Genomic DNA, 576716 nt, shown 5'->3' with positions numbered 1-576716 from the left:
GCCCCAGCATTTGCCTGGTGTGAAAATGGGAAAACACGGAAAACCATTTTCAGGGCTGCCGACAGTGGGGTTCGAACCTACTATCTCCCGAATACTGGATACTGGCCGCACTTAAGCGACTGCAGCTATCGAGCTCGGTGACAGATAGTCTACTGAGAAGATAATGGTAGTGTGAGCGGATAGTCGAGACAGTTGTATATACTTGGCTAGGCTTAGATGTTTGCAGTTTTGTAAACATTATAAAAAGTGTTATAAGGAATGTTAGGAAAACATTACTATAAAGTTATTCACCCCAGCAGCGCTGGGGTAGATGGGGTTCAGTGCACGCCACTGATGTGAAGGAATATGACCAGTTAAAAAAAATTAAAATTCGGTACATTGATGGAATCTTATGAGACTGATGTGGTGATAGGAGGAGAATCATGGTTGAGAGAAGGGGTGGATAATAGAGAAGTATTTCCAGAAGGGTACACAGTCTATCGTAGAGACCGAGGAGATAAAAAGGGAGGGGGGATGTTTATTCTGGTGAAGGAAACTTATTGTTCACATGAATGGTTTACCGATGAAAGGGATGAAATATTAAGGATAAAATTAGTTTGTCATAATATGAAGGAGGTGGGAATTATAGGAACATACAGGCCTGGAAGAGAGGAAAGAGACATGGAAATATTTGAGAAAATAATAGATTATACTCATAAAAACAATAATAATGATATGGTAATAATTGGGGGAGATCTAAACTTGCCTGAAGTTGAATGGAATGGAGCTGCAAGTGAAGCCCATGAACAGAAACTGGCAAATAAGTTAATTTGGGAGGGAGGATTTACACAAGTAGTACAAGAACCGACTCGTCTCAATAACTTACTAGATGTATTCTTGGTTAAACCATGGGAAATTGTTGATAAAACTGAGGTAACTGAAGGAATAGGTGACCATAAGGCTGTAATAACGGATGTAGGACTGGTACCAAAAAGGCTTAATAAGAGGGTCACACAAGACAAGAAATTATACAGAAAAACATAAGTTGATGAATTTGGGACTTACCTTAAATCACAATTCAGTTGTTGGATAAGTGAAGGGAGTAATGTGGATATACTTTGGGCTAAATTTAAAGGAATCATTTGGGAAGGAGAGAAGACATTTGTACCTGTTAAGAAGGGTAAAATGACCTCAGACCCTGTTAATTATACAAGGGAAATAAGAAAATTAAAAAGAAAATGTAGAATAGTAAACAGGAAAATCAAAGAAGGTAGGGAGAATAGAGAAACTAGAAAACAGCTAATGAGGGAACTGAATAGAGTAAAAAAGGAAGCAAAAGAAAATTATATGAATGGCATTCTTTAAGAGGGTAATGACCACAAAGGGAAATGGAAAAAGCTGTATTCATATATTAGGAATCAAAAAGGAAAAGGAATCCAAATTCCTACAATGGTGGGAGAAGGGGGTGAACACTATTTAACAGATACTGAGAAAGCAAACCTCTTCAGTAGGGAATTCAGAGATTCAGTAGAAGATTGTCAGGACTTGGAAACCATAACAGAAGATAGAGAGGGAGAGATACATAGGGAAACAGGAAGCTTCTCATTCACAAATGAAGATATTTTCAGAGAAATCCAACTGCTTCAGCAAGGAAAAGCAGAAGGAAGTGATCAAATTACTGGGGAGGTATTAAAGACGATGGGGTGGTATATAGTGCCTTATTTAAAATTTCTCTTTGACTATGTCATAAATAATAGTGTAATACCAAAGGAATGGAAGGAATCTATAATAATACCAATTTATAAAGGTAAGGGTGATAACAGGAAACCAGAGATCTACAGACCAATCAGCCTGACCAGTATAGTTCGTAAAATACTGGAGAGTTTAATAGCAAAGTACGTGAGAGGGATATGTGATGATAAAAATTGGTTCATGAGGAGCCAGTATGGATTTAGAAAGAAATTTTCTTGTGAGGCACAACTGGTGGGATTTCAGCAGGACATATCAGATCAGTTGGATTCAGGAGGCCAGTTAGATTGCATAGCCATAGATCTTTCCAAAGCCTTTGATAGAGTGGAACATGGAATATTATTAAAGAAATTGGAGGGAATAGGACTGGACTTAAGGGTTATACGTTGGATAAGAACATTTCTAAATTCAAGGGTTCAGAAAGTCAAAGTAGGAAATTATATATCACAGGAAGAGAAAGTTTGGAAGGGAATTGCACAGGGTAGTATAATCGGTCCGTTACTTTTCTTAATATACGCAAATGATTTAGGGAACAATATAACATGGAAAATAAGATTGTATGCAGATGACATAATTGTTTATAGGGAAATAAATAACATTGAGGATTGCTCAGAATTACAAAGGGACATTGAGAGTATCCAAGAATGGGTTGAAGAAAATAATATGAAGGTTAATGGAGGCAAATCAACTGTTACAACATTTACAAACAGGAGCTTTAAAACTGAATTTGAATATACTTTGGATGAGGTAGTTATCCCTAAAGATGGCAAGTGCAAATACTTAGGTGTGAGATTTGAAAGTAATTTGCACTGGAAGGGTCATGTTGATGACATTGTTGGGAAAGCATACAGATCGTTACATGTCATAATGAGGCTACTTAAAGGATGCAACAAAGAATTAAAAGAAAAAAGTTACTTAAGTATGGTTCGTCCATTATTGGAATATGCAAACAGTGTTTGGGATCCTCACCAAGAATACCTAATAAAAGAACTAGATGGTGTGCAGAGGAAAGCAGCAAGATTTATAACAGGGGATTTCAGGAGAAAGAGTAGTGTATCAGAAATGTTAAAGGAACTTGGGTGGGAACCTTTAAGTAAGAGAAGGGAGAAACTAGACTTATAGGATTATATAGAGCCTATACAGGAGAAGAAGCATGGAGAGATATCTGTGAGAGGCTTCAGTTGGAAAATAATTATATTGGTAGAACTGATCACAAGTACAAAATTAGAAGGAATTTTAGCAGAAGCGATTGGGGTAAATTTTCATTCATTGGGAAGGGCGTGAAGGAGTGGAACAGTTTACCAGGGGTAGTGTTTGATCCTTTTCCAAAATCTGTACAGATATTCAAGAAGAGAATAAGCAACAACAGAGAAAATAAATTAAATGTTAGAGGGCATCGACCAGTGCAGGATATTGTAAATAAAAAATGTGTGTGATTAAATTAATTCCATCCCCTGGTCTATGGAGTTTGGACAGCCCAAGTAGGGGACTGCCTGTAGGGGTGAAGTACAGTGGGGACTTCGAGGGCCCTGGGACCGCTACGGTAGCTGTGAAGGCCCTTCAGGAACTCTGAAAAGTGGTAGCAAAAGGGGCTCTGGTTAAGACGCAGCAGGTCGTTATGCTACTTATGTTCCAAAATGGGTAAAATATAAATATGTAAATAAATTCAATGTTAATTTCAATCTTATACCAGTTGTATATTATTATTAGAAGTAATTTCACATACTGTATATGAGTTGACAATGTTTGTAAGATATTATAAGTAGAATTTTGTAAACAATATAAATTTATTAAGGATGATGTATGTGTTTAATAGAACAAATTATTAGCGTAAATTGTATAATATTGTATTCTAGGAAAATTTTCTTTGTCTCTTGTTAATTTAAAATTTAGTGCTTGACAATAATGTATTTTAGTGTACCATTTGCCACCGAGGTAGACACCTCATTTGCAAATAAAGAAATTTTGATTTGATTTTTGATTTTGAAAAAAAAAACTGGTGAGTGGAACTCGATCCAGCGATCCACCGATTACGGAGCTTGAACGCTAATCACTCGCCGCCGCCATCTCGTGTTCACGGTACCTACATATTTGACGTGAAAATTAATCTTGTGATTTTCTCGAGAACGCCTCAGTAGTACGCCTTACTATTTGCACATTATGTTGTCTTAATGGACTATTAAAAGTGTACAAAGTTTAAAGACAATACGTGATCCGAACGTCGTGGCCTCCCCTTGTAAGACTACCGTACCTGTATTCAGCCTGTGCTTATCAAATTTACTTCTACTGTATATTTCCTCCACTTGTTGTGTCTTGTAGATAATGCAAAGTATTAGTTTGATATTTAATTCCATTTCTAGATAGGTATTCATGTTTTAAAATATTTAAACAATTTAAGTAAATCCTTCTTCTTCTTCTTCTTCTTGTTCCTCTTATTATTATTATTATTATTATTATTATTATTATTATTATTATTATTATTATTACCGGTATTATTATTATTATTATTATTATTATTATTATTATTATTATTATTATTATTATTATTATTATTACCGGTATTATTATTATTATTATTATTATTATTATTATTATTATTATTATTATTATTATTATTATTATTATTATTATTAATATGTTTACCCTCCAGGGTTGGTTTTTCCCTCGGACTCAGCGAGGGATCCCACCTCTACCGCCTCAAGGGCAGTGTCCTGGAGCGTGAGACTTTGGGTCGGGAGATACAACTGGGGAGAATGACCAGTACCTCACTCAGGTGGCCTCACCTGCTATGCTGAACAGGAGCCTTGCGGGGGGATGGGAAGATTGGAAGGGATAGACAAGGAAGAGGAAGGGGGCCGTAGCCTTAAGTTGGGTACCATCCCGGCATTTGCCTGGAGGAGAAGTGGGAAACCATGGAAAACCACTTCGAGGATAGCTGAGGAGGGAATCGAACCCCCCTCTACTCAGTTGACCTCCTGAGGCTGAGTGGACCCCGTTCCAGCCCTCGTACCATTTTTCAATGTCGTGGCAGAGCCTGGAATTGAACCCGGGCCTCCGGAGATGGCAGCTAATCACATTAACCACTACAGCATAGAGACAGACAAGTACGTACATTTTTTACAGAAAAATGTATCACAAATGCCACGAAAACCGTCTGATGCATGGCAGTTCTTTGCAATTAATGATGATAAAAATCAGCAAAATGCAAATTTTGCGGCCGCATTTTTTCGACGGGGGCCTATGACCTTCGATGTTAGGCCCCTTTAAACAACAAGCATCATCATTACTCGACGGATGGTGGCGTATCAAATTTGTGGGACCATATCAAGAGGCATCACAAGGATGAAATGAGCAGGTCGGCTTCTCCAGCAGAAAACAACATTGCTGTGTAAAGCAAAACAGTAGTGATGGGCAATGCTCTCGCCCGAGACTTTCGAGACTGACGTCGCAGATCTTGAGACTCTCGCCAGAAATTCGAGACCGATTCTCCTGTAGTGCAAGCTGTGCGACGTACCAGTAACTACGACTGTAAACTTGATAGTACCGTATATCATTGGCAGTTATTGCGCGAAATAAAATTCTCATACGAAAACGTGTGAGCCAATACATTTTGTCAAAAGCCTGGAAAAGTACAGTATGTTCAACTATGAACCCCCTTAATACCATTAACGAAAGTGAAAACAGAATGTCAGTATCTTAAACTGTTCACGACTTATTTGAGGTGGGCATCTTAGCTGAATAATCCTGCATAAATTGTGAATAACTGTAGATAGGATGTTTGTGCTGTCCCCAACATCCCTGCAACTCACACATCACACATAACACTATCCTCCACCACAATAACACGCAGTTACCTATATATATCATTGCAGATGCCGCCCACCCTCGTCGGAGGGTCTGCCTTACAAGGGCTGCACTCGGCTAGAAACAGCTACACGAAATTAATTTTTAAACCGTGGAATAAATCTTACCACACATCTTAGGCCGCTATTAGCCGTGGGCGACTAGTGGCGCAACTAGTTGTTCTGGCGAGTCACGGACCATTGGATCAAATGGAGCCTATTAGCCGCGGGTGACTAGTGGCGCAACTGAGCAACTAGTTGCCGACCGTCATCTGAGCCGGCAACTGCTCTGGCGACTTTTAGTTGCTCAACTGCGTGACGGGGCATTGCAGTAAATGTCGCCTATTAGCCGTGGGCGACTAGTGGCTCAACTAGTCGCCGGATGTACCTCCCCGCGCATACGGTAACGTCACTCAAGTTCGTGTTCTCACACCAGCTTGACGTAATGCGGACGATGGAACGCAATTGAATCAGCGATCCACCTAACCATTATCTTTCTTCATTACCTTGTTTGGTCTCGTGCTGTGGCAGAGTGAATATTTTACTTATTGTGAGAGTTTATTTATTGAAGATGGAGACATCAAATAAACAACAGCAAATGGAGATGGCAAAATAATTTGAAAGTCAAATAAATAATGAAGACCATTTTTGACTTAGAATGAAAACCGGTCACTTGGGATTCCAGAACTGAAGCTGAAACCTACACTGACAAAATAAAAACACTGAATTCTTGGAACAGAATTTTAAAGAACTTGAGGTGAGTATTATAATTTTTTTGCTAGTGGCTTTACGTCGCACCGACACAGATAGGTCTTATGAGGACGATGGGATAGGAAAGGGTCAAGAGTTGGAAGGAAGCGGCGTGGCCTTTATTAAGGTACAGTCCTAGAATTTGCCTGGTGTGAAAATGGGAAACCACGGAAAACCATCTTCGGGGCTGCCGACTGTGGGATTCGAACCCACTATCTCCCGGATGCAAGCTCACAGCTGCGCGATCCTAACCGAACAGCCAACTCGCCCGGTGTGTGAGTATTATAAAACGTTTACTACTCTTATATGGGAATACAGTATGTAATGCGCATATAAATTCTATAATCGTTTACATTTAGAAGTACCATTGATCCATTATATGGCTCTATTAGTGAATTACAGCTCAACTGGGAAACACTTGTTTAGTCCTATGTCGTTTCCCGTTAATTCTTCTTTTATGTGGCCAAGCAGTTCGCAAAATGACGACTTTGACATGCGCAGGTAATTGAAAAATTTACTATCATCCTCATTTAGATCGTCAAACAATGCATAATATAATCATCTAGTCAGCCGAAAAATAAATATAGGATGTTTCCGCACTTTCCTAACCCTTCGGTTTTTTCATTTTAATAGAAGAGCAAGAAGAAGAAGTTCTTCGTAGGACGCCATTCTCTCAACTGACTATTCCCCGGTATGAACCGAGCAAGTATTCACAAGTTGCGCCACTGATCGCCCGGTACTTAAATCCACTGGCAACTAGTGGCGCAACTAGTTGCGCCAGCGGCCTTACATTTCGCGGATTTGTTTTCTTCACATACATCATACGTCAACAAATGCCAGTGCGGCCAGTATCCAGTATTCGGGAGATAGTAGGTTCGAACCCCACTGTCGGCAGCCCTGAAAATGGTTTTCCGTGGTTTCTCATTTTCACAGCAGGCGAATGCTGGGGCTGAACCTTAATTAAGGTCACGGCCGCTTCCTTCCCACTCCTAGCCCTTCCGTATCCCATCGTCGCCATAAGACCTATCTGTGTCGGTGCGACGTAAAGCAACTAGCAAAAAAACAAATGCCAGGCACCAGGCAGATTTCTTGCCATTTTAATCAGTGTTGTGTATAGTAACCTTCAGGCCGAGCGAGTGGCTGCGCGGTTTGAATCACGTAGCTGTCAGCTTGCGTTCGGGAGATAGTGGGTTCGAACTCCACTGCCGGCAGCCCTAAATATCGTTTTTCATTGTTTTCCATTTTCACGCCAGGAAAATGCTGGTACTGTCCCTTTCTTCCCACTCCTATGCCGTTCTATCCCATCGTCGCCATAAGACAGCGCGATGTAAAGCAAATTGTAAAAAAAAAGTGGACAAATTAAACACTATAAGTGAGAATGTATATGTTTTCAATTTCATATATGCGCCTTTTTCATATATATAAAGCAGTACTTTTTTTTTTTTTTTTTTTTTTTACTTGTCGCGAGCACGTGCGCTCCGCACCACTCTGATGTTCCTTGGCTGCTATAACTGCTCTTGCAGTATAGAAGGATCGAGATGAACACAATTCGCAGCCGAGCGCTCATACTGAGCAGTCCTGCCAGCACCAAGCTCCAGCCAACGAGACTAGTATTGGGGGTACCCTGAACGCCAGTCCCACCGCCGCTACCTGGGAATACTACGGTACTCCGTGCCAGCCAAGCCAGCGCTCAACTACCAGTGAGCCCCTGCACCCAGAGAATAGGCCACCTGCAACAGCTTATTCAAACCAACAATAGATAACTACCAACCAAGAATAGGCAGAAACCAACACTGCCTGCTACTCAAGTTCTTAGCAGGCAAAAGCAATTTGTCAGAGCCCTCAGTGTGGTCACTGGTTCGGAACTCGTCCCGTTGTGACACGGTAAAACTATACTTGTTCCGACCGTGCCCACTGAGTGAGCACCTTTACAGTGCGCCGGTCCTTGAAAGAGTTCGACCGTTTCCAGTGCTTCACAGCACCCCAGAACCCACCAAGCTACATTTCCTAACCCTGAGCCGGGTCAATTCTGGTGGATTGAGTAGCCAGAACCCCGGTCCTTCCCATCCCAGCCATGTCCACAGACTCCAGTTTCGACTACAGCAATTGGTCCTGGAAATCACCTAACAGTCCAATAACTGAACCTCCCCTCACAGAAGAAGATTATGAAACCCCGTTCCACTACGTTCGTTTTGACTCCCCATTTCCAACCTCTGAAAAATGCGACGTCCTTATAATCCCGCTCCACACAGCCGGACCAGTACCACTTGCCAGAAAAGCCATACTACAATCTATCAAACCCATCCTGGAAGACCTTATAGCAGTGGCAGAAGAAACTCACAACAACCTTCTCCTGATCACTCCTATCAAAAATAAATTCACCTCTATTACCATGAAAACCATCCAGAACTCAGGACTCCCGCTACCCATCATGATCAAACCCGTCCACAGTACATCAAACCCTAATTTCACCCCCGCATCCTACCCAGAAACACAAGACGTCAGTACCATAACCGATCCTGAACCATCAGTCCAAACCGAACCAGATCCATCACCACCACCACCACCACCACCACCACCCACCCAATCCACAGAATCTCAAACCAACCCACAGCCGTCACTCAAAGGCACTCATACACAAACAAAAAACAGATGCAGAAAACCAGCTCATACAGCACCACCTCAGCATCGAATCCAGACACCTACACACTCATCCCTCATCACACAGTGCTTTAATTGCCTGGAATTAAACCACGTAGCAAATTCCTGCTCTAAACCCACCAGATGCAATAGGCGTGGTGGTTCTCACCGCCACACAGATTGTGAGGTACCACGAGCTCAGGCGAGGTGTGCCAACTGCCAAGGCAGTCATGCCGCCTCGTTTCCTGGCTGCCCATACATCAAAAGCGCAATTAAAGCACATTACAGACGATCCAGACACTTGCATCCCACCACTCAACCACCCCCACTACTCAACCTACCGACCCTACCACCTAAGCAACCGAACCCAGGACCCATGACTACCCACCCAGCACCGCCCACTCCAGACATAACCGCACTCCTACAGCTCTTCCTACTAAACCTAATCTCATCCCAAACTGGATCACTACCCACGCCCACCCCTCAAAACCATGCCACCCCCCAGTAACCGCCCCCACCAAGTCATTTTTCCCCACCAAGACAAGAGCAAGAATCATTAAATTTCTCACTTCCTAAAAACAACTTTCTAGCCTATCAAGTCCACCTACATCCTAATACAGTCAAAACACCCAATCAAAACCAGTACAACCTCCTAAAAATTCAGACTACCACAATTAAAGAAGCACTGGAAACAACCGGAAGTTGAGGCGGATATTCAAAAAAGCTGCAATTTCATATGCTGTTTTTCTAAATTTAAAGTATCACAAACAGCCGATACTCGTGAATAAAATTTTATTCTAGCAAAAAAATCCAGCGGTAAGGCCCGGTTAAATCAAAGTAACACCGGGCGTGGCTAAGGTTTGGATGGGTGACCACCCTGGCCTTGTCCTTACCGCTGGCTCAATAGCAATTTAGAAATTTTTATTAACACCTAGCCGTGGTCAATACGGTCGATAACGTCATGTTTAACCATATCACACAAAACCGCACCCACAATACAGTAAAAATTCCACCATTATTATTATTATTATTATTATCAACTTCTATATATTTATTCTTTTTATACTTATTTTCACAAACAGGCCAGGTGAGGAGCGCGGCATAGAGCACCGGTACTGGCACCGCACTAGGCACCCCCTCGGGGTGTCCAAACTGACATATGATTAAGGATCGAGATGGCGGTGCACGTAACTCACGTTGTCAAGTAGGCCACGGCCGACTTGATGAGTCGCTCCTAACCTCCTAACCTTGTCCTAACCTATCATCCCAATGTGATTACAGCTAGCGTATTGGATCAGCGATACTATCGCAATAATTTAAGAGGTGAATTTGTTGTGAATCTGGCTAGTCAGCATCTTATATTAACCTGTTGCTTGAAAACGCAGTAAATCACACTTCCCATTGATAATGCGAATTACGCGAAAAACTTAACCTTAATCAGTACCCAAACGAAATATTGATCATAATCGTACAACTAAACCAGGGCCAAACAATAGCGTTGTGGCTTTCTTTCACGAGCACCTTGCTTTTCATTCTAGTGTAACTTAGTTGCAAATATTCTTCCTATTTTTTTTAAAAAAAAGTAGTATGTTTGTGTACTTAATTATCCTTGATATTTTTTGCTTGTCATTTGCAGATTGCAATGTGGAAGCTGTCCGTGACCTCCATAATGAGGGGTTCAAGAGTACGTCTAGGTTTCACTTGCTTGAAGAGGATGTCATCTACCGGTTCTGATAGTGAAGATGTTTTGTTTAAGTCTGTAAATAATAAAGGTGTGATCATCCTCAACAGACCCAAAGCACTGAATGCTTTGAATACATCAATGTGTAACAAAATTTTTCCTAAAATGAAGGAATGGGAATGTGAAAAGAAGATGGTTATAATAAAAGGCGCCGGTGAAAAAGCGTTTTGTGCTGGTGGTGATGTTAAATCTTTAGCTCAGGAAGGATTGAAAGGCAATCATGTTGGAAAAGAATTCTTTCGAAGAGAGTACACGTTAAATAATCTTATAGGTACTTACAGCATTCCATACATTGCCTTAATTGATGGTATAACAATGGGAGGAGGAGTAGGATTATCAGTGCATGGACACTATCGTGTTGCAACTGAGCGAACATTGTTTGCCATGCCTGAAACTGCAATTGGTTTATTTCCTGATGTGGGTGGTAGTTACTTTCTTCCACGACTTGGTGGAAAGTTAGGTTTATATTTGGCACTTACTGGACATAGATTAAAAGGAAAAGACAATCTTAAGGCAGGAATTGCCACACATTATTGTGAAAGTACACGGTTAACTGATTTAGAAAACGCACTCCTTGAATGTGCAAATCCTGAGAAAGAAGCAGAAGGTATTCTGAATTCGTTCACGAAAGAAAGTGAAGGACACAGTGTAGAATTCAGTCTTGCTCCTTATCTAAAACAGATTGATCAGATTTTCTCAGCACCTACCGTAGAAGAAATATTGGTAAGGCTGGAAAAAGACGGTTCAGAGTGGGCAATTAAAACGCTGACAACATTAAGACAAATGTCTCCTACTTCTATGAAGGTAACCAAAAGGGAACTAGATGAAGGTGTAAACAAGACTTTGCAAGAATGCTTGATAGTAGAATATCGTCTTGGAGTTCACGCTTGTGAGGGTCATGATTTTTATGAAGGTACACAATGTAAATTATTTTATTTAGCACTATCCTTATAGTATTCAGTAAGCAATGAATAGCTGCATGAAACTCTCTGAATGTTATAATATAATAATAATCGTATAGCCTTGGCTACCATGTGCAGACATTTCAATTTGACGCCATCTGGCTGTCTGCTCGTCAATTTTGATGTTCCGTTTTACTCTAGGCCCACTAGATGGCAGACCGAGTAAACCGAAACTCTCTTGAGCGTCTGTGGCTGAAATTTAATTAATTTTGTCAGGTAAACAACAAATGTGTCACCAGATATCTTTTATATGCCGATATCAAACGACATGGAGTGTCGAATGGACTTTTTTCTGACCTTCAAAAATTTGAATACCTCTGCCAGGTTTGAATCCGCTATCTTGGGATCCAGAGGCCGACACTCTATCACTGATCCACAGGGGCAGCTTCTCTGCATGTTAATAGCATTAGATTGAATTTCCTTCAATGAACTAGTGTCTATGAAAGCTGATTCTCTGCTTAACTGTAAGAAAGACATTGTATTCCCATTTCATTCCTCTTTAGACAAAATCACACAGGATGCTATGTTATGTGTGCAACATTCTCTTTGTCCTCTAGCTACCCAGGAAGCTTGTTTCTATTTCATAATCCTGTTCAAAGTAATGATGGGTCATGAGGAAACAAAAATTTCAGATTATCAAGTAATGTAGTCTGTTATATGACTTACAGGTAATTTGTCACTTGTTGGTTTATTTAGCTTTTACAATTTCTACCTGCTTGTAAGGTTTCTAAGTGTTCTCATTTTAGGTGAAAAATTTGCTCATATTTTCATCATACAGAACTGCAAAAAAATGTAAATAGAGCCGGTGACGGTGTAAAGGTCTGTCAGAGTTGAATCGCACATTCGGTACTTAACAATTAATGCACTTGTTTTTAACAATCTTTTACTATTTGCTGTCATATGAAGTCAGTGGAAACTGGTCATTCTATTAAGATAGTAAGCAGAAACGATAAAATATTGTCCATTTATTTTTGTGATTTGTATTGTGGGTTCCTGTAGTCACTTCCTACTTCATGCACGTAGGATAATAGCTGAGTCATCTAACAAGTGGTCCTGAGAGTAGGAATCTATACCAGTTGCTGTGGAATAGGAATAAGCATCTTGAACATACTCTGAATTGTGGTCCTACTTGTGTAGCTCTTCAGTAATGTCCAAGAAAACAAATTATCTGTTAATACTTGGTTCCAGAATTCATAAAATCAATAAATCAATACTGATCTGCATTTAGGGCAGTCACTCAGGTGGCAGCTCAAGGGGCTAAGGATACCCAAAGATTCCTAAACCTTAAGAGTGAAAGTTCTCTTTGGACTATTTTTAAGGTTCACTTTCACATTGTTTTTAATAATACATACATCCTACATAGGCTACATACATTATCATTGTAGACCGTTATGCCTTTCATTGTTCAGTCTGCAAGCCTCTGTGAATTGACTAAACGTCGCCACAATCCTCTATTTGCAACTAGTGCTGTGGCCTCATTTAGTTCTATACCTCTTATCTTTAAATCGTTAGAAACTGAGTCTAATCATCGTCATCTTGGTCTCCCTCTACTTCTCTTAGCCTCCATAACAGAGCCCATTATTCTCTCAGGTGACCTATCCTCCTCCATTTGTCTCACATGACCCCACCACCAAAGCCGGTTTATGCGTACAGCTTCATCCATCAAGTTCATTCCTAACTTAGCCTTTATCCCCTCATTCTGAGTACCCTCCTGCCATTATTTCCACCTGCTTGTACCAGCAATCATTCTCACTACTTCATGTCTGTTACTTCTAACTTATGAATAAGATATCCTGAGTCCATTCAGTCTTGCTCCCGTAAAGCAAAGTTGGTCTGAAAACAGACCGATGTAAAGATAGCCTCTTCTGGGAGCTGACTTCCTTCTTACAGAACAATGTTGATCGCAACTGCGAGCTCAATGTATTAGTTTTACTACACCTTGATTCAATCTCACTTACTATATTACCATCCTGGGAGAACACACAAACTAAATACTTAAAATTTTCTACCTGTTCTAGCTTTCTATCACCAATCTGAGATTCAATTCTGTTGAATTTCTTACCTACTGACATCAGTTTAGTCTTCGAGAGACTACTTTCCATACCATATTCATTGCATTAGACTACAGGCTTTCGGCTCAATCTGCCATTGAGACCAAGTCGTCAGCATAGGCCAGATTGCTTACTACATTTCCACCTAATTGAATCCCTCCCTGTCGCTTTATACCTTTCAGCAGATGATTCATGTAAACTATGAGCAGCAAAGGTGAAAGATTACAGCTTTGTCTAACCACTGTAAGTACCCTGAACCAAGAACTCATTCCAACATCAATTGTTTGATTGATTTTAATAATCTACCCTTAATTCCATAGTCTGCCATCATGGCGAACATCTTTTCCCTTGGTACCCTGCCATATGCTTTCCCTAGATCTACGAAAGATAAACACAACTGTCTATTCCTCTCGTAACATTTTTCAGTTACCTGGCGCATACTGAAAATCTGATCCTGAGAGCCCCACTGTAGTCTGAAATCACACTGGTTTTCATCCAACTTCCTCTCAACCACTGATCTCGCCCTCCCTTCCAAGGTACCGGTGAATACTTTGCCTGGTATAATAATCAATAACTCGATAATTGTTGAAATCCTTCCTCTTCCCCTGTTTATAGATAGGTGCAATTACTGCTTTTGTCCAATCTGAAGGTACCTTACCAACACTCCATGCTAATCTTACTACTCTATGAAGCCATTTCATCCTTGCCTTCCCACTAAACTTCACCATTTCAGGTCTAATTTCATCTATTCCTGCTGCTTTATGACTATGGAGTTTATTTACCATCCTTTCCACTTCCTCAAGTGTAATTTCACCAACATAATTCTTCCTTCTCATGAGCTTGGTTGTTCGCGACACCATCAGGAAGATTTTCTTTTACGTTGAGACGATGTTCAAAATATTCCCTCCACCTGTCCAGTGATTCTCTGGGATCTATTATGAGTTCACCTGAATTACCTAAAACACTATTAATTTCCTTTTTCCCTCCTTTCCTAAGATTCTTTATTACTGTCCAGAAAGGTTTCCCTGCTGCTTGACCTAGCCTTTCCAGGCTATTACCAAAATCTTCCCACAGTTTCTTTTTGGATTCAACCACTATTAGTTTCGCTCTGTTTCTTTCATCTACGTACAATTCCCTATCTGCATCGGCCCTTGTTTGGAGCCATTTCTGATAAGCCTTCTTTTTACATCTATGAGCTGCTCTCACTTCATCATTCCACCAAGATGCTCACTTTTTCCCATCGTTACACACAGTTGTTCCTAGGCATTCCCTTGCTGTTTCTACTACAACATCCCTGTATGCCACCCATTCTCTTTCTATATCCTGAACCTGCTTACTGTGCACTGTTCGAAACTTTTCACTAATCATATCCATGTACTTCTGTCTAATTTTGTCGTCCTGGAGATTTTCTACCCTTATTCGTTTGTAGACAGATTGCACTGCTCTAGGCCTGGAGATATTTAGTTCACTACAGATCAGATAGGGGTTTGTATCATCGGAAAATCCCTGAAAAACCCTTGCATTCCTAACAGACTTCCTGAATTTGAAGTCTGTTAAGATATAGTCTATTATGGATCTGGTACCCGTAGCCTCCCATGTGTAGCAGTGAATAGCCTTATGCATGAAGAATGTATTCGTAACTGCTAAATCCATACTAGCACAGAATTCCAGCAAGCGCTTCCCATTCCTACTAGCTTCCATATCTTACCCACATTTATCAATCACCCTTTTCATATCCTTCAGTCCTATTAATACTCTCGCATTGAAATCGCCCATTAGCACTATCCTATCCTTGCCGTTGACCCTGACTATGATATCACCCAGTGCTTCATAAAACTTGTCAACTTCATTCTCATTTGCACCTTCACATGGTGAATACACTGAGACAATTCTCGTCCTAATTCCTCCAACTGCCATATCTATCCACATCATTCGCTCATTTACGTGCGTAACTGAAACTATGTTTCGTGCAATAATATTCCTGATAAACAGTCCTACCCCATACTCTGCCCTTCTCTTTTTAATACCTGTCAAGTGCACTTTATAATTTCCTATCTCTTCCTCGTTATCTCCTCTTTCCCGAATATCACTTACTCCTAGTACAAAGGGCACTAGGAAAGTTTTGCAATATGCAAAACGGTTGGCTGGACGCCCTGTTATGGTAAGGTGATGAAAGGAGGGGTGAGAACCAGTCTAGGAGACAGCAAGGCGCGACCTTCACACCAATTGTTACCGAGCAGTGGGATTGAAAGCAAATTAAGATGTCAGTGTGGTCTAAAGGTGAATATCGCGGAATTATCCGCTACAATTTTGCTCATGGATTAACTGTTGACCATTGTCTGGAGGAAATGACTCCTGTGTTAGGGAAAGACTGGTCACATCGGACAACAATTTTCCGCTGGTACAACGAGTTCCAGACGGGACATTTTGGGGTTGAAGACGATTCTCGTTCTGGGCGACCGGCTGAATCAGTGACTGAGGAAAACATTGAAGCTGTGAGGAAAATGTTGCAGCAAGAGAGGCGGTTGACATATCGGCAGGTAGAAGAGACCCTCCACATCCCTGCACCAGCTATTCATGCAGTTCTACACGATCATCTCCATATTACAAAGGATTGTTCCCTTTGGTTGCCCCATTCACTTTCAGAGGAACAAAGGGCATATCGAGTGAATTGGCGCCAAAAAAATGCTAAAACAGTTTGAAAATGGGACTTCGCGTAACGTCAATAGCATCCTTACAGGTCAAACTCTAAACTAACCTAAAACCCGAAACAAAAAAGAAAGATAAATACGCCAAGTTCACGTTCAATAACCCTAACTTACACACAGTAACCAATTTGTTTAGAAAATATAATTATAAGATCGCATATTCAACAAGCAATAACACAAAGCATAAATTATTTAATTACAATAGTGTTAATTCCCTAGGAAAAAACAAACATTCTGAATCAGGAGTTTATAAATTGAAGTGTCACCAATGCAAAAAAAAGTTATGTCGGACAAACAGGGCGCAGTTTTACTGTAAGATACCAGGAGCATGTCAACGCTGAAAGACATAAAAAGTTTTCCGCGATGGGCCAACACATGAGTTCAACCGGACATCAATTCACAACCACAGAGCAGGATTTAACTATATTGCATAAAATAAACAAAGGAGCTTTCCTTAATACATTAGAAAATCTGTACATTTATTTAGAACAAAAAAAAACAATCAGGACAATAACCTAAATGAAACTATTGACATTAGAAACCCTATATTTGAAGGGGCACTATCAAGTCTTGAAACTTTAGGCAAAAGACGCAATACAAATAGTAAAAGGATAAATAAGACCGAACCTCCGCCATTTTGTTCATCCCCTCTCCATAGCCCTTCTAAAGTTGATGCCGTGACAGTAACCGACACGCCCCCTCCCCTCTCCGCAACCTTGCCTCCCCGTAAGGAGGAGCATACAACGGAACGCACACGCCATTACTATACAAGACGCAAAGCAGCAACAAACGTCCCTCCAGGGTCACAGTAGGATTGGAGTCTAACAATAGCAAGGTAAAGAACTTTTTTATACATTTAGTTATTACGTAAAGACACATGTTTTTTAAACAAATTCCCATTTCTTTATTTTATTTCATTTCAGAAATTGAAACGAAGCTCCCTTCTCAAAAATTGATCAGCAGTCAGCTTCAAAGTTCCACATTAGACTCAATCAAAGGCACCATAAGCAAACTCACAATATATAACAACTTACCTGGAAGGAACAGAAGATAAAACATTCAATAATTTGAACAGTGTTACGAAGTCAAACATTTTTAAAACTTTTAACCACAAACAGACATTTTAATGTAACAAAATGAGATTTTTAACAACTATTCAATTGAATAGACATAGTTTTTAAGCTGACCAACTATGTAATCATTCGTTCTCATATCATAAAACACTAACCCCTACATTGCTTTTAATATCATTTAATTTAATTGTTATTTTTAGTAGTTTTTAAGTGAATCACTGTACCTGCAAATTAACGTGTTTAAAATCTTAGCAATTCACCTAAGCTACAATAACAGCTGAGGATGTTCCTAAATAAGGAACGAAACATGTACTGTTGACAAATAAATTTGCCAAAAGGCAAAAAAGTATCAAAACGGTGGAAGAATTTTAAATATTGTAAAACTTAGTGATTAAATTTTGATACGGAAAATGAAGTTGATTACTTGCAATTCCTTACAGGTGACGAAACTTGGCTTTATTATTACGATGTCCCAACAAAATTCCAGAACAAGGTGTAGCTGTTTGAAGATGAGGATACTCCTGTGACTGTGCGAAAGTCAAGGTCGTTGAAGAAAAGGATGATTGCAGTATTCTTCACTAAACGGGGCATCCTGACTCAGGTTGTGCTAGAAACACAAAGGACAGTTACTGCGAAGTGGTACAGTGAGACTTGTCTGCATCAGGTCATCCAGGCTCTCAAGCAGGTCCGTCCAAGGTCACGGCTCAACACTTGGCTCTTGCATCATGACAATGCTCCAGCACATCATGCTAATGTAACAATGGATTTTCTTGCCAGATCAGGGTTGACTGTGCTTGATCATCCTCCATACAGACCTGATCTTGCCCCATGTGACTTCGGACTCTTCCCAGAAGTGAAGATGAAGCTGAAAGGGTGGCATTTTGCATCCAACGAGGAGCTTCTGGCAGCATGGGATCAAGAGTGTGAAAATGTAACCGAAGAAAATTGGAAGAGTTGGTTCAGTGACTGGTTTTGACGTATGGAGAAGTGTATTGAGGGTGGTGGAAATTATTTTGAAAAAGTCTAAAGTGTTCACACACATTGCAAAACTTTCCTAGTGCCCTTTGTACATCCAGATGCATCTTCTTTGCTGACTCAGCTAGTTCTTTCTTCCATAAGCCCCATTAATATTGATAACTCCCCCATCGAATTCCATTTCATTCGCCAAGTTGTTTCCAAGGATTCCCTCACCTGTCAAATGAGAGTGGGACTCCGTTAGTCCCAAAGCTCTGAGGTTTGCTTAAAATGTTCTGAGCTTGGTAAATTCATGAAGCAGGATGCTACCCTACTTGCACATAGCCCAAGTGAAGATCTCTCTTCTAACGGACCACCAGTGGATTGTATAGTCATAGCTGCCTGAGCACAAGGAGGCCCACTCCCATTCCATAGCAACTGGTATCCCGACTCTCAAGACCACATACTAGGCCACGCGAGCCATTGCCCATGGTTCACGAACTAGGACGTGACTGTAGTACGCGAACCTTTTCTTGATCCCCAGTTCCCATTCAGCACTATGGAGCCCAGGGATCAAGAAAAGGTTCGCGTACTATACAGTAACCCACACCAAAAACCACCTTTTTATTAATAATAATTACGTTATTGTCTTTACATCCCATTAACTACTTATATGGTTTTCGGAGACGCTGAGGTGCTGAAATTTAGTCCTGCAGGAATTCTTTTATGTGCCAGTAAATCTACCAACATGAGGCTGACGTAGTTGAGCACCTTCAAATACCACCGGACTGAGCCAGGATTGAACCTGCCAACTTGGGGTCAGAAGGCCAGCACCTCAACCGTCTGAACCACTCAGCCTGGCACACACACATTGTTTTTAGCAAGCCTTGAACCTGTGGGCCTTAATGAGTCACACTCATCAGTACTCGATACGCAGTAACTAAAATACACTATTTGTTTGGATACTCTCTACCAAGTATTCTGTAAATAGGTAGTAAAATTCCTTCTACTGTCAATAATCTATAGTATCTTCAGATCGATCTTATACCATTTTCATATACATTTACTTAACCTGCTTCATCTTTTAAGATCACAAGTCTGTACAACTTAGCCAGACTATTATACCAGCTATCAGCCAACTGCAAGTTGTTACCGGGCCTTAATCTTGGAATTAGCTTGCTTGCTTTTTCCTAGTATAAGGAAAGAATTCCAATGCAAAATGTAAAATACAAACAAAAGTTATACTAGTATTGGTGATCATTGCAGGTTGTAGAACAATGTTTTTACTTGATTCTCAGCTATATAGGTATCCTTCACTTTACAAGATTATTTCATTCCAAGTAATCATCGCGTAATACGGAAACGTGTAAGATTCTCAGCTATATAGGTATCCTTCACTTTACAAGATTAGTTCATTCCAAGTAATCATTGCGTAATACAGAAACGTATAAAGTGAATGTTTTATAATATGTGTTAGATAGGACATACAGACTATTTCAAGGAAAAAATAAAATGCCTATGAGTTTTAAACAAGTGCAAGTTTTTTTTTTTTATTCATGCCTTTAATACAGTGTAAAACTCTTTGTGCTACATAACTTTGAAAATCTTCAGTCTGATGATGGAATGACTGGGTCTCATGGGTTGAATCAGGGATGTTGTGCTCAGTGGCAGAAACAAAACACTGATGTTCTCATCAGCATCCTTGATACTTGGAGGATGATCTGGCACGTTATCCAAAAGTAGCAGGATTTTGAAGGGCACATTTATTTTCTTACAACAAGCTTGCAGGTCATGGTGGATTTCATTGGAGAAGTAGGACTCAATCACAGCTCCTTTATCCAAGCTTTGTTCTTTGAGCACCAAACAACTGGCAGTTCTTGCTTAAAGTAGCCCTTGAGGGCTCGTGGGTTCTTGGAGTGCTAAACTAACAGGGGTTTGATTTCATGTTCTCCAGAACAAGCCAGTTTCATCCAGATTTAACACAGCTCCTTGTTGTGGCAAATATCCATGCTTCTCAGTCACTGCTTGTAATAGTTAGGAAATATTTTCAGCAGCAACAACATTCGCTCCTGCAGCCTCCCTTGTTAGCTTAAAGTTATTGAATCCATGTCGTCCCTTGAAACGTTCAAACCAACCAGCACTTGCAGACTAGGATGTTTTCAGTTCTTTAAACAGAGCTTTTGCTGTAGCCTGAATAACTATGGTGGGTATCGGGATAGAATTTTCAGTTTGATGTTCAATCCATTAGGTCAACATTCGTTATATTTTCTTCATAATTGGTGCCCGTATTTGTGTTATCTTAGATGACATCATTCTGGTTGCACTTTTGCATGTATGAATGTATGTATGTATGTTCAGACCGTCAGCAATTCCGCTGATGGGATCCTCAACAGCTCTGCCATCAGCTGTCATAGATGGCCTAGGCATCACTGAAGAGGCGTACTAGGGAAATGAGGAGAGGTAGTTTCCCGTTGCTTTCCTCACCGAGCCAGAGTTGCTATTACATATCAGTCTGCCAAGCCCACTGAAATGCATACATCAACTGACCCTATGAGCAACATTTTCACACCATTCATAGCAGGGACTGGCTGCATAAAGATTGGCATTACTAGCATCGCTCATACCTCAGTCACTTTCATAATGTCAAAGCCAAGGATAAGACAGAGACAGATCTATGAAAGTAACAAAATTGCTCTAGCCTATACCAGAAGACATAGTGCACTGTAAACACTAGGTCCTGCCAGCAAAGGCATTGCACTTTTGCAGCTTTCTTTAATTTTCTCTGCTTGACTTCTTACGGTTCTCAGGGTTGATTCTGAGATTCCTGTAGCTATGACAATGTCTACAACGTGCTTCCAGCTTTTCTTCAAGTGTTATTAATTTTCTTTGCTTTCAGCTTTTGGAAGCATTTTGATCACCTTTTCTTTTCTCCATACTGCTTTTAGAAACAATAAAACACAGGTTGCTAACTTAATGCCCTCTTTATAATACTGACCACACGCCGCCAGTCAACCCTGAAACAACGCAACACAGCTACTCATCGCTCTCTTTGAGACTTGACGACATGCCACCTTGCAACGCTCCACAGTCGGTCATGTAACTGTCCATAGGGTGATTGTGAATCTGCAGTCTAACTTGTATATTTTTTAATATTGTATAATTATGTATTGTTTAAAATTGTGCTATAGCAAAAACTTGTAAAGTGAGAACGTGCATACCAAGGGATGACTATACTCTTTGTATACCCCTAATTAATGATGATAATAGTTCATTTTTTGAAAATGCAGGTAAAGGGGTGCCAGACATTGCCAAAGGATCTCTCAAATTTAGAAAGATGATGATGATGATGATGATGATGATGATGATGATGATGGTGATAAAGCATTAAAAATTTATCTCTGATCTCGTACGTATGCTGGAAATTTGCTCTTCTGTTGACCTCCTGAAAACAATAGAAAATTTATAGGAACATGCGACGAGGTTGATATAGAAGAATTTAACTGATAGGGGTATAATATTTGTATTAAAATAAAATGTCAAAGACAAATCATCATACAGTCTTTCTAAAACAATTAAGTTAAATTAATTTCTTTGTTGTATTTGCAACAACTTGCTTCCATTTCTTCTAGTAGTTGTTAATCAGACCTAATAATTGGGCCTCCAGAATTAATTGTGGCTTAATAAACTTAACATAAGTTACTTGTAGCATGCCATGTAATGAAATGGAAATGAATGGTTACGTACTTTACGAATTGTAACATGGTACATATTACACACTTTTCTTGATTTAGACCTGTAAGTTCCTAATGAACTTATCTACTTGTATTACATTGCATTAAAAATCTAATGTCTTTTTTGTTTTTGTTTTTAGGAGTGAAAGCCCTTCTAATTGATAAAGGTCGCAAGCCAGAGTGGAAACCTGCCACTTTAGAGGAAGTGACACCAGAATTTCTTGACAAACATTTTGCTCCTCTGGCACCTGAAGATGAATTGAAGCTATGATCAGGTTTGTTACACTTTGCATTATACATATAAGCATACATACATATACGTACGTATCTACGTTTTGCATCTATGCAGTGACTAGTTTTGTTTTTTTAGAAATAGGTGGTTCAAGAGATTTCATGACTAATGATCAAATTGGCAGGAAGAAGTAGTATGTTGGTGGATATACAATTGCAGTCATAACAACATTACTATATGGATGTGAAATCTGGACACTTTACTGTCGTGACATAAAGAAACTGGAACTCTTCCATCAGTAGAAACTTAGATCCATCATGAACATTACATGGGATGACTACATAAGCAATGTGGCAGTTTTTGACAAGGCGCATATGAACCCTTCGTCATCACTTATCGGTTTAGTTGGTCACCCAGCGTATGAATGATAGCAGACTGCCTAAACAACTTCTGTAGGGTGAGATTGGTCATGACAAAAGGCCTCAAGGTGTTCCTTTGAAACGTTAGAAAGACCAGCTTAAGAAAACTATGAATAGCACCAACATAAATGCTAACAGCTGCGCAACAATTGCACAAAACAGTGTTCTTTGTTGCAAAGCTACTGCAAAATGTGTCTGACTGTTTGGGCAGGCATGTTGCAGACAAAAATTTGAAACCCATGAAAAGTGGAAACTACATCAGATCCAACCGCGTCCTCCACCCACCTTTAGATGTGACCTGTGTGCCTGCATGTTTCATGTGAACATTGGTTTGGTCAGTCATTAGCGACATCTCCACAGAGCCAACAAACTTAAGAATAAGTGCAGGTATCTAAGATAAAATTCTAAAAGAAAAAAATCTAAAAGAATTTAATTGTATAAAGTCCACCTGTTCAATACAAGTTTGGCATTTATTATAAGTCAATACAGAACCAGAATGAAGTTCATTACTTGTAATAAGAATTGCAGGAGAAAAACTTATTCTCGGAAATGAGTAGCAGCCGACAATTGCAGTCATTTTAGAGGTGTGTCTCATTTAATTTTTAGAACTTGTTATGTTTCATTGTTATGTGTCTGAATAAATACTAAAAGATTAGGAGCATTTCAATATGCATTTACTGGCATTTATTTGGCAAATACCTTTCAAATTTTGAAGTTTCCTGTACTTTATTTAGAGGGTTTTTGATGTGGTGATGTTTCTGGCTGCTTTGTTGCACAGTTGGTGTACCTGTAGATAGTGATGTAAAATACCCAGGTATTTATAAATCGGTAGCGCCCTACCCTAGGCACTCCAGTATATAACACATAACTTCGTGAAGAAATATATATGAATTATACCTTAAAATCCTTTCGGAAGAGAGATGTGTTCATTGCAAATGCCAGGGTCCCACCCAGCCCACCCAAAAAGGTATGTTTACTTTTATAACACAAGGAAAGTACTCACACGCCATCGACCATTAGCCGGCCAGCCACGAGCGCAGCAATTGGCCGACATGACGTCATTCCCATAATTCCTAACTCTCTGATACTGTTACCAACCCGTGCAGAATAAAAACACAGCAAGAAACACAGGAAGGAAAATATGTAATTTAATAGCTGTAACCTATCATTTTAAATCCAGGCCAAGCTCTGTCATGAGAATAGTGGCTCCCTTCGGTAGCCACACTCCCTTTGAGAGGCTCTTAAGTATGGCCGCGGCACATACTGCCCGCATGGCAAGAAAAAATTAATTTAGTGGTTGTACCCTAACATATATGTACAACATAAGTTGAAATTTAAAACCTACCTTAATGCAGGGGAGGGTAGAGTTCTCAGGCAGCTCGGAAGAAATGGTGTACTCTCTCTCCTAAGGGGAAAGCACTTTTAAATAGAAATTCGGCAAGGTAGCCTACAAAGTGTCCCTTATTTCTTCCGAATGCCGGAATGGAGTAGCTGCCGTGTTTAAGGTGACGCCACCTGTTCTCAATGTTTTGGGTGTGGACGGAAACCCCACCACCCGGCATTTGACGCCTGTTAGCCCTATTAACTCTTCCGCTCCTCCAAGAGTCAATAAACTGCAGGGAATGGTTTACTCTGAGGTGAACAAATCCCTCGTCCTCTAAGCAGTAGTTTGTGAGCTCGCATCTGGGAGATAGTGGTCTCGAACCCCACTGTCGGCAGCCCTGAAAATGGTTTTCCGTGGTTTCCCATTTTCACACTAGGCAAATGCTGGGGCTGTACCTTAATTGAGGCGACGGCCGATTCCTTCCCATTCCTATGCCGTTCCTGTCCCATCGTCGCCATAAGACCTATCTGTGTCGATGCGACGTAAAGCAAAAGAAAAAGCAATCGTATGCTTTCCAACAGTCTGAAATGATAATAGATCCAGGTAAAATCCACTCCTGAATGACTGCTAACAAGGTCTGTTTATCCCTTCTTTCCACAGGACCAACAAAAAATTTCCTGAAATTGCCCCTTTCTGCTCCCCCAAACAGCCACTGTCCTGTAATATTCCTTCCCCTGTGATATTTAGATTTACCAAATTTACTTTCGTCAATTTCGACGATCACTCCAACCCCTCCTATTCTCTTTTTGTTCCTGTCCACTCAGGCCACACACACCTTGCTGCAGAAGCTCGTCCAGTCAACAATAGTCTGCTTCGCAACACCAGGCTCCAATTGAAGAAGAGGGGTTTGCAGCTTGCTTAACAGACACCACAACACATAAAGTAACCCTATTTGGTGTAAGGAAAGGCATGATTTTTCGAAGAAAGTGTTCTTCCTCGCACTCACGTTCCACGTACACTTCACCACTCCTACGCGCCGATTGCAGCGGAAAATAACTTTATTCCTCACTACACTTAATTTCGTGAGCTCCCCACACTTTTCACAGTTCCTCTCTCTCATTATCAACTCGTGCCATTGATAAACGTCCAAAAGCTCGTCTAAATTCTGCTCCAAACGATTAAATGAAGTAATTTTCAGCTCGCAACCTCCGCACAAAGCCATAGCAATACTACAACAAATTTCGCGGGCATATACTGCGTTACATTTCGCGGGCTTGGTGGATTTTTCCTTAACAGTTGGCAGATTGCTCGCAGATCGTAAAGGACACTCCTATCGGCAATCCCGTGAACTAAAAATAAAAGAGCATCACCGGCCTGCCGAGCTTTCGTGTACAGCATTGTACAGCAAGCGGAGTGAGTGGAGTGCCTAGACTAGGGCTATGCCTCTAAATCGTGGTAAATACTCGGGTAAATACCTAATTTGGGCAAATACCCAGGTATTTTAGATTTTTCATTAAAAATCCTGTGTCGTGGTAAGTTGAACCTTAAAAAAGGGTACCGGTATGCAAACTATTGTACATTAACTTTTTAGATTTGTAACAACATTGGATAGTTAATAAAATATAATTTAATTAGAATTGGGACTTAAAAACAGAATTAGAATTGGGAATTAGATCAGGAGATAAAATTCAATAGTTATAACCTGAAAAACTTAGAATTGAACTAGGCCTTTTGCAAACATTGAGATAAAAGTTGGAAATTTATTCAGAGTATTGGCCAAGTTCTACAAAAGGTGTAATATACAATTTTCAACACACTGTATATGATTTTCAGAACAGTTTGTAATAGCATTCATATATATAAAATAAATAATCAAATAACCAAAAAGACTAGTAAATAGAAAATTACCAGTTACACTAAAGTTCTAAAAAAATAGAGGCCTTACTTAATTTAGGTTAATGAAGCTTAACGAATGTATTACGCTATTCATAATCATACATAATGAATCCTTTTAGGCTTAGGCCTATATTCCAATTTACAATGAAAAATATCAGTTGAGTAGTACAAGTAAACTAATCTGAGTTTTCATCACGCTCAGAGATCTGAGAGCGAAATGTGGCCATCATCGCTGTCCTCGCTATCGTCGCTACAGGGAACTTGCATTTGATCATTATTGGTGTTTTCAACTTCTATTTCACTTCACCTGCCTTGTTTCCTTGGACTCTTTTCTTTTCTTGGTTTTGGAGTTTTGTTAGCAGATTACAGTTGTGTGACAAGTAAACTAACTGTCCAGCCCTTTCAGTTGTAAGTCGGTTTCTTTTCTTACAGTGGATCCAGCTGAATGTGCTAAACGTTCTTTCAATAGCAGCAGATGTTACTGGAGCACCTAAAATTCTCACAACAACATCAGCTAGCATACATGTTCCTTTCAAGCTCCTCCACCATAACATAGGGCTAATTGTTTTCTCTTTTTTCAGTATCTTTTAATCCTTCCCAAAGAAAGGGCCGCTGCCACAGCCCCTCTTTGTCTCCGTAGACCGCAATGTTTTGCCGAAGTTCAACTACTTTTGTTCCCATGCTATTGCCAACTTCAGAAACAAACTCAATAGCATCAAGCAGTTCAACAGGTCTCAAATTGCAACCTTGAGGTGAAGGGTTCAGTAAGTCGGCAGCCAGATGAATTTGGCCTACACCAAATTTCACACGTTTCTCCAGTTTGGCTAGCACAGTTTTCTCTTCATATTTTTGAAGAGGGGATTCTGGAATTTCTTGGTTGAGAGTGTTGTGTAGTTTGTGAAACTTCATGAAAACATTGTGGATTATGGGGGTGTTGGACTCAAAGGCAGTAAAAAGTTCAATGATTGGATCAGAAATGTTCACCAGCTTTTGAACTCGAACCCAAAACACTCCATCACCAAGTAGCTGCCTTTTCATTTCTGGTGTGATTTCAGCTTCCTCATCTGTGTTCCTCACTAACAGCAAGCTTTTGAAGCACAGATTTATTTGCTAGTAAGCTTTGTAAACAAAACAAGTTGCTTCCCCACCTAGTGTGCCCAGTAAGTTTCAAAGATATTCTGTCTTCAAACTTTTTGCCTAATTGAAGTCGGTCAAATAATGCTTTCAGGATGTGGCTATTCTTGGCACTTTTCACTATGCTAATAACAGTTGCCATGAAAGATTCCACAGTGTTACATAAAAGTTGCAAGAGGTGAGCAAGGCAACCAAGTGGTATGATTGACGGATATTTCTCCTTAACCAAGGCCAAAGCAGCTTTCATGTTGGAAGCGTTATCTCCAATTACTACCAGAAACTTCTTAGAACCATATCTTTCAATTACATTGATCATCAACTCAGCTAAGTAAGGTGCATTGTGTCTGTTTTCCTTTGTTGCTACAAACTCCACAAAAAGTGGTTCTGGTTTTGAGATGACAAAGTTTACTGTTGACTCATTTCTGTTACCACTCCAACCGTCACACTGTAAATGTAAGTGTTTTGAGTCATTTAGCTGGCTTGCGATTTCATTTTGCATTTCTGCATACTGAGCTTTGAGATATGAAGAAGTTAGACGATACCTGGATGGGAGTTTGTAAGATGGACGAAGTTTTTTCAAGAATTCTAACCAAAGTGGATGTTCAACCATAGATAGTGGAGCTCCGCTTATGAAGACTGCTTTCGCCAAACTTTGGTTGAGGCTTTCCTAAAAAATATATATATTAGGCATGTCATATTGTTATTATAGCCTACAACAAAACAAGTGTTCTTGAGTAAACAATCCCTTTACAAGACTAGTTACTATTTACTTTCTGATATAAAAAGAGAAGCAAAATTAGGTGTCCCAAACGTGTATCGACATGTCTGAAAGTCCGATAAGGAAGTTATTGTCTGCGAGCCTTTATCGCTGAACTGTCCAGCGCTAAACCGCTACAACGTCGTGTAGCGCTCACAGAAGCAACTGCCTCCACAGGCAGTTAGCATCGTTTGTGACACCTAATTACAGAAGGTAAATATAAAAGTATGAAAAAATCGAAGGTGATACAGTAATTGTAAACAATTACCCAAATTTGTTACTTAGGCAAATTGATTATGTTCAAGAAGATACTGCAGTTAAATGGGTACCGGTCACCGGACGTAATGTTTATACTGTAACTGAACTGCAATATAGTATAAACAAAAAAATTTACTTTACTTACATTTAATTCACTGTCCATGTGGTCCAAAATGGTCAATAAGTCTCCTCCGTTGGCGCTTGATAATGGTCACTCCTTCCAGATAGGCTACTCACATTGCCTGGGGATGTTAAATTAAAAATTTGGCTGCTACTTGAACTTGGCCCTGGATTTGATTCTTCTGGTTGAAAAGACACATCTGCTTCCAATTCCTCTTGCTGTTGAAGATATTCAGGTGTTTTCTTTGTGCTGGATGTTTGGCTGAACAAGAATTTTCTTCATTTCTTCAGGATATTTTAAAAGCATTTTCTGATATGATTGGTCATTTTATTAACATTAGCATGTTTGTATACAACATTACAATACTTGCAGACATCACCTTTGTTATTGTCTTTAAATAACTGCCAAGCTGGACCCTTTTTTTTTTGCCCATTTTTCTCACACTACGGTAATAGGTCACAAAAATGTTATCAAGTGTTTTGACATAAAACATCAACTTAAGCTAAAGATCTCTTCATACAAGTTCAGATAAAAGATTGAAATGAAAATCTGTTGCCGCTATAAACTAACAACTCCACTACACTGAAAAAGTTAGGTTAAGTACAGTAGGCATCAGGCAAAGAATAGAAAATGGGAGGGAAGTACAGTGATAATTTGAATTCTGGGTAGGATGAGCTGAGCAGTGTTGCCAACCCACATGCTTGCTGGCATACATCTCCACCCATTATAGAGCCCGCGTACTACAAAAACTTCCTGACATGCATTAATATTATTTAAGAGTATAATTTAAAAAATGATTTATTTTTATGTTTAAAATTGAATGAAAATAACTTAAAGCACTTTTACTAAGCATTTTTTAAAAAATGTCCTTTCTATTCAATATATTTTGTTACCTTCTAAGTTTTGGCTTACACATATTTCAATTAATATGCATATAGCCTACTCTTACTACAAAAGTAGCTTTTTCCTCCCACATCTTTGTTGCTCATTTGCTCATTAAAACTCGACCTTCTCAGTATCTTGATATTTATTAAAAATTTAAACCACAAAACAATCAAAAGGTTTTATCCAATATTTTATTTTAGTTTAAGAAAAAACACCCTTTAAGAACTAAGAAAGATAAGGTTAGAGTACCAAAACATATCGTCCCTGCTCTGGCAAACTAGCGAAACTGACAAACTAAGGAATCTGTAGTTCTGAAGTTCTGGTCTAGATTTTGTTATTTATATATTGTCTACCCTCTGACAAAGTCTCACATCTGCAGCTCATTCTGTATGCCTAACACATAAAACCAATAATTAAATATAAAAATTGATTTGACATGAGTAATCACAACTTCTTTCAGCTCTCCTAACCTTTTAACAATTTTCAGATTCGTTAGTTTGCCAGAGCAGGGACGATATAAATACCCAAAAATACCCAGACGTCCATTTTACTTTTTTTTAGTTTTAAAGGATCAATATTGTTCCTGATCTCAATTTAAGGCATCAAATATCTGTGTTTCAGTCGTCGTTTGTCCAACACTTCATCAACACATCAAAAAGTGTTGTACAAAGCTCAAAAACTAAAAATACCCTCATTTTGGGTATTTAAATGACCACTGGGTATATACCCGGGTGAATACCCAATTTTTATTTACCTTCCCACTGGGTATTTACCCGGCCCACATCGTTACCTGTAGAGCAAAGGGAAGGGGAAGTGGGGGGTGACCTGCCCCCACTGTGCCTAAATGCCATGACCCTCACTGCTTACTTTGCTCAAAGTTGTGTCTAAGGGGAGAATCACTTGCAATTATCACATGAAGCAGCAAAGCTCCTGAGGCTGGCCTTATTGTGATTGTGAATGAAAACTGTGTGAAAACTGTATTAAGATTTGTATTTAACTGTTTCCAAGTATAAAGCCTAGCTCCAATGGATCATTTATGTCTCACAGTGAGCGTGTAGAAACTGCCTTTGCTAGTCCATATATGTTGTTCACAGTTTACAAGATAATGCTGGTTTTTTTCACTTGAGACTAGATAAAGAAACATCCTTGGAAAACAATGAACAGCTTATCAGTACTGCTAGCTTCTTGACCCTGAGAGAATACATAATCACTCATTAGAATGAATCTTGTGTGACATCAGCTACAGCCAGATCAATAATATTATGAAATACTGTTTATTGTTGGGGTCAGCTGTCCAAGGAAGTTTTGATAAAACTTTCCATGAACCCTTTCGTATGCTAACCGTTTAATCTTTACATAACTTTTATATACTACAGCTTCTATAGTTTGTTTTTCATGTCCTGGCCTCCACCTTAAAAAATAACTGGAGGTGTCTCAGATGTATCTGTCATCTCCTGGTCAAATTTTTCCAAATAATTCTCTTTTCGCTACTTTGATCCAGTATCTCTTTGTGATCCAACGTACCCATTGCACCTTCAACGTTCTTCTGTAAAGCCACATTTCTGAGACTTCTCTTCTCTGTCTTTCTGCATCAATTATTGTCCTAGTTTCACCACCATACTATGTTACTCTCTGGACAAAAGTCTTCAAAAATATCTTTGTTTTGTGCACAAGGGCCACTCCCAAAATAATGCACCACAGTATTCCACAAAGCTATCCTTATTTTACACTTTTGTTTCATTTACAGTGTATTGTGAAAGTGAAACCTCTTTTTAACAAACTCTATCAAAACCGAAAGAAATGTCTGTTGAGGAGAGGTGTCCCTTAGGGAGGGAGGTTTTGACAAAATACCATTACAGTAATAATAAATTAGGAATGCATAGTGTTATGAATGTAACACACACATTTTTAAGTTACTCCAAATATAGTACTACATTTTTGCAATGTGCTATACTCACATGAGAAATTCGTAGATGCACTGCTCCTGCAGTACAGCATGTGGAAGAGAAAAACAAAACCCACTACTCTGGAAACCTGTACGGTATTGAGCAGACTGTACACCAAACACAATTCTTTTTAAATAACTGTTAGATTAACTGAGTCGAAACTGAAAAGAAATGGCTTCCACTGTAACAAACCATATGCGATTACACAGTATTACAAATAAGATTAACTTTGGAGTTTTTGAAACTTCATTTCAGTACTTTACATGGAACAATCTACAGAAAATATATTAACACAAAAAAAAAAAAAAAAAAAATCCGTAATGTTCATTTGTTTTGTACACTTAAGCTTACCAATTATATTTTCACTATGTACAATTATGTCTTGTGTCAAATTTACACCATTTTCATAGTTTAGGGTATTATAGGTTTCCTTTAATCACTTAACAATGCCAAGAGCCTCACATTGCCATATTTAGCTTTTTTAGCTATGAGCTTTACGTCGCACCGACACAGATAGGTCTTATGGCGACGATGGGATAGGAAAGGCCTAGGAGTTGGAAGGGAGCGGCCGTGGCCTTAATTAAGGTACAGCCCCAGCATTTGCCTGGTGTGAAAATGGGAAACCACGGAAAACCATTTTCAGGGCTGCCGATAGTGGGATTCGAACCTACTATCTTCCGGATGCAAGCTCACAGCCGCGCGCCTCTACGCGCACGGCCAACTCGCCCGGTCATTGCCATATTGGCAGCATATAATTTCCCTATTCCCTTCGAAGTCGGTACAGTCGGTATTAGCATAGCCTTACTGCTGCAATCATCAGAAACTTCATTATTGTCCTCCTGTTGGCCTATTGAAGAACAATTTTATGTCTGCATTCTTGCTCTGTGTTGGAAGGTCTTAATCAGTTTTGATGTAAGTGTTTGCATCTACCCTGTAACCTGCTGCATAAATTAACTGTCGTGTTGCTTCCGTGCTGTCAAATTCTGTTCTTTGTTCTGTCGAAACTAATTCAGGATAAATACAGTTAAAACGAATGAATGACTTAAATTTTATCTTTTGCTGGTATAATCTGTTATTAAATGTTTTCCTTTGTAGTTATTGTCTATTTAATTACTTTTTTGCTAGTGGTTTACATCGTACTAACACATTGACAGTTTTCTACAACACAAGCATGGAAAAAACTAGGATTGGGAGGGAAGCAGCCATGGCCTTAATTAAGGTACAGCCCTCGTATTTGCCTGGTGTGAAAATGGGAAACCACAGAAAAACCATCTTCAGGGCTGCCGATGGTGAGATTCGTACCCACCATCTCCTGAGTGCAAGCTCGCAGCTTTGCAACCTAACCGTATGGCCAACTTGTAAGATTCTAATATTATTTATCATGAACTAGTTTTGATAGACTGAAGAACCTCACAGTTATAGATTAACTATGTAAAAACTGAAAATTATAATAAACTGTAATGTTTTTCTATACATTTATTACCCTCAAAAGAGAAAATTCAGTTCCTTCCTCAGTGTTTGAAGGGTTTCGTCATTCTCGTTAAGTTCTGATTCAATGTGCTTCATCACTAATTGTCTGTACTTTATATCTTGAAGTTCTGATCACTCCTTGGTCAAGCAGCTAAAAAACTGAGTTACATTTGGTGGAAAAATTACAATCTTCACATTTTGCAGTGTAATATTTGGATGTGATGTCATATTATCAAGGAATAATCTTTCCTCTTCTGACAGGTCGTTTTCCTGCCCAGTTAATTTAATCCATGCATTCCTGTTTGGTTTCCATTCAGTGATAAATTATGTAATGTCCATTCACCTTGGTTTTTCAGCTTTCCCTCCTACTAGAGGCAATAACCTTTATTTCACCGTGTTGGATGTGTATTTATTCATTCCAGGTTGATAGATTTTGTATTATAACTATGGACTGGTTTAATACCATGAAACACATTAGTTGCAGATGGCCATCCCTTTTTTTCATTGTTACAAGATGGCTAGAATGTCTGTGATATGTGTTTGAGCTCTCCCAAGTGACGGTTGCATTGACTTCAGCATGTGCCCGACCAACAGAATTGTATGTATATTGTAAGTCTAAGTGGTATTTACAATAAGATTGTATAGTTGTATGAAAGCTGCAAATAATATCTGTACTAGTATTATTTTGTAAACACACCCATGCTTGCATATAACAAGGCAGTAAAATGCTCCTTTGCAACTTTTCCAGCAGCACAATGGTTTCTTCTGAAACAAGGTTTTTTCAGGTAAGAATAGTAGGGGTGGTTCAATGTCTGAATATCAAATAGGTTAGAGTAGATGTAAGAATGCAATAGTTATGTACAGTAGAAATGAAAACAAACAAATAGCAAATACAGCATTGTTGATAGGGTGGCATGGAAATCTACATCAAACCAGTTTTGAACTGATGACCCAAACAACAATATATGTAATGGTCAACCAGCCCTACATAATGAAAATGATGATGAAAAACAGTTAATGCTGCTAGTCTTAACCCGGGAGGAGGCGCCCACGGTCTTTTGAAGCGCAGCAGTATTTGTTTGTTTGCCAGTTGTTAAGTGATTGTGTATGGCTTCCTCACCCCAATCATATCCTACTAGGAAGTATTGGGTAGCAAATACAGCATTGTTGATCCCTCAGGTGTGATTGTGTTAATGCAATGATTGAAAGTGTATATTAGCAGTGCTTTCGATTGCACGTGTCCTGTGGCGTACTGAGTTTCTGATATTTATTTTACTGCTTTTGCCTGTATTTTTGTTATTTTGTTCAGTTAGCGGATTGTATCTTTGACTTAATAATGGATCAGAAAGAACAGGAAAGAATAAATAAACTTCTGAAGAGCATTGAAAGGAGGACACACGGAACGAAGAACTAGCAGGAGAACAGGGCGTATTTCACCTGAGACTTTTTGAAAATGGATGTTTCAGAAGAGGAAGCAGATGACGAGGACTCTATGTACCGATTTTCATTATATTCTGTTAACCCATTTTCTCCTGGTTCGGCGTTGATATGGACTTGGCAACAAAAATACAAATTCATGAATGTCTCTGTTATCATAGCTGGTACAGTAAACATATACGGGACATAAATGATCGGAAATTTAATTCTATAACACTTGAGTTATGTAATATTTATTGATAAGACCAATAATAATATAAATTTTTGAGAATTAAATTTCAGGCCTTCACCTAAACTAGTATTTCACTCGCTTAGTAATAAGCACCTTAATAAGTTCAAACAGCTCATCGAATGAAGCAACTGACTTCTGTAATATTGGAAAAACATTTCCGGATAGCTCCTGTGTTAGTGAAACGTTAAATGAAATTGTCCAGTGGTGAGCCGATTTGATGACACAGGGTGAGTCCACCAATGACTTTTCTTACCAGGTTTCTTTTTTAATATTGCTAATAACTGTAGTTGAACAGCTCCGACAACACAACCTATTCGTAAGACATCCATCATTACAGTATGGCAGGTTTATCGCTGGTGGAGAATGGCTGCGTGTGTCGCCAGCATTTTTGGCGCGGTTTACAGGTATCAATTCAACCGCTCGTGTAGAATAGGCAAAAAGTTTGAGCGGTCAGGCGGGCGAACAGAGACGTTTTACCTGCTCGTGGAGAATCAGCCTAAACAAAATGGGTAAAATTTAGCAGATATTTTACTGTCACCGAAGTTTTACAGTTTCATTCATTCGCTTACTAGCATAAGTACAGCAACGAGAAACGTGGGAAAGTATTCCTCACAATGTATACCACTATTATATTCACGAAGAATGTCACAGAACTCGCGAAAAATTAACCTATGATCTAAGAGGAATGCTACAAAAATTCACACCACCATTACAGGCAAACCCACTCATACAAAGCGACCAAATACAAAATGCTTGTACTTTGCACTTAGCTCTGTGTTCGTGCTAGCAACCTAAATATTTTTCTGTGTGCATCGAGAAACATACCTTACATGTGCCATCAATGAATCACTCCCAAAATCTTCACACACGCCAAAATCCAGAAATAAAATAAATACTTTTATTACAATTCATTTTATAACATGGCTATTTTTATTAGCAAGAATATGTGCAAGTATGTGTTAACTATTAGAACTAACATGTACCCAAGCTAGCTGCTTCGCCACTGTAAGATGCTGTTAATCTCGGGCGAGGTCAACAGCTGTCACCCTGCCTCCCCAAGAGAAGAGAATTTAAGGCTCGTGCACCAACCAGGCAACTTGATTTTTGCTGGGTTAGCTCTCTTTCACACCGGCAAAGGAACCTGGCTTGCTGGAGAGACCTGGACTGTGGTAGAGCGAACAGGTTATCGTGACAGCTGTACTTGCCTTCGCTTAGCTGTTTTCAGTTTGTTTTAGCTTGATAAGGAAACATTCTTAGGAGTAATAAGAAAATATAAATACAAAATTATTTGCCCCAGCAGTGCTGGGGTAGCTGGGGTTCAGAACACGCCACTGTCGTAAATGCAGAAACAGTTAACCCGTAGCTGATGTAAACAGAATGTTTCTTGCACAGGGATATTTGGCAGAGCAGATTTTGATATAGTTAAAAGCTTGTCCAGCATTGTCATCCCTGCCCATTTATTCTTGCTCAGTTATTTTGATATACTTACAAAACTTCCTGCTGCACTACTTGTGGTTTAAATCCCAGTCACGTCATGTGAGATTTGTGCTGGACAAAGCAGAGGCGGGATAGAATTTTCTCAAGTCTTCTTTCATTCCAGCAACACTCTCCAGTATCATTTCATTTGTCGGTCATTAATTATTGCCCCAGAGGAGTGTGACAGGCTTCGGCAGTTGATACAATTCATGTCCTCGCCATTAGATGGGGGCTTCATTCATTCATTCCATTCCTACCGAGCTTGATAGCTGCAGTCGCCTAAGTGCGGCCAGTGTCCAGTATTCGGGAGATAGTAGGTTTGAACCCCACTGTCGGCAGCCCTGAAAATGGTTTTCTGTGGTTTCCCATTTTCACACCAGGCAAATGCTGGGGCTGTACCTTAATTAAGGCCACGGCTGCTTCCTTCCCACTCCTAGCCCTTTCCTGTCCCATCGTCGCTGTAAGACCTAATCTGTGTCGGTGCGACGTAAAACAACTAGCTAGCATTCCATTCCTTACCCGGTCAAACGACTGGAAACAGTCTGTGGATTTTCATTTAGTTTTTATGTTTACGTTGCCTTTATATTTAATATTCATTACGAATAGAGCAGTACCTCTACAGCAAGAAGAAAATACGAGAAGTGCAGGATTATTCATAATTGACTGGGTTTTACTTCAACTTGTCAAACAGTACCACAGGTGACAAACTTTCACTTTATGGTTATATCTGCAATTGACTGCTGAAGTTTAATGTGAATCTAGAAGACAAGAACCAATAGAATGTAAAATAAAGGGTTATTTACCTTTGGGTCTTAGTGCTCTATAGACTTCAGTCTAATTAATTTTTTATCTTCATGACATAGCGCATGGTAAAACTGACAATAGAACATTTTTGGTTTTAGTAGGTTTTTATTGGTGGCCTAGACTGAATTTGTTTTTTATTGAAGTTCCACGTTAAATTTGAGTATCACTGATTCACTTTCAAATTACATCCTTCAAAATTTAAATTTTTTACATTTTTATAATGGGGAGAATGAGAAGTTTGTCTGGAACAAGTGATTAACTTACTTTTTCACTTTCCTTGCTGTTGCAAAGTTAAATTTGAAACAAGATTCAGAGAATTCATAGAATAACTGTATTTAAGCATTTTGCTGTAAATTCATTCAAACTGTGCAAGTCACCCTTAGTATTCCAACACCTGTTATAAAAATAACATATTACTAATTTGTTCTTCAAATATTAATTTGATGGATTGCAATATTATTGCAATATTAAATGAGTTACTATATTATGGGTATAGAATGTTTAGTTTTATAACTCAGATATTGTCCATGAACGACTCCTCTTTCTAATCAGTCAAGTGTTCTCTCAACGTCTACTTGTGTTCCATTAGCGTAGTCTCATTTTAAGTTGCAGACATATTATTAAGATTAATTCTTGTGGAAATAAACTGTTATAAATATTTCCCAGCTAGCTTTTAATTTGGTATTCTTGTAATTTTCAGAGAAATCTCATCAGTAATGAAATCAGGGACCTGTAGAGAACCTGTCTACTGAGAACTAATCTAATCTCTTTCTTTCTGCTACGATCAGCAATTGGATGATTGCAAAGGAGTGGTACACTAAGCAATATTACAATTTGAATAATAAATAATTACAAATGATAATGTATGGGTGAAAACCAAGTATACCTAGCTTACATATAATGCAGACTTGTTGGTGTTATTGGTCTTGTGAATTAGGAAGAGACATCTAAGTACATATTTAGACCCCTTCTTCATGGGCTTGTGTTAGTTTCCATTCAATCTATCCTCTGCATTATAAGAAGTAATGGAAAGTGCTACATGCCATATTTTGGATAAAACTTTGTAAATATTTCTCCAGAAGCTCATTGCTAGCCTAAATGTTATTGCACAGGGTGATTCATAGGTAGAGGCACCTGTTTTTTTATGAAAAGTTTGTCTAATTTAGTCATTTTTTGGAAGTTATTTTGGTATATTTTTTGCTACTTTTAATTTATTTTATCAATAATTTAGCTAAGATTTTATGGCCACATTTCAGTAATAAGTATTAAAACAAAGGGTAGTTGATAGCATATTTGTAGTAAACATATTGTTATTTTTACACATGTGCAAGAAATGCGAGAGTTAATCTTCTGCTGAAAAGACATGTTATGTATATCAAAACATGGATGTTTGGAAATAAATTATCATGCCACTTTAACAAGTAGGGCATATAGACTACATATATAATATATGTCTGAAAAAGACACTGATACCATGAGTTCCATATTACGGGAAGTCAGAGCTGTTCTCTTGTGAGACATGTTACAATACATTGAAAATGACTTCTCACTATTAACATTACTGACTGGGATCCACAAAGCTTTCACTACAGCTTCCACAAAATGCCCATATTCTGATTTTGGGAAAAGATGAAGAATGGCAAACCCATCCATACTTTTAACTTCTCTACATGAACTACCAACTAGATCCCTAAACACTGTGTTTGGTTCAAGATATTCTGATGTTGAAAATTATCATAGAATGGGAATATGATTTAGATGAGAGACTTCATCATTTTCTAAATCACCTTTCATTATTCTCCTTGGATCACAGAGTGATTCCACATAATTTTGTCAATTATTTTGAGATTTTGCTTAAAAGTAGTTTTATGTTTTGAGCCGAATTTGTAAACATTCACAAAAATGTTGTGATTTCGTGCTTTGCAAAAATAAAAAATTAAAATACAGTACTTTCAAATAGGATATAGTCTAGGATAAAACACTTTTCAGGCCAAGTCTGAAAATGCTAGGAATGACATAGTGGACAATTTATTTTAGTTCTGAATTGTTTAGGAATGTAGAGCAATCTCGAAAATGACAATCAGTGAAGTGATAACCAGTGAAGTTATATCTTGTGGTTACCTCTGCCAGAGTCTACTTTGCCAATGTGATGCCTGCATTGAATGTGGTGGGTGACATTTTGAACAGCTTCTGTTAAAAACATTAATTGTCCAGTGTCTAACTTCACTGTGAATGAACATCATCACTTCATTGATTGAGGAATGTAAAGTATTTTGGAAAAATAAGTTGTCCATTATATTGTTCCTGACATTCCCCAACTTGCCCAGATGCAGGGTTTTGTCCTAGACTGTATGTTTCCTTACAAAAGTTGTACTTCAGCCTCTGTATGGGCTACTTCAGTTTCTGTGCAGACCTTTTGATTCACCCGACATAAACAAGTTTTCATTCACAATTGGTGGAATCAAATGTATTTCTGTGTGCAAAGACAGTGTGTTCATTGTGATGATTACATAAGAGAAAAATAGATTCCTAAGCATTAATCCATAGGCAAACTGCAATACAACTTTAATGTTCACCATTATAGGTACACAAGTGTAGAATTTTCAAAAGATACAGAATATTAGAGATTTTGTCTCCTCTTTCTGTTGCTCTCTCATCCTGCATTATATTTCTGCATATGACTAGATTTTTCATTTGTTTATTTCTTTACATCACTAACATTGAAGCTTCATATAATTTCTTTCTTGTTAGAAGAGATAGCTCAATCATTTTGCGACTGGTTTCCCTACTCCTTGTAGAACCCAGAACCTAAACATCAAGGGACAGCAACAAAATCTTATTTAGGGAGCACATTATAGGAAAGTATTTTGGAGAGTCAAAGTAAAAATTTGTTCTGTAATATAGAATGTATCATGAAAATCAGAACATCATAAACTGTTGCTTGCTGTATTCACTAAAACTGTCCATACGTACATCTGAAAAGGATGGGAAGGGACAAGATTAGCACTACAATATTGCAGGACTTTTTGTATATTCGTTTTGGTACTGAAAAGAGAGAAACATGTTCTAAATTTGAACTGATTTGAGTTATGATACATTTGTTTGTTTCTTCAGTTGTACATGTGAATTTAACTCTCAACCGTTTTGTCATAAAGTTTATTGGAATGCTATCAAATGATCATGTGATCATATTGTAATTTTCACTGTGTTATACCAAAATTTGTTTTTGTAGTTAATTTCCAATTCTTGGAGTATAACTAACTCTGGCAATGCACATATAATAGCTGCCATTTCTTTTCTCTCTTACCTGTCTCTTGTTCGTGTGCAACAGAAATAGATTTTGAGAATTTTTGTCCCTACCGATACAGCTCATAAAATAAATCATTGTTAGTGACAAGGGGCCATTGGTTTCAGATGAAGGAGCACCTTTAGCTGGTTCTAGTAATTCAGCAGTGGTAAAATCCAACAGGCAGTGACTGTTCTCTAGGTTAGGTGCGCTTACAGAGGTGTGTCTTCTCTGGATTAGGAGCGGCTTCATTGAAACTTAGCAGTTAGATATAAAATGCCTTTGGGTGTGGCAAGCCCACTGTAATAATGGCCTATATAAAGCATCAAAGAGGATCAGGACATAGAGCTAAGGAGTCTCCAGATTATTATTATTATTATTATTATTATTATTATTATTATTATTATTATTATTATTATTATTATTATTATTACGAGGGCTATTTTTTTTTCAAGGTCCGATTGGTCACGAAATGAAACAGCAGTACAAATTTGACACTTTTCTATTAGTAACACTTACTGATACATCACAGCTATTTTTCAACTTAGTCACCTCGCAGATTGAGACATTTGTCGTTGCGTGGTACCAACTTGTCAATGCCCTCTTGATAGAACGTCGCCGCCTGCGCCTGTAACCATCTTTGTACGCCGGTCTGCAGCGCCTCGTCGGTGTCAAAACGCTGTCCTCCTAGCCAGCGTTTCATGTGAGCAAAGAGGTGAAAATCTGATGGAGCCAGGTCCGGACTGTATGCTGGGTGATCGAAAACGTCCCACTGGAAACGCTGCAGGAGGTTCGTGGTGGCAGCTGCAGTGTGCGGCCGAGCATTGTCATGGAGGAGGACAATGCCTGATGGCAACATCCCTCTCCGCTTATTCTGAATTGCCCGTCGTAGACATTGAATAGTCGCACAGTATGCGGCTGCAGTGATGGTGGAACCACGTTCCATGAATTCCACCAACAGAACTCTTTTCCGGTCCCAGAACACAGTAGCCATACACTTTCTGTTGGAGAATGTTCGCTTGAATTTCTTTGGCTTACTCGGGGAGTGCGAATGCATCCACTGTTTGGATTGCTCTTTTGTTTCTTCCGTTTCAAAATGAACCCATGTCTCGTCCCCTGTGACAATTTTGTTCAAAAAATCCGGTCCTTCATCATGGTAGCGCTGGAGAAACACTAAAGCGGCGCCCATTCCTGTGTTTTGTGACGGTCAGACAGCATCTTTGGAACCCATCTCGCACAAGTTTGCGGTACTGAAGTGTCTCACTCACAATTGTGTAGAGAGCTGACCTGGAAATTTCAGGAAACGAAGCACTCAACACAGAAATTGTGAACCGACGATTTTCTCGAATTGTCTGATCCACACGCTGAACAAGATCATCGGTTGACACACGCTTCCTTCCCTGGCCGCCTGCATCATGGATGTCTGTACGCCCTGCTGTAAAGTTCCTGCACCATTGTCGCACTTTGCTGTCGCTCATGCACGTTTCACCATATATACGACTTATTCGGCGATGAATTTCGGCTGCATTGCACCCCTCAGCCTGAAGAAATCGAATTACACCGCGCACTTCACACTTGGCGGGCGAAGCGATCGTTTTAGCCATGTTTACGAGCGCGCTGCACGTTCACTACTGACGGGACTTAGGTGAGGCGTATAACGGTCATTTCAGAGACGTTGCGCAACACATCTGCGCAGCGGTTCATCATATATTCGCGGGCGTTTGGCTGTCGCGACCGATCGGACCTTGAAAAAAAATAGCCCTCGTATTATTATTATTATTATTATTATTATTATTATTATTATTATTATTATTATTATTATTTATTGACAAATTTTGCTAGGCTCCTCTTATCTGTTCTCCCCTGATCAAATAGGTTCTCCTCTGACCCTGATGATACAAGGTTTGAGAGTCTTATTTTCACACCTTTCCCTTTCTTTTGGTGACCTCTTCCGTTTTCATTTATGGTTGATGGTAGGAGATAATTATTTTATTTACTGCAAGGTGCCTCTATCTCATTATTCCTATCAACCTCCCTTGGTCAGCTAACCTTCACTGTTGGTCGTTCTTTTGTTCCCAAGATCTCTACTGCAATTTAACCCATCCGCTTACCTTATATTATAAACATCAGTTCCTGACCTTTAAATTATCATTTAAATGCTGGTGTTTATAAGGTCTATGCAAGACTGTGCATAAATAATAATATCACTGCAATTACTGGCTCAAGTGATGTCAAATTTTCATAGAAATACTCAAATATAATCATTTCAATGGAATGTGCTACATTACAGTGAAAAATGTGAACTATGCAACTTTCTGTTTTTTCTTGCGGTGTGTCGGAACATTTACGTTCGTAATATTTACATCTTCTTCTTCACTCGTATTACTATCACTAACTTCACTAAACACAGATAACGTATCCACATCAGATTCACAATGAAGTATTTATTTATTTTCCACCTAGTCGATACAATGATTGCCTAAGGCAATTTTTATTGGTCAAAAGTGGTACATGTTTCGTATATTATCAACATCTTCAGCCACATAACACAGTTTAGATGAAAAATATAAAATTGACAAAGTAATGCTTTAGAGGAAGTGTCCTTGAAATTAACGTTAATTATTAATTTCAAGGACACTTCCTCTAAAGCATTACTTTGTCAATTTTATATTTTTCATCTAAACTGTGTTATGTGGCTGAAGATGTTGATAATATACGAAACATGTACCACTTTTGACCAATAAAAATTGCCTTAGGCAATCATTGTATCGACTAGGTGGAAAATAAATAAATACTTCATTGTGAATCTATTGAAGTGCGATACGGACCATGAAGCTGATTTTATGTATCCACATCACTCGATTCACAGGAAAAACTTTCAGATATATTATAATCTTCTTCACAACCACTATTCAGTAAAATATCCATGACTTCTCACTCGGTAATAGCCTCGCGCATGCTCATCTTTACTCACTGAATATGCATAACATCAGCTCAATGCTATCTTCAATTTATGTGGTTAATCTCCTAAACACGATTCAAATACTGCTGAAGAGACTTCCTTCAGACATAAAGAATGATGTAATGCCATCTGTTGAGTTTTTAATGTACTACCTTCCCTTTACCTTCAGTAAAGCAGGACGCTGCATTACCCCGTCGATTCGACCGTGGGTTAAGAGTGTCAAAATGTGACAACTCCATAGGCCTACTGGCTTTCGGCACATGGCAAAATTCTGAAACTCTGACATCCTTTTAAGACTATCAGGTCTCTATTGATTCCTGTCTTATAGGTTTGCAAAACCGATGGAGTCTTCCTCACTTTTCAGTCATTTTCTTCCTTTTAACAATTGCCTTTCTTTTTCTGTGGGTTTGATGGCGACGATGGGATAGGGCAGGGCTAGGATTTGGCAGGAAGCAAGTATGGCCGTAATTAAGGTACAGCCCCAGCATTTGCTTGGTGTGAAGATGGGGAAACCACAGAAAACAGTCTTCAGGACTGCCAGTTGTGAAGTTCGAATCCACCATTTCCTGAATGCAACCTCTCAGCTAGTGACTCAAATCCTGTAGCTAACTCAGTGTCTCATTCTGCTTCAATTAATGTTAAGAAGGCTCTGATAATACTTTTGTTATGCCCCCTAAAACTACAACCACCACCACTACTTTTCATGATAATTTACAATTTATAGATTCTTGACAATTGTTTGTATCTTCTCCGGTATTTTTTAAATAAGCAGAATTGTCTGGTATGGTCCCAGCATTATATAAAACATGTACAAATTCAAATTTATTGTTATTGCAGGCATTGTATTAGACAAGTAAATTTTATTATAAAGTTAAGATTGTGGACCTTCAAAGTTTCAGATTTTATATATACTGTATAAAAATATATACAGTATATATCGCACCCTCAGAACAAGACTGTCGTAACTCCCAAAAGTTGAATTTTGAGTTACGAACACATTAAAAACTGATATTTTGTCCTCTATCGAACAATAAAACTGTTGTATCTGTAAGTCATACCATACCATTCAAAACACGCCAACAACAGTTTTTAGGTTTTGTGAATTTGTAGAGGTTTATACTGATAAACTGTTGTAACTCTATTATGACAGTCTTCCTGTAGATCATTTTGTAGAGGTACATACTGACAAACTGTTGTAAGTTGTCATGTGTGGAGCACATTATTATTGTCTGTATAGTGTTGACAGTGTAATGCTTTCTATAGAAATATAGTATTGTACCAAGGCACTGGCAAGTTGCGATTGTGTAGCGAGTAAAATTCCACAAAGTGATCTAGATGCAATGATTGCAAACGTGTATTCCCAAGTGGAGGATCATTACTCTGTCACATTTCTTCTGGCGAATATTGTATTGGTGTAATTGAACAAGCAGAAGTAGTGTAGCATGATGCATGTTGACACCGATAATTTGCCATCTCAAAGAACATACACAGACCTACTGCCGTGTTCACTAGAGACCAAGAGAAATGCTGATTTAGAAGAAAATACTTTGAGGTAACAGTATTAAAGTATGTGATTTTGATCTGCAGTCTGTCCTTCAGGCACCACGTGGTGACCTATCAAAGTTTTATTATAAACGACGGCTAAATGTGTACAGTTTTACAATTTTTGATAATGCAACAAAAAGGTTATTGCTACCTTTGGAATGAAGCATCTGGTAAGAAAGGAGCAATAGAAATTGTGTCTATGAATATCTTAAATCCATTGAGAGTAAAGACGTTATGTTTTACAGTGATAATTGCCCTGCACAGAACCAGAATAAGTTCCTAGCAACAATGTATCTGTATGCAGTGGATACCATTCCAAACCTACAATCCATAACCCACAAATATTTAATTGTAGGAGATACACAGAATACTGGTGATTCTAGGCATTCCTGCATAGAGAAGCAAAAGAAAAGAGCTTTAAGGAGTGGTCCAGTGTATGTGCCTGCACAGTGGACTGGAATCATAAAATGTGCCACGAAAAGAGGAACAGAATATCAGGTCAGAGAGATGAATTCCATGACTTGAAGAAATTAACTGACAAAATGGGTAGCGACTACACAGTGAATGATATAGGAGAATCAGTCAAATGGAATGAAATTAGTGTTGAAAGTAGATAAGGGCCATAAGTATACTCTATGCTACAAGACAGACTTCGAGTGTGAAGAGTGCAATTACATTAATATTAGGGGCCGTCAAAGAGGAAGAATGTCAATTCGAACACAATCCAATTACTCCTGCCTACAAATGACAACCGTGTATCTCAGCTGAAAAGTAGAAAGACCTAATGTCATTGTGTGATGGAAATATAATACCAAGTGCTTTTTACCAATCATTGCCAGTTTCACAAAGTAAATTTTATAATACTATTTATTATTTTTATTTTAAGAATTTATAGCCCATTTAATATTAGGACATATGAATTGCAATATTATTCACTTTAATAACACTTTATTTAAATCCTCATGATGTCCCAACTCACTTCTGTGCATTTCCTACTCTATTGTACGACTGATGTAATTTTCTCATTTCAACAATATACCAACACATAAACTGTCGTAACTATAGTTTGTTGTTTATTTTATGCCTATTTTTATACATTGAAGGTAAACAGTTACATTTTCGGGTGCCAGATTGATATACAAGTGTGAGTAAAAAAATTCTAGTGTCTATCTTAAAACCCTGAATTTTGAAGTGCATTCGAAATCTTTTATCGCAATTTACTCAAAATAGTGATTTGGTAGTTACGACAGTCTTGTTCTGAGGGTGCGATATACAGTATATATAAATTCAGGTTTAAATGTAAAATTCATTTTTGTTTGGTAGGTAGGTTTGGTACTTATATTTTTAGTTTATAATTATCTTTATTAAAAATGTCAAGAGTTTTCCCTCTTTTGAACATTATCACATTATCTTTATTCCATAACTATTCATTTTAAAAATAAAGTATCACCAAGGAAAATGTGCCTTTAATATTTTCCACTATTCTGGTGTGTAAATATATATATTGATTTTGCCTGGAACACGAAATGTGAGATGTGATAGTTTTGGATCCTTTTGCTATGTGAATCAAGACCAGCTGCCTAAATTTCATTATTTTACAATCATCCTTTACTAATATTTCCATACAGTTGTTAATTCTACTTAGGATGGATAAAGATAAATCCCACCGACATTCTGAGTCAATAGGTCTAAAAGTTGTATTTAATGTATTAGAGATGAGAAAAGTACAGTAGTAGATATTTTGTATTAATAGCTTTATACTCACTCTGATGTTATGTTATAAATAATTAATAACAATTCATCTCAAAGTGTCATACAAAAAAATATTTAGACACTATTTTGAAGCTGCTGATAAGTTTTTATTAAACCAAAGATTTTATCTTTTGTATCTGCGGATATTATATATTAGCAAATAACTATCATTTGGAGATATTTCAATTTGACATTATGCCTAAACTGTACAAGTTAATGGCACATACTGTATTGTGATAATATGATGTGCAAGGGAAATTTTGTTACAATTCCTTAAAAGTTGTATATTTTTGATACTTCATATGTTTATAAACAGTTTTTAAATAAAGTGCTGAAGGAAATGGAATATCTCATACATTTCTCTTATAAATAAATGGTACAAGATGATTTATGTTTTGCCCAATTCCTAAGTAACCTCTGACGAGGGAGGTTGTCATCATCATCATCATCATCATCATCTTCATGTGCATCAGTTTTATACCAAACTAGCCATAGCCACCCATTGATGGTGGGTTCATAGGAATAAGATATAACAGTGTTATTGGGACTGTGCTGCATAATGTGGATATGTTCTTACAGATACGGGGCATCTCTTTCTTACTAGGTTTGAGTGACTTGGACGGTAGAGGGCCAGCCAGCTTTATGAGAAAATGTTAGTGGGTTCGATACCAGAGGTATTTGAAGATGCACATATACAACAGCTTCATGTCAATAGATTTACCAGCATGTAAAATAACTCCTTTGGGACATAATACTGGCACCTTGTTGTCTCCAGAAACCATAAAAGTAGTTAGTGAGACCTAAACCCAGTAATATTATCATCTATTTCTTATTTTGAGTGAAATTATATAGAGCAGATACAAAGACATATTTGTTTTTATGGAGTGAGAAGAGGCAAGTACATCTTAAAGCATGTTTCTAAATCTGTCGAAGAGCTTCTATTTAGATAGCCAGGCTGTGTAACTCAGATGGTGGTATGTTGACTTTCTGACCACAAGTTGGCAAGTTTGATCATGGCTCAGTTCGGTAGTGTTTGAAGGTACTCAAATGAAGGGTACAGGGAAAAAAACAGGTAAGTCACTTTATTCATGAAACCCAGGAATCAGTTTTTTAATTTGAAAACGCAATAAGTGCTTCTAAAACGAAGTAATTATTTGAACCAAAGTGAAATATTGAAGTCTCAGGTGTAGCGAACCAAGTAAAAGGGTGCTTAGTGCCCTGAATGTCAAGATTATCAAACAAAGCCAAAAATTTCACTCATACACCACTTTCTTCAGGGAAAAACCAGGTAACTCACCTGAAACAGAAAGAAAACCGGGCATGTCAGCCCCTATAATTTTATGTGTAAGACTGTAAGACCATATAATTACTATTATTTTAATGGAATTTAATAATAATAATAAGAAGAAGAATAAAGCCATGGTAACTCACAGTTTATCATTCATGTGCCAATCCCTGGAAAAACTTCACTGCTGGCTGACCACAAAATTTCGTGAGGCTCGTATAACTTGGTACTTAGCTTTGTAAATACGAAGAGAACCTGAGGGCAATTGAGAGATTTGTTTCAAATTTTCCACACAACTAATTTTAACAGGAAATGAAAAGGAGAGAATTAGATAAATATATTAGCAATTTTACCTGAATAGGCCAAAGAAGGTAGCTCAAATTCTCCATTCTTCCGTGTTGAAACGCCTTTGACAGCCTTTTTTTTATGATGCTGGATTCGAAAGAGCCATTATAAGAAGCTCGCCAGTGCAGTAGTCGATGGTGGTTGGATGAGGCCACAAGTTCCCTAACGGGTTGGGTCTTAAACGGACATTTAAGTACATATTTCTGATCTAAAAAATATTTCCAAGCAAATAGCATTTCATTGCAGACTGTCACCACAATGAAAGGCGATGGTTTTAATCTTGAGTTTGCAATCATGCTTATGAAGTCGTTTGAAGATTCCATCCTTTGTTTCATACTCCACAGCCCAACGTCCTTATCAGATTCCATGTATGAATGTCCTCGTTCTGGAAATGTGATCAAGTTTGTTAAGCCATGGATTAGATTATCAACAACATAGTGCATGAAGCGAAAAATGATGAAATTCTTGTTTTGCCATCCACAGAGTCACAATATACTTGAAGCTCTTCAACTTCATCATCAAGGTAGTTCATAAAGAGAAAGGAGGCAACCTCGTTGGGCCCTTTCTTCCCAATACCCTCATGGTACACATAGAAAACCGACGTCCCAGTAGAGAGAATGTGGATGTTGAAAGATAGAGTTACAATGAGATACTCGCGGACCACACTGCTCTCTATTGGGAGGCAGAACCTGTTTCTTTGCCTGTTTCATATGTCTAACAGATAGTCCTTCCCATGAAGAATCTGATGGCACCTCAAACTAAATTTCGATTAAAAAGTGACTTACCTGGTTTTTACCTTGTACTCTTCAAATGTGGCAGCCTCGTGTTTGTAGTTTTGCTGGAACATAAAAGAACTCCTGCAGGACAAAATTTTTGAGCATCCCAGCATTTCCAAGTATCATTAATAATAGTTGATGGGATGTAAAACCAACTACCAAAATTGTTATTATATTTAGACCCCATTCTAAATCCTGAGAGCCTCCGTGGCTCAGACGGCAGCGTGTCGGCCTCTCACCGCTGGATACCGTGGTTCAAATCCCGGTCACTACATGTGAGATTTGTGCTGGACAAAGCAGAGGCAGGACAGGTTTTTCTCTGGGTACTCCGGTTTTCCCTGTCATCTTTCATTCCAGCAACACTCTCCATTCTCAATGAATATTGAATTTTCACGACCGCATTGTAATCGAAACCGACTTTCAACCTATTAGGTCGTGTTACGTACATTTAGTACATGTTGAAGAGATGTTAAGTACAGAACGAAAATGGCCAACCAGACACCAGTAGGATCCGAACCCACAACCTCCCGATTTTGCGTCGGTTGCTCTACCAATTGAGCCATGGTGGCCTAGGCCATCTTTGTTCTGTTGGAAAGGATCTAAGCTACAGATCTGGTACTACTACCTCAACGGGCAACTTAAGCGCACTCTACAGTGTGATGGTAGTAGTACCAGACCTGTAGCTTAGATCCTCTCCAACAGAACAAAGATGGCCTAGGCCACCATAGCTCAACTGGTAGAGCAACCGACGCGAAATCGGGAGGTTGTGGGTTCGGATCCCACTGGTGACTGGTTGGCCATTTTTGTTCTGTACTTAACATCTGTTCAACACGTACTAAATGTACATAACACAACCTAATAGGTTGAAAGTCTGTTTCGATTACTCTCCATTCTCATTTTATAGCATCTATCAGTCATTAATAAATCACTTTGGGAGTGACGACCTCATCGTACCAATAGCCTATACCAGCTTCATTCATTACATCCCTGACCCGGTCAATGACTGGAAAACAGTTTGTAGGTTTTCATTTTTTCTAAATCCTGTCACATGGATTATATATATTCAGTGACCTGGACAATCTGACCCAAAAGCATTCCACATACAGCTGTCTATGTGAGGAGAAACTTCCAGTGCTTCTAGAATTGCCAAGCAATGCTTCATGATAAAGAATACATATGCAGGTGGAGATCAACAATGACTGCATTCAAATATGCTCAGCTTGTATCAAGTTTACTACTCGTTACAGATGAATTTTGTATGTGGTTCCAAAAGCTACCATCAGCCATCCATCAATGTGCAACAAATGCAAAGTTTGTACAGCTCCTCAAGCAGCTGTTGTGGTCTCCATCCCAATTTTAAAAGCAAACCTTAGGAAACCAAAATTGTAGTAACCCATTAGTGCCATGTGTTACCATATGGATTAATTTTCACGTCTTTTTTTTAATTATTTTTTTATTTTTTTAGTACTCTTGGCAGCAAGAAAGAATCTGTAAAGCTGTGGTGTCATCTGACAGAGAAGTGTTAGTAGAATTGAATAATCGCGTTTATTTAATTGAGGAATTTTTGTTCAAAAGGTGCTATTTCCAATTCCAGGAAATAAATCTATTTTCGTCCATATTCATTACAGTAGTTTAATATTAACTGCCATGAACAGTCCAGATCAGAAAGATGTAATTCCTTCAAAGGTGTACCAAATCTGTGCCTTTTATTTTACGTTTCCTATGCTTTCCTCACAACTTTATTAAGGTGGAAATAGCACTTTTTGAATAGACACTCCTCAATTTTAAAATCTATTATTGTAACACAAGGATTGGTGGACTGTTGTTAATTTTCAAATTCATATGAAATGGCTGCCGACTTCACGCAAATAGGATATCAAACTTATAAATGAAGTAGTTTCATTAGATTATGTTTACAGTAATATTGTGTACACTTCATTATATACCGTTGTTGGGAGAAATACTGACCCGCAGCACATGAATCACTTAGAACGGAAATTTGTTGATATAGTTCATGCAATACTTAACCTTATAGTTCAGTTCTTATGAGTTTTGACTTGACATTTGAGCGCTACCTTTTGGTGGAGGCTAAGTAAATTAATAAACAGCCAATCATAGGCAGCCGATCGCTTCGATAGAGCATGTTAGACTCTAGTTCTGGTTACCATTGTTGTCGATCTGTTGTTTTCTGTAACCACTTGCTATCAACTGTGTATTGTATTGTGCTCATTTCTTTCCATGGTCTTTGTCAGTTCACTCGGTCATTCTTGATAAAGCACCAACACTGGCAGCTAGAAATAATGAGTTGATTGAGCAGTTGAAGGAGCACAATATTTCGGTTCATGATAACATAAGGAAGGGCAGGGGGGGAACTCGTGCACCTTGTGAAACAAAAAGGCTTAGTTACCCAGTTTACGTGGTGGCTGAAATAGCCAGGAGAGTGAAACCTCAACAGATGCTGGCAATGCCGATAGTGACTCAGAAATGAGTGGTGTATTCCTTTTGTAGGATTTTTTCCTTCCTTAGGAGAAATTGAATCTATCAGCAACGCAAGCTCTTCAAGATGGTGAGTAGAAATTTCATTTCATTTTCTCACATTTTATCTGTTCGAGCATTGATTTTTCAAAATCTTATAGCCTTATCCTAAATATGTTGTGTGTTATTGTTTATCTTATGTGAGTTATGCATTTGCTACAAAGAATAATTGATTCTGGACTTATAATCGAGTATATACTTTTCCCAAAAAATCAAAAAATAACGTTCTTGGAAGGAAACCAAAATTTAATTTCATCGATTGCAAATGTTAAAAACATCATCCAACTGATGAGCCCACTGCTACACTGGGGCGAAACGCTGGTAATTTCACGACTGAAAATTCCTAAAGAGCTTAAATGTTTTATATACATTTCTGTTCATGTTGTGTGTTGGGAATCAGCTGTTTGTACTCGTAACAATTTGGCACCAATGTCTGACTTCCAGTTAACTGTTAAAATTACAGGCTAGTCAGTTTGACATGCATTGCATGTAAGCTGTGGGAAAGCATTCTTTCTGACTATATCAGACATGTTTGCAAAATTAATAATTAGTTTGATAGAAGGCAGTCCGGGTTTAGGAAAGGTTATTCCACTGAAGCTCAACTTGTAGGATTCCAGCAAGATATAGCAGATAACCTAGTTTCAGGAGGTCAAATGAACTGTGTTGCGATTGACCTATCCAAGGCATTTGACAGCGTAGATCATGGAAGACTACTGGCAAAAGTGAGTGCAATTGGACTAGACAAAAGAGTGACTGAATGGATGGCTATATTTCTAGATTATAAAACTCAGAGAACTCCACATAAATATAACCATCAAGATCTTCAGTCAGTAGCATATCCAGTGCTTCCGAAAGGGAAAATCTCTTCCTTTAAAGATGATGTATGAATAAAGTAACATGACCTGACAGCTGCAGCAATTTTACCGAGTAAAAAGATTCAATAAGTACTACTACGGCATTGTACACCCATGCTATTTCAAATGCTTAAAACATGTGATTATATTTCACCTTCGAACTTAGACCAGAAAGATCTGTCATCTATAGTTCCGTTTCTATGAGTTTCGACTTGACAGTTTGTCAGGTTTGGTAACAGCCGCCCAACCCTCGGCTAGACAGTTGCAGATAGTACCGTCTACTGTCGCATACGGTAGCAGTATGTACCTGACCTGCAGGCATCTGAGGTGAATTTCCTTAGGTCCACAATTCAAAAAACCCAAACTGGACAAGTTAAGGAATGATATGGTTAGGAAGAAAGCTGGGATTGAGACATAATTTTTAGATTGGGTCAGCATGTCCAGGCTGAGGTGGTTTTGGCATGTAATGAGGAAGGAGCCAACAAGGGCAGCATGTGATGACTTGGAGAGACAAGTGACAGGAAAACAGATTGTGGGAAGACCAAGAACCCACTGGATGGACATCGTAAAGATGGACATTGCAGATCGGGGAAGGATACTGGAGGATGTCGTTAACAACAGAACGTATCTCAATAAGACAGAATGGAAGAGGCTCGCCAACAGTACTCAGGAAACTGGAACTGTAAAATGATAATGATGGTGACTTCAGTTTCTCTATAGAGCTCATCTGGTTTTACCAGCACCATGTCTATAATATTCTTCCCTCTAGTTGGTTCAATCACTTTCTGAATCAGCTGTCCTTCCCAGATTAACCTACAATTTGCCATTTGTTGGTCATGCTTCCTGTCATTCGCATTACCTTCCCAATTGACATTTGGTAAATTGATATCGCCTGCTACAATCACGTTCCTTTCCATATTGTTTCCCACATAGCTGATTATCTAATCAAATAATTATGAATCAATGTCTGCATCACCCTTTTTCAGGTCTATACACTCCTAAAACATCAAGTTGCCTATTATCTTTAGAGATGAGCCTTACACCTAGAATTTCATGTTTGTCATCTTTAAATTTTTTTATAGCTTACAAATTATTCTTTCACCAGAATGAATACTCCCCCTCCTACCATTTCTATCATGTCTCTGTGATAAACACTCCAGTTACGCCCAAATTTCTCTCGTCTTGCACAAATTTCAAAGCATGAAGACTTATTTACATCTCCTGAATACCATTAACGAAAGTGAAAATAGAATGTCAATACCGGTATCTTAAACGGTTAACGAGTTGTCATTAATGCTTTCATGGCCTGTACTTAAAGACATGATACTATACAGTATCAGGTGAACATCTTAGCTGAATAACCCTGTATAATTTGCTAATAACTACACCTTCATGGATACCTCGCAATTGTTGTCGACAGGGTAACTTCTTGTGATGCAGACCGGGTCAGAGGTGTTCTCCGTGATGCAGTGGCAATTTGTGACATTTTACTCTGGCAGGGGTATGCTGTCATCTCTTTCTCCTTCCCAATCGGTCCAGTTTTCACTGATCAGCACCACAATATTTTTAGATGAATAATAATAATAATAATAATAATAATAATAATAATAATAATAATAATAATAATAATAATAATAATAATCCGATGACCCTGGCTGAATAGATATCTGGTTGTTGCACTACAACAGTAAATAATTAACACTACAATGGCATTTACACACACATTAGTAGGCTAACGGCTATTGTAATCACGACTACTGTGGCACTGATCAATAGTTGTTCCCTTGTTACCAAACTTTCAGCATATACTTGTGCATCTGGAATGATTATCCTTTGTTTACTTCTCACGGAGGATGTAGTCAGGCAGTGCACATGGCTGCAAACCTGTTTACTTAGGAACTAAGCCCCATGTTAGAGCCATAAAGCCTGAACAAGACCAGTGGTCTGGACTGCTTAGGGTAGGGTCTGGACAAGACCATTGGTCTGGACTGCTTAGGGTAGGGGCTGCACAAGACCATTGGCCTGAGTAGGTTAGGGTAGGGTTTCGACAAGACTAGTTATATGGGGACAAGCAAAGGTGGTTTGGGGGCATAAGCCTCCAGGTTAGATCCGCAAAGTGGCCTTAGGCCTGTAGTTTCCTGTGGAAACACCATTGGTGTGGACTGGTTAGGGTAGGGCCTGACAAGACCATTGTGGACTGGTTAAGGTAGGGCCTTGACAAGAACATTGGTCTGGACTGGTTATGGTAGGGTCTGGACAAGAACATTGGTCTGGCTAGATTAGGGTAGGGGCTGGAGACGATAGTGGCGCATTTGATGAGGGCTAGTGGTGAAAAGGTGAATCACAAATTTTTTCTTGCCGTGTGGACGGACAGCGCATTCTTTGTAGGCTAGTGGTGGAAAAGTGAATTATAAGTCTTTTCCGTACTTTTTTCCTGATAGAGAATGCTGTTCATTCTATGTGGACTAGGGGTGGAAAGGTGAATTACAAGTTCCTTCCGTACTCTTTCTTCCTTGAATGATAGGAATTTCATTTGGTCCGTATTGAAATGAGATTACAATTAAATTAAAAATATATTGTGGTTCCACCTATTCAATACAAGAAAACTTATTAATGCAAGGTTGCATTATAAGTCAATCACAATTGGGACCAGTTTCGACCTCTAGTCAGGGTCATCATCAGCCTTGGGACAAATATTTCAGAATCCCTACGGGAATCAACATCTGTATCATCTAATGGCCAAGCAGGCATCAATTCTTGGTAATGAGACAAAGTCTCTCATAGTGCATTGGCACTGCCGGTGGCTCCAAGTAGCCTGCGCAGTGGCTTCCATGGTTTGCACTAGCCATGCATCTTGGTAGGTGTGCTAGGTACCAAGTGATGAGCCCAGCCTAGCACACAGGGACGAAATGCTGGCAACCAGGAATGAGTTAACTGGAAAATTTATAATGTCCAATAAAGGACCATTTATATTAGTATTATAAATTTACTCATTTGGGACAAATATTTCAGACTCCCTATGGGAATCAGCATCTGTATCATCTAATGGCCAAGCAGGGATCAATTTTTGGTAATGAGACAAAGTCTCTCATAGTGCATTGGCACTGCCGGTGGCTCCAAGTAGCCTACACAGTGGCCTCCACGGTTTGCACTAGCCATGCGTCTTGGTAGGTGTGCTAGGTACAAACTGATGAGCCCAACCTAGCACATGGGGGCAAAATGCTGGCAACCAGGAATGAGTTAGCTGGAAAATTTATAATGTCCAATAAAGGACCATGTATATTGGTATTATAAATTTACTCATTCGGGATAAATATTTCAGATTCCCTATGGAAATCAACATCTATATCATCTTTAGCCTGTCATTCAAAAGGTGCAAGGATAAAATTCACTGGCAAATAACAAGAGTACATAGAAAACATAAACATTTTTCACATGACAAAAGTTCAATATCATATAAGAAAGATGCACTGGGTATTCAAACGTCTTCAATTTTTCAAAAGATACAAGGTAAAAAATTCACTAGCAAATAAAAGATGTAGAAAACAAACTTTTTCACAAGACAAAAGTTCAATATCACATAAGAAAGATGCACTGGGTATTGAAAGGTCTTATAAATCTTGATGTGGAGATAAATAATTATATCGATGTTGGATCTTGTAGTCAAATGTTTTATAGATTAAGAAACAAATATCTGGTTGTTATTGTTTTTACGCAGAAAAGTTGAAGTCAAGCACCAGTGAGAAGAGAAATAAGTGCAGTATTGGAAGAATTGAGTATCACAGAAGAATGAAGGTATCATTAAATGAATGCTCAAAGAGTTCTTAAGGCAGCAAAGTGGTCAATCTGAAGGTCAAATCATTCTGAACCATCTTTGAGAATAATTCCCAGTTCAGTGCAGAGATAGAGACATTTATAGAAAGTAAAAAATCAATTTATGAGGTGGATGGGAGTAAAAAGGCATGAGAAAATATAATATAAAATTTCATATTGTAAAGAATGAAGATTTTATGACATGCAGTGAGGGATAATATTTGGAAATGAGTAAGAAAAAGGAAGGGAAAACAGAAGATAGCAGATTTGAAAGAGAGATAAAAGAAAGGAGATAAGGGGAGTGGAACTAAGTTGGGTCAGGTGGTTGAGGTAATTGGGGCAAGAGACATGGATAGGAACTATGTAAAGGTGGAAAATTGAAAAAAAAAAATTTAAATGAAAATGAGAAAGTCAAAAAGAATATATATTTGGTTTTCTTGAAATGTCATCTAAATTGAAATTGGGATTGAAGTATTGGTCGAGATGGATGAAGCAATTTTCTGTTGTGGAAAGAAGAGGGCCTTTATTTATTATTTCAATTATTTGTATGTCTTATTTTATGTTAGTGATATGTTGTTGATATATAGTGTTGTCAATCAGTAAATGGTGTGAAAGTGACAAAATTAGAGATTTACTTCATTCATCTGTGAAGTTCATAAGGAATGAGTTAAACCATTCACTGTAATAATGAAGGAATATTATGTGTTGTTTGTGAAGGTGGATGATGAGTCATTTAATAACGTTCCATCAGTGAGTTTTAAAGTTTCAAGTTCATTTGCAGAAAGTGTTTTACAAAAAATGTGTGTTTGCCTACAGAACATTTTAGGTTTAAATTGTAAGCTGATGCTTGTGAAGACCTGAAATGTGACAGATGGACAAAGTTTGACACTTTGGTAAGGCATCTCACAAGTTATTCTGATGAAATAAAATAACGTATGGCTTTTAGTGCCGGGAGTGTACAAGGACAAGTTCGGCTCACCAGATGCAGGTCTTTTTAGAGTTGACTCCCGTAGGCGACTTGCGCGTCTTGATGAGGATGAAATGATGATGAAGACAAAACAAACCCAGCCCCCATGCCAGAGAAATTAACCAATTACGGTTAAAATTCCTACTCTGCCGAGAATCGAACCCGGGACCCCTGTGACCAAAGTCCATGGAGCCGGACACTTATTCTGATGATAATATTGATCTCACTGTTAAACTTGTTCTTTTGATGAACCTTATGAAAAAATGGACTTGAGTTAGATTGTGAATTAATTGCAGGGAGAAGTAGTAAAATAAAATTTGTCCTGGAACAGTTAGAGCTCTTTATAACTAATCAAATAAGATACTCTCCAGAGCTACTGATATGGGCTGCGACATTCTCTCATTATACCAAACAATAAGACATTTGCTGTTTTAAGTGAATTGTCAGTGTTGATGTTGGTACAGAGTCAAATAGTATTCACAGACTTTTGAAAACAACAGACACCAAATAGCACTAACAACACAGACATTACATTACCACCAGACACAGACACTACACTCCCTTCTCCCCTTTCTCCTCAAACATCAACCGAATCCGTGACCGAGACCTTACTAGTCTCGAGACCGGAAACGCAGGCCAAGTACACACAGACCAAGAGCAGGCGTAAAGAACCTGCTCCTAAGTCACAGGAACCACCAACAAACAACACTCCCACACCAGCAACTCAAACCCGCACACCTACCAGACGCACACTCATCACACAATGCCTTAAATTAAATCATTCTGCAGCAGTTTGCTCAGAACCCACTCGCTGCAACAGATGTGGCAGTGACTGATTTTAAGGTACCAAGGGACCAGGCGAGGTGCTCGAACTGCCAAGACAGTCACACCGCCTCATTCCCTGGTTGCCCTTTTCTTAAAAAGGCAATTAGAGCTCACTGCAGGTGTGCACAACAACTAAACAGGCACACAAAACCTCCCCCTCTATTAAGTCTCCAGATTCCACCGCCCTTGAATCCCAGTCCTCTCACCAACTCGCACACCCACCAGCCCAGCCAAGATACATCCAACCTCCTGCACATATTACTCCTCAAGTTACTCTTGTTGCAAAACACGCCCCTATTACCCACCATGCCAAGCAAACAACTCATCCTACATTAAACCCTACCCCAACCCACACCAAGTAAAACCATCCTGCCATGAAAAATACCAAAAGTTCTCACTTCCCACCGAAACGTGAAGCAGTGGAACCTCGGGTACAGCCGAGGCGGAGCACTACAAGCTGCCAAATTACATGAATGCTGCTTTTCTAAATTTTAAACATCTGCACACTCACATAAATTTCAATTCATAAATTATAAATATGTGAATACCACTGGCACAGTCCCGTTGCCATACCAAAGCAACATTGGGCGTGGTCGGTACCCGGATCGGTGACCACCCAGGACTACCACATAGTGATGTACACTAAATTGCTTTGTCAGCCAACATAACTGCGAGGCCACTGCCCTTGTCACACATACCAAATTGCAAATTTAATTTTTTACCCATAAATCAACCCCCACACAAGTAATAATTATTTACCTTTTCAAAATTTTAAAACCATAACTTAATACAATCATTACAAACCGAGTGAGGAGCGCAATTAAGTGCACCGTATCGGTACTTTTCACACCACCTATCTCTCTGGAGATAGGCGGCACATACGGATAACCAGAGGTCTGTAAATGTACAACTACCGAGGCCAAAGAGTTGTTTCATTCAGAGAAGGGATTGTTGCTAAAACCGGCTCCGAATTTATCTAGGAAGGCTCTGTATCCAACAACAATGGAGACAGAATACTGTATCTTAGCAGCAATGTCTTTCATCCTAAGAATATTGCTGGTTTAGAATTGGTTAAAAGTCAAGGTGTGGATGTTTCTGATGGCACAATCCTGTTTCCAAAATTAATTCAAAAGTGGTGGTCAGTCTGTAATGTACAGAAAGGTACATATACCAGAAATGAAGATGTTAGTCAAATTACTGGTCCTGATGACATGAAACTTTCATTCCTTACATGTTTAAAAACATACATAAACTTATGGCACATGTCATAAACAGAATCAAGTGAAACATACACAGCTTTGACACACACACACACATACTTACCTTAGTGATAGCACTGTGTAAATATATTTTCAATAAGTACCACTGGTACAGACAGACAGGTTAGAGGGAATATTTGGTGTCTACAGGAGATTGAGTGGTTGTACTTATAATGTTTCTGTGGAACAAATTCCGGAGTCCGAAAGAAAGCTCAAAATATTAGGTGTATTGAAGATGAGGTCTGCAAAACTTGGTGAATTTTCTTTGAAAGACTTTGCTCATAATGTCTGTAACAATAGCTGTGATGGAATTATTGAAGTACGGTAGTTCACATCACAGTTCCCTTTGAAACAGTGCAGATTTTGGTCTGCATTGCCAGCCACACCATTTTGCAAGTGATTGAAATATTATGTAAAAAGTGTGATGTCTGCGTTAAAATGTTGCAAGCTGAAAATGAATTGCTTGTGGATAGTGACAGAGAAATGATGATGTATTTTAACCTAGTGAAGAGAGGTGGTTTGAAGTGTCCATCATTGATGGTCATGTCCTTGTGTTATAACGTTTTCAGACTTTTCCAGATGTTAATTACAGTTACAAACCAGAATTTCTTAAGTTACAGAATCAAAGAGAGATACTGTAGTGTTAGGATTTCAGTTAATTGAGAGCAGTGTATGTAATCTTGATGACGAGTCTCAGTGTAGTGTGAAGTTGAAAATGACGATTAAAAAGTGCATTAAGGTGTTACCAAATGTTTTTATCAATAATTATGATTTTCTTATAAGTACACCTTTAATTGTATATTTCAAGTAGGGCTAGGCTAGTGAATGTGTATTTATCGAGGATGTTGTTTCATTGTTCTGTGTAATTTATGTTTTTCTTGTAATATATTATGTATTGAGGTGATTTGCCTACGAATGTTGGTTTAATTTTGTCTTTTCCAAGTCTACTGGCTGTAGGGTTATGTTAGTGAGTCATATGCATACGTAAAGTAGTCTAGGTTGCTGAATTTTATATTTACTAAGTACGGTCAGCCATGTCGGTGCTATGGGTATTTTTCTTGTAATGTGTTGCATGTGTGTTGTTGTGTTTTACCACCGAATTTTTGTTAAACTTTGTCATTTTCAAGTGTATGTGTTGTAGGGTTATGTAAGCGAGTCAGGTACATATTGAAAGTAGTCTTGCTTGCTGAATATCTTATTTACTGAGTACGATATGTCATTTCACTCTTATGGATGATTTGTGTTTTTCTTGTAATGTGTTATTGTTTTTTTACCAACAAATATTAATTACTTACACTTTCTCACTGTCAAATGTACTGGTGTAGGGTTATGTAAGTTGGTTGAAGACTTGTTTCGATTTGGTATATTATTTTAAACCATTTCTTGTTTTCTAACTATGGAAACATGATTTATATTTCATATACTAAGTCTTCTTTATGAAGATAATGAACGTTATTGGTGTTATAAATATTATTAGGAATTAATGCCCAGCTGCATCTCACAGCAGACAGTGGCCCAATGTTTCTGCCATATTGGATTCTCCATTAAGGATTGATAGGTTGTAGTTGGTATTGCACAAGCAGTGCATGCTTTCTACGTCATGGTTACACGGCACACTAAGAACAACAGGCTACATCATGAACAGAAGTTTGGCCTTCTATTTGCGGGGAATAATACACAAACAAGCTAAAATAAGATTTGCAGCATCACACTCAACCCACGAAGAAAAATCAGTCATTTTATTTAAGCTTAAGCTTAATCATTTGACTGGCGTAAAGGCAATACAGTACTTTTAGTGCATATTGATGGCTACCAGTAAGAAATCATTGGCCTGGGAATATTTCACGCATGTTCCAAAAAATAAACTGCAGTGCCATTTTTGTTCCCTTTTGTCGTTTTTTGCGATTACGCTGTTATCATCTTCATTTCCCGTTTCCAACTTCGTGGATCATGTTGTGAATCAACGACCTCCATCGCTCCCTGACTCTCCACCACTCTTCTCCTTTTTTAAGTACATCTTCTGGTTTTCCTCCCCTCTTCTCTATGCACTCCCACACCGAATCTGTCCACCTCTTTCGGGGTCTTCCTCGTAGTCTCTTTCCTTTTAACTTCTCTGAAAAAGCTTTTCTTGGCACCCTCTCTTCTCCCATTCTCATCATATGCCCATACAACTTTAGCTTTGTTTCTATCCTGTCTTGAAGTTTCAAGATTCCTGTCCTTTTCCTTATCTCTTCATTTCTAATTCTATCCTTTCTGGCCTTGCCCTCGATACCTCGTAGGAATTTCATCTCCGCTGCCTGTATTCTACTGTCCTCTCGTTTTGTTGTACACCACGATCCAGCTGCATAAGTATGGGTTCATAATAGGTTGAATAATATACTTTCTTACATTTCTTTGGGACATCTTGGTTCCACAGAATACCCCTTACACTCTGGTAGAAGCTGTTTGCTTCTTGTATTCTTTTTCCAATTTCCTCGGTAATCTTTCCATCTTCTGTAATCACACTTCCCCAGTACTTGAAACTTCTAACCACTTCCAGAATTTTACCATTCAGTTTTATCTTTCCTCTTCATTCCTTCCTCTTCCTTCCTTCCTTCCCCTTGTCATCACTATTGTTTTACTTTTCTCTGTGCTTATACTCCGAACGGCTCTACTTCTAAATTGACGTTTAGGCCGATTTTGGCTTTGTCTGGTGGTTGTGCACCGAAGCATAGACATCCAACCAATCCCAACCTGCCATTTATATCGATTTATATCGGCAGAGCACGATCTCGAAACCTAGTTGCCAAGTCTGATATTTATATTCACCACGTGGTTAACCTATCTCGTTCAACGTGTATGGTATTCGGTACGGTTCGCGATCTTTTGCATTTTCCTCCAGTAATTAGTGTTTTATCATATAAGTTTTATCTCTCGAGGATAGTACAGTATAGCGTAGTTTATTTAGCATAGCATAAGTACAGTATAGGTTTAATTATTAAATAGCTGTAGTTTTATTTACGTCCGTGTATCAGTGTACTTAGTTCGTCGTGTTTACCATGTCTCAGTGTAGTTCGGGAAAGACAAGTGGCAAGAAATCGAGACGTGTGGGACAAGGCACGCCCTTGAGAAGCCAGGCTCATGAAATTGTGTCCAATGTGCGCGAGTACTTTGAGAAAGAAAAGGAGAACGGCGCTACATTGCTTCCTTTAGCACAAGCTGTACAGAGAACTGCCGACGCTACCAAAGTGAGTAAATACACAGTAGTGGCAATTGGAAAGGAGAAATACCACGATGAGGAACAATCTCCTGGATCCTCTAAGTTTGAAACACCGGGTAAGAAAAGGAATCGGGCCAAACCAGTGACGAACTTGGACAGTTTCGAGAAAGATGCCATTCGTCGTCATATTTATGACTACTACCGCAGAAAAGAACACCCTACTCTTGCGAAGCTACGTGAGTCTCTGAAGGAAAGCGAACTATTTAAAGGCAGCAAGACTTCACTGAATGTTGTGGTAAAGGAACTGGGATTCCGTTACAAGAAATTAAACGGTCGCCGAGTGTTAATGGAGAGAAGTGATATTGTGATGTGGCGCTGCCGGTTTTTAAGGGACGTTATGAAGGAAAATTTTGATTCGATTGTGTGGTTAGATGAAACATGGATTAATGCAAACCATACCGTAGGAAAAGGCTGGACAGATGATTCTGTGGAAGGTACAATGGCAGTGCCCATTGGAAAGGGGGGGGAAGAATTATTGTGCTACATGCCGGTACCGCAAACGGATTTGTACCTAACTGTTTATATGTTCTGAGGTCTAAGAAGACTGGCGATTACCACGAGGAGATGAATAGTGTCAATTTTCAGAACTGGTTTGAATACACATTGATGAATAACCTGTCTGAAAATTGTACAATAATAATGGACAATGCCCCCTACCATTCCGTAATTCAAGACAAAGCTCCGACAATGGCAGCAAAGAAGTCGATCCTTGCTGAGTGGTTAAGGAGGCACAACATTCCTGTGCGGGACAACATGAAGAAAGGTGAACTGTTTTGTGAAAGAAAACAAGCCACAATTTCCTGTGTATGTCGTGGACGAAATTGCAAGACGTCATGGACATAAAGTTATTCGACTTCCACCTTATCATTGCCACTTCAATGCAATAGAGAAGATTTGGGCTCAGGTTAAGGGTTATGTTGCAACAAAAAATAAGCGTTTTACTGTACCCGAGGTGGAAAACCTGTTAACCGAAGCTGTGGTGAACGTCAGTGCCGATGACTGGAGGAAAGTTGTGCGCAGTACACAAAGATTAATACGTGAGGCGTGGGAAAATGAAGATGTACTGGAGAACTCCGTCGAAAGTTTAATAATATCTTTGGGACCTGGTGATAGTGACAATGATTCATCGTCAGAGGGTTCCAGTGACTCTGAGATCAGTGGAGTGTTCCCTTTGTAGGCCATAACCTCCTTCCTGTGTCAGCCATTGGCGGTGAGTGATGTGTTATTTCCTAATTCTCTTTTATTCTGAATAATATATTCTCTTATTAGTGTCAGATGTTGTTAGTAAGTGTAGATTTTATGAATTTGTTTTCATTCCATATGTATTCGTTTTTCTGAGTACGGTATTACATTTTACTATATATGGCTGTTTACCGCGGTCGTATTGCATCAGCTGTTCTCGCGGGTGTAGCGCGCTGGCAACAGAGGATTGGCGATGCTCATTTGTTTTGCGAAACTTCAATTTAGAAGTAAGGCCGTGCGGAGTATACTTTCATCCCAAATTTTTCTATCTCTTGATTCCATATATCTACTTGTTTTTGCACTTCCATTTCATCCTCACCCCATATCACTACATCATTGAGAAACAACATGGATTTTGTTGCCTGTCTTCCCAATCTCTGTTTATACTCCGTACGGCTCTACTTCTAAATTGACGTTTTAGCAGATTTTGGCTCTGTCTGGTGGTTATGTGCTGAAGCATAGACATCCAACCAATCCCAAGCTGCCATTCATATCGATTTATATCGGCAGAGCACGATCTCGAAACCTAGTTGCCAACTCTCATATATATATACATTCGCCACGTGGTTAATCTATCTCGCTCGGCGTGTACGGTATTCGGTACGGTTCGCGATCTTTTGCATTTTCCTTCAATATTTAGTGTGTTTGTCATATTTTTGGAGGGTTCCAGTGACTCTGAGATCAGTACAGTGTTCCCTTTGTAGGCCATAACCTCCTTTCTGTCCCAGCCATTAGCCGCTAGTGATGTGTTATTTCCTCATTCTCTTTTATTGTTAATAATACATTCTCTTTTAGTGCCAGACATTGTTAGAAAGTGTAGTTCTTGTGAATTTGTTTTCAATCCATATTCATTCGTTTTTCTGAGTACTGTATTACAATTTACAAGGGCTGTTTACCGCGGTCATATTGCATTAGCTGTTCTCGCAGGCGTAGCGCGCTGGCAACAGAGGGAAGGCGATGCTCATTTGTTTTACGAAACTTCAATTTAGAAGTAAGGCCATGCGGAGTATAATGTTCTTATGAATTTCATCCATGACTATGATCTTTTGTATGAGGGATAATACACTTTCCTGTCGGAGACCAGTTTCAACTTTAAACAATTGGTCCATACTAGTCTTCACACCACTAACACAATTTTTGTGCATATCTTATATCATTTGCACTTCCACTCTCTTAACTTGTTTTTTCCTTAATGTGTCCCATAGCAACTGTCTGGGCACACTGTCATAAGCCTTCTCAATGTCAATAAATGTCATCACTACATCTTTTCCAAACTCCATCTTTTCTCTATCATATGTCTTAATGTCTGACTCGTTGGCTGAATGGTCAGCGTACTGGCCTTTGGTTCAGAAGGTCCCAGGATCGATTCCCGGCCGGTTCGGGGATTTTAACCTTCATTGGTTAATTCCAATGGCCCGGGGGCTGGGTGTTTGTGCTGTCCCCAACATCCCTGCAACACACACACCACACATAACACTATCCTCCATCACAATAACACGCAGTTACCTACACAAGGCAGATGCCGCCCACCCTAATCGGAGCGTCTGCCTTACAAGGGCTGCACTCGGCTAGAAATAGCCACACAAAATTACGGGTAAATTAAATTATATGTCTTAATGTGAAGATCAGGTCAAACGTTGAACTGTCTTTCCTAAAACCATACTGCTTTTCTTCCATTTCTCTTTCTAGCTTCCTCCTCAGTCTTCCTTCCAATACTCTCTCAAATATCTTAGCTACATAAGCAATAAGGGCAATCCCTCTGTAGTTATTGCATTCCTTTTTATCACATTTTTTTAAATATCAGGATAATTAAACCCTTTCCCCACTCTTCTGTGATCTCTTTCTTCCTCCAGATTATTCTAAATAATCTATACAGCCACTGTAGCCCTATTGGTCCTGCTGCTTTTATCATTTCCGTAGTTACCTCATCCACTCCTACTGCTTTACCGCTCTTCATTTACGCTGTGTTATTAAAGTTAAATGTAATGTTAAAAAAATTCTATTTTTCTTCTTCTAGCCAAATAGTTATAATCGTATATACAAAGTTTGTAGAGAGACAAAATAAATCGTAGGCTACAAAAAGGGAAGAGCGACATATGACTTTATTCAGCGGAAAACAATACACTTGTTTTATTGTTTTTGTTCCGATAATTATTAAATACGTGCAATAAACACTCTGGCGTAGAATGATTTAGTATTGTTTTAATGCCCAGTGTCAAAGTCATGCTAGTTTAAAGAAGTGCCAACACTGGAATTGTTTCAAGTTTAAAACAAAAAAGTAAATCAAGCAATTTCGACAAAAGTTCAGATAATGCGGCAATTTTTCAGTGCAGACATCTAGGCGCGATTGCACTGTCATTTGTTTCTTTCTCGCTGACTTCTCGTGATGGTCCTGATCAAAGAGGGCAGAATAGAATCATGCGGTGCACAGGGCCGCCAGCGCTTGACCTTATGAACTAGTAGGTACATTGTTAGGTGCAGCGGTGCCACTTCTGAACTTACGAACTAGTGGATTGGTTTGGACTGTGACTGAGCAAAGGGGCTCTGGGGATGTAAGCCCCAGGTTGGGGCCGCAAAGCGGCTGTTAGGCCACTAGTATTCCGTACTGTACCGTACCCAGGGGTACTAACCCTTTGGACGATGCCTCCATTCCTGTTTAAACATCCGACTAACTCAAGTTTGGGCAGAGAGGTGGGTTGGTTGTCGATGGGCCAGTCTAAAAGTTTAAGTTTCTCACTTAATCATAAGTAGATGACAGGAAATGGAGGTATAACTCGAATGAGAAACAATAATATGAGATAAGATGAGTTTATTCATAAAATAACCCCGAATCATCCTAACATAAATGAAATCAAATAATAAAAATGATAGCATTATCTCAAAAATATAATTGAAAAGAAATTGACATTAAAACGTTAATTACTCAGATAATTAAATGCAAAAGGAAACTTCAAATACAACTTTAAATATTTGTGAACTTCAAGTGACGTCTCATGATTGTCCAAAATTCATGTTCATAGTAGTATACATATGCGTATATTTATACGCATCTGATTCGCATGGAGTAGCACGATGTTAAGTATCACATTGATATGGATTTAAATTCCGGAGAATCGTTGCAAAAGTTAACATAAAAAGAAAATTAAGACGCAGTGGGACATGATATGAATTATGAAAAATACTAGTGGCATTTCCCTACGCTATATTTACAATGAACACAATATAAGCAAAGTATCTCAAATATTTACATCGGATTAGGAAAGGAAAATCTTGCATGCTACACTGACGAGACGTGAAACGCGGTTCACCAAAAGGATCTAGTGAGAACTAGACTGACCACCAACATTCACTCAGCACTCGGGCTGTTCCCCATTAAACAACAAGACAACATATCAAAACAACATCCTGTAAGAGAAAACCTATATTATCCTTTATTAAATATGTGGAAAGCAACGGCCAACATTGCGTTCTTCTCCTGCATTTGCTCACCAGAAAATGCGTTCCACTGTCACATATTTCCTGCTGTGCTGTGGGCTGAAAAGAAATGCTAGAACTCAATACTGCACTGAGGCTTGGTTGCTCGACAAGATTGTATTGCGGAGATAACATCTCATTCACGCTGTCTAGGTAAACACGGCTGATAAGTGAACCTGTAAGACGATCTCATATTTCCTCAAATGCACGGAAGCTCACATACAATCGTGCTTCTTACTAGCATGCTATAATAATTTAATACACACATCAGGCTCACTGGCCTGACATCAATATCCCGTCAATTCTGATTCTCAATATTCTCTCAGAATACAATTGCAGCATTATACTCACTGCACATCATTCTTATCACTTCATCAGGCATGCAGTCGGCTGGCATAATCAACTTCATAAATCAGCATGCATTAAATGCTCTTATATTTCTTACAATCTCATCAGCCTTTCTCATTATAAGTCCACATTCGATTCCCATACAAATCATTGTTCGAAACAGTTTCCAACCTACATTGGAAGACTCCTTTCTTATTCAACGTTGTGATACAGCACCACACGTGTTACCTCCTGAAATAACATGCGTCATGCAATCTAACTGTTACTAACTTTCTAAATGACAAAAATTGAACTTACTCTCAACGTAGCAAGCGTTTAATAACTCTGGAAAGTGGATGATCTTGTCATTCTAATCCTCCTATCTCTAACATAGAGGAATACCGGAATAATACTAAGCTAATTAACATGCATAGTGATATAAAAATAAAATAAATCCTAACAACTCCTTCAATATCCCATCTAACTAATCGTAAAGTAAAATAAAAAAAAAAGGAATCATGCATTCCCTTTCTATCCGTATTTACAACATTACAAATGTAAAATAAACACATGCCATCAGGCAAAAATTACGTTAAAGAAAAATCCCTACACTAAACTTCACTAGTATTTAAACATAATTCATATAACATTCCACTTAATTTAAAAAACATGCGTCTTATCTTTGACGACCCTCTGGACATTGGCAACGGCTCACATCCTTGCCAAGGTATTCTGTTACTCCATGTTCATCACTGCTTTAACACATGGAAGCAATCTTCTTTCTTCTATGGGCGGTGCCATCTTCTTGATGAAAGTTCCTGTACACTGCAACACAGAATACTTCAGATAAATGCCTCTTCACCGCTCTATTTGCACGTGCCGAATAAACCTTTGTTAGCTGTGAACTAAGCCAACATTACTCTGACAAAACAAATACACGTAAAATTAATATCACACATATAGGGTTTTATACAGTTAGTTAGAGCGGCTCGCGGTTCGGTTCAAAAGTTCTTCGTGAAACGCGACCGACACGAAAATGCAATACAGCTGAGCGTTTCTTCTTCATTTTCCAGTCTGCGGCTGATATAACCGTCTATTACTCTGGAGTAAAACATTGCGTCATAATGAAATCGGTAATTTAGCACTGCACCAATTAATTCAGTAAACTTCACGACTAAAACCACTGTTTCTCGGTCGAAAAGACCATACACTGTTATGTATCTATCCACGTGGCAACATTCACGCACAAGTATCAGAGCAATACCGAACAACATTCACACCACGTCGGCTCGCACAATCAGAGTAACGGTCCCAAAGCTTGGGACGCTTGAGAAGCTTGGCTAACACCGTTGTAGCTATGGGATTCCCGCATGTTTAAAGAAGCAACCAATCAGCGTGCTTGCTATTCACAATGACTTTTATATTAATTAAAATTAACATAAAACACACTCCAGCTGATATAAAAATGACTCATATTATTTCTATAGCGTATTCCTTATTATTTTACACTTTCCAACCTGTGGAACTCCTTCAACTAACAGAACTGATTCCTTTATAGTGATGTCTTCTTCATGCAAATGTCCATGTTGGTCAACCTGAGATTTTAATTCCGCACGATCCAGACTCCATATTTGCCACACCCATGCATTCTAATTGGCTGAATATTCCTCTTGGCCAACGTCTTCTACACGTGCCGAGATGTGCTAACTTCTGGTAACGCTAAGCCTTTCTCACGGTCCTGAGGAAGCATCGCGCAATATTCAGCGACTTTATGTCTCCATGGACTTCCGGTCTCAGCTATCCTGCGATCTACTATTTTACCATGTCTGGCTGAAATTTATCTCAATAAAATTATTTAATATGGCAAATATAAATCTGATTGTCTCTTATGGGGCGTCAGGATACGGCTCAGTATGGTGATACCAGCGCATTCAAAAACCTGAAGTAATTTATCATGCTGATTAGTGACAAAGCTATTGGTGTGGATTGGTTAGGTCTGGCTAGTGACCAAAGCATTGGTCAGGATTGGTTAGGTTCGTGACAGAATCATTGAGTGGAATCAACAAAGGGAGTCTGGGGGTTATGGCCGCGAAGCGACTATTAGCCCTCTAGCATTTCGGATGACGACAACAACGATGGATAGTGGCAAAAATCTGACACTGTCATAGCCAAAATTTACGTGGAGCTAATTGACAATGGAATATAATTTATTCTGGATATTAGGGTCTCGATGAGACCTTGCTCACAGTCATTAAAGAGTGGGTGGCCAGGCACAATTAATAGTTCCGATTACTGGAAAGCGAACGACTGCCTGGAACATGAAGGATTCGTGCACCTTCGTGGAGGCATCGAAAGCACGGGCCCTACTCCATTCCCGGCTTTGGGAGAAAGAAAGCTCACTTGGCTGGCTACTTGACAGAATTCCTATTTAAGACAAACTTTTCCGTTAATGTGAGGGTACACAAGTTTTTTAAGGTTGCGGGCATGCTCTATCATCCCCTACATTAAGGTAAGTTCCAACAGAAAATTATTGTTATGTATTGTACATTGTTTCGTTATAGATTGCATTTAGTTGTGTTTTTATTGTGCGCGGGTTGCAACAGAATGTATTTCACTTGATTGCTGGGAATAATGCCATATCCGATTGTACCTCAGCCAATGGAAATGCCACAGCGTGGTCGAGCAATGAATAACGGCGTTTGAAAAATTATATTAAGTTGTAAATGTACTTCTGGGGGTTAGTGGGTGGGTCCCTGGCTGTTGCAGTGAATACGTCCCTCCTCTACAAGAAATTCTACATAAGATTTGTAACATTTCAAATTCCTTTTGATGCTACACATATTGAATTTCTTTCATCTTTTCAAGACAAGGTGTTTAAAAAGTAAGTTTGTTATTTTTTTTACATTATGTATTTGGAACTACTTAATACCTCAGAGTTCAATGACAACAAGGTCACGTTGCATGAGTCTTCAATCTAACATAATGTACGATTCATTGTTAATGTTACCCACTGTAGCCTATAGGTATGTGTACAAATCTACAAAATATATTATTTTCAATAAACGGTGGATAAAATGAGTCTGCACGAGCGATTGCAGGGCGGATATTTGATTCGGTGACTTCTGCGCCAGAAACACATACTGTACTAACCAATTCCCATTACGTATATAGACGTTCTTCATAATAAATATAACGTCCTTAAAAATAATGTTTCGATATTCCATGGCCGAAGAACTACTTTAGTTAGCTGGTGGCCCGCCTAATCCTCTACAAGGTTTAGGAATGAAATAACAGTTTGATTCAATTATTGTGCTTTATTTCTTTTCTTCCTGAAGACCATCTAAACAAAGTTTTGTTCTATGCCATTCCTTTCTATAAATAAGCAGTTGTGTTCATACGAACTTAAATATAAGGTCAAAGCAAATATTCCATGTGTTCCATGTCAGAACAACCAAAAATGAGGCGGTTTAAAATAACCCGAATGCCGTGCTTTGAGCAAGAACACCAATATTTCATTGTAATTCGCAAATGCACTCAAGCGAGTATCGTACTATTCACTTTCTCTCAATATGCTTTATGAGATTCTCGAGATTTTGGCTATTTGTCCCGAGACTCTCGAATGAGAGAAATTCCCATTCCTAGATAACAATATACAGTACGTGCATCATTCAGTGATACATGCACACCCTAGTGCTGAATCGATCGATCTCGGTTATCTTCGAGATTAGTATCGGCAACTTTTGAAACACAAACTATGAATCGCTTATACATTGCTGTGCGACATCTGGCATACACTTTACGTGATAGTACTGTTATTGTTTACACAGCAAAGCCAAACTATAGAATTCATGCTAGGAACAAGATTCGCATCGAGAAATGTTATATAATGTTAAATAATGTATGTGTGGCACAGTTGATGCTCTATTGGTGAGAAATATATAATTCCCTCCATGGGAATTTAGAATTTTCCATTCGGAATTGCTAGGCGGGCAATAATTCCATTGTGGAGATTTATGTCCCATATGCAGTTATCAGACTGTGCCTCTTATAAGGGCTTCTGATAAGTTTACCTGCATACACCCCAGCATCAGTGGGTAGGGTCTGACACATCCCACTCTGATGAGTCTAGTGTCAGACCTAAGACGAAGCGCTGGTTAATAGAGCTAACGCCTGAAAAGCCTTACATCTGATATGTTTTTGACATTTTTGACATGCTCTATTGGGGAAAAATATCTAATTCCCTCCATGGGAATTTAGAATTTTACATACTGTACAACTTAGTTGAGCAGCTCGTCTCCTTTCTCTCAAGTCTTCCCAGCCCAAACATAGCAACATTTTTATAACGCTACTCTTTTGTCGAAAATCGCCCAGAACAAATCATGCTGCTTTTCTTTGGATTTTTTCCAGTTCCTGAATCAAGTAATCCTGGTGAGGGTCCCATACACTGGAACCATACTCTAGTTGGGGTCTCACCAGAGACAAATATGCTCTTTCCTTTACATACTTACTACAACCCGTAAATACCCTCATAACCATGTGCAGAGATCTCCACCCTTTATTTACAATCATATTTATATGATTACCCCAATGAAAATCTTTCCCTATATTAATATCTAGGTACTTACAATGATCCCCAAAGGGAACTTCACCCCATCAACACAGTAATAGGGATGTAGGCAGAGAAAGTTCGCGCCAGATAGCGCTCGTGTACTACTGGGTAAGCGCAAGGCGATCGTCTTATGTTTCTCCCAGTCAGCTGCGAGAAATATACAGATTGTGACCGAGTTTCCTAAGCTAAAGCCTACTATATATTCTCTAATTTTACTCCAAGACTATATTAATTATTTGTACAGGTATATCCCCTAGTATATTATGGACGATTTTCAGCGTTTAAGCGTTAAACAGCTGCAAAATGAGCTACGGACCAGAGGCGCTAAAACTAGCGGGAGGAAGGAAGAATTAGTACAGCGGTAATTACAAAATTCTAACACTCTTTATTATCTAAATAATAAATAGGAGTCAGCATGCCTTTTCCTAAAGAATACAATTACTTGATTATTGTACATTGAGAAATATATAAATATACATCCACAAGACTTAAATCATAAATAGAGATTTAAATACGCATTTACTCTACTTGCTTATAGTCTTCAATTCACGTATTTTTTTTAGGTTGATGGCTTACATGAAACTGCAGATACAGCCTTGTCCACCACCAAAGGCATGTGAATTTCTTCAGTTTCCTAGTACCGGTTCCTGTGAAGAATTGACTATCAGCCATAAGGTGAAGATCACCATCACAAATGTGCATTTGATGGATTATTTTGTATTTAGAAAATCGGAAATAGATGGAGCACCTGTTTCCAACTACAAATCATTGTGTGATGCTGGATACAGACTTTTCAGTGAAAAGTTTGTTTTGTTTATAAAATGTTTTTTTCAATCGGATGAAATTCTAATATGCAGTGCTGTGAAATCCGAGTACACAAAACATAAGAGCTATAATGTGAAGCTTATTTTAGGAGTACCTGGTGACATTATAGGAGCGGAATGTGAATGTGTTGCTGGAGCAGGCCCCAAGGCATGTTGTAAGCATATTGCTGCTGTAAGCTATGCATTAGAGCACTTCTCCAAGACTGGTATTGTTCAGTGTTCAGGAACATGCACCCAAAATTTACAAACTTTTCACCATCCCCCTTCCAAACGGTTGAGGCCAGTTAGCCCTATGAAAGTGGAATGTTTGCCCTTGGAACAAGTTTTCCAGGAACCCTGCCATGATGTTAGGCCATTGTCAGGAGTTAATCAGCCTGGATATCAGCAATATGTTGAAGGTATTGTGAAAAGTTCCCAACATAAGCTTACTTTTTCTTTTGCTCTAAAAAAAGAACAGGCCAGCTGCTTTGATGTCATTCATGACCACCATTATGGTGTGGATCCATGTGCGACACAAGCTGAAAATCTTGTAAGAGTCAATGATGAGGAAAGGAAGAAAATTGAGGAAAATACTAGACAACAATCCCAGCAAAGTCTATGGTTCAAAGAGAGGAAATATCGTTTAACAGCAAGTAATTTTGGGAAAATCTGTCACTCAAAAACACCTAAAGCCCTAGCAAAATCCTTATTCAAGGGAAGTTTGTTTTGCTCCAGTGATATGAAATGGGGACTTCAAATGGAAGACTCAGCAAGGGACAGATATTCTCAGCTAACAGGCCATGTAGTCCAAAAGTGTGGCCTCATTATTCATCCTATCAGACATTATCTGGCAGCATCTTGTGATGGATTAATTGGACAGGATAGAGTCTTGGAACTTAAAGGGTTGCCAAGTAATAAAAATGAAGCTATTTCAATCAAATGTGTTCCATACTTGGGTGAGAGCAGTGGTGCAGTGATACTCAAGAAAAATCACAACCATTACTTCCAAGTGCAAGGCCAGCTGTTTGTTACAGGCAGACATTATTGTAGCTTTGTTGTGTACACTGCTGTTGACATGCTAGTGTTGGAAATAGAGAGAGATGACATTTTCATTCATGAAATGGTGGCAAAATTAGACAAGTTTTACCATGAATATTTTGTTCCAGTCATCCTAACCTGACATAATGGTTTTCCTGAAATTGCATAACATAAAACATACAAATATTATCCTCCCTGAAAGACGAATTTTACTGACATGCAATTTTGACTGCAGTATTTTGCATGTTTTAGCAAGTCCTATAGCCCGTTCTATGTGTATTCTTTTAGAGGCTATCCTCCTTGTTTCAATGTTTTCTGATGGAGTAAACTGCCTTTTGCCTTTCAGAAATGGTGGGATATTTAATGTTACACCTTTAGTGCATAACAGATCCTGAATGTTGAACCCCCTATCTGCCATAACTGAATCTCCTTCTTCCAAGAGATCCAACATTCCTGATCTGATAAATAACTGCCTATCTGATATTGCCCCACCATATGCATCAGATATGAAACTTATGAAACCAGATGGATTTATACCTATTAATACCTTTGTTGTGTTTGCATTTTTGTATGTAGAAAATGTAGCTTGCTGTGCTGTAGGGTTCTTAGGTTTTGCTATTGTAATCTCAGTTGCATCAATTATTACTCTAGTCGAGGGGTATTTCTGTCTAAAAGCAAGGGGGCTGTTTTCAAGGACAGTTTCTCTATCAGGCCATATGTTCAACTCTTTAAATTGGCAGTACATGAAATTAATCCAAACATTAAATATTCTTCCAACAGTAGTTTTATGGATTCCAAAGTTAAGGCCTAGTTCCTGGTCAGATTTGTTGGTCCTTAGCTTCATAACTGTCAATAAGAAACACAGTCTGGGTTCAAGAGGGAATATCTGTAAATTGTATCTGTTTTCTCCCAAAACAGCAAACACCAAATTAAAATGTTGGACGTCTGCAAACCCTGTATAAAGCAATACGGCATTAGGATTATTCATTATTTGCTCAACAACCAAATTACCTGTAGTATTTGTCTGAGTACTGACGTCAATGAAAATGGGAGTCACAGATGTTACATTCACTTCTTCGGGTATATTCACGATTTCTTCCCGTACTTCAATGGGGATGATTTCTGAAGATTCCAATATTGTAAGCTTATCGTGGTAATCCGGCGATTTTCTTGTGTATGGCCTCTTCCTTCTTTTTGTTGTGTTCGTGGTCCATGGAAAAAGCGATGGAACAGCGCCCGGTTTTAATCTTGCTCTCTCACCTTTAAATAGAAACATAAATTCTGTGGTTGTTATCGAAATGCCTAATCACTTTATAGGTAGAAAATACAAATTATTTCCGTTCGTAAGTCGCACTTACCCAACAAAGTTTTCGTGAAGTCTCCGGGTTGAAAATGATGGGAACACACTTTAATATTTTCGGTCAGATTCTTCTCAGTGAAATGTTTCCTTCTAATAGTATGTAACCATTTCTTCCTCATTTCTTTATTTTGTGGAAACTGATGAAACGAAAACGAGCTTCCCTGATTTTTACAAAGAGGAACACTGCAATAGCTCGGCATAGTCACGAAAATAACAATTTAAACAACTTAAATTCGTGGATATTAGCGGCATGAGTACACAGGAGACAAATGAAGAGCGCCTTGCGCTTACCCAGTACAACAGCACTGCGCTCTATCGGTGCTAGTTCTATACATCCCTATTAAAATTGAGAGGACTTTTCATTTTTGTGAAACTCACAACCTGACTATTATTCCCATTTATCATCATCTCACAACATTATCGAGGTCACGTTGCAGTTGCTCACAAGCTTGTAACTTATTTATTACTCTGTACAGAATAACATCATCTGCGAAAAGCCTTATCTCTGATTCCACCTCTTTACACATATCATTGAAGAAAACATAAACGTCCAATAATACTGCCTTGAGGAATTCCCCTCTTAATTATTACAGGGACAGGTAAAGCTTCACCTACTCTAATTCTCTGAGTTCTATTTTCTAGAAACAGAGCCAGTCATTCAGTCACTCTTTTTTCAAGTCCAGTTGCACTCATTTTTGCCAGTAGTCTCCCTTGATCTACCCTATCGAATGCCTTAGACAGGTCAATCGCGATACAGTCCAATTGACCTCCTGAATCCAAGATATCTGCTATATCTTGCTGGAATCCTACAAGTTGGACTTCAGTGGAATAACCGTTCCTAAACCCAAACTGCCTTCTATCAAACCGGTAATTAATTTTGCAAACATGTCTTATATAATCAGAAAGAATGCTTTCCCAAAGCTTACATACAATGCATGTCAAACTGACTGGCCTGTAATTTACAGCTTTATGTCTATCACCCTTTCCTTTTTGTACAGGGGCTACTATAGCAACTCTCCAGTCATCTGGTAAAGTTCCTTCATGCAAACAATAATGAAACAAGTACTTCGGATATGGTAGTATATCCCAACCCATTGTCTTTACTCGACGTTAGCCCCTGACGGGACGTACTTCGGCTCCACTCTGAAGCTTTACCGAAGCCTTACACGGAGTAAGCCGAAGCTTTCCGAATGGCGTACGCCGCCATCATGAATCGAGTAGTTCAGATAACTAACTGATCTGAACTGAACTATTCTGAAGAACATTGCTGTATGTTTATTTTCACCACCGCCGTCTCGATCCTCTTATACTGCCTGCTCTATGCCACTAGTTTAACACAGGAAGGCGCGACTACCAATATTTCTCCAAGTCGCCGTAAGAGTGCAGCAGTAGACGCACAATCTTCGGTATCAGTGTGGGTGTAACACTGTGTTATTGATGCATGAATGTGTGTGAAAACCTGAGTTATTTCGTATAATGAGTAAACGTGGCTGGTCACTTCCGTTCGTACAAGAGATATTTTGTATAGAACTGTGAAATAAATTAACCATGTTATGCTTATAGACATTTCAAGAGTGATTTTAAGGTGTTGGTACTTGTTTATTTCCGTTTGTGCAAGGTATATTTTTCGCAGAACTGAAACTTCAGATTCTTTCCCCGAAATATTCAATTGTTGTGTACCATTTTGCCAATCTCGGCAAGGTGGTTCGCAGCCAGAAAAGATAAGACTCAATGAAATACCGTCTAGAAGGGAATTGAGAGAAAAGCGGCTGTCGGCTTTATCTAGGCAAGGACCTAATAAAGGAAGTAATTGGATATCTTCAGATTACCCTCGTATCTGTGCCTTTACACCTTATTTCAGAAGGTGATGGAGCCTCCGCGGCTCAGGCGGCAGCGCGCCGGCCTCTCACCGCTGGGTTCTGTGGTTCAAACCCGATCACTCCATGTGAGATTTGTGCTGGACAAAGCGGAGGCGGGACAGGTTTTTCTCCGGATACTCCGGTTTTCCATGTCATATTTCATTCCAGGAACACTCTCGAATATCATTTCATTTCATCTGTCATTCATTAATCATTGCCCCGGAGGAGTGCGACAGGATTCGGTAGCCGGCACAATTCCTATCCTCGCTGCTAGATGGGGGCTTCATTCATTCCATTCCTGACCCGGTCGAATGACTGGAAACAGGCTGCGGATTTTTTTCAGAAAGTGATTAAAGCCGTGGAGGATAGTGGATTCCTCGTGATAAGAATTGTGACGGACAATCACAAAACAAACGTCTTCATGTTTAGACATTTTGGGCAACCTCATATATCCAAACAATAATATTCCAATCAAGCTAGAAACAGGAAATCAAATCCTAATTTGCGGGTTATAGGTTCGTGTTGTTGAAGAGAGAATGGAGTGTGACACTTGTGTCAGCAACATCTCACTGCCTAGAGCTTCGACACCGCTAAATGGAACTGATTATGCATCAGGACAGAGGAGGAGTTCGATGCCCGAAACCTGATTTTGTTGCTCTGGTGAAGCATCTGCAGGAGTTCGTTTAAGCTGCTGTGCCCTATTGTCGAAGTCCTTCAAACGTACGAGCGTAATATGAGGAGTTGCAACGTCTTCCCTTTCAGAATACCGGGCGAGTTGGCCGAGCGGTTAGGAGCGCGCAGTTGTGGGCTTGCATCCAGGAGATAGTGCGTTCGAACCCCACTGTCAGCAGCCCTGAAGATGGTTTTCCGTGGTTTCCCATTTTCACACCAGGCAAATGCTGGGGCTGTACCTTAATTAAGGCCACGGCCACTTCCTTCCAATTTGTAGACCTTTTCTCTCCCAACATCGCCATAAGACCTGTATGTGTTGATGCGACGTAAAACAAATAGAAAAAAAACCCTTTCAGAATGTGTTTTGTTAGAGTGTGAAGTCAAAGAACATCAGCAAACTGTTAGTGATACTATCCTAACCAAGTTCGTAAGACCCCTGTTATTTGATATTGCGTTGGCAAGAACACAAAAAGTACGGTACCACGCCAAGCGTTCGTACAGGCAAATCGTTAAATTGTGCATGATGAGGCCAACTGCGACTTCATACAGGTAATATTGCCGATATTTAATATTACTGATGTAATTTACGAGCTTCAGTGAAAATATGACCATACTGCATAGTGTTTTGTAGGCTGCCGTCATTAGAATAACATTGTGCGTCTATGTCTGCCATCTAGCGGAGAAATGTTGTCGCAGCGTAGTCGCAAAAAGGCTCGCATAGAGCAGGCAGTATAGGAGAATCGAGACGGCGGCGATTTTCACCTACTGCAGCTTCACATGGTCAGCACTGTTTCTATTATTTTATGCTCAGAGTATTAGCATATGTGTATATACACGTGACTCGTGTGTTGAGAATGTCTTGTGAGAAGATATTGGATAGTGCTTTCCGTCTCTGGAGCTCAATGATTTTTACTGTTTGTTGTTATATCTCCGAGTGGTACATGTGATCTACTGCCCGTTGCTTGTGAGAAGATATTGGATAATGCTTTCGGTCTCTGGAGCTCAATAATTGTCACTGTTCTTATATATCCGAGTGGTACATGTGATCTACAACCCGTTTAAAGCAAGCCCAGTCTTTTAAAATGTACAGACTTTATATAAATAAATGTGTAAAAAATATTTGTGTATTTTTTAATATTATATTTGACGTTTATATTGTATATTTCAGCTCAATATTGCATCGAGTATTATAACCTCATATATTGGAATGAATGCCCTATTTTACCTACTTTACCTCAGATACCGATATACAGTTTGATTAATCAATAAGAATTGCACTAATAATCAGTGATCTGCATTAGGTGCTGTTGCCCAGGTGGCAGATTGTACTTTCAATTTAAGTCTCAGCTAATACAGTATAGACCTTCGGGATTGATAAAATTAGCCAAAAGATAATTAATTATAGTACAAGGTACAGTAGTGAAACTAAGGCTCTGCTTTTATTCCAGTATTGCTGATCTTGATGGGTATATCCATCAGTGGTTGGTGAATTTGCTTGAATCTGTATCAGAAAGTCAGAAGAAAGTGACAATGAGAAGGTTGAATATAATCCCATCAAACTCAGAACCTCTAGGTTATAGAAGAGGTTATGTAATTCCATAGGCAGAACTGACAGTGAGCTGATATTGAAGGGTATTCTTTTTCTTTCTGCCAAGCATGAGATAATAAGATTCAAGCAAATTCGCCAACCACTACCGTAATGGATATAGGCTATCCTTCAAGCTCAACAATACCAAAATACAAGTACAGCCTCAGTTCCACAACCTTGTATTATAATTAATTAATCTTTTGGCTAATGTTATCCATACCATATACTGTATTAATTGAGACTTATAACAGTATTTCTAGTGAAAATATAATCTGCCACCTGGGCAACAGCACTAAAGATAATCTCTCATCCTAAAGGGTCAGTGGTACACTCCTGTTTCTATTGTAAAAAAAGGTCAAATCACATGAAATTTTCAAGCATGATGTACTATGGTATGATTTTTTTATCACACTCCATGAACTGTGTGACTGATATATGATAATTACCTTCCTGAAAGCTGCAGGCAACAGCTAAATCTGCTCTCAAGATTGTTGATTTGCAGCTTCCCTGTTGGTACATAGTAGTACTGCTGAAAGTGTCAGTCATTAGTGGCTCAAATTAAGAGTTCTGCAACTGTTAAACCATGATCAGAAATTTGAAAGAAAAGCGAGGTGTCATTTGCATAACTGAAATTTGCTTCCAGAGGATTCCTGTGCAAAGTAAATTTTACAAATTTCTTACAACCATACATCATCTTCAAGCTCCAGTTTCCCAGGTGTGGAGTACAAGCGCTTGCTACTTCATCCTGTTAAAGTTTAGTTTCTGTTCCTCTATATCTTCCCACTTGGCATTCCTCTTGCTGACCTCCAATTTCACTGTCTCTATCTATAAATTCGTTGGCCTCCCCCTTTCACTTCTCTGTCAAAATGATTCCTTGCTGTTCTCGTTCTGTCCATTGTCATAACATGTCCAAACCATTGTAGCCTGCCTCTTCCTAAAAGCTCGGTAACAAGCATTTTGATGCCAGCCTCCTTTCTATTTGCTTCATTTCTGATCTTGTCCTTCCTGGTCTTTTGGTTCATTGTTCTGGTGAATTTCATTTCTGTTGACTGGATTTGCTATTTGCCTTGTTATGCAGGGTACATGTTTCAAGTCCATATGTGAGAAATGGAATGAAGTAGGTATGAAACATGGTCAGTTTTGCTTTCTGGGGTATTTTATCATCCCAGAGTAGGTTTTTCACTTGAAAATGAAATTGAGAAAATTTCTGAGTCCTGTTAAGTATTTCTTTTAATGTGTTATCTTTTGAAGTGATTCTTTCAAGGTAGCCTATTTGAAGTTAGAACCAGACTGCAATAGACTTCCCTCCAGGAAATTGTTTGAATATGTACCTTTACTGTTGATAGTCATTTAAAGAGCTTTTGTTTTATTGATTTTTAGTCCATATTCTTTAAATTGCTGTTCCAATATTTGGACACAGGTTAAGCACTTTTGATAGAGCATCTTTACTTTATCAATCTGGATGTCTGGCAGACCTATACCTTCTAGGTATTCCCAGATTATCTCTCTAGGCACACTGTCGTAGGCCTTCTCGATGTCCATACCAACCATCACTAAGTTCTTAACATAGCCTATTCCCAGTTCTTCTCCGTTATCATTCTGATGGCAAATATCAGGTTTGTAGTGCTTCAGTTGTTCCTGAACCCGCATTGCATCCTCCTCCAATAACGGTTCAACTATATTCCTAATTCATTTTCAAATGATCTCCAAAAGTTTGATTGAGAAAGTTGAGTGATGCCCCTATAATTTCTGCATTTCTTCCCATCTTCCTTTTTATACAGGGCAGTAGCGGCGACAGTGGGGGAGATGGGGGGCAGTTGCCCCCTCACTTTGTGGATAAAAGATTACATTTTTATTCCATTTTTAGCCGGCTGAAACTAGGAATTATAGAAATTATTTTTAAGCAAAGTAATTTGTACAAGCCCTGTTGTCTTATCGGCTAATTTTTTCCTCATCTTATTTAATTATTAACAAAATTATTAGAGGAAATACACACAGAATGTCGTTCATCCCGCATAACCGATTTGTATACCGCCACAGCAAGTAGTGTACACTGCATGTGCTATGAGGAAGGGTAGCAAGGGTACATTTTTGCCAAGATCATGGGCACTGAGGTATGGTTCACCTGCTTGCCGCGTGCATTCTTCAGTCTGGCAGTCTCTTTAGTATCTGTTAGTTTCTTAGTGTGTAGTCAAATACTAAATGATTTTAATTGTATAATCACACCGTACTTTATTTAACTGTACTAAATGCGTAATATTGTTCCTTTGGTGAAAGTTTTATTGTATGGTATAGTATTGAATCGACCACCTCTGTGGTGTAGTGGTTAGTGTGATTAGCTGCCACGGTTCACGCAGACAGTTCTCATCCTAATTCCTCCAACGGCTAAATCTACCCAAGTCATCTCCTCATTTACGAGCCTAACCAAAATGATGTTGTGTGCAATAGAACTCCTGATTAACAGTCCTTCCCATTTTAACACCTGTTAAGAACACTTTCTAATCTATCTCTTCCTCATTATCTCCACTTACCTGAATATCTTTAACTCCTAGCACACCCGGATGCAGACTCTTTGCTGACTCTGCCAGTTATACTTTCTTTCTTGCATGAGCCTCATTGATAGTGATGGATCCACATTGAATTCCATTTTATTTGCCGTTTCCAAGGTAAATGCCCAGAAAACAAAAGCAATGAATATCAATCTGAAGAGCAAACAGAAATTCATTGTCAGTGATGAAGACATTCAAGAAGTCGAAGAGTTTACATATCTTGGCAGTATGGTTACGCAGGATGGAGGAGCAGCTGCTGATGTCAAAATGAGAATCCACAAAGCAAATGTGGCATTCATACAACTCTATCCGATATGGAGGGCCAGCGAAATCTCAATGAAAACCAAACTTCGCATTTTTCGAACAAATGTAAAAACAGTACTGTTACATGGTTGAGAAACCGGGAAAGTTACCTCAGAGATCACTCATTAACTACAGGTATTTATAAATAGATGCTAAAGGAGAATTAAATGCATTTTTGGCCAAAAGTAATTTCAAAGGAAGATCTCTGGAAACAAACAGAAGAAGAGCCCATTGGCATACAAATAAAGCGGAGGAAATTGAAATGGTTCGGCCACATACTGCAGAAGCAGCAGGATGCAGTGGAGAGGAAGGCTCTGTTTTGGAACCCCCAAGGATAACGGAAGAGAGGTAGACCCAGAAAGTCATGGAGAGACAGTGTGATGGAGGAGGCAAAACAAGAAGGGAAGACCTTTGGAGAACTGAAGACCCTAGCTCAAAATAGGATACTTTGGCGCTCCGTCGTCAAAGCCCTATGCTCTCCAAAAGAGTAAAAGGACATAACTAAGTACGTAAGTTTAAAAGGCGTGTTTAAAATATTCTGAGCTTGGTACATTCTGTGAAGCAGGATGCTGCCTTACTTACACATACTCACAGTGAGAATCTCTCCTATAGGAGGCAGGGACCACCGGTTGATTGTATAGTTCTAGCTGCCAGAACAACAGGAGGGTCCTGGCTTGGAACATGTCAAAAATGTCCACCCTAATTCCATAGCAATGGGTATCCCAACTCTGAGGACGATTAACTTTGCCACTCAGCCGTTGCCCATGGTTCACACACTAGGATATGTCTACAGAAACACTCACCATAAACCACACATTTGGACTTAACAGTTGAGGGTTATTCACACATTTGTGTAATGTAATACTGTTATGTAACAAAATGTGTGACATTATGTTAGCTGGCGACATTACCTTGAGAGCTGCACGATCCATGGATCTTAATGTCATGGTCCATTCTCCATCAATATTTCAGATTACAGCCTGCATGGTTGCTAGGCAACATAGCATCACACATTTTATTGAAAGGCATTTATGCCCATTTGATTTTCCCAGAGGGAAATGCAATAACTTTTTTAAATATTCATTATTTTCCATTACCGAGACACAGTTTGCAGAAAATGTGCAATTCTTTACTCCGTTCTACACTCTTGTTTGATCACAGGAAATGTAGTTTTATAGAAGTTATTAACTGCACAAGAGTTGTTCAAGAGTACCTATGTGGAAAAACTATTCTGAAGTTTAGTTTGGGAGCCATGTTAATTGTCATGGTAATAAAATGATGGAAATATTAAAGCTTTTTGCAGAGTCTGTTTGGTTAAGCTCAGCTGATTATGATAATTTTTAAAATATACACACTGTGACAAATGAAAGTTTTGAAATTGTTTGAGAGATGACACTCATAACTTGCAGATATTGACAAGTCCTTAAACATTACATGGTTCACTCTGTTATTGTCTGCTATTATAACACAAATTTTAAGCCCTCATGTTACAACAGGCTTCACTTGCATAGGATGTTAGGTCCTTACCTGTGATATTTGCAGGAGAAAGGGATAAAGTTTGTTTCTGTCTGTTAGGTCATCAGCCCAGAGGCTGGTTGGATCCTCAATTAGGACCACCAAAGGCTATGCAGTTATATGGAAACTGCAAAAAATAATGGCAGAGCCCAAATGAGGCATACTAGGCAAGACGAGGAGTGAGGTAGTTTGCCATTGCTTTCCTCACTGGACCAGAAGGTGCTACTGTAGCACGATTGATCCTATGAGCGACACCTTTCATAACACTCAAACACTAGTTGTGTTCCAAATGTCATTACTCAGCACGACCTATACCCCAGCAGCTTCCATACTGTCACAGCCATGGATGAGATTGGGACTTCGGTAGAAGCTACACTTTGCTCTGGCCTGTGCCAAGAGACAGAAACAAAAAAAGTGAAATAAATAAAGAGGCACTAAAGATGCCACAACAGTTTTTGCTTCTGCTGATAATTTAAGCAAACCCGTTGAGCACACCTCCAGTGTAGACTGTACTCTCCTGTACATACACAAACTTCCCATTAATTAAGCCACATATTTTTCATTTGAATGTAGTACCATTAATGGTGGACTTTAAATAAGGTAAGTTTTCGCTGGAATTGTCAACAACCACATTCAATGGGAAGTGTAAGTGCTGAAATTTTCTGAAAATTGTTTTGCTTTTGAACTTTGGTAACTACTAACTCAAAAATTATAAAAAATGCATACAGCATCATGAGAACTGAATAATTTCTACCATGTTCTAACAGAAAGAACTAAGTCTCGCTCTTCAGAAATATTTTGAGAGTTTTACCACTAACATACCAGTACAGTTTGTAGATCCGTAACTACAAATTAATCGATACTTTCTTTTTTTTAAATGTAACATACAAGGGTGAATTGAGTTTTATGCCTAGTGCAGCTTTGTTTAGTTTTTTTTTTACAAGTTGCTTTACGCTGCACCGACACAGATAGGTCTTACAGCGATGATGTGACGGGAAAGGATTAGGAATGGGAAGGAAGCGGCTGTGGCCTTAGCCACAGTATTTGCCTGGTATAAAAATGGGAAACCACAGAAAACCATCTTCAGGGCTACCGACAGTGGGGTTCGAACCCAATATTTCCTGAATACTGGCCGCACTTAAGCGACTGCAGGTATCAAGCTTGGTGTTTAGATTACTCTCTGAGACTTTCCAAAAAAAAGAGATAATGTTTATTCAAGTTTCTGTATGATGAGCTGAAGAATCTTGGCTACTACCCGGTATATCATTTGTAGGTTTGCAAGACTGATGTATTATGGAGGCTGAATACAGCATGGATTAAGGAGGAGATATTTCAGTTATGCAACCTTCTTTAATGCTAAGTAGTATTTTTTACTACTTTGTGAAAGACTTGCCAGAAAAAGAAGCCATTTTTTCTTCTGAAAAGTGTACAGGAACACTAAATCACCAGTTGCAAACATCTTGTGGGAGAGGGGGGAGAATCTACTTCTGCATATTTTCTAATACATACCTGCTTTTACAACCTGAGGAGAAAAATTCACATCACTGCTGTGTAGATATGGTGAAAGTTGCAAAGGTTCTTCCCATTGATATTTCAACTTATATTCTTCACAATAGTAATATTTCCATTTATTTAGGAACAATGTCCTGTATTTACAGGCTGCCACTAAGGACAAGATAAAACAAACCAAATTTCTGTACAGATCTATTAATTGAAGAAAACTCTAAATTATAAAGGAACAGTATAATTAGAGTGGCATTTCAGAGCCGTAGCTGTAGAGGTGGTGTCTCAGGATTTTGATGGAGCCTCTGAGGACGAGGGTCGCAATTTCAGGGATGAGCTTCATTGGAAGCGCTTCCATATGGCGACGAAATGACGAGGTACGGTACCGCGAACTCGACCATTATTTCTATTTCCTGAAGGTGGTATTTAGATTTGTAGTAAGGGATAGTGGATTTGTATTTCTTAATCTTTTCAAGATTAACTTCCTCTGGCTGACAGCTATGGTGCTCGAATCTGACAGTGGGATCTAATATGAATCCTTGAGAGCTGCTGTCTTTAAAGGCTATGATGTCAATTCTCTGCAGACTACTGTTTATGGCCAGTCCGTGTATCTCTTCATGTACATTGAATCCCTTCTTTCTTAGTTCTTCGGCAATGAGAGATCTGATCTGGTTGTGCCGCGTGTTTCTTAGGAGCTCCCTGCGTGTGCAGAATCCCAGGACATAACCAAGAGTTTCTTTCTCTCCGTGGCAATGCCGACAGAGGTTGTTGTCCAGGGATCTGCCTGGCACCGAGCGCACCGCAGAAACATTAGCAGTCATCTTTATAGACTCTCTCCACTCGTTACAAGACAGTCCGGTATGATCTCGCACCCAAGAGTTTGCTGGTGTACTCTTTGTACAGTTGTACTCAGAGTCCTTTTTGCGGCAGTGAACACCAGGAGGTGAATTCACGTCCTCGTAGCTCTTGCCGGATTTTCTTAGTATCGTACAAGCCGTTCTTGGTGGTTATTTTCTGGATATCAGCGTTTGTTAGTTTTAGGCGTTCTACGCATTCCCGACTCTCCGCATGAGAATCCCTTGAAGTGACGCTGAGTGGGTGTTTAGTCTTAAGCAAGATGTTACAGGCGTTAATACATTGAAGGTAAACTTCCCACGAGGTTTTAAAAAGAGCGAATCCTTTGTATTTCTTTTCGGTGTACAGTATGCCATCTGGAGTATCCGTCGGTAACTGCAATATCTCCTTTGTTGCACTTTTAATCATTTTATCGCTATCGGATAAGAATTTCTGTGCGATTTTCTTGAAGCTGCATGTCAGGAAAGGGTACATCAGGGTGGGACAGATTGAGGAATTCAGTACTAGGAGTTTTTGGTCTTCCTTAAGCAGTGGCGACGATGTTAGAAGTTGGAGCTTATTGTGAAGGTTTTTCATTACAGCAGTCTCGTCGAACACTAGAGTATCCCTGAAGTAGTTCCAAGATAACGAATTTGTTCGCCGTCTCCAATTAAGTCAATCCTACAGTCTTCCTCCATTGATAGTATTATCCTTCAAGATGAATGGAAGATATTTAAGTTTGAGAAAGTTAAGGCAAATTAAAAATCTGTAAGTTAAAAGAACCAGAAACCACATATCAATCTAAAACTTCTATGTGGGAAAAGGATATATCCTGAAGTAGCAGATACAATTAAGATATGTTTCACTCTATCTTGTAGGAGTGCAGATGTAGAGAGCTTTCTCTCAGATGAGCCAAGATTTGACCAATGACAAAGCATCGCCCATGTCACCAGGAATATTAAATACAAGAATAAATATTAAGGATGCTTTTAAAAATTACTGCAGTAAAACAAACCACAACTGTTCTGGTCACAACGAAGCAACTGACAATGACAAGATCTGCTCACTCTTGCTACACTGCTCATCCAGAAAGGAAAGAATGAGCACCAAATGAACTTTATGGAGAGGAAGAAAAGTACATCAAAATTGGAAAAGTAAATAAGAAATGCAACTTAAATACTGAAGAATTTGAAGATTTCAAGAAACTTAAGGAATAAAAGTGAAGAAATGGCAACTAGTGACAAGCTTTTTGAACAAGCATAATTGAAGTTAAAGAAAGCTGTGTAATAAATGGTCTTGGCAATATAAAGGTTACTCAGGGAATGAATTTCATGGAATGATAACTTTAAAACAAGAGAAAGCTTGTATATAAAGAAGTAGAATGCATGCAGAAGAACTTAGATGGATGTCTTATCTTATAACAAACATTTTCCAGAAAAAATAGTAATTTAATGGTTCATAGCAAACCTTTTTAGTTATTGATCTAATATTCATATTATAGCACTTCTTTTTTATTGTATTATGGTAGTATTCTGATAAAAATTAGAAATTAAGGGCAAATGACAGATTGCTGTAAGAGGTGATGTAAAGATTGTTTTGTGAAGAAGATATGCAATGTGTTTCTTTTTGTTTTATTTTAGAAAAAAATTAGTATATCAATACTGAGTGGCAGCCTTGAGTTTTGTACACATTATTCACCCACTTCCAGACACAGGTCCGACAGTGAGCTGCTGATAAGTTTTTCCTTCCTCTGCCAAGTATGACTGCTGTTGTTTATTAAGTGGCTTAAAGTGTTCTGTCTCCTGAATTTCCTCCATCATGACTTTGATACTGTTCCTTGTATGATTCTTTCAACTTATATTTTTCTTAACTAGCATACCTATTCTAAATTACTTATGTATTCATAATAGGATATATTGCAGTTGCTTTCGATGAGAAAGACTTTGGTAGAGGAAGGTGGTACAGTACTGTACTACAGCACCCTGAAGATAATCTCTTGCTCTAAACAGACAGTGATACAGCCCACGAGTCTATTGTAAAAGGTCCAATCACATTAAATTTTCAAATGTAATATCTTATGTAGATCTCACAAAAAAGCTTTACCTCTTTTTCAACTCACAACCTTCTGCCCTATGAAAGGTCAACTATAAAGCAAGTAAGTTAAAAATAATTATACCCACCAAGTTATGCACAACCTCCATCATAATGTCTAGTGATCCTTCAGAACAGTACTTCTGAGGATTTCAATTCAGGAAGAAATAAATAGTAGTTTGTATATACCTAAATGTGTTTATTCATGATTAAATAAAGGACCTCATATCTGTATCACATGTTCCTTTTTTTCTTTCTTTTCTTTTTGTGTGTGTGTAGTCCATATAGGATTAATTATCAATGTTACAAACAAGAGTTTTACAGTGATGCTCATAACTTGCTACTTTTTGCATTAAAATCCTGAAAACAGTGATTGATTAATTCTGTGTATTATTTACCTACATACTGACTATATATTTCAAAACATTCTAAACCCGTTTCTTTACAACAGGCCACAAACACATATCTCATCTAACCCTGATATTACAACATTTTGGGCTGATGACCTAGATGTTAGGGCCCTTTAAACAATCATCATCATCATCATCATCATCATCATATCACAACATTCCAAACTACTCATTACTAACTGAAATAACAACTGCTTTTGATCTGAAACACTCAAAGTACAATGTTCATAGTCGCTTTAAATCAAATGTTGCATGATACTATACACTCACTGACATAGCTACTAGGTGTGCAAGACCACCCCTATTTAATTCACAAAAATCTAAATATTGTTGCATTATTGTTCTCAGAATTTTATAAACATTTCCTTGTTTTTCCTTTCCATTTACTTTGGTCTGAATATTCTTCCTCCATGCTCTGTCAACATGCCATGAGCAAAATAATCTCATGGTTGCAGGTCCCATGACTGCATTCCAAGCATTGTAGAAGGCTTCTGCCAAATTGGACATGAAGACCTTTGGGGATACACAACCAACCTCATTGTTAATGTAGGTGAAAAATAGAGACAATATTTCCTGGTCACTTCTATTGGAAATCAGAAATGCACAAGGAAAGCCCTGCCTCAAGTCATCCAGAACTAAAAGCATTATTAACTCAAACCCATAGCTATTAAGCCCATGCGTTCCATCAGTGCATATACAGTCACTACCATATTTCTTTAATATTTCACTTTGAGCACTGTTCATAATAATTAAAATAAAGTCATCACTAATGAGGTATGGATGCTTTTCACTGGTGGTCCCCTGAGGTTTATAGAATAATACACAGGGACTGTCACCTGAATTAACTTCAAAACACGCGGCACGAAACTAAATACACACTATAGCTGGGCACACCAAACGAAATACACTAATCCCACAGGTACAGTAACGAACACTATGCACAAGTAGATATTCGAAAATATACACACGTAATTTTATTCTCAAACCACTCGTACAATAAATACACTTTCCTGCTGTCAACACGAAATCGTCACTGCCCGGTTCTCTTCGTATCTATTCGTAGTGTAGCCTACCTTATAAACACTACTATAGTTCGTTCGTTCGTTCAGCAGATCTCCTAAAGTTCGTTCTTTTGCACTGTCAACTCAAAGCCAGTGCGCCGTTCGGAAATTTTCGGCGTGTTCCGTAAGGGTTCGGCCGTGGTATCCAGGTGGAGCCCGAGTACGTCCCGTCAGGGGCTAACGTCGAGTATTGTCTTTAGTATATCCCCCGAAACCTTATCAATTCCAGCTGCTTTTCTAGTTTTCAACTTTTGTATCTTACTGTAAATGTCATTGCTTTCATAGGTAAATTTGAATACTTCTTTAGTATTAGTCACTTCCTCTATCTGGACATTATCCTTGTAACCAACAATCTTTACATACTGCTGACTTAATTCTTCTGCCTTTTGAAGATCCTCTCATACACCCTCCCCTTGTTCATTAATGATTCCTGGAATGTCCTTCTTGGAACCTGTTTCTGCCTTAAAATACCTATTCATAATCTTCCATTTTTCACTAAAACTTGAATTGCCACCAATTATGCTTGCCGTCAAGTTATCCTTAGCTGACTTCTTTGCTAGATTCAATTTCCTAGTAAGTTCCTTCAATTTCTCCTTACTTCCACAGCCATTTCTAACTCTATTTCTTTCCAGCCTGCATCTCCTTCTTAGTCTCTTTACTTCCCTGTTATAATATACCGGTAGTGGATCTTTACCATTCCTTACCACCTTTAAAGGTACAAACCTATCCTCACATTCCTCAACAATTTCTTTAAACCCATCCCAGAGTCTGTTTACATTTTTTTGATCGAGCATATTATCGATTCAGTTCAGATTTCGTCTCCATTCAGCTGGCAGTATAGCGGAACCGGGAGAGCTCCCTTTTTACTCCTCAGCCCCGTACAAAGTAATATCGCTAAAAGGTGCGCGGACAACATACATATAGTAGCCGTCAGTTTCTGTACTTAACCTACTCATTCGTGTACTTACTGCTGCAAATAATGCCAGAATGCGTATCCTTTATAATTATGTTATACTGTGTCAAAATAGACTTCGGTACGGTATAAATGAAAGAAATGAACGGCCTAGTCGCTTGTTGACACCTATTGACGGAATGAAGAAGGCTACTTTTTGGCTATTTGCATACTCGGCACTACCAATATTCAGTTACGTTTACCTGTAGGCATACGACACGCTGCTTGCCGCAAAATGCAGAGACAACGCTCTCGAGAGCTCTGGAAATTTCTCGCGAGAAACATGCTTGGGCTAGACCCAGACTAGTGATGGGCAATGCTCTCACTCGAGACTGTCGCGAGAATCTCGAAGCTGATTTTCCTGTGCTGCGATTTGTGTGACGTTCGAGTAACTACAAACATAATGCCTTTGATGCACCCATCAGATTTCTCTTTTCAGTTCAATACATCACAAGAAAAATGGTCAAATCTTGTCAGAGATTCTTTAACATTGCGGAAGATTTGACAAGATTTGAAAAGATTAGCAACGTTTGATAGAATTTTGTTTTAACGTGGAGGAAAATCAAACGGTACCGTAGTAGTGGGATGTATTCTTAAAAAGAAGAGAAACGTATAATAAACCGTACTATACATGGAGGCAAAATTAAAGCGATTATCTTCAACATTATTTTTGCAATTAATTTACTGCCATAAAATCATTTGCAGAGATTGTTATATTACATTTACTCGCACTAATTGAATAAAAATTATAACAATGCAACGGAAATTCATATCTTGTATGTATGTATGTATGTATGTATGTATGTATGTATGTATGTATGTATGTATGTATGTATGAATGTATGTATGTATGTGTGTATGTATGTATGTATGTATGTATGTATGTATGTATGTATGTATGTATGTATGTATGTATGTATGTATGTATGTATGTAGGGTATTAAGCCCGAAGGCTGGTTGGATCCTCAACAGGTCCACCATTAGCTGTCATAGATGGCCTAGGTGTCACTGAAGAGGCGTACTAGGGAAATGAGGAGTGAGGTAGTTTCCCGTTGCTTTCTTCACTGAGCCAGAAGTTGCAATTGCATATCAGTCTGCCAAGCCCACTGAAATGCGTGCACCAACTGACCCTATGGGCGACATTTTCACATCATTCATAGCAGGGACTGGCTGCATAAGGAATGGTATTACTAGCATCACTCATACCTCAGCCACTTTCATATTGTCAAAGCCAAGGATAAGACTGAGACAGGTCAATGAAAGTAACAAATTTATTCTAGCCCATACCAGAAGACATGGTGCACTGTAAACACTACATCTTGCCAGCAAAGGCACATTCATATCTTATTACATGAAAATAATAATATGTGAAGATCGCCATCAATCGAGCATTGCTGATAGTGTTTACTTATGGGTCATAATAATAATCGTATGGCCTCAGCTACCGGGTGCAAACATTTCAATTTGACGCCATCTGGTTGTCTGCTCGTCAATTTCGACGTTCCGTTTTACTCTAGGCCCACTAGATGGCAGACCGAGTAAACCGAAACTCTCTTGGGCGTCTATGGCTGAGATTTAACGAATTTTGTCGGGTAAACACAAAATCTGTCACCAGAGATCTTTTACATGGCGACATCGTACGACATAGAGTGTCGAATGGACTTTTTTCCGCCCTTCAAAAATCCGACTACCTCTGCCGGGTCTGAACCCCCTATCTTGGGATCCCGAGGCCGACACTCTACCACTGATCCACAGAGGCAGCTACTTGTGGGTTACCGAACAGTAGTGATGGGCAGTCTGCGACGGGGTTTCGAGATTTCTCGAGACTAACGCAGGAACTGTTTCTCGCGAGAAATTTCGAGAGATCTCGAGAGCGTTTTCTCGGCATTGTGTGGCAAGCAGTAGTAGACCTACAGTCGGAGCTGAATGTTGTTTGTGCCGAGTCGTAGCCTACGAGATACACAAGGCCGGGAAATAGAAAGCAATTTGCCGCTGAAAAAGAGGCGCGACCGTGTTCACGGCTTGGCCGCTAGATGTCAGGTTTCCGTTCTGTTCTTGGCGGACTTTTAACACTGTGATGTGCGGACTAATAGTGATGTTGTGTTGATTTTGTGCAATTGTCATTATTTTTTCTGTCGGTGTGTGTATGTGAGGTTGAGAAGATGGTGAACTGTTGTGTACCTCTTTGTACTTCCGATACTGCTAAAAAGCAAGAAAATGTGACGTTTCATAGTTTCCCTTCGGAGCGCGGTTTAAGAGAGAAGTGGAGGCAAGCTATTTCCAGGCGAGGTGATAAGAGTGTGTAGCTTGCATTTTAATACGTCAGATTTTAGTGTAAGCACCTCAATCAAGCGAATTCTTCCCAACAAAGTTCCTTCTGTTTTTAGTGTGTACCCTATTCATAAACAGAAAAGTAACAAGCGCAGGAAGGATCCAGCTCCCAGAAATGACGCACCATCAAAATTTAGTAGAATTTCTGATTCAGATAATGATATATCTTGAGAGTGAGAGTGGCTGAGGAGCAGACATACTGTGAAAGCTGCCTACAACGACTATCATCAGCCACCAGTGATAGTCCTCTAGCACACTTAATAAGAATGCAAGATCGGGGTGCCCATCAAGAAAGTTCGTGTATTTCCTAAGAAACATTTTAAAGTTCACATGTTCTGCTTTATGTTACTTGGGAAAAACAAATCTCGTAAAGAAACTAATTGTCTATGTTGTGCCAAAATCCCTGCAACGCTTTAACTGTACTAGTTGTTGTGATCAGGAAAGACTAGGTACATTAATACTGACAAAGTTTCTAAAAACCAATTCTGGACAATCAGGCGAATGAAATTTCCGATCAGGATGATGCGTTCAAGAATTTCAGAAGGAAACCCCTGAACCGAAAAGTGCTTAAATTGTTATAACTTCCTGTATCTCAGGTAAGCTAATCTTATGTATCGGCACGTCATACATTATAGATAATGTTCTATGAGATTAAATGAATCGTTCCTTGTGATCATTTGAACATTAATGCTGCTGATATGTATTTGTCTTAATTGATCACGAAGTTTTCGTGAATTACTTATTTCGTCTTAACATAGTGTGAGACAAAGGCCTACGTTCTAGAAAATAAGTCATACAATTGCTCTTAGTCTTTTTATCTTATATCTATTTGGTGTCCTCTGAAATTACTAGTTTTAATTAATGTTATAGTTTTTCGCAAACTAACGTGTTGCAACAACACCTCCTAGATAATAAGGCCTAACAACAGCGTAGTGACGTCACGCAACGGAGGCGATGGCAATGCAGAGAAACGCGGAACATAGTTAAACACAGACATGATTTTAATATTTTTTGCCAATGGAATAATTTATTTACTAACAAATAGCGTTTCAAATTTGAAGGATATTGAATTATACTGTCGTTATTACCGTATTTTAGTGACTCTGCCATTAAAGATAAACAGCAGACAGTTGTAAAACACGACAGCATTTTGCAATGTTAACTCACTTAGGCCGAATTGCTAACATCACAACAGAATGTTACAAACATATTTCAATTTAAATAGGCATTACGTGATCTTAAAAGAAAACTAGCACGTATAATATTAGCATAGGCCTAACATCTAAGCTGATGTAGCATCACTGGAAGTATATGCACATGAGCCTACAATGTTTCCTCCCTTGGAGTTCATGTATGGTTTAATGAGAATTTCACCTACCATCGAAGTTACTAATTTGTAATTCTGTTCGAAACCTTTATGTATTCCAGAAAGTATGTAAGTTTCTAACCTAATATTGGACTACCATTCGGACTAGAGCCTACTCTTTTAAAAGTATTGACATATTGTGGCAACATTAAATTGCTACTGCCTCATAAATTTGTAAAAATCGCACGGCGCAACAGCCCTGAAGGGCTTGGCCTTGATCCTGCTCAGCCCGAAGGCCTGCAGATTACGAGGTGTCTTGGGTTCCGCAGGACGAATCCTTTTAGCCGTTATTCTTTGCTTTCTAGACCTGGGCCGCTATCTCACCGTCAGATAGCTCGCAAATGTAAACACGCAGGCTGAGTGGACCTCAAACCAGCCCTCATATCTAGGTAAAAATCCCTGACTTGGCCTGGAATCGAACCGGGGCCTCCGGGTAAGAGGCAGGCATTATATCCCCTCACCACGGGGTCGGCCATAAATTTGTAAACATGAGGAGATATCAGACAGAAGGTTGAACAAATAACAAGAAAATCATACACATACTCCTTTATGAACTAAGAAATATTTTAACTATGGCTATTAAATTAACTGTTGGGACATCATCCCCGGTGTTCAATTCACCAACTAGGACTAGAATTAACTTATTTATTGAATCTTTCTACACATTGTTACACTCATTCCTTGTGATGCAGCTATGATGTTTTGTAACTAAAGAATATACCGCATTTGTATTAGTAATTTTGTCCACATATTCATTAGAAATATTTTTTACTTTAATAAAACCCGTTTAGAATAAAGGCCATGTCTTATAAGATGATTACATATGCCATGCAGTATGGTTGCCTTGATGTATCGACGTACAGAAAAATTACTTACTTTCCCTTCATCACAGTACAACAACCATCAGGTAACAACGTGTTTATTGTACTTTTCAGCTGTGTTGAAATTCTGTGTATGAGATATGTACTATCTTCAATGGCTCTGTTTATTGCTCCTTTCTATTCTACATTTTTGCCTGGTTCTTTTAACTACTCCTCTTCCAAGACCATGATTGTCAGAGACAGCAGTGGCTTATATCTTTTCCAACTGCCCATCATATTTATAGTTACATTCTGGCAGGATCAGTACCAGTTACTTCCCATAAAATATCACCGACTTTGAAATGTCTGTGGCATACCTGTAAAATAATGTATCACCGTGAGCGAAATTCGTGCATTTACAGAGTGAATCGGCCTACACCAGCAGCTCCTGTAGGTGGTATGTTTTAATGCGTATAATAATAATAATAATAATAATAATAATAATAATAATAATAATAATAATAATAATAATAATAATAATAATAATAATAATAATAATACCGTTGAAATAATGTATCCCATGATTGTGATCTAACATAACCTTATATCATTGAAGAGTAAATATGCCTACATATCACCAGCTGTTGCGTGTAGTTAAATACGTCATAGGCCTATACTCATTATGATTGTGTGAGAATGTAATAATAATAGTTACTCACCATTGAGTTATTAGTAAATCTGTAGTCTTGTCTTGGAATTGCACGTAAACATATCTGCCGCATAACCTCGTCTTTCGTAAACTTAATGCATGCACTTCGTTATCACTGCCGGAATTCTCCTTAAAGTTGAGTACGCAACACATCAGTACCATTACGTACAACGGTATTAACAATTGGCACCATTAAACGAATTAAAACTCTTCTAATTTCAGCGTTACATGGCCAAACTCATTGCTGTGTTATTACTGAAAAGGTTCAAGCTTGCCTCCCGATTTTGACGTCACAGTATATTCCCAGAACAGTTGTGAGGCCTTATATATCTAGGAGGTGTTGGTTGCAATGAGCGGGCGAGACAGAATAGTAAAGAGAACTCTAGCGGCGTTTGTCGGAAGTATCTCGAGGACAAGTTTAGAGTGCTGTATTTCCAGGCCTTGTGTATCTCGTAGGCAACGGCCGAGTATGCGAATAGATAGCGGGCGTTCTCAGTTCCGTAAATACGTGTCAACAAACGATTAAGGCTTTCATTTCTACCGAGGTCTACTTTTGACGCAGTATAACATAATTATAAAGGATACGTATTCTGGCATTGTATGCAGCGGTATGTACACGAATGAGTAGGCTAAGTGCAGAAACTGAGGACTACTGTAGGTACACCTATTACTTGCGAAACTTTTAGTGATACCTGGACTCTCTAGTGCTGAATCGGTAGACCTCGGCAATCTTCGAGATTCGTATTGGCATTCTTTGAACACAAACTATAAATCGCCGTGAGACATCTGGCGTACGCTTTACGTACTAGTACTGTTGTTAACAGGGGCGAATGCTGGTCATGAAAGTCAGGTTTGCTCTTCCATTCGTGAAAGTTGGTGGGGTGGGGCATGCATAGTTCTGAATGAATACAATTTATAAACCCAATAATCGCTAAATCACACGATTATTTTAATCATCGGTTACATCCAAACTGGTTATGTCACACCTTCAAGAATGGCCAAAAGAATAACAATCAGACACATTTTATAATTATTAACACATCATGACAAGCCAGTGATTATATAATTTAAACAAGCAAACGTCAAACTATGTAAACAGAAAAATTGCGACTATTTATTAGATCTTCCTACTTGAAAACAAATTCTACTCTGCGGCTTCTCTTTACACAACCATCAATAACTTCATCATAGAAAGAGGGCTGTAATCTAATTTTTGCAAGCAATCCTTTTTCAATCGACAACATAGCTAATGATGATAGCCTCTCCTGAACTTGAGTCGATCTGCAATATGTATTAATGCGCCTCAGTGCTGAAAAAGAACGTTCTGCAGAGGACGTAGTACCAGGAATTGTTGCTACAAGTTTGATGAGCTTGAAAATTTCTGGCATACTCATGTACAATTTATTAGTAAGCATAAACTGCATTAAGTCTTAAACACTTTTCTCTTTAAAATCGCAAGATGAATACATCACACTTAATTCGGTTTTTAAGCGAACAATGTGGAAAAATGACCCACAGGTCTTTTCTAGGGCAGTAACATCACTGTCTGGAAACCTATGTCTGTGCTTCTCAAACAAATCACAATCCAACAGCGAGAAGAACACAAATTTCTTTATGCATTTAAAGCGCTCTCCTATTTGGACAACTACATTGTCAATAATTTCATTGAATAGACGTTTGTATTTTGATTTTTCTGGTTCATCACTAATTCTTCGATTTTTAGAGCACGGCTGTCCTCCATAAACATCAATTTCAGTATCAGCATGTCCATACAAACTATCAAAATCTTCATCTCTCATAGGCCCGGTTTCATCAACACATGTTAGTACTTAAAAAGGTGTTAAATCATTTTAACATACGATTTAAGAAAATTAGCGTTTCATCAACAAATGTTAACATTAACAAATGTTAAACAGCGTATTAAAGTTAACATCAGCCATTTCCAATGTTAAATGGTTAACATTAGCATTTAGCAACCTGTTCCAAAATGGCTGCTGTGAATCTCGCTTTCGAGGCGGAATTGCTCTATTTAGATCTTTTACAAAACAATCCTGATCGAAGAAGAGTTCAGCGACGTAATGACTTTGAAAATTTGACGGATCCGAAATTTCTTCATAGATACAGGTTATCGAAAACAGTCGTTGCTAAGGTTGTTGACGAAATTCAAGTGAGGTTAGAATATCCTACGAAGGGAAACTTACCTCTTTCTCCTATGTTGCAGGTACTGATAATATTACGAGTTTTTGCTACTGGTTATTTTCACATAATGGCCGGAGACAATGCTGGAATTTCTAAAGCCACTGTTAATAGAGTTGTTTGTCGAGTGTCTGCAGCAATAGCATCCATGAGAAGGAGCTACATTCCCTTCAGTAGAAAAGCGTCAGCAAATTATCCGCGACTCCTATGAAATAAGCCGTTTGCCTGGTGTGTGTTCTACGTGCAATAGATGGCACACATGTAAGAATCCAATCACCTGGAGGCAATTGGGCCGAAATATATCGTAATCGAAAGGGATATGTTCAGGTGATTAGTGAGCCTAACCTCCAAATCAGGGATATACTTGCTAGGTGGTCTGGTTCTGCACACGACAATACAATATTTAATAACTCCCATATCGGAGCACAGTTTGAAGTGGGACAATTAACGAAGTGATTTTGTTAGGTGACAGCGGATACCCGCTAAAAAAAGTATCTGTTTACCTCATTGAAACCCTCGCGGACTTTTCCCGCGCCTCGTCCTTTTCTTTTATCGTCAAGCCATCTGTGCGCTTGCATTCAATAACCTATATATATATTTAATAACTAATTCAATTAACAACTCTTTTTCGAAGGAGGAATAATTAGAACTACGATTCCGTTTCACTTCACGCGCCATATTTTACAGCTGTGCTCAAACAAAAGCGCATCGGAGCGCGCTGTAAAACAGCATGTTCGTACCACTGCCTCCTTGATTCGCACCAGTTCGCAATATTGGGAGAGTTAACAGTCGATTAGTTAACATTTCACAAGAAAAGTTTGATGAAACGCAAGAAACCTAACAAGATGTTAAATTTCTAACTCCGTATTAACTAACTACTTGTTAGTATATATTTAACATGTATTGACGAAACCGGGCCATAGACTGGATATTTAATAGGAGCTCCTCAACCTTCTTGCCACAGTACTGAATATCCAGACTTTTTGTTTGTAAAATATTGAACACAGTATCGGAGAATGAAAATATCTTGGAGAACACTGCCAGCAGAAATGTAGTGTAGAACTTGAGTAAGAAGAACAAAAATCCTTGTGCTTTCAATGTAGTGTCGTCATCCCAGTCGTCTGAAGTATCCTGTACATGTTGAAAGAATTTTACCAGCGTATCATAATATTCGTTCACAGTATTAATAAGACGTCAAGCAAAATTCCATCTCGTTGGTGCTACTGTTGGCAAATTATTCTGAATAAAATCTCAAAGAGCAGCTGTTCTCTTTGCAGACTTTGAAAAGAAAAAAGAAAAAGCAGCAAGTTCTGACATTGTTTGGAAGAAAATTGTACATTCTTTGATTTTTGAAGCAGACTGCTGTAGTGTTAAAATCAATAGGTGGCCATAACAATGTACGAATGTCGCATATGGATACTGGTCTTGAAGTAGTTTATTAAGCCCTTTCACATGACCGGCTAAGACAGCAACACCGTCATATGTTTGAGCCACAATCTTTTCTTCACAACTGAACTCCTTTAAAATAGCACGAACATGATTTAAGAGGGCTCCAGCAGTGCGATCTTTACTAAAGTCAGCAAAACCAAGAAACCTCTCTTGAATTTCACCACTTTCACCTACAAAACGGAGTAAAGTAGAGAGTTGTGACTTATTAATAATATCGGACGTTTCGTCCAACATTATTACCACAAAAGTTGCTTATTTAAGCTCCTCCTTTATTCTTCTCACAATTACTGAACTTATTTCTGCTATTAAATCATTTTGGATTGCAGACGACGTCCCTCTAAAAATGGTGGAGTCTTTCAGATGAGCTGCCAGAAGAGGATCATATTCACTTATAATTTGTAGAAGTTCGATGTAATTCCCTCTGTTTACGGAAGTTGCAGACTCGTCATGTCCGCGTAATGGTAGTTCCTGTTTTGCTAAAAAACACACTGCATCGATCAGTCGTTTAAGTATGTCACGATTTTTCTTCTCTTTTCATTATGAAGTTGGTCACTGATGCGTTTCTGTTCATCCAGCTGGTGGTCGATCCTTGTACGCCCAAAGCTATTTAACTGCAAGAAACACTTCATATGGTTTGCAGATTTCTCATGTCTTGTAATGAACAGTGTCAAGGTGTTCAAATTGTCAAAGCCACTTTTACACCATACAGCGTTATCAGCAGAAAATAGTAAACACGACCAGCAAAACAGTCTATTCAGTTTCTTGGACCCTGTCAACCAGTGCGTATTATTATATTGAGATACAGAGAACGAACGTACCTACATATTCTCTATTTTTTCCCCTGTGCTGTCTCTTTAAATCTGGCAGCGCTGGACAGGGCCTGCCATTCTTAATAATGTCTGTTTTCTCTTGGGTAGTCCTCGGAGAAATTGGATTTGGTAACAAGCTGTCAATAATGCACGGTTCGGAACCCATTGCAGCACGTCAAATCATTCAGAATAGATGATCAGGAACTTACAGTACACTACTCACTGACACAACACACTAGGGCCCGGTTTCATCAACACATGTTAGTACTTAACAAGGTGTTAAATCATTTTAACATACGATTTAAGAAAATTTGCGTTTCATCAACAAATGTTAAACTGCGTATTAAAGTTAACATCAGCCATTTCCAATGTTAAAACATCAGCCATTTCCAATGTTAAAAAATGGCTAACATTAGCATTTAGTAACCTGTTCCAAAATGGCTGCTGTGAATCTCGCTTTCGAGGCGGAATTCACTATTTAGATCTTTTACAAAACAATCCTGACCGAAGAAGAGTTCAGCGACGTAATGACTTTGAAAATTTGACGGATCCGAAATTTCTTCATAGATACAAGTTATCGAAAACAGTCGTTGCTAAGGTTGTTGACGAAATTCAAGTGAGGTTAGAATATCCTACGAAGAGAAACTTACCTCTTTCTCCAATGTTGCAGGTACTGATAATATTACGAGTTTTTGCTACTGGTTATTTTCACATAATGGCCGGAGACAATGCTGGAATTTCTAAAGCCACTGTTAATAGAGTTGTTTTGTCGAGTGTCTGCAGCAATAGCATCCATGAGAAGGAGGTATATAACATTCCCTTCAGTAGAAGAGCGTCAGCAAATTATCCGCGACTTCTATGAAATAAGCCGTTTTCCTGGTGTTTGTTCTACGTACAATAGATTACACACATGTAAGAATCCAATCACCTGGAGGCAATTGGGCCGAAATATATCATAATCGAAAGGGATATTTCTCTGTTAATATTAATGTTCAGGTGATTAGTGAGCCTAACCTCCAAATCAGGAATATACTTGCTAGGTGGTCTGGTTCTGCACACGACAATACAATATTTAATAACTCCCATATCATAGCACAGTTTGAAGTGGGACAATTAACGGAGTGATTTTGTTAGGTGACAGCGGATACCCGCTAAAAAAAAGTATCTGTTTACCCCCATTGAAACCCTCGCGGACTTTTCCCGCGCCTCGTCCTTTTCTTTTTTCGTCAAGCCATCTGTGCGCTTGCACTCAATAACTTATATATATTTACCAACTAATTCAATTAACAACTCTTTTTCGAAGGAGGAATAATTAGAACTACGATTCCGTTTCACTTCACGCGCCATATTTTACAGCTGTGCTCAAACAAAAGCGCATCGGAGCGCGCTGTAAAACAGCATGTTCGTACCACTGCCTCCTTGACTCGCACCAGTTCGCAATATTGGGAGAGTTAACAGTCGATTAGTTAAATTTCATAAGGAAAGTTTGATGAAACGCAAGAAACCTAACAAGATGTTAAATTTCTAACTCCGTATTATCTAACTACTTGTTAGTATATATTTAACATGTGTTGATGAAACCGGGCCTAGATCTGTAGCTCTCAGACCAGAGCTTCCAACTACACATTACAAACGTGACAGCTTGCAACCGGCCTTGGAGAGAAGAAACCTGCGCGCGCATACATTTCTCGCTGTTTCGACAGCTCCGTTGCAGCTCCAAAGACATGAGCAAGCCTCGCTGGACGCGCCAAGATATATGCAACATGCGATTTGTATAATGCAGATCTATTACAGATACGGTACATATTGTAATTTTTTTTAACTTGCCTGCTTTAGAAAAATATTGCGCTTGCGCAGCAAGCGTAGCATGCTCGGAGAAATCGCCCCTGGTAGTTAATTACACAGCAAAACCAAACTGTAGAATTATTGCTAGGAACAAGTTTCGCATCGAGAAATGTTATACACTGACTGACAGAGCAAATGCAACACCAAGAAGGAGTGGTCAGAACTTTATGCCAATTGCAGGGTAGACTGACGTCACTGAGGTATGCTCATGGTGTGAAATGCGCCGCTGTGCTGCGCACGTAGCGAACGATAAATGGGACACGGCGTTGGTGAATGGCCCACTTCGTACCGTGATTTCTCAGCCGACAGTCATTGTAGAACGTGTTGTCGTGTGCCACAGGACACGTGTATAGCTAAGAATGCCAGGCCGCCGTCAACGGAGGCATTTCCAGCAGACAGACGACTTTACGAGGGGTATGGTGATTGTTCTGAGAAGGGCAGGTTGGTCGCTTCGTCAAATCGCAGCCGATACCCATAGGGATGTGTCCACGGTGCAGCGCCTGTGGCGAAGATGGTTGGCGCAGGGACATGTGGCACGTGCGAGGGGTCCAGGCGCAGCCCGAGTGACGTCAGCACGCGAGGATCGGCGCATCCGCCGCCAAGCGGTGGCAGCCCCGCACGCCACGTCAACCGCCATTCTTCAGCATGTGCAAGACACCCTGGCTGTTCCAATATCGACCAGAACAATTTCCCGTCGATTGGTTGAAGGAGGCCTGCACTCCCGGCGTCCGCTCAGAAGACTACCATTGACTCCACAGCATAGACGTGCACGCCTGGCATGGTGCCGGGCTAGAACGACTTGGATGAGGGAATGGCGGAACGTCGTGTTCTCTGATGAGTCACGCTTCTGTTCTGTCAGTGATAGTCACCGCAGACGAGTGTGGCGTCGGCGTGGAGAAAGGTCAAATCCGGCAGTAACTGTGGAGCGCCCTACCGCTAGACAACGCGGCATCATGGTTTGGGGCGCTATTGCGTATGATTCCACGTCACCTCTAGTGCGTATTCAAGGCACGTTAAATGCCCACCGCTACGTGCAGCATGTGCTGCGGCCGGTGGCACTCCCGTACCTTCAGGGGCTGCCCAATGCTCTGTTTCAGCAGGATAATGCCCGCCCACACACTGCTCGCATCTCCCAACGGGCTCTACGAGGTGTACAGATGCTTCCGTGGCCAGCGTACTCTCCAGATCTCTCACCAATCGAACACGTGTGGGATCTCATTGGACGCCGTTTGCAAACTCTGCCCCAGCCTCGTACGGACGACCAACTGTGGCAAATAGTTGACAGAGAATGGAGAACCATCCCTCAGGACACCATCCGCACTCTTACTGACTCTGTACCTCGACGTGTTTCTGCGTGCATCGCCGCTCGCGGTGGTCCTACATCCTACTGAGTCGATGCCGTGCGCATTGTGTAACCTGCATATCGGTTTGAAATAAACATCAATTATTCGTCCGTGCCGTCTCTGTTTTTTCCCCAACTTTCATCCCTTTCGAACCACTCCTTCTTGGTGTTGCATTTGCTCTGTCAGTCAGTGTATAATGTGTGTGTGTGTGACAGTTGTTGGTTTAAGATAATAAAGGTTTAGAAAATTCCTATCGATCGATCATACTATCGATTAAATTTAGATTTAATTTCCATTCAGTTGGCAGTATTACCGAAACCGGGCTAACACTCCTCACCACCGTACAAAGAAGTATCACTAAAAGTTTCGCGAGTAATATCTGCATACTAGAGGCGTGCATTATTCAAACTCGAGACAGGGCAAGACGTGCCTTGTTCCATATTCAACCACCTTTACTCTTGAGAGGAACGTGTGGTCTAAAATGCCTGTGTTTGCTCCAGTTCTTTTAACAGGTACCGGTACCTAGGTATACATCGGTATTATCAGACCCCACATTCAATATCATACGACCACTGCTTGTATTTACCGATATTATGGTTAAAATTATAAGGCTGGATTTTCCCACCTAATCAAAACTTTGGGCGTAGAGATGTGGCGACCCCATCGCCGAGTAGGAAACCACTATAATCCGCTGCAATCAGCCACCCGATTATTGACGATGTCATAGAGTATTCGCGTCACAATTAGGTACTTCGGTATATGACGGTGCAACAGTGGCGGCGCGTGACTTTCATCACTGGGGGTTCAAAAGAAGAAAAAATTGCCTCCCCCCCCCCCTCCTCTCCCCATCTCCGCCAGCTTCTCTTCCATCGTGGGAACTAAGATGACATAAGTTCTAGAAATGTGATCAAATACGAGAGGAGCAGAAAATACGGTAGGCCTACATGCCGAGTTTTACCACATGCAAAATAAGAAATAACTGCTTCATTGAAGTCCGCAGAGTCTCGAACAAAGTTCCTTTCAATTGACAACATAGCAAGAGCAATAAGTCTATCATCGGTCATTGTGCTGCGCTAGAAAGTCTTTATTCTCTTCAGGGTAGAGAAACACCTTTCTGCTTCCGATGTCATGGGAATAGTAACAACTATATTTAAAAGTTGTCATTGGTATTACCTTGCCGCTATCCTTTGCCTCAATGATTTTTGAGTTAAGTTTCTCTCCAAAAGGTAATTATTCCAAAGAAGGCAAATTAATAGGTGTTTAGTAAGTAATGATATATTTGGGACAAGATATTAATTGGAATTTGACAGTTTAATGTGACTTTTGGTAGTAACGATGCTTTTCAACACTAGCGCTAGTTACGTGCACTATTCTCTGTTGCCTAGTCAAATTCCCGTAAGGCCAACAGATGGCAGGCACATACCCCAACCCCAACAACACGACTAGCTAGTCTTGAGACAGTGGCCTATTGCGCATGCGTAAAGAACAGAGATCCGTTTCTGCGATATCCTGGTCTTGCCTTAGTGCTGGCTTTCGTCCCCCCGCACCTCGCCACTCCCTTCGCCTATGTACGGACGAAGAGATCGCCTTTGCAAGGGGGTTCATTCCAGACAAGTATCCAGCCACAGACCTTGCGCAGCTCGCATGAATTGAAAGCCAGTACGAGTATATTACGGATAGAGGGACTTAGCAAGAGCTTCGAGATTGACAAGGGAGTTATGAAAATTACGTAGTTGAGTACAATTTGATATAAACTGGAGGTTCATTGCTCCATTGCGCTATACCAGAAACCGCCACTGCGGTGCAATGCGTATTATTGTGTCTAATGTACACGACAACTTTAAGATGATGTCCGAAATGCAACGTAAATCATGGATGTGCGTTATTTTGAAGAGATGCCACATAGCACAACCGGCTGTGTTGTTTATTCAAAAGGAGTAAAATACGTCAGCAGAAATACTTCTGGGATGACTCGGCACTTACAGCAGTAGCGGTGATAGGGGCGGGGAGGCAGTTGCCGCCTCTTTGTGGAGAAAACATTGCATTTGTATTCCATTTTAGCCGGCTGAACCTGGTAATTATTATTTAAGGCAATTTATTCAAGCCCTGTTGCCTTTTCAACACTTACTCTATTTTCTTAAATTATTACAAACGTTTTGGCGAATATACGAACAAAATGTCGTTTGTCGCGGCTAACTGATTTGTATAGCGCGACAGCAAGTAGTGAAGACTGCATTTGCATGTGCTGAGAGGAAGGGTAGCAGTCTTTTACTTGCAAAAGTTATGGACACTGAGGTATGATTCACCCGCTTGCCGTGCACATTCGTCAGTCTGACAGTCTCTTTAGTGTCTGTTAGTTTCTTAGAGTGTAGTCAAATACTAAATGATATTAATTGTATTATCACGCCTTACTTCTATTAATTGCAGTACATGTGTAATTGTTCCTTTGATGAAAGTTTTATTGTATAGTATTGAATCAAAATCTAAAAATAACCCCTTATTGTCGTACTTAAGTTCGTAAACTGTTAACTCCTGTCGAAATTCGCTCAGAGAGCATCAAAAACTTAATCATGTTGTAGTTTTTTTCTCACTTTTACGTAAACCCCCCGGCGCATTATCACCAGGGATGGGCTGCGAACGGAGTCGCGAAGAGTCGAGACTCGAGACTGCTACCTCTGAAACCGACACTCTCGACTCCAGTGTCGACTCCACTGATGCAGTAACGCCATCTATCCACTATTATCGGAACTGCTTGGAATTATAGTTCCACGCTCCTCCCTTGGTAACTTGTGATACGATGAATACAAGATGATTATTAGTCAGCAAACATTAAATACAGTGTTGTTTCGGGATTTTATCATCGTTAGTGTTAATGTTGTAGGTCTATTTTAGCGACGATGATGATAATGATGACGATAACTGTAGTGGCAATAATAATCTGACAGTACTCGTTTACATAATCGCTAATACTGACTTCCAGCAGTTCAGCTCCGCTGCGTGCGCCTGTCATCCGGCGGTCCCGAGTTCGGTTCTCGGCCGGGTTATGTTCTTTTAATTGTAAATTGTTAATGATTAATACCTCTGGCCTGGGGCATAAAACAGAAAAAAAAAGAAGCGAGTGCTTAGAGTCTGATTTCACAGCAAATATTTTACCAAACATTGTGCGTCATAATAACCGCCTCCGCAGTCTAGGGAGGCCCCGGGATCGATTCCGGCCAGGTCAGGGATTTTTACCTGTATCTCAGGTTTTGTGATCACGTTGAGGTAGAGACCGGGTCTAGCAAGCCAAGAATAACGGTCGAGAGGATTCGTCGTGCTGAACACACGTCACCTCGTAATCCACTGGCCTTCGAGTTGGGCAGAGGTCACTTGGTAGGCCAAGGCCTGTCGCGAAAAGGGGCTTTAATGTATACTACTACTACTACTACTACTACTACTACTACTACTACTACTACTACTACTAATAATAATAATAATAATAATAATGCAACAAGACTTATCGTGGTCCTTGAATTATAATGATAACCTACAACCTGTTTTCCAGGCAGTGACCGGGTCAGGAATGGAATGAATGAAGCTCCCATCCTGCGGCGAGGATAGGAATTGTACCGGTTGCCGAGGCCTGTCGCACTCATCTGGGGCAATGATGAATGACTGACAGATAAAATGAAATGATGTTGGAGAGTGTTGCTAGAATGGAAGATGACAGGGAAAGCCGGAGTACCCGGAGAAAAACAAATCTCACGTGGAGTGACCGGGATTTGAACCACTGAATCCAGCGGTGAGAGGCCAACGCGCTGCCGCCAGAGCCACGGAGGCTTTTAATGGTGTAATATATGTTCGAATTATGTTAGAGGCTTTACCCATATTAGGTTTGTTTTCACCGTTCATGTGCAATTCATAATGATTTATCATCGATATCTGTTTATCAATTTCCTGATCACGACAAATAAAGACGTGAAATTAAATGTCCGTGGTCTGCTATGCCGATACTTTCTGGCATGACACATATAATTTTATTTCAACTACACCATTACGCTAGTCTTCTTCGTTAACGATATGATACTTCACTCTACAATACTCTTAAAAAAACCAATGGGCAAATGAACAGCAGCATGTACGATATTTTATGTTATTTTCCTCGACACGCAAGCGGCCCCGCAATGAGAGTCAAGTTCGCTTGGAGTCACAAGGCTTCATGCACTGCCTTTGTGATGTACAGGCCGTACTGTACCTCCGATGACGTCACAGAAAGAGACGAACTGTTTCCTCCGTCCGATCCGTGTAATGCAAGGACATGATGGGCCTGTACCTTTTGTAATAATGAAATATTTACAAATGTTGTATTAATATTACAGGCGAGATCACTAAAACGTGTAATCGCATCATAACTCGTAAGTCAGGTCTATGTATTTTTAGGAGAAGTAAGTTTGAAGTGCGATCTACGCGGTCAAAACTTCAGTGTTTTACTCGTCAATGTTCCAACCAAATAATTATTATGCATTAATACAAACACGGAGAAAACAATCGTGCAGTAATAAAATTTATTTCCATTCCTCTAGAAGGCCATAAATACAGTAGCTTTCTTGGCTTTTTGTTGTTGTTGTTGACACTTCTGGCACTATTCTTCGAAGACTTTCTTAAAACCCTTTCTTCTATACAAACATTTGTATTAATTTTTTTAAGGAATAGCCCATGTTTTCCCAAATAATAATGCATTGATCAGCAGTAGTATAATTGGACAGTTCGGCGGCCTCCTCCCGCGGGAAATTTGAATTTTGGCGGGAAATTTGAATTTTGGCGCGAGATTTGAATTTGTAAACAAAGCCACGTGCTTTCTGACAGCTGTCATCGACAACAACGCATCGCTAACCTCACTGCTGATATCTTGACGGGCCTAAACCTCAGTAGTGCCAACTTAACCTAAATAGCGCGAGGTAAACAAAGCCACGTGTTTTTTGACAGCCACGTGCTTATTGACAGACAACAACGCATCGCTAACTTCAGTACTGCCATCTTGACGGGCCTAAACCCCAGTAGTGCCAACTTAACCTAACTAGCGCGAGGTAAACAAAGCCACGTGTTTTTGACAGCCACGTGCTTTTTGACAGACAACAACGCATCGCTAACCTCAGTACTGCAATCTTGACGGACCTAAACCTCAGTAGTACCAACTTAACCTAACTAGCTCGTGGTAAACAAAGCCACGTGCTTTTTGACAGCTGTCATCCGCCATATTTAAGCAACAGAGCACTGTGCTGCCCTCTTTATCGTAGTAGATGTAAAATTCGTCACCTGTCATCGGCAGTGCTGCCATCTTGGCGGGCCTAAACCTTAGTGCTACAAACTTAACCTCACTAGCGTGAGATAAACAAATCCACGTGCAGCTGTCATCCGCCATCTTTAATCCATAGAGCACCGTGCTGCCCTCTTTAGCTACTTACCTTTGAAATGTGGTACGTCACAGCTGTCATCCGCCATCTTGCATCGCAAACCTCAGTGCTGCACTCTTTAGTTTGAAATGTGGTGGCGGCAAATTCCACGTGCTCTTGTTTGGAAACAAAGCCACGTGCAGCTGTCATCCTCCATCTTTAATCCAGAGAGCACCGTGCTGCCCTCTTTAGCTACTTACCTTTGAAATGTGGTACGTCACAGCTGTCATCCGCCATCTTGCATCGCAAACCTCAGTGCTGCGCTCTTTAGCTTGAAATGTAGTGGCGGCAAATTCCACGTGCTCTTGTTTGGAAACAAAGCCACGTGCAGCTGTCAACCACCATCTTTAATCCAGAGAGCACCGTGCTGCCCTCTTTAGCTACTTACCTTTGAAATGTGGTACGTCACAGCTGTCATCCGCCATCTTGCATCGCAAACCTCAGTGCTGCACTCTTTAGCTAGATACCTTTGAAATGTAGTGGCGGCAATTTGAAAAATTCTTTATGCTCCTGTTTGGAAACAAACCTATGCGCTTTTTTTGTCAGCTATCATCCGCCATCTTTAATTCAGGGAGCGCCTTGCCGCCCTCTATGTGGTGGTGGTAAATTTTACACGCTTTACAAACCCATGTGCTTTTCTGACAGTTGTCAACCGTCAGAGAGCACCGTGCTGCCCTCTTTGTGCCGGTGAATAATTCCACGTGCTTTTTGACAGCTGTCATCCGCCATCTTGCATCACAAACCTCAGTGCTGTACTCTTTAGCTAGATACCTTTGAAATGTGGTGGCGGCAAATTCTACGTGCTCTTGTTTAGTAAACAAAGCCACGTGCTTTTTTGACAGCTGTCGTCCGCCATCTTTAATCAATAGAGCACTGTGCTGCGGGTAATTTCGTCAGCTGTCATCCGCCATCTTTAATCCACAGAGCACCGTGCTGCTCTCTGTAGTAGCGGGTAATTTGAAAAGTTCTGTTAGCTGTCATCCGCCATCTTTAATCAAGAGAGCACCGTTTTGCCATCTTTAGTTGAACTGTGGTGGCGGCAAATTCCACGTGCTCTTGTTTAGTAAACAAACTCACGCGCTTTTTGTCAGCTGTCATCCGCCATCTTACATCGCAAACCTCAGTGCTACACTCTTTAGTTGAAAAATGGTGGCGGATAATTTAAAAAGAAAAATTCTACAGCAGCCATCTCTCGACCGCTAATTGCACAAGATGGTGGCTATACATGACTCCTTAAAGGTGCTTATGCGAGATGATCGCTATACATAGTTTCTTACGAGACGCCCTTGGGAAGCTTGCGCAAGATGGCGGTTATACAAGGCTCCTTATGAGACACCCTAGGGATGCTTGCGCAAGATGGTGGTTGCTCTTATGAGGCGGCTTAAGGATCCTTGCACAAGATGGCTAAAGACGCCCCCCACCCCTAAGGATGCTTGCGCAAGATGGCGGTTATACATAGCTCCTTATGAGACAGCCAGTACTCGATACAACATGTGATCAGAACATTGATTGATGTGTTCAGAACACAAAATAAGTGATCAAGACTAGAATCGAACACTGTACTCGATGTCGTTAACTTCAACATGTGATTAAAACATTGTTTGGTGTGTTCAGAACACTACATAAGTAGAATCGAACGCTGTACAACATGTTAGGAGATACCTTTGTTCTAAGAAGATCAGATTGAAACATAACAAGACTAGAATTGAACACTGCACTCGATGTCGTTAACCTTAACATGTGAACAGAACATTGATTGATGTGTTCAGATCACTAAACAAGTAGAACCGAACACTGTACATGTTAGAGCATACCTTTGTTCTAAGAAAATTTGATTGAAACATAACAAGACTAGAATCGAACACTGCACTCGATGTCGTTAACCTTAACATGTGATCAGATCATTGATTGATGTGTTCAGATCACTAAACAAGTAGAACCGAACACTGTACAACATGTTAGGGGATAACTTTGTTCTAAGAGGAACAGATTGAAACATAACAAGACTAGAATTGAACACAGCACTCGATGCAACATGTGATCAGAACATTGATTGATGTGTTCAGATCACTAAACAAGTAGAACCGAACACTGTACAACATGTTAGGGGATACCTTTGTTCTAAGAAGATCAGATTGAAACATAACAAGACTAGAATTGAGCACTGCACTCGATACAACATGTGATCAGAACATTGATTGATGTGTTCAGATCACTAAACAAGTAGAACCGAACACTGTACAACATGTTAGGGGATACCTTTGTTCTAAGAAAATTAGATTGAAACATAACAAGACTAGAATCGAACACTGCATTCGATGTCGTTAACCTTAACATGTGATCCGATACAACATGTTAGAGGATACCTTTGTTCTAAGAAAATTAGATTGAAGCATAGCAAGACTAGAATCGAACACTGTAAGAACATTGTTTGATGTGTTCAGAGCAAAAGTACAACTTCAATGATTTAACTAGTGTAAAACACACACTGTGCACATATCGCATAGCTATCTCGCCTGTCACTTGCCTAGTATGAAAATCAAAAACACACTGTGCACATATCGCATAGCTAACTCGGCAACACTTCAAATGATTTGCTTAGTACGAAAATAAAAAAATCTATACCGCGTAGCTAACTCGTTCATCGCACTGCTAAGACGCTTAGTATTTGCAGATACACTGATATATGTCATACGAAAATCAAGAAAGCACACTGCGTAGCCAACTCGCTCGGGTCACTCGCTTAGTAATTGCAACACGACTAGAACACTGACACACACACGGATAAGAATGTTGCGAGATACTACATACTTACATGTTTAAAAAAATATTGGGGGTGAAAGATCATAAATTATATGTACACATGTTGTCTCCTCCAAGTTGTAAGACGAAATAGACGCAGTACTGCGAGTATCCGCTATAGCTGGCGAACGGAAGTAGCATGATAACTCAGCAAAAAAAAAAAACTACGCGTGAGCTTGCAAGTCAGACACAATGATGGATACCGCGATTCAAATCCTGGCAACTTATGCCGTCAGGAAAAGCATCCGGCGAGCATCTAGCTGTAAATCCCCGATTCTCATGTTAGAAAGAGCAACTTGTTGTAAAACATTCTTAATCCCAGTTCTTTGACGTCAGGAAGGGCAACCGGTCGAAAACAATAGTGTATGATGTAAGAGGCTAGATACTGCCAGTTTTGTGTCAGGAAGGGCAACTAGTCTTAAAACAAATTCTTGCGATTTAAAATCTTAGTTTTGCGTCAGGAAGGGCATCCGGCTGTAAAACAATATTTCGTGATACAGTGATTTAAAATCTAAGAAGAGCAACTAGCTGTAAAACTCCGATTCTCGTGTTAGAAGTTGTAAAACAGATTCTTAATCCGAGTTCTTTGACGTCAGGAAGGGCAACCGGTCGAAAACAATAGTGTATGATGTAAGAGGTTAGATACTGCTAGTTTTGCGTCGGGAAGGGCAACTAGTCTTAAAACAAATTCTTGCGATTTAAAATCTTAGTTTTGCGTCAGGAAGGGCATCCGGCTGTAAAACAATAGTTCACGATACAGCGATTTAAAATCTAAGAAGTGCATCTAGCTGTAAAACCCCGATTCTCATGTTAGAAGTTGTAAAAGAGATTCTTAATCCGAGTTCTTTGACGTCAGGAAGGGCAACCGGTCGAAAACAATAGTGTATGATGTAAGAGGCTAGATACTGCCAGTTTTGCGTCAGGAAAGGTAACTAGTCTTTAAAACAAATTCTTGCGATTTAAAATCTTAGTTTTGCGTCAGGTAGGGCATCCGGCTGTAAAACAATAGTTCACGATACAGCGATTTAAAATCTAAGAAGTACATCTAGCTGTAAAACCCCGATTCTCATGTTAAAAGTTGTAAAACAGATTCTTAATCCTAGTTCCTTGACGTCAGGAAGGGCAACCGGTCGAAAACAATAGTGTATGATGTAAGAGGCTAGATACTGCCAGTTTTGTGTCAGGAAGGGGAACTAGTCTTAAAACAAATTCTTGCGATTTAAAATCTTAGTTTTGCGTCAGGAAGGGCATCCGGCTGTAAAACAATAGTTCACGATACAGCGATTTAAAATCTAAGAAGTGCATCTAGCTGTAAAACCCCGATTCGGCTGTAAAATAATAGTTCACGATACAGCGATTTAAAATCTAAGAAGTGCATCTAGCTGTAAATCCCCGTTTCTCGTGTTAAAAAAATGCATCTAGTTGTAAAAGAGATTCTCAATCCAAGTTCTTTGACGTCAGGAAGGGCAACCGGTCGAAAACAATAGTGTACGATGTAAGAGGCTAGATACAGCCAGTTTTGCGTCAGGAAGGGCAACTAGTCTTAAAACAAATTCTTGCGATTTAAAATCTTAGTTTTGCGTCAGGAAGGGCATACGGCTGTAAAACAATAGTTCGTGATACAGCGATTTAAAATCTAAGAAGTGCATCTAGCTGTAAAACCCGTGTTGAGGGTGATTCATTTGTCGGATGGGGGTGATCCTACTGTTGCATATTACATTCTCAGGTAGTTTCGAGGGCGTGCAAAGAGCCAGCATTAAGTAAGGGCTGTTGATGGGGACGTTAAACCTTGTGCAGACTCCTTCGAAAACGATTGTGAGTACAAGATCTTGATAGTGATTCATCTGTCGGATGGAGGTGATAAGCTGTGTGCAGGCTGAGGGCGTGCAAAAAAATATTGCAGGCTTCCCCGAAACTGATTGTAAGTACAAGAGTGTTGAGGGTGGTTCATTTGTCGGATGGAGGCGTTAAGCTGTGTGCAGGCTTCTTCTAGGCTATGTGCTGGCACCGAGTTTTACCCTCTCCCTACGGTAGTATATTACATTCTTAGGCAGTTTCGAGGGTGTGCAAATAAAAGGTAGTATTAAGTAAGGGCTGTTGATAGAGGGGTATTAAACCTTGTACAGGCTCCTTCAACAGGGGTAGCCTACATGCCGGCGCCGTGCAGTCTCTTTCAATAGGAGGGGGGGGGGTTATATGCTAGCACTGTGTGTTTTAACCTCTCCGTACAATCATGATAATTTATGTTAGGAGCTTACACGGTGAGTTACAAGTCGCTCATCAGCATGCAGTGTCTTCGTTCAAGGTTACTACAGCCGGAAGATACGTGTACAATTTCAGCCAACACATGCATTCCATACCTCGCTCTGAATGACTGCGCTGATACAACTTCAAAGATAGTGTTCTATGCAGTAGAACAAAAAATGTAACACATAACCCGTTCCTAAAGCTTATAACTGTAAATGTTTGAAGCTCCTGTTTTTACAGCTAGATGTGGTTCCTAACGTAGCAGGGCCGGGATTAAAAATATGTTTTAAAGCCGAGTGCCTCCTCCTGACGCAGGAGTTTAAATCGCAAGAATTTGTTTTACGACCGGTTGACCTTCCTGACGCGAGATTTTAAATCACAAGAATCCGTATTACAACAGGATGCCCTTCTAGGATTTTAAAAAGCAGTATCTAGCCTCTTACATCATACACTATTGTTTTCGACCGGTTGCCCTTCCTGACGTCAAAGAACTCGGATTAAGAATCTATTTTACAACTTCTAACACGAGAATCGGGGTTTTACAGCTAGATGCACTTCTTAGAATTTTAAATCGCTGTATCGTGAACTATTGTTTTACAGCCGGATGCCCTTCCTGACGCAAAACTAAGATTTTAAATCGCAAGAATTTGTTGGACTAGTTGCCCTTCCTGACGCAAAACTAGCAGTATCTAACCTCTTACATCATACACTATTGTTTTCGACCGGTTGCCCTTCCTGACGTCAAAGAACTCGGATTAAGAATCTCTTTTACAACTTCTAACACGAGAATCGGGGTTTTACAGCTAGATGCACTTCTTAGATTATAAATCACAGTATCACGAACGATTGTTTTACAGCCGGATGCCCTTCCTGACGCAAAACTAAGATTTTAAATCGCAAGAATTTGTTTTAAGACTAGTTACCCTTCCTGATGCAAAACTGGCAGTATCTAGCCTCTTACATCATACGCTATTGTTTTCGACCGGTTGCCCTTCCTGACGTCAAAGAACTTGGATTAAGAAACTCTTTTACAACTTCTAACACGAGAATCGGGGTTTTACAGCTAGATGCACTTCTTAGATTTTAAATCGCCGTATCGTGAACTATTGTTTTACAGCCGGATGCCCTTCCTGACGCAAAACTAAGATTTTAAATCGCAAGAATTTGTTTTAAGACTAGTTGCCCTTCCTGACGCAAAACTGACAGTCTCTAACCTCTTACATCATACACTATTGTTTTCGACCGGTTGCCCTTCCTGATGTCAAAGAACTAGGATTAAGAATCTGTTTTACAACTTTTAACATGAGAATCGGGGTTTTACAGCTAGATGCACTTCTTAGATTTTAAATCGCTGTATCGTGAACTATTGTTTTACAGCCGGATGCACTTCCTGACGCAAAACTAAGATTTTAAATCGCAAGAATTTGTTTTAAAGACAAGCTACCCTTCCTGACGCAAAACTGGCAGTATCTAGCCTCTTACATCATACACTATTGTTTTCGACCGGTTGCCCTTCCTGTCGTCAAAGAACTCGGATTAAGAAACTCTTTTACAACTTCTAACACGAGAATCGGGGTTTTACAGCTAGATGCACTTCTTAGATTTTAAATCGCTGTATCATGAACTATTGTTTTACAGCCGGATGCCCTTCCTGACGCAAAACTAAGATTTTAAATCGCAAGAATTTGTTTTAAGACTAGTTCCCCTTCCTGACGCAAAACTAGCAGTATCTAACCTCTTACATCATACACTATTGTTTTCGACCGGTTGCCCTTCCTGACGTCAAAGAACTCGGATTAAGAATCTGTTTTACAACTTCTAACACGAGAATCGGGGTTTTGCAGCTAGATGCTCTTCTTAGATTTTAAATCACTGTATCACGAACTATTGTTTTACAGCCGGATACCCTTCCTGACGCAAAACTAAGATTTTAAATCGCAAGAATTTGTTTTAAGACTAGTTGTCCTTCCTGACGCAAAACTAGCAGTATCTAACCTCTTACATCATACACTATTGTTTTCGACCGGTTGCCCTTCCTGACGTCAAATAACTCGGATTAAGAATCTCTTTTACAACTTCTAACACGAGAATCGGGGTTTTACAGCTAGATGCTCTTCTTAGATTTTAAATCACTGTATCACGAACTATTGTTTTACAGCCGGATGCCCTTCCTGACGCAAAACTAAGATTTTAAATCGCAAGAATTTGTTTTAAGACTAGTTGCCCTTCCAGACGCAAAACTGGCAGTATCTAGCCTCTTACATCATACACTATTGTTTTCGACCGGTTGCCCTTCCTGACGTCAAAGAACTCGGATTAAGAATCTCTTTTTCAACTTCTAACACGAGAATCGGGGATTTACAGCTAGATGCTCTTCTTAGATTTTAAATCGCTGTATCATGAACTATTGTTTTACAGCCGGATGCCCTTCCTGACGCAAAATTAAGATTTTAAATCAGGAGAATTTGTTTTGAGACTAGTTGCCCTTCCTGACGCAAAACTGGCAGTATCTAGCCTCTTACATCATACACTATTGTTTTCGACCGGTTGCCCTTCCTGACGTCAAAGAACTGGGATTAAGAATGTTTTACAACAAGTTGCTCTTTCTAACATGAGAATCGGGGATTTACAGCTAGATGCTCGCCGGATGTCCTTCCTGACGGCATAAGTGTCCAGGATTTGAATCGCGGTATCCATCATTGTGTCTGACTTGCAAGCTCACGCGTATTTTTTTTTTTTTTTGCTGAGTTATCATGCTACTTCCGTTCGCCAGCTATAGCGGAAACTCGCAGTACTGCGTCTATTTCGTCTTACAACTTGGAGGAGACAACATGTGTACATATAATTTATGATCTTTCACCCCCAATATATTTTTTTAAACATGTAAGTATGTAGTATCTCGCAACATTCTTATCCTTGTGTGTATCAGTGTTCTAGTCGTGTTACAATTACTAAGCGAGTGACCCGAGCGAGTTGGCTACGCAGTGTGCTTTCTTGATTTTCGTATGACATATATCAGTGTATTTGCAATTACTAAGCGTCTTAGCAGTGCGATGAACGAGTTAGCTACGCGGTATAGTTTTTTTTATTTTCGTACTAAGCAAATCATTTGAAGTGTTGCCGAGTTAGCTATGCGATATGTGCACAGTGTGTTTTTGATTTTCATACTAGGCAAGTGATAGGCGAGATAGCTATGCGATATGTGCACAGTGTGTGTTTTACACTATAAATCATTGAAGTTGTACTTTTGCTCTGAACACATCAAACAATGTTCTTACAGTGTTCGATTCTAGTCTTGCTATGCTTCAATCTAATTTTCTTAGAACAAAGGTATCCCCTAACATGTTGTACAGTGTTCGGTTCTACTTGTTTAGTGATCTGAACACATCAATCAATGTTCTGATCACATGTTGTATCGAGTGCAGTGCTCAATTCTAGTCTTGTTATGTTTCAATCTGATCTTCTTAGAACAAAGGTATCCCCTAACATGTTGTACAGTGTTCGGTTCTACTTGTTTAGTGATCTGAACACATCAATCAATGTTCTGATCACATGTTGCATCGAGTGCTGTGTTCAATTCTAGTCTTGTTATGTTTCAATCTGTTCCTCTTAGAACAAAGTTATCCCCTAACATGTTGTACAGTGTTCGGTTCTACTTGTTTAGTGATCTGAACACATCAATCAATGTTCTGATCACATGTTAAGGTTAACGACATCGAGTGCAGTGTTCGATTCTAGTCTTGTTATGTTTCAATCTAATTTTCTTAGAACAAAGGTATCCCCTAACATGTACAGTGTTCGGTTCTACTTGTTTAGTGATCTGAACACATCAATCAATGTTCTGTTCACATGTTAAGGTTAACGACATCGATTGCAGTGTTCAATTCTAGTCTTGTTATGTTTCAATCTGATCTTCTTAGAACAAAGGTATCCCCTAACATGTTGTACAGCGTTCGATTCTATTTATGTAGTGTTCTGAACACACAAAACAATGTTTTAATCACATGTTGAAGTTAACGACATCGAGTACAGTGTTCGATTCTAGCACTGAGGTTTGTGATGCAAGATGGCGGATGACAGCTGTCAAAAAGCACGTGGAATTTGTCACCGGCACAAAGAGGGCAGCACGGTGCTCTCTGACGGTTGACAACTGTCAGAAAAGCACATGGGTTTGTAAAGCGTGTAGAATTTACCACCACCACATAGAGGGTAGCAAGGCGCTCTCTGAATTAAAGATGGCGGATGATAGCTGACAAAAAAAAAAGCGCATAGGTTTGTTTCCAAACAGGAGCATAAAGAATTTTTCAAATTGCCGCCACTACATTTCAAAGGTATCTAGCTAAAGAGTGCAGCACTGAGGTTTGCGATGCAAGATGGCGGATGACAGCTGTGACGTACCACATTTCAAAGGTAAGTAGCTAAAGAGGGCAGCACGGTGCTCTCTGGATTAAAGATGGTGGTTGACAGCTGCACGTGGCTTTGTTTCCAAACAAGAGCACGTGGAATTTGCCGCCACTACATTTCAAGCTAAAGAGCGCAGCACTGAGGTTTGCGATGCAAGATGGCGGATGACAGCTGTGACGTACCACATTTCAAAGGTAAGTAGCTAAAGAGGGCAGCACGGTGCTCTCTGGATTAAAGATGGAGGATGACAGCTGCACGTGGCTTTGTTTCCAAACAAGAGCACGTGGAATTTGCCGCCACCACATTTCAAACTAAAGAGTGCAGCACTGAGGTTTGCGATGCAAGATGGCGGATGACAGCTGTGACGTACCACATTTCAAAGGTAAGTAGCTAAAGAGGGCAGCACGGTGCTCTATGGATTAAAGATGGCGGATGACAGCTGCACGTGGATTTGTTTATCTCACGCTAGTGAGGTTAAGTTTGTAGCACTAAGGTTTAGGCCCGCCAAGATGGCAGCACTGCCGATGACAGGTGACGAATTTTACATCTACTACGATAAAGAGGGCAGCACAGTGCTCTGTAGTTTAAATATGGCGGATGACAGCTGTCAAAAAAGCACGTGGCTTTGTTTACCACGCGCTAGTTAGGTTAAGTTGGTACTACTGAGGTTTAGGCCCGTCAAGATGGCAGTACTGAGGTTGGCGATGCGTTGTTGTCTGTCAAAAAGCACGTGGCTGTCAAAACACACGTGGCTTTGTTTACCTCGCGCTAGTTAGGTCAAGTTGGCACTACTGAGGTTTAGGCCCGTCAAGATGGCAGTACTGAGGTTAGCGATGCGTTGTTGTCTGTCAAAACGCACGTGGCTTTGTTTACCGTCAAGATGGCAGCAGTGAGGTTAGCGATGCGTTGTTGTCGATGACAGCTGTCAAAAAGCACGTGGCTTTGTTTACAAATTCAAATCTCACGCCAAAATTCAAATTTCCCGCGGGAGGAGGCCGCCGTACTGTCCAATTATACTACTATCAGCCAGATCTATTAGTTACTTACCACACTCACGGAAACTGCCGAGGAATGGTTTTTACTCGCATTAATTTTGGGGAGGAAAGGCAGCGCGTACCTACTCAACATTACGAACCCCAGAAATAACCATATGTAGGTCCCATTGGTTACTGTTCACTTTTATACTTGTTCTGTACCAACAATAAAACGTTCTGCTGTAAATCTGTGTAACAAGAAAGCAAAAGCAGAACACATCATCAAGTCTGGAAAATGAGTGAAACATACACCTACATTCTTCGTAACAAGCATTTCTTTGGTTGGAATTTTCGTTTTTCATAATGGTAACCTGTCCTCATACGAAGTAAATGAAAATATCAATGTCTATTCACTTGTATAGTTGTCTTTTCGACGTGGTACGCACAAGTTCCTAGCATTGTGGCAAATGCGAACCTCCACACACTGTATTTAAATTTGTAACACATTATATTTCCACAAAAACGTGTTATACAATAACAATGAAATGAATAAATTACACGAGAAGTATTACGTCCCTATGAGGTCTCATGATGTTAATAACAGCTGGTTGGATGATATTGCTTCCACTTACTGTACTTCTACCAGGCTCCTCTCTTTCATCTTCCCTATCCGACCTCCCTCGGCCAGCTCTTGTTTTTTTCTAACCCTGACGGTATTACAGCACTCGAGCCCAAGGGCGTTTTTCATTTTCACACCCTTCGTGGCCCTTGTCTTCCTTTGGCCGGCACCTCCATTTTTCGAAGTGTCGGATTCCTTCCATTTTTTCTCTCTGATTAGTGTTGTATGGGGGATGGTTGCCTAGTTGTACTTCCTCTTTAAAAATAATCACCACCACCACCAATTGTCACAAAACACCTCCGGCTTGGTCTGCACCACAAGAAGCTACCCTTCCGACAACTGCGAGGTATCCAGGCAGATGTACGTCCTATTTACAGTTATTAACAAATTATAACGCAAGGGTTATTCAGCTAAGGTGTCCACCTGAAAGAACTCTTGAACCGCTTAATATACTGACATTCTGTTTTTACTTTCGTTAATGGTATTAAGGGGCTCATAGTTCAACATGCAGTACTTTTCCAGGCTTTTGACAAAATTTATCGGCACACACGTTTCCAAATGGGAACTGCTGACGATGTAAGACATAATAAGTTACGCTCGTAGTTACTGGGACGTCGTACAGCTCGCAGCACAGAAGAATCGGTCTCGAGAGCGTTGCTCATTGCCCCTGTCGAAAGAATTGGAGCAAATCGGGCGGGCATTTTGGATTACACGTTCCACTCATGTGTAATGGTGGTTGCATTTGCAGCTATGCACATCTTGCCTCGTCTCAAGTTCGAATACTGCGCGCCTCTAGTATCCGGGTAGGTGTACATGCTACCTGCAGTTATTCACAAATTATAGAGGATTATTCAGCTAAGATGTCCACCACAAATAAGTCGTGAACAGTTTAAGATATTGACATTCTCTTTTCACTTTCGTTAATGGCATTAACGGGGCCATAGCTGGACATGTAGTACTTTTCCAGGCTTTTGAAAAAAAATATCGGTTCACACGTTTCCATATGAAAACATTATTTCACGAAATAAATGCTCGTCTTCAAATAGTAACACATCCGCCCCTCCCCGCTCTCACCGGCGGTCTGCTGCCTATCAGTCAGCTTGTTCCGCCAATTCGCGTCTTACTGTTCTTCTTGTAAGTTCCGTCTTGGTTCGAGATTATTCCAGATCAACACTTGTATTTGTAAATCTACTTTATAAGATCCTTTTGCAAGAACCTCGTGTTATTTTCATATCAACCTATTAATATCAAGTTTTGTTACAATATTTACGGACATATAATGAAACCAAGCCAATTTAAAGAACTCAACTATTTTATACAAGGAATTCTTTTTTTTTTTTTTTTTTTGTGTAAACAACAACTAGTGATACAGAGACTAATTAAGTCTACTATATAGGGCATAATGTGTATTTAAATCATCTTTCAAATCTTGTTAAGTCCAAGTTGAATGTTCTACACAATTAAGTAACATATTTCTTTGAGGAACTTCCTTTAATTTAAAAACTGGTTGCCTCGATTAGCCTATCAATACGGCTACAATGCCTATAAAAATTTTAAAATGATTCAGCTGTTTAACGAATCCAAATATTGTACATATTTTTTAACGATTGAAAAACTGACGACGACCTATATTTTATTACATAGTGGAAAGTTAAAAAAAAAAAAAAATCTAGTTAACTATATAATTGTTATGGTGTACACCTCATTATGTAAATGCTCAATAATTATGTAATATTTGTAAATACTTCACAGCTTTTACATTCATATTTTTAAATTATTAGTTTATATTAACTCCAAGAGTCTATGTCAATGTAATTCTTTTGAATGTCTTTGTAAAGATTCCCTAGGCTCATGGCAATCATGTTTGCCGAAACCGGTCCCATAAGTTTGAATAAATGAATATGTGATGACTTATCACGTGATTTAGTATTGAATAGGTGGATTCTAACATCTTTTTATACTATTTGAATGTAAATCTCAATGCAATTCGGACCCTAAAATGAAGTTTTTGACGTTAAATAACTGTTTATGGTATACTATAAAGTTTACACTCGTAGTTGCTGGGACGTGGCACAGATTGCAACACAGGAGAATTTGCCTCGAGATTATCGAGCAAGAGCGTTGCCCATCAGTACTGGTAACAGGACCTATTGAACCATGGTTTTGCTCTTCTATCGGTTTTACTATATTTTATAGCGGAAGTTACGATAATGTTTTGCAGTTTCAATACTGCACTATCAATATCACCATCTTAGACATATAGGGATACCATATCCATTAGTGCATTAGACTCTGAAATTACCTGCATGTTGATTTTCCTTGATAGGCCTACTTCTATAGTTTTAGTGACGACTCTGGTTCTCTCTCGCAGCATCAGCGTTGTTGCCACTGGTAAGTGCTTCCTGGTTGCTGTGCATAGAACTGTCTGGGAAATGATTTCGGCATCTTTCATATTGGAAAATGAATCTATAGTACTACTTCCATTACGGCATATATGTCTTTTCATTTGGTTTGTTATACAAATACATAACAGCAAATTAAACATACAACTGGACTTGAAATCCTTTTATTTCAGAAAAGTTAAAACAATATATACACAAAAGAAACGAGTAAGGAAAATCAAATAAAATTATGCTAACTTATACATTATGTAATGGAACTGTCCAATCCTAATTCATTTGTGAAATACAGAACATTTGCCACCTGCCTGAATAAAAATAAAACTAGTAACGGAGATGAATGTGGACAAGTTTCTTCACTGTAAGGGCGGTTATTAGCCTTCACTTCAGAGGATCTCAGGTTTGATTCCCTTTATCACTGTCTTGATGGGTTTCTTTATTGTTTTGATTGTGCTATTTATAGTTACTCAACAAAAGCATGAGTGCATGGTATTGTATGTTCCTCACATTTAATATTTTATCAAATTTAACTTTGATTCAAAATGAAAATCCACAGCCTGTTTAACTGGGTCAGGAATGGAATGAACGAAGCCCCCATCTAGCGGCGAGGATAAAAATTGTGCCGGCTGCCGAAGCCTGCCGCACTCCTTTAGGGCAATGATTAATGAATGACATATCAAAATAAAATTCACCTCCCATGCATATGCAAACCCTGTGGATACCCACAAACATCTATAGATACAATTGTTTCCGAGAAAAGTGTAGCTGCGAGGAACTTATATAATAACATGCACTAGTTTTTTTTTTGAGCAACTGTACATATATTTTCTGCAGTCTCTTCAGTTACTGTGGTACAATTCAAATTATGATTTGTGTAAAATTTAATAAAATGGATCTTTCCTTTAGAAAATGACCATGAATGTATCTCAATCTATGGTAAACAAGAATGAATGATAGTACTGTGCAATTCCAGTATACTGTAGATATATGTCAATGAACCAACAAAAAGGCAGAGGAATATTTAAAAATTTCAATAACATTTAAAACTGTAACTTAAGAGACCTTATCTTGTTTTCACCACTCAATGCATCTCAAGTGACCACTTGGTACCATCTCATCTTATACTGCAAATGTAATGCCATTATCAGTTTTCATAAAATATCTTGAGTCTCTTCTACTATGCATGGGTATGTGTAGATTGGCGGTAGCAATTGTTGTTTCAGGTGCAAGATAAGTATAGAGACTTGATAATATGTATTGCTATAAAATATGTGTGCAATAGGTTGTCTAACTTAGTTGCCTAGACATCCCACAGTCTGTGACTGAATTCAGAGGTTTCAATAGGAACTCTTCCCCCCCTTCCCTCCATTCTGGTAGGGGCCAGGATAATCACTTGCACATCACAAGAGCAGACTAAAAGAAGAAGAACCTCAGGGCTCTCCATTTAAGAGCATGGAGCAGCAACTGCAAGGTCCCTAGCTGAGTCCACAAATGTTTCCTATTACTTCTGTCATGCTTCTTACTTTCATCTTTCCTATACAACATCCCTAGGTCAAACTTTTCTTCTGACCTTAGCAGTATTTAGACTATAGTCTGATAGCAGAAGGTCTCAAATGTGCCCTCCAAATAAGAGATCTTCTCCCAGCTTTGGCAGCCAGATTAAATGTACTGCATTTATTCGCGTAATTTTCCTACATTTTTTTACAGCAATTTTTAACTTCAAAGGAGGGGAGGGAGAATTATGCAAATTTAGTTTTCAATCTAAAATACCAATGGAATTCCACTAGTATTTCTGTACAGTCCTCCTCTATAAAGAGAGATGATGAATCTACAACAGCCATCCTCTGCTTTCTTTAAAACTGAGAGATTTCTACTGCATTTTTTTCTGCACCTCCACATTTACCACTTTGTATGAAACTACACAGCCACCTTTCCTTAATCCGGTTACATATTTCAATAGTTCCTTTTGATTTCTGCACACTAGCCTGATTTAGGTCCTTTAAATTATAAGGTTAATTGGCAAAAATTGTCCCTTTTTATTTATGCCAGAAGCATACATTTGATGGCTAAACACAAAACTCGTGTTGTAGTACAATTGCCGTTATTTTCTACTAATTCAATCACCGTTAATTTAAAATGTGATTTGAAATTACCCGTTTTCCTTACCCATCACTATTCACATAAAAATAATTAGCAAAGAGAATGCCATATTATAGAACAAGTGAGTGCCTCTTGCATGGTTATTACTAGCACCCTAGTTATGTTTGTATATATCAACATGACATGTAGTTTACAGAGCCGAATGGTCTTGTCACTGCGGTGTTGCTGTTTGATCTTCTCAGTCGTTGTGTACAAACTGATCATCAGCCATTGTAACAATTGGGTACGGCTAGGCATACACTAAATTAACATTTCTTTTTCAGATATCAATTTAACGGTTTATTCCATTCACCCTGGCTACACTGTATGTGAAATAAGTTATATATGCATTAAGTGATCAAGTTTTGGAATGTGATGACTACACAATAAATTTTTTACATAGGTTGTAGCGCCTTGGTATAAACTGCCTTGCATTTTCGAAGAAATGAAGTGTTTCGAAATGTCCTGATAGAATTGAGCATAACGCAAAAGGCCATCATTTCATTATAGGTTGTCAGATGACTTGAATAGAAACTGCAGAAAAAGAGTTAGATATATGGAATATTTGACGACTGACCCGGACATTCGGAATACTTCATTACTTAATGTAAATGTAGTTGCTGAAAGTTACGTCCTTTACTAGAAGATTATGGACTGCAATCCATTCGTCTATTCAGTGACCTCAAGGACAGCTTTGTATTTCAATACTGCGTGATGCCTTCAATAGCATTTAGTCACAGCCCTATGCACATATTTCTTGCGTTACTGAACGGAGGAAGGTTATGTTTAAAAATTTCCATCTAGCCATTAATGTTTTCATGACGACGCATTAATAAAAATAAAAATATAGAAAACGCACAGAGAGGAAACTTTCACGTAATCATGGTGGGAAAATTATGCAAATTTTTATTTCTCACTAAACTTCAATTTCAAAATTAAGGACAGGAAAGTTACATGGCTAAATACAGTATCTTCAAGTACGTAAAATATCAGATTTTTACAGGACATACAGCACTGCATTACAATGCACAACTGATGAAATAATTATATCCATTATTTATTTATTCATATGACTGAGCTTTAGAACATCTCCTCACTGTAGCTGTCTTAGCTCTATTCAGAAATTTTTAACTAAACGTTCGCTCAATGCAGTTCCCTTGCTGAACATCTTTGGAGGAAGTTTTTCTGACAATTTTTCATAAAGCATTGATCTGTACTGTGTTTTTGTCTTTCTAAATATGCTCAACATCATCTCTGCTATGTGGAATTCAGAAAATGGCAAGCATAGCCTTACAACAGTGACATATTTAAGAACACCATCAGTTGATTTCATCTGCCCTACCTATGTCCACTGAACATAAATTCTCTCCACCTACTGATAAAACGAGGAAAAGCACAGGATTTTTAAACAATACAAGAATATGGAAATAGACCACAAATAGCACGACATATGCATCTACCAACCTTACGTGTTCACTCTGTATAGAAAAGGAGTGTTCCCTGCTTTGACTAGCTGCGTGCCTGCAAGGTAAACACAGCCAGTGCCTGTGCCCCATATTCCCTGAGTCATGTTTGCTCTTATAGTGTGCGGAGTGTAGCCTCATGGTGAACGCAACAACATAACGCCATTCGGACCCCGTTTTGCAGAGTAGAATACTCGGCCGCCTGGAAGCAGGCCAGACACAGACCGAAGTCGCTGCATCCTTGAATGTGCCACAAAGTGTCATTTCCACGCTTTAAAGACGATTTCGAGACACAGGAGATGTTAGTTGTAGGCCAGTACCAGGTCGACCAAGGGTAACCACTCCACAGCAGGATCAATATCTGGCCTTAACCGCCCGACGAAATCGGAGTGCACCTGCAAGACAATTATTGGCGGAGCTTGCAGCCATTTCAGGGGTGGCCGTTTCCCAGCAAACTGTGTACCAGAGGCTCAGAACAGCAGGGCTGTTTGCCCGACGTCCAGTGGTGTGCGTCCCGATCACTTCAGCACAGAGATGGGCATGTTTACTGTGGAGCCGTCAACATCGAAACTGGACCATGAACGAATGGAGGCAAGTGCTCTTCACAGGTGAATCCCGCTTCAGTTTTCAGAATGATTCCCGTCGCACATTAATCTGGAGAGAACCGGGTAGCCGATACAACCACAGGAACATCGTGGAACGGTACCAGTATGGTGGTGGTGGCGTCATAGTGTGGAGTGGCATCATGTTGAATGGCTGTATGGACCTCCACATCTTCATGGGTGGCCCAGGGAACACTGTTAAAGCTCGGAGATACAGGGATGAGGTACTGAGACCACATGTTTGACTCTTCAGAGGTGCAGTTGTTCCAGACTTCCTCTTAATGGACGATAATGCCTGACTGTACTGCTCTGGTGGATGAATTTCTGGCTGAGGAAGAGATTCATCATATGGACTGGCCAGTGAGGTCTGCGAATCTGAATCCCTGCCCGTCAGCCTCTACCAAGGCCCCTCCAAGACCTTCGCATTGCCCTTTCGGAGGAATGGGATCGACTGCCAGAAGACCTCTTGGACCATTTGACAGAGAGCATGCCACGTCACTGCGAAGCATGTGTAGCCGTTAGGGGTAACAGCATATTTTGTTGTGGAAGACACTGCCAAGTTTTGTTAGTTGTTGTCAAAGGTGTATCTTAGGTATCAGAACTTTTCTGACACTGCATTTTTGGACAAGTTGTGACACATGATGTGTGATTCAGCTTTCGTCTGTTCAGCAATTCATCTGACGTTCCTATCAGGCGGTATGGTCTCATTTAGTGATAACGCTTAACTTTTGGACACTAGTGTACATAAATACAAAGTATGCTACAAGTGTTATTTTTAATTGAATAGGTGGATATTAAAAATAACACTTGTAACATACTTTGTATTTACGTACATTTCAATATGGACTTAACATGAGAATTATAACGTGTAACTAGTGTACATACCACACTATGCACCACCACAGAAACGAAGAATAGAGAATACATTAATTCACATAGGTATGGCATCCAGCCTTAAATAATCCCCCATCAAGGGCTGATCCCGATAAACCGGGGAAAAGACCAATAATAATAATAATAATAATAATAATAATAATAATAATAATAATAATAATAATAATAATAATAATAATAATAATAATAAATATGCTTTTAAAATCAGGAGATTGGTCTCCATAATAAAGAGAAAGGGAGGAAGAATGAAAAATTGGGAGTCTCCCGCTTAGACCAGGGAAGTTGGCACGCTTGAACATGGTTTTAAGACAGTGTTTTAAACACTTTTACTTTTTTTTCTTTTTCTTTCTTCATACATTCCAAGTATGAACAAAATCCACTTGTACTTTGCTGAAGTATTCAGAATATCCCTCTTTCTGAGTAGTGGGTCTTGACAATTTTCCAATATGTACCTCTACAATGAGACATACAACTTTTTTGTTAAGGGTTATTTCAAAGTAAAGGAAGCCTTGAGGTCTATTCACACATATCCGTGACATACGTGATGTCTCAGTGATGGCTATTCACACCTATCAGTATTGTTTCAGTTTCAGTTCAGTGATTGCCGAGATGTCAAAGTTTACGGATGTAGAATTGGCGGCTATTGCTATAATTCTAGGTGAAGAGAAACAGCGTCAGTTTAAAAAAGGAAGCGGGTACATGAGGCATGGCGGAATAGAGAACGCGATGGCGAATTCGCTACTCTGTATAAGGAACTAACTGGCGATCAAACTAAATATTTTGAATATTTCAGAATGTCTGAAAATTGTTTTAACATATTGCTGAGTAAACTGGAAGTTCATTTAAACCGACAAAACACCCGCTGGAGAAAGGCGATAATACAGAGAGAACGGTTAGAAGTTTGTATGAGGTAAGTGAATAATACAGTACAAATACAATGAAACAAATATTTACTTAACCACACACATTGAACTTACATCGCTCATTTTATATTCATTAGTGCGTACAAACTTAACAGCAGAACGTGTCCGTGAAACAGCAAAAATATCGCTGGCGACAATACTCAATATCACAGAACGGATACGGCACTGATACTGACGCAGAAAATATGGCACTGCGCCGGACAAGTGTGGACACGACAGATTCAAAGGAACGATATGAATCATCACTGACACTGATGCAGTTTCACGGAACTGACATGTCACGGATATGTGTGAATAGACCTTTTCTCCTTATGTTCATAATTCATGTACTAACAGAGACTGTGTATATCCAAAAAAATGAAATAGTGAAGTACTGCTTGGTGATAGCAAATAAAGAGATTTTTTCTAACTGCCAGTATTTTGTAAACAGTGGAGTGATCATCATTCTTGAAACATGATGAAATACATAGCTTGCCTGCCTACCTGCCAATTTGATGTGGTAGTGACAAAGGCTCCTTATGTCTGAATCATGGTTGAATGCTGTAAATTATTTATCCACTGGTTATTTCTTGAATTCACTAGGCCTAGATAGAATCAACTCATACTAGTAGTTATATAACTTTCTATTACTGTATTTGAGTGATTATTAATGAAACAATATGCATATTACAATACATTCAGGTTGTGGGCCAGTGAATTCAAATACCGCACTATAGTATGAGATAACTGATCTTACTGGGATGTCAGTATCAGTATGTGCAAATGCATTTTGTCATGCAAGTTTAGGAATCAAATGAGAGTTCAAAACCTTAATATACCGAGCTCGATAGCTACAGTCGCTTAAATGCGGCCAGTATCCAGTATTCGGGAGACAGTAGGTTCGAACTCCACTATCGGCAGCCCTGAAAATGGTTTTCCGTGGTTTCCCATTTTCACACCAGGCAAATGCTGGGGCTGTACCTTAAGGCCACGGCTGCTTCCTTCCCACTCCTAGCCCTTCCCTGTCCCATCGCCGCCATAAGACCTATCTGTGCCGGTGCGACGTAAAAAAAAAAACACCTTAATATATCAACTCAATTTTCTTCTGTGAAAAATTAATGAATTCAAGACTGCAAGTATAGTTCGGAATCAAATCACTCGTACACAATTTCCTTACTGGCCTAGGCACTTCAATATCAAAGGTTAATCAAATTACCTCGGCAACTACATATTTAAGTCTAGTGATAAATGGAACATGCAGTTGACTGATACCGATCAGCTACGGTGCAAAATCACACTCTAAGGAAAAATGAAAACCCCACCCTAAACTTAATTTTACATGTAAAAGAAAGTTCATTAAGGATACTTATGAAGGAAATGCGAGCAGAAATTAAATGATAATTGGAAATGATAACCAACAGGATGACACAATGGACTGAAGTGAAAGTGATCTTCTGTGGCTTCATTCTAAACGAGAAGCTTAATTTTTATCAGTGATATCCATATCACAGAATATGACAGGCAAATGAACAGTCAGAATAGTGTGAAATTTCAAACGTGCTTACGTCCAGAAAGATCATTATTTTGAAATTACAAGAACAGAATTAAATTAGTTTATTCTCCACAACAAATTAATAGAACATTATGAAAAACATGTCCTAATAAAGATATCAAAACATTCATAAACTTCTAAAACTATACACGAGTCCATATTCCTGAAAACCAAGGAAGATTAATACATCTACCTTAACTTTCCGAGTTTCTTGGAATATTAGGAGTTGCTTGTACACTGTATAATGGAGTTTAAGTAGATTAAAAAAGCATTATTAGAGGTTCTTTATTAATCTCAGTATTGAAGATAACCTCTACATACATTTTTAGCACAGGGAACAGACAGGTGGATAAATGAACAACTGAAAACTTGGGTGCTAATGAGATGTGAGGTGATTAATAATAATATTATTTATTCTCATACAATACAACCCCACTTTGTTTCTATTTACGATGTCTACAGCTCAACTGGGTTGCCTTATATTTGGAATAAACAATCCAATGAAAATCGAAGTCTATGATAGTCACTCTTCAGAGTAATTGGGTAGGGAAATCTTCCACTTCCTAAAAGCTCATTTTGAACCACAGAATGAGTCACCTTGAATGCCACAAGAGATCAATGGCAGGGGGACATGCATATCGAATATTGAGTCACTTCAATCATGCTCGCCAAGCATCAAATGTGTATATGTGAATGACTGACTGTGAGAAATGTGCTGTTGTACAAACTGTTTAAAACACTGAATGTTGATTCACAACCAAAACAAACAAAATAAGATGTTATGCTCGTTAGACACTACTACACATTTACGATTGCACAACAGCACATTTCAAGAAAAGAAATTCTACACATGTCGAGATACAATGCATTTTTTTATAAAATAACTCTGATCCCAACAGTGAATGATTTTGTGGAACTTTTGAAATCCTTCCCTCTTCACGATAATTATATTAATGAACATCACGAGTTATGAAAAGCACCACATCAGTCGATGTACTGTGCCAGCCACCGGAAGCCTTCTCCATAGCCTTGTCGTTTTAGGACGGAACACATGAATAACTCCAGCGGACGTCCAGGAAGTTCTGATCTTGGTACCTTGCCCTGTAAAATCACAAACCATTTAAAATCAACCAGAAGCCAAAAACATGTCATATATGATCTCTCAGGTTTAGACTTCAGCTAATACTTTTTGGAAACAACTCCCTCAAAAATAGAATAGTCACATTAACTATGGTCTCTTGAATATAACGGTTGGACCATGATTAGACTTATGGATTTACCTACAGACAGTAAGGGAAGAAATGAAAAATCCAGAATAAGATTACACTTGTAATTAAACTATTATAAGGTATGGGTGGAATGAAATGATTATTTCAGAATTGTTTTCCAGATGGGAATTATAATTTAATTTCAGCCAGTGCGAGTCTTATAAAAGTATTCAAGCTCTAAGCACCAGCATCTCGAAAGGTGTGGCAATTCAACTGACAAGCCCAATCCTATACTGGAGGGAAACAAATTCACAACTGAAAAACCCCAAAGAACAAAATAAATTTTTAAAATTATTATTGTCATGAAAGTTGAGGCAACTGAGCAAGCTGGCGGTGCATTTAGGGGGATGCAGCGGTGAGCTTGCATTTGGGAGATAGTGGATTCGAATCTTACCGCCTGCAGGCCTGAAGATGGTTTTCCAAGGTTTCTCATTTTCACACCAGGCAAATGCTGGAGCTGTACCTTAATTAAGGCCGCTTCCTTCCCACTCATAGCCCTATCCTATCCTTTCGTCGCTGTAAGAACTATATCTTTTGGTGTGACGTAAAGCCAACTGTAAAAAAGAACCCCAATGTCGGCAGCCCTGAAGATGGTTTTCCATGGTTTCCCATTTTCACACCAGGCAAATGCTGGGGATGTACCTTAAGTAAGGCCAAAGCCCCTTCCTTCACACTCCTAGACCTTCCCTGTCCTACTGTTGCCAGGAGACCTGTGTCAGTGCAACGTTAAGCTGACTGTAAAAAAAGGCATCACGATCAACAACCTTGTTTATATAAGTTATGAATTCTGTCAGATAACCTGTGAGGATTTGGCAATGGTTAATTAAATAAGGACTTTTTGGGGGAAGGAAGCAATATGGTATGATCCCTACATTTCTGAAGAATTGAAGGTAGAACCATGGAAAACTATCTCCAAGTTGGATGAAAAAGGTATTCTACACATGTCGAGATACAATGCATTTTTTTATAAAATAACTCTGATCCCAACAGTGAATGATTTTGTGGAACTTTTGAAATCCTTCCCTCTTCACGATAATTATATTAATGAACATCACGAGTTATGAGTTATATTATTCTCAGTTCAATACGGACCAAAAACATGAAATTCATAACCATCAACGATCAATATTATGAACAAATTTTGAAATCATCTCAGTTACGTACTCCATTTATTGTACTTCCTCTCCTGTCAGCTGTCCATTAAAGTTGAGATTAACATGGAAAAACATGAGTGCACCTTCATTTGTCTTAAATCAAAACCCAGATCATGGAAGGCCCTAAACTTATCACTTTCTAACACAAAATGTAACTACACTTCATCATTTACCATTTCAGGTAACTGGCTAGACTATCATGAATTGTTTTCATAAACTGATAGAAAGTAACTACTCAAATACTATGTCAACTCTCATTTTTGTGAAATATTTTCTCTAAATATTCCAACAATTGTTATAATCGTTTTCCCTAAACACGAAAATATTTTGAGGGAACCATTTTGCATGACTCACCAGCGAATGCCTCAGCTGCCTTAGCATCCGAACTAGAAGCCTCCCCTTGCCTAACAACACTATGGATGCCATTTCTCCTCTTAAAGTTATTGGGCCATTTCACTGTTAGTAATGTCCGACTCCATGGCTAAATGGTCAGCGTGCTGGCCTTTGGTCACAGGGGTCCCGGGTTCGGTTCCCGGCAGGGTCGGGAATTTTAACCTTAATTGGTTAATTTCGCTGGCACGGAGGCTGGGTGTATGTGTCGTCTTCATCATCATTTCAGCCTCATATCGACGCACAGGGTGCCTACGGGCGTCAAATCAAAAGACCTGCACCTGGCGAGCCGAACTTGTCCTCGGACACTCCCGGCACTAAAAGCCATACGCCATTTCATTTACTGTTAGTAATGAACAACATTGAACAAAAATGGACGCTATGCCACGGGAACATTAAAAACAAAACGCAAATCTAACTGTAAGTGTCAAGAAGATTGCATTTTCATCAGGCATAAACCGAGAAATAACATTTAGAAGGCGGTGAAAAAGAATGAAAGATACAAGATTGTTACAAATTTATTATTACAAAAATCATTCCAGAAGAAACCAACGCAGGCAGATCGCTACAACATATTAACATGTAAAGAAGACGGAGTTCATAAAAGAAGGTTTAAATTGAAGGGGAAACAGAAATAACATCAAGAGAATTAAGCGAGGCTACGGAAATGCTGCATACTCACGTATTAATAAGCTGAGGAAACAGAACGACTTGTCAGAATAGTTACGTAACCAGCTATGTTATGAGATACCAAGCGAAAGAAATACATAGCATCATAAGCTGCTCGCAAGAAAATAAGAAAACCTACAGTGATTAGAAACAAAATATAGGAAATTAAATCAGATTATAATTGAGATCTTTGTAGCCTTATTAGTAATCTGCAAGATATAAGCAACATTTAATTGAAAGAAGCATTATTCTCAATATACAATATTTATAAATCATAGAAGGTTTTGAATACTAAGATGACGAAACTGGCCATGTTAATCTGTATATCTGTCCTAACTGCACAAGAAATGGCTAGCATCAAGGACTAAGAAGTCCGAGACAGGCTGTCTGGAGATGATGACCTGAAGCCGGCAAAGCTATCGCTAGATGACGGAGGAGGAGAGACCTACCCATATGTTTCCCAGAGACCAGCACGATATAACAGTCGTAAATGACAAGATGTCCTAAGCACTTGGACACGCCAGCGAGGGAATACAGGGAAGAAAAGAAAAGTTTACTGAAATAACATTACCGTAAATAATTTAAATAATATGTTTTTGAAAAGTGCCATTTTCTAATTGTATGCAGTGCTGTCATAGATTTATATTCAATGATGTTACATGTGGGAAAGCATTGATTTAACAACATAGGAGGATGAAATGACAAATCCTTCGGGTAAGGATGTATTTAATCAGTGATAACTAGGGGCCTGTTCCACGAACAAACTTCAACTTTTCAACTTTGCACTTTTCAATTCTTGCAAAGTGCAAAGTCTGAGTGATCCAATCGAGTTTATTCCACGAGCAAACTGTATAGGCACAATACTCAATGATTTTAATGCTTTACTATACGCGGCGAACTTGATGGTATAATTGTGGTACCGTTTAAGTTTTTATCATGGGAAAGAAAGGTTAGTATTACAAGAAGCTGGCTGTGCTGGAAGTTGTCAAGGAGAAACGTGACATCCTTTTTGACAACTTTAAAGATAACCTCTGAAATGATGACACACATCAATGTTACATTTACTATAACATCTACAACTTTTGGTAACAGTTCTGCAAATACGGTAATTGATTTTGATGTCCCATGCATTGGTGCTACACTGTGCAGCTGGGCACCATTTACTAACCAGTGTATATAAGCATGTAAGAATTTGTTCTTTTTCGGAAAGGTTTGTTGCATGTTTCAATAAATGACTGATCATTTCAAGAATATAGTCAGCCTGTGTTGAGGCAATACGAAATCACTCGCGAAAGTCCGTCGAACTGAGGTTATGAAAATTAATGTCGTCTTTGTACATTCTCTTATTGGATTCTTCATCACTGTCCTCACTTGATGCTAACAAAAGCTCACGTCGTAACGTGTTTATATCACTAAACAAAATTCTAAGCCGAGAAACTAGTGTACATACTTGTTAATTAACAGATGAAAAGGGAACAATCTCTTTGCAAGATTTATGAAAACTTTTCACTTCATTTCTTTGCACTTTGCATTTCTGTACCAAAGGAGAAACATAACAGGCTTGAAAAGTGAAATGATTCCTAACTTTTCACTTTGCAAGCTAAATCTGAAAAGTGATGGTGGAACAAAATCTGAACTGAAAAGTGCAAAGTTCATTCGTGGAACAGGCCCCAGGTTATGCGTTCGAAATGCTGTCTATATTGAGTAGAGAGGTTAATATACATCGGCTGTCAATATGATACGACATTGTGGTTAGTGTTACGATTATATTAGTGTGTATACCACGAAATAAAGAATGTAATGTCATATACAGGTTATATTGAGACCATAAGAAGACATATGAAGAATATGAGAGGAATCTATGTTGATTCCCATAGGGAACATGAAATATTTGTCCTGAATGAGTAAATTTATAATACCAATATAATGGTCTGTTATTGGACATTATAAATTTTCCAGCTAACTCATTCTTGGTTGCCTGCATTTCACCCTCATGTGCTAAGTTGGGCTCATTATTATTCTTCTTCTTACTCGACATTCTTCATATCTATAACATCTGCTTCACATTTCTCATATCATATTTCATCCTTCATTTGATTTTTGGAAGTAAGACAGTCTCTCATAGTGCACTGGCACTGCTGGTGGCTTCAAGTAGCCTGTACAGTGGCTTCCACCGTCTTGATAGGTGTGCAAAGTACCAACTAATGAGCCCAACTTAGCACATGAGGGCGAAACGCAGGCAACCAAGAATGAGTTAGCTGGAAAATTTATAATGTCCAATAACGGACCATTATATTGGTATTATAAATTTACTCATTCAGGACAAATATTTCATGTTCCCTATGGGAATCAACATCCATATCATCTGATGGCCAGGCAGGCATCAATTTTTGGAAGTGAGACATAGTCTCACATAGTGCATTGGCACTGCTGGTGGCTTCAAGTAGCCTGTGCAGTGGCCTCCGCGGTATGCACTAGCCTTGCAAAATGGTAGGTGTGCTAAGTACCAACTGATGAGCCTAACTTAGCACATGAGAGCGAAACGCAGGCAACCAAAAATGAGTTAGCTGGAAAATTTGTAATGTCCAATAACGGACCATTATATTGGTATTATGAGAGGAATCTGAAGAAAATTGAGAAGGAAATGGAATATATAAGTGGATAAATAATAATTATGAAGTCATATGCGTCAAGTTAAAATAGATTATTGCGGTTATTGAAATGAAGGATGAATTATGAGAAATGTGAAGCAGATGTTAAAGATATGAAGAACGTTCAAGTAATAAGAATAATAACGATGATCAGTGTTCTCCCTAGGACCTTTTTAATGGGCGCACCGCCCTGCCGGTTTTACAGGCCGCCCGGCTAACATAACCTAGGTAATTGCTAATTACATAATATTTATACATATTTGAATCAATGGTTGCTCCAAATTAAATTGTACATACTGTAAAACGGTTTATTTACACGATATATCACTTTTATCAGCATAATTGCTTCAATTACATCGGAGGTTAAATGTTTAGCTTGACTATCATGTAGTGTAGTACTCGAGCAGTTGTCTGGATTAACGTGGAATCGCGTGCGTGCATTCGATTCCGCATGACGTCACAAAACCCGTATGGCACTCCACAGCAACCGAGTGGTAAGCCCCAGTGTTAGGCCTATACGATTATGAACGAGCAGTAGTCAAACCCCTTTCGGCGGCCCTGAAAATGGTTTTCCGTGGTTTCCCTTTTTCACACCAGGCAAATGTTGGGGCTGTACCTTAATTAAGGCCATGGTCACTTCCTTCCCACTTCTAGCGCCTTAATATCCCATCGTCGCCATAAGACGTATCTGAGTCGGTGTGACGTAAAGCAACTTGTAAATCAAATATAAAAAGAGCGAACAATAGAACGCTAGAAGTTCGAAATACTATATCTTGTTCGTGATAATAACACTAAAATAGTTATATTTTGCAGTTAATGTATACCTGTCTGATATTATTGTCAATACCTGGGAGGAATAAACTGAAATTTTAGCATGTTCATTTTTACGTAGTATTCTCCGCCCGGCTGCTCATTCCTGCCACCCAGCTGACGAAAATTTCTGGGGAGAACACTGATGATTATTTTTTTGCCTAGATGGAAGAGATGGATATATTTTATTGATATTAAGTTAGTTGACGCGATTTAAGGTTAAGAGTAAATGTATTGATTCCATGACGTATATTAATCCTTCAGTATACAACTAGCACTAAATACGATCCATGTAACTTGCATATGCCGGTTAGATACCTGTAGGTAATCAAAAACGAATCCATATAGGGAAGTGAAAGTGAAATTAGCCCATATTATCCTGAATTCTTAACCACAAATGTGTTTATTCAAAGAAATACAATTAGGAAGCTTGCTTGCTCATTTATAATGGTATCACTGAAGAGGTTCTCTGTAATTGGATGATAATGACATTGGTTATTAGAGTCTTTTTAGATGACAGACCACAGAATTTCCAGAAATAACATTAAATAAGATGTCAGGAGTAATCGGTGACGTAATGACAGATCACATATGGTAAATATAATTGGCACTTCAATTAATTTTGGGAATTTTTATTTTATTTTTGATGAATGACTTAAATAATGATCAGTAATGGTCATTTTGATTATTTGAGAGTGAAGTAATGTTTCAATGACTTATCTTTATCTTTTCTTCCTTGTGTATATGAATGTAAAGGACATACAACCTGAAATACTTGACAAAAATGAACAAGAAAATGAATGCTTTCCTTATACAAAAGGTTAATAAACGTGATATTAATGTAATTATGAAATGTTAACAGATAGATGCAGGCAAAACAGACTGCATAAAAATGTATAAAAATGCTTGGGGAAGAAGTTACGGAATTATGTTCTGTACAAGCACAGAAAGAGTAACAAACGTGGTTTTAATTTAATATTTTATCATAAATAATGAGCATCTCTGAATCATTTTCTATATTCAACAGAAATAGTGTATATAGCAATAGTGTATATAGCAAGGACTTATATTTTCTTTGATATCAAAGGCCGTTAAATATTCCATATAGATATTAATTAGATTAGTTAGGCGGAGAGATAGCCAGATTTTGTATAGGATATTAAATTTTTGCTCTATTTTCAAGATCTTTTAATTTAATAAAGAGATGTTAGATGAATTTATTTAATCTTTTTAATGGTATCCTAGGTTAGATAAGTACTTATAAGTATCTCTAGGGCAAGAACGATATAAATTTATAAAAGGACATGAATTAATTCGCGAGATGGAGACGTCCAGCGAGCTGATGATATGATATAAATTTATCCGTTTGTCTCATCCGATGACTCTACTTCCGAAACCCACGACCCCAAATCGATATTGAATTGATGGATGATGATAAAATTGAGCTAGTCTGGATCTTTTTGTGACTCGACCTGGACGCGGGAACGGCGCATTATCAAACCATTTCCTGCTGCCCTTGAAGCTTTCTTCGACTTCTGCTGATGTACATGAACTACATGGTAATTTATTTACGAGGTCGCCGTACAATGTCCTTACTTTCTTGCAGATTAAATTCTCAGTCACAGTATCGCCTGCTAGTTGCTCATCATTTATCCAAACACGAAGCAACTTTTCTACATCTTCCAGAACACGTGGCTGTTGCTTTAATACTCTTGTGACATCTTTTGCTGCATCTACCCCCTTTATTTCTTTTTCTTTAATATTGTGCAAATCATTGGCGTAGAATTGTTATAAAATCTTGCAATATCAGCCACTCGCATACCTCATTCGTGCTTTTTGATCATTTCCTTAACTTCCATCGTAATCAACTCCTGACCAAATTCCTTTTTAGCCTTCTTTTCGTTCACTAGGCCCATTGTTGCAGAACAGTTAAACACTAATGAAAGAAACAAAACATGTACACTCGTACGGTGTTGATTATGCGAACGAGGCACGCCAACTGAAGTCCAGCGCGGGAGATGATTACACACACACACACACACACACTCCCAGGAGGGAGAGGGGGAAGGGAAAACCAAGGTACAAAGGAGGGGGAAATGTAGGCACACGATGCTCATATTGCGGAACATCTATCGTTTATCAAGTTACAATTTATTTAAAATGTTTGCTCGTCTCGCAAAACACTCACAGACCAAGTTACTCGCATTCCGAGGTTTCACTGTATTACACTTTCAACCATATATGGCAAAATGTGTGGTTCAGAAAGAATAATAGCAAATACAGTACACAATATAATCCAGGTCACAGAAGGACAAAAACAATATATTACTTTGTGGTGGAAAGTGCAAGTTGCAGTTGATGGATGGCTCTACTGGGAGAAGCATTTGGTGGAGACCAATAATGGATTGGTTGCAAAATGTACAGGAGATAATGAAACAACCAACTCCAGCAATGGAAGTTGGAGGTATGGAATGGTCCAAGTTTAAAGAGACATTTGTAAGCTGTTCAGAGAACACCTCTGTTAGAACATCTGCAAGAGTAAAGCTTGGAGAAATTCACAAGAGAAGAGTATTCACAAAAGAGATAGAAGAGGATGTAGAGGGGAGCAAAACAATGCTATATGGGCTTGTATGAAGCAAGAGAAGAGTATGCACAAAGCTGATGAGCGATAAAGTTTGACAGTTACTAACACAGTCAAAATAGTGTGTGAGAAACAATAGCAGTATGAAGAGACAGAAATAGAAAACAATCTTTTTTGTTTTTTTTGTTGGTAATATCTGAAGCCACCTCTTCAGTTTTGACTCAGTTAATTTTTAACTGTCAGGTTCTTCACTCTGCCAAAACTAATTTTGAGTAATAAATTTACAAACTACTTGTAATAGAAACACATATGGTAACAGTCAAGATATAGGCTTTTGGGCTTATGCTGAGTCAAGAAAGCAAGGTGAAATTCTTTACATTTCGCAGAGAATTTTGCTCTGCGTCTTCAGAAGAAAATCTCGTCTCTTCACAAGGAAGGCTTCTCAAAAAATGAGGTTTGAATTTAGACGTTATATTAGAAGTGGAAGTGGTACGTTCACTCGTCACCAGATAGCTCATTGGATGCGGTACAGCGTTAGCGTTCGAAGTGGAAGCTGACTGAACCATAAGAATCAGAGTGAGTAACATAACAGGTATACACACATATGAAAATATGACACAGACACAAGCCTGAAATCTAGCGATGAACATACGAATTTGGAAAACACCGAAACGAAATATGGGACAGGAAAGGGAACTACCTTTGTAAACCCTTAATGGCTGGCAACCACGCATTATTTAATTGAAAGCCAGTATCCCTGTTGAAAATTAGGATTTCTACGTATTTCCACCACTTCCCGTATAATCCTGGACCTGTAGTGCATAGTGTGGGTAAGAACTCTAGTATCTTGGAACACGACATCATTACCTAACGACAGAGCGTGCTCAGCTATTGCCAATTTGCCTGGCTGGTTGAGACGAATATTTTCTTCATATTCCTTGATACGAGTACCAATGGACCGGCATGTTTGGCCAATGTATACCCTGCTGCAAGTACAGGGTACTTTGTATAATCCAGGACGTGAAAGTCTCTATACGTACGAGCCGTGAAAGCATCAACGGTAAGAATATTACACTTGAAAAAGAAGTCTATTTTAATCAAGTTGTTTCTTTTTCAAGTATAATACTGTTACCACATGTATTTCTATTACAGGGACTTTATAAATTTATTACTCAAAATTAGTTTTGGCAGAATGAAGGACCTAATGGTTAAACAATAAAAGCAATGATATAACAATATTAATAGTTAATCGGATAAAAAGGAGGAAATCAGTAGACACTGCTGAAATCCAACTGGGGTTTATACTTCATATAAGAAAATTGAAGAAAAGAATAGTGGAAGGAGAAAGGATGTTAGCGAAGTACCATAAATGCCTCAACCCAGCTGCTAAGAAATGATGCTGATAAAAATAAATATGTTTAAGAAAAGCAGTATGGCACTGATGGTTTGGTCACTGTAAAGACTAGTAAACTTCAGGTATCTAAAGTTCTTTGTTTGCTATTTTCATGACTGGAAAACAAAATTCATGATTTCTTCAGAACTTTCATGACCTGTAGACATTGAAGAAAATTGTCTTTTGACAGACAGGGGATATGATAGTTGTATCCCATCTCCAACCCACAGCAGAGATTGTGCTTGGAATCCCTTATAGTAACTGGCGCCAGGAAATGTTCTCCACAGTGCCTACGTGCTGCTGCGTAAGGGAGCATCAGCAATTTAGTTGGAAGCACGGTGTCATCTGTCTCGCTCACTCGCCGACAGGCCAAGGTCAATAGAACAGCAGCATAGGGAAGGCCACATGTGTGAGCTGTCAAAATAGTCAGTGTGTATTGCTTTAAGTGAGCGTTCAGAAAGATTACTGGAATACTGCAACAGGATACATGTGGTAATGTTTACTACTGAAGAGAGAGCTTTTTTGGTGAAATATGTTTTTCGCGAAGGTGATCGGTTTATAGAAAATGCAAAATTAAAATTTCTGGTGCGGTCTCCTAATTCAAAGTGTCAAAACCGGGATAAAGTTCGGGATTTGATAAGTAAATTTCGTGTGACCGGCTCAGTTCACGATGTACTTAAAGTGAATATCATTAATTATGTGCAGTCTATTACGCAAGAAACTTTAGTCAAAGTCTTTGACAATATGAGTAGACGTGTTTAAGTCTGTCCTCAAACACAAGGACAACACTTCCAACATCTGTTATGAATTCCTGTGGTGAGTACAAAGTTTACTGTTTGCTGTTTGTTTTGATACAAGCGCTAGCAGCCGTGTTGCCGACTTAACTACTGATGCCACCCCGCGCAGCCGCACATAGGCACTGCAGAGAACATTTTCCGGCACCCTGTATATATGTGAATTATCCCCGTATATTTATTTCAAAATCTGGTGGCAAAAATTCTGCATGCAGATATTATTGGCGTCAAGGCTGGTACAATGCTCTTGACATACAGAAATCTGGAAGTTGGTATTTTTCTGCTTGCTCTGTAGGCAACTCTGTTCCCTTCATAAAATGACAAAGCCATACCAGTTCTAATAAAGAAATATGATTTGTGCTGATATATATTGTGCACCGCATTATCAAAGAAGCAGAGTAACTGTGTAATCATAATCTATGATCTTCATATCTGTACTGACGAACTACACAATTAGAAATAATATTAATTAATAAGTGCAATAAATAAGTATTAATAGGTGGAATTCCTTTCCTATTTCTAAATGTGTAATCAGTCCAGCCTCGCAGTGCAGGGGACAACGCGTCCGCCTGTCACCCGGCGGCCCCGGGTTCGATTCCCGGCCGGGTCAGGGTTTTTTAATTGTAATGATTAATATCCCTGGCCTGGGGACTGGGTGTTTGTGTCGACCTGAATATTCCTTTCCTCACAGAACACTCCACACTTCCGCCATTCCAATAACATGCAGTTCATACAATATGGTGCCAGTAGGGGCAAAATATCCACAAGAGTCGACGCCCCGAACAAATAGCATTAAAAAAAAAAGTGTAATCGTGCTGTTGGAAGAAAGTATGATAAGGACGATAGTTGTGGTACGGTACGTAATTGGAGGAAAAAAGCTAGTCTTGAACAGAATAACTGCCAGGCATTTTGTGGGGGAAAAAAAAAAAGTTTCCAGAAATTGAAAATACAATATGCAAATATGTGGCTGGAAACAGACAGTTTGCATGTGTGACTGAGATTGAAATGTTTTGGCTGAAAGCTTAATTTCGGAGTGTAAGGCTAGCTATGGATGTCTCGCATGTTTTTGAATGAAGTAACTTCAGTTTCTTTCGTAACAAAAACATTGTGCAACGACTCCCAACCAATTAAGATGATATAGCAAATTTCTACACATTTTAAAAATTGATTTGCACTAGAAATATTGCTATGTACTCAAGGAAATTGATCATGAAGATTGGATGCCATTACATTTTGAAATGCTGCTGAAGTATAAAAGCTAGTTCTTCTTCTTCATTCCTCCACACCCTTGTGCCCATGAGCATGAACTGCGTTGCACATATGGATTTGGCCCTGTTTTAACGGCCGGATAATCTTCCTGACTCCAACTCCACTACTGTGCGTTTCTGTAGTGGTCGGTTATGCGGTGTGTTGTGTGTGTTTGAAGAGGGGAGTATTGGGACAAACACAATCTCTGACCCTGCCAAGAAATGGACCAAGGACCCTCTGAAATGGAGGCCTCTGCATAGACCCTTCAGCCAAGGATATGATGCAAGGATTTCCTTCATAATTTTATAGTTTTCTGTAATGGTTTTTTCTTCGATTCAAAATTTTCTCTCCGCAAATGAGGGTGCGGGGGTTATTCAAAGGCAGTGATTATTCATGTATGTAAGGTGTATTACCTGTAACTCTAATCACAAATAAGTTAAAACATCTTAAAGTTATTGAATTTCAGTCTTTATTTGTTAATTTATAGATTTTGTAACATATGTAGTTGTTACAATGATTGAATTAAGTTGTTAGTTGTTCTTTATGAAGAAGTACTGAAAAAAGAAAGCGACTTTATATTTACCTTGCCTGTTGTTTGGCCATACAAGGCGAAAAAGTTCCTCAGTTCATCCTCAGACGCTGCTCCAGAGCGGTCAATTTTATTACCCAAAATAAGGACAGGGCAATTACTCAACTGTTCATCAGTTAGCAGTAAGTCAAGCTCTTGTTTGCTCTCCTTAAATCTACCCTTGTCGGAGGCATCCACCAAAAATACAATTGCATCCACAGCTGGAAAATAGTCTTTCCATACCCTTCTCGCTGAAACACAGATACAACCAATATGAATGATTAATCCAGTAAGTTAGAATCTTAGTAGACAGGAAACATTAAAAATTAATTAAAATAACAATCTATTAATAAGAACTGCACTGCAATGAATACTAAAACAGTGTCCTCATACTGTGTCAAGTTTGAAAGCAAATCTTGCTTTTATTTTACATGAAGGTTGGAAATGTATCAACTGGAATGCAAAATTTGCCATATACTTTCGGACAAGAAAACAGAATGAGAATAAAGCTTATCTCAATAAAATTCATTACACAGATTGTGGCGTTGTCCACTGCAATATCAAGAATACTATACATTTTTACATTTTTATAAATTAAACATTACACTGAAAGCTTTGAAAAAAAAAATTGTAAGCAGACAATATACTGCTGTTCCAGCAGATTATAAACAACAGGATGTTAGTCACTAGGAAGATTTACTATTTTCAAAATGACATTTGAAAAAATAAGTCATCAGCAAAAATCTTAAAAAGCTCTACCTCACAAGAAATACAGTATTTTCCGAGAGCAAAATATGCTGAGAATTTTGTGATGCAGAAGTTCTTCAAAGAGATCAAAGATAATGAGATGGAGTTGCTGTATTTTCACGGAAATGTAGCAATTATAGAGGGATCACTTTATTGTCTCATGGTTTGAAAATATTTGAGAAAATACTTGAAAAAAAGGCTAAGGAAAAGAATAGAACCACAACTACAGGAAGAACAATATGGATTCAGAGAACACCGATCGACTACCGATCTCATATTTGCACTTAGAATACTGTTAGAAAAGCATTGGGAGAAGGGCAAAGACTTAACACTAGTGTTTTTGGATCTCGAAAAAGCATTTGATCGTGTTCCAAGGAAGACTATATGGGAATGCTTAAGAAAGAAAAATGTACCCAAAGGTCTTATCCAGAAAGTTAAAATGCTTTACGAAGACTGCTGCAGTTGCGTACAAATAGGAAACGGTAATTCTGATTGGTTCCAAACCACTAAAGGAGTGCAACAAGGCAGTACCCTTTCACCCTTACTTTTTATCACTGTCATGGATGAAGTCATGAAAGAAATTAAGCAGAAGAACAATATGGACATCAATGCATTTGCATTTGCAGATGATGTGGTAATCTGGGAAAATACAGAGAAGGAAGTCCAAGAGAGGCTGAACACCTGAAATGAACATTTGAAAGCACACGGATTAACAATGAATAAATAAAAAACTGTTACTATGTCTGTCAACAGGCAGAAAAAAGAAAGGAAAAATAATGCGGGAAGGTACACAGCTGGAAACAGTAGACCAATATAAATATCTTGGGTGCATCATTTCAAGTGATAACAGAATACAGCATGAGATTAACAACCGCATTCAAAAATCAGCTCAGTTTTACCATCAAGTTCGGAACCTCCTCTGGAACGAACAAGTTCCCTTAAGATCAAAGCAGATTCTATTCCAATCATACTTCACCCCCATACTAGCATATGGCCTAGAAACCTGCACAACAACCCAACAAGTGGATAGCAAACTACAAGCCGCACAAATGAAGTTCCTACGTACTATGGTACAGAAGACAAAAAGGGACAGGGTAAGGAATGAAAGAATAAGGGAGGAAGCTGGTGTGTACCCATCCCTGAATGAAAACGTGACAAGGGCCCGTTTGAAATGGTTTGGCCATGTCAAACGATTGGGCGATGGAAGGACAGCAAAACAATGGCTACACACTGTCGTGGCCAGAAAACGACCGGTAGGAAGACCTAGGAAGAGATGGCTGGACCAAGTCAAAGAGGACATAGGAACAAGAGGAGTCAGCTGGGATGTCGTCTTGAGAGAAGAGTGGTACATGGACAGACAGAAGTGGAGAGTGCTCGTAAACCACACCCGGGCAACTGGAGTGGAAAACTGATGATGACGATGACAGTAGTCCATAGACTCTGAAGACTTAATCAAAACCTGCAAATGCAAACCTCTCAAAACCAGTCAACAGGCTAATAATTTTAGGAGTTAATGCCCAGGAGTATTCCAAACTACCCGGGTAGCCATGGAATTCCTAGTCTTTAGTCAAATGGAGACTTTGAAAAATCATCAGTGTACTTCAAGTTGGCAATAGCAAAGTTTGGAGACTCCAGGCAGTACACAGTTTTTTTTTAACAAATTTCTTTTTATACCTAGAATTTTCTTGGTTTCAATTTTCTGTGTTACAGACCAGGAATCTTCAAATGGCAGACTCAGGTCCCTAGACCTGCACAGTTTATATGTTGTCAAGAGTAAGAAAGCTAAATTATGATTAAAACAGTAAAGATATTTTAGAGAGTAATGCATGATATACATTCCCTAGCCTAGAACAATATTTGCTCTGTAGATGATGGTGAATGTTTACTTGGATTTTCTCTATACTGCAGCCTCTTCCGTTTCAGTTAGTAGTTAGCATTATTTTTGAATTTGCGAGCGGAGGAAGCAACAGCTAGCTTAGATCTCTTTATTCAAGGCTTGGAGGAGGAAAGAATTAATTTTCCCAAACTTTCCTCGGTGGGTTCAAGAAATTGGAAGACATTTTTCCGATTGTGGAAAAAACATTTTATGTCAATTCCCGAGGAAACTAATGTACCAAAGCAACCGAACTGTTGAACTTCAACACTGTGGAATCACAGGTGGAAATGCTACAGATGCAGTTGACAAAAAAAGGGCAGGGAAAGCTGATGTGTTGTTCTTGAGACAGTATTAAGTAGTTTGTGACCCCCCCCCCATAACCTTTTCGAACTGGCATGTGTGTTGCCATTTGGAAATTCTATGTCAATCGGCTTTCGCCAATATCTCCTTTGTTATGATATGCCGCGCGCTGTTGAACGGAGTTTTGGTCTGCGCCTACTGCGCGTGAGCGAGTGGTGAGGCGAGTCTAGTGTTGACCCCTAGCGACTACTTCCGGGGGAGTCGGCGTGCTGTAGCCGCCATGGATAGACGTGTATGTGAGTGTTCCGCTATGCGGCGGGTGGTGGTGCTGAAACCCCCATGAAACCAACTTAAGAGGCATTATCCCTTATTCTATTAGTTGCTGGCCTCCTACTGTTTCATTGGATTATGTTTTTGCTACGATAATCCTCCAGGATCCTTGGTGAACAACTTTAGTTCACGGCCTCGTGGTTGCCGGTCTTCAATAACAATGGCCAAGGTTTGAACTTCTCAATTTTTCTGGACTCAAAAGGTATGTAACTGTTTTGGATTAAAGTAATTCTGGGGAAGCAAGAAGATTTATGTGTTTCGGCGTACTTCAAGATAACTGTAATGATAATAATAATAATATTTGGATTAAGACTTCCTCTTCGAAAATTGTGCTGGATATCGTGTGCGTCTGTGAACCTTAGGAAACGGTTTCGGCAATTAATCATTTTAGAATGCAGTTCGCACGGTGGAAAAAATTAGTATGTTTATCGTAAAATTCTGTAAAAGTTTTTTTTTGCACTTGATTGTACAATAAGGTGTGAACCAAGGCGCAGTTTCCAAGGTAGCGGGGTTAGCTTTCCTTCGGGTTCCTTGCCTTCTGGGATTTATTTCTCCTTTTTGTTCTTTTTGCATTGTTTATGGGATCTCCGTTTTATTTTTTGATTTAAAACCGTTGGTTTTCTTCTCATTTATAGACCGTGCTTTGCTTGTCCGTTACTATGGCAACGTGTGTTTGGGTAATTGTTATGGCTTTGGTTTTTTTACCACGATTGTTGTTGGTTGGTGTGTTCTTGTGGGATGAATATATTTTTGTTGCCTGGTATCGTTGGCATTTCTTTCATATAAAGTGATTTATTTCGGCCTACCTTTGTCGTTTCGTCTCGTTCTTTGGCTGGGCGAAAAGTGTAACTTCTTCCTTTATTTTCGTGTGCCCTTGGAAATTGCCCTTGGTAGAAATTGGAACGAATTGTGGTAAAGTTAAAAGGCAACCGGCCTGAAGGTCATGGCACTACGGTCTGTTTTCTAAACATGGTATTTGTTTTTTTCTCTTAAACGCGTGATCGATCACATTTAAATCAATATTTAATTATCTTGTTTGACGGTATGGAGGTCACTGTTGTTTCTTTTTTTCTTGTTGATTTTTACGATTTAGTTCCTTTATTTTGTTAAATGAAGTCTGCATTTTCTTATTTAAAGCTGTCTCATTGGGTATTTATTTATTAATCATATTAATTTCTTGCAGGTTAATCCAATTATTGTTAATCGAGTATTTACATTCTTTTAAACAATATGGTTCAAGGTATTATCTGAATTAATAATGAACATAGGTCCACTCCTGATATTATCTTGAAATGTTACCTCTCATTTAAATGTCTATTAAAGTTTTCTTTCATATCACTTAAAAGTTGGTTTTCATTTACCACATTTGGTGCAGCGCTGCAACTATTTCTTTGTTTGGGTGTCCACGGACCTTTAGTCGCTTTTCCTCCACGTTTTGGGTAAGTGTCTCTCTTTTCTTCCTTTTGGGTAATTTTAGTATCATGTTGTTGGCTGGTGCCGTTTTATCCTTGTATTTTTTTGATGTACTGTGACTTGTTGCTTCTTTTTCGCCCTTGTTCTCTCTTGTGTTCGCTTAATCTACCCTCTTGGGGCGGACACAATAGCAACCTTCACACCAGTTTCTCTCTTTCTCCCTCTCTCTCTCTCTCTTTTTCTATCTCCTTCTTTTCCCTCCACTGGTGGGTAAGGTTATTAACCTCATCACCGCTAGGATGTTACCGGGGTCCTAGAGGGTGGTGACCGGTTAGAGTGGTATCAGAGCGGTGGTTGTTTGTTGTTCCACTGTTGTTGCTCTGCTGCCTAATCTCTGTTGTTTCTGCCTTGTGCAGCCTAATTTTCCTCCCTTTCTATCCTTGCTTGGTGCAGTGCTTTGGCGAATGTTGGTGGATGAAAATCAAAGACTTAAGAAACAAAAGTGTTGTTGTCAATAACTATTGTAAAAGGAAATGCAAGGATCTCGTGTAATTCCCTATGTTATTTGTTTCATGTACCTGTGTTTTGGAGTTCCATGTTGCTTTCAACTGTGTTTATGCTGAGCTGTATGGACTTATCTACTTGCTGATTATGATTTTGAAACCCTTTGGGTACCTGTGCTGTGAATTCTGCTTCTGCCTTGCTGTTTCGAGGTGACCTGTAAATTTTTCTTCCTTTTTCCTGGCGGATTTGGTGAGTGATTGCATGTAATTAATTATTCTGGGTTGGTGGAAGTTGTAATAATTGAACAACTTGTAATGGAGTATGACTTGGTTGACTCAGGGCTACTGGTATACTACTGCTTAGTACATGTCCTGTATTATGTGTACTGGCTGTCAACCTTGTATTTTTGCTGCCTACCTGCATACTGTGGTTGCGATTTCGGTGGGAATTAATCTGGTTTTATCGTGGAGAGCTTTTCTGATCATTATGTTATGTGAAGGTTGCTCGGTTGCTTTTGGAGAGTGACATAGTGTGTCCTGGGATCACCTTATTGTGTTATCTGTTCTGGCCTAGCCTTGGGCTCCGAGATTTAGTGTTGTTATTATCATTTCTAGCATATTTCCTGTATGGTACCTCGGTGGTGTACACGTTTATTGGTCTTCTAAATTTAATACCTTCTTACTGCGTTAACTCTGGTGTGTGATTCTGATTATAATTTGACCTGGCCACTAAGCATGTCCAAATATGCCTACTTATATGTGTAAATGGTTATGTGCTGTAGTGTACGGTGATGTGTTATGCCCTTTCATGGTTTTGAAATGTGACCTGGTGTTATGGCATTGATGGTTGTATGTGCTTTTCATTTAATTGGGGCTGTGTGGGTAAAGTTATTTGCCCCTACTAACTTATGGCTAACCTCTGTTGTTTCCATGCCAGTAACCGTTCTTGGCTGTTAGTATCTGATAATCTAGTGGGCAACATCATGGTATTTTGAAACTTATCAAGCCTGTAATGTTTCTGTGCTCTTTGGTTGGTTTTTAATTTGGAAGTTGCTTAACCTTACTTGTCTTTTATTATTTCTTTAAATTTGGTTTAAGTTTCTCTTATCTGAAGTGTAGTTGGCTTTTAGTGTGGCGTTAAATATGCACCCTTGTGAGATCATGTCTGGTTTATTTGACCTGTTACTAGAGAGGTGTTCCCATCCTTGTGTGGAATTTGGTATATTGAATCTGCCCATATGAAGTGCCTCAATCATTACCGAGCTTTGTGTGTTTGTGCCTTGGCTGAGTGCTGTGTGTTGTCGGTTTGTGTGTCCTTTCATTTCATCATCCCACCCGTGAATATGTATGTATGTCTGGTCTTGGTTTGTGATTGGAGTTATCTTTTCTGTCAACTGCTCGAGAGGCAGTCATCAGTTATGGTTGGGCCATGTTGGCCGGTATTAGGTTGGGATAACTGGATGGCCTTGTGCCTGAGCTATTATAGTTTTAACTGGTTTTTTCCTTCCTGATTTTTGGTCGAGCGTGTTTCACTATTTCTGGTGTGTCGTGAACCATCTTCCTCGTGTAACCTATCAACTAGTTCAAGGATATTTATCTGGTGTCCGGGCCACTTCAAGTTTTGCTACTCGTAACTTGCCTTGCTGTGTAGTAATTAATCTGACTGACCTTTTCTGAACTACTGCTTTGGATTTCATCCTGCTGTAAACATTACTTGGTGGTTTAGTGTTTCTTATGCCCGATTATTCACTCCATTTTGGTATCGTGCACTACCGTGGTAATTATAGGCCTAGAATATGTGTTGTCAAAATTTTGTTATCCTATCGGTACTTATCTAATTCCTTTGAGTTGTGGGTTCAAGTATTCCCTACCATATCTACTTGTCGGGTCTTGTGTTGTGTTGTTGATGATCCTCTGCCTGAGGGGTGGTATATGCCCTTTTGAACCTTCATTGGGATGGCTTTGGACATATGTAAGGTGGTTGTGTTGTGACGGTACCGTGGATTATTTTTGGGGATTTATTTTGGGGTGGCATGAGAACTTCACGGCATGTTGTTGAGGATGTTTGTGTTCCTTTAATCCCTTTGTGGAGCTGACGCATGTCCGGTGTGGTTTGTCATGGTTGGGTTATTCTTTTGTGTTGTATTATTTGGTGATGTTGGCACCTTGGTATGGGCAGTGTTAGTATCTGTCTTTGATTTACCTCCGTGTTCTGTGGATATGGCCATTTCTTCTGCATGAATCTACTACTCTCAGAATTAGCTTGTTGGTTTTCAGTAATGTGTCTGTTTGGTTTGCTCGGGTTTTCTTTCCCTGTCTCCCATGCATTTCCTATTGATCTGATGTCGTGTCTGTAACTTCTTCTACTGTAATGCTCATTTTAATTTTACCTACCACTCTATGGTGTTTCATTTTTCACAGTGGATCTCTTGTGTCTGTTGACTTTGGTGTTTGTCATCTTACCGTGCTCTAGGTTGGCTACTCTGGTATGGGACGGAGTAGTGCTCCCTTGGTCGGTACTGGAATCTTCCTGCGAGTAGATTATGGGGTCTTCTTGTAGAGTACTGCCTTCTTCATGCTACTGTGAGCATTTTCCATGGACCCGCCTCGTATTCCGCCACTTATGTTTTATTTGCTTGCTCTCCTGGTGGATAGGAGAAAGTACCTGTGGCCGTATTGGGACAGTGTGATGGGAAAGTCACGTATTTGTAGACCGGGTAATGCCGAGACCCTATTGGGTATCCGGTGGTGTACGTTGTGTGCGTCATTGCTCGATATTTTCCATTTTGGTCTTCCGATCTGAGGTTTTATTTTGCCTTTTAATTTGATTGGCTGGCCATTGTGAAATTAATTGTATTTAAGGTTCGGTGTAGTAGGTTGGTTACTGATTCCAGATTGTGTTCCCTCCTGTGATTCTTCTATCCCTATTTCTGTTCCGTTAATTCCAGGTTGCTTATTTGTGACTAATGATGTGTGCGGTTGCTTGGTGTTGCTTGGCTGATCTGTTGTCGATGACAGACTGTTCGCGAACCCTCCATCTGGATACCTTAAGAAGTCTCCAACCGGTCCAGTCAATCCTTACCTTGCTCTAAACATGTTTACCCTTTTAAGCCTTGGATTTTCCATATTTAATATCCTAACACTGACTTCTTGAAGCTGGATTTACCTATTGCGTTTTGGTTGCTTGTCCCCTCTCTTATTCAACTAGGTGGTGTATTTTGATGTGGGAAGTTGAACCTGTATTTGAAATTTTCTTCTCCTAATGCTCTTGTCTGTGGATCTCGGAATCTGCTAGTGGTTGATTCTTCACTATGTCGTAGCCCTGTATCTACTAAATTCAAAATCTTGGTCTTAACTTGCTTTCATTGGAGTATGCCTGTGTAATGATCTTTGTCTAGATGAAAAACTTTCTTGACCTATGTCATATTTATTTATGTTTAGTTAGTGGTGGTAAGCCGTTGTACTGTTGTGATGGTACTTGTGGGCTAGGTGTTGTTTCACTCAGAGCTTCTGATCTGAACTTCTGTGGAATATTGCTATTTGGCACTGGGGTTATGGCACCTTATGTTGTGGTTGATGCTCTTGATTATGGGTTGTCGTTTTGCGGTAATTTTTATCCTGGGTGTTTGATTGCTAACCGGACCGAGGGTTGAAGTTTGAGGTCTTGTTTGGTTATGGTGATGGGTGTGGTTGCTCGTTCCATTCTGGTATTATGGATACTCCGTGTACTAACTGGTGCTTACCTCGTTGACTACCTACTGCTGTGTTTTGAGTGGTGTACCGTGGCCCTGACTCAATCAGGCGTAACAAAACTGTATTGATCTAGATTTGACGGTTCACTTATTTTGAAGATTTCATTCACCAATTGCGCCTTCCTTTGGTCCTCCCCTGATTCCATTGTGCGTTTGATTCTCCTGGTGTCACCTTTGGTAACTCGAGATCATGCATTCCCTTAATATCATAGGAGACTTGTAAAGGTATTCATGCATTAAAAATTAATTTACCACCGTGCTTGAGAAAATAACCTGGATGCGTGGACTTATAATTATGTGGTTTTCGTTTAATTTTGGTCAGTATATCTGTGATTAGTGTGAGAGTTGCCGAACCTCAAGGTGAACTGCGTCATTTGTCATAAACTATATCATTGTGTGATGCATTGAAACAATGTGTATTGGGTGAAACTGATTATTTGGCGAACTCTGGTCATTGTGCTCTCTATTTGATGACAAACTTTACTCTGGTGATTTTCCGAGTGCTCGGTTAACGCTTCTGGACACTGATGTTGATCGCACCCCGCCAATTATTTCTAAAAACTATGTGATATGGAACTGTATCTTGGACTATTAACCTGGTCATGTGAACTCCTAACTGAAATTAGTTAATCTTGGTGGTCGTTTCCTGTTGGACTACTTCGCCCAAATTTAGTATACATGTGACCACCACATCATCATCGTGTTATGCTCCAGATTTGTCGTCTTTCGGGGCAGGAGGACTGAGACAGTATTAAGTAGTTTGTGACCCGCCCCATAACCTTTTCGAACTGGCATGTGTGTTGCCATTTGGAAATTCTATGTCAATCGGCTTTCGCCAATATCTCCTTTGTTATGATATGCCGCGCGCTGTTGAACGGAGTTTTGGTCTGCGCCTACTGCGCGTGAGCGAGTGGTGAGGCGAGTCTAGTGTTGACCCCTAGCGACTACTTCCGGGGGAGTCGGCGTGCTGTAGCCGCCATGGATAGACGTGTATGTGAGTGTTCCGCTATGCGGCGGGTGGTGGTGCTGAAACCCCCATGAAACCAACTTAAGAGGCATTATCCCTTATTCTATTAGTTGCTGGCCTCCTACTGTTTCATTGGATTATGTTTTTGCTACGATAATCCTCCAGGATCCTTGGTGAACAACTTTAGTTCACGGCCTCGTGGTTGCCGGTCTTCAATAACAATGGCCAAGGTTTGAACTTCTCAATTTTTCTGGACTCAAAAGGTATGTAACTGTTTTGGATTAAAGTAATTCTGGGGAAGCAAGAAGATTTATGTGTTTCGGCGTACTTCAAGATAACTGTAATGATAATAATAATAATATTTGGATTAAGACTTCCTCTTCGAAAATTGTGCTGGATATCGTGTGCGTCTGTGAACCTTAGGAAACGGTTTCGGCAATTAATCATTTTAGAATGCAGTTCGCACGGTGGAAAAAATTAGTATGTTTATCGTAAAATTCTGTAAAAGTTTTTTTTTGCACTTGATTGTACAATAAGGTGTGAACCAAGGCGCAGTTTCCAAGGTAGCGGGGTTAGCTTTCCTTCGGGTTCCTTGCCTTCTGGGATTTATTTCTCCTTTTTGTTCTTTTTGCATTGTTTATGGGATCTCCGTTTTATTTTTTGATTTAAAACCGTTGGTTTTCTTCTCATTTATAGACCGTGCTTTGCTTGTCCGTTACTATGGCAACGTGTGTTTGGGTAATTGTTATGGCTTTGGTTTTTTTACCACGATTGTTGTTGGTTGGTGTGTTCTTGTGGGATGAATATATTTTTGTTGCCTGGTATCGTTGGCATTTCTTTCATATAAAGTGATTTATTTCGGCCTACCTTTGTCGTTTCGTCTCGTTCTTTGGCTGGGCGAAAAGTGTAACTTCTTCCTTTATTTTCGTGTGCCCTTGGAAATTGCCCTTGGTAGAAATTGGAACGAATTGTGGTAAAGTTAAAAGGCAACCGGCCTGAAGGTCATGGCACTACGGTCTGTTTTCTAAACATGGTATTTGTTTTTTTCTCTTAAACGCGTGATCGATCACATTTAAATCAATATTTAATTATCTTGTTTGACGGTATGGAGGTCACTGTTGTTTCTTTTTTTCTTGTTGATTTTTACGATTTAGTTCCTTTATTTTGTTAAATGAAGTCTGCATTTTCTTATTTAAAGCTGTCTCATTGGGTATTTATTTATTAATCATATTAATTTCTTGCAGGTTAATCCAATTATTGTTAATCGAGTATTTACATTCTTTTAAACAATATGGTTCAAGGTATTATCTGAATTAATAATGAACATAGGTCCACTCCTGATATTATCTTGAAATGTTACCTCTCATTTAAATGTCTATTAAAGTTTTCTTTCATATCACTTAAAAGTTGGTTTTCATTTACCACATTTGGTGCAGCGCTGCAACTATTTCTTTGTTTGGGTGTCCACGGACCTTTAGTCGCTTTTCCTCCACGTTTTGGGTAAGTGTCTCTCTTTTCTTCCTTTTGGGTAATTTTAGTATCATGTTGTTGGCTGGTGCCGTTTTATCCTTGTATTTTTTTGATGTACTGTGACTTGTTGCTTCTTTTTCGCCCTTGTTCTCTCTTGTGTTCGCTTAATCTACCCTCTTGGGGCGGACACAATAGCAACCTTCACACCAGTTTCTCTCTTTCTCCCTCTCTCTCTCTCTCTTTTTCTATCTCCTTCTTTTCCCTCCACTGGTGGGTAAGGTTATTAACCTCATCACCGCTAGGATGTTACCGGGGTCCTAGAGGGTGGTGACCGGTTAGAGTGGTATCAGAGCGGTGGTTGTTTGTTGTTCCACTGTTGTTGCTCTGCTGCCTAATCTCTGTTGTTTCTGCCTTGTGCAGCCTAATTTTCCTCCCTTTCTATCCTTGCTTGGTGCAGTGCTTTGGCGAATGTTGGTGGATGAAAATCAAAGACTTAAGAAACAAAAGTGTTGTTGTCAATAACTATTGTAAAAGGAAATGCAAGGATCTCGTGTAATTCCCTATGTTATTTGTTTCATGTACCTGTGTTTTGGAGTTCCATGTTGCTTTCAACTGTGTTTATGCTGAGCTGTATGGACTTATCTACTTGCTGATTATGATTTTGAAACCCTTTGGGTACCTGTGCTGTGAATTCTGCTTCTGCCTTGCTGTTTCGAGGTGACCTGTAAATTTTTCTTCCTTTTTCCTGGCGGATTTGGTGAGTGATTGCATGTAATTAATTATTCTGGGTTGGTGGAAGTTGTAATAATTGAACAACTTGTAATGGAGTATGACTTGGTTGACTCAGGGCTACTGGTATACTACTGCTTAGTACATGTCCTGTATTATGTGTACTGGCTGTCAACCTTGTATTTTTGCTGCCTACCTGCATACTGTGGTTGCGATTTCGGTGGGAATTAATCTGGTTTTATCGTGGAGAGCTTTTCTGATCATTATGTTATGTGAAGGTTGCTCGGTTGCTTTTGGAGAGTGACATAGTGTGTCCTGGGATCACCTTATTGTGTTATCTGTTCTGGCCTAGCCTTGGGCTCCGAGATTTAGTGTTGTTATTATCATTTCTAGCATATTTCCTGTATGGTACCTCGGTGGTGTACACGTTTATTGGTCTTCTAAATTTAATACCTTCTTACTGCGTTAACTCTGGTGTGTGATTCTGATTATAATTTGACCTGGCCACTAAGCATGTCCAAATATGCCTACTTATATGTGTAAATGGTTATGTGCTGTAGTGTACGGTGATGTGTTATGCCCTTTCATGGTTTTGAAATGTGACCTGGTGTTATGGCATTGATGGTTGTATGTGCTTTTCATTTAATTGGGGCTGTGTGGGTAAAGTTATTTGCCCCTACTAACTTATGGCTAACCTCTGTTGTTTCCATGCCAGTAACCGTTCTTGGCTGTTAGTATCTGATAATCTAGTGGGCAACATCATGGTATTTTGAAACTTATCAAGCCTGTAATGTTTCTGTGCTCTTTGGTTGGTTTTTAATTTGGAAGTTGCTTAACCTTACTTGTCTTTTATTATTTCTTTAAATTTGGTTTAAGTTTCTCTTATCTGAAGTGTAGTTGGCTTTTAGTGTGGCGTTAAATATGCACCCTTGTGAGATCATGTCTGGTTTATTTGACCTGTTACTAGAGAGGTGTTCCCATCCTTGTGTGGAATTTGGTATATTGAATCTGCCCATATGAAGTGCCTCAATCATTACCGAGCTTTGTGTGTTTGTGCCTTGGCTGAGTGCTGTGTGTTGTCGGTTTGTGTGTCCTTTCATTTCATCATCCCACCCGTGAATATGTATGTATGTCTGGTCTTGGTTTGTGATTGGAGTTATCTTTTCTGTCAACTGCTCGAGAGGCAGTCATCAGTTATGGTTGGGCCATGTTGGCCGGTATTAGGTTGGGATAACTGGATGGCCTTGTGCCTGAGCTATTATAGTTTTAACTGGTTTTTTCCTTCCTGATTTTTGGTCGAGCGTGTTTCACTATTTCTGGTGTGTCGTGAACCATCTTCCTCGTGTAACCTATCAACTAGTTCAAGGATATTTATCTGGTGTCCGGGCCACTTCAAGTTTTGCTACTCGTAACTTGCCTTGCTGTGTAGTAATTAATCTGACTGACCTTTTCTGAACTACTGCTTTGGATTTCATCCTGCTGTAAACATTACTTGGTGGTTTAGTGTTTCTTATGCCCGATTATTCACTCCATTTTGGTATCGTGCACTACCGTGGTAATTATAGGCCTAGAATATGTGTTGTCAAAATTTTGTTATCCTATCGGTACTTATCTAATTCCTTTGAGTTGTGGGTTCAAGTATTCCCTACCATATCTACTTGTCGGGTCTTGTGTTGTGTTGTTGATGATCCTCTGCCTGAGGGGTGGTATATGCCCTTTTGAACCTTCATTGGGATGGCTTTGGACATATGTAAGGTGGTTGTGTTGTGACGGTACCGTGGATTATTTTTGGGGATTTATTTTGGGGTGGCATGAGAACTTCACGGCATGTTGTTGAGGATGTTTGTGTTCCTTTAATCCCTTTGTGGAGCTGACGCATGTCCGGTGTGGTTTGTCATGGTTGGGTTATTCTTTTGTGTTGTATTATTTGGTGATGTTGGCACCTTGGTATGGGCAGTGTTAGTATCTGTCTTTGATTTACCTCCGTGTTCTGTGGATATGGCCATTTCTTCTACATGAATCTACTACTCTCAGAATTAGCTTGTTGGTTTTCAGTAATGTGTCTGTTTGGTTTGCTCGGGTTTTCTTTCCCTGTCTCCCATGCATTTCCTATTGATCTGATGTCGTGTCTGTAACTTCTTCTACTGTAATGCTCATTTTAATTTTACCTACCACTCTATGGTGTTTCATTTTTCACAGTGGATCTCTTGTGTCTGTTGACTTTGGTGTTTGTCATCTTACCGTGCTCTAGGTTGGCTACTCTGGTATGGGACGGAGTAGTGCTCCCTTGGTCGGTACTGGAATCTTCCTGCGAGTAGATTATGGGGTCTTCTTGTAGAGTACTGCCTTCTTCATGCTACTGTGAGCATTTTCCATGGACCCGCCTCGTATTCCGCCACTTATGTTTTATTTGCTTGCTCTCCTGGTGGATAGGAGAAAGTACCTGTGGCCGTATTGGGACAGTGTGATGGGAAAGTCACGTATTTGTAGACCGGGTAATGCCGAGACCCTATTGGGTATCCGGTGGTGTACGTTGTGTGCGTCATTGCTCGATATTTTCCATTTTGGTCTTCCGATCTGAGGTTTTATTTTGCCTTTTAATTTGATTGGCTGGCCATTGTGAAATTAATTGTATTTAAGGTTCGGTGTAGTAGGTTGGTTACTGATTCCAGATTGTGTTCCCTCCTGTGATTCTTCTATCCCTATTTCTGTTCCGTTAATTCCAGGTTGCTTATTTGTGACTAATGATGTGTGCGGTTGCTTGGTGTTGCTTGGCTGATCTGTTGTCGATGACAGACTGTTCGCGAACCCTCCATCTGGATACCTTAAGAAGTCTCCAACCGGTCCAGTCAATCCTTACCTTGCTCTAAACATGTTTACCCTTTTAAGCCTTGGATTTTCCATATTTAATATCCTAACACTGACTTCTTGAAGCTGGATTTACCTATTGCGTTTTGGTTGCTTGTCCCCTCTCTTATTCAACTAGGTGGTGTATTTTGATGTGGGAAGTTGAACCTGTATTTGAAATTTTCTTCTCCTAATGCTCTTGTCTGTGGATCTCGGAATCTGCTAGTGGTTGATTCTTCACTATGTCGTAGCCCTGTATCTACTAAATTCAAAATCTTGGTCTTAACTTGCTTTCATTGGAGTATGCCTGTGTAATGATCTTTGTCTAGATGAAAAACTTTCTTGACCTATGTCATATTTATTTATGTTTAGTTAGTGGTGGTAAGCCGTTGTACTGTTGTGATGGTACTTGTGGGCTAGGTGTTGTTTCACTCAGAGCTTCTGATCTGAACTTCTGTGGAATATTGCTATTTGGCACTGGGGTTATGGCACCTTATGTTGTGGTTGATGCTCTTGATTATGGGTTGTCGTTTTGCGGTAATTTTTATCCTGGGTGTTTGATTGCTAACCGGACCGAGGGTTGAAGTTTGAGGTCTTGTTTGGTTATGGTGATGGGTGTGGTTGCTCGTTCCATTCTGGTATTATGGATACTCCGTGTACTAACTGGTGCTTACCTCGTTGACTACCTACTGCTGTGTTTTGAGTGGTGTACCGTGGCCCTGACTCAATCAGGCGTAACAAAACTGTATTGATCTAGATTTGACGGTTCACTTATTTTGAAGATTTCATTCACCAATTGCGCCTTCCTTTGGTCCTCCCCTGATTCCATTGTGCGTTTGATTCTCCTGGTGTCACCTTTGGTAACTCGAGATCATGCATTCCCTTAATATCATAGGAGACTTGTAAAGGTATTCATGCATTAAAAATTAATTTACCACCGTGCTTGAGAAAATAACCTGGATGCGTGGACTTATAATTATGTGGTTTTCGTTTAATTTTGGTCAGTATATCTGTGATTAGTGTGAGAGTTGCCGAACCTCAAGGTGAACTGCGTCATTTGTCATAAACTATATCATTGTGTGATGCATTGAAACAATGTGTATTGGGTGAAACTGATTATTTGGCGAACTCTGGTCATTGTGCTCTCTATTTGATGACAAACTTTACTCTGGTGATTTTCCGAGTGCTCGGTTAACGCTTCTGGACACTGATGTTGATCGCACCCCGCCAATTATTTCTAAAAACTATGTGATATGGAACTGTATCTTGGACTATTAACCTGGTCATGTGAACTCCTAACTGAAATTAGTTAATCTTGGTGGTCGTTTCCTGTTGGACTACTTCGCCCAAATTTAGTATACATGTGACCACCACATCATCATCGTGTTATGCTCCAGATTTGTCGTCTTTCGGGGCAGGAGGACTGAGACAGTATTAAGTAGTTTGTGACCCGCCCCATAACCTTTTCGAACTGGCATGTGTGTTGCCATTTGGAAATTCTATGTCAATCGGCTTTCGCCAATATCTCCTTTGTTATGATATGCCGCGCGCTGTTGAACGGAGTTTTGGTCTGCGCCTACTGCGCGTGAGCGAGTGGTGAGGCGAGTCTAGTGTTGACCCCTAGCGACTACTTCCGGGGGAGTCGGCGTGCTGTAGCCGCCATGGATAGACGTGTATGTGAGTGTTCCGCTATGCGGCGGGTGGTGGTGCTGAAACCCCCATGAAACCAACTTAAGAGGCATTATCCCTTATTCTATTAGTTGCTGGCCTCCTACTGTTTCATTGGATTATGTTTTTGCTACGATAATCCTCCAGGATCCTTGGTGAACAACTTTAGTTCACGGCCTCGTGGTTGCCGGTCTTCAATAACAATGGCCAAGGTTTGAACTTCTCAATTTTTCTGGACTCAAAAGGTATGTAACTGTTTTGGATTAAAGTAATTCTGGGGAAGCAAGAAGATTTATGTGTTTCGGCGTACTTCAAGATAACTGTAATGATAATAATAATAATATTTGGATTAAGACTTCCTCTTCGAAAATTGTGCTGGATATCGTGTGCGTCTGTGAACCTTAGGAAACGGTTTCGGCAATTAATCATTTTAGAATGCAGTTCGCACGGTGGAAAAAATTAGTATGTTTATCGTAAAATTCTGTAAAAGTTTTTTTTTGCACTTGATTGTACAATAAGGTGTGAACCAAGGCGCAGTTTCCAAGGTAGCGGGGTTAGCTTTCCTTCGGGTTCCTTGCCTTCTGGGATTTATTTCTCCTTTTTGTTCTTTTTGCATTGTTTATGGGATCTCCGTTTTATTTTTTGATTTAAAACCGTTGGTTTTCTTCTCATTTATAGACCGTGCTTTGCTTGTCCGTTACTATGGCAACGTGTGTTTGGGTAATTGTTATGGCTTTGGTTTTTTTACCACGATTGTTGTTGGTTGGTGTGTTCTTGTGGGATGAATATATTTTTGTTGCCTGGTATCGTTGGCATTTCTTTCATATAAAGTGATTTATTTCGGCCTACCTTTGTCGTTTCGTCTCGTTCTTTGGCTGGGCGAAAAGTGTAACTTCTTCCTTTATTTTCGTGTGCCCTTGGAAATTGCCCTTGGTAGAAATTGGAACGAATTGTGGTAAAGTTAAAAGGCAACCGGCCTGAAGGTCATGGCACTACGGTCTGTTTTCTAAACATGGTATTTGTTTTTTTCTCTTAAACGCGTGATCGATCACATTTAAATCAATATTTAATTATCTTGTTTGACGGTATGGAGGTCACTGTTGTTTCTTTTTTTCTTGTTGATTTTTACGATTTAGTTCCTTTATTTTGTTAAATGAAGTCTGCATTTTCTTATTTAAAGCTGTCTCATTGGGTATTTATTTATTAATCATATTAATTTCTTGCAGGTTAATCCAATTATTGTTAATCGAGTATTTACATTCTTTTAAACAATATGGTTCAAGGTATTATCTGAATTAATAATGAACATAGGTCCACTCCTGATATTATCTTGAAATGTTACCTCTCATTTAAATGTCTATTAAAGTTTTCTTTCATATCACTTAAAAGTTGGTTTTCATTTACCACATTTGGTGCAGCGCTGCAACTATTTCTTTGTTTGGGTGTCCACGGACCTTTAGTCGCTTTTCCTCCACGTTTTGGGTAAGTGTCTCTCTTTTCTTCCTTTTGGGTAATTTTAGTATCATGTTGTTGGCTGGTGCCGTTTTATCCTTGTATTTTTTTGATGTACTGTGACTTGTTGCTTCTTTTTCGCCCTTGTTCTCTCTTGTGTTCGCTTAATCTACCCTCTTGGGGCGGACACAATAGCAACCTTCACACCAGTTTCTCTCTTTCTCCCTCTCTCTCTCTCTCTTTTTCTATCTCCTTCTTTTCCCTCCACTGGTGGGTAAGGTTATTAACCTCATCACCGCTAGGATGTTACCGGGGTCCTAGAGGGTGGTGACCGGTTAGAGTGGTATCAGAGCGGTGGTTGTTTGTTGTTCCACTGTTGTTGCTCTGCTGCCTAATCTCTGTTGTTTCTGCCTTGTGCAGCCTAATTTTCCTCCCTTTCTATCCTTGCTTGGTGCAGTGCTTTGGCGAATGTTGGTGGATGAAAATCAAAGACTTAAGAAACAAAAGTGTTGTTGTCAATAACTATTGTAAAAGGAAATGCAAGGATCTCGTGTAATTCCCTATGTTATTTGTTTCATGTACCTGTGTTTTGGAGTTCCATGTTGCTTTCAACTGTGTTTATGCTGAGCTGTATGGACTTATCTACTTGCTGATTATGATTTTGAAACCCTTTGGGTACCTGTGCTGTGAATTCTGCTTCTGCCTTGCTGTTTCGAGGTGACCTGTAAATTTTTCTTCCTTTTTCCTGGCGGATTTGGTGAGTGATTGCATGTAATTAATTATTCTGGGTTGGTGGAAGTTGTAATAATTGAACAACTTGTAATGGAGTATGACTTGGTTGACTCAGGGCTACTGGTATACTACTGCTTAGTACATGTCCTGTATTATGTGTACTGGCTGTCAACCTTGTATTTTTGCTGCCTACCTGCATACTGTGGTTGCGATTTCGGTGGGAATTAATCTGGTTTTATCGTGGAGAGCTTTTCTGATCATTATGTTATGTGAAGGTTGCTCGGTTGCTTTTGGAGAGTGACATAGTGTGTCCTGGGATCACCTTATTGTGTTATCTGTTCTGGCCTAGCCTTGGGCTCCGAGATTTAGTGTTGTTATTATCATTTCTAGCATATTTCCTGTATGGTACCTCGGTGGTGTACACGTTTATTGGTCTTCTAAATTTAATACCTTCTTACTGCGTTAACTCTGGTGTGTGATTCTGATTATAATTTGACCTGGCCACTAAGCATGTCCAAATATGCCTACTTATATGTGTAAATGGTTATGTGCTGTAGTGTACGGTGATGTGTTATGCCCTTTCATGGTTTTGAAATGTGACCTGGTGTTATGGCATTGATGGTTGTATGTGCTTTTCATTTAATTGGGGCTGTGTGGGTAAAGTTATTTGCCCCTACTAACTTATGGCTAACCTCTGTTGTTTCCATGCCAGTAACCGTTCTTGGCTGTTAGTATCTGATAATCTAGTGGGCAACATCATGGTATTTTGAAACTTATCAAGCCTGTAATGTTTCTGTGCTCTTTGGTTGGTTTTTAATTTGGAAGTTGCTTAACCTTACTTGTCTTTTATTATTTCTTTAAATTTGGTTTAAGTTTCTCTTATCTGAAGTGTAGTTGGCTTTTAGTGTGGCGTTAAATATGCACCCTTGTGAGATCATGTCTGGTTTATTTGACCTGTTACTAGAGAGGTGTTCCCATCCTTGTGTGGAATTTGGTATATTGAATCTGCCCATATGAAGTGCCTCAATCATTACCGAGCTTTGTGTGTTTGTGCCTTGGCTGAGTGCTGTGTGTTGTCGGTTTGTGTGTCCTTTCATTTCATCATCCCACCCGTGAATATGTATGTATGTCTGGTCTTGGTTTGTGATTGGAGTTATCTTTTCTGTCAACTGCTCGAGAGGCAGTCATCAGTTATGGTTGGGCCATGTTGGCCGGTATTAGGTTGGGATAACTGGATGGCCTTGTGCCTGAGCTATTATAGTTTTAACTGGTTTTTTCCTTCCTGATTTTTGGTCGAGCGTGTTTCACTATTTCTGGTGTGTCGTGAACCATCTTCCTCGTGTAACCTATCAACTAGTTCAAGGATATTTATCTGGTGTCCGGGCCACTTCAAGTTTTGCTACTCGTAACTTGCCTTGCTGTGTAGTAATTAATCTGACTGACCTTTTCTGAACTACTGCTTTGGATTTCATCCTGCTGTAAACATTACTTGGTGGTTTAGTGTTTCTTATGCCCGATTATTCACTCCATTTTGGTATCGTGCACTACCGTGGTAATTATAGGCCTAGAATATGTGTTGTCAAAATTTTGTTATCCTATCGGTACTTATCTAATTCCTTTGAGTTGTGGGTTCAAGTATTCCCTACCATATCTACTTGTCGGGTCTTGTGTTGTGTTATTGATGATCCTCTGCCTGAGGGGTGGTATATGCCCTTTTGAACCTTCATTGGGATGGCTTTGGACATATGTAAGGTGGTTGTGTTGTGACGGTACCGTGGATTATTTTTGGGGATTTATTTTGGGGTGGCATGAGAACTTCACGGCATGTTGTTGAGGATGTTTGTGTTCCTTTAATCCCTTTGTGGAGCTGACGCATGTCCGGTGTGGTTTGTCATGGTTGGGTTATTCTTTTGTGTTGTATTATTTGGTGATGTTGGCACCTTGGTATGGGCAGTGTTAGTATCTGTCTTTGATTTACCTCCGTGTTCTGTGGATATGGCCATTTCTTCTACATGAATCTACTACTCTCAGAATTAGCTTGTTGGTTTTCAGTAATGTGTCTGTTTGGTTTGCTCGGGTTTTCTTTCCCTGTCTCCCATGCATTTCCTATTGATCTGATGTCGTGTCTGTAACTTCTTCTACTGTAATGCTCATTTTAATTTTACCTACCACTCTATGGTGTTTCATTTTTCACAGTGGATCTCTTGTGTCTGTTGACTTTGGTGTTTGTCATCTTACCGTGCTCTAGGTTGGCTACTCTGGTATGGGACGGAGTAGTGCTCCCTTGGTCGGTACTGGAATCTTCCTGCGAGTAGATTATGGGGTCTTCTTGTAGAGTACTGCCTTCTTCATGCTACTGTGAGCATTTTCCATGGACCCGCCTCGTATTCCGCCACTTATGTTTTATTTGCTTGCTCTCCTGGTGGATAGGAGAAAGTACCTGTGGCCGTATTGGGACAGTGTGATGGGAAAGTCACGTATTTGTAGACCGGGTAATGCCGAGACCCTATTGGGTATCCGGTGGTGTACGTTGTGTGCGTCATTGCTCGATATTTTCCATTTTGGTCTTCCGATCTGAGGTTTTATTTTGCCTTTTAATTTGATTGGCTGGCCATTGTGAAATTAATTGTATTTAAGGTTCGGTGTAGTAGGTTGGTTACTGATTCCAGATTGTGTTCCCTCCTGTGATTCTTCTATCCCTATTTCTGTTCCGTTAATTCCAGGTTGCTTATTTGTGACTAATGATGTGTGCGGTTGCTTGGTGTTGCTTGGCTGATCTGTTGTCGATGACAGACTGTTCGCGAACCCTCCATCTGGATACCTTAAGAAGTCTCCAACCGGTCCAGTCAATCCTTACCTTGCTCTAAACATGTTTACCCTTTTAAGCCTTGGATTTTCCATATTTAATATCCTAACACTGACTTCTTGAAGCTGGATTTACCTATTGCGTTTTGGTTGCTTGTCCCCTCTCTTATTCAACTAGGTGGTGTATTTTGATGTGGGAAGTTGAACCTGTATTTGAAATTTTCTTCTCCTAATGCTCTTGTCTGTGGATCTCGGAATCTGCTAGTGGTTGATTCTTCACTATGTCGTAGCCCTGTATCTACTAAATTCAAAATCTTGGTCTTAACTTGCTTTCATTGGAGTATGCCTGTGTAATGATCTTTGTCTAGATGAAAAACTTTCTTGACCTATGTCATATTTATTTATGTTTAGTTAGTGGTGGTAAGCCGTTGTACTGTTGTGATGGTACTTGTGGGCTAGGTGTTGTTTCACTCAGAGCTTCTGATCTGAACTTCTGTGGAATATTGCTATTTGGCACTGGGGTTATGGCACCTTATGTTGTGGTTGATGCTCTTGATTATGGGTTGTCGTTTTGCGGTAATTTTTATCCTGGGTGTTTGATTGCTAACCGGACCGAGGGTTGAAGTTTGAGGTCTTGTTTGGTTATGGTGATGGGTGTGGTTGCTCGTTCCATTCTGGTATTATGGATACTCCGTGTACTAACTGGTGCTTACCTCGTTGACTACCTACTGCTGTGTTTTGAGTGGTGTACCGTGGCCCTGACTCAATCAGGCGTAACAAAACTGTATTGATCTAGATTTGACGGTTCACTTATTTTGAAGATTTCATTCACCAATTGCGCCTTCCTTTGGTCCTCCCCTGATTCCATTGTGCGTTTGATTCTCCTGGTGTCACCTTTGGTAACTCGAGATCATGCATTCCCTTAATATCATAGGAGACTTGTAAAGGTATTCATGCATTAAAAATTAATTTACCACCGTGCTTGAGAAAATAACCTGGATGCGTGGACTTATAATTATGTGGTTTTCGTTTAATTTTGGTCAGTATATCTGTGATTAGTGTGAGAGTTGCCGAACCTCAAGGTGAACTGCGTCATTTGTCATAAACTATATCATTGTGTGATGCATTGAAACAATGTGTATTGGGTGAAACTGATTATTTGGCGAACTCTGGTCATTGTGCTCTCTATTTGATGACAAACTTTACTCTGGTGATTTTCCGAGTGCTCGGTTAACGCTTCTGGACACTGATGTTGATCGCACCCCGCCAATTATTTCTAAAAACTATGTGATATGGAACTGTATCTTGGACTATTAACCTGGTCATGTGAACTCCTAACTGAAATTAGTTAATCTTGGTGGTCGTTTCCTGTTGGACTACTTCGCCCAAATTTAGTATACATGTGACCACCACATCATCATCGTGTTATGCTCCAGATTTGTCGTCTTTCGGGGCAGGAGGACTGAGACAGTATTAAGTAGTTTGTGACCCGCCCCATAACCTTTTCGAACTGGCATGTGTGTTGCCATTTGGAAATTCTATGTCAATCGGCTTTCGCCAATATCTCCTTTGTTATGATATGCCGCGCGCTGTTGAACGGAGTTTTGGTCTGCGCCTACTGCGCGTGAGCGAGTGGTGAGGCGAGTCTAGTGTTGACCCCTAGCGACTACTTCCGGGGGAGTCGGCGTGCTGTAGCCGCCATGGATAGACGTGTATGTGAGTGTTCCGCTATGCGGCGGGTGGTGGTGCTGAAACCCCCATGAAACCAACTTAAGAGGCATTATCCCTTATTCTATTAGTTGCTGGCCTCCTACTGTTTCATTGGATTATGTTTTTGCTACGATAATCCTCCAGGATCCTTGGTGAACAACTTTAGTTCACGGCCTCGTGGTTGCCGGTCTTCAATAACAATGGCCAAGGTTTGAACTTCTCAATTTTTCTGGACTCAAAAGGTATGTAACTGTTTTGGATTAAAGTAATTCTGGGGAAGCAAGAAGATTTATGTGTTTCGGCGTACTTCAAGATAACTGTAATGATAATAATAATAATAATATTTGGATTAAGACTTCCTCTTCGAAAATTGTGCTGGATATCGTGTGCGTCTGTGAACCTTAGGAAACGGTTTCGGCAATTAATCATTTTAGAATGCAGTTCGCACGGTGGAAAAAATTAGTATGTTTATCGTAAAATTCTGTAAAAGTTTTTTTTTGCACTTGATTGTACAATAAGGTGTGAACCAAGGCGCAGTTTCCAAGGTAGCGGGGTTAGCTTTCCTTCGGGTTCCTTGCCTTCTGGGATTTATTTCTCCTTTTTGTTCTTTTTGCATTGTTTATGGGATCTCCGTTTTATTTTTTGATTTAAAACCGTTGGTTTTCTTCTCATTTGTAGACCGTGCTTTGCTTGTCCGTTACTATGGCAACGTGTGTTTGGGTAATTGTTGTGGCTTTGGTTTTTTTACCGCGATTGTTGTTGGTTGGTGTGTTCTTGTGGGATGAATATATTTTTGTTGGCTGGTATCGTTGGCATTTCTTTCATATAAAGTGATTTATTTCGGCCTACCTTTGTCGTTTCGTCTCGTTCTTTGGCTGGGCGAAAAGTGTAACTTCTTCCTTTATTTTCGTGTGCCCTTGGAAATTGCCCTTGGTAGAAATTGGAACGAATTGTGGTAAAGTTAAAAGGCAACCGGCCTGAAGGTCATGGCACTACGGTCTGTTTTCTAAACATGGTATTTGTTTTTTTCTCTTAAACGCGTGATCGATCACATTTAAATCAATATTTAATTATCTTGTTTGACGGTATGGAGGTCACTGTTGTTTCTTTTTTTCTTGTTGATTTTTACGATTTAGTTCCTTTATTTTGTTAAATGAAGTCTGCATTTTCTTATTTAAAGCTGTCTCATTGGGTATTTATTTATTAATCATATTAATTTCTTGCAGGTTAATCCAATTATTGTTAATCGAGTATTTACATTCTTTTAAACAATATGGTTCAAGGTATTATCTGAATTAATAATGAACATAGGTCCACTCCTGATATTATCTTGAAATGTTACCTCTCATTTAAATGTCTATTAAAGTTTTCTTTCATATCACTTAAAAGTTGGTTTTCATTTACCACATTTGGTGCAGCGCTGCAACTATTTCTTTGTTTGGGTGTCCACGGACCTTTAGTCGCTTTTCCTCCACGTTTTGGGTAAGTGTCTCTCTTTTCTTCCTTTTGGGTAATTTTAGTATCATGTTGTTGGCTGGTGCCGTTTTATCCTTGTATTTTTTTGATGTACTGTGACTTGTTGCTTCTTTTTCGCCCTTGTTCTCTCTTGTGTTCGCTTAATCTACCCTCTTGGGGCGGACACAATAGCAACCTTCACACCAGTTTCTCTCTTTCTCCCTCTCTCTCTCTCTCTCTTTTTCTATCTCCTTCTTTTCCCTCCACTGGTGGGTAAGGTTATTAACCTCATCACCGCTAGGATGTTACCGGGGTCCTAGAGGGTGGTGACCGGTTAGATTCTGGATCTCTCGATAGAGATTCTTAACCTAACACACGTAAATTTTTGAAATATATGGTGACAATGTTTGGGTCAACATGTGTGTGAAAGTTTGTTTTCCAATATGAATTTGTGAAAAATAATTTTAGATCCAGAATTACTAATGAACATTTCAGGACTGCATAACTGCTGGAGCTTCATGCATTCAAAACCTTGAATAATTTCACAAATCAAGACAGGTCTCTCTTCTCACCAATGAGGTTGGATGGGTGAATTATATATTTTGAAGTTAAACAAGGAATTTAAAATATAGTTTTCCGCTGCTATAGACTGTTACACACAAGAAGGTTGTGCAAGAACATCCATGCAGTTCATATTTCTACGAGTTTTAATTTGACTGCCACCTTCTGTCAGTTCTCTCTCTCTCTCTCTCTCTCTCTCTCTCTCTAAAAGATGCCCAATTCCTCCTCTTTTCAAATCAGTAAATAAAACTTGCTTGTTTTTCCTCCTCATGAAAATTTACTTCCAATGCCTTGCTACTGAGCATGCAGTTTACTTACTCTAAATAGTTTTACTTCTGTTTTGCAGATATGCAGATAAAACTTAAAAATTCTCAGGGAGGAGGGGAAAAAAGCAACCATTCTCGTCCCAAAAACTGAAGGATTTAACTCTTAACAAGTACAAAGAGGTCTTGGCTAGGTTTTCAGGGTCTCTGGACCACCGTGCTACGGAATGGATGATCTAGATGCATGTGAATGAATTTTCATTTAGTAAAACATTACAATCACGTGAGTTAAATGTTATGACATTTATTATAGTATTCTGCATGTAAAACTGTACACTAAAAAGCAAATATTGCTGCCCTATTCTCCTCTTTTTAACGGCTCATCAATGCTGCCAACTTGATGAGAAACATATTGAAATCACCAGGCATAACCGTAACAAACTATATCCAAGTAAATGATAAAGCACGATATCCATAAATCTGTTTTCAAGTTCAACGAGGAATTAAGGAAATAAACATGCTCTCTCACCCTCACTTTATTTTGATATATGCATTACTCTTAACCGTATTCTTCTGGTGCTTGTCTGGTGTAAATACTACACCTCCCTTCTTGAAATTTGCTAATACTTGTCAGACTGAAGTCTTATTATTAAGCGTATGGAATTTACAAAATGGACAAGTATATACAATATTATACAAAAGAAAAACCTGCAAAGAATACATGGTAAGTAAGTAGGGAACAATTACACACAGATATCTAAATTGTTTATCTACTGCACTAGGGATACTGAGACATCAGCAAAGTCTTTTCGGTCTCCATCATAAGCACGCAGAGGGCATTCGTCCATTATATGATGCATGGCCTGGACTAAAGCACCACAATCACACGCTGGAGAGTCCCTCGAAGCCCCACTGGTGAAGGGAGAATGCAGATCTTCCACAATTAGTGCGAAACCTGTTTAGTGATGCCCACGTTCTTCTTGGCAAACTGAAACCAGCTGCAGCGTGGTTTGGATTAAAGAGGCTTGGCCACTCCGGAGCTGTACGAAACCATTGCTCTTTCCATTCCTCTTTTAAACTGAAACCAGCATCCGTTAGATTCTTAGCTGTTTTCATTGGTGGGTTACGGGATTTCAGCCTTTGTCTCCAGAGATCTGCAACATCTCTGTGGATAGGTAGAGTTGGATTGGACATGATCTTATCATATTCTTGAACAAGGGGCTCTTGAATGTCGCAGGCTTGGTGGAGCAATGTGGGACAGGACTGGCAGCCAGTGCGTTGCGGTAAGCTTCAAAGTGAAGCCACACAAACAAATATATTGCATACATATATGCCGTAAGACAATAAGAACACGTAAAGGCTAAGCCTGCAAACTGTACCAAAGTCGAGACAAGGTTAGGTTAGATTGGTAACTAAACTTCCTTCCATTTCAACTGATTCTCAGTATGTTGGAAACTTATCAGAGAATAGAGAAAGTAATGCTTCTTTCCTTTTCAGAGGAGTTGCTTATTAGACACTGTAATTGGATTCTATACCTAAGAATTGGACAAAATAAGACCGTATTAATAAAATGTTGCATTCGTCACATCACACCAACTACGTTATTAAATGCATTATCTGAACATGCCACAATTCTACTTATCTGGTATTAACCAAATAGATTTACAATACTAAAGCAAAAGAAAATATGCTTTATTTCCTTTTGCAAATGTAACAGTAGTGATTATACAACATGGTAGTGGCGGTACGTAAAATCTTTCGAGTCATGTAAAAAAACCATCAACATGCAAGATGAACGGTAACTGGAAGATATCGTATTGGCGAGTAGGGTCCCTAAATTGTATTAGTGACACTGAATCTAACCCAACAGTTAGAAAATAACTATACATCAGTATTAATAGAGGAGAAAGAGTAAAGTAGTACCCTTAGTGTATGTGCTTACATGGCGAGTAGTATAAGTGTTATTACACTTTTAACAATGGCATACAAATTTAGAGTCTTCATATTTTTGTCACCAATGCATGCAACGTTTTCCTTTTACAATTTTATTATTGTTATATTGGTTGTGTTCTGTAAAACCATCCTCCTGTCCCCTTATTCAGTTCCTGCCGGGTCGGGGCATTTACGACACTTCTGCAGTTTCCTCTTCCATCATTTCGTCCCAGTCCAAGTTTCTTCGTCTTGCACTGTATGTATGTTTAGTCATCAGCCCGAAGGCTGGTTGGATCCTCAACAGTTCCACCATGAGCTGTCATAGATGGCCTAGGCATCACTCAAGAGGCGTACTAGGGAAATGAGGAGTGAGGTAGTTTCCCGTTGCTTTCCTCACTGAGTCAGACGTTGCTATTACATATCAGTCTGCCAAGCCCAATGAAATGCATGCACCAACTGACCCCATGAGCAAGAGTTTTACACCATTCATAGCAGGGACTGACTGCGTAAGGAATGCCATTACTAGTATCGCTCATACCTTAGTCACTTTCATATTGTCAAAGCCAAAGATAAGACAGAGACAGATCAATGAAAGCAACAAAGTTGTTCTAGCCCATACCAGAAGACTTAGTGCAGTGTAAACACTAGGTCCCACCAGCAAAGGCATCTTCTTGCACTACTCTTTATCAAATAGATCCACCTTGTTCTGGGTCTCCTTTTCTCTCTCTTTCCCTTGAACTTCATCTAAATCTGTTTTAGTATTCTTTCCTCCTTCATCCTCTTTACATGTCCAAACTATCTTAGTTTGATGATGATGATTGTTGTTTAAAGGGGCCTAACAGCTAGGTCATCGGTCTCCAATGGTACGAGGTGCAACGAAATGAAAATTAAAACTTCAAAATATATCCACTGACTAGAATCTAAAATGAATGATGAAATATTGATAATGAAAAAAAAACAATAAGTGGATCCAATTCACAATGCCTTAATTACTAGGATGATGCTTATTATCTAAAGGGGTCTAAAATCTAAGTCACCGGCCCTTCATAATGGTAGAAATCACTGCTAAAGCAGAACCATTGTGTTCCTTCTATAATGGTACTAATCACAGGTAACATAGACTCATGGTGTTTTTCGCACTGTGGTATTAATTGCAGGTAATGTAGACCCAGGGTATGTCAAACACAATGGCCTCACTCACAGGTAACACAAACCCAGGGTGTTCCTCATATAATGGTACTATTCTCAGGTAACGCAGATCCAGGGTTTTCCTCACATACTGGTTCTAATCACGGGTGCCAGCAAAACCCATGGTGTTTCTCACATAGTGGTACTAACCACAGGCAATGTAGACCCATGGTGTCTATCATATAATGTTACTACTCATAGATAGCGCAGACCCATTCTGAACACACGGGAACCAACAAATTCAAGCACAGCGTACGGCACATGGATATTAGTCCGTGCAGCCGAATGACCCCCGCGATGGAATACACACGATGGTACTAACCACAGACCTCTGGTAACTTATTTCTCACATAAAGGTACTTCTCAGAGGTAACGTAGATCCATGGTGTTCCTCATAGTGTGGTACAAATCGCAAGTAGTCTCATGGTTCTAAAATCCTTTTAGTCGCCTCTTACGACAGGCAGGGAATACCAATATAGTTGGTCCGCTACTGGACATTAGAAATTTTCCAGCCAACTCATTCCTGGTTGCCAGTGTTTTGCCCTGGTGTGCTAAATTGGGCTCATCAGTTGGTAAATAGTACACCTACCAAGATGCATGGCTAGTGCATAGTGTGGAGGTCACTGCGTGGCTACTTGGAGCCACCGGTAGTGGATACCGTGGGTGTATTAATCTGCGTCCCCCCCTCAACAGGGGTTTTTCTTAGTTTATTCCTATCAATTCCCTCATTTAGAGTTTCCATTCAGACCCCCTTTCTCACACTGTCATTTCTCAATCTGTCTTTCCTATCCTACTTCATAGGTGTTTCATTACACTGGCTTGAATTCTACTCTCCCTACTTGTCATTGTCCAGGTCTCAACCCCAGAGATCAGCATGGGTGCATAACACATTTTGTACGTTAACTCTTTACACTACTTTGGTACGAAGGCGGATCAAATATAAATGGGAATTTGAATCTACCGCTGCTGTTAGTAATAATTCTGAGGCTGGGCTTTGCCAGGATGTTGATGGGGGTGTCTCCAGAAGGGGTTTGCGCGGGCGAATGACGGTGGAGAGCAGGCCTGCTTCAGTACACCATGAGTGAGCAAGAGATGCACACGTCTTATGCACAATCCATCATCAAATTTCTTGCAAAAGACAGCACCAAACTTTCCAAAATTTTGAAATGGCTCCAAGCACGGTTTGGGGGAGAAACACTTTTACAGACTTGATTATGAGTGGGCTAAAACATTAGTGGCGGGAAGAGAAGCTGTGGAAAATGAACCTCATGAAAGGAGACCGCATACAACATTGTTGCCATTTGTGATATCGGTGAAGATTGGTGAATAAAAATTTTGCAAATTATTTTAACCGTAGGAATAAAGGAAGTGATCAAACCATCATCCGAGATGAATTCCATTTCAGAAAATTGTCTGCCAGGTAGGTTCCTCGTCTCCTCAACCAAGAACAAAAAACTTTATGCCAGGAAGTTTGTCAGAGACTCTTGCGTCGCTACGAGGAGGAGGGAGAGGTTTTCTTGCATCATACTGCAGACATGCCAACTTTCAAAGTAAAAATCAGGAGAAATTTGGCAGCAAATCGCAACGTATTATGACATCACTGATTGCAGAACATGTACTAATTCATTATAATTCAGTACATTAACAACTCTTTCATTTTTCCATTCTGCAATTGTATCTTTGATAGACTTAAAAGCAAGGAAATGCCCCCCCCCCAACTAGTTGCTGGCAAGGAGGTAAGTTCAGTGGTGGATCAGTCACCTTTCAGCTTCTGAACCAGGTACCTGGTACTGCATTTCCTCAGTACTGAGATGGAATGGTTGTACTGCCATGACTAATCCCCAGAGCCTCGTCTGTAAAAGAAGGTTACTGCACCACGGGCAGGTGAGGTTGAGATTTGGGTAGGAGAGTTTATGGAAGGCACATCATTACCCTTTACATGTGGCGAACAGCAGGAGTCACTAAGTGGGAACACAAAAGAAATACGGAAGTGCTGAATGACCTTAAAAGCAGACCTGTACTGGAATACATCTATGAATACCAGAGAAATTGGCCAGAACACCTAAACAGGATGGACAGAAGCAGGATCCCCAAAGCAGTCAAACTATTGCCCTGGTGGGAAGAGATCTCTGGGATACCCCAGGAAGAGATGGCAGGAAATTGCAAATCTTTTGTATAGACCGTAACAGTTCTTCTATAGGACTAATACATGAAAGGATGATGATGATGATGATGATGATGATGAACAACTCTTTTTTGGCCCTCCCATATATATACACTTTCCGTTATTTATATGTGAATACTAAATACCGGACATACCTGAACTTTAGGAATATGCGACTTCTCATCCTTCAACCTGCTGAACACATTACAACTAAGTTCAACACACCTGTAGACAACTTAGCCCTCTTCAGAAACTCAGAAGTAAATTTTTGCTCAAAGCACTTGGCTTGTTAAACTGATTTTACGGGTAAAAATTTCTCCAAAGTTTGTTCAGACAGCAAGGATCTGAACTGTGTTTTTGTCTTTGTGACTCTGCTAAAAATCCTTTCATATTCTGCACTGCTATTTGGATTTGATAAAATAGCAAGCAGCACCTTAGAGAGTGTCATACTTAAGTACACCATCAGCTGATTTCATCTGACCTACCAACGCCCACTGAACATCAATTCTTCCTTCTGCCTTGTCTGTTTATTTGAGCTGAAAGTTACAGAACTGGGAGTGCAGAATATCAGTTCCTTTTTTCGCTTCAATAGTCAAAATGTTTGGAAACTTGTTAATGAAAAATCTAAGGTTAGAAAATGCCTTACTTAGAACAGAAATATTTGCAACTTCTGCATTAATTAAAACATCATTGAATGGAAATTTGTGTACCATGTAGTCACCTGATGAAGAGAAACACTTTCTAACAGACTTAAAGAATATGCTCTTCTCCTCAGACTTCAAAGCGTTCACCAAAACAAATGCAGAGTTCCCTACCATCAGATCACAATCATCCTTTTAATTTAGTGGAGTATAATAATCTTCACCAAGGAGAGAGGAGCTTTTAATAATGCGTGGTTTCACAAATCTTGCCATAACATTCTTCAATAGTTCCTCCAAAATCGGCTTCAATGAGTGGATGTGCGTCATACTTAACTGATATAGATGTTGATTCCCATAGGGAGTGTCCAATAACGGACCATTTATATTGGTATTATACTTACCTGAAGAGCTACGCTTCGACTCTCAAATATATCCATAAAACTTCATAGAGAAAGGCAAAAATATGTATGTAAATTTGATGAAAGGAACACAGTCGTTCTTCATGTGACTAAGCATGGCTCTTAGGGTACGTATATGCTGCAGCCAGGCTGCTGGCACATCGCCAAGCCTCGCTGCTCGATGTTAGGTGGTGATGAAACAAATCAATGGATCTCAATCGGTGCTTTTACACTGGAGTCCGGCTCATAGCTGCGCTGCTGGCTGCTATCCTCGCCAATATCCTGTAACTTTGACTGTGATTGGTTATTTCAAGGTCACCCACTCTTCCACTCTTCGCACTCTATACACACGTTCAGTGATCACTTGCTATACGAACCTGACTTCGAACGCAATGCGATTTGGAACCAGCGGCATGCGGATCATCATAAGAGGTTCATATGGGATAAAAGGAGTGACGAGATGACGAGTGGCCAGTAATCTTTTTCTATGTTTTATGAGGGAGAGTGGCCTGTTTTATGGTGTTTAAAAGTGAAGTTTCTATTTGTGTTTTAACTGTTTTATTACTAACTACTATTTTACTCTACCGGGCGAGTTAGCCGTGCAATTAGGGGCGTGCATCCTGGAGACAGTGGGTTCGAACCCCACTGTCGGTGGCCCTCAAGATGGTTTTCCGTGGTTTCACATTTTCACACCTGGCAAATGCTGGGGCTGTACCTTAAGACCACAGCCTCTTCCTTCCTATTCCTAGGTCTCACCTATCTCATCGTCGCCATAAGACCTATCTGTGTCTGTGCGACGTAAAACAAATAGCAAAAAACTATTTTATTCTATTGAATATGTGTTTAACTTTGTGTATTTTTAATTTGAATTAAATAAATTATTTTACTTCTACATCAGTGACTTATTCAATATGATTACATTTTACTCTTTAATTTTAGAAGAAAGTACGGCATTGCGAATTAGATCCACTACTTATTTTAAATTCATAATAATTTTCCTCAACATTATTTTTCTAATCCTAGTCAATGGGTTAATTATAACTTTTAATACAATTCGTCTCATCTCGTACCATCAGGGGCCTATGACCTAGACGTTAGCTCACTTTAAAAAACAAGCATCATCGTCATCACCAACTATGGAATGACGTGGCAAAAGAATGCGGAACGATTATGTCAACTTTGTTCTTTTATTCATGTTATTTAGGGGGCCTCTATCATTACAAGCAGGCGATTTGTATGAAGTACCTCGTTTTTCATGGAAAGTTCGACAGTTATTTTTTCAAACTGTAAACACATTTTGTTTAGGAGATCTAACTAAAGTCAAAATGAGATACTCCATAATGCTTTATTTTACATTATTCAAAAGTACACTATTAAATTACGAAATGAAGCATTTGTAGCTTCATTCTTCAATCAACTCCCGCAGTAGAAATACACTGAAAAATCCAGGCGAAGCATTTTACACTTTGTATTTCACATTCAGTACACCAAATTATTGTAAGATACACTCGCCAACAGAACTGTGACTCACTCGTTAAAAAAACTCTGAAGTTATTCCGCACTTCAAAAGCTTCAACTGGAGCTGTGTTGTTTCTCCTCAACGGGGTAGCTCTTCGAAGTACGACTTCGTAGCCTGTGTTCATCCCCTCTATATCTATAATCAAATCATGCAAAATAAGAACCTCCTTAACTATCAGTTCCTCTGTTTTGAATTTTCGACTACAGCTGAGAGCTGCCGGCAGCGCGCGCGCGGTGCTGCTGCACGGTAAAAGCTCCATGGTCAGGAGCCTGGCTATAGTCAGCAGCGAGATGCTAGGGCGAGCATCCATGTGCCAGCAGCGAAGCTGCAGCATAAACGTACCCTTAGTGTCATCACTAGTTTCATTTCTTTTGTTTGGTGAAACTGATGACTGGGTTTTCCCTTTAACTGAGGAGTGTGGTGAAATGTGATGACAATGCTTTTTATCTTTTCAGACAAGACACATCTGCACTTAGACTGTACTTAGGAATTTTTTAAGTCTTCAAAATTCCCACCTGAAATCCTTACTAACAATTTCACTCCTGAATAAAGTAACCGAAGGGTCCCACAGCAGCAAAATCCTATCTTCTTCCTACCTTCTTAGTGATAACCATCGAAGTAGGCACATGCTTCAGAATTTCCCTAATCTCTGTTGTGTAAAGTCTGAAATTCTCTGAACTTTTCTTTCCTCTTTGCATCCCTTTCCAGGTAACAAAATACACCAATTATACTTGCATCTACACTTTTCCCACATGCCTAACAATGGAATCTCCCATGACAAGTGCCTCAACCTTACCCACCTTATTTGATCCCCTCTCCTCCTGGTCAGTCCTATCTTTCCTGACAGCTACAGAAGCTACTTCCTCCTCCCTTTTCTCCCTCCCATGACCCTGTTCCACCTGTCTTTTCTTATCCATTACTCCACATTTCCCTTTCTACCCTTTTCTTTCCTTGGTTGTTCTACCTGCAGTGACTCATAAAAGTTTCTCACAGACACCTGTCCTGAAATCTGATCCTGAATGGAGCCCTTAGCCTGCAATCTCCTTCCCCTTAAAACATTAGACCACCTGACTTCTACTATTCCCACCCCCCTTTCCTTCCCATCCGTCTTTACACCTACATTGTTTGAGGGAGGCCTACTTTCCTTCCTGTCCTCTGAGAGAATCCTAATTATCTCCCTCAAACTCTCCAACTCCTCCCTCATACTCCTTAATGCCTGGCCACACCCACAGTTCCTACACTTGCACTCCTCAGCTATGATCCGTGAGTGAGCCATTCAGCACTGTCCACTGCGAGTCAACTGAATTGTGCCGTGAGCTCGCCTTTCCTGTGATTTGATCCACTTGGAAACTTGCATGAATCGATGCACTGCTTCGAATCATACACTCAGTAGCCAACACTACGGTAGAATGCATTGCCCTGTTGCACCCTCTTGCTAATCTCCATGTTCAGCCTTGTATTCTATACGAATTCACTCCCTAGATATTTGAAAATGTCAATTTCAATGCTTTGACCACCAATTTTCACAATACCTTTCCCTTGTCTTTCCCCTCTTGATATCATCATGGTCTTGCCACTGCATTGATTCTCATACCATATCTTTCAACTTTCTAGCTCAGAGCATCAAGTTATTCTTGTACTACTTTGCTGTTTATCCTCCAGACCACAATATCATCTGCATATAGTAATAACATAAGAAGCAATATAAATTGCAAAAGGTTCACCTTTTCAATACAAAATAATTATGTTGTTCAGTTTGAATTGCAACATTTTCATTTGGTTACTCTGTACCGGTTTCGACGTTGTTAGAAGTCATCAGCCGATCTTCGGATAGGGAAAATAAATATTCACAATATAAAATACAATACATAACCCTTTACACTTAAAAGATCAATAATTAGATAAAATACAAGAAATGATTGTGCTTGAAGGCAAAGGCCCTCTATTTATAACAAGATAAAATCTTGACAGTCAGTGTAAAACATCATCATCATCATCATTTCCCTTTATCCAGCTGTAGCTGGGTAGGGGCAAATATGGTTCCTCTCCACTTTCCTCGGTCTTTCCACCACTCCTCCTCCAACACTGTGTCCCAGTCCAGGTTTCTTTCTATAATGCTGCGTTGGATGGTATCCTTCCATCTCAATCGTGGTCGTCCATGGCCTCTCCTTCCTTGGACTTGCATTTCCATCACCTTTTTTGGCATTCTTTCGTCGCTCATTCGCTTTATGTGCCCAAACCATCTTAGTCGGCTCTTCTCTATTCTATCATTAATTTTTTCCACTCCAATTTCCTCCCGGATTTTCTCACTCCTTATTTTGTCTCTTCTACTCTTCTGTATCATACTCCTCAAGAATTTCATTTCGGCTGCCTGTATTCGACTCTCATCCTTCTTTGTCATTGTCCAAGTTTCTGTTCCGTAAGTTGTTATGGGTACGTAATACATCTTGAACATAGTATCCTTTGCTTCCATTGGCACATCTTTGTCCCATAACATATTTCTTACACTATGATAGAAACAACTTCCAGCTTGAATCCTTTTACTAATCTCAGCATCCAGTCGAGCATTCTCCATTAATTCACTTCCCAGGTATTTAAACGTTTCCACTACTTCCAGGGACTTGTCTGCAAGTCTAATCTGACCTTTCCCTTCTTTCTCCCCTCTAGTCATAACGAGAGTTTTACTCTTTTCTACACTTATTTTCAATCCACATTCTTCAATCTTCCCATTCACCACATTCAACTGTTCTTGAACCTTCCTGTCGTCTTCTCCCCAAATCACAATATCATCTGCAAATAACATCATGTTAATTTCTCTTCCTCCATATGCTGCTTTTGCTGTTCTCATGATGTCATCCATTACTATTGTAAACAGGATTGGTGATAAACACTTCCCTGTCTCAGCCCACTAGTTATTTTGAACCAACTTGTCCTGCCAACTTGTGTTTGCACGCAACTACAACATTCCTTATACAATGCCACGATCATTTTTATTAATCCCTGTCCAATTCCTTTTTGCACCAGACTGTCCCAAACTTTCGTCCTAGGGACACTGTCATATGCCTTTTCAATATCAATGAATGTCATCACCATATCATATCATGAAGATTAGAACACTTAAATGTTGATTTTTGATTAAGTCTCTGCCATGTTTAAAAACTTGAGGTCATGTGTGACGTTACTAGTCACAATGTCAAATTGACCTTTGTATAAAGGTTTTAGTATCAAGCTGAATATAAGATTTTTTAAAAAGCTCCTCTGTGGAAAAATGAGTTAATTGTGGAAAAACACAGCTATGATTAGCGACATGTTGAATTGAATTTTCTAGAATTATAGTGAATCGTAATTGGCCAGGTGGAGCATGTTACAAGCAAGGTCATTAAAGATATTGTGTGACCAGTTTCCCAGTCCAATGCGGGACCTAAAGCATGTAAGAAAATAAGGAACCCATTAAAAAAAAGAGAAGATTTAAAGGAGGAAAATAAGACAAGATGTCGTTTAGTAAGAGACTCACCTCGTTTGGTTTGCTGTAAGATACGGAGAAAAACTATGTCTCTCAAACCCCTCTCAAAAACAACTAAAGAACCCAGTACTCCCGACAATTTAATTAAACAATTTCATACTCCGTTAATTAATATATCTAACACTATCCTAGATGATGAGAATTTAATTCTTTTGATAGGTCTGAAACACAACTGGCCTAATTCTAACGTAACTAATACAGCTTCCAAGCATGTTAAATAATCAGAAGTAGCCACTAGTAAAATGCTGCGGGACTTGAAAGAAGTAAGAATGGATGTAAAAAGGTTATTAAATAAAATATTTACTTCTTCCAACTCTAACAACACCAATGAATCTTTAGAGGAAATAAAAATGTATCCTCAAACTTAAGAAGAACATCAAAGAATTAACTCATCACAAAAGCAGACAAGGGAAATACAACGGTTATCATGAATAAAACTGAGTACATTGAAAAAACAAAAAACTTTTTTAGCGATATTCTTTTTCAGTTATGGTATTAGGAAGGACCCAACTTGATCAATCCAACGTAACGTAAAACAGACTTTGAAGAATACTTCTTTTCTTTTTACAAAACAAGAAAAACTTTGATTAACTAACATGAATCCGAGTTTACTGACTGCAAAAGCGCTGCCAAAAATTGATAAGGCCGATGTCCCTATTCTCCATATAATTAATTATAGGCCTAGCCCCTTACACAAGCTATCTCAATTCATTCATATTACTATGGTCTCCTCTGCACAATTTCTCACATTCAGCACTATCAAATACTACTCCCCTCTCCCGGCTGCCAACAGTGGGATTCGAACTCACTATCTCCCGGATGCAAGCTCACAGCCGTGTGCCCCTAGCCGCATGGCTAACTCGCCCGGTCTATCGTTTATTGCTGGGCCTTGACTCTGCCCTTGTCAGTCAACACCTGTGACAATAGGATTCCTTAAGGTGCGTCCACACCAAGATGTTCTTGTTAACTTTGTTAATAAACACTGTTAATGAACAATTTTCATGAACATTTCTGGATGTTAATAAACGAAATAGCATGTTCATTAACTTTTCAAGCATGTTTATAAACAAGTTTTTTAGAACTTTTTTGAATGAAACTTTTCAATAACTTTTTGTATTTTCGTTAACATTTCAGTTCGCACATGCAAAAGGACACAATCAGAGCAAGCAAATTCGTAGCGCAGAATACAATGATTTCTTATTACTTCTAAAAATTGACCATCAAATCACAAGCGAAAGTTCTAATATGCAGTACCTTTAATTTTGTAAGATATTCTTTTAGCTGTGTTCTAATGTAGTTTCATTTCCAGCTTCGCTCCTCGCTGAATTACCTAACCGCCTGTACATCATCAAAATAATATTATCCTAACTAGGTTAAATGGAGATTTTCTTTATTTCATATCTTTCCCAATTCCTTGTTGTATAAACACCATCAAAGCTCCAAACACCTAAGACACAATAACTGAAATTGATCGTTTTTGACACTCTAGTCAAATAGGTGTATGTTGGGTAAACAGCCTGAAGGCTGGTTTGATCCTCCACAGTTTCGCCAAAAGCTGTCGTAGATAGCCTTGGCGTCACTGAAGCAGCATACTAGGGAAATTAGAGTGAGGTAGTTTCCCATTGCTTTCATCACCGAGGCAGAAGTTGCTATTACATATCAGTCTGCCAAGCCCAATGAAATGCAGGCACCAACTGACCCTATGAGTGACATTTTCACACCATTCATAACAGGGACTGGCTGCATGAGGAATGGTATTACTAGCATCACCCATCCCTCGGTCACTTTCATATTGTCAAAGCCAAGAATGAGACAGACAGGTCAATAAAAGTAACAAATTTATTCTAGCCCGTACCAGAAGACATAGGGCACTAAACAATACATCTCCCCAGCTAGGGCATAGTCAAATAGGTATATAAGTGAAATGTCACCAGTTGCTAGGAACCTTAAAGTTATAGCATATATATATAAAAATAGCCCGTCATTAGTGGAGCCGGCTTTTCGATAATCTGGATCATTATTTGCAATTTCAGACCCAATTACTGTCAACAAGAACTGAGTCATGCGGGGGCATTCTCAAGAGAATTTTGAAAGCCTGCTGCATCATGAATTAAAAGTTTTGACATAAGTGTTCTTTCTAAACTTACTTCTACTCACCTTTACAGTATTTTTCTTTGCCACACTTCGCGCCTGCAATTTTCTCTAATTGTAATTACTAAAATAATGAAAGCTGAGGTGTAAGTATTTTCGTCTTCCTGACCCTATCAATTGTAACCTCGCAAACAACTATTTCGGTGTGGACATAATGTTGAAGTTTGTTAACAAAAGTTTATAGACCTGTTGAGAAATGTTTTCAATAACATTGTTCATTAACTTTGTTCCCTTAATATTGTTTAACTTTGGTGTGGACTAACCATTACATCCGTTCTATACTGTACTTCAGGACCCAATAACAGTTGTGTATGAGTTTTGAGTTGAGACAATATTAAATAGTGTGAGCCTCCCTCTTATAACTTTTGGACTGGCCTTGCGCCCTAGAATATCTGTGTCAATTGGCTGCTCGGCTATATACCGTTTTAAGCTAATGTATCTAGCGCGCCATCGTCTGGCCTTGTGTCTGGTTGCGCATAACTGCGCATGCGCCGGCCTACTACCAAGAGACTTGCTTCTTCCTCGCGTCTGACGCGAGAGCAGTTCGCTTGAGGCAGCCATGGCGAGCGCTTGTGTAATTGTGTGTGGCGCCATGGAGTGGTGGATTACCAGAAAACCTCCTTAATTACTTCATTAACGGGGATTTTCCCCGGTGGAACCAGTTGGAGACCTCCTGCCATTTCCTCTGATCATATTTTTGGATCTATATTTCGTCTGGATACTCGGTAACAAGGTCTGATGCTGGTCGTGTGACTGCATTCTTCGTCAACAATGGCCAGGTTTGAAATTCTCACAATTTCTTCACCACCAAAGGTATGTACCAGTGTTTGAAACATTTTAAACGTCGTCCCGAAGAGGATTTTGATATTTTCGAGGATTTCAGGAAAAATAATAATAATAATAACGATTGAAAAGCAGGAGCGGAAAATTCTCAGGAAAATTTATGGTCCTACGAGAGAAAATGGAATGTGGATTAAGAGGAAAACAGCGGACCTCTACTCCTTCACCGACAGGTTTACTGATGCTGTACGGAAAAGGCGCCTTAATTTCTATGGCCATATCTACAGAATGAACAGCGACAGACTAACTAAAAGATTATTCAAAGTAATCAACTCAAAGAAGGTCAAAATAAAATGGCTAGAAGAAACTAAGGCGGACCTCCAAGAAATAAATATTACAGACGACATCATGGAAAATCGTGGAGCTTTTAGAACCAAAGTAGCTAACTATAAATTTAGGGAGAAACCAAAAAAGACAACTGGTAGGAAGTGGTCGACAGAACGCAAGATGCAACACAGTGCATTCATGAAGAGATTTTGGGAGGATAAGAAGGCACAAACCATCAAACCAACTATCAAGTTCAAACGCGCTCTATGAATGGGCATAACGAAGGAAGAAGAATAACGATTTGAACTTCGTCGCTAAATTGGTACCTATTTGGCGTGTGCAGTTGTGAAAATCTGAAAAACAGTTTCGGCAACTAATCACAGTAATGTGGAGGGTTCACAGTGAACTGAATTGGGATTATTAATTTAAAATTTAAATGAGTTCTTTTTGGCACTTTAAATTGTAACTTTCCTTGTGAACCAAGGTACAGTCTCCAAGGTAACGGGCTTTTCTTTCTTCGGCTTTCTGTTTGCTTTCCTGTGTTTTGTTTTCCAATTCGTTTGGTATGTTTTCTTCTCCCCTCCCCCTTCTGGGGTTTTTGGTGAATTAAAATTTTCTCTTGCCTGTTTTCCTCCTTGTTTTTGGAGGCGTTGCTTTTGTTTTGTGGTTACCTTGGCAACGGTTTTGATGGGGATTGTTGTCGGGTTTTATTGTTGTCTGGCGCATGGAGCCTGTGTGCATCTTGAATTATATATTTCTGAGTTGAGTGTATCGTTTACTGTTTTAAATGTTAATTTATTAATTTTGACCACCCTTTAAAGTTGTGTTACCATTTTCTTGCCCCGGGTGGTGGGTATTTTTACGTAAAATTCTATATGTCTTGGAAACTGTCCTTGGTGGAAACTGAACGTTTTTAATTTTGGTAATTATGAGAAGCGGCCGCGTTGAAGATCCATTTTATTGAAAACTTGTTAACTGAGTATGCTTTTTTAAATTAATTAACTATCCGTGATCGATCACATTTTATTTCAAGGTAGTATTTATGTAAGGAAGTCAATTGGTTTTCCGTTGTTTTCTGATCACATTTTATTAGGTACGGAGGTCATCCTTTTCTTTTCTTTGTTGTTTTCATAAAAATTTCAATTTATTATCTGTTACAGAGTATTTATTTACCATTAATTGTTAATTAATAATGAATTATTTTTTCTTTTAAACCATACCTGGGTATATTCTGATTTATTTTATTTATTGTTAATTACTTTTCTGCTTTTCAACTTTACGTTGAATTTATTTACATTTTGGCTTTACTTCTTAAAATAAACATAGGTTTTATCAACTTAATGATTTGGTTTGTTACCTCCAATTCGCCCTTCAATTAAAGTTCTTTAACTTCATTTAAGTGCTGGTTTTCATTCGCCACATTCGGTGGAGCACTGCCACCGATTTTCTTGTGTATTAATTTCCACGGCCTTAAGTCGTCTTCCTCCGCTGCTTCCGGTAAGTGTGGTAACTACATCCTTTGTTTTTTTTCCTATGGTTTCTCTTTTTTTATTGTTCTTGGACCTTTGTTGTCGTTTTTCTTGTGCCCATCATTCTCCCTCGTGTTCGCTATAACTCCCATTTTGGGGCGGACACGCTAGCAACCTTCTCACCAGGGTCTCTATCTATCTCTCTTCTACTCTCACCCTGGTGGGTAAGGTTATTGACCCTCATCATCCCTAGGTCGTACCAGGGACCTAGAGGGTGGTGAACGGTGAGAGAGTGTTGTGCTCATTCAGTGCAATAAAGAATGAAAATGTCACCAGATTGTATGTCTTCATCTGTAAACTTAAGACTAAGTACAATAAGTGATTTTTGAAAGGAGGACTATCTACAGATGGTGAACAGCATTTTGTAACCCACTGCCTTGCAAATAGGCAATTCTCATGAAAAAATTAAAATATGCACCCCTTCTCTAAAAAAAAAAAAAACTGTAGCAACAGCAGTTATATATGTAAGATTGTTAAACCTTCGCGAGTTTCCTTTAAATTGTTGCGAGGCATGTGTGTAGTCCATATGTATGTACATATTTAGGCATTTTTATTACATATAAATCGAAGTCCTGGTAATCAATCTAGAAATATTCAGATGGCTTTAACCTCAAATTCTTAGATAAAATAGACATTCCACAAACTGGAAGGTGCCCAAAGACTAGTCTCTTGGGTCAATTAGGAAAGTTTTGAAAAATAAAACTACACAACTCGAGAACAGTTGGAGTGACAGGCTGACAGTTAATACAAGTTCTGGGTAAAAATGAACAAACAAGTAACACAGTAGTAGTATTATTATTGTTTATAGGATATGAAAGTATAAAATCACTTGAGAGTGTAACATACCTTGATGATGACCTCCCAAATCAAAAGTCGTAAACCGCATATTTCCTATCGACAGTTCTTCTGATGCTGTATGAAAAACAAGGAAACATGTGAATAAATGTTCTCATGTCCTTCACATAATCAAATTTTGAAACCAAATAATATATCATAAACAAGGAAAATCATTTAAATAATACTACTCAAAATATGCCACAATAATGGAAATCTGGACTGGATTTAAGGAAATACAAGGTGTTGCAAATGTTAGTTTCCTCTTTTGCAGTAGGCTAAATAAGGTGAAAATATATGCCTAGATTTAGCTTTTAATTCAGTGACAATAGACTGCAGCACTGCATAAACTAATTTAGGAGCTTTCTTGAAAATACCACTGAAGTAATTTTTAAATATTTTTGTTTTTAAAATAAAATTCTAGTTAGAATGACCTTTTTGTGCTCCAGTATGAAACCGTGCAAAAAAAATTTAATTCAAGCCCAATTTACATTTGAAACTGCGTGAGCACATCATTCTAATAAGAATTTACAGAAAAGCAGAGAAAAGTGTTAAAAATGACTAGTGGTGTTTGCAAGAAAGCTCCTCAATTAATTTGTGAATCAGTCTTGAGTCAGCTGTTGTTTTTGTTGAGTGGAATGTGTGTTCTGCAATGGCACACAAATTTGCTGTTTTAGTATGAGGTTCCCTGATGTACCGTTTCCAACACTAAAACATTTGAAAAAACATAACCTCAATGGTTTGAAAAAATTAGCGATGTATCAAGATTTGCTCGATGTCAGGTCCGAAATGAAGACATGTTCAACTGGTAGCTCAAGCATTTGCAGCAAGTCTTAAGTCAACTAGGAAGACTTCTACTTGGTTGGGCATATCTCACAGCCTGTACAGAATCCTAAAATATTTAAAATTAAAGGATTTTCACCCAAAATTACTTCACGTATTACAAGATAATTATGAGAGAAGACATTAGTTTTGTGAGTTGTCATCTGGAATGAAGCATACTCAAAAACTTGGCAGTCAATTTTATTGACAGATGGGGCACACTTCAAACAAAATGGTGGTGTTTTAATTACCACAATTGTGTTTATTGGTGCGATATAAACCCCTGTAAGATAATGGAGAAAAAGCTTTAAGTTTTGGTGTCTAGGGAGGAATTTTAAGTATTGGATTAATATATAAAAGAAACCTACTTCAATAGCCTATTTAGAAATGCTGCAGAACTTAGCAGTACCTGAGCTGTAAAACCATAATTCAGCACTTCATTTGGCACAAACAACAACAACAACAACAACAACAACAACATTTGTCTTAATGGTTGCATAATATGTTAAGAGAAATTCACTTTTGTGCCACCCTGATAGAATCTCTAAAATAATGAATCATCTATTGAAATCACATGATATTCCACCTGTCATTAACAAGTGTCATATCTATTTAATATCCAAAAATGCCAACCTTCAAAGTTGTAGGGTTGGGGACTATGTCCCTGTTTCGGCACACTGTGCCGGTGCACAGTTATGTTACGCTGTTCCAGAACACCTAGTGTCAATTGTTCCGAAACATTCTCAAGCGAGACTGAGACACTGAAGCGCACTGCCCTTCACCTCCTAGCTGAACTGTGCAGTGGGCGCATGGGACAGTAACTGCGCAGTGTAGAGAGAACTTCGAGAGGCAAAATTACATGCTCCGCGCCAGCGGGAATGTGCCTGTACGGAACATGCTGTGTGCCTGTGTGTAGTTATAGCCATGTCCAGTATAAAGCTGCACGGAACGTGAACGAACAGTCGGAACACTGAAATTCGCGCCCAATAATCACGTTTAAAGGCTGCTTTTAGGTTAAGATTTTTCCGGTCAATATGAAATACACATAACACAGTTACAATGGCAGTACAGGTGATTAAAAGTAACTAATTCAAAAATATTTGCGTCAGTTGAATGTATTGGCCTGTATTGTGAGTAATTAGGGCCAGGATAAAACTTCACGGCACGTGAGAAAGCAGTCGGAACTCTGAATGAAATACTCACCCAAAAAATCATGTCTTAAATTTTCTTTTTAGGATAAGAATGTTTTCATTCATTCTGAAATGCACCTGTCACGTTTACAGTGGCAGTACAGGTGTTTATAAATATCACAATGTTATTTTCACCAATTAAAAGTATACTCGTACAGTTGAAGAAACATTCGTCAGTGCTCAATTCATGTACACAATATACAAGCGGAACACAAAAATAAAAACTGTGGGATGTTTTCAAGTTTGAAATGTCTTGTCATTGTGCTGGTTGAAGTGCCCCTTTGCAGACAAAATAGAACATAAATTGCATTTCACTCTGTCCGGTTTCCTTCTAGTAAAAAAGTCCTGAACAGGACTCCAATGTGACATTATGCAAAGTTTACCGTCTTTCGTACGGTTTAATTACTTTCGTGCTGTTATGCTCTTTGCGATTCGAATTCCTTCCTTCTCAACTTCCATTTACTTTCTTTAATATCTCGAAAATTTCTCTCAACACTTTCTCGCGGATTGACGTTAAAAATTAATTTGGACTTTAAGGAAACTTTTAAGCCCACGAAAAATATAGGTCATCGCTTTGGAATTAGAAATACTGTATAACTGGATGAAAACGTTGTACTTTCGTGCTGTTAAGCTCTCTGCACTTCGAATTCCTTCCCTTTCAACTTCCATTTATTTCTTTAATATCTTGAAAATTTCCCTCAACACTTTCTCGGGGATTGACGTTAAAAATTAATTTGGACTTTAAGGAAACTTTTTAGCCCAAGAAAAATATAGGTCATCGCTTTGGAATTAAAGATATAACTGGATGAAAAAATGTTTACACTCCAGCACAGGGCGGCACACAGCTGGTATCGACAGTCAGACACAGCCAAGGCGAACTAATCTATCTAGTGCGGCCTTGACACAGCACGTTCGGTACAGGCACATTCCAGCTGATGCGGAGCATATCATGTTGCTTCTCGGAGTTCTCTCTATGACGCAGTTACAGTCCTGTGTCCCGTGTCCTAGCACACTGTACTGAAACACTCCGCCTCAAGCTCCCAATGTTGCGGAACAACTGAATGTTCCGGTCTGCCCAACCCTACAAAGATGGTCATCAGTTCTGTGAATCTCAGAAGAGGTAGTGGGGAATGGGACATCTCTGGCAAATTATAATATGTAATTAAAAAAAAAACATATTAATGTGGTTCTATTCTTTAAAAAACCCAGAAGCATTACACACACAAACATAACTCTTAGTAACGAACATAGTAACATTAAATATTACCTACATCTTGTGTGCTATAGAAAACAATAAAATTTGTGCTTGTTTATATAATAGTGATAAAGAACTAGTGTGTTCTAAATTTATTCCACTTTCAAAGCAGTGTCTTAATGGAAGTGGTTTTCAACGATTCTGTTCAGATTAACAACTGGAAGACCCTACTGATCTGCTAAGTTAGGTACATTAATTTACTCAAAATTAACGTACAGTTGAAAGTAGTATGGGTGTTAACGGACGGTTTTTGTTAGTAGGATATCCCATTCTATTTTCAATTTGCTCTAAAATTTTCAGTACTAGCCTTTGGAAAGTCTGTACCTAGTTACGAAATTGAAGTCATCCATTAAGAAATGATCAGTACAGTCAGGAATTGCAAGTTGAGGTGCCAGGTTTTCCAGTAATCTATATATATAAAATAAGAGTTTTGTCTGTACATTGGTCAGACTTTGAAAAGAATGGTATTTCTGTATTGGTCATGTCCACAGTAAGCAGGAAATGCACTTTTTACTTTTCCATAATTTCTGTCTGTCTGTATGTACACGCATCACTAGAAAACGGCCAAAGAGAGTTTAATGAAAATCGGTATGCAAAGTCGGGGAATAAGTTGCTACAATCTAGGCCATAAATAATTTTATTCACGCTGATAGAAATGGTAGTTTAGGGGAAGGCCTAAAATTTAATTTTCAAATATTTTTTTGTTTTTAGTAGTCCTATCTTAATAAAAATTGGTGTGCAAACTTGAGGAATACGTCGCTACAATCTAGCCTGTGAATAATTTTATTCACGCTGAGTGAAATGGTAGTTTAGGGAAGGACTAAAATTTAATTTTTAAATATTTACATTATTAGTGGTCCTATTTCATTGAAAATTGGTAATCAAAGTCGGAGAATGAGCCACTAAAATTTATGCTATAAGCAATTTTATTTACGCTGAGTGAAATGGTAGTTTAAGGGAAGGCCTAAATGTAATTCTAAAATATTTATATTATTAGTTGTCTCATCGATAAATACTACATAACTAAAGTTATATAGAATTCAATTTCCAACCATTTATGTCATACATTTTTACCGTACCGCCTGTGATGACACAGGTATTCATGAATTTGTATTTTTGTTGCTAATTCCATATCAACGCCGAGCCACGAGAAAATGGGTTAACAGAATTTAATGAAAATCAGTATATAGAGTCGGGGAATAAGAAACTACAGTCTAAGATATAAACAATGTTATTCATCGTGGATGAAGGTGTAGTTAAGGGGAAGGTGCCTAAAATGCAATTTTTAAATACCTATGTTATTGGTCCTATCGAAAAGTACTATTAAAAAGTTATAGAGAATACAATTTCCGATCGTTTATCTTTTATTCAGTTTTACCGTACCGACAATGATAAGAGTGGTACTTCAGAGTCGGACGAAAACGAAATGTGAAGGCCTATAATATCGAAAGTGCATAACATTGATCAACAATAACATTACATTGACCATTGTTTATTGTGATGTTCTTTGTCTCTTATGCTGCCTCTCAACTCCGATAGATGGGATTACTGCTGCGTACCGAGTATAACAGCCTGACTGAATACTGGCGGGAAATAGCCGGGGAGTTAGAAAACTTTCTTCTTTAGCATGCCATTCCTCTGGTTCATACATTTTCTGATACAGCTAGTGCGTAACACACTGGTTCATCATAGTATTTCAGCTATTCGATCCTTACTCTGATGCACTGTTTTGAATGAGCAGTGTGCATACTTGAGGCAGAGCCTCACTTAGTGGCGGTGGTAGTAGTAGTAGTAGTAGTAGTAGTAGTAGTAGTAGTAGTATGGCCTGGTCTAGAAGAACAATTTAGGCTTTTTCCAAATTATAGCACCACAATATTCACTAAATAACTCAAAATTCAACTCTGAAAAGAGTCGTTTCTTAAGAAAAGCTTCTTTCTCTTCACTTTTATTAAATTCTACATTCAATTTATTCCAAACTAGCAGTAAAGAGGGGGTTTCTCTTCTGGCTTGGAGGATACTCCTAGGAAACAGAATAGTAATTGGGCATAATTTTTGCCCTGGGAGTCTCCACTATTCGACCCTCTCCCCGCTGAAGAAAGCCGAAGCGTGTTCACGGATCACGGCTGTCTGCGGTTTTGTCATTCCAGGTCTGGAACTTTGGACCGTTAGATAGGCAGTGTAGCCATGTTCATTAAAAGTGAGAAAACGCGTGGTGTTTCATTTGAACGAGTATTTCGTAATATGAAAGCATTGCTTTTAATCACGCCATTCCTATTGACGTCACTATGTTCATTTCACTTGGGAAAACCACTAAGACAGTCTTTCTGAGGATGTAAAAAGGCATTATAATGAAAACATCCCAACCTGATTGTGACTGATGGTATGAAATTGGGTCTACCATTACAGGGAAATTCCCTCAGTCTTCATATGAGAAAAGATGTTTGGTGACCTTCCGCCGCCTTTTTTTTTGCTTTACGTCGCACAGACACAGATATGTCTTTTGGCGATGATGGGAAGGCCTAGGAATGGGATGGAAGCGGCCGTGGCCTTAAGGTACAGCCCCAGCATTTGCCTGGTGTGAAAATGGGGAAACCACAGAAAACAATCTTCAGGGCTGCAGACAGTGGGGTTCGAACCCACTATCTCCCGATTACTGGATACTGTCCGCACTTAAGCGACTGCAGCTATCGAGCTTGGTCCGTCGCATTTCTAGGGTGACGTTAAGAGCTATACAATTTAAGACAATCTTGCTCACAACGTGTACACTACCTAACCTAGAATTCTGTATACAATGTAGAATTCCGTAGCGAAGCACGGGTACATCAGCTAGTTCTATATACAGCAATTCAGCATCAAAATTGTCTCCCACATTCATGATCTTCTAAATAACTTTTGTGAAATGCTTTAACACTTTCCGTAAAAGGCCAAAACGCTTAAACACTGCAGTGTTTACAACACAGACACCATTTTAAACGAATCATCAGGTTTGAAGGCCGAAAATCAACGCGTCAAAATAGATGGTGTGTTTGACGATCGTTAAAGTAAACAGACATTGAAAAAACGAAAGAAAAAAAGGATGACAAATCGTCAAAGTTAAACAGTTGTAAAATTCATAAATGAAGCTTGGTGAAACCGGCCATTAGAAGTTGTTCCAGTTAGTGATAGAGAAAAAAACAAGGTAGCAATCACTGGGTGGATTTGAACCACTGCAATTTATACCCTATTGCCTATCTCTACTACTGTAAGCTACTACATCCCACTGTCAGAACAGGTCACATAATCTCCATTTAATAGCATCATACTGAAAACCAGGGGTTTAACAGGAGGCTACCATGTCGATACTATACATTCTTAAATACTTTGTTTATTACATTTAACTACTCGTATCTGTTTGGAGAAAATAGTCCATTCTCTTCCTCAGTGAAAATAATTCCCTAAAAAATATTTGAACTTGATAAGTAACACATTATATTATGATTAAAAACATATAAAATACATCAAAACCTTGTTAAAAATTATTCACAGTGCAGCTCCAACAATCTATTCTTGTGTGGGACGAATTTCTTTACCATGCGAGCCAAGTTGGAATATGCAATGAGCTCTGTAAGATAATGAAAGGACTATAGATTATTAAAAATAACGATAACAAGACACTTAGGGTGTTGCCACTTTAACTCGATAAACACAGCTAACAGAGTCTCAAACAAATGTGGCCTGGCCTACCCGAGTTGGTGGGGAAGAGGAAAAACTGGAGTGGAAAAAAAAAAAAGAGAAGAAGCGATGAAGACTTAATACCTCAAACTGGGCACAGAAATGAAAGGAAAGGGTTATTCGTTCCTTATTATGCATGTTTCTTCTTCCTAATGCATAAGAGCTTGCCAATTCAAATAAGAACTTTTTTTTGTTATTTGTTTAACATCACACCAATGCTTCAAAAGGTTTCCAGCAGTGGAAGGATGGGAAAGGGCTAGTACTGGGAAGGTATTGGCCGTGGCCTTAATTATACCAAGCAAACCATGGAAAACCATCTTCAGGGTTGCCAGCAGTGGGATTTGAACTCACTTCTCCCGAATGCAAGCTCACAGCTGCACACCAACTCACTTGGTAATATAACTAATTCTCTTTGCACAATAATTCATTCAGATTTAATTATTTTTGTTGTTTTTGCATTAAATAAATTAGTAGCTTTTTCAAGATATCCACGTACTGTATTTGCCTTTCCGAACTGTGTACAAAATTTCATCTCTCTTCCTATAACTCTGGACTCATACTCCTGGTTTTCAGCGTAATGATATAATAGCAAAAGTCAATATGGATGAAAAGAGACCACAAACATGGTCAAATTAATAAATTCAACCTCCACTTAGCAATTAACCTTGTCAGAAAATAACTGCCCCTTTACCTTCTAGAAACAATTTTCTGCACAACTTGCTGTTTGTGTGTATGCAAGCGATCTAAAAATTGGATCTCAGTGATGTCTACAAGCCAGATACTATGCCTGCTTCTGTTTCACGGCCAGTACCATAGAGGTTTACACTGACTGATGGGATCTAATGCGAATAATACTTTGATTTTAGCTGCGGTCAAATTTTTGCGAGGCTGAGGGTACATACTTCAACGGTATTTTGTGTCTGTCAAAGGGCAAACTCTGCCAACTTCATTCGTTTTTCCAGTGTTCCTCAAGGACCCAATTTGGGCCTCCTGATTTTAATATTGACAAACGACCGATCTAATAAGCTTTGTCATGCCAATTGCTTGCAGTTTGCTGATGTCAAGCTTTATAAAATTATAAATAACACAAAAAGATGATCTACAGCAGGACACTGATCATGTACTGTACTATTGTGCAATGTGAATCTTGTCCTGTAACGTAAAGGAATGTAAGTATGCAACATTTATTAAGAGATCTGAATTTCATTTTGAACGGTCCATATTGAACTGTGATTACAATTAAATTAAGAATTAAGAGTAAAATATTTCCACCTTTTCAATACAAAATCAAGTAATGTGTTGACAAAGTGGAAATATTTTACTCTTAACTTTTAATTTAATGCAACATTTACTCGGAATGCGCCTTACTAGAATTAGAAAACATTCCGACAATCAGAGATTTTGGAGTAAACATCATCACCATCATCAACAATTTCCCTCATCCAGTTCCTGCCAGGTACGGATGTTTGACACCTTTCCATCTTCCTCTATCCAACTACCATCGCTCCTCCTTAACTGTGTTCCGATTCTAATTATACTATTCTTGGTAATTTTCAATCACCTAAGCAGGAATCTTCCTCTTTCTCACCCTCCTCCTATCTGGGTCTCCATCACCCGCTTCAGCATTCTTCCCTCTTCCGTCCTCTTAACATGTACAAATCCTCTTAAGTGTATCCCTCTTCATTCTGTCGTAAAGCTTTTCCACTCCGATTTCCTTTGTCATTCCTATCATACATCTTAAAAATTTAACTTCAATGACTTGAATTTTATTCTTCCTGTATTTTCGTCAGTATCCAGGTCTCTGCTGCATATGTCAATATTGGACAGTAGCACATCTTATACATCACCTCATTACAGGGGCCGATAACCTTAGATGTTAGGCCTCTTTAAACAACAAGCATCATCATCACCACCTTACACCTCATGGTAAGAATCAAATACCTAACTTTTTGTGTTTGTATTGTGCCATTGCATTTTCCGTAATGTTAAAAAAATGTCGCCAAGTTGAATGAATAAAGTTACGTTAAACAAAAATGTAGAGCGAATGCAAATAATATGATTCAGAAGTCCACGGGGGTTGAACTTAAAAAAAAAAGGAGCATAATCGCTATGGCAATGGAGGAAAAGAACAGGAAATACGAGGCAGATTGTTAAAAAAATGGTATTGTAACTCACTACCAAGAAAAAAGGTTGTCAACGGCATTTAATCGCAAGAAAATAAAACAAATATCTATATAGGTATTCTTCAAGTAAGATGAAAAATAGAAAACATATGACAACGAAGTACATTTATTATAAAGAAGCAGTGTTCTCACGGTAAAAGAAGAAAGAAGCTAAATAAGCGAACCAAGTTGACATACGAGAACCGAAGTAGCAGTTACCAGCAGAATTCCAAGATTGCCAAATTAATTTCAAATTATAAATTCAGGATGGAAGAAGAATAAGGAAAAATAACATGACAGAAAACAAGCAAATTATCCAAATCTAACTCTCTTATAAATAAAAGAGAGACTGAATGAATAGAATTGGAATTCTGTTAAAATTTTCATTTTCTGAGATTAAGACATATGATTGAAGTAGTCAAAATACGGTTAGGCTAATAGATGCAAAATTTTGCTTGGTAAGGAAAACAAACTTAGCATATCATTCAAAGGTAGTCATGATAAATAATCATGTTGGGAAAACAATTTAGCGGTCAAGAATAATTTCAAATTGAGGAAACTGATGGATGTTTTGTAAATAAAATTTGTTTCAAGGAAAGTCAGCATGTCTGTGGACATTATTTGAAAAAAGCTGAGTTGTCACTGGAATAGAATGTCATAATCTTAGGTTAGCTCATATCAAGCAAGTGATGATCACAACTGGAAAACAAAAATGTACCCTAGTTGTAAATAGAACTGTTCCCATGTAATTTATTTGATTTTAAGACTTGTGAAATGAACCATTATTCTAATCTTCTCTTTCCTAAACATTTTATTTTGCTTTAATGAACCATATAGTTAAGAATAACCATATGTGTTGAAATTATTTATAGATAGGAGTTGCAGAATATTTTATAGGTTTAAGTAAAATGCAATTTTTATCTCTTCACGTTGTCAAACCTGGTGCGTAGGGTGGAGACGTCCATCTGAGGTATTGATAGGCCGTTATTTTTAGGAGCACCGCACCACTCTTCAGACTCCACGTTAAACAAAGATATTTACATTAACTATACCCTGAGATCATCTGATCTGATATAATGTCCAATAACGGACCATTTACATTGGTATCTGAGCTGTCGGAGAATTTTAACATACCTCTACTGGACGCAGTAAGGTGCAGTATAAATACTTTAAGAATGACATGTCTCGTTCTTAAAAGAATACGAGATTCTATCAAATCTCACTCAAATATTTATGTTAATTTCTGTTTAAATACTTAAACTTGAAATCTGGAACTTATCGTAATGAAGTTTCGGAAGACTAAAGAACCAAAGAGTTAGAAATGTTCTGTGTTTGATGTACAATTTTAACTCTGTCCAAGAATGTCATTTCTTTACGTGGGTCACTTACATTAGTGTTACAGTATTCTGTTCTTTAATAACCTAACTTAGGCTAGGTCAAGTTAATGCTTTAAGGGAATACATTCCATTCTATGTTTTTGTCCTTCATTCTAATTTCATTTACCTATTCAGGTTACTAATTAATTTTAAAGGATATAGTGTTAGTATGGGCTCTCAATTCTAAATAAGTTGAAAGTTTACTCCAATAATTAGGGTGTCTCATTTTCAGCCTTCAAAATTTTTAACCGCTCACCCTACAATTTTATTTGAATGATTAAAACGTGCCTATACAAAATTTTGTTGAGATCAGAGGATTCTAACCCTCCGACTTGAGCGTGAAGTTGCATGAAGACCAAGTCCGGACGTGTTACCCAGTGCTGAGTCAGGCCTGAGCCTTATCAGTACGTGTATTGTTACCCACCATGTCACACGTGTTTTCGAGTCGCTAATCTAACATAATGCCACATCAATTACGCAGTGCCAGGGAATGTGTTTTCAATAGGAGATATAAAACACCAAATAACTGGATACAAATTACCATGAAATAGACAAGTGCTTGAAGTTTCATTTTGTAACGTACAGGAGGTAAAATTAACTTTCAGTGTGAGTGCTAATAAGCATTGTTAAAAAAACTTATTAACTTGTATTCCAGGTGGAGGAAATTGCAAAAACCACAAACAATGTGAAGATATTTGAAAGCATAATTTGCACAATCTATTTGATATTGCACATGCAAATGCTGCACACATGATGAAGTTGGAAGAAGACACAGGGTGTTTTTACTTCAGCAGAGAGAGCTACGACGTAAAGGCTACCTTGCAGCAGTACAGTAAGATGAAAATGTAGTACACAAAAACCTTGCAGATAAAAAGGATGAGGCAAATAAATTATAAGAGAAACAACAGTGTCAGCCATACCTGCTGTGCCTTCTCCGTCATCTGAAGATTCAGATAATGCACTTCCAAGTTCAGATGAAATTAACATTGGTGAATTTTTAGCAGAGACTTCTGAGAGTACATCAATCCAGAATGCGGCAAGATGTGGTATGAAAAATTGTATTACTCCTAAACTAGTGGTTGCTTTGGATACATGCCAGCTGAGTGTAAGAGATTCCGTATACATCCTTCAGACGACAGCAAAGGCACAATACTGGAGAACTCTCTATTAATAAATTTTCTATTCATCGAATCAGACAGAAGAAGAAACATTCTGAAACAATTAAATCTACTTTCAAGAATGATATGCACCTGCAATTCTTACTGGCCATTTGGGATGCAGTGAATGTCAGGGACCCAAAAGAAGACTTCTAATTGTTGTTACATCTGGGGACAGCAAGCAGCTCATTGGGGATCCAAAATTACAGAATTCTTCTGGTATAGAGCAAGCAAACACTGTTTCAAATGCATTAACATATTGGGGTATAGAAGACAAAGTACAAATTCTCTGCTGTGACAACTGCATCAAACACTGGACGTTTTAAAGGAGCATGAGTTTTAGGCCTACTTAAACAAAAATTGAACAGGGAATTGTTTTTTACGATGTGTATTTGAACATGAAGTCCATAGTGTAACAAGCAGTCCAGACATACAACTTTTTACACATTTTAGGGAAAGCTGAAAAAGTGTTAATGCCAATAATTTTTAAAGTGGCAAGGAGAATGTGGAAATGTTTTAGTGAGTCGGAATTTAAAGAAATGTTACACTTTTATGAAAGTGAATTAGATAAACCAACCAATACTGAGAGGTGATTATTGCAAATTCATACATCTCTCTAATGTTTTTGGAAGGACACTCAGGAAAAAAACTCAAATCCTCAATGGATGGCAAGATCTATTTATTGTTTAAAAATATTTCTGCTAAGATCACAACTTAAACTATCCGGTATAAATGAAAATGTCTTAAGAATCTCTCTGTTCACTGCAACTGTAATAGCTCCTTATCACGATGTCTGCTTCTTGAAAGCTCTAAAATCATAAGAACGGATAGATTCCCTAATTTCAAAAGCAGATCTACAGAAATGAAGTAATCGTATGTGTTATTTATCAGAAGAATTGTGTGTCCTATCACTTTGATGATCTAGACCAGGGTCGGCCAACTGGCTGGTGTGTGATGCAAGAGAGACCGTGTGACGTCGGAGAGCCCATGTGACGTAAGAGCGCAGAAGGTGGGGAGCCGCTGTCGTAGAGTGACACGAAGAGACAACCTCGCTTTGTAGTAAACATGAGAAGTGCCATACATGCTGGTGGCTACGGCCTTTATCGACACTTTTCACAAAAAGCCACACAAATCCTTCTTGTTTACAAATTGATCTCTTAGTTCTCTATTACACTGTAAATCTAATAACTCTAATTGTAGGTCTAGATCAACGTTATCTGCAACAACTGAAAATGGCGTGGTTAAAAGTTGAATATAAGTTTCCAGATACTCCAAATTGTTAAATCTAGGATCAAATTCCGAATAAAGGTTTTTTAATGATTTTGACATACCTATCAATACCCTCAGCCGTATGATGTTAGTGGTACAATACAGTATATAAGTATGGATGAACCGGGCACATCACGGTGAGAGAAGCTATCTACGCCTCCGATCTTTTTATCTTTATGGGAAGATCTATACTTATTTGTTGAAAATGATAAGATTGCTACAGCTAAATGTTAGTTTGTAGAAAAGAGCTACAGTATGTAAAAATATATAATTTACAACACCACTACAGTTTGTATCATGCTGCAGTTTATGATCAGTATCAAGATGAGGAAAGGGTACGTGTAATTACAGAACTAAAAGGTAAATTAAATAACCATGTCGAGCATTCGATCGGTGAGTCAGCAGTTCGATTGAATTATAAAATTTCATATTTAATTGCAGTCTGCCTCCGTAGCGCAATGGTTAGTGTGATTAGCTGCTGTCCTCGGGGGGCCCGGGTTCGATTCCCGGTACTGCCAGAAATTTAAGAATGGCAGGAGGGCTGGTATGTGGTTGAAATGGTACATGCAGCTCACCTCCAATGGGGGTGTGCCTGAAAAGAGCTGCACCACCTTGGGACGAGGACACGAGTTTTTTAATATTTAATTGCAAAGAAACTTAAACCGTTCAATGGTGGTGAATTAGTAAAGGAATGTTTAATTCTAGCAGGTGAGGAGTTTTATCTAAATATCATTCAAGAGTTCGAAGCTACCAGCTTGTCCGCGCACACAGTGTCGACAAAAATTCAAGACCTATATGATTATGTCAACCTGCAATTATTAGAACTGGCAAAAAGCTTCCGGGCATACTCCTTAGCAAGTGACGAGGGCACAGATATTTCTGTCACGGCCCAGCTAGCTGTTTTCATACGAGGGGTTGACAAAAACTTTACAATTTGGGAGGAAATACTGGAAGAATACCATGAAAGGCATCGACATTTTCAACTGCATTGTAAGTGTTGTTGAAAATGCTTCTTTGCCATGGAACAAACTAGTTTCAACAGCAACAGATGGTGCACCTTCTATGGTAGGGCACAATTCTGGAGTTGTTGGGCTCGTAATATTTTTAAAAACGTTTCTCCGATTGCATAGGTTTGCAGCGAGAATGTTGAGTATTTTCGGTTCCACGTATGTCTGTGAACGAATCTTTTCTATTTTAAATCAACAAAACCAAAACAGAGAAGCCAGTTGTCAGGTCACAATTTTAGGTGTGCTCTTAAACTTAGTGTTTCCTCAAACATTAACTCCAAATATTGCAAAACTAGTCAACGAAACAAGACTACAAAAAATCAAGGAAACCCACGAGTGGCAACTGAGTATCGATATCATGAGGTAAAACTTATGTTTTGAGTTTGCTGTACTATTTTTGTTGTAAAACTGTGCTGTTTGTTACAATTAGCACTATTTTTACAGTGGGCGATATTGTCAAACACAGCAATTTTGTGTTCAATGTAAGTTCCGAAGATTCACCGGAAAAAGCAAGTTTAGTTTGTATATGTAGAAATAAAGTTGCTTTATACCTTTTATGCTACTTCATAACAAAGTTACGTTACAATAAATTATGTGGAGAGAAATATGTACTACACATAACAGCATTGTACTACCTGCAGCCCTTGGGCCTCCCCCTAGGAATGACGTTGTGATTCCCCTCGTCCCTCTAGCCTTCACTTCTCAGTTACAGTACTAAGTAATTTGTTTCGCTGCCCGAGCAGAGTGCGTGCCATGTTACCTGACATCACACGTACATGCAGTTGGCTGACCCTGATGTAGACATACAAATGAAAACAAAAAAAGGTAGCAAATTTACCCAGAGAGAATCAACACATGGAAAAGAGATATATTTCTCTTTGTGAAGAATTAGATGGACAATTATATGGTAAGTTTAATTTTATTCTGATTATCATTCTGTAATTTTTAATTCGTATATACATGTAATACAATCTTATCTTCATTTCAGTGAAAAAAATAGACTTTGTGTCAACAAAAAGCAGAGATCTGTTCTCTTGTCTGAAGATGAACACTAGTTTTATTCCAGAAAGTCTTTCGACATGGACGAGTGATCAAAGAAGATCAAAGGATAGTTATGGAATTGAAAGATGTGAATGACTATGGTGAATGGGGGTGTTAAATTAATGCAGGATTTTCATGGACTACTGACTGTAGATGAGGAGCAGAAGCAATATGTACTGTGTTCAAGAACATTGTACACTGTAGGGCCTACCCAGGTTGCAAGAAAGAAACACTGAAAAGAAAGTATCCACAAGAATACTAAAAATCATAATACAGTCTAAAGAGTGAAAATGTATTAAATTGTAATATAAAATTAGATATTAAACCTGTATCAATAGCTTTTCCACTGACTAAAAACTACAAAACCTGTAATTCCTAACATTCAAATTTTGCGCTCAAGTCGGCACAGGTTAATATCGGCTTATTGAGAGGTAATTTTGTTTTTGAGTAAATCTGACCCAATGGAAATATTTACGGTGAGAGTCCCCAAAAATTAGTATACATTTGTTTTTCTGAAAAATAAGGGACACCCTAGTGTATATGTACAGGTTTAATTTTTCCATAATAGTGTTGTGTAATGCAGTTTAGTGCAATGCAATGTAAACTTGTTTCATTTACAGTATACATATTTAGCGTAATTATGAATCTGTGATAATTCTTATCCAATGGCTGAGCCTGGGCCTTCTATAATTAAGCACCAGAAGAGAAAACCACTGACCAGTGGTGAAAAGAAATGCAAAAGAAATGCGCTTTGAATATATTTACTAAGTTTTATGAAGACTACCCAGAAGGTACTCTTAATGAAGTAACGAATTTAGCTGCAAGTGCTTCAGGTATTTCTAAGGCCAGCATCTATCGTGCAAGGAGTGAGGCAAAAACTAATGGGAAGATGGTTACACCGCAAAAGCTCAGAAAGTGAAACAACTTACTGAAAAGTACGACAATTTCACAAAGGATGGCATTCGTAAAATATTCACGAATTCTATTTTAGGAATGAAATTCCCACACTGAACAAAATTTTATCGTCAGTGAATAGGGACGATGATTTGCCTAATTTCCCTCGTTCAACTCTGCATAGGCTTCTAAAAATCTAAGTTCGTTGCATGAAATCGCCAGTGAGCATTAAATGCGAAGGACGAAATAGTGTTGTGGAGGCACAAGCATCTGAGGCAAATAAGGAAGTTTTGTGAGGATTCTAGGCCTATTTACTATTTTGACGAGACACAGTAGCGTTACAAAAATGTTGCAATGTTTGGGTTGGGAAGAACTGAGAGAAAGAAGAAGAGCTGCTCGACTAAGTGGTATGTTACAAGTAACAACTCTCATTATTGTTCCGTACTGAAGATGACGTTAGGCATAGATATCAAGGATAATTTAATAAAAAACCACCTATTCAATACTTTCCACGTTTAATGTGGTTATTATCTACATGATTTTATGTAGACTTATTTGGTCAGGTACATGTTTCACCCATTATTTGGGCATCTTCAGCCTGTAAACAACCTTTAGGTCAAGGTTTGGGACCTTTTTAACCAATATAAACATACCTATATATACACTATATACAACATATACATTATATACAATATATACAAACATAAGTTAATACAGTTAAGTTTTTTGGTCCTAATCTATCTAATATGGAAAATGTCCAAAACTAAAATGGATCTTCTTTTCGGTGAAGAGGATTGCATATCGGGGTTTATGTGACCCCTGTAACATATTAAGTTCTTGACGTATCGTGTCTGGTGACAGGATGTGTCGTCAACAATAAGTGGAGATTTGAACTGATTGTAGGTTGGTCAAGATTGAAAATATAAATTTAAATGTATTTTAACTTGGCAGTTCTATTCTGGTTAACTTAAAATGTTCAAAACTAAAAATAAAATGAAACAGATCTTTTTTTGAGAAGGGGTTGTATTAAAACTGGAGCTTGTTTGACCCACGATTTTCATTTTCATGTTCTTGACGTAACTAATATTTAAATGTGTTGTCATGCACAAGTGGAGATTTAAAAGCCGATTGTTGTAGGTAGACTGGTCAAAAACGTTGTGAATGAAACTGTTAGCGTCTTGACTTTGGGTCTCATGTAACGTCAAGGAATTGACAAGAGTACAATATTTAGCTGTTTCATAGTTTTTGGCTGCTGCTTAATTGGGAAGAAACATCCTAGACACTTGATACAGTCTTGTGTGAAAATTGTTCCCGTTGATGTGTTGCTTGGTCTTTGGGAGGGATCTTAAGAATATCTGTAATGAAGTAGAAAAATAATTTTGAATTAAAAATTTTGAGCACGCGTTGTGATAAAATGTATTAAATTAACTCCTCTTAACTGTAAAATGACTTACTTGTTCAGTTAATACTAGATGGACCTGTCTGTTCCGGCAGCGCCTGTCTTATCACCATTTCTACTCCTGGCGTTGTACTGGTGCGGTAATGGAGGGGCGGGGCATGGAGGGAGAGTGGGGGTAGGCTGGTCTATGGGCGTATGTGCTGTTGCTGGAGGGGAGTTTCTAGAAGCAATATGGGCGGGTTTAACTTTTGGCATGATGGATGAAGCATTTGAGTATGGAGATTTAAATAATTGAGGGATTTTGTTTTGATCTGAATTCACGATATTAATTAATCTAGGTGTTAATTCGTACAAAGGATTTTTAATTTCATTGACGTCGTTGAGATTTTTATTTTTATTGTAAGTTTGGTCTAAAAAGATGTGTAGGTTTTCCAGTTCATTCATTAATTTCCCTTTACCAATGCTTCTAATGATGGTAAGATCTTTCTCTATGGATGTAAAGTGATGGCCCGTTTCTCTCATATGTTGGCCCATCGCTGAGTACTTATTGTGTTTTTGAGCGTTATAATGTTCCAGATATCTCGTGTTAAAGCTGCGGCCAGTCTGTCCGATATAAGAAAAATCACATTGTGTACATGTTAGTTTATATATGCCGGACCTTGAATAATGGTTGCTATTGTGATTGACCTTGTTGTGGTTAAAAAATATGTTTCGATTAGTGTTAACTGTCCTGAAGGCTATATTGATATTGTGCTTCTTTAAAGTATTTGCGATCTGATGGACGGCTGGGTTGTTATATGTAAATGTGGCGAAACTAGTTTTTTTAGGTTTTTCTGGGATGAGGTTAGTGGACAATTTAATTTTGATTTTATTAATCAAACGGTTGACCATATCTATTTTAAACCCGTTGAGTTGAGCAAGATTCCTTATGTACTTCAGTTCAATTTTTAAATTGTTGGGAGAAAGAGGAATTTTTAAAGCTTTATAAATTAAAGTATAGAAAGAGGCTTGTTTTTGGGACTTGGGGTGTAGGGATGAATTCATAATAGTTAAGGGAGAGTGTGTAGGTTTCCTGTATATTCGAAAATCGAAGGTATTATGTCCGCGTGTAATAGTTAAGTCCAAAAAGTTTAATGAGTTCCTAACCTCATCCTCTTTAGTAAACTTAATATTGGGGTCAATTTTGTTTAGGGACTCCAAGATCTCGTCACTATTAGTGACATTTTTGTCGAAAATTATGAAGGTATCGTCTACAAATCTCAGCCATAAACATACGCCTTTTATTTGTGTTATAATTTTTGTGTGTTCTATTGTGTCCATATAAATGTCTGCTAAGATGCCAGAAAGAGGGTCGCCCATCGCTAAGCCTTTTTGTTGGTAAAACTTTCCATTGAAAGAGAAAAAGTTGTTGCTTAAGACAAAATTTAACACCTTCATGAATTCTTCAATTTCCATCTTACTAAGGCCGCTGTGTTTATTGATATTATCACTGATAATTCTTACAGTTTCTTTGGTAGGGATGTTTGGGTACATATTTACGACGTCATAGGAGGACATTGAGTGATTGGGGCGCAGTTTAAACTTGTTTAAAATTTCGCAAAAATTGAATGAATTTTTTAAAGGGTGTTTATTATTGAATACGTAATGTTTTTTTAGAAAGCCGTGAATGAATGTTGATGCTTTATAGGTGGGGCTGTTGCTACAGTTTATGATAGGGCGTATTGGAATGTCCTTCTTATGAATCTTTGGTAAGGCTCTGGCTGTCGGAATACTAGGGTTTTTGTTGTTCTTGTTCATTGAAAAGAAAGTTAGAACTTCTTATTAGAGTTTTTAGATTTCGCTGAATTCTCGTGGTTGAATCTTGCTCAACTCAACGGGTTTAAAATAGATATGGTCAACTGTTTGATTAATAAAATCAAAATTAAATTGTCCACTAACCTCATCCCAGAAAAACCTAAAAAAACTAGTTTCGCCACATTTACATATAACAACCCAGCCGTCGATCAGATCGCAAATACTTTAAAGAAACGGATATTATCAACACAGTAGCTGAGATCGAGGCTAACATTTCTAAACTCCCTTTAGAAACACAAAATGATACCAGATTTGAGGTAAAAAAGAAACTACCAAAACTAGCGGAAGAAATAAACGCATATTCAAATTTCGACCACAAAAAATTGATCCAGAACGTAAAAAAGAAAATAGACGACAACAACATTATTGTCACAAAAGCGGACAAAGGAGGATCCACAGTTCTCCTAGATCAAAACACATACATTCAAAAAACAGAAGACTTTTTTAAGGACAAAATATACACAATAGTCAACAAAGATCCAACCACGAGAATTCAGCGAAATCTAAAAACTCTAATAAGAAGTTCTAACTTTCTTTTCAATGAACAAGAACAACAAAAACTTTTTAACATGAACCCTAGTATTCCGACAGCCAGAGCCTTACCAAAGATTCATAAGAAGGACATTCCAATACGCCCTATCATAAACTGTAGCAACAGCCCCACCTATAAAGCATCAACATTCATTCACGGCTTTCTAAAAAAACATTACGTATTCAATAATAAACACCCTTTAAAAAATTCATTCAATTTTTGCGAAATTTTAAACAAGTTTAAACTGTGCCCCAATCACTCAATGTGCTCCTATGATGTCGTAAATATGTACCCAAACATCCCTACCAAAGAAACTGTAAGAATTATCAGTGATAATATCAATAAACACAGCGGCCTTAGTAAGATGGAAATTGAAGAATTCATGAAGGTGTTAAATTTTGTCTTAAGCAACAACTTTTTCTCTTTCAATGGAAAGTTTTACCAACAAAAAGGCTTAGCGATGGGCGACCCTCTTTCTGGCATCTTAGCAGACATTTATATGGACACAATAGAACACACAAAAATTATAACACAAATAAAAGGCGTATGTTTATGGCTGAGATTTGTAGACGATACCTTCATAATTTTCGACAAAAATGTCACTAATAGTGACGAGATCTTGGAGTCCCTAAACAAAATTGACCCCAATATTAAGTTTACTAAAGAGGATGAGGTTAGGAACTCATTAAACTTTTTGGACTTAACTATTACACGCGGACATAATACCTTCGATTTTCGAATATACAGGAAACCTACACACTCTCCCTTAACTATTATGAATTCATCCCTACACCCCAAGTCCCAAAAACAAGCCTCTTTCTATACTTTAATTTATAGAGCTTTAAAAATTCCTCTTTCTCCCAACAATTTAAAAATTGAACTGAAGTACATAAGGAATCTTGCTCAACTCAACGGGTTTAAAATAGATATGGTCAACCGTTTGATTAATAAAATCAAAATTAAATTGTCCACTAACCTCATCCCAGAAAAACCTAAAAAAACTAGTTTCGCCACATTTACATATAACAACCCAGCCGTCCATCAGATCGCAAATACTTTAAAGAAGCACAATATCAATATAGCCTTCAGGACAGTTAACACTAATCGAAACATATTTTTTAACCACAACAAGGTCAATCACAATAGCAACCATTATTCCAGGTCCGGCATATATAAACTAACATGTACACAATGTGATTTTTCTTATATCGGACAGACTGGCCGCAGCTTTAACACGAGATATCTGGAACATTATAACGCTCAAAAACACAATAAGTACTCAGCGATGAGCCAACATATGAGAGAAACGGGCCATCACTTTACATCCATAGAGAAAGATCTTACCATCATTAGAAGCATTGGTAAAGGGAAATTAATGAATGAACTGGAAAACCTACACATCTTTTTAGACCAAACTTACAATAAAAATAAAAATCTCAACGACGTCAATGAAATTAAAAATCCTTTGTACGAATTAACACCTAGATTAATTAATATCGTGAATTCAGATCAAAACAAAATCCCTCAATTATTTAAATCTCCATACTCAAATGCTTCATCCATCATGCCAAAAGTTAAACCCGCCCATATTGCTTCTAGAAACTCCCCTCCAGCAACAGCACACACGCCCATAGACCAGCCTACCCCCACTCTCCCTCCATGCCCCGCCCCTCCATTACCGCACCAGTACAACGCCAGGAGTAGAAATGGTGATAAGACAGGCGCTGCCGGAACAGACAGGTCCATCTAGTATTAACTGAACAAGTAAGTCATTTTACAGTTAAGAGGAGTTAATTTAATACATTTTATCACAACGCGTGCTCAAAATTTTTAATTCAAAATTATTTTTCTACTTCATTACAGATATTCTTAAGATCCCTCCCAAAGACCAAGCAACACATCAACGGGAACAATTTTCACACAAGACTGTATCAAGTGTCTAGGATGTTTCTTCCCAATTAAGCAGCAGCCAAAAACTATGAAACAGCTAAATATTGTACTCTTGTCAATTCCTTGACGTTACATGAGACCCAAAGTCAAGACGCTAACAGTTTCATTCACAACGTTTTTGACCAGTCTACCTACAACAATCGGCTTTTAAATCTCCACTTGTGCATGACAACACATTTAAATATTAGTTACGTCAAGAACATGAAAATGAAAATCGTGGGTCAAACAAGCTCCAGTTTTAATACAACCCCTTCTCAAAAAAAGAAGATCTGTTTCATTTTATTTTTAGTTTTGAACATTTTAAGTTAACCAGAATAGAACTGCCAAGTTAGAACACATTTAAATTTATATTTTCAATCTTGACCAACCTACAATCAGTTCAAATCTCCACTTATTGTTGACGACACATCCTGTCACCAGACACGATACGTCAAGAACTTAATATGTTACAGGGGTCACATAAACCCCGATATGCAATCCTCTTCACCTAAAAGAAGATCCATTTTAGTTTTGGACATTTTCCATATTAGATAGATTAGGACCAAAAAACTTAACTGTATTAACTTATGTTTGTATATATTGTATATAATGTATATGTTGTATATAGTGTATATATAGGTATGTTTATATTGGTTAAAAAGGTCCCAAACCTTGACCTAAAGGTTGTTTACAGGCTGAAGATGCCCAAATAATGGGTGAAACATGTACCTGACCAAATAAGTCTACATAAAATCATGTAGATAATAACCACATTAAACGTGGAAAGTATTGAATAGGGTTTTTTTAATTAAATTATCCTTGATATCTATGCCTAAGTGGTATGTTCCGAGCTGTCAGCGGAGAGATGGCGTGGAATGACATTAGTAGACGAACAAGTTTGAATGGCGTTTATAAAAGTAGGAAAGATCACAATATGAAGATAAAGTTGGAATTCAAGAGGACAAACTGGGGCAAATATTCATTTATAGGAAGGGGAGTTAGGGATTGGTATACTTACCAAGGGAGATGTTCAATAAATTTCCAATTTCTTTGAAATCAATTAGGAAAAGGCTAGGAAAGCAACAGATAGGGAATCTGCCACCTGGGCGACTGCCCTAAATGCAGTTCAGTATTGATTGACTGGGAATGAAAATGGGTTCGCTGAAGGCAGACTGCTCCTATTCAAATCAAAATCCATAAAGGATTATCATGAGGGGATGGATGGTAACGAGTTCGAAAAGTGGTTTAAACATGCTCTGCCTAAACTTCAAATAATGCCGTGATTGTGTTAGATAATGCCCCTTATCACTCCATTAAGTTGAGAGATTGCCCAATAAATCGTGGACTAAGGCATACAAAAGTGGCTAGAAATGAAAGGCATTCACTATGAAGTAAATAGCGTAAAATTAAAGCTTTTGTCTTTAATTCCACCGCACATTCACACTGCTTGTAATGAGTACTGCGTAGATACAGCTGCAATAGAACCTGGAAGACAAGTTCTGAGATTGCCACCCTAACATTGTTCTTTAAATCATATAGAACTTTTGTGGATCCAGGTTAAATGACACGTGGCACGGAATAACGTAAAGTTTTCGATTGGTGAAATGAAGTGCTGCTGATGGAAGGGTTACAAAATGTCACGCCTGATCGGTGGAAGTCATGTGTCCAACATGTGAAAACTTTTATGACCTTGCAGAGGATGTCATGGAACGCTTTGTCGTCAATCTGGGCGACGACACCGACAGTGACAACACTATGCAAGAGATTGACGTCATCGTAGACAGTGACTAACCGGGAGTCAGTTTATGCTATGTTCAGTTTGATCTTTTTTCGCTGATGATGATGCTTGTTGTTTAAAGGGGCCTAACAACTAGGTCATCGGCCCCTAATGGTACGAAACGAGATTAAATGCAAGGGCAGTTGAAATGTCTGAAATTCATCCACTGACCAGAATTCAAAACGTGATAAGAATGAATGAATATGAATTTAAAACAATCAGTGGATCCGACCTGCAATGCCTCACCTTCCCAGAAACTATATTACTGACCAAGCGACTGCTTCCAAAGCACAAACCTGAATCAATAATGTTTGTCTAAACGGGTTCAAAATCCAGGTCAATGGTCCTTCATAATGGTACTGTACTTATCGCTAGTAGTGTAGAACTATGGTGTTTCTCAAATTGTGGTACTAATCAAAAGTTGCGCAAACTCACGATGTTCCAAATATTACCGTACTACTCACAAGTATTGTTTGTCACACAGGTAACGCATACCTATGATGTTTCGCACATAATGGCGCCATTAGTAGGTAACACAAACCCATAGTGCACCTCACAAATCAAATGCAACACAGACCCATGGTGTAGCTCTTATAGTGGTACTATTTTAATCACAGGTACTGGAAACCCACAGTGAACTGCTCTCTGCTGCTACTAATCACAAACCTATTGTGTACCTAACATAGTGGTACTACTAGCAAGCGACCCATGGTGACGGTACTAATCACAAGTAGTTCCATGGTTCTAATACAATCATCTCTTGGTCGCCCCTTTTAGTAGCCTCTTACGACAGGCAGGAGGTACCGTGGGTGTAGTCATTGCATCCCCCACCCACAGAGGGTAGAGAGAGAGAGAGAGAAAAAAGAAGGAATCCGTCACTTCGAAATAGGAATTAACCGATGAAGAAAGGCAAGGACCATGAAAGGCGTAAAAATGAAAGACTCCTTAGGTCTTTAATGCTCCAATACCATTGGGGTCGGAAAAGAACAAGAGTTGACCAAGGGAGGTCAGACAGGGTATATTAAAGTGAGAAGCCTGACACAAGTAAATGGAAGCAATGCCAGGACTCAGCTAAGGGCTCTGTGGTCGCCAACCCACGCTCCCAAGTTGAGAGCCCCTGGGTCCTTTTAGTCGCCTCGTAAGACAGGCAGGGGATACTGTGGGTGTATTCATCTGTGTCCCCCACCCACAGCGGGGCGATTTTCTTTCATTATTATTTTATTTCTTATTAACATAGTTTATTTATTTATTTTATTATTAATTATTTTCACTTGTTTGCATATGTATTTATTTCATATAACAGAGCTTGCCTCGGCGAGCCAGCATGTTTACACGAATGTTACTAGCGTTCCCAGCACGAGTTTGCGGCAGTAGAGCGAGACAGCTGCTCATGTTTACTCCATCTCACAAGTACGCTGCGACAGAGTATATAAACTATCGTTTACGTTTCCTTAAGCGTAATTTCACTAATATCGTCTTCCTCCTTATGGGCTTGGTTTTTCATGACATCCACAGATTTCCTTTTATGCTGAGAAAATTTTCAAAATATTCCTTTAACCTGCCCAGTGATTCCCAGGGATCAATTATGAGTTCACCTGATTTACCAAAACACTATATTTCCTTCCCTTTCTAAGATACATTCAGAGGTACCAAGGCAATTCTTCGTCCTAATTCTTCCAACTGCTAAATCTGCTTATATCTTTCACTCATTTACGTGCCTAACAGAAACTATGCTGTGAGTAATAGTATTCCTGGTGAACAGTTCCACCCCACACTCTACCCTCCCCATTTTAAAACATGTTAAGAGCCTTTTATAACCTCCTCTATCTTTGTTATTTCTCCTTAACTCCTAACACATTCAAATACATCCTCTTTGTTGACTCACCAGTTCTACTTTCTTTTATAAGCTCCATTAATAGTGATGGCTGCACACTGAATTCCATTTTGTTTGCCACGTTGTTCCCAAGGAGTCTCTTGCTTGTCAAATAAAAGTGAGCCTCCGTTACTCCCCTAGGTTCAAGGCTTGCTTAAAATGTTCTGAGCGTGTTCTGTAAAAATTCAGTAAAGCAGGATGCTACCTTACTCACACAGTCCCAGTGAGAATCTCTCCACTAACAGATTAGAGACCTTTTGTGGATTGTATACAGTAGTCCTAGCTGCCTGAACGTAAGGAGGGCCATGACTTAGAATATGTTCAAGTTGCCCACTCTTATTCCATAGCAAATGGTATCCTAATATTCTAACTACAGGCTTACCACAGAATCCACCAGCTAAATCTTTGCCTTTTATATAATTTCTTTATATTTCAATACGATAACATTTAATTCTTGTTAGATGTACATTTTATACGACCTTAACAATATGTACAGACTAGGTTTATATAGAATTTTATCCTACAGCAAAGCATGCAATTTTGGAAGATTATTAAGAATAACTATTGTTATACAACATATAATAGATAGCAGAAAGAGTTTGTTAGATACAATTTAAAATAGACAAATATCTTACTTGGATGCAAGGTTGGTACATGCTGAGCTAAGCGGTCATCCTTGAGCATGTGAAGGAGAGTAGTTTTGCCAGCATTATCCAATCCTAAGAACAGCAGCTTTCCAGATTTTTTCCACAAGCCTGTGAAAATCACAAACAAGCATGCAGCACAAACAATGCATAAACTTACATGTGTAAGGAACAGGATCGATGCTACCCTCTTCTAATAATGCCCTCATTAATGTGGACTTGCCAGAATTTTCCAGCCCTAAGAATGCGTATCTACCCTTAGTGGGATGCCAACCTTTGATAAAAATAAACAAAAGAAAATGAGAGTAATTCTAAAGAAATACAAACAAAAGGAAGGTACATTTTACATCAAAACAATAATAAGAGAAGAATTCTAAATTTCATGGGTATTAAGGCCAGTAAACAGAACTCTATAGGTACAGTAACAGATCAATATTTTTATAGCCCTGTCTACTTACTATTCATTACTGAAATACAAGCATATTCAGAAAACATGCACAAAAAGTGGTCTGTAGCAGCAACAGCTGCTTACCTAATGGACGAATGTTTAAAAATAAATCACCACCCATCTCTCTATCCCCATTGCAATGCTACATACAGTAGTTTGTTGTCCTGTTTCCCCAGTTAGGACAAGCACTCTTCAATATATGTGCATGTTTCAAACAACTAACAGACTGAAACGTTTTCCCTAAAAAAATTAACACAACATTTAAAGATTTACATTTTTGATGTTTTCATAGGCACAGCATCTGACCCACTAATTTCATGAATTGGTTTACATTGTCTCCTTTCATCAATAATCCACTGCACTCTTCTGATTTATAAGTACCTATTCAAATCTTATGCCTTTGCTGGCGGGACCCAGTGTTTACAGTGCACTATGCCTTCTGGTATAGGCTAGAGCAATTTTGTTTCATTGATCTGTCTCTGTCTTATCCTTGGCTTTGACAAAATGAAAGTGACATATGAGTGAGTGATGTTAGTAATGCCATTCCTTATGCAGCCAGTCCCTGCTATGAATGGTGTGAAAATGTTGCTCATAGGGTTGGTTGGCGCAGGCATTTCAGTTGGCTTGGCAGACTAATATGTAATAGCAACTTCTGGCTCGGTGAGGAAAGCAACAGGAAACCACCTCACTCCTCATTTTCCTAGTACTCCTCTTCAGTGATGCTTATGCCATCTATGACAGCCGAACCAGCCTTTAGGTTGAGGACTAAACATACACATACATTCCAATCTTGAGTTTTTATAACCATTTTATCTGCCATTAGGTTAGCTAGGATACTTTTGCAGCAATCTTCTTCTTCTTCTTGTCCTACTGCTTTTTTTCCACGTCTGTCGGGTCGTGGGTGCGAACTGTGTCGCACATGTGGATTTGGCCCTGTTTTACGGCCAGATGCCCTTCCTGGCGCCAACCCTATATAGAGATTGTAAGCACACCCAGTCCCCAAGCCAGAAGAATTAATCAGAAGCGATTAAAATCCCCGACCTGGCCAAGAATCAAACCCGGGACCCTCTGAACCGAAGGCCAGTACGTTCACCATTCAGCCAACGAGTCTGACACGATACTTTTGCAGCAATACTTTTTTTTTTTTTGCTATTTGCTTTACGTAGCACCGACACAGATAGGTCTTATGGCGACGATAGGATAGGATAGGCCTAGGAATTGGAAGGAAGCAGCCGTGGCCTTAAGGTACAGCCCCAGCATTTGCCTGGTGTGAAAATGGGAAACCACGGAAAACCATCTTCAGGGCTGCCGACAGTGGGGCTCGAACCCACTATCTCCGATTACTGGATACTGGCCGCATTTAAGCGACTGCAGCTATCGAGCTCGGTGCAGCAATACTGAAGCTAATTGGACCATCATTAAATGTAGTAACAATTTGTTTAGGATAACTGTAGGATTGTAATATATTTGATTTCTGTACAATCCACCAGAATTACACACTAAACAATTTAAAAAATTACTAAACTAATATTACAAAAAGAGAGTTTGTGAAGTGGTTTCTATCATGGAGAGTAATAACGGAAACCAATTAACTGATTTCAGTAATTCTTTCTTTCATGTTATTACAGGCAAGAAATAATATACTAGTTTATCAGGTGAGCAGACAGTTGAGAAAACTGGAGCAAGTCTGAGACATTGTGTGTTTGGGACGCTTAAAAAAAGAACACATCTCCGGAACTGTTAGTGTTATTAAATATGGATCTCACCAAGTGAGAATGCAATTTTCTTCAATGTGTAATTTCCTCCCAACTACCATTTCTTTTTTAGGAGAGAATTATTTTCCAATAAAAATAATTACAAATTGCTTTACATCGCACCGACACACATAGGTTTTATGGCGATGATGGGAGAGGAAAGGCCGGGGAGTAGGAAGGAATTGACCGTGGCCTTAATTAAAATATAGCCCCAGCATTTGCCTGGTGTGAAAATGGGAAACCACGGAAAACCATCTTCTGGGCTGCTGACACTGGGGTTCGAACCCACTACCCCCCGGATGCAAGTTCATAGCTGCACGTCCCTAACCGCACAGCCAAATTGCCCGGTGTAGGATTTAGAATTAATAATAATAATAATAATAATAATAATAATAATAATGAAGGTGCACCCAATGGGCATAGGAGTTCATTTCAACTTATTCTAAACAGAATTGTGTCAGTGATGCTGTTCTGTTGGCACATTTCATGATGTGATATTTTTCAGAATTTTTACCGCATAAACTACAAAACACTCTTGCGTTGCCTCGTGGAACAACTTCAGACTGTAAATTTGGTAGTGGAACTGATGGGTTGCCACCAAACGTATCATTAAGTGCCTCAGCTCATATTCTGCTTCCATCCAGTCTTTGGTTTGCATAGTCGTGGTGGTGTAGAATTCTTCGTCTATGTTCTTTTCATTTGCAACTCTTGTAGGAGATCTGTGTATGCAGCTGTAGCTGGCAAGAGGAATTGTAGCCTCAGGTCCTCTACTAGAAATGTTCCCCTCACCAGTACATAAGTGTAACAAGACTCCACGTATTTTGAGAGTCCTAGCACCTTTTTCAAGCATCTCACTTTTCCCTTAATTGCTTCTTTGGTAGGTATTCCCATATTAATTCTAGTCCATAAGTAAGCACGGGAATCACTTTCACTTCAAATAATTTCATTGCCGTGCCTATGGACATTCTCGATATAGGCCTAGCAGCAGCTAGTCTTTCCCTTATATGGATTGTAAAGGCTGATGCAGTTACTTGGATGGTGATGCCCAGGTATTTAAAGTGATTCCTTGGAGTCAGCACTAGTCCTTTGCACGTTATAGCTTCTCTTCTGTGAAGCCTATCTCCTTTTCTATAAGTTACAAATTCTGTCTGTCTTTAGTTTATCTTCTGTCCACTCTGCAACGAGGTCCATCACTTTTTGTAGATCATCTATGTTTTCTGAGGCGAGAGCCATATCATATGCATAAATGTAGACGCTTGTGTTCAGTGCGCCTTCCTCGATTCTGGTGACTACTTCGCTCGAGTAGATGTTAAATAAAATTGGGCTGAGTGGATTGCCCTGTAGCACACCAATTGTTTGACTTATCCAATTTGATTTTGATAGCCCAACCCACACCTGTATTTGATTTTCAGCCAGTATATTTGTAACTGGTCTTGTCAGCTCTGACTGCCCTACTAGGTTCTCCAGTTTTTCCAAAAGCAAATTACTATGAAATAAAAAAAGAATTTAAAAAAAAAGGCCTGAGGGGAGGAAGGAATTGGCCATGGCCTTAATTAAGGTACAGCCCCAGCATTTGCCTGGTGTAAAAATGGGAAACCACAGAAAACCATCTTCAGGGCTGCTGAATTAAAATAAGACATATGATTTGTTCCAAACTCTAATGGTCTGCCAAAAAATGTCACTCTTCGAGCATATGACCCACAAAGCTCAGACGTTGAGCATGGTACAGTCAGGTAGTTTAGGGTGAAAATTGTTATCTGTATCCATTAGTGGAGCAAGTCCAACAATCATTATACTTCTCGCTGTGAGAAAGTATAAGGTGGAAGGCAGGGACAAAGAAAGAAAAAGTGGAGCAAACCAAAGGAAACTGATGTCTCTGTGACCCTTAAAAGAGAACACATAGCTTAATTTGTTAGAAATACAGGTTCTAGAACAAGTAACATTTGCAGGCTATAGCCCTGGACATCCTAATCGACATAGAGGCTGAAACGAATGATGGAATTTGACAGAAAGGGTGTTCAGGGGTTAAGTTGTTATTGGGCTATTCACTATTGTTACTAACCATATTGAAATCTAATTCAGACTCCAATGCAGGCAGATTTAATGATATAGAGAAAGATAATTTTCTTTTAGATACATGATGGAATATTTATGAATGGGTGGAAAGGTTAACTAGAGGGTTGGTTAGCATAAAAAGCGATCAAATCAGTCTAGAAGCTGACAGAACCATCACCACCACCACCTTCGATGTACAGTATTTTCTAAACAGAAAAATCAGTATAAACTTAATTAAACTCCGAGCTGTCAGTGGAGAGATGGCGTGGGAGGACATCAGTATACGAATAAGTTTGAATGATGTCTTTAAAAGTAAGAAAGATCACAATATGAAGATAAAGATGGAATTCAAGAGACAAATTGGGGCAAACATTCATTTAGGCCTATAGGAAGGGTAGTTAGGGATTGGAATAACTTACCAAGGGAAATGTTCGATAATTTTCCAAATTTCTTGCAATTCACTCTATAATACTGCTGATGCAATAAAGCATTATTTTACAGGAATTACCATAAGACTTATCAAAGCTTATATCACTGAGAAACACTCAAGTCTCATGAAAGGTGACACAGCAAAATAATTATCATGCATCACACAAAACATGAGGTAAACCAAATAGTTAATTTGACTAGTATCTTTCTTGCAAGGCACTGTACATAAGGGCAGGGTTTGCAAGTATGAATTATAAATCAGGTTGTGAAATTGAGAATTTGAAATAAGACAAACAAAAATTTCAGTTTTAGAAATGTGTAGAGAAATAACTAGTGGCAATACAGTTGTATTCAGATGCTTATTGAACTGTATTCTGGATTAAAGATTGGGGCACACATTTTGGCAAAGTAGACTTAGCAGAGGTTCTCTCTCAGTAGTGTGGTTTCCTGTCAATTTCATTACAATAATGTCAGTCTCCTCGGTTGAATGATTCTGCCACATGATCAAAGGCATGTGTTACATAAGTTGCTTCTTCAGCTTTTATAATATAAGGTGCAGCATCGCTAATAAAAAGTAACAATATTTATCATTCTTAATGTCCTGTGGCTGCAGGGAGCCCACAGCTAGGCGTGCACTGAAATGTTTTGCTATAGCTTTTTTTATTGCACTTTTCTAGAACATCAGTGTAAAAGAATCAGTTTACAATAATCTTAAATTAACAAATCAATGATTATGTTGCCAAGTAGTAGCCTGCATTCTTTGTGTTCTCGTCAATAGAAACCCAATTTAGACTGTCCTTAGACAGCCTTATCTTCTGAACAGTTCCATCGTATATGGCTGAACAATAGGTTTTTCTGAACGTTGTACTCATTTGGAATTTTTCGATTAGTATATTCCTCTAGGGATTACATGAACCACAGATTATTCAGTTGAAATTTCATTGTTTGTTAACTTGATATTTACTGGTTGAAATGTGTTGCTGCACCAGGAACCTTTGAGTAGATGCCACTATAAGCTACAGTGACACAAATTACATAGTATCTTACCGTCAGTTGACAAACCATCAACCCTAAATTCTGATAGGTTAACATTTTAATTTTAAACTCGTTGATTGTGCTACTTTAGCATATTGTAACAATGTATACGTAGAAGAACACTATGATCAGTCTTACTGCTAATTCGAAATGTGAATGACTGGTAACTGAACTAGATGGAGGCATCAAACAATGAAAGGGAATGTCCGAGTTATGAAATAATCAGAAAACCACAGACATACTGCAGATGAATGAGACTTCCCGAGTTATGAAATAATGGTCCAGGCAGTCTGTTAATTTAACACTTTTATCCGTAATTATGGACTATATTGATTTTAATGACTAAGAATATGGAACATATGTGCTAAACTCCAAAATATGGAAAACAGGCATTGCATTTTTCAACTTCACACATCATGATTCGTAAAGGTAATATAAAATATATTTAATTTTAGTTTCCTAAACATATGTATTTACACAAAAATCTGTTCACCGCTGATGATATTCTGTGATGGCAAAGATAATCTCACAGACAAGATAGATTTCACCATCAGTCTTGGTGGGAATTGCACCTTGTTGTATGTCAGCCTTTCCCAGCAACCTGTATCTTCTGTGATGGCCTTTCATCCTGGCTTTCTTGGAGCCGTTTTGAGTTTGATAACTTTTAGGAGCAAATTACTAATGTGTTATAGGGTCATGCAGCTCTGATGTATTATTATGAAGGAAAATCAAGACTCAAAACAAATCTTTTACTTAATTTTCACTTTTTTTTTTAAACTTTCATTTTCTTCTACCACTATTCTACAGTCTCCATCAAGGGACATTATTCTATCACTTATGTAGTCCACTCTTATCTATGTTGCTGGTTATTATCCTCACTCCATTTTCTGCCTTCTGTCCTCCACTTGTATCCCTTCCTCAGCTTCTTTCCTTTTTCTCTCCACTTAACCATAGCTATACTCTTCTTCTCCATAAAATCAATCACCTCTTCTAGCTTTCCAGTCGAGTGAGTACCACCCTCATAACGTTCCCTACTGGTTACCCACTTCTCACAGTTCCCCCTAGTGTATTATTTGCACACTTTTTAGTGATAGATGGACACCCTAGTGCTGAATCGATCGACCTCGGCAATTTTCAAGATTCGTACTGGCAACCTTTGAAACACAAACTATGAATCGCTTATGAATTGCTGTGCGACATCTGGCATACACTTTACGTACCAGTGCTGCTGTTGTTTACACAGCAAAGCCAAATTATAGACTTCAAGCTAGGAACAAGATTTGCATCGAGAAATGTTATATGTGTGACACAGTTGTTGGTTTGAGATAATAAAGGTTTAGAAAATTCATATCGATCGATCATATTATAAATTCATATCGATCGATCATATTATAAATTCATATCAATCGATCATATTATCGATTCAATTCAGATTTAATTTCCATTCAGTTGGGAGTATTACCAGAACCAGGAGAGCTCCCTCCTTACTCCTCACTCCCGTACACAAATCCATCACTAAAAAGTGTGTGGGTAATATGAACTCTGCGTTACTTCCAAAGAATGCCCTAACCTCTTCAGAGGGAGATTTCAGACCGTTATTACAAGGGGGTCGCCGCTCCCACAGGCATTTTACAGTTACTGCCAGCAGGTGATCAGGCTGCTCGTAACATGGAGTAGACATATTTTGCAGCCGTCCCTAACCTGGGTAAGACGCTACTCAATGGGTTCCAGTGTCATTTACCATCTGGCAATCCATGCTGAACTGAAACTGGTCAATTCTGTTTACAGAAAAGAGAGGGATTTTTCACAAAGAAAACACATGGAAACAATTGTGCTGATGCAACATCTACTGAGGATCCTGCTTGGAAGTATATGTCTGTGATGACAGGAATTAAATGCAAACTATAAATGCAGAAGATTGACCAATAACTAACCACAAGAATTTTTTTTTAAATTTAGGCCTATTCATGGCTCTTAATTCTGGTACATTGGTATTTCACTTTCCTTTAAACTGGAGGTCCAGAATTCAACATCATCCCAATGGGTAACAAAGAGCACAATATACGGTATTTAGTTGTCACTGTACCAAAAACAGTCTACTCAAAGAGTGCCAATTCTGCAAGGCCTACCTATCTAGTACCGGTAGTGGCATGAAGCAACAAAAACTAGAAAGTCATAGAAAAATATAGGTCCTAGTAATTTCTTAGTCAACCTGTAAATAATCTGTTTAATTCTTTTATATTAAACATGTATCATTAAGATGGATGCTATCTCTTCACTGTATATATAGGTAATGCTGGCACATTCAGCAAATAGGCATGACAGACAGTCCTCACATGAAACGACTGCTCAGTGAACATACTCTTCGTTTCCTAGTTTACACAACATATGGACTGCTATTAAGTGGAATCAATAACCTATACTGTTGAAAAAATAACAGTAAACTAATTTCACAAAACTTACCTAAATATCCTAAAACACCAGTAAACCAGTCCCACAGGAACATGTTAACTGAAAAAAGAAAAGGGGAGATTAACAGTTTTTTAAAATACACATCACTATGATTAAATTGAAACACAGGTTTATATAACCGATTACAAAGCTGAACGGTATGGTAATCCTGTCATTTAGGTCCATAAATGACTCAGCTTCTTTAAACTGATCATAGGCAAATGATCATGCTCTTAAAAATGGAAAACAAACGAAAAATCTTAGTTAAATGAGAAAATAGAGAAAATTCTGACTACGGGTCTGTAAACAAGAAAGTAAATTATAAGTGCATGCGAACGACTAATTACTGACCATAAGGCCCAGATTTAATCCAGACAGCTTATTCGGCTTAGGGCAAGGACTTGCTCTGCAATAAATAAACTTCAGAACTCTCTCCCTATTTAGCTTAGTTTGCTACATGATATTGGTATATTTCTACGACATGAAAATATAATGTCCATTTAAACATACCTGAATATTTGTAAGCGCGAAGAAGAACAGAGAAAAAAGCGTATAAAAGCGTGCACAAATCGTGAAGGCAAACGATTACTGCTCGTCAAGAGCAGTCCGAGACGGTACGTCAGCTCCGAAACAGTTGGCAAACAAGTGAAGGCGAGTAAAGGTAAATTTCCGGTGTGACAATTGACGGACGACTTATATTCCACTATAAGGTTTTACAGCGCAAAGATTAAGCAATAATATATAATTTTTAAGATTATAATACTTCAACATGAACCTTAAAGAATTTCTCTACAAAACACCGGAGTGCTCGAGTTCCATTTATTATCGTAGTACACTGTGTAGCCCAAGAAATGCCACTATCAGATATCAAAGGATGTGCGCAATGGTGGCGTTTTGTATTGGCAAGCGAGTTTACGCAGAAGAAACTATCGAGAAGTAAAAATTAAGCAAATTTTGCATGGTCATGGTAATCAGATGAATTATAACTGTACTTTTATTTCGTATTCCCATGCCATTTCACTATGTTAGGCATTTATCGTTATTCCAGTTCGATGGACCTTCAGTCTTTTAATTATATAAGGAGCACTCGAATGAGTATTGAGTTTGTTGTGCCAATTTACATTGTGCTGCATTCTGTTAGAGTCTTTATTCTGTTCTTGCACTTTAGCAGATGGTAGCGGTCGCACTTTTCCTTACACAGTGTACAAACACAGTCATCTGTTGGGTTGTGGAATTTTGTCTTTGCGCATATTTTGTGGTGGAAGCCATGTATTGCATATCTTGTTATGACATGTCTTTGCTCTTGAAGGTGATTTGTCCAGTTTCGATCGATCATGGCATCATTTTCGTAGAATTCGGGGTCTATTTCCGCGCGTTTCTTAAGAAGTTTTTTTCTGAAGCTCTTGGAATGAGCCGGTAGATGGCAGTGGTAGATTGATTCGTAGATCCCCAATGAAGTAAGTTTCCCGTGCCAGTGCATAAACAAGTCTGGAGGGTGCCAGTTTGCCTACTCCTAGGGCCTTCTTCAGGAACCTTGCTTTGACCCTTTCTATCCTCTCCAAGTCACCGATTGTCAGGTTATCCCATATTATTTCGATTCCATATGAGACAATTGGGGTTATTGCGGTCTTGAATAAAGTCATCGCTGTGTTAAGGGATAGCATAGATATATTCTTGATATTGTGGATGGCTCTGATTGCTGCTGTCGTTCTGTCTATGACATTGAAGGATGTCATGCTCGTTTGGAACGTGATGCCCACGTATTTGAATTTCTCGACTATTTCTAGTGGTTTATTATTCAATGATATGGCGTCGTCCTTCGCCGCCTTGCCACCTTTTCTGAAGACCATCTGTACTGTCTTTTCTTGGTTAATTTCAAATTTGTTATCTGAAGCCCAAGCTTCTAACTTCATCACTGTCGACTGTAGTTCTGCCTTTGAGCTCGATCCCAGAGCCATGTCATCAGCGTACATTATTAGAGTAGTCTCAGGGGAGTCCGTCATTATTTGTGTGATATCTGCCGTTGCTACGTTGAATAGTAGCGGACTTAGTGGGTCTCCTTGGGGTACCCCGTTTGTTTGAATTACTTTCCCGGATGAGGATGATCCATCTTCAATTTGGATTAGGTTGTAGTCTAGTATGGTCTCAACGATTCTCACGAGCATGTTGTCACCAATCATTTGTTTCAATTTTCCTATCAGGATATCTCTGTCGATAAGATCAAAAGCCTTCTTATAGTCGACAAAGACGACGTAGTACTTCCCTTTTGGATGCCTCAGTGCCTCTTCAATTTTTTCTTTCAGGCATGCTGCGGCTTGTAACGTGCTTTTTCCTTTGCGGAAGCCCAGTTGGCATTCTGGTATGAATGGGTCTATTTCGTTGTTCAGGCGATTCGCTACAATAGTTGCAAATGCTTTGTATAAGTTGCTTTCTAGAGCTATACCTCTATATGAGTCGGGGTTGTCAGTTTCTCCTTTCCCTTTGTACAAAATCTTCAGCGTTGCCGTTCTCCACACTTCCGGTATTTTGCCTAAATTTAGACATTTGTTGAATAGTTCTGTCCAAAGTTGTAGTAAATGGTCTTGAGTACTTTTTAAGTGTTCTGTATATATGTTGTCTGGTCCTACTGACTTCCCTTTTTTTTCCTTTGCTGATTACCATCTGTACTTCCCCTGTGGTTAGTCTAATTTCGTGTTCTGGATCGATAGGGTGGTTTGCGGTTTCACCTTTTGCTCTGCTGTCCCTGTTTAGAAGCGCTGAGAAGTGTTTTTCCCAGGTTTCCATTGGTATTTCCCTCGCTCTACACTCTTGCTTTTTCTTGAGGGCCCGAAATGGGTCTGTTTCTGCTTCGACTGCAAGCTTCTTGCCTTCTGCTTCCAGGTATTCAGCTCGCTTCTCTTTTAGAAGTTTTCTGTAATTTCTTCTTTTGATGGCATATGCTTCCAAGTAATCAGCGGTCTTCATTTTTCTGGCTGAGCATAACGCGCGTAAGGTGTCTTTTCGTGCTATGTAGCATTGTCTGTCAAACCACTTTTGTGCTCTCCTTTCTTTCACAGGCAAAGCGGTTTCCTGTATCAGATTTGTAGCAACTTCTACTTCTTCATCTAGGTGTCCTCGAGCTACAAGTGCTCTTGCTTTTTGTATATTCGGGTGGTCTTGCAGTTTCGTTCCATCAATATTTCTTGAAAGTGTGATGCCCTTATCGTCGGGGATTGGTGTTTTCCGTGACTCTTTGTGTTCAATTTCTGTGCAGGTGGGTATATGTTTTCTGATTGGCGTTGACCCTGAGGACCATAGACCTTCCTGTTTCCTTATCATAAATCTTTCACCTCTGTAGAATAAAAGATCAATTGCACTGGAGCCATTTGGAGCAAAGTATGTTTTAAGGTCTTTTCTGTTTATCATTGTGTAACCTTCATCCCTCAGGATTTGAATAACTAACTCCGAGTTTACGTTCGGCTTGTCTATCCTGCAGTTGAGGTCACCCGCGATTATCACTTCTTCCGCAGTATTTACTTTCCCTATTGCATTAAGTACTGATTCTACTACATCTTCTATTGAATTATCTGGTGCGATATATATTCCTATTAATGTTAGGTCAGTGGTTTTAACTATGATTGTGTTTTCACTTCTCTGGATTTCATGTACTCTTCCAACAGTTGGTTTGAGGAAGCATGAGACTCCTCCAGCCGGTCTACCTCCTGTTGGTGTTGCAAATGTGTGGTATCCATAGAATTTTGGTAGGTCTGTTGGTTCTAAAAGAAAAGTTTCCGTAGCTATGATGACATCGAAATGTTCCATTGTCTTTGGGGATATTAATAGTAAGGCGTTTTTTAGTCCTTCGATGTTCCAGAGAAGAATCTTGATTATTTTATTATTCGAGGGACACTCCAATGTTGCGTCTTTGGCCTCGAAAAGAAAATCTTCTAATTACAATACCGTTAGGGCAGAAATCAGGTTTTTCTGTTGTTTGTAGAAATTCGAAAGGAATTCCCAATTTGCAGGCTTTCATGGGCCCTACTGTATTAAGCATTTCACAGGCTTTTATCTCTGTAATGCCATTTCTTAATAAATAGTTTTTGATGTTATCTTCTGTGGTTCCTTCTTTTATCTTTCCCACATATAGCCATGCTGTTTTGGCTGCCGGTTGTAGTTCTTCGTTGCTTTGTTTTGTCCCGATGATGGTCCTACGATGCTGTTTCGATTTCTTCACCACTGTGTTCCAGGGTGTTTTTTCATCGGGTCCTACGTCTTCGGTCAGTGTTGGTAGGGTAGATTCATTTAGATCACTCGTTTTCTCCTTGTCTTCAAAGTTAGTATACGAGCAAGCTAGAGGTCTATAGTTCCGGACTTGTGCTCTTCCATCCACGCACTTTTCTTTGGAATTTTCTTCCTGTCCAGTCAAGTTGTCCGTAGGTGGGTTCTTTTTTGAGGTTTTTCCGGGTCTAGTAGTTGAGTTCTTATTTTGGATCGGTATATCTGAAGTTGTATGATCTTTAGAGGAGTCCGTTTTCTGTTTCTCTGGTGGGGTCTGTGGAGTTTGGTTTGATTCTACCTCTGGAAGTGTCTTTGATGTCTGCTCTTTGTTGATTTGATTGTCTTTGCAGGTAAGGTTTTCAACGAATTTCCTCATTTCTTCTCTGACTCCGGCTAGGATTGTTTCCTGTAATGTTTGCATTTCTCTTCTGATATCTTTGAGTTCGCTTCTGCTTCTTTGAGATATTCTAGTTCTCTTTTACACGGTTTACAAAGCCATAACAATGTGCAGCTAGGTTTCTGGAGAGTAGTATAGTCTCCAGCGCTGATACCGACACAATCTTTGTGAAACCATTTATTACAACTATCGATACAACAAACACCGGCATCGCTATCTGTTACTTGTTTGCCGCATGTGCCGCAAGGGGCATTGTTGTTGCCTTTCCCAGTCATGTTTCTTTGATTCCTTCTCTTTGTCTATTATGTAAATATACTCTTTATTAGCACCGAACAACAATAGCGTTGAGTTCACTCACCAAATGATTACTGACTATATCTTATATAGGCTACCTAATGCCCCAAACAACTCAATAATTCGTTTGCTATAAATTTGTTCACAGTTAGTGAATACAAATCATTTTTATACACTGACTGACAGAGCAAATGCAACACCAAGGAGGAGTGGTTCGAAAGGGATGAAAGTTGGGGAAAAAACAGAGTCGGCACGGAAGAATAATTGATGTTTATTTCAAACCGATATGCAGGTTACACAATGCGCACGGCATCGACTCAGTAGGATGTAGGACCACCGCGAGCGGCGATGCACGCAGAAACACATCGAGGTACAGAGTCAATAAGAGTGCGGATGGTGTCCTGAGGGATGGTTCTCCATTCTCTGTCAACCATTTGCCACAGTTGGTCGTCCGTACGAGGCTGGGGCAGAGTTTGCAAACGGCGTCCAATGAGATCCCATACGTGTTCGATTGGTGAGAGATCCGGAGAGTACGCTGGCCACAGAAGCATCTGTACACCTCGTAGAGCCTGTTGGGAGATGCGAGCAGTGTGTGGGCGGGCATTATCCTGCTGAAACAGAGCATTGGGCAGCCCCTGAAGGTACGGGAGTGCCACCGGCCGCAGCACATGCAGCACATGCTGCACGTAGCGGTGGGCATTTAACGTGCCTTGAATACGCACTAGAGGTGACGTGGAATCATACGCAATAGCGCCCCAAACCATGATGCCGCGTTGTCTAGCGGTAGGGCGCTCCACAGTTACTGCTGGATTTGTCCTTTCTCCACGCCGACGCCACACTCGTCTGCGGTGACTATCGCTGACAGAACAGAAGCGTGACTCATCGGAGAACACGACGTTCCGCCATTCCCTCATCCAAGTCGCTCTAGCCCGGCACCATGCCAGGCGTGCACGTCTATGCTGTGGAGTCAATGGTAGTCTTCTGAGCGGACGCCGGGAGTGCAGGCCTCCTTCAACCAATCGACGGGAAATTGTTCTGGTCGATATTGGAACAGCCAGGGTGTCTTGCACATGCTGAAGAATGGAAGAATGGCGGTTGACGTGGCGTGCGGGGCTGCCACTGCTTGGCGGCGGATGCGCCGATCCTCGCGTGCTGACGTCACTCGGGCTGCGCCTAGACCCCTCGCACATGCCACATGTCCCTGCGCCAACCATCTTCGCCACGGGCACTGCACCGTGGACACATCCCTATGGGTATCGGCTGCGATTTGACGAAGCGACCAACCTGCCCTTCTCAGCCCGATCACCATACCCCTCGTAAAGTCGTCTGTCTGCTGGAAATGCCTCCGTTGACGGCGGCCTGGCATTCTTAGCTATACACGTGTCCTGTGGCACACGACAACACGTTCTACAATGACTGTCGGCTGAGAAATCACGGTACTAAGTGGGCCATTCGCCAACGCCGTGTCCCATTTATCGTTCGCTACGTGCGCAGCACAGCGGCGCATTTCACATCATGAGCATACCTCAGTGACGTCAGTCTACCCTGCAATTGGCATAAAGTTCTGACCACTCCTTCTTGGTGTTGCATTTGCTCTGTCAGTCAGTGTATATAATTCTTTTCTAAAGATGCACTTAAGCTTACCTTATCGTGGAGTTACCCACTACATCTGACAATCATCATTTTCTTATCTAGTAGGCCGTGATTTCAATTTTTCAATTTTTAACAGACACTATCGATTGTTCACCCTCTTCACATCAACAATGGCTCAGAATAAAAGGTGGCTCATCGAAGTAGGATACGTAAGGTAATACTATTACCTTCCGTCTTTTAATTGGATGTAAATGTCATTGTAGCCTAATTGACGCCGGCGGGTAAGAATCCATCAGTTGTCCTGTTGCTTGACCTGAGTAATCATATGTTTTAAAATGTTTTCTGAGCAGACTTACAACTGTGAATAAAATCATCGCCTGAAATAGGGTGTTACAGTGTTATCGTCGGATATACCATACCGTTAATGGGCCCTTGATGGTGGGGAGTTGGAAGGGGGGGGGGTGATATCCAAGTGACATTGCAAATAACTTGTCCCCAAAGCTTCCGCAGTTGAAATCCTGGCTAATACATACGGGTTTTCAAAAATGTAAAACCTTTTCCAGACACACTGATAATGTAGGTCTACAGTAGTATCGTCTCAATTTCTCCTCGTTACTCCTGTTTTGTGACTGTCTGTGTGTTCACGTCTATTTCACAGCTGAAGATAAATACCTTGTACTTAAATTAAAAAGATTAGAATGTAATAATCCCGGATGAGCATTATTGTTAACACTTGGGCTATGGTACCTCTGGACAATGGTGTAGAGCTGGTTCTTGATAAGATGACAACTAGGTATGTGCCCCCCATTAATAATGAAGGTATACATCCACTGTGTCTTGAGAACAACTGCAGTGTCCTTTTATATTCAGTAAACTTAAGGTAGTCAACTGAGTAGACCAGCAGTTGCCTAGAATGAAAAATATGATAGTGCCATAACTACTGTTACACAAGATATCTTGGTCTCATTGACTGGTGGTTCTGTACAGTATAACAGGCCGATGAAGATACTAACAGTTACTGTATCTTTGGTATGTAAACCATCCAAAGCCTCAGTTTTGATAGGGGCGTTTGAATCCTGGCTGATGTAAATAAATAAAAAAATAAAAAAAAGCATCTGAAAGTGCACTATGTTTGAAAGTTCAATCTTTTCTGTAGTCTTTAATTGATTTAGTTCCTTTTGTGCACACTGTTACATGATACAAGTTGAAGTTCTGTTTGCATAAGGAACAAACACACTTATTGTCTGGTTTGTTGTATTTATTTTTTCTGCAAATCCTGTAATGGAAACCATGCACTGCTAGCCTTCAACAATATTTTCTTATATTTCAGTAATAATATCACATGTTACGGCTATGGAGCCAAGCTCTGCATTCAGGAGGCGAGTGGGTTCGAACCCCACCGTCAACTGTCCTGAGAATGGTCTTCTGTGCTTTCTCTTTTTTTTCACTTCCATGCAAATGCTGGGACAGTTCCTATTCACAGGCCACAGCTGATTCCTTCAACTTCCTTACCCAGTTTCATTTACCATCATTCATTACATTTTCATTATCTTCTCAATTGAGGTTGGCATCAGGAAGGGCATCCAGCCTTGAAAACATACTGTAAACTATCATCTCACCTCATCCCCAACCCTGTATTTGGCAGCAGAGCTTAGGAGTCGATATGTATTCCATTAATATTGTCTGTAAAAATTTATCTATAAAAGTGATTCTTCCATTAAAAAACTCAGCCCAGAGGACTTGCCTGTTTATCAAAACTTGGCCGTGGAAAGGTGAAATTTCACACACATTTATAGTATTCTGACTTAGAATAACATGTAGGTTGTTTACTGTCGTTTTGTCTCTTAAGGGGGCATTCAGCAAAATAATATGCAATGCAAGCCAGAAGAAAATGTATGCCTTGAACTCTTTAAAAATTAATACAGTATTCTGCCTAAACGGTTGGTCCTATTAAAAAATAGAGACCACCAAGTATACTTAAAGGGAGGGTACCCAACTTACCCAACCGTTGTCACTGACTTTTCAATGAGAGCAGTTTATTTATGTTTCAGAACATCAGAAACAACATTTGGTGCAATTTGACATGCTATGGACCACTGGAAGTCCGGGGGGGGGGATTATGGAGCGCAGAGAAAGGAGTAGACATGGAACCGGTCTGCTAGTCACGTATAAGAGGTGAATGTGACCTATTGTATGCATTGGCTGTTACAAAATGAAACCAGCTGTGGTTGTTAAGTTGTCGGTAGATTTCTTTGGTATTTCAGAGGAAAAGCCAACGAGGGTAGATCAGATAGTTTTCAAACAGATTAGAACACAGCTGCTTGATGGAGAAGTTCTTATTGAAGAGTATAGAACTCTTATGGTAGACGAAGAAGTAACCAATGAAGAAGATATTTAAAGTGATTTTCAGGATGATCCAGCGATACAGCTAGAAAATGAGACAACTTCAGAAAGCATTGCAGCATTATGTGGCAGTGACAAGATCAGTGATTCCTCATATTATCCATCACCACCAGAGAATAATAGAACAAAATTTCCTAAAGGTTATTTGGCTGATGCTGGACAATCTGGACAAAGCAGCCAAGATGAAATGATCCTCCACAATGGTGCCCTCCTAGAGTCAAATTCACTACTGTAATGGAACAAAAAAAAGATAAATAAAAAATGACTTAATGAACATTGGTTTTCATGGCTCATTGTATTAAAATAAAGAAATAAATATTAACTGGATTAAAGCCACTTACATATATTTAACAAAGCTGAGCTTTCTGCCAAATTACATTGGCCTTCATCAGGGCATGTGAACATTTGCCTCTGACAGTGAGTAAAGAAATTCGAGCATCTAGGAAGTTCCATGTGGTTGTGGTTGCTAATATATTGGCATGATAAAAAGGCTTGTTAGCACCAGGGTGAAAGAACACATCAGTTCAGTCAAGAATGTCACTCTTTCATCCTCCACAGAAAATGCTATAAGCCAGTCTGCCATAGCAGAACATTTCTGCAGTGCAGACCATGAAATCCTCTTAGACCATGTGAAGGTCATCGTGCCTGTAAAAGACGTCTATGCTCAACTTGTAAGGGAAGCCATAGACATAGAGCTGCGTCCAAATAACATCAACAGGGAAGATGGCTTCAAGTGATCAAATACATGGAGACCTGTACTCCAGAAATACATGCATAACCCCACTATGGCACAGTGCGACATACTCAAGAAACTGTTGACAGAGGGCAGAGAATCAGTAACGTCCCTCCCAACCACTACAGCACAGTGCGATGATCCCCGAGTCCAGATAGTTGGGGAGCCTTGGGTAGTATGGTGGTGACTTCCAAGTTCTTCGAAGAACTTCTTTGCTCACTGTCGGAGGCAAACCTTCACATGCCCTGATGAAGGCCAATGTAATTTGGCTGAAAGCTCAGCTTGGTTAAATATATATGTGGCATTAATGCAGTTTGAATATTTATTTCTATATTTTAAAAAGCAAGACTGTTTTGCAAAACTTTGAAAAGATGCTGAAACAACAGGGTAGAAACAGCAAGGTGCTAGAAGAAAGAATAAATAACGGAATACGTGATCAGTTCATTGCAATGTGAAAACAACATGGACCGAGCTCGATATCTGCAGTCGCTTAAGTGCGGCCAGTATCCAGTATTCGGGAGATAGTGGGTTCGAGCCCCACTGTCGGCAGCCCTAAAGATGGTTTTCCGTGATTTTCCATTTTCACACCAGGCAAATGCTGGGGCTGTACCTTAATTAAGGCCACGGCTGCTTCCTTCCAATTCCTAGGGCTTTCCTATCCCATCGTCACCATAAGACATATCTGTGTCGGTGCGACGTAATGTAAATAGCAAAAAAACAAAACAACAACATGGAATTATACACGACCAAACGCTATGAATCTGGGCGATGTCTTTTAAAGCACAAATTGATCCAAACAAAACCTTAACATTCAAAGCTTCCAAATCATGGCTGCAATGATTCAAGAGAAAAAACAAAATTGTTTCTTGCAAGATCATGCATAAATTTGGCAGCAGATTTGTTGGTGATGCCACTGATATAGAAAAGTGATGATTGTTTTTACAGAAGTAAGGCGTTTATTGAAGAGTATAATTTTACACCAGAGCAGGTAATTAGGCCTAATGCAGATCAGTCAAGACTGTAAAAGATGGCACCCTTCTTCCACACATGTATGTTCTTGTCTCGGAACCCAGTAGGAAATTTCCATCAAGCGTGATACTTGAATTACCCAGTGTGAAAGCACATGCTAGCAAATCACCAAACATGACAAAATGGGATTTGGAAGTGTTCCTGAAACAAGTGTTATGGCTGGGTTTGCACAGCAGAGATCAAATTCTTCTTTTGCTTGATTCTTGGACAGCAAATAATGATGATGCTCTACACAATAAGACAGTTTCAGAAGATGTTAAATTTCACAAGAAGCTGATTACTGCAAAATGTACTGGATTGGTACAACCAGTGGACGTTTCTTTTTCTGTCTGTTCAAAAATATGTACGGTTTATCACAGATACGATAGTGTTATCGTCCACAGTTAAAAGTGTGGCAAAGAGAACAATTTCTTTGCATTCAGTGTTTGTGAACTTCCGATTTTTGGCTAATAGATTCAAACAATTGATCCAATTTGCTTTCTTCTGGTGTGGTTACACCGATGAACATCCAGGATCATTTCAGACACCTTTCGAATAGTTTCGAGAGTGGTTTGGGAGAGGATTGTTTCAAAGATAACTGTGTTCAGCCTGCGTTCTGTGAAAGATGTTTATCTCTAGACCACGGATTACTTATCGACCTTCATGACTACTACACTTGACCCGCCATGGGTGCGTAATGTATTTAATTTCCAGTATTTAAATGCTACTGAATGCATTTGCTTGCCCATCTATAATATTCAGCTGCGTTTGGACTAATTTGCATGTGGATTCCTGTCTTTATAGTCTGTATTTGGCAGCTTGTAGCTCCTATGCTTCTTGCTCATAGCAGCTGAAATTTGCATGGTATGCATACTTCGATTTTGTCTATTCAACACACTAGATAGATTCAGAATGTGCGCAACAACAGTTGGGTACCCTTCCTTGTTAGATTTAATTTCCAATAAATAACTTAGGCCATAGGCATTTTCTTCCTAACTCAATTGTTTTCCAGGAAAAAGTTTTTTTAGGCACATGTCTTACTTGATAAGAAATAAAATAATGGGCAGACTTGCCAGAAAAGGAAAATAGGTATAGGATTGAGAATTAAAGTTCCTAAAAGATATTTATGTGCATTTTCTTTGGATAAGGGAGTTCAGTATGGCCAGGCGATAGTACGCCGGGGAAACGTCTAACGTTATAGTCATAATCCCATCTAATATAGGGCCTAATAAATGTCACTCTCAAAAAGGTGTTTGGATGTTTGTCGAACTTCACATCCGAAGAACTTGATGCATCTAATTTAAATTTCACACAATATTAGAATATGACTTGGAATACAGTCGAACCTCCATTACTTGAATTTTCAGTATTTCTAAGTAACTTGAGTTTCCTGACCATTTGACCTATTCTTCACATGTATTTATTTCCCTATTACTCGAAATTTGGTTACATAAATTTCTTGATTTCTCGAAACGAACATGTCCTCCCTTGAAGCAAAAAATACTGTGTAACTCCAATTTTTTGCAACATTAACTGTGCAGTACAGCATTTGTGGTTTGTGAGGAACAGTTAACAAGTAAAGAAAGGGTTACAGTGATGCTGAGAGGTAATATAATGGGAACCGAAAAATTAAAACTTCTAGTGATCAGAAAATCGGCGACGCCTCGCTGTTTCTCGGGTGTGAATTAATTACCGGTCACATACAAAGGCAACCCCCAAAGTCGTGGATGACAAGCTCCATTTACGAACCTCGGCTTCGTGGTATTGACAAGAAGTTTTAACGTGAAGGGAGGAAAGGTTAACAGTAACAAACAGAAGAGACTCACAGATTTTTTTCAAAGGTGTTAACGGAGGTATGTTTCTTGTTTCAGTACTGTATGTACTGTATCCTGTCTTCTAAAAAGTTACTAAAAAGTTACTATAGTAAGGGTTATAAATAAGTGATGCCGTAAAACAGAGTTTCAGGGAAATATTTAAAATACTTTTTTGGTCTTCCTTGATAAAAAACAAAATAATGAGAAAATGTATTAGAAGAAAAAAAAACAGGATTGAGAATTTAAGTTTCAAAAAGATGTTCATGATGAAACGGGAATGCCCTGCGAGCATTCGCGTTCATGTATTTCTTGAGAAGAACACGCTAACATCCGACTGTATGGATTCAAAACAAGCGCCGAGCGCACAGGCATCATGGGGGACAGCATGCGAGCGAGCGCTGCTACAGACTGCCAGCCAAGGCCAGGTGATGTCACACCGAAAGTTCCATACGATTCTATGTCATTTCATCATGAACAGAAGATGAAATTGTAATTTCGAGAACGTCGCCTTGTAGGCCTGGACAACAAATGCTACTACCCAAAATTTCATTAAAATCGGTGGAAGGATGGCCGAGATATGAATTTTTTTGAAGCTCATATTTCCAGTCTCGTCGTCCGACCTTGAATAATATAAGGAGGTCGCCAGCCTCGAAGAGATCAAAGTGTGTCAGTGTGTCACAGTACTTTGTCATGAATCAGTCGTGTCGCTGATGTGATACCGTTCGTTACTCTGTCCGGCTAAGGGCCGGGGTTCGAAAGTACGTAATACGAGTGTTGAAAGCCTTCTCTGCGGACTCTAACTTTGCGTGTAAGCGAAAGCTTATTCACTGATAATATCGGTCTGTCGAGCCGAGTAACATTATTTTGTTTCATGAATTGTGTAATTGAAGAGACTGTACAGTAATCACTTGATATTTTGAAACTGTGCTTACAGGACTTAGGGCATAAAGACTGTGCTTTAGTTGTTTCCTCTACTAGAGACTGTGTTAGGCCATTTTGTAAAATTGTGCCCTAGTGAAAGAACAATTATTTTATTGACAGTGTCACTTTGTTTCGTAAAGGACAGTGCCTACTTTTCTTTCAAAGACTGTGTCAGTTACTCCGTGAGAAAAACAGTGTCGACATTTTCTTTTCATAAAACTGTGCCAACCTTCATTTTCAAAAGACTGTGTCAATCCATTTCACAGAACTGTGCTAACATTTACCTTCATAAAACTGTGCCGATATTTCCCTTCAAGGACAGTCCTGATTCATGGAATACGGTACCTTTCTTTTCAAGGGACACTGTGTGTGTGTTTTTTTTTCATTACAAACAGTGCAGAGACTGTGTCCGAAGGACTTAATTTATATTTTTTTTTGCACTGAGATTAAGTGAAGTGGTAAACCATCGTATCTCAGAAAGTTCCAGATCACTTTCATTGCCTATCACTTCAAGTTCGATAGTGACTATTGCATGAGCAATATTAATCATTCTCACAGAACAATGATTTTGAATTTGTCTCTTTTTTTTCTTCTTTCAAATGTGCGTCTAACACCATTTGTAGTGGAACTTATTCGGCCAGTAAACAGTGTCTTGCCATAATTTGCAGTGCAGTGCGGTAGAGAAGTGTCGTATCAGATTCCATTGACATTTTGTGCGAAAGTTTTACATCTCTCTGCTCCTTTTATAGGATTTAGTGGAATTCAAAACTCAACAAGTATTCCACGCTGCACTATCATCAGACGACCGCCCCAGCTTTGAGTCTCCTTCAACATCAAGGGCTAACAACCGCCGTGTGACGACACCGACACCGCAGAACAACGTCTTCTCCACATCTTTGAGGACATTCAAACTATTTGTCTGTAAAAGATGATATAATTTCTATGCATTTTTTGAATAAACTGCAAGTTCCACTTTAAATATGAACTCATTTCACTACCCTTCTCTCGTACTCTCTAAAGCATGAACCGTACATGCCTTGGCGTTATCTATGCTCTCCACAAAACTGAAGTACGGGCATTCCTGTTTAAATATGTATTATCTCTGGATTTGAGCAAATTTGGTATGGGCAGGGGAGAGTACGCCGAGGAAACATCTAATGATGTTATTTCACAGCAACTGGAAAATATACTGTATGTTTGGATGCTAGTGCAACTATCACGTCTGAAAGACTTCATGCATCTGGATTATATTCCACACACATTTAGAGAGTATGACTTGGAATAAGATGTAGACTACTTCCTACTATGTACCGGGCAAGTTGGCCGTGCATTAGGGGCACGCAGCTGTGAGCTTGCATCCAGGAGATAGTGGGTTCGAACCCCACTGTCATTAGTCCTGAAGATGGTTTTCCGTGGTTTCCCATTTTCAAACCAGGCAAATGCTAGCCTGTACCTTAATTAAGGCCATGGCCGCTTCCTTCCCATTCCTAGCCCTGGGCCGATGACCTCGATGTTAGGCCCCTTTAAACAACAAACAAACAACATTCCTATCCAATCATCGCTGTAAGACCTCTCTGTGTAGGTGCGACGTAAAGCAAGTTAGAAAAAAAAACAAAAGTAACTTACTACTATGCTGTCTCTTAAGAGCACCATTCAGCAAAAGAGTATTTGATGAAAGTTTGAATAAAATGTATGTCTAGGACTGTTAAAAGTGAATGTGCTGTGTGTTTGGTCCTAATCATAGATGGAGCCCACGAAGTATAGGCTTACTTCAATCAATCAATACTGATCTGGATTTAGGGCAGTCGCCCAGGTGGCAGATTCCCTATCTGTTGTTTTCCTAGCCTTTTCTTAAATGAATTCAAAGAAATTGGAAATTTATTGAACATCTCCCTTAGTAAGTTATTCCAATCCCTAACCCCCTCCCTATAAATGAATATTTGCCCAAATTTGTCCTCTTTAATTCCAACTTTATCTGCATATTGTGATCTTTCCTACTTTTAAAGATGCCACTCAAACTTATTCGTCTACTAATGTCATTCCACGCCATCTCTCCGCTGACAGCTTGGAACATACCACTCATGATACAAATTCTTATAATTTTGTTAAATAGGTCCTACCACCTATTCATTACAATAATAACGTAATAAAACTTACATATTTATTAAGTTGTTAATGTGGTACATGTTTCGCTCCTTTTTTATGAGCATCATCTGCCAATTATCATTTACTTAAGGTTATATAACCCTTTCAGACCTGAAAGAAAACTGGAGGTGTGAATTTTTGTTTGTACGTCAAGAACTGACTAAAATGCTCCTCAATACACATATTAATAGTTTATTTTACAAAATAAAAACTAACATCCAAAAAACAGGACCCACACAATTGTGCGTATCAAAATTCAAAACCTCGTATCACGTACGATGGTGTAGCTTCAAAATTTACGTTCACTAACCAATGTACACACTTCATTGAATATATTCCGGTATTCAGTAAAGCTTCTAGATTAATATAAACGCAGTAAATAAATACTTACTTTCGGCACTACTGCTTCCTGCCATCTCGCCGATCAACTGTGCTTTTTAAACTCTTCTTCCTTCGCCCTGGCGGTCAAGCGCATACTAAAATCAATTGAAATACACGCCACGTGTCCTGCACAATCACTGCAGTCCGGTGTAGCGCCGAAAAAACGTCAAATACGGTCAGGGATAACTAAAATACGAATCCGCACAATTGTGCGTACTCGGTCTGAAAGGGATAAGATTGTGAATCTATTCTATTGGATTAAATTAGGCTTGTAAACCTGATTGACAAATCTTATAATATTTTACAAGTCATATAACAATAAAATTGTCTTTAAGTTAAAACATATTTGTCTAAAATCTAAGTCTAACATTTTATTGACAAAACTCATCTGGAGAACATCCTTTAAAATTATTTTAATAACCTTTTGAGATCTGGCTAATTGTATTGATTCAATGTCGCTTGACTTGTATGATTGTCGTCGAAACTTTGTTAACTATATTAATTTTTTTAAAAAGTTGATAATTGCCTATGTTATGAACATTTAACTTGTTCTCGATGTTGCTGGAGTAACATTTGTACAAAATGAGCTGTATTGGCATTTATCTTATGTTGTAAATACGAGAATATTGTTTATGAACAAACTTGTCGGTACATTTTGTACAAATGTTACTCCAGCAACATGGAGAACAAGTTGAATATTCATAACATAGGCAATTATCAACTGTAAAAAAAGGAAAAAAAAATTGTTAAGCAATGAAGTTTCAATGACAATCATACAAGTCAAGCAACATTGAATCAATATAATTAGCCAGATCTCAAAAGGTTTTTAAAATAATTTTAAAGGATGTTCTCCAGATGAGTTTTGTCAATAAAATATTAGATAGATTTTAGACAAATATGTTTTAACTTAAAGGCATAATTTTACTGTTATATGACTTGTAAAATATTATAAGATTTGTCAATCAGGTTTACAAGCATAATTTAATCCAATAGAATAAATTCACAATCTTATATAATCTTAAGTAAATGATAATTGGCTGATGATGCTCACGAAAAAGGAGCGAAACATGTACCATATTAACAACTTAATAAATATGTAAGTTTTTATTGCGTCATTATTGTATTGAATAGGTGGTATTTAACAAAATTATAAGAATTTGTATCACAAGTAGTTCTTCAATACGGACCAAAAAAAAAAAGAAATTTATAACCTGCAACATACCACTTAGTCGAGCAGCTCGTCTTCTTTCTCTCGGTTCTTCCCAGCCCAATCCTTGCAATATTTTTGTAACACTACTCTTTTGTCGGAAATCACCCAGAACAAATCCAGCTGCTTTTCTTTGGATTTTTTCCAGTTCTTGAATCAAGTAATCCTGGTGAGGGTCCCATACACTGGAACCATACTCTAGTTGGGGTCTTACCCCTTTACATCCTTACTGGTACTACAACCCCTAAACACCCTCATAACCATGTGCAGAGATCTGTACCCTTTATTTACAGTCCCATTTGCGTGATTACCCCAATGAAGATCTTTCCTGTTATTAACACCTAGATACTTACAGTGATCCCCAAAAGGAACTTTCACCCCATCAACGCAGTAATTACTGTAAAACTGAGAGGACTCTTCCTATTTGTGAAACTCACAACCTGACTTTGAATGTACTGTAACTTACATTTTGTTATTATAATTTCCATTTATTTAATTTTATTATTCTGCTATATATTATGCTGCTTAAGAATATTCTGATCAGTGCAATTCAGTATTAACTGTCCTTTTTCTGCCATGGACAAAACACAATACAGGCTATTTAAAAAAAAATATTGCCATGTTCTTTATACCTCATAAACAGGTTGGAACAGGATCATGCGTTTATCTTTTGGAGAGAAGCCTGATACATGACAAAGTATTTGAGATTGATTCAGTTGGTCATAACGTGTGCCAGCTCCATGATCTAGGAGTAGTAAGTATGCATCTTACTCGGAGGCCTTGGGTTTGATTCCCAGCCAGATCAGGAATTTTTACCTGGATTGAGGGTTGGTTTGAGGTCTGTTCAGCCTACATGAGAACATTTGTGGAGCTATGTGATAGCGAGGTAGCGGCCCTGGTCTAGAAAGCCAAGATTAAAGACCAAGAGGATACATTGTGTTGATCAAGTATCACCTTGTAATCTGTAGGCCTTTATGGGCTGAACAGCAGTCGCTTGATTTTTGGTCATAACATTATGACATCACCATTGTAGTGCTTCAATTGCCACTAACTCATGGAATGTTTGGAAGTGGGAGAATTAGCGTGAGGGCAGTGGGCAAATGAAAGAAAACACCCTGAAACTTCATAAGTCAAATCAATGTAATCATGTGGTATGGGTAATCTAAACAGAGCATTTATACATCTTTGCATCCACACATGTATGTGTATGTTCAGTCCTCAGCCCGAAGGCTGGTTAGATCTTCAACAGCTCCACCATTAGCTGTCATGGATGGTCTAGGAATCACTGAAGAGGTGGTGTACTTGAGGAATGAGGTAGTTTCCCCATTGGCTTTCCTTGCTGAGCTAGAAGTTGCTATTACATGTCAGTCTGCCAAGCCCACTGAAATGCATGCACCAACCGACCCTGAGAGCAACATTTTCATACCATTCATAGCAGGGACTGGCTGCTTAAGCAATAGCATTACTGGCATTGCTTAAATCTCAGTTACTTTCATATTGTCAAAGCCAAGGATAAGACCGAGACAGATCAATGAAAGTAACAAAATTGCTCTAGTCCATACCACAAACAACCTGTGAAGTTCAGTTAAATTCTCTCTTCCCTACATAGATTAGTACCAGTCAATTATCTGATTACAACATAAGTTACTATGTATTGATGTTTACTCCACCATGTTCTTTAGGGTCATATTGGTCGAGGGAATTCATAACTTTTTGACCTCTGTTAACTAGCAGCTCACTATATAGATACCCAGGAGAGAGATTTTAAATGCTTAACCATTTTCCATTTACTCTTGCCTTCTTGCTTTAATTAACTTGGAGTAAAAAATTGCAAATAAATGTCTATAATAATGTTTTATCCGGAACTCTTGTATAAGTATATTGTAATATTTGCTGAGAATTTGGATTTCAGAGTACATGATGGTGAAAAGAGGGCCAATAAGGACTACAACAGCTGACTGGAATACATGATCTAAGAGGAAAAGAATGTGAGATGCCCTGGAAGACCACAAGCAGAAGGTGCCTGTGAGTAGGTTAATTTAATTTTAGATTATATTTGTTTCAGGGGCATAGACCAGTGGTGGTGGTGGTGGGGGGAGCTTACTGGGGTTTAGAACCCCTCCCATGGACATTTTACAAAAGAAAATAAACAGAAACTGAAAATAAACAAGTGAAAATCGACTCAATAGGTTGGCTGTTTTGAACATTCACAGACACATAATTGTAAAACCAACAGATCTCTTGAATCTATTTTCTAAGAAGCCACAAAAGTTGGGTTTTTGATTGTAATCTGAGCATTCCATTCACTGTAAAACTGTTGACCTGTATCATATTGTTCTTTCTTGGTATTTTAATGTAAGATCTTGTAATGTACTGCATCTGAATATCAACATAATTAACTCGTATTCATGTTTTTATGACGACACTCATGCATGCGCACACCACACGTGCACAAGCACTTTCATTACGTTCTATCATCATTTTGTAAATATAACCAGGGCTTTAGTCGAGGGTATACACAAGTATATGCCGTGTGGCCTCTGCTTAACTCCACTTATTAGAGTATGCCTCCTGATTTCTTGCATATACCCCCTGCTTTGGTTTCTTTTCTTTTCCATTTCGCCATTCCATCAATGAGATTTAACTCTCCAACTCTGGTTGTAATCACATGTATTGAAGATTCAGCTTAATAAATATTCACAGATGCATAATTGTAAAACCAGCAAATCTCTTGAATCTATTTTCTAAGAAACCTCAAAAGTTGGATTTTAGATTGTAATCTGAACATACCATTCGCTGTAAAACTGTTGACCTTTATCATACAGTTTTGCAACAAATGGTATGTTTGAAATCATCAAACAGGAACTCCATGAAAAATCAGCAATAATAGTGCCTTAAAATCTTCAAATAATCCATAACTTAGGAGCACCACGTTACATCCATTATAATGTCAACCCAAGAGAAGACAAAACCCCATCAATCAAACAATAGACCCATCCCCCATTGAATGTGATCCCACTCACACAATTCACAAAAGAAAAGTGAAAACAAAAGAGGGAGGATGATTACATAATTAGCTCAGACCCCATATACCAGAAACAAAATACGACTAACAAGGAACAAGGCACACAGGAAGAATGCAAGAATTAAGAAAACAAGTGCAGTTGAGTTTCATAAGAACAGAATTCACAGAAATAATTAATCTCCATTCCTGTGAAATACTAAAAGAGTAAGCTGTTATAATCATGTGAGTGTGGTGAAATTCAGAAAGATTTTGGAATTATTACAGAAAATATGATTTGTCTTCAAGATGGTGGTCCTAGTGATACCTATACGGGTGAACAAGATCTGCCATTATTAAATTAGTAGCAAGATACCCGTGCTTCGCTACGGCTTTAAAATGAAAGTTATTATTCAAAGTTTTACATTTTGGAGAGTACACTGTCAGCTGAGTCTGTAAAACACGTCCTCAGTTCGTACATCAAATGGTTTTGGGGAAATGGTTATTTATTTTATAATCTACCACTCACATAGAACCCCGTATGGAGGAATTTGAATGTTTTAAACCATATCTGATTTAACGTCTAGGGCGTAAAACCACCAATCTGTGAAATTTTTATTTTGTACGTCGAACAGTAATGGAGGAATGAATACCTTTTTATGGGTTGGGATGTTTTGAAATATTTATTAACATCTAGGATATAGAAGACCACCCTTCATAAAAAAAAAAAAAAGAAAAGGTTATGTTCATGCCTGGAACGGTTTCAGAAGAATGGATATTGTTTTTGAGAGTCAACTATCATCTAAACCTCTTAGGGGTGAATTGTTTTGAAGTATATGGTATTTTAAACCTAAGACATAAAAGATAATAATAATGTTATTTGTTTTATGTCCCACTAACTACTCTTTTACGGTTTTCGGAGACGCTGAGGTGCCGGAATTTAGTCCTACCGGGCGAGTTGGCCGTGCGTGTAGAGGCGCGCGGCTGTGAGCTTGCATCCGGGAGATAGTAGGTTCGAATCCCACTATCGGCAGCCCTGAAAATGGTTTTCCGTGGTTTCCCATTTTCTCACCAGGCAAATGCTGGGGCTGTACCTTAATTAAGGCCACGGCCGCTTCCTTCCAACTCCTAGGCCTTTCCTATCCCATCGTCGTCATAAGACCTATCTGTGTCGGTGCGACGTAAAGCCCATAGCAAAAAAAAAAAAAATAGAATTTAGTCCCGTCGACGACGCACGAGGCAAACTATTCCGTGATTTCTGCTGTGCCGGCAACTTAATTTTGTTAAATACAGGCGATATACCTACATATATGCGCAGACATTCTCAGAGCTTTTTAGACATTAGTGTGTGTAACTCCTCACTCCTTCCTTTTATATGCGACTGGAAAGTAAGCGACCTGCCAACTTTCTCCGACCATTCTCTAATTATAATAAGTATGAAGTCTACGGCCAGTTCACCTGTAGTGAACACCTCTCATTATTTAACCAGAAAATACAAGACCAAAGACATCAAATGGGCTCACTTTCAACAGGGTGCTAAAAGAAGTTAACTTAGAATATCAAAAGAAGTTGAATTCTGCAATGTCGCGGAAAACCTAGAAAAAGTTACAGACAAATTAACTCATGCCATAATCAATTTTTCTGAAACAAATCTACCAAAAATATCTCAGAAACCTCCTAAAAATTTCTGGTGGAACGAAGAGTTAACAGTCATGAATAAACGTGTTCTTGCTTGTCACAGACGTTACAAACGAAGTCGCTGTCCTCTTCTCCGTCAGCGATACGAAGAAATATATCTGGTAGTTAAGGAAGAGTACAACAATTTGATAATAAGAAGGAAATCAGGAAAATGGAAAGAATTCTGCTCACTGCCTACGAAATGTAATCCTTGGGGAGTTGTTTACAAATTAACAAGAAGACCTGAAAACTTGAATAATACTATTTGCTCAATTGAATCAGACACCGGTTTTTCAAAATCTTTCTCCAATACTGCTGATGTTCTTATCAACTCTTTCTTCTCCGAAGAAGATGACGACACAGAAACGCAAAAGGCAATTAGATTATTTTGCACTCTCCCTCCTAATACTGCAGATGATGTGCTTTTCACCCGCCAAGAAGTTGAACGAATAATACTCTCACAAAATGACAAGAAAGCACCAGGCATTATTTCAAGAATGTTTACTGCCAAATCTTTCAGGGCTATTTGCCTTCTTCCAGTTCTGGGGAAGATTTTTGAGAAGTTAATAATCGATCGGGTCATGTACCACTTATATAGCAACAATCATTTAAGTCAATGCCAGTACGGATTTACTCCACAAAAATCGACAGAAGATGCTGTTCTTAGTGTAGTAGAATGGGCTGAGACTGATTTCTCCATGCATGAAGTAGCTATCCTAATATCACTGGATATCTCCAGTGCATTATATAATGCCTGGTGGCCGAAAGTTCTAACTCAGTTTAAAAAGAAGCTCTGTCCCAAAAATGTATATAAATTAATACAATCTTATTTCCAAAATAAGAAAGTTAAACTTCAAGTCGGATCAGCAGTTTCTTCAAAGATCCTGAAAAGGGGTTGCCCACAAGGATCTAGTTGTAGTCCTGGTTTTTGGAACATTTTATACAATGACCTTCTACCTTTACGTCTTCCTGTTGGTTGTAAAGTTGTGGTCTACGCTGATGATGCCTTCTTCTAATTAAAGCAGATAATGTGCGGGATCTGAGAGTAAGAGCAAATTTGTCTCTTGACATTTTATTTACTGGGCATTGTGATAATAAATTACAATTTAATCCCCAGAAAACGAAGGCCATTTTTGTTACAAGGAGAAGGAAACTAAAAGCCTAAAGCCTAAAATTAAAATGAATGGACAAAATAACACTATGGAAAATCATATTCTTTATCTAGGAGTTGTACTAGACAAGAAGTTAACCTTCAGGGTCCATTTCAACAAACTACAACAGAAAGGCAGTAAGTTTATGCAAGGTTTAGCTATTGCCTGCAGACCTTCTTGGGGACTAAATTCAGAGGCACGAAGAATTATTTATGATACAGCGTTTGTACCTGTCATATTGTATTGTGTTTCCTCTTTTCAAATGACACTCATATTCTTGACAACATTTTAACATTGCTTCAAAATGAGATGGTCCACAGAGGTCCAATTTTAACACTGTTCTTCAACCTTTAATCTACATCTTTTTATCTTCTCATCAATGTGTTCTACATTTCTACCATATGCCTATGACTTTCGTCTTTTGTCTCCTAGAAAGGAATATAGTGATCTCTTGACTAACCGTCAACATTATTTTCTCAATATTACTTTACTTTTTGAATAAATATGGCTGATCGTCATTCTCGTCAGAGTCTAATTGTAACCACCAATCGCTCAACTTAATTTTACAGCAATCTTACTACTTGTTCATCACAGTCAGTTGCTTTGTCCATTTTACTTGTAATAGCAGCCTTTTAATGTCAATAATTTTAATACTTTCACCTTTTGTAATTCTTCACATTGTAAAAAAATTTTTTAAACCAAGATTGTTATTTTTAATGTTAATTTTAGTTTAAGTCTCTTCAAAATTTTTAAAATTCATTTCATCTTATTATATGTTAATCAAGTGCTTATTTGTATTCCGAGGTTAAGACAATGGCTGATGATGCCTTCATACTAGGCGAAACGTACCATTTTTAGTTAATAGATCAATATAAATTATCCAGACTTATTGTATTGATTAGGTGGTCAATTTAATAAATAACTTACTGTTATTATTCTAATAGTTAACATTTCACAGGAAAAGTTTGATGAAATGCAAGAAACCTAACAAGATGTTAAATTTTAAACCCAGTATTAACTAACTACTTGTTAGTATACTGTATATTTAACATGTGTTGATGAAACCGGGCCTAATACTTGCTACCTACCCCTAAAATGCTCAAGTCATATTTGACCTTTTTCTATGTCATATTTAGCTAGTTTTTAGGGCATATTTGCTTGCATATTTTGTACATTTTTAGGTCATAAACTTCTGAACCCTAGTAGTAACTTGTAGGATTATGAATGGTTTGATTTTTGCTAGTAACGATGAAAATTGGAGGTATGTTGGATCCTCATAAAGATTTATGAATGACATGAATTAATATTGTTCTGGGGTTTCTGTGGTTCACAGAGGGATAAGAAGCATGTGGGTTGAATGGCTGTACAAGGAATTAACTAGAGCAGAACTTAACACAGCAAATTTTGAAATTTTATTTCTTTCCTTTTTTTTCCTACTTAAAAATTGATAGATGAAGAATCTGAAAGAATAACAAGCCAATAGAACAAATTGTTAATGAGCTTGTCAGCTCTAACAATATAAGGAACTAAGAAGTCTGAACATCAGGTACGAAACTTGTAATAATTAGCAGGCAGTTACATAGAAAAGAGCTTTAGGCCTATTGCTCTAGGCAGGTAAAAAATTTACAAGAGCACAATTTCCTCTGATCATTTACACTACATGGGAGTCTGTGCTCCAAATATAGTCCAGCCTCGCAGAGGCACCAGTTTCTTATGGCGCACTCCAGTTCCACCTGACAACCTATCTTTTGTCCTCACCTTAAAGTATTTATACACGGTTGCCTCGATGTGGGCTTATCTGTTACCTAATAGTATTATACTGTAATTCACTGTTCCCAAAGGGAAATAACACCAAAGAAAATTACCAAATAAACAGGGGCACAATAATAATAATAATAATAATTTTGTGTGGCTATTTCTAGCTGAGTGCAGCCCTTGTAAGGCAGACCCTCTGATGAGGGTGGGCGGCACCTGCCATTTGTATGTCACTGCGTGTTATTGTGGTGGAGGATAGTGTTATGTGTGGTGTGGAAGTTGCAGGGATGTTGGGGACAGCACGAACACCCAGCCCCCGGGCCATTGGAATTAACCAATGAAGGTTAAAATCCCCGACCCGGCCGGGAATCAAACCCGGGACCCTCTGAACCAAAGGCCAGTACGCTGACCATTCAGCCAACGAGTCGGACAGGGGCACAATTTGCCCATACTAAGTGGCCTTAATGGTAAAAGAAAAGGTTGCACATGACCAGCCATAAACAAAAGTCTAGGAGGCGAAACACTTGCCCTCCTTGTAGTAAATGTTAAAACCCTAAGTGTTCTTATGGCCCGAAAATACAGAGGCTAATCTTATGCTACGCTGTGATGAATAAAGAGGGAACATTAATGCCAAGACAAGATTGAAGAAATTTAGAGTTTGAAAGCTTTAGTCACCCAATGCAAGGTTGAATGGGAAACGACAGAGGGTTATCACTCTTTGTTCCCTTACATTGGTCATACTGATAAATGGGGAATAGAACAGAATCCTGCAACTGACCGAAAATTCTACTTTTAAACCAACAGTTTTACAAAATTACATTAAAAGAAGAGGTTGAAACCTTCCCCTCAAACTGTATGCAGGTTCTATCACATATCTAAGTAGATTTTGCCATTACCTTGTGTCGCTGGTCCTTCCTTGCGCAGACCGTACCCCTGCCTTGTGGTTCGCGTCAAGTCATCCTCCTCACACTGGAGCAGTTCAGACTATACGGCCCGAAGGGGCCATGCTTTTATAGTACCACAAGGGGAAGATTCCAGAACTCTTTACTGATGGGCTGAATTCCTATACCCCCCCCTCTCTTCTGCCAGTTTTAATTGGCTAGAGAAAATATTTCCAAGTTTTTGATAGGTTGATTACAATCGAGGAGGAACCAGCTGAAGTGTTGGCAACTTTAGAACATTAAAAAAACAATCCTCAAAATCAGGTATATAAACATCAAAAATAAACATTTCTTTATGAAATAATTAGAGTTTAGCCTGCTAGAGGGAGCAAATAAACTGATGGTTGAGACATCTAACAGTTGAAGACCAAAGTTTCTTGGAGTTCACAAGTTAAAGTTTTTTTTATATAGATTGCCTCAGAGAAGGCGCGCAGTTTAACTAGCCGGGGAAGGTGTACCCCTGGTACAGGTATATTTCTCATTGGTGTTTGTTTTATAATGCTAGTTACATTTCAGACTTCACCTTATTTCATCTTTGTTGGACATGGACGATAGGACTACGAATGTACTTTTCTTTCTTGTAAATAGTGTTGTCAGTTGATGGTTGATATTTAGATAGAAGGGGTTATTAGTTGATTAACGTGTTGGAGGACGGAGCTGGTACTTTTGTGTTGTACATAATTATTAGTTGGTGGCCAAGAATTAGGTGGAAGGGAGTGTGAAGTGATTGGTGTGTAGTGCATTGTTAGTGGATTGGTTATGACAGTGTAAGTGTTAGTGCTGTCCACCATACATCATGGAATGTGTAAGTTATAAATTTGATTAGGATATGCTTTATGGATTAGTATTGCATTATCAAGCTATAAATGAGTGTTGTACCCCATGAAGGCCCAGCCGACAGCATGTAGCTTCAACCACTATTCTGTAGGCTTTGGATTCATTAATATTTCTTTTTGTTTTATATTTAGATAACATTTACATTTTCAGTGTTTAGTATTTAGGATTTTGATGGTTGATTAATTGTAGTGTGTTATTTATCACATGTCATTTGAGTGTGTATTAGATTCTTCTGCGATAGTTTACTGTTTTAAAAGACCACACTTGATTATTTATTTTGAGTTGTATTATTTTACAAGTTAACACGACAAAGATAATTTTGTGTGTTATTTATTTTCAGATCTTGCAGCTGTAAATTCTATGAATATCAAGGGAAGAGATAATTAGTTTTGTTTTATTTTCACTGTTCATAGATGATTGTGTTAATTAGTTTACTTGCCATTCATAGACATGGTTATATTAAGATTAAATCATGTGCTTATTGGAGTATTCCATTGTAAAATTATTGTAAGCATAACCTGAAAGTTAAGTAAAATTATTTCTTGAATAAAAAGTCATTTAATTTATTTTAAACATCAACTAAAGTATCTTATTAAATAGTTTTTGATTCAGTTGTTCAGTTTCGGTTTATATGCATGTGTAAGCATTTTTAATGTAAAATATTTTCATGACCATGACATAACATAAATTTTATTTTTTTGATCATGTACTGCTGAACTTTTAGAGCACCATTCTTTGCAGATAAGCAAGTTAGAGTATTAAATAGTATTTTATAACAATTTTATAACCGATTCAAGTACAACTGCTCCAAAAACTGGAAAAGTAGTTAGTGGGACATAAAAACCAATAGCGTTATTATCAAATACAACTCGAGATTGTTTTGATTCAGTTAAGAGTCCGTTCAGTGTCTGTTATCTTATAATGTATTTAATTGGTGGATGACCTTAATTAAAGAAAAATTCAGAATTTGATCACAGAAACTGAATATTCATGGATCAAGTTAATTAACCAACAGTACTACTTGGAATCTGAAATAATAATTTTCAGTTCTTTCTTTTAAATAATCATAGTTTATATTTTGTGCAACTCGAGAAGTAAATGGAAGCTAATTATAAGGAAGGCATAGGTCTACTCATTATCAAATTATTTATAATTATCATCTGTGTAGTTTAATTTCCTTTGTTTATTGATGCTTCACATCGTTAGAGTTCTTTTGATGATTTTCTTTTCATTTAACTTGAGCCTATATTCTTGGATTTTATTTCAACTAGTCTATATATCTCCTTTTGTAGTGACAAGAAAAGACCTGTAACCCCCTGAGATGTATAATAGCCTTGCAGTGCTATACCAATGCTGTTGATGGATGACAAGATGGCAACTAAACAACTGAAATAGGTTTTATTTAATGTACTCTGATCTAGAACATGAAAGAAAATGTCTTAACACAAGGTTAATCAATTTCTAAAGAGGAGTACTAGTGGCTAGAAATACCTCATCTGTATCAAAAGAAAATTGAAGAAGTCTATTCCTGAAACATACTGAATTTTGTCCATGTTTTGTTGCTGTTGCAAATAATTCATTATATTTAGCTGAGCTTGTAGGCTTGCACTTTATTTACACATCCTCCAGAAAAGTTTTCAAGCATCTGTAGACATCAGTTCATTCACAAATTCAATTTCCAGACATTTTAGATAACAGAATTCAAACTACATAGTGTACCGGGAAAAAAATGTCTGTCTTTGGGGGCCGTTGACACTAGCTTGAAGAGCATGGAATATTTCTAAGGGTGTGGCATGTAAACATTGGAGTTGGCACAGAGAGGGGTATTAGTTCATTGAACTTAGATTTCTTTGAAAATTTGGTTTTATTGTTCATTGAAAACAAATTCATATCACCTTTCATACAAGTTGAGTTGAAGCATTGTAGCAGGCTGGAATCTCTGGACTCTAGGATGGTTACTGGGCACGGTCTAGACATGAACCACGCCCGTCCTGATAGTAAAGTTCTCGACGTTCTAGAATTAATACCAATATAAATGGTCCGTTATTGGACATTATAAATTTTCCAGCTAACTCATTCCTGGTTGCCAGCGTTTCGCCCCCGTGTGCTAGGCTGGGCTCATCAGTTGGTACCTAGCACACCTACCAATTTCTCGAAGTTCTAGAGGATCTGGGAGTTCTCGAATTTCTAGGTGCACACGTTGCAGGGTTCGATCTCACACGATAATATTGAGAGGTGAGGCGTGACTCGTACATGAGTCCGCCGTATGGCATTCAACTCACTTGTAGCACTGTTAAATAAATTAACATTGACCTTTAAATATTGCGTTCATTCATTGCAAGTGGAATATGTCAAATGCTAATGAAATTGACACTTGAATCTTGATTCAAACGCCTCGCTCAATCACAAATGTTCATAAATTATCACTTGAAAGTAAGGCAATTGAACTGAATATCTGACCACGTGTTAGATGTCAGCCGAATTAATACTTGGGAAAATAATGTATAATTTATAATGTCAAGTTCACGACATAAGTTTGCTAACATTGGCACGGCAGACTGGAATGTTCTATTAGATCACTAATCTTTATCATCACAGTTCCTAACTTAATGATTTTGTCAATTTATGTTCAGAACACAATATTGAGTGCAAGATGCACAGTTCATGCAAGTTCAGGACACGAAATTATGTGTACCTGAAGACTGTTTAGCAATGTCATTAAATGATCATTAAAGTTAAACTGCACTTGGAAAGAGTCTAACACTCTCCGTGAAAAATGATTATGAAGCATAAATTATAAGTTCAATTTTGGCACTGAAAAACTATGTTCTCTCGGAACTTCACGAGAGGAAAACACAAATTCAGATATGGCATGGGTACTCTGTTTCCACAGTCACTTACGATGACACAAGTTTAAACACAAGTTCAGATGCGGCACTCAAAAATATTCCATGTTCCCACAATTTGTTATGAAACACAAGTTCGAACGTAATACTCGGAAATACTCTTAAGTTTCCGCAGTTCGTCACGAAACACAAGTTCAATGTGGTACTTGGAAAATTACAACACTCATAAAAAAAGTTCTGTGTCCTCACAGCTTGTCGCAAAACAGAAGTTCAGATACGACACTCGGGAAATTTCTATATTCCCAAAGTCTGTTTACGAAACACAAGTTCAAACACAAGTTAAAATGTAGCACTTGGAAGAGATACAACACTCACGAGAGGAATTCTAAGTTCCTTCAGTTTGTCACTGAAACACAAGTCCTAACATGGCACTTGAAGAAAATTATAAAGTTCCAACTCTGCTGGAACCGAGCACTCGAGATACAAAGTCTCGTCCGACCATAGGTTCGGTCTGCCGCACTTGGAGAGCTCCACCCGTCACTCGTATCGCAGAGACGGTGGAGTAACATTGAGTCTGTAGTTTAACACACATACTTCAAACTTGTTTCACGTAGCGGTGTTTCCGGTACAATAATGATGCAGCATTGTCATTCATGTCATGAATGGTTCAGCAAATCCTCTAATTTTATATAATCATGTGTGGAATTTTAACTCTGACTTCTACATCTACTTGTGTTGTCTTCTCATAATTCCCATTGTCATTTGCATCTTTCTCCCTCAGACATGTTGGACCTAAAGTGAAACTTCCCAGGGGCCATCCTCTTCCTGAACCTGCAGAAGATATGGCAATTAAAGTTGAGGAACATGCTCCTGATGAAGGGGGGGACGTTGCAAAGGAAAGGAGTTCTTTTGAAATATCGGATATTGCCGCTTCTCTACCAGATATCAGTGGAGGATTGGAAAGCAAGGAATTTTGCTTTGACAGATATATCAGTGACTTGGAGTAAGTTAAATGTTCAAACCTTTCTCTTGATCTAGCCGAACTTGATTATGCATTTACAAGTTTATTAAAAGAGTATATTTTGATTTGTTGTACAGGGTTGATCAAGACAGTGATGACTACCATTCTCTATTCAATGATTCTGGGACCTCTACTTTAGGGCAAAGTGCCTCAAGTTTTATGTCTTGGATGGATGTACGTATTCTGAAAGTCTAAACATTGAAATAAGATATGTTAAAATATGTAAAGTATCTTAGTATTGTGCTCTACTTTAGGTTTGTCCAATTGCAGAAATTTTGAAACACTACTAAATATGCTTGGGATAGAGCTAAATCACTACCTTACTTCAATTCTTTTAGAATATAAGTAAAGAATCATAATGTTTCCTCTGATTAATCTGAGTATCATGGCTAACAAATGTGAAAGAATTACTACAATCAGGTTACGTAACAAAGAGAATGAAAGAAAAAGCAACCTTGCGCAGACCACTATGCTGGCATCCTTTCTGTTTCATTCCAGTGATTTTGACACTTATTTTCTCTATCCATAACCATCTGTCTTAACATACAATACCTTTCACCTTTCTTAGACATAATTTTTTAACTGCAACTGTTTCACTGTCCGTACTAAAATTTTTCATTCATCATTTTGTCTACACAACTCCTGTTGTTTAGTGCGTAGAAACATTGTCCTTAGTTTCTCTGTTTCATTACGAAAGCCTATTAAATGCATGTCATCGGTCTTTTTCTCACGTAAAATACACTGTGTGCTCTCTTTGCTCCTAATCCATCCTTTGTTTATATACAATCCCATAAGCCACCATAATAGACCACCTTTCATCCTTCTGTCCCCATATCTTATGTTTATTTTGGAGATTTGGAATACCTTATAGAATAAACTGAGTGAAGTTCTTTCCCTACATTCTTCTAACCATCTTTGCATTTGAATATCCTTGATTCTTGTTATCATAGCCCTTTGACTTCTACTATCTTTGCCTTTCCATGTCTCTAGCCAAATATAACCCATAGCCAAATTCTCGACATAAGTTTAAATTTTTTACACCCAACTATCGGTATACATACCTGTCATTTCTTGTTTGTATGCTTCCCACCTGTCATTTCTTGTTTGTATGCTTCCTGTAGCACAAGACCTCCCGCTCCTCGTTTGAGTTGCATCCAGTAGTTCAGTACTCTGTTAGCACATTCCATCTCTAAATATTCACCCCTTATTGATAACGCCCCCACATTAGCTGTATATTGTGATAGTCCATCTTACTAAATTTGTATATGATTTGGTTCAAAATATCCCTTTTCTTTTCCAGTCCCCATAATTCTATCCCATATAAAGCTCTGCTTAGTACTAATGTCTTTAACACTAACCTCAGTACTTTGTAATTTATCCCTGGGTATTTAGCCACTAGAATTTTCACCGCCAAGAGAGCCGCAACCCCTCTCAATTTAATCCTCTTAATATGATCATACCATTCTCCTCTACTATTTAACAGCACTCCTAAATATTCTAACCTCTCATCTTCCTCTATTCTCTCTACCTGTATCATCCATTCCATTCTATTTTTTAATCCTCTTCCTCTTGCGCATAATTAACACCTTTGATTTGTTACAGTTAATTTTTAATGACCACTTCTTTGCGTATTCCGCTGATTTATTCATACTTCTATGCAACCCCCCCCTCCCCCCTTCTTCGAGTCATTATTATGATATTATCCGTGAATATCAAACCTGGAATCTCTAAATTGTGCACTACCGGTACAGCCCAATTTGCTGCTCTGTGTCCATCCAGTATGTCATTTCTTCTTCTTCTTTATGACCACATAGGATCATTTTAGTCAGTCCGTCGTTCGGGACTCTTTGAAGGGATTGTTCAGGCTTTGCGGTCCTCCCAGTACTTCTTCAGACGCTCCGATCTTCGTGCCCTTTCCTCAGTTGAAAATATGCGTGTTGTTGGTTTGTTTTGTTTAATTTCTGTTTTTTTCAAATGATATTTTGAGACCAATTTTATTTGCAATCCTTTGAAGTTCTGATATCTGGGTTTTTCTTCTTTTATGTCCACTGCTAGTAATGCTAAATCGTCAGCGAAACCCAGGCAGTTTGTTTTGATTTTTCGGCCAATCTTTATTTTGGGGTGACATTTCCTAAATCATTCCCTCATTACCATTTCTAGAGCACAATTAAATAATAGTGGTGAGAGCCCATCTCCCTGCCGTAGTCCAATTTTAATTTCAAATGTGTCAGATGTTTCACTCCTAAACTTCACTTTTGATTTGGTGTTAGTGAGAGTCAATTTTATCACGTTTATTAATTTGGGGTGTAGTCCAAGGTGTCTTAAAATTTTAAACAGAAATTTTCTATGGATGCAATCATAAGCTTTCTGGAAATCTACAAATGTTATCAGCATATCTCTGTTTCTTCTCTTGTTATAGTCCATTATCAAATAAGACTCATGATCTGATCAGGACAGCTCCTCCAGGGTCTGAAACCTTCTTGATATTCTCCTAGTTCTTTCTCAAGTTGTAAACTCATCCTATTAAGGATGATTATTGAAAACATTTTGTATGTTATGTCTAGGAGTGAGATTCCCCTGTAGTTATTGGGGTCAGTTTTGTCTCCTTTTTTGTGCAGTGGGTGAAAGAGGGTTCTTGTCCAGTGTTCTGGTAGTTCTTCTTTAATCCAGATAGAGACAAGTTGTTGATGGAGGGCAACGTTTGCTTATGTTCCTGCATATTTCCAGATTTCCACAAAGGTCTGATCTTCTCCTGGTGCTTTGTAGTTTTTTAATTTATTCAGAGCTTGGTAGACTTCCAGTATTGTTGGGAGGATTGATGTTCTCTGATGGTATTTTTATCGGGGTTTGTCCAAATGAAGGAGTTCTGTTTTTTTTTTTTTTTTTTTGCTTTACATCGCACTGACACAGATAGGTCTTTTGGCGATGATGGGACAGGGAAGGGCTAGGAGTGGGAAGGAAGTGGCCGTGGCCTTAATTAAGGTACAGCCTCAGCATTTGCCTGGTGTGAAAATGGGAAATCACGGAAAACCATCTTCAGGGCTGCCGACAGTGGGGTTTGAACCTACTATCTCCTGAATTTTGGATACTGGCCGCACATAAGCGACTACAGCTATCAAGCTCGGTGAAGGAGTTCTGTAGGTTCCTCACAATTTAAAAGCTTGTTGAAATATTTAGCCAGAATTTCTGCATTTTCTTTATTGTTATGAGCCAGCTTACATTTTCATCCTTCATCAGTAGGGTCGGGGCTTTATATTTTTGGAGCTGCTTTCTGAAGGTTTTGTAGTAGTCCCTTGATTAAGTTTTATTGAATTGTTCTTCAATTAACTGCAGTGTGTCCTTATGATGTTGACTTTTTATTCTTCTTAAGACTTGGGTAGTTACTTTTCTCTGTTTTACTAGATTTTGATAGGATATTTCTGGTTTTTGGGACTGATTTAATAGCCATCCCTGATGTCTTTTCTCCACTGTTTCATCACATTCACTGTTCCACCATTGGTGCTTTTTACGTGGTTTAATTGGAGCCAAGTCTTCTGCAATTTGTTTAAGGTTGTGTACTAAGTCTTCAAGTTTATCTGTGATTTTTATTTTTTCAGTTGCTTTCTGGTAATTTTTGTTGTTGATTAGCTGGGTAGAATCTATTTTTCTTTTAGATTTACAGGCTTGCTTTTGTTGTCTCCTCTGGGGAGTGAGTTTAATTTTAACGACGTAGTGATCTGAACCTGTGTTTATTCCTCAGAGGACTTTGACATTATAGATCTCTTTGTGTGGTATTTGTCTATGCAGATGTGATCCAGTTGCCATTCCTAAAGGGGCTCATTCGCCCAAAGCCGTTGGCTCCCTTAGGGAGTCAGGTTATTTCCTGCCTCTCAACACTCAGCAATATGTCATTTATAAATAATAAGAATAATATTGGCGATAATTTGCAGCTTTGTTGTAAACCAACCTTCCACTCTATCAGCCCGCTAATTAAATTATCCTCTAATTCGACACTGCAATATACCGTATTTACTCGTGTATTAGACCCCCTCGCCTATTAGACCCCCCCCCCCCCCGGCTTTTTGAGACCAAGAGAATGGAAAAAAATAAATCTCGCATATTAGACCCCGTAACGAAATTCAGCTGAGACCAATAAACGATTCCACTTTGTAGCGGGTACTACAAGCTGTACTGCAGCTCTGATGACGTCGTACAAATGTGTGTACAAGTTTGCGCACATTTTCTTGAGCCCTCAGCTGCCTTTTGCCAGATCGGCACAATCGGAGCTGACAGCTTTATCTGCGGCAGCCACTACAGCAGTACGGTACAAGCATCACAGAATATTGTCCGAGTTCGTAGGTGGATTAGCGTAAATGGAGAAATAGGCCTACTACTTTTTTATTCTCGACTTTCCAACTACAGACTATCACAGTACGTGTGTCTGTGTCTTGGAAAATTGCCAACATGTCAGAAAATACGGTGGCGAGTATTCCTCCGTAGATTCGCAATTGGCCATCAGTGAATGAATTGAGACTTAAAATGTCCCGTAAAAGCTGATATAATCAGTACTTGTGATGCAAATGGCGGTTTATGAAAATATGCTTTGAATTCTTAACCTTATATATGTCAATATGACGAACTTTGTTACTGTTGGTTCCATTGCCGGCTGGTTGGCCTCCCTGCAGGAAGAGAGGCGGAAGTGAAACTCTCCACTCACCGCAGCTTTCTACACTGAGAGAGCTCAAGGTTCGTCCGTCCGACCCGCCCGATTCAAGCTCACACCAAAATCGTGTGATACGTCTGTCTTATAGTTAAGAGATGCCTATTTCCGTAGCTTTAGCACTATTAGCTGCCGATACGGTTTGCGATCTTGAACATTTTCATCAGTAATTTGTGTTTTTTAAATTGTTATATTACTTCTAGTCTTCATCTCTCTAGGATAGCGTAGTTCACAGCATTAGTGCAATAACGTAGTTTTTTATGCGTTTAATAGTTTATTGTAGCTGTAGTTTTATTGATATTTGTGTGTTGGTTAGTGTATCTAGTTCTGTGTGTACCATGTCTCGTTTATTCTGGGAAATACACGTGGCAAGAAAGTTACTTGAGTCTCGGATCAGTGGAGTGTTTCTTTTGTACACCATAACCTCCCTTAACTGTAAGTACCGTAATTTGTTATTTCCTCACTCTCTTTTATTCTTGTATTCTCATTTTAGTGCCGGATGTTGTTAGTAAGTGTATATTTTGTGAATTTATTTTACCTCATGAATAATTATCTTTTGGAGTACAGTATTACATTTTATGCGGGCTGTGCGCCGCGGTCGTATTGCATCAGCTGAGCGTTGGTAACGTAGGTACGGCGATGCTCGCGTGTTTCCCGAACTATCAAATACAACTGACAGTGACAAATGACTGGCCATTAAGTTCTTTTTCATTATTTTGTGTTAACATTGCTTAATACGGTAAATAAAAGTGATTGATTATATTTAAAATATATGTAGGCCTAAAAGTCATGTTCACCATTGTCTTTTTAAATTTATAAATTTTCGAACGAAAATAGCCAGTAAAACACAGAATACATTCATAAGTTTATTAAAGAATAGTGTAGAATGTTTACGTGTACAATTTATAGCCTAGAAGTCATGTGTTCACTGCACGAAATTTGACGTTATCGCATATTTGACCCCCCTTCGCATTTTTTGACTGTAAAAGTGGAAAAAAAAGGGGTCTAATACGCGCGTAAATACGGTACGTTCTGGTATGTCGCCTCAATTGCTCGAACCATCTTTCTAGAAACTCCCAACCTCCCTAATTTTTCTATTAACATTCTTCTACTCACCATGTCAAAAGCTTTCTCGAAATCAATGGCTGCTAGAAATACATTGCCTCTTTCCCTATTTACAGTTAAACCTGACTTATACGTATATCAAGGGGAAGAGAAAAAACTACTTGTAACTCAGAATTACTTAGAAATCAGACTTACACAATACATTACATATTTATAGAATAGACCTACATGTGTAAATCCTTGCAAATAATAAATACATTAAGACAGAAAATATTATTTTGAACTTGGCCCAGCCTTAAAGAAATCAGATAGTTTGGCTTGATCCACTTTTCTTGCATTAAGAGTATAAACCTCCTTTTGCAAACATAGTAATTAATTCAAAGCATTTTCATTACAACTTTTCTCACTGATGTAACACCTACACACATAGACTGCACTTAACAATTCACTCAATTCAGGTGTTTAAGAATCCAAGTCATTATCTCCATCTCCATCACTGTCACTATCGCTTGTAGCTGGTCCATCACCACTTCGTTGTTGGCATATGTCAGCAATAATCTCTTCATCCGGTTGTTGTCCACATACAGCCAGATTATCATCGAAATGCACAAAAGTATCGAATTCTACACACTATGGTAGCGTTAGCTCATTGCCAGACAAAACTTCGTCCCCATAATCATCATTAGAGGCAGCCTCATCTAGTAAGACAGCAGCTTTGCGGAAACAGTTACTGATTGTGGAGGATGACACCTGCTTTCCAGGCAGCCGAAATAAGGTCCATTGCTTGTAGCAAATTAATGGAGAGAGGTTCATTTCCTGCATCACTCAGTGTTATTAAATGTTGAACCAGCATTTTTCTATAATGCACTTTGAAATTTGCAATGATGCCCAAATCAAGCGGTTGTAGAACACTGGTACATTTAAGAGGGAAAAATTCCACTCGGACATTCTCCAGAACGATTTGAGGTGGATGTGCTGCACATCGATCCATAATAAGAAGGATCTTCTTCTGTTTCTTTTTTATTTTAATGTCCAGTTTTTCAACCACTGTTCCATTAAAAGCATAGTCATCTGATAATTTCTGTTGGTTTCATATACTGTAGGTTTTGTTTTCACACCCTTAAAACACCTCTGATTCTTCGATTGTCCTATCACAAGTGGAGGAAGTTTGTCAGAACCATCTGCATTGGTGGCGAGAAGGACTATTACACGAATTTTACTTTTCTTCCCTCCATGGCATGGAACACCTTTTTCAGCTAATATTTTATTAGGAAGGAGATTGTAGAACAGGCCGGTCTCATCACAAATGTAGTTGTTTGGAGGTTGGTAATCGCTTACGATACCTGGCAGAACCTCTTCTTTCTAGTGTTGCACCACGACATCGTCCACAGCTTTTGAGTCACTGCAAATTGTTCTCCCTGTGATTTCATGATGATCTTTAAATCCTTGCAACCACCTGATGACGCCTTGAAATCAGCAGTGTTACTCATCATTTTAGCTAAATCTATCGCCTTTTCCTTCAGCTTGTTGCCACTAATTGGTAGAGCTACGGCCCGCTTATGCTGGAACAATGCGAAAAGTACTTTCTCCAAATCTACGTACCTTCTGTGGTATAAGCAATTCCTAAGTCTGAAGCAGTTTCAGTTTTGGGATGGTGTGGATTAGCGTCCACTTCTCGTATACATTTTTCTTTTTCATCTAGGGTATAACTTTCTCCATGACTAATCAAAAGCAACTGAATAACAAAACGACTGTTCAACAGTAAACACCAGATACCGGCAACGTGGACATTTTTGTTCCCACGAAAGAAATTCTCATATTCAAATAAATTTACTGTATTTTCTTTTGTTTCCGCACCAAAACCGCCCACTTTGCTTGTAATGTATCTTAATCTTTGGCGGCAGTGTGAAGGTCAAAAACGACGAAGGTAGAGGAGGAGCGAGATTGTGAGCGAAGAGGAATCGCTCGGTTGGCCTTTGTTAAGCCGCCAGTAAGTGAGGGTCAACAATGTCACTCGGCGAAACTCTTTGTGTTCTGTTTCAGCAACGAAACCCGACTACTCTACTTCCGCCTACGCCGACCAAGTCGAAACGTCTAAAATACAGTAATTTTTTTTAAAAAGCACATGTTCATTACAATTACGCAAAACTCAGTTATATTTCACTAACACTTAATACGTATAACAGCGAATTACATATAAACGGATTACGCATAAATAAGGTTTAATTAACACGCTTTTAAATTACATTTTGCCGTGACCTAAAGGAAATTATGTACAAATGCGAATTACGCAGAACACAGTTATGTATAAAGCAGGTTCAACTGTATATATTTATCTGTTATCATCTTGATTGTCATGATGTTATCTATTGTTTGTCTCCCTTTCCTGAAACCCCCTTGGAACATGGATACTATTCTCTTCAGACCAGTCTCTTAACCTATTTGCCAAGACTCCTGTGTAGATCTTGCTCAGCGAGTCTAAGAGAGTTATCCCTCGGTAGTTCTTTGGGAGGTTTTTGTTTCTCTTCTTTTTATATGTTGGGCAAATAATCCCGGATTCGCACACTTTTGGTACTTTACCCCTATCAAAAATCCTGTTAAATAATTTTACTATTCCCTCTTCCATCTGGCGGTATTTACTTATTTCTTTCCAAAATATATTGTTGATACCATCCCCCCCCACCCCCCGCCGATCTCCTTCTCAGTTTACCTATCACCTCCTGAACTTCTTGTACTATAAATTCCTTATCGAGTTCATGTATACTTACTTCTATATAACTCCATATGACCTGCCTCCTTACTCTATACCCCCACTTATCTCTACCTCATAATAACTCGCTAAAGTATAACACCCAGTGATCATAATCAATATTCAGTTTATTGTATCTCTTCCCTCCTTTGTTAATTATATTTATTCTCTCCCATATTCTCTCCATTTGGTTCATCCTGCATTCCCTATTTATTATCTCTGACTATTCCTTCATCCATAGCTTCTTCCTCTAAGCAATTTTATGTTTGTACTCTTTCCTTAATCTACAAAAGACTTCTCGTTCTTTATTCCCTTGTTTTGCTCTATACTCTTTTAATGCTCCCTTCACTGCTCTTCTAAAAACCTCACATTCTTCGTTATACCACCCTCCACCTTCACCCTTTTTTCTTCTGCTACCTTTGACTGCCCATGCCACCTTTTTTACACCTTTTTTATTGGATATTCTATTAACTACAATGCTCTATCAATATTATTTTCCTCTAAAGCCATTTCCCATTCACGTATCATCATCATCATCATCATCATCATCATCATCATCATCATCATCATTTCCCTTTATCCAGCTGTAGCCGGGTAGGGGCAAATATGGTTCCTCTCCACTTTCTTCGGTCTTTCCACCACTCCTCCTCCAACACTGTGTCCCTGTCCAGGTTTCTTTCTATAATGCTGCGTTGGATGGTATCCTTCCATCTCAATCGTGGTCGTCCACGGCATCTCCTTCCTTGGATTTGCATTTTTCATAAGGTCATCCAGTTCCCGTTTTGTGTTCTCTGTCCAAATATATTTAGTGTAACCAATAACCTTCTCTAAGGACCTTTTGATGTCTCTCTCCTTTAATTCCTCGATCCTTCTCACTATTCTCACCCATACCAGTGCATGATGTGACTCAACCCAATCGCCAACCTCTATCCTTATAATTTTTTCTAACATATCTTCCGAACTTATTACTAAGTCAATAACACTACCCCCTGTTCCGTAATATATGTAATTTTTCCTTCTTTATCACCCTCCCAACAACCACTTAAGATGAAAAACTTCCCTACTTCACAGAATAATTCCAGGAGTTTTCCACTGTAACTACAGTAGAAGTCCGTTATAGCGAGAATTTACGACAAAAAATTTACTCGCTATAGCGGATTGTTGTTATACCCGATTTTCCCTAAATTTCAGAATAGATACGCAAAAAAACCAAATACTTCACCATGCACGTATCATGGAAACATATTGTATGTCCCGGCAAAATAATAATAATAATAATAATAATAATAATAATAATAATAATAATAATAATGTAATTATAATATTAATAATTTTGCTGAAAATTTATGAGGGAACAGCCTTTCTGAAATTTAACCTGATTGGTAATAAAGTAGCCTCTGAAATCAGTGATGCATACTGTCGTACATTGAGATATATCACATTTTTATTTATTTACTGTACCTAAACTGCTGGACTGAGTGGCTCAGATGGTTGAGGCACTGGCCTTCTGACCCCAACTTGGTAGGATAGGATCGATCCTGGCTCAGTCCGGTGGTATTTGAAGGTTCTGAAATACGTCAGACTCGTGTCTATAGATTTACTGGTACGTAAAAGAACTCCTGCGGGACTAAATTTTGATACCTCGGCGTCTACGAAATCCGGTAAAAGTAGTTAGTGGTACGTAAGGCCAATTATGTAGTTATTACTGAAATCAGTTGTTTATTTCAGCCTTTATTTTGACTGTGCTAACGAAAACTTGTCACGTTATTTACGCACTTATGAAGAAGAAGAATTATGAAGGCATGTTCTCTCTCGTTTCAAACTTGAATATTTCTTTTTACCAGTCAACGGGGATTAATAATCGGCAGCGCAAAATAGCTTGCTAGTGTGGGTACTGGACGTAGTGAGAAATCGATATGGATGATCGATCGTGTTCAATTTAAATCTAACCTTCAGAAACACACGACTAAAAATGCCTGTTGCACACCATCACATTTTTCTTCCGATTCAATGGTTCACAAGCAAAATTTCAAATCTTGTCAAAGACTGTTCATTATTGCTGAAGGTTTGACAAGATTTTGCAAGGTTTGATAGAATTTTGTTTTAATGAGGAGGAAAGTCAGCCAGCAGTTGTGGTTCTTGGACTAGCAGTGTGATGTATTCTTAAAAGGAAGAGAAACGCACAGTAAGGCATAATTTACATGGCAAAAAGATTTCGATATTCTCCTACATAATTCTTTGATATATTTACTGCCTTAACATCAGCTTGCATTTGAATTTACGCGCATGATTTAAATACAAATGATAGGAATGCAATGGGAATTTGTATCTTGTCTGTCTGTTAAGTCATCAGCCCAGAGGCTGGTTGGATCCTCAGATAGCACCACCAAAGGCTATGCAATTATAGGAAAACCACAAAAACCAATGGCAGAGCCCAAATGAGGCGTACTAGGCAAGATGAGGAGTGAGGTAGTTTGCCATTTCTTTCCTCACTGGACCAGAAGGTGCCACTGCAGCACGTCTGATCCTATGAGCAACACCTTTCATAACACTCTGACACTATTTGCGCTCCAAATGTCATTACTCAGCACTGCTCATACCCCAGCAGCTTCCATATTGTCACAGCCATGGATGAGACTGGGACTTCGGTGGAAGCTACACTTTTGAAAACATATTAGGAATTCAATAATAATATTGATCTTGTTACTTGCTTCCAATATTGGGAGAATTCACTACTACTAATAATAATAATATTATGCGAAGATCGTCATAAATCAAACATTGCGGATGGTGTTTACTTACAGGTTATCATATGGTAATAAATATTAAAACTGTCCATTTCCTTGAGAAATTTCTCTCCTATCTTCCCGTATGCTTCTGCTTTATTCATTTTAGTGTGGTACTCTACGGAGCTCCCTGAATAAAGGCAGAGGTGTGCTTCATACTTTACACACTTAACATCCCCCGGTCATGAAGCCATTTTTGTTGTTTACATTCCTATATATTTCAGCATGCCTGGCGACTTAGCGTGCACCGTTAAAACTTGAATTGCAATTCTGTCAAAGTCTTGGATAGGCAGGACATGAATTGAGTTTGAACACACAACTTTTTATAATACAAAATAAAACACACCAGCATAATTCAGACAAGATACCAGTTACCAAAACTGGCAAAAATTGCAGCGATTAAAAATGTTTCACCATGCAAAATGCAAGTTAAAACTATTCTAGGCTATATTACATTTGCATTTAAAGTTTCCATTCACAACACTAAATTTGAAACAATTATTTTTTTATACCTTACAGAGGCTTCAGGAAGGAGTCCAAAGTCACTTGCTTCAGTCTTGCACCAGCAGTGGTGTTCCTTATCACAAAATTCTCCACTCGCTGGATAGCCACTAAATCGTCTAGTGATGTGTCATTCACTGCATAAAATTTTTTTAAAACATCTAAAGCGCTCATGACTGCTGACTGTGTTGGTATGTCTGTGATGTCCCCGTCCTCCTCACTTTCGTCAGATTCATCACGTGAGTTAATGGGCTTAACGAGTTCAAGAATTTCACTCTCATTCAGATCCCCGCACACAGGCACACCTTCATCAGCTTTTACGTAATCGTCAAATTGACAGGTGACTTCCAACTGAGAAGGGACACGATTCCAGCTATCTGGCACTTCGAGATTAGGAAGAGCTCCTCAATAATTTTGCCTTCTGTTTCACTTAGTCGGAAGCCAGCGTGTTTGAAACATGCAGAAATTGCAGCGGGAGATATGGCTTCCCACGACACTGCGATACCTCGGATAGCTTCCAGTACATTCCATTTCAGTACTCGTTTTACCTCAAGCCTACGCATCAATGAATTGACCAGTATGCTACGAAAGTGGTGTTTAAGGAGTTTAAATATGCCCTGATCAAGTGGTTGTAGCACACTGGTACAATTTGGTGGTAGGAATACCAATTCAGTATTCCGTAGCTCAACATTTGGATGAGCAGGACAATGGTCTATAAAAAGAACAACTTTTCTGTTCTTCAATTCCATTCTCGAATCAAATGCTTGAAGCCATTGCTTAAAAAGCACGGATGTCATCCATGCTTTCGTGTTCGCTTCATACGTGCACGAAATGTTACGCACGCCTTTAAATGCTTGCGGTTTGTTTGACTTCCCGATAATAAACGGTTTCAGTTTATCACTACCGTCCATGTTGCAGCACAAAAGAATGGTTAATCGTTCTTTGCTACGTTTTCCATCTTTGCATGGGTCGCCCTTCACCGCAAGAGTCCTTTGGGGTAATAAATTATAGAAAAGTGCAGATTCATCAGCGTTATAGACATCTTTGGGCTCGTACCTGTTAAGAATTTCACGGAGAATTGGAAGCCAGTCACTGACTGCTTTTTCGTCTACACTTCCCGATTCGCCTTTTATTGTGTGAAGCGAAATGCCATGTCTGGCTTTAAAGCGGTTTAACCATCCATCACTGTATTGGAAGTCTGAAATAGTCTGAGAGCCAAGTCTTGCGCCTTAGATTTTAACATAGGCCCTGAAATAGGAACTCCTGCAGCTCGCTTCTGGGTAAACCATTCAAACAGGGCAGCTTCAAGTTCAGCATGGTCCGCACCACGCAGTTTCTTACTCCCGCTTGGAATGCTACCTTTTAAAACAGCGTCTTCGATTTTTTCCTTATTTTTAAGGATAGTAAAAAGAGTCGAAGATGTGAAATTATACCGCCCACCTATTTTATTTTGGTCACACTGCTTTTTTCACAAGACTGCACAACTTCATATTTTGTAGCCAAATCTATTGATTTTCGTTTCCCACTCGACATTGTAATGTGTTAAGTCACAACGGAACGAACTGGATTTGTTTTAATACCGATACTGTTTTCAAAAGGAACGAAGACTCCCAAACACAACTTAGAAACAGCCAACAGTTCGAACAATGCTGTTCACAGCACCGAAAACAAACAGAAATGTAAATTAACACTACACATTACAGTCTGTTTGCTTTTATATCAGTAATAGAGCCTACACGACTTCTTCGCATGTTACGGAAAGAAACTCGATCTTTTAAATAAACAATATCACAGTTTGTTCATATCTCACACACAAAACAATTTTAGACACGCAGACTAAAGAAATCACGACTTACGCAATACAAGAAGTGGCTTTACTCTGCATACTACAGCATTAAATTAAAGCATCAGATTCAGTCACACCACGAGGAACGGCAAATTTTGACTGCAACAATACTAGCTCAATAAAGAACTCTTCATTGCAACAATGCATAGGCATAACATGTTGACCAACCCAACAAATTTGTGACATCGGAAGGAACTACCGCTTCGCGTTGAATTCTTGATACGAACGAGACTATAATGTTACCAATAATCCTGTTTGCAAGAAACCCGCTGCTGCAAAGTTTGTCGATTTTTTTCGTGGAAGGTTTTATAATCTAATTGTGTAAAACGATCGTAGTAATATACAACTATTTACCATACTTTAGTTCATGAAATATCGTGAGTTACGTGGAAAATCATAATCGATAGTCTTTTAGCTATTTTTTTTACGCTGAAATGTAGAAATACCGATAACGTTAAAAACTGTCGCAATAACGGATGACTCTGTGAAAGGGTTCTCGTTGTAACCGAAGGCTATTGTACAGTTTAATATAGGAATTTTGAAGGGACATAAAAAACCTGTCGTGAAAACGGTGTTCTCGTTATATCCCGTACTCGCTGTAATGGACTTCTACTGTATTAATTTCCTTATCATTACTTCTTCTTCCTCTCCTCATTGTCATCTCTTCTTCTTTACTATACATTTGCCTTTGCTCACCTATTCTGGCATTCCAGTCTCCAAGTAATAATATTCCATCCTCTTCATACATCCCTCTGATAACACTAATCTCTACTAGTTAGTAATTCCTCAAAAAACTTATCGTTTACATATAGGGATTCCTTGGGGTGACAGTAGGCAAAAGCCAAGCATACTTGTTTTTCTTTCCTTACCTCTTTACCCATGTTAAATCTTATCCAAAAAACTTCTTCCAATTTGCTCTTAATGTCCTCTACTAATTTACTAATCTCTTCTTTAATTAGCATAATTCCTGCGGGTGAACACCCCTTATTATTCAATTTTTTTTCTTGACTTATGCCTAATTGTAATCCCCCACCCAGTTATCTCCTTACCTACCTCTAGCCATGTTTCCAAGAGTGATACAGTGTCAAAGCTTTCTATTAAATTTTTCACTTCTATATTTCCTATTTTGCCTAATAGACCTTCGATATTAACAAAGCCTATCTTCCAGTCTAGTTACAACTTTTTCTCCCTGCCGTCTCCAATTCCATCTTTATTTTTGCTTTTTGTCACTATCTCCCTCTCCACTTCTACCTCCATTCCATCAGACTTTGGTATTTTGGTATTCTCTTTATTTTCCTTTTCCTCTATACCTTTATTTTTCTTACCCCACAGGTCCATAAGGTTCCTGCTTCTCCCTTTCATCATAGTGTCTCGACCTTTCTTTTCCACCCTCAAACCATCTCACACTGTATCTGTATTTTTCTTGAGGAACACTATCCAACAACACTTCCTGCTCCTGAGAACTCGTATTTGCACTCTCACTGTACTGCACTACACTAGCCACTTGACTTGACTCTTCATTAGATCTTTCCACGTTACCGCTCTCCTTTTGAACGGCCACCTGCCTACCATCTTGCCTTGTTGTTAGGTTCTTTTCGTGTTTGAGCACCTCCTCCATGCTTTTCAATTTTGCCACCGACCAGACACGCCACCAATTACCATTAGAAACCACCAACTTTTGGTCCTTAATTTTTGCCCTGAGACCCTGAAGCCTGGCTCTCCCTAAATGTTTCTTCAGAATTTTCAAGTGCTCGCTCCCTTCTCTTCCCAGGTCCCTCTTGACCCAGATTTTTTCACCTCGCAAGTTCCTTGCATTTCTTAGCACTATGTCTGCCATTAGAGTAGATATTAACTTCACTTTGATTGGTCTCATTCCTTTAACTTTTCCTACACTCTCAACATCGTCAATGTCCACTTCACTAAAATTGATTTTCATTTTATTTTGTACAACGTCTACCACTTTGTATATAATGTTCACTTTATTCTCAGACCTTTCTTCCTGCAGCCCATATATGAATATACATAACATTTCAATCTCAATTTTATTACTTCCAACCTTTTTGACTATGCTTCTCATTGATCTTGGAGCCGTACCTCCATATTTGCAAATTTCTTAACTTGGTCTTTTATCAAATCCTTAATCTCCTTGATTCTGTTGTTTTCTTTAATAACTTCTCCATTCGCCTTCTTCATATTCTTCCAGTCCTCCAAACTCATGTTTCCTCTTTCCATTGGGCCGGGGTTCAAGTCCACACCCCCTATAACTAGTAGCATGGATATCACCGCCGCTACCAGTAACACCTTGCCCAACTTACCCTGCACTCCCTTGCTTGCTGCCCGCATCGACGTCTTCTTCAGCCTTCGCTGCCAGCTCCCGATTGCCGCCCGATATTGCTCAATGCCCACCATGTCTCTCCGCACTCCCTACTCGACACGTCTACACTCGTTGCTTGCTAAAGTTGAACTGAGGCACCCTGTATGTTAATCAAAGGTTCCACTTGTATGCTTGCCAAATTTGAACATGATCCATCAAGCAGTTTTCACATGAAAGGAACCAAGACAAAGAGACCAAGGATGCACCAAAACACAGCAAAACATTTTTTTTCGAAAACTATTCGAGATACAAAGAAAATTCATATAAACTGTTTTCTGAGAAATCAAATTTCTGATACACTTGGTGTGCTCCATTGTCAGTAGAACTTACCATTAAAGTAGCGTATTCAATTTTAAGCATCCCGAACATGTGTTTTTCTCCGACTTCCTTCACATTTTCTTTTGCTCCTTAGCCCACTTAATAGATAACGTGATAATAAGTAGCCTGTGTGTTAACCAAAGGTATCAGCTATAAGTTTGCCAAATTTGAGCCCTATCAGTCAAGTAGTTTTTATGTGAAAAATAACAGACAGGCAAACATACAAACTTGTAGATTTATTATGGCTGCCATTTTCCCCTTAAATCATAGTTCTCGCTGAACCTTTTGGTATTCTGGGATGTCATATAGCCTGTGTTACCCGGAATGATAGTATCATTCAAATGGTGAAAAATAAATTCAGAATCAGTTCAGTAGTTTCTGAGATTACGCTTTCATAGCCACGAACTCAGTCTCTCTATATATTAGCAGAGATATAGACTATGAAGTTCATTACTTTTTAAAAGGTCTCTACTGTTTCTTTTTTATTTGGTGGTAATAATAATAGTGTGGCGTCAGCTAACATGTGCAGGCATTTTAATTTGATGCCATCGGGATGCCTGCTCGTCAATTTTGACATTCTGTTTTACTCTGGCCCAACTAGATGTCAGAGTAAACTGAATCTTTTTTGGGCGTCTATGGTTGAGTTTTAATGGATTTTGTTGTTTACATACCTGCAACAGTGGGTTTCAAAAAACAAAAAAGAGCGAAGACTTATTACTTCCATCAGAAATGGGAACAAACAGTTTTAAAAAATTAGCTAATTAGACAATGATCTGTGTTTACCAACACTGTTACCAAAATTGAAGCCACTGCTTTTGCCTCTTATCGAGTATCTAGGATTATTGTAGAAAGAAAAAAACCCTCTGAAGATGAAGGGTTGGTGAAAGAAGCCTTTGTAGAAGCTGCCGTTACTCTATTTGATCATTTTAAAAATAAACCTGTAATAAAATCTGCTAGATACAAAACAAAAAACATTTCACTTGGTGAACTGGAATGCAATGCAGAATACGCTCAATGAATACGGCATTCCAGATAAAATTTCCAACGTAATCCATGAGATATATGATGGATACGAATGTTAGATTGTCCACAAATGAAACGTAACAGAGCCTATCACAATTAGCTCTGGTGTTCACCAAGGTTCCCCCTCTAGGGACACCATGACCTTGACGTCGGTGTGGGGGCTTGTGTGCTTGTTGATCCCGAGGGCTGTGCCAGCTTAGGGTTACCCATGCTGGATTGGCCTCAGTGTAGGGCCAGACTAACAAGGTGTCCCCCAAGTTGCTTGAGAGGTGTCTGTGCTCTTTATTCTGCATCACTATTTCTACCCATCTATTCTCACCACCTTAAATTTCATTCCTCTCCCTGTCTGGCCACCCTCTCTGCCTCGGGTAGATTAGGTTAGTGCGGAGGTTTTATCCTCCCCCAATCACAAGTTTCGGGTCGTGGCGAGGTGATGCATGACTACTGGGAGAGTAGTTCCAAGCGACCCCCTCCAGATACCGGTTGCCCTCTGGAGTAAATAGCCTTGCCTTTGGTACATCTCCTTGGCTCTGCGGAAGGTCGACCTCATATTTCCGGAATACTCGTGGGACCAAAAAACAGAACCTCTCTCTTCTAATTCTTCTGTTCCAAAGGGTGGCACCCTTCAAAAAACAGCGTCAAAAATTGCTAAGAAATGAAAGCGGTATACTCCAGTTCCTGTAGACTATATAAGTGACGAACGTCTTGCTCGATTCCTGGTTGCTTCCAGGGTCGATGATAAAAGTTTCCTTGACGAATGTCCTTTTATGATAAGCAATTCAATCGAAGAAATTGTTGCTGGTGAAGTCGACGAGATGCGTAAGCTCCGCGATGGATCCGTACTTATAAAGACATCTACGGCTGAACAGTCCAGATGGCTACTTAAAGCCAAGTTATTGGGAAAAGAGGTGAAAATCGAGAAGCACCAAACCCGTAACTCCTGCAAGGGAGTTATATTCCACAGGGACTTGGTTAAGTCTTCCGATGATACTATGATCCGTTACCTAGTACGTCGGAGTGTAACCGACGTGAAGAGGTTGAAGAGGCGTGTGGGTGATAAGCTACTTGATATGGATGCTTTCATTCTTACCTACAACGCTGAGACTGTACCTGAACGAATAAAGGTAGCAATGTATCGTCTGACTGTTCGTCCGTATATTCCAGCACCAACGAGGTGTTATAACTGTCAAAAGTTTCACAATGAAGTATTTATTTATTTTCCACCTAGTCGATACAATGATTGCCTAAGGCAATTTTATTGGTCAAAAGTGGTACATGTTTCGTATATTATCAACATCTTCAGCCACATAACACAGTTTAGATGAAAAATATAAAATTGACAAAGTAATGCTTTAGAGGAAGTGTCCTTGAAATTAACATAAGATTGACAAGATTAAAACAAACAAATAACTCAAGAGAAAATATATAAATTATTTCTACAATAGAAAGCAGTCGTCAAGGAAACACTTGTACAATATTCCATAGAGAAATTGTCCTAATAAATATTCTTTTCTTAATAATCCATGAAAAAAGATCAATTTATAAATTAAAAATTATACATTTTATAAGTAATTATCGAAATGAAGAAATCCTGATATCACAGTGCGGCTCTTATTATTAATGTAGATGAAAATATAACTAATTCCTAGTTGTCAAATCTTATTAAGCCTGCTTTCCTTTGGAACAGTAACTCCTGTCATTCTTTCACAGTTTTGCGCCGGGTGTAATATTGATGATGCGTTCTTCCTTGTTCTTGCACCTGAGGAGGAGGAGGAGGAGCGGGGGATATAGGTGTGTCAAGAATTTCCTTGCTGTCACCTATAGCTTCAACTGAGGAGGAACAAGTTGTAGGGCTATCTGTAGGTGGAGAAATTCCAATTCTTTTTTCTTGATCCTTCTCAAGCATTTTCAAATATACTAGAATTTGATAATATAATGGATTCTTATATTCTACAGCCTCATTAAGGTTATCATTTTTCTTTACAAGTTGGTCTAGATGAATGTACAAGTCTTCATATGTGTTCATTAAGCTGCCCTTTTTTTAACTTTTTTATGATGGTCAGGTCTTGTTCTATGTTTGTAAATTTATGACCTGTGGCAGGAGTTACTGTTCCAAAGGAAAGCAGGCTTAATAAGATTTGACAACTAGGAATTAGTTATATTTTCATCTACATTAATAATAAGAGCCGCACTGTGATATCAGGATTTCTTCATTTCGATAATTACTTATAAAATGTATAATTTTTAATTTATAAATTGATCTTTTTTCATGGATTATTAAGAAAAGAATATTTATTAGGACAATTTCTCTATGGAATATTGTACAAGTGTTTCCTTGACGACTGCTTTCTATTGTAGAAATAATTTATATATTTTCTCTTGAGTTATTTGTTTGTTTTAATCTTGTCAATCTTATGTTAATTTCAAGGACACTTCCTCTAAAGCATTACTTTGTCAATTTTATATTTTTCATCTAAACTGTGTTATGTGGCTGAAGATGTTGATAATATACGAAACATGTACCACTTTTGACCAATAAAAATTGCCTTAGGCAATCATTGTATCGACTAGGTGGAAAATAAATAAATACTTCATTGTGAATCTATTGAAGTGCGATACGGACCATGAAGCTGATTTTATGTAATGTCAAAAGTTTGGCAACACCTCACTGCGATATACAGGTACAACGACCTGCAAAATGTGTGGAAAGTGTGAGCATCCTGGTGTTGACTGTACACCAGCACCTGTGTGCGTCAACTGCCCGGGTGCGCATGCTCCTATCTCCAAGGAGTGCCCCACATTCAAGCAGGAGAAGAAGATCCAGGAGATAAAAACACTGGATAAGCTATCTTATCCAGATGCCCGGAGGAAGTTCAAATCCATGGCTGCTCCGGAGTTCTCCACCTCTTTGCTGAAAAGGTCGCAAACGTGCGGATCACTCCACAGAGTTTTGTGCAGAACAGCAGTATTGAAAATGCATCGGTAAGTCAAAGCCAGCAACAAAAGATAATCGCAAAGGAAACTGGAGTTTTAACAGCTCAATATTCGAAAAGTGCGTTATTGCCGACGTTGCCTGGGAAGACTGTTTCCCAGGAACGCTCGGCTGGGAAGTCCTCCCCCAACAGGGGGATTACAAAGGAGGAGAAAGGGAAGCCACAGAGCTCCCTTAAGAAATTGGAGAAGCAGCCTTCTCCAACTCAATCGGGGGTCACAGGATTCCCGAAGAAATCTGGTAAGCCAACTACCGGCTCTCCTCCAAAAAAGAGAGAAACGGTGGGCAAGAGTGAGAGGCCTCGACACCCTCTTGTTCGATCACTTTCTGGAGAACCTAGTTCTCCCAGGAAGAAGGCCCACTGTAGTCGATCAATGAGATCACCGTCCGCGGAGGGTCCAGTCACCGCGCCTCCTTCTTCTGAGGAGACAATGGAGACTGAACCATTCATTGTCATGGATGGTGATTGTGACAAAAATGATACCGACAAAAACGGCAGAACCTGGCAGGTAATGGACCGAACGAAGGGCAAGAATTGCTCTAAATTCGAAGCCTTACCGATCCACACAATGGCACTGTTGCAGTGGAACTGCAGTAGTTACCACTGTCGCCTAGCTGAGTTACGTCAATTGATATCCGTCTATGCGGCCTCCATAGTCTGTCTACAGGAATCTCGTTTGAGACCTGAACACGACACGACTATGAGAGGATATCATCTTTATTCCAAAGACAGAGTAGCTATGGATGGCGCGGCAACTGGGGGCGTTTGTACCCTAGTTCGCTCAGACATCTATAGTGAAGAAGTACCGCTCCATACTCGGCTAGATGCAGTTGCAGTTCGCACTCCGTTGCCAGTAATGATAACGGTGTGCAACGTGTACATTCCACTGGATTATTACTTTCCTCGTGTTGGGAGACGTGAACGCCCGTAACATACTATGGGGTTCTCCATCTTCCTGTTCTAGGGGGAGGATGCTCGAGCGAATGATCAACCTGTTTGATCTTTGTGTGCTTAATACAGGGGAACCGACACATTTCAGCAGCGCACATGGCACATTTTCACACCTAGATGTCGCTCTGTGCAGCCGTGCGCTAGTTCCCCTGCTACGGTGGCAAGTACACGATGACCTCTGTGATAGTGACCACTTCCTGATAATTGTGTCTCTCTTGAATCAAAGACAGTCTGAAGTACCCAAGCAGTGGTTACTTCGGCGGGCAAATTGGCCAGAATTTACAAAACGCGCAATGATGGCTGATGATATGCTGGAGTCTGTTGACGACCACATTTCTTCCATTACTACTGGAATTTTGGCTGCTGCAGAGGAAATAATTCCTTCCTCGTCCAGTATTCATCGCCGGAAACAGGTCCCATGGTGGATGGACGAAATTGCAGTAGCCATACGTGATTGCCGACAGGCTTTTAAGCATTATTGTCGGAATCCTACGATCACCAATCATATCACATTTAAGCGTCTGCATGCGAAGGCCCATTTTTTGATTCGAGAAAGTAAGAATACGTGGGAAAAGTATGTGTCATCCATCACGGCACATACTCCGTCATCACAAGTGTGGACAAAACTCCGCCGTATTATCGGAGTACAGAATGTACCCGGAATCTCCATTAATGGGGATATAGTTACAATTCCTTCAGCCATTGCAGACCACATCGCGTCACATTTCACAGATACATCCAGCTCTAGGAGATACGACCCTGCATTTCTTCCAATGAAGCGCGAATCAGAGGCACATCACCTCTCTTTTGCCTCTAGTGCTTCGCATCCCTACAACGTGCCCTTCACGGAGTGGGAGTTGCGGAGTACACTCGCGCTATTCAGAGATACGGCTCCTGGACCGGACAAAATCCATAATCAAATGCATAAGCATTTGAGTGACAGATGCCTCAAGGATATCCTCTCCCTATTCAACAGAATATGGAGTGAGGGAGTGTTTCCATCTCAATGGCGTGAGGGAATTGTGATTCCAATTCCCAAGCCAGGTAAAGATCCAAAATTTCTGGATAGTTATAGGCCAATATGCCTTATGAATGACCTCTGTAAGCTATTTGAAAGGATAGTTAACCGGCGTCTTGTGTGGGCCATGGAAAAGGAGGGTCTCTTGTCTAACTACCAGTGTGGTTTTCGCTCTCATCGGTCTGCCACTGATCATCTGGTCAGATTGGAGAGCGCCATTCAGGAGGCCTTTCTCCGGAAGGAACACCTAGTCGCCGTGTTTTTTGACCTGGAGAAAGCTTACGACACTACCTGGCGATATGGGATTCTCTCCACTCTACACCAGTGGGGATTTCGGGGACATTTGCTAAAGTTTATTGAGAACTTCATGTTCCTCCGTCTCTTTCGAGTCCGAGTAGGGAATGCATTTTCTCAATATTACGTTCAGGAAAATCGAGTACCTCAGGGATCTGTACTGAGTGTCATGCAGTTCGCAATCGCCATCAACGGCATAGGTTTAAATAGGTTATAAAAAAGCTGGGCCCGTAGTCGTTCCATCGCTGTATGTAGACGACTTAGTCTACATTACAGCTCCGGAAGGGTGGCGTTTGCTGAGAGACAGCTACAGCAAGCTATTAACCAAGTCGACAGATGGGCCCTGCAACATGGTTTTCGATTTTCATCAGCGAAAACCTCAGTTGCACACTTCTGTCGACGTTGGCCAGTGCATCCCGAACCAGAGCTCCGCTTGTGAAACAGTGTCTTACCAGTGGTTGACACCTGCAGATTTCTGGGTCTCCATTTTGATAAGAGACTTACGGGGTAGCCCCACATCCGTCAGTTGAAGGTTGCCTGCATGAAGAGACTTAACATGCTTAAGTTTCTCAGCGGCACTTCGTGGGGAGCTGACCGTGTGGTACTGCTACGATTTTACATGGCGACAGTCCTCTCCTGAATTGATTATGGAAGTGTGGCTTATGGCTCTTCATCAAAATCTACGCTGAGCCTTTTAGACAGTATTCACCATAGTGGAGTAAGGCTGGGAACGGGTGCTTTCCGTACTAGCCCCATTCCCAGCCTACTCGCTGAAACAGGAGTTCCACCTTTACAGATAAGGAGGCAGCAGTTACTCCTCACGTACGCTGCCAAAGTTCGTGAATGCCAAATGCCACACGGCCGGTTGGGTTTCGGATTGATAGCTTGTGTCATGATTTGAATATTGATATCGGTGATTGTCTTGAACGAACTCTTAGCGAGGTACCTCCATGGTTGATTCCGCGACCAGATATACGTCTAGATCTGCTCCGTGGACCCAAGGTGAACACGGATTCCCCCGTTTATTGGAGGCATTTCCAGGACTTCGTTCACCAATATCCGGTTGCGAGACATATCTTCATGGATGGTTCTAAAATCGGAGATAATGTTGGTTACTCTTTCGTCATTGATGATATAAGCACGAAGATCTCGCTTCCTAAAGTATGTAGCATGTATACTGCAGAGCTTTACAGCATCTTAGAGGCTCTGCAGTTTGTACTACGTGACGAAAGAAGCCACTTTCTTATGTGTACCGATTCGTTAAGCTCTTTGCAGTCTTCTTCTTCTTCTCCTTCTTTTATGACCACATAGGATCACTTTAGTCAGTCCGTCGTTCAGGTCTCTTTGAAGGGATTGTTCGGGCTTTGCGGTCCTCCCAGTACTTCTTCAGACGCTCCGATCTTCGTGCCCTTTCCCCAGTTGAAAATGTGCGTGTTGTTGGTTTGTTTTGTGTAAGGGTAAAGCGGAGGTTTGTATTCTTGAGTTTTATATTCAATTTTATCTTATTTTTGGTGTCTTCTGTTGTAAGGCCTATTTTCTTCAGATCCTCTCTTACTTCTCGGATCCATTTACATCCTGTTGTGGTATTTTTTGAGACGAGATTGTGTTGTACTAGTTGTTTCAAAAGTCTCGAGTCCTGCATCCTCATGATATGTCCAAAGAATCCCAGTCTCCTCTTACGCATAGTATCTGTAATGGGTTCTAGCTCTTTGTACACGACTTTGTTAGGTATTAACCGCCACTGTCCATCTTTCCGATATTTTTTGTTGATACAGGTTCTTCCAATCCTCCTTTCAATTTTCTGAAGTCTGTCAGTCTTTGATTGTTTATTCAGGTAAAAGAGTGTTTCTGCTGCATATGTAGCTTCCGGCTTTATAACTGTGTTGTAGTGTTTTATTTTTGTATTTATTGCAGTCTATTGAAACCTGTTTCTCGCAACACCCACTGGTACAGCAGATACATGACTTTCTAGCCAGGTTAAGGGATGCTGGCTCCAGAATCACTTTCGCGTGGCTTCCAAGCCACATTGGGATTGAGGGAAACGAACTTGCGGATGAAGCTGCAAAGGAAGCTGTACTTTTACCTCCAAGACCAGTCAATGTACCTGCTAAGGATATTTGTTCTCAACTACGTCGAACCATCTTGGTGTCCTGGGAATCGGAGTGGCTAGATATCCGAACTCCCAACAAGCTGAGAGCAATTAAGAAGACAACTACCGTGTGGCGGTCCTCTTTCCGACCTTCACGGAGAAAGGCCATAGTATTGTGCAGGCTGAGGATAGGTCATTTACAATCCACGCACTCTTATCTCCTAAGGAGGGAAGACCCCCCAGTGTGTTCTTGTGGTGCTGTCTTCACAGTGGCCCACATCCTCACAGAGTGCGCCGATCTCTCTGGCCTAAGACAGGGCCTCGGCCTGCAGGAAACACTCGAACGCATACTAGCCGATGACGCGACTACTGCTGATCTCGTCATCCACTTTATGTGCGACAGTGGACTTATAAATTACAAGCGTACTGTTACTCAGGGAACGTACGTTCCCTTTTGATTCGTTAGTAATCTTTTCGGCCTAATTCTATAATAGTTTTTTGTTTTATTTTGTACTGCGTTTCCAAATTCCTTTGTTGAATAAATAATTTTGTTTTATATATATTTTTTCCCACTAATTTGTTCAGAGAGGATGATTACCTCGTTTTACTTCCTCTTAAAACAAAAATCACCATCACCACCACCATCACTAAGGTTGTGTCCTTTCTTGTACATTGTTCTCACTCATGTTGGATTGAGTTATGAGAAAAGCGGTGGAGGGGAAAAGTAGAGGTATACACTAGAAGGAAGACAGCTTCCTTGAAGATCTGGACTTTGCTGATACATCTGCCTACTGTCCAAGAACAGAGAATGTAAACTTAGAGTTCAGCTCAGGTTACACAATCTTCTGGAAGGGAAAAGATGAGGGAGAACACTGCATTCATGGTGTTGGATTCGCTATGAAGACCGCGTTGGTGAATGATTATCACCTAACTCCAACCACTGTCAGCGAAATAATTATGACTCTCTGAATCCCACATTCTGGAGCTAAATCTATGACACTTATCTCCGCCTATGCTCCCACCTTGGATGCTGATGTAGAAGCTAAAGACCATTTGAACTACCTGCTGAGCACTACCTTCACCAAAGTACCACGAAGAGATAAGCTTGTACTACTTGGCAATTTTAATGCCAGAGTTGGTAAAGATCACCAGTTATAGGGCAATGCAATGGGAAAACATGGACTTGGCAACTGTAATGCCAATGGTCTACTGCTCCTTGGTTTATGTGCTGAACATGAACTCTTTATTATTAATAATTAGTTCCGCCTGTCTAATCGCTACAAGACCACTTGGATGAATCCTCGCTCAAAGCACTGGCACATCCTTGACTATATCATCACCAGGCAATGTGATAATAAAGATGACCTTGTTACAAGGACCGCAAGAAACGTCGATGACTGCCGGACAGATCATAAGCTCCTTTATTCGATGGTTGAGAATCTTAACGCTAGGTTTACCGCAGCGGTCAAAATGTGTGCTAAATCTCATAATTAGACCGTATTGAAGATAATGTATTAAAGTTAAAAACTTTTTATTACCACCTATTCAATACAAAAATAATGCACTCAGTTATTTATAAAATATTCATGAGGTATATTGGTTAATAGGACATGTTTCATTCGTCTTTGCGAACATCATCAGCTATAAATGTACAAAGCTTAAGGTCAGGGCCCTGAGTTTATTTAAATGGTTAAAAATGATGTTATGTTAAAAGAATGGTAAAGTTGTGATAAAAGTGGTTGTATAGTATTAAAATTAGACTGTAACATATTATACAGATTAGCATCGAAATTTTTTCATAAAGTACAATGAATATTAATAATGTGAAAAGTAAAAGCAATCATAAAGGTTGTTAAAATAGAAAAGATGTAATAGTAGACATTAAAAAGAACTTCGATGTTTGAAGCGTGGATTAATTGTAGAGTTGTTGGGTATAAACTTGAAGGTTGAAATCTGAAAAGAAAGAAAAAAGGGAAGAGTGAAGTAATGTTTTACGAAAATAAAAAGTGGATGGAAATTGTAAAAAGGAGAAAGCTTACCTGTTAGACCGGTGAAAATATTTGCTAGCGATGACAGCGTGAATAGGACAAGGCAGGCCACTTGTTATTGCCTCTAGTGAATTGTGTTGAATTGAGACAGATAGTATTGTAGGCACTAAAATACGTCCATATGTGATGCGTGAATAATGTTGAAAGCATGAACTTGAAAATTATTTTTAAATCTGAAAAGAAGGCAAAAAAGGGGAATTGAGGCCATGTTATGACGAAAATTAAAAGGGAGAGAAAGAGAAAATTGAAAAAGGATACCTGCTGTAATAGAAAGGGAGTGTCCGCTAGCGTTAACTGCGTGAGGCAAACTAGCAGGCGGCTTTGTTATTGCTTCTTGTGTTGTAAGTGTGTATTACATAAAATCAGCTTCATGGTCCGTATCGCACTTCAATAGATTCACAATTAAGTATTTAATTTATTTTCCACCTCGTTATGTGGCTGAAGATGTTGATAATATACGAAACATGTACCACTTTTGACCATTAAAAATTGCCTTAAGCAATCATTGTATCGACGAGGTGGAAAATAAATTAAATACTTAATTGTGAATCTATTGTAAGTGTGTATACGTAGAGGCGGGGAGTGAGTCATGTGAGGAGGGGAAGTAGCTAATTCCTTAGACGCGCCAGATATACGTGGTGGGGGTGTCACATGGGAGGGTGGTGGAGTAGTAACTGTTGTTACTGAGGAAATACTCTTAGCGGTTGGATAATTAAAAATGTTCATAAAGTTGTTGTTATTTATATTAAAAAAAGAGAATAATTCTGGGATTTTCTCAATTAATGGGCTTTTGATTTCTGAAATTACGTTTTTGATTTCCATTGAAATGTTGGTCCAAGGATATGTAAATGTTCTCGAACTCTGTCATTAGTTTGCTTTTACTGACGTATTTTAGGATTTGAAGATCTTTTTCAATCGTCGTAAAACTGTGGCCGGTTTCTTCCATGTGAATACTCATGGCGGAATATTTTTTGTGTTTTGAGGCGTTGTAATGTTCAAGATACCTAGTCAAAAAACTGCGTCCAGTCTGTCCGATGTAAGAAAAATCACAATGAGTACATTTAAGTCTATAGACACCAGAGTTCGATAATTTAGTGTGATTACTGTTAACTATATTTGAATTGAGAGTAATATTACGGTTCGTGTATCGGGTTTTATGAGCGATGTTGATATCGTATTTCTTTAGGGGGTTGGTGATTTGAAATAGGCCTGGGTTTGTGTAGGTGAAGGCAGCATATTTCGATTTTTTAGGTTTGTCCGGAATCAACTTAGTCGCAGTTTTTAATTTTACCTTATAGATGATTTTATTAATCATCAAAGGGTTATAGCTGTTAATTCTGGCCAAATCTTTGATATAATTTAATTCTTTTTTACGATTTTCGGTTGTGAGCAGGATTTTTAATGCTCTATAAACGAGACTGAAAAATGCAGCCTGTTTATGGGATTGCGGGTGTAAAGAGTCGTTTCTTATAGTGACGGGGGCGCAGGAAGGCTTTCTATATATTTAGAAATTAAACTGGTTATTCTCTCTTGAGATGTTTAAGTCCAAGAAGTTTAAGGAACTGTTTATTTCGTTTTCCTTAGTGAATTTGACATTGTTGTCAAGTTCATTAAGGAAAGTTAAAATATTGTGACTATCATTTTTTTGAGTATCAATAATAGCAAAAATGTCATCAACATATCTTAGCCATAATTGGAGGCCGTTGATGTTATTAATTATTTTGTTGTTTTCCAAATCATCCATGAAAATATTGGCTAGAATGTCCGAGATTGGATCTCCCATTCCTAAGCCCTTTTGGTGATATATTTTATTACTAAGAGTGAAATAATTGTTATTAAGGACAAATTCTAATAGACTAATGACATTTTCTATTTCACATTTGCTCAAGTTGCTGTGTTTTAAAAGGTTTGTTTCAATAATTTTAACAGTTTTATTTACAGGAATGTTTGAGTACATATTAGTAATGTCATAGGAAACCATCACGTGGCTGTTCTCGAGGTTGAATTTCACCAATTTATCACAGAACTCAACAGAATTTTTTATACAAGCCGTATTGTTAAACTTAAAATCTTTATTAAGGAAATTATGCAAAAATTTTGAGACTTTATAAGAGGGGCTATTCATACAGTTAATAATAGGGTGTATAGGTACATCTTTTTTATGGATTTTTGGCAAGGCTTTTGCAGTTGGGAGTTTTGGGTTCATTGTTATAAGTTTTTGATACTCGTGTTCTTGTAATAAGAAAGGTAGGTTTTTCAATAGGTTCTTCAAACTTCGTTGGATTTTGGGGGTAGGATCTTTATTAATAATAGTGTAACTGCTATTAGCAAAGAAATCTTCGGTTTTATTAATGTAATCGTCTTTAGGTAATAAAACTATTGTAGAGCCTTTATCGGCTTTAGTGACGATGATATTGTTATTACTAATTTTATTTCTTACGTCATATATTTGCTTGCTAAGGGTCGGATTTGAGGTGGTTTTCAATTCCTTCGCCAGAAAAGGTAGTTTCTTCTTAATCTCGTACCTGATGTCATTGTGTGATTCTACTGGGAGATTTTTGATGTTGGATTCAATTTCCGCAACTGTAGTAATCAAATCGTCTGTTTTTTTCGGGTTAGGCCAATTAAATTTCAGTCCTTTATCAAGAAGAGATAGTTCGTTGTCTGAAAAGTTCGTGTTAGATAAATTTACGGTTGTAGGAAAATGATTTGAATTAGTGGAGGGGGTTAGTTTTACTGTTGACATTATTCGCGCAATTCTTGGTGTTTTGCAGTTGTATCAGTTTATTGTTTAAAGTTGTCTGTTTCTTATTCACAATGTCATGTACTTTTTCGTTGACAAAATTAGAGTATGAATACCATTCTAATGGGGTCATACTAGAAGATACTTCGAGATGCGCCTTGTAAAGCTGTAAGTATAGGAACGATTTCTTTTTATAATGCTCCTTGATTTCGTTTTTTAACCAAAATTCATTGACTTTCTACTGAGTTCTCGAAGAATTAAGGTTCAAACAGTTTTACCTTTGGAGATGTTTAAGAAATTTAGGAATTAATCCATGCTTCATACATTCTTTTAAAAAGTGAATATCCCTAGATATTTTGCTGACCTTGACTTTGAGATTAAGATATCTATTACCTTTATTAGCCTGGTAGGCTGCTAAATTACATGTGATAAATCTCATAATTAGACCTATTGAAGATAATGTATGAAAGTTAAAAACTTTTTATTACCACCTATTCAATACAAAAATAATGCACTCAATTATTTATAAAATATTCATGAGGTACATTGGTTAATAGGACAAGTTTCATTCGTCTTTGCGAACATCATCAGCTATAAATATACAGAGCTTAAGGTCAGGGCCCTGAGTTTATTTAAATGGTTAAAAATGTCGTTATGTTAAAAGAATGGTAAAGTTGTGATAAAAGTGGTTGTATAGTATTAAAATTAGACTGTAACATATTATACAGATTAGCATCAAAATTTTTTCATAAAGTACAATGAATATTAATAATGTGAAAAGTAAAAGCAATCATAAAGGTTGTTAAAATAGAAAAGATGTAATAGTAGACATTAAAAAGAACTTCGATGTTTGAAGCGTGGATTAATTGTAGAGTTGAAAATTTTTTGATGCTAATCTGTATAATATGTTACAGTCTAATTTTAATACTATACAACCACTTTTACACAACTTTACCATTCTTTTAACATAACGACATTTTTAACCATTTAAATAAACTCAGGGCCCTGACCTTAAGCTTTGTATATTTATAGCTGATGATGTTCGCAAAGACGAATGAAACATGTCCTATTAACTAATGTACCTCATGAATATTTTATAAATAATTGAGTGCATTATTTTTGTATTGAATAGGTGGTAATAAACAGTTTTTAACTTTAAGCGGTCAAAATGACCGTTTTCAGTTTTGTTTTCTCTATCACTCTCGTTATACGGTTAGAACATACAAACCTTTTGGTGGCTTTTAACGATATTTAGTGTACTTTTCGGCACATAGCTTCAAAAAGCCCTAACTCCTTTCTAGTTAGCGCTATGAGGTCATATACCTACTTTTACCGGGCGGTCATTTTGACCGGTATTGCAGTAGCTACCCCATCAGACTTATGTGGCATTAATTTAGAATGGGATATCACTCTAACAAGCTGTTACAGTGTACTTTATTACCGTAGTATAGGATAGAACTTATTGTTGTGCTGCGATGGGACACCCGATGGCTCTTTTCAAACATGATACAAATACACTGACAGGAATATATACTCAGTATTTGTTCAGTAATGAAAGGTGTGCAATCATAACGAGCAGTCAATCGTCGTGTTCACTCGTTACAAACATTCAAACTAGATTTCCCGTTTGTAATTCCCCCGAAGAAGCATGTTCTCGCGTAGTCTGCAAATGGATGCCGAAATTCTGAAGCATAAGCATATAATTTCCACATCACAATCAAGTGATGAAGCTGGGACTGATTTAGACCTCGATAATTGTGAAGACCTGTATAACTTGACAAACGGAAAGAGTTCGGATAGTGATTCTAGTTGCGTTGAGCCTGCAGAATTTCCACGTGAACATGAAATCACACAGCAGCCTTCGACCTCAAAGGTTAGGGAACTACCCGCCAAATGGCGATGCACGCACACTAGCAAAGTTAGACATTTTGTATTTACGTAATTCTGTGCACAGTGTAAGTAAGTTTGGTATTACATTTTTCAGGTGAAGGAAACACTAAGTAAGATAATGAAATTACTAGCAAGGAGCACGATATCAACTACAGAAGGCCGAGCATACGCTGTGGTATGTCAACATATGGGCGTGGTGAGCATATGATGGTCGGCGAGGAAGAAGTCGCTTTGGATGGAACAATGCGGACTCTTGTCGATCTACAAAGCCTGCTAGGCCGTTGAGGACAGTAAAATATACTGAGGGAAGTCCGATGTCCCACAGGACATACAAAACCCCACATTGAAGGAACTTATGCCGCTACAGCTTGTCGTCTTTTTACTGACGAATCCAAGAAGCGCCACATCGAATGATATACTGAGGCTGGAGCCCGCGAAGTTCTGAACAATCCTGAACGGACACTTTCTTTGGAAGAATTGGACGCTGTCATCGGTATTTTATACGCACGCGGAACGTATGGAGCTGACACTAACGTTCTCGATCTGTGGTGACAGAAGTGACGTCCTGGAATTTTCTCCCAAACTGTGGCATGAAACCGTTTCCTGGATATCATGAGGTTTCTTCGATTCGATGACAAATCTACCAGCAGGGATCACCTGAAAATTGATAGATTGGCGCTTGTACCTGTTGTGTGGGACAAATTTATATCTAATTTTACTATTTGCTTCAGACCAAGTGAGAACATTACCGTGGACGAACAGCTCTTACCATCGAATGCTAGATACCCATTTATGCAGTATATGGCCAATAAACCAGAAAAGTTTGGTATGAAATTTTGGTTGGCTGCGGATGTGGACGTCAAGTATGTTGTAAACAGTTGGAAAAGATGAAACGTGACCCACTGATCAGACCCTAAGTGAACACTTAGTATTTTGCCTTGCTGAGTTTTTCATCAATCAAGGAAGAAGTGTGCAAAGGGAACAAGATAATTGAAAGGTGTGCAATCTCTAAAACAATTGGTCTGTTGTTAAGTTCACTTCAAAGGTGACCAAGCAAAGAATGTGTGTGTGTTCAGTGCAACAAATAAGTTGAAAAGCAGAAAGTGACATTCATGCAGATATGTATACAATGTAAGGTAAAGTGTGTAAGAACATCATTCTGCCTTACTAGTGTACTTATTTGTTTATTTATTTATTTATTTATTTATTTATTTATTTATTCATAATAGTGTTTACAAGTCATGCTTGATAATAATTAAATTATAGTCTATGATGTTTTATACTAAATTCGAACCTTTTTCAGACATCAGTATCCTCAAGAAACGAATACCTGCCACTATCGGTCAAAATTACCGCTTCGGTAATTACCGCTTCGGTAAAAGTAGGCAGAAAGAATGTTTGGTAATCCTAGTGTTAATCTGTCGCAAACCGAAAAGATCCATCCACAACCTGTTCAGAAAGAAATTTGATACTTCTAAACTTCAAATTGAATCCATTGCTGCAGGTTCTTCTTCTTCTTCTTCTTCGTTTCTTCTTCTTCTTCTTCTTCTTCTTCGTTTCTTCTTCTTCTTCTTCTTCTTCTTCTTCTTCTTCTTCGTCTTCTTCTTCTTCTTCTTGAGGCACCTTCTCCTAGCGGAGGTTGGCGATCCACATAGCCAGCTCTGGACGTGATGTTGCAGCATGGAAAGCATCTCCTGAAGTGTGGTCGTGCCATCTTCGGATGTCCTTCAGCCATGAATTCCTCCTCCTGCCAAAAGACCTTTTCCCCTGTATTTTACCTTCAGTGATGAGTTGTAATAGCTGATACTTCTCGCCTCTCATAATGTGCTCTAGATATTGGGTTTTTTTTTTTTTTAATACAGTAAGTAATAGTTCTTTTTGTTTCTTCATTCGATGAAGGACTTCGTCATTTGAAATTTTCAGCACCATAGTTATTCGGAGTAGGCGGCGGTATAGATACATTTCAAAAGCATCAATTCTTTTTTCTAGATTTTGATCAAGGGTCCAGCTATCACATCCAAAGAGAAAAATGGGGAACACATAGCACCGAATCATTCGCATTCTTAATTGCACACTTAGATCCGATTTTGTAAATAGCTGTTTCATGCTAAAAAAATTGTCTCCTGGCCTGTTCTATTCTAGATTTTATCTCTTTCGTGGAATCACATTCCTCATCTACCACAGTACCCAAGTATTTGTAGGAGGATACTTGTTCAATCTTACTGCCTTTTATTGACAGGGTTGCTTGAATTTTTCTTTTAGAGAAGACCACAACTTTGGTCTTGGAAGCATTGACAAACAGGCCAAACTCTTCACTGCGCTGGACTAATTTGTCTATCATGCTACAGATTACAGAACTGCAATCTCAAACAAACTGACTAGTCATCCAGTCAAGAGTGATAGTACAAATCAGGAGTGGGCCACTCTTCAGAAGGTCATCACTGAGTCAGCTGAGGAAACAATTGGTTTTGTGAGAAAAAAAAAGACAAGACTGGTTTGATAAAAATAATGAAGAAATGAAGTATCTGATCAATGCCAAACAGGAAGCGTATCTATCCTAACTTCAAGATCTGTCTTCTAATGTGAAGAAATCATATTTTTTGGAACTTAAAGGAAAATGTCACGACACAAATTGGGGAAATCAAGAATAACTGGTGCGACAAAAAGCTGAAGAACTGCAAAGACTATCTGATGCCCTTGGATTGCAAAACTTCAATGCTGGCATAAAGGAGATACATGGTCCAATTCAATCTTCATCGGGGTCATTGAAGACTGCTGACAACTCCATCATTTTAACTGATAATGGAGACATTTTAGAGCATTGGAAGGAACATTTCTCTGCTCTGCTCTTCTAAATCATGCCTCCAATGTCAATGAGGACTTTCTTTGTAATGTCCCTCAGCAGCTGCAACAACCACGGATGGCATTTCCACCCCCATACAGCGATTTTACCAAAGCACTCAATCATCTAAAACCAAGAAAGGCTCTTGGTCCTGATAACATCCCTCTGGAACTGATACAAAATGGAGGTATACCCTTGAAGACTAGACTTTTCACACTGACCCTCTTGATTTGGGAAACTTGAGAAGTACCCAACGACTTAAAGAATGCTACCTACATCCCTATCTTCAAGAAACGCGATCGTAGTGTATGTGGGAACTACTGTGGTATATCGCTTTTGTCAATTGCAGGTAAAATTCTCGCAAGAATTCTATTAAACCAACATTACTGTTCCGTCATTAAACCTGAAGCGACTTATGCTTGTGAAACACTATTTAAATTGAACACCAAAGCAACAACTGGTACACTGCAAAAGGTTGACAGAAGGATACTCAGAACAATCATTAATAAAAAACATCAGGTGGATGGACAATGGAGATTATTGCCTAATGCAGTGGTTTATAGGGAAAGTGAATCTATAATAGATACGATGAGAAAAAGAAGAATTGCCTTTTTCTGTCATCTTTCTAGATTAAATGATAATAGGATAATAAAACAACTATTTAATTACTTTTGGAAAAATAAAACAAAAAATAATTGGTTTAAAGAAGTTCAGAATGATTTAGAAGAGCTGAATATTACAATGAAGCAAATTGAAAATAGAGAAGAAAAAAGGATTCTCAAGAACAAACAAATAAGATTGTCATTAAAAACTGTACAACACAAACAATATGTCATATCTGATGAAGAAAGGGCAGCCAGGTCAGCCAGAATGAAGAGGTTTTGGGAAAGGAAGAAGATGATGCAAGCTAAATCTTCAGTTAATTCTTTGTTAACATAAATGTATTTGGGTTTTATTTAAGTGCTCCAATGTGGGTGTAAACTATGCAAATAAATAAATAATAAATAAATAAACCAGTTTCAAGTTATCTCAGAGAGGATTTTTGCCTGAGTCTCAATGTGGTTTCCAAACCTCCAGAGGCACAACACATATGATCTTCTGTGCTAGACAACTCCAGGAAAAATGTAGAGAGCAACAGCAGCCTCTGTATTTAGTTTTCTGTGAACTGGAAAAAGCCTTGATTCAGTACCAAGCTCTGTTATGTGGAAAGTATTGAGACATTTTGGATGTCTGAACGTTATATGGAATTGGTTCAAGCTCTTCATAATGGCATGTCTGGACAGGTTCTTCATGGTAACTCAGTATCAGATTCATTCCCGATCACTCATGGATTGAAACGTCCGACTCGTTGGCTGAACGGTCAGCGTACTGGCCTTCAGTTCAGAGGGTCCCGGGTTCGATTCCCGGCCGGGTCGGGGATTTTAACCTTAATTGGTTAATTTCAATGGCACGGGGGCTGGGTGTATGTGTTGTCTTCATCATAATTTCATCCTCATCACGACGCGCAGGTCACCTACGGGTGTCAAATAGAAAGACCTGCACCTGGCGAGCCGAACCCTTCCTGGGATATCCCGGCACTAAAAGCCATACGACATGGATTGAAACAAGGTTGTGTGCTTACTCCTACACTCTTTGTACTGTACATGGCTGCATGCTGCATGAATCATCTGCAAACAACTCAGGCATGGAGATTAAATTTCATTTTGATGGAGGCTTGTTCAATCTGGCAAGACTTTCCTCACAAAGGCGTACTCTGGTTACCTGGGTGACAGAACTGCAGTATGCCGATGACACCGCATCTCCTGCTCTAACACCTGCAGAACTGCAACGGTCAGCCAACTGCTTTAAAAGTGCATCTGATCGCTTTTGTCTTGCCGTGAATGCGAAAAAACGAAGGTACTTGCACAACCTGTCCCAGGATTAACTCTTCCTTAGTTCAGTATCTCCATCTTAGACACAACACTCGAGCGGGTTGATCACTTTTCATATCTTGGAAGCATCTTGTCTAAATGGTGTACCTGCGAACAAGATGTTGATAAAAGAATTGGGGCTGTTCATGCAGCATTCGGACGGTTAATGCACAGAATCTTCATGAGTAATGACCTAAAGCTGCATACCAAACTCGTGGTGTTCAAAGCTGTTGTCATTTCCATGCTACTGTATGGCTGTGAAACTTGGACACTCTATCGCCATGGTATTAAAAAAAAAATTTAGCACTTCCACCAACAAAAAATGAGGTACATCTTGAATATCAAGTGGGAGAACTATGTGACTGCAGTTCTCGACAAAGCGCAGCTAAATAGCATTGAGGCAACAGCCATGTTCACCGCATGAGTGATACCACGCTTTCCTGCCAAATTCTTTATGGTGAACTTTGCTCCGGCAGTAGACCTCATGGAGCCCCTCTTAAGCATTTTAAGTACCAGCTGAAACACATCATGAAGACAACTGGTATAAATATACAGACATGGGAAGAATATGCTGTGGCCCATTCACTGTGGCGGAACACTACATCCACCACTGTCAACTTGTTCAAAAGAGAATGCCGCAGACATCTAGAGGCCAAGCAACAAGCAAGAAAGTTCTGTCAGTTACAACCCCGCCTTCCTGCATCCTTTCAGTATGATTTGTGTGGGCGTATGTTTTATACCAAGATTGGTCTGTTTAGTCATCGCAAACACATTCATAAACTGAGTTGAACTGCTCACTTTATGCAGGAAGAAGTTATATATACTCGGATCGAGTTACAGCCGATGACGATTTGGAAGAACAGTAATTTCTCACGAGGGAACAAGATCCGACCTTTCAGTACCAATGTGAAGTCTGTTCTCCTTTATGGTTGTAAGCCATGGAAGGTCACTAAACAAATCACACACAAATTTCAGGTGGTTTAAATCACTGTCTGTGGCATATCATCAGTATAAGATGGCCTGAAGTGATCACAAACAAAAACTTGTGGAAGGAAAGTAGCCAGAAATCCATTGATGTACAAATAAGAAAAAAGAAAGTGGGGATAGATATGACACACATTAAGAAATCAGGACAGAGCATTTGAAACGTTGGTTTTGGAATGGAACTCAATTGGAAAGAGCAAGCATGAAAGACCTATTAATTAAGAAAGAACTGATTGTAATTAGGAAAATATGGGACAATATTAAAGACCTGGCTGCAGAATGCACCGAATGATGAGCTTTCCTGGATGCCCTTTCCTCCACAAGCAGAAATAGGAATTAGACTAGATAAACTCAACTGTCGGCCAGAACCGTATCAAGAGTAGTTGAAAGTATGTTTACTGATGCTATTTCTCAGCCATAGTAAAGGAAGACTTAGATTCCTGCTGCTATTTATCTCTTCAACTTGATGAAGTTACACATGTAAGTGATACATCCCAATTAGTAGTGTTTGTAAAAATGGTATTCAGTAATTTTTTTTGTTAAAGAACTTTTGAAAATAATTCTTCTGAAAGGCCGTACTAGAGGTGAGGACATCTTTTCAGTTGTAAAAGACTTGTTTCTGAAGCTGTACCTGTATACAAATTTGCTGGTATAACAATCACTGGAGCTCCAGCTTTCATTGGTACAAATACAAGGTTGGGGCATTAGTCATAGCAACTCTTTTTTTTTCATTTCATATGAATGTGGGATATATCAGACAAATGGAAATATAAAGATGGGAGTGGTAAGCATAAGATGCTGTGGAATGTATGAATGTGCTGAATAGTTTCACCAGGTGTAGGCTCTGAAGTGAGGATGCTTTCTGCCATAAAATCCTTGTGCTACATAATACATAATGTCTGTTCTCAGTGAGTACAGTAATGTTTTTGATAAACCATCAGAGTCCCCTAGATTGTCCACGGCACGTTACCAATATTTCCGAAGATTTTGGATACCAGTCGCCTCATGTTCCACAGCGTTGACAATGTTCTCTCCTGTCCCAAGCTGTCTTCCATGCAATGGTTCTTTCATTTTGGGGACGAGGTCAGAATCGAATGGGGACAGGTCCTGTGAGTATAGCGGGTGTTCCTGTACCTTCCACTCCTAGCGCTGAACAGCCTCTTTTGCATGCAGTCTGGCAGTGTGATGGAGAAGGATGACATTGTTAAGAAGATCTGGGTACATGTTCCATGTTCCATGTTCCTAATGGCATGACGTAACTGTCTCTGCAGGGTGGTTCTATAGTACGTTGCTGTCACTGTTGTGCCATATGGAATGAAGTGATATGCAATCACACCCCTGACATCATAAGCTACAATGACCATCAGCTTCATGGGGAAGGGTTTTGCCAGAACTTCTGTCTTCATGATCATCCTGCATGTTGCCATTCTGCAGACTGGTGTTTGAGCTCTGGGTTGTATGCCCTGGCCAAAAATTCAACCATGGTCACTATTCTCTCTAGGATTTGCTCGTCTTCCTCCTGGTAGTGTACCTAGTGATCAGAGCATATGGCGTACCGTGTCTACTTTTGCACATCAGTGAGTGCATGTTGCATCCACCATGATGCAATTTTATACAGACGATAATCTTCCCGAGCAATTCTGTAGATACTTAGTTTTTCAGTGCCTATTTCAGTTTGTAGTTCAAGTAGTGTCCATCTTCAGTATACGACCATGCACTGGGTAATTACTACATGTGTCATCAGTCCGGGCACTAACAGGACTTCTGGACTATTCCATGTCGCTACTTCTTTCACATCTGTGCTGAAATGTTCCTGCCCATCTCACAATTGTTTGGTACAGAAGGGCATTATGCCCCACAGGTTACCCCAAGCTCTCAATGACATTCTTTGGGATTGCAACCCTGGCGAACAGCCAGTTTGATATGTGCATGCTGTTCTTGCCTCTTCATATCCATTCTGCATGGAGCTTGACTCGCTACTGCAGTTCCATCACCCTATGCGGGGTACCTGTCCACTGCACCGCTCTCTTATGCTGTGACCATATACTGTGAGTGTCATGCTTTCCAGGACATATGATCACTGTATTGTAGCACCGTGCAAATGTGAGGAAAGAAATAGTTGCCATGACTTATGCCCCCACCCTCGTATTAGATTTATTGCACTTTCTCAAAGGATGTCAGCTTTTTGGATTTTCTTTCCTACCACAACAACCTTTATCAAGAAGCCCTGTGTGGAAAATTTTGGAACATGGTCAGTGTTTTGAAGGAGGTTGTGAAAATTCCTTGGTACAAGCCAATTAATGTACCTTTCTACATGTTACTAATATTATATAAATGTTTATATATAATAATATCAAAAGTGACCAAAAATCGTTACTAAGATTAGTCAACTAAATTAAAATTCAATCTTAAATTAGGCCTCCAACCAAAAAATTGAAAATGTTAGATAGCTCCAGAACCCTTGCTAACTTAAATAAACCATACTTAACGTATTCATAGGCTTGGAGGATAGTAAAATAGATGCCTAGCAAGATTGTGAAGAATAGTCTTTGGGTGGGTTGACTATACTAGTATCTATTGATCTGGCAACTAATACTTTAAATACAGAGGCCACTCCTCATCTAATTAAACAGTTAAGCAGAACAGTATGATGTACATATCACCAGATTATTTATTGTGATTGCAATGCCTCTCTGGTGCCAAATCCATTACAAAATCCAAACTGGGTACACATTCACATTTGCTTTTATTGCATGTATTACTTTTAGGAAGATTTTGAGTATGTGGCTCATTAGGCTTATGATTCTGTAATCTCTTTGAGATTTAGCCATTGTTTTCTTTGGTATAGGGATGAAAGTTGATGTCAACCAGTCAGAATGGATTGATCCATTGGTGTATTAAATTGAATAGCTCTATCAGCATATCCAGTGATTGGTCTTCTTTAAGAATTTTAATGTTTCTACAGGTCCAAGTGCTTTTCTCTTTTTGAAGTTATGGAGTGCATATTCTACTTTCTGGCAAGTTATTAATGGTCCTTCACCTGTATCATAAACAGGACTTGATCCCCTCTTATCATGGAAAATATCAGTCACATAGACTTTCCAGCTGTTCAATTCGATGATAACCTTCCCTTGATTGTTAATTAAGAGTCCATTTGTTCTCCTAGTATGCGATCTTGCAGCTTCTATAACTTTTTTGTGTGTGTTAAAAGTTTCATGTTTAGATGCACATTCGTCTGTGTCCCTTACACTGATTATCCAGTCATTTAGTTTTTGCCCTTCTAATCATCTGGTGGATTTTGGTCTGGATTTCTGTATACTTTTCCCAGTTCTTGTTTTTAATTTTTTTAATCAGTCTGTGTTGGTCCATCAAATCAAGGATTTTGTCAGTCATCCATGTGTTTTTCGTAACATGCTTGTCTTGTATCAGTTGACTATTTCCTGTATCCAGTATTGACTCCAGCTGTTTTTGATGTCCTTCAGAATTTAATTCTGGTTGGACGGCTAATGTTTGCATCGTAGAGTTTTGCAGTATCAAGTGTAGGACTGACACACTTTTTTGTGATCTTTAATTTCAACTTAATTTTAGCGAGCATTGGATTATGATCCGATGAAACATCAGCACAAGGATAAGTCTTCACTGCCTTAATGCAGTTTCTGAATCTCTCTCTTTAATCAGAATGTAATCAATCTGATTCCTCACAATCCTTGACATGGTTTCAGCATTTGATTTTCCGATGTACAGTCTCTGTGGTGGTAACTTATAGAAAGTATTTGTCACAACAGAGCTGTTCTGTTGACAAAATTGATCAAACTTGTCCCTGCTATAATTTCTCTCACCCAATCCTTAATTGCCAATTATGTCCTCACATATACCATTTCCCACTTTTGCGTTGATGAAACTTTTCGGTATCATCACCAGTCCCATCACGTGTGGGAGCATATGCTTGGATGAGTAATAGACAAAATGATCTTTGATTCTGCATCTAGCTGATCCAGGCCATTGCATTCTGCTTGTTCCCAATATGTTTACTGTATTTTGATTCTTTCCATTTCTCTGATGGTGTTGTAGATCTTTCCTCCTTCACACATACTTCTCACATTCCATGTGCATATTTTTATTATGACTGACCCAAAGATTCTTAGTACCATGTGACTACTGAAGGCCTGCCGGGAACTGGAGGCAGAGGTATTTGATTGTTCAGCCATACTGATGATATCCTGGGGAAGATTGAGGTGGTTTCTCTTGCTTTCCTCAGTGTCATTTTAGGGCATTTATCAGTAGCCCTCAACATAGACAACAGTTGTTGTAGCCGCCTTTCTGAGGTACAGAGACATCGGCTCCCAAATGGGATACATAAAACTTTCTCTCAATTAACCCAGGCACTAGGCTGCCTCTTTCACCAGCTACACCATACTGAAATCTTTCTTCTTTGCTGTAGGTATCATTGAGGTGTTCACTCATAACTCTGAGCTGGGATCTTACCAGATGCTACAGTGTGCTCTGGGACTCGCATGGGCAAGGTTGCCACTCCCTCAGTAGAGCTGCCTCAAAAGAGGATATCTACCTGCTATCAAATAATTTACCCACCCTAATTTTTTTAGAGAAAATTAAAGAGAAAATAAAATTTGCTTTAATTTGTGTTTAATTTACAAGAAATTAATCCTACAAAATGATGTACTCCAAAACCGAATAACATATATATTTGTGAAAAAAATACATAGAGATTAACCACCTAATCAATACACAATATAATCTAGTAATTGCAGAAACAGTGACCAGTTTTAAGCCTTAGATGTCTACCTAAATGTTGTCTAAGTTGCGCACAGTCGTCCATTGCATAAACAATGTCCAGCTGGTGTTTAACTAGACATTGTTTAAAATTTTAATATTGGTTCGAAAATGGAGATAGAAGTACAGTAAATTTGCTCAAAGCGGAATCGCAAGGGTCTGAGCTTCTTTTCCGGATTAGACAAGTATCCAGATTGAACAAAATTATACAAAAAGATTCACAAATTACTTACCCCTGATCCATTAGTCTGGTTTTGGTGATGAAAATCTCAGTAACACAATATCTTGATGTACAATAGGTTTTTATTACTCTCGCGTAGGTCAGCACTATAACACACTCGACATATTATGTACAATATGTACTGTGTGTACCGTACTCAATGAAATCCGGTCAATTTCTGCCTTATTCCACATGTTTAATAGACAAACTACAGTATTCATATAACACATTACACACAATACTGTATTAGTCAAATTATTCCTTCTTCCACATGTCTAACAAAGAAACCTGTTTCACCTTCCTTGATGTCATGTCTTTCTCAATGCAGTCTTTAGTGCTGTACAGTAGCTCAAGAAGTCATAGTGAATTCGACTTGACAGCAAATTTCATAATGTCCCTGACACACTCATTAGCTTGTTCATGAGTGCATATTTTTTCCTGACTTTCTCTTTCCTTCTCATCCTCCTCTTCCTGGTTTTCGTCCCTCGGATTATCATCATCTTCATTCTCTGTATGGCGGATATTCAGAAGCTGTACAGCAGACTGGAAACTGTTGTGAGTAGCAAGCTGGTCGTCGCTGCGAATGTATTAGTCTACATTACCTGTAAAATTCTGTTGTTGGCTTACCGTAGATATCATTGCAGCATTTTCAGTCACTTCCTCAGGTGTGCTGATGTCATCATTTTCTGCAAATTCCACTTTTGCAAAACACTTTACGATGTTTGAGGTTTGATCTGCCTCATAGCCAAACTGACCCGGTTGACAGCATCCAGTATGGAAACTGAGCGTGCAAGGGAGTAGGTGTTGTGAGCTGTATCAACATTCTTGATCAGTGACTGCATCAATAAATACCTGTAGTGAGATTTAAAGGTGTAAATCATTCCTTGGTCCATGCTGGTTGTGTTAGGTGGAAACCAGGCTAGCTTGACATTGGAAAGCAACACATGTGGGTGACAAGTGGCATTGTCCAGAAAAAGAATAACTTTGCGATTTTCTTTCTTCATCCTATAGTTAAATTAGTTCAGTCATTCCTCCATGAGAGCACTGGTCATCCAGGCTTTTACATTGCTTCTCCAAGTTACCGAAAGCTTGCGCAAGTCCAAGTTTTTAAAACACCTTGGTTTTGCTGATTTCCCGATTACCAGGAACTTTTCCATTCCCCCCTCCATGTTACCGCACAACAGTACTGTAAGTCTTTCAACATTTGGTCGGTGTTATGCATGACTTGACCAAGCGCCAAATTGTCATTTCGAGATATTGACGTGAACACGTTTGTTAGCATATAAATTTGAGTCTTGAATGAATTGGCAGATTTCTTTCACCATAAGAAGAACTAAGGTCAGTTCTATTTATAGACCAGTCACCAACTGCATAGCAAGTAATTACAGTAAGTGTCTGATTATCCTTAAAATGTTACTTAGTCAATTTTAACTTTCTGAAGTAATTCATTCTTTCTATTTTGCATCAACTGACCAAGTGACAATTTTGTCCCTTGGTCATGTGATGCATGTTAATGTTATGCTTTTACTTATGTTTTACATTAAGGATTGTTACTACGAAAGGGTAATAATCTAGGTAAACAGACGTATAAACAGTTTTATGAGTAATGTTGAGCAAAACTTCTGTTTATTATTCTACAATAACATTACCATACATACAAAGAAACATATTATCCATACTATTATATTTTGACATTTTACAGATGGGTTTCACTTATGCCGGTGTATCTACTTGATATCACTAATAACAGAAATTGAAATAAACTTCAGAATGTTCAATCTGACACAGACCGTTATTTCTGGGGCAAGAAATTCTGCTTGTGTCTTGCTTCTCCTATAGTGAGATTTGTAACGTGGAAACTTCTTTATGTGGTCTCTGACTTCTTTCAGTTTATTTTCAGGGAGTTTATTCCTTCCACCAGCCAATCCATGATGATCCACAACGCCCCTTGGTGATTGTATATTCTTAATTGCCAGATGAACCTTTCCACTGGAGATCCTAAATGTTTGCAAGAAGAAACTTTTGCATACTTTGACACCGCGGATGGTGTAAGTTCTTGTGGCTGTTCTTTTGTTGGAGTCCTTCACTCTCTTCCGTTTGACATCTTTTGTTGTTACCATGGCACAAATAAGAGCTGTTTGTGCATCGTGTGATGTAGTACTATAGACATTTTTAAACTCTTCTTTCAATGCATCAATTCCTCATTTACATGAACAAATGTATTCTCTAAATTCTTTGGGTTCTTTAAGATATCCCCACTGTGTGATATAGGTCTCATTTTGAACACATTTCATCTTCCTAATTCTTCGATTCTGAAACGGATATTTTCTTTTCTGACCTTTTCTTGGTTTCCCTTCTCCCAGAGAATCATTATTTTGAGCTTCCAATATCTGAGATGCTTCATTCATCGGCTGAGGAGTTGAACAATGGGTCTGGCTAGCCACATAATGAGAGATGTTGGAGCCTAAAAAAACATGTTCATTAGTAACGTCTGTATGGGAATGAGAGAAGTGATGTTCATCCAGTAATACAGGAATGGACTGCTGCTGATTGTCAGACTGTGCATTTTCTTGTAAAACAGAAATACTATATTGTGGAGGAAGAATGTATTTCTTCCTAGACAAACCTTACCCGACTCTGATCTACAGTATCTGTCTGGCAATGCTATAGCATGTAATGGTGTTTCTTTTCCATTAACTAAATCATACTTACCTTCAATGTTGTTGCATCCATTCTACCCTCAACAAAGTTTGAATTACTAGAGCATCTCAGTTCTAAATCTGAATAATCAATCTGAAGATTGCCAGTCGTGGCTGTATTACACCTCAGAGCAGTACTTTGGGTAGCATGACAGCATTTCATTGGACTCAGCTCTGTCAGACTGCTGGAAAAAATTACATCTTTTGGGGATATGAGAACGGGTGTTGCAATAGCTGGTGTCTGTGGATGTAAATCCGGCTCATCTTCCTACGTAATGAGAAGAGAATGTAGAATGGTGAAACTATCTGAAAAACAATCCATAAGTAAAATCCATTTGTCATGTATGCCAGTGGTACTGTAATATAGGCTGAGCAACTAACCTGTAATAATGTTTGCAAGTAGATTTCCTTCCTTGCTAACTCGACGATTCGTTGGGCTCTTGAGGTAGACCTAAAGTGATCCATGCCAAAACAGAAGTGAATAGTGTTAATAAGCACTCACTAATTAATTTTGTTGATATGAAGACGGTAGGCAAACACAGAGAAACTTCACTGTTGTCACAAGAATAAAAAGGCGGGAAAGAGCAATACGCATGACCAAGCGAGCACCAAATGTTGTTTAGTCAGGTGATGGAAAATTCAACTGCATGAGAGTTTCTTTGGTCAGTTGATGCTGAAATATCTTCAGGCGATATTTAGAATGGCGCATGGTCCTAATCGATTTATTTTCGATATAAAGGATGTTCAAGAGTACGAATATTTTTTTCCATGTAGTTTGAAGCCTCGGCTAGCAGGTGGTGTAGATATCTGGAAAACTGATAATTGGCGCTTGGTCAAGTGATCATAACACAGTCCATTTTACCCCCACCACACTTTTCCCCACGAAGCGCAAGTGACTTTGAAGGCAAGGATCAGAAAATATAATCCTGTTTCATCGGCGTTGAAAATATCTTTAGGTTCATAGCCAGAAATTAAATTTGCAGCTTCGATTTCCACTTGGCTACTACATTTCCATCCACGTCTTTGGACTTGCCACAGACTTCGTTCCGTACGGTATTGTGTCTTGTTTTGAAACTCTCCAGCGACCCAGTTGATACTTTAAAGGCGGTGTTGCCAAGTGATTTAGCTATGGCAAGAGCCTCATTCTATAGCATAGGTCCACTAACTGGAAGGTTTCTCGAACGGGCACTGACGAACCATTCCCACACTAAATCACTGATTTCTTCATTGCCTGTTACCTTAGATTTCCTCTTCATTTGTCCATTCCCCTCCATCCACTGCTTAGTAATGTCATCCTTATGTTTTAAGGACTCATAAACTTGAGTTTTTCCACAACTGAAACGCGACATAATTTCACGCACAGATAACCTTTTGCTCACTTCAATAACTTTCACTGTCTTGTTCAGTTCAGTGAGGTATATTTCTTAGCCATCCTGCTGTCTTCAAAACTGACACAAATTTACTGACGGGACACAAAGTAAGGGAACTGTTTAACTTAGAATTGGGCTCAAGTTGTACATCATGATAAAGATCTCTACGAACCATGACAAGAGTCAGGCAATTGGTGCAGATTTAAATCCCATTCTACCAGGAATTTGGGAAACCCGGACCTCATTAGACCAGCGTGTCACGGTCTGTAAACACCTGGTTCTTCCCCTGGTGAAATACAATTCAAAGAAGTTAAGGGAACATGTTTTTGAACGTATGCCATGCTCCACAAAACAATACCTCACACCCAGGTATATTACCAACTAAACCTTTATTTTTACCATTGAAGTATGCAAAAGAGCATCGATGGATTCACGTTCATTTTCAGAACACAAACAGAAATGTCCAAATAGGGTCAAAAACCAAGTGATAACAGTCCTCCACGGTGGATTTTTATCACAGTTGGAGAGCTTCAGTATGGTGTATGTCCTCCATGAGCATTTATCACAGCTTGGCACCTACATGGCATGCTCCGTATCAGTTGACAGGGTCACGTTGCGGTATCAGGTTGCATTCTTCAATGAGAGCCTGTTCGAGGTCATGGAGAGAGTGTGGTAGAACAGGACGCCCACGAACACTTCTGTCAAGCCTATCCTACACATGCTGGATGGGATTAAGGTCGAGACTCACTGCTGACCATCCCATCTCTTGAATGTCCAGTTCTCGCAAGACAGCTCTGCTGATGCATGCTATATGAGCCCTGGCATTGTCGTGCATGAGTACGAATTCAGGGCCAACACCATATGGCAGCAACCAACACATGCTGTAGCAGTATCTATTCTATGTACCCCGCAGTGGTAAGATAACTACGGACGATGACAAGATCCATACGACCATCAATACTGATGCCACCCCACACCATCACAGAACCTTGTCCGAATCAGTCGCTTTCCTGGACAACATTTGTTATGTACTGCTCACCATGGCATCTCCATACGCGTTGACGTTCATCATGCTGTGTCAGGGGAAATCTGGACTCGTCTGTGAACAACACAGGTCTCCATTGATGATGTTGCTAGTTGACGTGGGTACGGGTAAACAGAAGGCGAGCTGCGTGATGTTGCTGCGGTAAATGGGGCACTCGAACAGGATGTCTGGGCCGCAATGATACTTCTCTTAAACTGTTCCTTACTGTCTGGTCAGACACTGTGACTTCAATGACCCTCCTGAGGTCTTGTTGCAGTTCTCTGGCAGTTGCTAAACGACACCGCTGTGCACAGATGGTCAGATATCAGTCATCCTGTGGGGTTGTTGTGCATCCACGACCTTGTGCAACCCTCCTTGTGAACTGGCCTGTCTCGTAGCGATTCCACAAGCGGTGAATAACTGACGGAGAGACATTGAGATCCACAGCAGCACGACGAAAAGTCCATACTTCCTGGATCAAAGTGACGGTCCTTGCCACTTGAAACCTCATTAAGATGTCTCATGGGATGTGTTTTGAAACCTCGTTAAGATGTCTCATGGGATGTGCTGGTTAACGTACAGTGTGCTCAAATGACCGCAGTAGTCTTGTGTACCTCACAAGGCCACACGGACGCACCGCTATTTACTTTGTTTTGATGGATCACCTGACATTTTAGTGAATGGCTACACCTACAGATGGAGTATAACTTCGATTTGACATAACCTGAGTAGCTAAGGTCTCAAGGTATGCTGTACGAGCATTGGAACCCCATCTACCAAATTAACGTTCACGTACCAGACGTTACAAAACATGTTCCCCTATTTTTTTTGAACTGTGTATTTATGTACCTGCAGTACTGGGTATGCCTAAATGAATTTCACAGCTATTCTTCTTCTTCTTCTTCTTCTTCTTCTTCTTCTTCTTCTTCTTCTTCTTCTTATTTGTTTAGGCCTATGATGGACCACGTGGTTCTTAACTCAGGTAATTATTACATGGCAATTATTTTCATAATTTCTTTACGTTTCCACGTTGAACAGATTCCATTTTATACAACATAAATAACATGCAAAGCCATATCCAGTGCACCGGGACCATAACTTTCGTACACATTGGACAAGTTTCCGCTTTATAGACGTTCTGCTTTGAGCAAGTTTTACTGTATCTTTCATGCAACTCTTTGCTTGTCGCAACCAATGAAATTCATCAGTGCGTGTGCCGAATGCTAGTCAGCTGTTTGCCGTGTGGTTAGGGCCGCGCGGTTGTGAGCTTGCATCCGGGAGATAGTGGGTTTGAATCCCACTGTCGCCAGCCCTGAAGATGATTTTCCATGGTTTCCTATTTTCACACCAGGCAAATGCTGGGGCTGTACCTTAATTAAGGCCACGGCCGCTTCCTTCCAACTCCTAGGCCTTTCCTATCCCATCGTTACCGTAAGACCTATCTGTGTTGGTGCAACGTAAAGCCTCTAGCAAAAAAAAAAAAAAAAAAAAAGAGTCAGCTGTTGTCTTTTTACACATTACTCAAATATGGCTAAGCATGAGCATGACTTGCCCACAGATAAGAATATCGCTTTCGGTGGAAATTAAATCTCAGATTATTATCGACACTAAAGCAACACACCACCGTACGAGGAAGTGTAGCTTTGATTATAGTGTTGTTATGGTGAGTGTAATCTAAATAGCTTCAGCGAAGGGAAGATGAAACCATAGTACTGTGTAACAAAATGAGTTGTACAGGCCATGTTGATGTTGCTTGCACTCTGGAGATCGTTCATTCGAACCGTATCGTCGGCAGCCCTGAAGATTGCTTTCCGTTGTTTCCCTATTTTTACACCAGGCAAATACTAGGGCTGTTATTATGGCCACAGCTCTCTTCCCCCGTCCTTGCCTTTTCCTATCTCATAGTTGCCGAAAACTTATCTGAATTAGTGCGACGATTATAAAAAAAAAAACCACACACAACCTACGTTTTAGTTGTCACTTGGAAAGTGAAATAGTATTTTAAGCTGTGTCTCCCCACACATTTCAAATGAATTGTTGCGATTTTGCATCAAACGATCCACAGAGAGGCCGTCGGACTAAACCCTCTTCCCCAAATCATCTCAACATGATAATAAAAATTATGTTTCATTGTACATAACCTCTGATTGTGATTCACTCTTCACATTTGAGGTTAAACAGCGTTTTCAGCAGTGTTTAAACATGGCTGGTTGAACATCAGTTTTAGACAGTGTCTAAGTGATAAATAATATCTCTGCAATGCAGCAGCCATATTTAGACATCGTTTAACCATAGACATGGTCTAAACACCGTTTCTGCAATCGGCCCTATTTATCTAACATGTGGATATGTTTCAGCTCTTGGAGCCATCATCAGCACACAGACAGTTGAAAGTTGAAGGTCCCCCCGGAATAAGGGTCTATGCCACAAAACTAAATTGTTCAGGAAACAGAAAAAACGTCTGAGTAATGAGAAAATGATAAGTATATATTTTGAAATAAATCAGAATGCTTAAGGACCACTTGAAAACCGAATGATCACAAATTAACCTCATTAATGTAGTAAAAAAGCACTTTCTCATTTTGAAATCATGGAACAAGGGTCTAAACCACATTTTCACGGTTTAATACAGTGTTACTTATTGCGAGATGAATCACTTCAAATCACTACAGAATCCTCTGAATTCTTGAGACATATAGTCACAAATCTTCAGTAGGTCATTCTTTTTTCTTTTTTAATGGGCAGTGTTGAGCCGTAGAGTTGTGGCAATTCTTGAGGCAGGAATAGTGGCTGATTCCGTCTATCCTTGACACCTTTAACTAAGGTATATCTTTCCCGAGGAGCAATCAAATTGTGGCATCTTCACATAAACACAGGTGCGGGGTCATCTTCAGAAAGCTTCAGTCACATTGCTTAAGTAACCTTGAATTTAGGGTCTTTGACCAACATTTCACGTCTTTGAAGTCAGAACTCTTGACAGACAGACTAAACATGTCTGAAAAAGTTATTTTACATACCTGCAGTGAACTACTGTCACTACCTTTTGCTGGAACGTGGTATTCAAAAGAAGGTTTCCGACGTGAAGTGACATCTGTTCTCTGATTACACCTCCTTTTCGGTTCAGAGATTTTGAGGCACTTATTCACAAGAAACAAAGACTGCTCATTAAGGTCCATGGTATAGTATTCTGTACACTACTCCTCCTTTTCACAGTCAGTGAGCTGAATACACCCATTCTTGTTACAGAACTCTGGATCATACACACGGCCCCGAAACAACGAAGAAGCAGAAAATTATTATAATGTTATACCCTATACCAGGGATGGCGAACCTTTCCCAACAAGTGTGCCATTTTAAGTCTGGTTTATTATTCTCAACTGTTGACTGTGACACTTATTGTTTTCCTTTAAGGAGTGGTTACAACCTACAACCTACCCCCCCCCACCCCCCTCCAACCCGACTTCCTTCCCAAATTCCCAATTATGTTTCATAATATGTTATTTATTTTATTTACTGGCATATTTCTTTGTTTGATATATATTTTGTAAATACATCTGATTGCATGTTCCGTGATTGTATTTTGCAAAAAACTGCAAAAATTTTTTTTTTAAATATGTAAGTTTTGAGAATACCTATTATTATTATTTGTAAATAAATAATAAGCTCCCATTGTAACTCACTTCGTCATTAAATATTATTACCGGGTGAGTTGGCTGTGCGGTTATGGGCGCGCAGCTGTAAGCTTGCATCCGGGAGCTAATGTGTTCGAGCCCCACTGTCGGCAGCTCGGAAGATGGTTTTGCGTGCTTCCCATTATTTCCACACCAGGCAAATGCTAGGGCTGTGTCTCAGTTAAGGCCACGGCGGTTTCCTTCTCACTCGTAAGCCTTTCCCATCCCATTGTCGCCATGAGACCTGTACAAAGACCTATATCTGTGTCGGTGCGATGTAAAACAAATTGTAAAACGACATATTATTAGATAACAAAATAAAAAAATACTAATATTGCCAAAGGACTTCAATTCCACCATTAGCTTCATTATTTTCCCATACTGTCGTAGTTCGTATGCTCAACAATTTAACTAATTTCTAACTCATCACATTTCCACAAGGAAATCAGACAAAACAGCTATCCTTGCTTGTAAGGTCACATCTATGCTTTCATCAAAACATACAGCATACATCTGGGAGTTATCCAAATTAGCTTTCAGTTGCTCCGAAACTTCTTCACTCATTCTTACTACTCTATCTTTGACAGCAGTTCAGCTGGCTGGCTTTCCTTTCATTGTGTTAATTATTTGATGTTTGTTATGTTTGTTCAAATAATGTGTCCGACATCAATAAGGAAGTTTATTTCAAGAACTCACCTTCAGAAAGCGGTTTCCTATGCATGCTGTACTATGCAGTCAGACAGATGGAAAGAGCCGCACTGATATTATTCCTTGACCGGAAAGATGATACAAAAGAACTAGTTTGTTTTGTGTAATGTTCGATATTTTGTGACTCGAACTCTCTTCTTTCTTCATTTGGCATGGAACAAACATTTGAATGATTAGTCTCGAAATGGCGCTTTACATTAAATGTGAGGAATACAATTGTCTTCGAACACAGGCAACACATCTTTCTATCAGTCTGAATTTCCTTGTCCACTGTTTTTGAAAAATCCGGTCACTACCTTTGCTAGTTTCTGTTTTTTCGGCACCGAAATCATGTTTGCGAGGTCGGTATACAAAACCACCAGAAAACGACACTGTTAACTCACTTAACTTTCGGACCTATCAGTGTAGCAGTGTTGCCATACTGCACGTCCGGATGGAACTAGTATTTAGATTTTCAACACTTATTTCTTACACGTGAAACACTATAAGATGTATGTTGTCTGTGGTACAATACTTAATATATGTCTTGTACCACAGACTACACACATCTATTATTATGTTCATGTGGCGTGCCACAGAAATCGTGTTCGCGTGTCACTAGGTGACACGCGTGGCATAGGTTCGCCATTCCTGCCCTATACCGTTTTTGTTGTTATTTGCTTTACATCGCACCGACACAAGTTGGTCTTGTGGCGACGATGGGATAGAAAAGGCCTAGGAATGGGAAGGAAGCGGCCGTGGCCTTAATTAAGTTACAGCATCAGTATTCGCCTGGTATGAAAATGGGAAACCACGGAAAACCATCTTCAGAGCTGTCGACAGTGGGGTTCGAACACTCTATCTCCTGATTACTGGATACTGGCCGCACTTAAGCGACTGCAGCTTTCGAGCTCGCTCTATACCATTTTTCATAAAAGGAAAGAAAAATTCCACCTAATCAATACATTTATTTTCTTGTAAAGTATTACAATCTAGGACTGGTTTCGACCCTTCATAGGTCATCCTCAGCTATATCAGAATCACATTTGCATTTCTATCTTATACCTCTGAAAGACCTTCATGATATATTGTTTCATAATTTTCAGTGAAAACTTATCTTAAAAACTTACAAATTTCTAAGCGTTGTGTTAAAATTAAAAATTAAAATTACAAAACTTTGTCTATTATATACATGCCCTTGGGCTGACAGAATGCATCCTTGGGTTGATTAAGCATCTATCTTAGGTATTGTTGCTTATTCTGTTGAATCGAATCCCTTTTATACTTATGTACAATCGTGAATAGACTATCAGTGAAATTTGATAAATAAAGCTTGCGTGTTAATTATAATAAAATATCATGTTACATCTTTATACCTTATTGCTGGAGTGATATTATTTTAGGCAAAATATAAATGCGTGTTGACCTCTATAAAATATTTTTACATAAACACACTAATGTATTTTAAAGTCTAATCATTGTACATTAAAGTCTAAAATACTTATTGCTTGGATCTTGCGTTGTTATGTGGTAAAATATTATAATAATTTGTCTTATATAACATCAGATATTGGTAATGTTTAAATATGCCATGAATGGCATAATATGAAACTTGTAATTTTATGCAAGAAGGAACTGACATTTAATCATTAGATTTAAAAGCCAACCATTCATGGCATATTTAAACATTACCAATATCTGATGTTATATAAGACAAATTGTTATAATATTTTACCACATAACAACGCAAGATCCAAGCAATAAGTATTTTAGACTTTAATGTACAATGATTAGACTTTAAAATACATTAGTGTGTTTATGTAAAAATATTTTATAGAGGTCAACACGCATTTATATTTTGCCTAAAATAATATCACTCCAGCAATAAGGTATAAAGATGTAACATGATATTTTATTATAATTAACACGCAAGCTTTATTTATCAAATTTTACTGATAGTCTATTCACGATTGTACATAAGTATAAAAGGGATTCGATTCAACAGAATAAGCAACAATACCTAAGATAGATGCTTAATCAACCCAAGGATGCATTCCGTCAGCCCAAGGGCATGTATATAATAGACAAAGTTTTGTAATTTTAATTTTTAATTTTAACACAACGCTTAGAAATTTGTAAGTTTTTAAGATAAGTTTTCACTGAAAATTATGAAACAATATATCATGAAGGTCTTTCAGAGGTATAAGATAGAAATGCAAATGTGATTCTGATATAGCTGAGGATGACCTATGAAGGGTCGAAACCGGTCCTAGATTGTAATACTTTACAAGAAAATAAATGTATTGATTAGGTGGAATTTTTCTTTCCTTTTATGAAGATTGGTAAATGTCAATACGGAAAATGAAATTCATAAATCAAGACTATACCATTTTACCGTAATGATAATTTTTTTTTCGCTAGTTCTTTTACGTCGCACCGACACAGATAGGTCTTACAGCGACGATGGGACAGGAAAGGGCTAGGAGTGGGATGGAAGCGGCCGTGGCCTTAATTAAGTTACAGCCCCAGCATTTACCTGGTGTGAAAATGGGAAACCACGGAAAACCATTTTCAGGGCTGCCGATAGTGAGGTTCAAACCTACTATCTCCCGAATACTAGATACTGGCCGCACTTAAGCGACTGCAGCTATCAAGCTTGGTCGTAATGATAATTAAATGAATGGTTTTTATAATGCATTATGTAACAATGACCAATATTCTAAGGGCCTTCCTTAGCACAACATAACCCATTTATTATAGACCCTTATTCCACTCACCTGTTGTGGCCTCGTTTTTGCTTCTTTTATAACGCCTTTCGTTGTTGTATAAGCCTCGCCCCTATTTCGTTTCCTTTTACGTTCATTATCCTTCCAGTTATCCATATTTATCTTAGTTTTTCTGGTTTTATTCAAGTTTTTTTTTAACTCGTTGGATGAAACATTCAACACACTGGCAGCCATCTTGAATGAGTGGCATAGACCCTTCTTCCAGGCAAAGAAGTTTTTTAACAGATAAATGACCTATTTCTGTTAAAGTTATGACTATCATAGTTCGCATGCAATAACCTGAGATGATATAGACCCTTATTCCGCAAAAAACTCAACTTGCTGAAAAATGTGGCTTAGACCCTTCTTCCGGGGGGGGGGGGCCTTCAGTTAAAAACGATTAATAGCACATAAATAAACACATTTGAAAATAAATCTTGAATGTAGTAATGACGTATATCTTGATGATCCTCCTTCATATATATGGAATTATTGCATATGATTATTGCTGACAATTGCTCCAAGAGCTGAAACATGTCCACACATGTTAGATAAATAATCTTTCTTGATTATATTGTGTATTGATTAGGTGGTTAATCTTGATATATTTTTTTCTCAAGTCTATACGGACCAATATGAGCATGATTGCTTGATATACCGTCCTTGTGTTTTTCATGCACATAGACTACTTCACAATTTCATCTTCAACAGATTCTTTGAAGTATCCTTGTTGTGAGCCACTGAATGCCTTTCTTGTAGAGTTTGCATTTTTTAAGCGATCTTTGTCTCTATTCCAATGCAAAACAGTAGCCTTAGTAAAATTATAGTGCATTTTCTTCTGGCTGCATAGTTATTCCTCATTTCTGCGTGTTTAACAACCATTAACTCAAAATTGGCATCATAATATCAAGGAGAACCCATTGAAAACTTACTAGTAATACTTGTTCTACATGGCTCTACAATACAATGATCCTTCCTGAAAATATTCCTGTTACATATAAAAATGGTACTTCTGCTAAGTGTCAGGTACAACTGACTGCCGCTAGATACTAGTCTTGTTTGTCGACTTCGCCGTGGTAACTGTCAGTGGTGTTCATTGCTGTTAGGTCATGAATGCAAGACGACCCTTTATTTGTTCACATGCAACTACTGAGGAAAAAAGTCATTGTATTTACAGGCTTCTGTGAAATATGTGCTTCCACAATCCTCCATTTGCAACTACCTCTGTGGCTTTCTTTAATTCTACATGCTTCCCTTTATTAATAAAGAATTTCATTCTAATGTTTAATCATAGCATTACTTTCTATAATTAGCACATTCATGAAGTATTTTCCTGATGATATAGTACAATATTATCATTAAACATTTGAATGAAACATATTATCAGTGAAAGGACGTATGAAAAAAGGCATGCAGATGAATACAACAGCTAATTATAAAGTGAAAACTGGTGTTTGAAAATTGAAAAACTAAAATTTGAAAATTAAAGCCCATTCATCGTTACAAACCTGCAATACAGTACTGATAACTAGGGCTTGGATGTTTAGGAAAAGTTCTATTTTTTCTTTGTCTCTATTTTCTTGGCTGTTGGAGTTTGGTGCAAATCAGGTGATTATAGTCACAATTAAGTGATTTTTATTTGTCATATAAGAGCATATTTTGGCTATTTTTTGTCATAAGGTCATATTTTGAGCTATTTTCGTAGAAACGTCATATTTCGGTCATATTTCAGTGGTTTGGCAACAACTGTAGCTGTGCAAAATCGTCAACTTTCCGAATGAGAACTAGTATTTACAAAACTCCTTTCTGTATCAAATCTGAAGTTAATACAAATGGAATACTCTGTCTCTTCTATCAAGATTGCACAGGAATTGTTTTCCTACAGTCTGTCAGCAAGTCGGACATATATTTGGAATTATATCGAGTACAATTACTCGCTTAGAAGCTGCTAGCTTAGAAATTCATGCAAGTATTGAAATTGTGAGAAGTGTTGAAATTTCAACACAACAATCACATGGAATAGTTGGTGTCAGTGTAATATGGAAACTTTAAAATATGCTTTATCAAAGTGATGGTTTTCGCTGTGTGTGGAAGATAAACGATGTTCTTAGAGGAGAATGTACCGGTGCATTTCAAGATGAGTGCATACTCGACAGCAGTGATTTAATGTTATTTAAATATCTCTGACAAAATTCTGTGAAAATGCTTAAGAGTACGTCCTCTAATTATGCACATTGTGCGAAATTAAATTAAAATTAAATTAAATATGCACCAACAGCGTCTTGTGACGTAGAAAGGAGCTTCCCTTCTTAAAGAATGTGTTAAGTGATAATCGGAGATCTTTTGCGCCTGATGCTTTGAAGATGAATCTTGTCATACACTTCAATACCACCCGCGGAGAAGAATGAAAAAGTTATACGAATTTGCACTATATGCCGAGTCGCCCTATCATAATGTATCAAAAGACATCTTCTTAATTCGTTTCGTGGTGCTCAATTTAAACTTATGTAATCTGAGCTTAAACATTTCAGAATATTTTAAAAAATAGATTGATTTCTAGTTTTCTTCATATTTCAAATCACCAATGAAGGGTACAAACATATTTTGACTTTTAAAATGTTGTGTGATCTATAATCTTAGCGAACTTAGTACTTTATAGGTATGTATTCACGAATGTTTGATAAGTGAATCAAGGACAATACACTGTGAATACCTGTGTGTATATTCGGAAAAATAATATGAAAGTAAGAATAAAGAATTTAGTTAACAAATATGTATCAAAGGAATTGACGTTTCGATTTATACCTTATTTTAAAATGGCCATATTTAGATTAATCACTTTCCGGTCATAGTTTGTAATTTTTACGTCATATTCCGTCACTTTTGAGGCCATATTTCATCACTTTTGAGGTCACATTTGTTTGCTTATTTGGGCTATTTTTAGGTCTTAAACATCTGAGCCCTACTAACAACTGTTACGATACCATGTTTTTATCAACATACTGTGCTAATTTAAATTGTATGTTACAAAAAATACAGTTAATAATGTTCAGCTGTCAAGATTTGTCCGGCAGGTGAAGTCATCAGATTCTCAAAGTGGTAGATAATTTACGCACCAGAGAATTACAATTTATACTGCCAATACAACTACCCGGGAGAGGTCGAACAGAAGTAACAGACATGACGGAAACTTAAAAGTTACATTTAATTCTTATTCTGGATATGAATATGACACATAAATACCAATTCTTTAAAAATTCTGCCCCAATTACAGACAGAACTCTTATTTGTATGCACTAGTTGATTAAGTTTTTCATTGACAAGAGTTATTAAGTGCACCTTTATCTTCCATATGCACCTATGCTTCTATGCCTCTTTACTTGAAATCATTTAATACTAAATTGATACATTTTATTTTAGACCTTCCTCTCTTTATCATATTTTCATGGCCAAATTCATTATTCTCCTTCTTGGTAGTGTAACTTCCACTATTCTGCTCACATGACCTCTCCACCTCATATCTTCATTATAAATTACATAGTGTCATCATCACAGCTATTATACCTGTTATTTTCATCTTAATACATAATTTGTGCCAAGTTTACCTAACTCTTAAATTCCTGTGCAGCAAAACTGGCTGAAAACTGAGCTGTCTTGCAGCATAATTTTGTCTTCAATCATGCTTCTTTTTACAGAATACTGTTTATTGCTATAGGAGCTTAAGCTTTTGATAAATACAGAAGAAAATTTCCAGGCCATGGTCAAATTGGATTTCTCAGTGTTCCACCGGAAGTTGTGCCTGGCATTTTCAAGGGTTTACTCTCTCTGAATGTCAGTAGTGGACTGAAGCTGTGTGCTCCATATACTATATACAGTGGCATTGAAGCACTGTTCTTTGCAGAGTCCAGATTTTTACTGTGTGTAGGTGTCAGCGCTGGTTGGTCTACTGTCGAGGCTGGTGGGTGCTGTTTGGTTGTATTTTTCCCGAACTGTTCCCTACTCTTATCATTCACCAAGGCCTTTTTTTTAAATTTTTTAATTATTTTTTTTACCTTAGCTGTTTTTATGTGAGTATCCATGATCTGTTTACCCATTTGGTTTCTTCCTTCCTATTCATATTGGTGGTATTTTTGACAGTTTGTATAGCTTTTCATTGTAACCAAGTATGGTAGTGTACAGTGAGTGTACAGTGGTGAGGAAGGCAGTGACTTGGCTAAGCCTGGAGACACACTTAGTTCTGTTATTTTGATGTTTTATATGGTTTATATTTCATTTTAATTATTCTTGGATTATTTACATGATTACTATTGGATATTTTAATACTGTTCGTTAATGATATCCGTTGCAGAGGACTGTAGAGTGGTATTTTAAGTGTTATTTACGTTTTTGGTATTTTGTTTACAAGCATGGCAACCATATGTTGCATTACTACGTGTGACCGTGTGCTAAAAGGTTATGTTATTGATATATAGTCAACGCTAATCTGTTTTATGAATTTATTTGCATGGTTGGTTTGTAGTTAATATTTCTTAAGGTTCTTTCTGCTGCTTTACGATGTCTATGGTAATTAATTTGTGGTACTATCTTTCACTTGGTGCTTATGATATTTGTTTATATGGTTGCTGCGGAGTGAGTAACAAGATATTATTCTATTCAATACGGAACGATCATGAAGTTTTTAACTTTAAAAGATATTATTTGACGTTTTTATGTTAAGCTTTCTCTAACAGTATTTTTGATCAGTTTTTGCGTTCGTTCATTGTTATTAAGCTAAATGTCAAAGCGTTTTTGGTTCTGTTTTTCTAATCTGTGACTTTACAGTGAAGTGTTCATAGCATTTTATAGTAACAAATCTTAACAAATCGCAAAGCTTGTTAATAACATCGTATTTCATTTTATGACATGGAGACGGAATTCATGAAAGCTAGTAATGAAGCAGCAGATTCTTAGTGTGTTGTAGATCATATTACAAGCTCCCAAAACAAGTTCGAATGGAAAACCACAGTTACCCTGTCCCCACTGTGGCAAGCACTACATAAAACTCAATACACACATAAGTCGATATCATCCTGATATCCATTGCAAAATAATAGTACAGAGAGAGCCTACCATTAACCACTCTGCCGCTTCACAAGGTGATGGAACATACAATAATGAAGAATTTCGCTCTCATAAAAAGAGCTTATATCAGTGGAATTGTAAGTTTCTTATGAAATGAGCACAGATCAGCTTAAGTCTGTTGACGAATTCGCTGTTTTTTTAGTCGGAGCCATAGATCTCCTACCAGGTCCTAAACACCCGGCAAAATAACACTTTGAGGCAAGAAAAATGAAGAGAGATGCAAAGCTACAGAGAACTTACAAGCAACACTCAAATCCGCAACAAATAGAGATAAAGAAAAGAGACGTAATAAGTACCGATATCAAGAAATGCAGTATTTCTATTACAACCAGTGAAGAAAAGCCATCAGAAACGTTCTGAACAACCAAACGGCTCACTGTATGGCTGATATCGAGGATATTGAGAATCATTTTTCATTTATTTATGCCACACCTACCAACTGTGAATGCGAACATTACGACGACCTGCTGACTGAAAGAAAACGCGCTGTACAAGACGAAACCTTCGCCGTAACGGTGCACAAGGATGAGGTAATCCTGGCTATGAAAAGAATGGCTGTGGACACGTCAGCTAGACCCGACAGAGTTCTAGTCAGAGCTATCAAAAATTATATGGCATCAACTATCATAGCTAAACTTGCTACGATAATGTTACTGACTGGACATATTCCATTACTGTTCACAAAGGTGTGCACCACTTTGTTGCCTAAAAATGGAGATCCAACAGAACTGTCAGACTGGAGGCCAGTCACTATATGTTCAGTCCTTTGTCGTGTCATCAAGAAGGTCTTTGACGTAAGATTAAGGAGTTACATCCAATTTAGCGAACATCAAAGAGGATTCATCAAATCACCTGGCACCATCATAAACACCGCTTTACTCAGATCTGTGTTAAACTCAGCAAAACACAACAAATAAGATGTTACTCTGGTCTTCCTAGACATAAGCAAGGCTCTCGACAATGTGGACCATTTACATTTAAGGAAAACGTTAGCTACGTCAACTGCACCACGCAAGCTGAGCAATATAATTTGCAAGCTTCAGGAGAATAATACAACTCAGATCCAGGCCACTTTCAAGAAAACTAACAATCTCACAACAGATCACATTTTTCGAGAAATCGTTGAAAAAGAATTATGTGACATGCATGGTTATTCTCTTGCCAATGGACTGCAACCTCTAACAGTATTAGGCTTTGCAGATGATGCGGTTATTGTTGGGAAAAAACAAGACTCTGCAGTAGAACTGACGAAACAAGCTTTACAAAGGTTTCGTGAACTTGGTCTAACAATAAACCCTGAAAAATCTAAAGTTATTAATATCAGTAGAGGAGAAATAAGTGAAGGGCTCATTACAGTCGAAGAAGGTATGGAGATTAAATGTATTTTGAGGAACGAATATGTCAAATACTTAGGGGTAAATTATGCAGATGCTATGTTATTTGATTCCAAGAAATCAATGACACTCCTTCAGCAGAAACTCGCCTCGTTATCATCCTGCCCCTGGCTTCATCTGGATCAGAAAATTTCAATTCTCAATTGTTCAGTTTGCCCTACATTGACTTACCAGTTCCTCTGCATTCCTGCAGGTAAAATACCACAGCAGTTTTTGGAAGATGCTGATAAACTTGTTAAGAGTACACTAAAGGAGATATCCCTTCCTGTTGACTGTCCTGATTCTATGATTTACTCAGATAAATGGTACAAAGGGTTAGGTGTTTTTAGGGCAAGCTGGAAAGCCTTGCTTCAGAATAAACAGCTGCAACATTCTGAAATGGGAGGGGAACCAATATATTGAAGCCACTAGAAATCTAGATGAAGAAATTAACAAATACTTAACTGAGTTAAATGTAAATGATAAAACTGAGGATATGAAGAACAGGCATGGTGAGTATGACACCAAGAAACTTAGAAATAAATTACAAGAATCTGTATTTGAGAAGTGGTGCCAGTTAGGAAGCAAAGGTTAGGGAGTGTGTCTGTACAAGGAGTTCCCTCCTGCAAACCGCTGGGTTAGAGACCATCATGGCATTTCTAGCATGGAGTGGAGAGATGCGTTGAAAATGGCATGTAACGTTGCACCGGTAAGAGCTGTACCTGGAAGGTCCCTTGATGGTAACCGCTGCAGAAGATGTAGTGAGACTGAAATATTACCTCACAACTTGGATTCCTGTGCCTTCGGTGAAGCACTTCAAAACACAAGACATCACAACATCAGGTTATCCATAGCATAGATGCTCCGTGAGAAGGGATTTCATGTGCATGAGGAAGTCCATGGCATTAGAGTAAATGGCAGCACGAGAAGGATAGATATGATTGCAATTAAAGGGAAGAAAGGATATATATTAGACTCCACAGTAAGATTTGAAACACACTCCGACCAGCCAGACGAAGTGGATCGAGAAAAGAAGTTACCTACCTGCCTGCAGCGCCGTATTATAAGAATAAATACAAACTGGACAACGTAGAAGTGAGGGGTCTCATGATCGGTGCTAGAGGGACAGTCCCTAAGAAGGCGATAGAGCTGATGAAGGCCTTCAACATCAGTACCAAGGAGTTCATCGACTGGGGGCTGAAAGCGCTCAAGGGTTCTCTTTTGATACTCAGACACCACTTGTATTCGCCATACTGAGACATAATTTACTTATTTTTTTGACTTTTTGAGTGAAATTGTTTGTGCGTTCTTTGTCTTAGGCAGTTGAAAAAAAAAAAAGGAGTTAATGTCCACATTCCTGTAACGTATTTCTTGGTCATGCAGTAGAGAGTGTTTAATGACAGATGTCTTCTCAGTCTGTGCTAGTCGGTTGTATCAGTTGTGTTCCTCGAGTCAATGGTGATACAGCTTTTAGTTATATCTATGTATACCTGGCCGCATTCAGGTGATGATGATACCTCTGTTCCAACGGGTTCAGCCAGGAATAATGCCATCCCAGACGTCAGGCTGTCGGAGAGCTGGAGGAAGAAAATCATCGGGCTGCAGCCATTCTGCTGTACTTGAACAAATTAATTGCCTACATATCGAAGCTACATAAGGCATGCAGAGTAAGATAATACACAGACCCAGACCAAGATTTGAGACCTGTTGAGAGCCACGAAAGGAAAGCACCACATCACAGCATCACAGGATTGTGCAGGATACTGTATAGCTGCAGTGAGGTCTACATAGGTATGACTAAACGTGTAATATCACCACCAGAGTTAATGAACACGACCAAGACAGCTAGCTAGGACAGACTGGGAAGTCATCTGTCGCTGCACACCCTCTACTGAACGTCATCAAAATACATCATGCTATGTAGCTTCAGCCAGGTCTACTGGGTGCAGTTTCTGGTGAACCGTTGGGACTATGGCCTACAAGCCTAGATGTTAAAAATATACATTCACTGTTGATTACATTTTAATTGGCCATGTTTGCCACCATTGCAAATAATAATAATAATAATAATAATAATAATAATAATAATAATAATAATAATAATAATAATAATAATAATAATAATAATAATAATAATAATAATAATAATAATAATAATAATAATAATAATAATTGTTATTATTATTTATTTTTTTTTTGGCGAGGGAGTGTGGAAAATCTTTCATGAGACGCTTGTGAGAGTCCACACTCAACAAGTGTGTGGAGATTCTTACCCACTAAAAACCACACTCCCTTTTCCCCCGACGTTTATCTCTGCCCCCGAAACCGCTCTTGCATTACTTCAGGACAGATGTCGTGCTTAATGCATCTTGTGCTTCATCTTCCTTCTTCTGCTTTACTGTCTGTTGTAATCATCCAGGTCCTTCTTCTTCTGACGCAGAATATTTTCTACATAGACTGCCACCTGGTCCCAAGATTCTTGACTTCATAGCATTACTGACACGATCCCTTCTGGCGTCAATTCTCCCTGCATAACTTCTAAGCATCTTCTTTGTGGCAGCCAATGAACACACACAAAGAAAGTATGTAATACGTCATCGATATCACTGCAGTATATGCACACCGGACTAGTTGCTAGCCCTAGTCTATGAAGAAATTTTCGGAAGTATCCACGACCTGTCAAGAACTGTGTGAGATAGTAGTTCACTTCACCATGATTTCGTCCAACCCATACGCTCAGAGAAGGTATCAGTCTATTCGTCCATTTCCCTCTAGAATCATCTTCCCATCTTGTTTGCCATCGTTGCATTCTGTGACTAAGAACCGAAGCCTTTGCCCTTTTCCTTCCTAACAACAACAACAACAACAACAACAACAACAACAACAACAACAACAACAACAACAACAACAACAACAACAACAACAACAACAACAACAACAACAACAACAACAACAACAACAACAACAACAACAACAACAACAACAACAACAACAACAACAACAACAACAACAACAACAACAACAACAACAACAACAACAACAACAACAACAACAACAACAACAACAACAACAACAACAACAACAATAATACCCCTCTGTTGTGTGTCCAGTTCAGAAGTGCTGTGTCTTTATATATAAATTCACCTGCTCCAAACTCTTATTATTTACTAGACTTCCAGTTGTGTTTTCCCTATCTACATTATATATCTTGGAAGTGTTAGGATTTTATACTCAAGTGGACACCTTTCTTTTCAAGTAAAAAGCTTGAGCTTGCAAAAATCATTATTTATATATCTGAAATCATGATTATTTTTCTTTTAGGAGGCTGAACTTGAGAAATCTAAAGAAGTACAAAGACTGGTGGATGAAATAGATAATGCTATTTATGATGGTATGCCATTCCCTGTAACTGATCAGAAAGCTCTAGAAGTACTTCATCAAATTAAAGATAGTCAACTTCACTTAAGGTACGTACATTTTAGTTAATTTTGGTACAAAACTAATTCTTGAAAAGTATTTTCATGATAGTTTTTTTTTTCTTCCAAGAGATCTGCATTTTATTAATTATTCACCGCTAGTTACATCTATTCATTACAACATGGCTACATTTTAAGATCTTCCAGGTATCCTCTATTATCATGCAATTTCATTAATAGATTGGTTCACTTTAGTCATTAATGATATGTTCGCATGAATGAATGAGAATTTAAATGCCTTATTCATAGGATGTTTTGATTTTCATACTTGTCCACACCAGAAGTACTGTGTTCAGGACTAAGACTGGAGATCAATCATGCGGTTAAATTAATCTTGCTTGTAATTTTGTTTTGTTGTTATGTAGGGCATAGTTTGTAGAGTTGAAAGTTGAGAAATCTTAAACTTTAGTGAACTGAAAACTGTCTTAGTTAAAGTTCCATTGCTGTTTCTGCTTCTGATATTTCTAATGTAGGTTATTTAAATTTAATGCTTTGCGACAAAAATTAACCTGTGTTATTCAGTATGATGACAATCTGTATGTTGCCTTTATTTGTCTATTACAGCTGTTCTCTGCCTCTTAAGGAGCCAATTCCAGCAAGTACACATTTGTTAATTAAGGTGTTCACTATCTTAGATAGAAATATTTTGATTGTTGTTGTTGACACCTGACAAATACATTTATAGGATTTAAATCTGGGCTATAAGGTGGCCATAAATCAGGAGGTATGAGTTCATGACAGTTAACTTGCATACAATGTGTTAATGCCCCATCTTGCATAAATTAATAACTTCGCATTTTGTCTTTGATGTCGGAAAGCATCTGAATAAATACATTCTCTCAGTAAAATTGAAGTGTGATTATTTCTGCTCTTTCAGAAGAAAACAAATTATCTTACTCTGAATTTTAAAATTACTATTTTACTATTTTACTATTACTATTTTAAAATTACTATTCAATTACTTCTCTAAGAATTGTCATATAAAATAAACATACAGAATTTTTCTAAGAAGTTTCAATTCCTTGAACAGTATATACCATATAATCTCAAATACCACCCACCACCTAATAAGACCCGCACCTTTATTTTGAAAGAACAAAATTAAAGAAAAAAGTGAAGTCAAAATTATTTACAATCTTTACTAACACACATCAAATAATTAGAAAATACGAGTAAAAGTAAACAAACATTTCCAGAACAATATCCAGCGACTTCATTCATCATCATCATCATCATCATCATCATCATCAGTACGAACTTCAGAACTTTCATCACCATCACCTTCCCACAATATGTTGTCATCGCTGCCATCATAGCATTAGCTTCCTGAAGCTCTTCCGTATGAGGTCTCCAGGGATACGATTCCATGCCGTCAAAATCCACAAACACAGCAGCTGAATTTCTTGGTGCTGGGCTGAGTGGCTCAGATGGTTAAGGCGCTGGCCTTCTAACCCCAACTTGGCAGGTTCGATCCTGGCTCAGTCCGGTAGTATTTGAAGGTGCTCAAATACGACAGCCCCATGTCGGTAGATTTACTGGCACGTAAAAGAACTCCTGCGGGACTAAATTCCGGCACCTCGGCGTCTCCAAAGACCTTAAAAAGTAGTTAGTGGGACGTAAAGCAAATAACATTATTATTATTATTATTATTATTATTATTATTATTATTATTATTATTGAACTTCCGGGCACTGAATGCGACCAGTTGGCGTCAGTGTGTGATTATCAGCTGCCATCCATTCTGTATAGAGCTGTTTCAAGGCTGTTTTAAATGGACAGTTCACGCAGACATCCAGCAGCTGTAGCATAGACGTCATCCCGCCTGGAATGACTGCTAGGTCACTTTTCCCATCCTTGATATGTTTCTTCACAGCGTCTGTTGTGGCCGCGGTAACTGTCGAGAACAAGCAAGCTCTTTTGTCCCAATAATGCACCAGGGCAACGTTAATAATAATTTCGTGTGGCTATTTCTAGCCGAGTGCAGCCCTTGTAAGGCAGACCCTCCGATGAGGGTGGGCGGCATCTGCCATGTGTAGGTAACTGCGTGTTATTGTGGTGGAGGATAGTGTTATATGTGGTGTGTGAGTTGCAGGGATGTTGGGGACAGCACAAACACCCAGCCCCCGGGCCATTGGAATTAACCAATGAAGGTTAAAATCCCCGACCCGGCCGGGAATCGAACCCGGGACCCTCTGAACCGAAGGCCAGTACGCTGACCATTCAGCCAACGAGTCGGACAAGGGCAACGTTGCCAGACACACTTTAGTGAGTCTTCCACAAGTGAACTGTCCATCCAGCCGGAGTTCTGAGATCTGATGATAACACCAGCATGTAAGTCTCTGTAATACGGGCATGGCAAATTACATACACTAAGGATATGGGACTGCCCCTAAAACCCCTAAAAAGACACAGATTTTAAATGTCATGGTTGCAACCATAATAGCATGGATGGGACTGAAACCCAAGACCTCCACACATGCACGGTGCACTCAATCGCAACATGAACAATTGAACACAACAGCAAAATTCCTATAAACAAGCTATGTAAGGAACGTGGAGATCACCACAGCCAAAATCAAATCCACATATTATCACCTGCAGTAAAATTCATATTGGGAAAATAACATCATCTTCGGATAGGCACCCGGGTCATGAACCCTGATACCCCCAGTATCACAGCTTGTCATCTGGGTTCCATCCTTGGCACAAGCAAATGACACTTAGAATTTTTATTATCTGGTCCAGTAACCCCCACATTCTTCTAAAGCCCAGGAAAACAAGGTCAAGCTAAAAATTCATTATGCATCGTCCCTTTAAAATCTCTTAACATAACTGAGAACTTCCTTGGCCAGACACACCACACAAAAAATGAAAGGAAAAAAAAAGACGCATTTAATACGCTGCCAGCATGATTCCAACCTGCATTTGCGTTCACTTCCTTGACCAATTCTCAGCAGTTTATTAATTCTTTTAACTCTCTTTATGGCGTATGCATTTACAACTCTTGATACAGCTTTATCTTATCTGAGGTCTCAGCCTCTTCTCTGACACATCCCACTTCGACCCTAGGTTACATTACTGAACTAATTAGCCTCTTGTCATTAAGGAATACCCTCATTATACAACGAAGTACAATATTGTAATGGTCCATCTTCAACAGTACCTGGAAGCTTGTGCACTATAGAAAATCTACAATACGTATGCATGCACTGACGTTGTCTGGATGCCTTCTATTCACTAAACTCCCAGTTCGACATTATGTATAGATACTCTGCACATGTTAATGAGAAATCTGTTTCAGGTAATTTATCTTACATATTCTGTTTATTGAAATATATACCATTTCACTTTTCAGAGTTATTGGAGAACAGTTACAAAATATTCCTGAAGGTATCCTAGCTTTTGATGAAGATCTAGCTCCTGAGCAAGATGTTATCCATGTCCTTGCTAGTCATGGGGTGTATGAAGAAAATAACAAAGTAATACCTAATCAACCTGTAGTTTTGCCTAAAGAAGATGACACTGATATTTTGGAAATGAAACATGGTTCTCAGGTTAAGTACATTGAAGAAGTTCTGCTTCACCATGAAAATGAAGGTCTTCACGATGATATGAAATGTAATGTTGAAAAGACAAATGCTGGTGCTGTAAGTTGGTCTGCGAAAGAGAGTAGAGATAGGTTTATTGAGAAAGTAAAGAGTTTTGTTATGGACCAGCTTGTACATTATGTTCTTTCTGAAGCTGTTCAACCTTGTGAGTTAGTGCGAGATAAAAATATTCCATCACTGAGTGAGGATGATGAACAAGTAAATCAACATTCATCTTCTTTGAGGCCGAATACAAGAGAAGATGATGATTTTGAAGATGATGTTGAAGATGACAATGCAGATATCTTCCAAAGACCAAATTGTGTTCAGCAGCCAGCCTTCTTAGTTGAAGAATCTTCCATAACTTCCACAAAACATGCCTTTGCTAGTTTTCTCCATGTGTCACCCATGACCATTCACCCTTTGCCTAGAAAATTTGTATCAAATTTAAAATACTCTAATACAAATTCTAATTTTGAAGTTCCATTTTTTTTAAATCAGCCTCCAACTAATAGAAATGCTATGAAGGAAGTGTTAAGCAAGCCAGATTTTTGTGGACCATCCCAGATTTCTATGAAGGAAGTGTTAAACAAGCCAAATTTTTGTGGACCATCCGAGATTTCTGTAGTATCTTTGTCAAAACCCAGTAATGTACTTCCACGTTGCATTGAAGCAGAAAAGGGAGTTAAAGTGCGTGGGTATCACAGTGCAGCAGTGGTGAAGAAACCTGGATTATTGGAGCGAAGATTTAGTATCACTGCTAGTCATGAAAGGTTCTTGGAGCCACTTGCAGAGAATCATTCAGTGAACAAAAATCATCAACAAACCTCAGCTCCCAGTTCACCAGCTAAATGGCTGCGGCGTCACACACTACCTCCTATTAACCGTAATGGTTTAACACCACTCAGCAAGGTGAGTTGTTTTTAAACATTCACTGTTAATGATCTGGCAAGTTCATTTTTATTCAATGAAAATTCTTATTGTTCATATTAATTAACTTATGTATAAAAAGAATAAACTTTGTTTTGGGTAAAGCAGAGGTGAAATATTTTCTTTGGTATCTCCACTGTTTAATGTCAGGTTCATTCCCAGTATACTTCTGCATTAATTTACATTAAATATGTAGTTCTGTAAGTGCATTGTGTTTGTCCATTGGCTATGATAAATATAAAATTAATTTTCATATCTTGGGTGTGGGTCTGTGCCAGTGTTCTGTGGGACGTAAAGATGGGAATCCACAGACAGGAATCGTGTTACAAGCTGCTCAGTTATCTAGTTCATGGACAAATAACATCTAAGCATGTCCCGGCATTGAACTGCAAGAGCATTCAAAGAATCCACCTTTAGCAATAAAATAACAATTTATCCAGCTTTTTCCACACGTTGTTGAGCACAAGCATGAATGGGACTTTAAAAAGAAGATTTTATCTCCTCAGCTGGAAACTATGGTTTTATTAATATTTTAGTTAGGAATAAGTTTTAATTATACTTTTATTACATCTCAAGTAATTAGTTGTAAAGAGTTACAGTAATTAAGGTTTTTTCAAATACGCTTCTGAGCAGAAGCTAAAAAAAGTGACTTAAAAGACCTTTTTTATCTTCTTAATTGGAAGAAATGTTTTAACAATATTTTAGTTAAGGACAAGTTTTTAATCACTTTTTAAGCATTCTTCCCCACGTCTCCAACCATCCCCCCCTCCCCCCCTTCTCACTACTATCATCCTTCCCCCATTAGACTAATTTTAAGTTTCCCATGGGAAGATACTGAGGCTAATACGAGAACATATATTGTGCATACTTTCACTTTATTTAATACCTAAGCATACGTGAATATAGCTGATGATGATTAGGAAGCAGTTGAAACGTACTACTAATTATTTTATAAAATTGCCAAAGGCAAATAAAGGTATCAACTCGGTGGCTAAATAATTATTTGATTCTTAGAAGGAGAAAGATAATGGTACACCTCTCTTGCCTGTTGCTAAAGCAGTTCAGAAAACAGCTGATGCAACTAAGATTTAACAGGAGCAAAGATAAAAGCATTGGGAAGGAAAAGTACTTTGCCGAGGAACAGGCAGCGGGGCTGTCCAAACTTGAAACACCAGGGAAGAAGAGGAACAAGCCTAAATCAGTAATGGAATAAGATTCTTTTCAACAAGATGCAATTTGTCGGCATATTTATGCCGGTTACCATATAAACAAAGACCATGTTTGTGAGAAATTGCTTCCCTTCTCTTGACAATAGTGGCCTTTTCAGTGGGAGCAAACCTTATCTTTAAAAAATAGTTAAAAATCTGGGTTTTAGGTACTGGTAGGTTAACAGGCAAAATTGCTGATGGAGAGAACCAATATCATGATGTGGTTGTGCAGATTCTTGAAAGAGATTGTTAACAAGAACATCGATTTTATTGTATGGCTGGACAAAATGTGGGTTAATGCTTCTCATTTCGGAGGAAAAGGCTGGACAGATGACTCTATAGAAGGCTCTATGGTAGTACCTGTTGGGAAAGGAGGGGAATCATAACAAGTCACAGTGGTACTTTGCAAGGTTTTGTACCAAATTGCCTGTATGTGTTCCAGTGTAAGAAAACTGGAAATTATGACGAGAAAATGAATACTGACACATTCCAGAAATGGTTTTTAGGAAGACTACTAGGCAACTTCTTGAAAAGAACATAATAATCATGGACAATGTGCCCCTACCACTTGGTCATTCTTGACAAGCCACCAATGATGGCAGCTAGAAAGAATGAATGAATTGAGTGGTTGAAGGAACACAATATTTCAGTTCGCAGTGATATCAGGAAGGGGGATCTCGTGCATCTTATGAAACAAAACAAGCCCGAGTTCCCAGTTTACATGGTAGATTAACATCCACCAGGTAGGAGGTATGGACATAAAGTGGTTCACCTTCCACCATACCATTGCCATTTTAACAGCATCAAACTAATCTGGGTCCAAGAGAAGGACTATTCAGCTGTAAATAACCAACTATTCACAGTTTCAGAAGTTGAAAGACTTCTTTTAGAAGCCGTAAGTCTTGTAAGTGCAGAAGACTGGAACAAGGTTGTGAGACATACAAAATCCATGATAAGTGAAGCTTGAGAGAAGGAAAGTATCACAGATTATTATATTGAAAATTATTATCTCATTAGGATCAAGCAAGAATGAAACCTCATCAGACTATGACAATGCCGATAGTGACTCAAAAATGAGTAGTGTATTTTTCCTTTCTTTCGAGAAATTGAACCTATCAGCAATGCAAGTTCTTTTTCAAATGGTGAGTAGAAATGTAATTTTTTTTGCATTCTATCTGTTCAAACATTGATCTGTTTTTATCATATAGCCTTATCGTAAATGTGTTATTGTTCATCTTGTGTGAATTATGTATGTTGCTACAAAGAATAATTTATTCTGAAAATAATTTAGAGTATTTCCATTCGTCTTGTGGTGTTGTGAATCAGCTGTTTGTACTCATAACAACTTGGCACCACTGGTCTGACTTCTGGTTAAATGTCAAGTCGAAACTCATAAAAAAAAAAAAAAAAAAAGAAACTATAGCACAGTGATCCGAATTTTAAAAAGTGGACAACAATCGATTTTGGATCTTTACTTTAGAAACACCAAACAACTGTCCAACTGAAGTATGTCTGTCAATGTACATTAATTTCACTTTCTTTTTCTTTGGTAATTGCTTCTGTGTTTCTTAGATACTCGTATAATACTGCAAAAGTTTCTGAAGTAAACTTCTTTCTCACTTCAATGAAACTCATATTGTATATGTATATACTTTATGACCATTTATTCATAGCATGATTTTCAATTTCAGATCACTTATAAGGACTGTTACACTTATTTTCATAGCACCTGATTTTCTTCAAGAAAAATACATTTTTTTTGACTTATTAAAAACTATGTACATGTATAGCCTGAAACTTATGCAAGTTTTAAAATTAAGTCTTAAAAAAATATATCCATAAAGGTTTCATCATCAGAACACATCGGATGAGTGAGAAAGGAGAGAACATTTATCTGTGCGCTCTGGGGAAAAATACTCGCGATGGATAAGGGCCCATTGAGAGATTTGCTGGTATTCATGCTATACAAGGTGTATCTAGTGGCCAGGAAACCAATAATAATCTTCAGTTGTGAGAAGTACACTGAAGAAAATGGAAATTGCACACCCAGAAGGAGTGGTGCTACATTGCTGCAATTGAACATGCAGAATGAGTGTTCGGTTGTGATTCGATGATTACACTTTCAGGTCCTTCTGACCGCAAGTTTGGACAACAATCAATACAGGATGTGCCCACCATGAGCTGCAATACATTGATGAATTCGTCGAGGCATAGAGTCAGTAAGGCCCTGGATCGCTTCCTGAGGAATTGTGGCCCTTGCTTGCTGCACTGCACGGGTTAGTTGTTCCAGAGTTGTGGGTGGCTGAGGATGGTTGGCTAGGTGTCGACCCATCATGTCCCACACATGTTCAATAGGACTGAGGTCCGGGGATCTGGTGGGCCATTCTAAGGTTGTGATGTCGTGGAGAGCTTCTCTGGAGATGCGTGCAGTGTGAACCCGGGCATTGTCCTGCTGAAACATCCCATTAGCAATGTTCGCCATCATAGGGACAACCACTGGATTGAGTACTCTATCAATGTACTGTCGAGCAGTCATAGTGCCCTCAACAAGCACTAATTGTGATTTGACATTAAAGTCAATAGCTCCCCAGACCATAATGCTTGGTGTTGGCCCTGTGTGCCTCTCGACAATAAGACCTGGGCGGCCCTTCTCCCCGGTACGTCGGCGCACATGATTCCGGCGATCACTGCAGGCAAGACAGAAGTGTGATTCATCACTAAAGACGACCCTATGCCATTCGTCAACCCACGTCGATCTTTCTCGACACCAGGCCAGCAAGGGTTATGAATTTCATGTTGTTGGTCCATACTGAACTGAGAATAACATATGAATAGTAACACAGTAAGGTTTCCACCTATTCAGTACTAATATGTATTTACAATGTTATAAATTACATGGTACTAGTTTCGACCCGCCTAGGGGTCATCATCAGCCATATTAAAGCATACATAAGTATTTTGTCGAATCCTAAAAACATGTTATTTTTAACTGTAATAATCGTATGGATTTTATAATTTATAAAGTGAAGTTTGTTAATGAGATGAGAAATGTTAGTATGGTACAGGTGAGTAGTAAATAATAATATATATACAAACAAGTTTGGAACAAAGTACTAGTGGGGTGCTTAGAGTTGTAAAATATAACCTCGTGGATGTCAGTAGTCCTCGTACTAAAGAAACAATGTAAAATAACACATATAAACATATATACAAGTATGTACAAAGTCTGGAGAGTAAAGAGTGATACTCTTTTAATGTTGAGTTGGCTTGACACTGATCACTTAAGCGGAGAAATTAGGTATTTGGTGTATTAAAGCTGTGTTGGTCAGTTGCGTTGTTGATTGTTGGACGTGAAGTTGTTTTTGAATTTCTGGTTGAGAAGAAGGTTGCTGTTGTGGGGTCAATGGAACACCTTCTGCAGGGACACGGGCTCGTAAGCCAGCTGCACGCAGGCGATTACCAACTGTTTGTTGTGTAACATGGGGTGTCACAGCTGCTCGAATTTGCGCTGCTGTTGCACGGGGTTCCACCCGGGCCATCCGAATGATGCGGCGATCCTCTCTCACAGTTGTCTGTCGCGCTGGGCCTGTGCCAGGTCTACGAGTGTGGGTACCTTCATTTGACCACTGCTGCCATACAAGTTGTACCGTAGATGCCTGTCGGCCAATACGTGCAGCGACAGTCCTTAGCGATAATCCAGCCTCACACAGCCCAATTATCCGAGCCTTCTCAAACGGCGACAGTTGTTGATAGCGTGCTCTTCTCTGTCATCGAGGCATGTTTGACGGGGAACACTTCATTGCACAGACTGCAAATCAACTACGCTACACCATAGTCCGTATACTGGAATTGATTCTTCCACGACCAATCACGTGGGGATACCTGTAGCAACAATCCAATGGGTCTGAAACTTTGATCTTTTACATACCTACATGGCATCGTTCCATATAGCTGCCTCTGTGGATCAGCGGTAGAGTGTCGGCCTCCGGATCCCAAGATAGCGGGTTCAAACCCGGCAGAGGTAGTCGGATTTTTGAAGGGCGGAAAAAAGTCCATTCGACACTCCATGTCGTACGATGTCGGCATGTAAAAGATCTCTGGTGACACATTTGGTGTTTACCCGACAAAATTCATTAAATCTCAGCCATAGACGCCCAAGAGAGTTTCGGTTTACTCGGTCTGCCATCTAGTGGGGGCCTAGAGTAAAACGGAACGTCGAAATTGACGAGCAGACAGCCAGATGGCATCAAATTGAAATGTCTGCACATGGTAGCTGAGGCCATACGATTATTATTATTATTATTATTATTATTATTATTATTATTATTATCGTTCCATATTTTGAAAATCAACACACATGACCAATGCCTTCATGGTGTTGCAATTTCCATTTTCTTTAGTGTAATTGTTTAGTGACAGTTGTGTGTGTTGTGAAGAGTGAAAAATGAATTTCATTGTCAGTCGGAGTGAATTTCATAACAAGATTCGAGAAAATGAAAATGAGTCTCATGCGTGTCAAGAAAAGTTTATGGTAACATATCTCATTAACAAATTCCAATTAAATGTTGACAAGAGTGTTGAAAACAGTGTATAATAATATAAGAAACTTTTTTCTTCTGCCTTATTTTTCCTGGTGGAGAAAGTGTCACTCCTTAGAAAGTGCTTTTTTGAAGAAATATTCAGACTATTTGAAAACAATTTTTATTTCAATTCCGAACATGCCAGGCTCCTCAAAATTAGAAGATTGAGGTCGTCCTTGAAAAGAATTTGAAGAGCTAATGGAGAGAAGCAAAAGAAGCAAAATTAAAGACCTAAGGGAGAGCGCTACTTCATCAGAGCTTGCCTATGTGACTGCTATGAATTAAAGGACGGAAAGAGACTATTCATCAGCCAAACTGTTAAAAGAAGTCACCACGACTACACCAACAAGGGACAAAAGAATACTTGATGTAATGTATGGAGAAAGGGGGCAAACAGTCTACAAAAATGTCAGTGGAAAAACCTTTTATCATTCTTTGTTAAAACAAAGTTGTCTTAACACCAGCATGTGTAACTGAGATGATAAGCTAATAAATACAACCGTGACTTATACCCTAGCCATTATGCTAAATGCTGAATGCTAAAAAGGCTACTTACCCCCAAAATGTAATAATGAAAGAAAACAAAAGTGAAGTGAAAATACAAGACTTGCTGGACCACACTTCCTCCAGAATTTTATCAATGTTACAAGATGAGAGTGATAAGAACTTTACCTTACATTGTACTACAATAGAGTAAAATAAAATATTATTATTATTGGTCCACCTTTTCAATACAAAATGAAAATTACATAGGGACTAGTTTCGACCTAGTAATAGGTCATCATCAGCCTGAAGTAAATTAAAGCGTAAATATCGAAGAAAAACATAAACAATGTAAACACAAGTACAGTCTTTTTAAAGGTACATACCATGTGGGAATTTGAGTAGATATATATTAAAAATAATAACTCTTCCAATTGACAAAGCACTGAGCGGAAGTTATGTAAAGTTCGGTGCGCCGTATATTATAAAAGACCACTGTGCACTAAATGATGTAATAAAGAAGAAGAGTAGGTTGAATGCTGGCTTCTTCTTAGCTGTTGTATATTCGAAGAAGATTACGTCGTATTTTGTAAGGTATTGAAAGACGTCAAAATACATGGATGTTGGAAAGGCTCTTCATTTTTTGGAACAAGGCAATTGTTGCGCGAGGAGGCTTAGGAAACCAGAGAAGCGCTATATTATGTTAAAAAATAGAGATCCTTAAAAAAGTTCCGTGCGTCGTATAAATTGTGGAAATGGAAATCGAAAAAACTTGGTTCTTAAGCGATAATGTTGTTCATTCAGAGATCAATTGAAAATAAAGAATCGTAGCATTGTCTTCTCAAGATGTTTATAAAGTAGAATTAATAGACGATGCGAAGTATGATACTAGGAGAAAGCTCTTCTGCTTCTAGAATCTTGAAGGACGATGGATGTTTCACGAGGTGGAATAACATATATGGAGTTAAATAAAGGTGGATATAAATTCGCAGTTCAATGCGGACCATAAATTTGATTCTGAATAAAAACAGTAAGATTTTTTTTTTTTTTTTTTTTTTAGCTGAAGAGAGAAACGGAGGTAGGTAAGAATCAAAGGAAAATTTTTGAGGAGGTGAAGGAAGGAAAATAAAGGTATGAGTTTTTTTTTTTTTTATTAGCTGAAGAGAGAAACGGAGGTAGGTAAGGATCAAAGGAAAATTTTTGAGGAGGTGAAGGAAGGAAAATAAAGGTATGAGATTTTTTTTTTTTTTATTTAGCTGAAGAGAGAAACGGAGGTAGGTAAGGATCAAAGGAAAATTTTAGAGGAGGTGAAGGAAGGAAAATAAAGGTATGAGGTTTTTTGTTTTTTTTAGCTGAAGAGAGAAACGGAGGTAGGTAAGGATCAAAGGAAATTTTTTTTGAGGAGGTGAAGGAAGGAAAAAAAAAAATTAATCTCTACCTTTATTTTCCTTCCTTCACCTCCTCAAAAAAAAATTTCCTTTGATCCTTACCTACCTCCGTTTCTCTCTTCAGCTAAAAAAACAAAAAACCTCATACCTTTATTTTCCTTCCTTCACCTCCTCTAAAATTTTCCTTTGATCCTTACCTACCTCCGTTTCTCTCTTCAGCTAAAAAAAAAAAAAAAATCTCATACCTTTATTTTCCTTCCTTCACCTCCTCAAAAATTTTCCTTTGATCCTTACCTACCTCCGTTTCTCTCTTCAGCTAAAAAAAAAAAACTCATACCTTTATTTTCCTTCCTTCACCTCCTCAAAAATTTTCCTTTGATTCTTACCTACCTCCGTTTCTCTCTTCAGCTAAAAAAAAAAAAAAATCTTACTGTTTTTATTCAGAATCAAATTTATGGTCCGCTTTGAACTGCGAATTTATATCCACCTTTATTTAACTCCATATATGTTATTCCACCTCGTGAAACATCCATCGTCCTTCAAGATTCTAGAAGCAGAAGAGCTTTCTCCTAGTATCATACTTCGCATCGTCTATTAATTCTACTTTATAAACATCTTGAGAAGACAATGCTACGATTCTTTATTTTCAATTGATCTCTGAATGAACAACATTATCGCTTAAGAACCAAGTTTTTTCGATTTCCATTTCCACAATTTATACGACGCACGGAACTTTTTTAAGGATCTCTATTTTTTAACATAATATAGCGCTTCTCTGGTTTCCTAAGCCTCCTCGCGCAACAATTGCCTTGTTCCAAAAAATGAAGAGCCTTTCCAACATCCATGTATTTTGACGTCTTTCAATACCTTACAAAATACGACGTAATCTTCTTCGAATATACAACAGCTAAGAAGAAGCCAGCATTCAACCTACTCTTCTTCTTTATTACATCATTTAGTGCACAGTGGTCTTTTATAATATACGGCGCACCGAACTTTACATAACTTCCGCTCAGTGCTTTGTCAATTGGAAGAGTTATTATTTTTAATATATCTCTACTCAAATTCCCACATGGTATGTACCTTTAAAAAGACTGTACTTGTGTTTACATTGTTTATGTTTTTCTTCGATATTTACGCTTTAATTTACTTCAGGCTGATGATGACCTATTAATGTAAAACAGCTCTATGCCCTTGAAATATACAAATATATTAACAAAAACAAAAATATAATTGAGAACATTAAACATGAATATTCAACACGCAGCAAGATGAACCACCGCTGTATGTTATACAAACCCAAACTTAGCATAACAAAGCGCAATTTCTTGTACTTCATTCCAAAATTCTTTAATGTCCTTCCCGGTTCTTTACAAACTACTTTATTAGGTCAGAAAATGAGTCAGAAGTGTCTTAAATCCTTTGTCAGGGATAATAAAACTGTTATGGAAGAAATAACTAAATGAGAATATCACGTCACCATATCCAATTTCTATTCAATGCTCCACCATGTGCTGTTGATCATATCCGTCATTCACTCATACCCATACTCGTATTTCAGGCATCATTTAAAATATATTTCTCACTATGTAATTAATATTCTAAATTACCACACACAAGGTTTCACCTTACGTGGTATTTTACTGATATCTACTCGACTCTGATGAGGTTGGTGTGATTTTGTATAATAATAATAATAATAATAATAATAATAATAATAATAATAATAATAATAATAATTTATTTAATGTGTGCAAGAGATAGTTAGTAGTTCAATTTATTTTAAGTATTAATATGTTGATAATATGTCCTACTACTTCTGTTATATATGTGGTTTAGTTATAAGATTAATATTTCTCAAGTAATAATGTTATTAGAAGAGTTATGTATATATAAAACAGAGTCCTGTAAATATGTAAACGACATGATGAATGAATAAATACTACTACTACTACTACTACTACTAGGTCGAAACTAGTCCCTATGTAATTTTCATTTTGTATTGAAAAGGTGGACCAATAATAATAATATTTTATTTTACTCTATTGTAATCACAGTTCAATATGGATCTATCATTATGAAACTTATTTCTTTTAATTACATTGTACTACCTGCATCTCGTGAAAAGTCGCGGCAGCTTTTATGTATGGCTCGAGTAACAGATTCTATACTAAGCTACAAACATTAGTTGTGATATGCGACTGAAAAAGATGCGTGTTCATTATTTAACTGTTAATTATGCAGTACTTACAGTAAAAGTGTAACTAAAATTCAATTGCACTACCAGTTTGAAACTTCACATCAGCGCCTTAGTTCACAAGGATCACCGTGGATGGAACCGGTGTTTCTTGTCAGGCCTTGAGACTTGAGTTTGGCGCATGCACAGCAGCCATTTCCGATATAAACAAACCTGGTGAGAAGCAGGAAAGAGTGGTCAGAGCTTATTTATGTCATCTGTGGGGCTTCTGCTCTTTGTTTTTCAATAAAACAGGACTTATTGCATGGAAAAATCCAAGAACCTCATCTACATGATTCTGCAGGCCTATTCAAATGTAGTGGGTTCATGAAGCATTAGAAATTACCCAGGTAGAAAGATATTATGTAAATGATCAAAATGAGAATTTACATAGTAATTTGATTACAAATAACACCAAAATGGAGTATTTTTTAATACTATCAATGATAGATGGAAATATATGCAATCATGAAGTGCTATATTTGTGGAGTGAAATTTTCAGAAATGAACAATCTACAAAAAGTGGCACAAAAGCCCGTCGGCAATTTACAGATTGAATGTGGATTTTCGGTTCTGCATGCTCACATCCTTTCTCGAATGTCTCCTGCATATTTCATACTGACTGGATTTTAAGAAGTGGAAAGTGAGTGTGAAAGATTTTAATCAAGACTTATTCAAAAGAAAGAAATAGTACAAGACTCATTCAGAACTAAATTAGGTCTTCCAGTTGATATTCCGAAGCGTAGATATGGAAACACCAATGATGGCAACACTACCCGAAGGTTTAAAAAATCCTCAGGTAGTTTCCAAAATAACAGGGGTAGACTGTGAGTTAATAACTCATTTTGGAATAATTTTAAAAGCAGTTTCATCTGGTCATGAAATTAATAGTTCAGAGTTCAACTCCTACTGCAGCAAAACAGTGTAAGTAGTTTTATGAACTAAAACAACATATTTACTTCAAATTCACATTTAATTTAAAGTTTTGCATGAAACTACTGTATTTCAGTTTTTTAATGGAAAATATTTTTATCTTTTTTTTTCTAATCCGGACCGTTATGTATAGGTACCCATCAAACATTAAAGAGATTTTCATCCAACATAGCATAGACTACAGAATACAGTTTAATGGGCATATACGTATTGAACCATTAGTCTTGTCTTTTTAAAACACTGCTGCCAATTATCCTTAAAATATTGGATACTGAAATACAGGTAAATAATATCATAGTAGAATACCAAAAGCCACGTCTGATGAGGCCATTTTTTAATCCTTAAAGACCATTCAAAGGGTTGACAAAAATGAAAAAAATGAAATTTTGCACATAGTTCGTTTTGATGCGTCTTAATACATATTACATCATAATTACCTAAATAACTTGTGATATCCAGCAGAAACGTATTTGTTAACTAAAACAGTATATGTGGATACTACTAGGAATGCGTGGTGGATAAACTCCTTATGGTTCAACAAATGAAAATTTTTGGAACCAAAGTGCATTTTTGAATAAATTTATACTTCAAAAAGTTATTTTGGTAAGATTTAAGTTACTGGCAGTGCCTTTGGGAGATAAGACAATTCTTGTCAGACTGAGCAGTTTGGCCATGCAGTTAGTGTTGTGCTGCTGTGAGCTTGAATTTGGAAGATATTGGGTTCAAACCCCACTGTTGGCAGCCCTGAAGATGTTTTCCATGATTTCCCATTTTCACGCCAGGCTGTACCTTAATTAAGGCTATGGTCACTTACTTCCCATTCATAGCCTTTACCTATCCCCTTGTCACCATAAGACCTATCTGTGTTGGTGTACCGTTAAGCAAATTGTAAAAATAAATTGTTGTCGGATGTTTAGAAAACCCTTACTCATGTATTTTCCTCTGCAACGTTCCTTCAACCAATTATTTGTTTTGCACTGTAATATGACATGTCATGTATATGAAAAGTCTTGAGGTAATTTGGATTGAATTTCATTTACAGTAGTAACAGCTTAGCACTATTTAAATTATTTCTTGTTTATTTTGATTTAAAGAAAGAATATTATATGACACATCTTTCCATAGAGTCCAGAGGCCATACGCAGTAATGCTTCTCTACTAGCCACCAAACTTATTGACAGTTCTAAACATAAGGTATGCACACATTTTTTCAGTGTTTGAAAGTTATAATTGGCATGACCATTTTTATTTTCATGTAGATTTATTGTGCATGGACCAAATTTGTGGAGTAGTGAGGTAAATTTGCGATCAATTAGTAAAGTAGCTTTTGTTTACTTTGTTGATTAGTATTACCAGCTTTGGTCAGCAGTTGCTTGTTCATACAAATGTGGAGAGTGAATAACCTGTAAGCTTTGTCTTTGTGAGATCTATAATCATATTTGTAACTGTAGTTGTTGGGTCTAGGGTTTGGTTAGGTTTGCCTGAATTTATATATTCAGGATGATTGGTGTTAGTCCCAGAAATCATGTATTGCATCTCCAACAGTGTAACAGTTTAACATCCTACTATTCAGTTTGCTGTAAGTAATCAGTTATGAAAGTATGAAAATAACATTTTAGATTAGTTGGTGCTTTTGCCACATGGGGTGTGATTGCTGAATGGTATTGTCACTAACATAGCTGCAATTTGAATCCTGGCCAATGCACGTGGTATTTTTAACATGAAAAGTCACGTCCCTGTGGTTTAGATTCCATGTAAAAACAGTTGCATAATTTCAACTATCTGAAAAGTATTGGAGTAATTTTCACAAGAAATTTAATTAAAGTTAGGATACTTTAATAATTAAGCGACTTTGAGTATTATAATTTTCATTGGTTTCAATGAAAAAGATTCAGATAAATTTTGCCCTGTTAATATTGACATCTTACAAATATTTTTGCACGAAAGTTGGCTTATAAATATCAAACTGATAGTTAATTCCAATTGACATTTGAGGAAACTTAGAATTTGTGACAAGCTCTTGTTGATTTGTCAACATAGCATTCTGCAGTACTTTGGTCATTTGGTACAACAAGATGGTTCTACCCATAAAAAACTGATAGTTCAAGGAAAAGTTAATGGACAGTTATTCAAAAGTAGAGCACCGTAAAGATGGTTGGACTAAATCAAACAGTTCACTGGGAAACCTCATCAGATCTCACTCAGACTAACAGAGGATTGGCTCAGATGAAAAACCATAGTTCACTTGAAAATTGTCATGAGATAATGATTCATCAGTAATGAGGAAAATTGAGTTAGGACATTAGAACCACAACTGAGAACATTTGAAGTTAGTGATCTGAGGTAATCACATTCTATAACTCTCCATTGAAGAATGCGGGAGAATGAAATTCCTATCTTCTTCATAGTGCCGTATCAGGTCCCCGTGACGTTGGCGATCACTGTGGCGAATGCAGAACGATCTCTTGCTAGGTGGAAAAGTCTTTCAACACTGTGAATTCCAGTCCATTCTTTGATGTTTCCAAGCCATGATGTTCGCCTCCTCCCGACACCTCTTCGACCCTGTATTTTGCCTTGTACAATCCGCTGTAAGATGAGGTAACGGTCATTTCTAAGGATGTGGCCAAGGTAAGAGATCTTCCGGAATTTTATTGTTTGAACGAGTTCCCGACTTGCTCTTGCCCTTCTGAGTACTTCTTGGTTCGTTAGTCGTGCAACCCACGAAATCCTGAGCATCCTACGGTGGATCCACATTTCAAAGGCTTCCAAGCGTTTCACTGATATGTTCTTGAGAGTCCATGTTTCCACACCATATAGCAAGGCTGGCCATATATAGCATTTGACCATCCTCTGTCTAAGTTTTAAATTTAAATGTGACAAGACTTACCATTTTGAGAGTGATGATTAAAACTAGAGGTGACACTGTCGTTAACTGGTTTGAGTCCCATTCGGAGAAAACATTTTCATTATCAGAATGTTAGCTGACAGGGTAGAAGAGGTGGTGATACATGATTTCAAATCACTAGATTTTGTGCCAAAAGCCTGGATTCAATTCCATATAGAGTGAGGGCATATGACACTGTTGATGGTGATTCGTCTGTCGGATGGGGATGTTAGGTCTTGAGCAGACCCCATTGGTGTTATTCGACAGGAGTAGGCTATGTGCAAACACCGGGTCTCACCCTCACCCTCTCTCATTCATCATCATCATCATCATCATCATCATCATCATCATCATCATCATCATCATAACCATCCCACATCCAGAGGCGCAGTTTGCCCATGGATGTAAAATAGAAAGACCTGCATCAGGCAAGCCGAACACGTCCTGGGATACCCCAGCACGAAAAGCCATACGATAAATAACTTCCTAAGCTTCCATTATTTGCAATACCTGTTGTTGCATGTTGATCTCCTTTGTACTTAAGAGAATTGATCAGTCCTTGATAATACAGGTTTACTGTTTTCAGGATATAGTCATCATCAAAAGTGGAGATATCTGCTGTCCCTAATTTTAAACATTCTGTTGCATTCAGAATAGTTATACTTAATTGTTTCTTGCTTCTTTCCACAAAACTTTCATATTTTCGACAATTGATTTCTGTGACTATAAGTGTATATGTTCTGTTTCTTGGTCTTTCTTTGAGTTACGTATAACTGTTGTGGTCATCCGGGGAACCATTATTCTTGCCATTTGAGAACACCTTTTATTTACTCAATTTAAGGATCATTTCTGTGATTGTTATATTATATCTCCTATTAGAGTGTCTTCTAAGCTTCATTTTGCTGAAGCTAATACTTTTCACATTCTATGATTCATAGTTCCTACTAAAGGTTTCTTTTTTTATTTCCTTCAGAATTTTTGAAAAAATTTATCTGTTACAGTTAAGCCTTTCCTCAGAAGGGAGGCAGCAACCAGAGAACTAGATTCTCTCTCGACTCATTAACACGTTCAATGCGGATCACGCACTGGGCGCGTGACGCTGCTTTATAAGCAGATGCGGAGCACGCGCCTAGCGTGTCATGGGACAGTTGCTAGGAAATGTAAATCACAGGTTTCCCGCCTGGTAAGAAAGGCTCTAATTGTCATCCTGCACATCGTGTAAGTCCAGTCTACTAGCAGATTCATCCGTAGCCATATTTGCGCATGCGTATTCCGTTTCCTGCGTATTTCCTCTCCAGAGTTGTCGTCATACGTCATCATTCATTTATGGGATCTTTGAGCAGCAAGACCACTTCAATGCGAGCTAAGACAATGCACTTTCTGTTTATTAATTCTTCAGGAGAATTACAAGTGGTTCCGCTTTTGAAATAAATAAATTCCACTACTGCAATATGTTCTGAACTTGTAATTGTCATTTATTCTTGCATCATATATGTGTATAACATGAAAGAACTTCTAATTGTCATTTATTCCTCATCACATTTATAAGTAACTTGAAAGAACGTGCAGTAATCATTTTTGACTGCGTCGTGATGCTTATGTTATCATTTTATTTATATTTTTTTCTGATGGCCAACAATGTGGTTCCTTCAACATTATGAGACGTACCCAATTAGCCAAAGTATTTCATTTTTGTTTGTCAAATTCTGTAATAAAGAAGTGTAAATATGACTATATTTATGTCTGTAACATCCTTTATGCATTTGTTTGCTATCCGCGGTAAATAATGCACAGTAATCTATGAATGCGCGTGGCGTGTGATCCGTCTGGTGACCAATATTACTTCTCGATTTCAACCACCGTGCGGGTCACGCTCCAGGCGCGTGAGTGGGATAAGTCCACGAGTTCGATAGAACTCGTCCTACCAATGTACAAAACTTTGATAATTACAACTTTTTAAAGAGTCCCACACAAATATTTTGCTCAGGTTGGCGGGTATGTCACGCTCTGCTAATACGCAGTGAACGTGTTAACAGGATGTGTGTTGTCTCTTCCATTTTAACAGAAACCATTACAGACAGGCTTGGTTTTTAAATCAACTGCAAGCCAAAATTTTATTGGGCTTGCAGGTCATTTATTGCACCGGGCAAGTTGGCCGTGCGGTTAGGGGTGCGCAGCTGTGAGCTTGCATCCGGGAGTTAGTGGGTTCGAATCCCACTGACGGCAGCCCTGAAGATGGTTTTCCGTGGTTTCCCATTTTCACACCAGGCCACGGCCGCTTCCTTCCAACTCTTAGGCCTTTCCTGTCTTATCGTCGCCATAAGACCTGTCTATGTCGGTGCGACGTAAAGCCACTAGCATTTATTGCAAAATGGGCATCTGGATTTGGATGGAAACAGGCGTAATGTCTGGCTCTTTCCAGGGACTGCAAACCTTGCTAGTAATTTATTGAAATGGGCATCTGCATTTGGATGGAAACAGTCGTAATGTCTGGCTCTTTCCAAGAACTGCGGACCCCTTCCCTGTTTTATGACAGGGTACACTGCAGTACAGTGGAAGACAGAATTGCCAAATATACAGGGGTTGGGTGTCCTTCAGTCTGTTCAGACGGTAGAATTATTAGTAGCATTGTAATCAAGGTTTTATTATGTGACACATGGGTATTGTTACTCAGAGAAAGGGTGGAGGGAGGTTGTCTTGTTCTGAGCCAGACTTTGTTAACTGTTACATATTGGTCCTAAGCAGTGCAGTTCTCTATGAATGGATCCCATATTTGTGGTGCAAGAGAGAACTTGTCAGCATACAAACATTGCTTGCATGTTGGTCTTACATCACATCTAGGTATTTCACGAGTTCTGTTAAAAAAAAAAAAAAGTCATCTTTTCTGAAAAGAATGGTGGACCCATAATACCATAGATCTATTCTTGACATTGATCTTGTTTCGTATGCCCTATGAGCATACAGTACAGCACAGCACAGAAAATATTGTAACGTGTTGCCAGGGTAAATAAATGAATAAATGAGTACAGAACCTGGTAGCTTCCTGTTTCTAAGATTTATTAACTAAGCACTACAATTACGGATCTACACACACACAGACGATAGCCGAGATTACAAGTTGCACAAGCACACAGTTACACCCTTACACGATTCGCGCTCTCTCTCTTAGTTTCTCATGTCCCATCTACAATGACACATACACACAGAGTCATCGTTTATGTACACTACACTCACTCAGCCACTCAGTCACACTCGCTAGCGCTGTCAAGGTCCACAGCCTACACGTCAGTCTCGCAGGTCGGGATAGTATCCGCTGTTCACTCAATCCGTCGAACCCCGTTCGCAGTCTACACACGTCGTCACACAGTGTTCCCTTCTTCGCCGCTCCAGAACACCCAAGGTTCTTCTCCAGCAGCCAGCCACAAGGGACGCGCACACACACACGACGTCAGGGGAACAGGAACGAGTCCTCGGCTCCAACAGGCAGATAATTTATCAGGCTGCACTCTCCCAGGCCATCACTGACTGCGCTCCAGCGAACTCAATCTCGCTCTTACTCACTCTTACTCACTAACTCCGTCTAACTCTCACTGACTGTCACTCCAAGTTACTCCTCTCCTTATATACCTGCTCTGGGCCTTCCAGAACAGTCCGGATGCTAGATGTATCCAGGAACCTCGCGAGATAGAAGACTCCAGATTAATAGTTGAGTAAATTCCGTCGTCCTCTGCTGTGGGGCCGCGCATGGAGGCGTGAAGGCCGGCCTAGCACCAAGTGTTGCTCAGGATTGGCGCGCTCGAGCGTAAGGGGGGTGGGGCGATGGGTGACGCCCCCGGCGCGTAGTGAGTTGGCATGGCGGACTCTATAACCATTACAGTATTTTAGTTCTTCCATTGAGGTTGACCATGTCATAACTCCTAATTTCAAATGACCCTTATCTTCTGTGCATTTCTTCACAAGTTATTAGACATTCTCAGTTATCATTACACAGAAAGCTCTGTCTGGACTATTCTGGGAAATGTTCCTTTTTCGCACAATCTTTTTGTCAGAGAACATTCTAATTTCTTCGTCATTCTTTCACATCTGTACCTGGTCTGCAGGGGAGAGACTTCCCAAACAATGCCATCAGTCTCATACTTCTCGTAGTATATGGAAATTGAAATGGTTTCAGGCTGATTAGTTCTAATATTTGCGCATACTGTACCTCTTGCAGAATTTGTTATTCTCCCGTGGGCATATCCTTGGAATAGGAACCACTACATGATTAGTTGCAACATTTGGAACTACAACTACTTGAAACACTTTTAATCTTCCTTATCTTATCAACTTAAATTTACATTTGCAGAATCACTGTCATTGCTGTTGCCGTATTCATCTCTTAGTATCTCATGTTATACCTGCGACAGTTTCTTCCATTTTTCACTACAATTTGTATGACTGCCAATTATGCTTGCCATCATGTTATCCTTAGCTGTCTTCTTTGGTAGATTCAATTTCTTAGTAAGTTCCTTCAATTTCTCCTTACTTCCACAGCCATTTCTAGCTCTATTTCTTTCCAACTTGCACCTCCTTCTTAGTCTCTTTATTTCTCTATTATAATAAGGTGGATCTTTACCATTCTTTTACCACCTTTAAAGGTACAAACCTGTTTTCACATTCCTAAACAATTGCTTTAAACCCATCCCAGAGTCTGTTTACATTTTTATGTACTGTTTTCCACCGATCATAGTTACTTTTTAAAAACTGCCTCTTGCCTGCTTTATCAGCCATATTGTACTGCCTAATAGTCCTACTTTTAAGACCTTCCTCAGACGGTTAAGGCGCTGGCCTTCTAACCCCAACTTGGCAGGTTTGATCCTGGCTCAGTCCGGTGGTATTTGAAGGTGCTCAAATACGACAGCCTCGTGTCGGTAGATTTACTGGCATGTTAAAGAACTCCTGCGGGACTAAATTCCAGCACCTCGGCGTCTCCGAAGACCGTAAAAGTAGTTAGTGGGACGTAAAGCAAATAACATTATTATTATTTTTAACTACAACAAAAACAGCTTCATGGTTACTAATACCATCTATTACTTTGGTTTCTCTATAGAGCTCATCTGGTTTTACAAGCACCATATCCAGGATATTTTTCCCTCTAGTTGGTTCCATCACTTTCTGAATCAGCTGTCCTTTTCATATTAGCTTATTTGCCATTTGTTGATCATGCTTCCTGTCGTTCGCATTATCTTCCCAATTGACATCTGGTAAATTCAGATCTACCGCTACAATCACATTCCTTTCCATGTCATTTCCCACATAGCTGATTATCTTCTTATCAAATAATTCTGAATCCATGTCAGCGCTACCCTTTCCTGGTCTGTACACTCCAAAGATATCAAGTTGCCTATTATCTTTAGAAATGGGCCTTACACCTAGAATTTCATGTTTGTCATCTTTAACTTTTTTGTAGCTTATAAATCCTTCTTTCACCACAATGAATATTCCTCCTCCCACCATTCCTATCCTCTCTCTACGATACACAGTCCAGTTCCATGAGAAAATTTCTGCACCCATTATATCATTTCTCAGCCATGATTCAACTCCCATTACAATATCTGGTAAGTATATTTCTATTAAATTACTTAATTCTATTTCTTTCTTTACAATACTTCTACAGTTCAGCACTAACATTTTTATGTCATCCCTACTTGACTTACAGATCTGTGTACCCTTATCACCGCTCCCTAGACCACCCCGTTTCCCTGACTGTACCTCCCTATTACCCTTCCAAACAAGTTTCCTAACTTATACATACCACTGCGGTTTAAGTGAAGGCCATCTGAGCGCAGATCCCTATCTCCTACCCACCCATTATGATCTAGAAATTTCACTCCCAGTTTCCCACATACCCACTCCATAGTTTCATTGAAATCCCCAATCATCCTCCAGTCAGGATCCCTCCTACACAGTATTCCAGTGATAACAATCTCTGCTTCCTTAAACTGCACCCGTGCTGCATTTACCAGATCTCACACATCCCCAACTATGTTGGTACTTATACCAGCTTGCCTTACGTTGTTGGTACCAATGTGAAACACTACCACCTTCTCCTTCCCCTCCTCTTCTTCTACTTTCCTCAACATCTGCCTCAACCTAATTTCTGGATAACACTCTACCCTGGCTCCCTTTCCTCCACACACTTTCCCCACAGGTCTAACGATGGAATCCCCTATGACCAGAGCCTCAACCCTACTCACCTCATTTGATCTCCTCCTCTCCTGGTCAGTCCTATCTTTCCTGTCAGCTGCAGAAGCTACTTCCTCCTCCCTTTTCTTCTTCCCATGACCCTGTTCCACCTGTCTTTTCCTATCCTCTACTCTACATTTCCCTTTCCTACCTTTTCCCTTCCTCCTATTTCCACACATCTCAGCAGCAGTTCCCTTTTCCTCATCTTTTCTCTGTTGTTCTACCTGGAGTGACTCGTACCAATTTCTCACAGGCACTTGTCCTGAATTCTGATCCTGAAAAGAGCCCTTAGCCTGCAGTCTCCTTCCCCTTAGAACATTTGACCACCTGTCTTCTACAATTCTCCCCTTTCCTTCTCCCTTCCTCTTTACACCTACTGTAACCTGTAATTGTTTCATTCTCGAGTATACTCACCACTGCAAAAGTTTGAATGATAACCGTACAGGTCGGTGGAAGTCTTTTTGGTTTCACACACTGAGGTCACTAAGAGCATACATGGTCCAACAGGCCGAAGTCACCAATCTCGTTTTATGGTTGCATGCAAATGAAAGGTATGATCTAGATTTTTATGGATTTATGTGTACTCATTAGCTCATTATATTCCGGAGCCTAGTAGCATAAGCAGTATCGATTGTTCATCCTCTTGACTAGCAGTTTCGGCTAAAGCAGCTTCAAGGAGCTTCCTAACATGGGACTCTTCAGCAGTTGCATAAAACTATAAACTTATTTGCTTTGCTTTGAATTATAAGATTTTAACTTGGATGTAATTGATGCAGTAGGTTTTGTTTAAATGTACTGCACTGCTTTGGCCAGCTTGTATGTATTTCATTTGTGGATCTTATAGTGAAAATAGGCAAGAGCTTGGCAACCAGGTGACTTAATCACTGGCCTTCCACTTAAGTTATGAAGTTGAGATAGAATTAAAATTAATGGAAAAGTCCCAGAATAATGTATCCCATCCCTGCATTGTTCAGTGCAAATCTAATGACTGTGGCCAATGCTGAATCTGAGATAAAGTAGTGAATGCCTACACATCTAATTGGTTAAGTCTCAGAGGGTATTTAGGCCTTGAAAGACCGGCAGTAAAGCATTAACCCATGCACAAATTATGACTTCAACTTTAGCTGAAGTTTGAATACATCCTTGACTTCTTTTCCCTTCCGCTCTGCTTTCCCTAGTCCTGTAGAGGCAGTATGATTTTGCTTCAACTATAGATATGATTGTCTTTATCTTGTACAGCTTTGACAGAAAGATAGTAAAAGTATTTGAAATATTGTAGATATTTTTATTGCCAATTGTATTGGATACAAACTGAGAATTGTATAGAATTTAAATATCTCTATTTTATGTCAATCTAGGTGGCATTATTACCACTGAAGGTACCAGTTCTTGGTACTGGATTAACTAGGTTGCAGTTAGCAAAACAACTTCTAGAACAGGCTGATTGTAAAATGGTGTGGAATACGACTGGAGCTTTGGGTAAGTCAGTTTCAGACAGTCCAGACATTCCCTTTGTTTTCTTACTGGAGTGCACTCTGCATTAACGGCTACATAGCATAGTTGGTTAGATATCCACCTCCAGTACTCTTAAGTTGCAGGGTTGAATCCTGGAATTGTATACTTAAATGTTTGAGATGTGTTGATAGATACATAGGCATATTAAGTAACTCCTTTTTATAACACAATTCCAGTACTTCCAGTGTTTCTTAAAACTGATAGCAAAAGTCAGAGACACCACAGGACTTCATTCGTATTCTGCAATTTTATTTCAACATTTTAGATCAGTCACAGACATATTTTAGCTATCAGCTAATTCAAATACAGTATGCTCTATTTGGATCTTTATATTAACAACTTATCTTTCTGTCTTCTCCTCAGCAGATATCAACTTTGAAAAAATCAGCTTATCAGTTAATTTGATTTGTAGTAATGATTTTTCTATATTTTAATAAATGGAAAATTGAGTAGAATACCCCTGAATTAATATTTCTTTCATACCATAACTACCGAGCAAGTTGGCTGTGCTGTTAGGGTTGCATAACTGCCTTTAATACAAGAAAGACCAAAATATGAAATCTAGATTCTGACTGATTGGATATGTAAGTACTTCCTTCATCATCATGATCATCAATGTCCCACTCCAGTCACCCAGGTATGGTTAACAAGCCTCCTCCACTCGTCTCTGTACTTCCACTTTTCCTGCTCCATTACTTCCGCCACATCCAATCCAGCTTCTCTGATGTCCTACCAGATCTGATCCATCCACCTTCTTCTCGGTCTTCCAACTGGTCTCTCTCCCTTAACTTCTCTTTCCAATTCCCTTCGTGCTACCCGTTCCTTTCCCATTCTTTTTACAGTCCGAACCATCTCAGTCTTGCTTAATGTATCTTCTGTATTAATGGTTCTATATTTAGCTCTTCTCTGATTTTAATATTTTGAATTCTATCTCTTCCTGTCTTTTAACCAATGTTCTTAACAATTTCATTTCTACTGCTTGGATCTTACTATTTTGTCTCTTATTGGTTACCAGTGTTTCTAATCTGTATGTTACAGTCGGTATGAAATACTGTTTATATAATGTTCATTTTGTTCTCTTGAGTACTTTGTCATCCCATAAAAGCTCTCTGACTTGATGATAAAATGTTGTACCTTTACTTAGTTTGTTATTAATTTCATTTTTCATTTCATTACTTCCATTAATAATGCTACCCAGATATGTAAACTGTTCTACATTCTCTAACTGTTCTCCATCTATGTTCACTTGGCTTCTCTTTTCCACAGTGCATGCCTACAGTTTTCTTTTAACTAATTACCATTCCAGACTTCTTCAGATTTCTGTTCCAAATGTCCAGCCTCCTTTGTACTTCCTTTTCTCCCTTCCCCAAATCACTACATCATTTGGAAATACCAAAACATTCACTTCATCACTGCTGGTACTCTGTTTTACACGTTTTATGATTTCATCCATCATTATAATAAACAATAATGGCGACAGGGCACTTCCTTGCTTGAGGCCTTTTTTGTATAAAATGTTTCAGAGTCACCACTTTCCACTTGTACACTGTGTTTACTCTCATGATACAATATTTTTATCTTGTTAATTAGTATTTTTGGTAGATTCCTTTTCAGTAGGCATTCCCATGCATGTTATCTCTTAACTGTATCATAAGCTTTTTCCCAACCCAAAAATACAAAGATGATTTCCTTGTTCCTTTCCAGATGTTTGTCCATTATCATTTTCGCACTGTAAATATCAAGTCTATTGTTGGTCTATTCGGTCTAAAGCCATATTGTTCTTCCTGTAACTGTGTTTCTATTATATCCCTCAGTCTTTTGTCTATGACTTTCTCCATTATTTTTAGCCCAAGTACTTCCTTAAAGTTTCAAAATCTCCATTCCTAATTCCTAGTTTAGATTTAGCAGATAGAGTTTTTAGATGCAGCCCCTAGGACTCCAACCCCACAAGTCCTTCAAGTTTTGTTTTCTAGATAGAGCAGTTGCTATTGTGTTATGTGATCGCTAAACAAGTGTCTGTATCTTCAACTCATGATGGCATAGATATGGAAAAAACATTGCCTAGATTTAGTATGGAAAACTGCATTCTTCTTGAGTAACACCAGCATTCTGTCAGCCTGACTTCTTTTCTTGAATTACAGTAAGTTTAGAATAAACTGTTTCTTTTAGGATATTCTGGTATGTAGAAAGACAGGAACATGAACAGATACACATAATAGGACAAATACAGTGACACATTAAAATTAGATGAAGGAGTTAGAGGAAAGTAGAAATTGGCAGTCTTCACATCTTCACACACTGATATCTTCAAGTGAATAGGATCTCCTCTTCAGTCCCAATTCTTCTCGATCTTATTGTCCCACCCTTACTTCATCAAGACTGAAGAACTGTCGAGATGACCCCTCAATAAGTGTTAAAGCCTGCCCTACTGATGAAACTGGGAAGAAAAAATGAGCTTGTCAGAGGCTGAGAAGAAATAGATGCAGAGGAATTGGAATTGGTGAAAATAGAACCTATCTGTTTGAAGGTGCTGGTTTTTAAAGATGTGAAGATTGTCCTTGCTCTTTTGTGTTTTCATTTTTATCTTTGTCTTCTTTGCTGTTGCTCCTTCTCCCAATGTTGTCTTGTCATTGTGTTTGTCCTATGATAGATAGATGGATAGGTAGATAGATGATAATTTATTTATCATGGCAAAGTTAGGTACAGCTGCCCCTGTCTTACACTTAAAGTAACAGAAGTTCATGTTCTTGTCCTTGTAAATATGATTTGATTTTTCACTTGTTTGTTCCTTTCTATTACTTGTTTCATTTGGTTGATGATGATCAATAAAAAAACAACAACGGATTAACTCCTTCAGATCACGAATCTTCATTTTCCTAGTGTCTAGAATTCTTTGATTGCCATTCACTTTCAGGAGTCATTATGCAACATACTTTTTGCACTGCATCTAGAGAGTGCTGCATTTACAGCTACTGTATGTCATCCTAAGTCAAAGATCATAGGATATAAACTTCATGGTTCTGATCTTTTATAGTATCTTCTGTATTTGAATACATAGAGGATTTTAATTGCCAGCATGAAAGCAACTTACAAAATCCTACATTTTTCATTGTGAGGGAGAAACTGAATCATGGAATATTAATGGATTATTAATTATGTGATAATGTCTTTTATATTGCATTCCATCTTGTTTTTACAGATGGCAGGGTCGAGAATATCAAGGACTTCGGAAAAACAAAAGAGGAGAAAAAACCAAGGGGAGGCAACAGACACTGACAGGAATACAAATTAAGGTGTGTCTCAAGAAGTCCATCCTGGAGCTCCTATTTGACACATAGTTTGATGCAGTTTATTTGTCCTTCCTCTTATAATGAGATGGGTACTTTTTTTTTTTTTTTTAAACTGTAGTTTGTATTTGCTGTTAGCTTGCCCAGTGAGGTCTATATTTTCACAGTCAGAATCTTGGCCAGCAGGGTAGGAGAGGTGGCGGTATACAGTTTCTAATCAGGAGATTTTTATGCAACCCACAATATTCATTCCATCCTGGAAACATCTGTCCTGCCGGTATGCTCAGACAATACAACTGGATATCTTGGTATTTACTGCCTCGCCATGATAGGACGCCGTAATGTTATGCTCGTATTAAGCACTGGAAGACATGCATGTGGCTTCTAGATCATATGAACCTGACATGCTGGCAAAACACTAAATTGATATTGTGTCCGCAGTAAACCCAATACTTGCTATAAGCTGCCCAGTGTCTGTACGTAACTGTAGTGTAATTGGTAAAGGCATGGTGGAGCAGGCTTGCATGTCAGGTAGAAGGTTCGAGTCCGGGGCGAAGATTACAAATTTTTAAAATATTTGTTTAATACGTACCACACGCAGTATAATAGATCGTCTTGCACGCTGAAACTTTCCAGGTGTAATTGCTCAGCAGCTGTTCGTGATGAGTTGGGTTTTCCGGCGCTTGAGTGTAAATGACGTTCTTCAAATGTCCCCGCCTGTCGCACCCAGTGAGGATTGTCCGGACTCCAATAGTGCATGTTGTGGCAATTGACGTTCCCATTGTTGTGGAAGCGTGATTTGTCCGAGAACAAGATATGTGATACGAATGCTGCATCTTTGTCCAACCTGCCTAATAGCCACTGACAGAACTCCATTTGAACTTCAAAATCCCGTCCATGGAGCTCTTGGTGTAGCTCAAGATGGTATGGGTGAAATTTATGTTCATGCAGTATACGCCAGACAGATGGCTGGTTTGTGTTCACCTATTGTGCAGTCGCTGTTATACTGATGTGTGGATTATTACGAGCTGGCTCCAGAACGGCCTCTTCTGTTTCACTCGATGTAACGGGCCTATTGCAGACTGGTGGGTGGTTGGAAATCATATCTGTGTCCTTAGGTGTCTTTCAACACGGCGGAATGTCGTAGCACCCGGGTGTCGACTGTTGGGATACCGTTCCTGGTACAGGCGTAATGCCTTGCACGTGTTTTGTTTTGCTTCCCTGTAAATGAGGAGTATGTTAACGTATTCCTCCATGGAAAACCTGCCGAATGACAGCAGAGATTACAGCACATTCAGTACCTAATCAGCGGAGTATGCACAGGGCACAAGATGAATAACAGCGTCATTCTACTGTTTGAATGTGGCAAACGTGGGCCTGTGTTTGTGTATTCAAAAATTATATGGATGCAAAAATATTTGAACATTGCAGGATTTGAACCACCGCTGGCACATTCCATCAATTGCTAGGTGAACGCCTAACCACATCCACTGAAACACTGCTGGAAACATGTTGGTAGTATGACGAGAGCAGAGTGCTTAAGACATTAATTACTGCACTGTTACCTAGTTTTATACATTGATTTCCCTCTTCGTTACACCTGGTTGTGAGGCACGACACATTAACATAGTTAGGTGGTAAAAGGACATTGCTACATGATTTCAAGGAATGATGTTTTGCGAACGGATGATATAACATTTCGCTAGGGTTCAGAATAGTGTACAAAATGTGCTCACTGAACATTATTACCATAGAGTACGCTTGTAGGGGAGTAGCTCCCCTGTAACCATGTGAACGTTAGTTGGGCTGCAGCAAACTATATTGGAAGGGGCTGCTGAATCATCATCATCATCATCATCATCATCATCATTGTACAGTTCCAGTTTCCCGGGTACTGTTAACTGTTAGTGGGAAGCCTTGATTCAGAATATAAACAGCTGCAACATTCTGAAACGGGAGGAGAATCAATATATTGAAGCCACTAGAAACCTAGACAAAGAAATTAACAGATGTTTAACTGAGTTAAACGTAAATGGTAAAACTGAGGATATGAAGAACAGGCACGGTGAGTATGACACCAAGAAACTCAGAAATAAACTATGAGAATCCAAATTTGAAAAATGGTGCCAATTGAGAAGTAAAGGTTAGGGAGTGTGTCTGTACAAGGAGTTCCCTCCTGCAAACCGCTGGGTTAGAAACCATCATGGCCTTTCTAGCACGGAGTGGAGAGTGCGTTGAAAATAGCATGTAATGTTGCACCTGTAAGAGCTGTACCAGGAAGGTCCCTTGATGGTAACCGCTGCAGAAGATGTAGTGAGACTGAAACTTTACCTCTCGTCTTGGGTTCCTGTGCCTTCGGTGAAGTTCTTCGAAACACTAGACATCACAACATCAGGTCATCCATAGCACAGACGCTCCGTGAGAAAGGATTTCAAGTGCGTGAGGAAGTCCACGGCATTGGAGTAAATGGCAGCATGAGAAGGATAGATATGATTGCAATTAAAGGGAAGAAAGGATATATATTAGACCCCACAGTAAGATTCGAAACACATTCCGACCAACCAGACGAAGTGGACCTAGAGTAGTGTAGTGTAGTATTGTAATGTAGTAATCAATCGGTTAATTAATAAGATCAAAATTAGGCTATCTTTCAACCTAGTCCCAGAGAAATCAAAGATAAACAGCTACTCCACATTTACGTATAATAGCCCGGCTATCCATCATATCACTAATATTTAAAAAAAAAACACAGCATCAACATAGCCTTCAGGACGATAAATAATAATCAGAACATATTCCTCAACCACAATAGAGTCAATAATAATAACAACATTTACTCAGGATCTGGTGTTTATAGGTTAAAATGTGCCCAGTGTGAGTTCACATATTTTGGACAAACAGGGAGGAGCTTTTACACAAGGTATCTGGAACATTACAATGCTTCCAAGCATAACAAGTATTCTGCCATGAGCCAGCATATGACTGAAACAGGCCATAAGTTCACCTCAATAGAGAATGATTTGACGATTGTTAAAAGCCTAGGCAAGGGGGAAATTATTGAAAGAAACGAAAAACTTGTACATTTATTTGGAACAAACTTATAATAAAAATAATAATCTTAACAATGTCATTGATAACAAAAATCCGTTATATGAGACAACTCCGAGGTTAATCCAGGCCTAAATCAGAATAAAGTTCCCAGTATGTTTAAATCACAGAACGCATGCGCTCCAATAGCCATGCCTAATGCCAGGCCCACCCAATCCAATTCAAGTAACACCTCTCAAGCAACAACACGGATGCACGATTTGAAACTCACTCCCCCTTCCCCTCCGCCCCTCCGTTACAGCATCAGTACTACACTAGGAGTAGCAAGCTTAGTCGTTCAGACACAACCGGAACAATTGTTCCCAGCTAACGTCAACAAGTAAGTTCATGTGATAAACACTCACTCTGCAATTATTATCATATTAGGTTCCACATTCATCATTCTAATTCCCTGTTTTTTTCTCTTATCCAGTTACAGAAAACTCATATTCCTCCCAAGGTTGAACAATGCACCAATGGGAAGTTAATCAACAAGAATGATGTAGTATTCCAAATTTTTATCTGATGAGCACTAATGAATGAATCAACAATATGTTTCCAACATACATGCTTCAACCTTAAAACATAACCATGCTTCTTTCTAAAGGAATATTCAAACTGATTCAAACCCAAACATGAAAGACTTTAACCAAGATTCTGGTTTTGTAACAATTCGTACGGCTCAGGCGACCATAACAGCTGAAGAAACCCCAACTCACTCTGTGATAAATCTCTAGTCAATACAATTTGAGAAACCTCAATTCACGCTGTGATGAATCCAATCTACAATTTGGATGTCTAGTCATTATAAAATTAATTAATTAATTGTTCATAAATTCTGGCAAAGTTAATGTACATATTGTACATACTGTACATATTGTAAACTATGTTAAAAGCATAAGACCTTTGTATTTAGTATTAAGTTAGTTTACTATTAAGTTCTGATGTTTATAGTTTTAATTCTTGACCTTAAGATTAGTATTAGGCTGAAGATGCCCATAACTAGGGCGAAACATGTCCCAACTGGTGTGTGTTTTTTTTTTTGCTAGGGGCTTTACGTCGCGCCGACACAGATAGGTCTTATGGCGACGATGGGATAGGAAAGGCCTAGGAGTTGGAAGGAAGCGGCTGTGGCCTTAATTAAGGTACAGCCCCAGCATTTGCCTGGTGTGAAAATGGGAAACCACGGAAAACCATTTTCAGGGCTGCTGATAGTGGGATTCGAACCTACTATCTCCCGGATGCAAGCTCACAGCCGCGCACCTCTATGCGCATGACCAACTCGCCCGGTACTGGTGTTTTTAATTCATGTAGAATTTAATCACTAAAAAAATATATATTTGTATTGAAAAGGTGGACACAATAATTTTAATCTTGTAAGAGTTTTACTTATTGTATCTTCAATATGGAACAAAATGAGATTAGTTACTTGTAAGCCCTACGGGCCCGAAAACCATGTTTTAAGGCCCTAAAACCAACCGTTAAGGAGATATTGGCACCCCACTACTCCTGCTCTAGGAATCGGATAAAATAATGAACTGCCGTAACCATGGCAACGTCAGCTCCAGGATTCTACAGCAGCGAAATTATCTACAATAAATCACAAAAACCTAACATGTTACAGACATGAAAATTGATATTTGGAATCCCCTTTAAAAATAAAAGAACCCAAATATTTGTTTTCAGAAAATCCACTTAAGGTGGGGGTGTGTGAAAAGAAGTGAGGAAGGAGTTGAATTATTTATATGAGGATACATATATCTCAAAAAATGAAGATGTTACAGACTTTAAAATTGGTACTTGGAATCTCCTTTTAAAAATGAACACACTCTTTTTTGAAAATCCACTTAAGGGGGTGAAAAGAATAAAAAAGGGGGTGAATTTTTAAAATTAGTATCTTCTTCTATTGCTTTACCCACACCTGCGGGGTTGCGGGTGCGAACTGTGTCGCACATGGGGATTTGACCCTGTTTTACAGCTGGATGCCCTTCCTGATGGCAACCGTATGTGTAGGGATGTAATCTATACTTCTATACTAATATTATAAAGAGGAAACATTTGTATATTTGCTTGTAACGGATAGATTAAAAAACTACTGAACTGATTTTAAAAGTTACTTCACCTATAGAAAGCTACATTGCCAGTGAGTAATATGGGCTGTATTTTATTTTCAAAACAATTCGAGTTGGGGGCGACGGGGGGGGGGAGAGATATAAAAATATTAAAATAATAGGCAATTATAGGCGAAATTGAATTTGTCGTACAAAGACAAGACAAAGCTCATTTTAAGCCCCTTGACGCTAAGAACAAAACTCGGTAAACTCTTCGGGCCCGAACACATGTTTTAAGGCCCTAAAACCAACCATTATGGAGATATTGGAACCATACTACCCCTGCTCTAGGAATTGGATAGAGAAACGAAGGGCCATAACCATGGCAACGTCAGCTCCAGGATTCTACAGCAGCTAGATTATGCATGTACGTTTGGGCATAGCTGCCAACCAAAATTGATACACATATGACATACTGTCTGGAAAAAATAAACTGTTGTGTAGGACGCTCATAGCACTCCTTTGGGCAGGGATGGAAAGGGAGTGAAGTATAAAAATAATAGCCCTGGAGATCTCCGTAGTACAGCGACCAGTGGTTGCCGGTGGGCTTTCGTTTTTACGTACTGCCTTAGATTTCAGCATTTTGCGGAGTCTGTTACGTATAGTTTTAACTATTTTCTATCAAATCATGGGGTACTAGGATCACTGATGTTATTAGTGCCTATATTTTGGTCCACTTTTACGATCATTGTAATCATGAAAACAACCTATATACTGTACACAATTGTCCATGACTTGAAAAAATTTCTCAACATTTATACTCAGATTCATTATATGATGTGCGACATGAGTGACAAGCCCTGATAATTATAATTCTCGATAATTATAGTAGTTTCTTTTATGCATCTCGTATTTCCTTGATCATTTGTAATAGTTACGAAATGTCGGATCAGACAAATACATTCAATAATATTTATATTTGTAGTACTATCTAGTGGAAGTATACTTACACTAAACCTGCAGGTTTGTGAAGGGAGCAAGTATATCTAGGTGGGAATGAAGGAAAAACATGGCAGCAAAAGATCTTAGAGGTCAACGTTAATTAGGAACTAATATTTAGAGGCCCCTATAAATGAGATTAATTGCTTGTTCCTCACAAACCGCAAATGCCATATTGCACAGTTAATGTTGCACAAAATTCGAGTTACGGAGTATTTTTTGCTTCAAGGGAGGAAATGTTTGCTTTGAGAAATCGAGAAATTCATATAACCAAATTTCGAGAATAGAGAAATAAATACACGTCAAGAATAGGACATACGGCCGGAAAACCTAAGTTAGCTCGAGATACTGAAAGTTCGAGTAATGGAGGTTAGAGATATCGAGGTTCGAATGTATTATTATTCGTATGTATGTGTCATAAATGAGAGTGATTAGGTATATTTTCTTGTAACCATTTTTTTTAAGTTTAAGATTTTAAATTTAATGGTCAATTCACATTGTAACTGTAGATTTTTATGCTTTTTATCCTGTAATTTTTTTTCACTTAGTCTGTGGCACAACATGTGATGAAAACCAAGAATTAAATCCGTTTTTGATTTCTCAAAGTTGGCAGCTATGACTATTTTTTGTACGTCCGGGTATGGTTCACATTTCACTTTTGAAGGTGGTTACGTGTAACTAGTGTCTTGTTCCACCGTTTAGTAGCAGCACACGCGCAAGGGCCAACGAATGCACTCGTCATAGCCATTTCATAACAACACTGTCAGTGTAGGTGCAGACAACATAGAAAGCAACCGTCAGGGACAGCGCTATACGACTTGGTTCCTATGGAAAGAAGGCGTGACCACTGCAGAAATTCATCGGCGCTTGGTGGAAGTCTGTGGAGAACATTCGCCGTCACTGGGTGGAAGGAATGTGACAGTGTCAACACCAGCCAACATTGTCTGGGTCGAACAGGCCACCAAAGGAAACAAATGCATCACATTTACAGAAATGGAGGCAGCTACGGGAATTAGCCAAAATACCCTGCAGCAGATCGTGCATGGCCACTTAAAGTTGGGGAAGATGTCATCGACGTGGGTGCCTAGACTCTGTCTGTAGATGAAAAACAGAGGCATGTGGATGTGTGCAGAGACCTTTTACAATGCCATGATCAAGATCCAGCCGACTTCATGGCTAGGCTTGTGACTGGTGTGATCAAATGGGATTCACGGTGCTGCCACACCCACCATACTCTCCTGACTTGGTACCAAGTGATTATCACCTATTTGGGACCTCTGCGTGGTTGCTGTTTTGCAGATTTTGCAGAACTGGACATAGCTGTCAAGTCACGGGTACATTCACATATAACAGTAACAAAATTTTTCAAGTCATCGATATTTTCAAGAAACATAACCTTCAAGTCTCTTTTAAGACCGGTAATACCAATGCTAGATTACTCTACAATACGAATGTCATTAATAATAATAATAATAATAATAATAATAATAATAATAATAATAATAATAATAATAATAATAATACATTTCTAAATTTGAGGGTCTATAGAACGAAATGCAATCAATGCCAGACAAGCTACATTGGTCAAACAGGCCAAAATTTTAATATCTCTTACCGAGAACATGTCAGTGCAAAAAGATACAATAGATTCTCGACCATGAGTGAACACATGGAAGATTTCAATCACTCCTGTACTTCCATTGATAACAACATGAACACAATGCAGATCTTACAGAAGCGCAAATTACTCAATATCTGGGAAGATATTCACATTCACTTGGATCAAATATTTAATGCAGCCTTCAACCTCAATGAAATTTTAGAGAAAGTCATTGTCAAGTCAATGACAAAATCATAAATTTTTATAAGAAGTTCAATTTATTGCTATCACCATATTATACACTGGTCTCACGTACACATTCCATTCCTCACTCACTCAGTTTGTTTATATTCCCTCTCCCCTCACTCTGTTTGTTTACATCGTCTTCCCCTCTGCCGTTAACATTGTTCACACTCACACAAGGGCGAACATGTTATTGACTTAGTGTCAACTTAGCCAGCGTACAGGCATGACATGACATAAACACAGAGCTGTTGTAAGTGAGTTTTATGTCTGTTTTTCTATATTTTTATCTACATGGTTCTTCTCCTAAATCTTGCTTCTCTAGTTTTAATATTCATCTTAGTAATTTTTCGTTTTCCTTCTAGATTTCATATGACACAACATGACCGGATGACAGTTGATTCCTACTCAATAGTCTGGCTGGCATTGAATCAATTTGATCTACATTTGTGAATTTAACATAAAAACCTTATAAGTATTTGTGCTACATTTGTGAATTTGTAATATTTAATTTTTTTAAAATATTAAGTGGAACACCAATTTTACTGAATCAACTGACATTATTTTTGCATGAAGCAAATTTTAAGGACAGAAAAACTTTTAATTACATCATCGTTGTTTTACGTAGAACTTCATCACATTACATCCAGCGATTTCTTCATCTGATGATGATTCAACATACACTTATTTTATTTTATAAATGCCATATATCATATGAGCCGGCCCCGTGGTGTAGGGGTAGCGTGCCTGCCTCTCACTCGGAGGCTCCGGGTTCGATTCCTGGCCAGGTCAGGGATTCTTACCTGGATCTGAGGGCTGGTTCAAGGTCCACTCAGCCTACGTGATTAGAATTGAGGAGCTATCTGACGGTGAGATAGCGGCCCCGGTCTAGAAAGCCAAGAATAATGGCTGAGAGGATTCGTCGTGATGACCCCACGACACCTCCTAATCTGCAGGCCTTCGGGCTGAGCAGCGGTCGCTTGGTAGGCCAAGGCCCTTCAAGGGCTGTAGTACCATGGGGTTTGGTTTTGGTTTTATATATCATATGAGTGTGAATTTTATCCATATTTTGTAACTTTTAGTATATTAATTTTAAGTTACTTCTAGACAGCTGAAGATGGCCTAATGCAACCAAAACATGTCCTGTAATTTTAATAAGATGCTTTTACTACTTTGAATTGTAAATAAACTTATAAGTATTGACTGGGTGGAACCAATATACTAATTTTTCAATTTATATAACATTATTGTCATTACGGATCCAAAATGAAATTTATTTCACCTAAAACACGAGTAAATACGGTATGTCCACGATGTACTGATTTAATTTTTTAAATTCCAAATTAGAACTACTTCACTTACTGGTAGGAAATATTGACTGACATCAGGAAATTAGTGGCAATTGGCTAAGAGTGAAGTCAAAATGTTTCCACCAGAGCCAGTTCACAACTGTGTAACTCATGATCCTCAATGGATGGTGAGAAAAAATATCTCATGAGTTGGGCTTTGTGTAGGTTCTGATATATTTTATGTAACATGCAGAGCATTAGGATTAAGATAGGGTACAATGTGCCGGGCTGAATGGCTCAGATGGTTGAGGTGCTGTCCTTCTGACCCCAACTTGGCAGGTTCGATCCTGACCCAGTCCGGTGGTATTTGAAGGTGCTCAGATACATCAGCCTTGTGTTGATACATTTACTGTCACATAAAAGAACTGCGGGACACAATTCCGGCATCTCTGAAAACCGTCTATAACATTAGGTTACAATGCTTCTTCCTTCCTCTCGGTCTTTCTGTATAATTGTCCTTACAGTGCATTATTAAACTCACTTGCGTGTTTTGAAGTTTATGTATGCTGTATTATTTTAGTTATGGCTTCCTGTACTGTGCTTTTATCTGGAGAAGTGTAGCCTAACTCAGTTTTTGTGCACCTCTTCAAGAGTTGTAACTGTAAAATGTGGACCAGCATATGGTTATTGCACACTACTCCTGCAACTCCTTTTTGTCCAAGGCATGCTGCACTCACTCTTCCATGCTCTTCCTGATCAGTACCACAACTGTTCTGCAGGCAGGACCCTAAATACTGGAAGCAGCTAGTTTTCATTAGGTCTTGAGCTTGTTAGTGAATGTGCAGAATTTCCATATCTACTCATTTCCTGTAACATATCTATGATGACAACTCCTTTAACATCATTGATATCTTGACTATTAGGTTGTTACCGAGCAAGTTGGCCATACAAATAGGGTCGCATAGCTGTGAGCTTGCATTCAGGAGATGGTGGGTTCAGATCCCACTGTCGGCAGACCTGTAGATAGTTTTCCATGGTTTCCGCATTTCCACACCAGGCAAGTATCTTAATATCAGATACCTTAAGACCACGGTCACTACTTTCCCAATCCTAGTCCATTCCCATCCTTGCGTCGCCAGAAACCTTCACCGTGTTAGTGCAACGTTAAACCACCAAGCAAAAAAAAATAAAAAATTATGTTGATGAATTAATATAACTTTTATAGGTCAGAATCACAGCTATGCAATATACTTTTAGGAATTAAGTCTGTTTGCTCTTTATATTTAAAATAGAATTGATGCCTGTATTTAAATAAACAAAAAAAGAGGTAATAATTCAGGTTCCACTGAACTATCACTGAAAGTTCAGCCTAGATAAAGTAAAGATTATGAATTCTATTCTGGCTTAGTCTAATGGCATGGACGTTACCACCATGTTTCAGAATAATCAGGAGTTACTCCATCATAAGTTAATTGAGCATTAAACTTCACACACTGTTTCTTTTTTTCCATCTGATTGAAATTCTTTATTGTGTATGCATCTTGTGATTTGTACTGTATTTAAAAGGCATGCAGGGTGCCTTGTAGTTTACAGGCAGCTAATTGCTACTTACAGTATGTGTTTGTTTCAGAAGCACTGGGAATAGCAGCTGAAAGAATGTATGTACTGGAACTCTGAGAAAGGGTAGTACAGGGAAATGTTCCATAGAGGAAATCTTGCTCTCCAAGGGAAGTGAAAAAGGCAAATCTAGTCATGCCTGGAGACAGAATTTCACCAAAAGTCTAAACTTTCTAGTCAGTTTGATTAATAAAATGGTTGTGAAACACACACAATGTGAACTGTGTTGTTATTTTATCATGAAGCAATTCTAGCAGGTAATCAATCTTTATTATCTGTACAGACCTTACTCTTTTTTTCTGATTAAGCCTAGACTCACTTCAGATGCCAATAATAATTTAGTTGTTTGGAGGTATGATTAACTATCTGGTTTTTGTATGAGAGATCTGTACCAGATATTAGTAAAATTGATAACAAACATTAATCAGATGGCTAGCCAGACCTTACTTCAGACTTAAAACATACAGTCAAGTGGATCTGGTTTTTAAATACATTCCTTTTGGACTGATGTTTCCTAATAGTTGTAGTAATTTCTTGCTTTGTAAGCTTTCATATCTATTTAATTCCATAAAAGTTTCTTATATCTTTATCTGTTACTCTAACTTTTTATACACTACGTTACAATATTTACGAAAGCCCGTCCATCTCTAAAGAGAATTATCAGGGATTATTTTGATAACCATGTGTTTCAGCTGTGGCATTAACTATGAGTAAAAATCGAATATGAATGTAGTACACTACTGTTACTTTAAATATCAGAGAATAGTATGGTAAAAATCAATCAACTTTAATCTGAAATCTGGTTATTTCATTCTGTTCTAGATCTCTCTCTTTCTCCTTTTGCCAGATATACGGATTAAATTAAAGAGTAGCCTTTTTTATAAGTTTAGGGGAACTGAATTTGTAATCCGAAAATAAAATAAATTGTTTTTATTATACACTTGTTATGCTGAAAGGCTCTTGTTTGGGATAATTGTTGAAATCCTACTAGAAAGTATATTGTTATTTCAATATTAACCAATTGAATCTTTTTAGTACAAGTTTAGGGCTTCAGAATATCATATGAAAACTTTTGTCCTAATAAAGAATGTTAATGAAACAGGATGCAATGTAAATCGTTAACATATTTCCTACGTTATAATGCCTGTCATGTGCCTTCCAGTTTCTTTACATGAAACTTGGAAAAGTTGCTATATGACTCGAAGAAATTCTCTGTGATGAAATTATTGAATGTTGATGAATTTATTATATTCTTAATTACAAAACCTGTAACTTATATGTAGAATATTTTGTTTCTGTAAATAAATTGATCTCACATTTGTAGGCTTATTGATCTTTCTTTATCTTTCCTCTCCTCTCTAGTGAGTTCATATTGTAGGAAGCCATAAAAGGTCAGGAAATCCTTTCAAAAGGTTAAGAAGTCCAGGAAAAGTGCTACAGGACAAATGTTATGTTCTAGTACACTATAGATTATGCTATGAAAAGTAGGCAGTAACTAGACATAATAAACTTGAAACATAGGCAGTGTTTGTTCAATTACTGGCCAGTGCACATGCAATTTTTGAAATAAAAAGTTGCATCCTTGTGGTTAGGATTTCATATAAAACTGGAGGTTCCATGGCTCTGATCATGATATCCAATAATCATGTAAAACTACAATCTTTTGTTTTTTTATCAGAGGAAATACATTTTAAAATTTATTTACTGCAAACCAAATCTGAGTATTTTGAATAATAAACCAACACGTCTAATATTCTGTTTTTATTCATTCACTAGCTGTAGTACCCGTCCTTCACGGGACAATCGTGTAGCATATGCAAAGTTATCTAACTCCCTAGCTACTCTCCACCAGTATTCCGGCAGGCTGTTTTACTCAGGATGCATCAGTAATCCCATCTATTAGAAATGAGTGGCAGCAGAAGAGACAAGTCACATCACAGCAATGGTCAATGTAATGTTATTGTTGACCAGTTTTATGAGCTTTCGATATTGTAGGCCTTCACATTTAGTTTTCTTCCGAATCTGTGATACTAGGACATCTGATGAAATGGAGCCCTTCCTTCTTACGTGACTCCCTCTTCTTGTCTTATTCTTCAAGCAATCATTTCTTTATGATATTTTGTTATTTTTTATAATCAACTTCACAATTTTCCTTGTTGATATGGAGTGTTGACCACACAGGTTTGCACCTTATGACAATAATGACAAAAAAACCATCGCCAGTTAACATGATTAAACAATATTTGCGTGTTAGCAGTGCTTGGCGTTGGTATGGAATATGCATTCTGTTATCTGTTATCATAGTCGATATGTAAAACTGTATAAGACATAAATGATCAGAAATTGTATCCTCTATAACTTTTGTCATGTAATACTTTTTGATAGGACCAATAACATAGGTACTTAAAAATTAAATTTCAAGCACCTTCCCCTAAACAACCATTTCATCCAGCGTGAATAAAATGATGTATAGCCTAGACTGTAGTACTTCATTCCCAGACACTACATACCAATTTTAATTAAATTCTATTCTCCCATTTTCTCATCATTTGGTGCTGATTTGGACTTAGCAACAAAAATTGAAATTCATGAATATCTCTTGTTATTGCCGGTATGGTAAAAATGTATGACATAAATGATTGGAAATTTAATTCTAGATAACTTCAGATATTTATTATTTCTTGATAGGACCATTAATAACATGCATATTTGAGAACTGAATTTTAGCCCTTCCCTCAAATTACCATTTCACTCAGCGTGACTAAAACTATTTATAACCTAGATTGTAGTGCCTCATTCCCGGACTTAACATACCAATTTTCATTAAATTCTCTTCAGCCATTTTCTCGTGATGCACATATATACATACATACAGACAGACAGACAGAGATGACTGAAAATGAAAAAGTGCATTTCCTTGTTGCTGTGGACACGACTGATACAGAAAGACCATTCTTTTTAAATTCTGAGTAATGTACAGACAAAACTTTTAATATATATATATATATATATATTGTACCAGGAATGCCTATGGACTGGCACATCATATTTATTATTCATCATTTGTTAAAGAACTGCTAAGCTTTAACATTAGAAACAGCCTTACGAACGAATGTTCTTGACTCAGCTGCTTGCTAGAGGAGTGAGAGAGACAGCGCGACGTCACAGAGCGAGGAACCGGCTGAGTGACTTAATCGCCACGTGCTGTAGACCCACCCATCTGGAATCATCTAGAAACATTTTTATATCTACTAAATGGCTTAAGTTACAGAAATATGAGCTACACCAGCGTAAAGCCCACATTTAGGAAGGGAAGTAGCCAAAATTGGAAGTAAATACGTCCAATAGTTTCAGAAATATCAAGGTGGAAATGAAACCACATTTTCGTCGCTTCGAGCAGCGAGCCGTCAGCCACAGATATAAAAGGTCAATGACTCTCCGAGTATAATCAGTTGAAATCTGCAACTCGACCATGTAAGGTGATAATGCTGTTGTGTCGCGCTATGCAAAGTCGAAGTGATAAAGTCGTGGCGGACAGACATACTTGGAATGTTCGCTGTATGAGAATGCGATACTTATACATTTCAGCCGCGTCCTGGACTTTTGAAAAATTTCAAAGTGCATCTGAGTTGAACTCCATGTCAGATGAAACTTAGGAATTTTCTACCTAGTTGTGGACTTGTAAGTTTTCAAGGTGCATTTAAGTTGAACTCAATACAGTGCAAGACTTATAAATTTCCTGCCGGGCTGAGTGGCTCAGACGGTTAAGGCGCTGGCCTTCTGACCCCAACTTGGCAGGTTCGATCCTGGCTTAGTCCGGTGGTATTTGAAGGTGCTCAAATACGTCAGCCTCGTGTCGGTAGATTTACTGGCACGTAAAAGAACTCCTGCGGGACTAAATTCCGGCACCTCGGCGTCTCCGAAAACCTTAAAAGAGTAGTTAGTGGGACGTAAAACAAATAACATTAATTATTATAAATTTCTACCGAGTTGTGGACTTGTCGATTTTTTCAATGTGTGTTCGAACTCTGTCATTCTCAGATACAGTGTTACAGACATTGAAAGTACTGTGTGTGACAATTTGAACTTATTATGTCATTCTACGCCATCTCTTCACTGACAGCTCGGAACGTACTACTTAGTTGAGCAGCACATCTCCTTACTCCCAAGTCTTCCCAATCCAAAGTTTGCAACATTTTCTTAACACTACTCTTTTGTCAGAAATCGCCAAGAACAAATCATGCTGTTTTCCTTTGGATCATTTCCAGTTCTTGTACCAAGTAGTCCTGGTGTGGGTCTCAGACACAGGAACCATACTCTAATTGCGGTCTTACTGGAGACTTATATGTCCTCTCATTTACATCCTTAATACAACCCCTAAATACCCTAATAAGCATGTGAAGAGATCTGTAACCTTTCTTCTCAACCTCATTAATGTGATTACCCCAATGAAGATCATTCCCTCCGAAAACCGTAAAAGTACTCATAGTTAGCAGGAAGTAAAGCAAATAACATTTTTAAAATCATTCCTTATATTAACACCTAAGTACTTAGAGTGATCCCACAACTCAGTAATTAAAACTGAGAGGGCAAATTTTCTTCTGATGCTCATTACAAATCGCGCATCTTACTTTTGTCATCCTCTTTATCTTGCAAGGACAGAGGCTGCAGTACTTCCTCTTTTCGCAGACCTTGGTGGCAGACTTCTGAACTGCCTGATTTTCTCTGATCCCAAGAAGCCAGCTGATTATCTTGCGAAGATGATTAGGGATTGGTTTCTCCAATCTTGTTTCCAACCAAGGAGCATCAAACTGTTCAGAAAGCCTAACCATGAACTGAAATCAGGACATAGGTTTCCCGTTTCCTCCTCCTGTGAAAAAATTATGGAGGTACACAACATATCCATTGATGCCGTTATATTCAGAATGTTATAAAATATACACACGGGCCAATGCTTTATGTTGTGCCTGGTGTTCGTCAGCTGACACATTTGATCAGAGGAATCTACAGGACCTTTAGTGTCGTCGTAATTCAAAATCATCTCTGGTTCTCTGTTCGATGGATTTACGGCGCCATCATCATGCATGGTTGAGATCAAAGTAACAAGTTTGTTAGCTTTTGGTTTATACGAAACTGCCATGATATTTTCCTTGTGGATAAATAAGGATGATCCAACTTTTGTAATAACAAAGTTTTTTATTCTAATCCACCACATTTCATTACGGATTAAAACATGAGATTAGTCACTTGCAATGATCCAACTTTCCGTTTCTGAAACTTTACATCCCCAAATTCAACAGGAAGCTGAGGTTTGGTTTTCTTTATGGTGCCTAAGTAAGTCAACTTGTAGTCATGGGGAAGTTTTTCAGGTAATGGAACACTCATAAACCAGTTGTCCCCCATGACGTTTCGTTTGGATCCTTTGATGTGCTCAACGAGAAGCTTAGTGAAGTATGTAGTGGCTGGAATGCCAGTTCGGGTTGAATATTTCCCAGATAACTGCATTCACTATGTATTTACTGCTTTGATCACATAGGAGAATGATTTTGAGACCATATCTGTTTGGTTTGCTGGGAATGTACATTCAAAAACCACATTTACCCCTAAACGCAACCAACTGTTTGTCAATAGCCAGATATGAACTCTGCTGATAATTTTTCTTGCAGTTTTCAATTAGAATGTCCCAAATTTGAGATATATGAGCAAATGTATTGTTCGTCAATCTCTTATCGTGTATCCTTTGAATCAAATCTTAGGCAACTGCTAATGAATCGGAATCGATTCAATGATAGTGTTCCTTCATACCCGTCGCCGCACAATGATGAGTCGTAGAGGGCAGTAACAGCTAGGTGGTTATTTTTGGTAGCAGCAGCCAAAATGAGCAAGCCAATAAACACTTCCAGTTCCTCTCTCACAATATCTGTGAATACTTGTTGGATTCACTATTTCTAACAGCAGTCATCTCTTCAGTGATGTGTTGTAAGATTGTCTTAATATTGTCAGAAGAAATGAAGGCTCTAAAACATTTGATAGGCTCTTTTGCATCAGCAGCATTACACATAGTTTTAACATGCAGATTTAATAGGTTTTTATGGCAGTTTTTTGTGCTTGTTGAAGTAAGTGGTTTAGTGCTCCATTTAGTTCCATCTTTTCCAAGAACTTTGGTACCCAGAAATGTAATCTTAGGTGATGGTGTGCCATTCACTTCTTGGTTTGCAGACGGTTCCTCAGGACGAACACTTTGCTTATTTATAGAAGGTCCAGATGCTCTCTTCTTACTTGGTTTCCCACCTTTGGAATTACCAGGAGCATCCATTTACTCATCTTGTACAAATCTCCTAATGTTTCTTGCACGAAGTTCATCTTCATCAGTGAGGTCTTCATCTCTGGGTTCGTAGTTGAGGTCATCCAAAGGGTTGTTAGAGTCATCTGTCTCCACCTCAAAATCATTTGGTTCTTATGATGTCTCTTCATCTTCTGAAGAAATGATATCATCTTCAAAATCTGATGAAGAAAGACCTTTTTCCAGTTCAGCTGCAGTTTCTTCCTCAGTAGTAATTTTCCTCTTTTTGTCCACTGTGATCTAAAAACGAAAAATAATGAACGATTAGATGGTAGTCAAATAAAATACCTAAAAGAAAGAACGAAAAAGATAAAAAAAAAAAAGGTTGAGAATGAAGAATGAAGCCAACAACTCGTGGTAGAAGGAAGCAAGTAAGGTAGGAGAGAGAGATGGGGTAATAAAGACGTAGAAATAATCTAACATTAAAATGAGGAGAATGCACTAAATACAGAAATAAAAAGAAGTTACCTAACCTAAATACCTAATATTTCTTACCGTACTTCTTTTTATTCCTTCATACCTGACATGGATGCATAGAAACACACTTCCAACAACATCGTACGGCAAAATGACGTGGGAGACCACTCCATGTAAGTCACACGCTACGTAAGAAAGACGTGTGAAAATTTACGTTGGAATTACACCACATGTCATTTTGGCGCACTAGGTTTTAAGAAAGGAAACATAACTTACCGCGCATGACAGACAGGTAAGCAGCACCAACGGGATCTCCCACCAGACTGAATGAGCAAGGAATAGTGGTAGTGGAGAGGGTAACTCTCCCCTCCCTTTGAGCACTAGATGGCGTTCATTCGCACGACACGTCAGAAAGTCGTATGGTGTAATTATCAGGGGTTCAATGCTGATACAACCCTGATTATGCCACCTACCAGAAGCACTCATCATATTCTTCTAAACAGAAACATGATTAAAGGGAAAACGAAATTATGATCCTTCCTACTCTTGAAATCTTCATTCTTCATTCGTCTACTCACTCCACACCATCTCTACATTGAGAGTTCAAAACATGTCGCTAGTCGAGTTCGTTTCTTTCTCTCACGTCTTCCGCCCTTGTCTTTCTTTGGCCGAAACCTTCATTTTTCGAAGTGTCGGATCCCTTCCATTCTTTCCCTCTGCTTAGTGTTAATAAAGGATGGTTGCCCAGTTGTACTTCCTCTTAAAACAGTTATCACCACCACCACCAGCCCAAAACTTGGAATGTTCGTAATACTACTCTGTAATCGAAAATTGTCCGGAACAAATCGCGGTTCTTTTTCCGGTTAGAGATAAGAGGGGATGGTTATCTAATAATTAGTGACAATAATATTAAACGTATGGCCTCAGTTACCGCTTGCAGGTATTTTTGACTGACGCTGTTTATGCTCCCTGCTTGCCAGTTTCGACATTTCGTTTTACACTCCCAGCTAGTAGAGAAACTGAAATTCCGTTGAGCGAACTGTGACTCGGATTTTAATTAATTGTGTCGGGAAAACACAAAATGTTTCATCAGAGATCTTTTACAAACCAACATCTGTAGGCCTACGCCATGGTGTGCCGAACTGACTTTTTCTCCGCCCTTGAGAAATCCGACTACAGTACCTACCGTACTCTTACTGGGTTTGAATTCGCGATCTTGCGATCCGAGTATCTGATCCATAGAGGAAGGTAGATTATCTAGCTGAACTTAAATAACCACCATCAATACAATCTATATTACAATACTGAATCACTGTTACCCTACCGGTAATTTAACAGAAGGTAATGGAACTAACACTCATATGAACAACAATCATCATCACTCAACATCAGATAAGAAAATTGAACATAAAGTTACAGGGGGTGCTATTTGGTATTAAGTCCAATCCCTCGATCGTTACGCCCATGATCACCAAGACAAGACGTAACAGTAATCATTATGGAAAATTATCGATATTTTAAATGATCGATATCTTCGACATTTTTGAGCCATGAATGCTATTGACATTTTATCTCTATTGCACGATTCAAGTGCTCTTTTGAATAGCTTGTTCTTATTTTTGGTGCACGTATTGTCTACACGACAACAACTCAAAATAAAATGTCCTTCAGCGAAGAGGTGAGTGAGGTGACACTTCTTATCTCAATACTATTGTTGTAGATTACTGTAATGGTCATACCGTACCTAATATATTTTGTGCACGGTTCCGTTTGAAAGTAGCTTGAATTTAGATTAAAAGAGAATTCCAAATTCCGAGCAATGTAGGCCTGCAAATCATTGAGAAACATCATAATATATTACTATATAATTCTGAATAATATAGAATGCATAAAATATCACACTCGCCATTAATATAGATATATACATTTTGCAAATAAATAAGTTAAGTTTTGATTCTGTAGTGATGTTCTTTAGAACAAACAAGTAAACATCCTGTTAACAGATAATCCTAATCCATTTACTGGGATCCGCCATAGCAATAGCGATTATTGTTCGATTATTAACGTTGTTGGACTTGTTCAATGGACGACCTCCCAAATCCCGCCATCTAACGTCACTCTACCATGTGACATTGTTTACATTTTCGTGTGCACTTCATCTTGGTAGCACGAGGTGGTTGCTTCCCTTGTAAATCTCGAGTGATCTCGAGTACTAATTTAAAGTTAATGATTTTTATAAATCAAAACAATACTGGTTTCATGTAAAGTTTAAGTTTACCATATTCTATATCAATCATAACATGATAAAGAAGAGAAAATATTTCGTAAAATCAATCAGTCATAGAAACGATAATAATGCGGTTATACATGAAAGGTTTATTTACGCTATCTTCAGGAATCTTATTGAATTCTAAAAAGAAAAATTGTTTTGATAACACACCCTGAATAAATAACCTTAACTAACTAAATAACTAAAAATTACTTTAGTATTGTCCACATTTCTTAAAATGATTGCAGGATTGTTGTATAAATATGTCAGAACAATTTAATATTGAAAGCCGATAGCGTTTGCAGTGCAAGGAGGTGACGTTCTGCAATGTTTGTAATGAATCTCATCTGATGATGAGATCCAGAAAATTGTACTAGAAATGACAAAAATAAGTTTATATAAACGTATTTGTTCCTTTTGTAGCAAAAGGGGACACAATACTGCTAGTAAAATCTCACACATCATTTATAATGTCTTCAAGTTATGCGTTTAACTTGATTGAATAAGTCATAACCTAAATCTGTTAGATTCTTTCTTTAGGAAGAAAAAAATAAGTTCCTCCGCTACACCACGGAGGAGCATATAAGCACGGATTAGTTATTTGCGCAACTACCACGGGAAGTGATCTTTTATGTTACGAGAGAGATGTTTATGCCCGAGGCGCAGGTGATGGCGTAATTTCAAAACGAGTAACGTAAACCTCTCATTGTAGTGGCTGTTGCGTACAATATTTTATTTTAAATTAATGAATTTAACTATAAATAACTTTGATTTGTCGCGACGCACATCGTCCATTTTTGATCCATGCATTGACGTTTCCTTGTTTTATTGCTCTTGTCTTGCTACGAAAGATATATGAGATGTAGCCTATACACGGGGTTATGTTGTAATAAAACATTAAAAAATTATGTTATTTGAAGGAGCAAACATTGCACTAAGCTAAGTTACCAGATTCAGAAACATGGTTCTCTGCTCCTGGATTAATGAAGGTAATACGAACTTTTTGATATACGCAATATTTATCTGTTGGAAATTGATTAACCCGTACATTAGTCAGTATTGTGATGGTGGCGGATTACTTGAGCTAGGAATGCAGAGACGCCACTTCTTCTGTAGACTGGAGCGGAACCATGGTGCTGCAAGGAACAATTTATTCAACAACAACCAGTAGCGTAGCCAGGATCGACCGATGGGGGAGGGGGCTGTGTTTACAAAATGACGATAGAACATAATGAAGGTGCTTGTGCGTGTGTGGTGCGCTCATTGCACGAGTGTCGTAAGGACATTAAATGGTGTATGGCTTTTAGTGCCGGGAAGTGTCCGAGGACTTCGGCTCGCCAGGGACAGGTCTTTTAATTTGATTCCCGTAGGCAACCTGCGTGTGTGATGGGGATTAAATTATGATGAAGACGACATACACCCAGTCCCCGTGCCAAGGGAGTCAACCAATTATAATTTGAATTTCCGACCTTGTCGGGAATCGAACACGGGACCCCTGTGACCAAAGGCCAGCACGCTAACCATTTAGCCATGGAGCCGAACAGTGATACAAGTAAATTATGTTGATATTCAGACTGCAGTACCGGTATATTACAAAATCTCACATTAACATACAGAACAAGAACAATATGATCAAAGTAGATTGTTTTGCGGTGAATGGTATGCTCAGATTACAATCTAAAATTCAACTTTCGAGGCTTCTTAGAAAATAGTTTCAAGAGATCTGTTGGTTTTACAATTATGTCACGGTGAATGTTTAAAAGGACATTGTGATGGTGGTGGATTACTTGAGCTAGAAATGCAGAGACGCCATTTCTTCTGTAGACTGGTGCGGAACCATGGTGCTGCAAGGAACAATTTATTTGTCGCTGAATGTTTATTTAGTTTATTGTTAGTTTCTGTTTATTTTATTTTCGTAAAGAAGTAACACTCCCCCCCCCCCTCCCGGCTATGCCCCTAGTACCCGTACAAACGGGTCTCCTACATTTTGTATTTAATGGAAACAATTACTGTACAGACCCTTTGAGTCGACTTTCACTTGTTTATATTCAGTTTCTGTTTATTATCTTTGGTAAATATTCCATTTGGGTGGGGGGTGGGGATCTAACACCCCAGTACCCCCTTGGCTACGTCCCGGTCTCTGACTATCCATGTTTACGTTACTGTGAAGGGGGGTTCAACCAATCAGAGATGATTTGTAATAAAACAGCGCGGAAAGTAATTGAAGTACGGTAAATGGTCATTTTCCGTATGCTTTTGAGGGCTTTACGTCATAGTATGAAATAAATGCTTTTTCTTGTCCTAGAATACATAGATGAGGTACGGTGGTGCCGGAAAATTGTCGACGCTACTGCTACTCCCAGTCCCAAATCATATCCGTGTTAAAATGAATCACTTCGTAATATACCAGTACCTACCGTATACCATTTTCATCGGTTCTCCGTAACCTACAAAGTCGGAAATGAGATGTTACTCAGAAGAGGTCGGGAATAAAACCATTGTGGTATTACAAACGGTAGGCTATTTCTTCTTCTTCTACCGGGCGAGTTGGCCGTGCGCGTAGAGGCGCGCGGCTGTGAGCTTGCATCCGGGAGATAGTAGGTTCGAATCCCACTATCGGCAGCCCTGAAGATGGTTTTCCGTGGTTTCCCATTTTCACACCAGGCAAATGCTGGGGCTGTACCTTACTTAAGGCCACGGTCGCTTCCTTCCAACTCCTAGTCCTTTCCTATCCCATCGTCGCCATAAGACCTATCTGTGTCGGTGCGACGTAAAGCCCCTAGCAAAATCTTCTTCTTCTTCTTCTGTTTACTCTCCAGGATTGGTTTTTCCCTCGGACTCAGCGAGGGATCCCACTTCTGCCGCCACAAGGGCAGTGTCCTGGAGCTTCAGACTCTGGGTCGGGGGATACAACTGAGGAGGATACCAGTACCTCGCCCAGGCGGTCTCGCCCTGGTGGCCTCACCTGCTATGCTTAACAGGGGCCTTGCGGGGGGATGGGAAGATTGGAAGGGATAGAGAAGAAAGAGGGGAGGAAGCGGCCGTGGCCTTAAGTTAGGTACCATCCCAGCATTTGTCTGGATGGCTGAGGTGGGAATCGAACCCACTTCTACTCAGTTGACATCCCGAGGCTGAGTGGACCCCGTTCCAGCCCTCGTACCACTTTTCAAATTTCGTGGCACAGCCGGGAATCGAATCCGGGCCTCCGGGGGTGGCAACTAATCACACTAACCACTACACCACAGAGGCGGACGTTATTATTTTACTATAAATATTTTAATCAAGTAAATTTAAAAATCAATGATGTGTTTGCTATGTTTAATATTAATTTTTATTCATATATTTTTGTTCATCAGTCCTTGTATTTTGAGTTTATGTGAAGCTTTTAATCATCTTCCTAGTATTTGTCTCGCTGTGTCTAGCTCAAGAGTGAGACGTTGAGGAGTTCATGTCTTCAGACAATCTATGATAATCATTGTTTTTGCGACTGACTGCGGGATAGACCTCCAGGATGAGAAGCAACGCCGTCTTGGCCATCAACTGTTCATTACCTGATCGTACCAGTCAGTAGCGTAGCCAGGACTGGTCTTTGGCGGGGGGTGTTATTGTTACGAAATTATGATGGAACACAATGAAGGTGCGTGTGTGGTGCACGCATGTATGACTTATCATAAGGACACTGATATAAATGCGTTATATTGATATTCAGATTGCAGTGCACTACAAAATCTTTCATTAAAATACAGAACAAGAACAATACGATCAAGGACAAAAACAATTTTACAGTCCAGCTCCATGGCTAAATGGTTAGAGTGCTGGCCTTTGGTCACAAGGGTCCTGGGTTCGATTCCCGGCAGGGTCGGGAATTTTAACCATAATTGGCTAATTCCGCTGGCTCGGGGGCTAGGTGTATGTGTTGTCTTCATCATCATTTCATCCTCATCACGACAGGTGCCTGCGGGCGTCAAATCGAAAGACCTGCATATGGCGACCCGAACTTGTCCTCGGACACTCCCGGCACTAAAAGCCATACGTCATTTCATTTTTTTCAACAGTTTTACAGTGATGTTCAGTTTACAAACTTAACATCCAACTTTCGAGCTTCTTAGAAAATAGATTCAACAGATCTATTGGTTCTACAGTATGTCTCTGAATGTTTATTTAGTTTATTGTTAGTTTTTCTTTTTGTAAAGAAGTAACACGCCCCCCTCCTCCCCCATGGCTATGCCCCTGGTACCCGTACAAATGGGTCTCCTATTGTATTTAATGGAAACCATTACTGTACAGATTTATTTGTTTCTGATCTAGTCCAAGCCACGTGAGATACAAAATTCATCCAGATCTATAGCCTAAAAGGCGACTGGTCGGCCAGCGTTCTTGTGGGACCTGGCTTTAAGATGGACGGGAATTCTTTGGCCAAGAGGACTCCAGTGATCTGCCTCTATTAACGCCCAGCCGCATTGACAAAAGCACAGGCATCGAGAGATGTGTTACCATCACTACAACTCATGGAGCCGAATTATTTGATACTTCTGTGAGTTGGGGCAGTAGAATACATCTAGGAAACCTCGTATCTGTCATAAGAGGGGATACAAGAATTACCCCAACGGGCTCTGAAATTGGAAGCATGGGTTGGTGATCCCATGCTTCCATACCTGAGCCTGACATTATTCCCCCTACTCGTGTTAAGCTCCTCACTTTCAACTTTCCTATTCAACCTCTTGTGATCAGTTCATATTCTCTTCCGATCCCAACGGTATTGATTTTGTGAGTCGTAGAGATTCTTTCATTTTTATGCCCTTCACGACCCTTTTATTTATTTCCGGTACCGGTACCTTCAGTTGCCGAGGCCCAGCCCCGCTGTCTAGAGCTGTACCTGCCTCTCACCCGGAGGCATCTTGTTTGATTCCCGGTCAGGTTCGGAATTTTTACTTGGATCTGAGGGCTGGTTCGAGGTTTATTCTGCCTACGTGATACAATATGAGGAGCTATCTGATCGTGAGATGGTGACCCCGGCCTAGAAACCAAGAATAACGGCCGAGGAGATTCGTCGCACTGACCATCCATCACCTCGTAATCTGCAGCCTTTCGGGCTGAGCAGCGGGTGCTTGGTAGACTAAGGCACACCAGGGCTGTAGCGCCATGGGGTTTGGTTTTCCATTCTTTGAGGGGTCTTCCTTTTTCCCGTTCTGATCAGGGTAAAGAGAAAATGGTTGCCTAGTAATACTTCTTCTTAAGCTAATAATCATCAACACTACGGAATTACTTAATTTACCGACTTGTTGAGATCCTCACTTAGATGGATTTTGCTTGTTTCCAGCCCATAACCCATATATACGGTTTTCTAAACGTTATACCACAGCCCATTCACCAACCTGGCGTCACACACCTGGATTTGTTCATGGACACTGCAAATCGTCCTTAGCCAAGAAAACATTCTTAGCATGTTTAGCATCGAGAGATAGCTGCTGCCACCATGTCCATGGAAAGGAGAAGAGTAGGGGATATATGGCTGATTCGTGTTGAACGTTAATCTGGGTGGATAAAGGGGACGAGATTCCGGCGGGAAATTATACCACCGTTGAAGGAGGTTTAGTCTCGAAGCTACATCCCACGGATGTACCAGGGCAAGTCAATAAGTATCTGCAATTTTGCTCTAATTGCCTTTAGGTTGGCTCTATGGCGTTTTGTGCTCACCAGCCGCTAGATGGCACTGTTGTTTACACCTGTGGTAGGTTTCAGCGTTATCAGATCAGTACAGCTTGCGCTGTTGTGATGTAACAAAGAATGGAAGAACTGCGTTCCGTAATCCGTTTTTTTGTGGTCTGAGGGTGCACCAGGAGCGGAAATTCATAGAAGACTTTCACTACAATACGGGGACAATGCATTACCACAGCGGATGTTTCCATTCCATGCTCTGACGTTTGCTCTCTGGTTCGAAGTGGTGAACCCATGTTTCATCTCCAGTGATGATCCGTTTCAGAAACGTTTCACCTTCGTTAGCATGACGGTCCAGTAGGTGCTGACAGATTCTCGCACTGCTGCGCTTCTGCTCTTCATCGAGTTGTTTTGGAACCCATATCGAACAGACTTTGTGGAAGTTAAGCCTGTTATGCATGGTTTTCATATCCAAAGTCCGGCTCCATTGCTAAATGGTTAGCGTGCTGGCCTTTGGTCACAGGGGTCCCGGGTTCGATTCCTGGCAGGGTCGGATATTTTAACCATCATTGGTTAATTTCGCTGGCACATGGGCTGGGTGTATGTGTTGTCCTCATCATCATTTCATCCTCATCACGACGCGCAGGTCACCTACGGGAGTCAAATCAAAAGACCTGCACTTGACGAGCCGAACATGTCTTTGGACACTCCCGGGACTAAAAACCGTGTCTAATGTGCATATGGTTTGCCATGTCATCAACAGTCACTCGTCTGTTATTCAGGATCATTAGCTTATTAGGTACTCCGTGATGCCTTCTACAGGTCTAAGAAGGCTATCTGGACAATCATGTACTTCTCTTTTGTCTCTACATGAGAAAGTGGTTAGGATATCTAGCATGCGTTCTCCTACTTCCCTTCAACTACACTATCTTGGTATTACCTTGAAGATTCCACATTAATGGAGATCGACAACGCATTCACTCTTCTTTGTGTGGCAGAGTCGATTGATTGGTCAACAGATAACTTGCTAATGTAATTCTTGCCCCTTCAAACAAGCATTGTCGTGCAGATGGGCCAGGTAATAATAATATTCGTATGGCCTCAGCTACCGCGTGCAGACATTTCTATTTGACGCCATGTGGCTGTCTGCTTGTCAATTTCGACGTTCCGTTTTACTCTAGGCCCCCTAAATGGCAGACTGAGTAAACTGAAACTCTCTTGGGCGTCTATGGCTGAGATTTAATGAATTTTTCGGGTAAACACCATATGTGTCACTAAAGATCTTTTTACATGACAACATCGTACGACATGGAGTGTCGAATGGACTTTTCCTGCCCTTCAAAAATCTTACTACCTCTGCCGGGTTTGAACCCGCTATCTTGGGATACGGAGGCCGACACTCTACCACTGATCCACAGAGGCCAGGTGTTAAGCATTGCACCTTCTTCCACAATCCAGTTAAAAGAACCACCAGAACTGCAGTCTCGGTCTGGACAATCAACTTTCACATCTCGGATCGGACATCATTAAGATACATCAACCTTGCTATCATTCATTGAACTGATCACTACTGAACTTCTGCGGAAGTGATTTAAAGAAGTATTCAGCATTTTCAGTCAGTAGATGTGGGAAGTTTTCGTTGATAATCCTGCAGAAGAGGTTAGTTCAACGACTCAAGGTAGAAGACGAGTGTCGGAGGACTTGGTGAGTCTCTTTTCATGTTCACGATTCTATGTTAAACATTAATGGTACTAAGGCGGAATATAATTATGATATCATACGAGTGTATGGAGCTGCTAGTATTCACGCAGTGCGGTACCTTAGTTATTGCAAACGGCTTGTTTTGCTGTGGATATGAGTATCTTATACTGCTAGTGATGAGGTGTGCGGCTTACTATGTCTTGCAGGCCAGATTCTTCCGTATGACCGCAGCTTACACGGTACCACTTCAGCCTAGACTTGTTCGTCAAACAGTCGCCTCCCAGGCTTGGACTTCACAATGTTTTCGACTGGATCTGGATGGGCGTGCTACACAATGCCATTCCGATTATCTTCTGACGGATGGCTGTAGTTGGTATAAGGCGTATCTGGAGCGGTTGTACACACACTAGGTCTCGTGGTCGCACAGTTTTCAACAGGGTGTTTGTTGGCTTCCAAGGCCAATATCTAAGTCCATAATGAGGAGATTGTGTTGGGGTCCGTACTTCCTGACGGGATGACTTAGCTATTCATTACCAGCTTGAGACTGTTACCCCGGTGCAATCCATGATGCAAGTATACTCACATCACGGGTGCAATCAACAGTCGCCAGTCTGAGATGTCCTTCCGCCACTTGAATCGGAAATCAGGCGGGTAGGATTCACTGTCGAGAAGGCCATGCACAGTCAAGGACAGGGCAACCATGTTCTGTCTGGATGCCAAATCGTCCCTCATCATGACACTGCGGATATTCCCATCGTCACCCCTCTGTGACCATTGAAATCTCCGACGGGGGTTAAGGTAGCCGAGCGCCATAGCCTCTGGCTTCTCACCAAGGTGACCGAGGATGAATTCCTGGGCAATGCATATGGGATTTTGAAGTGAGAAGTCACGTTCTTGTGGTTTGTATTAACTTACAGGAAAAAATGGAAGTCCCGAGGCTATATTCACAAGTACAATTGCAAGATTGCTTACTTGCTTGAAGCCTCCGATAATAAGGTCCTGTTCTCCTTGGGGATCGGTTATGGATGTTTATGGATGCTCTGTTAGAATTATCTCATCTTGCTTGCGATATATAGTATGGTTTTCAAGTTAATTTTGATATGAGCAAGCTGAGGCGTTGGCAAACATTGTTTTAAGGGTAAGTACAATAGGGTAACCATTCCCTCTTAATTCTGATCAGAAGTGAAAAAGGAAATTACTTCGACCCCTCGAAGAATGAAGGTATCCGGAATATATAAAGGAGGCCGATGAAGGGCATGAAAATAAAGGACTCCCTAGGCCAAGCAAAACTCGTACCACTAGGAAAGATTAATAGCTGACTAAGGGAGAACGGACAGGGGAGATTAATGTAAGACACCTGTCATCGGTAAGTGGAAGCAATGCCTGACTCACCTAGGCGCCCCGTAGAGGCCATTCCCCGCTCCCAAGCTGAGAGCCCCTAGGAGGTGCCCCTTTTAGCGGCCTCATATGAATGGACGGGGACAACTTAGATGCATTCTATGCCCTTACCCACAGAGGGAAATATTCGATGACATTCTCGAATCTTCTCGTTTGATCTTCGGTCATGGTAGCAGATATTGTAAACCTCGCTGATGTCCTTCATGTACGACTGACTTCTTGACTTGCTCCTTCCTTGATCAGGTAGCTTTTACACCCTTGTCATGCCGCTCGAGCGGGGACGACGTACCCTTTCTAGGAGGAACATAAAATGTAATTTCTTGCATAAGCGGGTCGATATAATTTGTTGAGTGGCCTACCTCTACAACCGGCTGACCAGGCCTAACGCCTTGTTTTTCTCCTTGCATAACTTTCTTATAGGCACTAATCTTCCTAGACTCACGACAGTTGGGTTTTATGTGGAAGCCTGACAAACGAATTAAACTAATGCGGCCATCAGCTAATAACAGACACATTACTTTCTATGATACGCGAGATTCCGTTCACCGATGAACGAGCAGATAGCAGAGAAACCTCCTGCATTTACTAAATCCCCATGCAAATCTGGAAGAAATCTGGTTGAACCAAATTGTAAATAGTGAGGTTTCCATGGAATTCATCTTCATTCTTGAAAATTTTGGACGCCATTCTCTGATTAGTAGATAAATCAGAAGTTAGTTGATTAGCTGTTTATAGAGTGAGTGAAAAACTACTCCAATCATGTACAAAATTGCCAAGTTTCAGTAGCGTGTTCAGGTAAACCTGAGAAGACGTCACGTTACCTTTAATCCCTGCAAGTTCCGAGGCACATACACACAAACATAGGAGAATGGATAGCCTTAATGAGCTTACCAGTATGACAGAACCTTTTTGTACCACCAAAGCACTGGGTAAGATTTTGTTGAAATGTTATATTAATTTAATTAGAGCATTCCCGAAAATAAAGATTAAGTACGATTTCTGACCTGCAGCAGCAAGAATAGGCCCCGATTTTGGGGCGGTAAAACATACGCAGTATGCTACTGCTATTTTATTTTTAGGTCCTGTGGCATCGTGGTCATTAGTTTCGTGGACTTCCTACCAGAGTGAGAGGTTCCAGGACGTTCCATTCACCACTTTCTCTGTCACTAACATTTCGTCCACTTTTTACGTCCACCGATATTATATCCACTTTTTGTAATCCATGTCAAATTCGTCCACTATAATATTTAGCTCAAGCGAATTTGTCCAGAATAGGACATTTCGTCCATTCTCTCCCGTCCACTAGCAAGTCCAATAATTTCGTCCACTCCAGATTCACCCATTTCCTCCTATCCTAATCCATCCTCTCCTTTTAATTTTGTAATAACAACATAAACAAAAAAATATTATTGCTACATGCCAACCACGTGGTAGACCTTTTCGGTACTTCCAGGATGGGGCTAGTGACTCACACGACCTGGAATATCCCATCCGGCTTGTGGGGTGCGGCAGGTCTGTCCGTGTATTGTTCTCATCAGCCGGCTTACCTATGAGTTTCTTGGATATTCAACGGGAAGGTTCGGCCTCTAGTCACCTCGCGAAATCTGGCTAAAACACCCGAACTATAAAAAAGGGAGTCTAGCCTCGGACAGTCAGTCAGTGTGACACTCAGTGAGTTGGGGTTCGGTGGCTGGGCTGAGGGCGACAGAGGTTTTGGCTGTCGCTAGTATCCCACCGAGGTCTGAACGAGGAGCTGTCGTTGTGGTGTCGGAGACACCAGTGAGTGGGTGGGCTGGAGACGACAGAACGGAAGACTGTACTGTGTGTTCGTGTATTTCTGTGGATTGAGGCTCACCGAGTCAAGCCGCTGTCGCGAGTGTGAAGGTAAATGGACCTGTGTGAATATTCGCTGTTGTGAGTATCGTCCTGATGTTAAATGCTGTTGAGCTGTTTAGTTGTTCACTGCATGTGACTGTGTGAATTACTGGACTGTCTGTGGAATCGAACCAACAAACAGCCATCGTGTGTCGAGTGGCCCGTAGCCCTGTGTTCAGATCCAGCTGTCTACACACAGCTGCTCTATGAGATGACTGGAAAGTGAAAGTAAGGATTAAGAGTCCGCAGATATAGCAACGGGCTGGACCTCCTACTGTGCCGTAAGGAAGAGGGACTTGTGAATAGACTTGTAATTAGTGTGGCCATTCATAACTGGTTAGAACTGTGGTGTTTATTTATGTGTGTGTTTGCATTTATTAGGTCATCCTCAAAATAATTAGAGTAATGAAACAGATGGAGTTTTATTCGTAACAATATATTGTATTCTACATGGAGATATGAATAAAAATTAAATTACATTTCAAGTGTATGTCTAACTTTTTAAAACAATGGGTACCCAACAATGGTTGGAATCTATAATTCTTTTTTTCGAATAATTTCCAATACCTCTTGAAATTGTAACCATTAGAGCCTAGACTTTTAAAAATCTTGAATGAAATGGTACTCGAACATTTTAAAATATTTATTTGAATCTTATACATGTAGGTTAATACATAATCGTAGCCAAGTCCATTTCAACCCTTTATGAATTAGATGGTATCGAAATGTTCACAATATTATTAGAAATCTATTTTGCAATTAGTGACAGACTACATAATCGAAGAGTGGACACCTATGTACGAAAATATTTTAGTCGGATGAAATAATGTGTGGAAAAGATATGGGAGTGGACAAAAAAGTGATGTCTAATAGACGAACGTGTTAGATGGATGAAATGGAAAGCGGTCTGTGTGTCCTTGGATGATAATTCTGGGGATCGAGTGAGATTACCTGGTGACGTTTGAGTTTGAGGCATATCACGGAAAAAGGCAATGGAAAATGCGTAGGTGGTTTGAAAAGTTCTCGGAATGTACTAGAATTAAGTATCTTACCTCGGTGGAACTGCTTTTATTTTTCAACATAGTCTCCCTGTAGACTAATGCATTTGGTCCAGCGATGTTCCAGTGCCTTGATCCCATCTCGAAAATGAGATTCTTCCAGGCCTGCAAAATACCTCTCCAATTCGGCTATCAGTTCTTCCCTTGTAGAAAATCTCAGTCCACCGAGGAAAATTTTCAGCTTGGGGAATAGATGAAAGTCTGATGGTGCCAAATCAGGTGAATAAGGTGGATGTGGCAACAATTCGTACCCCAGTTCATGAAGTTTTGCCATGGCAATAACACTTGTGTGCGGCGGAGCGTTGTCCTGATGAAAGATGACCTTTTTCCTTGCTAAACCAGGCCTTGTTTCGCGTATCTTTTCCTGTAGTTGGTCTAGGAGGTTTGCATAGTATTGCCCCGTAATTGTTTGGCCAGTAGGAAGACAATCTATCAGCAGAATGCCTTTTGCATCCCAGAAAACTGAGGGCATGACCTTTCCGGCCGAACGCACTGCCTTTGCTTTCTTTGGTGGTGGTGAAACTGTTTCCACTGCTTTGACTGCTGTTTTGTTTCTGGGGTATAGTAGTGGACCCAAGTTTCATCTGTAGTCACAAACCGGCGCAAAAAATATTGTTGGTTGCACTGAAAACGGGCCAGACTTTGTGCGGACATTTCCAATCTGGTGCGTTTATTGTCCAATGCCAAGAGCCGCGGCACCCATCTTGCGGATAATTTTTCATACCCAATTCTTCGGTTAAAATGTAATATACCCGTTCAGTTCAGAAGACATCCCTACAGCTTCAGCAATCTCCCGCACGTGCATCCCTCCACATAGGGTTGGTTTCAGGAAGGGCATCTGACCGTAAGACTGGATCAGATCTACATCAAGTGCCGACGCCAATAGATTGGGCTGCTATTTGGAATGATCGAGCAAGTTGGCTGCGCGATACGAGCCCCGTACTTGGCTTGCATTCGGAGGATGGTGGGTTCGAACCTTGACATTAGCAGCCCTGACGATAGTTTTCTCTGGTTCCCTATTTAAACACAAGGCAAATGTTGGGTCTTAAGCAACCTGAATGGTGACGGTCTCTCTTTGGTGAGAAGATGCGGGGTGTTTAAGAGTAAAGTGATGGACGAAGTAGATGGGTGAAATGGGATTAGTGGGTTTGGAGGGCAGGGGTAATATTTACATTTACAAGTAGAGCATATTACAGTGCGTGGACATTTTGCATAATCGTACAGAGCTATAAGACAATGGAGACATATTCACAAAAGCAGTTATGGCACGATGGATGGCAGAACAGTCAGTAATCAGTTCGTAAGTGTAGCAAATCAATGTGATCATATAGCATTTTACTTACTTATCCTATGGCTTTGGGAACTAGGAGTGTTCGAAGACATGCTCAGTTCGCTTGGTGAAGGTCTTTATGTTTGACGTCATGGGCAACCTGCGCGTCTGGATGTGGGGTGATGATAATGAAGTAGGGAAAGCGAGAACCCCTGTGAAATAGGACCTTATCTGAGTCTGACATTGCTTCCATTTACCTGTATCTTAAGTACCTGGCTGTATAGTCAACAGGGTTAAAGCCAATGAATTGTATGTCCAACCCTTGTCCCATTTCTCTACGGAGTCGGGTATGAAGTGAAATGAAGCTTCGTAGCGAGTTTTGCGACCGGTTGCCCTTCCTGACGTCAACCTCATCGGAAAAGTTAATGAGATGAAATTAATGACGTGTTATATGATAGTAAACTGGGAGACCAGATGTCAATTGGGAAGGAAATGCGAACGACAGGAAGCATGACCAACAAATGGCAAATACGTTAATATGGGAAAGACAGCTGATTCAGAAAGTGATGGAACCAACCAGAGGGAAAAATATTCTGGATGTGGTGCTGATAAAACCAGACGAGCTCTATAGAGAAACTGAAGTAATAGATGGTATTAGTGATCATGAAGCTGTTTTTGTCGTAGTTAAAAATAAATGTGATAGAAAGGAAGGTCTTAAGAGTAGGACTATTAGGCAGTACCATATGGTTGATAAAGCAGGCATGAGGCAGTTTCTAAAAAGTAACTATGATCGGTGGAAAACGGTAAATAAAAACGTAAACAGACTCTGGGATGGGTTTAAAGAAATTGTTGAGGAATGCGAAAACAGGTTTGTACCTTTAAGGGAGGTAAGGAATAGTAAAGACCCACCTTATTATAATAGAGAAATAAAGAGACTAAGAAGGAGGTGCAGACTGGAAAGAAATAGAGTTAGAAATGGCTGTGGAAGTAAGGAGAAATTGAAGGAACTTACTAGTAAATTGAATCTAGCAAAGAAGGCAGCTAAGGATAACATTATGACAAGCATAACTGGCAGTCATAAAAATTTTAGTGAAAAATGGAAGGGTATGTATAGGTATTTTAAGGCAGAAACAGGTTCCAAGAAGGACATTCCAGGAATAATTAATGAACAAGGGGAGTGTGTATGTGAGGATCTTCAAAAGGCAGAAGTATTCAGTCAGCAGTATGTAAAGATTGTTGGTTACAGGGATAATGTCCAGGTAGAGGAGGAGACTAAGGCCAAAGAAGTATTAAAATTTACATATGATAACAATGACATTTACAATAAGATACAAAAGTTGAAAACTAGAAAAGCGGCTGGAATTGATCAGATTTCTGGGGATATACTAAAGACAATGGGTTGGGATATAGTACCATATCTGAAGTACTTATTTGATTATTGTTTGGTTGAAGGAGCTATACCAGATGAATGGCGAGTTGCTATAGTAGCCCCTGTGTATAAAGGAAAGGGCGATAGACATAAAGCTGAAAATTACAGGCCAGTAAGTTTGACGTGCATTGTATGTAAACTTTGAGAAGGCATTCTTTCTGATTATGTTAGACATGTTTGCGAAATTAATAACTGGTTCGATAGAAGGCAGTTCGGTTTTAGGAAAGGTTATTCCACTGAAGCTCAACTTGTAGGATTCCAGCAAGATATAGCAGATATCTTGGATTCTGGAGGTCAAATGGACTGTATCGCGATTGACCTGTCTAAAGCATTTGATAGGGTGAAACATGGGAGACTACTGGCAAAAATGAGTGCAATTGGACTAGAAAAAAAGAGTGACTGAATTTGGTTGCTATATTTCTAGAAAATAGATCTCAGAGAATTAGAGTAGGCGAAGCTTTATCTGACCATGTAATAATTAAGAGGGGAATTCCTCAAAGCAGTATTATCGGACCTTTATGTTTTCTTATATATATAAATGATATGAGTAAAGGAGTGGAATCGGAGGTAAGGCTTTTTGCGGATGATGTTATTTTCTATAGAGTAATAAATAAGTTACAAGATTGTGAGCAACTGAAGCGTGACCTCGAAAATGTTGTGAGATGGACAGCAGGCAATGGTATGATGATAAACGGGATTAAAAGTCAAGTTGTGAGTTTCACAAATAGGAAAAGTCCTCTCAATTTTAATTACTGCGTTCATGGGGTGAAAGTTCCTTTTGGGGATCATTGTATCTAGGTGTTAACATAAGGAAAGATCTTCATTGGGGTAATCACATAAATGGGATTGTAAATAAAGGGTACAGATCTCTGCACATGGTTATGAGGGTGTTTAGGGGTTGGAGTAAGGATGTAAAGGAGAGGGCATATAAGTCTCTGGTAAGACCCCAGCTAGAGTGTGGTTCCAGTGTATGGGACCCTCGCCAGGATTACCTGATTCAAGAACTGGAAAAAAATTAAAGAAAAGCAGCTCGATTTGTTCTGGGTGATTTCCGACAAAAGAGTAGCGTTATCAAAATGTTGCAGAGTTTGGGTTGGGAGGAACTGAGAGAAAGAAGAAGAGCTGCTCGACTAAGTGGTATGTTCCGAGCTGTCAGCTGAGAGATGGCGTGGAATGACATTAGTAGACGAATAAGTAAAGTAGGAAAGATCACAATATGAAGATAAAGTTGGAATTCAAGAGGACAAATTGGGGCAAATATTAATTTATAGGAAGGGGAGTTAGGGAATGGAATGAATTACCAAGGGAGATGTTCAATAAATTTCTAATTTCTTTGCAATCATTTAAGAAAAGGCTAAGAAAACAAGATATAGGGAATCTGGCACCTGGGCGACTGTCCTGAATGCAGATCAGTAGTTATTGGCTGAGTGAGTGAGTGAACTTAGCCGTTGAACCACGGAGGCAGTCAAATAAAACGGATTACACGATATTTACTAATAATCCTACAATAACGAATAATCCATTTGTTCATATAACTTCTTATTTCATTATTTCTACCGGCTGTAATTAAATTTATATTTATTCATAGGTTTTATATTTTATTTGACGGAGCCGGAATTTTTTTTTGGCAGAAGGGTCCGTATTACATTAGTTACGCCCCCGACTGTCTCAGTGTTGTTATGTTTGAGTCCCAAGACTATCATCGTGAGGAAGAAGCTACAGTATTATAGTTGGAGAGGGAGGCGGGGCGTAGAGGTTATAGCACACACGCAGAGGGGTGGAAGAATATGCTGGAAGGTATTTGATCATTGTAGATATGACGTTGTTGACGTCATCGAAAGTTTGGTGAGACAATCAGCTGGCAGTAATGCTGCTGTAGCCATTGAGTTTAGAAACAAAGCACCGGAAGAAAACAAGCAGATGACGAAAATTAGTCTAGGCGTTGGTGAGTAGAGTCTATTACACACATTATCAATTTATACAGTTCATCTTAACTACTTGCAGTAGTTTTCCTGTTATAAGTGTTACAAACACACTGACAAAGAACAGGCTACCGTAGGTGTATTTTTGCGTGATATATCTTCTGGTGAGTCGGGAATGTGAACGAGATTAAACGTTACGCTTTTTTTTCCTCACATTATCCCAGCAATTTGAAGGGAACTTGAATTCGTGTACACTCTCATCTGGAAATTCGGATCATAGATGTGGCATCATACCCCTGCCCACCATCTCCAAATGACTTGCAAATCGTAGCTGATCACAAAACCCGCACACGCTATCAAACTCGTTGCTGTAGACCAGAGGTGTTTTGCTTCAAGAAGGAAGCCATACTTTCCAGTGTCGACTCAGTATGTAACTCGGCCAATATCCATTATTCGGGAGATAGTGGGTTCGAACTCCACTGTCGGCAGCCCTAAGAATGATTTTCCGTATTTTCCATTTTCACACCAAGCAAATGCTGAGGTTGGACCTTAATTAAGGCCACGGCTTCCTTCCTTCCTACTCCCAGCCCTTTCCTGCCCCATCGTTGCCATAAGGCCTATCTGTGTCGGTGCGACGTAAAGCAACCTGTAAAAAAAAAAAAAAAAAAAAAAAAAAAAAAAAAAAAAAAAAAAAAAAAAAACTTGAAAACTTTTCAGTCTATCGAACACAAGTTACATATAAATGTTATAGTATAACATACCTGTGAAAGAAACACATTATTAAACAAGAAAATAATTATTTGTAGCTTAGGAATGTATAATATATTCTCCCCATATAACCTCAACAAAATACGAGCCGAACAAGTGGCATACAATAGTGAAACAAGAGGGGAGATACCAAGATATCACATTACAGAACATAGTTCCCAAGGCAGTAGAATGCTGGGCGATTAATGTCGATACTGAGATTCAATACAAAATACAATATTAAGACTTCCCCACCGTATCGTACATTACACACATAGAATTTTTATTCCTTGTTTAATAATGTTTTTTATAGGTAGATAGAGAGATTTATTAAAGAAATAAATCATCCGTCCTCCAATGAGGGTGACCATTTGGATCCGGAATACATTTTCAATTTCAATGGTTTAAAAATATCAAAAGATGAACATTTAAACGTTAATGCTGTTATCTTCTTTTTTTCCACGGTTAGTGGGGGAGGAATGTAACTCACGTTCTCAGGTATAGGTGGAAATGAATGATTTGCAGCGAGTCCCTCAGTATCTGTATTACTATTTTTTCTAACTCGCAGAATGGAACTTTCAAATTTTGTAGGAAGTTCGATGTCTGACTAGGGAGGGTGCCTCTTGCTCCGAAAAGCAGGCCTGTGACAATCCACCGATCAATAGGTATTTTATACTTAGATGAAAGGTAAGGCAAGCACGGAACATAAATAGCTTGCTTTTCTAGGTCCACATCCCGAGCCTGATTAAGGTCTCTTTCAAAGCGAATGGTGGGATCTAAGACCATCGCTTTCATGTCCTCTCTGTTGATGGCTACGATGTCCGCCCTCCGATTAGAGTCATCAGTAGAGATGCAGTGAACCTCCTCGTGCACCTCCCATCCACGCTGTCTCAAGCCTCGAGCAATCGACGTTCTTACACGATGGTGGCGATGGTTGCGCATTAGCTCAGTACTCTGGCAGAATCCCAACACATGTCCAAGGGTTTCTGTCTCGTTGCAGCCATTTTGGCGGCAACGGGTTGTGTTGAATGACCTACCGGGAACCGACCTGACTGCGGTGAGGTTGCATGTCATCTTCACTGCGTTTATGTATTCAGAAGAGGACAGAGGTGATTTACGAGTCATCCAGGAGTTTGCTTTCGGGCAGTCTGAATATAACACTACTCCTTTTCCTTTATGTGGTAGCTGGCACCACGACTGAAAGGATCGATTTCTCATAATTTCACGTAGTTTTCTTCCGTCAGTCTTTGAAGGAAGACTTTCTTTTTTTATGTCAAGTCTGTGGAGTGCCATATCTTGTTCTTCAGGTAACTTCCTTACGTATGGTAGATGTACGTCCTGAACATGGAGTAAGCGATTACATATATTGTAATGCTGTATATTGGCTTCCCATTCTGCGCAAATTAATCCCATCCCTCTGACCTTCCTTGCACTATACAGCATCGAATTTGGAGTATCATCTGGCAGCATCATTATTTCTTTTACGGAACTTCTTATAATTTTGTCCAGATCTTTAAGAAAAGTGTTTGATAGTTGTGTCAGAGGGGCACATTGTAGAGGATAGATCAAACCCGGCCAAACAAACTCGTTAATAATCTTGATCTTTTGCTCTGGTTTTAGAAGCTTTGTTTTTACCAGATTATTTAAGTCAGAAGTTATTGTGCTTATTAGTTTATGTTTGTCAAGAGAAATTTCACTGTTGAAGTCAATTCCTAAATACTTGATTCGTTCATTGTGTGTTTTTATCGATGGGATTGTTGATCCCTCAAGTGTAGTGACGTTTCCTTCAGTTAATTTTCCTTTCTTCAGGATTATAGACTTGCTTTTATGAGGATGGATATGTAAACCAAGTTCTGCAAAGCTGCTTTCAGCTAAATTTAACACGGTAGTAGCATCATTTTCAGTTTTGCTGAGTATGACTAGGTCATCTGCGAAAGCAAATGAGGATAACGGCGGTAGATCATCAGATAAAGTATAGCCATAACGTTGGCATATGTCATGGTCGGTGAGATTTTGTATTACAGTATTGATTGCTAAATTGAACAGCAGTGGTGAGATAGGGGACCCTTGAGCTACGCCACACTTAATTTCGATGGGTTTTGATTTCTTATTATCAGCTTCTACTTGAATTGTGTTCTTTGTAAGAAATGCTTCAATTAATCTACATAAGTTAGGAGGAATTTCAGATTGTCGAAGAGATCGTTTGATATGTTCATGTCCGATAGAGTCAAATGCTTTTGTGACATCTAAAAAAATGATGCAACAATCCTTTTTGTTGCGTTTCGCATCTTGGAGGCAACCATTCACGAGGGAAGCGTTGACATGAGTTCCAGGTAATGGCACGAAGCCACGCTGGTGAGGACTTAGTGTGACATATGAACGCAGTCTCATATCTAGTACTCGTTCAGTTATTCTCCTAATCACCGAATATATGGTTATAGGTCTCCATTCTTTAATATCATTTATGTCTCCACCCTTATGTATTAAAATTGTTCTGGCCATTTTGAGTTTTGTAGGTACGTAGGAAAAATGAAGCATCGTGTTGATGAGTAACGTCAGAAATTTTGTAGCCTTGAGGTGCCTTAATACACGAACTGTAATATGATCTGGGCCTGGTGAGGTGTCTGTCAACTTTAATGTTGTATAATGCTTTATGGACATCATCTACTGAAATATTAATATCAGCAGGTAAGTCATTGCTTTTTTCCATAATAAAAAGAGGAGAATTGTTATTTTCGGTACCAAAAGTCTTTTCAAAATGATCCGAAATCGTAGTTATTGGGATTTTACAAGAATGGGCCTTATTAGTTTTGTTCAAAATTTTGCGAGCAATTTTCCGCCTCTGATTATAGAAATGATATTGGGCTACCTCGTAGGCATAACGCTCTCTGTTTTTCTCTCGTTGCCTTTTAGACCTCCGCTGTGGGTTACTAGAGGTTTTATGGTCATATTTACGATTATTTTGTAATTTTCTACTTTTGTAAAATCTAACAGCAGGATGTTGAGGGCCAGGTAATTCATTTACCTGATCAGCAAAGAACTGCATAACCTCAGAAGTAAAAGATTCCAGCTGATTAGCATCACCGTTTTGCATAATGTTTGAAATCCTATCCTCCCAATTTTTCATAGGATTAATATTTTCATTTTCATGATCAGCGACCACTGGGGTGTCTTCTGTCAACAGTAAGCTTTCCTCAACATTCATGTTACCGGTATTAGCATATTGTGTTGAGAGTTTATTTCTCCTTTTCTCAGGGTGAGCTTTTCCTATGTGAATATTTACTCCTAACGTAGACTTACAACATTTATTACAGATAGGACATGGAATTTCGTCACCAGACTGTGAATCAACGTTGGGCATTTTAATTCATTATATTTATTTGAACGTGGCAAGAGATGAATATTATTTTGTTTTTCATACAGTTATTAAGGTAGATATCGGAGCTGTAAGTATTCTTAGCGCTGGATCAATGATAATTTTGAGAATATAAGATAGATTGGACGTGCTAATATTGAAAAGAAAAACATTGTAAATATAATGTATACGAGGTACGTAGAATATACAAACGGGTAGATATACCCACTCCATATGATGATGTCAGATGTAACTAATGCGAATTCCGCCAGATGGTAGTGCGTTATAACTTCCAAGATTTGGTAACGTTTAAGTTAGTCTGCCTCGAGAAGAACAATGTGTAATCAATGCCAAGCAATAAAATAAAGATGGCTGTTGACCTTGGCACTAATTTAACTTCACAATTAAATGAAGAATCTCTTAACAGGAAGATCGCACAAGACAGACAACACTACTACTTACGTAGAACATATTCTTGCACCCTAATTTTGATTAAATGGCATTACGGAAGTCATAATTTTCGTGATCAGCATTATTAAACACCACATATGATATCAAGTAAGATCGTTGTTCATGGCCTTCTCACTTTATGTTTATATTTAACTTGTGTCCGGCTCCATGTCTAAATGGTTAGCGTGCTGGCCTTTGGTCACAGGGGTGCCGGGTTCGATTCCCGGCAGGGTCGGGAATTTTAACCTTAATTGGTTAATTCCCATGTCGTCTTCATCATCATTTCATCCTCATCACGACGCGCAGGTCGCCTACGTGTATGAAATCAAAAGACCTGCATCTGGCGAGCCGCACTTGTCCTCGGACACTCCCGGCACTAAAAGCCATACGCCATTTCTATATTTAACTTGTATTCGACAGACTGAAAAGCTATTTTAGACCAGAGGTGCTCTCGCTGGGCATTTCGTCCCGCGGGCACACAGCACTGTATGCGGTCGGGCAAGCAGATGATAAACGTATGCTGTTCAGACACAGTAACGTTGTGCTTACGTCACAGGCCGTGAAGGTTGGGCAAAGTTCTCCCAGTCAGTCTCGATCATTGAGGCGATACCCGAGTATGAAATTGAGGCAGAAAATAATAAAAGAGAGGGGGCAGAAATTCACGTCATTTTCAATTTAGGCCTACGTTGTAAGAAATACGTTATTTATGTTAATTGCAGTTTATGTAATTTGCCCGGATACAATAAAGAGTTAGGCCAACAACTTCAAATATTTTATACTGTATGTAATGAATTTCAATTTTCAATCTTATATTTTAAGAAGTGCTTTACAAACATCTCTAATATAATATGGAATTAAGGTGGATAAGCTGTGACTTGTGGTTGCTTACCGGGAGTAGCATCAGTTAGGTTATTTATTTGAAGGCGTACTGTATACCTATTGGGTAGATGCATTTACATTGTTGTTGTCGTGCTTAAATCTTGGATAGTAAATATACACTGACTGACAGAGCAAATGCAACACCAAGAAGGAGTGGTTCGAAAGGGATGAATGTTGGGGAAAAAACAGAGACGGCACGGACGAATAATTGATGTTTATTTCAAACCGATATGCAGGTTACACAATGCGCACGGCATCGACTCAGTAGGATGTAGGACCACCGCGAGCGGCGATGCACGCAGAAACACGTCGAGGTACAGAGTCAATAAGAGTGCGGATGGTGTCCTGAGGGATGGTTCTCCATTCTCTGTCAACCATTTGCCACAGTTGGTCGTCCACGAGGCTGGGGCAGAGTTTGCAAACGGCGTCCAATGAGATCCCACACGTGTTCGATTGGTGAGAGATCCGGAGAGTACGCTGGCCACAGAAGCATCTGTACACCTCGTAGAGCCTGTTGGGAGATGCGAGCAGTGTGTGGGCGGGCATTATCCTGCTGAAACAGAGCATTGGGCAGCCCCTGAAGGTACGGGAGTGCCACCGGCCGTAGCACATGCTGCACGTAGCGGTGGGCATTTAACGTGCCTTGAATACGCACTAGAGGTGACGTGGAATCATACGCAATAGCGCCCCAAACCATGATGCCGCGTTGTCTAGCGGTAGGGCGCTCCACAATTACTGCCGGATTTGACCTTTCTCCACGCCGACGCCACACTCGTCTGCGGTGACTATCACTGACAGAACAGAAGGGTGACTCATCGGAGAACACGACGTTCCGCCATTCCCTCATCCAAGTCGCTCTAGCCCGGCACCATGCCAGGCGTGCACGTCTATGCTGTGGAGTCAATGGTAGTCTTCTGAGCGGACGCCGGGAGTGCAGGCCTCCTTCAACCAATCGACGGGAAATTGTTCTGGTCGATATTGGAACAGCCAGGGTGTCTTGCACATGCTGAAGAATGGCGGTTGACGTGGCGTGCGGGGCTGCCACCGCTTGGCGGCGGATGCGCCGATCCTCGCGTGCTGACGTCACTCGGGCTGCGCCTGGACCCCTCGCACGTGCCACATGTCCCTGCGCCAACCATCTTCGCCACAGGCGCTGCACCGTGGACACATCCCAATGGGTATCGGCTGCGATTTGACGAAGCGACCAACCTGTCCTTCTCAGCCCGATCACCATACCCCTCGTAAAGTCGTCTGTCTGCTGGAAATGCCTCCGTTGACGGCGGCCTGGCATTCTTAGCTATACACGTGTCCTGTGGCACACGACAACACTTTCTACAATGACTGTCGGCTGAGAAATCACGGTACGAAGTGGGCCATTCACCAACGCCGTGTCCCATTTATCGTTCGCTACGTGCGCAGCACAGCGGCGCATTTCACATCATGAGCATACCTCAGTGACGTCAGTCTACCCTGCAATTGGCATAAAGTTCTGACCACTCCTTCTTGGTGTTGCATTTGCTCTGTCAGTCAGTGTATATGTCCTCACTCGTGATGAAACTCCTTCGCCATTTAGAGGTTAGTTGTTATCATTGCACGCTTGAATAGTTTTAAACACTATTTTCGGAAATTCAGTGAACAGAAAAAGTCACATAACACTACAACACTGTGCAAAACCAAGCAATAAGCTTGTTGAATTAAATTATGCAAATATATTAGGTTTTCCTGAATAAATAACAGGATTTTTACTTTTTTCATGGGAATACTGTCATTCCCGTCCAAGGAATTACATTGTAGTTTGAACGCTTAAACCATGTGTCTTTGTAAATTGTAACAAAAAGATATAACGTGCCAGTTTTCCTTGAATGTATAAATACAAGAAAATAAATGTGACTGTTTATATCGAGTGCAGTATAAATCGAACCGGAATATGTTGCAAAGGTCGGTTTTCTTGCGATTATAGGGTTGTTTCTTTATGTTTTGTTCAATACTGTAGCCGAATCATCATTTCGCTGAGTAGTCTAGGTGAGCTTCGTAGTCTCAATCGAACGACACTTGCTCCACTTCCCTGACAAGTGTGTTCACTGTCTTGCTTCACTGTCACGTATGCATGCTACGTAAGCTGTCCGCATTTACGTCAGGCGAGCCCGGTCGCACTCAACCAAGGCCAACTAGATATACAGGCCATAAGGCTCCCCCTCCACTTCGGGCGCTACGTAACACTAGTCGCCAGCCGCTTCACTTCTCGCCAGTGACTTATAAGCTGATTTGAACTTCGCAGCAGTGAGGCTATCGATGGTGTTGAATGATTTAAACGTGTGTGAACATTGTGAATTATGGCCACGTCGTGTTGTATACCTGGTTGTAGAATAAACTACAGTTCAAAACAGCCTAATATTTCAGTGTTTAAATTTCCTACTGGCGTGTTTCGGAAACAAAAGTGGATCATAGCTATCCATCGAACCGAATTCATCCCTTCAGCAAGCAAGCTCAGTTGTGTGCATAAAACACTTCGACGAAGTTTCGTAATTAGGGACGATTCCGTTAAAAGACCTGATGAGTCTCTTTTAACTGTAAAACGTAACCATTTAAAACTCTCAAACGATGCTATTCCTAAGTTTTAAAATGTGCCTGCCTATCTGTATAAAAAATCTTCCAACAACGAGCAAAAATCCTATTCAAAGACAAGAAGAATTTGAAAAACGGGAAGAGGAAGGAAAGAAAGAAAGCTGAGGAAGAATATGACAGGATCAAGGACTTCGACGACGTTCAGGGTAATTTCAGTATTAAACGCAAATTAGATTTGGACAAAGTTTCCGTCAACTTTAACAGCCAAAGTCTGTATTTTCAAAATGTATGTGACTGAGGAAAATATTCCGAAAATTGGTACTTCCTTAACATTAAACGAGGCTCTTGATTTTAAATCCATTAAACATGATATTTTCATGAGTTATAACCCTGATATACGTGCATTAGGTGATGGGGGCAAGATATTAAAATGGTCAAATTAGAAAAGTATTTATAACTTCCTGTTTAGACCTGCTCGTAACTCAAAAGTGACTGTCCACGATAAAATAGAATCTGTACACAAAATAATCGATGAAATTGAAAATGAAGTTAATGAGTGTATCATTACTGATAAATTATATATTTTTTTAAGGAACAGTTAAATATAGCCTTTGCAAAGAAAGTATCTTACTCCTGTATTCTAATAACATGGTTCACTTCAATATTTTTCGCATTTCCTGGGGCGTAAAAGAAGATAAGACAGTCAACGTTTCTTACAATGCCCCACTTGGTTATTCACAGTCTTTTACTGCAAAACTAGGCAAGGGAAATTCGGGTATTGATGATTCACATTGGAATTACTTGAAAAAAGAAACTAAAATTGTTAAAGGAGCATGACATATTTTGTAACTTGTTGAATGGAGTCTACATAAAACGTGAGCTGAACTATAAAGGAGGAAAGGTTTTATTTTTGTTTTTGCTAGTGGCTTTACGTCGCACCGACACAGATAGGTCTTATGGCGACGATGGGATAGGAGAGGCATAACAGCTGGAGGGAAGCGGCCGTGGCCTTAATTAAGGTACAGCCCCAGCATTTGCCTGGTGTGAAAATGGGGAAACTACGGAAAACCTTCTTCAGGGCTGCCAACAGTGGGATTCGAACCCACTATCTCCCGATGCACGTTCACAGCCGCACGGCCAGATCGCCCGCTAGGAGGAAAGGTAGAGGGAGTTGCTTTTAGTAGTAAAAGCGGAGAAAATAACACTACATTAGCTACAACTGCACAAACTTTTATGTTGTCATCCAGTCTTTAAAAAAAATAAAGACGTTGTTGATTTGTTTCCATGTAAGAACCTAATATGACATTTCTTAGAAGAACTAACTTTGCAAGTCTTTAAAGTATTAACAGATAGTCCTATAGCTTATAAGGTAGCATGCATAATTTCTAATAATAACAGGAAAATGTTTGAAAAGCTGTGCAAAAGCAATTTACAAACCACTTTTCAAAATCCATTTGACGAAACACACACACACACAAAATTGTTTGATACTGGTCATTTATTTAAAATCTTAATAAATAACTGGCTTAATCAAGCTGACAACTTATCCTGACTTTGACAACTCTGAGTCAGACAAAAAAATGTCTGAGTCTATCTAGTGCGGCCTTGGCTTGCTCCTGCCCTGTATAAAAAGGTGCCGTACCAGACTCTTTTAGAGCTACAAAATGTAAACCTGTATACTAATGTTTTTACATGAGGATTCTCAGAGAAAAATTCTGACTTCGCTTGTCAACAATGTTCTGGAAAACGAAAATGTTTAAACATGCTGTGATTAAATAAATAGTTTTAAACATTTCGTTGACAGATGTATATACATCTTTTGTAATATATTATTGAATAACAATAGAAAAGTTACCGTAGATAAACTCATCGCTGAGAAGAAGAAATCCTCAGGAAAATAAAAATGTACAAACTGAAACCTTAGGAATTCTTAGGTAAGTTTTAAGTTGCAGCTTAATTTCTAAGAAAGGTTTCAGACTTTTGTTGTGAATTGCCATCATGCATTTTCCTAGTAACATTAAAACTTTTTGTATACGTATTATGCGTTCTAATCTTTTAAAGATACCGTGTTGAGTTACAAGTGACAGATGTCATCATAATTTTACGTAAAGAAATGTACATGTACTGCCCTTCCAGTTTTCTCCCCGCATAAAACTCGTGTAGTATACAAGCCTAAGTAAAGCCACAATTGAAGGAGTGTTCAATTTTATCGTTAAGGTTGAATAAATGAACAATATCATGGTGAAAGTGAGAGCGGGCCCTACACTGCCATGATGAACGCCAGCCACTAGCGTGACGTCACGGTCCGAGCCTTGTGGCCTGTCTATCTAGTGCGGCCTTGACTCAACGCGTGCCCAGGTGAGCTCCTCTGCTGTAGACGAATTTCGGAAAGTACTGTGAAGCTGATTCTCAGTGCTTTTCGAAAATTAAATTTCGTCGTAATCTACGTAGATTTCTGACCCTCAGTATCGTCGCAATCCATCGCACTCGAACTGCCTTCAGCGTTAGATGTGGCGCCATCATTGCCGTCAAATTCCAATGCTTGCACGCTTGTATTATGCTTCTCTATAGGTTTAAAATTGGCACCTCAAAGGGCTGTCTAGAATCGAGTGGGATGGGAAGAGGAAATGGAGTTAACAGTTCTTTTCTGCAGGGCAGCAAATAATGACATCACCCATATTCTCAAGCGAACTACTGTAGTACAATATGAAACAAGACAAGATATTGCAAGCCAAAGCAGGGCTCCCAATGATGCTGCTCGAGCCAAATATTTCCCCTAGTCTACCGAAGCTGTCATTGGCGCGGCACAAGGCAAGGAAATCAAAGCCACGCCACACGATAACATTTAGAGAAGTACAATGACACAGTAGTAGGCACCGTATCAAGTAAAACCTTTATTTAGCATGTTTCAGGCCCATCCTGCTGTATGGTTGCGAGGCCTGGTGCTATATTTCGAAAATTAACAAGTCAATACTACAGACTTTTCAAAATAAAACCCTCTGAAGAATGACAAAAGCCCCACTCCTGAGATCTAATAAAAATATACGAACTGAACTTCGCATTCCGCTTATTAGATCTCAGCTAAACAAAATAGTCAAGATGGTCAAGTCTAGATTCCTCCTTAGTCAATCTACTGACCCAGGCATCCTACTATTAAAACAGGTCGTGAGAAGCAAGAAGCCGAATACTCGTTTCAAACATCGCGGCCCTTTGCTAACTTACGACCTGTTTTAACTGGTTACCTCCCCACTTTTCGGTCTATTCTGAATTAAATCACTAAATTACTAAAAATCTAAATTAAATTCCCCTGAAAAGCCCGTGGCCCATGGCTTATACCTTTTTCTGACACAGTGAAAAAATGGAGAAATATCAGTGGCAGTCATGTGAAAGTTTAAGTCCGATAACTAACTCTATAACACCGTCGTCTCAATCTCTATATACCGCCTGCTCTGTGCTATGCGATTAACATGCACCTTAGCGTGAGCGCTCAGTATCGCAAAGCTCCGCTAGGGGCGCCAGCTAACGCACCCAGCTTATCTCCGTACAGACGTTACTGGGTTCCCGCGCGTGTACTTCGAATATTTATCTGTGTGCTTCTGGCTGTAAAATGATGAATTGTTGTGTTCCTCTCCGTAAATCAAAGGAAGGGAATCCAAATTCTTCATTTGTGAGGTTTCATGAATCCCCTCAAGTAAAGAAATTCGGTACCGGGCGAGTTGGCCGTGCGGTCGGGGGCACGCGGCTGTGACCTTGCATCCGGGAGATAGTGGGTTCGAATCCCACTTTCGGCAGCCCTGAAGATGGTCTTCCGCGGTTTCCTATTTTCACACCAAGCAAATGCTGGGGGCATGGCCGCTTCCTTCCAACTCCTAGGCCTTTCCTATCCCATCGTCGCCATAAGAACTATCTGTGTCGGTGCGACGTGAAGCAAAAAGAAAAAGAAAAAAAGAAGTTCGGAGAAAATTGCTTAATGCTATATCATGGCAAGGATCAAACAAGGGTATGAATGGATTCTATCCGATTGTTCTCGTATTTGTAGCCTGCATTTTAGTGATGGGGATTACCGAGAAAACTGTAAGAGAAAGGTACTGATGCCAGATGTTGTACCTAACCAGTTTCCGAATTATTCCCATTACCTCCAAACCAGAAAAATAGCTCCACGAAAGACCGGAGCGCGATTTCTTCAGAACAAATCCTTGAGGGAACAACCTCTACAACCACAGAAAATACACTGGGCAGTGTATCGAGCACGAAATCCACGTGAAAAATGATGTCTCAATTCTAATTGATATCCCAACGAGTAATAATGATAGCAGTCATCAGATCATAAATAAGATGCTCCGATCGAGAATTGCTAGAAAAGCTAATGAAGAAGGACAATGAACTTGAAAGACTACAGAGGAAATTCGAAGATAACCCAGAAAGATAATCAATTTTCGCAAGGCAATACCCGCGTGGTCAAAAGAAACCATAAGGTACTGTGTGGTGTGGAGAATAGTATTCACACAAGGTTACACATATGGGAGGACTTCCAATCTAGTGTCAGCTCCATCGCGAAGTACTCTGGACAGGTACATGGGAAATGTTCAGTGTGGTGTCGAGGTTTCCCAGTTAGTGAAGGAAAGACTAAAATCCGGATGAGAAAATCTGAACTCTCCAACCAATAGGGAGGATTGTAACAGTGTGTGCCGATGATATTACTGTTAAAGAACGGCTCCTCTACGACCGGACCAGTGACAAGTCGTAGGCGTGGTCAATGTTGAGGGTGTATACGGCATAGATATTGGAAAATCTCCTGCTCTCGCGAATATACAGTTGTGTTTTGTTGTAAAGGGACCTCAAAAAAAAAAAGTTCACTGTTCCTGCTGCTTACTTCCAGTGGGGTGATGCTTATACACCTACTGTAACTAGTAAGATTTTTCATATTTTTTTTACGTTTCTACATCTTAAATCAGACTCAAAAGTGAAATTTCAGCTTCAGTATTTGTATTATCTTCTCAATTAGTTGCATGTTAAGGATTATTTCACATTTTATATTGATCTTACGGACGAACTCTCATTCAACTAACATTATGTTCTGGGTGCGGTAAGTGCTGCCATCTGTAATGTAGCTGTAAACGTAATTCTCGCAGCACAGAGCAGGCAGTATATAGAGATTGAGACGGCGGTGCTCTATAATATGTAAATACAGTACAGTTGTTATAGAGGTCGTTCCGGCAACGTTTTAAAGGTTTTGTCCACCTGTAAGTATTTTTTGTATATTAATTAGATGCTTGGCTTATTTTATACTGGAAGTAAGAGATCAAATCAAGATCAGCAATAATCCAAAAATAAAATAAAAGATGAATTGTAAAGGACCACAGAGAGCAAGGAAGCGAGTACGTCACGACAAGCCGCTGACAGGGGAGGCATGCCCACTTATGTGCCTCAGAACCTGGCGAACAACGTGAGGGATGGACAAAAATGTCATTCTACATATTCTGAGTGATTACCCCACCAACAATGGGTACTACAACTAATAAGTAATGAATAGACAATGCTCTATCGTTAGCCGTCTACCGACAGTGGTTCGATTCCTTCCATATCCGTATCCGAGTCCTCACCTTCACTTGACGACGATCATTAATTTACATTTAATTATCAATCGGTCAATCACCTACATTTTACCACTAATACACACAGGGAACTTGGCTTGTCCCTTGACCTTATAGTTGTGCTATGTCACGCAGCATAACCTTTAACAATGCTGACACTCTGATGATTTCTGCTTTAAAGAATCGTTTTCATTCACAGCTAAGGTGGTATACTTTCCATAAATGTGTGTAACTCGTTTAAAAATGTTTTTCATCACTTTCCAAGATTCCATTTCATGAGAACGTAATGTTATTCCAATAATAAAATAACAATTTTCTTTCTAAGATCTTGCATTTTATTTTCTAGGTGCCACCCTTTGATTTAAACACCGATGCAGTAATGAATTTGAGAAGAAATCGTCCTGGAAGTAAGGCAAAAGATTTTTGTCAGTGGGCAGATATAAGTTTCGAGGACATGGATAGCCCATTAGCCGTTCAACAGTACATTCAGCAGTTGATTCGTCGCAATCCAGGTAACCCAGAAGCAATACTTACCCCTCCTGAAGGACAGGATGAAGACGTTTGGAAGTACGAGCATCTCCGCCAGTTCTGTTTGCAGCTTAATGATCTCGCCGTTAAACTACAGAAGGAATGTCACCAAGAATCTTGCCCTCAGATGGCAGTACTGGATGAGTGGATATTCCTTTGTGCGGCTCACGCCACCCCCAGGGAGTGTTCCGCTATTGAGTATGTCCGACACACATTAGATCATTCTACGGCTTTATTAAATAAAAGTAAATATTTTCCTAGCAGGCACAGTATGAAGAAATCATCGATTGGAAAGTTAGCATCCGTATGTCGAAGATTATATCGCATATTCGCTCATGCTTACTTCCACCATCGACAAATATTCGACGAATTTGAAAAAGACACTTTTCTTTGTCACCGTTTCACCCTTTACATTCTGAAATATAGCATGATGTCCAAAGAAAACCTTCTTGTCCCGATAATTGAATTTGATGCCAGTGGTGATACTGCTCTAAACGATGATGCCAGGGAGCAATCAAGTTGTATTCACATCCGCAGACATTGATAATGCCCGGTGTACACAATACTAGAATTTACTTTGAATTCCCTCCCTACCCCACCATAATAGTTGATTTGTTCTAAAACGCATGGATCAACTAACTTCTTCAGTAACATTCATTTTTAATACGTTTTGTAAAGATTTGTAATCGTATTTGTAAAATAAAAACGTTTCAAATCATGTGTCCCGGTTGAATTCTTTTAAGTATTCGAACGAACAGATCGTTTCAGTTGCTGTTACTTCATGTTAGGGGCTTGGGACATCTGGATTATCAGTTCATGTTCTTAAAACAATAATCGCCACTACCATCACCACAGCGCGCGCGTGTGTGTGAGAACTGCGTCTGGCAATTTTTATGTGATATCTGTGCCTTAAATGTATTTGCAATTAACTGGGGCTAGGGTTAAAAAGATGCAGCAGTGGTCTCTATACTACTCTTTCTGCTACCGTGTTGCAGACAGTTTGATTCGATGCCATTTAGGCTGTCTGCATGCCAATTTTAGCCTTCCAAATGACAGAGAAACCCGAACTCTTCAGTACGATCAAAGGCTGTGTTTTAATTTTGTCGGATAAACACTAAGGGTGGCGTGTACCAACCACGAGTAAGTTCTACTTCCGTAGTAAAGTACTCTTGAAGTCAGCATTCGGCGACTTCCACACGAGAGTAAATTACTTCCGAAGTATTTTAGTCCTTTCAGATACTCCTGGACTAAATTACTACAAGAGTAAAAAGTTGAAGAGCACCATCTTGTAGTATATTACTAAAGAAGTAAATAACGTACGAATATAGGTTAGAATTTACTCTCACGTCGTGCATGGAGTAAGCTAAGTTTAGACTTGTTGACTAATTATAATATCGTGCTGTATATGAGAGGAAAGACGTTTCAAACGTGTTTATGGATTACTTAGATTATATTGGCGATCTCGACGCAGTAAACGATGGGAAATGTAATAGTGCGTAGGCCTACAGTGCGTGAAAGGCGATAGCCGTGTAATGTGAACACGGCGAGTTTCATGAACGTTTTTGGTCTTAGGAAGGAATCCTTTACTTTCCTTCTAAATTTACTTGGAGATCACTTACAGCTGAATTCTTGTCTTAATTTTGTTGTATATCTAAAATTACAGCTGCTGTGTGCCCTACGAGTGTTTCGTACCGGAACATTTCAGTACAGTTGCCGATGATCTAATTAACGTTTACCGCACAACTGCTAGCCGTATCTTTCATCGCGTGGTTAAAGCAGTAGTTGAGGCTAAGAGGGAGGTACGCCTGCAAATGATGATGATCGTTCGGAAAATAAAAGGATATTCTTCACGTTGGCAGGTTTCCACACGTCGTGGGTGCAATTGACTGTGACTGCGCGCATATTCCCATTTATTGCCCTCTCGGTGACAACGGTGAACTTTCAGAAACCGGAAGATTTTTTTTTTTCAATTTGCTTAACGTCGCACCGGCACAGATAGGTCTTAAGGCAACGATAGGGCAGGAAAGGCCTAGGGATTGGGAAGCGACCGTGGCCTTAAGGTAGGGCCTACCTGCCTGGTGTGAAAATGGGAAAATTTCGCTGTGGATGTAGGCCATCTGTATGAAGAAACCGCCATCAGTTTTAATTTTTCCCTTGTGTCCATGACTTTCTGCTTTGCTTCCGTCTTTGCTTTAAAGTCCTTCTACAGAATCTTAACTTGCTTTTCACTGCGTTTTCCGTCACTCGAAACATTGAATTCCTTCGCCACGACTTTCCATGAATTTCCTTTCTTATCCAGCATCTTTATGTTGTGTTTCTTACACCTTATATCCTTTGCATAGATGGTCATTATCTCTATTAACAAGCATTTATCTTTTCCGCTTACGTTTTCCCCCCGTTTCCTATCGCACATAACCTTATCTATTTGGATTTCTTTAAAGAAGATACACGAACACAGCACTACTCCGCGAGTAACGAACGCTACTTCTGTAGTAGTAACTAAAAGAGTAAATTGTACTTCAACTCCCCGACGTTACTTCCGGAGTAAATAACTCCCGTAGTAATTTACTTCTGTAGTATGGACTTCTTTAGTAAACGCTACTTCCGTAGTAATTTACTCCAAGATGGTGCACGCCACCCTAAGTGTGTCACCAGAGGTATTTTACATGCTCATACCATACGACTTAGAGCCCTTCTGCCGGGTTGGCACTCACGATCTTGGGATCTGTAGGCTTACACTCTACCACTAATCCACAGAGGGAACTAGGCCATTACTGTGCTGTTGCGAGAAACCACGAATATCGCTTTTATAGGATAGTCGAGAGGGAGACTATTGCCCACTTCTGTTCTGAGTACATAGTGTTGCCTCACGCTGAGTGCATCCTTTTCTGATGGACTCATTGAGAAATCCGATATTTCGAAAATGTAATGCGCCTAATTCACTATTTGAATAATTGAAACCGAGCATAAAAGATAAAAAAAATTCACTTTTTTTTAAAAAAAAGGTTCGAGTATAACCCAAAATTTGAATAATTATTATGGTGCAGTATACTTGTGAGAATTTTCCTACCCTCTGAAGTATTAAAAGCCCAAGTTGAGAAACCCCCTGTGGGGGTGGTAGTGTTGGGAGGTGGTAGAATACATCCATGATATCCCCTGCCTCCGGTAAGAGGAGACTAAAAGGGGGATCAGAGGGAGAGTAGGTTGGCGACTACGGTTCCCCTAGCTGAGTCTGGCGTAATTCCCATTTAGTGTCAGGCTCCTCACGTTCATGGTTCCGATCTGATCTCCTCCAATTAACTCTTATTCTCTTCCCGCCTCAACAGTATTAGGTTTACGAGGCCTAGGGAGTCTTTCATGTTCATGCTAGGAATCAGCTAAGGGTCCAGTGGTCGCCAGTTCACGCTCCCAAGTTGAGAGCCCCTGGGAAAAGATAGTAGGAATTTTGAAATATGACACTCCATGCCGTTCAATGTTGGCAAGTAGGGAATTTCTAGTGAAACATTCAGCTGCTTCTGTGGATCAGTGATAGAGTGTCGGTCGGCCTCCGGATCCCAAGATCGCAGTTTCAAACCCGGCGGACGTAGTCGGATTTTTTGCAGGGTGGAAAAAGTCCATTCGACACTCCCTGTCGTACGATGTCGGCATGTAAAAGATCTCTGGTGACACATTTGGTGTTAACTCGACAAAATTCATTAAAACTCAGACATAGACACCCAAGAGAGGTTCGGTTTATTCTGCCATCTACAGTGAGTTTCTCTCATCGGTTGGCAGGCAGGCGCGCCCAGCTTCTCTGCCTCCCGTTGACTCATTACTTCCCGTTACACAGCGCAGCGACAGCACGGTTTGCTCGCACCTCATAATGCCTCAACATGTGTACACGATAGAGGAAAGTGTATTTATGTACGATAATTATGTGAAAACAGAATCTTTCTGGGAAGTCGTTAGGCGATTTGTAACACAATTTCCAGATGTACGCCCTACACATAGAAAGGCCGTGCGGAAAACCGTAAACAAATTGAGAGGAACTGGTTCTTTACTCGATAAGACGCGAAGTGTTAAAAAACGTGTACTTAACGAGGAAAAAGAAAAGGAAATCGCAGAAAGATTAAAACATACGCCTACAAAATCCCTAAGACGACTTGGACAAGAAACCGGGGTTTCGAAGAGCTCAGCATGGCGGGCTACGAAAATGTTAAAATTGAAACCATACAAGGCACGAGCTTATTTTCTTAATCATTCTTAATTACTACCTAGGTAATTTTCATAATTCTTATTTTCTTAATTTTAACTATTATATCTTGTCATGCATGGGTAAAGTGAGCGAAGTGCTGTCCTTGTTACTATAGCGGGGAGTGATGAGTCAACGGGAGGCAGAGGAGCTGGGCGCGCCTGCCGGCCAATCGATGAGAGAAACTCACTCTAGGAGGCCTACAGAAAAACGGAACGGCAAAATTGACGAGCATGGCGTCAAAAAATGTCTGCTCTTTACGACTTTGCCATATGATTGGTACGGTATTATTAGTATTAGTGACACATTCGGCGTTAACTCGATGAAATTAATTAAAATGCAGAAGTAGATCACTCAGTAGAGTTGAGTTATATCTGGTAGAGTAAAATGATTCGTCTAAACTGACAACAAACAGCGTAAATCGGCGTTAAATCAAATTGCCTATATTAGCATCTTACTAATAGAAGAACTTTTGGAAGTGATTGAGAACGATCATATTTATTACGAGTTTCCGTCAAGGGCTCACAACGGGTGAGAAAACTAGGTCAACATTTGATCTCCCCCAACCCCGGACTTATATTTGCGAAGTCTACAGTGTCTTTTAGTTTCCTGCTGTTGACGACCATTCTCTTCCTTTAGCCGATACGCTCTGAGCGCAAATCTGACCTACTACGTCTTTGTGGGTGACAGGGCCTATACTCCGCACGGCCTTACTTCTAAATTGAAGTTTCACAAAACAAATGAGCATCGCCTTCCCTCTGTTGCCAGCGCGCTACGCCTGCGAGAACAGCTGATGCAATATGACCGCGGTAAACGGCCCTTTTAAATTGTAATACAGTACTCAGAAAAACGAATGAATATGGATTGAAAACAAATTCAAAGAACTACACTTTCTAACAATATCTGGGACTAAAAGAGAATATATTATTAACAATAAAAGAGAATGAGGAAATTACACATCACTAACGGCTAATGGCTGGCACAGAAAGGAGGTTATGGCCTACAAAGGGAACACTCTACTGATCTCAGAGTCACTGGAACCCTCCAACAATATGAAAAACACACTAAATATTGAAGGAAAATGCAAAAGATCGCGAACCGTACCGAATACCATACACGCTGAGCGAGATAGGTTAACCACGTGGCGAATGAGAATATTAGAATTGGCAACTAAGTTTCGAGATCGTGCTCTGCCGATATAAATCAATATGAATGGCAGCTTGGGATTGGTTGGATGTCTATGCTTCAGCGTATAACCACCAGACAGAGCCAAAATCTGCTGAAACGTCAATTTAGAAGTAGAGCCGTACGGAGTTTAGGTGACTGAAAGAAGCTCCCAGGAGCTCTCATCTTGAGAGTACAGGTTGACTACTACTACTACTAACAACATGTTTTCATTCCTCCCCTGAAGGGGGAGGTGGGCCTCTTAGACGGTGACGCCGTCCCTCAGGCCGGATATGCTCGGAGAAGGTGAGGGGATTGGTGACCGTGGTCCATACTAGGAACTGTCCCGGCATTCGCCTTAGTGCAGGAGAATGGAAAACCACGGAAAACCATTCTCAGGACAGCCGACGGTTGGGGCCTGCAGTGAGGTCCAGCCCTGTCCCGTCTCCCGAATGCAGAGGCGTAGAGTCACGATAGAGCTGTGGCCACCCCTCCTCTGCTCGGTTGACTGGTCAGAGTGCAGAGCTGTTGGACCATGGACCAGCCGTAACCCACTCTGCATCTACCGACACTACAGGTTGACGATCCCGGAGTCTCTAGCTGAGTCTGGCTTGCCTTCCACTTACTTGTGCTAAGCTTCTCACTTTCATCTTTCCCATATGACCTCCCTTAATCCAGCCCCTTGGTGTAGGGATAGCAATCCTGCCTCTTACCAGGAGGACCCGGGTTCGATTCCCGGACAGTCCAATGATTTTAATTCTGGGCTGAGGGCTGGAACGGGATTTACTCAGATTGTAAGACCAACCGAGGAGCTGTCTCATATGAGAGACAGCGAACCCAGTCGTGAAAGCCATGCAGTATGGTTGGGGATGACGTCACGCTGACCACGTATTGTAGAAGTTTAATCTGCTGGACATCTGGCTGGCAGCAGTCATCTTGATGGGTGAAGTCCCTAATGGGCTGTTGCGCCACGGGTTAATTCATTTTGGCCTATCTTGACCAACTCTTGTTCTCTTCCGTCCTTGACGGTATTAGGTTTGAGAGGCCTAGGATGTCTTTTATTTACACACCTTTCGTGGCTCTTCATTTTCTTATGGCGATACCTTCATTCTTCGAAAAGTTAGTTCTCTGCCATACTTCTCTTTGATAAAGGTTGTGCTTCTTCTTGTTCCTGTAACATGCCTATAAGGGGAATAAAAATGTTACATTTTCTTTTGAAACGTCAGTACATACCTGCCCGTCTGGTAGCCATGCCGTTAAAGTGTTAAGTCTTTATGGTCTTCCCCCTATGGGTGGGGGCGGTAGAATACATCCACGGCAACCCCTGCCCGTCGTAAGAGGCGACTGAAAGGGGGACCAAGGGCTCTGAAATAGGGAGCGTGGGTTAGCAGCCACAGTTCCCCTAGGTAAGTCTGGCACTGGTTCCACTCGTGCCATTCTCCTCGCTTTAATCTTCGATACCTGACCTATCTTGGCCAACTCGTGTTCTTTTCTGACCCCGACGGTGTTAGGTCTGCGTGGCCTAGGGAATCTCATTTTCACGCCCTCCTTGGCCCTTGTCTTTCTTTTACCAATATCTTTATTTTCCTCCTCGCGATGAACTATTTTTTACAAATGCGGCAAATCATGAAATGCACCGACATATGTAACTTCAAAATAATAACTGATTTGACATTTTAAAATTGTGGGCTAAAATCAAAATCAGGTTTCATGCTAAAAGTGCTGACATTTGTACAATAAGTTGCTTCTTTGCTTTTGATTTGATAGTTTAAATAGACCACCATATTTGTTTACTGAAAGTCGCTCTTATTGGTTACACTTAGAACTAGGTTATTTTGTAGGCGGAGCGTGGTTGTTAATAGTCGTCCAAATTGAAAATAAATAATACTACAAATTTGCGCGATATCACGTTCGAAAAGATCTTCTTCAAGTTACAGTCGGTACGTTTTATTCCCCTGGTACATGAATTTTAAAGAAATTTGTGCTTAAGACGCTGGCACAAGAACATCTACAGAAATGCGGTGGAAGGCCCCTTTTGTTATGGAATCAGTAGAGCTATAAAGGAGTTCGATTTCTTACTATACCTGCTATTTTGAAACTTATGAGTTGAAACTTGTGCTTGTTTACGACCACTGCATCAAATTTTACACAATAGTTGCTCCTATATCTTAAGTGCTCCAAAAGAAAGGGGGGGTGAAAAAATTCCACCCTTAAGGGATTGAAATGGGGGCTAAACCCCTAAAATTCAAATATTTATTCCTCCCAAACAGTTTGGCACAAAAGGTTGAAATTTCACACAATGATTGCTCTTTTATATCTTTAAAAACTCGCTTGTTAGGGGATTAAGACCGAAACACACAAGCATTTATTCCTCCCAAACCATCTGACAAAGTTGATATTTCATTCTTTATTCTGGATATTTCAAAGAGAACTGCAGTATCTACTCAGTGCCGGGAATGTCCGAGGACATGTTCGACTCGCCAGGTGCATGTCTTTAGAACTGATGCCCGTAGACGACCTGCGCAACGTGTTGAGGATGAAATTATGCTGAAGACGACACATATACCCAGTCGGCGTGCCAGCGGAATTAATCAATGATGGTTAAAATTCCCGACCATGTCGGGAATCGAACCCGAGATCCTTATGACCAAAGATCAGCACGCTAAATATTTAGCCATGGAGCCGGACATTGACTCTGTCATCATAGATGTTCCAACGGAGAGGTTATACACATCACTGTAGTTCCTCAACTCCATTACACCTTCAGGAATGCCACCATACAAACTCATCCTGAAAGTTGGTGCAATTGGTATACACATCAGAAACATGAACTTGGGCTCAGAAATTAATGAAGTTCGCGTGGTAGTACCGTGATCTAATAGAATTGGAAGTTCTTACAGATGCTGGAAAGGGAAACATTGTTTTCATACCAAGAATTGAATTAGTTTCGACATATCCCAACATGCCATTCTCCATGACAAGACTGTCGATTCCCGTTAAGATTGGCACTTGCAATGATAATAAATGAAATAAATAAATTTTCACCTGGGCGTTGCTGTTTTATGTCTTCGATATTAAATAAAAATGGGTTTTAGGGGTTTGAATAGCAAAAAAAAAAAAAAAAAAAAAAAAAATGCGTGGTAATGCCAATTAATGTGCATTTTCTAAATGACTACTAGTAACTTACTGGGAAATAGGTCACTTCAGTCTAATCATGAAGGAAATTTCATCACCATTCCAAACAATTTTATGGTCAACTCTATCGTTAAACTGACATTTGGTACTTCCATGAACTCTAATTCTGTAGACGAAATACCACTCACTGACTCATCACCATACTTCTGACAACACGTAATGCGTGAAGTTCAAATTTCACACAATAGTTGCCCTTATATCTTAGGTGCTCACAAAGAAAAGCCTTGAAGAAATTCTACCCCTAAGGAACTGAAATGGAGGTAAATCCAAAAAATAAAAATGAAAGTATTCATTCTTCCAAAACCGTTTGATACAATTTGAAATTTCACGTGATGATTGCCCTAATCCTGGATGTTAATTAAGATATATCCTCGAACATTCTGTTTCTATGGGGTTTGAATGGCAGTTCGCTCCAAACGCAAACATACTCATTCCTTAGCATGGTTGCCTAGTTGTACTTCCTCTTAAAACAATAATCACCACCACTACCACATCTAATTCTGCAGATGAGTATTCGACCCAGTATTGTGTGTTCTCTCAATAAAAGTAGTTTCGAAATAAACAAGTCCGTGCCATATTTCGTTCATGAGGATTTCAAGGAGTATTGCGGTATCGACTCAGTCATCATAGACGACCCAACGGAGAGGTTATACATAGACCTATCGCTGTAGTACTTCAACTCCATTACAGCTTCAGAAATGCCACCACACAAATTCATCCTGAAAGCTGGTGCAATTGTTATGCTCATCAGAAACATGAACTTGGGTTCAGAATTAATTAGTGGAATTCGCATGGTGGTACCGCGACTTAAGGGAACGATTTATAAACCTGGAAGTGAATAAAGGTGCTGAAAAGGGAAACATTATACCCATGCCAAGAAGTAAATTAAAGCGGAAAAGAATCATCTTATGCGGATCAAAAACCACACTGGAATTACACACAACGAGACAGTAGACCATCTGGCAAAGCAGAGCATTACAGAAGGCCAGTTCCAAGCACTACCCCTACCATACACGGAATTCCAAAGCCACATCAAGGAACAGGTTTACAAAGAATGGTCAAATTACTGGGCAACAACTCAACTCATCAAAAGCAAGCATTACGCCGCTATTCAGACACACATCCCACAGAAACCATAGTTCAATCTACTATCTCTAACTCACTGCCATATCACGTCAATTATCAGAATGAGACTTGGACATGCATCTTACCGTGGTCATCTGTTCAGACTCAAAGTTATAGACTCCCCAAATTGTTCCTCTGACCCCAATCAAGAAGCAGGCCTCAACCATATAATTTTAGGATGCACTATATACAAACCATAAGTTACCAATTTATATCAAACGCTTATACAACTCAAAGTTCCACTTCCCACTTCCGTTTCGTCGTTGCTCAGCAGTTATGAAATCCATATATATCAAGCAATAGCCACATTTTTAAGTGAAACCAGTTTAACATTGTGATACGTTTGTTTTACTGTGTAGTCTGTATTTAAACTGCTCTCATCCAACCAAAGATCTTGTACCATGGCTTTCTATCACCAATTAGTCACAATGCGATGAAATGTCCCATGTTGTAAAGATGTTGCTCTTTGACCTTCCTGTTTTCGAAATGTACAGAGCTGGCAGCGTGGTCTTGCAGACCAAATGCCAAAATGTTATTTAAAAAAAAAATTGTTTATACAGATACAAACATGCTTTTCTCCATGACAAGACTGCAATTTCAGTTAAGATTATCATTTGCAATGACAAAAAATTCCCAAGGGCAGACTTTCAAGAAAAGAGGAATTTATCTTCCCAAACCTGTGTTCACACACGGGCAACTATGTGCAGCATTTAGCCCTGTAAAATATCCAGGGGATGCCAGAGTTGTCGAAGAAATATCTGAGCAAGGTGAAAATAGCACTGCATACACTAAAAACATTTTTTATAAATAAATCTTACTAGTGGACCTGCGCTATTCCGCAGTATTCGTTATAAACAGGTCAGATAACTCGCCTTGATATGCGTGCACTAGTCATATTCTTTTCCCTGCCATTTTCATTAGTTTTAAGAACATTTAACACCGGTACATAATAACTGATTCATTTGCTATGTAATTTATAACAATTCCTTCCATACAGTATTCACTGTGCCTCGACCAATCGGGCCTATCTGGATCTTAATATTTTCAAACGATCTTGCCCGAGATAGTGCAACATACAATTGGCGGTGACTGAATACTGGTTCGAGTAAGTAGACACCCACTTTTTCAAGATGTTGTCCCTGCGCTTTATTAATGGTCATACAGAAGGATAGTCGACCTGATAGCTTCCCGTCTGCGTACGTCGATGTTTTCTATTAGCAGCATGCAAGTTATTAGGAAAGTTCTGCCATCTGTTGAGTATATAAAGAAGCAAGGGAAGATCAGAGAATCAAAGAGTTTATAGTACAGTATAATCTTCTTCCATGATCACAGGAAGGGTATGAAATGAAATGAAATGGCGTATGGCTTTTAGTGCCGGGAGTGTCCGAGGACAAGTTCGGCTCGCCAGATGCAGGTCTTTTTATTTTACACCCGTAGGCGACCTGCGCGTCGTGATGAGATGAAATGATGATGAGGACGACACATACACCCAGCCCCCGTGCCAGCGAAATTAACCAATTACGGTTAAAATTCCCGACCCTGCCGGGAATCGAACCCGGGACTCCTGTGGCCAAAGGCCAGCACGCTAACCATTTAGCCATGGAGCCGGACACAGGAAGTGTATACACTGGCTTGACAGGTAGTAATCAAACGTGGGTGTAGACAATGATTTTTTTTTTTTTGCTAGCTGCTTTACGTCGCACCGACACAGATAGGTCTTATGGCGACGATGGGACAGGGAAGGGCTAGGAGTTGGAAGGAAGCGGCCGTGGCCTTAATTAAGGTACAGCCCCAGCATTTGCGTGGTGTGAAAATGGAAAACCACGGAAAACCATTTTCAGGGCTGCCGACAGTGGGGTTCGAACCTACTATCTCCCGAATACTGGAACTGGCCGCACTTAAGCGACTGCAGCTATCGAGCTCGGTCACAATGATATTACTAAGGATGAAAATCACATAATTAGATCAGAATATTAATGAAAGGAAGAGCCTCCGTGGCTCAGGCGGCAGCGCGTCGTCCTCTCACCGCTGGGTTCCATGGTTCAAATCCCGGCCACTCCATGTGAGATTTGTGCTGGACAAAGCGGAGGCGGAAGAGGTTTTTCTCCGGGTACTCCGGTTTTCCCTGTCATATTACATTCTAGCAACACTCTCTAATTTTATTTCATCTGTCTTTCATTAAACATTACCCCAGAGGAGTGCGACAGGTTTCAGCAGCCGGTACAATTCCTATCCTTGCCGCTAGATGGGGCTTCATTCATACCATTCCTAACCCAGTCGAATTACTGCAAACAGGCTAGGCAACCGCTAAGTACAGAGTGAATTGCGGGTTAGGGTAAGCCTTCGCCTGCAATTATTATATTGATCATTTAATGATTTGATTTTATGATTATTCAAAGTCGGATGAACTTAGAGACTTATCAATGTCTCATGATTCACGGGCACGCAATTCCGGAGAGAATAAAACAAACATAAAGCAAATCGATCCAGTAGAACAGACGGACGGATTTGCCAAAGCTGCTTGTAGTAAACTCGTTTAATATACAGATTGTGAGATTCTGCTTCATAATGCAAGATGTATGCATATTATTTATTTTGTTTACATTGCTTGGTTGCAATTTTTTATGCTAATACAGACAAATGAAGTGGAGTATGGCTTTTAGTGCAGGGAAATCCCAGGATGGGTTCGGCTCGCCAAGTGCATGTCTTTTGATTTGACACCCGTAGGCGACCTGCGCGTCGTGATGAGGTTGAAATGATGATGAAGACAACACATACACCCAGCCCCCGTGCTAGAGAAATTAACCTATGATGGTTAAAATTTCCGACCTTGGCGGGAATCGAACCCGGGACCAAAGGCCAGCACGCTAACCATCAAGTTGGGAGCCGGACACTAATACAGATAAGCAGCCTTTACTGCTACAGTCTGCTAGATTTATTTGTATATACTTGCTATTGCTGTACAAGTAACTATCTGGCTTCTTTTATTGACAATTCATGTTCTCCAGGTGGGTGAAATATCGTTATGTAATATGAATACTGACTGAATGATTAATAGAGCAGTTAAATAGCTTTAATGAGATTCGTAAATAAGCATCAAACCACATGAATATGTGAAAGTTAATACTTCTTTTTATCACGGGGGACATTATTATAAATTATTACAGGAGAATTATGCTGTTTTTTGTAGTAATTCTAAATGCATTGTTTATTTAGTGGAATGAAAACCCATGACACAGCCATGTCATAAATGTCATAATCGAATTTGTAAATAATTGTAAACACCACAAAAAATTAACAGGTCATGCAGTTAAAAGGCAGGCAAATGTATTGCGGAGTAATACGGATGACACTGAGGACACTCAACTCTCTAGTGATTGGAACTACTTAGTTGCTAGAAAGGAATGCAATTATTTTAAGCGTATGGATCTATAGATATAAAATAAGAGTTCTGTCTGTACATTGTTCAGAATTGAATAAATGTTTTTTTTGTATCGGCCGTGTCCAAAGTAACAAGGAGATGGACTTTTTAATTTTCTGTCATCTCTGTCTGTCTGTCTGTATGTATGTATTATACCCTACAGGGCATAAGACAATAATGCATTATCGAACTTACCTGTTTATCTGTCTGTCAATAACTGCACCAGCCTTGCTGCAACGGGTAGGTGGGCGTCTTGGGTTCGTGTGATGCGAGTATGATAAGACAGGAATATTACTCTATTACTTTAAATTACGAAATGAGGAACTCAGTTGCTATTTCAATATATAATTTGGACCAACCATAAGTTTCTGTTTTCACAAACAATTTTTCTTTTACAATAGGTCGCACTAGTAGTGCAAAAGATAAATGCCATAAAGGCTTACATCTATAATTTTCAAAGAATAAAATGAATGACGTTACAAAAAACAAAATAGCTTGACGATGCCTCGCAGAGGAGTAGATCAGTGAACACAAATAGGTCCCTTATATGAAACAGACATGATGCTAGGATTAGGGATGTTTCGCAGAAATAAAGCTATTATGAAAGGTTCCCTCATATTTTGGGGAAATATTTACATCTAAATAGCAACTCCGCATTTTACAAACGCCGACTAAGATAAACCCAACACTAAAGCTTCATGTTACCCGACCACGTATAAAATACATAGTGATGTGAGCCCATATCCTCTGAGTAATCTTTATACATACTAGATAAACTAATAATCCTAATTCTTTAGTAGCAAGATATCATATGTGCAATACACATCAATGTTGACAAGTACGTGGAAAAGAAAAAGAGGAACAAAAAGAAAAGGATCGTTGTCACCAACAACTCTCTACCCGAAAGGAAGAATCCCTTACAATCTTGGCTTTTAAAAATGGCTGCGACTTCTTGGAATGCCATGCTGGGCCATTGACCGCTCCGTCTAACCATTAAAGCCTCCTCCTTACTTAAAAAATTGTAAACAAGGCAGCCATCGAGCCAGTTTCACTGCGTTCAGGACACAATACCACAAGAGGGTTCTCATTTCGTTTTCTTTTGACAAACCAAAGCATACAACAAAGAAGTCAATTCTCATTCTATAAATTTGGCTCTAATACCTGACCATCTCGGGCCTAATTCATTTCATACAAAGTTCTAAACTGTACTATTTCTCGTAAAATCACGACCATCTATACTTATGACGCGCCTGTTACCCTTCAGGTCCACGGTTCAGGTCCATGTTTGGCAGAGTGAAACGCAGTCAAAGATTTTAATGACACTGCATACAACGTGGTTTTAATCTACCAGGATTCAATCAAATAGATACGTGCATATAAATCATATTCAGGCACCATGCAAACACTACGTTACGCATATATATCTATCCTTCCAAATAGAGAGAACGATAAACTAATCCAATTGATCCTTACATACAAGAAAAATTTATCCAACGACAGATACTGAGGAATATACCGATCTAATATTCACTAAACGATCTTAAGTAACAATAGGCATTCTTCTTCCCAGCACGTAACATAACTCACGTCGCTATTCGCTACATAAAAACATCTATATTTACAATTTTAGTATTTTAAAAACTATCTTTATAAACGGCCTGATGGGCTATAATCAAGTCGTATTCTAAATTACATACTTAATTACTACATTTCTGCGTAAGGAACCCCCAATCCTAACACATGCTTACAAGTGTAGTTCACTTATCTATCATTTGGTGACCTCCTCATCCCTCCTTCAGGGTTCGGCTATGCCTTCTTAGCCCAACATGGTAGCGATGTGGTCCTGGGTCGATCCTCTCTGTCCAGTCTCCATGGATAGCTCGTTCATGAGGCCGTCTTCTTGAGGAATGGCTCGTTCATGAGGCCGTCTTCTTGCCGTTGCGGTCGGAAGGTCTCGTATCATACGTCTCTTGAAACACGGCACAGGTCTTCACTGGAATGAAATGCCTAATTTATTAACCGCACAGCACTCTCGGTACTTTAATTTAATTTTTGAGACAGAAATCAGTACTGGCGATCTGCGACGTTAAAAATCATTGTTCCCCTTTAGCCGTTTAACCACGCACGAATGTATGTAAGCAATATATCTACTATCTGAAATCCGCAACTTAATCGGTCGAGCGAATTGTCATTTTCTCATGCATGACTGATTCAGACTCATAAGTCTAGCGGGAATAACACAGATGGCCTTAGTTTATACTCGCACTTCTTCCGCACTTCGCAATATATTTACGTGGTTACTCGTACCGCTTCATGATGAAGTCTATATGTACGGCATTGTCTACAGTCGGTTAATTAGGCACTCGCGACTTCACTGTAAGGCGTCTAAATACAATCATACGATTGAATAATTACTGGAAAGTTTATGGATCACCGACCCACTGAATAAACGTTAGCGCAACTGCACTAAAGTAATCACAGTGTTTGCCCTAAACAAAGGTTTCTGGCGCAAATACAGACAGACACTCGACGCGCACTAGCAGCAATCTCAGCGTCGAATGAACCACCTCCCTCCACATCTCTCAGCTCTTATAGCGGGAAAAAAGCGAAGCGACGCTAGGGACTCCCTCGAAACCCTCTTGAGCTTGGTATGCAGCCACTAAATAGTTTCCCACGGTGGTCGGATTATTACGTAGTTATTAATCTCATTACTTATTAACAGCGTTAAACGTATAATAATTGGCTTCTTAAAATTCTGGAGATAATTTTATTTTTATTATTCTGGAAAGTCTTCAGATAGAGGAGATATCACTCGATTCCCGTGATGTGGTGAACCTAACTACTCCCGCTTAAAATATTGTTAGGGTGGTATGGTACTTCCCAAAACAAAATTCTTAACTCTCTTTCCTTCTCCCACATATCTCCTGTTTCACTTGTGCATATCCACACCCTGCCTAGGGAATCACCTCCTGAGTTCCCGCGTTCTATATGACATCACGCCCTTACAGTTGGCGTCATGTTGCGCAATATTACTTCTGCGTTAAATAACTTATCGCTTATTAATGAATGAACAGAATGGTGCAGTATGTACGGGCATTACGAGAAGATGACTCAAGAGAATTTAATGACAATCGGTGTATAAAGTCGGGGAATGAGGCACTACCATCTAGGCTATAAATAATTTCATTTATGCTGAGTGAAATGGCATTTTAGGGAAACCCTAAAATTTAATTCTCGAATATCCATGTCATTAGTGGTCCTTTCGATACATACCTCATAACTAAATGTATATGGAATTGAGTTTGGGATTATTTATGTCATATATAAAGGGCACTAGGAAAGTTTTGCAATGCGAGTGAATGCTTTAGACATTTTCAAAATAATTTCCACCACACTTAATACACTTTTCCTTACGTCGAAACCAGTCACTGAACCAACTCTGCCACTTTTCTTCGGTTACATTTTCACACTCTTGATCCCATGCTGCCAGAAGCTCCTCGTCGGATGCAAAACGCCGCCCTTTCTGCTTCATCTTCACTTCTGGGAAGAGTGCGAAGTCACATGGGGGCAAGATCAGGACTGTATGGAGGGTGATCAAGCACAGTCAACCGTGATCTGGCAAGAAAATCCATTGTTACATTAGCACAATGTGCTGGAGCATTGTGATTCAAGAGCCAAGTGTTAAACCGTGACCTTGGACGGAGCTCCTTGAGAGCCTGGATGACATGAGGCAGACAAGTCTCACTGTACCACTTCGCAGTAACTGTCCTTTGTGTTTCTAGCACAATCAGAGTCAGGATGCCCCGTTTAGTGAAGAATACTGTAATCATCCTTTTCTTCACTGACCTTGACTTTCGCGCAGTCACAGGAGTACCATCATCTTCAAACAGCCACACCTTGTTCTAGGATTTTTTGGGACATCGTAATAATAAAGCCAAGTTTCGTCATCTGTAAGGATGCTATTGACGTTACGAGAAGTCCCATTTTCAAACTGTTTTAGCATTTTTCGGCACCATTTCACTCGATGTGTCCTTTATTCCTCTGAAAGTGAATGGAGCACCCAAAGGGAACAAACCTTTCTAACAAGGAGGTGGTCGTGTAGAATTGAATGAATAGCTGGTGCAGGGATGTGGAAGATCTCTTCTACCTGCCGATATGTCAACCACCTCTCTTGTTGCAACATTTTCCTCACAGCTTCAATGTTTGCCTCGGTCACTGATCCAGACGGTCGCCCAGAACGAGGATCGTCTTCAACCCCAAAATTTCCCCTCTGGAACTCTTTGTACCAGCGGAAAATTGTTGTCCGATGTGGACAGTCTTTCCCCAGCACAGGAGTCATTTCCTCCAGGCACTGGTCAACTGTTAATCCACGAGCAAAATTGTAGCGGATAATTGCGCGATATTCACCTTTAGACATCTTAACTTGCTTTCAGTTCCACTGCTTGGTAACAACTGGTGTGAAGATCGCGCCTTGCAGTCTTCTAAACCGGTTTTCACCCCTCTTTTCATCCCTCACCATAACAGGGGTGTCGAGCCAACCTTCTTGCGTATTGCAAAACTTTCCTAGTGCCCTTTGTACATTTTTACCGTACCGGCTATGATAATAGAATTCATGAATTTAGACTTTTGTTGCCTAGCCCATATCAACGCCGAACATTGCTAACATGAAAATGATGTTCAATCGTGTTAACTGGAGGTGTTTTTTCATGATTGTCTTAGGGTGTGAAACCGCATGGTCATTGGTTCACATCGACAAGGATTTTGTGAAGGTGATTATAAAAATGAGAAAAAAATCGTAAAAGAACGGTCCCTTGAAGAATAATGATCGCTTGAAGAATAAGCCAAGAGGGAGTATTGAAAGAAGGAAGAACTCTCTTTATATTACATGCTCTAATATCACAGTGTGGGAAGAAAACTAAACGTGAATTATCGAAAGCTCATAAAATTGATCAGCAATATAATTACATTGACCATTGTCTGTTGAGTTGTGTTTTCTCTCTTCTGCTGCCACTCATCACCGATAAGTGGGGTTACCGCTGCGTCCCGAGTAAAACAGCTTGCCTGAATATTGGCGAAAAGTATCTGGGGAGTTAGAATACTTTATTTTCTTAGCATGCTATTCCTCTGGCTCATCTTGGTATTCCAATTATTCAATTCATACTCTGATGTGCTGATTGGAAAGAGCAGTGTGCAAACTTAACGGAATACGGCAGAGCAGTGTTCGCGGCTGTCTGCGGGCTGTTAATTCCGTAACGAAACGCGGGCACGTCAGCTAGTTAATATCTAAGACTGTGTGTCCAACTCTTGTCCCGTTTCTCTATGAGTTTGGGTGTGAAGTGAGATGAATCTTCGTAGCGAGCCTTTACGATCTGATGCTCTTCCTGACGTCAACCTCATCAGAAGAGTGAATGAGATGAAGTGAATAACGTGGTATATTATGGTAGGAAGGCAGAGTGTGAAACCCAGCGCCGGCACTTAGCCTAGTCCTGTCGAATAACACCAAGGGTTCTGCTCAAGGCTAATTAGGCTAATTAGAATGTAGGACTAGTCTGTGAGAAAGGAGCCAGTCGTAAGTTGGACTCATGCCTCCTTCTTTCCTGGACTTTAAAAAAAAATCTGGGATCGGCACTGTCGTGGATTAAGTTTAGTTTTACTGCCGGATGTCCTTCCTGATGCCAACTCTTTCTGGAAGTACGTATTCACTATCGGGTGTTTCTGTGGTGGTTAGTAGTGTGATGTGTTCTGTGTAAATAAAATTATGGATTATTGGCGTGGATGAGGTCCTTCCTCGAAGGTCGAACTCATTATAGTAGTATAAGTGGATGGTTCGGCCGCCTCCTCCTCAGGCCCTCCTCAGAGTCCTCCTCCCGCGGGAAATTTGAATTTTGGTGGGAGATTTAAATTTTGGCGCGAGATTTGAATTTGTAAACAAAGCCACGTGCTTTTTGACAGTTGTCATCCGCCATCCTTAAACAACAACGCATCGCTAACTTCATTGCTGCCATCTTGACGGGGCTAAACCTCAGTGCTGCCATCTTTACGACACTAAACCTCACGGGCGGGAAATTTAAATCTTAGCGCGAGATTTGAGTTTGTAAACAAAGCCACGTGCTTTTTTGACAGCCGTCATCCGCCATCTTGCATCACTAACCTCAGTGCTGCCATCTTAACGGCACAAAACCTCAACAACAACAACAACAACAACAACAACAACGCATCGCTGACCTCAGTGCTGGCATCTTAACGCCTTATAGGCACGTGGTGGCGGGCAATGGGAAAAATTCCACGTGCTTTTTTGACAGCTGTCATCCGCCATCTTGCATCGGTAACCTTAGTGCTGCCCTCTTTACGGCACTACGGGCAATTTGAAAAATTCCACGTGCTTTTTTGACAGCAGGCATCTTTAATCAACAGAGCTCCGTGCTGCCATCTTTAGCTACTACCTTTGAAATGTGGTGGCGGCAATTTCCACGTGACAGCTGTTATCCGCCATCTTTAATTAACGGAGGAAACAAAGCCACGTGCTTTTCTGACAGCTGTCATCCGCCATCTTGCATCGCAAACCTCAGTGCTGCCAATTTTAGCTACTACCATTGAAATGTGGTGGCGGATAATTTGAAAAATTCCACGTGTTTTTTGACAGCAGCCATCTTTAATCAACAGAGCACCGCACTGCCATCTTTAGCTACTACCTTTGAAATGTGGTGGCGGCAATTTCCACGTGATTTTTTGACAAGCTGCCATCTTTAATTAACAGAGCAAACAAAGCCACGTGCTTTTCTGACAGCTGTCATCCGCCATGTTGCATCGCAAACCTCAGTGCTGCCATCTTTAGCTACTACTTTTGAAATGTGGTGGCGGACAATTTGAAAAATTCTACGTGCTCTTGTTTGGAAACAAACCAACGTGCTTTTTGACAGCTGACAAGCTGACAGCAGCCATCTTTAATCAACAGAGCATCGTGCTGCCATCTTTAACTACAACCTTTGTAATGTGGTAGAGGGCAATTTGAAAAGTTCTACGCGCTCTTGTTTGGAAACGAACCCACATGCTTTTTTGACAGCTGACAAGCGGCCATCTTTAATCAACAGAGCACCGTGCTGCTATCTTTACGGCTACTACCTTAAGCACGTGGTAGCGGGCAATTTGAGAAGTTCCGTTAGCTATCACCATTAAACAGTAAAACTTTAGTGCATTTGCGAACCGAACCTCTCATCTACCATCTTGAAGGGGGGCTATCCTTAGTTTACGACAAGATGCCCTTCCCGACGTTAATTAGCGCTTAGTGGCTACTACACAAGATAGCGGCGGCTGTTATGGCTACCTCTTCCACCTCCTCCTCCTCTACCTCCTCCTCCTCATCCTCTGTCAAGGCATAGCTTTATCGAACAAGTTTTAACATGCATCGCGAAGGCGATGTGGTAAATATCTGTGTTTATGAACGGGAGTGAAAGTGAGTGAAAGTGTTGTCAAGTGAATGAATTACGGTACGAGCGTAAATATGTGAATAATATAATTATTGTAAATATTAGCTTAGTGGCTCTGTGAAGCAACTAATGTACATGGAGCGTGTCCTTTTTCACTGGGCCATCCATAAAGTCTGTATGATTTATGGTAAATACAAAAATAATAATGAATTAATACGTATACAAACACTCAGCTCTCGAGCTAGAGAAATCAGCAAAGGTGGCTAAAAGCCCCGGTTCGGTCGAAAACTAAAGCCGGGGCCCTATAAACCGAAGGCCACTACGCTGATCGCTCAGCCAACGAAGGGTCTCGCATGTCCATGTTAATAAAATTAAACTTTTCATCAGTATACTTCACATTTTTCTTCATAGTTCGTTTTCGTCTCGGATTAGGCATACGGAAGTCGAAAGTAGGTGTAGTTTAATTTCTGTTTGTCTATTTGTTTGTTACATCACGGGAAAACTGCTGAACAAAATTTCTCGAAAATAGGTATTTATTTTCAGGGATAACCGCGTTGTGCATTAGGATATACACCGAGAAGCTAAAAGTCACTGGAAGGTGTGTCTCATTAAACATGTGCCATGTATGACCCCTGAGCGTTGCGGCTACCTGTGGTATAGGTGAGCAGTTTGTCACAGACACCAGTGTCGTGGAGATGGCAACACGTCGCGAGTTAAGCGACTGTGAACGTGGGATGATCATCGTCGCACGGTGCATGGGTTATAACATTGCGGGGATTACACGCGAATTCGGATTTCTGAGGTCAACAGTGTCCAGGGTGGATCTTCAATATCGCAGAGAGAATGTTACTACCCGCGTAAACCGCCACACGGGAAGATCACAAGTGTTTAACGAATGGACATCACTCGCCTCCGCAGAACCATACTGGACGCTCGACGGGCTACTGTAAGTCAGATCAGCGCCCAGTTGAATGTTGGGGGTCAGGAACCCATTTCTACCAGGACTGTAAGGAGGCAGCTGCACCGCATAGGTTTCATCAGCCGTCGGACCAACTCGTGTCCCTTTGCTGACTCATCGACAAAGAGCTCAACGACGTGCATGGGCCCGCGAACATCGGCTATGGACCATGGAACAGTGGCAGCGTGTGGTATGGTCCGATGAATCTCGGTTGCAGTTGTATCGAGCTGATAGGTGCACGAGGGTGGCCCATGAAGCTATGAATCCTGCGTGCCAACAAGGTTGTGACCAGGCAGGAGGTGGCTCAGTTCTGATCTTGGCGGAACTCTCATGGTCGCAAATAGCCCCCATTGTCCGGCTGCAGGGAGCGCTGACAGATGCACGTTATGAGGACATTCTTTCAGACCATCTGCATCCCTTTCTGGCCCTAAAGTACCCTGATGGAGATGCCATGTTTCAACAAGACAATGCGCCATGTCACCGCTCTGTGGTGGCACGCAGGTGGTTGGAGGAGCACTCCAGTGAAGTTATAACCATAGATTGGCCCTCCAGATCTCCCGATTCAGTCGAGCATTTATGGGATGCTATCGATACTGGTGTACGCTCCATGAACCCCGCACCCACTGCACAAGGCCAGTTGTGGGTAGCAGTGCAAGATGCGTCTGTCCAGATCCCTACAGAATGAACCCAACACCTTGTAGAGTCGATGCCTCGCCGTAGTGCTGCCGTTTTTAGGGCTCGTGGAGGAGCAACTCGTTATTAACATCACATTCAGTGTCTTCCCATGAATTTTGGCCACTCATTGTATGTTATTTGATTATTGGACAGTGATGCAGTAAAAACAGGAAATGTCAAATTTATCTGTTAATATTGTATGTATGAGTCCTCAGCTCAAGGCTGGTTGGAACATCAACAGGTCCGTCATTATCGGTCATTAGTAGCACTTGTGTTACTGAAGAGGCGTATTAGGGAAATGAGGATTGAGGTAGTTTCCCGTTGCTTTCCCTCCGGATCAGCCGTTACTGTCACATATCAGAATGCCAAACCCACTCAAATACATACACCTATCGACTCTATATCATACTTTCACACCTTTCATCAAAGAGACTGGCTATACAAGGAATGGCATTACTATCATCGCTCAAATCTCAGTTACTTTCATATGGAACAAGAAAAATCTTTAGACTACATAATAAAGTTGTGCAAAATGTCTGATATTTTGTTCCCAGCGTTTTTATAGTACACGAAATAATAAAGGAGATAATCGTGATTATTATACTTTTCACAAACCTCTAATTATCTGCTGCAGGTACAGTTCTGTCTAATATCTGTACGAAACAAAGGTGGTAGAAAATGCAATTTCAAATATTTTATATCAACGGGGAGCATTGCTGACATGGACACATCACCAACTAAAGTAGTCGCCACTAAATCAGGTGGGTGTTGAAAATTGCACTGTCACCAGATATGGGAACGACGAAGTGACAGAAAGTCGAGAGGTCGCTTACCTGGCCCTGCAGTTCTGTGTAGTTGACCTACTGCTCACTGTGATCTGATCAGACAGCATGGACAGTCTGGAAGACTCATTTGATCAACGAAGTTCTGATTTTTGCATGTACTTATTTGGAAAATTACAGCTGAGCACTTTTAAATGTTTCAAATCAAAATGCGGAACCGTTTTAAAAAGAACAAAAAGACGATAATAAAACATGCCACATAAAACTAACCTTAAACTCAAAGACACATTTTGAGATTATATTTCTCCCCACTGCTTTCCTTCATTGAGTAGAGTTGATCTGCCAAGTGATGTGCAGAGGTGACCCAGTTATCGACTATAGTAACAGGATCCCACAATCTTAAAAGTGGTCCATTAAACTGAATTGTCATCAGAGACTGTAAACTATTTAATAATAAGCAATTGTTTCGGATGTTTGGGTGCTATGAGTAACACTGAAGCCATGTTCACAACGGCAGTTGACAAAAGTACTGAACGGAATTTTTATATTACAGTATTGCTTTTAGATTATTTATAACTTTCAATTAATTTATAATTGCAATATTGCTATTCTAATGTTTGTATAAAACATTTATTGTTGCTGTTATTTTGGTGGAAGTACACATAGTGCAGCGGCCTCAAGGTAGGAAAGTGTCTGGCCCGCGCAAGTGCAGGCATATTCTTTCCCCCACCGTGATCTATTCTGACAGTGAGTCTTGTAAATATTAATGAGTCGGTTATTAACGGGATACAAGTGAAATAAAATTATGTTGAAATTTAGTTCCAAAGTAAGTATGTAACGTAATATTAAAGTATAAGTCAAATTTAAGCAGATCATTGATATTTTTTTATTTTCCTTTGATATTTTTCCCTTACGAAAGAACTGCCTTATTAAAATCGTTCGCTATATTTTCCCACCGTTGGGCTAACATACGGTAATATAAAACTGTGGCAAATTTCAATCTAATTTGATCAGGTGCATGAGTACTTTTTACCCATGGCAAAATTAATTATTAATAACTTTTGGTCGATCGGGTATTTTGTCTTCTACCCTTGATTACTTTCCTAATGGACTCCCCCAAACAGTCGTTATTGGTTGATATTTTACTAGCATCCGTGTTATTCCAGCTGGTGGTATGTTCGTGTGATGATGCAAGTCTTGGATACTCTCTATCCAGCGCGCGTGGTAATGTAAGATAATTAGTAATAGTTTTAAAGTTCTCGTTGATTTACCGTCGCAGTCCGCAGTGGATAGACTAGCTTAGCTGTGGGGTGGCATTCCCGCACAGCTATGGTGTAGTCTGGTGTAATGCAGCTAGATCGCTCACACCGTTCTCAAGTGTTGATATTTGTGAGTGTTATTCAGTTCCCATGAAATGTAGCAGTCACCCATTCATACGGTTATGTTGCTTAACTATGAAAATCTCCGATACGAGTGAAGGTATGGAATTATTAAAAGTAGTGAAATAGCTACTATTGCTATTTTGCTTTATGTCGCACCGACACAGATAGGTCTTATGGCGGCGATGGGACAAGAAAGGCCTAGGAATAGTAAGGAAGCGGCCGTGGCTTTAATTAAGGCACAGCCCAGCGTTTGCCTGGTGTGAAAATGGGAAGCCACAGAAAACCATCTTCAGGGTTGCCGAAAGTGGGGTTCGAACCCACTATCTCCCGGATACAAGCTCCCAGCTGCGCGACCGTAACCGCACGGCCAACTCGCCTGGTTAGTGAAATAGCGCCGGCCTAAGAGTCATTAAGCTCCTTGTATCACGTGGTGGAGCAGAGGATGTAAAAGACGACTGTAGTGTAGACGTTAGCAGTAGCGGCCGGCCCGTAAGGTGTACTCCCTAGAGAACGAAAAGTTTTTAATTTTTTTTCTCTCGATAGCCTATTTGAAGTCAAAAACTGTACCCGAATAACGCTAAGAAAATTACATTTCATCGTAAAACTGTAAATTCTCATCAATAAGGAAGACTGTTAGGCAGTATCAAACTTAGGTGAGTGACTTATAACGCGCAGTTTGCTGGTAAATGTTTTCAGGTTGAGGATAAGGCACGGACTCCTGAGCTTCCGCCTCAGGATATAGTGATGGTGAGGGGAGAGAGACGCAAGGGAAAAGCACGCTGGTGGACGGTTTCGGAGAGACGAAGGGTGCGGGAAGAGGCTTTAAGCTCGGTAGAGTCCATAGGAGTGAAGGCATCTTCACAAACCCCTCTACGTGCATGCGCCAGCCATGGCTGCATATAATAACATTAAATCATAATTCATGACCTTAATACGTAGACTAGGGCCTCTCAGGGTGCATGCGCTTGGTGCATGGGTGACCAGAGTGCAGACCCCCCACTCCTCGATTTGGAGCAATAGCGCTTACTCTCTCTTTCCTCACGCCTGTCTTGCTCGCTCCCCCCTGTCTACCTGTTCCACACTTGCTCCGTAGTGCTCCAAATCCGAGCTGAGTTGCGCCAAGTAGAGCCGAGCTTAGCCGAGCTTAGCCGAGTAGCCCAGAGACGAAGCGTTGGTCCGAGCGAAGCCGAGCGCGACCGATGCACAGTGCACGGAGCTCTTGCGCCTCGATTTGCACGCGTGAGATTTTGGGCATTTGAGAGGCCCTGACGTAGACTTTCACGACCACTAAATGACATTATGGTAATTATTTTCGATCCTGCGCCAGGATCGTCTTCAGAGCTGTAACAAAGCATATTTCTAACAGGGTCTCTCTATCTTGAGTCTGGTTACTATGGAGTGACAGTTGCCATTATGCTTTGTTACTGCTCTGAAGACGTCAGCTGATAATTAATTGTACACGACCTAATATCCCCAAATAATTATCATAATTCATGACCTTGTTTGCCCTATGATTAATTACATTTGAAGACGAAAAATAATAATGAAATGTAACATTTGAGACCTGATGTCTACCTTACCAAGCATCGCGAACTCACATCTATTGTTTATAAGCTTTTTACTAGATTTCTGTATTTTTTTCACTCATTCAAGTGTTTTAGGTCCGTTACACCAGTTAATGTCCACGCGAGGTCACGAGAATTCATAGCCAAACCCCGTGTAGCAAAAGAACTCATTTCTTATCTCACATCCACACAACCAGTCTGCATGTTTGTACAATGTGCGATTGAATTTTCTGGTATAGCCAGCTTTATTTTTGCAAGTATTCTGAACCTGTGTAATATTAGTTAAAAATGCATAGGCCTATAGGTTGAAAATTAAACAGTTCAATGAGGACGTATCGAAAATCCGTTACATACTTAGTAAACCGATTGACTGCATTAAGTTTTGTGGAAAATTTGAGTTCGAACTGCGAGGACACAATGAAACCGTTTCATGCGATAACCCTGAAATTTTTCGTGGGTTGGGTAATTTAATGGTCGAGGTAGACTCCACCTTAAATGGACATATTGGAAGAAACTAACAGTCGTTTCTTCTGGGGCTATCTAAAACTAAACAGAACGAGCATTTAGACTCAATCTATTCCGCGCGCCTTCAGTTGATATGTGACGAGATTTATCTGAGACAACCAGAGTAACCATTGCAATCATCCAAAATCTTTACTCAGTTTCTTTTGTAGGCAAAAACAGTTCTTACGCATCCTGCCCTAACATTCTGTCTAGTAGCGGATTTTTTCGGGACACGTTTCTAAACGATCTCATCTAGTATGGCTGTCCGTTTGGAAGATTTGGAACCGAGCTCGATAGCTGCAGTCACTTAAGTGCGGCGAGTATCCAGTATTCGGGAGATAGTGGGTTCGAACCCCACTGTCGCAGCCCTGAAGATGGTTTTCCGTGGTTTCCCATTTTCACACCAGGAAAATGCTGGGGCTGTACCTTAATTAAGGCCACGGCCGCTTCCTTCCCAGTCCTAACCCTTCCCTGTTCCATCGTCGCCGTAAGACCTATCTGTGTCGGTGCGACGTAAAGCCGATAGAAACAAAATTAGAAGATTTGGAGGAAAACGGGGAAAATCCTTCTAAATTACTATTTTTAAAACTCCTTTCACTTGCTTGTTTTGGTTGCTCTGCGCTCGATAATAAAGTTCAAAGTGCGCATTTGTGTACAGCCTCCATTCTTGCCCGTACACCCGTGTGTTGCCTGCTTATCACATTCGAACCGTCATAGCTCTGAACTATTACTTTTCCAGGGAACTTACTTACCTCCAGTTTGTCTAGTTCGGCAAATAAAGCTTGGCTAATACCATATATACCCAATTTTCACATCAGATCCTCAGTGGTGGTATACTTTAAATGTAATCATTGTATATCCAAATGGTAGAAACAGCTGATAAGAGCAGCCTTAAGATCTCGGTTTGCTCTTCTCTTTTTTCTGTCAAAGTTGTCAAGAAAGAGGTGTGGGGAAAAGTACTGTGCCCCCCCCCCCCCACCGACCTAACAGTCCACCGGCCGCCGCTGGATGTCAGTAAGGTAGTATAGTGTACTTCAGTTAAGGTAAATATACGCTCTTTCGAAGTAAATTAATGAGTCAGTGACTAAAAAGTACCGGGTGAGTTGGCCGTGCGGTTAGGGGTGCGCAGCGCTATCCGAGAGATAGTGGGTTCGAACCCCACTGTCGAATCCCGAAAATAAAATTCACCATCAGAATGTTGGCCGGCAGTGTAGGGGAGGTGACGCTACACAATTTCTAATCACTAGATTGCGTGCCAGAAGCCTGGATTAAATTCCAAACGTACCTAGTCGACATGAGTACACTATTCACCATCTCCCTTCTTACTATCATATATCACGTCATTCATTTCAACTCATTACCTCCTCTCACGAGGTTGACGTCAGGAAGGGCATCCGGTCGTAAAAACCCGCCACGACCTCATAATCGGCCCCGGACAGAAACGGGACAAAGGTTAAACAAACATTTAACGTCTCAGCAACTCGGGCAACGAATTAGGGAATTGAGGAGTGAGATAGTTTCCTATTACTTTACCATCGAGTCAGAATGTACTATTACATATCAGTCTACCAAGCCCACTGAAATGTACGCACCAACCGATCCTATGAGCGACATTTTCACACCATTCATAAGAGGGACTGGTTCCATAAGAAATGATGTTTCGAGCATCGCTCATACCTCAGTCATAGCCTCATACTGTCACAGACAAGGATAAGGATGAGACAGATAAGTGAAAGTAACGAATCTATTTTTTCCCCATATCAGAAGACATGGTAAACACTAAGGTACACCAGAAATGATCTGGGCTACTACTCAGCCTACGTGAGAACAACTGAGGAGCTATCTCACGAGATAGCGACCTCGGTCTAGGGAGGATTAATCGCGCTGACTACCTTGTAATTTGTAGGCTTTCGGGCTGAGGCGGTAGCTTTGTAGGTCAAGGCGTATACGAGCTGTAGCGCCAAGGGTTTTGGTTCTTTGTTGTCGGAAGCACTCGATTTCATATTTGTGGAAGACGAAGCTAATGCATATCTCGTCATTCGGTTTATGAGGGAGAGTAAACTATCGAGAGTGAAATTTCTAAATGACCCTCTTGGAAATGCACAGTTCTATTTTGGTCCTATGTTAAATTTCTGAATCTCTCCTTTTTTCGAAATTCTCTGATTCAATTTTAGTTTAAGGAGACTGATGTATGTTTGCTAGTGATTTAACGTCGTACTAACACATTAAAGATTTTCGGCGACGCAAGGGTGAAAAAGGGCTAGGATTCGGAAGGCAGCAGCCGTGGCCTTAATTAAGGTGAAAATGGGAAACCATGGAAAACGATCTTCAGGGCTGCCAACTGTGGGATTCGAACCTACCATCCCCCGAATGCAAGCTCACAGCTACGCGACCTTAACCACATGGCTCATTCGCTCGGTGATAATAATTCCATTTATTATTATTATTGAAAAATGCGCACATGCCGTGCAGAATACCATTACATTACATTTACATTACATACACATTACTTTTCTTTGTTTAAGCTACGATGGATTTCTGTCTATTCCTGCATTTTACAATATGGTATCTATCACAGAATTCCAAGCACAACTCACACACACATTCGTTATTTGGTTCGTGAAATAATTTGTTGCATCACACCTTGTGGTGGAAACCATGGATCGCCAATCTCGTCGTCACGTGTCGCATATCATGATTAGCTTCCATGCAGGTGCTGTCTTGCATAGCAGATGTTGCATAGAAGTCCTCTGATATGTTGTTTTTCTTCTCATGCAGATCTTGTATAAGCTGTTTGAAGCTGGTACTAGCTTGAAGTATGAGCTCGCATCTCAGATCCTCTATTAAGAAGGTCTCCCTGGTAAGCTCATACACTAGCCTCGATCTTGCATTCTGCGGGACTCCTAAAATTCTCTTCAGGTATTTAGCCTTTACTCGCTCCAATTCTTCCAGCTGTTTGTACGTGAGGTATTCTGCCACTAATTCTAGGCCATACGTCAGAACAGGTAGTATCTTTAACCTAAACAAGTCCATAGCTGTGCTGATCGATAGTTGTGTGATGTTCCTGATTTCATTCATAGCCCTAGTGGCCGCCACTGCTCTAGATCTTATATGTAAACTGAAACTCTTTCCCGTTGTTTGAATTGTGATACCTAGATATTTAAAATTGTTAGCCCTCTTGAGTAGTTTGCCATTGCATTTGATGTTCTCTGCTTCAGTGAGTCTTCCTCCTTTCCTAAATACTACCAATTCCGTCTTCCTTTCGTTTATCTGGATGTCGTTTCTCTCTGCCCATTCACAGAGTGTGTTTAGCGATACTTGCAGTTTATCTATATCTGTCGCTGCGATAGCCATGTCATCAGCGTATACGTATGTGCTTGTTCCTGCCATTCCTTTGGTGACATCGTTCGTGAGAACATTAAACAGGATAGGGCTGAGTGGATCGCCTTGGAGGACACCGTTCGTCTGCGACAGCCAGTCAGATATGCCTATTCCATCATCTATCTGTATGTAGTTTTCTGCCAGTATATTCGATATCAGGGTCGTTGTGCTCGTTCTTCCAATTAGTTCCTCCAGTTTATCTATTAATACCTTTCTGTTGACCGTATCGAAGGCTTTTGAGTAATCAACAAAAACCACATAAAGTTTTCCTTTTGGTCTTTCTATCGTCTGTTTTATTTGTTCCAACAGGTTTTCTACTGCCAGAGTTGTGGACCTTCCCTTTCTAAAACCAAACTGTTCCTCTGGTAGAAGGGGTTCTAGCTTCTCTGCCAGCCTTTTGGCGAGGATTCCTGTTAGGAGTTTCAGTAATGTAGATTCCAACGCTATTCCTCTATACGCGTTTGGGTTCTCTGTGTCTCCTTTTCCCTTGTATAATAGCTTGATTGTTGACTTTCTCCATTCGTCTGGTATACTTCCTAATTCTAAACATTTATTTAGAAGGGAGGTCCATATCGGTAAGTATTCTTGTGCTGTCTGCTTTAAGTGTTCACTTCTTATTCCATCTACTCCTGGTACTCTGTTATTCCTCATTTTCTGTATCGCTTTCGCAATTTCATCCGTGGTGAAGATCTCATCAGCTTGTGGAGTCATAGGTGTCTTAATCATGGGTCTTGTTTCTTTTGAGCAAATTACTATTCTCATATGATATATCCATGTTTCCATAGGTATGTTGGGCTGTATTTTCTGCCCTTTTGGCCTCAGAGCTCGGTATATTTCCATTTATTGTGCTCCTAAAAACAACAATCACCACCGGTTTTTGCATCAATTCAGATTATAGATTTTGGTAATGAATACATGATGGAACAATAATCATGTCACAATATGAAAGGTGCAAGAGTTCTCAGAAAAAACATGCCTCTATTCGTGCTACTTCCACATGTGGCCCTAATTTAAAAATGTGGCGGTGAGACGAGAACTCGAAATGTATATTTGTTCATTCTCAATTTCGCTATCTCTGTGTGTGAGTCATAGTAGGCGAATCATCATCATCATCATCATCATCATAAAAGTGAGGTACTCATTGGAATTGAAACCATTTATCAACAACGGCTTGCTACGATAAAGTCAGGAGGAACTGTCGTTAGTGATGTGTCAGGTAGCATGCACACTGTAATTGCTAGTGATGTATTGCGATGCCCGAATAGATTCTGGTTTAATCTCATTTTATATACTTTTCTGAATTATGTCTGATGGTAGTGTAATATTTTATCGGTAGGCATTTCTGCGTTGCTACAAGCAACACATTTCAATATGGTCACTGCGGGAAAAAACGTTTGAAACCGGACAAGGAATAGAATGTTAAGAGGCAACAGAAGAATCGCTCTTTTATAGTTATATCTCATACGTCTGATTGCTGGTTACTCTTCATGTTGTAAAGAAACTTACTTTTATTGTATTTGTAGAACATTGAAGAACTGAAGATTATTTATTGTTACGAATCGAATTGTGGAGGTGCTACTGTATTTATAATTTACAACTTGCGAGACTTCATCTGGCATTTATACTCCGTCAGGAGGCTGACCTGTGCACTGGATACATCCCAATGCTGCTGACATCTGTTTGAAAATAGGTTATTGTAACACATAACAGGAGGGAAAGAAAGCTACCATGAGTTTAAATCTCTATTTAGCATTAAAGCCTGTTTATTTAGCATCAAAATTCTTCGGTATTGCCCCGTTTCGCCTCCTTCAAGACAATGGCATCAAGTTAGAGGCATCCATGGGCACCTCAATCTATTCTCTCTTGTTAATTGTGTTATTACTTATAGCACATATCTTTACCACAATAGTTAACATTGAAGATGTTTTCTTCACGGTGTTGGAACCGGCTTTCTCGGTTACTTACTTCCTCTCTTATACGTTTGCATACGCAGTTGCTATAGTGTCAATTGCTTTGAATTTGCTTCGAAACAAGTCGGTATTTGCAGAAATCTTACAGCTATTTCAATATGTTGACCTAGTGTTGCAGTGTGGAAGTCATCCTGTTCATAAGAAAGCTTGCTTGTTAACAGCTATCCTTATATTCATATTTCTTGGATTTGTGTTATTAACTTGCGTTGTTGAAATTATTTTCGTGGATGGTGTTTTAGTAATACCAGAATATATTGCATATTTCATTGAGTGCTTAACAGCATTACAATTTGAGTGTTTCGTTTTATTGTTAGGGCATAGATATTATATGCTCAATGAAGAGCTTGAGAAACTTTTCCTTTACAGTTGTACTTCCTGTAATCATTTATACGACGAGAAATATTCTTCCGATTTAATTCACAAAAAGAGAATCCGGAGGAACAATATTTTTGTGATCAGCAAGAGAAAAACTAATTTAAATCTTACCCAGAGATTGTCCGATTTATGTCACACTCAGATGTTACTCTGCCGTATTGGTTCCCTCATAAACTCTATCTATGGAGTCCCTCTTCTGCTGCTGCTAACAGAAACATTATGTACTCTCGTGTATTACACTTGTGATGTCATTGTAATTTGGGCTGAGAGTGAATCGAATACTCACAGAAACGTGAAAATGATGTTAGTTCTAAGTTGCGGATTAATATCCGTTCTTCAGTTGGTTGTTATTTCAGTGATATCTCAGAGAGCAGTGAGTGAAGCAAATCGCACAGTACTTGTGGTTCATGAGATGCTACTCTCTCAGCCTCGCAATACAAACCTACAACACTTCTCTCAACAATTAAGAAATATCAAGCTACAACTCTCAGTTTGTAACCTGTTCCCTCTGCAAAATTCTCTCTTAGTATCCTTTGTTAATGCTGTCTCTACTTACTGTGTTATATTACTACAGTTCAGAGGAAAGTAGTCAATATAATCACTAGGGTTCGGAAGTTTATGACCTGAAGAACTACAAAATATGCAAACAAATATGCCCTAAAATGAGCTAAATGTGATGTAAAATGTAAAATATTACTTAAGTAGTTCAGAGATATAGTAGATAGCAAGTATTAGAGTATTATTAACATTAAACATGCAAAAAAGTAATAAGCGGTAATGCAGAAGACACATTTAATCATGCAAACTGACAGAGCTACAGGAGGTAAATTAACACTTAATACATTCATTCAGTATCATAGTCCTGAGAGGCAGTTCTCATTCTGCTTTCCCAAAAAATAACCAAAAATGCATTTTTGGTATCTATCAGCCTACTACGTTCGTACAACATCTCTTTCTCGCAATCATTTGTTCTAAACCTCCTACCAATCTCTTTCGGAAAAGGAAAGAAACATACATGTACCACAGTATTTTGAAATCCTCTGTTTGAAAATCGGCGCAGATAACATGTACCTTGTTAAAATGACGCTTCAATTTGAACACACTCAAAATATAACCAAATACGACCTTATATCACTGAATTGAGCAAAGTATGACCAAAGAAATATAAATGGCCGAAGTATGTATTTGTATGCAAAATAAAATTGCTTTAAACGGGGTCAGAGATCCAACAATCACAGTGATTTCCCAGATTCCGGGTAAAATGACTTCAGGAATGAAATAGGACTTTTCTTTAACATCCGAACCTTAGACATCACTTACTTTGAGGTGAAAACCCTAACGGTAAAGCAACATACGTTACATGAGAAAAATACGTTTATACGTCTCAATACTAATGTAAAGTCCTGGTTTGCATGAAATAAAAAATAATAAAAATATAAATAGCTTGGCATTTGAGAGAGGACAATGTAGAATGAAAATAAGCTTCCTGAGAGTAATAAATAAATAAATAAATAAATAAATAAATAAATAAATAAATAAATAAATAAATAAATAAATAAATAAATAAATAAATATTGCATTTTCACGGTCACATTGTAAAGCCATCACACTGTAGAGTGCGTGCAAGTCATCCGTTGTTAAGTCAATGAATATTGAATTTTCACGACCGCACTGTAATGGAAATTAACTTCCAACCTATTAGGCCGTGTTTCGTACATATAGTACGTGTTGAAAGAGCCTCCGTGGCTCAGGTGGCAGCGTGCCGGTATCTCACCTCTGGGTTCCGTGGTTCAAATCCCATTCACTCCATGTGCTAGACAATGCGGAGGCGAGACAGGTTTTTCTCCGGATACTCCAGTGTTTCCTGTCATATTTCATTTCAGCAACACTCTCCTAAATCATTTCATTTCATCTGTCAGTCATTAATCATTACCCAGAGGAGTGCGACAGGCTTTGGCAGCCGGCACAGTTCCTATCCTCCCCGCTAGATCGGGCTTCATTCATTCCATTCCTGATCCGGTCGAATGACTGGAAACAGGCTGTGGATTTTTATGTTTTCAGTACGTGTTGAAGAGATGTTAAGTACAGAACAAAATGGCCAACGGGAGACCAGTGGGATCCGAACCCACAACCTCCCACCATAGCTCAATTGGTAGAGCAACCGACGCGAAATCGGGATGTTGTGAATTTGGATCCCACTGGTGTCCGGTTGGTCATTTTTGTTCTGTACTTAACATCTCTTCAACACGTACTATATGTACGAAACAGATATAATAGTTTGAAAGTTAATTTCGATTAAATAAATAAATAAATGGTTCACTTGTATCTCTATGTTGTTTAATGCCACTTCTATCACTATGCGTTGAAATACCTTGAATACGTTGAAATGCCTTAAAATATATTCATTGTCCCTCACTACTTCGTATAAATGTTTTTGCTGGCGAGACCAAGTGTTTAGAGTGCATTGCGTTTATCTAGCATAGGCTAGATCAAATTTGTTACTTCCCTGGACGTATCTCAGTCTCATTATTGGATCTGACAATATGAGAGTGACTGAGGTATGTTAGTAATGCCATTCCTTACACAGCCAGTCCCTGTTATGAATGATGTGAAAATGTCGCTCATAGGGTCGATTAGTGAGTGAATTTCAGTGGACTTGGCAGACTGATATGTAGTAGCAACTTCTGGCTCGGCGAGGAAAGCAAACGGGAAACAACCTGACTTCTCATTTACTCAGTATGCCTCCTCGGTAATGCCTAGGCCATCTGTGACAGCTGATGGTGGAACTCGAGGATCAAACCAGCCTTCGGGCTATTGATTGCAATCAATATAATTATTGGGAGGTCAGTCATACAACGTTGTTCCTATATTACTGGGTACAATATTTTTATAAATATGTAAGGACCGTCAGTTAATTGATCAAATTATCACATATATGTTATCGCTAGTGAGAATATCTTAAACTATTGTTCTGTGTACTACTGTTTCTAAGTCCATTAGTGCTTGTAACAGACGTTTTAAAATGTGGTGGAACTACAAAATTTAGGATATTATGTTTCATTCATGTTTTAATTTTAAATTTCTCTAAACCACGTTTCCTGGTAATCTGAAAAGGCAAAAATGTATAGAAGGTCAGAAGAAGTGCCGAAAGAAATTCACTGTAAAGTTGCATCACTAGGTTGCTGATGCCCTCAGCAGTTTTGCACCACCTCATTTCTACCTTGTCGGTAGGAGTAACAGCTATTTTGAAACCGGTTTATAAGACGGTTGTCTGCACGCTACTTTTCCGGCAGCAACCGTTTTGTAAAAACAACGGTATTGTCTAGTACAGGAATGGCGAACCTATGACACGCGTGCCACTAGCTAGCACGCTAACACGACTTCTGTGGCATGTCTGACAACATACTAGCATATTTTAATGTTTTTAACATGTAATAAATAGGTCGAAAATTTAGCAACATTAGCATAATTAAACATTACGCTTTAAAGGAACCGGGTAGTGTGGAATGACCCAAAATAGCATCTTTTGTTTTTAGGTTCAAAAAATTCTCCATTATTTCCCGATTACAACAAAACACGTGGGTACCGAAACCATATTTGAGGTCATTATTGATATTTTAATGTAACCATGCATACGTTAATTACGTGTAACGACACGCCCTCTTTTTGTTTTCCGGCAATATTCCTGGTTCTACATCGTGTAAATGAAATCGGGAAAGTCTGTTATATTCGGAGATTCTTCTGTTCATCACATTGGCTAGGCTGAACACGCAATAACGATTGTCAGTCGTTTTACCGCCTTTCTAATGTTTATGTTAACCTGATGTTTACATTAGGCCGGCTCCGCGGTGTAGGGGTAGCGTGCCTGCCTCTTACCCGGAGGCCCCGGGTTCGATTCCTGGACCTGAGGGCTGGTTCGAGGTCCACTCAGCCTACGTGATTAGAATTGAGGAGCTATCTGACGGTAAGATAGCGGCTCCGGTCTAGAAAGCCAAGAATAACGGCCGAGAGGATTCGTCGTGCTGACCACACGACACCTCGTAATCTGCAGGCCTTCGGGCTGAGCAGCGGTCGCTTGGTAGGCTAAGGCCCTTCAAGGGCTGTAGTGTCATGGGGTTTGGTTTGGTTTTTGATGTTTACATTGTGATTGTGCTCGTATTCAAACTTCAACCTCATTTTTCTCAAAACACAATTGTTGATCGGTTATGTACCTTTTTCTCGGGAACTAAAAACTGTACATCCTGAAATTTCTACCACATACTGTGAGAGTACCAGTACATAGCCTGTAGCAGAATCGCTTTGAAACCATTAGTAGTTATTGAGATAAGTTATGAAGTATAACCAAAAATACAAAATGCTCAAAAAGTTTGCTCGATTTGATTTTTGTTTAAAATCAATATAAATCTGCTGCAGGCTATTAAACACACAATTGCAAGTACATGCTCCAATACTCAAGGTTCTGAATCTTCTAGATCACAAGAAAATGGTACGAAAACAAAGCCATCACTTTTTTAAATTTAACCTTACGCCACTGCTCATTGTTTTTTCAATCATCACGAAATTCAACTGAGGTATACCCTTACGTTATTGTTACAATTATTCAAAATCTCATAAATATAGCTCAAGTAGTTTCGGAGATATTCAAGATTTATTGGGAACTAACGTTGACACTACCCGGTTCCATTAATAAAGAAGTATGTCTCAATTAATTCTGTGGCCATATTTTTTACGAATTTTATTAGGTTAATGCAAAAATATAACTTATTCTTAAAATTTACCTTTTTTAAAAATGTAATTTCCAGTGATGTTTGCAAAATAAAATCATAAAATAATCAGTCGAATGGATTTATATGTAATGCATTCTAAGGGTACGTTTATGCTGCAGCTTCGCTGCTGGAACATCGCCAAGCCTCGTTGCTTGAAATCAGGCGACAATGAAACAAACCAATGGATCTCAATCGGTGCTTATACCCTGGAGCTCGGCTTATCGCTACGCTGCTAACTGCTACCCTCGCTCGTTTTTGCAACTGATTCTCTATCAGTTTCGGCTACATGTCCATTCCAGAGCAGTCTCACCGCTCTCCACTTGGTCGGTATCGCGGTAATCTTGAGGATATTCCAAAAATATTCATTCCTTTGATGGTCCAGTCGTGTAATACCCAGAGTCCATCATAGTATCCTCATCTCCATCACATGAAGGACCGGCTCATTCTTCTTCATAACAGGTTAACGTTCCGCCCCGTAGAGTGCTAGTAGGCGAATGACCGTGCAAAACACCTCATACAAAGTACACCTGTAACCTGACGCCACTTCTACTATCCAGCATTCTTTCTTTGGCGTCTAGTAGCGTGTCACTCTCAGTTGTCACGTGAAAGCCAAAAGTCAGTTTGCCAAGTGAAGACTTCACTAGCAGGATGCTATCAACTACGATCGTGCCGTCTCTCTGAACATGGCTCTCCAGGTAGGTATTCCGCTTTTGTCAGGCTGAAACGTACTCCGTATTTGTCCAGTCATGTTTTACATTTATTGACCAGATGTTCAAATCTATTCCGGGAACATACCGTATGAGCATATGGTAACGTCCGAGGATGAGGCATTTGTAGATTTGCAGCCACTGGGTTCATGCATACGATGTGTAGCAATGTGGACAAGGTGAATCTTTGATGGACACTCACTCGAATGTTGAATTGCTCATTGATACGAGCAGCACAACGGACAGAGCTCATGGTATTTTTATAGAAGAGTGGTACTCAGCAAATCAACAAACGCAAGCCTCTAGAACTCTATGGGAATGCAGAAAATACCAAATTCGTTCATCTGGTAACTTGCCAAATGCATTTTCGAGGTCCAGACAGGCAACATGGACTGCCCTTCTCTTCTCCAAATGGCTCTCTACGAGCAGACGAACGGCGTAAATGGAATAAGTAGTTCCGCGTCCCCTAGTGAAGCCACACTGGTTTGGCGAGATGGTGACAATGCTGCCCAGGCGTGTGTCAATTACGTGCTCAAGAATATTCCTCACAACACACACGAGACGGATGGGGTGATAGTTGAACAACCGGCGGCATCACCCTTCCTTTTCGAGATGGGTACTGTGATGCTGGTCTGCCAGGTGGATGGGATCTTATTTTCTTTTAAGCATTTATTGAAGAAGGCTACTGGGAATTCAGTTCCATGTTGTCCCATTTTATTTCACAATTCAACAGGTATATTTTCAGGTCCAGTTGCTTTGTCATTTTTCGTGGTATAGATGGCAAACTGAACCTCCACGGCTGTAATGGGAGGTACTGCACTATCTACAGGATCGGCTGAAGGGATCGGTGGATGCGGGTACTCCTCGTTACATCGAAATAATTTTGCCAACGGTTTAAAGTATCCGTAAGTTGTCGGAGCATTGTTATTGTACATCCTGAAAGTGAAAAATATGAGCTATGTCTTCTGTATCACGAAGACGAGATGTTGCAAACCTGTACACGCGATTTGCATCCTCACATCTGTCTAGTCACTATCTCTGCGGGGAGGGGCAGTAGAATACCATACACGGTCTCCCCTGCCTGTCGTAAGTGGCGACTAAAAGGGGCCCCCAAGAGCTGTTAAATTGAGAGCGTGTGTTTGCAACCACAGTGACCTTAGCCGAGTCCTGGCATTGCTTCCACTTACTCGTGTCAGGCTCCACAACTTCGTCTATCCTATCCGACCTCTTTGGGTCAACTCTTGTTATTTTACAACCCCGATGATATTAGGTTTGCTAATCCTAGGGAGTCTTAAATTTTCACGCCCTTTAGGGCCCTTGTCTTTCTTGGCCGATATCTTCATTTTTCGAAGCGTCGGTCACCCTCGATTTTTCGCTCTGATTAGGGTTAATAGAGGATGATTGCCCAGTTGTACTTAAAACAATTACCACCACCACCACCACCACCGTCTGTACAGTAGCTCGTAGAGGTCGTGGATGTGTTCAGATATTGCAGCTGCGACTGATCATTTTGCTGCAGAATCAAGACAGTGGTAACGGTTTAGGTCTGAATCCGTCCTGAAATAGAACCACATTTTGAAAGCAGTTTTACTGAACTTAACAGAATTCTGAATATCTTTATTCCACCACCACACCTGTTTGTGTAAAAAACGCCTTCCTAGTCCTGTCCAGTGGCGAATTTCCCATACATGCGATTGATGAGTTACATCCCTTGTATTTTCAACGAAAAAAGATGTTAATTTTTCGTATTTTCATGGAAGTTATTTATATCAAATTCAGAGATACGTTCGCCGGCTAGTGACTGCTACTAATTGCCGAACTACTCCAGAGATGGCACCCCCAGCGTTGGACCCTTGTTTGTTGATCTCTTTCGTGGAGTTGGAATGCGGAACGAACAGCCACATCCGTCAAGAGGGCGGTGCAAGTTGGAACCCTGTACTGTAAGTTATCGCGTGAGGCCGGGATTTATTTTGCTATTTCGTGAAATACTTGCTTGTGAGAGGTTCTTTTCTTGTACTATAAATGATGATACGTGAGAAATGTATGTTGTTGTAATATAAATGATTCAGTTTTGTGTGCTTGAAGTGTAAATATCAAACGAAGAAAATGCGGGATTGATGCGATTTTGAAATGACATCACACCGATCAGAGAGTAGTTCAGTAGGCATGGAAGTAGGAACGCCATGTTCACGCGTTTCTACCGCGCAATTCGAATTGAATTCTAACCACTATGTAATTGAACGATTATTTAAGAGAACCATTTAGTATACTTTCTTTTACGGAGAAAAGCAGAATTATAAATGAAGAACAACCGCGCCCAACTCTGAATGTAACTACACAACTTAAGTCGTAAGTTGTGTGTTACCGGGCGAGTTGGCCGTGCGCGTAGAGGCGCGCGGCTGTATGCTTGCATCCGGGAGATAGGAGGTTCGAATCCCACTATCGGCAGCCCTGAAGATGGTTTTCCGTGGTTTCCCATTTTCACACCAGGCAAATGCTGGGGCTGTACGTTAATTAAGGCCACGGCCGCTTCCTTCCAACTCATAGGCCTTTCCTATCCCATCGTCGCCATAAGACCTATCTGTGTCGGTGCGACGTAAAGCCCCTAGAAAAAAAGTTGTGTGTTCCTCATTTCAACAGAAATATTTATGACATAGGCCATTGGATTAGTAGGGGCTGCCTGGCCGAGGCGGTAAAGGCGTGCTCGGTTCGCCCGGAAGGACGTGGGTCCGAATCCCCGTCAGGAAGTCGTGAAATTTAAGAAACGAGATTTCCATTCCCGGAGGTGCATATGGCCCTGAGGTTCACTCAGTCTACACCAAAAATGAGTACCAGGTTAATTCCTGGGGGCAAAGGCGGCCGGGCGTAGAGCTAACCACTCTACCCCATCACGTGCCGAGGTTAACAATGGTGGAAGCCTTTACCTTCCACTCCTCCAAGGGCCTTCATGGCCTGTCCGGAGGTGACTTTGCTTTGCTTTTACCATTGGATTAGTGGATGTGAGATCTTAAATAACATTTTCTGTTGGCCTTGTTTGTTGTCTTCTCTTGAAAAAATGTTTTGGACTGACGGTCTGATTGCGCTGATGTTGCAATTTTTTTCGGTTACATCCCCTAAACCAGAAGTCAGGAGTCGCCACTGCGTCTTCCGTCACACCAAAAAAGTCTCTTGCACTCTGCTGCATTCGTGCAGCGACCTCATCTCATGTCAGTTTATCTACATATTTTTTGTTTTTGTTTGTTGAGGGCTAGTACATGAGAGTCTCAAAAGGAACTGGTTGATGACATTCATAAATTGTGCTGCTTGTTCAGGGGTTTGCCTCTATCTGACGCGTAGTGTAGTGGTGATGGATGGTCGGAAATGAAGTTGAAAGTCAAGGACCAATAGCTTATGCTGAGATGTGATGTTAACCGTAGGATTGACCTTGGAGTGCTTCACCAGTCGGCTTCATCCGAATAACTGAGTTACGTCCTTTTGATAGTGAGCTCTGTGGTCAAATATACGTATTTACGTATGATATTTAGGCTGAAGAAGCTGTGAAGATATTTCAGTGCACTGTTCTAATGAATTCACCTAAAAACAAGTGCACGTACTGTAGGTGCGACAAAATGAATCTGATAAACTTGTGGCGATAGGCAGCTGTGATTGGTTGAGACCCTTGATATTCTTATAGAGGATTGGATTGGTCTCTGGTTCTTGGGCTAAATACATAAATTCCTTTGATGGCATATGTAAATTACCTACCCCTGATACTGTCATCTCTCAGTACGGCTAATATTCTTTTCTGTTGGTACTCTGGCATTTCCTAGAGTTGCCATATGTCCTAGAAAAAGCGGGATTTTCCTGAATTTTAGCTACGAAAAAGATGTTCCACCTACATTCTTTACTTTATGCAAATGTCCAACATTTTTACTGTTACTGGGACATTTTTTGAGTTTCTCTCTGTACACAAAATTTGGTGGTTTTTTCAGTAACATTCAAATTCAACCAACATTTCGTTTAATAACTTTCTCCGGTAAAAAGCATATTCCTAAGTTGGTGGGGCGTTTAACCTACAAGGTAACGCCTTCTCACTGTCCAGGCAGTGGAGAATGATCTCATCACCTAGAGCACCGGCTTTGTGATCTGTTTCCAAAGTATCAAGAATCTCCATTCACCCTTTCTGTAGGCTTGGTTGTGAATCGATAGGTATAGATAAACCCTATCACTTCGTTTATGCTTTGCCATTTATTGTTTTGTCTGTGCTGTTGTTGAAGCTTGTATTCTCTCTTCTTTGTGCTGTTTAATCTGTTCAGTTAGTAAATAAGTGACTTTGACAAAGTAATTATAATATAATTTTAAAGACTTCATGTTTTATTAACATAGAAGTCACGATCTGATAAGTATGACTGGTACTTAAAAGTGTACCATGTAAGTAACGTGTAAATGTACAGAATAAATCCACTTTAATGTTATTGGCTTCCAAAGATCTTTAATATTATCCGGATCTATTGTCTCGGGTAGAATGTCACTCAGAGACCAGAGGTTAGAGAGCGGCGTGTTGGGAACGAACTTGAACATCAAAGAAGCTCGAGTAAATTTGTGAGATTCATGAACCGCCGAATTCAAAGCAAAAGCTAACCAATTCAGGGACGTGTCCCACCTGGAATGATCTTCATGATGATAGGCAATAAGCGCGGACCTGAGATTACGATTAACCCGTTCAGCCAGAGATGGTTGAGGGTAATAAGCAGAAGTTGTCACATGAGAGATGGACAGGTCAAAGCAGAATTTACGAAATAAATTAGATGTAAAAGCCTTAGCATTATCAGATACAACATATTGGCACGGACCAAAAAAAGCAAAAATAGAATTTAGGCAAGTAATGGTGGACTGCGCGGTAGCCAGCTTAGTTGGAAATAACCAGGAAAATCTCGTAAAGCCATCTACGCATACAAAGATGAACTTGTTGGCATTTCCCTTAGACTGGGGGAAGGGTCCTACATAATCAATATACAGGCGTTCCATGGGGCGCGACGCTTGATGCGAAGACAAAAGGCCTACCTTGGTGGACATGGTGGGTTTACTGAGCAAACAAGATTTACAAGCTTTTACAAGTTCACGGATTTCACCGTCCATACCCTTCCAGATGAACCTTTCACGAATCTTTTCATGAGTTTTAAAGATACCAAGATGCCCTCCTAATGGGGTCTCATGATAATACTTGAAGATCATAGATACAAGATCAGCTGGAACGACAACTTTCATCATCTTATCATGCCTCGATGGGCAACATAAAACACCATTCCTCAGAACATAAGGGACAACATGTTCCCCAGAAGAAAGGGTTTCCATTATCGGAGCCAGCGTCGGATCTTCACGTTGGTATTTCTCGATATCCCTAAAGAGCATGGGAACATCTGTTAAGATGGCATTAACATCAGATAGTATGGACTCGGGAGGTGATGAACTGTCGACCGGTTCATGGGTCTCGATGTCGTTGGAAAACATACGGCTGAGTCCATCAGCAACAACATTTTCGGTACCTCTGATATGCCTGACATCGAATTGGAAGGCAGAAATACGGATGGCCCAACGGGCTATACGACCAGTACGACGCGGCCTACCTAAGACCCAGCTTAAGGCTTGATTATCTGTCTCCAGGTCGAATTTGACATGTTCCAGATAGAGATGGAACTTCTCTAAGGCAAATAAGACTGCCAACCCTTCGAGCTCATAGATAGAATACTTGGCTTCTTGAGCCGATAGAGTCCTAGATGCATAGGCGATGGGTCGCCTCCCTAGTTCAGTCTCTTGAAGAAGGACTGCAGCTACTGCTGACGACGACGCGTCGGTTTGGACGATGAATTTCTTCGAGAAATCAGGCATAGCAAGTACAGGGGCATTACATAGAGCTAATTTAAGATCTTCAAAAGCGGCTTGTTGAGAAGGTCCCCACTCGAATTTGATGCCTTTCCTACGAAGAAGGTTCAAGGGCGCCGCTCTATTAGCGAAGTTAGGAATAAACTTCCTGAAGAAATTCACCATACCAATGAACCTGGCGATACCTTTAATGTCATTGGGAGGTTTAAAATCACGGATGGCCTGTGTTCTAGAATGATCGACCGCTACACCATCAGGTGACACAATATGCCCTACGAACGACATAGAGGGCTTAGCAAAGGCGACCTTGGACAACTTGACAGTTAACCCAGCCTTACGAAGGCGATCGAGAACTTCTCGCAGATGATCTAGATGTTCTTCAAAAGTCTCTGAAAATACGACGACATCATCCAAGTAGTGATATAAGTACTCAAATTTGATGTCGGAGAAGACCCTATCTAGTAGCCTAGTGAGTACAGCTGCTCCCGTGGGGAGCCCGAAAGGCACGCGGTTGTATTCGTATAAATTCCAGTCCGTGGCAAACGCTGTAAGATGTTTAGACTCTTCGGCTAGGGGAATTTGATTATAGGCCTGATTCAAGTCCAAGATAGTAAAGAACTTGGCCTTACGGAACCATGAAAAACAAGAATGAAGGTCGGGAAGGGGCACAGATTGTAACACCACCTTCCGATTGAGAGCCCTATAATCAATGACAGGCCTGAAGCCTCCTTGGGGTTTCGGAACTAGAAAAATAGGTGACGAATACGCCGACTTAGAGGGCCTAATAATACCATCCTTCAACATCTGATCAATGATTTCTTTCAGAGCCTTCATTTTAGCTGGCGATAGCCTATAAGGTGGAAAACGGACGGGAATCGAATCCGTGACCTCAATTTTGTATTCAATAAGGTCAGTAACGCCAAGAGTATCCGAAAACACCTCTGGAAATGACTGACATAATTTACGAATACTATCAGCCTGCTCTTCAGGTAGATGTCTAAGGTCTAACAACATCTCATCCTGGGTAGGCGAAATAGATGAACATGATACAGAATTACACTTTAACAAGGGAATTTTACAATTGGACGCAAATTTGAATGTGCACGACCTACTCTGGAGATCGAGCACAAGACCAGTGTGAGAAATGAAGTCCGCTCCCAGAATGATGGGGCAAGACAAGTGCTTAGCCACAAACAGTTTGGTTTTCCATGTAAATTTAAAAATACGAATTTTGACCTGTACAGAACCTAGAATTTCTAATGGAGATGAATTAGCCGAAACATATTGAACAGGAGATGAGTCATAGTCAGGTAGTTTACAAACAGACTTCAATTTTGAATACCATTGGTCCGAAATAATTGAACAAACACTGCCTGAATCTAATAGAGCGGTTATAGGCTCGTTATTTAACTCAATCTTAAGAAAAGGAACAGGTGCGGGGGTATCCGCCGCAATCCTAAGACATTCTTTAGGGCATTCAAAAGATGAATTTGAAGACTGATCGTTCCCTGAATTCACGACATTTTTGCCAGGGGCTGAGCCTTGGGAAGCAGAATTAGTCGACTCAGCCGAAGCCGCTAGTCACATTTTATTATTGGCATTGGTGGAATTTTTTTTTGCTATGGGCTTTACGTCGCACCGACACAGATAGGTCTTATGGCGACGATGGGATGGGAAAGGCCTAGGAGTTGGAAGGAAGCGGCCGTGGCCTTAATTAAGGTACAGCCCCAGCATTTGCCTGGTGTGAAAATGGGAAACCATGGAAAACCATCTTCAGGGCTGCCGATAGTGGGATTCGAACCTACTATCTCCCGGATGCAATTGGTGGAATTTGCACCAGAAGTTGAGCAGGAGGGGGTGCTATTTGAGTTTGGGCAATTCTTGGCGATATGTGAGAAAGCCCCACATTTAAAACAGCCTTGTGATGAACCAGCCCCATTATTTGCCCTACTAGACTTGATCAGTGGACACTTATTGCGAAGATGGTCAGGCGACCCGCAAGCATAACATTTACGAGGTGTGACTGATCAGCGAGGTGGAGGCCGAGTATTACTAAAAGAAGGTGGGGGTTCTTTCGCGACACGCAAGGAATCGGCGTATCTCACTCCTTCCGCTGAGACGGCCAACGCTTCAAGTTCAGAGAAAGTTTGCGGGCACGCCGCGAAACACAAATATGACCTATAGGGTGGTGAAATTCCTTCTACAATAGCCTGTACAATCTGGTCTTCAGGAAAATGAAGAGCAAACACCCTAGTATAGAATTTAATATCTTGGATAAAGTCTGCCAAGTTTTCATCCAAACGCTGTACACGATAATAGTACTTCTGAATCAGAGATGACCTCGCGCGAGCAGGAATAAAATTTGCAAGCAAGTGTGCGTGAAAATCTTCAATAGATGACTGTTCAGCTATGGCTCTTACTATTTTGTCAGAGAGAATACCAATTGCATAAGGATAGATGATTTGCAAAATTTGACATGGAGAAAGAGAAAACACAAGGGCATGGTCCTGAAATTCAACTAGAAATCTTAAAAATGAAATTACGTCACTGGTGGTATTAACGGAAAACTTAGAGATACCTCTGAGCAACATTGCCAATGGATGAGGCAAGCTGCTAAACCCTGGTGACATAGTAGGTAAAGGTTTCAATGGCAAGGAAGTTAATTCCGAACGTATATTATTCAACGATGCACGGCGTTCAGACTCGTCCAATGGGGCAGCGGTTGTTTGAGCAGCGATGGTTTTCCTATTTACTTCTCCCTTAGGAGGCTCTTCCTCGCTACCTACATTCACTGTGGTGGGTAGATCGCTTTTGGGAGGAACCTCCCCAGTTAACAATTGAGTGACCTTGCTAGATAATTCAGAAATATTTTCAAGCAGCGTACTAGCTTCCTTCTTCTGAACGTCATTCAGCTTTAGAGACAACAGATCGTTAACTCTATTTGAGAAATGATATAGCCTGGCTTGCACACGCTTAATTTGATTAGGAGAAGGATCATTTTCATCAAAAAAACTAACTACAGAGGCTAGCCCAGTAATATTCTCGACGATCGTGGAAAGAGAGTCGTCAATTTCTTTCTCTCCCAAGGTGGGGATGGAAATAGGCAACTCAAGGGACTCTCTAAGCTTGTTTGTATCTATCGCAACCGTGCCTCCAGATTGCACATTTCTAATAGTCAATTCATAGATCAACTCCTCCTTGCGCAAATAGTTAAGATGGAGAACATCGCGAGGGCCGGGCATGATGACAGAACAATTTTGAAAAACTCAAAAAATTCCAGCAACAGAGAAAATGGTTAGAGTTCGGATCAAAACAATGTTTAGCCGTCAAAAGGGGCTAAAATGAGACCCATTCAACCACGCTCTGCTACCACTTGTTACCATGTTTTTGTGGTAGTTATGCGTGAAAGAAGGTGCGGGGTGGTGAACAGGTCTCAAGCTATGAAAGTAAAATTAATTTAAAATTTAACAAGGTTATATTTTCTTTTCAAAATAAAGAAATAAAAAACATGGCAGGTACAGAGTAGCAAGTCAAAAGGGTATTTACAATATTTACAGAATTTGGGCTTCGAGCCCTGACTTCACAATGCTTGGGCAATCAGCCCAACCTTACTTCAAAATAAGTATTAACAGAGGGGCAGAAAACCCCATTCATGTTCAGGAGCACTTGCTCCAAATTACACCGAAAAGCCTCCACGAGGCATACAACACTCAATTTTCGAAAAAAAGCCACTCGCTCTCAACTTTAAGCCTCTCAAAGGCCACACCAAACTCCACCTTCAAGTTGTCCTCACTGGACATAGACACAGGGGTAAAATACCCAACCTACTGAGGTCTATTAAATGAAAATAATTACATGACCTCCAAAATAACAATTTGAGAGGAGGCGATCTGCACTCCTAATACACTTTGTTTTTAAAACCTAATCTGGCTCTAGGCCACTAATGCAAGGGCTAATCCCATACTACAGAGGTGACTTTAGAAAAGAACAATTTGTTTTACGTTAACTAAGAATAGGTTGAGAAAAATAAGTTCACCTCAAAACAATATGATTGGGAACTCGAGAGGGTTAAGCACTCTCTATCCCGATATGTAGTTTAAAAGATGGAATAGATACAAGTTCCTTTACATTTTAGGGAAGGTTACATAATGGAAAAACTTCGGACCCGCCCCGAGAGTTAAACTGCTGAGCAAGCAAGAAAAGAAGTAATTAATCGGCCATTACCTGGTTGTTGACTGTCGCCGAAGAAAGAGGCGCTTCCCGCCCCCTGCTATGTACTTTACGCACTGAAAGATGGAACAGAAGTGGCCCGGAGACCCTAAAATCAGCAGTTTATATTCTCTCGCGGAAGGTTCGAGGCGTTAGGGGAATGAAAACACCCTCCCACAAACTCTTTATTGGGTAGGATACAGCAACATATTCAAGTTGGGGGAAGATACATCTGATTGGTCAGAAATTAATAAAAGAAATTCGGGATTGGCTAAATACAAAACAAGGGGAAAGAGAGGGGTATACAGCCAACTTAAACAATAACAGAAAGAAATTTAACAAGAAACAAACTTTTTTAATAAAAATTTCTCCAAAAAATAGTTCTTTCACTCCGCACTAGGGTGCACTATTGTTGATCTTCAGTAGTGTCCTCTAGAAGAGAAAGTTCACACTTCTTACTACAAGCAAAACAAAAATACGTCGAAAATGACACAGTTCAAAAACTCTAAAATTTCCACGTAGTGACATCTTCTGAGAAATTTGAAAATTAATACCGTCAATAAAGTTCAGACTTCCTCCAGCAGAGGAGTTTCAATTGGCGCACATTTTAAATTAGCGGCGTGGAGGTGTACCGCCCGGTACAGTTGTACTATTAATACACATTTTCAAATCTAAATTACTTGTCTCACCGGGCGAGTTCGCCGTGCTGTTAGAGGCGCGCGGCTGTGAGCTTGCATCCGGCTTATAGTGGGTTCGAATCCCACTGTCGGCAGCCTTGAAGATGGTTTTCCGTGGTTTCCCATTTTCACACCAGGCAAATACTGGGGATGTACCTTAATTAAAGCCACGGCCACATCCTTCCAGCTCCAAGGCCTTTCCTATCCTATCGTCGCCATAAAACCTATCTGTGTCGGTGCGATGTAAAGCCACTAGCAAAAAAAAACAAAAACAATTACTTGTCTTTGCAGTGGGATGTATGGAAAGATAGTGTGGACTTACCGCATCAAAATGTCCTGAATGTTTATGTTGCTGTTACTACACATGCATCTCTAGACCTACCAAGCATAAGCATAATTTTCTATTTCTTTCTTAGCATTTTTCAGTTTTTTGACGCATTTTGAATGTTTATATAACTATGGTCTGATATCACACTGGTTTTAATCCAGTCTACTATCCACCGTTGATCACATCCTCTTTTCTAAAGTGGCTGTAAACATCTTGGCTGGTTTACTGATCAGAGAAATATCTCGATAATCGAAACAATCTTCATTTGCCTTTGTTTATGGATACGCGTAATTACTGCTTCGTTCAGTCAGAAGGTATCTTACTAACATTCCCTGATAATCCTATTTATCACCGAATCAGTTTAATTCCTACCTTCACATAAAAGGTGATAGCGGGTTCGAAACTTACTGTCAGCAGGTCTGAAGATGGTTTTACGTGGTTTTCCATTTTCACACCTGTCAAATGGTGGGGTTGTACCTTAATTACGGCTAAGGCTGCTTCCATCCCACTCCTATCCCTTTCTTATCCCATCTGTGTCGGTGTGACGTAAGGCAAATTTTAAAAAGAAATTCTACCTTCCTGCCATGTTTCATCATTTCAGATGTGAAAAAACAGGTTAAAAATGTCTCAATCGTTATAAAATGACCCAAAATGTTTAGAAAGTGTTATTCCCGGTTAAAATTAGCAACATACAAATTTTTCCGGTTTTAATATCGAAACATTGGGTTGAATGGAAGTCTGGGAGATAGTTTCAATTTTGTCGCGTATGGTACAATTCACTTTCAGAGGGTGTAACGTCGCAGAGGTGTGCTTGCGCGTAAGGTCTCATTGAATAAAGATGTTCTGATTTACTCCTCTTCCGCATTTATTGGCGGAAGTCTTGTAGTACCATGCATGATCTCTTGTCAAACTTTTATTCATACTTGTGTTAGAAAGAATATTTTATCTGCTTTGGAAACTTTTGGATTGTTTTTATGAGACTTGTTATTTAATGCAGTAAACTTTCCCTCTGGTGTGCCGTTACTTGTAATTACGTAGTCGATGGCTGCCGAACGCTGGGTGGAGAGAATGGGGTGTCGTTCTAAGTGGGTCCTCACCACAAGAAATGCATAATGGAGAGACAGGGGAGCTTGTCTACAAGGATCGAGGGTTTACCACTCTCCCTGTGGGAGAAATTATACAGTACTATCATAAGTGCTTCAACTCTCATTTGATATACCATAGGCTGATAATGGACGTGTACATATGTATTTCTAAAGTATTGGACATATTCGGGTACTAAAATCCTTCAGCTACTAATAATGTAGACTGCCAGCAACAAGCAGATGTTAAAACTGAGCGAGGTTCTTAAACAAACCAGTCATTGACAGAGTTTCAACAAATCTTTCGCGAAATATCTGACCTAGAAAGGCAGGAATAACGGCCAAAAGGATTCGTCGATCTGACCACCTTTCGCTTGATAGGTTGTCCCATCGAAGCTGCGGCGTCAGGGTTTCCTTCACGAAGGAAATCTATTCAACCCTCAAATAAATTAAATGTTATTGTGATATTTTTTTATGCTAGTTGCTTTACGTCGCACCGACACAGATAGGTCTTATGGCGACGATGGGACAGGAAAGGGATAGGAGTGGGAAGGAAGCGGCCGTGGCATTAATTAAGGTACAGCCCCAGCATTTCCCTGGTGTGAAAATGGGAAACCACGGAAAACCATTTTCAGGGCTGCCGACATTGGGGTTCGAGCCTACTATCTCCCGAATACTGGATACTGGCCGCACATAAGCGACTGCAGCTATCGAGCTCGGTTGTGATATTTCAATGGTGGGTCCATAGACAAGAAGAAAAAGCCGGAAACGGTCCAGTACTGGGAGGTAAAATAGTTATTTATACATCTCGTTCATAAAGTGGACTTTTTCTTTGCACGAGTGTAAAGGTTTGTTTAAGCATGAAGCGTTAGCCGTGTGTTTAGAATACACGAGTGCAAAAAAAGATTCACGCCACTCAGGTTGCACACATACTTTTCTATTACCATAGCAAAAGTATAAATTATATGGCAAGAAACATATTAAAAAAAGCAAGATTATGTAGAACATATTAGATTTGTTGGTATTTCGTCGTTTACATGCATCCCCACCTTGAAATTCGTCCAGTAGATTATGCTCATTCTGCGGTCAAGACGCGCAATAAATTTGAAGAGGACTGTGTTCAGGAGTTGTCATCTGCAAGCTAAATAATAATAATAATAATAATAATAATAATAATAATAATAATAATAATAATAATAATAATAATACCGGGCAAGCTGGCCGTGTTGTTAGGGACACGCAGCTGTGACCTTGCTTCGGGGAGATAGTGGGTTAGAACCCCACTGTCGGCAGCCCCGAAGATGGTATTCCGTGCTTTCCCATTTTCACACCAGGCAAATGCTGGGGCTGTACATTAATTAAGGCCAAGGGCGCTTCCTTCCCACTCCTAGGCCTTTCCTATCCCATCGTCGCCATAAGACCTATCTGTGTCGGTGCGACGTAAAGCAAAATTGTAAATAATAATAATAATAATAATAATAATAATAATAATAATAATAATAATAATAATAATAATAATAATAATCATCATCATCATCATCATCATCCCAGGGACGTCATCAAATTTCGGATAGGGCGCCGCGCAGAGAATATTGTCGTGTGTGTACTCAGAGGTTAGAAAAGATAAAATGAGACAACATCCGCATAGGTTTAATAATTTTATAAGAACCTACATAAACGAGTTTCTACGGAATCGTGTTTATTCTGTTGCTAGTTTTCATTTCTTGTCTCCTATTACGTAGCCCATTAAAATAGTATTGTAACATTCCCCCAAAATACTCTCAAGATTTTACAAGTTACCTTTACTCCACCGCCTGCATTGATGCTAAACACACTTCGCTTGCTATTACGCTGCTTACTTTAAATACTGCCTCGCCGTACAGCTGCTATCTTCTTCTTAGAAATTAATAGCATGTCGGAGGCCATGTAGATTGAGTCGATGGTCACGGCGGGGGAGCGGGCTACGGGGGCCCCCCGTAATAAAAAAAATCTAAAAATCAGTTCAGTTTTGACAGCAGTGTCGTTCTGGAGGGCTGGGTCTTGCTTTCGGTGTATTTATGCACCGACTTAACATCTTCGCTACCTGGATTCTTGTTCAACACAGCATGGCATTTATATTTTGGTGTGAGCATTAAGTTCTCACAGGCCATCAACCTTTTGAAAGTACGGCTTGTTATTTACATTTATGTTAGCAGCTCTGTTAACCATTCATCTACGAGTGTTTATTATTCTATCTCAAAATTTATGAACTTTATGAACTTTCCCAAGAAGCATAGTGATGACTGGTGGTTAACGAGCTTTTGCGTTATTTTGGTTACCTAACTGCGTGTGGGCATGTAAACTATTTTACTTTGCCTTACACAGTTTTCAACTCCGCGGGACGGTTGCTTTGATTCATGTACCTGCTTTGAATTCCCCTTTTCCTTTCCCCATTGTCGGGTTCTTTCTTTTTAATGTGATTCACCACTTCTTGTTATTCGGACTTTGTAACTGAGATTTGGTGTCAAGGTTGTTCTAAAAACTGCCTTTTACGGTTGAAATATTTCCGACCATCCAAGTAATATGTTGCTGGTACACTGTATCGTGTTCAGTAATTTGTTTTAGTAATGTTATTCCGTGTTGTACTCTTAACTTGGTCCTTCTAATTATCGGTATATATTTAATTCTTGGGTTGAATAGATGTTACATGTTGAATTTTTAGAAACATTTTTCTATTATCTTTTGCCAATATACTTACCCCGGAAAACCTGAGCAAAATATATAGGTTGTGTGATTGATTCACCCATATAACGTGAAGGATAGTCATAATGGAAGGGCCAAAGCAAGTGTTAAGGCTAGATGACTAGAAATTGTAAAAATGTACGGGAATAACCCTAGGAAATTATAATAAAGGATAAGTGAGAATAATGAAATGAAAATAAAGTCAACTTACCACAGTCTATTAAACATTTGATAGCTATCCTAACGCATGCCAGTATTAATAATATAAGGGATATTCCCGCGCTAGCTTTTCCACAGTACGTTGGGTATCTGGATTGTTACTGAATTTCCCCTTCCTAAATAGTAACCTAACCAAAAATAAATACCAGAACCAGAGGATGCCCGATTTATACGATCGGAACTGCCGTGAGGGCGTTACAGGTACCCTGCATGATTAGCAGGCAAAGTAACTAGTGTAAAAAGTAAATAAAAAATAAATAATCTATAGCCTCACCTTCCTGTGCAGGCATTTTAATTTGACGCCATTTAGATTGCCAGCGTGTCAGTTTAGACGTTCCGCTTTAAAGTCAACGAGATCTCTGCTGGACGATCTACGGTTGAATTTTAATTTTGTTCGACAGACACAGAATATGCCACTATACGCCAACATCGTGCGACATGGTGTGACGAAAGGACATATTTCCACCCTTCAAAAATTCGACTGCTTCTGCCGGGTTTGAAACAGCAATCTTGGTAGAAAGTATATTATACTAGAGTGATTTTAAGCAACACATTCCTTCGTCTGGAAATACGCAAAGCTCGTAATATTTCACCGCAGGAGGGCGACGACTAACTGCTGCGACCACGATTTATATCAACGACGTCTAGCTCTAATAGCATTGACCTCATGAATATGGTAATCGTGTACTTATGTAATTACACTTTAATTTGTGAAGGAAATCTCATTTATTTTAAAGTCTACAAATGGAAAGGAAAGAATCCGCTTAGCTTAATGTAGTTAGCGTACACTCTAGGAGAGGAGATGGCATAACCGAACAAGTAAATACTGAGTCGTCTCCTCATTACGTCATAATGTTGTTGGGTATTCAGCTCTAAGGCTGGTTGGATCTTCAACAGCTGTCATAGATGACCTAGGCATCGCTGAATGGGCGTACTAGGGAAATGAGGAGTGAGGTAGTTTCCCGTTGCTTTCCTCTTACGTCATAATATCAATTTAAAGAATAATTTTGAAACAACTGCACTGTCATGGGTGCAGAGTTCTTTTTGGCCCCCTTAGGTGTGGTTGATGGTAAAATACACCGACGGCACCCCCTACCTGTCGTAAGAGGCGAATAAAAGGGGAATCGCCAGGGGTCTCAACAGAGGAGTGTGGGTTGGTAGCCACGGGATCATAGCTGATTCTGGTATTTCTGTCACTTATGTGTGCCTGGCATATCACTTTCATCTTTCCTACCCTTAATCATTTATTGTTTTCTTTCGACCCCGGCACTATTAGGTTTGCGAAGACTACGGAGTATTTCTTTTTCACGCCCTTCTTGGCCCTTGCGTTTTCTTTTGCCTATACCGTCATTCTTCGACGTGCCGTACCTCTTCTATTTTCCTTCTGGTTAATGTTGATAGAGGATGATTACCCAGCTATATTTACTCTTATGCCCCTGTGGATGAGGGCGGTAGAATAACGCTCACTGTATCCCCTGCCTGCTGTAAGAGGCGAGTAAAGGTGTCCCAAGGGCTCTATACTTGGGAGCGTGGGTTGGTGACCACGGGGCCCTTAGCTAGTCCTAGAACTAGAACCTACATAACTGTTGCTTCCACTTACTTGTGCCTGGCTCCACACTTTTAACTATCCTATTCGATCTCTTGTTCTTCTCCGACCCTGGCGGTGTTACGTTTATGGAGGCCTAGGGAGTCTTTCATTTTCACGCCCTTCGTGCCCCTTGTCTTTCTTTGGTCGATACATTCATTTTTCGAAGTGTCGAACCTCTTCCGTTTTATCTCATTGATTAGTGATATATAGAGGGTGGTTGCTTAGTTTTACTGATTGTCTGTCGCGTAACGTGGGTGTCACAGAAGCTAATTTTCTTAACAAGTTGTTTTGCGTCGCACCGATACAGATAGGTCTTGTGGCGGCGATGGGATAGGAAAGGGCTAAAAGAGGAAAGGAACAGCTCAAGCATTTGTTTGGTGTGAAAACGGGAAACCGCGGTAAACCATCTTCAGGGCTGCCGACAGTGGGATTCGAACCCACTATCTCCCGAATGCAAGCTCACAGCTGTGCGCTCCTTACCGCATGGCCAACTCGCTCGGTACAAGCTCAAATCTCTGCTGCTGTTGCCGGAGGGTCTGTCCGGGACATCCGAATGATGCGGCGATCCTCCCGCACTGTTTTCCGTCGGGTTGATCCTGTTTCAAGTCTCTGAAAATGTACCCCTTCATTTGACCACTGGTGACCATACACGTCATTTCGGCGAGCACCTACAGAGCTACAGCCCACTCAGATAGAACATACTCACATGCAGACCAATTGTCCAAGTCCTCTCAACCGGTGAACATATTTTTGATATTCTGCATTTTTTCGTACCATGCAAATGCTGGGGCTGTACCTTAATTAAGGCCACGGCCGCTTCCTTCCCACTCCCGGCCCCTTTCCTATCCAATCGCCGCCATAAGACCTATCCGTGTCGGTGCGACGTAAAACTAATAGAAAAAAAAATATATTCTGCTTGGGCCTATCGGCGAGGCATGTTTCACATAGAACACTTCACGTCACTGCACCTCACAGACCACACCAACTAACTTGTAGGTTCTACTGAACTTAGCATACAAGAGAAGGTTCGCTCGTGACCAGTCAGGTAGTGAGCGCCGTATGAACAATCCGATTAGCCTGAAACCGGTAGCACTTACGTACTTTCTCTCTCTTACTATCAACACGAATGACCTATTCTTTAGTGGTGTTACAATTTCCATTTTCCATATTGTATTTAGACTTTTCCGTGAACAAATCCTTTACAATATTCATTTTAATAGGCTATGGTACTGTTAAAGTTCATCTAAAGATGTTAGCGTATTCAAACACACCTATGTTTATTCCCACAAGCCTTAAACCTCGGAGCAGCCCTATTCTACTTCACTTGCATTCCGCTCTTGAGAATACACAACTTACGCTTGAAGAAACGAGGAGTTTGAATGTTTTAAATAGATGTAAACTCAGACGATAAGTTTCAACATTCAACTTTCTATAGTTAAACTAACATTTGTACAAGTGAAAGAAGTTAATTTTTATAAGCAGATCAAAAACTGTATTAATTATTACTTCTTTGTCAGCATAGAAAAGTTTACTCCGTCGACTTTTAGATCCTCTTAAGATAACAACAGCAAAGTTTACGAAGTTCTGAGACCGTGTTTAACTAGTGCTTAGTTCGGTGAAGAACTGCTCATGTGCAAAATTATTTTAAACTTTCATCCATATTACAAATAGACTACCAGTACTAAGGTATTATATAAATATTTGACACCACGGTAAACCTTCGGAAATTGAAATGATAACGTCCTGTTGTTTACAAACCATTTCCGTCATACAGTATTGCGTCAGATGCGTCAATGCGATCTTCGGTCGTCTCCTCAAGGGGCGACATCACAGTTTTTGCGTTTACGCTGCCATAGCATTACCAAGTTACCAATACATACTAATAGATGCGAGACTTGAATCACTTGCAGAAGACACTTGCAATGTCTAGAAAAATACCGCAAATATTGCATTTGTTAGAAGAATTCTTAGAGTAAAATGGCAGTAACGTCGAATGAACATCATTGTTTTGGAAGAGGCCAGTACCACGAGCATTGGGGCAACTATTATCAACCATTAACTTCGATGGGACGACCACGTCATCCGCGTGCCTAACATTCGCCTCTCAGAGCAAATTATTTATTCTCGGCTGAAGAATGGATAATTTTATTAGGGAGGACAAATAAAGCCGATACAAGTACGTTCTAAATTCGAATATGAAGAAGTGTTAAATTGACGTATGCTACTGGGAGGATGTGACGTCTCATCAGCTAATGTGACGACATTAATCTCCATGAGGACTAACAGCATTTTGAACTATGGTAAAAGGCTTCACTGGAGGAAAAGATCCACGAGAAAGACATAGAAATACCTTCCATAAACAAGTTCTGATTGACATGCAGACACAGAATTATGTTTCAATGAAGGAAGCGCCAAATTACAGGATAATCTGGAAAGGTTTTTGACAACTGATCAGTCCTAGGACTATAAACCAATGATGATGATGATGAGCGACGAAAATGCGAGTCTAATAAGAGATCATAGAAAAGAGCGAGAAAATTAGAGACTAAGTGACTTTCAACAAAAAGAAGCTCTGGAAATTTTGATGTGACAGCATTGTGGCAGAGCTTGTACAATGTGAGCCTCAGTCGAGTTGCCGGTTATTCCCTGTGCCATGTCTGGGAGAGTGGATGATGCAATAGCCTCCTGGCCCAAATAGCTTGCTTAGTGATGTCATGGTCTGCAGCGTAATCGCTTCTTAAGCAGCAGTAACTGATCGGTGTAGTGTGTTTCGTGGTTTTTGAATTAAGTGTTTAACAGCGTATTTTTTGTTTGCTGTAGAATTTTAATTGCCATTCGCAACTAAATTTTGAAGATTGTAGGGAATGAACCGGAATATCATCACACGATACAAGGGCTGTGTTCCGGTTAAGGGAGTGCAGATAGAACACTTACTGTAATGGGGCAAGTTTTATGGTTTTCCTATCTGTTTTTCAGTCTGATTATCCATTCATCGAAGGTGATGGATCTTTTACGAGCGTACGGGAAAAGTGTGACCGCGAACGCGTTCTCGTTTACCGACACGTGACACGCAGAAAGGACATCAACTCCCGCGGGACTCGCCCTGTGGTTTAAGAATAGTTTCTTCAGTCATCTGAGAACTTATACTGTAGGCTTACACGGCGACCTTGACCAACGCCTTGACACATTCGGAAGAAATAATTATATTCGCCAGCGAGTGAATGACTGATGATGATGATGATGATGATGAAATAATGATGGATATGCCAGGGTGGTCAGAAACAACGTGAGCCGGATATATGAGCGTTAGAGGGTTAGTTGTTCAGATGAATAACTGGAAACAAATAATTAGCTGCTGAAGTTAGCCAATCAGATCACTTTGCCATTCGCAATTAAATTTTGAAGATTGTAGGGAATGAACCGGAATATCATCACACGATACAAGGGCTGTGTTCCGGTTAAGGGAGTGCAGATAGAACACTTACTGTAATGGGGCAAGTTTTATGGTTTTCCTATCTGTTTTTCAGTCTGATTATCCATTCATCGAAGGTGATGGATCTTTTACGAGCGTACGGGAAAAGTGTGACCGCGAACGCGTTCTCGTTTACCGACACGTGACACGCAGAAAGGACATCAACTCCCGCGGGACTCGCCCTATGGTTTAAGAATAGTTTCTTCAGTCATCTGAGAACTTATACTGTAGGCTTACACGGTGACCTTGACCAACGCCTTGACACATTCGGAAGAAATAATTATATTCGCCAGCGAGTGAATGACTGATGATGATGATGATGATGATGATAAAATAATGATGGATATGCCAGGGTGGTCAGAAACAACGTGAGCCGGATATATGAGCGTTAGAGGGTTAGTTGTTCAGATGAATAACTGGAAACAAATAATTAGCTGCTGAAGTTAGCCAATCAGATCACTTCGCTGATGACTTCAGACGGGCTTTGCGATGGGGCGTTGCTAAATCTGCACGTGGCTTATGAACGTCTTGAGCATGCCAATAGATGAAATACACTTCTCCAGGGGAGGGACTTGAACAAGGACTTCCGTGCTGATAGGCTAGTCCCATAGCAAGCACGCTACGATGGCCTTGGATGAAACCCGCGGTGTGTTAGTGTTTGATGCTGATTTCTCGGCATGGCCCTGAAGCCCGACCAAACCACGTGCAGATTTAGCAACACCGTCTGGTTAAGCCCGTTTGAATTCTCCCGCGAAGCGATCTGATTGGCTAGCTTCAGCAGCTGAAAAAATGACAACAGCGTTCCATAATCCGTTTTTTGTCGTCTGAAGGTGTACCAGGAGCGGAAATTCATAGGAGACTTTAAGCACAATACGGGGAGAATGTTTTGCCAGAGCAAAGTGTTTACCAGAGGACTGAAGAGTTCAAAAGTGGTCGCACGAGCGTGAAGGATGAAGAAGGATCCGGACGTCCGTCTGTAACCGTAACTTATGCCAATACCGAACAAGTGCGTGATAGGATCCTGAATAACAGATGGGTGACTGTTGATGGTGTGGCCAACCATATGCACATTAGCCATGCTTCTGTATATGAAATCATGAATAACAGGCATAACTTTCATAAAGTCTGTTCCGAAACAACTCAATGAAGAGCAGAAGCGCAGTAGTGCGAGAATCTGTCAGCACCTGCTGAACCGTCATGCTAACGAAGGTGAAACGTTTCTGGAACGGATCATCACTGGAGATGAAACATGGGTTCACCACTTCGAACCAGAGAGCAAACGTCAGAGCATGGAATGGAAGCATCTCGGATCACCAGTCAAAAAGAAATTCAAGAGTCAATCCTCTGCAGGGAAAGTGATGCTCACCTTGTTTTGCGACTCTCAAGGGCCAATCCTGGAACATTACCAGGTAAAGGGGGAAACAGTAAACAGTGAATGCTACGGTGATATGTTGGTAAACAAGCTGAAACCTGCAATTCGCAACAAACGCAGAGGTCGATTGTCGGAAGGAGTAGTTCTTTTGTTGCATGACGATGCGCTTCCACATACCGCTGCCCACACCGCCCAAACTATCCAGATGCTGCGTTTTGAGGTGTTGGAGCATCCTGCATACAGTCCATCTCGCCCCGTCGTATTACCACCTGTATGATCCACTTAAAATGATCTAAAAGGCCGTCGATTCAGCTCTGATCAACAGGTGAAGGAAGAGGTGCATATTCTGGCTGCGCAACCAGAAACCTTTTCTGCAGAGGGCATCAGAAAACTTGTGAAATGGTGGACAATGAGAATTGAAAAGCAGGGCGACTATGCTGAAAAATTATAAATAAAAAGTGTGTATTCTTTTTGTAATGCATTATAAAAATTGATTGCAGATACTTATTGACTTGCCCTCGTATATCAATGTTCGAAGTGAGCAAATTTCTTTTCTTAAGAAATGCTTTCTTTGTTTGTGCTAGTCTGCTCTTTTATGTTCTTACTTTTGCCGTCGTTAATTATTTTACTACCCAATATTCATCCACTTCCTTCAAGACCTGATTTCTTAATCTAACATTTCCCGCATCATCTGACTTCGTTTGACTGCACTCCATTACTTTTGTTTTGGATTTGTTTATTTTAATCTTGTATTCCTTATCCAAGGCTTTGTCTATACCGTTCTGCAATTTCTCCATATCTTCTGCAGATCCTGGCAAATCTCAAGAGTTTTGATTTTCTTTGCTAGCGAGATGTAGTGTTTACAGTGCACTGTGTCTTCTGGTATGGGCTATATCAAATTTGTTACTTTCATTGACCTATCTCAGTCTCATCCTTGGCTTTGACAATATGAAAGTAACAGAGGTATGAGTGATGCTAGTAATACCATTCCTTATGTAGCCAGTCCCTGTTATGAATGATGTGAAAATATCGCTCATAGGGTCGGTTGGTGCATGCATTTCAGTGGGCTTGGCAGACTGATATGTAATAGCAACGGCTGGCTCGGCGAGGAAAGCAGCGGGAAACTACCTCACTCCTCATTTCCCTAGTACGCCTCTTCAGTGACGCCTAGGCTATTTATGACAGCCGTTGGCGGAGCTGCAGAGGATCAAACCAGCCTTCGGGCTGAATACCCAACATACACACATACATCCTTGGATTGAGATGCCCTTTCCAAATTCCTCTTTGATTTCCTTTACCGTCTGTTCTATTTAAATGACTAATAAATAGGAATGTCCGCCTCCATGGCTAAATGGTTAGCGTGCTGGCCTTTGGTTACAGGGGCCCCGGGTTCGATACCCGGTAGGGTTGGAAATTTTAACCATAATTAATTTCGCTGGCGCGGGGGCTGGGTGTGCGTGTCGTCTTCATCATTGTTTCATCCTCAGCACGACGTGCAGGTCGCCTACGGGAGTCAAATCAAAAGGCATGCATCTTGCGAATCGAACTTGTCCTCGGAGACTCGCGGCACTAAAATCCATACGACATTTCATGAGTAGGAATAGACTTAAAGAAAACGTATCTGGGAGGAAATTTGACTCAATAAGGGATGGATTCCGACCAAAATTACATGTTCAGAACAAATGAGACAGCTACGGGAATATCGCAAACTTGAACATGACTGGAAATCTCCCTGTAGAAATTAATTGCATTGTTAATACATAGAAGGTGACTACTTACCTAGTGTACACTCATGTGTTGATACGGACGAGACATGATTGTGAACAATCTTCAGTCAATTCCAGCATGAAGATGGGTCTTGTCAATGAAGTGTTCGACGCACAGTGCAGTGTAACAATGAGCACATTTACAATAGCCACATCACGACACATACCATGTTCGAAGTTGCGACCAAACATCATATAGCATTATATTCACAAAACCACAGATCGAATTGCCAAGGTCCTCCGTAAGCACAATATAAAAACCATGTTTGGTACCGTCACTAAAATTGCTCACAGTTTAGGTGAAAGCAAGGACAAATTGTTCCAACTATTACACCCTGGGGTGTACAAAATTCCCTGTATTTGCGGCAAGGTATACATTGGCCACACATGTCTGTCCATTGGTACTCGGATCAAGGAACCAACGAAATATCCGTCTCAACCAACCGGAAAAGCTAGCAATAGCGTAACGCGCCAAATTAACGGGTCATGATGTCGTGTTCCAAGATGTTTGAGCTCTTACCCACACCAAAAACTACAGGTATAGGATTATACGGGAAGCTGTGAAAATACGTAAAAATCCTAACAGTTTCAACAGGGACACTGGCTATCAATTAAATAATACGTGGTTGCATTAAGGATATAAGTAGATAGTACTCTTCCCTGTCCTTTCACTATTGTTATTTTGTTTCGGTGTTTTCCAAATTCGTACGCTCCTCATCACCAGATGTTTCATTCCAGCCTATGCGTCAAGAGTCACACCTACATAACGTATGTGCATCTGTTATGTCCTCTCCCTTCCTCCGACGGACTCCCACTCATTATCCTCTGTTTTTCTTTTCCTACACACTTTCTTTCCACTCTTGGGCTCTGTCCTATTTTTCTATCCTGTGAGTCTGTCCTGCATTTTATTTTCTTACCTACCACATTCGTCCCTGATGTGTGTGATGGCCTTGCTCTTTCTTCGCACCGTACATACGGTGTAAGAAGAAACATCTTAATAGGAGCTTAGATGGTGTTATCAGCTCCCTCTTGGAATGCTAGCTTACGGTGAGCCATCTGGTGACAAATTAGAGTGCCACTTACTACAGGCCAACGGTAAAGCATTCTTAAATTCAAACCTTCATTATTAGAGAAGTCCTGCTCATGAAAAGTCGAGATTTTCTTCTGAAGACGCGGAGCAAAGTTCTATGCGAAACGTAAAGAATTTCACCTTGTTTTCTTGACACGGCAGGAGCCCAAAAGCTTATTATCAGGCCCATGTCTACAATTACGGACAAAGAAAGCATCAATCCAAACATCATAGCATAATGTTACTAACGGTAACTACCTGAAGTTATTCTGTCGATCAAATGCGTAATTTTGCACGAAAATGAACCCCACAGCGACCGTATTCGAGCTTTACTTCCAATTTTAAAGCAGTTCGGAGCGTTCGAATACAAATACTGTACTTCTGTTGTGAGTTGTAAGACGTTGTCACACCAAAACTGAACATTATTTAACTTGTGTAAAATATAAACAATCGTCATGGTAACGAACTAACTAGCTATGATGGTAGTTGTGGTTGCTTTTGTAGGCTGCAACACCGCCTGGTCATCTTTCCATATTCATCAGGAAGATAATGAAAATGACCTTAAAAGTGAGAAAGATAGTGAAGGAGTAATCACTCAGAGAGTTAGAGTAAAACGAATCGTGAACGAGGGAAAGGGCGATTGAAACCCGTCATATCACCGAGCCGAAAGTAAATAAAATGTGATGTGATGACGTACGTGGTACTGAACGCCTAAAATTTATCAACAATAACATTACGCTCATTGACTATTATTGTTAGTTGAAGTGTGCTTTGTCTTTTCTGTTACCACTCATCTCTGTTCGATGACATTACTGCTGCAATTACGAATACTAAACTGGCAACAGCTAGTTTATCGTAAGTTTTTATATGAACTTGACGAGAAAAAGATTTGATAGATAGTTTCTGCAAGAAATTTTCAGTTGTTTCCAGTTACACAACTGGAAGGAACTGATTATACTTCTTTCTTATATTAATTTATTTACGCTTCTCTGAATTTATGACTGGTTACTTGAGAGGTGGTGTGGGATGACATTAGTAGATGAATAAGTTTGAGTGGTGTTTTTTAAAGTAGAAAAGATCACAATATAAAGATTCAAGAGGGCAAATTGGGGCAAATTTTCGTTTATAGGAAGAGGAGTTCGGGATTGGAAGAATTTGCCAAGGGAGATCTTCAATAAATGTACAAATTCTTTATCATTATTTAAGAAAGGTCTCAGTAAACAATAGATAGGGAATCTGCCACCCGGGGGACTGCCCTAAGTGCCGATCAGTGGAAATTGATTGATTGATTGATTGATTGATTGATTGATTGATTGATTGATTGATTGATTGATGATAAATGTAAAATACCGTAATGAATAACGCAGTGGTTTCGACTTTCTTCTATTAGTTACACTTCCGGTGGAGCCAAAAGGATGAAATTTTGAATAAAATGTTCCTTATAAGCTAATTAAGGAAAGTAAGGACATTTTGTGGTTAACGGGCAATAAGGTTAACTCCCATAATGACAATATTAAAAGTAACATAACATAACATATTTATAACATATTTATTGATGAACAACACAGGCGTTTAGCCCCAATACATGTTCACAATAGAGTCTTACCTAAGCCACCCTACAACTAAATAAATAGCTGAATAAATAAACAAATAATATAATAATAATAATAATAATAATAATAATAATAATAATAATATAATAAAACAATAATAATAAAGGAATAATAATATTAATAATCAACTGGCCAACGGTAGATTCCCTCGAACCGTTTGCCTTACTTGCAATATATCTCATATGTGATCCCGGGGCAAGACTACACCTTCCACCAACTGTCCTTTCTTACTCAGCACATTCCCACACCGCCATTGTTTTTCTGTTTGACCTACTCTGCTTTGTGCTCAGGCCAACCATGCCTATGTTTACCTTCAGCATTTTCGTCAGCTTTATTGTTCCCTGACCTACTCCAAAATAAACTACCACAGCAACATTACACAAATACATACCAAACCAGCCAAAATAACAACAATATTCCGTCATTACATTCCAATCCACCATACCACAACTTTCACAAAACCTCGGTAATATTGCTTCATTTCATTTCATTCCTTCATAACACTCCATAATAACATTGAAATTTCGGCAATCATATACCAACACCTCTCCAACAACATATTTCTTCGTCCCTTCTGCACAAACAAACCAAAATTTACAAAATGATAATAAATCATCTCTCTCCAACTCTAAAAATTCAATACTCATCCCAGACACAATACCACCTCCCAACTCCTACGAATTCAGCCGTAAATAAACCATCTCGATACCAAACCATACATCACCTCATAACCACATTTCCAACACCTCATTTCTATATATACCACTTCTACTTCTCCGACAATTACACTCACACAATCTATTTAACAGACATATCACATATCATAACTTATTCAATTTACCATACACTCATACTCCTCCTATTACCCATCATAATTACCTACCGAAAACTCCATCTTCCACCAAACCAAAATTTACAAATAGCCAAAATTACATTACTACAACTTCATACTTTTCCAACACCACCTTTCAACATCTACAAATACCACCCACTCGTATACCATCATCACATTCAATACAACTTACTCATGAGTACTCCACCACTTCTCCATACCTTTCCAACACCACATTTCAACATTTACCACCTCTACTTCCAACACCACATTTCAGCCCTAGCACACACTCGTCCTCACAACATTTAATAACTTACTTACTCGCTATATTACAAACAAACCTAAATTTACAAAATGATAATAAACTCACCTCTCTCCAGCTCCAAAAATTAAATAGTCATGCCAAACACCAATACAATAAAACCACCTCCCAACTCCCACGCAATCATCCGTAAATAAACCATCTCAATACACATAATAGCAAACCATACATCACCTAATCATAAATACTAAGCTTCCAGCCCTAACACACACTCGTCTGCCATCACTCCGCATTTATACCAGTCACCAATACAATACAAAATGATAATCAATTACAACTTCAACTCCACCTAATAAAACACCTCCAGACAATTATTCAAACAAAAACACCACTTCTCCAGTCTTATCCCTTTCCACACTTAAAATCTATTCTTACTTCTAGTAGTTATCGACCTCTCATCCCTTATCTCCATATACCGTTCCATGTCCTCTGTATCTTCCATCCCTTTACGTACTTTTCCCCATATGTCTTTTAAGCTCCTACTTCTGACTTTACTCATAATTTTTTTACCTTCCTGTCGATCTGTCTCCTCGTGCCCTTTCTTGTCCACCTTCCTCTGTCCTTTCTTGCTCACTGCAACACTACACTCTACTCTCCCAGTTTCTTGCTGCTCACTCTCACCGTCCACTTCACTACCCCTTTGTTCTTCAGCCTCTCTCCTGCCTTGTCCGTCCACTGCTCTTTCCTTACCTTTGTTCATACTTCCACTTAGCACCTCGCTCTGTCCCTCTTGACACTTTCCCGTACTACTTCCTATAATTACACTTACACTGTTACTTCTTGTATTTTGTCTATCCTCTCCACTGCTCACTGCACTGCTCCCTTCTTCTTCAGCCCGCTTTGACTTCATCTCTAAGTCCATACTAATACTGATATCACTCCTCACTTCCCTACCTTTCGTTGCACTACTCACTTTTTCTTCGTCTTCTTTTATCCTCCTGTCCAAGTCAATCAGTCCATTTACAGTCCAGATTTTCTTCCAATTTCTGCCTGCTACCACTAGCTCTTGTCCTTTAATAGTCGCTCTCAAACCTTGATTAATTGCACGCATCTTGTGTTTTCTAAGTATTTTCTCGTTCCTAATCGTCTCCCATCCAACGTCTCTCTTGATCCATATTTTCTCTCTCTGCATATTACTCGCACTTCTTACCACAGCATCAGCCATCAACGTAGAAAACAGTTCCAGTTTGATAGGCCTTTTGCCCCTAATTTTTCCCACCCTCTGCACATCATCTATATCTACTTCACTAAAATTATGTTTCAACTTCCCCTGTATTAAGTCCACAACTTTGTAAGTTGTCAGTACTTTGTCTTCTCTCAACTCTTCCGGCACACCATAGATAAATAAGCACTTCTTTCTTCGATATAAAGTATTGGCTTCCACTTCTATTTTCAGCTTCAAGTTCTCCTTTTCTATTCGTCCTATTTTTTCCCTTAATGCTGCCACTTCTCCGGTGTTATGTCTCACTTGTGCTGTTATGTCTTCCGTTTTTTCTCTTAACCATACCTCCATTTTTTCAAATTTCCTGGTTTGTTCCTTAATCATATTTTTAATTTGCTCAAAAGGGCCAACTTCTTCCACCACCTCTTTTACGGCTCTTTTGAATGCGTCCATATTCTCCCCTTCTTCATTCCTACTAGGGGTCGGGCCTGGGTTCAACTCGACCCCCCCAATACATAGCAAAATTATAATCACCGCCGCTGATAGCAGTAATTCACCTTTTCTCTCCAAATCCATATAACACCTTCCTAATTTCATTTCTTCTTTCTTCATTCTTCCCTGCCATCTTCCTACCGTCGCCCTGTACTGCTCTATACTAATCATTGTACTTCTCCACAGCCTTCCAGCTCTCGGCACTTTCACCCACACCTCCCACTCCCGGGACCCTCCGCTCAACGCGACCTCACTCGTCCGTGGCTTAGGCAAGACTGAATATTAAAAGTATTTTATGATCGACGATGCCAAAATATAAATATTATATGCCAGAAAACTGAATCTTAATGACGCTCGTTATAGTTCAAGTTTCATTATGATACAGGTTCTCCACCAATCAGAGTTCAGATTTCTATTATGATACAATGTTTGACCAATTAGGTAAGGGTAGCATCGCACCTACGCTCAACACACTAGCTTCGCACTTGTTTCCAAATTCAAACATGTCGGACATACATACCGGGTGAGTCAGCCGCGCCTGGCGTTTTATTTGTTAGGCATCCCACCGAACGACACTGGTGTCGTTTATGGTCTACTCTCCTTTGCTGCATACCAAACAACAATCGCCTTTAATCACTCACTGCACCATTACCGTTGCAAAAACATGTACCGTATGCAACAGGCATTTACACAATGCATCAAACTGTCATACGGCTATGCAAAAAGTACGTGCTTCAGTAGGGTAAGAAATGAACGCTAAAAGCGACGGTGTACTGTTACAAGGCGTGTGTACATTTGTGAAGAGGATGTAGCAGTCCATTCAGTAGGCTTTCTGGAAGCCTTCTCGCTGGAGTCGCCGTGGTTTCATAGGTTAAATGTGATGCTGTTAATACAGTTGCGTTTGATAGGCGGGTTCGAATCCAACTTGAACCTGTAAATTGTATTCACATTTTGTACTTCGAGAATCATCCACAGAGCCAATGCATCCGAATGCCCTCGCGTCGTGGGTTAATTAATTTTGACACTGTCCTAGGCCATTAGGGCTGCTTATGTGGATGTTTTATAAGCATGGCTGGACGAGGATAGAATGGTTGGAGGTTTGCATCCGCTTGACTGAACACGCCTGTTAGTGCAGTAAGTGTTCGAATAGATGCCCTTTTGCAGTAATGCACGCCGCTGAGCTGCCATTCTGGCTCTTTGTAACATTGTAGGTGTTATGGTTTCACAGGCTTCCGTAATAAGGTTTCGAAGGCTTTCAGGATTTTCCGGCTGCTGAGCGTACACTACATTCTTCAAATAGCCCCATAGGAAGAAGTCCAGTGGCGTCAAATTGGGCGATCTAGCAGGCTAGGTGACAGGTCCTTCCCTTCCTATCCATTGACCGGGATGTGTAACATTCAGGTAGTTGTGAACATCTGTTGACATGTGAGGGGAAGCTCCGTCGTGTTGTTACCACATGCTTACACGCTCACCCAGGGGCACATCCTCTAGCGGCAATGGTAGTTGGTCTTAAAGAAACTGTAGGTAACGGGCTCCTATCTAATGATATTCAAAGAAATATGGTCCAATTAGGTGATCACACAGTATACCACATCAGACATTTACTCCCCATCGTGCCTGAAATGCTGCCTGCCTTACCGAGTGGGGATTTTCAACACTCCAGTAGTGCATATTATAACGATTCACAGAGCCATTGTTATGAAATCGTGCCTCGTCCGAAAATAAAATGTGTGATACAAACGCTGGATCATTTGCCACTTGCGTCAGTATCCACGCACAGAAATGAACACGAGTTTCGAAATCTCGTCCGTGGAGTTCTTGATATAGTTGCAGGTGATACGTACGAAAAACACTGGAATGCAATATCCTTACAACGGCCGACTGACTGATGTTGGCCTGTTGTGCTACTGCCCGGGTACTCGTGTGAGAATTGATCCGGAAAATGCCCAAAACTATCTCAGCAGTTTCATCGGACGCAACTGGTACCTCTCTCACAGGACCTGTTCGGGAAAGGGACGAAGTTATAGGTAAAAGGTCACTCCACCCTCCTAAACATATTTGCGTTTGTTTGTTGTCTGTGTGGAAATCTTTCCTGGTACAGGCTCTGTGCTTCTTGTGCGTTCTGCCTTGCTTAATAGTAGATGAGGAGCATGTCAACATACTCATCTGTTGAATACATAGCGAATAAATGACCAGGATTGCTAAGCTACACCATGTGTCAGGCCACTACACATTCAACATGCATGCTGTTGGTGGAATGTGGCACGAATGGCCCCTTATTTGATCTTCAAAGTGTGAAATGTGAATAAAAATATTTATCGCTCGTGCGATTCCAACCCACCTAACAACGCAACATGCGTCAACACGTCTGTGGTTAGTCCACTACACCACGCTGACTGTTGCCTCCAGTTTATCAGAAAGCTTACTTGGTGTAAAACTACGCCCCGCTTCACAAACTCATTTTTTTGCTAGGGGCTTTACGTCGCTCCGACACAGATAGGTCTTATGGCGACGATGGAATAGGAAATAGGAAATGCCTAGGAGTTGGAAGGAAGCGGCCGTGGCCTTAATTAAGGTACAGCCCCAGCATTTGCCTGGTGTGAAAATGGGAAACTACGGAAAACCATCTTCAGGGCTGCCGATAGTGGGATTCGAACCTACTATCTCCCGGATGCAACACAAACTCACATACGTTTTCTATCAGTATGCCATCGCTTTGTCCGCCTCTGTGGTGTAGTGGTTAGTGTGATTAGCTGCCACCCCCGGAGGCCCGGGTTCAATTTTCGGCTCTGCCACGAAATTTTAAAAGTGGTACGAGGGCTGGAACTAGGTCCACTCAGCCTAGGGAGGTCAACTGAGTAGAGGTGGGTTCGAGTCCCACCTCAGCCATCCTGGAAGTGGTTTTCCGTGGTTTCCCACTTCTACTCCAGGGAAATGCCGGGATGGTATCTAACTTAAGGCCACGGCCGCTTCCTTCCCTCTTCCTTGTCTATCCCTTCCAGTCTTCCCATTCCCCGCAAGGCACCTATTTAGCATAGCAGGTGAGGCCGCCTGGGCGAGGCACTGGTCATCCTCCGCAGTTGTATCCCCCGACCCAGAGTCTGAAGCTCCAGGACACTGCCCTTGAGGCGGTAGAGGTGGGATCCCTCTCTGAGTCCGAGGAAAAAGCCAACCCTGGAGGGTAAACAGATTAAGGAGAAGAAGAAGAAGATGCTATCGCTTTTAGAAATAATTTCATAACCAATCGAAAGCTTATAATTGCACATACATTTTACAAAACCGTAATACATTTTGATGTATTGTGTAAATACCTGTCACATACATGTTTTTGCAAAAGTCGTGCAGTGATGACGCAGTAAGTGCTTTAAAGGCGGCTGTAGGTTGGTATATGGCAAAGGAAAATTGACGATCACCCCACTGATGTTCGGTGGGATGCCTATCAGTACAAAACGTCAGGCGCGGCTGAATCACCCGGTATTAACATCAATGTACCTTCTACTTCCAATATGCCACAACCACACGGCACATTCGCGCAAATTCACTTCACCAACTGTACAATAAACAATTTGTATTTGAAATAAAGCTAGGTTATGATAACCTTCTATCAAAGCTTTGAAAACATATGACATTGTCAAGGTCTCTGATCCACACATGGAACATCAATAACTCAGCGCATGCCCTCTGCGCTCTGTTAAGTAAACTCTACTGTCAAGCGACATCTCGACAGAAATTTATGAATATTTAAACTAAAGAGTTATAATTATCGTCGAGCATAAACAGTCGTATGCAACTCGCCTATAATGGTAATTAAGACACTCTTATGGAAATTAGGACTGGTTATTTAATTCTCACACTCCCCATGCAACTACAGTATAGGGCTGCAATTTGGCACAATGTTTTTCATAAGCTACTTAGGAAAATTGAATATGTTTCGTTCCAATCTATTGTGATTAGTCCGCCTCTGTGGTGTAGTGATTAGTGTGATTAGCTGTCACCCCCAGAGGCACGGGTTCGATTCCCGGCTCTGCCACGAAATTTGAAAAGTGGTACGAGGGCTGAAACGGGGTCCATTCAGCCTCGGGAGGTCAACTGAGGAGGGGAGGGTTCGACTCCCATCTCAGCCATCCTGGAAGTGGTTTTCCGTAGTTTCCCCACTTCTCCTCCAGGCAAATGCCGGGATGGTACCTAACTTAAAATCACGGCCGCTTCCTTCCCTCTTCCTTGTCTATCCCTTCCAATCTTCCCATCTCCCACCAAGGCCCCTGTTCAGCATAGCAGGTGAGGCCGCCTGGGCGAGGTACTGGTTATCCTCCCCAGTTTTATCCCCGACCCAGAATCTGAAGCTCCAGGACACTGCCCTTGAGGTGGGATCCCTCGCAGAGTCGGAAGGAATAACCGATCCTGGTGGATAAGCAGAAAAAGAAGTATTGCGATTAAAGGGGTAAAATTAGGATAACTATCCTAGTTACAATATCATTTGCTGCAGGAATAGATTTATTTTCAGAATCACACACTGTCATTAATATACATTTAAAGGCCTGTGTTTCTAATTTATAAATTCAGACTCCTTTTCTATATAATAGGTGCTCTTTAACTTATTTATTAATATAGTCACTTACTACTTTATTTATATATTTGTTGTAATTCTTGTATTTTTATAGTGTAGAAATAATCATTGTTGTACTCTGGATTGTCATTGTCTCTGTGTATGTGTTTTCCATTCATTCTTCTTCCTTGTCTTTGTTATCTTCTGCATTATTATTGTGTATTTATCTTTACTTACATGTATGCATTATAAGTACTGTTGACTGTTGTGTTAAGAAGGTACTGTATTGGGCTTTCTGCCTGTGTACTTTCAAAAAGTCAAATAAATAAATAAATAAATAAATAAATAAATAAATAAATAAATAAATAAATAAATAAATAAATAAATAAATAAATAAATAAATAAATAAATAAATAAATAAATAAATAAATAAATAAATAAATAAATAATTCTCTCACTTCCTACGAAGCTAGCAGGCTGAAATTTTGCACAGCTGTTTCCTTATAAGCTATTCAAAATCCAAAACCTAATCCCATGGCGGAACAGCCCCGAAGGGCCATGGCCTACCAATAGACCACTGCTCAGTCCGAAGGCCTGCAGATTTTTAGTGTCATGTGGTCAGGATGACGAATCCTCTCGGTCGCTATCTCACCATTAGATAGCTCCGCAACTGGAATTACGTAGGCTGAGTGGACCTTGAATCAGCCCTTAGATCAAGGTAGAAATCCCTGACCTGGCCGGGAATCGAACCCGGAGCCTCCGGGTATGAGGCAGGCACGCTACCTCTACACCACGGGAGCGAACTTGTAAGCTAATAGAAAAAGTATACCGTAAATGTTTTATTCCACGTTTTCTGGTAAACGGGTTGAAATTGGGGTAAATACCAAAACACAATGTCACTAAATCTCATGCTTCTCACAAAGGTAGAGGGTTGAAAGTTTTTCTTTTTTCTATTTGCTTTACGTCGCACCGACACAGATAGGTCTTATGGCGACGACGGGATGGGAAAGGCCTAGGAATGGGAAGGAAGCAGCCGTGGCCTTAATTGAGGTACAGCCCCGGTATTTGCCTGATGTGAAAATGGAAAACCATCTTGAGGGATGCCGACAGTGGGGCTCGAACCCACTATCTCCCGGGTGCAAGCTAACAGCTGCGCGACCCTATCCGCACGGCCAACTCGTCCGGTACGGGGTTGAAATTTGGCACAAGTAGTTTCTTGTAAGCTAATTAAGAAAAGTAACGATGTCGTATCTATATTATAAATTATATTATATGAAAACAAAACAACAAGAAAACAACAAAACAGGATTCAAACTTGTACCCTGTTACTATCACCCATATCCAACTTTCACTAAAGTTGATTCTTAGTTGAATTGCTAATCGTCATAAACTTTTGAATAGAATTGAAGCACTGCCAGCGTTGACCATGATTTAATACTGCTGAGTAGTGCTATACAGATTTAGCTAAAAGCGGATATCGCATACTGTAATCCACTCTGGAAGGCTAATCGTATTAACACGAGCGGTATAACGCCACAAGATACACATAATTATGGCCTTCTAACTTCAGCAAGAGTCGGGTAACCGAGTTACCGGAACTGTTCATTATACGAAGTGTAGTGAAATGCTTCAGTGTGTGTGAGGTGAACTGTAGCGACAGTGGATCCGTGTAACTTGCAAGTATATATTATTATGGGTATTTAATTAATTAATTAATTTATTTATTTATTTATTTTACGTAATTATTATTCACGACTTTCTTTGCTGGCACTGCGCTTTATTGTAACTTTAGTTACATGTTTCGTGACATGTGGACTGTCTATCTTTTGTGAAGTGTTTTGCTTTAGTTAGGTTAATCAGTTCTCGAAATGATGACATGCAAGATTTAATAGGATGGTAGCGATAATTTGTCAATTACTCGTACTATTGGTCCAGGGCTCATGGATTTTTTTTGTGAAATAAAGAATTTCCAATGATAGTAATGAAATGCACGATATGCACATAAACTCCTGTGTTGCTAAATTAGTAAATTACTCCTATTATTGGTCTAGGGCTGATGGTATTTTTTTGTGAAATAAAGAATTTCCAATGATAGTAATGAAATGCACGATATGCACATAAACTCCTGTGTTGCTAAATTAGTAAATTACTCCTATTATTGGTCTAGGGCTGATGTTATTTTTTTGTGAAATAAAGAATTTCCAATGATAGTAATGAAATGCACGATATGCACATAAACTCCTGTGTTGCTAAATTAGTAAATTACTCCTATTATTGGTCTAGGGCTGATGTTATTTTTTTGTGAAATAAAGAATTTCCAATGATAGTAATGAAATGCACGATATGCACATAAACTCCTGTGTTGCTAAATTAGTAAATTACTCCTATTATTGGTCTAGGGCTGATGTTATTTTTTTGTGAAATAAAGAATTTCCAATGATAGTAATGAAATGCACGATATGCACATAAACTCCTGTGTTGCTAAATTAGTAAATTACTCCTATTATTGGTCTAGGGCTGATGTTATTTTTTTGTGAAATAAAGAATTTCCAATGATAGTAATGAAATGCACGATATGCACATAAACTCCTGTGTTGCTAAATTAGTAAATTACTCCTATTATTGGTCTAGGGCTGATGGTATTTTTTTGTGAAATAAAGAATTTCCAATGATAGTAATGAAATGCACGATATGCACATAAACTCCTGTGTTGCTAAATTAGTAAATTACTCCTATTATTGGTCTAGGGCTGATGTTATTTTTTTGTGAAATAAAGAATTTCCAATGATAGTAATGAAATGCACGATATGCACATAAACTCCTGTGTTGCTAAATTAGTAAATTACTCCTATTATTGGTCTAGGGCTGATGTTATTTTTTGTGAAATAGGAACATTTCCATAATGGTAATGAGATGCCTACTGGACACTGGACTAGGATTTTTAGTTGTTGTTGTAGCGAAAAACGTTATCGTTGGAACAAGGTTTATTGGCAGTTCATTTGCTTACGACATCTCTCTAAAATCTGCATCATTAAGATATGCAGATATCTAGTGCCAGTGAAGAAAGCTGTGTGTGCGGCGAAATCGTCCTTGATATAGGCCCTATATTGCACCCACATACTCACGTTGATGCATAATTTAATTAAGCATTTAATATTTCGCGTATTGTATTACAGTAGAATTCCATTAGTCCGGCATCCAACAGTCCGGAGCGCCCGATGGTCCGGCACCAATCCTGGATTTGTGATATTTTTAAAATTTTTATTTTACGTGTGGGACAGTTAAAGCGCACGGCGCGGTTCGAAACCACCCTGCTATTGTTAGACACAATCGGCATTGTTGACTGTCACCACACGCAGATGATTCAGTTCATTGTTTTGATTGCGAGCACTTTTCGCTACAGTACTTTTTTTCTTGCGATTTAGGATCCGTATTACAGTAGTGTAGTGTACATACATATCAAAGTGCCCTGTGGTAGTTTTCTTGGTATTTAAGTAGTGATAATGTTCTCGAAACCGAAACCTTCTTCAAGTTTCAAATCAGGAGAGAAACGTAAACTCGTAACTCTGACCATCAACCAGAAACTGGAAATCATCAAACGCCTGGAGAATATAAATATTTTGTTGACTGAATTTAATATTGGCTCGTCAAAAATGTACGACATAAAAAAGAAAAAACAAAAAAAAAAGGATTTTACTGCAAAACGCCGTGTTATAACTGTTATATCGTAGTAAGAGGTTTCGCCCGATAGTCCGGCATTTTCGGTAATCCGGCACCGGGCTGGTCCCGAACGTGCCGGACTATCGGTCTTCTACTGTATCTATGTTTTGTCCGACAGCATAATTGAGTAGACCAGGTTTACACAAAATAGAAAGCGGCTATTGCCGCGGCATTGTTTCCTGTTCTGAGCGATAAAAGGAATAACGGTAAAGCTAGATAACAAAATTGCTGGCAGATGGTACCTCGAGAAAATTTAAGACGCAGTTTGTGTGACGGAAAAATAGAGAAGAAACAGACTGCTCCATTATCCAAATATCCACCAATCGGAAGTTTCAGAATGTCACTTGTTACGCGCATAGCTGAGGGTATTTCTCTGTACATATTTTGAGCTACAAGCCAGAGTTAATAAGACGCTCCAGTCCTCAAGAGGTATATTTCATTGCGTGAATATTTACGCCACCAAGAAAGTGTAATTATAAAATGGTTTGTCTGCCATTAATAAGTGCGATATAATGCCTGGGGTTCCACAGTTATGATCACGTGACGGGTGATGAAAGCTATCATGAGTACCTCTGCAGAAGGATATAAATGTAGTAACGCTTGTTAAATATCTAGTAGTTGCTTATTCTTCTTATTTATCTGTTTATCCTCTAGGGTTGGTTTTTGCCTCGGACTCAAGGGCAGTGTCCTGGAGAATATCTAGAAGTTGCTACGATCGAAAATGAAGAATGGTGCAGCGAAACAATTTGTGGATAATTATAGATTTTATTAGGCCAGATTGCAGACTACGAACTCACGTTCTATTTTTATTTATTGAAGATGTGGACGAATACTAGCGGAATAATACATGCCAACCAGCCTCGACGCGGACTTCTTCATTCAAATTGGCTTTACGTCGCACCGACACAGATAGGTCTTATGGGGACGATGGGATAAGAAAGGACTGGGAGTGGGAAGGAAGTGGCCGTGGCCTTAATTAAGGTACAGCCTGGTGTGAAAATGGGAAACTTTCCTTCCTACTCCTAGGCCTTTCATAGGCCATCATCACCATAAGACCTATTTGTGTCGGTGCGACGTAAAACAAATTGTAAAAAAAAGCAGGAACTTTTTCTGGATTTATAAATATTATTAATTTATTTTTAAAGAAGCTTTATTTTTCTGGTTGTATGACTTGTTTATATCGTACTGTTATAAATATTGTTGTCACGCTATTCGTTTGATTATAAGTGTTCTTACCGCTTCCTAGTGAGATATTTAGTTACTTTTATCTGGTGTGAGATGTCTTGTGTAAAACCATCGACCTGTTACCTAGAAGCATTCGTATTTTCCTATAATGACTGCTTTGCTTGGGCTTGAATCCTTGCAGTGAAACAACACGGATTGCTAATCGATTATTATTATTATTATTATTATTATTATTATTATTATTATTATTAAATATGTTAGAAGCTGCAAAGTTAGGGCTATCAACACTTTCAATCGTCAAATATTTAGTCTGGTTTGGTCTCATGGGAATATTGTTAATCAGTTCATAGTTAGAAACGAAAAAAGAATGCAACTTCAAAATAATGATAAAATACAATAAATATATTTAAAAATCAATGTCATTCTGTCCACAATCTATGTCATTTGTTTACCTGAGATTCATGCTTAGTTTCGCTATTCTATTCGTTATCATAAGCGGTTCGGTAAAGACAATAATATGTGACTTACGGCGTAAATTCATAGACAATGGATCAAAACGTATTTCTCCCACCACATTAAAATCTTTTATAATTGTGATTTTGTTCTCTTAATGTTTAATTGCCTAGTTTAGAGGAACAAAAGCGTTTCTCTAGGCTGAGTTGGGCTATGATATAGCCTATTTTGATTGAAATAAGGCACGTGTCCAGAGCATTGTTTCTATCTGTCTTTCTTAATCCGTTTACCCTCTCACCTATACCGTCTCAAGGGCAGTGTCCTGGAGATTGAGACTTTGGGTTGGGGGTAAATAACAGGTTATGAGGAACAGTACCTCGCCCAGGCGGTCTCTCCTGCTATGCTGAGCATGGGCCTTGTGGAGCGATGCGAAGCGATAGGCAGGGAAGAGGGAAGGAAGAAGCCGTGGCCTTAAATTAGGTACCGTCCCAGCATTTACCTGGAGGAGAAGTGGGGGACCACGGAAGACAACTTCGAGGATGGCTGAGGTGGGAATCGAACCGCCCACTACTCAGTTGACCTCTCGAGGCTGAGTGAATCCCGTTCCAGTCCTCGTACCACTGTTCAAATTTCGTGGGAGAGCCGCGAATCGAATCCGGGCCTCCGGCGGTGGCAGCTAATCACACCAACCACTACACGACAGAGGCGGACCAGAGCATTGAAGAAATGAGCCACTCCGTGATTCTTAAGTTTCTGCCTGTCATAAGAGGCGACTACTTGCTTCTTGCTTGCTTTTCTTTACACTACAGTACGTATCATTTCATCCATTTCTTACCACTTCCTTTCTCCCTACGTTCAGTTAAAATTTAAAGCCCTCATTTCTAAAACGTTCCCATGCTCGTCAGGTCCCACCCACGTTTTGATGGAATTGAACAATTATTCATTCACGGTGCGAAGACGGTTTTATTGTATTGTCAGCAGGTGTTGTGAGAATTAAACTTTATGCAATATGTTCTTTCCCCATCCTAATCACATCTCTACATGATAAAACCCTTGGAACTCACAATCAGGAGAGTATGAACCAATTTTTTGCTAGTTGCTTTACGCCGCACCGACACAGATAGGTCTTATGGCGACGATGGGACAGGAAAGACCTAGGAATGGGAAGGAAACGGCCGTGGCCTTAATTAAGGTACACGCCGAGCTCGATAGCTGCAGTCGCTTAAGTGCGGTCAGTATCCAGTAATGGGGAGATAGTGGGTTCGAGCCCCACTGTCGGCAGCCCTAAAGATAATTTTTCGTGGTTTCCCATTTTCACACCAGGCAAATGCCGGGGCTGTACCTTAATTAAGGCCACGACCGCTTCCTTCCACTTCCTAGGCCTTTCCTATCCCATCGTTGCCATAAGACCTATCTGTGTCGGTGCGACGTAAAACAAATAGCAAAAAAGTTAAGGTACAGCCCCAGCATTTGCCTGGTGTGAAAATGGAAAACCACGGAAAACCAACTTCAGGGCTACCGACAGTGGGGTTCGAACCCACTATCTCCCGGATGCGAGCTCACAGCTGTGCCCTCCTAACCGCACGGCCAACTCGCCCGGTCATGAACCAATACTGACGAATGTGACTGTCACGTTATGAAAATGCAGAGTCACCATTATTGTGTACGTTGCAATTTTAACTCTAGGACTCCATCCTCATACGAGTGGGGGCGGTAGAATACATCCACGGTATCCTCTGCGACTAAAAGGAGAACGAAGGGCTCTCAACCAGGGAACATGGGTTGGCTACCACGGATCACCTAGCATTGCTTCCATTAATTTGTGTCAGGCTGCTAACTTTCACAATTCTTGTTCTTTTCCGGTCCCGACGGTATTAAGTTTCCGAGGCATAGGTAGTCTTTATTTCATTTTCACACCCCTGTGGGTGTGGGACGCAGACGAAGAATACACCCACGGTATCCCCTGCCTGTCGTAAGAGGCGGATACTGTAAAAGCAGCGACCAAGGGATGATTGTATTAGAACCATGAAACTACTTGTGATTGATACCATCACGCGGGGAACACCATGGGTCGCCTTTACTTGCGAGTAGTAGCACTGTGTTAGGTACACAATAGATTTGTGATTAGTAGCAGCAGAGAGTTGTTCACTGTGTGTTTCCACTACCCGTGATTAGTACCATTGTGAGAAACACCACGGGGCTGGGCGTTGCCTGTGATTAGTACCGGTATATGAGCGACACTGTGGGTTTGCGTTACCTGTCATTAGTATCCACTATATGAGGAACACCACGGGTATATCGGCGCCCGTGATTAGTACACCTAGGTGAGGAACACCATGGGTTTGCGTTGCCTATGAGTGGTGCCATTATGTGAGAAACACCATAGGTCTGCGTTGCCTGTGCGACGTACAATACTTGTGAGTAGTGCCATAATGTGTAGAACACAGTGAGTCTACGCTACTTTTGATTAGTACCGCAACATGACAAATACCATGGTTCTAATTTACTAACGTTAAGTACCATTATGAGGGGCCGTTGACCTGGATTATGGACCACTTTAGACAACAAGCATCCTCGATTCAGGATTGTGCTTTGGAAGCAGTCCCTTGGTCAGTAATACTATTGTTTATGATAGTTTGTGGGTCGGATCCACTGACTGCTTTAAATTCACATCCATCCATTCATTCTTCATCACATTTTTTAAATTTTGGTCAGTGGATGATTTTGAACTTTTAAACTGTCATTACATTGGGTACCATTAGGGGCCGATGACCTAGAGGTTTGGCCCCTTTAAACAACAACAACAACAATCATCATCATCATCATCATCATCATCATCACTCCCGTCATGGCCTTTACTTTTCTTTTGTCGAGACCTTCATTCTTCGAAGAGTCGAACTTCTTCATTTTACACTTCTGATTAATGTTATTAAGAGGATGGTTGCCCAGTTGTACTTCCCCTGAAACAATAATCTCCATAGTAGCGTGGCCGAGATCGACTGATGGTGGGGTTATACATACAAAATTATGATAAGAACAGAATGAAGGTGCTTATGCGTGTGTGGTGCGTACATGCATGAGTGTCATTCAGTGGCAACTCCTGACTACTGGTTTATGGGATGTAACCGAAAAAAAATTTAAACATTAACACAAACAGACCGTCATTTCAAAACATTTTTTCAAGGGAAAACAACAAACAAGGCCTACAGAAAAGTTTATTTAACATCTAACATCCACTAATCCAATGGTCTATTTCATAAATTAATATTTCTGTTGAAATGACGAACACACAACTTACGACTTAAGTTGTGTAGTTTCATTCAGAATTGGACGCGGTTGTCCTTCATTTATAATTCTGATTTTCTCTGTAAAAGAAAGTATACTAAATGGTTCTCTTAATAATCGTTCAATTACATAATGGTTAGAATTCAATTCGGATTGCGCGGTATAAACGCGTGACCCTAGCGCTCCTACATCAATGCCTATTGAACTACTCTCTGATCGGTGTGATGTCGCTTCAAAATCGCATCATTCCCACATTTTCTTCGTTTGATATTTACACTACAAGCGCACGAAACTGAATCATTTATATTACAACAATATACATTTGTCATGTATCATCAAGAAAATAACCATTCACAAGCAAGAACTCCAGTGTTCCACGAAATAGCAAATCAATCCCGGCCACACGTAATAACTTACAGTACAGGTTTCCACCTTGCACCGCCCTCTTGACTGATGTGGATGTTCGTTTCGCATTCCAACCCCACGAAAGAGATCAACAAACAACAAGTGTCCAATGCTGGGGGTGCCATCTCTGGAGTTGTTCGGTAATTAGTAGCAGTCACTAGCCGGCGAACGCTCGTTTCTGAGTATCGATAACTGTGCGTTTGAATTTTATATAAATAAATTCCATTAAATTATGAAAAAGTAATATTTTTACGTTGAAAATACAATAACGCAAATAACGCATCAATCGCATGTATGGGAAATTCGTCACTCGTATCATTATAAGGACATTGATACAAGTGCATTCAGACTGCATTACAAGTATACTACAAAATCTTACATTAAAATACAGAACAAGAATAATATGATCAATGTCAACAGTTTACAGCGTATGGCATGTTCAGATTACAGTCTAAAATCCAACTATCTAGGCTTCTTAGAAAATATATTCAAGAGATCAGTCTTGCAATTATGTCTCTGTGAATGTTCAAAAGAACCAACCCATTGAGTCAACTTTGACTTTTTAATTGTCAGTTTCTATTTATTTTCTTTCGTAAAAATTCCTGGGGGGGGGGGCTAATAACCCCCAGTACCCCCTTCACCTTGTCTACGCCCCTGAATCACCACAACCATCACTCCGAAGTTCTTTGTATCATGAGCAGTGGAGAGGGGAGTTCGTCGAACCCACAACAACTACTTTTATAGAGAAAAGAGAACAATTTAATCATCCTTACAGATTTAAAACAAAGCATCTTATTTACAAGATTTGTCTAAAATGTACGGTGAATGGACCGATATCGCAATGGTAAAGAGTGGTAACGAGTGCGCACGTGAATAGAGTTATTTATCGAGAAACGCCCCGTAGCGCTGAACTCACGGGGTTGATGCAGCGGTCAGTCGAACGTAGTGTGTGTGTGAAGACTCGTGGCATAGTGCAATGGAACAACTCAGAAACATCACGTTTTGTTACAAATTGGGAAAAACGGCAACGGAGATACATGTGATACTAGTGCAAGTGTACGGAAGAGAAGCCTTAAGCAGAAAATATTGACGTTGAGCATACTGTACACTATGTCAGGAAGGGACCAATGCGGATAGTGCTCGCTTGCTCACTCGCTTAGAGGGAACGTTGTCTTTGAGCGTACACTACTGTAGGTCGAGAGTGGACCAATGCGGATAGTGCTCGATTGCTCACTCGCTTAGAGGGAACGTTGACCTTGAGCGTACACTAGATCGAGAGTGGACCAGTGGGGATAGTGCTCGCTTGCCCACTCGCTTAGAGGGAACGTTGACCTTGAGCGTACACTATTTCAGGAAGGGACCAATGCGGATAGTGCTCACTTGTTCACTCGCTTAGAGGGAACGTTGACCTTGAGCGTACACTAGATCGAGAGTGGACCAGTGGGGATAGTGCTCGCTTGCCCACTCGCTTAGAGGGAACGTTGACCTTGAGCGTACACTATTTCAGGAAGGGACCAATGCGGATAGTGCTCACTTGTTCACTCGCTTAGAGGGAACGTTGACCTTGAGCGTACACTAGATCGAGAGTGGACCAGTGGGGATAGTGCTCGCTTGCCCACTCGCTTAGAGGGAACGTTGACCTTGAGCGTACACTATTTCAGGAAGGGACCAGTGCGGATTGTGCTCGCTTGCTCACTCGCTTAGAGGGAACGTTGACTTTGAGCGTACACTAGATCGAGAGTGGACCAATGCGGATAGTGCTCGATTGCTCACTCGCTTAGAGGGAACGTTGACCTTGAGCGTACACTAGATCGAGAGTGGACCAATGCGGATAGTGCTCGATTGCTCACTCGCTTAGAGGGAACGTTGACTTTGAGCGTACACTAGATCGAGAGTGGACCAATGCGGATTGTGCTCGCTTGCTCACTCGCTTAGAGGGAACGTTGACTTTGAGCGTACACTAGATCGAGAGTGGACCAGTGCGGATTGTGCTCGCTTGCTCACTCGCTTAGAGGGAACGTTGACTTTGAGCGTACACTAGATCGAGAGTGGACCAGTGCGGATTGTGCTCGCTTGCTCACTCGCTTAGAGGGAACGTTGACTTTGAGCGTACACTAGATCGAGAGTGGACCAATGCGGATAGTGCTCGCTTGCTCACTCGCTTAGAGGGAACGTTGACTTTGAGCGTACACTAGATCGAGAGTGGACCAATGCGGATAGTGCTCGCTTGCTCACTCGCTTAGAGGGATCGTTGACTTTGAGCGTACACTAGATCGAGAGTGGACCAATGCGGATAGTGCTCGCTTGCTCACTCGCTTAGAGGGATCGTTGTCTTTGAGCGTACACTAGATCGAGAGTGGACCAGTGCGGATTGTGCTCGCTTGCTCACTCGCTTAGAGGGAACGTTGACTTTGAGCGTACACTAGATCGAGAGTGGACCAGTGCGGATTGTGCTCGCTTGCTCACTCGCTTAGAGGGAACGTTGACTTTGAGCGTACACTAGATCGAGAGTGGACCAATGCGGATAGTGCTCGCTTGCTCACTCGCTTAGAGGGAACGTTGACTTTGAGCGTACACTAGATCGAGAGTGGACCAATGCGGATAGTGCTCGCTTGCTCACTCGCTTAGAGGGATCGTTGTCTTTGAGCGTACACTAGATCGAGAGTGGACCAGTGCGGATTGTGCTCGCTTGCTCACTCGCTTAGAGGGAACGTTGACTTTGAGCGTACACTAGATCGAGAGTGGACCAATGCGGATAGTGCTCGCTTGCTCACTCGCTTAGAGGGATCGTTGTCTTTGAGCGTACACTAGATCGAGAGTGGACCAGTGGGGATAGTGCTCGCTTGCTCACTAGCTTAGAGGGATCGTTGTCTTTGAGCGTACACTAGATCGAGAGTGGACCAGTGCGGATTGTGCTCGCTTGCTCACTCGCTTAAGGGGAACGTTGACTTTGAGCGTACACTAGATCGAGAGTGGACCAATGCGGATAGTGCTCGCTTGCTCACTCGCTTAGAGGGATCGTTGTCTTTGAGCGTACACTAGATCGAGAGTGGACCAGTGGGGATAGTGCTCGCTTGCTCACTCGCTTAGAGGGATCGTTGTCTTTGAGCGTACACTAGATCGAGAGTGGACCAATGCGGATAGTGCTCACTTGTTCACTCGCTTAGAGGGAACGTTGACCTTGAGCGTACACTAGATCGAGAGTGGACCAATGCGGATAGTGCTCGATTGCTCACTCGCTTAGAGGGAACGTTGTCTTTGAGCGTACACTAGATCGAGAGTGGACCAATGCGGATAGTGCTCGATTGCTCACTCGCTTAGAGGGATCGTTGTCTTTGAGCGTACACTAGATCGAGAGTGGACCAGTGGGGATAGTGCTCGCTTGCCCACTCGCTTAGAGGGAACGTTGACCTTGAGCGTACACTATTTCAGGAAGGGACCAGTGCGGATTGTGCTCGCTTGCTCACTCGCTTTGTCGAACGTTGACTTTGAGTGTACACTAGGTCGAGAGTGGAGCAGTGCAGGTAATTCTCATTTGCTCACTAGTTTAGAGGGAACGTTGTCTTTGAGCGTACACTAGGTCAAGCGTGGACCAATGCGGATAGTGCTCACGTGTTCATTCGCTTAGAGGGAACGTTGTCTTTGAGCGTACACTATTTCAGGAAGGGACCAGTGCGGATAATTCTCGCTTGCTCACTCACTTAGAGGGAACGTTGACTTTGAGCGAACGCTTGGTCGAGAGTGGACCAATGCGGATAGTGCGTTAACCTGCACAGCTGCTCGCTAGTCCTAATGCAAGTGCAATTGTGGCTGGCTTTGTCGGGAAGTGGTGGGGAAATGAGGGGAATGTGTGAAAGAAGAAGAGAATGGGGAAGAAGTGTGTGCCTGAGGAATTTGTTTGGTTGGTATTCCACGGTTTGTGGAAGGTTGCTTTCGTTTCAGTTCTGAAAGTTATCAAATAACGAATGTGACCTAGCTGTACAAAATATTCCTAAGGCTCTTATTCTTCCTGCCCTTGTTCCCAGTTTGTTGGAGTTGGCCCTTTATGTGTTGGATTGGCTCTACAGTTGAAGCTGTGCCATGGGTACCGTAAAATTAGGATAGAATTATTAGAATAAATAGAGAGGAGAGAAGTTATGTGAATGCTAACATTAATAAAGAAGAGTGGGTTGATTTTTTCCAGAAATTATTAAGAGGGAAGGAGGTGCAGGAAACTAATGCGAGGTGTCTGGATATTGTGAGGGGTGTTGAGATAATTATATCTTGCTTAGGTCATGAGATAAAAGAATTCGAGGTACTGGAGGTGATGGGCAAAGTCAAATGTAGGAATGCAGGGGTTGAATGGTTTATATAACGAGTTTTGTAGAGAAGCAGTTAAAAGTACACAAATTCTGGGAACTTTAGTAAAGGTATGTAATAAGATATTTGAGCTTGCGGAATTTCCGAAGGACTGGCAGAGGGGTATAATCTGTCCAATTTATAAAAAGCGTGGGGATAGAGGCAATCCTAGTAAATTATAGAGGAATGACACTATTAGATTCCCTCAGCAAAGTATACCCAGGAATCTTGGCAAATATATTGATGAAGTGGGCAGAAGAGTTTACCATCCTCACGATATTCCAGAGTAGGTGAGAAGAACAACTGATAATATCATGATTGTCAAAACAATAATAGATAAATATTTTTTTTTGCTAGTTGCTTTACGTCGCACCGACACAGATAGGTCTTATGGCGATGATGAGACAGGAATAGCCTAGGAATGGGAAGGAAGCGGCCGTGGCCTTAATCAAGGTACAGCCCCAGGATTTGCATGGTGTGAAAATGGGAAACTACGGAAAACAATCTTCAGGGCTGCCGACAGTGGGGTTCGAACCCACTATCTTCCGGATGCGAACTCACAGCTGCGCGCTCCTAACCGCACGGCTAACTCGCCCGGTGATAAATATTTAAAAAGTAAAGGAGGTAGATTACATATTGACGCAGTTGACTCTGAGAATGCCTTCGGCAGAGTCTGCAGAGGGGAATTGTTAGAGAAGTTGGGCCAGTTAGGGGTTTCCAGCAAGATGAGAAGAGCGATTGAGGCTATATATGAAAGAGTATATTGCAGTATTATTTTTGTTATTTATAAATTATATAATACAGGCTCATGGTGGAGAAAAGTGGGCATGTCCAGTATTAGGAAACCTAGAAATACCAGGCTTGATTTTTTGAGCACAATGTTCTGATGACACTAAAGGCCAGAGGCATGAAAAAAGTATAACTGGGGTGATAGAATTATCTGAAAAGTGGTCATTGAGAATTAACATTGGTAAGATGAAGGTGTTGATTTGTAAGAAGGGTGGAGAAAGAGCGGCAAATTAGCAGTGGATGATAAAGGAAGAACAAAGAGATACCAAACAAACTAGAGTACTTAGGAATATATATAAGTAGCAATGGGAAATGGACTCACCAAACGAGACAAGCGAAATGGAAAGGGCTGGCAGCACTTTCAGTAATGACGCTTTTAGAAAATAAGTTCTCTAATATAGACTATAAGATCCAAAAAAAATGGTGTTTCAAGCTGTAGTAAAGAGCAGAATGTTATATGGTGCTGAAATATGGGGAGCAGAGTAAGTGATTGAAATTCTCTACCAAATAGTAAGTTTAGTAAAATTGTAATGTGACTGCCATACTGTACAACAAATTGCGGTGCAAGACTAATATATGATGAGAATATTTAAGTAGAGATTTTAAAGAGAATTAAAGAGAGTTACTGGTTAAGGATCAAAAGAGATAGGGGGTGGGCGTGTTTCTGCTCCTGCAGTGGGCATACCAGCACCAAAGGGACAGTATGTCCAGAGATTATTGGTTAGGTAATGTTGAAAGTATCTTAGATCGGATGGTATTTGGTAGTTACTGGGAGGAAAACATGGTAAGGGGAGAGGCAACAATATGGAAGAGAATTGTACGAAGGGTCAAGAATAGTCAAAGACAGTTGATGGAGTCTGAGTGCAGGAGCAAGGCGACCCTCTCGGTACTTAATATGATAAGCAAGGAAACGAATGCAAGGATAAGTAATGTAAACAGAAGATATAGAAGAGGACTGATATGGGGGATGCGAAAACAAGGAATGGACAGGGGAAAAGGACTATGCAAGATGTGAGTTGTGTGGGAGAAATGATAGAAGAATTTCATCTCCCAAAAGTATGTAAAGGAACTATAGTGATTAGAAGGCAATTTTTGAGTAATAATGAACTATTAGTATTAACTCAGAAAGAAAACGATCATAAAGTAATTACAAGATGGATGAAGAATGAATGGAATAACCCTAGTAATGTAAGCAAGTACTTAGCTGTAGTTAGAAATATGTGTAAACGAAAGTTACAGGAAAGGAGTAGTTATAGTAATGTAAGGAAGGAGGGAGATTGTAGTGGTAAGTAGTAAAAGCTATATGCTCAATTACTCAGGCACTGAGAGAGACAGGGGTGTACCCACAGCTGGCGGTAATTCGTAGCTGGGGGAGTAGGCTATTGTGCGTCAATGGGCGCTCTTAGCAAATATAGCAGTTGTATGGGTTGGGAAACCTGATGAGATAAGGGCATGAGGTGAGAGCGTGATCTCCTCAGCTGCCGGAAATCCGTGGCGAGGAGAGATATGAGGCACTTGCACAAAAGAATATTCTAAGTAACTTATATTCCAGATGCCACAGTGTACCCGGCAGGGACATGAACCAAGGACTAGTGATCAAGTGGACGCGCATTTCTTTGTCTGGAAGTGAGCACGCGGAATCTTGAAACATGGAATGCCACGGGCGTGGCTAGAATGTATTTTCCCAAGCAGAGCTAGGGAATCCCTGGATGGAAAGGAGGGAAAAGTTATCCCCACCACATGTTTTTGGTGAGTGGGAGAGGTACACGTTTTAGCATCGTAATCTGGGAACTACCTTTAAAACAGCATGACCAACATTTTGTACATTAATACGGCACTGTACAACGATTCAAAAGAGCTGTTCGTGATCTGTGAATTTATTTAGAGTGTGTGACGTCCTTTATGGTGATAATCTTATGTTAAAAGAAGGAATATGTGATTACATAACAGTGGTAAGTTACAGAGGTCATGTGTTGAATGTCTTCACACCCACTTGACAAGGGGAATCCTGTGAGCGAGCGGAAATTCGAAGACAGTTATTTATTCATTACAGGGGATTCTGCGAATAGATTTTGTCCGGGTGAATCTTAACCATACTATAAGATCACTGGTCATCCGGTTACCGCACTATTGTGCCCCTAATACACCGAAAATAGGGTGTATAGGAAATTTGAGAGGGGGAAGGTGCGGGGAGCGTCATTCCGGGACAGTCTGTGTTTTTGCCTCGTGAGAAACAGATGTGTGACAGTCTCGAGTAACAGAGTTCTTTGCATTTCAAGCTTTATTTTAAAGAATAATAGTTAATGACTTAAACTATTGATGCATGAGGACTGATATCGGAGATATATGAGAGTGCACGTTCGAGTTATGGGTCACAATTCAGAGCACGAACTCGAATTATTATTATTATTATTATTATTATTATTATTATTATTATTATTATTATTATTATTATTATTATTATTATTGTGCCGGGAGGTACACCTCTACTCCGCACATTCAAAAGATACGCCTTAAAGAACTCTATCTATCTAACCAAACGTGAAACTGCTACTGCATGAAGTTGGAACTTTAATCAGAAGATGTCACTACCGAAGTATTGAGTAATTGTGTTATTGTAAAGTTGCCTTAATACTGTATTTGCTTAAACTGACTGGATTTATTTGCTTGATGTTTGTTTACTTCAAGAAGTTTGGAAATTTCTCCACAGATGGCAGTACAAAAACTAAGGTCACGCACTTTGGTGCAAGGAAGAACTAGTTTTTAGTGAAAGAAATTTTGTGTTGATAGGTTTTCTCAAGTAAATCAACTTTCATTTATTTTTTATACATATTTCAAGGTTTGCAGCACTTCTCTCTCATTCCGCAGTTTTGAATGTGACCAATCACTAATTTCCTGTACTTATTTTTCAGCCTATCACAGGCTTCTTCTTATTTCTTTTTTGGGTGTAACTTTTATATTTACCAATAAAATTGAGAGGGTGTGTCCGGACTAGTCCAGAATCCCCTCGGAACTTCCCTTCGGGTATATAACCTGAGGCTTTTCTGTCTACCTTGTCTCAATGATCGTCGTCTTTCTGAGTGTGTTAAGGTAGAAGGCGGGGCACCTCATTTTTCGGCAGGCAGAACGTCAGCCAGGTAATGACCACATAAATTCTATCTTTATAGCTGTCTCCGCAAACGTATCCGAGGGGAAGGTCCGAATTTCTGACTATGTAAACCGTTCGATGTAAACTTCCTCCTTTTCATGTAAAATTTCATAAATTATTAAAACTGTAAATCGGGGATAGAGAGTGCGTTACCCTCTCGACTTCCCCTTCAACTTGGTTTGAGGTGACTACGATTTAGTATTGTCTTATTTCCTATAATGTATTAAATTAACTTTCATTCGGGTGACCTCAGTAGCTTGGGATTAGCACCTGTAATATCGGACCGAGAGCCCTGTTAGGGTTTTAATTCTTCATTATCTAGGATTGCAAGTATACGCCTCCATTCAGTGTGTGTTTAGGGCCATTAATTTAACCTGTTCTTTTTCTACTAAGGCCCAGTAGGTTGGGTGCTAGATACCCCTGTGTACTACCTTTGTTAAGTGTAAATTGTGCCTTGAGAGGCCAGAGATCATAAAGTTTTGTGTAATCATGGGCGCCCGCAGGATCTTTTCCAAGGGGGAGCACATTAACAATTTTCTTGAATATAAATACCAATATAACGTCAGCAACTTTAAATTGTTTACAGAAATTTGCGAATATAACAGATGCTAGATGACTGTCAGTAAGTTCAGTTTATGAAATAATCTGGTATAATATTAAACAATTGAACATCAACTTTTTTAGAATTCCAGGGAGGGGCAAGCGCCCCCCCTTGCGGGCGCCCATGTGTGTAATGTTGCCGTAAGCGGGCAGTTAAAATTGGATGAGTGTTGGAGAGCACGTAAGCTCTTTTATAGTTTATTGTAATATTGAGGAGTGCCTCTGGAAGGCTGTAAATTTGTTGAAGCAAAGTGCTCTTGAATTGCGGGATTTCTGCCCTTGTCTAAATAATACCAGTTTGAAATTGTAAATTTGTAACCTAAGGGCTTGAAGCCCATAATTGTTAAAGTTCTAAATCTTGAAATTTCCAATTTTTGAAATTGTCGTTGTACCTGTAACCTCATTATTTCACTGAGTGAAAAATTTGTTAAGTTTGAAATTCTGAAAGGTAACCTTATTTAAAGTGTTAACTCAATTTCTGATATCGTAGTTAGACTCATTCAACACCCGCACCTTCTTTCACCTCTTTCTGCTCCACGGATGTCCGTAATAATAATAATAATAATAATAATAATAATAATAATAATAATAATAATAATCGTTACCGTCATCACACAAAACAAAGACTGGACGATTGGAACCCTTATAATAACAGTTATAGTGAGCAGGGACACAGAGCTTGGATCGAAAATCAGGCCGTAAAGTGCGCGTTTGAAGCAGACATACGTAAATGGCCTAACTGTGTGTGTTGTGTGCCGTAGACCAAGGAGAATCTAGTGCCAGTGGTTATGGAGTTTCATCCTAGGAGTTCCAATTCGGACCTGGTCATCAAAGCAATCGACATGGAAGCTATGAGGCAGTGAATCATGTACCCTTATTTTACTAGCATGACTCGTAGTACAACGGAATATCATTTTAAAGTTCATTAATTTGTAATTAATAAATTGATAGGGTTTCTTTATTTGAATATATAAATGTGTTAATTAAGGGCACAGTGTTAAATCAGTTACAAGTCTGAGTGAATTATATTTTGTAAATAGGTCGATTTTATTTTTATTTTATTTTATTCTTAATTTGGAAATTATCTCGGGTTTGCTTTTTACATCGTTTGACTTAGAGTAGAATGGTTAGTGCCAGTGGTGTCTACCGCAATGTTTTTATTACGTTGATTGACACTCAGTCGTGGTATCATCATGCATACGAGTAGTATTTTGATGTAGTTTAGTCGTTGGATGGAAGGAGTGCCGGAGTGAGCCATTGTGAGGTTCGAACCATGTCCTCCCATATAGCTAGGCGAGAGACGGAGATTTTAAATTCGTTCATAAGTTAAATAAATGGCTGTGAGTTGAGAAGGTAGTAATGTCATCCTAAGAACGTAGTAGAATATTTGATGGAAGTATTTGATTGCCAATTATTTGGTAGTGAGTTTTTGTGTCAATGTACAGGGAGAAATGCAACATAGGGATATAGCAGAGATTGGAAGCCGGAGTTGGAAAGGTCGAACACCCGTAGTGAATTGGAATATGAGATAAAATGCCTCTGTGAACTAGTATATTAACGGGCTACGTATGAATTTATAAGCAACGCTAATATGAAAGCTGCGAAGGCAAATAATATAGTTGTATGTGAGGGTGAAGTTTTACGCCCAAATGAAGATGTGTGTCGGTTGACTGACTGGAGTAGATATATATTTATGTGACAGGAACGTCCACAAAGGGGATTCCTGTAGAAGGAAGAGAGAGCGATGATTTTTTGAGGCGAAATAGAACCAGGGTTTTTGACAGCTGGGTCCCGTTTCCAAGAAATGTGATTTGTGTGTTAGGTGACTCATCAAGATGATTATCCTTTCCTTTAAAGTACTTTGGTCAGAGTTAGACTATGTTAGTTAGTGTAATGCAGCCATTTTTGTTTTGCATGAATACGATAGTTAGGGTTTCCAGTTCCCATCTGCGGAGTCCAGTGATCGCTTGTTCGATTCTCACACCGTGGATATCTGTGTTCACTTGTATCTATTGCATTATGTTTTGTTTTATTGTGGTGAGTGCATTTTATCTTGATTTGTCAACACAGGTTCCAATCCTGGGGTTGAGTGTGTGTTTGCTGGGTTCGATTCCGAACCAGAGCATTTCGTGTTGAAATATTCCTGTGTGTTTAGAGCGTATTCTTTTAAATGGGTTTATTAATTTGTTTATCAGGTTGGATCTACGATAGGCTTCACCCAGACTTGTGTGTAAAGTTATATAAATATACCTCAGTGTTAATGGGAATAGTTTGAGTGATTTATTTGTTGTAAATCTATATATACAAAATAAGACCTTTGTCTGTACATTGGTCAGAATTGGAAAAGAATGGTATTTATGTATCGGTCATGTCCACAGTAATAAGGAAATGCACTTTTTACTTTTCCGTAATTTCTGTCTGTCCGTCTATATGTATGTATGTACACGCATCACAAGAAAACGGCTGAAGAGATTTCAATGTAAATCGGTATGCGAAGTCGGGGGATGAGCCGCTATAATATAGGCTATAAATTATTTTATTCACGCTGAGTGAAATGGTAGTTTAGAGAAAGGCCTAAAATTTAACTCTCAAATAATTATATTATTAGTGGTCCTATCGATAAATATTGAATAACTAAAGTTATACAGAATTAAATTTCCGATCATTTGTGTCAGATATTGTTACCGTACCGGCTATGATAACACAGATATTCATTAATTTGTATTTTTGTTGCTAAGTCCATATCAACGCCGAGCCACGAGGAAATAGGTTAACAGAATTTAATGAAAATCGGTATATAGAGTCGGCGAATAAGGAACTACAGTCTGGATGAAATTGTAGTTTAGGGGAAGGCGCCTAAAATTTAATTTTTAAATACCTATTTTATTAGTCCCATCGAAAAGTACTACATAACACAAGTTATAGAGAATACAATTTCCGAGCATTTATGTTTTATTCAGTTTTACCATACCCACTATGATAGAGTAGTATTTCAGAGTCGGAAGGAAACTAAATGTGAAGGCCTACAATATCGAAAGCGCATAACATTGTCAACAGTAACATTACACTGACCATTGTTTGTTGTGATGTTCTTTATCTCTTATGCTGCCGCTCAACTCCGATAGATGGCATTACTGCTGCGTAATGAGTATAACAGCCTGACTGAATATTGGCGGACCGGGCGAGTTGGCCGTGCGCGTAGAGGCGCGCGGCTGTGAGCTTGCATCCGGGAGATAGTAGGTTCGAGTCCCAGTATCGGCAGTCCTGAAGATCGTTTTCTGTGGTTTCCCATTTTCACACCAGGCAAATGCTGGGGCTGTACCTTAATTAAGGCCACGGCCGCTTCCTTCCAACTCCTAGGCCTTTCCTATCCCATCGTCGCCATAAGACCTATCTGTGTCGGTGCGACGTAAAGCTCCTAGCAAAAAAAAAATATTGGCGGGAAATAGCTGGGGAGTTAGAAAACTTTCTTCTTTAGCATGACATTGCTCTGGTTACATTTTCTGATACTGCTGGTACGTAACACACTGGTTCATCATAGTATTGCAGCTATTCGATCCCTACACTGAGACGCTGTTTTGAATGAGCAGTGTGTGCACTTAAGGCAGAGGCCTTCACTTAGTAGTAGTAGTAGTAGTAGTAGTAGTAGTAGTAATATGACCTGGTCTAGAATTACAATTTAGGCCTATTCCAAATTAGCACCACAATTCACTAAATAACTCAAAATTCAACCCTAAAAAAGTCATTTCTTAAGAAGAGCTTATTCTTCTTCTTCTTCTTCTTCTTCGCTTTATTAAATTCTACATTCATTTTATTCCAAATTAGCAGTGATGAGGGCGTTTTTCCTCTGGCTTGGAGGAAATATTTGCCTCCAAGTCAGATAGATTTTTCCGCCGCCAGTGTAGTGAATTGAGATTTTCCGACTCATCGGGTACTTCTAGGAAACAGATTAGTAAAATGACATAGCTTTTGCTCTGGGACTCTCCACTATTCGACCCCCCTCCGAAGAAAAGGACTAAGAGTGTTCACGGATCACGGCTGTCTGCGGCCTGGTCATTCCAACTCTGGAACTTTGCACTGTTAGATTGGCAGCGTAGTACTGTTCGTTAAAAGTGAGAAAATGTGTGATTTTTAATTTGATCGAGTAGTTCATATGAAGGCATTGCTTTTACTCGCGCCATTCCTACTGACGTCATTGTAATGGCCTATGTTCACTTCAGTTGGGAAATACACTAAGACAGTCTTTCTGAGGATGTAAACAGGCAGGTGGAGAGTGGGTGTCTGCAATTATAATGAAATTCCCCAACCTTCGCGTTTCTAGGCTAACGTTAAGAGCTATAAAATTTAATACAGTCTTGCTCACAACGTGTACACTACCTAATCTAGAATTCTATATACAATGTAGAATCCCGTAGCGAAGCACGGGTACATAAGCTAGTTCCATACATGCGAGGTCATGATCAAATATGGTTTTATGGTACTAGTCTCGTCCTCAAAACAAATTGAAACAATCTTCAACATATAGCTGCAAAACTTTTACTTATTCCTGTAAATTCAGTATGGTATATTTGCGTCATTTTTCATCATGACCAGGAGCATAATAAACTCTTTGATTTTAACATTTTTATTTTTCTCATTCTACTGTAGTTATATGACACCCGTATTCTCCTACCCTTTATGCCGCTAAATTATTTTATGTATCTATATTTATGATGCCCACTTGATTTATAACCCGTAAACGACCCTGTAGATTTATCGCCGGAGACTTCATGGGTTGGAGGCGGGTGCAATAGGGTCTATTAATGGGAGGAAACTCTGTTTATACTTCTGGAAATAAATATTCAGATAATAATAATAATAATAATAATAATAATAATAATAATAATAATAATAATAATAATAATAATAATAATAATAATAATAACGCTATTGGCTTTACGTCCTTCTAACTACTTTTACTGTTTTCGGAGACCCCGAGGTGCCGGAAATTTGTTCCGCAGGAGTTCTTTTACATGCCAGTAAATCTACCGACACGAGGTTTACGTATTTGAACACCTTCAAATACCACCGGACTGAACCAAGATCGAACCTGCCAAGTTGGGGTCAGAAGGTCAGTGCGTCAGTCGTCTGAGCCACTCAACCCGACTTTCTACCTACACGTTGTGCCTCTGTTAAGCCGATTAATCCAGTGGAAGGTTGGAAGGCAATGGGAAAACACCACTGTTTAAGTTTCCCAATACAACCTCATGGTTTTTCTCAATCATAAATTAGATTCCGGAGTAAGTCCTCCAGTCGGATCTCCTGGAGGAGAGGGGTGGGGGGATGGTGACATGGTTGAGAGGAGCCTCAGAACAACGTGCTAATCAATATAAACCATCCCTGCGACTAGTTAGAAAGATTGCAACCTGAAATGTACGAGGTCTCTCTTACAGACAGGAAAACTTACTTTCGGTGAGAACAGGGGGCTTTCATGGTCTGGACATAGGCCGACTTGGACTCGATGAGACACATCGGAAAGGCTATGGCCACTTTGCCATTCATGCAAAGAATACCGCGTATTTTGTCTGGAAGCGAGGATCTGAGTCGGAATGGTATCGCCGTAGTGATTCTTAAAAGTCTAGCTCATGCTGTCGTGGGATATAAACCAATGCAACAGAATCATCTCCATTAAAATTAATGCTTCTCCGTGTAAGATCAACATGATTCAGCTTAATGCTCCTACTGTAGTTGCACCGGACGAAGAAATTGATGAATTCTACGAGCTGCTAGAACATACCATCAGAAAGACACCTAAAGAAGAAATATTAGTTATTCAGGTTGATTTTAATGCAAAGATAGGTACGATGCTAGCAAAGTTCTACTCTACATAATAAACCATTCCTGCAACCCCAGCTATCCTCTGGACAAGCAGATTTTGTCGCAGGTAAAGGAACGCGGGAGTCAGTACTGAACATAAGGCAGATAATTTAGAAATGTCATGAATTTTGTGACCTGCCTTTATTTGTTTCCTTAACGCAGCCAGTACCTGTTATGAATGGTGTGAAAATATCGCTCATAGGGTCAGTTGGTGCATGCATTTCAGTGGGATTGGCAGACATATGTAATAGCAACTTCTGGCTCGGTGAGAAAAGCAACGGGAAACTACCTCGCTCCTCATTTCCCTACTATGCCTCTTCAGTGATGCCTAGGCTCTTTATGACAGCTGTTGGCGGAGCTGTAGAGGATCAAAACAGCCTTCGGGCTGAATACCCAACACATAACTGCAAAAAGGCCTTTGGTATTGTGTTATGTGGGACAAGTTGTGGCAGGTATTCCAGGAACTTTGGGGTTCCATTGCATTTAATATCATTATTGAAAGGTCTCTGTAGGCCCGCCTGGCAGCTATGAAGGCGTTGTAGTCTAAACGGTCTGACACCGAGGTTAGCCGGTTCGAGACCCGTAGGTCGAAACATTTTCACCATCAGAATGTTGGCCGGCAGGGTAGGGGAGGTGGTGGTATACAATTTACAATCACTAGTTTGCGTGCCAAAAGTCTGGATCAAATTTCAAACCTCTCCGCAGTGCTCATATGGAGCGAGGACATATGACGCTGTTGATGGTGATTCATCCGTGGGATGGAGATGTTAAGCCTTGAGCAGACCCCTTGGTGCTATTCGACAGGAGTAGGCTATGCGCTGGCACCGGGTTTCACCCTCTCTCTTCCTGCTATCATATATCACCTCATTCATTTCATCTCATTAACTCCTATGATGAGGTTGACGTCAGGAAGGGCATCCGGTCATAAAATCCCGCCACGACAGATTCATCTCACCTCATACCCGACCCCGTAGAGAAACGGGACAAGGGTTGGACAAACAACATTGAAAGGTCTCTATAACTTACCATGCTGCGACCATAAAGATGGACGATTATTTCTCATACATTTTCAACGTGACAAATGGAGTAAGGCAAGGTTGTATATTATCACCTCAACCAGGGCCTCTCAAACGCCCAAAATCTCACGCGTGCAGATAGAGGCGCAAGAGCTCCGTGCACTGTGCATCGCTGCCGCTCGGCATGGCTCGGATCAACGCTTCGTCTCTGGGCTACTCGGCTAAGCTCGGCTCAACTCGCCTATACTCGGCTCAAGTCAGCCCGGATATGGAGCGCTACGGCGCATGTGGGGCAGAGGCAGACAGGCGGAGCGAGCGAGACAGGCGTGAGGAAAGAGAGAGTAAGCGCTATTGCTCCAAATCGAGGAGTGGGGGGTCTGCACTCTAGTCAACCAAACGAAGTCGTCTTTTGCACCGTGCACAGTGCATGCACCACGCGCATGCACCCTGAGAGGCCCTGACCTCAACTCTAAAACATCCATGCAGAGTATGCCATTAGAAGAGCTATCGAGTGCTGGGTTGGTGGAATCTCGATTGGGGGCAGAAAAATGACCAACCTGCGTTTTGCAGATGACACTTCCCTCATCGCTGGAACTGAAGGGACCGAGCTCGATAGCTGCAGCCGCTTAAGTGCGGCCAGTATCCAGTATTCGGGAGATAGTGGGTTCGAACCCTACTGTCGGCAGCCCTGAAGATGGTTTTCCGTCGTTTCCCATTTTCACACCAGGCAAATGCTGGGGCTGTACCTTAATTAAGCCCACGGCCACTTCCTTTTCACTACTAGCCCCTTCTTATCCCATCGTCGCCATAAGACCTATCTGGGTCGGTGCAACGTAAAGCAACTTGTAAACAAAAGAAAAGAAAAAAAGGAACTGAAGGAACGTCCTGACCTGAAGAACATTGGTTTAAAGATAAACACGAAAAATACCAAACTAATGGTAGTTGAACATGCAAGCTAATATCCGACTTAAAGGATCCTAAAGGACATGGAAGTAGTTAGGGAATTCGTATACCTGTGGTCAATCATCAGTAACACGGGAAACTGTGAAAAAAAAAAAAAACCCCGCATTGTTCTAGTTCAAGCTGCAATTGTTAAACTCACTAAGGTTTGGCAAAACCGAGCAATATTAAAAGTTACGAAGATGTGCTTCGTTAAATCACTAGTGTTCTCCGTCTTTTTGTACGGCTGTAATATCGAGACCATGAAAGCTAATGACAAAACTCAAATCGATGTCTTTGAGATGTGGTGTTGGCGATGAATGCTGCGTATACTGTGGACAGAAAGAGAACAAATGCTTCCCTTATATACGAACTAAACATCAAGTAACGTCTATCCTATCTTCCTACGTGAGTGAGTGTTACCTCCAGTTCCTTGGCTACATTTTCAGAAGAGGACAGAATTTGGAAAAGACCATTTTCCAAGGCAAAGTTGAAGGCAGTAGACGACGTGGAAAAACAGCATGTAGATGACTAGGTCAACTGAAGAAGATCACTGATCTACCTCCTCTGATTATAAATGAAAATCTACAGCCTGTTTCCAGTCATTCGACCGGGTCAGGAAGGAATGAATAAAGCCCAATCTAGCGGCGAGGATAGGTGTTTTGCCGACTGCCGAAGTCTGTCACACTCCTCTGGGGCAATGATTAATGACTTACAAAAGAAATGAAATGATGTTGAAGAGTTGCTGGAATGAAGGATGGCAGGGAAAACCGGAGTACCTGGAGAAAAACCTCTTCTGCCTCCGCTTTATTCAGCACAAATCTCGTATGGAGTGACTTGGATTTGAACCACGGAACTCAGCGGTGAGAGGTCGGCGTGCTACCGTCTGAGGCACGAAGTCTCCCTCTTCCGATTATATTAAAAAAAATTGAAGTACGCTCTGGACGGAGACATCTCGCCAAGGTTCCAACATAGAAATGATACACTTAATGAGGTCATGCCGCTCAGCAATGAGCACAACGACTAATGATGATGATATTATATATACATATTATATATTATATATATTATATATTGTTTAAAAGGAAGCTATTTCTTTTTCTTTTTCAGTGATGTCCTAGTTAACGAAATTACAAGCTTTTCAGTCTGCAGAAACAGGAATTGTAACACCTAAAACACTATCACTCTATAAAAAATGGAGTTCTATCTTAAATTTGGGTTAGTAATTGTGTTTCTTTTCTCACACTACACTGCATTTCTTTTTGCTGCTTGTCTAAAGTCGCACTAACACATCGAATGTTTCGGGCGACGGAAAGATGGGAAGGCAGTGGCCGTGGCCTTAATTAAAGTACAGCTCAGCATTTGCCTAGTGTGAAGATGGTCAACTACAGAATCTTCAGAGCTGCTGACGGTGGGATTCGAACCCACTATCTCCCAAATGCAAGCCCACAGCTGCGCGACCCTAACCACACAACCAGCCCGCTCGGTGTGAATCCTTATTCAGAACATTCATAGTCACTTTGCACATCAGGCAGATGGTGTTCCTTTTCGGATAAATAAATAATAAAAAACGACCCTGATCAGCCTCTAAAATGAAAGACCAATAACTAAGTTGTGGCTGTCTGAAGATCAAGTATTTCCATGGGTAAGACGTCCGTATCCCTCCACAGACCTCTCGTAACTTGCCTCTCCATCTTTGCTTTATCCTGTAAATAGCATTATAATTCAGAATTCACCAAAATACGTGGTATGTTGAATTAGCTTAATTTGCAAGTTCTATATAATGTTGTTGTATATTCCCTTAATTTACTCTCTTACCACTGTGCATGTACTGTGTAGAGATGAGAAGAATGCAAGAATGAGGAATGTGGCCTGCAAGCACGAACTTCCTGTTCTGCCCAGAGAGATCGGCTCTTATCAGCTACACGAAAACATTGACTCACACTTCGCACTTTGCTGGATTACAACTGACAAGAGCGAAGAGCTGCCAGTAGAAGATAATATAAAGTCGCCTGGATAGTAGCGCAGTCGCTATGGTAACCATTGCGTCACTGGCTCTGCTGGTGGAAACCCCTTCGCCCCGTGCCTCACCGGGCATATGCATTCTTCTGATCTCCCAACAATAGTTAAACTTGAAAGTGGAGTACCGAAAGAACTCAGTCACTAGTTAACATAGCAGAATTACCAGAATTACCAGAGCAAAATTCATTAACACTGTTCTTCCTAACTTGAAAAGCCACTATGAAGGAAGTAGTAAAAGTGAGTACTTACTGTAACATCGACATTATCCTAGGTGAGCGTTACAAGCGGTGATAAAATCCTGGATGCATGTGATTGTCTTACTAGTAATTTGTATATCAAGTATATAGAGGTGATTTCTTTACGAGTAGGAAGTATAATACACGATTGTTTTAAATCACACGAGCACTGGCAGCGTGTTCGATCTGTTCAGTGGTTCAGTCTCAGTAAAATTGTTTATTCATATTTTTCCTTTAATTAGCTGTGTATATTTGCGCGCGTAGCGATAATTTTGAAATCAACACTCGGAGCCAGCGAAGACTTTCAATTTCTGGACTGACGGCGGGGGCCGTGAGATGTATGGAGGGTTCGCATGGCGAAAAGCTTTGAGGAGCAGGGAAAACATAGCCCAGGAATCGCTGGCAAGTGGACCAGCGATAGACACGAGTTACATTGAACAGTCCCGAAATTGGCCGAAGCACTGTCTCAAAGCGCGCGGTTAGTATTTACCGTTATGTTTTGAAGGGATTTCACGATTTTGCTGTTCGGATGTAATTAACGGCAATGAATCAGTGTATGCTGGTAACTACTATTTCTAAGCTTGTTCGCAGAACGATTCTGTGATAGTTGGATTTTCCGTCCATATGCGCATGTGCGGTTGACAACTGGTTTGAAACGTGACGAGCTAATTTCTACTACGAACGGAAGTAGTTGGAGACGTCAGCTGTTTTGAACCAAAGTGTTGTGTACTCTGTGAGCTTCAGAAATTAATGAGGATATTAGTCGTAACTTAAAGTTTAAAAATGGAAAATTGAAAGTAGTAAAGTGAGTACTAAAATCACATTACTTTGTACTGTGTACATAATTACAAATGAATAGGCCTATTGTAGGTTTTCAAGAGTTCTGTGAATAATTTAAATAGCAGGCTTGAGGAAATTATGTTTAGAACATCCCAAATAAGTACATTTCTAGTCAGAAAGATGACAGAACGAGAAAAATCCTCGGTTACTCAACGGCGCTGGTCAAAATTAATCAGGTTTTTACCTATAATTTGGATATCCGTTGTACTTTAGGGCACGGATTTCTATGGCCGAAAAACTCGGAAAATATGCATGCATTTTTACCCTAAAATACCAAAATATAACTTAAAAATGGAAATATCTATATATATAAGACTTTCGTCTGTACATTGCTCAGAATTGGAAAAGAATGGTATTTATGTATCGGTCATGTCCACAGTAATAAGGAAATGCACTTTTTACTTTTCCGTAATTTCTGTCTGTCTGTCTGTCTTCTGTATGTACACGCATCACGAGAAAACGCCTGAAGAGAATTTTATGAAAATCGAAATGTAAAGTCGGGTGATGAACCGCTACAATCTAGGCTATAAGTTATTTTAATCACGCTGAGGGAAATGGTAGTTTAGGGGAAGGCCTGAAATTTAATTCTCAAATATTTATGTTATTAGTGGTCGTGTCTTAGTGAAAATCGCTAGACGAAGATGGAAAATAAGTCGCTACAATATAGGCTATACACGCTGAGAAAAATGGTAGTTTAGGGGAAGGCCTAAAATTTAATTGTCAAATATTTATTTTATTAGTGGTCGTATCTTCACGAAAATTGGTATGCAAAGTCGGGGAATAGGTCGCTATAATCTAGGCTATCAATAATGTTATTCGCACTGAGTGAAATGGTAGTTTAGGGGAAGGATTGGAATGTAATCTATATATAAAATAAGTGTTTTGCCTGTTCATTGCTCAGAATTTGAAATGAATGGTATTTCTGTATCTGTCGTATCCACAGTAACAAAGAAATGCATTTTTTACTTTTCCGTAATGTCTGTCTGTCTGTCTGTCTGTCTGTACACGCATCAATAGAAAACGGCTGAAGAGAATTTAATGAAAATCGGTATGTAATGACTGGTGATGAACCACTGCAATCTAGGCTACAAATTATTTTATTCACGCTGAGTGAAATGGTAGTTTAGGGGAAGGTCTGAAATGTAATTCTCAAATAAGTTATTTATGTTATTAGTGGTTGTATCGATAAATCTACATAGCCTAACTTTAGTTATGTCATAAGTTAGTAGTAGTTATTAAATTTCCGATCACTTATGTCTTATACATTGTTACCGTAACGCATATAATCGGAAATATTCATGAATTTGGATTTTTGTTACTAAGTCCATATCAGCGCCGAGTCACGAGAAAATGGGTAAACAGAATTTAGTGAAAATCGGTATGTAAAGTCTGAGAATAAGGAACTACAGTCTACGATATAAATAATTTTGTAAGACCCCCTAATGTCACAGAGTCGAAAGAAAACTAATGTGAAGGCCTGCAATATAGAAAGCTCATAAACTTTATCAACAATAACATTACATTGACCATTGTTTGTTGTGATGTGCTTTTTGTCTTCTGTTTCCTCTCATCCCCGATAGATAGGATTACTGCAGCGTACCGAGGTCTTTTTTAATTTGCTTGACGTCGCACCGACACAGGTAGGTCTTATAGCGACGATGGGATAGGAAATGAATAGTGGTGTGAAGGAAGCGGCCTTGGCTTTAAGGTACAGCCTGGTGTGACTGGTGTGAAAATGGGAAACCACGGAATACTTTTTTTTTGCTTAACGTCGCACCGACACAGATATGTCTTATGCGACGATGGGATAGGAAAGGTCTAGGAAGTGGAAGGAAGCGGCCGTGGCTTTAATTAAGGTACAGTCCCGGCATTTGCCTGGTGTGAAAATGGGAAACCACGGAGAACCATCGTCAAGTCTGCCGACAGTGGGGTTCGAACCCACCATCTCCCGAATACCATCTTCATGGTTGTCGGCAGTGGAGTTCGAATCCACTATCTCCCGGATGCAATCTCACAGCTGCGCGCTCCTAACCACACGGCCAACTCGCTTGGTCGTACCGACTGTAACAGCCTGCTTGTATATTGGTGGGAAGTAGCTGGGGTGTAAGATAACTTTCTTCTTTAGCATGCCATTCCTCTGGTTCATACATTTTCTGATATATGTGGTACGTAACACACTGGTTCATCATAGTATTCGAACTATTCAATCCCTACTCTGAGCCACTGATTGGAATGAGTAGTGTGCATATTTAACGCAATAATGACAGAGGAGTGTTTACGGCAGTCTGCGACCTGGTTATTCCAGCTCTGGAACTTTGGACTCTTAGATCGGCACCGTGGTACTGTTCGTTGAAAGTGAGAAAGTGTGCGGTTTTTCATTTGATCGAGTATTTTATATCATAACATTGCTTTCAATCGCTACATTCCTACTGACGTAATGACCTATGTTGAATTCAGTTAGGAAAACCACCAAGTCAGTCTTTCTGAGAATCCCGTGGCGAAGCACGGGTACATCAGCTAGTAAGGAAAATAAATTAAATATTGTCTAAAATTTGTTTAGCACCAAACTGAACCAAACTGTCTATAAAATATTACATTTCTTTTTCCTATCCTATTTTGACAAATTACTGGTCGCGAAACCAGTTACCTTCATAAAATGTTTGTAAGGTAAGGAAATCCAAAATAACTAAACACGAATAAAATCACTTGGCAACGTTGACACTAAAGATGTGAAAACATGGAGAACGGTTACAACTATTATTGTTACGGAGATATCCGTGGTAGGTAGAGGTGAAAGAAGGTGCGGGTGTGAATGGGTTTCAAGCTACGAAATTAACGTGCAATGTAAAATTAATTTAAAATTTAACTAGGTTATATTTTCTTTTCAAAAACAAGAGGTAACAATCATAACAGGTACAGAGTAGCAAAAATGTAGGTACAATATTACTGGGTTCGGGCTCAGTGCCCTTACTTCATAACTCTTGGGCAATCAGCCCCGCCTTACTCCCAAAGAAAATTTTAGCCAAGGGGCAGAAAACCCCATTCATGCCCAGGAGCACTGGCTCCAAACATTACACATAAAGCCTGCACGAGGCATACAGAAACAAATTTCAAAGAGCGATCCGCTCTCAAAATTGTAAGCCTATCACAAGGCCACACCAAACTCTACCTTCAAGCTGTCCTCTAAGGACGTATTTACAGGGGTAAAATACCCAAACTACGGAGGTCTATTACATGAAAAGAAGGTTGATTACATGACCTCTAAAATAACAATTTGAGAGGAGGCGAACTTGCACTCCTAATACACTTTGTTTTTAAAACCTAATCTGGCTCTGGGCCACTAACGCCAGGGCTAATCCCATACTACAGAGGTGACTTAGAGAAGAACACTTTACATTACATAAACGAAGAATAGTTTGAGAAAATAAGTTCACCTCAAAACAAATGTGAGTGGGAGCTCGAGAGGGTTAGCACTCTCTATCCCAATATGTAGCTTTACAAGAAAAAGATGAAAAGAGTAATTACATTTTAGGAAAAGGTTACATGATGGAAATGCTTCGAACCCGCCGCGAGTGTTAAACTGCCGACCTAGCAAGAAAAGAAGTTATTAATAAGCCATTACCTGGTGTTGAACGGCTGAAGAAGAAAGAGGCGCTTCCCGCCTCCTGCTATGTACTTAATACACTGAAAGATGGAACAGAAGTGGCCCGGAGACCCCAAAATCAGCAGTTTATATCCTCTCGCGGAAGATTCTAGGCGTTAGGGGAAAGAAAACACCCTCCCACAAAATCTTTATTGGTTCGGGAAAAGAAACCCCTACATAGAGGAAAAAGAAACACATTATTGGTGGAAAATTAATTAAAGAAATTCGGGATTGGCTAGATCCAAACTAAGGGGAAAAAGAGGGGTATACAGCCAACTTAAACAATGACAGAAGGAAATTTAACAAAGAACAAACTCTTGAAATAAAAATTTCTCCAACAAAATAGTTCTTTAACTCCGCACTAGGTCGCACTATTGTTGATCTTCAGTAGTGTCCTCTAGAAGAGAAAGTTCACACTTCTTACTTCAAGCGAAACAAAAACACATCAAAAGTGACACAGTTCAAAAACTCAAAAATTTCCAGGTAGTGACATCTTCTGAGGAATTAGTAGATTAATAGTGTAGATAAAGTTCAACCTTCCTCCAGAAGAGGAGTTTCAACTGGCGCAACTTTTAAATAAACAGAGTAGAGGTGTACCGCCCGGTACAGACCTCCCCCCCCAAAAGTTCCTCCAAGGGGTAACACAGAAGAACATAAACTTGTTTCCAAAATAAGGTCCAAGTTTTGATGTTGATATTAAGATTAATTGCGGAAGCATTTATAAGATTTTAGTAATTTGGTTGGTTTCAATTTCAAAATTTTGTTGTTGCAGGTGCAGTAAAGTCTTTCTGTTTGTAGTAGTTGAATTTCTGAAGATAAACCTTTAATGCTTAAAAGTGAAGAAAAGTTTTGCAATGTCCACCAAATATTGTTGTTAAATTCCCAAATGTAGTTATCTCTTATAGTAACTGTCCATGTAGTTGATGTTGATGAAGTTGGATGGCCGGACCGGCCGTTGCAGCTTGCGTCCAAAAGGAGGCCGCTCGGACCCCTTAAGTACCCTGAGATACCGCTCGCCCGCACTATGAGGGGAGCAGAGGTGTTGAAGTACGCCGCGCCCGCGGTGAACAGATACAGGCTGCGGGCATGTAGTAGGTCGTGCGCCGCACATCAGCCTTGGCCGGGAGGAGAGCTCCGGCTCGCCGTGCACATGTCGTCCTCGCTGGAGAGGAGGGGGCCCATCCCCCTCCCCAGTCGCTGCACGGTGCTGCGCGGCTGCGGGGGCGCTGAAACATTAAAGCTAGGCGGCAGAATTGTGTTGGACTATCATCTTCTTTGAGGGTACAGGCTTGTGGAGAGGTTGAGGGGCCAGCGGCGTGTAGATATCCATGGCATTTACTATTATGAAGCCACAGTGTAAGGTGGAGCAGGAGACGGGAGCGTGGTAATGGCCGTGGCAAGAACAGGATGGCAGTTTAACGTTTCGGGGCAGGTTTTACACAAGGCTTACATCTAAAACCAAAATATTACAGAAGGAGCAGAAAGCCTTAAAAGTGAAACTCAAAAAAATATATAACCTTCATATCCTTTCAAAATAATATGGAGCAAGTTAACACAGAAATTACACGGGTTTCACCTGGGACAGGTGAACTCTAAATATCCTCTCGGTGGCTGGATTACTTAGCAATAAGGTAACCGGCGTAAGAAAATCGAGAATGATACAAGGCCCATGAAATCTGGGGGCAAGCTTGCCCGCGGGAACAAAATTTTTGACCATAACCTGGTCACCTACCTTCAAAGTGGTGGGTCTCCGTCCACGATCATACCTTTCCCTAACCTTTTCATGAGACACTTTAAGATTGGCTTTAGCCTTCTTCCAAAGATCTTTAATGTTATCCGGATCTATTGTCTCGGGTAGAATGTCATTCAAAGACCAGAGGTTAGAGAGCGGCGAGTTGGGAACAAACTTGAACATCAAGGAAGCTGGAGTAAACTTGTGAGATTCATGAACCGCCGAATTCAAAGCAAAAGCTATCCAATGCAGGGACGTGTCCCACCTGGAAGGATCTTCATGATGATAGGCAATGAGTGCGGACCTGAGATTACGGTTAACCCGTTCAGCCAGAGAAGGTTGAGGGTAATAAGCAGAAGTAGTTACATGAGAGATGGACAAGTCAAAACAGAATTTACGAAATAAATTTGATGTGAACGCCTTAGCATTATCAGATACAATATATTGACACGGACCAAAAGAAGCAAAAATAGAATTTAAGCAAGTAATGGTTGACTGAGCGGTAGCCAGCTTAGTCGGAAATAACCAGGAAAATCTTGTAAAACCATCTACACACACAAAGATGAACTTGTTGGCATTGCCCTTTGACTGGGGGAAGGGTCCCACATAATCAATATACAGGCGTTCCATGGGGCGCGATGCTTGATGCGAAGACAAGAGGCCTACCTTGGTGGACATGGTTGGTTTACTGAGCAAACAAGATTTACAAGCTTTTACAAGTTCACGGATTTCACCGTCCATACCTTTCCAGATGAACATTTCACGAATCTTTTCACGAGTTTTAAAGATACCCAGATGCCCTCCTAATGGGGTCTCATGATAATACTTGAAGATCATAGGTACAAGAACCGCTGGAACAACAACTTTCATCAACTTATCATGCCTCGAAGGGCAACATAGAACACCATTCCTCAGAACATAAGGGACAGCATGTTCCCCAGAAGAAAGGGTTTCCATTATAGGAGCCAGCGTCGGATCTTCACGTTGGTATTTCTCAATATCCCTAAAAAGCATGGGAGCATCTGTTAGGATGGCATTAACCTCGGATAGTATGGACTCGGAAGGTGATGAACTGTCGACCGGTTCGTGGGTTTCGACGTCGTTATGAAACATACGGCTGAGTCCATCAGCAACAACATTTTCGGTACCTCTGATATGTCGTACATCAAATTGGAAGGCAGAAATACGGATGGCCCAACGGGCTATACGACCAGTACGACGCGGCCTACCTAAGACCCAGCTTAAGGCTTGATTATCTGTCTCCAGGTCGAATTTGACATGTTCCAGATAGAGACGGAACTTTTCTAAGGCGAATAAGACTGCCAACCCTTCGAGCTCATAGATGGAATACTTGGCTTCTTGAGCCGATAGAGTCCTAGATGCATAGGCGATGGGACGCCTCCCTAGTTCAGTCTCTTGAAGAAGGACTGCAGCTACAGCTGACGACGACGCGTCCGTTTGGACGATGAATTTCTTCGAGAAATCAGGCATAGCAAGTACAGGGGCATTACAGAGAGCTAATTTAAGATCTTCGAAAGCGGCTTGTTGAGAAGGTCCCCACTCGAATTTGATGCCTTTCCTACGAAGAAGGTTTAAGGGCGCCGCTCTATTAGCGAAGTTAGGAATAAACTTCCTGAAGAAATTCACCATACCAATGAATCTAGCGATACCTTTGATGTCCTTAGGAGGTTTAAAATCACGGATGGCCTGTGTTCTAGAATGATCGACAGCTACCCCATCGGGTGACACAATATGCCCCAGGAATGACATTGAGGGCTTAGCAAAGGCAACCTTGGACAACTTAACAGTTAACCCAGCCTTACGAAGGCGATCGAGAACTTCTCGCAGATGATCTAGATGTTCTTCAAAAGTCTCGGAAAATACGACGACATCATCCAAGTAGTGATATAAGTACTCAAATTTGATGTCGGAGAAGACCCTATCTAGTAGCCTAGTGAGCACAGCTGCCCCCGTGGGGAGCCCGAAAGGCACGCGGTTGTATTCGTATAAGTTCCAGTCCGTGGCAAACGCTGTAAGATGTTTAGACTCTTCGGCAAGGGGAATTTGATTATAGGCCTGATTCAAGTCCAAGATAGTGAAGAACTTGGCCTTTCGAAACCATGAAAAGCAAGAATGAAGGTCGGGAAGGGGCACAGATTGCAACACCACCTTCCGATTGAGAGCCCTGTAATCAATGACAGGCCTGAAGCCTCCTTGGGGTTTCGGGACTAGAAAAATAGGCGAAGAATACGCTGACTTAGAGGGCCTAATAATACCATCCTTCAACATCTGATCGATGATTTCTTTCAGAGCCTTCATTTTAGGTGGAGATAGCCTATACGGTGGAAAACGGACAGGAATCGAATCCGTAACCTCAATGTTGTATTCAATAAGGTCAGTAACACCAAGAGTATCAGAGAACACCTCGGGAAACGACTGACACAGTTTGCGAATACTATCAGCCTGCTCCTCAGATAGATGTCTAAGGTCTAACAACATCTCATCCTCGGTAGGCGAAATAGATGAACATGATACAGAATTACACTTTAATAGTGGGATTTTATAACTAGAAGCAAATTTGAATGTGCACGACCTAGACCGGAGATCGAGCACAAGACCAGTGTGAGAAATAAAGTCAGCTCCCAATATAATGGGGCAAGACAATTGCTTGGCGACAAACAATTTAACTTTCCATGTAAACTTAAAAACACGAATTTTGACCAGTAAGGAACCTAGAATTTCTAATGGAGATGAATTAGCCGAAACGTATTGAACAGGAGAAGAGACATAGTCAGGGAGTTTACAAACAGATTTCAATTTAGAATACCAATCAGCCGAAATAATGGAACAAACACTGCCTGAATCTAAGAGAGCTGTTATAGGCTCGTTATTTAACTCAATCTTAAGAAAAGGAACAGTTGCGGGGGTATCCGCCGCAATCCTAAGACACTCTTTAGGGCATTCAAAAGATGAATTTGAAGGCTGGTCGTTTTCTGCATTTACAACCTGTTTACTAGGGGTTGAGTCTCGGGAAGATGGATTAGTCGGCTCAGCCGACGCCACTAGTCACTTTTTATTATTGGCATAGCTGGAATTTGCACCAGAAGTTGAGCAGGAGGGGGTGCTATTTGAGTTTGGGCAATTCTTGGCGATATGTGAGAAGGCCCCACACTTAAAACAGCCTTGTGATGACCCTGCTCCATTCCTTGTCCCACTTGACTTGATCAGAGGACACTTATTCCGCAGATGGTCAGGCGACCCACAAGCATAACATTTACGGGGATTGACTGGTCGGCGAGGTGGAGGCCGAGTGTTACTAAAGGAAGGCGGGGGTTCTTTCGCCACACGCAAGGAATCGGCATACCTAACTCCTTCCGCAGAGACGGCTAATGCTTCCAGTTCAGAGAAGGTTTGCGGGCACGCCGCGAAACACAAATATGACCTGTAGGGTGGTGAAATCCCTTCGACAATAGCTTGCACGATCTGATCCTCAGGGAAGTGGAGAGCAAACACCCTAGTATAAAACTTAATATCTTGGATGAAGTCTGCCAGGTTTTCATCCAAGCGCTGTACCCGATAATAGTATTTCTGAATAAGGGAGGACCTGGCCCTAGCCGGGATGAAGTTAGCTAGCAAATGGGCATGGAAATCCTCAATAGAAGATTGCTCGGCAATGGCTCTAACTATTTTGTCAGATAGAACACCAATAGCATAAGGATAGATAATTTGCAAAATTTGACATGGGGAAAGAGAAAACACAAGGGCATGATCCTGAAATTCCACTAGAAATCTTAAAAATGAAATTACGTCACTGGTGGTGTTGACGGAAAACTTAGAGATACCTCTAAGCAACATTGCCAATGGATGAGGCAAGCTGCTGAACCCAGGTGACATAGTCGTTAAAGGTTTCAATGGCAAAGAAGTTAATTCAGAGCGGATGTTACTCAATGACGCACGGCGTTCAGATTCGTTGTTCGATGGGGCAGAGATAGTTTGAGCAGCAACGGTTATCCTATTGACTTCTCCCTGAGGAGGCTCTTCCTCGTTACCTACATTCACCGTGGCGGGTTGATCAGTTTTGGGAGGAGCTTCGCCGGTTAGCAATTGAGTGACCTTATTAGACAATTCAGAAATAGTTTCAAGGAGCGTATTAGCTTGCTTCCTCTGAACGTCATTCACCTTTAGAGACAACAGATCATTAACTCTATTTGCAAAGTGATACAGCCTGCCTTGCACACGCTTAATTTGATTAGGAGATGGATCGTTTTCATCAAAAAAGCTGACTACCGATGCTAGCCCAGTAATATTCTCGACAATCGTGGAAAGAGAGTCATCAATTTCTTTCTCTCCCAAATTGGGGATGGAAATGGGCAAATCAAGGGACTCTCTAAGCTTGTTAGTGTCTATTGCAACCGTGCCTCCAGATTGAACGTTTCTGATAGTTAACTCATATATCAACTCCTCTTTGCGCAAGTAGTTAAGGAGGAGAACATCGCGAGGGCCGGGCATGATGACAGAACAATTTTGAAAAACTCAAAAAATTCCAGCAACTGAGAAAATTGTTAGAGTTCGAATCAAAGCAATGTTTAGCCGTCAAAAGGGGCTAAATTGAGACCCATTCAACCACGCTCTGCTACCACTTGTTACGGAGATATCCGTGGTAGGTAGAGGTGAAAGAAGGTGCGGGTGTGAATGGGTTTCAAGCTACGAAATTAACGTGCAATGTAAAATTAATTTAAAATTTAACTAGGTTATATTTTCTTTTCAAAAACAAGAGGTAACAATCATAACAGGTACAGAGTAGCAAAAATGTAGGTACAATATTACTGGGTTCGGGCTCAGTGCCCTTACTTCATAACTCTTGGGCAATCAGCCCCGCCTTACTCCCAAAGAAAATTTTAGCCAAGGGGCAGAAAACCCCATTCATGCCCAGGAGCACTGGCTCCAAACATTACACATAAAGCCTGCACGAGGCATACAGAAACAAATTTCAAAGAGCGATCCGCTCTCAAAATTGTAAGCCTATCACAAGGCCACACCAAACTCTACCTTCAAGCTGTCCTCTAAGGACGTATTTACAGGGGTAAAATACCCAAACTACGGAGGTCTATTACATGAAAAGAAGGTTGATTACATGACCTCTAAAATAACAATTTGAGAGGAGGCGAACTTGCACTCCTAATACACTTTGTTTTTAAAACCTAATCTGGCTCTGGGCCACTAACGCCAGGGCTAATCCCATACTACAGAGGTGACTTAGAGAAGAACACTTTACATTACATAAACGAAGAATAGTTTGAGAAAATAAGTTCACCTCAAAACAAATGTGAGTGGGAGCTCGAGAGGGTTAGCACTCTCTATCCCAATATGTAGCTTTACAAGAAAAAGATGAAAAGAGTAATTACATTTTAGGAAAAGGTTACATGATGGAAATGCTTCGAACCCGCCGCGAGTGTTAAACTGCCGACCTAGCAAGAAAAGAAGTTATTAATAAGCCATTACCTGGTGTTGAACGGCTGAAGAAGAAAGAGGCGCTTCCCGCCTCCTGCTATGTACTTAATACACTGAAAGATGGAACAGAAGTGGCCCGGAGACCCCAAAATCAGCAGTTTATATCCTCTCGCGGAAGATTCTAGGCGTTAGGGGAAAGAAAACACCCTCCCACAAAATCTTTATTGGTTCGGGAAAAGAAACCCCTACATAGAGGAAAAAGAAACACATTATTGGTGGAAAATTAATTAAAGAAATTCGGGATTGGCTAGATCCAAACTAAGGGGAAAAAGAGGGGTATACAGCCAACTTAAACAATGACAGAAGGAAATTTAACAAAGAACAAACTCTTGAAATAAAAATTTCTCCAACAAAATAGTTCTTTAACTCCGCACTAGGTCGCACTATTGTTGATCTTCAGTAGTGTCCTCTAGAAGAGAAAGTTCACACTTCTTACTTCAAGCGAAACAAAAACACATCAAAAGTGACACAGTTCAAAAACTCAAAAATTTCCAGGTAGTGACATCTTCTGAGGAATTAGTAGATTAATAGTGTAGATAAAGTTCAACCTTCCTCCAGAAGAGGAGTTTCAACTGGCGCAACTTTTAAATAAACAGAGTAGAGGTGTACCGCCCGGTACAATTATAATAGGCCTTTTTTTTGCTATTGGCTTTACGTCGCACCGACACAGATATATCTTATGGCGACGATGGGACAGGAAAGGGCTAGGACTGGGAAGGAAGCGGCCGTGGCCTTAATTAAGGTACAGCCCCAGCATTTGCCTGGTGTGAAAATGGGAAATCACGGAAAACCATCTTCAGGGCTGCCGACAGTGGGGTTCGAACCTACTATCTTCCGAATACTGGATACTGGCCGCACGTAAGCGACTGCAGCTATCGAGCTCGGTATAATAGGCCCTATAACCGAAAATATGCTTTCATAGCATTGATAATCATATTTTGTAAAATATGCACTTATTGACCAACCAGAACAAAAGCTAGAAACGTGTTTAGTTCGACTCGAGTTCGTAAAAATAGACTAGGATAAAAATGTGAAATTCGAGTCCTAGTGAATAGAGTGTTAGCCACCTTTGTGATTCTGTTCATGCTTTAGACAAGAGAAGATACATAAACCCTTTTAGGAAGAATATACAGACAAGGAAATTCTAGAAGAGGTGACATTTCCCCGGGCAAACACCAATTGTGTCACCAGAGATCTTTGTACATGCCGACATCGTACATGGATATATGTTTAAACCACAGTCATACTGTATGTGAAGTCATCGCTGCGAAAGAGGAGAACTTCAGCTGATGAAACAAGTCAGAAACACGAGGACGCTGTTTATAACACCCAGTGCGAGTCTATTTGGCTACTGCTGAATTAATGAGGTGTGTTCGTATATTTTTTCTTTCCAGCTAAATCAATGGATATAATGAAATATCTTTGATGCATATCAAGTGTGAGCAAAAAGGTGATGAAAACATAATATTTGCTTGACATGCTTTCAATAAAATTGCTACATATATTGCACCCATAAGCGAATGTGCGTAATTAATGCATAAATTAAATCTTCAATTTTTCGCCTATAAGAGTACAGCAGTAGGCGGGGAAAAGATTGCAGTCCCACAAAGCAACTGCCAGGCGCCGTTCAGACTGAAAATAAATCCACAGAATACGTTTTAAAGCACGAACAGGATGTAGCTAGTCTGAGTGGTACGTCCAATTAGGTTTTATGATGCCGACGGGAAGTGAAAGCTTTCTATCCAGTTCCCACGTGAATCCGCACGTTGGAATGCACTTGGCCCAGAAGAGTGAGTGAGACACGAATAATACCCGTCATCCCTTAGCAGAAAATGGAAGAATCCAAACTACCAAGAGCGCGAACGTCTCAGCCAATCACAAAATTGCAAATTTTAATGTCTTGTCATAGCGGGAATCTACAGCTAGTATTTCGCAATTTGGTGACCGAAGTAGCTGTAAAATATTGTGTCCTGACTTCCAAGTAATATTTAAGGATTTATCAGTGCAAGTGTGTGGTCAATCAGTGGTTAAATAGGAAATTTTCTACTTTTCATGGAAGAGTGGTATCGCCCAGGAAGTGAACCGTCATGGAGGGAAGGCGCCATACTCTGAAAGAAAATAGAGCCACTGACGCGCGCCGTCGTAGGAATTAACCTGTGATCGTTTCTCACAACGCAATGTAACACATAAATCGGACCAGAATTAGGAAGATTTTTGAACACATTTTCTAAAATTCTAACCTACGGACACATGATAAATCGCTCCCAAGTGCAGGATTATTACGCCACATCCCTTCCACAGGACTATTTTCGAAGTGGGGGAGGACTGTTTACAAAAACAAAGACACCAGGGTGGTGAATCTCAGTCTCAGTCTCAGTCTCGTGGTAAACTTCAGTCTCGTAGGAAATCTTCAAACTCATCGGAATTCTCAGTCTTGTGAGAATTCGCAGTCTTGTAAGAATCTTATACAGTAGTTGACATCCGAGTGAGTAATGTATTTATTTGTGAGAGTAATGTCTTAGCCGAAAATGAACACTTTGACAAACTTTTATTCAACTTTAGATTATGCAGATATAATCAGGCAATTAAATTAACAAATGACAATGGTAGTTATATTCTCAACACTTGCCATGAATAAACTTAAGGTGCTAGGACCGAGGTGAACATTAAATCTCGGCGTGACACGTAGCTGCATAACATTTTCCCTATTTCACGTGTAGCTTGTATATTTCGTGGAAAAGTCATATGTTGGAGAAGGATTATTATAAAATTCTCCACATCATTGGGAACATTACATGTAATTTTTCCACACTCTCATAGAACTATTATTGCAAGTGAGATATTTGGGAGCAGAACTAGTCCAGCCAGTTACAGGGAGAAAAACTTTGTTTTCATAATTGGAATGCTGCCGCAGTAAGACCTTGAGTCCAGTATCATGGTCAGAGAAGGTGAATAACCAATAATCCTTTACACAAACAATCTGAGAGGGTTGAGAGAGAGGCAACAGAAGGCAGGTAGCGGAGTCCAGACTTTCGACTTCACGTCAGGTGATCAATGCAGTGTCATTGAATATTCTTCGTAGGAGTGTTAAAATACGAGTGTTAATATAAATATGGACGTGTGCAACGATATTGTAAAAATGCATCAAGTTTGCGTGTGTGACCTCTTGGATAACATCAGCTTGAAGATGAAATACTAATTCATCATGACGGGGTCCGGAGGATGATCTGACCTGCCTCCAGCACAAATAAGGTAAATGAGCAAAATGTAAATATCTAAACAAGTAGGGCTATGAACAGTCGATGATCAAAAATGTAGTTTAGAATTTTAGATAGGATTGTAAATAATTCACGGATCGGATGGTAATTATAAAATTAGGATAATAATAATAATAATAACAATAATAATAATAAATAAGTGTTAGCGTGTGTTACTTGCGCAGTTTTCTTTTAATGTAAGTCATTTTGACATGTGAGAATCCTATTTTACTAAGAAATTTACATACGGTGTAGTGCAGATTTTTAAAGTGATGATAATAATAATAGTTGTGGTAATGAGCGGTATTTTTGTTGACATTTTGATTTTGTGGATCCTGCCATGTTAGTTTAAATGTTTATTTTTGCTATTAGCGCATTAGGTTTATTATTTCATGTTCTGTAATCATTATTCAGATGACCGTTTCCGGTAGCTCTCATAATTTGTATTTCGCGACGATGGTTGATACGCGATGATTTAATTTCTTTATGTAACGTGGTTACACAGTTCGATAGCCGTGTTTTTGAGAGGCAATCTCGTTATTTCAGTTATTTAATTAGTGACAGGAAGCCATTGATAAGTTAGCTCTGATATTTCATAAGATGTGAAACGGTGGATGATCAAAGTAACGAGCAAAGTAATAGTAATACCCTGATGTTCTGTGGTGAGAAATGGAAAATGTGATATTTGGACCATGTTATTAATAGTGTCGTATAAATGGATGCGTGAACGACACAGTTATTTCGCCCGCCGGATACGAGCGAGGCCGTATTATGAGTTACTACGTCGAGAATATTGATGAATAAATAGAATTGAGAGATGAATTATTTAACCGAGAGTGTTAAATATATGACGACATGTGTTATGGTTGTAGGAGGAAAGCCTGTAGTGCTTCAAATAGTTTCCAGGGAAAATAAATGCTCGGAAAATATGCAATCGAGAACCCGAGATAAGTTGTGAACAGAGCGACTGATCAATGCGTGTTTCGACAGTCAAGTGTAATCATTGATGACATGTAATGCGAATAATTATTGTTCGTAAAGATTGAATAAGGTCATGTCCAGACATTTTAGTCTGAGGTTAGAAGGTTGCCATCAAATTCACATAATTTTTGCTACTTGGATCTGGGTAACATTTTATGCTTCTTCATTGCGCATATTTATTTTTTTAAATTTTATTTGGCAGTGATTTTTGGGATCTAGATTTTATTATGATATCATTTCTTTGTATATATTTTGTCACCGTATTATTTTAAATCTGATACGTGAATTGTGTTTGATTTAATGTCTGTAAATAGAATAGAATAGGCGTAGTCAGATTATTTTAATTTCAGTATTTCTTAGGAGCAGTGTTTCTCCATTGACACGTTCATTTATGTAAATAAGATTATTTTCATGTGTTAGGGTAAGAGATCATCGATTAGTTCATAGTCAAAAATATAGTAGTGGGATGCTCATATAAAAGGCAGTCAGTAATCACCAAGTCTTAGAAATCCACTACATTTCAGTTAGGCAAATGAAGCGATCTTTAATAAGCAGTTGTATCACAAGTGCCGTAATTGAGTGACATAAATTAGATGGGATCTGCCTCCATCTAGAGTTGGTACCACACAAATATGCGTGCACAATGAAAATGCAGACAGCGGCAAACTAGGTAAAGTTAATGATGTAAAGGGATCGCTTTCATTTCAGATGTAAACCTGAGGCACTTGGCCTAATTAATCTAAGTAATTTTAAGCGTCCAGACTATCACAGCCAAGTAAATAAGGTTTAACAAATTAAATGAGTGGTGGTAGCACTCAGGTGTTTAGTTCAGTAAAAATTTCCTTGTTTTCAGCCACAAGCAGTTTAAACATGTGGCAAAGATTATATAACAGAAAAAGTACAATGTTCATGGTTGTTTTCCTTTTCTCTCTTTCCGTTATTATTACACATGGTCAGTGTATTTTGTTATTATTTTAGAGTGGGGTGCTTCCCAAATGAATTTAAACACGAGTTAAATATTTGACAGACACCTTAACGTCAATGTCAATTGGATGGATTAATAAATCAATTAATTAATTTCTGAATTTATTGTGAGATGACATTCTCAAGGTATTATAAATCATTCATTCAAATGAGACTATATTTCTGACCAGTGTTTAAATGTGGTCACGTCTTCGTCATGGAGACAGTGGCTCGATGTAATTCAGAACACTAAAATTTAATCGACATTCAGTCGAGATTTTATTAAGGCAGATAATTAATTTATTGTAATGCAGATCTTTCAATTGTTTTGAAATTTTAAGTTTCATTTCACATTATTTCATTTTACACCAGTTTACGTTCATTTACATTTTGCAAATTTTATTAAATAAACCATTTTATTTATTTCAATTTGAATTCAGTCTTTGGGTACCGTTATTTAATAGTTTAGTTTACCCCATCTTTCATTTCCTCACCCCCCCCCCCGATCGACGTGTGACCCATCAACCCGAGGGATCGAAGGATGCACCACCTCTGAGGAAGAAGAGTCTACATGCGGCGGTGGGTATTTTTAAAATGTCATTATTTTCAGGAGCAGCCGGCACACATATCAAGAAAGACGACCACCGCAGTTGGGTGCCTTTAAAAGGGCGCAATATATATATGTATATATATTTATATTAAAAGCTATCGAAATATCAGAATGTTGTACCGAATGAAATGAAATATTGTGCTGTTTGAAAGAGCGATCCAAATACGCGAGCAAAGAGAAACAGTGATCAAACTCCATGCCTACTTCTTTAGCTTCTTCTTTATCAACTACTTGGGGCGCGTTCGCTTGTTTAGTAGAACGATATCTAGTTGGATATTTCCATTGTTAAGTTCATTATTTGAGGTTTATCCGAGTTATGTAGACGAGAACTACTTTTAATCCAATCTTTAAGTAGTGATTCTGGAAGTCTTAACATAAAGTTTGCAACTTCAAAGAAAAGGAAAAATGACGGGCTCAAACAAGCAGTGAACTTCATGGACAACCATTCATGTTCCATTTTTGAATATTCTTTCTTTCTTTCTTTCTTTCTTTCTTCCTTTCTTTCTTTCTTAATCCGTTTACCCTTCAGGGTTGATTTTCCCTTCGGAGTCAGCGAGGGATCCATCTCAATCGCCTCAAGGGCAGTGTCCTGGAGGGTGAATTCTCGGGTCGCGGATGAAACTGGGAATGAGGACCAGTACATCGCCCAAGCGGCCTCACCTGCTATTGGAAGGGATAGACAAGGAAGGAGGGAAGCGGCCGTGGCCTTAAGTTAGGTACCATCCCGGCATTTGACTGGAGAAGAAGTGGAAAACCATGGGAAACCACTTCGAGGATGGCTGAAGTGGGAATCGAATCCGCTCTACTCAGTTGACCTCCCGAGGCTGAGTGGACCCAGCTCCAGCCCCTTTTCAAATTTCGTGGCAGAGCCGGGAATCGAACCTGGGCCTCCGGGGTTTGAGCTAATCACACTGATCACTACACCACAGAGGCGAGCACTTGTGATAAATGCAAGTGAAAATATGTATGTTAAGGAAGAAAAAAAAAAGAGCCGTTTTGTGAGGGAGTTTCTCCAACTTTCAGATCTGAAGAAAGTTAAGCAATTTTTTGCCCTTAGTTTTTTTTATCTTTAGCTGTTATAACAATACTGCATGTTTTGGTTGGGAATTGGGACTTTTAGAAAGTCTAATAATGCTTTAAAACTATTTGAATGGATATTTGTTGCACTGAAATGCTAAGTGACGAATTTTAAACCGTTTATGAAATTTATTACTTATTTAATCATCTTCGTATAGGCCATGAAGGCCCTTGGAGGGGTGGAAGGTAAAATCTTCCACCATCCGTAACCTTGGCGCTTGGTGGGGTAGAGCGGTTAGCTCTACGCCCGGCCGCCTTTGCCCCCAGGAATTAACTTGGTACACATTTTTGGTGTAGGCTTAGTGAACTTCAGGGCCATGTGCACCTCCGGAAGTAGAAATATAGTTTCTTAAATTTTTTGGACTTCCTGGCGGGGAATCGAACCTAAGTCCTTCTGGGTGAACCGAACACGTCTTTATCGCCTGCGCCAGCCAACACCTATTTTACGTAGTAGTAGTAGTTGCAATAAACATAAAGTACATTTTGACGTTGACTTTGATCATTTTTAAATTTGAATGTCTTACACCGCCAACTTTCAAAAAAATGGCATTTCACTTATGCTGCTCATTTAAGCCTCTAAATATATAAACTTATCATTCTTACACTTTTCATCAATACTACTGTAAAAACCTACCTTTAGAGTGTTAATTCAGTATCATATATATTTTTAAACTTTGAACCACTGTAACTCGAAACTTCCTGTTGCGACTTTGAATGTTCTTTCTTGAGTGGTCTTCAAATCTGTCTAAATAGAACTTAAGTGCTGTAAGCCTCAACTTTAAAAGAAAAGTAATACTGAACGGAAATATCCTCCTTAATGACTGGTTCCAACTAACTTGATTAAATTTGGCTCCGTTTCAACCGAAAGAACTGTGACTGTAACAGCGGAGCAGTAGAGGCATGCCACAATTCAGTACGTATAGCCTCAGTTTCTACTGCTCATCTCTCTCCTCCTTCTCTTCCTCGTGCGTCTTCTTTCTCTTTACACTTATACTAATTCTTCATTCTTTCAACATAATTTACTGCATCAGGCTGCTTTCGGAATTCTCTCTCATCTTTTCCATCAATCATAATTTCAACAACGAGTAGTAACTTATTGTGTTCGTTTTTGTACCTTTATGAGTTTCTTGAGCTGCCTTTCAAGATGTCATACAATCACAGTTATAAACAATAAAGGTGGCCATACATTTAACAGCATCAGAACAATTCAGTAGTTTGTAGAGAGTAGTTTTTCAGCATTAATATATAGTAGGATATCAATTCGTCTATATGTGTAGTCGCTGAAGAAAACTTTTTCTTTCCTTTCGCTATTTGCTTTACGTCGCACCAACACAGATAGGTCTTATGGCGACGATGGGATAGAAAAGGCCTAGGAAGTGGAAGGAAGCGGCAGTGGCCTTAAGTAAGGTACAACCCCGGTATTTGCCTGGTGTGAAAATGGGAAACCACAGAAAACCATCTTCAGGGCTGCCGACAGTGGGGCTCGAACCCACTATCTTCCGATTACTGGATACTGGCCGCACCTAAGCGACTGCAGCTGAAGAAAAGAATGAGCGCATGGTTTTTGTATGTTCCTCGCATTTAATATGAGTATTTTGTTAGATTTAATTTTAATGATTATAAACATTATTATTATAAACATATAATAGACGCCTCTGTGGTGCGATGGTTAGAGTGATTATGTGCCAACCCTAGAGGCCCGGGTTCGATTCCCGGTTCTTCCACGAAGTTTGAAAAGTGGTACGAGGACTGGAACGCGGTCCACTCAACCTCGGGAGGTCAACTGACTAGAGGGGGTTCGATTCCCACCTCAGCCATCCTCCAAGTGGTTTTCCGTGGTTTCTCCACTTCTTCTTCAGGCAAATGCCGGGATGGAACCTAACTTAAGGCCACGGCCGCTTTCTTCCCTCTTCCTTGTCTATCCCTTCCGATCTTCCCATCCCCACCAAGGCCCCTGTTCAGCATAGCAGGTGAGGCCGCCTGGGCGAGGTACTGCTCCTCCTCACCCGTTGATTCACCGCCGCAAATGTCTCACGCTTCAGGACACTGTCCTTGAGCCGGTAGAGGTGGGATCTCCCGCTGAGTCTGGGGAGGTACCAACCCTAGAGGATAAAAGGATTAAATAAATAACTAATATTTATTATAGGTTATTATTATTATTATTATTATTATTATTATTATTATTATTATTATTATTATTATTATTATTACCTTCGTTGGTTAACACTTGTTCTTGTTCTTTCCTGACCCTTGACGTTATTAGGTTAGGGAAGTGGTGGTGGTGGTGTTTATTGTTTTAAGAGGAAGTACAACTAGGCAACCATCCTCTATTAACACTAATCAGAGGGAAAAAGATGGAAGGGATCCTACACTTCTATAAATGAAGGTATAGGCCAAAAGAAGACAAGGGCCACGAAGGGCGTGAACATGAGACTCCCCAGGCCACAAATGTTCTAATACCTTCGGGGTCGGAAAAGAACAAGAGTTGCTCCAGGGAGATACAAGTAAGCGGGTACAATACCAGGACGCAGGTAAGGGCCCCGTATTTGTCAACTCACGTTCCCAATTTAACTCTACAATGGTAACAATACGCCTCATAGACGTACACGCAAATGTAAATGCCCGCCAAAGCGAGTGACCGTGACAGGGTATCCCTACCCTCCAGCTATGCTTCAAATAGCCCCCCTACGTGTGTCAGTCACGTCCCAGCCGTGTTCCTGTCCACGTTCGATGAGTAATAACCCTCTTACGTAATGTAGTGCGCCTGGGAGGCGCATAGTTACCATCATTTTGTGTGATTCTTTCTAGTTTACTTCATATGAGTTTTTATCAAATTTGTTGTAGGTTATTTTTTTTTACTTGAGTTACTTCTGGAACAAGAATTTACTTTCAACAAGCTAGTAAGACTATCTTGAGAGTCTAGTATTTTTACTGGTGTTTATTTTTAGTACCACTTGTGCCTTGTATATCTTGTGTTGGAAATAGAATAATTAATTCAAGTTTCAGAAAGAAAATATAAATGAAATCACCTCTATACTTAGTGATGCAGTTAACATGAAGAACGTTGGAGAAAAGAAACATAGGAGACAGTACAGACGTTGTTTTGCGACGTGTACGCCTTGGAAGCGCATAGTTACCAATAAGCGTTAAATTTCCTTGTTACCATTCTAGGGTTAAAAGCCCCGAGGCCCCTTTTAGTGCCTCTTACGACAGACAGGAAGTACCGTGTGTGTTATTCTACAGCTCCCACCCACAGGTTAGCGAAACCTAGGGAGTCTTCCATTTTCATGCCTTCGTGGTCTTTGCCTTTCTTTTGCCGATTACTTTATTATGTTTCAATTTTCCCTCTGATTAGTGATGAAAAAGGATGGTTGCCCAATTGTACTTCCTCTTAGAACAGTAATCACCACCAGCACCACCCATATTTATCTCGTTACTTTGACATTGGACAATATTTTCATGTTAGCGACGATCAGCGTTGATGAACCTGTCAATAAAAGTCTATATTCTGGAATATTTCTGTTATTATACTCCGTTCGGTAAAAATATATGAGACACACATGAACCGAAACTGTAATTTCTACAACTTTTTGTTGCTATGTATACAGTCTTTAGGCAGAACTAATATTTCCGGAGTTGTTTGGAAATATGTGAAAAATATTTTTGCGAATATTTCTGTTAATATTCTTCGTGTTAAACATAAAATACCGAAAATTGTATTTTGTACAATTTTTATTACCCGCAGTGTTTCCGTACAATTAATGTTAACGATTGTTTTTAAATGTCCTGTTTTGGTACCCTTGATATTGTTACTAATCGAGTAGTTCGGGGGCTGGATAGAACGTAGTGTCAGCACTGTCGGCACTTTTCGTAGGAACAGTAACTCGGGGCGCTGCTATTAGCAGCACGTGTAGGGGGAGCTACGCAACGCACTTGGTCGCGCTGGTGCTGGTCCTGAAGACGAACGAGTACAAAGCCGTTAATTTGTTTCAAGCCGGACCGCTCTTAAGTGATGTTTTCGAAGGCGGGACAACAAGCATTGATGAAGATCGCGTTGGCGTGTGGAAAGTTTCTAGAACACCATCTTCGTCCTGCACTGCGCAGGAGACGGCCTCGTATCTAAACGCATCCACTCAATGCCAGCTGTCACTGTGAGGGAACTGTTGGCATGGTGGAGCTGGGAGATCCTGGAGTATCCTCCCTATTCACCAGACATGGGTCACTTCGATCTGTTCCCCATACTGAGGGAGCCTCTCCGAGGGAAGCGTTTCCATACATGAGACGGCATATGTCAATCAGTACAGCGCTCCGTCACCGACATCAACAAAGGTAACACTAATAGTGGTATCCTGCGTCTTCCATACGTCTCGCAGCGGATGCAACATGCTGCAGTGGATTACACTGAAAGCCTGCACAGGTACGGTGTTCCTACAATACCTGGCTCCTTTTATATGCATAGATTACAACTACTTTTCCCCTGCTCTCTTACGCAGCCTAGTGTCATCAATTTAAATGCCGAGTTTCGAGACAGTTTGCTACGCCGTTTTCCCGTGACGTTCACACATGCAAGCTATTTTTTTTGCTATTTGCTGTACGTCGCACCGACACAGATAGGTCTTATTCCGACGATGGGGTAGGAAAGGCCTACGAATTAGAAGGAAGCGGCCGTGGCCTTAATTAAGGTACAGCCCCTGCATTTGCCTGGTGTGAAAATGGGAAACCACGGAAAACCATCTTCAGGGCTGCCGACAGTGGGGCTCGAACCCACTATCTCCCGATTACTGGATATTGGCCGCACTTAAGTGACTGCAACTATCGAGCTCGGTCACATACGCAAGCAAACAAACAAACATAGAGCTGAACCTATTATCCGAGATAGCAATGGAGTATGGAGCAACAAAACTGAAGTTGAAAGACAGAGTATCAACATTGTAATTTAGTTCAGCTAATGGGATTTCTTCTCACAGGCATAAGCAGATTTCTCTCTTTCTGTTCTCTGTAGTTAGAGATTTTGAATTTTGGCTCTGTGTTTTGTGTACAAATACAGCTTGGTTTTAATGGTACTTATAGCAGGTATACATGCACAAGGACGTCTTACATTTACAAACAAGAACGCACCTCCTGTGAAAGCAAACTCATTTCTTGAGCTAACGCAGAAGCAGGGCGGCAGTAGTTAATGTTATAAGAGCTGTGTGTTTAACACTTGCCTTGCTCCCTTTTACTCTCTAACGTTCGTTCAGAAACCGCGTTTATAGCTGTAATTTACGTGTTGATTCAACGCGGAGATGAAATTAAGGAAAAATGTAGCTTTATATAATACCGAAAGAAAACATTATGAAGGTAGTTCAACGAGGCTCAGCCGGGAAGTAATAACCTACCTTACAAGTTTCTTTTCGATGATTCATTTTGTTCGATGATTTGAAGTTAGTTACGTGTTAATTATGATATATAGCAGCGTTGTACACTTACCGCATATTGACTTCGCACCATCCTTTTTCATCATTAATCAGAGGGAAAATTGAAGAAGAATATCTAAAGGAATCTGCAAAATTTTAAAGACAAGGGCCACGAAGGGCATGAAAATGGAAGACTCCCTAGGCTTCGCTAACCTGTGGGTGGGGGCGGTAGAATAACATCTGCGGTATTTCCTGCCAGTTGTAAGAGGCAACTAAAAGAGGCCTGCGGACTCTTTAACTTGGGAGCGTGGGTTGGTGAACACGGTGACACATTCTTTACTTATTGGGATGCACACGGTTAAGGAGAAATATCTTTATGTAAAGATGTTGAATCTAATCGATTAAAATTGACGGTTTCTAGAGGCAAACCTGCAATTTTAACCAAACTTGGTACACATATGACTTAATACTATCTGGAATAAAGACACACCTAGAACCCTTAGGGGAGGAGTAGGGAGGGAGTGGCATGTAAAAATAATCGAACGCGTCCTATATGAGTATTGAATTCATAGTTTTTCGGGTCTCTGAGATGAATAGTGACACTCCAGATGGTATTTAAGTTCGGCATGGGGGTGGGGAGGGTTTGGTGGTTGAAAGAGGTTAAAATGTCCATAATTACCGAAATGATGTATGTATTCCAGCACTCAACTAAACTTGGTACACATCACGTATGACTGGAGCAAAATGCTGTGGGCAGCACATGGAGCAATTTTATATTAAGACACGTTATTTGACCTATTTATAACGAATGCTGCGGAGCAGCGTGGATCCTCTATTAACCTAAATTAAACCCCATGGCACTACAACCCTTGACGGTCCTTGGCCTACCAAGCGACCGCTGTTCAGCACGAAGGCCTGCAGATTGCAAAGTGTGGTGTGGTCAGCACGGCGAATCCTCTCGGCCGTTATTCTTGGCTTTCTATCCCGGGGTCGTTATCTCACGGTCAGATAGCTCCTCAATTGTAATCACGTAGGATGAGTGGGCCTCGAACCAGCCCTCAGGTTCAGGTAAAAATTCCCGACCTGGCCCGGAATCGAACCCGGAGCCTCCGGATAAGAGGCAGGCACGCTACCCCTTAACCGCGGGGCTGGCTGGATCCTTTGTTGCGTAATTAAATTATTTTAAGAATAAGATAATTAAGAATTGCTTGGATTTTTCGAAAGGTTTCCTTGAATAATGCAATAATGCAATGTTGTAAAAAAAAAAAAAAAAAAAAAAAAAACCGGCTACTGGTGGCTTCGCTCTCGTTACAAGCCTGTGCTCATCAATCTTCGTGTCCAGTTCGAAGGACAGTCCTCTCACCACGCCAGTCTTAAGATGGCAATGGGTGAATATTGGCTGCGTCTCAGTTTAAGGTTATGAATTAAAGGTAGTCTCCTACTTTGTGTATAATCCTCTGCGCAGTTGCAGCGAATAATATACAATGTTTAGTATGCAAACAGTAACTTATTGTACAAAAATTACAAAATGAAAATGCATTTATTTTTGTGTTTCGATTTCTCACGCTAAAGAATGTGGTTTGCTTTTATCATCATTTTAATCATCATTATTATTTAAAGCATTTTAACACAGAAGTTTTCAGTGTGTATTTCTGCATTTCGGTTTCACGCGCTGAAGAGATTATTATTATTATTATTATTATTATTATTATTATTATTATTATTATTATTATTATTTGCTTTATATCGCACTGACACAGAAAGGGTTCGGAGCGGGAAGGAAGTGACCGTGGCCTTAATTAAGGTACAGTCCCAACATTTGCCTGCTGGGGAAATGCGAAACCATGGAAAACCATCTTCAGGGCTACCGACAGTGGGAATCGAACGCACTCTCTCTCGAATGCAAGCTGGCAGTTACTTGACCCAAATATCTCAGCCATTTGCTCGGATTATTATTATTATTATTATTATTATTATTATTATTATTATTATTATTATTATTATCATTATCTCAATATTTTCGAGACTAAATTTTTACTGCAGTGCTGTAGAAATCATGCCAGATATTGATCTGTCACATACATAGGTGAATCAATTCTGCATTATTTATTGTAAACAATTTTAAGAGTATACTTAGTCCCATGGGGCTATCTCCAATGGCAGAAACTTTCCAAATTAATTACATATTCTTCTTCTTCTTACCATTTTATGCGTTAATATATTGGACACTAGCTTTCGCCCTCCATGTCGTTATTCTATGATAGAATTCATTGAATAAAAACCTTTGGAAGAGAATACAGTTTTACTTTAAAATTTAGCCATGTAATTGCCAACACAGATCGTATCTCCTGAAGCTGCTTTTGTTGCCCCGAACTTCCTCGCTTACAATGTATGAGTTCTAGCGGCATTTGTACTTGCCATAATCGCACCACCGGAGAGAGAAAGAAAAAATCACGGAAAACATTGCCCCAGGAACAAAATATGGTGCTCAGAGGTGCACCCGAAGGAGGTGTGTAGTTGATCTTAGTGACGTACCTGTCGTAAGAAGTGACTAAAAGGGACTACAGGGGCTCTTAACTTAGGAGCATTGGTTGATGACCACGGAACACTTAGCTGAGTCCTGGCATTGCGTCAATTTTTTGTGCAAGGCTCCTCACTTTCATCTATCCTATCCGACCTCCGTTTGTCAACTCTTGCTTTTTCTGGCCCCGACGGTATCATGTGTCGAGACCTAGGGAGTCTTTCGTATTCACGCCCTTTGTGGCCCTTGTGTCTCTTTGGCCGATACCTTCATTTTTTGAATTGTGGAACCCCTTCCAATATTTTTCTCTGATTAGTATTAATAGAGGATGGTTGCCAAGTTGTACTTAGTTTTAAAACAATAATCACCACCACCGCCACTTAATGGTGTATGAACAACTTCACAGGAGCACGTGGCATGGAGGGCTTTGCTTGTTACATATGAAGAAATAAAACGCTGCGCTGCTATCGAGTACGTTTTTTTTTGGCTAGGGACTTTACGTCGCACCGACACAGATAGGTCTTATGGCGATGATGGCATAGGAAAGGCCTAGGATTTGGAAGGAAGCGGCCGTAGCCTTAATTAAGGTACAGCCCCAGAATTTGTCTGGTGTGAAAATGGGAAAACACGGAATCGAGTACGTTTGATCACAGAGGATGCCTGATCGTCATCTGCGAGTGCAGTACCGACATTAACACCCATTTGAACAGGGCCGCACGGTGGTCTTGGATGGCGGTTGTTGGTCGGCTGGTCGCATAGCCCGTCACGTGGACTGTGGACGCAGCACCGTGACACGGTGTATTGCCACATGGACAAACTAAGGTTGTATGTCACGTAGGCAAGTTTCTAGTACCCGTTGTCACACTACTGTAGGCACTTCTGGCGAGATCCGGCGATTGACCCGAGCGCAACATCCACACAGATTTTACGATCTTCGAGATCACGGCCACCAACAGCTGTATCCCAGAGGACTGTCTGTAGGCGATTGAATTATGGTGGACTACAATCACGGGGCCCACAGTGGAGATTGCCATTGGCATCGATCCATCTCCAAGCACCGAGAATGGGAGCTTTGGAGGCAGGAGTGGCTTTGGATTGTCTTCTCGGGAGATTCGCGCTTCACTCTCGTTACAATTATGTACGAATGAGAACGCCGCATACCAGAGGTTGGTGGAACCATCCTGTGCATTTTGTGGAATCCAAAGGGACCCTATGTCTGGAGTTACGGTGTGAACAGCCATTGCTTACGATTCCAGAACCTTTCTGGTGTTTCTGTAGAGTTCACTTATAGCCCAATGGTAAGTCCGCGAGATCCTCCAGCCCCTTTCCCTGCCATCTCTCCAGCGTATACTGGATGGAGTTGTAAAGCATGACAACTCTCGAACGCATTCCACAAATCATGGTTTGAAAGACTCTACAGGGTGCTGATACCGTACATTGGCCTGCGATGCCACCGGACCTTTCTCCAATAGAATACGTGTAGGACTAGCTGGGGCAGTGTTTACTCCGGCGCCCGCAACATGCGACGATCCTTGTTGAGCTCAGTGAAGTTGGAGGCGGAATGGATAAATCTACCCCAGAGCAACATACGGCACCCGTATGATATCACGAGTCATCGAGTTACCACTTATCTGAATGATAGAATGGACCGCACCATCTACTGTACTGTGCGAGAATCGCCACGATTCTATAGTGGAGGTCCTTTTCTATCAAGTGCTGGTGCGTTTTTTTTCCAGATCATTACCGCCCTATTGGCAATGTTTTTATTCTGAAGACACAGATTCCATAGAGTTTTGGTGCTTCACTATATATTAGATGGAAAATGTAATTTCTCGTTCAAGTATTGCTATAGATATCTATAGCAAAATATTCTTTTTTTTATGTGCTAAACATAGCACTATGTCTAACAGGAATCTTTAAAGTCTCTAATGTGTTCACTTTAACTTTGTTCACTTTCCAGATCCAGATCAAATCCTATCAAACATGTGCATATATAATTGGAATTAATTAGTGTCATTTCCTATTCAGAGGTAGCTAGTCATGTTTCTCTTAAAAATCGTACAATGAACCACTTCTTGCCATCGGTTCGTAACGGTAGGTTGTCATATGCTATATAATCTTGAGATTATTTTCCCTCGATACTTTTTAGTTTTTAACTTATGTACTAAATTTTGTTTTAAAGAAACCCTGTCTCACTAGGACACCCTGGAACGGGTCCCAAGTCTGGTTAAAGAATGAGGTTCAGTTGCTAGTAACGTAGCCTTGGGACGAGGGAAATATTTATGATGATATCAATTAAGTCTAAGCAACAAATATAAAGACGTTTTAGTTGACAGCATTTCCAGAAAATTATACTTACTTCGGAAATGACTGAGAGTGAATTCTCGGTACCTACTTTCGTCTTCATTGAATATTTATTTCATTTTGGACTCCAACGAGCAGAGCTCACGTCAATGAGCAATATATCTGTGACTCACTTCATTCGTACCTCTTGAATTTTTGTGTGGAACTTCCGAATTCCCTTAATTTTCTTAACTTCTTCTAGTCTAAGGCTGATCTATTAAACCTCAGAGTATGTTAAATGTCTGAGCACACTTTTCTGCATTTTATATTTTTTACACTTCCTCACCAGTTGTTTCACTCTTCTCGCTTGTCGGTAAGAGTTAAGATATCCTCCACGTTTTGAACTTAACCATATCTTATATGCCTCTTTTTCCCTTATTGCCTCTGCAGCTTCAGAAGTCATCCATTCTAACATCTTATAACCCTTTTTCCTTTCAAATCCAAGCGTCTCTTTTGCTGTCTCATGTTTGAGATGTTCATAAATCTGAGCTACATTCCAATATTCTTCAGTATTCATGTTCTGCCTCACATATCTCTTATATACTGTTCTTATACTCCGATCCTGAAGAAAAAAAATTCTGTCCATATTATTAGACACACCATGCATTTTTTAACATAATATAGAGGACGATTGCTCAATTGTACTTCATCTTAAAACAATAATAAACACTATTTTTAAACATAATAATTGTTAAAGAGGCCAAAATTTTCGTCTGTCTAAATTAAAGGATTTTAATTTCCTTTGTACAAGTGCTGTACAAGTTCGGAACTTGCTAAGCACAACGTATAGACGGTTCCATATCTTCCATATTGCCCCATTAGTCACTATACAATTTATTCCTCTTCCCTTGACTGAAAGAAATCATGAAAGGAAGACATCCTAAGAACATTAATGCTAGAAAACAGCGATGAATCAGTTGAAAACATACTAATAGCATCTTCCTCTGGTTGCTCCCAAAACCTTCCGAAAAGTTGAGAGCAGGCGTATCCAGGCAATCTAATAACATGTGTTCCATCTTTAAGAGGTAATTTGCTTTTGAATTCTTGAGGATGATGCAAAAGCAATAGATTTACTTACAGTTTGATTGTATTCTTCCTTCCCTTGAAACTCGTTGTCTTGAATTTGACAAATAACACATTCACCACAGGTAATCACTAAACTTAAACATCTTGTACATGAACGAATTTCTATCTTTTAGTACCAGAACACAAGCAGTTAAAAATGTCCTCGTACTTCAAGTAAGCACACTTTCCGCTACAGAATATCTGGGTGAACTGCTTGTTTAGATGTTTATAGATGTAGATTAAATTTCATTTACATAAGTGTAGTGGTTCATGTTTGTGGGTTACTGTAGTCACGTCCTAGTTCGTGAACCATGGGCAACGGCTGAGTGGCCTAGTAAGTTGTCCTGAGAGTCGGGATACCAGTTGCTATGGAATGGGAGTGGGCATCTCGGACATATTCTGAGTCGTGGCCCTCCTTGTGCTCAGGCGGCTAGGACTATACAATTCACCGGTGGTCCATAACCCGTTAGAGGAGAGATCCTCACTTGGACTATGTGCAAGTAGGGTAGCATCCTGCTTCATGAATTTACCGAGCTCAGAACACTTTAAGCAAGCCTCGGACCTATGGGAGTAACGGAGTCCCACTCCCATTTGACAGGCGAGGGACTCCTTGGAAACAACTTGGCGAACGAAATGGAATTCGATGTGGAGCTATCAATATTAATGGGGCTTATGGAAGAAAGAAGGTAGAACTGGCTGAGTCAGCAAAGAGGATGCATCTGGATGTGTTAGGAGTAAGTGATATTCGGGTAAGGGGAGATAATGAGGAAGAGATAGGAGATTATAAAGTGTACTTGACGGGTGTTAGAAAGGGAAGGGCAGAGTCTGGGGTAGGGCTCTTTATCAGGAATACCATTGCACGCAACGTAGTTTCTGTTAGGCACGTAAATGAGCGAATGATGTGGGTAGATTTGTCAGTGGGAGGAATTAGGACAAGAATTGTGTCCGTCTATTCACCATGTGAGGGTGCAGATCAGGATGAAGTTGAAAAGTTTTATGAAGCATTGAGTGACATCGTGGTCAGGGTCAACAGCAAGGATAGAATAGTGCTAATGGGCGATTTCAATGCGAGAGTTGGGAATAGAACTGAAGGATATGAAAGGGTGATTGGTAAATGTGGGGAAGATGTGGAAGCTAATGGGAATGGGAAGCGTTTGCTGGACTTCTGTGCTAGTATGGGTTTAGCTGTTACGAATACATTCTTCGAGCATAAGGCTATTCACCGCTACACATCGGAGGCTAGGGGTACCAGATCCATAATAGACTATATCTTAACAGACTTTGAATTCAGGAAATCTGTTAGGAATGTACGAGTTTTCCGGGGATTTTTCGATGATACAGACCACTATCTGATCTGTAGTGAACTAAGTATCTCTAGGCCTAGGGTAGAGAAAGTGAAATCTGTCTGCAAACGAATAAGGGTAGAAAGTCTCCAGGACGAGGAAATTAGACAGGAGTACATGGATATGATTAGTGAGAAGTTTCGAACAGTAGACAGTAAGCAGGTTCAGGATATAGAAAGTGAATGGGTGGCATACAGGGATGCTGTAATAGAAACAGCAAGGGAATGCCTAGGAACAACTGTGTGTAAAGATGGGAAAAGGCGAACATCTTGGTGGAATGATGAAGTGAGAGCAGCCTGTAAACGTAAAAAGAAGGCTTATCAGAAATGGCTCCAAACAAGGGCCAAAGCAGACAGGGATTGGTACGTAGATGAAAGAAACAGAGCGAAACAAATAGTTGTTGAATCCAAAAAGAAGTAATGGGAAGATTTTGGTAATAACCTGGAAAGGCTAGGTCAAGCAGCAGGGAAACCTTTCTGGACAGTAATAAAGAATCTTAGGAAGGGAGGGAAAAAGGAAATGAACAGTGTTTTGAGTAATTCAGGTGAACTCATAATAGATCCCAGGGAATCAGTGGAGAGGTAGAGGGAATATTTTGAACATCTTCTCAGTGTAAAAGGAAATCATCACGGTGGTGATGCAAACAGCCAAGCTCATGGGGAGGAGGAAAAGGATTTTGGTGAAATTATGCTTGAGGAAGTGGAAAGGATGGTAAATAAACTCCATTGTCATAAGGCAGCAGGAATAGATGAAATTAGACCTGAAATGGTGAAGTACAGCGGGAGGGCAGGGATGAAATGGCTTCATAGAGTAGTAAAATTAGCGTGGAGTGTTGGTAAGGTACCTTCAGATTGGACAAAAGCAGTAATTGCACCTATCTATAAGCAAGAGAACAGGAAGGATTGCAACAACTATCGAGGTATCTCATTGATTAGTATACCAGGCAAAGTATTCACTGGCATCCTGGAAGGGAGGGTGCGATCAGTCGTTGAGAGGAAGTTGGATGAAAACCAGTGTGGTTTCAGACCACAGAGAGGCTGTCAAGATCAGATTTTCAGTATGCGCCAGGTAATTGAAAAATGCTACGAGAGGAATAGGCAGTTGTGTTTATGTTTCGTAGATACAGGGTAAGCATATGACAGGGTACCGAGGGAAAAGATGTTCGCCATACTGGGGGACTATGGAATTAAAGGTAGATTATTGAAATCAATCAAAGGCATTTATGTTGACAATTGGGCTTCAGTGAGAATTGATGGTAGAATGAGTTCTTGGTTCAGGGTACTTACAGGAGTTAGAGAAGGCTGTAATCTTTCACCTTTGCTGTTTGTAGTTTACATGGATCATCTGCTGAAAGGTATAAAATGGCAGGGAGGGATTCAGTTAGGTGGAAATGTGGTAAGCAGTTTGGCCTATGCTGACGACTTGGTCTTAATGGCAGACTGTGCCGAAAGCCTGCAGTCTAATATCTTGGAACTTGAAAATAGGTGCAATGAGTATGGTATGGAAATTAGCCTCTCGAAGACTAAATTGATGTCAGTAGGTAAGAAATTCAACAGAATCGAATGTCAGATTGGTGATACAAAGCTAGAACAGGTCGATAACTTCAAGTATTTAGGTTGTGTGTTCTCCCAGGATGGTAATATAATAAGAGAGATTGAATCAAGGTGTGGTAAAGCAAATGCAGTGAGCTCGCAGTTGCGATCAGCAGTATTCTGTAAGAAGGAAGTCAGCTCCGGGACGAAACTATCTTTACATCGGTCTGTTTTCAGACCAACTTTGCTTTACTTGAGCGAAAGCTGGGTGGACTCAGGATATCTTATTCATAAGTTAGAAGTAACAGACATGCAAGTAGCAAGAATGATTGCTGGTACAAACAGGTGGGAACAATGGCAGGAGGGTACTCGGAATGAGGAGATAAAGGCTAATTTAGGAATGAACTCGATGGATGAAGCTGTACGCATAAACCGGCTTCGGTGCTGGGTCATGTGAGGCGAATGGAGGAGGATATGTTACCTAGGAGAATAATGGACTCTGTTATGGGGGGTAAGAGAAGTAGAGGGAGGCCAAGACGACGATGGTTAGACTCGGTTTCTAACGATTTAAAGATAAGTGGTATAGAACTAAATGAGGCCACAACACTAGTTGCAAATCGAGGATTGTGGCGACGTTTAGTAAATTCTCAGAGGCTTGCAGACTGAACGCTGAAAGGCATAACAGTCTATAATGATAATGTATGTATGTATGTATGTATGTATGTATGTACATAACTGTACTCCAATCAAGTAACTATGATTAAGTTCCTCAGACTACTCTGTGATGACGACGTGGTTGGATCCAAGGGTATTTTTGACAGCTCTTTGTAAAGCATGAATCGATAAACTCGACTCTTATCTCTATCCAGAAGAAATGTCGACTTCCTCAGAAGAGAAAATACTTGAACATTACAACTACCCTTCACTCGTTATTTATAATACTAGCAGGCTATTAACCCTTGCTGTACTCTTCTTGTCCTAGTTCCTTGCTACATACCAGGCTACACGAACGTCGGTCTTATGAACCAAGTAAGAATATTACGCTGTTGGCTATTGAAAATAAATTATACATTTAAATAATAATAATAATAATAATAATAATAATAATAATAATAATAATAATAATAATAACAACAACTCATTTCTTTGTATTTCCACGCAAAAAATGACTTGGCGATTTTCGATCCTTCATTTAGGAGAATTTCAACTAGACCATGTAGCGATTTCCAGTAAAAATCAAAACGAAGTTTTGAATGTCAAGGTTAAGAAACGAATCATCGAGTCTGATCACTATGTATGTGTAATTAAAGTTAAATTTCAACCAAACAGACCCAAGACCAGAACAATAAAATACTTGAGAAGTGATTCAGGCTTTCTTCAAGAAAACAGAAATCTTCCTCACAAATATCCCCAACCGCAGCCCTTATGATTGGATGGAACTCAAAGATAATATCACAAAGGTTTCCCAAACCATCGGCTTACCTCCAAGGAAACGCAAGCATTGATGCTCATGACAAAGCAATTTAACTTAGAATTAAAGTATGGCAAAATTTAAATTCACACAAAACAGAAAAATAAAAATATTTAAAAAATAAAAATAAAAATAAAAATGGGACGAATTCCTCAAAATTCAGAAACAGGTTTCAAAAACCATGAGAATGGAAAAACCGCAATTATGAAAAAGAAAAATTAATGGAAATTGAACAGGATTTCATGAAAAATAATACGCGAAACTTTTATAAAATATTTAGAGAAGAATTCTCGAAAAATAAGTCAACTACTCTTTGTTTAAAACGTCCAGATGCGACCCTTGAAACAAGTAATAAAGAAAATTGCAAACGTTTCGCAAATTATTATAAAGATCTGTTAAATTGTAATCCCCAACTAGGGCCTTTCTTGTTAAAAACCCAACGTAATCCGGATTCAGAACCACCCACGTTAGAAGAAGTCAAACAAATAATCAGTGAACTAAGAGATAATAAAGCACTAGGAGAAGATTATATGTGTTCAGTCTTCAGCCCTAAGGCTGGTTGGATCCTCAACAGCTCTGCCGTTAGCTATCATAGATGGCCTAGGCATCACTGAAGAGGCGTACTAGGGAAATGAGGAGTGAGGTAGTTTCCCGTTGCTTTCCTCACCGAGCCAGAAGTTGCTATTACATATCAGTCTGCCAAGCCCACTGAAATGCATGCACCGCCCGACCCTACGAGCAACATTTTCATACCATTCATAGCAGGGACCGGCTGCACGAGAAATGGCATTACTAGCATCGCTCATACCTCAGTCACTTTCATATTTTCAAAGCCAAGGATAAGACAGAGACAGATCAATGAAAGTAACAAAATTGCTCTAGTCCATACAAGAAAACATAGTGCACTGTAAACACTAGGTCCTGCCAGCAAAGACATGAAGATTATATAACAGCTGAAATATATAAATTAGTTTGTGATAGCGTAGCTCAGTAAATTCACACCATTATTGAAGATTTCTGCATCAGAGAAAAAATTCCTGATGAGTGGAAGCGTGTCTTAATATATCTCTTGCATAAGAAAGTGAATACATCTGAGGACAATAACTACAGAGGGATATCACTGTTACCAGTTGCCTACAAAATTCTCACCAAAGCACTACTCACAAGACTTGAGGAGCAATAATAGGTGAATATCATGCAGGCTTCAGAAAAGGGAGATCATGTGTAGAACAAATTTTTAATCTCAAAACCATCTTACAACTACGTAAAACCAGACAAACTGTGGCATGCTTTGTAGATTTCAGAAAGGCATATGAATATTTAGTTAGACAAACGCTTTTTGATGTGCTGGAAGAGTTTAGAGTAGGTAAGAAAACAAGAAATTTTATCAGACAGACACTGACTGACACCAGCTCAAAAGTTATTGGATCTTTTGATGGATCTTTTGATATTAAGACAGGGGTGAGACAAAGAGATGGCTTATCTCCATTACTGTTCAGTCTTGAGCTAGAGGAAGTAGCCCGAACCTCGGAAAAGAAAAAAGGGATCAATATCGGCAAATAACTTAAAGATAAAATGAAAATCCACACCCTGCTTCCAGTCATTCGACCAGGTCAAGAATAGAATGAATGAAGCCCTACATGACAAAAAAAAAGTATACATTGAAGGACCCCCTCGATACTTAGACAAACAACCTGTGGTAACTCAGTTCGGGAAAATCCCTGAGGAAAATATTGTAATTTCAAATACCAAGGGAAAATCATCCAGCCATCCGAATTACACCGCGAAGCAAACAGAGAAAGAATTTCTAATTTACAAAAAGCCTACAGAATCATATAGAACAGTTACAACAAATATCACTATCATGGAACGCTAAATTAAAACACTATAACATTGTACTTAAGCCTGAAGAATTATACACCGGGCGAGTTGGCCGTGCGGTTAGGGTTGCGAGGCTGTGAGCTTGCATCCGGGAGATAGTGGGTTCGAATTCTACTGTCGGCAGCCGTGAAGATGGTTTTCCGTGGTTTCGCATTTTCACATAAGGAAAATGCTGAGGCTGTACCTTAATTAAGGCCACGGCCACTTCCTTCCAACTCCTAGGCCTTTCCTATCACATCGTCGCCATAAGACCTATCTGTGTCGGTGCGACGTAAAGCCACTAGCAAAAAAAGAAGAATTATACGCATCAGAAATCTCGATCATTGGAGGCACACAACAAACTAAAACTTTAGAAAAACAAGAAAGGAAAATCCTTAATAAAATCTTGGTGCCGAGTATGCATAGTTGAAGTGTGGATGAAAAGAAGGTCCCTTGAATTTTACCAGCATTCTGAGAAAATATCAGATACCAGTAGCAAAATATCAGATACTATTAGGAAAGTATCAGATACCACTAGGAAAATATCAGATACTACTAGTAAAATATCAGGTACTACTAGGAAAATATCAGATACTATTAGGAAAATATCTGATACTACTAGTAAAATATCAGATGCTATTAGGAAAATATCAGATACTACTAGGAAAATATCAGATACTACTAGGATCAGATACTATTAGGAAAATATCAGATACTATTGCGAAAATATCACATACTACTAGTAAATTATCAGATGCCAGGCTTAAGTACAATGTTATAGTGTTTTAATTTAGCGTTCCATGATAGTGATATTTGTTGTAACTGTTCCATATGATTCTATAGGCTTTTTGTAAATTAGAAATTCTTTCTCTGTTTGCTTCGCGGTGTAATTCGGGTGGCTGGATGATTTTCCTTTGGTATTTGAAATTACAATATTTTCCTCAGGGATTTTCCCGAACTGAGTTACCACAGGTTGTTTGTCTAAGTATCGAGGAGGTCCTTCAATGTATACTTTTTTTTTGTCATGTAGGGCTTCATTCATTCTATTCTTGACCTGGTCGAATGACTGGAAGCAGGGTGTGGATTTTCATTTTATCTTTAAGTTATTTGCCGATATTGATCCCTTTTTTCTTTTCCGAGGTTGGGGCTACTTCCTCTAGCTCAAGACTGGACAGTAATGGAGATAAGCCATCTCTTTGTCTCACCCCTGTCTTAATATCAAAAGATCCATCAAAAGATCCAATAACTTTTGAGCTGGTGTCAGTCAGTGTCTGTCTGATAAAATTTCTTGTTTTCTTACCTACTCTAAACTCTTCCAGCACATCAAAAAGCGTTTGTCTAACTAAATATTCATATGCCTTTCTGAAATCTACAAAGCATGCCACAGTTTGTCTGGTTTTACGTAGTTGTAAGATGGTTTTGAGATTAAAAATTTGTTCTACACATGATCTCCCTTTTCTGAAGCCTGCATGATATTCACCTATTATTGCTCCTCAAGTCTTGTGAGTAGTGCTTTGGTGAGAATTTTGTAGGCAACTGGTAACAGTGATATCCCTCTGTAGTTATTATCCTTAGATGTATTCACTTTCTTATGCAAGAGATATATTAAGACACGCTTCCACTCATCAGGAATTTTTTCTCTGATGCAGAAATCTTCAATAAAGGTGTGAATTTACTGAGCTACGCTATCACAAACTAATTTATATATTTCAGCTGTTATATAATCTTCATGTCTTTGCTGGCAGGACCTAGTGTTTACAGTGCACTATGTTTTTTCCGTGGTCCAGAGAGAGAAAGAAGCCTGTGTGGTGAATGGCTAGACAAAAAATAAATCAGAGTTTAAGTATTGCTAATGAAATCTGTGAAAAACTTTATTTCCTTATAGGCCCTATTAGAATTTAATCTTGCCAATTGTGTGATAAATATTTTTAATATAAATATGTCTTATGGCTGGAGTCGTCCGAAAATTTGCGTAACGTGACGGGACAAAACGCGTGACGGAAGTTTAACTATAGCAACCGAACAGGCAGTGATGCCATCCTCTTATTTAACATGACTCCACAATTATACGCTGTAATTCATCAGTATTTATCAGACTGTCGTAGTACATTTTAAGTTATGGCTCTTTTTGAACCACGAAAATTTATGATGTATGCTCTATCACTCTGTAAATGCTGGCCGCATCGTCTTCCGAGGCCGAACACCATTTGTAGTATTAAAAAATGCTATCTAGCAACCGTGCAGGCTATGTTTTATGGCTGGTTGCCGTCTGAAATCAGTTTATTTTTTCAGAGCCATATGATGTCAACGGAGGCACGTCTGCTTGCATCAACTCCCTGTATACAATAATATTAACTTGCATTTATCCGCACAAGTTCATCTTTCAGTTTGGTCCGGTAAATATGTTTTGAATCTGAATTTGAAGCCTGATATTACGTGAAGATATCTTTTTACGTTCACTGAACAATGTACTGTACTTTTAATCACCAGGGGATACGTTCTTCCGTTGGTATGACACGCTCACTCCCTCGCAATAATTGTTGCAGACTGTATTATTGCGTGACTCCAGGAGGTCAACAACTCTGGGCGAGAGCGAATTTGTGGATAAACAAGTGCCTTACGGGGGCGAATTCATACATATTATCTCCTTTACAAATCCTCAGGGGAGCGTAATTTGAGGTAATCTTTAAACGTTCGAAAAAGGCACGAAAACAGCTTTTATCCGTGATATTTTTTGAAATGTCGAAGCAGCCTGATGAAAGTGAGCAAATTAAGACAATATAGACGTAAAATATGGACATGGGCGAATAAAAGTTTTCCGGGCGCGGAATCTCCTAAAGCGGTCCAAAATCTACGATAACGCAACTTCGATACTGTCTGTATGTCTATATCGGTCCCTCAATCCTGAGGATCTTGATCTCTGAAGATATTTCTTTGTACCCGTTTCCATCCCCCACGGTCTTCTGCTATACGGGTAGATGGTATGAACGATGTCTTTGCTGCATGTTTTGTGCCATCTGTCCGGTGTATAGGTGATCGCCCACGCTCCCTCTTTCCCAAGATTATGTGCTTTTCAAGGCTTCCTTCTCCACGACGCATAATATGACCAAAGAACTGGGGAATCCTCTGTTGACATTTTGCCGATAACCTGGTACTCATGTTCAGCTCCTTGAGGATGGATTCCTTGGTTCGAAATGCTGTCCAAGGAATGCGAAGCATTCTTCTCCAGCACCGCATCTCGAATGAGTTGGTCTTATTCAAATCTGAAGCTCGTAAAGTCCACGTTTCTGCACCATAGAGGAAGATAGAGAATACCAGTGTCTGTACTAGTCTCATCTTTAGCTCTACAGAAATGGAGCGATCCTTCCAAATAACTGAGATATGGTGTTCTTGGCCATGGCAATCCTTCTCCTGATCTCTATTTCACAGCTGTTGTTGCTTGTTATAATGGCACCTAGGTCAACATTTCTGAAACCATTTCCATTTCACTGAAGGCACTGAGTTCGTTCAGTTTTCCAGGCCTATCAACTACCATAATTTTTGTCTTTTGCATGTTGATCTGCAAACCCAAACTGATGCTCTCAGTTCTGACACGGTCTAAAAGCTATGTCATTTCTGCCTCATCCATGGCAATCAATACAGTGTCATCTGCGTATCGGAGACTCGATATCTTTCTGCTACCAATAGGAAATCCACCAGTCCATCAAGCCAATGCAGTTCTCATGTTGTTCACTCCATAAATATTAAAACAACTGGGGTGACTATATACACCCTTGGTGAACGCCCCTTTGTGTTGTGTCTTGAAGACTGCAGACATCTTGCCATATATGCTGACAACTGGTGTGTTAGACTTATATAGATTCTTTATCAACCAGATAAGATGTTTTGGAACTCCTATTACCGAGATCGATAGCTGCAGTCGCTTAAGTGCGGCCAGTATCCAGTATTCGGGAGATAGTAGGTTCGAACCCCACTGTCGGCAGCCCTGAAGGTGGTTTTCCGTGGTTTCCCATTTTGACAACAGGCAAATGTTGGGGCTGTACCTTAATTAAGGCCACGGCTGCTTCCTTCCCACTCCTAGCCCTTGCCTGTCCCATCGTCGCCATAAGACCTATCTGTGTCGGTGCGACGTGAAGCAACTAGCAAAAAAAAGAACCCCTCCTATTTCCAATAACACTTGCCAAAGTTTCTCCCATTGAACACAGTGAAAGGCTTTCCTATAGTCTAGAAAGCAAATGATCATAGGAACCTGGAATTCTCTGCTCTTTTCGATTAGTTGTCGGATGTTATACAACTGTTCTCTTGTTCCTTTTCCTTTGAGGAAACCAGCTTGTTCAGGGGGAATCTGTGAACGAATATAATTTTGGAGTCTGTCTTTCAAGATATACAACATGATCTTGCTACCATGTGAAATTAACGATTAAGTCCTATAGTTATCACATTTCATTGTTGAGCACTTTTTATGCAAGGGGATGTAATCCAATCAGCTGGCCATTTGCCATTTCTCCATATTTTATTGCATATTTTATTCGATACAGGAAGGGTAAAATATAAATTATATTTCCATTATGATATTCAACCTTCTGTGAGGAAAAGGCAACAAAGAACAAAATACAGTTAGTTAAATGGACGGAAGGTTTCCTCATTTATTCCAGATTCATTATGTAAAATACCTACAATATTGTAACTACTACACACTGTGATAGGGGCACTAAAATGTTAAAGTCCTAATTGGTTAATGCCATAACTGCAGAACTATCGTTAATGCGGAGTCGTAATCGTTTTTATTTTTCTCCCAACGGCTCTTCCTTATTACTCTTCTGATTTGACTCACTCAATTCTTTTAACAGACCTGTATAAACACTCTTCCTTAGTTTTTAATGCAGTCCCTTTTCCATTACACTTCCTTTGACTTAAAAAGTTCATTAGCGATTTTATTTATTCCGTGCAGCAGTCATCTTCTTTGAGGTTCAAACTGTTTCACATTGGCCAACAAACAAACTTAGCTTATCCTTTTGCCTTCCAAAAATGAATTCAAGTCATGAATATTTAATCTGATACTTTGGTTATATCCTCTCTCATTCAGATTCCCTACCCCACCCTCAACTCTGTTACAGCTCCTACGTAACGAACACTAGTCATTACAAACTCTTGCAAGCTGCATATTAATGGAGGAATATTAATTTGTCTCATATGTGCGCAACCCATTTCTTGTTTACTTTTATTATTATATATTAATATGTGAATGTTTTATATCTCACAAGGAGAGGCCAGACCTTGCGGTCAACTGATTTCAACGAGCTTCAGTGTACCTGTTGAGTGACACTCAACAGTAACTCGTGTAGAAGGGTTTAGGTCAATGCGCTTTCGTTCTCGGAAAAAAGAAAAAGAAAAAAAAGAGGACGAATGTCATGAGCACCAAGTGGAGGTGATAGAACGCTAAAAGGCGAACACATTATACTTAGAAGTTTCAGGACCGCAACCTAATAATTTCCGAAAAATTGATCAATTCCCGATTCCAATGCAACTCATATGCTGTATGCTTGGAGAGTTACAGCGCAGTCAACCGGAACGGTGGCAGAGTGGTTCTTGTCTACGAACCTTGACGACGTGAGTTCGAGTCTCGCCGCAGCTAAAATTGTTTTGTAAAAATAAATTATTAATTGATGGAACGTGAAGATAAAAATGCGAATAAAAGTATTAGGCAAAATGCAGTGAACTTTAGTTCTTCTTCTTCTTCTTCTTATTTATCTGTTTACCCTCCAGGGTCGGTTTTCCCTCGGACTCAGCGAGAGATCCCACCTCTACCACCACAAGGGCAGTGTCCTGGAGCTTCAGACTCTGAGTTGGAGGATACAACTGGGGAGGATGACCACTACCTCGCCCAGGTGGCCTCACATGCTATGCTGAACAGGGGCCTTGCTGGGGGATGGGAAGATTGGAAGGGTCAGTCAAGGAAGAGGGAAGGAAGCCACCGTGGCCTTAAGTTAGGTACCATCCCGGCATTTGCCTGGTGGAGAAGTGGGAAACCACGTAAAACCACTTCCAAGATGGCTGAGATGGGAATCGAACCCACCTCTACTCAGTTGACCTCCCGAGGCTGAGTGAACCCCGTTGCAGCCCTCGTACCACTTTTCAAATTTCCTGACAGAGCCGGGAATCGAACCCGGGCTCCTGGGGTGGCAGATAATCACACTAACCACTACGCCACAGAGGCGGACCATTACGCTTTCGTTCTCGAAAAAGAAAAAAAAAGTACATAAGTCATGACGCAGGATCCGCATCGGATCAAGTGGAGGTGATAGAATACTAAAAGGCGAATACATTTTACTTAAACATGTCACGTCCGCATACTAATATTTATTTCCAAAAGATTGATGATCCCAGATTCCAATGCAACGCATATGCAGTATACTTGGAGAGTTACAGCGCAATTTTTGTCTACAAACCTTGACGACGTGAGTTCGAGTCTCGCCACAGCTACATTGGTTTTGTAAAAATAAATTATTAATTGAGACCGTTGTCCGTGTCTCACGCTTCTCCTTTCTCAACCGGGCTGTTAAGTGCTGCTCGACTATTCCTCAGAAGTTATTAATAATACTCCCGTTGATTTTACATCAGAATGATTATTGGAATTACATTTAAGGCAATGTGTTGATATTCACCCAAGTTTCGCTGCAATCGTTTGACGCAGTCTTAATAATTCCTCGGTAAATTGGGATCGAATCTATCACCGTCTGAACCACTCAGTCTGGCAGAGTCAAAATACACTTCTTTTCTGCTTGTGGGTTAACGTCGCACTAACTCAGATATGATTTCTGTGACGAGACAGGAAAGGCTAGGACAGGGAAAAAAGCGGCCGTGTTCTTAATCAAGTTACAGCCCTAGCATTTGCTCAGTGGGAAACCATGGAAAACCAATTTCAGTGCTCTTGTTGTAGGGGTTAGAAACTATCAACTCTCGAATGAAAGATTTCAGCTACGTAGCCCGAATCGCGAAGCAAAATTGCTTTATAGTTAAAAGAAAAACTAGAGCTAAGAGAGTTCCCTGAGGTAAGATTGAAGCCTGAGTCAATGGGTGTAGTAATACCAGGTTCAATTTGGTCCTCATGGTAGCCACAATTACCTCGAACACTGTGTAGATATATTAGTACTAATGGTGTCCGACTTGTTGGCAGAATGGTCAGCGTATTGACCTTCGGTTTCGAGGGTCCCGGGTTCGATTCCCAGACGGGTCAGGGATTTTAATCTTAATTGCTTAATTCCAATGACTCGGGGGCTGGGTGTTTGTGTTGTCCCCAACATCCCTGCAACTCACACACCACACATAACACTATCCTCCACCACAATAACACGCAGTTACCTTCACATGGCAGATGCCGCCCACCCTGATCGGAGGGTCTGCCTTACAAGGGCTGAACTCGGCTAGAAATAGCCACACGATGTTAAATTAAGTACTAATGGTACGGTTTATTATAGCCTGAATAGGCATTATGAATTGATACCAGATGGGTTGCCTGCGTCTCAATTTCTAATGCTGTTTTAATATCCGATAGGAGCGAAACAGGAATACCATTGACCGACCTATCGCTGAGGTTTAATTGATACTATGAGTAAACACCGAAAATGGAATCAGAGATGTCATCGTACGACATGGAGTGCCTCTTTCCTTCATTCAAAACATTTCAGTTGCCTCTGCGGGTGTTCGACAGTCTACTAAGAATCTAGAGAGGTTATACAATCACAGTAACTAATTCGAAGCGGTCATGCCTTTATTTTGACATATACTCATTGGCAAACAAATAAATGCGGCGACGTAAAGCCACTAGAAAAAAAAGTGAATAAATGTGCACCATGTAGGAGTCATCGGTAGAGCACGTAGGATGTACAGCCACAGGGTGTGGTAGTACAAAGAAAATATCAAAATATTGTACCATACCAAGCAAGCATTTGCAGGGTGCATTTAGGATGGGGCACGGAGGCAAGCGGCGATATGGTCGGGACTAGAGATACACAGGCGTAGAATTTTCTCCTGAGGATTATCCTGCCACAGTCGGTGCAACTGACCCTCAATATTACCATAGTTGCCGCTGGCCGAATTCGCCATATGATCTGGTCCCATACATTCACGATGGGAAGCCGGGTATTAACCTGCAGGAAAATGAAAGGGTAGAGCACACGGTCGTAGGATATTCAGCACGTATTGCCGCGCCGTCAAGATTCCTTCAATCACCACCAGTGGGGAGCAGGAATCGTAGGAAATTGTACTTGACACCAGGAATCTTGATTCGTGGCTGAATACCACTCATCGTCAATCTGCAAGCTGCCTTTCTACCCGTTCCTGGCAGAAGTTTGGACATGTTCATCGATGCTAAGTCGTAATGATAGACGTCGTAAGAGACGCCACAACGACGTATCCTCCTCTGCTAGCCTCCTGGACAGAGGCTCATCCTCAGCTGGCGTGACTTGCATCTGTATGGTGTGAGCGGTTCCCGGCTGAATGCTCACACGATCTTCCCTGCTAGTGGTCCTCAAGGTGTGATCCTGGACTTCTCGACGTGTGTGCGTACGTTCACGTTCCCACTGCGCCCAACACCGACGCACAGTGCATTAAGAACGGCTCAAGTGGCAAGTAATTTGCCTAAACGCCCTGCTTGCATCTCCTGGTCTCACGATGTGGCCTCTCTCAAACTCATCTGGCTTGTTAGAGGCTTGTGGAATGTGTTGTCGGGGCATGCTGCGTGTTTAGTCAGCTCATCTCTGTGGCTCGCATTACTTCTAAGTCCTTATTCGGTGTCTTGCATCTATGAGTGAGGGGTATTTACGCCCCCTAGCGGCACTTCCGCGCAAGCAGTCAGCATTAAACACAAATGGGACACATATCAGCCTATGACGATGCTGTGTGGCGACCTTCGATATACTCGTGTGATTCATTCATGGTGCGGAATTATTTTGTAGGTGGGTTTATTATTCTGTTTAGCTTGAGTTTATTCGTACTGTCCGGAGATTTTGTTGTAACTTAGGGCCTGAATTTAGGATCTCCGCCGCTGGGATCACCGAGCTTAGCATAATGAGAAAAGTTTGTTGGAGAAGTGAAATATCGCCATTTTGAGAGGAGAACAAAATAAAAATGTTAGGAGATTTCAGACGAACAAGCCATAAAACTGTGCAAGAGTAATCTAGAAGAATGTGAGTTTGTGCTTCACAAACATTAGTTAGGAGAGGAAGAACTTCGAGATGACAAGCGATTTTTTCCCTTTATCTTTCCAGTACCATGTTTAACCCATTACGAGTCTTGCTGAAGGAAGCTTTTTCTATATCAAGTACTTTATCACAGAAGTCAAACCAGGATCTGTATCTGAGGAGGATTATAATGATAAGATGTCGTAACTACTACAAACCCTACGCAATAAAATCATATGTCCACCAGGAGGAGATGAAATAAATATATATTTATGATTGCTGATATTTGCAAGGCCGGCCTCGTGGTGTAGGGGTAGCGTGCCTACATCTTACCCGGAGGCCCCGGGCTCGATTACCGGCCAGGTCAGGGATTTTTACCTGGACCTGAGGGCTGGTTCGAGGTCCACTCAACCTACGTGATTAGAATTGAGGAGTTATCTGACGGTGAAATAGCGGCCCCGGTCTCGAAAGCCAAGAATAATGGCCAAGAGGATTCGTCGTCTTGACCACACGACACCTCGCAATCTTCAGGCCTTCGGGCTGAGCAGCGGTCGCTTGGTAGGCCAAGGCCCTTCAAGGGCTGTAGTGCAATGGGAGTTGGTTGGGTTGGTTGATATTTGCAAGCCAGCGTTATTCAACCAATTCATTATTGTTAATCTTATATAAGATCTTATATATATGTCAAAGACAAAACACCTTATTCCATATTTGAAATCAGTAGTTAACGCAACTCTAAATTGTAATTCAGCTGGCGAGGACCTCTGAGTTTCAGTTCTTGGATCACTTCTTGAACATTTACTATTATTTTTCCGAACTGATCTTTAACAGTACTTTTTTTAGGACCACTCATTTTTAAGTTTCCAACAGATGAATGGCTTTCATGAGATAAAGTTGGTATAGTTATACTAACCTATGTTGTGCGCTGAGAGGTGATAGTATCGCGCACTGCTACCAGAACGTTTTCCCAACTTCTACATATCGATTGATACATTAGCGCCACCATGCAGGAGAACAAATTTACGGTAAACAACAGCGATATTTATGTGGAAGATAAGTAAATGTTCGTTTAAACGGGCAGCTAATTTCCTTTATTAGTATTGCTTCTTTGAAAACTACAAAGAGTGTGTTTAAAAGTGACACCCCCCGCCCCACTTTCTTACATTTGTCATCTGCGAAAAGTGACCATTAGTTATAAATAAAGGAAAGGGGTGTGTGTTTAATCACAATAAGAACGAATAAGATCTAAATGCATTATTTCTTCTGTTTCCATACAAAAGAAAACGAATAGCTTGGAAGATAAACTTATAAAATATGAATACAAGGAAGAAAACTTCTAAAATATGAACGTAAAGTTGAAAATTAAATACGTCACAATTGAAGTTAAAAGATCGCGGTCTGTGTCCGAAAATTTTGGAATATTTCTAACGATATTTAATCTGGTTCCTGAGAAGTAATGAAACAATAGAAATATCTAATCAACAGGATGGATCAGAAATATGACCACACGGTACATTACTGTGTTTTAGAGAGGGAAATGATGAATCACTAATAAAATTTGAATATTCATTTGTTAATTTCAAGTACCTTAGATATTTCCGTTATCCAAATTGTGCTGAACATTGAAAAAAATGCTGAAATGGCTGAAATTAACCCACCGAGGTACACGTAAGCTTGGTATCAGTCAGCCCAGTTGGTCTCAAGCTTCGAACCGATTTGTGTCCACGAATTGAACGGGAATGATGCTGAATATTGTTTGAAACTGTGTGAATTTGTTTTAAGGGAATGTGAAAACGACGTATCTTGGTTTCACAAATTACTCCTTTGCGAGGGAGCTGTGTTCCACCTGAACGGAAGCACTAATCGGAAAACTGTCGTTATTGTATTATGCTAGAGAGAATCCTTGAGTTATTGAACGGTCTCGTCCGTTTTCTATAGGCTTTTACCCACTTATCAGCAGTGATGGGAAGAGTACATGAAAAAAGTAACTGGACTCGATTAAAGTTACTTGAGAAATATTTTACTCAGTTATGATTACAAATTACTTTTTCAACAAGTAATCACTAAAATTACAATTACTTTACAGAATGCTAGTCGTAAGGAAGTTCGAGTCTTTGGCTGAATGGTCAGCGAACTGGCCTTCGGTTCAGAGGGTGCAGGGTTCACTTCCCGGCTGGGTGGGGGATTTCAATCGCCTCTGATTAATTCTTCTGGCTAGGGGACGGAGACAACATACCACACTACAACTACCACAGAAACACGCAATAGTGATTACATCCCTCCATATAGGGTTGGCGTCAGGAAGGACATCCGTCCGTAAAACAGGGCTAAATCCACATGTGCGACGCAGCTCGCACCCGCGGCCCCAAAGGTGTGGGAAAAGCGGTAGGAAAAGAAGAATAACGCTAGTCGTAAGGAGCTTGGAGCTGATATAAGTCCGCGTCTGTGGTGTAGTGGTTAGTGTGGTTAGCTGCCACCCTCCGGAGATCCGGGTTCGATTCCCGGCTCTGCCACGAAATTTGAAAAGTGGTACGAGGGCTGCAACGGGGTCCATTCAGCATCGGGAGGTCAACTGAGTAGAGGTGGGTTCTACTCCCACCTCAGCCATACTGGAAGTAGTTTTCCGTGGTTTTCCACTTCTCCAGGCAAATGCCGGGATGATACCTAACTTAAGGCCACGGCCGCTTCCTTCCCTCTTCCTTGTCTATCCCTTCCAATCTTCCCATCCCCCCGCAAGGCCCCTGCTCAGCATAGCAGGTGAAGCTGCCTGGGCGAGGTACTGGTCATCCTCCCCAGTTGTATCCCCGACCCAGAGTTTGAAGCTCCAGAATACTGCCCTTGAGGCGGTAGAGGTGGGATCCCTCGCTCAGTCCGAGGGAAAAACCGACCCTGGAGGGTAACCAGATAAAGAATAAGAAGAAGCTGATATAACTTAATAGAAAAGTTTACAAGGAGAAGGAATATATTATTTCATTCCAAGGCCGTGCCCAGTGGGGAGGTTAACGAGGTTCAAACTCTCTCCAAAATAAAAGTGGACTTGACAAATTTAAACAGTATATACGGGTTTTGAAATGGCCTGCAATAAATTAGAAATATTATAAAAATAAGCATTTGCAAAATAAACAATTCAATTTAACCTATAAAATCTGTACCATGTTTAAATGTTTCTCTATGAATGTAGTTAACAAATTTACTGAAAACATAAATGGAAATTTTAATTTTGGTGAGATTTATGGATTTTTAAGTTCATAATACATTTTGTACCATAAAAGTAAATTTCAGTAAACATATAGCTATATTTTCAGGTTTTCGAGACACTAGAATTTTTTTTGATGAATCAAACCTCTATTTATTTATTTATTTATTCGTATCATAAGCATTAATACTATTAATACATATATACTCTTACTGAATTATATACATTATATACAAAGTCACACTTAAATTGGCGACATACAGTGCATTTTCTGTTGCCTGAAGTAGATCTTGTACTGTGCATGTTTTAGGGCACTTACTACACTGCAACAAATGGACTGCACCACACTCACACAATGATGACTCTATGATGAAACCCCACTTCTGCAGGTTGCTTTTACATCTTGTCCAGAAGCACTAAACTAAAGAATCAAACCTCTAAACATTTTTAATACTTACAGTGAACGTATTGTTACCTCCATTTTTAAACAAATGACAGAAATCTTTGTGTCACAATGTGTTAAAGCGTGTTCTGCTATGAACTTACTTGTCCATTTCACCCGTTGAGTTGTAAAAGGTACTGATCTAAAATTATTTCAAACTTATCTTTCTGTAAAACCCATTTGAAATCAAAAAGAATGTTACTATAGTTTTTCAAAATCACCCCCCTCCACCACCAAATCCTGACCCCCTCTGAAAAAATTCCTGGGTATGGCCTTGCTTTGTGCTTTCTTTAGCAGCATACCTAGGTGAGACTAAACATGATACAATGGAATTTTCGAAATTAATTTTTCCCATCATTTTTATTTTAGTTAATGACTTATAGCGCTTGAAATAATTTTCCATGTGGGTTGCAAATATATTAATCGGTTCTTAAAATTCTCATCCATAATCCTCGATGTCTAAAGCGGGAAAGTGCATCTTTGCTCTACTGAAGAGTCTCCGTATAGGGGTACTTGAAGAAATAGCCTACATGTGTTTAATATTAAAGACATCGATGGAATGTCTTTGGAAGTACTCGGGAGGTAAGAAAGTATCTCATCTAGAACTGGTGAAGCTACTGGTTCCGCTGTAGTAGAACTTACTGAACAACTTGTCTTCCTCATAAGTTATTTCTTCAAATTTCTGCTTCCGTGCGATGTATATCATCTGCTAGAATGTAACGCTTACAGTTTGATTTAAAGAAATAAATTACCTACTATTAAAAATTATATTTTATAAAAAGCAACGTTTACAAGTAAATATTATTAGGAATGTAATCGTTACAGTCCGCCTATGTGTTATAATGGTTAGTGCAATTAACTGCCGCCCTGGGAGGTCCGTGTTCGATTCCTGGCTCTGCCACGGAATTTGAAAAGTGGTACGATGGCTGGAACAGGGTCCACTCAGCCTCTAGAGGTCAACTGAGTAGAGGTGGGTTCGATTCTCACCTCAGCCATCCTTGAAGTGCTTTTCCGTGGTTTCCCATTTCTCCTCTAGGCAAATGCCGGGTTGGTACCTAACTTAAGGCCACGGCAGATTCCTTCCCTCTTCCTTGCCTGTCCTTTCCAATCCTTCCATCCCTCCACAAGGCCCCTGTTCAGCATAGCAAGTGAGGCCACCTGGGCGAGGTACTGGCCATCTTCCTCAGTTATATCCCCCCACCCAAAGCCTCGCCCTCCAGGACACTACCCTTGAGGCGGTAGAGGTGGGATCCCTCGCTGAGTCCGAGGGTAAAACCAACCCTGGAGCGTAAACAGATTAAGAAAGAAAAAGAAAGAATGAATGAATGGATGAATGAAAGAAAGAAAGAAAGAAAGAAAGAAAGAAAGAAAGAAAGAAAGAAAGAATGAATGAATGAATGAAAGAAAGAGAACTAATCGTTCGAAGTAATTCCATTACTTCCCAACTCTGATTATTATTAGGCATATGTTTGGGCATTTTTGTAAAATTTGCAAAAATTAGTCAATTTTTAGGAAAAACCTTCAATATTTTTTTCAATTTAGGTACCATTTTAGTAGTATAATGGGAGAGTTCGGCCGCCACCGCCACCTCCGGCTCCCAGTGGCCACCTCCACCTCAGCCAGTGGCCTCTTCCAGTACTGCCAACTTAACCTAACTAGCGCGACAGTACTGCCAACTTAACCTAACCAGCGCGAAATTTGAATTTGTAAACAAAGCCACGTGCTTTTTGACAGCTGTCATCGACAACAACGCATCGCTAACCTCAGTACTGCCATCTTGACGGGCCTAAACCTTAGTGGTACCAACTTAACCTAACTAGCGCGAGGTAAACAAAGCCACGTGCTTTTTGACAGCCACGTGCTTTTTGACAGATTTGTAAACAAAGCCACGTGCTTTTTGACAGACAACAACGCATCGCTAACCTCAGTACTGCCATCTTGACGGGCCTAAACCTTAGTGGTACCAACTTAACCTAACTAGCGCGAGGTAAACAAAGCCACGTGCTTTTTGACAGCCACGTGCTTTTTGACAGATTTGTAAACAAAGCCACGTGCTTTTTGACAGACAACAACGCATCGCTAACCTCAGTACTGCCATCTTGATGGGCCTAAACCTTAGTGGTACCAACTTAACCTCACTAGCATGAGGTAAACAAAGCCACGTGTTTTCTGACAGCCACGTGCATTTTTGACAGCTGTCATCCGCCATCTTTAATCCAGAGAGCACCGTGCTGCCCTCTTCATCGTAGTAGATGTAAATTCATCACCTGTCATCTGCAGTGCTACCATCTTGACGGGTCTAAACCTTAGTGCTACCAACTTAACCTCACTAGCGCGAGGTAAACAAAGCCACGTGCAGCTGTCATCCGCCATCTTTGAGCATCGTGCTGCCCTCTTTAGCTACTTACCTTTGAAATGTGGTACGTCACAGCTGTCATCCGCCATCTTCCATCCGAAACCTCAGTGCTGCACTCTATGTAGTGACGACAAATTCCACGTGCTCTTGTTTGGAAACAAACCTATGCGCTTTTTTGTCAGCTATCATCCGCCATCTTTAATCTAGAGAGCACCGTGCTGCCCTCTATGTGGTGGTGGTAAATTCTACACGCTTTACAAACCCATGTGCTTTTCTGACAGCTGTCATCCGCCATCTTTAATCCAGAGAGAACAGTGCTACCCGGTGGCGGCAAATTCCACGTGCTCTTGTTTGGAAACAAAGCCACGTGCTTTTTTGACAGCAGCCATCTTTAATCACCGTGCTGCCCTCTTTGTGGTGGCGGTAAATTCCACGTGCTTTACAAACCCATGTGATTTTCTGACAGCTATCATCCGCCATCTTTAATCCAGAGAGAACAGTGCTGCCCTCTTTATGGCTACTACCTTAAGCACGTAGTAGCGGGCAATTTGAAAAGTTCTGTTAGCTATCATCCGTCATCTTTGAGCGCCGTGCTGCCATCTTTAGTTGAAATGTGGTGGCGGATAATTTGAAAAATGCTTTTTTGACAGCAGCTATCTTTGAGCCCCGCGCTACCCTCTATGTGGTGGCGGCAAATTCTACATGCTTTACAAACCCACGCGCTTTTTTTGACAGCTATCTTTAAGCAACAGAGTACAGTGCTGCCCTCTTTGTTGTGACGGCAAATTCCACGTGCTCTACAAAGCTACATGCTCTTTTGACTGCTGTCACCCGCCATCTTTAACCAACAGAGCACTATGCTGCGGGCAATTTCGTTAGCTGTCATCCGCCATCTTTAATCAACAGAGCACCGTGCTGCGGGCAATTTCGTTAGCTGTCATCCGCCATCTTTAATCCACAGAACACCGTGCTGCCCTCTGTAGTAGCGGGCAATTTGAAAAGTTCTGTTAGCTATCATCCGCCATCTTTGAGCACCGTGCTGCCCTCTTTAGCTAGATACCTTCGAACTGTGGTGGCGGCAAATTCCACGTGCTCTTGTTTAGTAAACAAAGCCACGTGGTTTTTTTTTTTTTTGCAGCTGTCAACCACCATCTTTAATCAATAGAGCACTGCGCTGCGGACAATTTCGTCAGCTGTCATCCGCCATCTTTAATCTACAGTGCACCGTGCTGCCCTCTTTATGACATGTAGTAGCGGGCAATTTGAAAAGTTCTGTTAGCTGTCATCCGCCGTCTTTGAGCACCGTGCTGCCCTCTTTAGCTAGATACCTTTGAAAATGTGGTGGTGGCAAATTGAAAAATTCCACGCGCTCTTGTTTAGTAAACAAACTCACGCGCTTTTTTGTCAGCTGTCATCCGCCATCTTACATCGCAAACCTCAGTGCTACACTCTATGTGGTAGCGGATAATTTTAAAAAGAAAAATTCTACAGCCGCCATCTCTCGACGCTAATTGCACAAGATGGTGGCTATACATGACTCCTTAAAGGTGCTCATGCAAGATGATCGCTATACATAGACGCCCTTGGGATGCTTGCGCAAGATGGCGGTTATACAAGGCTCCTTATGAGGGATGCTTGCGCGAGATGGTGGTTGCTCTTATGAGGCGGCTTAAGGATCCATGGCTAGAGACGCCCTAAGGATGCTTGCGCAAGATGGTGGATGCAAGATGGCGGCTATACATAGCTCCTTATGAGACAGCCAGTACAACATGTGATCAGAACATTGATTGATGTGTTCAGAACACAAAATAAGTAGAATCGAACACTGTACTCGATACAACATGTGATTAAAACATTGTCTGGTGTGCTCAGAACACTACATAAGTAGAATCGAACGCTGTATTAGGGGGTACCTTTGTTTAGATTGAAACATAACAAGACTAGAATTGAACACTGCACATTGATTGATGTGTTCAGAACACAAAATAAGTAGAATCGAACACTGTACTCGATGTCGTTAACTTCAACATGTGATTAAAACATTGGCTGGTGTGTTCAGAACACTACATAAGTAGAATCGAACGCTGTATTAGGGGGATACCTTTGTTTAGATTGAAACATAACAAGACTAGAATTGAACACTGCACTCGATGTCGGAAGATCAGATTGAAACATAACAAGACTAGAATTGAACACTGCACATTGATTGATGTGTTCAGAACACAAAATAAGTAGAATCGAACACTGTACTCGATGTCGTTAACTTCAACATGTGATTAAAACATTGTCTGGTGTGTTCAGAACACTACATAAGTAGAATCGAACGCTGTACAACATGTTAGGGGATACCTTTGTTCTAAGAAGATCAGATTGAAACATAACAAGACTAGAATTGAACACTGCACTCGATGTCGTTACATGTGATCAGAACAATGATTGATGTGTTCAGATCACGAAACAAGTAGAACCGAACACTGTACAACATGTCAGGGGATACCTTTGTTTAGATTGAAACATAACAAGACTAGAATTGAACACTGCACTCGATACAACATGTAATCAGAACATTGATTGATGTGTTCAGATCACGAAACAAGTAGAACCGAACACTGTACAACATGTCAGGGGATACCTTTGTTTAGATTGAAACATAGCAAGCCTAGAATCGAACATTGTTTGATGTGTTCAGTACAACTTCAATGATTAACACACACACTGTGCACATATCGCATAGCTAACACTTCAAATGATTTACTTAGTACGAAAAAAAAATCTATACCGCGTAGCTAACTCGTTCATCACACTGCTAAGACGCTTAGTAATTGTGAATACACTCATACGAAAATCAAGAAAGCACACTGCATAGCCAACTCGCTCGACTCACTCGCTTAGTAATTGCAACACACACGGATAAGAATGTTGTGAGATACTTACATGTTTCTTAAGGGGAGGGTGAAAGATCATAAATTATATGTACACATGTTGTCTCCTCCAAGTTGTAAGATGAAATAGACGCAGTACTGCGAGTTTCCGCTCTAGCTGGCGAACGGAAGTAGCATGATATCTCAGCAAAAAAATAAAAATACGCGTGAGCTTGCAAGTCAGACACAATGATGGATACCGCGATTCAAATCCTGGCAACTTATGCCGTCGGGAAGGGCATCTAGCTAGATCATGTAATGACGTTCGCGCAGGCCCCTCGCCTAGCATTTACGGCTTCTAGTTCGAACCCGCTATCTTCCGAAGTAGCGAGAATGATTGAAGAGTGTTGAGGGTGATTCATTTGTCGGATGGAGGCGTTAAGTTATGTGCAGGCTTCTTCTAGTCGGGGTACGCGATTCAAATCCTGGTAACTTATGCCGTCGGGAAGGGCATCTAGCTAGATCATGTTATGACGATCGCACAGGTCCCTCGCCTAACATTTACGGCTTCCAGTTCGAACCCGCTATCTTCCGAAGTAGCGAGAATGATTGAAGAGTGTTTGAGGGTGATTCATTTGTCGGATGGAGGCGTTAAGTTATGTGCAGGCTTCTTCTAGTCGGGGTACGCGATTCAAATCCTGGTAACTTATGCCGTCGGGAAGGGCATCTAGCTAGATCATGTTATGACGATCGCACAGGTCCCTCGCCTAACATTTACGGCTTCCAGTTCGAACCCGCTATCTTCCGAAGTAGCGAGAATGATTGAAGAGTGTTTGAGGGTGATTCATTTGTCGGATGGAGGCGTTAAGTTATGTGCAGGCTTCTTCTAGTCGGGGTACGCGATTCAAATCCTGGTAACTTATGCCGTCGGGAAGGGCATCTAGCTAGATCATGTTATGACGATCGCACAGGTCCCTCGCCTAACATTTACGGCTTCTAGTTCGAACCCGCTATCTTCCGAAGTAGCGAGAATGATTGAAGAGTGTTTGAGGGTGATTCATTTGTTGGATGGAGGTGTTAAGCTGGCTTCTTCGGTAAGAGTAGGCTATGTCGGGATATCGATTTAAAATCCTAGTCAGGAAGGGCAGCCGGTCGTATAAAACTATGGTGTGAGGCGGGGTGTGCAAAAAAGCCAGCATTAAGTAAGGGCTGTTGATAGGAGGCGTTAAACCATGTGCAGGCTCCTTCACCAGGAGAAGCCTACATGCCGGTACCGTGCAGGTTCTTTCGATAGTAGTAGGCACTGTGTGTGTTTTAACCTCTCCGTACAATCATGATAGTTTACGTTAGGAACTTACATAGGCTAAATGCTACACATTCTGTGGCAGAGCCAGGAATCGAACTCGGACCTCCGAGGGTAGCAGCTAACTACTACACCACAGAGGAGGACTATTTCAGAATATTTTACAACCTTAATTGGTACTGTGTTTTAAGAGCTTACATGCTACTCAGCTACGAAGACGTTCGCGAGTTACAAGCCGCTTATCAGTGTCCTCGCTCAAGGTTGAGCCGGAAGATACGTGTACAATTTCAGCTAACACATGCATTCCACACAACTCGCCCAGAATGACTGTGCCGATACTTCAAGGACTGTGGAGCAAACCTATAGCCTACAGCGTGCATGCCTCTCACCCAGTAGTCTCTGGTTCGATTCTCTTAGAAATAAAAATGTGTTTAAATCGCATGAATTTGCTGAGTTGTCCTTCCTGATGCAAAACTAGCAGTTTCTAACCTCATACACTATAGTTTTTTAACCGGTTGCCCTTCCTGACAACTCGGATTAAGAATCTGTTTTGTTTTAAGACTAGTTGTCCTTCCTGACGCAAAACTGGTAGTATCTAAGCTCTTACATCATACGCTATTGTTGTTAACCGGCTGCCCTTCCTGACGTCAAAGAACTCGGATTAAGAATCTGTCGAGAATCGGGGGGTTTTTCAGCTAGATGCTCTTCTTAGATTTTAAATCACGAACTATTGTTTTACTGCCGGATGCCCTTCCCGACTAAGATTTTAAATCGCAAGAATTTGTTTTAAGACTCAAGTCTTGTTATGTTTCTTTCATAATCTGCAAGTCTAAACATGCATATCGCTGCACACTCCTGCCTTCGCGATGCGTGTTCGATAATTGTTGTTAACCGGCTGCCCTTCCTGACGTCAAAGAACTCGGATTAAGAATCTGTCGAGAATCGGGGGGTTTTTCAGCTAGATGCTCTTCTTAGATTTTAAATCACGAACTATTGTTTTACTGCCGGATGCCCTTCCCGACTAAGATTTTAAATCGCAAGAATTTTGTTTTAAGACTCAAGTCTTGTTATGTTTCTTTCGTAATCTGCAAGTCTAAACATGCATATCACTGCACACTCCTGCCTTCGCGATGCGTGTTCGATAATTGTTGTTAACCGGCTGCCCTTCCTGACGTCAAAGAACTCGGATTAAGAATCTGTCGAGAATCGGGGGGTTTTTCAGCTAGATGCTCTTCTTAGATTTTAAATCACGAACTATTGTTTTACTGCCGGATGCCCTTCCCGACTAAGATTTTAAATCGCAAGAATTTGTTTTAAGACTCAAGTCTTGTTATGTTTCTTTCGTAATCTGCAAGTCTAAACATGCATATCGCTGCACACTCCTGCCTTCGCGATGCGTGTTCGATAATTGTTGTTAACCGGCTGCCCTTCCTGACGTCAAAGAACTCGGATTAAGAATCTGTCGAGAATCGGGGGGGTTTTTCAGCTAGATGCTCTTCTTAGATTTTAAATCACGAACTATTGTTTTACTGCAGTATACCCTTCCCGACTAAGATTTTAAATCGCAAGAATTTGTTTTAAGACTCAAGTCTTGTTATGTTTCTTTCGTAATCTGCAAGTCTAAACATGCATATCGCTGCACACTTAACACCTCCATCCAACAAATGAATCACCCTCAAACACTCTTCAATCATTCTCGCTACTTCGGAAGATAGCGGGTTCGAACTAGAAGCCGTAAATGTTAGGCGAGGAACCTGTGCGATCGTCATAACATGATCTAGCTAGATGCCCTTCCCGACGGCATAAGTTACCAGGATTTGAATCGCGTACCCCGACTAGAAGAAGCCTGCACATAACTTAACGCCTCCATCCGACAAATGAATCACCCTCAAACACTCTTCAATCATTCTCGCTACTTCGGAAGATAGCGGGTTCGAACTGGAAGCCGTAAATGTTAGGCGAGGGACCTGTGCGATCGTCATAACATGATCTAGCTAGATGCCCTTCCCGACGGCATAAGTTACCAGGATTTGAATCGCGTACCCCGACTAGAAGAAGCCTGCACATAACTTAACGCCTCCATCCGACAAATGAATCACCCTCAACACTCTTCAATCATTCTCGCTACTTCGGAAGATAGCGGGTTCGAACTAGAAGCCGTAAATGCTAGGCGAGGGGCCTGCGCGAACGTCATTACATGATCTAGCTAGATGCCCTTCCCGACGGCATAAGTTGCCAGGATTTGAATCGCGGTATCCATCATTGTGTCTGACTTGCAAGCTCACGCGTATTTTTATTTTTTTGCTGAGATATCATGCTACTTCCGTTCGCCAGCTAGAGCGGAAACTCGCAGTACTGCGTCTATTTCATCTTACAACTTGGAGGAGACAACATGTGTACATATAATTTATGATCTTTCACCCTCCCCTTAAGAAACATGTAAGTATCTCACAACATTCTTATCCGTGTGTGTTGCAATTACTAAGCGAGTGAGTCGAGCGAGTTGGCTATGCAGTGTGCTTTCTTGATTTTCGTATGAGTGTATTCACAATTACTAAGCGTCTTAGCAGTGTGATGAACGAGTTAGCTACGCGGTATAGATTTTTTTTTCGTACTAAGTAAATCATTTGAAGTGTTAGCTATGCGATATGTGCACAGTGTGTGTGTTAATCATTGAAGTTGTACTGAACACATCAAACAATGTTCGATTCTAGGCTTGCTATGTTTCAATCTAAACAAAGGTATCCCCTGACATGTTGTACAGTGTTCGGTTCTACTTGTTTCGTGATCTGAACACATCAATCAATGTTCTGATTACATGTTGTATCGAGTGCAGTGTTCAATTCTAGTCTTGTTATGTTTCAATCTAAACAAAGGTATCCCCTGACATGTTGTACAGTGTTCGGTTCTACTTGTTTCGTGATCTGAACACATCAATCATTGTTCTGATCACATGTAACGACATCGAGTGCAGTGTTCAATTCTAGTCTTGTTATGTTTCAATCTGATCTTCTTAGAACAAAGGTATCCCCTAACATGTTGTACAGCGTTCGATTCTACTTATGTAGTGTTCTGAACACACCAGACAATGTTTTAATCACATGTTGAAGTTAACGACATCGAGTACAGTGTTCGATTCTACTTATTTTGTGTTCTGAACACATCAATCAATGTGCAGTGTTCAATTCTAGTCTTGTTATGTTTCAATCTGATCTTCCGACATCGAGTGCAGTGTTCAATTCTAGTCTTGTTATGTTTCAATCTAAACAAAGGTATCCCCCTAATACAGCGTTCGATTCTACTTATGTAGTGTTCTGAACACACCAGCCAATGTTTTAATCACATGTTGAAGTTAACGACATCGAGTACAGTGTTCGATTCTACTTATTTTGTGTTCTGAACACATCAATCAATGTGCAGTGTTCAATTCTAGTCTTGTTATGTTTCAATCTAAACAAAGGTACCCCCTAATACAGCGTTCGATTCTACTTATGTAGTGTTCTGAGCACACCAGACAATGTTTTAATCACATGTTGTATCGAGTACAGTGTTCGATTCTACTTATTTTGTGTTCTGAACACATCAATCAATGTTCTGATCACATGTTGTACTGGCTGTCTCATAAGGAGCTATGTATAGCCGCCATCTTGCATCCACCATCTTGCGCAAGCATCCTTAGGGCGTCTCTAGCCATGGATCCTTAAGCCGCCTCATAAGAGCAACCACCATCTCGCGCAAGCATCCCTCATAAGGAGCCTTGTATAACCGCCATCTTGCGCAAGCATCCCAAGGGCGTCTATGTATAGCGATCATCTTGCATGAGCACCTTTAAGGAGTCATGTATAGCCACCATCTTGTGCAATTAGCGTCGAGAGATGGCTGCTGTAGAATTTTTCTTTTTAAAATTATCCGCGACCACATAGAGTGTAGCACTGAGGTTTGCGATGTAAGATGGCGGATGACAGCTGACAAAAAAGCGCGTGAGTTTGTTTACTAAACAAGAGCGCGTGGAATTTTTCAATTTGCCACCACCACATTTTCAAAGGTATCTAGCTAAAGAGGGCAGCACGGTGCTCAAAGATGGCGGATGACAGCTAACAGAACTTTTCAAATTGCCCGCTACTACATGTCATAAAGAGGGCAGCACGGTGCACTGTAGATTAAAGATGGCGGATGACAGCTGACGAAATTGTCCGCAGCGCAGTGCTCTATTGATTAAAGATGGTGGTTGACAGCTGCCAAAAAAAAAAACCACGTGGCTTTGTTTACTAAACAAGAGCACGTGGAATTTGCCGCCACCACAGTTCGAAGGTATCTAGCTAAAGAGGGCAGCACGGTGCTGAAAGATGGCGGATGATAGCTAACAGAACTTTTCAAATTGCCCGCTACTACAGAGGGCAGCACGGTGTTCTGTGGATTAAAGATGGCGGATGACAGCTAACGAAATTGCCCGCAGCACGGTGCTCTGTTGATTAAAGATGGCGGATGACAGCTAACGAAATTGCCCGCAGCATAGTGCTCTGTTGGTTAAAGATGGCGGGTGACAGCAGTCAAAAGAGCATGTAGCTTTGTAGAGCACGTGGAATTTGCCGTCACAACAAAGAGGGCAGCACTGTACTCTGTTGCTTAAAGATAGCTGTCAAAAAAAGCACGTGGGTTTGTAAAGCATGTAGAATTTGCCGCCACCACATAGAGGGTAGCGCGGGGCTCAAAGATAGCTGCTGTCAAAAAAGCATTTTTCAAATTATCCGCCACCACATTTCAACTAAAGATGGCAGCACGGCGCTCAAAGATGACGGATGATAGCTAACAGAACTTTTCAAATTGCCCGCTACTACGTGCTTAAGGTAGTAGCCATAAAGAGGGCAGCACTGTTCTCTCTGGATTAAAGATGGCGGATGATAGCTGTCAGAAAATCACATGGGTTTGTAAAGCACGTGGAATTTACCGCCACCACAAAGAGGGCAGCACGGTGATTAAAGATGGCTGCTGTCAAAAAAGCACGTGGCTTTGTTTCCAAACAAGAGCACGTGGAATTTGCCGCCACCGGGTAGCACTGTTCTCTCTGGATTAAAGATGGCGGATGACAGCTGTCAGAAAAGCACATGGGTTTGTAAAGCGTGTAGAATTTACCACCACCACATAGAGGGCAGCACGGTGCTCTCTAGATTAAAGATGGCGGATGATAGCTGACAAAAAAGCGCATAGGTTTGTTTCCAAACAAGAGCACGTGGAATTTGTCGTCACTACATAGAGTGCAGCACTGAGGTTTCGGATGGAAGATGGCGGATGACAGCTGTGACGTACCACATTTCAAAGGTAAGTAGCTAAAGAGGGCAGCACGGTGCTCAAAGATGGCGGATGACAGCTGCACGTGGCTTTGTTTCCAAACAAGAGCACGTGGAATTTACCGTCACTACATAGAGTGCAGCACTGAGGTTTCGGATGGAAGATGGCGGATGACAGCTGTGACGTACCACATTTCAAAGGTAAGTAGCTAAAGAGGGCGGCACGATGCTCAAAGATGGCGGATGACAGCTGCACGTGGCTTTGTTTACCTCGCGCTAGTGAGGTTAAGTTGGTAGCACTAAGGTTTAGACCCGTCAAGATGGTAGCACTGCAGATGACAGGTGATGAATTTACATCTACTACGATAAAGAGGGCAGCACGGTGCTCTCTGGATTAAAGATGGCGGATGACAGCTGTCAAAAATGCACGTGGCTGTCAGAAAACACGTGGCTTTGTTTACCTCATGCTAGTGAGGTTAAGTTGGTACCACTAAGGTTTAGGCCCGTCAAGATGGCAGTACTGAGGTTAGCGATGCGTTGTTGTCGATGACAGCTGTCAAAAAGCACGTGGCTTTGTTTACAAATCTGTCAAAAAGCACGTGGCTGTCAAAAAGCACGTGGCTTTGTTTACCTCGCGCTAGTTAGGTTAAGTTGGTACCACTAAGGTTTAGGCCCGTCAAGATGGCAGTACTGAGGTTAGCGATGCGTTGTTGTCTGTCAAAAAGCACGTGGCTTTGTTTACAAATCTGTCAAAAAGCACGTGGCTGTCAAAAAGCACGTGGCTTTGTTTACCTCGCGCTAGTTAGGTTAAGTTGGTACCACTAAGGTTTAGGCCCGTCAAGATGGCAGTACTGAGGTTAGCGATGCGTTGTTGTCGATGACAGCTGTCAAAAAGCACGTGGCTTTGTTTACAAATTCAAATTTCGCGCTAGTTAGGTTAAGTTGGCAGTACTGTCGCGCTAGTTAGGTTAAGTTGGCAGTACTGGAAGAGGCCACTGGCTGAGGTGGAGGTGGCCACTGGGAGCCGGAGGTGGCGGTGGCGGCCGAACTCTCCCATTATACTACTCATTTTAATATTCTTATTTTCGTCTGGCAGATCTCGCCGAGTCAAATCAAATGAGACCACATTGATCCCTGTGTGACATCTACACGTCAAGCTATACCACGTGCTGACTTTCGACCGCCAAGAACATATCTCAAGTGGGCGGCCATCTTATAATGACGTTATGCGCTTTACGTTAGCTAACGTGGTCACATCTCGTGCATTCATCCTCTTATTTTTTGCGTTACATGAAAAGCGTCTCATCGATTTTCCAACGTAGACCCCTGACCCCAATTTGAAAGACTTTTTTTTAGAAATTCAAGAGTATTTTGCTACTATCAACGTTTCAAATATTTCAGAAAAATAATCATGTAAATATTCATTGAATTATGCTATTTGTAACGCAATCCAAATTTAGCAGCGTAAGACGAATATGCAAATTGGATCAGTTCCATGCAGGGCTTTTTTAAATAATTAGAACAATTTCTTCTTTTCTTAATCCGGTTACCCTCCAGGGTTAGTTTTTCACTCTGAATCAGTGAGGCATCGCACCTCTACCGCCCCAACGGTAGTGTCCTCTAGTGTGAGATTTTGGATCGCGGGATACAGCTGGGGAGGAGGACCAGTACCCACCCAGGCGGCCTCACCTGCTATGCTGAACAGGGTCCTTGTGGGGGGATGGGAATATAGGAAGGGATAGACAAGGAAGGAAGGAAGGAAGATATAAGGGCTGGTTCGAGACCCACTCAGCCTATGTGTATACTTGCGCCCTGCAATACGTACCCATGGCCAGTAGGCAGTAATGTTTGGTCTTTGAATGTTAAAAGCTTAGCGTAAAATCGTGGAAAATCGTATATATATTCTAATATGGCAATCCACATCACATACGAGTGTTAAGCTATTAGGCCCAGTTAAGAATTGGTGGTATATCTAAAACACTGAGCGTATGTTGAACAATAAAGCTTGAAATTTTCTTCACCAAACGGAAACGAAAAATAATTCATGCAGTAGAGGGTTAAGGACGACAACTTTTCTTTGAGGAGCATTCTTAGGCCCTGAGCTGTAGGTAGAAAATTGAATTTTACTAAATTTACTTTTATTATTGCTTGTTTTGCTAACCTCACGATCAAGGCTATGACCCTGCCTCTTATCCCGGGTTCGATCCCTGGTAAAGTCAGGGACTTTTACCTAGATATAAGGGCTGGTTCGAGACCCACTCAGCCTATGTGATTATAACTGAGACGCTATCTGTCCGCGAGATAGCGGCCCCGGTTTACAAAGCCTAGAATATCGGCCGAGAGGATTCGTCGTGCAGACCACACGTCATCTCGTAATCTCGGGCAGAGCAGCGGTCGCTTGGTAGGCCAAGGCCCATCAGGGGTGTAGAGCCATGGGATTTGTTTATTTTACGTCGCACGCGATGATGTGAGGGAAGCGGACGTAGCCTTAATTAAGATACAGCCCCAACATTCTCCTGTTCCGAAAATTGAAAACCATGGAAAACCAATTTAAGGATTGCCGACAGTAGGGTTCGAATACATTAGCTCTTGAATGAAAGCTGTCAGCTACGTGAATCAATCCGCGAAGCCGCTTGCTCGGTATTAGTGAAACGCTGCGAAACGCATACCTTCTGAACAATGAGCTTAGTTTCTTGTCTGGAAAATAGAAATCCTATGTCTGTCTACATTCTAAGAGACAAGAGTGAAGTATGTTTGAATGTGTGCTTTTTTCTAAGCTGCTTTATGTTGCACCGACACTGATAGGTCTTATGGCGACGATGGGATGGGAAAGGGATAGGAGTGGGGAGGAAATGGCCGTGACCTTAATTAAGGTACAGCCCCAACATTTGCCTGGTGTGAAAATGGGAAACCACCGAAGACCATCTTCAGGGCTGCCGACTGTGGGGTTCGAACCCATTATCTCCCGAATGCAAGGTCACAGCTGCGCGCCCCTAAACACACGGACAACTTGCTCGGTGTATGCATATTATATTCAGTTAGTTGACGTGACGGGGACACATTGATTTGAGGACTTCTATCGTCAGGTAGTCTAATTGGAAATGACCTATGTTCTAGAGTCCAGAGTGGGGTGAGGAAACGATCCCCTAGATTATTGTTATCTGCACTGCAACTAGATGGCACGAAGCCCCAGTAAGCCTCAGGATCCATAAATTACAGCTGTCATGTAGAGCGGAGGAGGCATTGCGTAATTCAGGTATTAATGGATAACATACACTTGTCTCAACTGATTGTAGCTACCGTAACTATTAGAGTAACTGAAGATTTATTTACACGCCTATGTGCAGTCTCATACACAATATATTGTAAATAAAGAAAAATGAATCGCTAGAAAGCAAATATATACTTAATAACGTCCACCAGTGATGTAAACTTCAGAGGGAGAGAGAGAGATTTATTAAAGAATTTATTATTAAATCGTCCGTCCTCCAATGAAGGTGACCATTCCAATCCGGAATAGGCTATAGTCTTCTTCTCCTTTCTTAATCCATTTACCCTTCAGGTTTGGTTTTTCCCTCGGACTCAGTGAGGGATCCTATCTCTACCACCTCAAGGGCAGTCTCCTGGAGCGTGAGACTTTGGGTCGGGGAATACAACTGTTGAGGAGGACTGGTACCTCGCCCAGCCGACCTCACTTGCTATGCTGAACTGGAGCCTTGTGATGGGATGGGAAGAATGGAAGGATAGGAAGCCTGGAGGAGAAGTGAGAAACCACAGGAGATCACTTCGAGGATAGCTCAGGTGGGAATCGAACCCCCCTCTACTCAGTTGATCTCCCGAGGCTGAGTGGACCCCGTTCCAGCCCTCGTACCACTTTTAAAATTTTGTGGTTGAGCATGGAATTGAACCCGGGCCTCCGGGGGTGGCAGTTAATCACACTAACCACTACCCCAGAGAGGCGGACGGGAATACAATCAAGGTTACAATTCCAGTAGAATTTTAAAACATTAACAAGTGGAAATTTGTAATTCTTAACGCTATCATTGTCTTTTCTTCCAAGGGGGTGGGCGAGGAATGTTAATCACGTTCTCAGGTATAGATGGAAATGAATGATTTGTAGAGAGTCCCTCAGAATCTGTATTTTTTATACTTCGCAGAATGAAACTTTCAAATTGTTTAGTAAGGTCTGTATCTGACTACGAAGGGCGTCTCTTGTTCTGAATAGCAGGCCTCTAACAATCCACCGATCGGTAGGTATTTTGAACTTTGCTGACAGGTAAGTCAAGCTCGGTACATAAATAACTTACTTTTCTAGGTCCACATCCCGAGCCTGATTCGAGTCTTTTTCAAAGCGAATAGTGGGATCTAAGACCATTGCTTTACTGTCCTTTCTGCTGATGGCTAATAATCAGTCACTGCTGATCCCCATTTAGGACAGTCGCCCAGGTGGCAGATTGCCTATCTGGTGTTTTCCTAGCATGTTCTTAAAGGATTGCAAAGTAATTAGAGATTTATTGAACATCTCTCCTGGTGAACTATTCCAATCGCTAACTTCCCTTTTTATAAATAAATATTTGCCCCAATTTGTCCTCTTGAATTCCAAATTTATCTTCATATTGTGATATTTCCTATTTTTAAAACATCACTCAAACTTATTCGTCTACTAATGTCATTCCACGCCATCCCTCCACTGACAGCTCGGAACATACCTCTTAGGAGACGAGCTGATCGACTATCTATCTATCTTCCCAGCCCAAACTTTGCAACATTTTTTGTAACGCTACTGTTTTGTCGGAGTCGGCTCTCCGATTACAGTTATCGGTAGAGAGGCAGTCTTCCTCCCATCCACGCTGACTCAAGGCTTGCGCAATCGACGTTCTTACACGGTGGTGGCGATGGTTGCTCATTAGCTCAGTGCTCCGGCAGAATCCCGGCACATGTCCAAGGGTTTCTGTCTCACTGCGGCCATTTTGGCGGTAACGGGTTGTGCTGAATGAGCTACCGGGAAAACAATGCACGTGGGATATTTGAAAGGAAATGTCCTGTGGTTCGGATTCCATGTAGATCTGGAGGTACGTTGGTATGACCACGATGTCAACAGTCACATAGAACTGCAAACTTATTTCTTTAAACACGTTTTCTCGGAGGAACTTATTGATCAAAAGAGACAGCAAAACGTTATCAACACTTGCATAGCGTATACGTGTACACTTACTGTCGTGGTCATTGTTACCATAAATCATTGTTATGTATAACTTCAGAGTGTGAAAGTATCCTATTTATACATTTTTAAAGCCTGTTAGCAAGTATTCATTTTCTCAGAATAAAATAATAATATTGCTAATACTTATTAACAAATTTAAATAGTTCTTTGTCCTCATCTGTGGTGTATTTGTTAGTGTTGGGTAGCTACCCCCCCACGGGTTCGTGGACTGGAACGTGGTCACTCAGACTCGGGAGGTCAGTTGAGTAGAAGGGGGGGGGAGGTTGATTCCCACCTCAGCCATCCTTGAAGTGATTTTCCGTGGTTTTCCACTTCTCCTCCAGGCAAATGCGGGGATGGTACCTAACTTAAGGCCACGGCAGCTTCCTGGACACTGCTCTTGAGGTAGTAGCGGTAGGATCCCTCGCTGAATTCTGGGGAGAAACAGCAAGTTAACGTGCTACGGCTATGGAGGGAAGTTCGGGGGACGCGTGGGTTCAAATCCCACCGTCCGTTGTCTTATGTGGTTTCCCATTTTCACTTCAACGCAACTGACACGGGGCAGTTCCTGTTCATAGGCCAGAGCCGATACCTTCCACCTCCTTACCTAATTCACCATCGTTCATCTTCATTAGATCCTCAACTGAGGTTGGTGTCAGGAAGAGCAACAGGCCGTAAATCATGGCATATAAATTCATCTCACCTCATCCACATCCCCGTATCGAGAAACGGGACTAAAGGGCAGACATATTTTACATTTATATTATGTCCTGACTGTTGGAGCCCTATTTTACAGAGTTAATGATTATGGTTTAACAATCACTTAATATATTATTATTAGCCCTTGACACACAAGTTAGGAAACTAAATTACTAAATATGTGGCGAATGAATTTTAGGAACTGTGTATAGCAACAGGAGTTTCAGAATGGATGTTATAACGACTTCGACATTACCAACACGAACGGTATCTCAGAAATGGTAACCCCGTCTATCGGCAGCCCTGAAGATGGTTTCCCGCGATTTCCTATTTTCACACCAGACAAATGCTGGGGATGTACCTTAATTAAGGCCACGGCCACTTCCTTCCCACACCAAGCCCTCTCCTATTCCATCGTTTGCATAAGACCTATATGTTTCGGAGCGACGCAAAGCAATATTGTTAAAGAAAAATCTCAATAACGGTAGTAATAACGGATATTCACTTATCTGAGGACACCATTAATGAAACATGTAATCCTACACCAAGAAGGTTATTCAATGCATTGTTTGTACATAATATTCTACTGGCCTGACATTTTCCAAAATATCCTTACAATTCTAAAGGAAAGTAAAATATTAATTACTCTCCGATATGTACTAGTAGTGATTTTCACGATGAGACGGTATTAATGTTTGCAACAGTTCAACTCCTCGCAAACACGATAAATGCTGTCAACCGGCGAGTTAAAAGATAAGTACACGATAAAATATCGGCAAGCAGGGCCCTTCATTTTATGGGGGACAATGTAGAATAAAACACTACCTTGGTAGACTAAAAGGGAATGTCAAAATTGACGCGGAGCATGAACACAGTAACTGAGACCACATTTCATTATTACCTATTCCTCTCACTTTTTGTTTAGGGCCGTTAGAGACCACGTCAAGTAACTATAAGGCATTTATGAAAGCCTTTTTTTTTGTAGCCCAAAAACGTTGCATTTTTCTCTGGCCGCCTGTACTCTCTCTTCTGTCCAGTCGCTGTTCTGCTTTTGGTCATCGTGGAAGCCCTTAAAGTTGTTGATCACTTTTTTTAAAATTTCGTGTGGCTATTTCTAGCCGAGTACAGCCCTTTTAAGGCAGACCCTCCGATGAGGGTGGGCGGCATCTGCCATGTGTAGGTAACTGCGTGTTATTGTAGTGTAGGATAGTGTTAGGTGTGGTATGAGAGTTGCAGGGATGTTGGGGACAGCACAAACACCCAGCCCCCGGGCCATTGGAATTAACCAATGAAGATTAAAATCCCCGACCCGGCCGGGAATCGAACCCGGGACCCTCTGAACCTAAGGCCAGTACGCCGATCATTTACCCAACGAGTCGGGCTGTTGATCACTGATATGTATTTTGATCGGTTAGAGATGTCCTCCTGATTCAGTTCCATGCTCTTGAGGTCCTTTCTTACTTCCTTGAACCATTTATCCGAGACTTTAGGTCTGTTGTCCAACATATTAAAAATCTGCTTCGTTAGTCGGATTGCATCCATCCCGAACAGATGTCCGTAGAACTTGAGTCGTCGTTTCCTTATTGACTCCGTTCATTATCCCTGTAGAGCTCTTCTCTTCCTCGGAGTCTACACTGTCCATCTGTTACCTTCTTCTTCTTAAGCCGTCGTCTCCAAACGGAGCTCAGGATCTTCAATGCAGTGGTTTCCCGTTGCCTTCTGCATCCTAATGCCATTGACCAAACTGGTGCCTCCGCCTTTGGGAACAATTTCTTGCCCCCAGGACAATAGAGTGCCCTTACCCATACCCGCTCATCCACTCTCAAAGAGACTGTTGGCACTTGGTATAGGGGATCTCCTTATACCGGGAGATAATCGGTCCCTTCATTCGTTAGCCGCCTGCATATAAAATATTATTTTTATATGCAGTCGTTGCCCCCTCTCTAGCGCGGGGAGGTGAATGTCAGGATTTCACCGTCATTGAAACAAGGACCAAATTGCATTTCCTTGTTTTCCTGGTTCTTTAGAGAGGATCCGTTACCTTAGGGCGCATTATTTTCAGAAGGATCTTGCGCTCATACTTCTCTGCTTCCCTTAGTCCAGCCTTTCCTGTCATTCTGAGGCATTCACTTGCATACAGACACTCGGATTTAATCACTGTGTTACAGAGCCTTAGTTCAGCTTTTCTTGAGATTGTCTTTTTCTTGTTAGCTGCGGTAATTTATCTCGCCTGATGTTGTTGGCTTCTTTCTCGCTAGTTTTCATCTAGACTATCTCGCCTATTATTATTATTATTATTATTTCCGGCCTGTCATTCAGACCGTTTAGGTATCTTCCCAACTGACTACGTTTTAGTCTTTACCGTAAATACACTCATCACCACGAAAACCCAGCCACTGATGCATGCTCATAGGCAATGTGTAAAGCAGGCTGTTTACCACTCACTATGTCCAAAGGCCCTTTGCGTGAAACTCAAAGTTGACAGTAACATGAAAAAAACCTCCTTTCCATAAACAGTACTTACTCTGTAACTACAAAATACTGAATAAATGTGGAAACTACAAAGGTATGGTATATTTATGTTAAGCCTGAAGCTGAAATTAGGTTGAGTTCGTGGTTGAGAGTTGAATTTAAGCAAATCCGTTGCGGTGACTATTCAGTGATCCTTTTATACTCCATATGAGAGTCCGTTTGAAACCGCGCTGACGGCGTATAGATATTCCTTTCTAACTCTTTTCTGGAAGCCATTTAAAATGTGAATATATGAATACAAAGGGAAAAATACAGTCAAAGGTCATTGCGGCTATGAACTATACTACTACATCTCTAATACTCTGCTAATACATGAAAACCTTCATTTTAAAGATAAATTTGGATTTCGGTTTTGTTCGACAATACTGCTGGCACTGATACATTTATTGAGAAACTCAACTACTTTCCAGACATTCTGGACTGCCACAAGGATAAAGTTTAGCTACACAAAAACATAACAAAATTAAATTTGAATAATTAATAACACAATATACACTCTATATCAGTAAACATTGCGAAATAAAAAAATAAAGAACAATACATTTAGGACATTAAAGGTAACGGCTGCCAATACAGATATGATTTTAAAATTGATAAAGATCCTCGTAAAGTGGCGATTACCAAAAGATTAATTATGATCTTCTGTTCCAGAAATTCAGAAAAAAGCCTTCTTATAGCGCCACGTGCCTCTACCATTAAACTCAGTACTTCCAACTCTTCTGAATGATACTTTCCCTTGTAAAATTCGATGGTAGGTGTGTAGATATTCCTCTTTTCAGCGTTAACCTCCTCAGGATGACCGGTGTGATGCTCTGTTCTGGCTGTGGGATCGATGATATAACCTTTCTTCCTGTCATGTTTAAAGGCTATCATGTCAATTCTTCTGGTGCTCCCGTTTGTTGACAAGCCGTGAGCCTCTTCGCAAAACCGTGTAATTCTTTCCACGGAGCTCTTCGGCAGTGAATAATCTTATTTTATGTTGGTGGGCGTTTCTTAATGTATCACCATAAGGGCAGTTTCCCAAGAAGTGACCCAGTGTTTCATTCTCTCTGCCACATCTGCCGTCTTGAAATCTTCCTGGAATACTTCTAACTTAGGGAACATTAATTGTCATTTTCATTGCCTCGCGCCATTCACTACATGTTTGATGGTACTTCACGCAGGTGTTGGCAGGAGTATGTTCTTTATATTTCATTCCTTATGCTAAGGAAGCTTATTTACTAGATCCTTCTGCATGTAACTATTAGAGCGTAGGCCACCGAATCTTGCCGGTTCAAACTCGACAGAAAAAATGTAGAATGCAGCTCGAATTGATACCATTTCTGGAGATACAATGTCAGCGGAGAGATGGCGTAGAATGACATTAGTAGACGAATAAGTTTGAGTGGCGTCTTTAAAAGTAGGAAAGATGACAATATGAAGATAAAGTTGGAATTCAAGAGGATAAATTAGGGAAAATATTCATTTATAGGAATGGGAGTTAGGGATTGGAATAACTTACCAAGGGAGATGTTCAATACATTTCCAATTTCTTTGAAATCATTTAAGAAAAGGCTAGAAAAACAACAGCTAGGGAATCTGCCACCTGGATGACTGCCCTAAATGCAGATCAGTATTGGCTGACTGATTGATTGATTGCTTACGGTACTTATTTGATTAGTGTATGCATAAGGGATCCTTACCAAATGAACGGAGAGTTGCTATATTAGTCCCAGTGTACAAAGGATCCGGGAATTGGTCAGAGGAGCGCAGGAAAGAATTCAGCGTGAAAATGAAGGAATACTGGGTCAACCGGAAGGCTCAAAAGGCCGCTAAGAACACAATCCAGTACGCCAAAAGGGGCAGACGACGACCAAAAACACAGCTAGAACATAAGCACCGTGGTCCACAGATGGCCTAAACGCAAAGAAAAAAAGGAATAATTACCGGCCAGTCAACTTAGCATGAGTTGCATGTAAGCTCTGGAAAACATTCTTTTTAATTATATTAGACATGTTTGTGAAATGCATACCTGTTTTGATATAAGGCAGTTCGGTTATAGGAAAAGTTATTCCAGTGAGGCTCAACTTGCAGGTTTTCAGCAAAATCTAGCAGATTTTTTAGATTCAGAAGACCAAATGAACTGTATCGCTACTGATCGATTCAATTCCTTTGATAGCGTAGATCAAACTAGAAAACTGATGAAAACGAGGGCTGTTGCACTATACAAAGGAGTGATTGAATGGGTGACCAAATTTTTAGAGAGTAAATAGAATTCATGTAGTTTAAGCGTTATCTGTAATGATCAAGAGGCGGGCCCTACATGGACCTTTATTTTCTTATGTGTATATGATTTGAGTAAAGAACTGTAATAATAAATAAGGCTTCTTGTGGATGATGGTAGAGTAATAAATAGGTTACAGGATTCTGAGTGATTGTGAAAAGATTTCAGAAAGATTGTGATATGGACAGCAGACAATGCTATGATGGTAAATGGCGTGAAATGTCAGGTTGTAAGTTTCACAAAGAGGAAAAGTCCTGTCATTTTTAATTACTGTTGATGGAGCGAAAGTACCACACTGTGAGTACCTAGGTGTTAATATAAGGAAATGACACCATTGGGGGTCACCACATTAGCGAGGTTTTTAATAGAAGTTACAGACATTTTCATATGGTTATGAGGATATTTAAGGGTTGTAGTATAGATGTGAAGGAAAGGAGGGCGCATGAGTCACATGTAAGATCCAAATTAGAGCGTGGTTCGAGTGTGTGGAATTCTCACCGCGATTACTTCAGCAGAGAAATGGAGAAGGTCCAAAGTAAAGCAGCACATTTTGTTGTGTGTTTATTCCCGACACAAGGGTAGTGTTACAAAAAATTTGAAATCTTTGGGCTGGGAAGGAGGAGACAAGCAGCTGGGCTGAGCGGAATATTCCGAGCTGTCAGTGGGGAAATGACATGGAATGACATTATTGGACGAATAAGATTGAATTTAGATTTCATAAGTAGGATAGATCAAGATGTGGAATTCAAGAGGGCAAATTGGGTCTATCTTCAAATGAATTATGGATTGGAATATTTTTTAAAGGGAGAAGTTCGATAAATTTCCAACTTCTCTGAAATTTAGGGATCCCGAGGCCGACATTCTACCAAGCATTTAGGTTGTTTATTCCCCACGGATGCTGGTATAGCGAGTGAAGTTGAGTCAATATGCTGTAAAGCTAATGAAGTGAGTTCGCAGCTGGGATAAACAGTATTCTGTAGAAAGAAGTCAGATTTCTTTAGATCGCATCGGCCTGCCTTCAGACCGACTTTGGTGTACAGGAGTGAAAGCTGAGCGGACGCAGGGTATCTTATTAATTAATTGGAATAAGCATACATTAAAATAGCGAGAATGATTTCAGGTACAAACCACTAGGAACAATGGCAAGAATGAGGAGACAAAGGCTAAGTTATCAATAAACTCAATAGATGAAGCTGTACGCATGGACTGGCTTCGATGGTGAGATCCTATGAGGCGAACAGAGGAGGACAACTTACCTATGATAATAATAGATTCAATCACGCAAGGTGAGAGAAGTAGAAGATAACCAAGTCGATGTATACTGAAAATAAGGTCCTGACAGTCCGTCTGTTGCCTGGAACCACATAGTTTTCACCCAACTTTCTCTCCACTATTTAACACACCCTCTTTTACAAAACGATTGTGAGTAACTGACTGGAATAGTGATCTGTGAAATATTTTGATAGCCGTTGCAATCCTTTCTGTTCTCTTGCTTTCGTCCAATCAGAAGTTCCTAATTCACATTCCTTGCTAACCTTATATATGAAGCCATTTCATCCCTTCCTCCCCACAATATTTCAAAAATGCAGATCTAATATCACCTATTTCTGCTATTTTTATGAGAATGTACTTAATTTACTATCCTTTCAACTACCTGCCTCACAGAAATTACACTCATGTTCATAAAAGAAACCAGAAGACCTTGAAGGACTAGAGATAGGTATTTCATATTATAGGACATGTTCATTAGTGTTTCCTGCAGAAACGATTAGCGTTTCAGTCACCTAGGTTCAGCACGTGTCCTGTTGCCTAGTAAACACTGGGTCCTCCATGGGCACTGATAACTTGATCCAGACGTGATGGCATCGACGCGTATAAGGCGCGAACGGAGTCCTGGGGTATAGGCATCCATACTGCATTTACCTGGTTTCATAGTTCATCTTTGGTGGTTGGCACTGGGTCACAGGACCGCACCCACTGTTTCACCATATCCGACACATTTCCGATTGGCGAAAAGTCCGGTGATCGGGCGGGCCAGGAGAACATTCCGACATCCTGTGACAACAAGAAAGCACGTGCTCCTGCAACAACAACGCATTGTCCTGCTGAAATATGGCGTCTGGGGTGTCATGCAGAAAGGTTATGGCTACGGGTTGCAGGATATTATTCACATAGGTCAAACTGGTCTCAGTGCCCTGGACATGTACCAACTGTGATTTGTGGTTGTACCCATTAGCACCCCACACCATAAGGCCTTAAGTTGGCGCTGTATGTCATGTGCGAATTCAGTCAATGTGATGCCTCTCCCCCTGTCTGCGGCGAACCAATATGTGGCCATCATTTTCAAACAAACAGAACCTGGATTCGTCCGAAAACACTATCTGCTGCCATTGCTGTCCCCAGTGACGTCATTCCATACACCATTGCACTCTAGCATGTTTATACACATTAGTCAAACGTAGGCAGAGAAGTGGACGACGCGCCGGTAACCCTAACCGTAATAAACGGACTGTCACTCCTGATAGTGTACGACGTGTCACACTGTTCCACGGTTACGCCAGAGCCGAGGAGGACGCAGATCTGTCCAGCAATGCCATTAGGATGACGTGTCGATCTTCTCGGGGGGTGGTTTGGGAGGTGCGACCAGATCCATCTCGTGGTGTTCTACGGCCTTCTGTGAACCATTCTGTATCCACCCGTTGCACTGTCGACACACTTCGTCCCACACGAGCACCAATTTGCCGGATAGATGCATCACGTTCTCTAATGCCAATAATGTGACCTCCTTCAAACTCACTCATCTGACGGTATGGTTCTCGCATGGACCTGCGAGGCATCCTGCACGTCTGCTTAAGTCGCACTGATCTATTATCTTTGTCAACGAGAGCCGCAGGTAGATTTTACCAGTCGGTCGTCGTGCGCCGTGATATTGATGTGGACCTCGAAGCTGAGGGACCACATGGTTCAAATTCTAATAATTTATTCAGAGCATACTAATGTACATGTCCTGTGAATATGAACTTCCTATCTCTAGTCTTTCAAGATGTTCTGGTTTGTTATGAACATCAGTGTATGTTGCGTGCTATCGTTTTGGTAATGTACAGTCTCACCCCGCACTCTACTCTTCCCGTTTTAACACCTGTAGAAACCTTATAATTTCCCATTACCCGAAATTTAACTCCTAATACATCCCGGCACATTCTATTCGCTAAGTCAGCCAGTTCCTCTCTCTTACTTTCACATGCCCCATTAATATACACACCACCTCATCGAATTCCATTTCGTTCGTCAAATTGTTTCCAATGAGACCCTGGCCTGTCAAATGGCAGTGGGACTTCAAAACTCCCATAGGTCGAAGGCTTGCTCAAAACATTCTGAACACAGGTGGTAGATTTGTATAAGCTAGGACGCTACCCTACTTAACATATAGTTCCAGTGACAATTTCTTTTCTAACGGTTTGGGAGCCACCGGTCATTTGTATATTACTACCTGGCTGATGGTTTGACATGGTGAACGGCCCCCTACAGTGTTCTCTCAGAGTAACCACATTGAAAGCTTTAGATAGGGAAGAATGGCGGAGTATGGTTCATCGGCTAGAGGGCTGAATATTATGATAGTCACGACGTCTCAGTCATGAGGCAAAACGAAGAAGAATAGAATATACCTGGCTGAGTATAAGGAGGCCTTCGACTCAGAATATGCCCACAACTCTCACTCCGGTTCCACAGCAAATGGTACCCCGACACTCACGACAACTTACAGCGTTTCCTGTATAAACCACGACCGAATGTAAGATGTCTGAACTCTGCGCTACGGCAGTTGCCTCAGGCCAACTTCAGCCGCGCGCGTCCATCGTACTTTAAGCGTGTATACAATCTTACATAAAATATTACCTTATAAAAGATGCTGGAAGTATCGTCCTTCCTGGATTATACAGGCACTGTATCTGGTAACGACATTTTGGATGACGCGAGTGAGGTCTGTCACTGTAATGTTTCTGATTTCATTTGTAATGTTTTCTTTCAGTGCCTCCAATGTGTGAGGATTTGTTTGATATACCTTTTCTATCAGTTCACCCCACAAATAAAAATCACATCCTGTTAGATCTGGAGAACGAAATCCCTACTTGTGCTAATTTTGTGAGTAATTTATTCGGTAAACTCGTGTCCTCATCCCGAGGTAGTGCAGCTCTTTTCAGGCTGCATGTACCATTTTAACCACATACCAGACTTCCTACCATTCTTAAATTTCTGACAGTACCGGAAATCCAACCCGGGCCTCCAAGGACGGCAGCTATAGCACTAACCGTTACGCTACGGAGGTGACCGCTCAAGATTCGCCCCAATGTCGTCTAGCTTTTCCTCTGTTAAAACTGTTCGTGTGAGAGCATGGTTTTTTCATGTGGTCTGAGCCAGTAGTTTCAAATTTATTTACAATTACGTGGATATGTGCTCGTGAAGGTGGCACTTCACCAGAAAATTTCTGAACAAATGCGTGGCGTCCCCGTCGAGCCGACTCGTACTTAAAATAACTTTTGCATACGAAACTACAGTGTTGCAATAATAACTGTCTGACCTTATTAACAGCTGAGATTCAGACTGGTGACTGATGCTTGCGAGGTCGAACACGTGCACGCTGCTTGCAAGGTCAAGAACTATGTGCGCGCCTCCAATAATGCAGTTTACGTATCGGAGAGTTAAAACGCCACTTGGACGGTCATAATTTATATGGGAGACTCTGAACTAGCCCATTCAGCCTTTGGCCTTGGTTCACGAACTTGAACGAAAGTAAGCTGAGCCATATTATTATTATTATTATTATTATTATTATTATTATTATTATTATTATTATTATTACCACGGTATTGTTATTACCATATAAATGTTTGCCGTTGCACTAGGAAAATTACCCTCTAAGGGTGATAAAAACATCTGAACTCTGTCTGTAGTGAAGAAGAACCAGATATCCCAAAAGATGGCAAGTGCAAATACTTAGGTGTGAGATTTGAAAGTAATTTGCACTGGAAGGGTCATGTTGATGACGTTGTTGGGAAAGCATACAGATCGTTACATGTCATAATGAGGCTACTTAAAGGATGCAACAAAGAATTAAAAGAAAAATGTTACTTAAGTATGGTTCGTCCATTATTGGAATATGCAAACAGTGTTTGGGATCCTCACCAAGAATATCTAATAAAAGAACTAGACGGTGTGCAGAGGAAAGCAGCAAGGTTTGTAACAGGGGATTTCAGGAGAAAGAGTAGTGTATCAGAAACGTTAAAGGAACTTGGGTGGGAAACTTTAAGTAAGAGAAGGGAGAAAAGTAGACTTATAGGATTATATAGAGCCTATACAGGAGAAGAAGCATGGGGAGATATCCGTGAGAGGCTTCGGTTGGAAAATAATTATATTGGTAGAACTGACCACAAGTACAAAATTAGAAGGAATTTTAGCAGAAGCGATTGGGGTAAATTTTCTTTCATTGGGAAGGGCGTGAAGGAGTGGAACAGTTTACCAGGGGTAGTGTTTGATCCTTTTCCAAAATCTGTACAGATATTCAAGAAGAGAATAAACAACAACAGAGATAATAAATTAAATGTTAGAGGGCATTCGACCAGTGCAGGATATTGTAAATAATAAATGTGTGTGATTAAATTAATTCCATCCCCTGGTCTAAGGAGTTTGGACAGCCCAAGTAGGGGACTGCCTGTAGGGGTGAAGTACAGTGGGGACTTCGAGGGCCCTGGGACCGCTACGGTAGCTGTGAAGGCCCTTCAGGAACTCTGAAAAGTGGTGGCAAAAGGGGCTCTGGTTAAGACGCAGCAGGTCGTTATGCTACTTAGGTTCCAAAATGGGTAAAATATAAATATGTAAATAAATTCAATGTTAATTTTAATCTTATACCAGTTGTATAGTATTATTAGAAGTAATTTCACATACCGTACTGTATATAAGTTGACTATGTTTGTAAGATATTATAAGTAGAATTTTGTAAACAATATAAATTTATTAAGGATGATGTGTGTGTTTAATAGAAAAAATTATTAGCGTAAATTGTATAATGTTGTATTCTAGGAAAAATTTTCTTCGTCTCCTGTTAATTTAAAATTTAGTGCTTGACAATAATGTATTTTAGTGTACCATTTGCCACCGAGGTAGACACCTCATTTGCAAATAAAGAGATTTTGATTTTGATTTGATTTGATTTGATATAGCAAATTCAGTGCTGAATTGCACTTTTAACCTCATTGCTTTATCAATTAATTCGTTACGTTTGACAATCACAAACGATACAAGAGCGAAATGGCAAATGCTTCCTTCACTGTGACGGTTGCTGTGCACTCAACTTGTGAAGGTCCTGAAATATGATAATATTCAAGCCTAAAGCACAGGTTTATAACTCGAGAATACATCAAAATGAGTACCGTGGGCTATATTTTTTTATCGCCGAAACTTGCAATATAATCTGGATTTACATTGAGTTTCCATATTTCATTCCTACTCCTATCGAATGGCGATATGTCTTGCGAAATAAAATCAGTCATATTGATTGCGTGCGTTCCCTTTTTATTTTTAGCTACAGCTGTTGTGTCGTATTTCAGCACAAGTGCTCATGGGTTGCAGCTGTGTCTCAATGGTTTGGTCTGGAGTGGAAATGGATCACCATGTATTGGCAGGAGTGATAGTACGTACACTGTGGGGAAAGGAGATAGCGGTGACCTGTGAAGTTGATTTGCTATCGATACAGTGCTATAAATAGAGTATTTGGCCACGTTCCCAGCTATATCTGGGATAAGGTGCTTATAAATGAACCCTTTGAGTAATAGAAGGATGTTAAAAAGTGAAGGTCTGGCCACAGACATAATTCTTTCGATGCAATAAAAATGTTCAGCCACGAAACACTGGACTATGAGAACACTTGTTAAATTTATATCCAACCCTTGTCCTTTTCTCTACGGGGTCGGATATTAGTTGAATCTTTGTGGGGAGTGTTTAAGACCGGATAACCTTCTTGACGTCAACCACATCAGAGGAGTCAATGAAATGACATGGATGAAGTGATATATCACAGTAGGGAGGAGGTGAAACCCGGTGTCGGCACATAGCCTACTCCTGTCAAATAGCACCTGACTCAAGGCATAATGTCCCCATCTGACGGACGAATTACATTAGCAGTGTCATACGCCATTACTCTTCGGTATACCGGATGAGTCAGCTGCATCTGACCTTTTCTGCTGTTAGGCATCCCAACGAACGTCACTGGTGGTGTGATGGTCGATTTTCCTTTGTCTTACAACACGCAACAGTCCCCCTTAACTACTTAGTGCACCATCATCTTTGTAAAAACATGTATGCGACAGGCATTTCCACAATGCATCAATATGCAAAAAGTAAATGCGAATTGTAAGTTTTCAGTATGATATGAAATGGCATACTGACTGAAAACGTATGTGAATTTGTGAAGTGGAAGTAGTAGTCCATCTAGTACGCTTTACGTTAAACCGCTGGCTGGAGTAGTCGTAGGGTCATAGGTTAAGTTGTGGTGCTACTAATACCACGTCGGTTGTTAGGGGGGTTCGAATGCCACCTGAGCCTGATAATTTAAGTCGCATTTTGTACTTCGAGAATCATCCACAAAGCCAATGTATCCGAATACCCTCATACCGTGGGCTATTTATTTATTAGTTGTCGTCTGTGTGGAAATCCTTCGTGGTACAGGCGCTGTGCTTTCTGTGCGTTCTGTCTTGCTTCACCGTATGTTGAATACATAGCGAAGAAATGACCAGCACTACTAGCGTACACCCAGTGTCAGGTCAGTACACACTGAACATGCATGCACTTGGTCGAATGTGGCATGAATGGCCATGTATTTGATCCTTAAAGCTTAAATATGAATAAAAATATTCAGCACCCATGGGATTCAAACTCACCAATTTCACATACGTCTGCACGTCTGTGCTTAGTTCACGGCACCACACTGACGGTTGCCTTGCGGTCATCAGAAAGCTCACTTGGCGTAAAGCGACTTCGAGCTTTACAAGCGCACACTCTTTGCCATCGCTTTTAGCGTTAATTTCATATCCAATCGAAAGCTTATATTTGGCACGAACATTTTACATAATCGTAAGACATTGCATTGTGCAAGTACCTGTCGCATACATGCCTTTTTTTTTTTTTTTTGCTAGTGGCTTTACGTCGCACCGACACAGATAGGTCTTATGGCGACGGTGGCATAGGAACGGCCTAGGATTTGAAAGGAAGCGACCGTGGCCTTAATTAAGGTACAGCCCCAGCATTTGCCTGGTGGAAATGGAAAACCACGGATACCATCTTCAGGGCTGCCAACAGTGGGATTCGAACCCACTATCTCCCGGATGCAAGCTCACAGCCGCCTGTCTCTCACCGCACGGCCAACTCGCCCGGTAGTAAGTGTTTTAAAGGTGACTATAGCTTGGTGTATGGCAAAGGAGAATTGACCACCACACCACTGACGTTCGCTGGGATGCCTAAGGGAAAACGTCAGGTGCAGCGGACTCACCCGGTATGAACACTAGGGAGAGGATTGTAAGTGAAATCAGGATTTTAGCACGGGTTAAAGTGATTAGGAATAAATGACACTATCCCTCTTACCCTCTGGAGTACATTCTGATGCTAAACATTCTTTCCACCAACTATACTCGAATCAGCTAACCATGGTGCTAGACCATTAAAGAATTCATTCTTCTTCCTTTCTTAATCTATTTATCCTTCAGGGTTGGTTTCTCCCTCGGACTCAGCGAGGGATCCCACCTTTATCGCCCCAAGGGCAGTGTCCTGGTTCGGGAGACTGTGGGTCGGGGATACAACTTGGAAGCAGGGCCAGTACCTCGCCCGGTCGGCCTCACATGCTATGCTGAACAGGGACCTTGTGGAGGGGGGTGATTGGAAGATTGGAAAGGATAAATAAGGAAGAGGGAAGGAAGTGGCCTTGGCCGTAATTTAGGTACCATTCCGGCATTTGTCTGGAGGGGAAGTGGGAAAATACGGGAAACCACTTCGAGGATGGCTGAGGTGGGAATCGAACCCACCTCTACTCAGTTGACCTCCCGAGGCTGAGTGGACCAGGTTCCATCCCTCATACCACTTATCAAATGTGCCAGAATCGGGAATCGAAGCTGGGCCTCCGGGGGTGGCAGCTAATCACACTGACCACTACGCCACAGAGGTGGCCCATTAAAGATTTCCTACCTTAATGTGCATGGCGTCCGCCTCTGTGGTGTAGTGGTTAGCGTGATTAGCTGCCACCCCCGGAGGTCCGGGTTCGATTCCCGGCTCTGCCACGAAAATTTGAAAAGTGGTACGAGGGCTGGAACGGGGTCCACTCAGCCTCGGGAGGTCAATTGAGTAGAGGTGGGTTCGATTCCCACCTCAGCCATCCTCGAAGTGGTTTTCCGTGGTTTCCCACTTCTCCTCCAGGCGAATGCCGGGATGGTACCTAACTTAAGGCCACGGCCGCTTCCTTCCCTCTTCCTTGTCTATCCCTTCCAATCTTCCCATCCCTCCACAAGGCCCCTGTTCAGCATAGCAGGTGAGGCCGCCTGGGCGAGGTACTGGTCATACTCCCCAGTTGTATCCCCCGACCAAGAGTCTGAAGCTCCAGGACACTGCCCTTGAGGCGGTAGAGGTGGGATCCCTCGCTGTGTCCGAGGGAAAAGCCGAACCTGGAGGGTAAACAGATGATGATGATGAATGTGCATGGCCACCTAGCGGGATTCAAGATTTAATGAATTACTTCTGTAAATATCACATTCCAACGGGGGTAACCTTGTTGAAATACCTTATCCGATAACATTCCGAAGTTAGGCTGCATTGTATGTAGTCGACACTGGATTGGATAATACTTTTCTGTCCCAGGGAGAAGTGGAAAGGAACTCGCCACCGCAGTGCAAGTAAAATCTGGCTCAGTATAGGTTATTACTTGGTTCCTGCCTTAGTTTGGGGCACTGCTATATGACCATATCCACACTCGGGTAGGGTACATTGCGGTATAATCAGTTCAGAGATCTAGAGCTGCAACCCGCCATACGCTCTGGTAATAAAAATTGACGTATATCACAGTCTGGCGATGAACGGTTCGGTTTCAGGTAAAGAACCTTTACGCCGCTGTTAAGTCATTAAGGCATGGGGGAACTGTGAATTATTGATAAGGGGTGGGGGATATTGTAAGAGTAGGGAAAGTGTTTGAAATGAATTCGAATGTTGGCAATGTGCAACTGATAAGAACCCATAAGGAAGTGGGCACTGTTATTGTGTTATAAGAGGGGGTGCTGCTGAAACAGGTTGTCATCTCAGTATTTGGAAAGTTGAATGGAAGCTGTATTGATGAAGTAAGAAGTAGAATTTATACGGAGAAAATAGCTTTTGGAAGAGTAAGAGGTTTACTAACGGCCAGGATGGAAATGCTCCAAGCAAAATGCGAAGTTGTTTGTTGAACCACTATATTTGGCGGAGTTTTGAATTGACAGAACTAATGGCTGTCGGACTCTTCGACGCAAAGCAAAGAATGAGTTAGGAAAATGTGCCCACACCACTATGTTTACTGCATCGATCTTAATTACTTTTCTTGCTGTATTCGTCTTAATTAATTGAGAAATTTTAATAATGAATCGTTGAAACCCAGAACAGCTTTTCTCCAAGCTTGCTCATCATTTCATTTACTGTTATGTCGGCTATACAGTTACTTGAAACAGAAATCCTTCCTTGCTAGACAAACGATCTTTTCAGTTATAGATGTACAAGAGCACATATCAAAGTAACCGGAAAAAAGGTAATGACCGTGTGGGTTAGGGAAGTTCTGCCGTGGTCGTAGTTACCACCAGTCATTGTTAAATTTGAATTCAGTGCATTAAGAAATTGGGAGAGGCAATGCTTGCTGCAGTAGGACATACGTGTGAATACATCGGTCTGTTAGTTGCGTGAAAGAAATGAGAGAGTTTATTTGTTTGTATTTCATTTGTTGGCCACAACATTGTGACGTACCCAATTGACCCACAGATGTTTGACAAAATTATAACGTGGCGGGTCACTTTAATATTAAAATAAATAAATGATATCTCATTGTTTCTCCATAAACAGTATCCCAAGGGCGCCAGTCTTCAAGCTTAAGGCTTGAAAACAAAAGTTAATAATTAATAATAATAATAATAATAATAATAATAATAATAATACGTAATGAGACTCAAAAAACTCCCAGGGGTAGGGTGACGGGACACAAATTCATTAAGTACACTAACTTGGAATTTAAGGATCATTAATAATAATTTCATGAAATACAAATTAAAACAGCTATTTATTAGGATGAAAAACGTGACGTAACGGCGTATTAACGAAATCTGAACTTACGGAAGCAAAAGAAAAACTGAATGAAATTAACTCTAAGAAAATGAACTGTTGCGCGAAGACTTTCAGTAACTTATGCCATAAGCTCACCATATGTAGACTCTGTTGTCTTGAAGCTGATGATGGGTGGATATCTCGTACCGGCTGCCTCATCTGTTGTTGGATTCCAGTCCTACTTATGCTTTTCCTGCCTTTAACACTTCCTACTTTACTCCTTACATAAAGTCGTAATGAGTCCTACTTTTAAGTGCAAAACCACCATGGGTTATGTTCATGGAGAGAATACACTTGTATTCTTCCGTATTACGGAACAGCAGCGTAGCTAAATTCATAATAAAAGCTCTCCTCCCCTATACTAGTCAAAACCGGTCTCCCGTTAACTACCTCTCGTCATTAAGATAACAAGTCCCAATGAGAGTAATTTTTGAGTAGTATCCTATGGTACTACTCACATGCGAAGTGAACTAAGTTAAAAACTTCTCCGATGTGCAGACGTAGAATCGTAGTAAGAGTGTCTTCCAAGAGTGAGAATCAGAATCAGAATCATAATGTGAATGTCTTCTCCAGCTCTTGTCGGCGGGTATATATCGGTTCAAAAGTCTCCGTCCATCAGCCATATCACATGGTCCAGTAAGATTCGAGGTCTCATCCCTTCTCCTATGAATTGCTGTGAATCCATCACGTTGTTTCATTACGTTCATTCACATAGGCTGAACTTTCCCGCTGAAATAAAGCGTCAGGTAGCTTAAGTTCGAAAAGTGGGCGTTTGTAATGTATCAACTGTCTCTTCATGAGGTGGAGAGGGTAAGATCTCTCGTAACCTAGATGACGTACTTTTCCTGGGACTGGGCTGAAATTAGCCTGCTGACTCTGGTCACTTCACAACGGCTATTGAAAAATTTACTGCAAGTTATAAATATGAATGATGTTGAAATACTTTACCCAATGATTTCTTCGTT

General features: G+C 39.9%; 4 protein-coding genes, 1 long non-coding RNA gene, 1 other non-coding gene and 1 pseudogene across 33 annotated transcripts; 4 read left to right on the top strand and 3 right to left on the bottom strand.

The window, feature by feature from the left end:
- The first annotated feature begins 10172 nt into the window (after nt 1-10172).
- LOC136879181 (3-hydroxyisobutyryl-CoA hydrolase, mitochondrial) lies at nt 10173-42390 on the top strand. Of its 5 annotated transcripts, none has more exons than XM_067152951.2 (4): nt 10173-10283; nt 10597-11614; nt 22321-22455; nt 37272-42390. In XM_067152951.2, the coding sequence occupies exons 2-3, from the start codon at nt 10603-10605 to the stop codon at nt 22449-22451; spliced, it is 1143 nt and encodes a 380-aa protein (XP_067009052.2). In that variant the 5' UTR covers nt 10173-10283; nt 10597-10602; the 3' UTR covers nt 22452-22455; nt 37272-42390. The 5 variants fall into 5 exon arrangements, with proteins under 5 accessions (XP_067009052.2, XP_068084914.1, XP_067009053.2 ...); XM_068228813.1 differs by lacking the exon at nt 37272-42390 and adding an exon at nt 22597-23484; XM_067152952.2 differs by lacking the exon at nt 37272-42390 and adding an exon at nt 22551-23484.
- Nucleotides 42391-47275: 4885 nt separating this feature from the next.
- On the bottom strand, nt 47276-60074 carry LOC137501823 (uncharacterized). The gene is made up of 4 exons (XR_011018625.1): nt 58840-60074; nt 47755-48131; nt 47548-47656; nt 47276-47413 (listed from the first exon to the last, which is right to left on the bottom strand). It is a non-coding gene; the product is annotated as an uncharacterized lncRNA (long non-coding RNA).
- TRNAS-CGA (transfer RNA serine (anticodon CGA)) lies at nt 49241-49313 on the top strand. The gene has a single exon. It is a non-coding gene; the product is annotated as a tRNA-Ser (tRNA).
- A 7738-nt stretch (nt 60075-67812) lies between the features above and the next one.
- Camp (Cathelicidin-like antimicrobial protein) lies at nt 67813-75213 on the bottom strand. The gene is made up of 3 exons (XM_068229070.1): nt 74886-75213; nt 73709-74787; nt 67813-67902 (listed from the first exon to the last, which is right to left on the bottom strand). Exons 1-3 carry the CDS (start codon nt 75085-75087, stop codon nt 67813-67815), a joined length of 1371 nt encoding a protein of 456 aa, XP_068085171.1. The 5' UTR covers nt 75088-75213.
- Nucleotides 75214-122100: 46887 nt separating this feature from the next.
- On the bottom strand, nt 122101-220268 carry LOC136878869 (small COPII coat GTPase SAR1B). The gene is made up of 6 exons (XM_067152426.2): nt 220168-220268; nt 219670-219717; nt 211477-211596; nt 185606-185671; nt 143043-143278; nt 122101-130602 (listed from the first exon to the last, which is right to left on the bottom strand). The coding sequence occupies exons 2-6, from the start codon at nt 219710-219712 to the stop codon at nt 130486-130488; spliced, it is 582 nt and encodes a 193-aa protein (XP_067008527.1). The 5' UTR covers nt 219713-219717; nt 220168-220268; the 3' UTR covers nt 122101-130485.
- LOC136878868 (uncharacterized) lies at nt 220247-355830 on the top strand. Of its 24 annotated transcripts, XM_068228794.1 has the most exons (12): nt 222379-222910; nt 226335-226412; nt 226857-226991; nt 238723-238835; nt 249800-250021; nt 250117-250213; nt 314205-314350; nt 317715-318858; nt 330830-330898; nt 340172-340292; nt 343528-343621; nt 354515-355830. In XM_068228794.1, the coding sequence occupies exons 4-11, from the start codon at nt 238804-238806 to the stop codon at nt 343602-343604; spliced, it is 1908 nt and encodes a 635-aa protein (XP_068084895.1). In that variant the 5' UTR covers nt 222379-222910; nt 226335-226412; nt 226857-226991; nt 238723-238803; the 3' UTR covers nt 343605-343621; nt 354515-355830. The 24 variants fall into 24 exon arrangements, with proteins under 24 accessions (XP_068084898.1, XP_068084892.1, XP_068084894.1 ...); XM_068228793.1 differs by lacking the exons at nt 222379-222910; nt 226335-226412 and adding an exon at nt 220337-220367; XM_068228804.1 differs by lacking the exons at nt 222379-222910; nt 226857-226991 and adding an exon at nt 220344-220367 and having other exon boundaries at nt 238723-238829.
- Nucleotides 355831-393810: 37980 nt separating this feature from the next.
- LOC136879331 (MOB-like protein phocein pseudogene) lies at nt 393811-394503 on the top strand (annotated as a pseudogene).
- Nucleotides 394504-576716: the final 182213 nt, after the last annotated feature.

The sequence above is a fragment of the Anabrus simplex genome, chromosome 8 (genome assembly GCF_040414725.1).
Source record: "Anabrus simplex isolate iqAnaSimp1 chromosome 8, ASM4041472v1, whole genome shotgun sequence".
NCBI classification, from domain to species: Eukaryota; Metazoa; Arthropoda; class Insecta; order Orthoptera; family Tettigoniidae; genus Anabrus; species Anabrus simplex.
Note: the sequence above shows the minus strand (reverse complement) of the source record. Positions and strands in the feature narration are given on the sequence as shown.

What these genes read in the sequence shown, in the direction of transcription:
- LOC136878868 (XM_068228797.1), top strand. Translation starts at nt 238,804, where the DNA reads ATGCCCTGGAAGACCACAAGCAGAAGGTGCCT. An exon ending in GTTTAACACCACTCAGCAAG is followed by an intron (nt 318,859 to 330,829) that starts GTGAGTTGTTTT and finishes ATCTTTCCATAG; the next exon opens with AGTCCAGAGGCCATACGCAG. An exon ending in GAATACGACTGGAGCTTTGG is followed by an intron (nt 340,293 to 343,527) that starts GTAAGTCAGTTT and finishes TTGTTTTTACAG; the next exon opens with ATGGCAGGGTCGAGAATATC.
- LOC136879181 (XM_067152951.2), top strand. Translation starts at nt 10,603, where the DNA reads ATGTGGAAGCTGTCCGTGACCTCCATAATGAGGGGTTCAAGAGTACGT. An exon ending in GGGTCATGATTTTTATGAAG is followed by an intron (nt 11,615 to 22,320) that starts GTACACAATGTA and finishes TTTTGTTTTTAG; the next exon opens with GAGTGAAAGCCCTTCTAATT.
- Camp (XM_068229070.1), bottom strand. Translation starts at nt 75,087, where the DNA reads ATGCCGAGCTATTGCAGTGTTCCTCTTTGTAAAAATCAGGGAAGCTCG. An exon ending in CTTCACGAAAACTTTGTTGG is followed by an intron (nt 74,788 to 74,885) that starts GTAAGTGCGACT and finishes TTCTATTTAAAG; the next exon opens with GTGAGAGAGCAAGATTAAAA. An exon ending in TTTCAGGGAGGATAATATTT is followed by an intron (nt 67,903 to 73,708) that starts GTATGTTTTATG and finishes TCTGTGTTGCAG; the next exon opens with TGTACAGGAACTTTCATCAA.
- LOC136878869 (XM_067152426.2), bottom strand. Translation starts at nt 219,712, where the DNA reads ATGTTCCTGTGGGACTGGTTTACTGGTGTTTTAGGATATTTAG. An exon ending in TGTACCAACCTTGCATCCAA is followed by an intron (nt 185,672 to 211,476) that starts GTAAGATATTTG and finishes TTTTTCATACAG; the next exon opens with CATCAGAAGAACTGTCGATA. An exon ending in ATGGCCAAACAACAGGCAAG is followed by an intron (nt 130,603 to 143,042) that starts GTAAATATAAAG and finishes GTGATTTTACAG; the next exon opens with GGCAAGGTACCAAGATCAGA.